Source organism: Moschus berezovskii, chromosome 3 (genome assembly GCF_049115385.1).
Source record: "Moschus berezovskii isolate FMDL1 chromosome 3, NW_MosBer_1.0, whole genome shotgun sequence".
NCBI lineage: Eukaryota > Metazoa > Chordata > Mammalia > Artiodactyla > Moschidae > Moschus > Moschus berezovskii.
The window spans coordinates 77,545,703-78,122,418 of NC_142462.1; the positions used below are offsets into that span (position 1 = coordinate 77,545,703).

Consider the following 576,716-nt stretch of genomic DNA (forward strand, 5'->3'; position numbering starts at 1 on the left):
TGGGGCCGTAGGTTTAGCTCATTCAGTTCATACAGTAAGTCAAATGTATGAATATAACACTTTTTAAAAAGAATTTTATTTATTTATTTATTTTTGGCTATGGTGGGTCTTCACTGCAGTGCGGGCTTTTCTCTAGTTGCAGCCAGTGAGGGCTACCCTGGAGTTGTGACGTGCAGGCTTCCCACTGCAGTGGCTTCTCTTGTTGCAGAGCATGGGTTCTAGGGTAGGCTTCAGTAGTTGCAGCACAGAGGCTCAGTAGTTTGGGGTTTCCGGGCTCTAGAGCACAGACTCAACGGTTGTGGTGCTGTGCTGTTTCTCAGCATGTGGGAACTCCTAGGACCAGGGATTGAATCCATGTCTCCTGCGTTGGCAGGCAGATTCCTTACCATTGACCCCCGACAGAAGCCCTGAATATAAGGCTTTTGAAGTCAGTCTTGTCAACCTAATCAGCTAAATCACAGTTACTGTCTATCTTTTTTCCCCCTGCTGTGCTGAGTCTTTTTTGCTGCATGGGCTTTTCTCTAGTTGCAGTAAGCAGGGCTACTCTCCAGTTGCAGTATGTGAGCTTCTCATGGCAGTGTCTTCTCTTGTTGCAGAGCACAGGCTCTAGGGCACTCGAGCTTCAGTAGTTGCAGCTAGGCTCTAGAGCACAGGCTCAAGAGTTGCGGTGCACAGGCTTAGTTGCTCCACATGTGGGATCTTCCTGGAACAGGGGCTGAACCTATGTCTCCTGCGCTGGCAGGCAGATTCTTTAGCACTGAGCCACCAGAGAAGCACCTCGCTATCATTTTAAAATTTAAATGATTGAGATGATATCCTTCTGAAGCCTAATTCCACATAAGAGAGATAGAAGACAGAGATAGCATGGAGACTTAGCAAGGGATGATTTTACCTAGATAAAATAAGACTTTAGTACGTTTTACTGATACTTTCTTTGCTTTTTGAGGGGAGGGGGTTAGGGAATGGAAGGATGCCTCCTCAGATGCAGTGCCTGTTTGTCTCCTTTTGAGTTGGTTCCAAGATTTTTATAGCCTGGAGCAATGTGCCAAGGTAAGATTCAGGTAGGGAGAGAGATGTGTCTATCTTCTCTGAGGTGGGAGAAGTGAATGGTAAGGTAGACATTGGCAGGCCTTGGGAGGGGGCTCTCAGGAAACGGACCTGTGGAAGTCGAGAACTGGAAATTGACTTTGTTAAAACTGTCCAATCACCATATATTTTGGGAAAGTTTTCTTACCCTAGGAGCATGAATACCCAGTTTAAAGTTGGCTGCTTTAAGCCCTTTTTGGAAAAGTACATGTGGTGCAAAGATTCAAAATACAAGACAGCCTTCCAATGGTGAAACACTCAGAAACTCAGTAGGACAAAAGGAACTACTTTATCTATACTTCCTATTATCAGAGCAGCTCACATTCCAATCATATTTTGATACATAATATAATCATTATTTTTTAAATTGGAGGATAATTGCCTTACAATGTTGTGTTGGTTTTTGCTATACAACAACCTAACTCAGCTTTAAGTATACTTATGTCCTTTCTCTCTTGAGCCTCCCTCTATCCCCCCCAACCCACCCCTTTAGGTCATATTTTGATACAGAATATTTTTTTTTTTTTTAGATTTTTACAGCATTTTTATTACTATGACTCATTTTCAGAGGACATGCTTCTTAGGTATAATTGACATGTTTATCTTACCTGTTCATATCAATGAAGTTTTTTTCCTTCCTGTTCAAACATACATAATAAAACAACAGTCAAAATTAATCTGAATAGTTCTTTATTTTTTTTTTTATTATATTTCATTTGTTTTGATACAGAATATTTAAGAGATGAAAAATCCTACACAGCATGAAATCATAAAGCTAGAAGAGTGGTGAGTAAATAGCAGTGAGATCATTCGCCTTTTTTGTCTCTGCTTAAGGGCTTCACCGGAGAAGGCAATGGCAAGCCATTCCAGTGTTCTTGCCTGGAGAATCCCAGGGACAGGGGAGCCTGGTGGGCTTCCGTCTATGGGGTCACACAGAGTCGGACACGACTGAAGTGACTTAGCAGCAGCAGCAGCAGCAGCAAGGGCTTCACAGGTGGCACAGTAATAAAAATACATCTGCCAATGCAGGAGATGTGGATTGGATCTCTGGGTCAGAAAGATCCCTGGAGCAGGAAATAGCAACCCATTCCAGTATTGCTGTCTGGAAAATTCTATGGACAGAGGAGCCTGGCAGGCTACAGTTCATGGGATCACAAAGAGTTGGACATGACTGAGTATACACACCCATGCATGCAAGTAGAATAAAGTATCTTTTGATTTAATGTTTCCACTGAAGGTTCTAAAGTATTGTGTCACAATAAGTGAAAATTTAAAGTAATACCACATGTCATAGGGTTTAAAAGCATGTAAAACTTGCACCTCACTTTGAGAACACCAACTGTACAAAAATCTAAACTTCATAATATATGAACTAATATTTCACAGAAATGCTTCAAAGTGAATCCTTCAGCATTAGTTAGTGTTAAATATGTTTCCATTTTACAATTTTTTCCTGTAAAGCACACCTTTCCTTGTTGTTCCCTAGGAACTGTTAAAACACCCAAAAAAGGAAAAACTAGCCATGAGAAATGGTCAAAGTGAAGTGAAGTAGCTCAGTCGTGTCCGACTCTTTGCGACCCCGTGGACTGTAGCCTACAAGGCTCATCCCTCCATGGGATTCTCCAGGCAAGAATACTGGAGTGGGTTGCCATTTCCTTCCTCAGGGGATCTTCCCAACCCAGGGATCAAACCTGGGTCTCCCACATTGCAGGCAGACGCTTTAACCTCTGAGCCACCAGGGAAGCCCTAGAGGAATGGTCAAATCTCTACCAAAAGTGATGTTTGTTGCTTTTGTTCTTTGAGCATTTCTGTCTTTCATCTTTAGGTAAGATTTCCCCATTTCCTTTGGAGTTTTCTTCTTTTATTATTCCATGCAGCTCTGGGCTGCCACCCATACTGCCCCCACCATAGAAGTTGCTAAGTGATACAGGTCTGGTCAGTCATACTTCCATCCTCCTGACCACACACTGACCCAGTGGGAGGCACATGACACACGCTGGGCCAATTAGAATCCTTCCCTGGGATATTTACATGAAATTGGGGACAATTTGCCCAAACACAAAAATGCTGAGTTTTGTTAAATTTCTTATGGAAGATGATAAAGAATGGAGTTTTTCCATTGTGGTCTAATGTGGAATGAAACCTAAGAGGCCACATAGATATAGTGATCAGCAAAAGACAGACAGATACAAAGAAGTAAGGACAGCTACATTATAGAAAGGACTTGGACTGGTATTCAAAGATTTACCTGCATCACAGGTAAATCTGAGACAGGGTGGCTCCCAGTGACGTAAGAATGACAGGGTTTAAAAACCGGAGGCCAACAAGTAGAACTTGCTGGGACAGATGCCATTGGAAGGGCCTGTTATATAACTTTTAAGCAAGCAGACTGAGGATTGGCTTGTTTGCATTGATAGAATTTCCTGCGTTGGAAGGAACATTGTGTGAAAGAGGAGAGGTTTGAAGAGGAGATGTAGGTTGGTTCTCTGTAAAGCTTTGCATACCTAGGAGCAAGCTGAGGTGGGGGTGGTACGTGTCGGGGGTACTAAGGCAGTTGCAGTACCTGTGTTTCAATAGTGCCACCATGTGGCTGTGATGTCAGCAACAGCCTAGGCCCAGCCTAATACGCCACCTCCTGGGTGGTAGAATTTCCTGTGTTATGTCACTGGGAGTTGCCCTGTCCCAGATTTACCTGCAATGTAGGTAAATCTTTGAATACCAGTCCAAGTCCTCTTTATAATGTAGCTGCCCTTACTTATTTGTGTCTTTCTGTTTTTTGCTGATCACTGTATCTATGTGGCCTGTTAGGTTTCAGAGATCAAATTGCCAACATCTGTTGGATCGCTTTGAGAAAGTGAGAGAGTTCCAGAAAAACATCTACTTCTGCTTTATTGACTATGCCAAAGACTTTGACTGTGTGGATCACAACAAACTGTGGAAAATTCTCAAAGATATGGGTATACTAGACCACTTGACCTGCCTCCTGAGAAATCTGTATGCAGGTCAAGAAGCAATAGTCAGAACTTGACGTGGAACAGCGAACTAGTTCCAAATCGGGAAAGGAGTACGTCAAGGCTGTATATTGTCACCCTGCTTATTTAACTTATATGCAGAGTACATCATGAGAAATGCTGGGCTGAATGAAGCACAAGCTGGAATCAAGACTTCCGGTAGAAATATCAATAACCTCAGATACTCAGATGACACCACCCAAATGGCAGAAAGTGAAGAGGAACTAAAGAGTCTCTTGATGAAAGTGAAAAAGGAGAGGAAAAAGCTGGCTTGTAGCTCAACATTCAGAAAACTAAGATCATGGCATCCAGTCCCATCACTCCATGTCTAATAAATGGGAAAACAATGGAAACAGTGACAGACTTTATTTTGGGGGGCTCCAAATCACTGCAGATGGTGACTGCAGTCATGAAATTAAAAGACGCTTGCTCCTGGGAAGAAAAGCTATGACCAACCTAGACAGCATATTAAAAAGCAGAGACATTACCTCACAAACCGTCTAATCAAAGCTATGGTTTTTCCAGTAGTCAGGTGTGGAGTTGGACCATAAAGAAAGCTGAGTGCCAAAGAATTGATGCTTTTGAACTGTGGTGTTGGAGAAGACTCTTGAGAGTCCCTTGGACTGCAAGGAGATCCAACCAGTCCATCCTAAAGGAAATCAGTCCTGAATATTCATTGGAAGGACTGATGCTGAAGCTTAAACTCCAATAGTTTGGCTACCTGATACAAAGAACTGACTCATTTGAAAAGACCCTGATGCTGGGAAAGATTGAAGGCAGGAGGAGAGAGGGACGACAGAGGATTAGATGGTTGAATGGCATCACTGACTCAATCAACATGAGTTTGAGCAAGCTCTGAGAGTTGGTAATGGACAGGGAAGCCTGGTGTGCTGCAGTCCATGGGGTCACAAAGAGTCGGACACAACTGAGAGACTGAACTGAATACACCACCTTGGATGACCAGCTGAATTTCTGTTTTTTTCTTTTGTAAGTGATCTAAGTAGGTCAAACCTCTCAGTCACTGAGGTGTACAGATTTTGTACGGTGGGAGATGGGGAATGGTTAGAGTGGGGATTACAGAGAAAAACGATGTTTTCATGATATCAGAGAAGTACAATTTGGGTAATGAAAATAGAGGGGTCCTCATTTTGATCCCCTTAAGTGGAGTTTATAGGTGTCCTGGAGTTCCTGTGTGCCAGTTTGCCAGAGCTGGTTGTTAAATTTTTAAGAATTTTGCAAGCTCATTGTTAAGCAAAAATATGAAAAAATGACTATATATGTCATATTTAATGATGATAGATTTATCAGAAAAAGAGTTAGCAAAAGGAATGCATATCCGTTTGTCAAATCATAGTTCAGTTTCAACCATATGCTGGCTACAGATAGAAAAGTTTGGCAAACGAATTGTGTAAGAATATATTGGGTATATGACAGTTACAATAAAAGTATTGTAAATTTTATTATTGTTTGTAAACTTATGCTAAACAGTCTCTATTTTATAAAAATTTATCATAAACATATACATATGCACACTCTATTTCTCCTTCTCAATAAGTGAAGCAAAAGTCGCTCAGTTGTGTCTGACTCTTTGCAGCCCCATGCAAATACAGTCCATGGAATTCTCCAACCCAGAATACTGGAGTGGGTAGCCTTTACCTTCTCCAGGGGATCTTCAAACCCAGGGATTGAACTTAGGTCTCCTGCATTGCAGGCAGATTCTTTATCAGCTGAGCCACCAGGGAAGACCTGCTCAGTAAGAGTTGACTATTATTTACAATCATACTATTGCTTATAGGTTATATGTTTATAGTGAATTGCTATCAATTACAAAATATAAATAATACATCGTTTCATTCCACTCACACCCACTTAGTTCCAGAGGAAGTCAGCTCTATCCTGAGTCATACTCCATCAATGCCACAAAAACTTCACTTGTTACCCATGCTTAATAGAATATACATTCAGTTGTTTCCTTGAGTACTTTGTTGGTAAAGACAAGTGAATTCCTATGACGTCTATGGTAATACTTTAAAACCATCCTGAAGTGCTAAGTGATTAACATTTCTAGAAGATGACATTTTATTTCTACCCACATAGTTTCAATTTATATAATTATATAAGAGGTTAGATGTCATCATGAGCTACTTTTTCATGGAAAAAGTAGACAAGTGAATTCTTATGTATGATGACAATGAATAAAATTACTTTGAGACTCTGAAAAATAAAAAGGACTAGGGAGAGCCTTCCCACTTGAATGGCAAACTGCACACATGTGTTTGCTCTGGATGCAATTAAAATAATAGTAAAAGAGCAAAAAAACAAAAAGGGAAATAAAACCACATGAATGAAGAGAATAGGAAGAGAATCACCAATGGATGAAATATTTTTAAAATCGTATGAAAGTCAGAAAGCGATGGAATCATGTGATGGATTAAACAGAGAGAAAGAAGCCACAACCCAGATACAACCAGGAGGGGCTGCAGTGGAAATAGGAATGAATCTGTCCAGTAAGACCTCAGAGATTTTCTGAGGTTGGAAACTTGGAGTCATATTGTCAAGGAAGCAATAGAACAAGATATGGTCATCTGTTGGTTTCAGGGAGTTCATTCCAGGAGCCCTAGGGACACCAAATCCACAGATGCTCAAGTCTCTCACAGTGTCCCTCCATAATGGTGGATGCCAAAACCACAGATAGAGAGGGCCCAATGTAAAGATATTCTAGGGCTCAGAAACTCCCTTTCTTTGGAAGTTACTTGATGTACTTGAGAAAAAAACAAGAGGCAGGGAAAATAGAAAAAAAATGAGCTGGAGTTCAGAAAACACAGACCTAACCCAGGATTCAGCGAACAGAAATCCCAAAGGACTGCTAGCACTGCAGGTCTAGAAATGTCTTTCCAAATTAGAGCAAGAACTCAGTGGGGGCCAAAAAGAATATCTGTAATAAGAAAAGAATACATTCCACACTGTAGATAGAATAAAGAAGGTGTTGGAAGATATTTGGATATGGTGAAGAAGGTATATTCCTTTTCCCAAAAGAAAAAAAAAAAGAAGAAATGAAAAACTCCAGAAAAACTGAAATAAAGTTATGGTCTAAATAGTAATCAGTCTAAAATGCACTATAATTTTGGGCAATTGGTAAAGTACAAGGAAAAAGAATGTATTTGAATATGAACATCAAAAAACATATGCATTTTATATTTTAATAGCAATTACCAAACATCCCTTCTAAAAAGATTCTATTTTGGCAATAATTATTAAAATGTAAAATGTATACACTTTTTGACCCAGATATTCCATCCTAGGAGTTTATCCTTAGATTTAAATTCATATCTTTGTTCAAATATTTAAATTTAAGGATGTTCATTTCATCATTATTTACAGTGGCAAAAAATTAGAATTGGTTAAAGGAGTTATGGTACATCTATACAATAGAATACCATACAGTCTTTATAAAGAATGAAATAAACCTATTTTTATAATTTGAAATAACCTCTAGGATATAGAAACTACAAAAAGCAAGATGTTAGAGCAATGGATACATTGTGCCTCTTTCTGAGTAGAAACAAGACCACACACACTTCTATATGTGAAATTATTCTGTGGTGGACTCTGAAATGAGATGGACATTTTCTTTGTCCTTTTATGCTGCTTGAATTTTACCACATGCTTGCTTGTAAAAATTGTCCTTAAGCCTTAAGATATTTTGATATTTTGAAAATGAAACAAAATTAAAACTAACTCAACCTTTTTAGTTAAGATACTTTTCCCCAAAAGTAACAGATAATCAGACTCCACTTAGTTTTTATTGGCTCGTGTAACTGAGAATTCATTGGTTTACATAATGAAAGTCTAGAGAAGGTGAGCACCAGGTTCAGTCTAGTCCAGCCTGTCAGAACTATTATTCTTCAGTTTGTTGGATCCATCTTCACACTGGCTTTGTTTACAGCAAAATGCTGCCTTCATATATGCTTTCCTCAATGTCCAAAGAAAGAGCATTTTTTCCTGTGATTCTCTTGCAAGAACAAGGAAAACTCTTTCTCAGAAGTTTCTTCATGTCTCTTCTCATTTCTTATCAGCACAAACAGGTTTATTATGTTCTTCCTGAACCAGTCCCTGGGGCCAGAGGACTGCTGTGTACAGGCCAGCCTAGGCCTGGGTTCCAGCACCAGTAACCATAGGAAGGGACATGGTATTATCCTTAATTCAAAACAGTTTTTCTCTGGAGCTGGGTGTGCCGGTTTCCCCTGACGTACATGAAAAGAGTCATACCGGTACCCAAATTAGGATGCTGTTAGGAAGGGGAGAGAGGAAAATGGAAATGGGTGTCTTGCAGGAAAACTAATGACCATTACTCCCACCCTAATCCTCCTCAATGCTATTAGTAAAGCCTCTTTACTACGTCTTCATAAAATTATCCTAACTCATAAAATTACTGTCAAAGAGAAAAGTTTATCTTTTACAGCAACAAAGTAAAGCCTGCCCATAATGGTCATGATATATCCTTTGAAAAGATATAATTTATGGGAAACTCTCCCCTTTGATATAGAATAGATCATTTGTTAGATTATCCCATTCTTTAGAATACAGCCCTCGGGAAAATAGGACTATATACTTCAAGAACATCAGGCTTTAAGAGAATATAGAATAAGCTTGTCATAATGTATATATACAATGATTATAAACTCCAAAGTGGAATTCATTAGGCTTAACTTCCCCTTCCAACTGATTGGTTGCAAAGAAACAGTGTAAATTTTACAGGAAGAAACCCACCAAAAGCCTGATTAAACTGATTAAATAAGTGGCAGATATTTCCTTGCTAATAAGAGATCAAGTTAAAATACTGTGGACATTCTGTCTCTTCTGGAACCTAACCAATATAGAGTAAATATTGGTATTCTCATGGGAAAGGACAGTAATCCTGAACATTTTGGCTTATCTGTTTTTTGTAATATGCCTAGCAAAATATGATATTTCTGAGGGACTGCAGAGTACAAACAAAGCTGAAATTTCATGGGGCTCATCTACAAAACAATATCGTTTAGCCATATTTCAGACTTCAGAGTACAATCATGTAGGTCTCAAAAAGCCTGAAGCTTCTCCTGAACTCATGAAATTCTTCTAGGTAGGTTGCTGGCGTGGTGATCAAAGTGAGCAATGGAGAATTACTTGGAGTGAAATCCATAATTGTAGTGGGTTTTGAAATACTGGTTGAATAGAATCAGAAAAGTTACATAGTGTGAAGGTTGCTCTATTAGGGTTAACTGCTCTATTAATAAGATGGCCTAAAACTGAAATAGCCCAGTATTTGGTTCATGGTCTCTTGGCCATGAGTTTAGAGGTGATGACAAGTAGACTTGGATCTGGATTTGAAATGTCTATGGAAGGATTACAAGTCTGTGCCCCTCCAAGGGGAAAGAAATATATTCAGTGGTTTGTACTGTTCCACTGCATTTTGCAGGTGTGTGGTCCAGGGGCATCTTGCAGGTTCACGGTTGAGTGGCCAGTGCTGTGTGAGCAGGCACAGGTGATGTATAAACTTTTCACCAACAGCCCCCTCACTCTGAGGTGGACACAGAGAAAAAGGAAGGTTTATGATTAAATTGCATGACTAATAGGCTTAGGGGCAGGAAAAGGAATAATAGCTCCTTGGGGATCACTGACTTATCTTTAGGCCGACAGTATCCTTTGTCTTTGTCTGATTAATGAAAGAAGTTATGTTGCATATGGGACTATTAGAGTCCCTAATGAGTCAAATTAGTTCTCTTGAAAAGGCCCTAGTGGCCCTCTCAGCTTGCATCCTGGCACAGCAGAAAGGCCTGGATCCAAGGTTTGTCTGCTGGGACATGTAACTGGCTACAGTCACATAGGATGCCTTCCTTATCCCCAGTTCACAGTGTCTGGGTGTTCCCAGAGTTCTGAGCCTGGACAGAGGCAGAAATTTCCTTTCAGTTGCACTGGATAAGGTTTACCAATCCTTTTGAGGTTTTAGGACTGTAGAGGTTTTTGAATGGACATTCTAGATAGGGTAGCTTTCTGACTCCTTGGCCTCAAAGCACACTCAAACCTAGAATTAACCATTGGAAGAATTAAGCTTTGCCCTTAATTTCTAAGGGCAATCGCTGTTTGAGGCGTCATTCTGAACTTCCTAAGAGTGCTTGGTCTTTTTGAGGTATGCCTTTAGGGGTTAAACGTGAACTTCATGTGAGGAGTTACTTTTCTATTCTAATTAAGGTCATGTGGTATTGCATGAGTGGGTGCTAAGGTGCTTCAGTCATGTCTGACTCTTTGAGACCCCATGGGCTGTAGCCTGCCAGGCTCCTCTGTCCATGGGATTCTCCAGGCAAGAGTACTGGAGTGGGTTGCATGCCCTCCTCCAGAAGATCTTCCTGACCCAAGGATCAAACTCTCATTTCTTATGTCTCCTGCATTGTCAGGGGGGTTCTTTACCACTAGCACCACCTAGAAGACCCTCATGTGGCATTAGTCTATATGAAAATACTGAGCATACATCAGGACACCTGCCCAGGTGTTTTCTTGGGACAATGGCATTGGAGGCATCCGTCTCTATTACCCCTACTAAAAGGTAGAGTACATCACAGCATGTCTAGCCTCCTGACTGGTCTGGCCGTAGTCAGATTCCAAGTGACTTCCTGGGTCTTCTCTTGAGCTGTACTGTCCAATACAGTAGCCACTGGGCACATGTGGCTATTAAACATTTTTTTTTCATTGAAAAATGGTTGATTTACAATGTTGTGTTACTTGTAGGCGTGCAACAAAGTAATGTCATGGCACTGACTTTCCAAGACAAACAGACACCTCAATGACCAGTCTCAGTGTTTCTTCCCTGAGATATCCTTGCCATGCTGTGGGGGCACCTGGAGAGCATTTGCATCTTGGTTCTACACCTTCAAGCATTTAACTCAGCTTCAGACCAGGATGGGTAGCCTTCGGCATTCCTTGGGTAGCATTTGGGATCAATCACCTCTGATCAAAACCCTCAGTGGGTTTTACTTCAATCAGGTTCCTGCTTGGTTTCCCATTTCTTTTTTTTTTTTCTTATTCACTGTCCAGGGCAGACTTTTGGACTTGACAGTTATGTATGGAAGCTCCAACCTCATGTTCTTGGCTTTCCCTCAAGGACTTTGGCTTAGACCCGTTTTACCAGATCTTCTTTATTTGTATGCCACCAGTTATTAAAAAAAAAAAAAGAGTTAACATAGCAGACTGAGTGCTATCCTTTCAAAGCCCTTCTTACAAGCTTGGCCCTTGACTGATGTCTTGGAACTTGAACTTGGGAAAGATTTCCTCCACCCTAACTAATAAGCATGGGCTTCCCCAATGGCTCAGCAGGTAAATAATCCACCTGCAATGGAGGAGATCAGGGTTCGATCCTCAGGTTGGGAAGATCCCTTGGAAAAGGGAATGGCAACCCACTCCAGTATTCTTGCCTGGAGAATCCCATGGACAGAGGATCCTGATGGGCCCCAGTCCATGAGGTCACAAAGAGTCAGACACGACTGAGCACCCAAGCACAACTAATAAGAATGGTTCACCATGCCTAAACAGTTCACACCAACAATGCAATCTATGCTGGACAACTTCTGGAGTCTGGAATTTTGTGTTAGGCAGAGAGTACCTTTATGACCAGCTCCTAATAAAAATTCTGGGCACAGGGTCTCTAATGAGTTTCCCTGGTAGATAACATTCTATTAATACGTGTGTAAAATGCTGGGGCATTAAGTACGTCCTGTCTCTCTCCACCAGCAGAGAATTCTTAGAATTTGTGCTTGGTTTCCTGTGAACTTTGCCCCATGTCCCCTTTATCTTTGCTATTTTGTTTTGTATCTTTTTGCTGAAATCAATCATAGCCATGAGTATGACTGAGAGGTGGTCTTGGAGACCCCATGAGACATGATATAATACACAGAACCCACTAGAAGAAGACTTGAATGTAAATGATTTTTGGTTTGATTTTCTCTCTTAAAGAGTAAGAAGTGGAATCTCTTGCTACACCTAATATTGCAAAATGTGGTTGGAAGACCCAAAGCACGGAAGCTGAGGCTCATGGTACATGGAAAATTGGCAAATGATACAGACTTCTCAAAAGACACCGACTTGGAAAGGTACACCTAAGAGAAGTCATTGGAAGAAGGCCAAGGAAGTTATGGAGGATTCAGCATGGCAGAAAGATACACAAATCAGAGGCAGGACCCTCCTTGAACAGCATCCAAGGCCATGTCCCAGAAAAGGGAATAGAGAGATAAAGGCTGGTCTTGTCCCAGCCACAATGACAGAGTAGGCTAAAATGAGGAATTCTGCTGAAATGAAACAAAACAAAAAACTAGTATCAGCATATGGAAAAACTTCTTTCTTAAGAAATACTGTTCTTGATAAAGCTGCAGTCAGAAGTTATTTTAGGAACAAAATGTTCACAAATAGAAGATTAAAAAAGGATAAAGGGAATTATCGAAATATTTTCATTTTTTATCCTAGAAAATTCAAGTTACTTTTGTATTTCTATGCTTAGGGTGAATTAGGTTTAGCATTGAATGTTTTTAAATTGTCAAATATTAAAAAATATACTAGGCCTCATTAGTTTTACTAGCTCAAAAAACACCAAGGTTTAATTTCCCAATGAGAAGACAGTCTCTGATTTTTCAAGAGACATAATATGAAAATGGACTTTGGAACCAGATGCCTGCTTTTAGTTTTAGGTCTGGTTGCTAGTTTTGTGATCTTGGACAGATTAGTAACTTCTTTATGTCCTAGAGATCTCATCTTAAAATGAAAATAATAATTACAGTTACTTCACAGAGTTATGAAAGGGCTAACTAATCTATATAAAGAATTCACAGTGCCTGGCATATAGTATATGCTCAAGAAATGGTAGATGTTTTTATTGTAATAAGATATACTTCTTGTGTTCTTAGAAAGTGAGTTTACAGGATGTTCTAAATACTTGAGGACTATAAAGATATGCGCTGTTAACTTGTAAATGAGATAAAATAAAACCTCTAAAAATTTAGCCATAAAATGAATAAAAAATGAATCACCAGAAAGATTGCTTGAAGGTGCAGTGTAACCAGTTTGAAATCATTACCATATCTTAAGAACGTATCAATCAAAACGAAGTGTTTGTTCCTCTGTGGGTGGATAGGATAGTAGTTCCAGGCCTTTAGGTTTTATGATTCAGTTAAAAAAAAAAAAAAAGAGGACCCAATGAAGTGCTGCTAACTATTCAATTTACCAAAGACAAGTGTGAAAAAGATCCACCAGTCTCTTGCCACCATCATGGCATAAAGGAAAAGATGTTTTGCCATAAAAAATGATAAATACTGTATTCTCAGAACAAACACAGTTGTTCCCATAAAGGTCACTAATCCAGAGAGATATTATTTTCTTTTCTTTCAAAATAGGTGAAAATCTCATTAAAGGCAAGCAACACTCTCTTGGACTAGCCCTTGGGATAAGAAACAAAGAATCACAGAGGGAAATGTTGGAACTGCCCATTCTCTAGGGAAAAGGAAATTTTAGCATCAGTCTTTGACCTTCTCTTGGTCCCAGTTGCAATACCACTTCTAATGTGAAGATAAACATAGGAAATTTAGGCATCTGATTTTGAGTACTTCCCGTCACTGCAGTCACAAAGGGGCATTCAGTAGACAGTTGATTCACTGGTTTCTCCTTGTTTGATTTCATGTTCATGAAGCAACCTTCTAGGTTCCATGTAGGTCTGCCAACAGGGAGAGAATATGTTGACTCCATGAAACTAACTTATTTTTTTCTGGCCATGCCATGTGGTTTGAGGGATCTTAGTGTACTAACCAGGGATCGAACATGCACCCTGGGCAGTGAAAATGTGGAATCCTAACCACTAGACAATCAGGGAATTCTTAACTCCACAAACTAAACATTTCTGGCAAGTCACTGAAATCCAGCAACATGGGTGGATTTGGAGAGCATTATCCTAAGTGAGGAAATGGCAACCCACTCTAGGATTCTTGCCTGGAGAATCCCATGGACAGAGAAGCCTGGAGGGCTACAGTCCATGGGGTCGCAAAGAGTTGGACAGGATTGAGCGACTTCAGTTCACTTCACTTCTCTTCACCCTAAGTGAAGTAAGTCAGAAAGAGAAAGAAAAATACTTCATGATATCACTTATATGTGGAATCTAAGAAAAACAGCAAACTTATGAATATAACAAAAAAGAAGCTGATTCACAGATAAACAGAGAGCAAATTAGTGATTAACAGCAGGGTGAGGGAAGGGAGGAGGGGCAATACAAGGGTAGGGAATTAAGTAATACAAACTACTAGGTATAAAATAAGCTACAAGGATATATTGCATAGTACAGGGGATATTGCCAACATTTTAAATATCTATAAATGGAGCATAACCTGTAAAAATTGTGAGTCACTATGGTGTATACTTGAAACTTATATAATGTTATACACCAACTATACTTCAATAAAAGAAAAAAAATGAAAACAAATGAAATAAAAATTCCTTGAATTTACTTCCTGCTAATTTCTCCTTTCCTTCACAGGCCAAGTTTCCTGGGGAAAAAAAAAGACAATATTCATTGTCTCTGTCCATTTTGGCATCTCTCATTGTCCCTTAGTGTATTATGAGCTGGCCCTACCATTTCATTGCAAAATATGTTCTTCTTTACTAAAGGCAACAATAATTCTTAGCTGCAAAAGCCTACAAAGACTTTTCTGTGCTTATCATATCTCTCACTTGATAAGCACTGGCATTGGAAGTATTTTTCTCTTTGTTCTATTTTAACTTCTCTGACATCTCTCTGTCCTCATTTCCTGTCTTCTCTAGACTCTCCCTCTTGGTCTTTATAAGCTCTAATTCTTCTTCAACTCCCTAGAGTGTTCTCAGGATTTTCATCCACTCTAGCAATGTTCGGAGGGATCCCATCTACATTCATGACTTTCATTATCATCTATTAGCCCATGACTTCCAAATATATATGTCTAACTTCAACTTTCCATCTGGCCAACTGCCCCTGGACACATCCACTTCAAACTCAAAATAACCCAGTTTCTTACTGTGGGAAATGACACTTTTGTCTAACCAGTCACCCAAGTCAAAACCCTAGGAATTTACCTCAATTATTACTTCTCTCTCTCTCTTTTTTTTTGGCTGCACCATGCAGCATGTGGGATCTTAGTTCCTCAAACAAGGATCGAACCTGTGCCCCCTGCAATGAAAGCAAGGAGTTTAACCACTGCACTGCCAGGGAAGTCTCTTTCTTTCAAATCTCCTTCAGTTTTCAGAAGGAACAGATACCATCAGTTTCACCTCCCAGACGTCTCTCCTACTTGCCCCTTTCTCCCTATGCCCATAGTCATTGCCAGCATGACTAGTTCCTGAACATCTCTCATGTCTTACATAGTTTTACCTCAGTGCTCATTCTGTGGCAGAACTATTTGAGAAAATTAAAAAATAAAGGCAAATGATCAATGACTCAACCCAGAAATTACTTTTAGTTGAGCCCTGGGCTTTAGTATTTTGGAAAAGTTCTGATATGCATTTGGGACTCCAAACCACAGCTTTATGGTCTTCATAGATGAATTAGACCATACAGAAATAATCTAACTAAGAAATATCAAAGTGACTGAAGGCTACCAAAATTATGTCATGGGTCTCTGATAATTATAGTCTTAAGCAAATAAGGCTATAAATAATATTTTTATATAATATAATATTAATTATATAATATTAATATATAATATATTATATTAATTATTATATATAATATAATAATATATTATTAATTATATTAATTATTATATAATATAATATATTATTAATTATATTAATCATTATATTTATTATAATATAATAATAAATATAATTAATATAATATAATAATATAAATTATTGTATTATTTATTATAATTATATATATATAATATAATATATTAATATAATAATATAAAGCTTAAGCAAATAAAGAAACAAAAGCAAAACCAAAAACCTCTGTTATTTTTGTTATAACTGATATATTGGATGTAGAATCAAGGTGATGCACTGCATCTTCAGTCATGAAAGGGTCAATAGGTTATACAAGCATATGACGTGACTATTGGAGAATGCGTGACTTGTTCAAAAGGCATTCTGATGCCAATTTTTAAAAGCAGCTAAGAATGGCTAAGTGACTAAGTTGTGGCCAGTGGGGAAGGGAAATTGTGGAGTGGCTTATAAAGAAGAATTCTGAAAATGACCGTCCACCAGCATATTCCTTTCCTTTACCTTTTCTCCTCCTTTTCTTTTATGTGGGACCACCAGCCGCCACCTTGGATGGTGAAGTAAGCATGAAGCCAGAAACCAGTGGCAGACAGTAAAACAAAAAGAGGAACCTGGGTTTTTGATAACTCAGAGTTGCCATAATGATCCTGGTTTGTTGAGTGACTTCACTTTCACTTTTCACTTTCATGCATTGGAGAAGGAAATGGCAACCCACTCCAGTGTTCTTGCCTGGAGAATCCCAGGGACGGGGTCGCAGAGAGTTGGACACAACTGAAGCGACTTAGCAGCAGCAGCAGCAGCAGCAGCAGACTTCTTTTATGCTATGATTAACCAGACTGTTATCATTTGGCCTTTCTGTTTCATTCAGCTAAACCTGATGCTGTTACAATTTTTGAAGGTACCTTTAGGTATCGTTTCTTAACCAAACTTTACCATTTTCATGACCGCTTATTTATTGTTGTGGAAAAGAAAGAGAATGAGAGATGGAGAGAGAAAGAGAGAACCTGGTGGTTCAGAGTGATCTGGCAAGAGAGCTAGTATCATTTCATGGTAGAGGTGAGTGAATAAGAAAATAGCTTGTAGACAGATGTAAAATGATTAGATAGCATGGGTCTTTTGGGGGAAAACTTTTTTTCCCTCTCTTTCCCAGATTCTGAAGACATGAATGTTAGATCTTTTGTCACATGGATCCCTGAAGTCAAGGTTTTGTTTTTTTCTCTCTATTTTTCTCTCCGTTGTTGAGATTGGGTAATTTCTACTGTTCTAGCTTCTTGCTCACTGATTCTTTCCTCTATTCTGCTGTAGAGCTCATTCTTTGAGGGTTTGTTTTTTCTTTCAGTTATTACATTCTTCAATTCTAAAATTTTCATTTATTTCTTTGTTATATCTTCTACTTTTTTTTTTTTTACTGTGCTAATGTGCTTAGTCACTCAGTCATGTCCAACTCCTTGTGACCCCATAGGCTGTAATCTCTCAGGCTCCTTTGTCCATGGGGATTCTCCAGGCAAGAATACTGGAGTGGGTTGCCATGCCCTTCTCCAGGGGATCTTCCCAACTCAGGGATCGAATCCAGATCTTCCACAATGCAGGCGGATTCTTTACCATCAGAGCCACCAGGGAAGCCCATAAATACTGGAGTGGGTAACCTAACCCTTCTCAGGGGATCTTCCTGATCCAGGAATTAAACTGGGGTCTCTTGCATTACGGGTGGATTCTTTACCAGTTGAACTACCAGGGAAGCCCCCCTACCCCCTTTTTTTTTTTTTCCCATTTAAGGGTATTCTAACTGCTTATTGAAACATTCTTTGATGGCTGCTTTAAAATGTTTTTCAAATAATTTTAACTTCTCTGTCACCTTTGTATTGACATTTTCTTTTTATTAATTTGCAATCTTCCTGGTTCTTGGAATGATGAATAATTCTGATTGAAGCCTGAATGCTTTGGGTATTGTGATACTTTGGATCTTATTTTAATCCCCTCTTTTGGCTGGCTTTCCTGACACTGCTCTGGTGAGGGAATGGAGGGGGGTATTGTCTTTGTTAATGCCAGCTGGGGATAGAAGTCTAGGCTCCATTTTTTGCCTCTGTTGATACCTATTGGGGGGGCAGCCCTGGGGCTCCTCATTGCTCTTAACTGGTAGTGGGGGTTTCAACTCCCCACTGGGCTTCCACTGATATGCCCCTAGCCTAGAAGGGCAGGAGTGTTCCCTAGGTGGCCTCCACTGACACCATGGCAGTGAGGGGTGGCCTCCTTACCTCTGATGGTGGAGGAAGTCCAGTCATTCCACACGGCCCCTCTGACTCTTACTGTCAGGTGAGGGTGGAAGGCTTACTACGTGGTTTCCAATGACATCGTGGGGATAGGGGAGAATGTGTGAATGGGTACTTGTTACTATCCAGCAGTGGAAAAAATCCTGGCTCTCTACTTGGCTTTCTCTGAAACACATGAGTGGAGCTGAAGTGTAGAGAGATTGGGCTGTTAAGATGTTGGGGTGTCTCATTATGGCCTTGAGGGTGTGGAAGTTGGTTCCGCACCTGGCCTGTAGTGGCATGAGTGCGATTGGGGCCATAGGTTTTTATTATATGGTATTTGTGTGCAGTAGTGTGGTTATTTTCTAAAGGTTTTCTATCTTGCTAGGCTGCCCCTTTTCCTGGCCCTTTGGCTAACAAGAGTAATCTTTTACTGGGGCATTTGGGTTTGTGCTTCTTGGCTATTTGGGGTTTCTGGTTTTGGGATTCTCTAGTACCCAGTATCGGAGAAGGCAATGGCAAGCCACTCCAGTACTCTTGCCTGGAAAGTCCCATGGATGGAGGAGCCTGGTAGGCTGCAGTCCGTGGGGTCGCTAAGGGTCGGACATGACTGAGCGACTTCACTTTCACTTTTCACTTTCACACATTGGAGGAGGAAATGGCAACCCACTCCAGTGTTCTTGCCTGGAGAATCCCAGGAACGGGGGAGCCTGGTGGGCTTCCGTCTATGGGGTCACACAGAGTCGGACACGACTGAAGTGACTTAGCAGCAGCAGCAGCAGTACCCAGTATGTGATATAAAATGCTAAGTGAAAATCCAAGAACTTGCCTCTGTGTTCCTATTTGGATCTTGAGGTCTCTAGCTAGTATGCCTTCTTTGCTTCACTTTTCAGAGTCTTCTCATTGTTATAGAGCAAGGACTTGTGTGCCCCTGTGCAGAAAATCAAACTCTGATGGTGAGTGTTTGCAGTAAAGTAAGGGTTTATTTGCTGGGTGCCAAGCAAGGGAAACAGGCAGCTCATGCTCAAAACACCTGAGCTTCTTGATGGTTTTCAGACAGGGTTTTTAAAGATAGTATTAGGGGAGAGGGCTGTAGAATGCATAATCAGCTTGTGGACCTTCACATCAGTTGATGGTGAGGATGAGGTTTCAGGAATCTCAACTTTCTGATTCTAACCAGTCTGGGGTCTACCTGCTTGCAGTCAGCACGAAAGTCACCATCCTCTACCTGCGTGAGGGTCTTAGATTCTATTGAGCAACTCAAAGATATGCATCAGGTTGTTATCAGTCCTGTTAGGAGGGATTCCTGTGATTAATCATTCATTAACTGCTTGAGCCTGCTCTTTAGAACTCAATGAAGCCCATGGAAATTAAAGACTTTTTTCCTTTCAAATAAGAAATGGGGGACATGCAGGGGCTTTTGTATCTGGGAAGACCCCTCAGGGTCCTGATCAGTTTCAACTCCCCTCCCCCCGCCTTTTTCTTTGACATTCCTCATTCTTGAGAGGTACAGGGGCAGGATAAGAAAGGGAATAAAGTTCTGGATAGAGAGATTAATCATAGACTTGCTGCTGCTGCTAAGTCACTTTAGTCGTGTCCGACTCTATGCGACCCCATAGACAGCAGCCCACCAGGCTCCCCTGTCCCTGGGATTCTCCAGGCAAGAACACTGGAGTGGGTTGCCATTTCCTTCTCCAATTCATGAAAGGGAAAAGTGAAAGTGAAGTCGCTCAGTCGTGTCCGACTCTTAGCGACCCCATGGACTGCAGCCCACCAGGCTCCTCCATCCATGGGATTTTCCAGGCAGAAGTACTGGAGTGGGGTGCCATTGCCTTCTCCAAATCATAGACTTACCAAGGGAATTTGGTTTTAGAGGGACTTGGTTTCAGTATGTTTATTTTAGATGTAATGTCCAGAGTTATCAGTTGTACTGTGTGGGAGGAAAAGAGAAAAATACATCTATTGCATTTTCCCAGAAGCAGAAGTAAAGATCCTATAATGCACTAAAACACAACTTCAAGCAAAACTACACGGCAGTGACTTAGGGAGAAGTTACAGGGCCTTTCCAACAAAAATATCAGGAAGGCAATCAAGTAAAGCCAGTCACAGGAGTAACTGTTTTTTCAGATACATTAAGATCTGTAAGCACCTTTAAATAGGAACAGCTACTTTAAAAAATCAAGGGGTTTATGAGAAAACTTCAATGAAAATCTCAGAGCCTTAATTTATGAAGCAACATAGGGCTTTTGAGAAACTATACTAAACTACATGATGTAGGAATAAGGAGAAATTATAACTTACCCCTGCTCCCAGTTGAGCAAAAACGAATCAAACTTTCAATGCCATTCAGTTCCTTTTCAAAACCACCACATTCATTTTGTTTTAAAAAAAATTAAAAAGCCCTCATGTGCGGCTTTAGGTCTGCTTCCTCTTCTTTCTGAGTTATTTCTTCTCTTCCTTTCAGTCCTAGGAGAAAGCAGTTCATAAGAGGAGACTTTTGTAAAGAAACATTCATTTTCTGAGAAGAGAGTCCTACGAACAATTTAGAGAAACAAGCAGTGTATCTCACAATAAAAACAACAAAAACCCATCTGATTGGGTATAAAGTCTCAAAAGGACTGGGATATAAACTTAAGGAGTTGGGAGATCAACTGATCTGTGGGCCTGTTTTCTAAATACCTCTGCTGTGTAGGCTCACATAGTTGAAAGGCAGACTGCATATCAACAATTATATAAACTTGCAGTGCTACATTGTTTGTAGCAGTAACAATTGTAGTTCATTGTTTGCAGGAGGTCTATTCGAGCTGAAACCTAAATAAACCAACAACAGATGATCAGGTAGGAAATGCTCCAGAAACTAGTAAGTAGATTTGGGTGGAGACCCAAATCTAGGAGACTGTCCCCATGGCTGAAATAATTTTTTCTTTCCTATCTTCCTCTTTCCTTGCTTTTGGTTTGTGTGGAGTAGAGGGCTGGGGTGGAGAAAAAGTCAAAGAAAGGAACTGCTTCTCTATCAGTTACAAATAGGGATGTTGCACCCTGTACCAGTTTTTGGAATCATGGAGAAGGAAATGGCAACCCACTCCAGTGTTCTTGCCTGGAGAATCCCAGGGACGGCGGAGCCTGGTGGGCTTCTGTCTATGGGGTCACACAGAGTAGGACACGACTGAAGTGACTTAGCAGCAGCAGCAGCAGCTACCGCCAAGAACCCTGAGAGAGCATACTTGGAAATCATCCAATTGCTTTAGATACTTTGAACTCCTGTGTGTGATTGCAGTGGAGGTTAAAAAAAGTCAAATCTGTTGATTCTGCTACTTAGATCAAAAGGTCGGGTAAAAACAACCTAGGCAAATGAATAAATAAAATGAATTCAGGGGAGTGGTTTCTGTCGCCCTAGTCTGTTCTCACTCTCTTTCCTTCTGTACTGTGTGGTGTGCTAAGTCGCTTCAGTCCTGTCCAACTCTTTGTAACCCTATGGACTGTAGCCTGCCAAGCTCCTCTGCCCCTGGAATTCTCCAGACAAGAATACTGGAGTGGGTTGCCATGTCCTCCTCCAGGGGATCTTTTTGACCCAGGGATGGAACCTGTATCTCTGATATCTCTTGACTTTGCAGAGATTCTTCATCACTTGGGTTCATCACTAGTGCCACTGGAGAAGTCTCTTCCTTCTGTACTACTTTTCCATAAACAAACAAACAAACAAAAACCAAAAAGCAGCAAGTCTTTGTTTTGGGTGTCCATGGCTCCCAAACCTTCCATGGGGTCAGTGATAAAGTGAAGCCCTGGTTTTTTTTTGCCAAAGGTTTCAGAGATTCAAATATGTACACCAGGCACAGATAGAAGAATGAATAAATCTCCTTTCTGACACACAAATATATTTTCTGTACTTTCATTTGCCTTTCAGTTCAGTTCAGTTGCTCAGTTGTGTCTGACTCTTTGCAACCCCATGGACTGCAGCACACCAGGCTTCCCAGTCCATCACCAATTCCCAGAGCCTATTCAAACTCATGTCCATCGTGTTGGTGATGCCATCCAACCATCTCATCCTCTGTCATCCCCTTCTCCTCCTGCCTTCGGTCCTTCCCAGCATCAGGATCTTTTCCAATGAGTCGGCTTCTCGAAACAGGTGACCAAAGTATTTGAGTTTCAGCTTCAGCATCAGTCTCTCCAATGAATATTCAGGACTGATTTCCTTTTCAATTGACTGGTTTGATCTCCTTGCAGTCCAAGGGACTCTCAGGAGTCTTCTCCAACACTACAGTTCAAAAGCATCAGTTCTGGCGCTCAGCTTTCTTTAAATGAAATGGATGCAGAATTTTCAAACATTTGAGAAATATATATTCGAGGAGCAAGTTCCTTGCAATTCTATACTTCGAAGAAAACAGTATTGTTTTCCTACAATTTTTCAAATTTATGGAGAAACTATTCGGCAAATTAAAATCAACTGAGTCTGATAAAGTTATTGCATTCATGGAAGATTTCTGTGCAATGAATAGACACTAAAAACACAAATGCTAACATCAAGAGGCCCACATTTTATTGAAGTTAAAAAGGGATCACTGTTCTTGGAAAGCTTGAGAATTTCTTCTCTTGTTTAAATATTGCAGCAGCTGCCGCAAGCCAAAGTTCTGTCCTTGTTTGCATGGAAGCAACACGTGCAGTTACAACTCTCGAAGAGGCAGTTCTGAGGGGCAGGTGTTGCAAGGAGCCCACTTACAGCCACCGCCTCCCACACGCCCTCTGCGTTTTGGTAAACAAGGAGACGCCAACCCGCAGTCCGTAAATAAGGGAGGAACTTGGGGGCGGGGCCAGGGAGCAGGTATGCGCCGTCCTATTGGTGGTTCACAGAGGGCGGGGAGACCTGCGATTTCTGATTGATCTTCTTCCCTGTGTGTAAGGTGATTGACGGCTCTTGTTCCGCCGGGCCACGCCTCTCGGCTCCGTGCCCCTCCCCTCGCGGGTAGGTGTCCGCCCCGAGCAGCAGAGCGCGTGCGCATGCGGCCCCACGCCGCAGCCGAGCCCGCCCGCCGTACCGCGCACCCTGGCAGTCAGTGGGTGAGCCGGGAGCCGCGGAGGTCACCGTGGGGAGGCGGGGCGGGGGCAGCATGGCAGCCTCCTTACGGCTCCGTGGAGCCGCCTCCGGCCTCTGGTATTGGAGCCGCCGGCAGCCTCCGGCAGTGGCCAGCCTTGCAGCGGGTAAGGACCTCGCGCCTTCTTCCCCTGTCCCTCCTCCAGTCGCCCGCTTCTCGCTCCCTGATCCCCGAAGAGGTTTTTTCACCGGAGGCGCTGCGATTAGATCGGGGCTTAAAACCCAACATTTTGGCTGGTTCCAAGGCCTAGGCTCTTCTGCGGCCGCGGCTCGCGCCGCCAGCGCGTCTCCCAACTCTCCCCACCTGGATCTATATGAATAGGGTTTAGCGTCCTTCTTTGACTTAGTAATGCGAAGAGCTTGGGATAAAGGGAGGAGTGTTTGGGTCCGATTCGTGCTTCTTTGGAGTTAGGACCTTGAGGACAATTGGAGGGCCCAGCCCCACGGGCGACCCTGTACCCACGCCGGCGACCCCTGGCCTTGCAGCGCTGGCTGGCCTTTCAACGCCCCGGGTGGGCGCGCCGTCTGGCCGCAGGACCTGATTTTTGTTAAACTACCTTAACTATTTCAGATGTTTTTACACAAATGGAGTCTATACAAACCAGATGATCAGTCTTTCCAGCAAAGTTTGAAGTCACTTTTGGGTGGCCAGGCGGGCTCCTTACCCTCTCCCCCAGCCCTCCGGACCCCCAAGTTGTCTGTAACTCTGCCACCTGAAGATGGCATTTCTGTCAGTTTATTAACCAGAATACTTTCTGTGTCCTTAAAATTGTGGCCTGAAGCTATCCTGCTTCCGTCCCCTTCCACCCTCCGTATCTTTATAACTTATGGAAGAAACAGGTTTGTTTAGACCCACAGAGAACTAATAGTCTTTTCATTTTTAAGAGGAAAGAACCTAAAGCCTCTCGGATAAGTGAATTAGGATATTACAACAGGACCTGGAAAGTAGTCCTTGGTTTTTCCTGATTCCTGCATGTTTCTTCTACAGCAGGATTCCTGTTTAACTGAAAAATTGATTGGTTTCTGCCGACACTGCCATTGTCTTCCTGTCAAAATTTTTAGTTTTGACAGTGCACTGTTTAACACGCTCATATTTGAGAGTTTTGAGAAAGCCTTGGTGTTAATGTTTTTCTGATCCTCATTTAAAGAAATATAGCAGGCCAAGAATTGAGTTCTTAACAGACTCCCTTCCTATCCCTCAGTAAAAACCTAAGCAGAAGAGTGGATTTCCCCTCTGGTTTGAAAAAAGAAAGCTCCCTGTGATGAGAGAAAACAGATGTCTGATACAGAATCACAGTAATAAGATACAAACTCACAGAATTTGTCAAACTTGAGTGTAACCACTGCTTGATCTACATCTATTGAGCTACAGACAATGCCTCCCACATTGGAGATGTTTAAAAAAAAAATCACTTTTCTGCAGTAGTAAATGTGGCACCAGTTTTCAGATCAATGTATGATTCTTTCAGTTTTGATTAGTCAAAGAAGACATATGTGCTGTTTAGTGGTTTTACAAGGTGTTCTAATGATATTTTAATGAACCCTTGAAGTACCTTTTAGAGTTAGGAAAGTTCTTAAAATTCATGGAAGAGGAGTCAGAGGCCTTTGACTATAATAAATGCTTCTCTAGACTGGAAAGGCTACCTTGAAACGTTGATAGACTACTTTGGCATATAATGTAATTTACCCCAATACATTATAATAATATAGATATATGACAAATTTTGAATTTTTTTTTTTTGGTGTGTGTGTGATGATTGTTTGAAATGCTTCAGGATTCTTACTCTGGAATTGTTTTAAATGTTTTTGTTAATTTACTACAAAAGTGTTAACTTTTTTGATGTTGGAGTCTTAAAAATTACATGCCAGTTTGGAGTCTAGGGACATTAAGAAAAACAGCCAAGTTCAAATAGTAACATTATTTACTGTTCTAAATTCTGTAGGCTGTTTGTCTCCACGGTATGTTTAACATGTTTATATCATGTGGAAGGTAATATTATAAAGATCTTTACAGTTATTTACAGTTTGAAAAACATAAGATCTAGTAGTTACTGGTTAATAGAATATCTTAATTTTAATATTTAAAGCATTAAAAAGGAAATAGCAAAATGAGAAGCATTAAACTAGGCATACATTACTATTGCATCACCATTTAATAAAAATAAGTTTTGTGTTTTATCTTAAAAGGTAATTAAATTTAGTTTCAGACTTCTTTGTACAGACAAAAAAATTACAGATGTTGACCCTCTACAGCTGCTGTGATTCACTAACAAGTACAAGTAAAAATAAATTTGTAACAGGTCATCTTAAAGTGACCACCTGAGCAAAAGTGGAATGGGAAAATTAGCCAGAATTACAGACAGAAAGGGGAATACATTTCTTTATTATTTACGCTGTGTGTGTATGAAATCTGCTTTAAAAACAGCATAACTCCTTGTGTAAATAAGATTAATGGCATTTTTTTTCTCTTTGCACTAGCTTCTAGGGTTGCACACAAAGCTCTGAGAAGCTGCACATGACCTTGGGACCAAAAGTTGACCTTAAAATTGCATAAGGAAAATACAATTGACTTTGAACAAAATGGGTTTGAACTGCAAGGGTCAGCTTACAAATGGATTTTTTTTCAATGAATTTGTATTACAGTTAGTTTAATCTGCAGATTTGGAACCATGGATGTGGAGGGCCAATTACAAATTATATTTGGATTTTGTGAGGAACATTGCAAAACCCCCACTAGTTCAGAGGTCAACTGTATTTCTAAAATAACTTGATCCAAATAATAAAAGCTTTTACAGAGTCACTACCCTTAGTCTAGTGATACTTAGCATTAAAGCAAAAGGAATGCTTATGACATAATATGTGATAAAGTAGGACATCAAGTTGTATATACAACATGTCTCATGATATAATTTTAAAAACGAATTCAGAAGACTGCTAGGGCTATACAAAAAGCTAACTGGTTATTTTTGTGTAGTGAAATTAACTTTTTCCCTTATGACTTTATTAGTTGTTGTTCAGTTGCTAAGTCATGTCTGACTCTTTGTGGCCCCATGGACTGTAGCGCACCAGGCTCGTTTGTCCATGGAATTCTCCAGGCAAAAATACTGTAGTGTTGCCATTTCCTTCTCCGGGGGATCTTCAGGACCCAGGGATCTAACCTGTGTCTCCTGCATTGGCAGGCAGATTTTCACCACTGAGCCACTAGGGAAGCACCTTTTTCATATTTTCCAGGTTTCTACAATGAATTAACTTTGATGCAAGGAAAAAAAAAATTTTGGAAATATAAAATAATTAACCTCTTACCAATTTTTGCATTTTTATACTTGGAGTAACCTGATTTGGGTTAACAGTGTTAACAAGATATGGGTAATTTTGTCCATGTCCCATTGGAGAAAGAGGTCATAACCTGTAAATTTACAGCTATCAATTTAGAGATTAACTTTTGCCGAATTTTCTGGCTATTTCTTCCTCCTGGCTGCCACCTATGTGGTGGTACTGAGAATCACAGAGGTTTGCCGATTAGATACAATCATTTCTTTATTCTATATTTCATTTCCTAGTACATATTCATATGTTTTAGAGCTTCTCTAAATCTTTAACTCAGTGTTATCAGTCTGAACAGTCAGTCGCAGAGAGATGGCAGTACGTAATTGGTTTAGATAACTTGGAGCTTGACTCTAGGTCTGGGAGGAAAAGATATTGGAGAGTAAACCTGAAATGTTTAATGGTTGCTGCAATACCAATTAAATTAATTCTTCGCTGGATCCATTTTATCATTATCTTTTGTTTTAGCACTGATTTTTATCCCCATTTGATGAAACCTCTCTCTAGTTAGTAATTCATTCATATAGCATTATTAACCAAACTGTGTGCCACCAGGGCACATTTTATTATAGAAGTAGTTACAAAAGTTGTTTTACGATATGCACATGGTAAAAACTCAAAAGGTGATAGAATGAAAAGTGAAACTCTGTGCCATCAGTCCAACTCTCTAGCTGTAACTACTGTTTCTTATGTATCTTACAGAAATTTGAAAGAATTTAATGCATGTGTATTCTTTTTTTCTGACTTCCTTGGTGGCTCAGGAATGAAAAATCGGCCTGCAATGCAGGAGATGCGGGTTTGATCCCTGCGTCGAGAAGATCACCTGGAGAAGGAAAAGGCAACTCACTTTAGGATTCTTGACTTGGAAATTCCATGGACAGAGAAGCCTGGTGGGCTATAGTCCATGGGATCACAGAAGAGTCAGACGCGAATTAGCAACTAAACAGCAATTCCTTTTTTCTCCTCAAACACTATGTGTTACTACATATAATGTTCTGAATCTTGCTCTTCTGCCTTAACATATCCTGGAGATTTTTTCCTTATACTTTTAGATAGATATACCATGTTCTCGTGAACATTACATAATATTTCATTGTATTGATTTTCTATGAAATATTAAGAGCCCTGTTAATGTATACTTAGTTATATAAATTAAATGTCCTATTAATATATATTCAGTTCAGTTTAGTTGCTCAGTCGTGTCTGACTCTTTGTGACCCCATGGACTGCAGTACGCCAGGCCTCCCTGTCCATTGCCACCTCCAGGAGTTTACTCAAACTCATGTCCATTGAGTCGGTGATGCCATCCAACTATCTCATCCTCTGTCGTCCCCTTCTCCTCCCACCTTTTAATCTTTCCCGGCATCAGGGTCTTTTCAGATAAGTCAACTCTTCGCATCAGGTGGCCAAAATATTGGAGTTTCAGCTTTTCAACATCAGTCCTTCCAATGAACACCCAGGACTGATCTCCTTTAGAATGGACTGGTTGGATCTTCTTGCAGTCCAAGGGACTCTCAAGAGTCTTCTCCAACACCACAGTTCAAAAGCGTCAGTTCTTTGGCACACAGCTTTCTTTACAGTCCAACTCTCACATCCATACATGACTACTGGAAAAACCATAGCCTTGACTAGACAAACTTTTGTTGGCAAAGTAATGTCTCTGCTTTTTAATATGCTTTCTAGGTTGGTCATAACTTTCCTTCCAAGGAGTAAGCGTCTTTTAATTTTATGGCTGCAGTCACCATCTGCAGTATTAGTTATTTATAATTTTTCTGTTGTTATAAACATTCCTATAGTAAATTACATTTTTGTGTTTTTCAGAGTTTATATATAGTAGGAGTCAGCAGACTGGCCCAACAGCTGGACCTCTGCTTTTGTAAATAAAGCTATATTGGAAAATAAGTACAACCACTTGTTTTTATATTGTCTATGGCTGCTTTAAATCTGTTGTGGATGAGTTGAATAGTTGTGACAGAGGCCTTATGGCCCCAAACTGAAATTGTTTACCCCTCACCCTTTAGGAAAAAGTGTGCTGACCCCTTACATTTAGTGTATATTACTAGAAATGGAATTACTGTTTCAAAGAGGATGCATATTTTAAATTTAAATTTTACAATGAGGTTCAAATGTAGATCTTTTTTTCAAATTGCTGTCTAGGGTTGACATAAAATACAGTTCTGCAGTGTACAAGAGTGTATGTTTTTATCAGTCCTTCCTAACCAGTTGTGCCTTTTAGGATTTGTCCAGCTGATAGGTGAAAATGATACTACATTGCTTTGTTTGCATTATTCTAATTATGACAGAAGTTGAACATTTTTTAAAAGTTTTTTTTTTGAATGTATTCTGTTAACTGTCATTTTGTGATTTTGGCATACTTTAAAATAATGGGTTATTTAAACTTTTCTTACAGATTTTAAAGTTATTTGCATATAAAGTAAAATAGCTCTATTTCTATCTTGTGTTTCAAGTGTCCTTCCTAGTTATTTGTGTTTGGTCATGTTTTTGATTTTTTTTTTTTTGTATATAGATTTGGTAAGTTTTTCCCCCTTGTTTTTTCATGAAAATTTTCAAACATAAAGCATTGAAAGAATAATGCCACGAACATCTATGTACTCTTTGCTTAGTGTCAATAGTTGTTAACCTTTTTCCAGGTTTGCTTTATTTCTTTCCAAACATGTTCATATCCCACCTGTATTATTTGAAAGTAAAATGCAGACGCCATTACACTTTCAAACCTAAATTATTCAGCATGAATCTCTTAAGAACTGTCTCCTACATAACCAAGTTACCCCTATCTCAGACAATTAGAGGGCTTCCCTGGTGGCTTAATGGTAGATGACGTGTGTTCGATCCCTAGGTCAGGAAGATGCAAAGATCCCTAGGTCAGGGTTGCAAAAAGAAATGGCAACCCACTCCAGTATTCTTGCTTGGGAAAATTCCATGGTGGAGCCTGGCAGACTACAGTTCATGGGGTTGCAAGGAGTCAGACCTGACTTAGCGACCAAACAACAACAACAAGGCAATTAGAACTTCCCTGGTATTATCCTAATGTACAGCTTATATATAAAATTTCATAATTTTCCTTAGAATGTCTTAATGCTTCCTTGGCACCTCCCCAATCCAGATCCATCCATGTTTTACATGTTGCATTTGGTTGATATATCACTTTAGTATCTTTGGACTGAGGAATGTGTTCTCTTGGTTGTTTTTTTGTAAACATGTTGACTTTTTAAAAACAGCTTTATTGCAATATAGTTGACCTACAATAAACTACACATATTTAACATGGAGAGTTTGATGGGTTTCGACATGTGGGAAACCATCATGGCAATCAAGATAGTGAACATATCCATTCACCCCTTTCCTGCCGATTTCCTCATATCCCTACATACTCAGGTTTCTATAATTGTACACTTTCACTGGCTAGATAAATCCTAGTTTGATGGTCATTTTTTGTTTCAGTCCTTTAAATATGATGCTCTCCTATTTTCTCACTCATTTTGATTCTGACAGTAAATCTGCCTTCATTCTTATCTTTGTTCCTCTGTACATAATGTCTTTTTTCTGCTGGTTGTTTTTGAACATTTTGATTATGATATGTCTTGTTGCAGTTTTTTTTGTGTTTCTTGTGTTGGAGTTCATTGAGCTTGGATGTGTGGGGTTTATGGTTTTCATCAGATTTGGAAATTTTTCCCATTAGTTCTTCACATACTTTTCCTGTCCCCACTTTGCTTTCCTCTCCTTTGAGGATTCCAGTTTTGTTGTGTATTTGGCTGGTTGAAGCTGTCTCACGGCTCACTGATGTTCTCTTTATTTTTTAAATTCTTTTTTTTCTCTCTGTGTTGTGTTTTGGATAGTTTCTGTTGCTTTGTTTTTAAAGTCTTTTCTTCCAGTATTTCTTCCATTATTACATTATAATGAGGCCTATTACAATGTCCTTTTATTACTATATTTGAAATATTGTTCATATCTGTATTTTCTATGGCACTGCCCTTTATTAGCTCTGAACTTAACTGTGGGCTGAATGTTCGCAGCCCTCCCAAATTCATGTGTTGAAATCCTAATCCCCACTGTGATAGTATTAGGAGCTGAGGCCTTTGGGAAATAACTGGGTTATAAGGTTGGAACCCTATGAATGGGATCAGTGTCCTAAACAGAGGCAGGCGAGTCTGTGTTCTCTTTCTGCTCTCCAGAGATATAAGAAAATGGGTCATCTACAAACCAGAAAGTGGGCTCTCACAGATACTGAATCTGTTGCCTACCTCATCTTGGACTCCCCCAGCTCCAGGTCTGTTAGAAATAAATACTTGTCATTTAAGCTGCACAATCTATGGTTTATTTGTTACAGCAGCTGGAATGGACTAAGACTTTAGACAACCACTTTTATATTGGTCTTTCTGCCTCTCTCCTTTTAAAGCATGGGTTTGATCAGGTCATTTATCTTGCTCAACCCTTTCGGTAACTACCTGTTTTAGTCTGTTTGGGCTGCTATAAATAAATACCTTAGACTGGGTGGCTTATAAACAACAGAAAACTATTTCTTACAGTTCTGGAGGCTGGGAAGTCCAGAATCAGGGTGTTGGTATATTTAGTGTCAAGTGAGGGCTCACTTATTGGTTCAAGGACAGCCATCTTTTCACTGTGTCCTCACAAGGTGGAAGGAGACAAGGGAGCTCCCTGCGGCCTCTTGTAAAGGCATTAATGCCATCCTGAGGGTTCTTCCGTCATGATCTAATGATCGTTGCCTCAAGGCCCCACCTCCAAATACCCTCACATTGGGGGTTATTTTTTCAACATAGAAATTTGGGGGTTACCAAACATTTAGTCTTTGATACCACCACTTGCTTACAGAAAGTGAAAGTGTTAGTTGCTCCGTGGTGTCTGACTCTATGTAACCCCATGGGCTGTAGCCCACCAGGCTCCTCTGTCCATGAGATTCTCCAGGCAAAAATACTGGAGTGGGTTGCCAAAATACAGTCAAATTGTTTATAGCATACTTTCCAGCCATGTTATGGTTCCTTTTTTTTCTTTCAATCTTAATCTTGCTCTTTTGTTTCTGTGTGTGTCCTGTAGGAAGAGTGGATGGCAGTTAAAAATGAAGAACCTAGAGTCTGATTGGCTGGATTTGAATCTTGGCATTACAACAACCTGAATCTGTGCATTTTATTTAAACTAAGTGTCAGGGACCTAAACTGGAAGATAGGCTTAATGATGGGATGTAATGACAGTGCTATTTATAAAGTGCTTAGTACAGTGTCTAGCATGTAATAAAATTGCCACAACTATTAACTTTTATTATTCATTTTTTTCTTGGCTTTCCTATTTCTTTGCATACACTCATATGCATATTCATTCCTTTTTTGTATGGAACTCCCTTTGTTTCTACTCTCATTCCATTTGAAAGCCTACCCATCCTAAAATACTCAGGTCAACTGCTGTTTTTTTCAAGTTCTCCTTGAGTATCAGCATTGATTTTCATACTTTATCTTTTACTTTCGTGTTTTAGTGTCTGTGTACCTAGTTGTCTTCTTGTGTTTTAAGCTGGTTGAAAGCAAGGACTGTATGTCATTTGTGTCTTTGATGGCATCTGGCATGGTACAAATGATTGCTTCATGTTTATTGAATGTGTAAATAAATCATGGTTCTACTTTCCCATAGTTATTGTTTGATTTAGAGTGAGTTGCCTGTTAAAGTTAACTGCATTTAAATGATAATATTTCTAGTATCTAATGTTTTTAGTTAAATTATACCTTTTCAAGCTTAACACAGTAGTCAGGCACACTAGTTACTAGTATTTATGAGAGTTCTCTTAAAAAGTATACTTAATATCAAAATAAAAATTCAGTGAGGAGTCATTTCTCTGTCGTTAAACCCCTTGTGAACCAGAAAGTTAGGCACAGGACTCCTGTCATGCCCAGCATGTTAAACTCAGCACTGGTAAGGTGATAATGCACAGGAAGCACACCCATCTTTAATGGAAATGGTAGAGGCAGACATGGAGTTCCTAGGAATTAAACATGCTTCTGACCCAAGATGACCTCTTTTTCTTAAGCATTAGGGCTTCAAATAATCAGCTTTTAGGAAATCTCATTACATTGAGATTAAGTTGAAGGAAGAGCAGGGATCCATCAGTTGAGAGGATCTGAAACTTAAAAAGCGTTACTGTGATTAGTCAGTATTCAGTTCAGTTCAGTCGCTCAGTCGTGTCTGACTCTCTGCCACCCCATGAATCACAGCACGCCAGGCCTCCCTGTCCATCACCAACTCCCGGAGTTCACTCAAACTCATGTCCACAGAGTCGGTGATGCCATCCAGCCATCTCATTCTCGGTCGTCCCCTTCTCCTCCCACCCCCAACCTTTCCCAGCATCAGAGTCTTTTCCAGTGAGTCAACTCATCACATGAGGTGGCCAAAATATTGCAGTTTCAGCTTTAGCATCAGTCCTTCCAATGAACACCCAGGATCGATCTCCCTTAGAATGGACTGGTTGGATCTCCTTGCGGTACAGGGGACTCTCAAGAGTCTTCTCCAACACCACAGTTCAAAAGCATCAATTCTTTGGCAATCATCTTTCTTCACAGTCCAACTCTCACATCCATACATGACAAACCATAGCCTTGACTAGACGGATCTTTGTTGGCAAAGTAATGGCTCTGCTTTTTAATATATTATCAAGGTTGGTCATAACTTTCCTTCCAAGGAGTAAGTATACACTTTACTAAACACTACACAGTTTTAAAACTGGAGTCCTTAAAAGAAAAAGAAATAATAAAGCTGGGAAATGATAGGAGAAAAGGCAAGTGGAATTATTTCGCTTTCTTCTTTCATTGGACTGTGAACTTTTGGAGGGCAAGGACCATATCATAGAATTTCATGTAGTAAATACTTGTTGAATGGAGTAGTAACACCGTCTAATGTGGAGCTTCTCTGCTGTCTTGCAAAAAGCATTACCTTGAATAATTACCCTAGTGTGATTTCACAAAGTCTTTTATAAGAAGGAAGAAAATAAAATCAAAAGCTGTATACAGATTTTTAAGAACAGTTTTCTTTTTCTGTGAGTGAAAATGCCTCTTTGAAAGTGCCTGGAGTTGTTAGTCCAAGTTCCTGACACTGTTACCGTTGTCATGGAAAGCCCATGAAAGTGTCCCCCTGGTCTCACCTAGGACCCCGTTTATAAACTGGTGACTTTTAAGTTGAAATACATTCTTCTAGGTTTAACATTTTATTCAATTGTTTTTTTATACCATTGGAGGGAGTAGTTTCTGTAAATGTGTAGGTGGGAAGCTAAAAAGTTTTTCCATTCTTGGTGCTTGTCCAAGATACAGGTTTTATTGAATACTTCCAGTTTTCTTTGTACACATTTTTAAAGAAGATAATATAGATAAGAAAATTTAGGATACTTCACTTAACAGGCAATGTAAATAATAGGTACATGGTAACATTATTAAGTTTATTGTTAAAATAGTAAAGGGATGTTGTAGAGGTAGAAAGTAGAAGGAAGATTACTTAAAATTTTATGATTATTCCTAGAGAACTGTATATTCAGAAGTTAGTCTGCCTGTACATTGTTGATATCTTTAAATGATCATTAGCTTAAAAGTCTCCTTTAAAATTTTTTTTAATAGAAAATGTCAAGATAACAATGACTTATTAATATTGAGTGACTATTTAAAATAAAACATTGTCTGCTCCTGTTAAAAATAATGTGTTGAAATCAGTGTGTTCTAGGTCAATGGCTTCTAAGACTCCAGTTGGATTCATTGGAGTCGGCAACATGGGGAATCCAATGGCAAAAAATCTCATGAAACATGGCTATCCACTTATTATTTATGATGTGTTCCCTGATGCATGCAAAGAGTTTCTAGATGCAGGTGAACAGGTAAGGCCTTTTCTTAAGTTGCTTTTAAGATATTGATGTTTAAAAATGTTTTTCAGATTTTGATGTTTGACATTCAAGTTAAGTAATAGCAGCTTGGAAGTATACATGATGAATTTGTAAAGTTAACTCATTGTTAATTTTATTTCTTTAAGATTACATATGTGTTTATTATATGTAAAATAGATGTACACACACCCATGGGAGACTGTGTACTGGTAACCAAATTTAGAGGTTCCCCCTCCAAGATACGCAGGAAATTCTTGTACAAAGTGTAGAGTGGTAACTGAGAGCTGGATGCAATCCCAGAGCTTGGAATACTGAAAAATACTGAGAAATATAGAAAAAAGTTAGAGAACGAATAAACTTCTAGGTAACAGACTTGAAATAAATACTGAGAAGACGCAGTGTGTATGCAAAGAGCAGGTTTAGGTAACTTGGAGGCCGTTTGTAGAACTGGATATCCTCTGTCTCCTCCCTTGTGGCTTGTGTGCCAGACAGGGGTGGCTGCAGTGTTGTGTGAGGATGTGTGAGTATCGTGTTGGAACTCTTCAGGGTAGGGTTGCGGCTGCTTATGCCCATGTAGTCTCTGGATGTTGACAGTGTGCTACCAGTGTAGTAGGCTTACTGATGCTCTTCAGTAGCTTAGGGAATTAGACTTGTTGGAGACATTTGATCAGTTCTTTGTTCTGGGAAAGGTTGGCCGTTACCATCTGCAAAGGTTGGACAGGAGTTTCAAGTTGATATTCAGTCTGGGGTGAATTAATTGTTTTTTTCGGGAGATGAATATTACTTTTTGGGATAACACATCTATTTGATGTTGGCAGTTTCCAATAGTTTATGTATTTATTTGTAAAAATAACAATGGTACATAATCTCTAAACAGAGGAAATATGTATTAAATACAGAATTTAATCAAAGTAACAATAGGAAATTCTTTTGGCATTTTGGAGACTAATGTTCCAGAAGTTTTCATGTGTGTGTGTGTCTATGAAAATTCCCATGAATTCCTCTTCTTCTTCCTACCCCTTCTGGTAATAGAGAGGTAGAAGTTGACCGGAAGCTGATTTACTGTGGACTGGCACAGCAGATGCTTCGGGCCTTTCAGATTGTTTCTATTGCCCTTACTCTTCCCTCTGTTTCTGTAGCACTGAACAGGTTGCCTGTGGAGAACTGAAACGTTCATCATCCCTTTGTGAATCTCTTTGCTGCTGCTTCCCAGATTGCTGGAGCTTTCTGATGCTCTGCCTACATTGCCTCATACTTTGAAGAGTGAGACATTCCCTAACAAAGTTCTGATTTTTTTAGTGTTGCTAATTTTGGGTAGATGTGAAGGAAGGTTACCTTAAGGATAAGACTTATACTTGAGTGAAGGAGACATTTACATTTTAAAAGGGAGAGAAAAGAAACTCATATTTAATGAGTACCTACTATGTGTCAGGTCTATTACTAAAGATTTTGTACATATTATCTAATTTTATCTTTGCAACAGAAGTATTTTCAGGAAACTGATGCTTGGAGAAGTTAAATAACACCCCCAAGGTTACACGGTGAGTGAATGGCAAGAGCCAGGATCTGAACAAAGGTCTGTCTTTGACTTCAGAGACTCTTTTAATTATATGACGTATAGTCACTAACTAATGAAATTTATGTACGAGACATTTTTAAGTGTATTTGTGGTGTCTTCCTTGATGGTTCTGAAATAAGCACCTGTTAACCTGTCTACTGTCTATTGTCTATTGACTACTAGACAATAAAATGCCTAGATTTCTTTTGGATTAGATGATGTCAGGGCAGTAATGATTATATATCACACCCTACTTAATGTGTTGTTCTGCACCCATGAAATTTGTAGGAAGTATATAATAGTTATCTATTATGATAGATTATATAGTTAGTGAGTATACAGTAGGTTAAATAGTAGCCTTCCAAAGAAGTAACTTAGAAAACTCTTAAAACATGAGGGTAAATCTTTATGACATTGGATTTGGCAAAGGACTTTTAGATATGATACCCAAGATCATGAGCAACAAAATTAAAAAAAAAAAAGACTTCATAAAAATTAAAACCTTTTGTGCTCCAAAGAACACCAGCAAGAAAGTGAAAAGATAACCCACAGAATGGGATTAAGTATCTGCAAATCATGTATCAAGAAATACCTGGAGTAATAGGCAAATTTGGCCTTGGAGTACAGAATGAAGCAGGGCAAAGGCTAATAGAGTTTTGCCATGAGAACGCACTGGTCATAGCAAACACCCTCTTCCAACCACACAAGAGAAGACTGTACACATGGACATCACCAGATGGTCAACACCAAAATCAGATTGATTATATTCTTTGCAGCCAAAGATGGAGAAGCTCTATACAGTCAGCAAAAAGAAGACCAGGAGCTGACTGTGGCTCAGATCATGAACTCCTTATTGCCAAATTCAGACTTAAATTGAAGAAAGTAGGGAAAACCATTAGATGATTCAGGTATGACCTAAATCAAATCCCTTATGATTATACAGTAGAAGTGACAAATAGATTACAGGGATTAGATCTGATAGAGTGTCTGAAGAACTATGTAGAGAGGTTCGTGACATTGTACAGGAGGCAGTGATCAAGACCATCCCCATGAAAAAGAAATGCAAGAAGGCAAAATGGTTGTCTGAGGAGGCCTTACAAAGAGCTGTGAAAAGAAGAGAAGTGAAAGGCAAAGGAGAAAAGATATACCCATTTGAATGCAGAGTTCCAAAGAATAGCAAGGAGAGATAAGAAAACCTTCCTTAGGGATCAGTGCAAAGAAATAGAGGAAAACAATAGAATGGGAAAGACTAGAGATCTCCTCAAGAAAATTAGAGATACCTAGGGAACATTTCATGCAAAGATGGGCACAATAAAGGACAGAAATAATATGGACCTAACAGAAGCAGAAGATATTAAGAAGAGGTGGCAAGAATACACAGAAGAACTATACAAAAGAGATCTTCATGACCCAGATAATCACAATGGCGTGATCACTCACCTAGAGCCAGACATCCTGGAATGTGAAGTCAAGTGAGCCTTAGGAAGCATCACTACGAACAAAGCTAGTGGAGGTGATGGAATTCCAGTTGAGGTATTTCAAATCCTAAAAGATGATGCTGTGAAAGTGCTGCACTCAATATGTCAGCAAATTTGGAAAACTCAGCAGTGGCCACAGGACTGGAAAAGGTCAGTTTCCTTTCCAATCCCAAAGAAAGGCAATGCCAAAGAATGTTCAAACTACCACACAGTTGCACTCATCTCACAGCACTAGTAAAGTAATGCTCAAAATTCTCCAAGCCAGGCATCAATGGTACATGAACCATGAACTTTCAGATGTTCAAACTGGATTTAGAAAAGGCATAGGAACCAGAGATCAAATTGTCAACATCCATTGGACCATCAAAAGAGCAAGAGAGTTCCAGAAAAACATCTATTTCTGTTTTGTTGAATATGCCAAGGCCTTTGTGTGGCTCACAACAAACTGTGGAAAATTCTTCAAGAGATGGGAATACCATTCCACCTGACCTGGCTCATGAGAAATCTGTATGTAGGTCAAGAAGCAACAGTTAGAACTGGACATGGGACAACAGACTGGTTCTAAATCGGGAAATGAGTACATCAAGGCTGTATATTGTCACCCTGCTTATTTAACTTCTATGCAGAGTACATCATGCGAAATGCTGGGCTGGAGGAAGCACAAGCTGGAATCAAGATTGCTGGGAGAAATATCAATAACCTCAGATATGCAGATGACACCACCCTTATAGTAGAAAGGGAAGAAGAACTAAAGAGCCTCTTGATGAAAGTGAAAGAGGAGAGTGAAAAGTTGGCTTAAAACTCAACATTCATTAAAATAGGATCAAGACATCTGTTCCCATCACTTCATGGCAAATAAATGGGGAAACAGTGGAAACAGTGGCTGACTTTATTTTTTTGGGCTCGAGAATCACTGCAGATGCTGACTGCAGCCATGAAATTAAAAGACTCTTGCTCCTTGGAAGAAAAGCTATGACCACCTAGACAGCATATTAAAAAGCAGAGACATTACTTTGCCAACAACGGTCCGTCTAGTCAAGGCTGTGGTTTTTCCAATAGTCATGTATGAATGTGAGAGTTGGAGTACAAAGCTGAGTGCCTCAGAATTGATGCTTTTGAACTATGGTGTTGGAGAAGACTCTTGAGAGTCCCTTGGACTGCAAGGAGATCAAACCAGTCCATCGTAAAGGAAATCAGTCCTGAATATTCATTGGAAGGACTGATGCTGAAGCTGAAACTCCAGTACTTTGGCTACCTGAAGCAAAGGACTGACTCATTGGAAAAGACCCTGATGCTGGGAAAGACTGAGGCAGGAGGAGAAGGGGACGACAGAGGATGAGTTGGTTGAATGGCATCACCGACTCAATGGACTTGAGTTTGAGTAAACTCCAGTAGTTAGTGATGGACAGGGAGACCTGGCATGCTGCAGTCCATGGAGTCACAAAGAGTTGTACATGACTGAGCGACTGAACCGAACTGAAAACATGTATCTGATAAGGGCTTGTATCTAGCATGTGTAAAGAAGCCGTGCAACTCATACAGAAAGACAAGTGACTCAGTTAAGTGGGCAACGGATCTGAATAGACATTTCCCAAAGAAGGTATTCAGCCAGCCAATAAACACATGAAAAGATGCCAGTATCTTTCGTCATTAGAGAAATGCAATCGAAATCACAATGAGATTTCCACACCCCCTAGGTTGGCTAGAATCACAGAGTCAGATGACAAGTTTGAAAAAATTGAACTATCACACACTACTGATGAGAATGTAATTCTACTTCTAGGTATATGTGAAAGGTGCATGCCCACACAGGAACTTGTATATGAGTGGCAACATTATTCATTATAGCCAAAAGACAGAAACAACCTAGATGTCCCATCAGTGATGAGAAAAATGTGATATACCCATACGGTGATGTATTATTCCACCATAAATAGCAATGAAGCAGTGACACATGAAAATCCAGAACAGAGAAATCTATAGAGACAGAAAGTGGGTTTGCAGTTGCTTAGTGCTGGGTGGGAAAGAGAGAGGCAGGCACAAGAGAGAGATAGCTAATGGATATGGTATTTTTTTCTTTAATGCAAAGTTCTAAAATTATGATGGTAGCACATATCTGCAAATACCCTGAAAACCATCAAATTACATACTTTATGTGGCAAATTATATATCACAATAAAGTTATTGGAAAAAAAGATAAATGTCCATATTCTAACCCCAGTACTTGTGACAGTGACCTCAATTGGAAACAAGGTCTTTGCAGATGCAGTTAGGTTGTATATCTTGAGATGAGGCCCTCCTGGACTTTGGGTGGGCCCGATGTGAGAGTTGGACTGTGAAGAAAGCTGATCGCTGAAGAATTGATGCTTTTGAACTGTGATGCTTGAGAAAACTCTTGAGAGTCCCTTGGACTACAAGGAGATCCAACCAGTCCATTCTAAAGGAGATCACTCCTGGGTGTTCATTGAAAGGACTGATACTGAAGCTGAAACTCCAATACTTTGGCCACCTCATGCGACGAGTTGACTCACTGGAAAAGAATCTGATGCTGGGAGGGATTGGGGGCAGGAGGAGAAGGGGACGACCAAGAATGAGATGGCTGGATGGCATCACCGACTCGATGGACATGAGTTTGGGGGAACTCCGGGAGTTGGTGATGGACAGGGAGGCCTGGCGTGCTGTGATTCATGGGGTCGCAAAGAGTCGGACACAACTGAGCGACTGAACTGAACTGAATGAGCATCCTTACAGAGAGACATGAGGGCAGGCTATGGCAGGTCCTTGCTGACTTCAAAGTTAATGCTGCAGCAAACCAAGGAGCAGCTGGGGCTACCAGAAGCTAGGAGAGGCAGAGGAGGCTTTTCCTGTGGAGATAGTGTGGTGGTACCTACACCTTGATTTCGTCCTTCTGGCCTCCAGAGCTGTGAGAACAAGGTTCTGTGTTTTAAGCCACCACGCTTATGGGAACTTGTTGCGGCAGCCACAGGAAACCAATACAGCAAGAGTTTTGGGAAACTGGAACATGACTTTACCACTTAGTGTCTGCAATCCCAGGAGAGATATTTAGTGTCTGTATCTCTGTTTCCTCCTAAGGATAGTAATAATAACCTTTCTCAGAGAGTTCGTATGAGAATTACATGAATTCATATTTGTAAAAAGCTTAAAGTCATGCTTGGCATGGTAAGTACTATGTGTGTTAGGTCCCAGTTAGTTCCTGGAAGTCTTTGTTTCCCCTTTGCTGTGCAGAGCTGTTATTCCTTGTGATTCATGGGGTCGCGGAGAGTCTGACACGACTGAGCGACTGAACTGAACTGAATGCTTTCTATTCACATGACTGTGTCAGAGACTCTTACTTCTTTGTGAAGAGAAGTTACTTTGATCACTGCAATTAAGGCTACCTTAGACTCTCCTAGCAAAACAAGGGATAGGACCTTCACTTGTTTGCTGCTTTGACTGATGTTTCTTGACTACTTTCTTTGTGCTAAGTATGGGTATTATAGCCTAGAAAAAAATAGTTACAATTTTGCCTTTGGTGACCAGCAGGAGGTATTAGATGATCAGATCACACAAATATGTGATTCCGAATTTTGATATCAAAACAAAAAGTAGTGTCTCCTCAATTTTAAGTAAAAAACCTGCATTACATTGGTTGAGAGGGCAGTTAGGGCTGTTCCCTGAAGACTAGCAGTGTGGGCAGATAGCGCAAGAACAAGCAGGAATTATCCAGATGAATAATGGGGACAAAGGAGCAGTTTTCTTTAAAAGTGGAAGGCTCTACAATCCACAGGGCTGGAAAAGGTCAGTTTTCATTCCAATCCCAAAGAAAGGCAATGCCAAAGAATGCTCAAACTACCACACAATTGCACTCATCTCACACACTAGTAAAGTAATGCTCAAAATTCTCCAAGCCATGCTTCAGCAATACGTGAACTGTGAACTTCCAGATGTTCAAGCTGGTTTTAGAAAAGGTAGAGGAACCAGAGATCAAATTGCTAACATCTGTTGGATCATCGAAAAAGCAAGAGAGTTCCAGGAAAACATCTATTTCTGCTTCATTGACTATGCCAAAGCCTTTGACTGTGTGGATCACAATAGACTGTGGAAAATTCTTCAAGAGGTGGGAATACCAGACCCCCTGACCTGCCTCTTGAGAAACCTATATGCAGGTCAGGAAGCAACAGTTAGAACTGGACATGGAACAACAGACTGGTTCCAAATAGGAAAAGGAGTACGTCAAGGCTGTATATTGTCACCCTGCTTATTTAACTTATGTGCAGAGTACATCATGAGGAACACTGGGCTGGAAGAAGCACAAGCTGGAATCAAGATTGCCGGGAGAAATATCAATAATCTCAGATATGCAGATGATACTACCCTTATGGCAGAAAGTGAAGAGGAACTCAAAAGCCTCTTGATGAAAGTGAAAGAGCAGAGTGAAAAGGTTGGCTTGAAGCTCAACATTCAGAAAACAAAGATCATGGCATCTGGTCCCATCACTCATGGGAAATCGATGGGGAAACAGTGGAAACAGTGTCAGACTTTATTTTTTGGGGCTCCAAAATCACTACAGATGGTGATTGCAGCCATGAAATTAAAAGATGCTTACTCTGTGGAAGGAAAGTTATGACCAACCTAGATAGCATATTAAAAAGCAGAGACATTACTTTGCCAACCAAGGTCCGTCTAGTCAAGGCTATGGTTTTTCCAGTGGTCATGTATGGATATTAGAGTTGGACTGTGAAGAAAACCGAGCGCTGAAGAATTGATGCTTTTGAACTGGGGTGTTGGAGAGGACTCTTAAGAGTCCCTTGGACTGCAAGGAGATCAATCCTGGGTGTTCATTGGAAGGACTGATGCTAAAGCTGAAACCCCAGTACTTTGGCCACTTCATGCGAAGAGTTGACTCACTGGAAAAGACTCTGATGCTGGGAGGGATTGGGGGCGGGAGGAGAAGGGGACGACAGAGAATGAGATGGCTGGATGGCATCACTGACTCGATGGACATGAGTTTCAGTGAACTCTGGGAGTTGGTGATGGACAGGGAGGCCTGGTGTGCTGCGATTCATGGGGTTGCAAAGAGTTGGACATGACTGAGCGACTGAACTGAACTACAATGATGGCAGTATTTTTCATCAACAGCAGTTCACCTAGTGAGTGTTGATACTTTGGGTCTCAGTGAAGCTGAGGGTAGAGGGAAAAAAAAAAAAAGTGGAAGGCTCCCTCTCTAGTTTCTAGAGATTTCTACATTAGGTCAACAAATAGAGATTGAGTACCGGTATGTCTCAATTCTTAAGTCCTTCTTTGGAAGGAGTGATGTTGAAGCTGAAACTCCAATACTTTGGGCACCTAATGGGAAGAGCTGACTCATTTGAAAAGACCCTGATGCTGGGAAAGATTAAGAGCGGGAGGAGAAAAGGGGACAACAGAGGATGAGATGGTTGGATGGCATCGCCGACTCAATAGACATGAGTTTGAGTAAACTCCAGGAGTTGATCATGGACAGGGAGGTCTGGCCTGATGCAGTCCATGGGGTCGCAAAGAGTTGGATACGACTGAGTGACTGAACTGAACTGAACCAGTACGTCTAGCAGTCCCACCTAGTGCTATGGAGAATAAAACAGGTTGAACATGGCAATGTTTTAGTTGTGTCCTAAGTAGCCAGATTAAAATTAGGAGGAAGTGTCTATTAAAATTACATTTTGACAATAATGAAGTGCTGAAGCAGGTTTTGAGGGAAAAATAATGAGTAACTTATGTTAAGAGCCATTTCATTTCTGATTGCAAACTACATAAATATTGCTTTTAAGGTTTGCTGATCTGCAAACAGAAATGCTGTAGTCTGAAATGAAAGTCATGTAGACAAGATCTCTCAGACTCCTGAATAGAAATCAGAGGGTTCTAGGGCACAGGCTCAGTCATTAGATTTCCCTTCCTTCCATCTTCCTTGAGATACTGAAGTTGGGTTCTGGATATCTGCCCCTCCCAGATTAGTGAATAGTGAAGATATGTGCTAGCTTCATGCCTGCAGCTCCCACCCCTGTCTGCTGCACACAGTGGGAAAAGTTCTATGGATGCTTCACTCTAAGGTGGCAAGCCTGGAAGGCAGGCTCCTCTTTTCCCACATTCTGTTTCTGCTTCCCCTCAGAGTCTTGACTCTAAGGAGTCTTATGTATATTGATTGTAACAGCAGTGGAGGGCAGGAGGACGTGAAATTTAGATGAATGAAGGGAGAAGTGTGAAAAGTAAAAAAGCTTTGGGCCTGAGGGGGGATATTCTGCCATAAATATCATAAAATGAAAACATTTGTTGATAAATGATTTATCAGTTCAGTTCAGTCGCTCAGTCGTGTCCGACTCTCCGTGACCCCATGAATCACAGCACGCCAGGCCTCCCTGTCCATCACCAACTCCCGGAGTTCACTCAAACTCATGTCCACAGAGTCGGTGATGCCATCCAGCCATCTCATTCTCCGTTGTCCCCTTCTCCTCCCGCCCCCAACCTTTCCCAACATCAGACTCTTTTCCAGTGAGTCAAGTCATCGCATGAGGTGGCCAAAGTATTGCAGTTTCAGCTTTAGCATCAGTCCCTCCAATGAACATCCAGGATCGATCTCCTTTAGAATGGACTGGTTGGATCTCCTTGCAGTATAAGGGACTCTCAAGAGTCTTCTCCAACACCACAGTTTAAAAGCATCGATTCTTCGGCGATCAGCTTTCTTCACAGTCCAACTCTCACATCCATACATGACCACGGGAAAAACCATTGCCTTGACTAGATGGACCTTGGTTGGCAAAGTAATGTCTCTGCTTTTTAATATACTATCTAGGTTGGTCATAAGTTTCTTTCCAAGGAGCAAGCGTCTTTTAATTTCATGGCTGCAATCAGCATCTGCAGTGATTTTGGAGCCCCAAAAAATAAAGTCTGACAAACACTGTTTCCACTGTTTTTCCATCTATTTCCCATGAAGTGATGGGACCAGATGCCATGATCTTTGTTTTCTGAATGTTGAGCTTCAAGCCAACCTTTTCACTCTTCTCTTTCACTTTCATCAAGAGGCTTTTGAGTTCCTCTTCACTTTCTGCCATAAGGGTAGTGTCATCTGCATATCTGAGGTTATTGATATTTCTCCCGGCAATCTTGATTCCAGCTTGTGCTTCTTCCAGCCCAGCGTTCCTCATGATGTACTCTGCATAGAAGTTAAATAAGCAAGGTGACAATATACAGCCTTGACGTACACCTTTTCCTATTTGGAACCAGTCTGTTGTTCCATGTCCAGTTCTAACTGTTGCTTCCTGACCTGCATACAGGTTTCTCAAGAGGCAGGTCAGGTGGTCTGGGATTCCCATCTCTTTCAGAATGTTCCACAGTTTATTGTGATCGACACAGTCAAAGGCTTATACTGGCAGCTTAAAAACCATTTTGAACAGTGGCAGTGTTATTCAAAGAAGTGTGATTTCTTAAGAGTCCTATTTTAAAAGATGATGTTAATTTGGATGAATGACTTCTGATGTGTTAAAATGTCAGTATTATTTCATAGCTATATTTAGTTTTAAATGTTTGATAAAGGAAAAAGTGAGTTTCATTTTACCACTAAAAGATGAAGGTAAGACTTGGGATTAGATGGGAAAATACAGGTAAAAACCTTGAAGCCTCTGGCTGTTGTCCACAGTAGTGCAATGGATGGATTGAGAATACAAAAATTCAGAGTATATTTGAGTTGGTGCTTACATTTTAAGGACAGATGTCCGTTTCTTCCTTAAATGTTACTATCTCAAGGGAAGTCCATGAAATGGCAGCCAACGGAAACATAGTTTTTTTCCCTCAAAGCTTGTGGAAAGCATGGCTAGTTGATTTCTAATGTCAACTGTGCTTTCAGTAGGAAATTTGCAGGGAGAGAAAGTACCAGACTAGACATATCAGGAGGATCAGAAAGCAATCACCTGGTTTTAAAGATCTTTGAACATCTCCTTGAAGAAGTGCTTTTTCAATTTTTAAAAAGCAAAAACTGAGAATTTGTTGTTTCATGTAACTGAAGAGTTGGGGAGTGGTCTGAACCTAAGCACAGCTGAATTTTGGCTACAGATGTAAGCAGATTCATTTCTGTCTGTGTCTTGGCTCCCCTTTCCACAGGCCAGCTCCTCCCTCCCCTCAAGGTGCAAGGTGGCCGCCTGTAGCTCCAGGTGCAGAAGTGCTTTGGATGTGACCACCCTGGAGGGTTTCCTTCCAACTGTACCTAGTAGTAAAAAACGCTACTGGGTTATGAAGGAAATTTGTACCTTTACATGTTAACGAATTCTATTGGGACATTTACAACTGGTTTAATATGTTATTTGTGGTCATTCCCATTAAAAAAAAACAAACCTATGCCTTCCTCTTGCAGTAACCCTTTGTTACGTCTTTATTTCTGTTGGAAACTCAGGTTTAACCTGGGCTTCGCTGGTGGCTCAGATGGTAAAGAATCAGCCTGAAGTGCAGGAGATCTCTGGGTTGGGAAGATCCCCTGGAGGAGGAAATGGCAACCCACTCTTGTATTCTTGCCTGGGAAATCCCATGGACAGAGGAGCTTGGTGGGCTACAGGTTTAACCCTGAATGCATCTTTGCAACTTATAGCATCTAAGAATATAACCCTGGTAATCATCAGCCCTTTGGGTTTTAGAAATTATGAATCAATAAATGGTGAGTGTAGTAGTTTAAAAGCACAAACCTAGGAACTCGACTGTCTGGTCTCAAATCTCAGCTCTCAGTACTTTAGACAGATTAATGTCTTTCTATCAATACTTAAAGTGTCTCATAAAATGTTAATAGTAATAGTACCTTCGTTTTAGTCCTAGAAAACCTGGCACATAGGCAGTGCTGTTATTGCTGCCACTGCTATTACTGCTGTTATGGTTGTTTCTTTAGGATCTATACCGTATTTCTCCCAAACCTTCATCCCCAACATCACACATAGAAGTGCACCACTGTCTTTACTGAGTCACTGAGTCCAGAGTTGCTTGGAAGAGAATTTAGACATGTTTTTAAATCAAAGAATGGTGATAAAAGTTAAAACCAAATTAGGAGACAAAGAGGAATTTGACCGCGTCCCTGCTTCAAAATATATTCTGCAGAGTCCCTTGTGTCCTGGACACAGAAGATACCAGTTTCTCTTTTTAAGCATTAGTATCAAGGGCATGTGACTTGTGTTTTCATTTTCATTGTCTAGGAATTTCCTTGGAGATGCTTCCGATCGGTGCCAAAAGTCTTGAGACTTATGCACCATTTCTGTGTGAGTTTTCCGGTTGAATGAGGCTTAATTGGATTCTCTCTAAAAACTTGGAAGCCATCTTGTTGTTCCTAGGTTATAAGGCTGAACATGTTTGGTTAAGAAAGTCTCTTGGGATCTAATCTGGCATCCACTCAGGTCTCGTTAAATGGGAACTTTAAAAGCCTCTTGCTGAGTGGGCTTCATCATTGTTGACCAAATGTTTCAAGATGTAGGCACAAACCATTTCAGTCAATTTTTTTAAGGGTGGTGCAGTTTTAAAGCAACAATATGCTTTTCTCCTTGGAAAGATGAAAATACACAGAGTGGCATGTTTAACCAAGGTCATGTTCATCTTGTTCCTTTGCAGATTTCTCTGTCCCACTTAGTTTATTTGGAAGCAGTGCTAAGAGCTTGACTTATGTGACTGTTTTGTCTAGAAGAGACAGCGAGATTTTTCTTTTTATGTAAAATAGCTAGGTTAATTGTCTTCTTCCACTGATAATATAAAAAGGAAATGTTAATGTAATGTAGTATAAAATGTAATGTAAAAAGGAAAGTAATGTAACTGTAGAAAAAAATCCGCAGTTACTTCAGATTACTGTGGATCCTGATGCCTGTCATCCCCCGCCCCCCCACCCAGCAAAGCAGATTTTGTCTTCCATCTGTCCAGTCATCTATTCTTTATATTGTATACCTGCCATTGTACTTACTAGCATATGGATGAATCTGATTGCAGAAATTCTTAAAAGCTAGATATTTTGTAGGGAACCAATCTCCTGTAATCAAAATTGAGATAATGGAAAAATTGTTGTTGTTGAGTTGCAAAGTTGTGTTTGTTTGGTGACCCCATGGACTGTAGCCCACCAGGCTTCCCTGTCCATGGGATTTCCCAGGCAAGAATACTGGAGTGGGTTGCCATTTAGTAAGGTCATCTTAATTCACAGTGGTGTAAGGAGCCAGTTGGAATTGTCAAGAATTTCTGGAATGGGCATGACAGAGCAAAGCCATGGTCCAGAGTCAGCCAGATCAGTGACCACCCACACATGTGGAGGTGCAGAAGAGTCCTAAGTCACTGCAGATGCTTCCTATCCTATCAGTCCTTTTTCACAGAGGCAATACCTTCCTAGAATTTAAATTTACTCAATGTGAAAAAATTTCCTTGCCAGAGTTTCCTTTCTACTTTGGAGGTAGAAAACCTTAAAGATAACCCAAGTCAGTTTTCTTATTTTGTAGGTTCAGAAACTGAAGTCAGAGAGGTTAAGTGATTTGCACAAAAGCACACATGACTTAGTGGCTGAGCTATAACTAAACTCGGGTCTCTGCCTTCTAAATTAGTGTTCCTTTCACTGATCCTTACTGTCTGTCTGTGCTTATCCTTTCAATTAGCAAATGTAATTGAAGGGACTCTAATTAGTTTGGCTCCTAAAGGCTTTTGTGGTTAGTGTCAAATTGGCAATAAGGTTTGTTTTTTTCCTGCCAGCTTTTGAGTCGTGGCCAAATTTTGTTAGTCAATTATTTCAGAGTCTTGAAGTCATCACATGGAAGGCAAGATGATTTGAATAACTGGACACACATGTCTGTCTTATCTATCTAATAAACTTGCCTCTCCTGTAGTGCAAATTAGAGACTGTTACAATGTACTGAATGTATACAGTCATTAGATATGGAGCAGTTGTGGCCAGTAGAGTGGTGACATTCCAGCTATCACTATCATTGTGTGTTTTTTCCGGACCTGTGAGCTTTGACACTACTCTCCTACATAATTGAGGGGTTAGCAGTACTCTGGCAACCCAAGCATCCCAAGAAGCAGATGCTAGGGATGCAGGGGGCTGATTGGCCACCCCATGCACTTGGCAGTTGTATGAATTGTCAATGCCAATTCATGAACATGAGAAGCTTAGTGGTGTGAAGTATTCCTAGATCTGTGAGCTAATCATCGGGGTCCCTGAAGGCACATCTCAAGGAACTATCTAGATGAAATTGAATTTCCTTCAGTGGAAGAGACTCAATTCCTAAGAGAATGTTCGAAGTTTACTCTTAGACCTCAGGGCTGAGGTCTTAGAATACAGTCCTTGAAAGATCAAGAGAGATGGAGCTGCGATAGAAGGAAAGGCCACTGAAAGGTACGCCACCATTTTGTCTGTGTTTATTACTTCATTTAAGTAGGGTGAATGGGTGGGGCTCTCTCCATGTAACCCATATTCTTGACACATTCCAGAAGTAGAGAATTACAGCTCCTACACCCTTTCTTTTTCTTACCTTCTCATCTTACTGAACTTTTTTTTTTTTGATTGAATAAACTTGAATTGTTTGCCAGGAAATAGTTGCCTCTTTTCAAATCTCAGTATTTGAGTGTAGGAAAGGTTTTCAACTAACTTAAGTATTTCTTTGTCATTGGATGGAAAAAAATTTTTTTCTGGAATGATTTGTGGCAGATCCCTACTATATATCAAAATATACATGTTGAATGTGCCGCATTGTAGACTCGAAAATACTGTGTTGCCTTTAGAATAAGAGAGACTATCTTTTTTTCTTTTCTTTTGGTTTTTAGAGTCTGTGGTATTTTACTTAATGTTAACAAAGTGACAGGATACTTGATAGTCTGAAATTTTGAAGTACAGCGTAGGAAATACTGTTAAAACTTCCTTTATGTAGATTTTGATTTAGAAGTTGATAGTCTCTTATGGAAAATTGAAATGTAAGTGCTTCTAGTTCATAACATTTAGATTGCACACTGTGTTTGGCTTCTCATTCTTTCATCATCTGTACATCAAAGACAAAAAGAAAACGTTTTGTATACTTCCACTGCATGAAAAACAAAGGCATTCCCATTCCCAAGATGCTTATGTGCCAGTTCATATTTCCTTGTAGAAATATGTTTGTTTCTAATGCATAAGTAAATCATCCTATGGAGAAATCTTTGATTATCCTCTTGATAATCCTTTGTCTAGTTTTAAAGAGGAAAAAAAGCTTTGGACAGGAACTTTTATGACAGGGTGAGGGATTCTTTCTGTTAAAGGGGAGTTTTAGTCAAGAAGTGATTTCCTGGTCTCTTTTGGCCTCTTTGGTGGCTGACCAGCTGGTCAGGCATATCATGGTGTATGTATGCGAGAGAGCAGAGGATATAGGGGATGTGAGTGAGGGCAGATACACCCTCGCTTGTATGTGCATATGTTCAGAGGATGCACAGAGCAGCTCTCCTGTGTGGTATGTTCATGGTCATCGTTAAAGCAGAAGTCAGGGTTGCAGAGAGGGTGTACCTTGATGCCTGTTGGCTTGTCTTCCTTGTATGTGTGGTTTCCACAGGAGTCCTGGCAGCTCACACCCTCAGACTTTCATGGTGGTCTCAGTGCAGTGCATGCTTGTCCTTGTTCTGACTTTAATGAAAAGGCTTAGTTTTTTGTTTTTTCTCTTGAAAATAGAGGCTGGAAGATAGTGGTAGTGGGGGCTTGAGAATTTTCTTGGGGATTTTGCTGCTCTTGAAATAACTGGTGAATCCTGTACTTCAGCTACCAGCTCTGTTGTACTAGAATGTTTTTCTCAGAGCATCTACCAAGAAGTATGCTGTTTTAAGAGTCCAAGTTGGAGGAATCCATGAGAAGTGTGTCTGTTCCCAGGACTGTTGGGTTTTGCCCTTTTCCCCCTCAACTCACTTCACACTTTTAAAAGTAAACAGTGGATGAGATTCCATAGAAACTGCATCTGTATGTATGTAAGGAGTGGACTCTCTATTTTAGGCAGTAAGGTTTTTTTTTTTGTCATTTGAAAACAAGTATTGGTTTTTATTCACTGTTACTGTTACAGGCATGTATAAAAAGTGGGTCCTACTTGTGCTCTAGAAGCATTTGATTTAAATAATGTGCCTTTGCAATTTTTTTTAAAGGTAGTGTCTTCCCCAGCAGATGTAGCTGAAAAAGCTGACAGAATTATTACCATGTTGCCCACCAGCATCAACGCGATAGAAGCTTATTCTGGAGCAAATGGAATTCTAAAGTATGTATTTCTCAACTGTAGATATGTTCTTTCTATGATAGTTTATGAATTTCACATTTGTTAGAACAGTTGTGAAATTACAGTTATGTTTGTTAAGTCTTCTTGTACTGTTTTCTTATGTCTTAAAAGTGAATGGTGTGGTTTCTGTCTCATTGTAAAGGGTTTATTTTTTCACTGAAGTCAAGTATGTGACTTTTGGGAATGAATTTTTTTTTGCTTCTCTTCCTTGTATTCTTGCGTTAAACTTACACTTTCATTGGTAAGCTGTTTTAAGAGACTTTTTAAAGCTTGACTTTAAACTGTACACAAATGTTACAAGCATACTTTTCTTATGATTTATAGAAATTCAGGGAAAGATTTCTATAAAAAATAAAACCAAGCATTGGAAAGAACACTATTATTTAAAATTTATTATGAAGTTAAAAGTTACTGTATGTCCTCTGGGTTAGTACATCTGTAGTAAGAACTTTGAGAAGCTGGAATTAAAGATTAGCAGTAGCTCTCTGAATAATATATAATTTAGGCCAGCATTTCCTACCCAGTGCCTCGCTTCAAGAACCTTTTGGTTAATTGGTACCTGCTGCCAGACCCTCGCCTAGAAAATCCCATGGATGGAGGAGCCTGGTAGGCTGCAGTCCGTGGGGTCGCTAAGGGTCGGACACGACTGAGCGACTTCACTTTCACTTTTCATTTTCACACATTGGAGAGGGAAATGGCAACCCACTCCAGTGTTCTTGCCTGGAGAATCCCAGGGACGGGGGACCCTGGTGGGCTTCTGTCTATGGGGTCGCACAGAGTCGGACACGACTGAAGTGACGCAGCAGCAGCAGCCAGACCCTTGTGGTTATAATAGGATGGCGATGGTTGAATTCTCAGTTTAGTTTTCTGGTCTTACTGATTCCTGTACCTAACTTGTTGTGTTATTAAATTTGAGCAGAGAGCTAGAACAAACTGGTAGGCTCAGTAGACACATGAAGGGCTGAAAGAAAGGGTTTTAATCTCATGAAGCTATAATGCATGGAATTTGAGGTTTGGGGAAATAGAATTGCTTTGGAAAACTAGCAAACTTAGAAGCAAAAGACACTTGAATATTAGGCAGAAAACTGATAAGATAAATGTTTAGATTTCAGAGAAGGTTGAAAGACACTCATTTTGGATGAAGCCCTCAGGGCCACAGTGTGTGTGGTCCTGAGGTGACCTAGTTGTGTCATTACCTAGTCTGTTCCAATTATGGCCCTGCTTTACCTCTCAGGGAAAAGTTACTAAAAACTTTGTGTAGACAAAATCCTATGGTTATTAATTCCTTTATTAGGAATATGGTGGCCGCCAAGTAGGGTGGTTTTGTCTAGGGAGTGCTTTGAAGGAGTTTGTCTTTACATTGAACTGTAATTTGCTTCTCATGGGTGGTTCTTCATTTCCTTCTGGGTCAGGATCACTTCCCCCCACCCAGTTGCATGTGTAGTTTTTGAAATGATTTCCCATTTGATTAAAGTTTTAAAATCTTAAGAATACTAATATCACAGAAGACTGGTAAACTTAATTCTCATGTTTTAGGGTATGTACATCCTGGAGTGATCTCTAATAGAGTATGCTATTTCCTTTCTATGGAACATACTCAGTTACTGCACTTAAACCATATCAATTCATATGTCAAAAATAGTTGCTTAAAGCATTTTATGTGCTATTTTTTTTTCCTGTAGGAAAAAAATTTTAATGGTTTTAGCAATGATTTTCTGTTTCCCCTTTAATATTTATATTTATTAAGTTTTAATTTTCCCATCATAGTTATGATTAAATGTCTTATGGGTTAGTTTATCTGTAGTAAAAACTTTGGGAAGGTTAGCCATAGCCCTTTAAAAAAATTATAATTTAGGTCTGAGTTTCCAAGTCAGTGACAATAGCATAGATTGTATACTGTAAGGGAACTCAGCAGGTATATAGTCTGTATTTAGAGTGCAAACAAAACTTTTACTTTAAATGAGAGTGAAGGTCACTCAGTCGTGTCCGACTCTTTGCGACCCTGTGGACTATATATTCATGGAATTCTCTAGGTCAGAAACTGGAGTAGGTAGCCTTTCCCTTCTCCAGGAGATCTATCCAACCCACGTCTCCTGCATTGCAGGCAGATTCTTTACCAGCTGAACCACAAGGGAAGCCCTTTACTTTAAGAATGCCATTTAAATATTGATGTAAAATATGATATATGAAAAGACTGCTTCCCTCTTTTACCAGTGTATATATATAAATTTACCATAACGAATAAGAAGACTCTTTGAGATTTCTAGGTCCATTCCTGTATTTTCCTTAGTATCTGTTTGATATTTTATTTTATCTTTACAAAGTTACAATTATTAAAGAATATGCCATTCTAAGGCAAATGGCTAAATTTTTATTGCTTGTATTTTTTCTACCTGAATGGCAAGCCACTCCAGTACTCTTGCTTAGAAAATCCCATGGACGGATGAGCCTAGTAGGCTGCAGTCCGTGGGCTTGCTACAAGTCAGACACGACTGAACGACTTCCCACTTTCACTTTTTACTTTCATGCTTTGGAGAAGGAAATGGCAACCCACTCCAGTGTTCTTGCCTGGAGAATCCCAGGGACGGGAGAGCCTGGTGGGCTGCTGTCTATGGGGTCACACAGAGTCGGACACGACTGAAGTGACTTAGCAGCAGCAGCAGCAGTGGAAATAAAATGGATATGTGAAATTTGCAATATGGCTTGTTAAAGACAAGTAAATTACTTTTTAAAGAGACCCAGCTATTTTACAAACAAAAATTTAAATCTTATCAAATAGCCCCTTTAAAGTTAATAGGTGTTTTAAATTGCTTACATCTTAGCTAACCTACATTATTATGGTTAATGTGTATTTCACGTGAAACCAGAATTTATACCATGTAGTTTATTAGGTTACTTTGGTTTGTTTGAAATAGTTTGCATTTACTTTGAACTGTAATTGATCTGAAAATGAATTTGAGATTTTGAACCAGTTCTAATAATGAGCTTTTTAAAAATATAATTTATTTCTGGCCGCTCTGGGTCTTTGTAACTGTGTAGGCTTTTCTCTAGCTGCAGCAAGCCAAGGCTACTCTAGTTGTGGTGTGCAGGCTTCTCATCGTGATGGCCTCTCTTGTTGCAGAGCACAGACTCAATAGTTGTGGCACACGGACTTGGTTGCTCTGCGGCATATGGGATCCTCCCTGATCAGGGATCTAACCCATGTCTCCTGCATTGGCAGGCGGTTGCTTTACCACTGAGCCTCCAGGGAAGTCCCTAACAACATTTCTAATATTTTCACCAGAGACTTCCTTGATATCTGGCAGCTTTTAGCAGATTCTCATTCTATAAGTAGTTGCATGAAATACTTATTCAGAGTTGTAAACTATGTTTTTAAAACTATAAAGCTGTACTTTTAAAAAAAACTATGTTTCTGTTTGTTTACTTAGAAAAGTGAAGAAAGGCTCACTATTAATAGATTCCAGCACTATTGATCCTATGGTTTCAAAAGAACTGGCCAAAGAAGTTGAAAAAATGGGAGCAGTTTTCATGGATGCCCCTGTTTCTGGTGGTAAGTGGTAGCTAAAATAGATGCACACCTATTCCGTTTGTTAGAAGTAACAATTACGATTTGGTGGTACCCAAGATAATCCAGTTATTTTAGAGTTATTGCAGATAATCAGTTTCCTCATTGCAAATAAAAATAAAGCTGAACTGACTTATGTTGTTTAGCCCTCTCAAAATACAGTGCTTGTTCTAAACTCAGATAAAAGGATGTTATAGCTTTGAAGAGCTGTGAAGTTTTGATCCAGATTGCTGTGGGTAGGGCTAGATCAATTGCTAGAAAATTTTAACTTTTCAGAACAGATTCAAGAAATAATTAGCCTGAATAATCTTATAACTGTTAAAGAAACTGAAGAAGTAGCAAAAAAGAGAAAATGATTTCATAAGGAAAATACTAGGCCCAGGTGATTTTACCAAATGTTAACCAAAATTTCAAGGAGCATACCATCTCAGTTTAATATGAACTTTCCCAGACAACAGAAAAGAGGAAATGCTTCCCAAATCATTCTATAAGGTGTGTATAACTCTGATAATTAAACCAGTTAGAAACATTATGAGAGAGAAAAAAAAACTATAAGTCTACATCAGTCATGAATATAGAAGTGAAAACTTTATAAAGTACATTAACAAATGAAATACAACCGTGTATGAGTGAGATCAGACACTGCAACCAGGTTCAGTTTATCTCATGTATGTACAGATAGCTTAATATTAGAAAATCTATAAATTAATTTCACCACATTACATACTTTGAAATCATCAGCATCTCAATCAGAGGACAGGGAGCTAATAAAATTCTAAAAGCTTAATATTATATGAAATACTAATATGGATATCTAGGTATTTTGGTATGGCAGGATTATGATTTTCTATAATTTACAAATTTTCCAGAGTTACTATGTAATCAAATATATATGCAAATATACATATGTGCATACATATATACACACACATATGGAATTATAGCAATATGGCAGTAGACAATGAAATAGTTTTATTCCTATTAAACGTGATTGTTGGCTTTGGAATTAAAAAATAATGAAATGTAATAACTTAAATCAGTTTCTTTTTCATAAAGAACCTAGTGGGCTTATAAAGGAATCTTATATCCCAAACCCTTTTGAGTATAGAAAGTGAAAGTCACTCAGTTGTGTCTGACTCTTTGCGACCCCATGGTCTTTACAGTCCATGGAATTCTCTAGGCCAGAATATGAAGTGGGTAGCCTTTCCCTTTTCCAGGGTATCTTCCCAACCCAGGGAGCAAAGCCAGGTCTCCTGCATTGCAGGTGGGTTCTTTACCAGCTGAGCCACAAGGGAATCCCAAGAATACTGGAGTGGGTAGCTTGTCCCTTCTCTAGTGGAGCTTCCCAACCCAGGAATCCAACTGGGGTCTCCTGCATTATAGGCAGATTCTTTACCAATGGGCTATCAGGGAAGCCCTTTGAGTATAGGTGGAGGTATAAATAATTTTTAGCCCCTGTAATTGTTATATTGAATCATTTAAGTAGGATGTTAGGTGTAAAGATTTATAATGTGGTATGGATCTTTGATTACAAAATACTAATAAGCAATTTTAAACTTGGTATTGGCATTTATAGAATAGATTCAGTAAATGAACAGTTCTTTGTTCTTTGAGTGGTTCTGTAATTTAATTTGAAAATTAAATCATATCAATTGATCTTATTGATTGATCTTTTGCTTCAAGAGTATAGCCTGAAATTATCATTTGATAACAAAAAATACCAACTTGATTTTTAAATGTTATTTTAACATTTAGAATACAGTCTTCTTTGTGATAAAACTTTGAGATTACTCCTTGTCCTTATCAAGCTATTTTTATCACAGTTTTGTGGTTTTAGAGTATAAAAATGCTAATTTCTAAAAGTGAGTTCACTTCAGTCTGATCTGTATTACAGACTGAAAATTTTGTGTAGAGACGGTTTGTGATAATTTGTTGCTTGACACATCATCATTATGAGATTGGCCAGCATATAACAGAAACTTATGTTTGTCTTCTCATAGTTATTATTTTTATATTTTTAATATGGGTTAAAAATGTCTGTTCTTTCTCAGTTAAAATAGAGGGAACTTTCTGTAAGTTAGAGTTAGCAGGTTTAAAAATCATTGTATTTTAACTAAATAAAATTTAGGAAAAGGGACCTGGGAAAGGCCTGGGTTAGGCACCCAAATAGGCTTACAGTTTTACAGAGGTTCTATGTTTGTCAGTCTTAAAACATATATTATTTGAGGTAATTTTAACAAAATCTTAAAAAAAATTCACCCATTTTTATTCTCCTCCCCCCACTCTTCATTTGTTTATCTTAGACTTAAAAAATGCATTTTTGTGTAATCATATAGAGGTGTTACCTACAAATACAGTAGTATTCTGAAAATTAAAATGGGAACACATTGTACTCCTTATTCTGTGGTTAGCATTTTAAAGAGAACCTTTTTTAAAACCCAGATGAAGAATTTGAAGTTGTACAGATTTTTAAGACAGTGATTTCTTCAGTCCAGCCCTATCTTCTGCTTTCTGCTAGCTTTTATTCAATTTTATTTGTTTCATCTGACTTAAAAAAACAAATCAGAAGCAAATGATGCTTAAACTGTTCTACTTATCATCCTGAAACCAATGTAAATAACGGTTATATGCTTGTACAGTTAGCACTTTGTACTCTGGATACTACTTTATAAAATATTTTGACATGTCTCAACTGATTTTGGTGCTTCCTTTTTTAACTTCCCCAGCCAAGAATTGAACCCTTTCTCTCTGCAGTGAAAGCACAGAGTCTTTCACCACTGGACCACCAGGGAAATCCTGGTGCTTCTTTTGAAGCTGTGAAACTGTACATGCCTTTATCAAAGCCCGTATTACATTATATTTATAGGCGTTGATTCTCTTCTTCCTGTAAAGCTTAATCTTTTTGAGTGCAGGGAGTAACTTTTTTCCCTAAATTTTTATTAAATATGAATTTATATACAAAATACAAAATTATAAAGGTACAAACTATAAGTGCACATCAGGCCCATGTGTTCCCCCCTCCTAGTTTAAGAAATAAAGCCTTACTATTACCTTTGAAGTTCTTATGTGTTTCTCCTGCTCTTCGTCCTATCTGGTGTGGCTATTAATACTTAATTTGACCTTTCTGGATATTTAAAGAGAGGGTAACACCAGATCTGATTCATACACCTGATTCTAAGCTAGTGAAGGATTTTAAGTTCTGGAAGTGGAACATTTATGTTAAAGGTCAATTGGAAACCTTGTAGATGGTTCACAGATCCAAGGAGAATCACTGGAATTTGGAATTAGATTTGACTGTTCTTTAGTAAATACTCTTTAAGCAAGGAAGAAAGGAAATTGGTTAGTTCATATAATTCTACCACCTTTAGTTTCATTTTCTGTTGTACTTCTGTTGATAAATGAAAGACCTTCACTTTTAAGTTCCAGAGAGTCTGGAACTTAAAAATAAAAGTGAAGGTCTTCATTTTTTTCTTCAGTGGAATGTCTTATACTTAAATTATTGTATTTATATAATTCTTTCAGTGTTATATACTGTTTTCTGATCATATATGCTAATATTCTCTTTTATGCTGACAGGACCTTGATTGCGAGGGACACGCTTCATTCTTCTTTCATGCAATAAACATTTATTGAGTACTTGCTATGTACTAGGTATGTTCTAGGTACTAGAATTAGAGCTTTAAAGATACTCAACATCTTTTGTCTTATGGAGCTTATGATTTGATTGGAATAGAGAGGATAAACAAACAAGAATAATTTCAATAATAGGTACTATGAAGAAAAAAACATACAGTAAACAGTTAAGGAGACAGACCAAAGGGAGGGTCCTTTTACATTGAGTGGACAGGGAACCTTCTCTGGGGAAGTGACATTTAAGCAGAGATCTGAACGCACAAGTCTAGGGGTAGAGTGTTCTCAGTTGAGAGAGGTACTCTGTATGGTAAGAGGTACTCTGTAAGGTAAGAGGTATTCTGTACTTGTTCTGAGGCATGAACAAGCTTGGTATACTTGTGGAACATTTGTCTTTGTATTTGTAGGACTTAGCAGGTAGTTTCACTCGGAGTTAGTTAAACTGGATCACCTGTATGTTGATTCCCTATATGTCTAATGCCATGCCTTTGTTTAACAGTTTATTACAGTAAAGCTAACCAGGATCTCTGTCTGTTAGCCATGACACTGGCATCATAAGTATGATGCCCTAATCTGTTTATCTGTCTTGTGTAAACCACATCTTTATGGAAGTTGTAATCCTTTAATGTGAAATGTTGTTTAGTGACACCATTTTGGACACATGCATTTTTTTTGTGGGGGGTGTGGTCTGCTACCACAGAGTTAATTCCAGTTTGATTAGCTCTCTTGTATAATGATTGCTAGATATAAAGCAAATTAAAAACTATTGTTTGTAATTAATATCTAAATACTGTTCTTTCTGTGCCAAGGGCATAATTATAGCATTTACCTGTGCTTGAATAATTGAAGAATAAGATCATTGATTGCATAGTATGTCTGTAGGTTTGCACAGAAACCTTGAGTTGAAGTGACTCTGAAATAGCTGTTGTAGATAGCCCAAGGCTTTCTGTGCTGGCCAGCCTCATTGATTTGCTAAACTGGATTCCCCTGGTTAGGATTAATGTCAAAATTAAATAATTGAACTTGTGTGTGTATGTTTGTATAATAGTTCCCTACCAGGAAACCAGATATTATACTCTACTTGGCTGGGTTAAATTTTAGTAATTTGTTTGAGGTATTCTTAGAATATGGAATAGTAAGCACAAGACCTATTAAGGTGTTTCTCTTAGAGTGCTAGGCTTGCTTGCTTAATTCTTCAGTGAAAGTCTCACATAGACTCCATTATTGTTTTTAAAATCAAATGTGCAAGTCTTGGCCTTTACTGCTCACTGAATTGGATACCTACTGTTTTTCTACTCGACCTGTATCTAATTTATGGTAAAGGGAGCACAAAAACAAAATTTATTTATGTTTTGGCACCTAACACCATTATGGTTAAGAGTCTCTTGGCATTTCCATTAAAACATTTTCTTAGAGAGGTTTATAGCTTGGCAATTTTACTTTGCTTTGGGCTGAAACATTGCTATTTCTGTCCAAAAGCAAATTCTTTTACCAAATTTCATATAACTTAATTTACTGTGGTTTGTAATGTGTGTGTGGGGGGGAAGAGCTATCATAGGAGGTCTTTGGTGCTCTCATAAGCTGTTTGATTACACAGTAGTATTTTGTACAGTATTCATTGTTGAATTTTAGTCTTACCTCAGTAATATTGTTTTTAATATTTTGAAATAAGGTGGTTTAACATGATTCAGATAATTCATTTTCATGGGTTCTTTCCTTTAAAGAATTGTATTATTGTGATGATTTTTAGTTCTTTTAAAATGATCAGTTTCTATTTTTTATTATAAAACTTAGAAGTACTTTGTGGCATTGACTTCGGTATCAGAGACTTGAATTATTCTCTCTTAAAATGCCTCTCCTTGGTCTGATTCAATGGTATTTAAAGCTTTAGTGGTAACTCAAATAATTAAATTTTTCTTTAACTTGATTTAATGGACAAATTTATTTCTTTAGAAATGACATAAGATTCATCAGTACCAGTATACCCAGAAATGAGTTAATTATGTTATCCATTTACATTTACCCATAATTTTACTTATCACCCTGTATCCATTAAGTATCCCTTCTGTCTCTGGAGAGTACATTTTGCCTGGGATTTTCTCCAGTTCGCACAAAGTGGTTCAGAGATGTTTGGTAAATAAATTCCAAGGATTTCTTTGAAATTAGTCCCAAAGAAGAGGAGCCCATAAAAGCTTCTTTTTACATTCTTTGGCATGTCTGAAACTCCCTTACAACAGTTGTTGTGGAGAGTCCCTATATAAGGTGTTAATGAGTTCTTAACATGTTTAGAGAAGACTGCTGACTCACTGCCCAAGATAACATAGTTGAGGCAGCATTAATAATTTGTCTCCTAAGAAAATAGTGGAGGAGTGGGATAGAGAATGCAGGGTGACCACTTCATCAGTGTTTGTATTATTACTATCAGTTATTGTTGGTAATAATTATTATTGCTAACAACAACCTAGTTTATTTCTAAGAATTTACTCTCTTGCAGTTTGCAATCGCCTCATCTCCAAATCTGCAGGCCAGATTTTTACTGCATCTCAATTTCCAGTCAAGTAACTATTACCAGAGTTGCTCTTGCCAGGCTCTATCCTGTGGTGGAGGGACACTGTGTTCTCTTCGCATGGTTCTGTTGGAAAGTGCATGGATAAGGCAGGGGTCCTGCCTCAAGTAATCCTGGGGTATTTTTAATGTCCTTTAATTGCCATTCAGGATGTAAGTCAGACCAGACACAATTGGGTCTGGTCACAGTTTAGAACTGCCTAGCAGTGTTTATATAAAGGTGAAATAGATTTGGTAAATAAATCTAAGTCTATTAATTGTATGTAATTTATTTTTCATTAACATCTATTGATTCCTTAGCAGCATAAAATTAATTCCAGTACCCCTGATGTATTATATGTCTTTATTTTGTTTTGCTTGTGATCCCTGGATAGCTATTTGAGGGGGGAGTGAGAGGAGGCAATGGAATTAAGAATTTGACAAGGGCTTTGTCATCACAAACTGTTACCAGATTTATTTGCAGTTTTATAGTTGTCTGATTTTCTTAAAGTTTGATAATATCAGCCGATGAAAAGTATATTACATTTGAATTTAATACCTTCTCTGTATATATTTGTTGTACAATTCTATTTTATTTTACATTATTTGGATATTTTAATTGTGAAAAATTTGAATTTACATGCACATTTCTTGGTAGCCATCCTCCCAATATGGCCAATGAAGGTTTGATAACCAACTCACCATCTCTCTTCTGCGTTAAGTAATTTAAATTGACCTGAAGGTAGAGAGTTTTTGTTGTTATTTTGTGTTTAGCTCAGGTTACATCCAGCAAGGGAGAGGTATGGACTCTTTTCTAGAAGAGTATTAAGAATTTTAAGATTTGCACCTGACGTCTTTTTTATAAATTAAGTTGTTGACTATTAGTTGTGGTCTTCAAAATGTTTATCCATTGCAGTCTCTAAGACAGCATTGTTCTTATGAAGTTATGGAACAATATGAGACCAGGCATACAAGTGGTTTTATCATTAATTATGTTTCTTTTCCACTAATTCTTATGTGTGAGGGTAAAACTTGTTCTCAAGTGGTCAGCATTTTAATGTACTATGTACATATAGTGAAAGTAGAAAAATAATCTTGGCAGACAACTGAAATAGTTAATTTGCTTTTCTAGCCAAGATAGGTTTTTAAAACTTTCTGAAAATTAAGAAATGAGAGAATTTTTCTTTGCATTAATGCCACATTAACCCTCTACCTTAGGCTATAAAAATTTTCTTGAAAATTTTTCATTAGATAAGCGGCTAGAGGAAAAAGGATAATTGATTTATTGTAATTGTGAAATATCTGCAAACACTCAGATAGTTGAATTATTTTGACATAAAATCCTGAGTAGAGATGAGATTTTTCTTTAAAATAAATGATAATTTTGAGAACGGAATAGAAGCAACAGTATAGTTCTGGCTTTGAGGTCGGTAATCTTTAGTAGCAAACGTTTAAAAACAGCATTTAGAAATTTTTGATGGTATCTTACAGGCTTTAATTGGGCTGTACTTTTATATTCTTACTAGTACTCGTATAAAATCAACAACTTTTCATGATCGGGCATTTACATCTTAAATCTTACACCCTGCTCTGTTGGGAAATAGATCTGGCAACACTGAGTATTTTGAAGTGAATAGAAATAGCCTACTTTTATACAGAAAAGTTGCTTTATGTAATATCAAGGGCTGGTGGGCAAGGGTGAGAATGAGGGTAGAGGGAGGCTGGGTGGGTGCATGTCGGGGATTGATTGAGAAAGCTGACATTGTCCTTTCCATTTTAGCTGGTAGTTTGGAATAAAACTGCAGAATTAAATTTTTTGGAATCGTTACTACCCCAAGTGGGAATGTAAACGATATTGAACACCGTTTATGTAGCCTGTTAAGAAGTCATCCGAACACTAGTTAATTAGTTTACATTATTACATCACTTCTAGTAGAGACTCAAACTGGTACCGAGTAAGAGGAGCTCTATCAGGTGAGCTGACTGCTACCCATATGGGGCTTTAAGATAATGATGAGTTTAAATTTCCTCTTAGAGCTAAGTGAGAATAAAACTGGAGGCAATAAATACTCTGGGCCAAAGCCATTAAATGAAAAAGCTGGGAATTCTCCAGCTCTTGACTTAAATTGTTTGTTTATCAGCTGGCGCCTAGTCTGGAGTCAAGAGCTGGAGATTTCTATCTGTGACAGAACTTTGAAACTCTTGCAGGACACTTTCATTTCAACTTAAGGTAACTTGAGTTTATAGCTTTGGCTTTAAAGATTACTAATGATTTACTCATTTCCTTACCATTTAACCAGAGTGGACTTTTTCCCAGGAAGGGATCTGTGTTTATTTAGGGCCTTTGTCTGCGGAGGGATTAAAAGGCAGCCCACCAGCATTGTGAACTTGATGGTAATAAAAGGTCACCAAAACACACCATAAAAACATTCTTACCATGGAATTAATTATACAGTGTAATTTTACAAAGCAGTTCAGTTACTCCATCCCTACACCCCCAATTCTTAAGTATTTCATCTTTTAAAAATTAGAGCTTTGGTACAGTTTTAGGTTTTTGAAAAAAGAAAAAATGTTTGGCTTCCTTTATGATATTTAAACACTAAGGACATTGTCACATGCAGTTAATTGCTTAAAATTTTTAAAGTTTTAAAATAAAAATTAGTCATTATTATTAAACGGCAGGATGAATAACTTGTTTAGGAGGAAGGTAGAGTAGTCTGAAGGGGTGGTTGGTGTTTTCATAGAACAGCTCAGCTTCTAAAAATCTAAGCTTCGTTAAAAAATTTTTTTTTCTGTGCCACCAGGTGGCATTGCATCCAAACCTGCTTGTGATAAAGGGAGGATTTTTAAAATACATTCTTTTTTGTTCAGGAGAGGTCATAATACTTTCTCTAGATTTTGTTTTTGAAGTTAGCTTAAAAATACATCTAATATCAAGGTTGATTAAATGTCACTCTTCAAAGAACTGAAAAGATTTCTGAACTGCAGGTATTTGTGTTTAGGTGGTTAATGCTGAAATGAAAGTAAATTAAAATGTTGAGACATTTGCAGAGAATTACCTTTTTTTTTTTTTTTAATAAAACGAACGTTTAACAGTTGGATATTTTTTTGGTTTTGTTTTACTTGTCTAAATCCTGGAGAGAGGATCCTGCCTATAAAACCCTCACAAATGTTGCAAAAATCCGTTCCCTCCCCCCCATGTGACAAATCAGTGCCCTCCTCCCCTCAACACCCACCCCAGGCCTTATAAAAGCGGTGTCAGCAGGTTTCACTGTATGGGAATTTTTAAAAAGAGGGAAGGACCTCTGAAACGTGCAAGTTGGTCCTTTCCACAAGCCTAACTATGAGATTCATTAGGCAGTTCATGTTCATGTCTTAAAAGCTGTTTTTGGGAAAGTAAATTCTTGCAGTTTCCTGTACTGGTTTTGAGGGAATCTTTATAGTCTTTTGAGTCAGCCCATTTTAAGAAAGTGATAATGTAAAAGGAAAAAAAAGGCTCATTATAAATTTTAATAAAAAGGTTCTTTCATTAAAATATATTAATGTTCTATTTTTATGAACCCATATGTAAGTTAATAAGCTCTTCAGAGAAAATTGTATGATACAAGTATTCAGGTGCCATAATATTTTGTCAGAATAAATAAGGTTCAGTGTACATTCTATTGATTTTTATCCTTTTAAAAAATGTGTTCACTGTATAGAGAGATGTTTAATGCTTAGCTTTGATTATTTATTAAAATGCTTTATGAAATGTTACTCAATTTATAGTCTCACCTCTTCCTCTGAGGCTTCTTAGTGTGTACAGCCTGATTAAGAAATGTGTATGTTTTCAAATTAAGTGTTTGACCTCCCACTTTGATGTTCCTGCTTTTATATATACACACAGACACACAACACAACCCTCTCCTTCCCTATATTTTGAATAACTTGATTGTAATGTGTGTTGTACTAAAACTAAATACCTACAAACCTTCAGTATTATCAGGAAAACTTTGTTTTAAAAATTAGGAGAATTTCATATTTGAAACTTGACAAAAGGTGTGCATGACACTTAACACTGAATATTTTGCTTTTAAACTTGATACAACAGTCTGCTTCTTGGCTTTGTTGTATGCTGATACTTCTACTTATTTAACATCAAAAAGCTGTAGTGGTTTTTCTTTATAGATTGTGCCTGTGTTCTGGAATTGCCTCCTGCTGTCCATGAATTGCTTCTTGTTTTTTTTTGTTAGAATTTCTCACCAGGGTTTTTGTGAGCTATGTAGCCAACATTAAAGGGGGGCAGGGAGAAGAATTTGATATAGTAGGCTGGATTAGTAAAAATTATACTATTTATAATTATAATTGAGTCAGCCTCCTGGCTCAGTATATCAGTTTTATGTAATAAGAATAAGCACATGCAAATCTCTTGTAATAATATGCATATGTATGACTTTTTTTATTTCTAAAATATTAAATGACTTATTTTGCTGAAATTCTAGAAATCTACTTTTTCATTAAAAAATGATAGAAAAAGATCCTTACTCTTAGGGTGTGTATAATTTAGTAATGAAGCATTAAGATTTTGGCTTCTTTCATTTCAGTTGGAAATAGTATTGGTGTAAGTGATGTTGCCATGGGAACCTCCACATAGATATGAAAGGCAAGACTGTCTCACTGGAGGAGGAGGGGTGATGTCCTCAAATACCACTGGCTTAAATGATCTATTTTATGTATATGTTGGGTGTCTAGAGGGAGCTAGGATGAGAAGGAAAGAAAAAGTAGTGTAGAAAGTAGACATTAAAGTTAAAACCGTGTACTTGTACTTTTGGAGCCTCATAGATGGAAGTGTTTTAAAATTTAAATGGATGAAATGTGATTCCTAATTATTTGTATTATTTGTGTATGTTGGGGAGTGTCTGCATATCTGATTTTTAAATTGTATTGATCGAACATGTTTAACTTATTTGATTTTAGATAAAATATTTAATTCTGTGAAATTTTCTTGGTTGGAAACTGAGGATTTCAATCTCTGAGATGGCTTTAATTATAAATTTTATTAGAGTTTATCATACTTAATTTTTTCAGATACCTGAAAAAAATTTTTTTTTAACTGTAACTTTGCTGATGAGCAGACAGTTAATGTGGGCTTTCAAAGGAAAACTGACTTTTAGACTTCATAGTATTTTTAATATTAGATTTTTAAAATTAAAGAAGTTTTTGCTTTTCTATAAATATGGGTCAAGGAAACAATGATTTACTGCATTTACATGTATAATATTGTATGGTTTTCTAAAATAAAGAATGAAAATAGCAAAAGCAAGCATCAAATCCTTTTATATCCTCAGGAGCACATGTAGCTGCTGACAAATAGGTTTCAAGAACAGCCAGTTTCACTGTTATGTAATGGTTTTTGTTTTTTGTATATTTATGCTACAAAAACCAGTGAAATTGTGCCAAACAGGAGTTAGTGTGGTAAAATGCAACATTATCATTGCAGTTTTAACACTATGGATTCTGGTTGTCATATATGCGTGTAAAAAAAAGAAAAGACATTAACCTGACAAAAACTGTTTTAGCTTACCTTTTTAGTCTTTCCAGAGAAAAAGTAAAGCTGCCACAGTAATAAAACATCCGGAAGTTTTTAAATTAAAAAGAGTAATTTAAATTTTTTTAAAAGGGAGGAGGGAAACAGGAGGAGAAAGGGGTGGGGGGAAGACCGCACACTGCTCCCCAGGCTTGGCCGAATCTGATGTAAATTAACCAGCGGTGGAAGTGTATTGTTTCCAACTCCACACAAACAATGCTGGCATCTCCTGGGGGTGGGTGGGTGTTGGAGTAGAGAGGGGGTGTTGAGAAGTGAAATGGAACGTGAAGAGTTTAGTCATCAGTGGATTCTGTGGCTTAGAAAACAACGGACGGGGTTGAGAGTAAAGAAGGAGAAAGTATGTTGGCATATAAAATTAATCAAGGGGAAACCTTCAAGTGGTTTATGAAATAGTTCATAACCGAGAGAATGCTTAGTTGTCAGTACTCTTCAGTCTTTTTTTTTTTTTTAAGAGATTGCATGAGGCCCTTAAACTGTAAAATGTTCAACAACCAAGATACATCATGCTCACGTTTAGGTGTACTTTTGGCATAGAGTGTCGGCTTAGGCTTGATTTCTTATACAAAAAGATGAAGAAAAACTTTCTTGGAAAAATATATAAGAGCGATAAAAAGTCAAGTTTATTTTAAAAAATACTTAAGAAAATGAAAGGGCGATACCTTCTATGTTGTTCTTCTGTTTTAGTTTGTGTCTGCTACCTCCTTTCCCCCCTCTTCCTTAGAAAAAATCTGACAATCTTAATGGAGTGAAGCGTAATGAAGTGGAAAGCACATAGCCTTATCAATAAGTGGATTCAAAATATATTTAACCTCCTTAAAATTCATAATACAGAAATTTTTAGAAGGCAGGTAATATTTACTAAGTACCTTTGGTGTGTCTGGCTATCATGCTACGTGGTTTGTGTATTTTAAATCATTTAATCCTTACAGCAACTTCGTGAAATGCAAGCGGTCCTCATTTTTTTTTAGTGTGAAAGTTGAGTCTCATTTTGGAAGGTATGATATGACAAACTGTAATTATTATAAGAGTTAGCCTGATATAGCAAGAAGACATTTTAGGTAGAGGGTTTTATTATGAAAGGAGTAGTACTTTCAAATTTGGAATCTCTTTGGTTACTAGAATAACAAAAAGGTTTTTTTAAAAAAAAAGAAATCAGCGAAATCCTTTTTCACATTCCATTGATATCACCATTCAGTGACTTCCCCCCTCCCCCTGCCACCCCAATATAGAAGAAATTATTACCCAACTGAAAAAGCAAAACTTCGATAATTTAAATCAGTTTTGGTTTTGGTCTTCTATGCTTGAATCTAGTCAATGACAAGAATAAAAGGGACAAGAAAATGCGGAACCAGAAGTGAAAGCCAGAAGTTTTAAACCCTCTAAAATAACTTCCTTGGAAAGAAGATTAAAAGATGCCAGAGGGTATCTTTCTAGCTATGCGGTTGAAGTATGAGTACACAGAACAGTTTTACATATGTGTACTCTTTTAACTTGTGTTTTAAAATTTTTATTTTAAAAAATAAATTATTTATTTCATTGTTCTTTTACAACTTTTTAATCACCAAAAATTGGCCTTTATAAAAATAATGTTTAACTTCTCGTATACCTTTTTTAGTATGTTTATAGTATTCAACATTAAGCCTTGTGATTAACAGAGTATCAAAGTTTATTGCTCAATAATAATAAAGTACAGTATTTAGTCTAATTTCACATTACAGCTATCATCATGTGTTTTACTGAAAGAATTATAATGTATTGGGAGTTAATGGTTTTTATCCTGTCATATTTTTATACCCTCTCAATATGCACAGTTCTTCAGTCATATTATTAAAAAAAAAATTTGTCCCAACAGCTTTTGCAGAAGGCCTTTAAGAGTAGTGTGTGGTATGTGAGTGTGTCTGTCTTTCAATGGTTTTATTCTGATTATTGAAGGCACTTTCTAAACATAATTCACATTAGTTAAAAAAAATGAGAGATGCACAAACAAACCCATACTCCTCATAGCTTAAGTATAAAACATAGGTTTCATCAAAAGCTATAGGAAAATATGTTTATTATATTTTACTTTACCAGTTTTTCTTTGAATTTTGTAAGGATCAAGTGTGTTGAAATGCGATACGCTAGTATATATTTGGAATACAAACTGGACCTCATCTAATCTCCTTTTTTGCATATATTAAGAGTGAGAATTTCAAGTGTGATATGTCTGGTATCATCCTCATAGATCTAGCTTCAGGCATGATTGGCAGCAGTTTGAAAAGAATGATGAGTGGGTCCTTCTTCCCCTTATCGTGGTGTGTTCAACAGGAAAAAAATAAACCAGCATTCTTGTTACTAATAGCGCAGAACACTGAAGAAGAGTATTGTAGTCTTCCCAGGCTATTTTGGAAGTTATACGTGAAGCTTCTTTCGTTTCAGTTTGTTCTTATTCTAAGGATTATCCAGTTCTCCCCAGAAATGCTTTCAAGATGGATTGCTATGAATATGAAGGATAGAAGAGGCAGAGTAGAGAATACTGGCAAGAGATTTCTGGAAAAAAATTTTTCTTAAGTATATTTTGACCCTGATCTTTATTGGGGTGAAATTCCAAGTGAATAATTATTATTGCTGGTCAGAAAATTGTCCAACTGGATAATGATGAAAACTGAAAGTTAGTCAAATGTTATTTTTCTGTGATTTTGCTCTCTTTTCCTATTGTTGGTTGTATTAGAAGGGACCTTCAGTGGGTCATCCGATTATGGCAGGGTCAAGATTAGCTTTGCCTGGCTTCAGTCATGTTATCTTTTCTAACCAAGGTGGCCTTTGATATTGAGATTCTTCATGGGAAAAAAAAAATGAGCAATTCTTGATCTTTATCTATGCATCAGTTTTAAGTAGTGATATGTTTTTTGAAGATGTAGGCTATGACTTTAAACGAATGAACTGCTGTTATTTCAGGAAGTATGCTGACGTGAACATAGGACAGTGTTTTCATAAAGGGGAGGTGAAATGGGAAAACTGTAGTAATGAGGTAAGGAATTGTATCGATCCTAAAAGAACGATACCTATTCTGTTTTGTTGTTGCAGTGAGAGAACTAGGGCATTTGTGTATCTTACCAATTCTGTGTAGATATAAAGTTAACAACAGGAGCAAAACAGTTTTGAAATAGTAACCTTGATGTCCACCCCTTATTAAATATATTTGCAGTATAGTTGAGCAACAGAATAAACTTCAAGTAAAATTCCAAAATAAGGAATTGTTGATTTTTAATTTGTCATGTGTGTCATGTGGGTATAAATGTCACAACTGGGGAACAAGTTTTGGGGAAAGATACTGTGAAAATGAGCTGTTTGTGGTTTCACAACCTAACCATTTACTATTTCCCACTCACTTTCCTTTGAGAATCATTGATGTATATATGTGTGGATATGCATCTGATAGTTCTCCCTTATCTTGCCAAAGCAAAATTTTAACGTCTAAGAAGTAAGAGGTTATTTTTCTATTATGCGCTCCACATCTTACAGTAAGTTAAGCTCTGAATTTTTTTCTATTGGCAACAAAAATGAAGGTGATATACCTTCATTTTACTTATGCTTGAATTTTGAATGTTCTTGAGTTTTTTATATGATGATAACACAATGTACACAAAGAAGAAGGCATCTGTTTATAATTTTTCCATATAAACCTTTTTTGAAAAAGAAAACTTAAAACTTTCCTTAAAAAAAATCTTTTCAATAATTGCTGTTTAATTTTATTTACATTTTTATCCTTTCTCCTTAATTTTAATCATAATTTTAGAAACTAATAAAAAGTATAAATGTAAAGAATTCAAAAAGTTTAGAATGAAAAATTTATCTTATTGCGTGTGGCCTTTTCCTGTGTTTTCTACTGAAATTTCTTAAAGTTCCTTCCTTTTAACTGTGCTTTAAATTAAACCTGAAGAAGGCATTTAATTAACTTTTTTCCTTGGACCCCAAACCAGAGCTTTGACTCTTATTGGTATATATACTCCTGTCTGAACACAAATCTTTGAATATGGTGTTTGTGTTCTGAAGGGCTCCTTAATGATTCCCTCTCAGTAGTGATCTAAAATGGATGGGATCAGTGTCATATTCTCCTAAGGTTTTCTGCACCTAACCTTTGACAGGGATGGTTATGTTATGTATGTTCAGTTTGCGTTGTACCCACTCTGTCTTGATATGCTTCTAAGTGGGCATAGTTTTTGCTTTTCTTTTCAGTGTTCATTCTACATAATTACTGAAATGAAAAGCTTGTGTGGGAAAGAAGTCCTTGTTTCCTGTCTTTGTTGGTCCTTGTGGGTTCCTAATCTCCTCAGAGCCTTGGGATGTAGATCTGTACATCACAACTAGGGGTGGGTAGTTTTTATGGCGAGGAAGAGGGGAAAAGATAGTATTGAAGCAATTCCTGTCTAGGTCTGCAGAGTGCAGATTGCATTTCTCTTTCAGTGGTGTTAGGTTTATGGCCCTTTTTTTGGAAAGTGCTGTTAAGTGTTTGGAGACCTTTATCTTCCTCTGTTTTGTTGTAGCAGATGGAGTTGTCCTCTGGTGGTTTTGCTAGGTATGATAAATGTTGTACTAAAACTGCTTGGTGGAAGTTTGATCTGGAAAGATTATTATTTGTTTCAGTTTCCTGAAGAAAATGGAATCTGAGTATTCAGACTGTTGAACACCAAGCCCATCAGCAGATCAACAGTAATAATGTGTGCTTCTCATTGATGCTTGTGACTTTTCCACCCTCCCTTAAAAAAGAAGGTTTAGGAATAAAAGCTAGAAATGATGATCAGTTTTGTCTGAAGTAAAGTTAAGTGGTAAAAATAGTCAAATTTTTTCTTCTCAGAGCGTATAGGAAGAGCTGGCTGTATAATGAAGGATTGTCCCTATTTTATAAAGAAGAATGAATGCAAAGCAGTTGTGCCTTTCTTTTGTGTTCACAGAAAAATTATTCACAAGATAGTGTTGAAGTCTTTTACAGCATAGCTAGCCTTAGTTTTATTGTTAAAAAGACTTCCTTGTGCATGTTTCTAATATTCTAAGAGGCATTTCCCTCTTCAGCCACAACTTTTTTTAGTTTAATTTTGATTAATACAACTAGTAGTGTTTTTAGATAATTGTGTAGTTCTAGCTTTTATGCAGATCTGATCTGTAATTTATCTATACTGGAGTTGAAAGATACTGGCTTCCAGACCTGGCTGCTGAATTGAAATAAATTTTCATTGATTGAATCCTCCTTATAAATAAACTTGTTACTAAAAGTGCATAGGAGATTATAACCAAATGACCTGACATTTGAAGACAATTTCACTGCTGAGGGTCTGAGTTATATCCCTGGTCAGGGGACTGAGATCCCTCAAGAAGTGCAGCACAGTCAAAAAAAGAAAAAGTGAAGATAGTTTATTTCTTTCTAGGATGATTCTCAAGATTGGCTATGATCAAAACTGTGAGTAAAGGTGAAGCTTCTACTGAGTCTGTGGGGGCAATTTGCTAATTATTATTATCCTCACATTTCAGTTATTTGCATTAATACTACCTTACATTGATAAAGTTAAAAATAGATTGTAGTTTTTAGTCCGAGACTCTGTCTTCCAGCTCTTTTACCTTTTATGTTCTACCTCTTAAGTATTCATAGCTTCAGTAGTCAGGAATAGCATAGCAAAGCATAATAGTAAGAGTATCCACAGTCTTAAGCCCCTCTTTTTACTGGTATTGGGGGAAAGAAGCAGAATACTGGGTGGTTTCAGTGGTATCTGGAGTTCATACAAGTCTTTAACTGTGGCTACTGCTTCTGAAGTAGAGGATGCAAAAGGGATCTCCCACCGTGATATACCTGTCTGAAGATTATTGACTCACAGCGTCATATTTTTCCTTTTGCTGAGGTTGCTAGGAGACTCAGAGCTAACGTACCCAGTAGTAATCATTATTTTCCCCAGCGTGCTCTTCTACATGGTTTCCATTCTCATTTGTAGCTTTAACTTAACACATATTTATTTAGTCCGTACTATCTGCTGCTAAGCACTGGTAAAACAGTGGTGAACATGAGAGACCTGTTTTCCCTATTCTCAGTGCTTAAGATCTTTGTGTTTGTGTCAACTATCTCAAATCTTTTTTGGGAGTAAGGATATGAGTCATAAACATGGGCTCATAAAGACATGAGTTTTCTTATCACTTCTCTCTCTCTAAAAAATCTTCCTCGTGTACTTTTATTCCTGTCTTGTTTTCTTACTTATTTTTCATCAGTTTTTTAAAACAAAATGACTCCTGTTTCTTCCTAAAGCTTCTGTATATTATAATTGAAGACTGCATCTTAATATTTAAAAAATATTTTACTGCATGTATATGCATATGTACACTTGTTAAAAAACAAAATGGGATTTTTTTGCAATTTTTTAAGCTTAGTGTAATTAATCTTTTAATATGTAATAGATTTATTTTACACTTTAGTTACTACAAAGTATTATGTGGACAGATTTCTGCTATTACGAAAAAGTTACTCTGAATATTCTTGAACATAGGTCTTTTCATGTATATGCAAATTTATCAGAGAAATTCTAAGAAATGGAATTGCTGGGTCAAAGAGCGTGTGTCTTCTCAGTTTTGCTAGACACTGCCAGTCTTTTCACTGGCAGTCTTTACACCAAAGGTGTACTTCCACCAGCAATGTAGGAAAGTATTTATTCACACTCTTGCCAACACTATCTTTACATTTCCTTTTTAATCTGATAGTTTAAAATATCATACTGTGGTTTTTATCTTTTTTTTAAGTTATGAGTTTGAGCATTTTAGGAATGTTCATTGACCATTTATTTGTTTTTCTTTTTTCCAGTGATTGCTTCTTCCTGTTCTTTAGGCATGTTTTTATTGGATTCATTCCTTCAGCAGTTATCTGTTGAGTACTTAGAGGGTACTGGGCACTGTGCTAGGCATTGATCTTTTCTAATTGATACGAATAAATGTCAAATGCTAATTCATTTATTCAGCAAATATTTACTGACCATCTACCATGTTTTAAATACTAGTCTAAGTCTGGGAACATATAATTGAGAAAACACAGAAGCACTCACATATATACACACTCTTAGGCTATCTATTTAATGAGTGTGAGTATGTGTGGGGAGATATGTTGTTGTTTTAGTCACTAAGTCGTGTCCGACTCTTTTGCGACTTCATGGACTATATAGCCCACCAGGCTGTTCTACCATGGGATTTCCCAGGCAAGAATACTGGAGTAGGTTGCCATTTCCTTCTCCAAGGGATCTTCCCGACCCAGGGATCGAACCCACGACTCCTGCCCTGGCAAGCTAATTCTTTACTGTTGAGTCACAAAAGGAAGCCCATAGGGAGATACATATTTTGCAAATATCTTTTGCCAGTTTGTCCTTTCTTTATTCATTTTGTATATAGTACTTTCTGAAATAAAGAAGTTTTGAATTTATATGTAATTGATTTTGTCAATCTTACCTATGGCTTCTGAGTTTTATGCCCCATTTCTTTTTCTTTTTTGTTTGCCACGCTCCTTGTGGGTTCTTAGTTCCCTGACCAGGGATTGAACCCGGGCCCTCAGCAGGGAAAGTGTGGAGTCCTAACTCCCAGACTGTCAGGAAATTCCCTATGTCCTTTTTAAAAAGGCCTTTCCTCTCCAAGATTATAAAAAATTTTAAAACAATTACACATTTTTCTTTTAGTTATTCTGATTTCATTTTTTAAAAATTTAAATCTTTGATTCATTTAGAATTGTGGAGGAGAGAATGAGGGTAGAGATGGAGATTACGTTTTTTGTTGTTGTTGTTAATTCACGTAATGAAAATACATCTTTTCCCATTAATTTCAAATACTCTGTCTTGAGCTCTGTGTACTCTTCTATTGATACCTTATTGTTGAGTCTTTCCTACGTAGGACATTTTAACTTTCTGTTGCTTTATTTTCCTATCCTAGAAGGTTAGTCTTTCACTGGTCTTTTTTCCCTTTCAGAGTTTTCCAGACTACTTTTGCCTATTGATTGTTTCATATAGATACAAGTGGCATTTTATCATGTTCCTCCCAAAACATTCTGTTATTATTTTGATTAGGATTGTACTGAGTTTATGGATGAATTTATAAAGAAATTCATATAGTTACAAAGTTCTTGAAGAGGAAGATTTACACATTATTGATTTCTTTTATGTCTCTTATTAGGATTTTAAAGTTTTCTTTTTGTACGCCAAATATTTCTTGTGCAATTTATTTCAAAAAGTCTTTTTATCTTTGTTATTTTTGTCGGCAAATATGGAGTCCTTTCTTTTTGTATATTTCTCACTTGTTAGTAAATGTGACAAATATTGATTTCTATATAGTAATTTGAATTTCACCTCCCTTTTGAATTCTCTTACTGTTTCATCAAATAGTTTTTCAGTTGGTTCTTCTGGGTTTTCCAGTTCTAAAATAATAATTTTGCTTCTTTTCCAAGTTTCAGCTCTCTTTATTTATAACTAATGACACTGGTTAATACTTCCAGAACAATTTTGAATAGCAGAAGTGTGGTAACAGGTACCCTTGTCATGTCTCTGACATTAATGAGAAGGCTTTTTTGGATTTGATGGTAAATAGAGTGGTAGCTTTTGGTTTGAGGGAGATTGAAAAAAAATTGTTAGGAAAGTATTCCATTACTTTTATTTTAATGGGTGCTTTCATTATTCATTCCCTAATATATTTATTACATATCTAGTATGGGTCAGTGGAGAAGGCAGTGGCAAGCCACTCCAGTACTCTTGCCTAGAAAATCCCATGGACGGAGAAGCCTGGTAGGCTGGAGTCCGTGGGATCGCTAAGGGTCAGACATGACTTCACTTTCACTTTTCACTTTCCCACATTGGAGAAGGAAATGGCAACCCACTCCAGTGTTCTTGCCTGGAGAATCCCAGGGACGGGGGAGCCTGGTGGGCTGCCGTCTATGGGGTCACACAGAATTGGACATGACTGAAGTGACTTAGCAGCAGTAGCAGCAGTATGGGTCAGATACTTAACTTTGGCACTGGGAAGTGAGCAGTCATAACCAGTACAGTTCCTGCCCTCATGAAAATTATAATCTAGTTGAGGGGAGACAGATGTTGCTCATCTAATCACATAAAGTGGTACAGTATTCTTACTAGGTACATTGGAGATACACTGGGCTATAGAAGTATATAAATAGGGAGATTTTCTTGTTGAAGGAAGTAGCTTCTGATTTGTGATCTTTAATAAGGGATGAAGTAACTAGGCACAGGGGAAGAAGATTCCAAGCTGAGGGTGGGTACATTTGCAGGGAAGCACCATATTGGACAGTGTTGAAGAGGGGTCAAGGGTTAACAATCAAGACCTGTTCAGTGATGCTACTCATTTTGTTCTCTATGCTAAGGAGAATGGAAAGCCTTTGAAAATTTTAAGCAGGGAGGCAGCGTGATTGGATTTGGATTTCTAAAGGATCACATAGTGTAGTGTGGAAAATATTAATATTTTAGAGGTAGGGTGAGGGTTAACTGGGAGGCTATTGCAGTAGGCCAGACACAGGGGGATGGTACTTTGAGCTAGAGTTGTGGCTGTGGAGTTATAGAAATTGACAACCTAATTGTTTATTTGGTTGTTTTCCTAAAAGTATCTTATATTTAGGCATTACAAGGAGTCAGTGTATAAAACTGAACTGAACTGAGCTCAGAGGATTGGAGGAAGCCAAGTGGAGGTGCACCTTTTGAAAAAAAATTATGTTTGTCCCAGAAGTTGGTTTTAATTGTTTCTATCCTTGTCCTCTATTTCTTTCCATCTTTACTCTTTTTGTTTCCTGATCTGAAAATCCAGTCTCTTTTCATCAGATTTCTCGCCATTCTTAAGCATTTTTTATCCAGCAAATTTTATTAAGCACCTACCTCCTCTGTGTTGTGTTTTCTGCTGGGTGCCGGGAAAAGAGATGACTGGGCCCTCAAAGTCTTCATAATGTAATAGATGAGGCAGGTGTATATTCATAAAACAACATACTGTACTAAATGTAACATACAAAGCATGCAAAATAGAGTTATTGATCCTTTTGGGGGCATCTAGTGGTTGGTTTTTTGGGATAGGGGAGGTCTAAATTACATTTTAAAAGATACACAGAAATCTGCCAGGGGGAGAACAGGCACAGGGAATATAGCATGTGCAAGGACACTGAAACTTGCAGTAGCGCAGTGTTTTTCCTGAAATACGGCAGTTTGACATTCCTAAATTCTGGTGTTGCTTGGTGGTAAATGGAGGGGAAAGTAGCAGGAGATGAGATGGGCCAAATTGGTAAGACGTCCACCATGAAGTTTCTTCCAGAATCACTCCATTTGGAAAAGCGTTTGTGTTGACTGGGGAGTAAACAATGTTTTGTTTTTAAAAGCTTACGACTTTGTTTAAAAAATATCTTATTATCTAGGCTAACAAGTTGTTAGACTGAGTTTCAGGAAAGCAGATAACATTTTGTAGAAAATACCATCTTTGAAATTGCCTTACACTATGTAACCTATAAATGCTTGCAGATAGTAAAACTAAATAGTGCAGGTGCCTATGTTGTTCACTGGAAGCTGTCAGAACATGCAGTGGCTCAGCGATATTTGAGTGAGCTGAGAGGGCTCAGGTCCTCACCAGACTTATACTTTTAGCGAGAGATCATAATTTTGATGGTACTCAGTTAATCAAATTTGTGTAGTGCTTCCTCTCAGAAAAGATGAAAGCAAAGCTTATTTTTAAAAAAAATTAACCTTAAGTAAGACCATTTGATACCAAAATATGATAGTGTTATCATTTAAGTCAATTACGAAAAGGAAAACTACGGCAGTTCTCTTGCAATATTAGCACTTTTCCTGAGTTGTTTTCTCCTGTTAACCATTTCTCTGTTGCTTGAGAGAGCTATTCAAGCACTGATACAAGCAGAGTGCCTCAGTGAAAGGCTGGAAATATAATTTCACTTAACTGTTGCTGGTATGTCTTCTAAATGTGATAAGAAGGTACTTTTCTAATTCTAGGTGCTAGTATTATGCCCAGACTTTGAAGAAATTGTTATTGCTAGTTTCCAGAATTAAGTGAGATTCTTATCTGGGACTATGAAGGAATTAAGAGATACTTTGAGAATGCTCTGCAGTTGAGGTGTAGATAGAGGTAAAGCTCTAAAGGGATCAGATGGGTGGTAGTTAAGTAAAAGCAGATGTTCCTTTTAAAATCTGCAAACCAGAGGTCTATTACAGTTTTTGCTGACTTGCTTCGGTAGGAAACCTTTGATTTGTGCCTTATACTTCTGAAAGAATCAAGAAGAAACTATTCAGATGATGGAGATCAGTATTTTTGCTTTGTAGATGGTTTTGCATACAAAGGAAATTCTAATTTACTGTAGTCTAGCACCAGAATCGGAGAAGGCACTGGCAACCCACTCCAGTACTCTTGCCTAGAAAATCCCATGGACGGAGGAGCCTGATAAGCTGCAGTCCATGGGGTCGCTAAGAGTCTGACACGACTAAGCGACTTCACTTTCACACATTGGAGAAGGAAATGGCAACCCACTCCAGTGTTTTTGCCTGGAGAATTCCAGGGACGGGGGAGCCTGGTGGGCTTCCGTCTATGGGGTCACACAGAGTCGGACACGACTGAAGTGACTTAGCAGTAGCAGCAGCACCAGAATATTTAATTCAGTATGAAAGAGAGTTGGGCATAGTGAAAAGGATAATTATGTTAGGAATCTGAAGACAGGTTTGAGTTGCATTGTTTCCACCACCTGTGGTGTAGCTTTGGGAAAATTACTTGACTTCTGTGAACCTTGGCTTTTCTGTGTGTGTATAAAAGTGGTGAGAGTACATATATGCTATTTTGAGGTTTGAGTGAAATATTGTATGAAATGAAAACCTTATTAATTGGTTCATAAAACCGTTGAATTTCCAGAGTGAGCATATGCCATTTTATATCTGTGCTTCTTGTGAAATAAAATAATGATCAAGAACAGGGTAAAGCAGTAAAAATAGAGAATATAATATGCTTTCATTTTTAAATTTGTTAAATGCTTTTAGTTTTTGGCTGTGCCACGCAACTTGTGGAATTAGTTCTTGACTAGGAATTAAACCCAGGGCCCTCGACAGTGAAAGTGAGGAGTCCTAACCACTGGACCACCAGGGAATTCCCTATAATCTGCTTTTAGAGTGTTGATTCTTCATTAAGGAAATGTTAGTAATTTCTAGAAGCAAAACTAGAGAATTATAAATTAAATCATCTTATCAGATAACAAGATGATTTTGAGATATGTTTTAAAGTACTGTATGTTTTATTATATATATTTAAAATACTTATATACTAATGTAAAAATACTGTACAACTGGTATTAAAATTACTATATATATATAGTTACCAAATCTCTTGCCTTGCATTTATCTTGGACCATCTTCCCTAATTTCCTTACTTACTTAGGAAATGAAGCAAAACAAACCAACAAAAAACACCCTTCCTCCCTTGTCTTTAGGCTTTAAACCTGAAGTGCATTTTAAATGTGGTTTGGGCCTGGCCAGCAGTCTCTTCATTCTTTCAGTTTTGCAGTCAATACTGAATTGTTGTTTTTCAGAGTATAGATCCTAAACATTCCTGTACTAGAAACATTCCTTGGGGACTGAGGTCCAAATATCATTCTGTCACTCTGCAATATCTGTTTTAACTAAATTTCTGTTGGTATTTGTATCATTGCATGATTCATAAACAGACATTTACTTAGACCCTCTCCCTCCTGAACTGCCATACTCAGACCATGGAATCCGCTAGTTTGGAAGTATGACTACTTGATATGCTCATCTCTCTCCCTTACCCTCTTACTTGTTTAAAATGTCTGATTTTATAATGATGTTACTTGGATGAGACTTTTTGAACTATAGCTTTAGCCCGGTGGGAATCTTTTCTCGGGTATTTTTTGAAAGGATTAGAAATAGTTAAATGCTCTTGAATGCTCACACCTCAAATGATTTTCAGATTGTTGGTTGGTTAAAAAGAGGTATTAAAAGAGAAAGAAACCAAATTGAAAGGGGAGATGAAAAGGGTGCGTGCAAAGGAGGGGGAGGGTGTGCATGTCTGGGGGGTGCCTGGCTGGGGAAGCTTGTAGGGGAGGGGGGAACATAGACAAGGCAGTGAGCCCTCCCCGTGAACTGTACCTGATGAAATTCGTCACTTCTTTCCTTTTCATTTAAAAATGACTATTAGCCAAAGTACCACTACAGCATTTTTCCTAATAATTTTTTTTGGCCCAGTATAACTTCTTATACTAGATTTTCCTTTAGGTCATTAAGATTTAAATTTCATATTTCTAGTAGTAAAATCATCCTTGTCAAGTATAGGGAGGCTGTAGCTTTAACACCACTTCATGTCTGATTAGAAGGTTCCCTTTTGTAATTAATTTTCCTCTGAGTTCTTTGTGGAGCACAGTAGCCCACTGCAGAGAGGTTAGAATACTGTGGACTTTGGCTGTTCAGCTTTAATGATACCAGGGAATAGCAAAGCAAGAATAAATGAGGTACTTTTTGGTGAGCACAAAATGTGAACTGACTGTCAGTGTGAGCCTGGTTCTAGGAGCAGTTAGCCAGCAGTAATAGGGCACACTTGAGTAATTGAATTTGCATAACAAGGCTTGCCGAAGAGATCTGACAGGCACAGAGATTTGTCTAGCTAGCGAGCTCCAGATGGACATGACCGCGCAGCAGCTGGGCGGCACGTTGCTCAGCATGGACAGCACCGCCCAGACTGGCAGCTGGACCCTGGCGACTGCAGGGCTGTGGCAGGCCAGCTGGTGGCTTCTGACAGCCCGTGGCCCTGTTGGAGAGCCTTTTCATAATGGCCTGTCAGGGTATGGGACCTGCAGGGACTGGCAGGAGAATGTCACAAGTCACCAGCGAGGGTTGTTAAGCTCAAGAAATCTGTCCTAGGGAAGTAGAGGTGGTCACCATTGTAGCCCCAAAGCGAATGCCTTCCAGAATTCCCCTCCTTTTCGAAGAGGACAGGCTTGCTTTCAAAAACACATTTGCTCCAGGCTGCGGTCATTCTGAATTATGTCATATTCTTAAAACCTTGAAACCAAGTTGGCCACCTTCCTGAGAGCACATGTTGACTGTCAGTTGGGATGAAAGAGAACATTGTTTTTTATGTTTTCCCCTCTGTCTTGGCATACTTGCCACCAGGGCATATTTGTTTGGGGGGAGAATAGGTGATAGTTTAATGATCTATCTTGGATTTACTGCTTATAAGAAAAAGCGATATATTTTAAGAATAAGCTGCAAAGAGGAGTGAACTGGTATGAGGTCAGTTTGTTCAGGTAACTCCCTTCCTGTGTCCAGGTGAGCTGCATTTGTGTAGAAGAATTATATAACCACCTGTCTTCTTCGATTAGAATGAACATAGAGGAAGGCCAGCTCTGTGCTTGCTATTAATAAAGTTTACGTCTGTAGTTTTAAACTGAGATTTTTGCCATCTATAACACTTTCACTCTAAAAAATCATATAACTAGACCATGCAATTTTTTTTTTTTTAAGGGCAGGAAAATTCAGAAGCGTTTTTCAGGAAAATGAGAAATTTGCTGTTATAAGCCCCAGGCTCTTGTACTTTCAGTACAGCCAAATTCTAATGAAACAACACAATTCATACTGGAGCACCTTGGGCTTTATGGTAGTAAAAACAGTTCAAAAGGTTACCATTTTAACCTTCAAATAAGCAAAGATAAAAAAGTCTGTTTTCAGCCAAGACAGAGGAAATATGAAGCCTCATTGATTGCTGTTGGGGATGGAAATTATTACAACCAATTCAGAGAGCAATTTGGCTGGATGCATCAAAAGCTTAAAAAAATTATGTAAAATAATTTATCTAGTAATTCTAAGAATGTATCCCCACAAATTCAGAATGTAAATAAAGATTTACCTTTTAGAATGTACATTTAGTGTTGTTCAGAACACTGGTTCTCAGTGTGCTATCCATGGACCCTGGGGGTGGCCATGAGGTCAGTATTATTTTCATACTAATACTATAATATTGAGTTAATACTAATACAATGCAAAAGGAATTGTGGGTAAAAGTGCTGGCCCCCAACATGAATCAAGGCACTGACATTGTGTTCTTCATTGCCACCTACATGCAGTACTTAAGAATGGCCTTGAAGCAATACAAATTAAGTCTTGATCTTTGAATACATTTTTTTTTTTTATAATCTGTGTGATAAAATGAAAAGCATGCATAAACACTTCTGCTACAATAGATTGTTTTGAGGAAAAGTTCTTTTGTGATTGAGTTGCCAGATGAACTATCTGCTTTTTCCATGGAATATCATTTTTATTTAAAAGAATGATTGATAAGACATTTTACAGAAAAAGGACAGAGTGAGCCTGTTACTTCAGATATTTATTGCCATTAATAATATTGGACCTTTCAAGCAAAAATCAGAATTTTAGAAAACCTGATTCTACAAGCCTGACAGCTTTTTAACACTAAAGACTATTATGAAGAGGTTTGTGGTTCTGTTAAAGAGTGTGAATTTCTAATAGTGTATATTGGTAATTTGAAAGATATGTGTAACTCATGGAACCCTTATGTTCCAAGAGATCATTATATAATGCTATAGAACTATCCTGACTAAGAGATGCATTCAAAATATAAAGTGTTAGATTTTAATATAACAGACTGAAAAAAGTTCATTGGTAACAATTTTAGATTCCACCCTGCAGCTGGCCTTTAATAAACTACCAGTTTTCAAAGTTTTGGTTTAATATCAAAGACAAGTATCCACAGTTATCTGAAAAGATTCTTGAAACACTCCTCCCTTTTTCAACTTCATACCCATGTGAAGCCAGCTTTTCTTTATATATGTCAATCAAAACAATTTATATTTGCTTCTGCACTCAATCTGGTATGAAAATCCAGCTGCTTTCTAATCAGCTAGATTTAAAGAGATAAGCTGAGCGCTGAAGAATTGATGCTTTCGAACTGTGGTGCTGGAAAATACTCTTGAGAGTCCCTTGGACTGCAAGGAGATCCAACCAGTCCATTCTAAAGGAGATCAATCCTGGGTGTTCATTGGAAGGACTGATGCTAAAGCTGAAACTCCAATACTTTGGCCACCTCATGTGATGAGCTGACTCACTGGAAAAGAGTCTGATTCTGGGAAGGATTGGGGGCAGGAGGAGAAGGGGACGACAGAGAATGAGATGGCTGCATCACCGACTCGACAGACATGAGTTTGAGTGAACTCCGGGAGTTGGTGATGGACAGGGAGGCCTGGCGTGCTGTGATTCATGGGGTCGCGGAGAGTCGGACATGACTGAGCGACTGAACTGAACTGGACTGAACTGAAAACAGTGCTGCTATGCCCACTAAATATTTTTTCGCTTTAGGAAGTCTTGTTATTTTTCATAAAAATGTTAACATTATGTAGTGGGTTTATTGTTTTTAAGTGAATTAGTAAATACTCTTACATTTTCTCAATTTTAATTTCTAATGTAGTAAGTACAAGTTGATATAATCCATTTAAGCTAAAGGTCCTCAATAATATTTAAGACCAGAAAGTTTAAGAACCACTGGTTTAAGATGATTACTTGGAAATAGCACAGATGTCCAGTAGGAGGGAATTGATTAGATTGCATAATATGCATCAAAATGTTAAATATTTAATATGAAACAATTTTACAGTATTTTGTTAGGTAAGAAAAGCAGGCTATAAGATAATATATACAATATTCCACTTTTGTAAAAAAGTATAAGTGTATAATGTTTACATCAAATGTATTCTATAACACCAGGTTCAAGCAGTTTTCATTGGGAAAGAAGGCAGAAAAAGTTCTAAAAATGTAAGAATGTTAAAGTGTATCATGAGATACTGTTTCCTCCTGGCTTTTGATGAAAACATCTTGTTCTTTTCTAACCAGCTTACCTGACCTGAATATTTTCCCCTTATTTTAAAAATCAGGACAATAGCTATCTCTTAGGCTAGTTGAAAGAATTAAGTGAGGTAATAGTACCTGGCATATGATAGTTATCCCATATATATACTTCCCTCTAATATAACATTTCTCTTAATTCTAAATTTCTGTATGGTAGCAGTGTGTCTGTGATATTCAGTGGCTAGTAAAATATTCCCTTGAAGTCAAAATAACGGTCCTTTGAAAACAAGAGCATTTCAGGTGACTGTCATCTTACTTCTGTGAAAAAATTTTTGGACTAATAGCTGTAATACAAAAAGTAAACAGCACTGTACACGTGCTTTTGGTAAAGGTGGGTAGGGAAAACCAGGATTTAATGAGCTGCAGATACCTGAGTCCCCAGCCAGGTACTTTTGTAAAATAGCTGGATGCTTTACAGACGTTACTGCATTTAATCCTCACAACAGCCCTCATTTTACTGAGGTAGAAGTGGTCAAACAGAGATGTTACAGAACATGTCTTTAGTCATTTGTGAGGGTGGAGTAAATTCAAACCCACGTCTGGCTGACCGTGAGGTTTATACTTTGAACCCTATAATATACTGCCTCTGATGAAAGAGAAGTGAATACAACCAGATGAATACAAGGAACAAGCCAGCCCTGCTTCTCACTCTGGGAGATTCTGAGGTACGGGAAAACCTGGATTCAGGTTTATGAACTTCATGATCTCTGAGTCTCATTCCCCAGTGTTAAAATAACATATATAAAACACAGTGTCTGATACGTCATAATCATTGAGTAAATAGAAGTGAGTTATTATAACTGCATGGCCAAGTCAAAAGTTTGGGTTCCTGACTATAAAATATGAAAAGAAAAACTATCACTGTATGTTCATACTCCCTTACTTGAAACTCTAGGAACCATATGAGTTTTATTTTAAATGTTTTAGAAAGACAATACCATACACTTACCATATATTATGTAACATCCCTAACAAGGTCCAGGGCCAACCTCAGTAATCAAATACATTAATTATTTCTGCAGTGAAATATGTGATATTCACACTAAGCATAATAAGTGCTATTAATATAAAAGATAAAGACTATGAACATGTAAATAACCTTATGTCAGTTCAGGTGAAGTTTTGCTGTCAAATGAGTGAAGAAAATAACCTTTTGCTTTTAGAAGTTTTATAGAACCGAGTTCTAGGGACGGGATTGTGGATAGAAAGCATACAGTATGTTTCAAGAGAATAAAGAAGCCTAGATTTCTTTACCAACTGAGGAACAGATGGTCAGATGATTGTTGTGTTCAAAAGAGACTCCTAATCTCAAATACTAGCAGCAGCAGCAGCAGCAACTTTATTCAAGGAGGAAAAAAACATGCATCTCCTCTCATAAATATACTTCATGTTAAATGTTTGCGGACAGAATCAAGTCCAATATTTGATCTGAATGATCTGCCTTTATCAAAGAAACCACGAAAAACCAAATCTATTTGCCTTGGTCTCTTCTTCCCAGATGTCTTCTTGTGATAGACTCTCTTTCTCTCTCTCTCTTTTTTCAGTGAGAGTGGAAGATTGATATTCTGGGTCTTGGTTTTCAAATACTGAAAGTGCAGGTCGCTCAGTCATGTCCAACTCTTTGCGACCCCATGCACTATACAGTCCATGGAAGTCTCCCTGCCAGAATACTGAAGTGGGTAGCAGTTCCCTTCTTTAGGAGATCTTCCCAACCCAGAGATCGAACCCAGGTCTCCCACATTGCAGGCAGATTCTTTACTAGCTGAGCCACCAGGAAGCCTTTCAAATACTGAAAAATTTGCAAATACTAAATTCTGAACTGTGAAAGAGACTAACATTATAGGTTATGTTGGGTCATTCCTAAACAGTGGTATTCAAGAAATTTGCTTTTTGTAATTGAAAAAGAATTGAGTAATTTTAAAACAAGGGAATTTCAAATGCTGAGAGGATAAGCAATATAGTTACTGGCTGTGTCCAATGGAGTCAGAACTAAGGGAGAATCATAAAACAGCCTATTCTTTATCTCTATCCTCCTCCAGTCCTCACTTTTCTTACTCAGTTTATATTCTGTGGTACATGATTAAACATCCCTCTGTTGAATTTATTCCATCCCTGTTCTGCCCTTCACTTGCCCTTAAGGAGCTGAAGATGCTTGGATTAAATGGATGCCCATGTTGGCCTGGTTTCACTTTTAAATTAATCACTAATCTCGAGTGGGCCCTTAAGACTGACAGTTTTTCATTTGCTTAATTCATTCACGCTTTTCATCACCCAAATAATTCTTTCATAGCTTCTCTTCTCTCTTCAGACCTCTAGGACCCTTCCCCAATGTCATCTTGTGAGCTTCCTTCTTAACTTTCACTGAGGAAATAGACAGTCGTCAAAGAATTTCCACGTGATCCCAGCACTGCCTCTACTAACCTCCGTGCTACTTGATGCATGTACTCTGCCTTCCCTCCTGTCACAGTGGGTGAGGCCTCAGGGCTTTGTCTAAAGTTAACTTCTGTACTTCTGCCCTGATTTCTACCCCTCTTGCTTTCTCCCCAAGTAAATCAGAATAGGAGCTGTTCTTCACAGTTGGGGTTGAAAACTACTCTATTAGAATATAAGCTCCATGAGAGCAGATATTTGTTCTGTTTTGTTTAGTGCTTGTAACAGTACCTAACACATAGTAGATATGCATCCATCTATCCATTGTGTTGAATGGATAGAGGAGTGAATGAATACATTTTTCTAGAAAGAAAAAAAGACATAAACTGTAAGTTCTGAAAAGGACAAAACATGCACACCTAATAAATAGGCTTTCCCTGTGCTTTATGATTAGACGTTCAGATCTGTTCACCAAAAAAATATTGGTTGAGTGAGGTTTCTAATGAGTTCCTACAAATATGCTCATTTGAAATTTTTTCCCCAGAATTTGTTTTTTGCAGGTAATTCTAGTTATTTGGATATTTTTTGGTTACTGAGAGTTGTTTTTCTGATACCTGAGTGCTCAAGCCTTTTCACGTGAATTTCATTGGCAGCAATTTCACAAATGAGTGCATCTATTTAAATCCAAACCCCTATTCCTTTTTACCCAGTACTGCTGCTGAGCAGCGGAGAAGGCAATGGCAACCCACTCCAGTGTTCTTGCCTGGGAATCCCAGGGATGGGGGAGCCTGGTGGGCTGCCGTCTATGGGGTTGCACAGAGTTGGACACGACTGAAGCGACTTAGCAGCAGCAGCAGCTGCTCAGAAGACCTAGCTTAGAGCTCTATCACTTTTTCTCTTCTCTTAAGGAGACAGATTCTATTATGGGCATAATCTAATTGATTGCATTTCTTTTTTCTTTTTTTTTTTTAAGGAAAAAAAAAGTTTAATTGTGGTTAAAAAAATCTAAAATTAATAAGAGTTGATAATAGCTTCATTCATTAATTAATCTACCTACCCAGCATTTATTGAACACCCACTGTGGACAAAACACTAATCCAGGCACTGGAGACCTTCTAGATGAGAGAAACAGTAAGGATAAACCTTCAAGTATAATTTAAATGATACAAAATTACATTAAGGTAAATGTTATAAAAAGAAATTAGATTGTGACAGATTCAGTTAAAAATGAAGAAGTATTCTGTATTGGCTTTGAGTGTAATTGATTGCATTTCTTTCCTTAAAATGAGAATAAGAGTGTTTATTTTCATATCTCTGTTTCATGAAAAGTCATAGGAAAAAGCCACATATATTTTAATTTGGCTCTGTATCTCTTTTCTCTAAATCCTAATTTATAGAAATGTGGCTATTCAGACACCTGTGTGTTTTGAAAATGTACATGAGCAATGTACATGTGTGTGGTTTAGTATGGAAGTAAGCATTAGGGATGAGGGTGAGATGGTTAGATAGCATCATGGACTCAGTGGACATTAATTTGAGCAAACTCTGGGAGATAGTCGAGGACAGAAGAACCTGACATGATACAGACCATGAAAAGGCTCAAGCGTGACTGAGTGACTGAACAACAAGATAGCAAAGCATTGTGAATTTTCATGGACTGTGACTCAGTAGCATAGCGCTATGTAATAGAAACAGTCCCTGAGCGCTGCTTCCTTACCGATGTCAATCAGATAATATTAGGATAATGATACTAGCTTCCTTTTTTGGCAGTTGAATTTTTATTTGTAAAACAACCTTAAAATGAAACTCACGTAATTTTTATATGTATGCCCTGGTAGATAGTCTAGAACAAATACCGTTGGTGTGGTTAGTCATTTACTTGGGAAGCTATTGCCAGGGTGGACTCAGAGCTACCAGGGACAGAAAGCACATATGTAAAGCTGATTGTAACAATGGAGATACAAAGTAACTCAGCAATATAACAGTGTAAATTAATGAAGGATTACTCCATTTGTAGAAATTTGATGTAGATGTTTCAGGAAAGTATCTTTTGTAAATCAAGGTGCAAGTATTTATCTCTGTTGGTCTTTAGGTCACAGTTTTCCCTCTGTCACCTCCTGCCTTTATAAAAGACAGTAAAAATAGAATTTGTGAAACATTTCTAAATAATGAGTATATAAAGATGCCATTTACAGGTGGATCAGTGCTATTATTCTATTTTTTTTATTTTATTGGAGTATAGTTGATTTACAATTTTGTGTTTTATTTTTAATTTCAATTTGTAGGCTCTTCCCTTGAGACTTTGTTCTTTTTTCTCTATTTTTTAATTTAAATTCATATTTAAAAATTTTAACACTGTTGTGTTGGTTTCTGCCAACAGCACAAGTCAGACATATGTATACATACATCCCTTCCCTAGCCCCATCCCATCCCTCCTACTCTTTTTGGCTGAAGCATTTCAGTTCAGTTCAGTTCAGTCGCTCAGTCGTGTCCGACTCTTTGCGACCCCATGAATCACAGCACGCCAGGCCTCCCTGTCCATCACCAACTCCCGGAGTTCACTCAAACTCATGTCCATCGAGTCGGTGATGCCATCCAGCCATCTCATTCTCTGTCGTCCCCTTCTCCTCCTGCCCCCAATTCCTCCCAGCATCACACTCTTTTCCAGTGAGTCAGCTCGTCGCATGAGGTGGCTGAAGTATTGGAGTTTCAGCTTTAGCATCAGTCCTTCCAATGAACACCCAGAATTGATCTCCTTTAGAATGGACTGGTTGGATCTCCTTGCAGTCCAAGGGACTCTCAAGAGTCTTCTCCAGCACCACAGTTCAAGAGCATCTATTCTTCGGCGCTCAGCTTTCTTCACAGTCCAGCTCTCACATCCATACATGACCACTGGAAAAACCATAGCCTTGACTAGATGGACCTTTGTTGGCAAAGTAATGTCTCTGCTTTTTAATATACTATCTAGGTTGGTCATAACTTTCCTTCCAAGGAGTAAGCGTCTTTTAATTTCATGGCTGCAGTCAGCATCCACAGTGATTCTGGAGCCCAAAAAGTAAAAAATAAAGTCTGACACTGTTTCTCTTCAAGAAAATTAGAGATTCCAAGGGAACTTTTCATGCAAAGATGGACTCGATAAAGGACAGAAATGGTATGGACCTAACAGAAGCAGAAGATATTAAGAAGAGGTGGCAAGAATACACAGAAGAACTGTACAAAAAAGATCTTCACAACCAAGATAATCACGATAACGTAATCACTGACCTAGAGCCAGACATCTTGGAATGTGAAGTCCAGTGGGCCTTAGAAAGCGTCACTACAAACAAAGCTAGTGGAGGTGATAGAATTCCAGTTGAGGTATTTCAAATCTTGAAAGATGATGCTGTGAAAGTGCTGCACTCAATATGCCAGCAAATTTGGAAAACTCAGCAGTGGCCATAGGACTGGAAAAGGTCAGTCTTCATTCCAATCCCAAAGAAAGGCAACGCCAAAGAATGCTCAAACTACCGCACAATTGCACTCATCTCACATGCTAGTAAAGTCATGCTCAAAATTCTCCAAGCCAGGCTTCAGCAATATGTGAACCGTGAACTCCCAGATGTTCAAGCAGGTTTTGGAAAAGGCAGAGGCACCAGAGATCAAATTGCCAACATCCGCTGGATCATGGAGAAAGCAAGAGAGTTCCAGAAAAACATCTATTTCTGCTTCATTGACTATGCCAAAGCCTTTGACTGTGTGGATCACAATAAACTGTGGAACATTCTGAAAGAGATGGGAATCCCAGACCACCTGACCTGCCTCTTGAGAAACCTGTATGCAGGTCAGGAAGCAACAGTCAGAACTGGACATGGAACAACAGACTGGTTCCAAATAGGAAAAGGAGTACGTCAAGGCTGTATATTGTCACCCTGCTTATTTAACTTATATGCAGAGTACATCATAAGGAATGCTGGGCTGGAAGAAGCATGAGCTGGAATCAAGATTGCTGGGAGAAATATCAATAACCTCAGATATGCAGATGACACCACCCTTATGGCAGAAAGTGAAGAGGAACTCAAAAGCCTCTTGATGAAAGTGAAAGAGGAGAGTGAAAATGTTGTCTTGAAGCTCAACATTCAGAAAACAGAGATCATGGCATCTGGTCCCATCACTTCATGGGAAATAGATGGGGTAACAGTGGCTGAAGCATTTACTTCTATCTAAAAACTATTAGCATAAATCTCCTGAGAACCAAGACATCCTCCTGTATAACTTCAAGACTGCTGTCACATCCAGGAAATTTAACATTGATTCAGTATCATCTAATGTAGAATCCATATTCAGGTTTTCTCAGTTACTCCCCAAATAAACTGGGCTTTTCCTTTTCTGTGATCCACATTCTGATAAAGGTTCATGTATTACGTTTGGTTGTCATGTTTCATCAGCCTTCCAGATTTTTCCTTTAAAAAAATCTTTCATGATGTCATTTTTGGAGTCCAGATCAAGTTATCTTATGGAATTTTTCTCATTCTGAATTTGTTTCCTTATTGATATGAGGTTAAACCTTTTTGGTTTCCATACAGAGCTTGATTTGAAAAAAAAAAAAGTTGGCATTCACTTATAGAGAATCTTGACATTTTGCTTTGCTCAGTTGCTTTCCTTGGAGTCTCAACCAGGTATAAAGAAGCAGTAGTTGAATTTGTTTGGTTATTATTATTTTTTTGTGTAGATATTGAAAACCTGGCATATTGTAATGAAGAAAAAAATTTTTAAGCAAAACTCAGCTGTCCAATTTATGATCTAATGAGCCTTTCCAAAACCTGATGGTAGGGTGTTTGCCTCATAGAAATCTTAAAAGAGCAGCATTAAATATTCTTCTGAAATTCAAAGCTTTCAAGTTTACGTCCCATCAAAAATTCCCATTGTGTAAAACAGAAACAGGCTGAATTGCCGGTGGATTACTGAAATAAAACTAAGAAAGTGAGTATTTCGTACCAGCTCTCTTATACCTTTAGCTCATGGGAGGAAATAGGCATTCCAATATCTGTGTCTTTAGATTATTCTAGCTTATCTCTGGTTTAATTTAGGAGCTTGTATATAAGTAGTAAGAGTTTAACAGTGAACTTTAAAATGACATCTTACTGTAGCCCTGGTTTATAATTCTGTCTAAGAAAATAAAGCAAATATTTAAAATAACATATATTGAACTTATAAAATCAGGTATCCAAAACAGTAGTTCCCGTAGTTGTAACGAATGTTTATATTTGTCTTCATCTCTTTCTTTTTCAGAATTCTTGACAACTCTCACTTAGTAAAATTTGCATACCAGATTTTCTAAAAATACTGTTTTCATCTAAAGATTTTTTTTCTGTATGTTCATACTAAAGAACAGTAGATGTTAATAACAGGAGTAAATTCCCTCCCGCTTTTTTTTTATTGAGGTCAGCAGTGTTTAGATTAATCAGGTTGACATTTCTTGCTGGTGGGTCATGAACTGTTGATAATAGCATTAAATGGTGATCTGCTTGTTGCAGAAGGTACAACTCATTATCCAGCCACTGTATTAAATCATCATGGTACCCCCACATCCATGTGTTCTATAGAAATAGAAGATGAGGAAGTATATATTTCTTTTGTTTGCATCTTAAATTTATTGGAGGCTTAATCACGTTCTCTATGGAAGCTGCAGCATTGCCACTATTTTAGAGGACTAAAATGCTTTGACTGATTTGGGAAGATAAAGGGGTGCAGAATTTTGTAAATAACACACCCAAAGTTTCTTTTCATATTGTGAACCTTTCTGAAAACTTTTTTGAAGAATGAGTATACCTGGGTAGCAAGTTTTAAAAGCAGATGTTTACAGACTTTTAAGTTGGATTTAATTTTAAATTATAGGCATATGAATATTTTTAAAAGATATATTCATTTTAAGGGAGAGATCGTACTTGGAAAGCTCAGTTACGTACAATGGGAGTAGATTTCTTGAGAAGTGTCATTGTTATAAAAAACCTCTTTTTTAAGAAAAGGGCTAGATTTTTAAATAGCTGCTAGTCAGCTGCCTTTTAAAATAAACTTCAGTAGTTTAGTATTCAGTGACTCTGAAGTTACTAATTTCTTTGAATTTTAAATTCAGATGTGTTTTTATTTATATATATAATGCGCACATTAATATACACATGTCCCATTTGCCTGGAAAATCCCATGGACGGAGGAGCCTGGTGGGCTGCAGTCCATGGGGTCGCTAATAGTCGGACATGACTGAGTGACTTCACTTTCACTTTCCACTTTCATGCATTGGAGAAGGAAATGGCAACCCACTCCAGTGTCCTTGCCTGGAGAATCCCAGGGACGGGGCAGCCTGATGGGCTAAGAGTCGGACACAACTGAAGCGACTTAGCAGCAGCAGCAGCATGTGTATATAAGCAGTGAACAGTAGCATGACTCTTGTATTAATGTTGACTGAGTTTCTGATTGGATAGTAAAGAATGAATGAATTCAGTTTCCAGATATTAATAAAACACCCCAAATACCCAGCTCAACGGTCTTATAGATACATGCTCAGTAATAATTTAATAATGAATACGTGTCACTTGTGCAGAAGCAGAACTTTTTTAGCACTCTCTATTTGTGACACAGAATGTATCTTAAGGAGGGAAGGTAACAAATATTTCCTTTTATGGGGAAAAAGAATATTAACATTTTCAAAGTAACAGTGTTATTTAGAATAAATAGGTTCTTGCTGACTCAAAGAGAAACACAGCATTAGAAAATTACAGGCCACTAGAGGTCACTGTTTAGTAATCAACTTTTAATGAACCAGAACAGTCAGGAAAGCCAATAAATTACAGTGTGGGTTTTTCTAATTATGAATTCATATTTAATCCTTCAATGCCAAGTTAACTGTGGCAGTGGTTCTATGTATTTTGCATATGTGGTTATGCTAATATACTATTATATTTCTCAGATGCTGGTCCTCCATCATTAGAGAAGTATTGCCAAAGGCTTTGTTATCTAGTCTTAATTACTAATTACGAGATGTAATTAACTTTGTTACCACCTTCACCCCTTTCATGGAACAGAAAGTTCTTTTGAAAGGAAAGTTTCACTGTAAATGAAAATTACATTTATGTGATCACAGTGTAACGGTTCTGATCCAGTCCACCCTCTGCCTGTCTAAAATCTTCATGCTTCACTCTTGGTTTCTCTTGATCCCATCTCTGTGCTCTGCTCTGTCTAACCTGGTTTCTTTCCTCCCTTCTTTGGTCTACTTTATGTGAATCAGCTGCTTGATTAACTCAGTGACTTTTTACTCTCAAACTTTCCAGCCTTGAGTTAGTGAGGAGTAGAATTTGACTCCTAACTGCATATGTTAAAGGAATCCCAGGGTGGGTGACTTGGACCCAGCAAACCTGTGAAGGGAAAACCATATGCACGTGAGCAAGTGTGCTCTGCTGCCGCCACTGCTGCTCCAAGCAGTTGTCTCTCCTCCACCTGTCCAGCCCAGAATCTATTCAGGAAAAGGCAAATTTCCTTACTCATGTGATAGAAATTTGTTTTCTTCCTTAGAGACTAGGCTGGTTGCCCAGGAGGAGGCCTCTTAATCATAGGGAGAAAACCGGAACACGTGCAGATGTTTTCTGTTCTTGAAAACAATTTTGTGATTTCTGCCCAGAAACAGGTACATCAGTCCTTTGCTACTCAGACTTCCTCTGCTTCCTGTTGCCTTTACTTCCCCCGATGCTAGGCAACTGCTGGGTGCTCAGTATCCATGGGGGATTGGTCCCAGGACCCCCTGTGAATATCAAACTCCTCTGTGCTCAAGTCTCTTATATAAAAGTCATAGGACAGTCGGCCCTCGTACCTGAGGTTTGGCTGAAATTCACAGGTAGGAGGTGCCACCTGTTTTCATTCAGAGTTCTCAGAGTTCTACGCAAGGCACACGCAAGGCACATACCTGATACATTGTTCACCCAGACCAGCCCAGTCTTCTCAATCTGCCATTCAAGGCTCTCCACAGTCTGGAGCAAGCTAACTATTCTACTCTTTTTTCTTATTCCTTCTCTTCACATACCTTAACTTCTAACCAAACTGAACCATTCACGTTTTCTTAATTATGTATTTTATTTACTCATGTTTCTATTTCTTGTTTATGCTTTCCTTTGCTACAGTTTTCATCTCTTCCTCATTTCCTATCTGTCAGACAATAAGCCCAACATAGGTGCTACCTTCTGTGATATTCTCCTCCAGTAGTGGTGAGCCTTCCTTTGAACTGCCATGACAGGTAGGACACTTACCATCCCACCTTGCATTGTAATGGCTTGTGTACCTATGTTCTTGCCCCAACTCAATATTGCCTATACTCAATATAGAGTCATTGAATAAAATTCTTGGCAAATAAATCATAAGTCCTAAAATACAAACAGTTCTTTGTTCGGTACAAATAGTTCTTTATTATATCACTTAAGGGAGAGGGAAATGGAAATGTATTTTATACTTTGAAATGATTCTCCTCATATTTGCATAGCTCTATCTTGAAGAGATTGAGAATTTAGTTAAAAAATAACCTTTTGCTTAAACAGCTACAATTTCTTGTGGTTTTATGAAAATTTGTAAAAGTAGGAGGATATGTGCATTTTGAACTTGAACCAGCTCTTTTCAGTTAGTCTTTCCAGTGGCTGAATGCATATATAAATTCCATATTATTAGAGAAATAAAGAATGCACTTTATTATGAGAGAAGCTAACTTGCAGAGTGTTTGTTTATAAAGAGGTAAAGTATTGCCTGTTTGAATTTGGAATATCTTTCCCTTGGAAACAACATTTTCTAGTATATTTAGGCCCTTTTTTCTATCAAATGTAGTCAACACACGATATTCCTAAATTATGATAAGTATCATGTTTCTGTGGGAAATGATTTCAGAGATCCAGCTTGGAATGCCAGCCAGGATGCCAGCCCTGTTTATTCTTTAAGAAAATCAACTTACTCCTTCTTCCTCCTCTTTCTAGGTTGTGGGCTGTAAATTTTCCTGTGGGATTCCCATACTCTTCTAAAATTTCAAGTAGCTCATCTCTGAAGTGTTTTCCTCATTCTGTATTTCCATCACAGTTTTTTTACTTTCTGGACCTGCATTTTTATTTATTTAACTCCTTAAGTTAAACTCTTTTTTTGTAAGTCAGGCTCATCTTTTCTATAAAACAAGTTCTTCCTCTTGATTTCTATTTATAGTGTGCTACAGTTTCAGAATTTTTAAATTTTAGGTTTAGACTCTGCGAACAGCACTGTCCAGTAGAAATATAATGTAAGTCATATGGGTAATTTAAAACTACCTAGTAGTCACATTTAAAAAGTATTTTAAAATACAGGAACAGATTTAATAATATTTCATTTAGGCCAGAATATCTAAAATATTACCATTTTTTAAACATGTAATCAATGTAAAAATTATTGATGTATTTTTACATCCTTTTTTTCCATACTAAGTCTTCAAAATCTGGTATTCATTTTACACCTAAAGTACATTAAGAAAACGATCCCATTTTAAATTGTTTTAAAAAGAATAAAGTGCCTATCACTAAGTTTAATGAAAGTAAAAAAACTATACACTGAAAACTGTTAACACATTAATGAAAAAAGTTGTGTATGTGTTAGTCACTCAGTTGTGTTCAACTCTTTGTGACCTCATGGACTGTAACCCAGTAGACTCCTCTGTCCATGGAGTTCTCCAGGCAAGAATACTGGAGTGGGTAGCTATCCTCTTCTCCAGGGTATCGTCCTGACCCAGGGATCGAACCTGGGTCTCCTGCATTGGCAGCAGACACTTCACCGTCTGAGCCACCAGGGAAGCCCAGAAGTTGAAGATCCAAATAATTGCAACAATATTCTATGTTCATGGATTGGAATAATTAATATTGTTAAAAATGTCCATATTACCCAAAGAAATCTGTAGATTCAGTTCCAGTCAAAATTCCAATAGCATTTTCCATAGAAGCAAAACAAGGAATCTTAAAATTTGATGCTGTGGCTGAAACTACAAAACTTTGGCTACCTGATATGAAGAGCCAATTCATTGGAAAAGACCTTAAATGCTGGGAAAGATTGAAGGTAAGAGGAGAAGGGGATGACAGAGGATGAGATGGCTGGATGGCATCACCAACTCAGTGTACATGAGTTTGTGCAAGCTCCGGGAGATTGTGAAGGACAGGGAAGCCTGGCATGCTGCAGTCCATGGGGCTGCAATCAGACATGACTGAGCGACTGAACAGCAGCAAAATTTGTATGGGACCACAGAAGACCTCCAGTAGTCACAGCAATCTTGAGAAGAACAAAGCTGGAAGCATCACACTCCCTGATTTCAAGCTATTACAAAACTGTGGTAATCAAAACTGTATGGTATTGCCATAAAAGCAGACATACAGATCAATGGAATAGAATAGAGGGCCCAGAAATAAACCCATGCATACGTGGTCGGTTAATATATGACAGAGGAGGCAAGAATATAAGATGGGGAAAAGATAATCTCTTAAATAAATGATGTTGAGACAGTCACATGCCTAAGAATGAAACAGGACTACTATCTTAACACCACAGACAAAAATTAACTCAAAATGGATTAAACATTTGAATGTTAGAAACCATAAAAGTCCTAGAAAACATAGGCAGTAAGCTCCTTGACATCAGTCTTGGTGATTTTTTTTTTTTTTTTAAGGATCTGATTCCAAAAGCAAGGCAATAAAAGTAAAAACGAGTAAGTAGGACTACATCCAACTAAAAAGTTTCTGCACAGCAAAGGAAGTCATCAGCAAAATGAAAAGGCAATGAGATGGGCATGGAAAAAGTAACCCATTACATGCAGATTTATAGTTGCTGTAACAGTTGTATAAGCATGTTCCATGATGAGATGATGATGTAGTTTGGATTATATGTATTTATCAGATTGGTTAACTTCAAGGTCAGTTACTTTCCGGAGCTGATGAGTGTTGCCATGTATTTTATAGTTGGGTGAGGGTATTTTTTAAAAAATAGATAGTTTTGAAGGTTTGGAATTGCAAAAGGGCATGGAATATTTAAGGACTATTAAGTGAGAGTTTCTGGAGTTTTAATTGTTTCAAATTGAGCTGCTTATTATTTTCTGAACAGATTCGTACTTTTATACCTTTATGTATTAGCTTTTGTAGTTCACTTCTCCTAGAATTTCTCTCTTTGCTCCAAATCTTTCCCTGCTAGCATATCCTAGTCTTAATCATCTTTCATGGCCCATATTGAACTGATCTTTTTAGTGAAGATTCTCCTACTCTCTTTTCCTAGTTTTATTCCACAAATGAATGTGATGTTTCCTTCTTTTGAATTTTGGACATTTTGGCTTTTCTTATGGCAGTTGTCTTTGTATTAAGATTAATTTTGTAATGGATTCACCCTTGTTCTGGATCACAGAGATTAATTTGAGCAAGAATTGGGTCTTCATTATTTTTTAATACTGTGAAGAACCAAGAGCGAATTCTTTCTATGTAGGAAATATTTGAGTTGTGTGTAGTAAATATATTTTATGAGATGTAAACCAAACAAAAACACAAAGTAATCTAGAGATTCTCAAAATGTAATGTTTTATTTTAGATTACTTTCATGAAAAATATTCATAAATTTGATTGGCTGCTATTCCTGGATAAAATTTCTTGACTTCACTTGTAAAAGTAGATGCTGTAAAAGCAACATTCTGTTGTAAATTTTTAGTGTAACACAGGTGCTAATGGTAAAGATAAAACCTTTTTTATTATCATAAAAGAGTTAAAGATATCTCAGCATAAAAATAACATGGAAATCAATCGTGCCTTTGACAATTAAGGACATGTTCTGTTTTCTTTTTTTACATATCTATCTGCTTCTTCTGGCAGTATAGTGAATTAGGCATGTTAAAACACCTAGGTGCAGGATAAATTACAACAAACATACTTTTAAATGCATTTCAGATTCTTCAAAAAATAAGAGAAATCCTTAGTGACCAAATAATTTAATAATACAGGCATATCTCCGAGATACTGCTGGTTAAGTTCCAGACCAGTGCAATAAAGTGAGTCACATGAATTGCTTGGTTTTCCAGTGCATATAAAAATTATGTTTATAGTATATTGTAGTCTGTTAAGTGAGCAATAGCATTATGCCTAAAAAACAATGTGCATACCTTAATTAAAAAATACTTTATTGCTAAAAAAAATGCTAACCATCATCTGACAACATAGGTTTGCCATAAGCCTTCAATTTGTTAAAAAAAAACCAACACATTATCTGAGAAGTATAATAAGCAAAGTGCAATAAAACAAGATATGCCTGTAACCTGAAGTCAGGGTAATAAATCCAGAAGCTTTGACTGCCCCAGAGGCAAATGTTGATTTCAGGAACCAGGAGCTTTAGGGATTAATACTGATGAATGAAGAATCAAAGCGTAATGGGAAACTAGGCCTTGTGCTCACACCAGTTGGGAAAGATGACCCCTGCCTCATATTCCCCTACTTCCTAAAAGCCAAAACACCCAGAAGCCGTATCCTCTGGAAAAAGGGTGGTCTGTGGATAATCTTCCTGCTGATAAAGTAGATTAAAGACTACTGGATAAACCACACTATCTATGGTGATCACTGTGAACTTCCAGATGTTCAAACTGGATTTAGAAAAAGCAGAGGAACCAGAGATCAAATTGCCAACATCCGCTGGATCATGGAGAAAGCAAGAGAGTTCCAGAAAAACATCTACTTCTGCTTTATTGACTACACCAAAGCCTTTGACTGTGTGGATCACAACAAACTGTGGAAAATTCTTCAAGAGATGGAAATACCAGACCACCTGACCTGCCTCCTGAGAAACCTGTATGCAGGTCAAGAAGCAACAGTTAGATCTGGACGTGGAACAACAGACTGGTTCCAAATATGGAAAGGAGTACCTCAAGGCTGTATATTGTCACCCTGCTTATTTAACTTATATGCAGAGTACATCATGAGAAATGAATGAACTTGGCTGGATAAAGCACAAGCTGGAATCAAGATTGCCGGGAGAAATATCAGTAACCTCAGATGTGCAGATGACACCACTCTTATGGCAGAAAGTGAAGAATAAAGAGCCTCTTGATGAAAGTGAAAGAGGAGAGTGAAAAAACTGGCTTAAAACCCAACATTGAGAAAAATAAGATCATGGCATCTGGTCCCATCACTTCATGGCAAATAAATGGGGAAACAATGGAACAGTGAGAGACTTTATTTTTGGGGGCTCCAAAATCACTGCAGATGGTGGCTTCAGCCTTGAAATTAAAACATGCTTGCTCTTTGGGAGAAAAGCTATGACCAACCTAGATAGCATTTTAAAAAGTAGAGACATTAGTTTGCCAACAAAGGTCCGTCTAGTCAAAGCTATGGTTTTTCTAGCAGTCATGTATGGATATGAGAGTTGGACCATAGAGAAGGTTATGCACCTATGAATTGATGCTCTTGAAATGAGTTGTTGGAGAAGACTCTTGAGAGTCCCTTGGACTGCAAGTAGATCCAACCAGTCAATCCTAAAGGAAATCAGTCCTGAATATTCATTGGGAGGACTGGTGCTGAAGCTGAAACTCCAATACTTTGGCTACCTGACACGAAGAACTAACTCACTGGAAAAGACCCTGATGCTAGGAAAGACTGAAGGCAGGAGGAGAAGGGGACGACAGAGGATGAGATGGTTGGCAACTTAATGGACATGGGTTTGAGTAAGCTCCTGGTGTTGGTGATGGACCGGGAAGCCTGGCATGCTGCAGTCCATGGGGTCACAAAGAATCGGACATTGAGAGCGACTGAACTGAACTGACAGTTTGCATAATATTTCAACCTCACTCTCCCCACCGAATTTTTGTAACAGTGGGTCTGATCTCAGGTATAGTGTTCAAATTTAAGCAACTAACGCCGTTGGGGAAACACTCAAACAGTAATATAATATTCCAAATGTCTGTGATTTGCTGAAAAATTAACTTGACATAGAAAGAACCAGGAAAATCTGAAAAATTCTCGAGTGGAAAAGACTATCAAGATGCCAACTCTGAGATTACCCAGATGTTTCATATCAAGCAATGACTTTAAAATAGCTATCATAACCATGTTCCAAGAAGTATAGAAATAGAAAAATACAATAACCAGAAATTTGAAAAAAACATCAAAGAATGTATTTAAGAGCAGAGTGGATATGACAAAGGTAAGAGTCAGTGAATTTGAAGATAGAAATGACATGAATGCAAATTATTCATTCTGAATAACAGAGGATAAAAAGACTTTAAACAATGAACAGAACTTCAGGATCCTATGAAATACCATCAAAAGGTGTATGTGCCATTGGTGTTCCCAAAGGAGATGAGACAATGTGGTGCAAAAAAAAAAGATGTTTGAAAGAAAAAATGACTGAAAGTGCCACAAATTTGACAAAAGAAAATCTTATAAATCCAATAAGTTCAGCGAGCCTGAAACAGGATAAACTCAGAGAGATTAATGCCTAGATATTTCATAAACAAACTGCCGAAAATCAGAGAAAAAGAAAATTATCTTGAAAACAGCCAGAGAAAAATGATGCATTACAGGGAACAGTGATACGAGTGACTTTAGAGAAACCATGAAGCCCAGAAGGCAGTGGAACAACATTTTTAGTGCTGAAACCAGAATTCTATATATGGCAGAATATCTTTCAGGAATGAAAGTGAAATAGAGACATTCTCAGCTAAAGGAAAACTGAGAGACTTTATCTCCACCAGACCTACTTTAAAAACATTACATATTGCACCTAACAAACTAACCTTAAAAATTTATAAAGCAAAAAAGAAGACAACCATAGGGAGAAATTGATAACTGTCTACCATAATAGTGAGACATTTCAGTATACCTCTTTTAAGCAATTGATGAACAATTTTTAAAAATGCAGTAATTTGAATAACACAATTAACAAGTTTGAACCTTATACCTAGAAACTGAAGAAATGTATTTCTTAAAACATATGGAAAAAGTATTAAAAATTGACCACATGTATAAAACAAGTCTATATAGCAAGTCTCTAACTCCAAAGAATTTATATCTTATAGATTGCATTGTTTTACAGCAATGTTATTTGATGAGATATGAGTAGCAAAAATAATTACATTTGAAATTTAAAACCACATTTTTAAAGAGTTCATATTCTTTACTCAGAGAAATCATATGAGAGCAAAAGAATAGTACTCAACAATGAAGAAAAAAATATATTCAACTGGGATGCAGCTAAAGTCGGATTTCTAGGAGAAAGCAAGTTCAAATTTTGAAGAAATTCTGAAAGTATATTAAAAGGAAGCAAGCTGAGTATAGGAAAGAACTCCTAATTTTTTTTATTTTCAAAGCAAAAATAAAACACATTTTGAAAAATGAAATGAATTTAACAATAGCAGAAAACAACCCAGTTTTAAAATGGGCCTAGGACTTGAGTTAGACGTTTCTCCAGAGAAGGTATACAAATGGGCGATAAGGTGTTCAACTTCACTAATTATTAGGGAAATGCAAATTAAAATCACAATTAGATACCATTTCACATTCATTATGATGGCTACCATGGAAAAAACAAAATGACAAACGTTAGTGGGAAATTGGGATTGACATATACTCACTACTGTATATAAAAATAGATAACTAATAAGGACCTACTGTATAGCATAGAGAACTACTCAGTGGTCTGTGGTGACCTAAGTGGGGAGGAAATCTGAGAAGGAGGGGATATATGTATGCTTATAGCGGATTCATTTTGCTGTGGAACAGAAACCAACACTACATTGTAAAGCAACTATATACTCCAAAAAACATTAATTAAAAAAAAATGAACCACAAACACAAGATGATTTTAGAAATCATATCACAGGAACTTCCCTGATGGTATAGTAGTTGAAAATACACCTGCCAGTCCAGGGGACGCCAGTTTGATCCTAGTCGGGGAACTAAGATTCCCACATGTTGCTGGGCAACTAAGCCCATGAGCTGCAACTGAGCCTGTGGGCTCTGCACCACAACTAGAGAAAGCCTGCACATTGCCATGAAGGCCCAGAGCAACGTGTGTGTGTGTGTGTGTGCGCTCTGCACTGCAACTAGAGAAAGCCTGCACATTGCCATGCAGGCCCAGAGCAACGCGTGTGTGTATGTGTGTGTGTGTGTGTGTGCTCTGCACTGCAACTAGAGAAAGCCTGCACATTGCCATGCAGGCCCAGAGCAACGCGTGTGTGTGTGTGTGTGTGTGTGTGCGCTCTGCACTGCAACTAGAGAAAGCCTGCACATTGCCATGCAGGCCCAGAGCAACGCGTGTGTGTGTGTGTGTGTGTGTGTGCGCGCGCGCACTCTGCACTGCAACTAGAGAAAGCCTGCACATTGCCATGCAGGCCCAGAGCAACGTGTGTGTGTGTGCGCTCTGCACTGCAACTAGAGAAAGCCTGCATATTGCCATGAAGGCCCCAAACAGTCAGTGTGTATGTGTGACTTCGTGTGTGTGTGACTTCGTGTGTGTGTGTGTGAGACTTTCTTGGTGGTCTAGTGGCTAAGGCTCCAGGCTCCCAATGCAGGGGACCTGAGTTCGATCCCTAGTCAGGGAACCAGATCGCACATGCCACAACTAAAGATTCTGCATGAGCAACTAAGACCGGACATAGCTAAATAAATAGTTTTTAAAAAATCAAATCATGGGATGGGGAGGGAGGTGGGAGGGGGGATCAAGATGGGGAACATATGTACACCCGGGGCAGATTTATGTCAATGTATGGCAAAACCAATACAATAATGTAATTAGCCTCCAATTAAATAAATTTAAAAAAAGAAGAAAAAAATCAAACATTAAGTATTGATTGTTTAAAAAAGCCTGTTTTTGTGTGTTTAAAAAGTAAAGCTAAAAGTGGACAATAATATTTGAGGTGTGCGTGTAGTGAGGGAGCAGTATCCTCTACTACTTAATATCCTCTACTACTTAATACTCATTAAGCCAGTGAGGATCCTCTGGCTTAATGCATGCTAAGGTTCAACATTATGTTTGAGAGGAGAATAGAAGCACTGAAAACCTTTAGATATTACTGGAAAATGTTATAGTTAATTTTGTATCTGTAAAATTTTTAAGGACTATCATTAGAAGAATAGAGAAGTGATTCATAGATTCCAAAGCCCACTGAAAAGACCTTAGAAAATGTTTCTCAATTCAACAGGAGGCAAGAGAATAGGAAGAAAGTAATTTAAGGAAAAATGAAAGTAAATACAAAAACTATGTTAGGAATAAATCTAATTGTAATACATATAAGCCAGCTAAGTTCATTTTTCTTGAGATTGTCATTTAAAACTTCAGCTGACTACTCCCTATGAGAGACATATCCAAACATCTTTTTTAAAAAGAAAAAAGGGAAAAAAGCAAAGAAAGAATTCCCTGGTTGTCCAGTGGTTAGGACTCCCAGCTTTCACTGCAGAGGGCCCTGGTTCAATCCCTGGTTGGCGTGAACTAAGGTCCCATAGGCTGTGCAGTGCTTAGAAAGTAAGAAATAAAAGCTATACAAAAAGGTTAAACATAGGGGGAGAGAAAACACTGAGAAAATATGAACCAGAATAGAAATTTCAGATCACAATTAACAAAAATAATAGCTGGATATAGAAAGTGAGACAGCTTCTGAGAAAACTAATTCTGAGCAGGTTTCTTTTTTTGTATTCAAATAAATTTAAGAAATGATACATATTTTTTTGGTCACCCTTTTGAAACTATTCAAGGTGCATGTTTTCATATTAAAATAAGCCCTTAAATTCTTAGTTATCTGTTTAACTTTGTTTAAGTCAGTATGTGTTTGACCATAAAGCCTTTAATTAGTTTAAGAGACGGGAGTCAGGGGGTAGGAAATTTATGGGATAACTCTCAAATTGAAAGAAGAGCTTCAAGAACCAGGGTTTTAGTGACTAGAATTGAGCAGCTGATGCTGGTGAAACACATTTTATTTGTCTTTATTATCTGCTAGTTTCTGCTATGCTTTTTTGCTTGTCAGCCTCATCATCTTTTACTGCAGGCACTGTCCACGTGGGCCTTCAGCAATCTTAACTTAGCAACCTAGGACAGGACTCTTGATTTTGTTGAATTTCCTTGTCCCCATGGACTAGGTACTGTTTCCCTGAGGATGGGGTACCTTTATGGTCTATGAGCACAACCATTTGGCCAGAGAGGGAGGATTTGTTAATAGAAGGAGAATGGGAAAGCTTACAGGGGCCAGAAACAAAACCATCACCAAACATCCAATAACATCCTGAAGAAGTAGTGTTCTAAGGAAGTGGCCTTGAGAAATACTGCTGGGGATTTCTAGTGTATATGGATAATGTATACAGATGGTTGGAGAAGGAAATGGCAACCCAGTCCAGTATTCTTGCCTAGGAAATCCCATGGACAAAGTCTGAGCCTGGTGGGCGATAGTCCGTAGGGTCGCCGAGAGTTGGACACGACTTAGCAACTGAGCACACATACAGATAGTAGTAATGTCTTAACTGCGAAAGGATGCATAGAAGAAAGAACCATTTTGGGGTCCGTGTGAGAGGAAGGTTGGGAGGACAAAACGTGCTGAGCTCGTTGGTTAGTCAGTCATGTCTGACTCTGTGACCCCATGGACTGCAGCATGCCAGGCTTCCCTGTCCTTCACCGTCTCCCAGAACTTGCTCAAACTCATGTCCATTGAGTTGGTAGTACCATCCAACCATCTCGTCCTCTGTCGTCCCCTCCTCCTGCCTTAAATCCTTCCTAGCATCAAGGTCTTTTTCAATGAATCGGCTCTTCGCCTCAGTTGGCCAACGTATTGGAGCTTCAGCTTCAGCATCAGTCCTTCCAATGAAGAACATTCAGGGTTGATTTCCTTTAGGATTGACTGGTTGGATCTCCTTTGCAGTCCAAGGGACTCTCAAGAGTCTTCTCCAACAACACAGTTCAAAAGCATCAATTCTTCGATGCTCAGCCTTCCTTATGGTCCAACTCTCACATTCATACATGACTACTGAAAAACCATAGCTTTGACTCTACAGACTTTTGTTGGCAAAGTAATGTATCTGCTTTTTAATACACTCTCTCGGTTTAGCTGAGCTCATTAGACTGGAGATTTTTCAGTTGTTGTGTTTTGGACAGGAAGATTTGGGGGCCCAAGGACTGTAACCTTGTCTTGAAGTTGGCTTGCCCGGTGCTGTGGATTGCAATAGGAATGCAGTGATGATGAGTGCATATGCAAATTAGCTGTGATTTATTTGTCATTTTCACAGATTAGTAAAGTTGGAGATGAGATCCATTTTATGGAAGAGGGCACTAAAGCCCAAAGTGGTTGATTTGCCCAAAATAGCACTGTCCTGTCAGAACTGGAGCCTGAACATAGGTCTGGTGTGTCTTCCCAAGGCTGCTGTGTCCCCCTCTGCAGGTTGTCTCTTGCTGAGGAGACCTGAATTGGGGCTGAAATTCAGTTTATTCTCCACATGCCAGTATTGGTGGTCTTACCTCCTTCTGTCTGTTTGGGGTAAAACCTTTTTCTGATTTGTTCACCCAAAGGGGCTGCCCTTTTCTGGGTTCTTTTGCCCTGAAGGGTTTTTACAGTTCACACAAAGGCAGATTTAAAACCCTCTTCTTTTGGCTCAAATCTGGTTTCATAATTAGACAAACCAGATAACCATCACTCTGCTTCCAAGTAGTATTATCCTGGGATTATTGCCTTCTCCTGAATCTTGAAGGCATTTCGCTTTGCTTTATAGTCTCTCCTGTCGCACGTACCTCCCCTTCACCCCAACCATGTCAAGACACTAGGTGCTATTTTTATGCAGGACGGCATGTATATGTGGCATGTATAACATACTGGATTTTTTCCCCCCTACTGGTGATGGACAGGGAGGCCTGGCGTGCTGTGATTCATGGGGTCGCGGAGAGTCGGACACGACTGAGCGACTGAACTGAACTGAACTGACTGACTCATGTTTATAGTTTAAGTACCGGTCCACATGGATTTAAAATTATTTGCTTCTTTAGTTTAGCCTATGCTTTTAGTTTAACCAGTTCTTGGTCCTAGTTTTTGTGCTTTGATTAGTCTTTTTCATCTTAACTCCTGGGTGACCTCTTATCAGAATTTGTGCATTTTTCTTTGGGGAGGCAATTTGGCCTAGTGAAATGAGCATAATACTGCAAATTAGAGGATCCTAGTCTAGTATGACTTTCCTTAGTTTTCTCTGAATAACTGCATTAATGATTTGTGAAACTCACAGTTAATAGCATATCATTGAAACACTCTGTTCTTTTGCAGTATGTGAGAATATCAGAATTGTTGTTCTGACTAAATCGTGTCTGACTCTGTGACTCAGTGGACTGCAGCACGCCAGGCTTCTCTGTCCTTTACTATCTTCTGGAGCCTGCTCAGACTCATGTCCATTGAGTCAGTGATGTTATCTAACCATCTCATCCTCTGCCGCCCACTTCTCTTGCCCTCAATCTTTCCTAGCATCAGGATCTTTTCCAATGAGTCGGCTCTTCGCATCAGGTAGCCAAGTACAGGAGCTTCATCTTCAGCAGCAGTCCTTCCAGTGAATATTCAGGGTTGATTTCCTTTAGGATTGACTGGTCTGATCTCCTTGCAGTCCAAGGGACTCTCCAGCACCATAATTTGAAAGCATCAGTTCTTTGGCACTCAACCTTCTTGATGGTCCAACTCTCACATCCATACATGACTACTGGAAAAACCATAGCTTTGACTATATGAATTTTTGTCAGCAAAGTGATGTCTCTGCCTTTTAGTACACTGTCTAGGTTTGTCACGTCCAATATCGTACTGGGGAAGAGCAGAGAAATAGCTCCAGAAAGAACGAAGAGGCTGGGCCAAAGCAGAAATGATGTTCAGTTGTGAATGTGACTGGTGGTGAAAGTAATGTCCAGGGCTGTAAAGAACAATATTGCATAGGAACCTGAAAGGTTGGGTCCATGAATTAAGGTAAATTGGACGTGGTAAAGCAGGGGATGGCAAGAGTGAACATTGACATTTTAGTAATCAGTGAAATAAAATGGATGGGAATGGGCAAATTTAATTCTGATGACCGTTATATCTACTACTGTGGGCAAGAACCCCTTAGAAGAAATGGAGTAGCCCTCACAATCAACAAAAGAGCATCAGAATACCACCAGTTAATAATTATTTTTCTTTGCTTTTTATTTTAATTAATTTACTTATTTAGTATAACTTTAATTGTTGTAAATGCATATAACATAAAATTTACCATCTTAACCAAGTTTAAGTGTAAATTTCAGTAGTATTTGCAACCATCATGATCATCGATCCCAGAACTCTTTTCATCTTGTAAAACTGAAGCTCCACACCCATTAAAAAGCAACTGCTTATTTCCCTCTTCCCCTCGGAAGCCCATCTCCATCCTGTCAGTGTGAATTTGACTGCTCTGGGTACCTCATACAGACAGCATTTGTGTTTTGGGGACTGGCTTATTTCACTTAGTGCAATGACCTCAACTTTCATTCATGTTGTAGCATGTGTTAGAATTGCTTTCCTTTTTTAAGCTGAACCATACTCCATTGCACGTCTGCACCAATTCTTATTCCCACCAACAGTGTTCAGGGGTTCTAATTTCTCACATTCTGACCATTGCTTGTTATAGTTCTGTTTTGTCTTAGAGTAGCCATCCAAATGGGTGTGAGGTGTTTTTTTTTGTATTCTTACAGAATAAATTCTGATTCAAATACACTGAGCTAGACCTGGGACTGACAAGTTGACTTCGTACTCAGCATCCTGAACAAAATAAAGTGGCTGGCTGTGAGTGTCGTCAGGGGGTAGTTCGTATTAAGGGGTGAGGAGGGAGAAGGCTGTCATCTATGATAGGATGATGTATATGGCTTATTCTTTACTTTCAGGAAAAAAAAAGAGGTAGGGCAAGAAGCATTCCTTCCTGCCATGTTTCATTCTCATGAAGCCAGGCGAAGAGTTCTCATACCACTTACATGATCAACATTCACTAGTTGCCTTGACAACATATTTGGTCTCACAGTGTTCAGTAAAAGTTTTCTTCTGCAGGGTTTAGTACTTGACCACAAATATAATAATCTTTATTACTTCCTATAATATTGTTTTTCTACTCAATAAGGAAATAGTAAATGGGATCTAAACCGTGTGTAAACAGCAGTATGTTCTCGATCATCATGCAGATACGATAATTACCCTTTCTTACTATGATGCTATGCGACATTGAAATGGTGGCAAAAGGGTACTGAAAAACCGAAGGGCTGGAAAGCATGACAGAGTGGACGAGACTGGTGTACACTTGGAAGCGCCACCTCTTCAACTGTGCCTGACCCCCAGTTCCAGAGGCCAGGGTCTCAGGGAATTCCCAGTGGGTCCTGGAGTCCGTAATTCCCAGTTAGCTGAGGGTAACTTATTAGCACGGCTTTCTCTTAATCTTTACTTTCTATCCTGAGTTGGCCCTGGTTTGCTACCAGGTTATCACCTGGCCTTTAGCTTTTTCCTCCTTATTCTCTTCTCTCCCTTCTCTGTCACTCATCACTTCTTTTACCTTTCCCCAAAGTTAAAACAGAACTCAGGTGAATGATCAGTTCTCTATAAAATAGAAGGTGGATGAACATGCTTGTGTTACTTCTCAAGCAAACTGGAGGAGAAGGGAACCACAGAGGTTTGTGAAACACGGCAGTGATTGGATTACTCAGAATTTGGCTTGTTAGCCTTGCTATGCTTTGTGATTGTTAATGCTGACTGCAAGGAATGTGTAGAAAATATATAGGGAAGAATCTGACTCCTATCACAGAAAACTGTTGCAAATTATGCTACTTCTAAAGAAAGCAAAACAGAAGGACAAAGGCTACAAGCTGTTTAATACAAGATTTTTTATTTGGCTTTTAAAAGTGATTTTTTTTTTTAAGCTGAAAGACACGTTATCTGCAAGATGGAGTTTTGAAAATCACAATCTCTGAAGACATCATTAACTTTCTCCTTGGGCTCTCCTTGGGCTCCAGATATGTAGCTTTTAGGAGCCTAGAGTTTCATAGCAAATCCAACATTATGCACCATCTTGATCTGGGGTGACTGTCAGAGAATTGGTTTTTAAAGTGATTTTCAAAATAAAAGCAGACCATTTCATTCTCTGTTTTACCCCTATCCTATAAAAATCCCCACTCTGTGTGACGGCTTCTGTACTGTGTTGGTCCTGAGATCAGCTCAGCTCCATGCGGGACGTTCTGTTGCTCTTTCAGCATAAGCAGGTCTATTGTGATATTTATCTGAATTCAAACAAGGCTAATTAAAAGAGCTGCTGACAGTTGTTGTGATCTGACTTTGACTGCAGCTTGATGGTCATTATGGGTAAATAATGAACCAGGTCTGCAAATGTAGCAGCTGCCAACTTGGGATAGGAGAACGGCTATTGCTTCCAATTTAAGGATCTATCGACCGCTTCCCTTCTCCCTGCAGATCTTCTGCAGAAAACTAATGTTTTCTGCTGCCGCGTATTGTGGTTTCAGCTGTTTTAGATAGAGCCTATAATTTCCTTCTTTAATATTTAACTTAGGACATTATTAGCTTTCAGAGTTAACAACTTTTCTATTTTGAAGAAGTTCAGCTTTGTCCTTGTGTGTGCTATAACTAGCTAACCAGCTGTAGTTTATTTGTATGTGTTTAATTTGTATTATGTAGGAAAGAGTCTGAAAGAGCAAGGTACAGCTTTATGAAGATGTTTCAAAATCCTGTGTAAATGGTTTTTACTTGGTTTTTTTAAGAGAAACATGTCCCTTGCTTTTGTTTTCTTACAGATGGACACCTCCTGTCAAACCTGTTTCAGGTTTTGTTCACTGATTCAGTGACTTATGAAATATTTTGATACAAAGCTCCATTTATCAGTTCAGAGGAACTGCAGTGACTTAATTAACATTAAAATGTGATACTGAATATATTGTCACTGTATCATGAACTTTTCCTTGTACCATTAGCACATCAGAACAGGTGCATTAAAGGTAAGAGAGAAACACATTGTGTTTATAGATTGATATATTCCCTTGAAGATTTCCCACACATAAAACAGGGCATCTGGATTTGAAAGTCACAGTCTAGAATTTAACACTAGCTAGTACTTAACAACACATCCTAGCATTTGTTCACCTGCCATGGAGAAGGCTGTCTGCATTATGTAAAGGCTGAGAAGACTGGTGCTTTGTGCATAATGCAGCAGAGCTTCAAGATCTTGCTGGGAGGAAATGATCCCAAACATGCCCCTGAAAGACAAGTCTTATTTTGAAAAATAATGATGAAAAATTGCTTATTTCTCCATGTATTTGTGTCTGTGTTTATTACAGGAAGAACTAAACTTCATTTATCCAACTCCAGAATAGTGCGGCGAATGTTTCTGTTTTTCTGTTTCCAGCTTGGATAATGCCAGCAATAGTGTTAACAAGGGGTTATGTTATGCTGGCTTATGTTAAACCAGATCACCCCCTAACATGTGCAGAGCCATTCATCTGTGTCACCAAAACCCAAGAGGACATCTGACATGGGCTCTGAAACAGAAACAGTGATCACTTACAAATCAAACATGGCACGCTCTAAACTGATTGTGCACGGCAATCTTTTCTAGAAAGGACAACTAATTGAACATGATAAAGTGTAAAGTTAATTAACACCCTTAAATTTGTTGATTACTTTCACGGGATTATATTGTTCGTTGAGTAGCAGCTTTCTGTCCCAGCTGTCGCCTTTTTCAGCGAATGTCTCTGGTAAACAATAGAGACACCATAACAAGTCGTAAATGGTCCCTGTGACAGCAGCCCCTTGTGAGGCTGCATCTGTAGAAAATGATTAGAACAATTGCATTTTAAAGACGGCTCACATTGCAGCCCGAGTCCCATTGGTCCTCTTCTTGATCTCTTCTGATGGCAGACTGGTTAAAACATTTAAGTTCTTTTGAGTAAATTAAGTGATTTACTACATTTTGCTATATATCAATGAGAATGCTTTGGTGGCAGGATTTTTACAGTATTGAAGACAAATCTAAACTCGATTGTACTCTTTAAATTGCCATCTCTCCCTTCTCTGGTTTTTGAAGATTTCTTTCTAATAGCCATTGGATTGAAAATGACCTCCTTATTTGTGACTTATAAATGGTTATTCTAAGTTGTCTGTGCTTGCATAATAGTTTTTTTATTATGAGTTGAACTCTTGGTTCAGCTTCTCATTAAGGTTAAATTCCATATTTCAGTTCTTTGCTGCTGTTAGGCCAAAGACTTTAACATGTTCAAATCGAGTAGATTTACTTTTCGTTATATTTGAATTTTTTGTAACACCAGGGTAGAAACTGTGTTCAGTATCTTTCCAATGTACTCTTTCATTTGAGTTTCAAATTTAAGTATGGCAAATGTTTTTATAGAACCATTTTCAGATTGAACAACCAAGATTGAGAGGTGTTATAAGTGGTCCAAGGTCACTTAACGCAGATCACATGTTCATTTTGCAAGTCTTCATGATAGTATCTCCATACATGTGTACTTATGTGCATGCATATTTATTCAGCAGTAAGTGAGAATGCCATTATCACATGTGGAGAATCATGCTACTCCAAAGTGAAAACATTGTGTTATTTAATAAGTTAGAAAACATTGTCTTAGTATTCTTGGTCATTTTATTAATCATTGATTTCTTCTCTGCTTACCTCCTAAAAAGCCAGGGATCACTTATCAAACACATGCTGGATGCTTAAGATTCAAACAGCTCATGCCCACAATAATCTTATCAAGACCCCAGAAAAATCATTGATTAGTATCAGTGCTTTATCAGAGATATCACTAGGAATGTCACAATAATAGAAAAAGGGGGTCATGGTCATTCACTGCTTCTCAGAGTTAACCTGAGATGAATCTTTGTTTAAATATTTATTTCATTTATTATTTATTTGGCCACACCAGATCTTAGTTACAGCACGTGTTCCCTGACAAGGGATTGAACCCAGGCCCCCTGCATTGGGAGTGCAGAGTCTTCGCCAGTGGACCATCAAAGAAGTCCCCTGAGTCTAGAAAGATAAGCAGGAGTTAGTCAGGCAAAGAAGAAAGAGAAGGAAATTTCTTAAGAAGGAATGCCCAGGAGAGGTATGGATGCATGAAAAGCCATTGCACGTGACAACCAGTGAAAAGGGTTTCCAGTATGCTTGCATAGTGCATTTTATTGCACGGATAGGTGAGGAAATCAGAGAAGTGGTTAGAGTTCATTAAAAAGAAAAAATTTCAGAAACCAGTTATGGAGAAAGAAGAGAAAGAGAAAGTTATTGCTTCCTGTAACTAAAGAAAAGGGGAAGATACAGTGAATTATGAAGTTTTCTTTTTTGCAGAAACATAAACATTTAAGTACTTCAGAAAAAATAGCTTTTCCTTAATGGAAAAAGAAACTGTGAGACTATATATAAATAGTAAAGAATAGTTATTAATGTCTCTAGCTGCTGCTTATATTCATGTTGATGCATGACTTGAGACTTAAGCCCGTTTTGGTTCTTCTGTCAAAAAAAAAATGCCAAAGATTAGGATAGACATAAATATTAGAATGAGGTTATTAATATTGACTTATATTACAGGTACAAGACTAAGATTAGCCAGGAAAGGATATAAAGAAGGAACTGAATTTTAGCTCAGTTTACCTTGAAAAATTATCACTACTATTTTGTAAAAATATGAAGAATACTGTCCATTACTTTATTTACTGTCTCCTGTATAAAGTTCCAAATGATAATACTTTAAGCATATAACTTAGTTCAAGGAAAAGTTATACTTTCTTTGAGACTGCTTTATTCCTCTCCCAAATAGGATTTGCCAAAAAGAAAAAACCTGATATATGTATTTGAAATTCATTGTGAAATCTTACAGTTTCATTTTGGTATTTGTTCTTAATTCTCATTTTCAGTTTTCTGATTGTTTCATTCTACTAAGCAAGCTCAAATCTGTTGTGAAGAGAGGTAGGGTATTATGTGCATTTAGATAGCAGGCAGAACTCACTGTCTGTATATAAAATAAACAAAATTACATGCTCAAGTTACTTGAAACTGCTCTGAACACAATTTACAAATGGGTTCAGAATACTTGTATTCTTATCAAAGTTTTCATAAGCCTGCCCACAGTTGACAGCAAGACCGTTACTCTCTGAGATCAATTTCTTATTTGATTTTCATTCTTTCTCTCTCTGAGAATCAGTATTCTTTTGATGATAGAGGTTGAAAAATAGAAGGAAAGGGGGAATTGGTATTTGGTGGTGATTGTCTTCATCCCTCTGACACGTGGTATGTGATGCTACCTTTTGGCATTTACTTCTGAGTATGTGTCTCTTCCTCCTAATTATTTGTTAGACTTTTTGAGAGCAAAGACTATGTTTTATACCTATCATGACCTTACATTTTGGACTTTCTGAAACAGTTGTATTTCAGATATTCTCCTGATACCAAAAAAGAGGTCCCAATTTTTCATTTAGAAAATATGCTTACTCCTTGAACCTTTGTACCTAGCACCAAGATCTATCAAGCTGTTAGAAGGACTGATAGATATTTCCTGCTGATATTTTCTTCTTTGAACTTCTTGCAGTTGTGTGTATACCTCTCCTGTAGCTTGCATCTAACAGCCTTTTATTATTTATATTTGCATTTGTCTTACCTCTTTTCCTGTCTCCATCCACATGCACCCACACACTGCCACAAACACTAGCTGTCAAACTCCTTGAGTGCAGGGACTGTTTCCTTGCCATTCTTGGTTGAGAACTACTGAAGAATGGATTTCAGATGGTCACATTTTTTTATGTCAAGTATAAGTAGGAGTGGAAGGAAGGAAAGACGGAAGGTAGTTTAGATAACGGAGGCTCCCTGTGATACCTTTTTATAAAGGGGAGAAGTCAGCTATAAGTAGGAGTGGAAGGAAGGAAAGAAGGAAGGTAGTTTAGATAATGGACTTCCCTGGTGGGTCAGACGGTAAAAGCGTCTGCCTACAATGTGGGAGACCCGGGTTTGATTCCTGGATCAGGAAGATTCCCCCTGGAGAAGGAAATGGCAACCCACTCCAGTACTCTTGCCTGGAAAATCCCATGGATGGAAGGAGGAGCCTAGTAGGCTACAGTCCATGGGGTCCCATGGCAGCTCCCTGTGATACCTTTTTTATAGAGGGGAGGGGTGATTTAGGGACTTGGATTAAAGTGCTTCTCCACTGTAAGGTTGATTGAAATCAAACTGCTACCAAGAGAAGTGATAGATATCTATCACTTTTAAAGCAGGGTAGTCAGCCACCCATTTTGAATGGTTTGGGCGTTTGCCTTTTCATTTGTCTATACCAATGCATTCAGTTTTTCTGATCCTAGGGTCATAGGAGAGAAACACAGACAACATCATCACAGGAAAGCGTTAGATAATCCATCAAAGGCAACTACAAGTCTTCAGGCTTGTCAGATTTAATTACTGTAGTTACATGAAAATTTTCATTTTTTTAACTCTTCTCTAATCTGAAACTTTTTATATATATTATTTGCATGAAATGAAACCTGCTTTGGTTTTGTGTGTTAATATGATCGATGTGGGAAAGTGTATGTGTATGAACTTGAGAATCCAAAATCACAGAATTTCAAAAGCTTGAAAGTAACTCAGTGATAATCTTGTCTAATCATCTCACTTTGCACGTGAGAAAACTTTCTAGAACGACAAATGCTTTGTGTGTCTATGGGAATAGCTCTTGCATGTACTGTCGTCACTCATTTCCTGGCTCTCCCTCTGCCCCTTTCTTTTTCTGGAACACATACTGTGTTTACTAAGCATCTCTTATGGACTGGACACTGGGTATACAGGGTGAATAAGCCAGAGTTGCTGCTCTCCTGGAGCTAATTTTAATGTGGGGAATTCAGATCAGAAACATATAGAGGTGTTAACATAAACAGATGGTAATCAGTGCTATGAATAAAATTAAACCTGGAAAAGTGGATAGAGAGTGGCTGAGTGCCATTTTAGATGGTTATGTTACGGAGATAGAGGTGAATTTTGAGAAAAAACCTGAATTGAAATGAAACAAGTATTAAATACCTAGGAAAAGAACATTCTGGGAAAAAGGAATAGCAAGTGCAAGGCTTTGAGAAGGGAACTTACTTGACCTGGTTCAGGAGCAACAGGGAGGCCAGGTGGCTGGAAAGCAGTTGAATGCTAAAGAGAATGGTATGAAATGAGCTAGAAGAGGTAGCCAGGGACCACACTGTGTACTGCTTTGTAGGACTTTGGATTTTATATTGAGAATGATGGGCCACTTTGGAGGCTTGAGAGAAGGGAGGAACCATGAACTAGATTTATACAGTTGACCTTTGAACAACAGGGGATCTACTTATGTGCAGATTTTTTTCAGTAATAAGTATTTCTGTACTATACGACCCATGATTGGTTGACTCTTTGGATGCAGAGGGCTGGCCATAAATTAGACTCAGATTTTCAACTGCATTGGGGTGGGGGTCAGTGATACCCATCTCTGTATTTTTCAAGGGTCAGCTATATTTTATAAAGGATCTCTCTGACTGTTGTATGGAGGATAGGCTTTAGAGGCAAGAGCTGAAGAGAGATCAGGTAGGACCTGGCTATTGCAGTAATTCAGGTGAGAGATGGTGATGACTCAACCCAGGTTTAGTGAAGGTTAAGGAGAGAAGGGGCTGGTTCACAAGTGTATAACTTAACTTCTTAGGATCGGGAATACATGTTATTCATCTGCCACCCTAGGGCTTAGCACAGGGCTTGATTTTTAGCAGGTTGATTTTGTTGAATGAGTAAGACCAAACGAATGCAGCTCTCTTGTCACTTCCCCACATTGTGTTGCTTTTGAAAGATTTTACAAGAGGTCTTCACTGTAGTCTTAATGTCACTGGCTATGGACTACTTTAGTAGTTCTTAACTTCAACCAGCCTACTTCCATTATTTATAGAATTGGCTCAAGCCAGCCACTATTTAGCCAGAGAGGCTAAAATTATACTACAGCAGACAGCTTAGATAACCAAATAGGAAAGGACTCAAGATATTATATAGGTGAAGATAAAACCACTCTATGAAAAAGCTATTAATGTTTTCCTCTTTTATACACAGAACCTCAGAGAAGTGAAGTAATTTGTTTATAATTTGTTTATAATAACAACATAACCAGCACATCCCCAAAGCAGGTATCATCTCCAGATCCTTTACTGTTTGTACCATGCTCGTAAATTAATTTACTGAACAACTATCTGTTGAATGTGATAGATAATGGAGTGCTGACATAAGCATGACCCAAATGCTCCCTTTGTAAGTGGTTTACGGTATCATGGAGGAATCAGGTAAGAAAGTCAAAGGTTTTAATAAGGTGTATAAACACTGTAATAAAATTAAGCATAGGGCATATTTCGGTTTTGGATATATAATGCAATTACTAAAATATAAGGTAAAATAAATGCTCCCAATAGTCTAGCAGCTTATATATTCCATATTTTCCTATTTTGGGGAGTAGATCTGATTTAAGACACATGGCAGAGTAATAAAGTTATTGTTTATTATTCATAGACATAAAAATATATACAATGTCTTCTGAAATCCATGAGATTGTCTTATACAGCTTTAGAGTTCCAACTGTCTCTGTGTTATTTCAAAACTTGAAATGGTTGCGTTTATTTTGGGATAACTTCAGTTCAGTTGCTCAGTCATATCTGACTCTTTGCGACCCCATGGACTGCAATATGCCAGGCTTCCCTGTCCATCACCAACTCCCAGAGCTTGCTCAAACTCGTGTCCATTGAGTTGGTGATGCCATCCAACCATCTCATCCTCTGTCGTCCCCTTCTTCTCCTGCCTTCAGTTTTTCCCAGCATCAGCGTCTTTTCCAGTGAGTCAGTTCTTCACATCAAGGGCTAAAGTATTGGAGTTTCAGCTTCAGCATCAGTCCTCCCAACAGATATTTAGGACTGATTTCCTTTAGGATTGACTGGTTTGATCTCCTTGCAGTCCAAGGGACTCTCAAGAGTCTTCTCCCACAGTTCAAAAGCATGAATTCTTTGGTGCTCAGCTTTCTTTCTAGTCCAACTCTCACATCCATACATGACTACTGGAAAAACTATAACCTTGACTAGACGGACTAGGTCTTAATTTTGTCATTGCAATAGGACTAGGCTTGATAGTGACATATGGTTAAAGGAATACATGTGGAAGGTTAGAATGTGGTCCCAGGGAATGCCAAAACTTTAGAATTACCCAGTTTGGTCAGACCCTTACATTGGAATATAGATTATGATGAAGTCGGAAATAATTACATCACATAATGAGAGAAGGAAAGAGTGGAAATACCACAGGCTTAAGAATTGAAAGATGAATTATTCTTTCTTTTGTGGTATTCTCTTAAGTAACTTATTTCTTCTTTTTGAAATATGTGTTTGAACAAGTGAGAAAGTACACCTGTCAAAAGATTAACCAGCTGAGAACCATTGTCAGCATTAATTTTCCTTTAATAAATGACTCTCTGAAGCTATTTAGCAGCCTGTAATCTAGATACAAAGCTGTTGACCTATGATGGATAGTGCTGGGTTTGTTTGTAAGCTTTGACTTAAATCGTCTGCTTAATTTCTCCTGGTCAGATCAACAGGATTTGGAGTAAGGGTGGTTATGTGGTTTGAATTAAAATAGCCGTAGAAACTGAGCAAAATGATTGTAAAACATAAATGATCCACCATCCTGGTGAAGTAAATTAGAAACTAACAAAATGACAGTCACTTAAACTTCACCATTATCAGAATGTTCAAATGACACAGATAAGCTAATTAAAAGCATTTGTTCTAATTGGGTTTTTGTACATAATCAATTCCATAGTGTGTCTGAAAATATTGTGAAATAATATAATTTAACCATATGTAAGCATCTCAGACTTTCATAGCATGTGGGCACTTCTTCTTCCAAGATTGTTTGGCTAACATAATGCTGACTTCTCTTCCTTTTAATAATTAGTTAAAAATAGCATGAACTGTAAAATAGAAAGGCTATCAGTTTGTGAAATGTTCACAATTAGAATGAAATAAAGATCTCCTCATTTGGCTTTTTATGTATAAAACCTGTATTTCATTGAATAAATTAAATTTAAAAGTAGGCCATTACTTGCAGCTGTCTAGTCTAATAGTCAGGTTTGATACATAGCACAAATAGTTATAGTTTCTTTATTCCTAGCTATGCTATAAATAAGTTGTAAAGGCAGAAATTGTACTAATATAGTTCTTTCACATACTTCCCTGGTTTTGAACAACAAAACCTAACCTGAAAATTATGAATTAAGATTTTTCTAATGCTAAAAGCAATAAATAATACTCTTGGTTTTGTTTTATAGTTAATAATAATATAGATGAGTGAGGCTCCCCCCTACTTCCTTTTTAAGACAAGTCTGGGCCATGTTTTCTGTGCTGAAGTGGAAGTTGCTTCTCCGGTCATTTCCATTAGTGAACATACTTCAGACCTTTGAGAGGCTGAGGCGTGGCCAAACCATTGATAAAGGTTATTTCTTCTTCCCGTCATATCACTAGGAATGAACTGCCCAAAAGGTGTATAGGCATACCTTGTTATATTGCTCTTTACAAATATTGGGTTTTTCCATTATACACAGAATGGGTACACAACAAGGTCCTACTGTATAGCACAGGGAACTATATTCAATATCCTGTGACAAGCCGTAATGAAAAAGAATATATGTATGTATAACTGAGTCACTTTACAGCAGAAATTAACAAGACATTGTGAATCAACTGTACTTCAATAATAAATAAATTAAATATTTATTTAACAGAAAGAACCAGCATTGTGGTAACCTTGACGTGTCAGGTGATACTTAGCATTTTTAACAATAAAGAATTTTTAAATTGTGTATGCATTGTTTTTATAGATATAATGCTATTGCCCATGTAGTAGAGTACAGAATAATGTAAATGTAACTTTTATATGCACTGAAAAATCTAAATATTCATGTGACTCTTACCTGATTACAATATTCACATTATGATGGGTGACCTGGAACTGAACCCACAGAATCTTCAAGGTATGCATGCTTGTATAGCAGGAGGAAAAAGAAAAATCAAGTAATAGCTCGAAAGTGCACATCAGAATAATCAGTCTAACTAAGCAGTTGTTTTCATCACCTTAAAAAATAATCTTTCCATCTGAAATGCCTACTTGTTTATGGGAGAAGAAGACAAGATCCCTTTGTCGATCTCATCTGTAGATAGTGTGCAGAGAGGGAGTGAGTGAGCCAGAGACCCCAAATCCAAACCTGGTTAGCTGACCCGATGGCTGTTCCCAGAGCACAGGTACTGGTCAGGGTACAGGTCATCTTTTTCACACACTATTACTCAGTAGGTTTTTCAGGAGAATAAGAGAAGCATGGAAATAATAAAATTCACATTTCAAATTCCCATGGTACTACATGATCCTGCAAAAAAACTGGAGATGAATTGAGTTTTATTGAATCTGTGTATTGCCTTTGGCTTATGAGTAACCTTCTTAATACTTGACAATTAAAATATTCCAGGAGAGATTTATGCCTGATACAAATTCAACTTGGAGGCAAGGTTTTTTATTTGGTTTGGAATTTTCTCTGATTTTATAATCTACTTAAACACTTGAAGAAATGTATCCCTCTACTTCTATCCCTTTACCCCCAAACCATTCAGGTGTGGGAGCCGCTCGGTCGGGGAACCTCACATTTATGGTAGGAGGAGTCGAAGAAGAATTTGCTGCTGCCCAAGAGTTGCTGGGGTGCATGGGCTCCAATGTGGTGTATTGTGGCGCTGTTGGGACAGGGCAGGTAATGTTTTCGCATCACTGACGCTGATTTGATGATGTAAAGTCAGCTAATGTTCATATTTCTTTCCTGACTACAATCTGATTCTGCCTTACTCTGTTCAATCTATGGATTTTTTTGTTTGCTCAGATTTTCTTAAATGAATTTAGAAAAAATTAGTTTTCCATCGTTCCTACTGGAAGTAAGCAGAGATCAGCCAATTAATTTAAAAAGATATCAAAAGTTCCTTCATTTCAGACTTTGACATATTTGCCCCAGCGACCACTGAAATTATCCTTAAGATGACTTCTGTATGAAATGCTCATGTTGTCTGATTTGCTGTTATCCGCCCTCTAACTTTGTAATTGCTTGCCACAGCTCTATTCGTAGTACTGTTGGGTAGAAGTAATGTATGCACTTTAACTTAAAAAAAATTTTTTTTCATAATTTTCATTAAGAAATGTGTTATGTTACTTTTCTAGTCAGGTAGAGGTGAATGATCACATTGAATATTGAAATCAAACAGGTTGTCCGCCTCCCACCCAACACTTCCACTCCTCTTCATGCTTTGTCCTGATCACTGGTCCCTCTTTTTTTAATCATATTCAGCACTATTACTTATAGATACATCTATTGTCTCCATTCCCTTATCCAGTCAGTCTCCAGTTTCTGATTCTAGCTTCAGTGGCTCTCGTTGTTCTCTTTCTAGTTCATTCCACACATTACCTGGTCTGGTCTTTCATTGTGTCATGCCTTGTTTACTGCTCACAGGGCCTAGTGGATCTCTGGACACTGGGTTTACCCCTCTGCCAACACTATAACCAGAACTAATCAAGATGTTTGTGTCCCTGTAGAGTTCCCAATTCTGACACTGCGTAGATCTCTGTTTCCTACCATGCTAAACTCGGACACTCTATTCTAGCTTCCGTAGCTCTTGACCCAATCTTAAACTGTCAGACTTTCTTCCCACTCCTTAAAACCACTGCCCAGGAATCCGTTTCCTCACTGTTCTCAAGAATATCTCATACTGTTATGTATGAGATATTTACTTTTTCTCCTGGTCTCCTCCTTTGCCTCTCTTACCTGTTTAAATCCTGCCTGACCTTCTGAGAGATGCTGTCAGGTTTCACTTCCTTTCTGCTCCTGCCCTCAGTGATCTGGTGTCTCCGAACTCCTACTGTCTCTGTCTACAGCTGTACCATACAATTTACCACTTAGTTGTGTTTGCTCGTTCACTGTCTTTTCATTCAGCGTGTTACTACTGTTTCCCCGGTTAGGATGTCAGCCCCATTCCTGAAGGAACAGTTGTGCCACATCAGTCAGTATTCCCTGTCGTGCCTGCACCCATGGGAGTAACTCGGTCACCTACACTTCACGCTTCTTCCCTGGTGCAAGAGACACCCCCACACCCACCCCCGTCAGCTCTGGGAGCTTGTGTTAGGCTTGGAGGGAGGTTTGCAGCACCAAATGCCTTTTCCTGCTTGAGAGAATCAACAGTTGAATGCTCTTACTTTTAGAAACATGTAGAATCGGGTGAAGAAATCTTCCTGTGAGGTATAGCTTGAAAATAAATATATTTAATATGTACTCAATTTATTTTCAGGCTGCGAAGATCTGCAACAACTTGCTGTTAGCTATTAGTATGATTGGAACTGCTGAAGCTATGAATCTGGGAATCAGGTTTGTTGAATAGTACATTTTCATATACTAACAATTTTTACGAGCTTTCCAATTTGATTTTCTGATGTTGAAAACAAATGTTCATGAGAGATAAATGAGTTGATCCAGAAACATTTTGAACGTATTTCATTATTGAACTTTAATAGACTTTGCTTATTGGACAACCAATAGGACCCTGGAGAGCATGAATACTCTTTGCCCTAAGCTATAAAATGTATTGTGCTGTATATTTGAAGTTACATTATCCTTTTTATATTGGGAGCTCCATTTCTTCTATTATGTCACAATGCAAGAAACACTTTTACTAGAAAATTTAAACAATCTTTAGCAGTGTAGGACAAATTTGTATAAAATACAGTTTTAATGTATAGTGAATTCAAGTGTTAGGCTACCATGTGACTGGTTTTATGTATTTATTTAAAATATAGTCCCCAGTATCTACACTAAAAGGACTCTTGGTTATTTATTCTCAGGATAAACTGGATGACATTCATAAGACTGCATAGCATAACTCTTTATTTTAACTTGCCTAGGGTTTTACATTAAGGTTTTACATTATCCTTACTTTATGTTAAAAATATATCTTTTCATTGAAATAAAATGGCATTCATACTTTGCTGAAATTGATTTAGGAATTCAGTTTTTCCTACGATGGGGATCATCCTTTAGAATGCTTAAGGTTAATGCCTTAATTTTAGTCTTTAATCTTTTGGTTTAGGAATTCTAAATATGATTAATCACCTAATTAATATTTTGGATGTTTTGTATTTCATGAATATAATATATATTTCTTATTTTAGAAAATGCTTAATGAGAAAGATGCTTTTATTCAAGTATTTTCTTCACACTTCCCAGAACTGCTTGCCAAATATGTTACAAATCAGAGTAGTGTTTCATATCATAGCTTTTGATAAAAGTAATAAAAGAGCCGAAGTACTTGAGATATTTTTTAAAACACAGTAATGGATTCACATTTCCTCTTAATTACCATATCAAGATGCTGTTGTTTTATTGAATTGCCCTTGTCTCAGATGTTAAACTATCTTGACCTATTAAGTTGTCATGTTGTAATTGAGATAAAAGAGGAATTTGCTTTGCATCAGTGCTAATTGGTTTATCAATATCCTGTACCATTTACATTTTAAAATTGAATGTCTGTAAGATGGTAAGGCATATCTGTACAAAGCCTTAATAAAACTGCTAGTATATAGGAAGATTTTCAGTGTGTTGTGTCTGTAATGTAGCTAGTTTAGGCTATGGGTCACTTATCATAATTGGAAAACTAGTTATTAGTAACTTGTTTTCATGTCCATTCTTTAGACTAATTTTATGGAGGGAGAAAATGTAAATTTCTGGAACCAAATTGCATGCAAAATTAATTGGTATTGACAATAGGATTAGAGTATTAGTATCCTTTTTCAGCTGTAGAATTTTATTTTCATTTTTGTGGATATAAATGAGTATATAATAAAAAAGTAAAAGCCTAGGTTTCACTATACCAAAATTTCCCTCTATTTTTGCCAGTTTATTTTATATTCTGCCTCTTACTTTAAGCATCACTGGATCAGAATGTTCATTAGGTATCTTATAGCGTTCCTCAAATGTTTTTCCTAGCAAAACTCTTATTAGGTGATCGTTCTAAAATGAAATTTTTGTACAGTAAGTGCTTATGGAAGTCTAACTCCAAAGGCCAGCTAAAAAAGTGTAGTATGAAAATCAGTTGAATCAAATGAATAAAATGTATACATTGGCTACTAGAGTAAGTTTATTATCAAAGAGAAAAAAAAGTGATAAAATTTCAAACAAGTATTAAGAGCAAAAGCAATAAATCTTTTCTCTTATCGTTGGCCTTGATTTACTACAATAAAAACAATATTTGGAAAATATTAAGCTTTCAATGTTTAATTTTTCCAAAACAGTATATTACTGTTATTGATGTATATGTGTGTAAATAAAATATTTACACATGTATATACACACACACATATATGTCTGAATTCAAAGCAGGAATTCATTATTTTTACTTATGTGCTACAGTATTAATGATCTGTAAGTTTGTGGTACTCTACATTGTACTAATGAATTGTTTATTTTCATCACGTTAGGATTTTATCAGTTTATCTTACAGAGATTCTCAGTGGTTTGAAAGTCCTAAAAATGATTGCTTCGGCTATTGTCTTTTCTCCATGGTTTACAGACATGGTTTAAAATGACAGGATTGTTCTCTAACAGAGTATAGAGAGCGACCACGATTTATTGAGCTTTGCAAGGTGAAAGAGAAAATTGGCATCAGCAAGCATAAATTCCCAAGTAGTAAATTCCCACAAAGTACTATAGCATCAAAGTGGTTCAGCCACATTTATATTCTGTTCACTCTGAAGTGAAAATTTTCTAGAGCATTAATGTCAACATTTACAAATTGAGTCACTTGTTCCTATGAAGTGATCATTTCTGATTAATTTCATTCTCATAAGGCAGTGTTTTTTTCTGGAACACCGACATTTCCCTTTTTTAAATAGAAGAGTAAAACCTTATAGTTTTAAACTCTTATTGACCCTATATGATCTTTTACAATGAATGTTTATGGATGTCAGTGAAAGTTTAAATGCTATAAAAAAAAAAGTAAAGCATAAAAAGCGTTGGTATACAACATATTTTGAGATTCTTTTTTAACTGGACCTCTCTGCCTTCTAATTGGGTTCTATTTAGGACTCAGAGCATAGTTTTATGGTACTAAAAATGCCTTATGTGCCTTAGAGAGATTTTGTTCCCATGCACCACATAAGAATAAGGTTGGTAATATGAATTTTGTTGTTTTGTTTCCATTTTTCTTCTGCCAGAAATTGTGTTTTTGTTTGGTTTTCTTTTTTTTCCCCCCCAATATGGGTGGTGTAACAAGTTATTTTACATTACCACCAGGGTCCAGGTCCCTCTAGCAACAGCCATATTGTCTCCTTCCACCAAAAGAAACTTAAAACAGTTAAATTTCTGGAAGACTGTTTAAGATGAAGACTTTCCCACTAGCTTAATTTTAGCTTCTTGGCTACTGCCCTGAGATGGTGTTGCCTTTTCGTTTAAGTGATGACTGAAACCTCTCAGTTGTATACACTAATAGATAAAACATATGGCCAAAGGTTTATAATAATGGTTTGACCAAATTTGATGGCTGATTAAGTGACTACCCATATGACCTAGTGAGACTCAGGGTGGTGAGTCTGGGTGCCTGTTGATGACCACATCCCAGCTCTGCCACCAACTTAAACTTTTCTCATCTATAAAATGACAAAAATAATAGTATCTATCCACAGTAATAATAGGATCTATTGTGAAAAGTGAGTGTTAGTTCACTGAGTCATGTCCAACTCTATGTAACCCATGAACTGTAACCCTCCAGGCTCCTCTGTCCATGGGGTTTTCCAGACAAGAATACTGGAGGTAGCCATTCCCTTCCCCAGGAGAACTTCCCAACCCAGGGATTGAACCCAGGTCTCCCACATTTCAGGCAGGTTCTTTACCATCTGAGCTACCAGGGAAGCCCCGTAATCTGTTGTGAGGAGTAAATAAATTCACCCATGTCAGTATTTTAAAACACATGGTAGGTGCTTAATACATGGCAGTTATTGACGTGATGGTGGTGGTTAGTATTTGAATTGTACGTTAACCTTTTTTTCTTCATAATGCTTCTCACTGGCTAGCATTATATATTTATTTGTTTATTTATTGCCTGTCTTCCCAACTAGAATGCAGGCTCTGTGAGCTTTGTCTGCTCAGCCATGGCACATAGTAGGCACTCAGGGAAGATTTGTCAGGTGAATGAAGAGGAAAAAGGGAGGGAGGTGGGCAAGGCTCTTCCCCCTGCCTTAGGTAGATGTTACTATGTGGATGTCCTAACTGGCCCACTCTTGGAGGGCAGGCACAGCCTCTTGTTAGCTGGCAAGTCTGCGTTAACTTTGGTGAGTAAGGGAATGATTGATTTAAATTGACCTAGTCTTGGATGTTTCATTTCCATATCGGTTCCTGTGATACAAACATCTCAGTTTAGGGACGTCATTTGCTGTGTTCTTATATAAACCAAACAGTATAGATACTTACAGAGACTATAAAATGAGCAAACTTTTTTGGCCTTTAAAAGCCTTGGTTACAGTGAAGGCAAACACTTGGCTTCTCTTGAATTTTTGTTACAGTTTATGCATCATTTTTACTTCTCTCAAAAGTTCATTTAAAATTCTTGTGTTTTAAAGGTGAGTAGATTTGACACAGTGATGTTTATTTGAGTTGCATTATATATGCGGTCAGAGCAATGAATTCATTCTCTGTTTATATCAGAGAACATTCCAGCAATTGTAAAGCCACATGCATGCACGCGCATACTCTCGAACCACATCCAGTGGCAAGTTATTATGGGGACTGACAGACTGTCATCCTTTTGATGGCTTGAGCTGTATATCTCCTGAACAGCAATGGGGCTCTTATGCAGAAAGTATCATATGTTCCCAGCCAATTTACAGGGAAACAGCAATAACATTTTATCATGGTTGAGAGCCCAGTAGCTGCTTCCTATTAAACTTGCCCTTTCAGATACCTGTCTTGGATTAATTTGTTGATTTCAAATGGAAACTCAGTCTTCTCCAGTGAAGCATGACGTTCTAGGATAGACTCCCTGAATGACAATTACTGTGTATTCTAGCTGGTTGCAGACCATTACAAGCCTTGGGCACAGTGGAAGACAGAGGACTTCAGTAACTGATTTTAATATCATGTCTAATTTTAGCTGTCAGTTATGTATATGCCAGTGAAAGAATCCTCAGAAAGATGAAATGCAAAACACTTCTAACTTGCTCTTTTTAATGATACACTTTGCTGTTGGGGGTGGGGGGGATGCCTTGGAGAGGAGCGGAGAGGGAGCAGCCATCTCCTGAAGGGTATCAGCATGGCGGGGAAGCATCAGATTTGAAAAGTGAGCACGTAACAACTGTCACCTTGTTTTTTGGTGTGCCCCTCAGGGTGCTTCCAAATAGTAACATATTCACCAAGGAGAGTTCCGTAAATCACTGCCAGTATTTTCCTTGAACATTCAAGCAAAATGAAATGTAGGGTTTTACAATAGATAATAAAGTGTGCTCCCACTTGGTGAGTATTATAGACAGAGTATGAATTTCTTTAGCAATAAAGAGCATTGTGAGGCACTGTTGAGTCCAGCCTGGTAAGCAGGGGAGTATCTCTGCTGCTCAGAATGTGATGAGCCATTTTAAAAGAAAATTTAAATGAGGAAGCCTGAATCACATTTCAAATGGAAGGGAAAAGCAGTGTTTTGGGGAGGGGGGTCTTTAAAAATATTGCCTGCTCATAGAACACAATATTTCTGCTTAGAAAATATGTTTGCAGTTACAGCAAATTAACTAATTGTTCATTTGTGACTTTATTTTTCACAATTATTCCCTAAGTGCATTGTCTTTGGGTCATCTGCTACCATAGAATCCTGATAACCTGATTTTATTTAAAAGAGAAAGAAAGGATCAGTAGCAAATTGTACATGTAACAAACTTGGATCTTTATAAAAGAATGAATAAAACTGTCAGAGTGCTTTCCAGCAGAGTACAGTTGAACAGCTGACTTCAATGGAATCTTTATATGTTACAATCTTTTAGTAAAAACTGCTCATTATAACATGGCCCACTATGTGAATTTGTGTAGATGGCATGCCATATCATATTCCTTGAATCACAGTTGCTCTTTGAAAGTCTGATTACATAACAGTGTATTATGTGGTAAGTCCTTACCCATACTGTGTATTAGCCCTCGACCCCATGTGAGCATTTGGAAAAGGTTTTCCTGGTTGTTATATTCTGTGCTGGAAATAAACAGATATATTTCAACACACAGGTAATAAGCAGTGTGCCAAAATACACAATTCATTTAACATTTATATGTCTCTTTTTAATCTTGCTTTTTTTTCGTTCTGTAATGGATTAGTTTTAAGGAAAAGCAGAAAGTTTTATTGAAACTTGATTAAAAGATACTTAGCAAAACTGTGCTTCCCAGACTGCACTAAGATACTTGAAATCAAAGTAGTACAGCATTTTAATTCTTTTTTTTTTTCTGGGTCCACATTTGAACAGCCGTTTATGCCATCAGCTCAGTGATAGAACAAATGATGTTTCCGCTTGGGCAGGCTTTGTTTTATCAGGATCAGTAACCTTATCAGCAGTTGACCCAGAACTATAATGCATGCCTCTGAATAGATAGCATATGTCACAGCTCTATGCAGACTTGCTTCCTAAGCAAGATGGTCTAATGAAGACTTAATAAATAAGGAAAAGTTTACAGCAAGTAATGTCCTCTTTTATAATAATAACTTCTCATAAGCTCATTTTACTGCCCATGACTCATCTCTTACGTTTATTCTCATAAAAGCTAAAAGAATAAACATACACATAAACGATACATAGACTCCCATGATACTTAGCTTATCTGTCAGTGTTTCTTTCTGAAATATATCATTTGCGAGTAAAGACTTTAGATGATCATCTTGGCTTAAGGTTCTTAGGTGACGCATAAATGCAATAATGTTCAAAAGACTAGAAAACCTATGTGTATGATAAGCCAGCAACACTTTTTATGCAATTATATATTGTTTCTTAAAAGCAGGGTAGCGCAGGTTTTCTCTCAGTGTAGTGTCCTAGCTCAGAAGTGTTTCTTCACTAGCTTTTAACACCCTATAATTTAAGATTGGATTCTTCACTCATCCATCTGCTTTGATTTTTGAAGACATCATAATGAAGAGAGAAGATGGAGCACCCTCAGACGTAAATAAGTCACATGTGACTAGTACACTTTGACATTTAACACTTCTTTCCTTTGACCTTTGACAGGTTAGGGCTTGACCCAAAACTCTTGGCTAAAATCCTAAATATGAGCTCAGGACGATGTTGGTCAAGTGACACTTATAATCCTGTACCTGGGGTGATGGATGGAGTTCCCTCGGCTAATAACTATCAGGGCGGATTCGGAACAACACTCATGGCAAAGGTATGGGAAATGCAGTGACTATCCGAGAGAGTGGGGAAATGTTTAATGGTCTGTTCTCCTTCCATCTTTCCCTCCATCATTCTCCACCCACCCTGCCTTGCCACTACCTCCCTCCCCAGGGCTCCCCACCCACCCCACCCCACCCCACACCCACTCCTCCCTGCTTGTAACAAAGCACACCTCTATCCTAGAAGGCAAGATGACTAAAATAGTGACTCACTCACAGGAAATTAGTTCAAACTTAGCTTGGATAAAAACCCTTATCTTGTTCATTTTTAACCCTGATCTTTTGGATGAGAATAGATTAGGATGTTTCTCTTGTGCTTGGCTTTGTAATGTGAGTCGGTAAAATTTTGTTCTTCCTATAGTTTATAATCTTCTTGTTTATAGTCATTTACCAAGTCCTTAGAAATGGAAGCAGTAAGCATTTTCTGATAGCTAATTACATAATGACATTAGATGTACATATCACAGAAGAGAGGATCTTTCTCATGACACTAGATTTCTAAATACATCTTCCTGCTTTAAAATATGTGTTTACGTGTAAAGTCATTTGAAAAGCAAATTACCGGCCTTCTCTCATTTATGATTTCAATGTTAGAAAATACTTTTTAGACAGAGACTTTCAGAGTTTTGTGTAACGCGTTCCCCCATTCTCACTCCCCACAAACCTGCCCTTTAGTTATCGACCAAAGTAATAGTACGAACACTTGGATATGGTGCGCAGGTTACCCTCGCTCATTCCCCATGATGTTCATGTACTCTGCTTCTCGACTGTGTCTTGACTTTGTCCACTTGCCCTCCCCATCACCTCCAGTACCTTGGCTGAACCTCATTTGGATGCTGCCACATCAGCCCTCAACTGGTCTCCTTGCCTTTCATTCTCATCTTCTCCAGTTCATTTTCCATGACATGGCAAACAGTGGGCTTCCTAAAATGTAAAAACCTGATTATGTCGTCTCTCCTGTTAAGTCTCTTTCGTGGTTTCCAGTTACTTGTAGGTTAAAGTCCGTCTCTGCACGTTTTCTCAAGGGCCTTTGCTCTCCTCCCTGACTCATCTCTGCTTCCCACTCCCCTCCTTTGCTTTAGCCACATGGAACTCCTTTGGCCCCTTGTTTTTCCCTGCCTGGCAGCCCTGTGCCTGGTCTGTCCCAGGCCTACCTCAGTGCTTCCTTGCCCTCCAGCCCGATCCCTGGCACATTGTCAGCTCATTTGAAATATTTACTGGGTGAAGCCAGGTTTGAAACTATGTTTCTTATTTTGTGGATTTTGTAGTTTCATTTCTCCTCATGTTTCATTTAAGAAAATACTTATTTTTATGCCAATCTGTACCTTGTATTTCGGCTTGCATATCTTCCTCACAGGCTTTTATTGATGTGGTGTGCTGTGTTACTTTTATTGGAGAAAGTAGCTCCTTAAGTGGATTGTTTTCACTGCAGGGTCGTTTATCAGGACACAGAAGAGTGAAAGAATCGCATTTGCTTTATGTATCTGTGTGAAATAGGTTGTGACCTGTTAGCTTGTTTGGTTTCTCAAATACTGCTAATGGCTCCAATTGAAGAAGCAGCTAACAAGTGACCTGTAAGCAGTGCTGGCTTTATTTTGGGACTCTCAACTGTAGCTGACCTCTGTATCACACCTTTCCTTCCACCATTTTCTCCGGTGTCCCTGCCCAGGAAGAATCTGTCGCTATTGAGCTCCTTTAAAATTATTTCCTTGATAGTAGAAGATAGCATAAGACAGTTCAGTAGTAAAACATATGAACATTATTCTCTTTTGCCCTTGTTTTCTCTGTAAAGTGCAGTTGTCATTTCCCTTACAAAGAACAAGACTTCTGAATTTTGCTTAAATTGAGAGAATTTACACAGAAATGCTTTCATCACCTCAGAGAGCTGTTGGTGAAACACACCATAGATGATGAGACTTGTGTCGAGAAATTGATAGAGGTTAACAAGGAGATCCAACCAGTCCATTCTAAAGGAGATCATCCTGGGTGTTCATTGGAAGGACTGATGCTAAAGCTGAAACTGCAATACTTTGGCCACCTCATGTGACGAGTTGACTCACTGGAAAAGACTCTGATGCTGGGAAAGGTTGGGGGCAGGAGGAGAAGGGGACGACAGAGAATGAGATGGCTGGATGGCATCACCGACTCTGTGGACATGAGTTTGAGTGAACTCCGGGAGTTGGTGATGGACAGGGAGGCCTGGCGTGCTGTGATTCATGGGGTCACGGAGAGTCGGACATGACTGAGCGACTGAACTGAACTGAACTGAAAAAAATCCCCATTAATGCTACTGATGAAAGCAATCATACCTGCTTGGGCAAATGAGGCTATTTGTTGTTGTTTAGTCACTAAGTCGTGTCAGACTCTTTGTGACCCCATGGACTGCAGCATGCCAGGCTCCCCTGTCTTTCAATTTCCCTGATTTTGCTCAAATTCATATCCATTGAGTCAGTGATGCTATCTAACCATCTCATCCTCTACTGCCTCCTTCTCCTTTTGCCTTCAATCTTTCCCAGCATCAGTGTTTTTTCCAGTGAGTTGGCTCTATGCATCAGGTGGCCAGAATATTGGAACGTCAGCTTCAGCATCAGTACTTCCAATGAATATTCAGGACTGATTTCCTTTAGGACTGACTAGTTTGACCCCTTGCAGTCCATGGTACTCTCAAGAGTCTTCTCCAATGCCACAATTCGAAAGTATCAATTCTTAAGCACTCAGCCTTCTTTCTGGTCCAGCTTTCACATCTGTACATGACTACTAGAAAACCATACCTTTGACTATATGGACCTTTATCAGCAAAGTGATGTCTTTGCTTTTTAATATGCTGTCTAGTTTTGTCACATCTTTCCTTCAAAGGAGCAAGCATCTTTTTATATCATGGCTGCATTCACTGTCTGCAGTGATTTTGGAGCCCAAGAAAATAAAATCTGTCACTGTTTCCATTGTTTCCCCATCTGTTTGCCATGAAGTGATGGGACTGGATGCTATGATCTTTTGAATGTTGAGTTTTAAGCCAACTTTTTCACTCTCCTCTTTCACTTTCAAGAGGCTCTTTAGTTCCTCTTCACTTCCCGCCATTAGAGTGGTATCATCTGCATATCTGTCTGAGGTTATTGATATTTCTCCTGGCAATCTTGATTCCAATTTGTGATTCATCCAGCCCAGCATTTCACACGAAGTACTCTGCATATAAGTTAAATGACTAGGGTGACAATATACAGCCTTGTTGTACTCCTTTCCCAGTTTTGAACCACTCAATCGTTCTTTGTTGCTTCTTGACCCACATACAGGTTTCTCTGGAGACAGGTAAGGTGCTCTGGTATTCCCATCTCTTTAAGAATTTTCCACAGTTTGTTGTGATACACACAGTCAAAGGCTTTAGCATAGTTAGTGAAGCAGAAGTAGATGTTTTTCCCTTGCTTTCTCCGTGATCCAGCAAATTTTGGCAATTTGATCTCTGGTTCCTCTGCTTTTCTAAACCTAGTGTACATCTGGAAGTTCTCCGTCCACGTACTACTGAAGCCTAGCTTGAAGGATTTTGAGGATAATCTTAGTAGCATGTGAAATGAGTGCAATTGTACAGTAGTTTGAACATTCTTTGGCATTGCCTTTCTTTGGGATTAGAATGAAAACTGACCTTTTCCAGTCCTATGGCCACTGTTGAGTTTTCCAAATTTGTTGACATATTGATATAACATTTTAACAGCATCATCTTTTAGGATTTGAAATAGATCAGCTAGAATTCCATCACTTCCACTAGCTTTTTTGTGGTGATGCTTCCTAAGGCCTACTTGATTTCACATTCCAGATGGCTCTAGGTAAGTGATCCCATCATCATGGTTATCTGGGTCATGAAGATCTTTTTTGTGTAGTTGTGTATATTCTTACCACCTCTTCTTAATCTCTTCTGCTTCTGTTAGGTCCTTACCATTTCTGTCCTTTATCCTGCCCATCCTTGCATGAAATGTTCCCTAAATAGCTCCACTTTTCTTGAAGAGATCTCTTGTCTTTCCCATTCTATTGTTGTCCTCTATTTGCACTGTTCATTTAAGAAGGCCTTCTTCTCTTTGCTGTTCTGTGGAACTCTTGATTTAGTTGGATATGTGTGCGTGCTAAGTTGCTTCAGTCATGTCCAGCTCTTTGTGACCCTCTGAACTGTAGCCTGCCAAGCTCCTCTGTCCATGGGATTCTCTAGGCAAAAATACTAGAATAGGTTGGCATGCCCTCCTCCAGGAGATCTTCTCAATCTAGGAATTGAACTTGTGTCTCTTTTATCTCATGCATTGACAGACAGGTTCTTTACCACCGTCATCACCTGGGAAGCTCTCAGTTGGGTATATCTTTCCCTTTCTCCCTTGCCTTTCACTTCTCTTCTTTCTTCAGCTATTTGTAAAGCCTCTTTAGACAATCACTTTGCCTTCTTGCATTTCTTTTTCTTTGGGATGGTTCTGCTTCATTGACTATGCCAAAGCCTTTGACTGTGTGGATCACAATAAACTGTGGAAAATTCTGAAAGAGATGGCAATACCAGACCACCTGACCTGCCTCTTGAGAAACCTGTATGCAGGTCAGGAAGCAACAGTTCTAACTGGACATGAAACAACAGACTGGTTCCAAATAGGAAAAGAAGTACGTCAAGGTTGTATATTGTCACCCTGCTTATTTAACTCATATGCAGAGTACATCATGAGGAATGCTGGGCTGGAAGAAGCACGAGCTGGAATCAAGATTGCCGGGAGAAATATCAATAACCTCAGATATGCAGATGACACCACCTTTATGGCAGAAAGTGAAGAGGAACTCAAAAGCCTCTTGATGAAAGTGAAAGAGGAGAGTGAAAAGGTTGGCTTGAAGCTCAACATTCAGAAAACAAAGATCATGGAATCTGGTCCCATCACTTCAAACAGTGGAAACAGTGTCAGACTTTATTTCTGGGGGCTTCAAAATCACTGTGGATGCTGATTGCAGCCGTGAAATTAAAAGACACTTACTCCTTGGAAGGAAAGTTATGACCAACCTAGATAGCTTATGAAAAAGCAGAGACATTACTTTGCCAACTAAGGTCCATCTAGTCAAGGCTATGGTTTTTCCAGTGCTCATGTATGGATGTGAGAGTTGGACTGTGAAGAAAGCTGATCGCCGAAGAATTGATGCTTTTGAACTGTGGTGCTGGAGAAGACTCTTGAGAGTCCCTTGGACTGCAAGGAGATCCAACCACTCCATTTGAAAGGAGATCAGTCCTGGGTGTTCATTGGAAGGACTGATGCTAAAGCTGAAGCTCCAATACTTTGGCCACCTCATGCGAAGAGTTGACTCACTGGAAAATACTCTGATGCTGGGAGGGATTGGGGGCAGGAGGAGAATGGGACAACAGAGAATGAGATGGCTGAATGGCATCACCGACTCGATGGACATGAGTTTGAGTGAACTCCGGGAGTTGGTGATAGACAGGGAGGCCTGGCGTGCTGCGGTTGGTTCATGGGGTCGCAAAGAGTCGGACACGACTGAGCGGTTGAACTGAACTGGACTGAACTGACACAGTGTTATGAACTTCCATCCACAGTTCTCAGACCCTCTACCAGATCTAATCCCTTGAATCTATTTGTCACCTTCACTGTATACAATCATAAGGGATTTGATTTAGGTCATACCCAAATGGCCTAGTGGTTTTCCCTACTTTCTTCAATTTAAGGCTGAATTTTTCGATAAGGAGCTCATGATCTAAGCCACAATCAGCTCCCGATCTTGTTTTAGCTGACTGTATATAGCTTCTCCATCTTTGGCTGCAAAGAATATAATCAATCTTATTTTTATTGACTCTCTGGTGATGTCCATGTGTAGAGTGGTCTCTTGTGTTGCTGGAAAAAGGTGTTTGCTGTGACCAGAGTGTTTCCTTGATAAAACTCTGTTAGCCTTTGTCCCTTCATTTTGTAGTCCAAGGCCAAACTTGCCTGTTACTCCAGGTATCTCTTGACTTCCTACTTTTGCATTCCTGTTCCCTGTGATAAAAAGGACATCTTTTTTTTGGTGTTAGTTCTAGAAGGTCTTGTAGGTCTTCATAGAACTGGTCAACTTCAACTTCTTCAGCATTAGTGGTTGGGGCATAGACTTGGATTACTGTGGTGTTGAATGGTTTGCCTTGGAAGCAAACTGAGGTCATTCTGTTGTTTTTGAGATTGCACCCAAGTACTGCATTTCGGACTCTTTTGTTAACCATGAGGGCTACTCTATTTCTTCTAAGGGATTCTTGCCCACACTAGTAGATATAATGGTCATCTGAATTAAATTTGCCCATTCCCATCCATTTTAGTTCACTGATTCCTAAAATATTGATGTTTACTCTTGCCAACTCCTGCTTGATCTTGTCCAGTTTGATTGACTCAAGGACCTAACATTCCAGGTTCCTATGCAATATTGTTCTTTACAGCATCAGACTTTACTTTCACCACCAGGCACATCCACAACTGAGCATTGTTTCCACTTTGGCCCAGCCGCTTCATTCTTTCTGGAGCTATTAGTAATTGCTCTCCACTCTTCCCCAGTAGCATATAGACCTGGGGGACTCCTCCTTCTGTGTCATATATTTTTTGCCTTTTCATACTGTTCATGGGGTTCTCTCAGTAAGAATACTGGAGTGGTTTGCCATTCCCTGCTCTAGTGGACCACGTTTTGTCAGAACTCTTCACTATGACATATTCATCTTGAGTGGCCCTGCATGGCATGGCTCATAGTTTCATTGAGTTGTGCAAACCCCTTCACCATGACAAGGCCTTAACTTACTAGGAGATATTTTGCTTGACTGCTATTAGATCTCATTGTGTTGGGGGAAATAATGTTAGTGTGTTCTTAAAGTAGAGGCTTATATGTTTATTTCTTAACATCATAAAATTCTAATATAGGATGTGTATATAATCAGAACATAATTAGAACATCCAAAAACTCCTCAACCTAAAAGTCTGTTTCTGATGGCTTCTAAGGAACAACTTACGGAATATCATGACCACTCTTGTTACTTACTTAATGTACTTGTCTCCTTGTAAAATGTAATGATTTGGTCCTTCATTAATTTGTTGAAAACTTTTGCAGTTGTTTTATTTTTTCCCCTGAACCACCCACTGAGCTCATGAATTCATAAATATTTTTATTTGATTAGTGAAGTGGGGCATTTGTTTGTTTTAAATTACATGTTACAGACTTCAAAGGATGCCTTCTTTTCTTACATTTCAGGACAGACAAGCCACTTAGAGTTTTATAGATTAAATCACCTTTCTCTTTTTAGAATGTCGTCCTCTGAGGTAGCAGCCAGCAAAGCTATTTTAGCTTCCTTTTTTTTGGGTTTTATTTGCTCTTATTTGGGATATTTACTTGCCCATTTGAAAACCTCTAATAGACTTTCCTTCTCAATAATGTTTTGTTCTCCTCAATATGTTATTTTTACTCTAAGTTTTTATATTCTAGTTATATTTCTAGGTTAAAAATTATAGGCAGTCTTTCTATGTAGATTTTCTGTCATTTTAAAATAAATGCATCTTGCAGATATGCGGCAAAATGATGTTGACAAGAAGCTTGTCTGCTTGTCCGGGTATAAGCAATAATGTAGCTTATTCACCCACATTTGTTAAATGTGTGGGTAATAATTAACCTTGCTTTTTAGAGGAAACTATAAACGAGTTTTAGGTTAAGTAGATTTTCCAAATCTATGTGTTTGCATGTGAAAAATATTTAAGTAAGCACAAAATCATGTTAACACCTATAGCATCATACATATCTAAGCAGCTAGAGATTTAACCCATTCTTTAAACTTTCCTTTTTTCTTTGAATCATTTCCTCCTATCAGTGGATGTTATCCATAACTGTTCATTTATCTAGAATGTTCCTCAAAAAATACAAATGCTCCTGATCTTGCCTCCTTTTTCATTGCTTGTTGACTTTTCTGTTGATGAGGCAATGAGGATGGTAACAGTAAGAAGGCAATCTAGTTGGTTTTGCCACTTGTGCAACTCTTACACAATCAAAATGAAATGTGGGGAATATTGTTTCAGTTATCCATTCCTTCATTGTCTTCCATTTACCCTACATATTTCAAGGTGGGACAAGATCCTATTCTCGGTAGAAGATACCATTCACTACAGTTTAACTGTAAAAAATTTATAATGTTAGCTTTTGTCTATTTTTAAACAACCGTAAGTTTTCCAAAACTCTCAGAACGAAGCATTAGCTCTCAGAGATGTTAAAGGGTTGATGTGATGCTCACTGTCCATTGCACTTGAAAGAAAATCCAGCCATCTCTCCAAACATCATAAAGTTTTCTTGTTCCACCTCTGCCCATCCCCAGGTTCATTTCCCTCCCCAGCCCCTTGCTCCCTCTAGTTCAGTCTCATTGGCCTTCTTCCTGTTTCTTGAACATCCAAGTTATGCCTCCTGCAGGGCCTTTCCCTTGCTCTTCCACCTGCCTGAAACTTCATTCCCCCAGCTCTCCAAACAGCTCACTGCCCCCTCACATTCACATCTTAGGTCAAGTGTCTTCACCTGGGGAGGTCTTCCCGAAACATCTCATCAATCAGAACTCTCTTCCTTCCACTCTACCCCTTGCTATGTAAGACTTCCTGACTGCTTACCCTGCTTATTTTTCCTCATCACTTGTCATTATCTGGAAGTTCAGCAGTTGTTTTCCTGTCTATCTTCCACACTGGACATTAAGTTCCTGAGAATAATTACTTGTTTTTATTATGACTACGTATCACCTACACTTAGAACAGTGTCTAGCACACAGCATTTTGTAAATATGTGTTGACTGAGAGATTGAATGGGTATTTTCATCACTGATAATTTCATCATGCTTAATTTCATATTGGGGTTTGTTCATATTGGGCTTCTGCAGATGTGAACAAGCATTTCTCTTTGTGGTCTCATCTGGATAGGAACATACCTGTCCAGAGTCAAAACAGATGGGTTTTGTGGAGGAGTGGAGAGTACACTCAGAAATCAAGGTTTGTCTCTGGAGCAGTTGTGTAGCTGTAAGATAGCACTTATAAAATATTTATACACACACATATAACTTAACATCATTCTTGTAAGTATCTTATTTTTTCAGATTTCATTTTTTTCTTCTTTGAAACCCAAGCATTAGGAGCCACAGTTTTGAAGCGAGCCTTAACTGCACCCCCTCAGTGTGTTCCCTCCGCCCTTGTTTGATTCAGGATCTGGGATTGGCACAAGACGCTGCCACCAGCACGAAGAGCCCGATCCTCCTGGGCAGCCAGGCCCATCAGATCTACAGGGTGATGTGCGCAAAGGGCTACTCGCAAAAAGACTTCTCAGCCGTGTTCCAGTTTCTGCGTGAGGAGGAGACATTCTGAATGTGCCCTTTGGCTGTGGACACTGTTGGAGACCAGACTGTCTTGGAGCCACTTGTAGCTCACTTCCCAAGTAAACGGGCTTAATCAGAGGTCACCTGTCTGCTTTTGATTGTCTAGGTCACAATAAACCCTGGGATTTTTCACCCATTTTTAACTGCTTATTCTTTTTATCTATTTAGCAAACACATAGTACCTGATTTTTTTTTTTTTTCCTTTTCTGCAAGCCACTGATGGTCTCTGCTAGCTAGCCAACTGACCTTTTTCAAAAGTTTGATTCCTGAGCATTTTCAGCTGAAACGTTGCCTACTTCAATCAGGATATTATTTATTCCACTTTTCACTTTCACACTTTCACAAATAAGACCAATTTTTTCAACAGGATAAAACCTATCCTCAAGGAAGGAAAAGAAACTGGTATGAGGAAACGAGTTAGGGAAAGGGGAAGTATAGTGAACTACTCCCTGTGTCCCTCAGGAAGTTTGTCCTGTTAACCCAGTGGTGGTGGGTCTTGCATTCTGAGGTTATGGTTTATTTTCCAACAGTTGATAAAGCAAGAGAACGCCTTGCTGCATGTTATGTAATTCGGACTCTGTTATAGTATCTTGGTGTGCCCCTCTTGTAACAACTCCCAATACTCAGCAAACTTTTTTTTAAATATATTTTTGCTTCCTTGTACATTCTTACTACATATTTTTTGACTTCAGAAGAATGACTTCTTTAGAACTGTTTCAGAGCCAATGATATATGCTTTAGATAATTATTACATTATCCTAAATATAACCATATTATTTTGAATTCAAATAAATTTCTATGCTGATAATACTTCCTTGGAGTTTTTGTGTCTTCCTAATCTTTTTGGTGAACAGTCAAATGACCTGACAAATTGGTGTTGTAGACTAATGGGGAAAGGATGGGATGAAGGGAAAGGAGGGCAGGTCAAAAGGAACTGAGTGTGGGCAGCCCTCATCCTGCTTCTCTGCCTGCTTCCTTAATGAGTCTTTGTTTTCTGGGTCATCGGTGCTTTAGGAATTTGCCCTGCAATAGATGTAATTATATCCCAATAGGCAGCACAGTTGCCTTTTTTCCCCACCACAGCCCCTAGAAATACTCCAGGCCATATACCTAGACACCAGATTTTGCAAAAGTACTGCTACTTTAATCATTTTCCTGGTGATCAAAAATTCCAGGCATTATTGTAAGTGCTAGGGCTCCAGTGATGAGCAAAACATAAAATCCTGCCCTTGTAGACCATAAATTCTGATGTCTTTTAGGTGTATATGTGATGAGGTGTGAGAGACAAGAAATAAGTGTTGAATGTGTATGTCAGGTGATAATAAGGACTAAAAGGAAAAATAAAACTGGGTGTGGGAGATGGATGGGGAGTGTAGGGGTACCTTATTAGGCAGGTAAGGGCAGTGTGGCCTTTGAGCAGAGATAGGTAGGAAGCGAGGGAACAAGCCTTATAGATATCTGGGAAAGAACATTGTAGACACAGGGAACAGAAAGTGCAAAGGCCCTGAGTTAGGACAGCATAAGATACATGAGGACTAAGGAGGCCAGAATTGTGAAGTGTCATAGATTGAGGGAAACCAGATCGTGTAGGACCTTGGAGGCTGTGTTGGGATGGTAGCTTTTATTCTTAGTGAAACGTAGCATGTCAGTTAGCAAAAGTGAAAGGTAACCAATACACTGCCACCCCCAAGTTTAGTGGTTTAAAATAACAAGCATTTACTATTTTTCAAGATTCTCAAGGTGGGCCATGTTATTCTTCCAACTGGGCTAACTCATTTGGAGCTGGCAGCTGTGGTTTGGTCTCACGTAGCAGGGACAGCTGGAATGATTGAGGCTTCTGTCCACATGGTCTCTTATCCTTTGGGAAGATCCAGGTTTGTTGACTGATGGCAGAAGTTTCCCAGCGGCAACATAGGACAAGTCCCAGTGAACAAGCTTTTTTCAAGCCTCTGCTTGCTTTATGGCTGAATTGTCCCATTGGTTAAAGCAGGTCACCTAGCGAAGCCCTGAGTCAATATGGGAGGGGTTGCATAACATGTGGACACAGAGAAGGGGGCAGTACAGGACCATTTTGCAAACAACCTAATATCACAGCCAGCACATGAAAGATTTTGGTCAGAGGATCTGTGTGTTATGACTGACTTTTTAGAGGGATCCCTCTGGCTGTGGTGTGGAGAATAGACTATTGGGGGAAGGGTGCAAGCAAGGAGACCAAGTAGGCAATGGTAATAATCCAGGTGAGAAATGATGGTGGCTGGGACCAGAATGATGAAGATGGAAGAGGCAAGAAGTGGTCAGATTCTAAACATAAAGATGGATGGGGAGAGAGAAAAGGAGTCAAGGATGACTTCAGGGTTGGTGGAGAAGGTGGGAAAAAAAGTAACTATGTACTATGAGAGCAAGCTTGTGGGAGAATTTAGGGAGGATTGGGAGAGGTATAGGAGAAAAAATCAGGAGTTTATGATAGACATCTAAGTGGAGAAAAAGCAGGTCCAAGGACCGAGCCCCGTCTTACTCTGGGTTTTAATGGTTGGAACGTGAGGCAGAACCAGCAGATGAGACTGAGTGACCAGTAAGGTAGGGAAAAAAATGGGAGCAGTGTCCCACAAGCCAAATGAAGACTCACTATAAGGAGAGAATGTGCATTTGTAGCAAAAGCTACTGACAAGTTGAGTAAATAGGGGATGAGAATTAGTAATTTGGATTTGGCAAAATGGAAGTCATTGTTGACTCTGACAAGTGTTTTGGTGGAGTGTTAGAAATAAGATTGGGAATGGGAAGAGAGAAATGAATGGAGACAGATTTCAAGTTTTGCTGTAGAAAGAAAACAGATGGGATACTGTTAGGGAACATGGGGTCAAAGGAAGTTTCATTATATTTTGGGGGTTATGCTGATGGAGGTGAAATGATCACAGAGGGGTAAAGTAATGATGCACAAAAGAGGATACTTGCTAAGTGGTGTCTGAGTAGTGAGAGGAGAAGGGTAGAGGCATGGATGGAGCTTAAAAACCAGCATAAAAATCCTGTCAAACTGCCAGCATCTTATATGAAGGATAGAGTAGTATTGCAGTTAAATGTTGCAATTAAATATAATTTAAAATTATACTTTTTTTTCAGCAGAATAAATATTAGTGCTAGAAAGGACTTCAGTGACCTATAAGTATTACCTGTATCAGTCACCCTCCTGATCATCAGCTTTCTCATTTACGAAGTTATCATCAATAGTGTAGCTTATTATTAAGTGCTCTTTTGGAAACTTGAAGCAAAACGTGAGTCAAGGACAATCGCAAGTGTTAACGAGCATGTAGAGGAAGTAGAACCCTCATAACATTGCTGCCATTTCCAAAGTGGTGCATCCACTTTGGAAAATGGTTTGGCGGTTCCTTGAAAGGTTAAACATGGGTTACCACATGATCTAGCGATTCTACTCCTAGAAAGTAGTCAAGAAAATTTAAAATATACACCTCCATAAAAACCTGTACATGAATGTTATAGCAACAGTATTCATTATATGCAAAAAGTGGAAGTAATCCAAACATCCCTCAACTGACGATTGCATAAACACATTGTGGTATATCCATACTGTGGAAGACTGGCCATGAAGAGGAGTAAACTACTAATGCACACTAATGTCAATCATGGGGAGTCTAAGAAACCTTGCTCAGGTATTCCATAAATACCTCAAATTCAGTGCATCAAACCTGAGCTCCACATCATCCCCTGTTGACCTGCTTCTTCTCCTTGTCCCTGTCCATCCAGGTTCCCAGGAAGCATCCCTGAGGCTCTCGCCTCCACCCGTTCTCCAAAGCAGATTCTAAATCTCTCGTACCTGCTTCACACCCTCATGGATTCCTGTCTAGAATACTTAGGTTTCTTCGTGCTTACTTCTTTTTTTTCTAAGAACTTCACAGAGGTATAATTTACGTACAATAAAATTTGCTCATTTTAAATGTACGACTTAGTGACCCTTTTTCCTCACCACAATCCATCCAGTTTTCCATCACCACTACCTCCAAATCTCATTTAGTCACTTGCCATTCTCTCCCTCCCCTAACCCCAAAACTCTAAGCAACCACTCATCTTTCTGACTCTGTAGACTTTCTGACTCTGCAGCTGCTGCTTAGCCACCAATCTGGTTCTTCCCCAATTTGTTTGTTCCCCCACTGCAGAAGTGGAAGGCTAAAATTCCCCTGCATAACACCTTTTGTGGCTCAGCTGGTAAAGAATCCTCCTGCAATTTGGGAGACCTGGATTTGATCCCTGGGTTGGGAAGATCCCCTAGAGAAGGAAAGGTTACCTACTCCAGTGTCCTGGCCTGGAGAATTCCATGAACCATATAGTCTATGGGGTCACAAAGAGTCAGACAGAACTGAGCGACTATCACTTTCACTTTTGCTTTAACACCTTTTAGCCTCAAATGCAGCCTGAACCCCTTGGTGTGGTATTCAGGCCTTTCATCCTCTGGCTCCTGTCTTACTTCACCAACACTGTTGCCCTTTGTTTCCTCTATGGCACCCTGTGGGCCCCCACTTGCCAGTTCCCAAGCGTGCCATGTTTCTCACACCTTAGGACCTTTGCACATGCTGCTTCCTTCACCTGAAATACCCTTCTTCTACACTCCTGACCCACTGGCTCAGGCACCATATCATCTAAAAGGCCTTCTTTGGCCACCTCAGGCTGAGTCATTTCCCCTCTGTTTCTATAGCTTTTTGTTGATCCAGCCTACATCACAGGACTTTCCTCTTACATTATGTTTGCTGGTTTGCTCATCTGTCTTCTAAACAGACTGCCCTCTTTGAGGGCACAGAATGTATCTTATTCAGCTTTGAGTCCCTGTGTTGAGGTTAGCACCTGGTATCAAATAAGAACTCAATAGAAGACCAAGTGAGTGGAAGCAGCGGCATTGCATTTGTGTTAGGTTACCTATGATCTGCATGAACTTTTTCCTGAAAGGTTCTTCCTTGGCAGATCAAGTTTATTTTCCTTTGGGTTATAAATGATGCAGTTTGTTAGACACTTGCAGAGTGTGGAACTTTTACAAAGTTTTCTTAGTCAGAAGGTTAGCTTATGATGTTTGACCTAAGAACTTGTGCAATCAAAATATGCATTTTTGGTAGCAAGTTTTAGTCTCATGTTAATGTACTTTAAACATCAACTTGCATGCAGATAAAGCACGCACATATTCCACCTTATGGAGTACAGCAGTTCCGAATGTGATCTTTTATATCACACAGCCTAGACCTTGAGGCATAAGGTGAATTTCATAATAACACAGGTTTGATTTATTCAAGGGATCCTTGAAGAGTTAGGTATTTCAGAGACTCTTGCTATCCTAGTGATCTGAAACCGTGATGAGAGAACATATGCAAGGCCACTGCTGGGTCCATATTTAAGGGAACCCCAAATGGTCTGGGTCTACCCTTGGCCAATCTTCTCATTGCAGGGATTTTGATCTTGACTTGTTTCTAAGCACTCTGAAATGTGTGTGATCTATCCCCTTCCTATGGGTTGGGGGAGAAAGGGCAGAGAATGGGGTTGCATTATCCATGTGCATAAATCCTACCCGGGCTACTGTCAGAAGCCTGCTGCTGCTCAGGGAAACTTCACAGGTTACCACCAGCCTCAGCCACGGTAACTGCCCCCTTGAGCATTCTCAAACAGCCAACCAATGGGGAGTTGTCTGCCTGAGTGGGGTTTTTAGCCATCTTTCAGTTCAATTGAAGTGGTAGCTTAAGGACATCATAGAGATTTGTAACGTTCCATGCAAGGTGTCAGGCCCATAAACCAGCATGTCTATCGCGCCGACGCGCACGGGGAATCGTCTCTCATCAGTGGCAGAGAGATTGAAGATGACCTTTTACTATTTAATTGTATTCATCATTTAATAATTCAAGAATACCTAAAAGGGATGATGACTTCTTCATTCAGACTAGAATTCGACTCTTGGAGAACATTAATAGGAAAATACAGTAAAGCCGAAGCACTTTTCAAGCAGCCTGTAGGGAGTGCCTAAGTGTGTTGTTTCCCAAATCTGCCCCTGGCTGGCAGGCAGGAGACCTGGGTCAGCATTCACCTGTCCAGCATCATGGATCAGTTTCCTTCTCTTTAAAACGAAGGCATTGCACTGATCTCCAGGGTATGTTTTAGCTCTCAATTTCTGATTCCTCTTAGTTAAGGGTTTAGGAAAATGTAAGGCACGTGCTTCTGACAGTTTTTGGACTCTGTCTGGTCAGGGATTATTTATTGCTCATATAGGCATCTTATTTATTAGGGTTTTTTAATAGCTGGGAATAGATTCAGAGATCAATACATTTTTATTAATGATAGTCTGTCATGCCTGGTAAAGAGATGGCAAGAGAGCTCGTCTAGAATGAGCCCCTTGAATAAACCTGACACACTGAGCTTAGCTCTGACCTGCATTTTGGCAGGCCTCTCTGTAAAATAATGACATTGGCAGAGGGAAACACTGGAAACCTTCCTCACAGCCAGACTCATAAAATCAAAGGGCAGATTTGGGGTGTGTTTCTCAGCCTTGGCTGTATATGCAAATCCCATGACTTTTTGAGTGTAGCATTTTATCTTCAAAAGGACAAAATTTGGCATTTGCTGTGGTCATTAAAAATGATAAATGCCTAAAATGCTTGAAAGTTGGGATTCTTGTAGGTTAGAATAAATATTGTTTCAGGACCAGACAGTACCCTACAATAGAAAACTTCTCACTGAAGTTGTCAAATCAGAAAATAAGAAATCCTCCATTATTTTCCCTATAAGTCAGAGGATATTGGGCATAACTGTTGCCACTTCTCCTTATAAAAATGAATGGTCTGGGCCTTTTGGAGGTAGATGATGACTCCTGAGGCCGTGAAGAGATAGCTTTGTGCCCTGAAATGGTTAACTCGCCTCCAGATGGTGCTTCTCAGCCCCTCTGAGCACAGTTCAGATGATATCAAATTCACTGTTCTTTCACATTTGTTTTGTGCCTGTTGCACTCAATTTTCATTCCATTTATGGCTGGAACTTGAAATATTCTATGGTAATTTTAGACAATTTGAAGCCTTTCTCTAGAAATTTCACATTTGAGTTCCAATCTCAGAGACCCTAAAGAGCAAACGTAGCTTTCATTCCCCTCTCCTCCTTTTAATGACCTTAACCCTGACCCCAAGCCTGCTCTCTATAAGTGCCAAACATGATTCATTCTCCTTGCTTGATTTAGTTTTGCCTCTTTAATGAGCCAAGATGACTAGGGAGACCTGATAGCTTATTTGTGCTAATGTAAGTATGCTCTACTAGTTAACTCCTAACTCATTTATTTGTCTTTTACTCTTGCCTAAAATTGACCCTTTGTCTCAGAGATGAAAAGTCCATATTTTAGACAAGGGAGATGCAAACAGTTAACATTAACAAGCCAGTCAGGAGACATTACCCAGGAATGAAAGATAAAGCAAACTGCTCAGAAAGGAGAGAGTCTTTGTATTCTGTGCCTCTGCACACAAATATGTGTACCATGTTACGAATAACAGTGCAAATGTTCGTTAAGAACATAGTTTATTGTGCAGTTATACCCTAATGCGCTATTTCGCAGAACCAGTTTCCTCTTCTGAGTTGTAGGAGTCATAATGTCTTCAATAAAAATTTTCGTGCTTGAGGCTTTGCTGTATGAATGTCTTATTTCTCCAGCCTCTCTAATGGAATTTCTGATCCTGTCTGTGTGTGCAGGAATTTTTTTTTTGACATGGTGTTTAATGCATGCTGTTTTTTTTTTTTTTTCAATATTGCAGTGGCAGACCTGGGCCATCAAGGACGCTTAGAAAGTGATAAGCACGAAGAGACTTTTAAAGAGATTTACGACGGGTTTAGTTTCTCTGTTGTCTGCCTCTCCACTTTCAGCCCAACTCATTTGGGTTGGCTGGGGTCTGACCATGGGGTTCTGACAATGTGTTTTTATCCTTGTGAATTTATGCTTGCTTCAGTGTCCAAAAAAAAAAACAACACTCCACTATTAAAAACTGATATGACTTTGAACAGTGGCTTGATCCCTGATTATGGCCTCTCCCAGCCATCCCATTTAATTTCTGGCTGGTCCAACTAGTGGCGTTAAAAGCTGCCCCTTCCGAGGTTGCCTGTTCCCTGAGTTGCACTGCCCTCACAGCAGTTTAGTCTGGCCCCTTTTATAGGTCAGTGACACCCTTGAGCTTGTATACCCGCGTCACCACAAATCTTAAAAGATGCAATTTTCTTGGCAGCTTCATCCTCCTAAGATGAATTGGAGGGTGGGAGTGAAGGACAAGGCTCTAATCTCCGTGTTAGGACCAGGGAGGGCATTCACGCCTGTCCTCCCTCACATGGGCCCCAGGGAGACGGCTGGCTTGAAGGACTCTCTGAAAGAGGGGTTTCCACAGTGATGCTACTTGCACGCTGGCACTTTTGGTTTTTGAACACTCCTCTTCTCTATCTGAGTGTGCTTCTCCTGGAACAGTACACATGGCACCCCTCATCCATGGTACAGCTTGGTGTGCTTGTTCTCTTTGGAAGAAATAAAATGAAAACTTCAAAGAAAATTCTCCTCAAGGCAGTCAAAGAGTTATCTAATCTCCAGCTCTTTAGAGTTGGGGAATCTTTTCTTATGTTAGCCCTGTTATGCCAGATGGTTTCCTCTTAAAAAAAAAAAGAAATCATAAATGAATTCTGCATGGTCAGGTATTGTCATCTTTGCGGAGAATTTTCTTTGCCTAATGTCCTATCTGATGGGCCATTCTATGTATTATATGCTACATAATCTCCACAAATGTATACTGTGGTCCATAAAACTGCCATACTGTTTTCAGAAACGAGTAATTCACAAAGTAAACCTGAGACAGTGCTGTTAATAAACACAAATTGCAAACAAGAAGGTAGTAAGTGGAAATAATGCACTCATTTAAGAGTAATAAAGCCTTTGATGTTACTTTGAAGGAAAAAGTCTATGTTTAAACTCCCCATTCAGGGACAGCCAGATGCCCATAAAGAGCAGTGGTTTGCTTTGATAGAAAATCACTGAGGCCTGTCTAGCAGGTCTGGTTTGTAAACAGATTAGTTAAGGGCTCATCAGGACTGATTTGCATAGGATTCAGCAAGCCCCAGTCACTTTTTCAACCTTAATGAGCAATGCTGTTTCCAGGTTGGAAATTACACCATTTTTTTAAAGCTAGAAATCTTAGGTAATTACTTTGTGGGAAAGGGAAAGAATATTCATATAAAGTGAACACTTGCTGTCCACAGCTAATGGGAAAATGATGACCTAAGACTTGTTTTGCTTGCTCTAAATGGTGAAGGGTATAATGAAGAACATAGGTTATGAGTTTAAAATTAGGTTACAAAAAGGTTTTTCTCCCTTTCTATGTTATTTGAGAGGTAAAGGAGGATTAATCTGAATTATCACAGAAAAGGTAACATTGGACTGCAGACTCAGACCAAAGATATTTATTTACCTACCAATGTTTCTGGAGGACCTCCTTGGAGCCAGGCTGTATTCTATGGACCAGGCTTCCCTCCACAGTGCTCAAGGCAGACAAAAGCCCTGACCCCATGGAGCCTAGCTTCCAGAGCCTACCATTGTGGAGAAATGGGAACAGTAGAGGAAAAGAATTGGGCCAGTTTAAGTGCACGTTCTAAATAAAATCTGCTAGTTAGCAACCCTCCGCTTGAGAAGTGGGCAAGACTGATATTCCCAGGCAGAAAAGATCCTCTGATCAGTATAACTGCACTTTTACTTTTGGTTTTCAGAATAATAAGTAATTACTTTGCTATCAGTAATCAAGAATATCTTTTGGAGTGAAGAAATTGTCAAAACCTTTGCTTACTCTGATCCCTGAATAGATAACAAATGGGCAGCTCAGTAGAGACAAAGGGTAACTTGGAAAATAAACAGTTCCTAAAGAAAATGAAATGATATTGAAAGTTTTCACCTGTGACCCTCCAAAAAGGCAGTAAATTGATGGTGGGCAGTGGTCTATTTCTTTGGCTTGCAGCAGCATCCTTATGCTTATAAGAGATGCTTTTAAGTATTGTAAACATTGGTGACACTAACTTGCTTAGTTGGGAACTTGAGTTTAAATAATAACCTTCAGCCTTTGTGTCTGGCCTTGTCAAGGCCAAGGACCTCAGCCTTACCCTGCTTCCTAATCAGCACACTCCTATAAATGTCACCTTGGAGACATTCCACTCTGAAAAAAAAAATGGTCCAGCTCTGGTAAGTGTTAGAAGAGAGGCCGGGGACAATTTCATACTGACTTGGCCAGGATTCCAGGTCCTGTCCAGCTAATTCAGATGGATGGAGGGTGTAAAGGGAGGCCATGCCCTCTGTTTCTCCAGATGGGTTTGATTAGGCTGTGGAGGAAGAGAAGGTCTTGTTGAGATGCTTGCTTGTGAAGACTGCTAGGGAGAGGGTTGCAGGGCAATCCAGCTGAGGCCAAGCAAGACACCTGTACTCCTTAGGAAAGCTGGCTCACGTGCATTCTGTATCTCTCAAGGGAACATATACGGGGCCTTGGAAGGCCTTGCGGTTGCCCCTTTCTGGCACCCCCATCCCCCATACACACCCCCACAGTATTCCTTCATAGGAAGAGTCTCCCTCCAGTCTGCCCCTTTCTACATCTCTCTCATCTTCCACGTGGGAATATACCTGACAGCCTCTTCCAGGCAGGTGCGCTTGTCTGAGAGGAACCCTCTACATGAGTACTGATAAGAAGGCTCCAGGAACCTGCCTTTCAGGAGTCTGGGCAACACCTGTACCCTAGATGCCCCACAGGGGAAGCCAAGCTGTTCCCCCCTTTCTTCTCCCCCTCTTCGCTATAGACATCACTCTCCAGTTTACTTCTTCCCAGCTCAGGCCAGCCTGAGGCGGACCAGCACGGCTAGTGCCAGAACAGATGTCCAGATGGAGCTCCACGTGGGCGAGAGCCATTGTTGTCACGTGTGTCCCAAGCATCCAGTGTGGTGGCTGGCACACAGTGTAGACTCACTAAATACTGTATCTGTAGGGAGAATGACTGAATAAATGAACGAATTGCTGAGATACTAGTCTTCTGTTATAAGCATCCCCAATTTTTATTAGTAATACTCTGACACTCCCCTTTGTTTGGCTCACCAGAAACAGAGCTGAAGCCAAAGCTCCCATGGGCTCTGCTGTTGTGGGCTCTGAGCAGGAGTGATTGGAGGGAAGGGACTGGCTGCAGTGGGGCTGGTTTGCCCGGTCTCTGGAAGCCTCAGGGTACTGTATATGTGCTGCCCCATGCCCAGCTCCAGAAGCCCTCCTGAGTTCGAAACTATACTTAGCCCCTGTTTCTAAGGGCCCCAAGGCCAATTCTACGGTATCAGGAAAAGCCCCTCTAAACAGCCAGTTACACATGTAAAGCCACTAGCACAGGCTCTGACCTATAGCAGATACTCAGTAAATGTCCCAGAGTGACTTGTGTCTGGATGCTGGCAGGTGAGCACTTCGACTGGACTCATAGGCCCATTAGTTTGAAATGCTGCTTGGCTAATCACCAAGCTTAGGGGACACGGAAACCCATTGTAGCAAAAAGTCAGAAGCTTTCTTAGTCTCTTTTTCCTGGGTTCACATACATGACTGAAATAGGTTTAAAACCCCATCTTTATTTTACTAACTTATAATCTAACTTTTGAAAATAATGATGAAAGCCATCCTTCATTCCACTCATCTTCTGCACCTTTTAACACAGCAACAGTGAGGCAGGGTCGTTGGGCCATAAAGAGATCAGGCCTGAGTTTGAATCCCTGCTTTACTATCTCCTAGTGTGTGGCCTTGGAAAGGTGACAGCCTCCCTCAGTCTCCATTTTCTCATCTTAAAATAGGGATGATAATAGTACCTACCTCATGGGGATGTTGGAAGGCTTTAAAAAGACAAGATATGTGCAGTGCATGGCACAGTGCCTGCCACAGAGTAGATGCTTTGAGCTGGTCATTTCATTCCTAGGAATGCGTCTTAAAGAGACAATGAAACATTTGTTTGTTTCAGGACATAGAGATATATTTATAAGCATACTCCTTCATCTTAGCTTGTTTCATAGTATTGACAAGTTGTTCAGTGCCTTGTCTGTACCATAGTCTTCCTCAGGTTCTTTCCAGACTTAGAGTCAGCTGGTGAAGAAGTTTGGCTTTGGAGATGCAGGAAAGGTGTGAAGAGCTATCACAGAACTATAGGAACCTCTGAATGTTCCCTACATCTGTTAAATTGTGAATAGAGGCACAGCACAGCCAGTGAAGATTATCCATCCATCTTTGCTTCTAGCTACCTATAAGCCTCCTAGTTACTGGAGAGGAAGTACAAATGACTGTATTTAGGCAGACAAGTATGATCCTAGAGTAAATGATAGAGCTATGGAAACTAAAACAGACTACTGTGTGGAGGCAGGAGAAGACAGGAGTCAGGAATAGGGGAGAAGAGAGCAGTAAAGAGAGGGCTGCCTTTATCTGGCATGATACCTAGGAAGGGGAAGAACAGTGGCCTTGGAGTATGGCAGACTTATATTGGAACACCAGCATTGCCAACAGTTAGCATGTTAACATTTCTAAAGTTAGTTTTCTTAACTTTGTAATGGAAAAGCAGTTCAGAGGGCTTTGAGGAGAAATAAATAAGATGAAAGAATATCTATAAAGCATCTGACCCATGGAAGATAGTCAATACAATTCAGCTTCATTTTCAAATATTTTGTCCAGTTGTCTCCTCAGGAAAACTGTGTAGTGTACAAGGTGCATTGATTTCAAATCCAGAGGACATGATCAATGTAACATCTTTAAAATTATTTTATGTTCCAGATGTGAAAGGTCTGGTTTATATAGTTTGTATATTTTTTCATTATCTTAGTGAGATTTTAAAGCATTTACCCTTGTACCAACCTTATCAATTAAAGACCCTGTTATTGATTGATTCAACAAGTTAGTTGAGTAGTGAAGAAGTAGATTAGTAAGGCCAAGAGAGGTAGTTTAAAAATGTGAAATGTGGTGCTTAAGCCTCCAATACACACTTGTGTTTATCGTCACGGTGAGCTGTGTTCACATGTACATGTACTGCATGACTGACAGAGTGCTTTGAAGTTTACTCAAAATCCAACTAAAAAGGCTGCTCAGATTAGGGATGGGGGATGGCATAAAGCCTGCTTTTACCCAAAGGTCCCATGCAGATAAGCACCTGGATACAGGGAGAAGAAGAAACGATCCTCTCAGTTTGAGTCTCCTGTTTTACTTCGTTCTGTCCAGAGTAGTTGCTAAAGTAATTTACAGTTCGGAAAGCTGTGATCACTCTACCTGAAACACTAAAAGTTCATGGTGAGGCTCCCAGCTTATCACAGGCAGTAAATGGTCACAAACCATAATGGACTGAAAGACCCCTTGCCCAAGGTTCTCACCCAGATGATAATACCACCGAGGCAAAGCCCTCCTTCTCCCCACTTCAGATAAGTACGTGTGTAGTCTACTGGATATTTTTAGAGCTCACATACTTATATTATGCTTTTTTATTTCATTAAACCAGCTCCAAGGCTGGCTTTCATATTTTCAGTAACGTACCCCTTTTCTCTGCTCCAGTGGGGCTTTTTGGTGTTTGAAGAGGGTGTGCAGTTTAATCCACCTTGCAGTTAAAACAGGAAAATGAGGTTTGCATTCAATCAAGAATTAGCCTTCTAATTTCAATAGCAAAACACACATCCCAGACTTAGCATCAATGGAAAGCAGCATTACTGGAAATGATGCAGCAGGAAACTTACTTGCTGAGTTTAGACCACATAAGCCTTTTTGTTTTCTTGGCTTGTGGGATCTTAGTTCCTCAACCAGGGATTGAACCCAGGTTGTCATCAATGAAAGCACGGAGTCCTAACCACTGGACTGCCAGGGAATTCTTTCTGAGTTTAGAATGATTACCAACTTCCATCATACTACCTTCTAGTGAACTCTAACAGTTTCCTATGTCATAGAAATTATTCAAAACCAATCCATTTAGCAAAATGATGGTATTTATTGATGCCAGAGAACAGATTTATTTAAAAACCTAAGACTTCTGTTTTTAAAAAAATTTTTTTAAATGATTGCTTCAAATATTATAGTATACTGAAACCTCAGAGGCCCTTGGTCCCGTGTTTTGACCATCCACTCTATTTCTAAATGCAATAGAAAGGAGAAGGAGGGCCAGAAAGTATCACTGACTTTGCCTCTTTACTGCTTATCTTTTGGACAGGATGGAAATCTGTCTTTGTTGGCTTTGATTTAGGTTTTTCTTTCTTCTCAAGGAAGTAGCAACAGTTACCTGTCATCTCGTTCTTGTGGACCTGGGACCAGCAGGAATGGCATCACCTGGGAGCAGAAGCCCAGCCCCAGCCCAGAGCTGCTGAATCAGAATCTGTACAGGATCCCCAGAGGATTTCTTTCACATTCAAATCTGAGAAAAGCTGGTGTCTGAGTAGGGTGTAGCCCATGCTGTGTTAGGGGATACTGTGGTTAGGATGTAATTAGTAGGTTTTTAGTTTGAAGGGGTATTCTTTGGGAGCGAAAAACAGACTTCCAGAAACAAAGGACTTACTGATGGGATATACATGGACCTAAGCTGCTGCCTCGTAACTTTGTCTTCCTCTTTGCCCATAATGGTCCCTCCCCCATTCTTTGTTCCATCATCACATCTTTTCGACTTCAGCTCATATTGGTGCCTAATTTCCTCTATATTTACCAGATCAAATTCTCAAGAGCTAGAATCTGATTAGCCCAGTTCAGTGTTTTGCTCCCAGCCACCCATAAGTCACTGGCCAGTCAATGGACTGGACTCTTGGATCAGCTTGATGGGGGCAAGTCATTTACATAAAGGCTGCCTCTTACTCCTATGCAAGGAGAGAGACCTCAGAGGTGGGCTCCTGACCACCCATCAATCTAATCACAGGTTTTAAGAAACATGAAATTCTGAATGCACCTACCTGCTTCCCAAGGCAAATGTCAGCTTGAGCCAAGACCATTAAAAATCTTTCCTAAATTCATCTATTGCCAGACCTATTCTAGGGCAAGAAAGAGGGAAAGATGAGTATGGGAAACTGAACATTAATTTTAAGATCTTCTGTGGGCCAGTTCATTTTAGAGACATGTCATGATAAGGTACAGAACTATGTACGTGGGAGCCTGGTGAGAGACAGTCCCACTCACCTGAGATTTGCTGGGTGCTTATTCAGAAGACAGGCCACCTCCTTACAACTCTTCAAAGAGCCTAATAGCCTAGCTGACTTTATGAAGCCCTGAAGAGATTGCTGGAGAGAATTTTAATGTTTAAAAATTATTACTGAAGGATTTGAAATCTTTAAGAATTCCAGGAACTTGAGTATTTCAAGAAAAATTGTAAATCCCAGAACAGATATATCAGCCATCTGAGGACCAAAAACGAATAACCCCTTTGACGCTGTAACAGGGTAACCGGACCTCATGGAAGCCCAGTAGCCTTGTTTTACAGGCACTCCCTGGAGCTGGTTACAGGCTCCATAAATGAAGATGATTCTTTCTGCAGGGCATTTCTCTGCTTGTTGGGCTGCTCTTTTCTCCCAGCTTCTCTCTCCTGGCTTAGCCTGGACCACGGTGGCAGTGGGACTGATCCTGCTTCCTATGCGTTTTCCCTTCAACCTGTTCCACCCATGTTTGTCCCTGTGGCCTTCCTGGAGCATAGCTCCAACTTTGACCTGACCTGCTCAGCCTTTAGAGTTGCCAGGCAGCCGCAGGCGCTTCGGTCGCCCCAGGCCAGCCTCGGCCCCACCACCACTCACCTGATCGCAGCCCCTGTCATTCTGAAGGGCCTCCCGCCCCTTCCTCCCCAGTCCTTGTCTAGAATCTCCTCTGATCTCCATCCACACAAATGCCGCCCCCTTTCCAAACAGGTCTCCGATGCTGCCCCTTCAAGCTCCCTCTCCTCATTCTCTTCTTCTGACTCTCACACATTACTTCCCTTTTGGGTTTTGAGGGTTTTTAAATTTTAACCTAAGAATGACATTCCTTTCCTGTTGGATCAGAAATCCCTTGGGAGTGGGTGCCTTGAACCTCACAGGGAGAGTGCATGGTAGGAAACCAGAGGGACAGAGTAAGGCCTGTAGCATCTAGACTCTGATTTCCATCTGAATTCACACTCCTGGTAGACTTCCTCTCCATGGTTTGTGTGACCTTTGAACAGGCTTCACTGGCCTCTCCCAGCCTCAGCTTCCAGATCTGTCAAGACAAGAACTGTACGCATCTCACAGGCTCGCTGGAGGATTGCTTCTGAAGCGATGAGTCCAAGAGGTAAAGCACCTCTTGGACTCCCTAGCGCCTCCCATCAGCTACTGCTCTGGTGGTTACGGGAGGTGCTCAGCAAACGCCAGACCCTGGTGGTTACAGGAAGTGCTCAGTAAATGCCAGGCCCCGGGCATCTGCAGGACTGGGATGCCTGAGGCTGGGGTTCTAGCCAAATGCCTTCATCTGCTCCTCTGTCGAGGCTTTTATAAGTGCTGCTAACAGGCAGGAGGATGTCTCGGTTTGAGTTTCACCTCCTCCTCAACCCCTCACCTTCTGGAGGAGGTGCTAATGAGCAGTGAAATGACCACCAGGTAGGCTGTGAGGGAGGCAGAGGAGGATACGGCCAAGGAGCTTGGATATCCCTCTGCTGGATGCTGGGCTTTGGAATCCGTGAAGCCTGACAGGCATCCCTCCCAGAACCCCGCACTGCATCCTACTTGGCACGAAGAGGAGAATAACTGCAGAGTCAGAGCAGTGGTTCTGGTTCCGGAGGAGTTCTGGGAAGGAGCCCAAATGGGGCCTCTTTCTGTCTGGCCCTGCGAGTAGGCTCCCAGCCCCCAGGCTCTACCCCAGGCATCGTGGCGTTGTAATAGCTGCTCTTTCTGTCGAGCAGATACTATTTTTATTGATCACCTTCTTGACAGAAATATTAAGCTACAGAATATTCCTGGCAGGTGGCAGCCTGAGTGCCACTGGCGGTGCATAGACTTGTGTCTTCTGTTCCAGGGCCCTGGCCAGAGTGGGCAGGCCTAGAACTGGCAGCTTCCCAGACACCCAGGAAGCTGGTGAACTTGCTCTGTGTGGGGGTTAGAGTGGAACAGGCCGGGCGCCAATGAGCCTTCCTTTCCCCTCTGTGCTTGGGGGCTGTGGGCGAGTTCCAGGTCTTGAAGGAACTGGTCTTCCCAGAGACAGAGAGATCAGTGGCTCTCAACACCGCTGCACTTGAGAACCACCCCAGGGAGGTTTTTTTAAAAAAACAAAAACAAACATAGATGTCCAGACCTGATCTCCAGGGTTTCTTATTGACTTGGTCCTGGGGTGGGCCCTGGGCAACCACAATTTTTTAAATTCACCCAGGTGATCCTGATTCAGCCTGGCTAGAGACCCACGATCAGAAGTGATCAGCAAGGTCACTGGATTATATGAAAGAGCACAGGCCTCGGGGTCCAGCAGATGTGGGGATCCCCCTGGACCACTGATTAGGCACCGGCCTGTCATGAAGAGGCCCAGTCTTCCAGGCTTTCTATTTCTTAAATCAGGAAAGGGGTGGTAGTGGTGTTGCCCATGCTGCCCTGAAAACTGGTTTTGGTTCCAGAGGAGTTCTGGGAAGGAGCCCAAATGGGGCCTCTTGTGTAGATAATTGAGGGAAGGTGTGAGTAGCTTTGGGACCTTAGCAAAGTATTTCTTTCCCTGTATTTGTAGGCCTACACTTTACAAATCACTTTACATAAGTTATAAAACTTGCACACACTCTACAGTACCGTAGTCTATACTTCTTTACTCTGTTAGGGTTCCATTGACATAAATCAGAGATTATTGATGGGGGCGGGGGGGACAGAAACATGCTCCCTCATGAAGACACATGAGAAAGGGGGTGGGGAAGGAGGCATAGTACACTCTGGAAAAATATGAAATGGGCTTGATGCCAAGAGAGGCTTATGGACTCTGTTTTCCGTGTCACCTAAGTGGCTATCTTTTATAGTATGCAGAGAGTATGCCTGACCTCTTCTGTGGAGGGAAGTGCTGTACTTTTCCAGGCTGTAGGCTATACAAAATGCTTAACAAGATAAGTGTGGGACAATGTTATTCACACCTCTACTTTGCTAGATGTGAAAAATATGAGAGACCCCCTGGAGAACAATCTCCTAACAAGTCTGTGCTCTTAATGCTCTACACCAGGGTCAATAAACTACCATCTGTCGGCAACTGCTGCTGCTGCTGCTGCTAAGTCACTTCAGTCGTGTCCGACTCTGTGCGACCCCATAGACGGAAGCCCACCAGGCTCCCCCGGCCCTGGGATTCTCCAGGCAAGAACACTGGAGTGGGTTGCCATTTTCTTCTCCAATGTGTGAAAGTGAAAAGTGAAAGTGAAGTCGCTCAGTCGTGTCCGACCCTTAGCGACCCCACGGACTACAGCCAACCAGGCTCCTCCATCCATGGGATTTTCTAGGCAATAGTACTGGAGTGGCTTGCCATTGCCTTCTCCAATCTGCCGGCAGGCAACCTGTTTATTCTACGGCCAGTGAGCTAAGAATGACTTTTGCATCTTAAATACACACACACACATACAGAATATGCAACAGAAACTTTTTGTGGCCCACAAAGCCCGACTGACCCTTTGCAGAATAGTTTGCTACCCCTGCCCTACACAATACTGCTTCTGTAACTACCCTGGCCAGACTAATGCCAAGTAGATGAATCTGACTTATTCTAACATTTTCTGTAAATATTGGATTTTATAGGGCTAGTGTGTTGCAGATTGGATTCCCTAGGAAGCAGACTCTGAGAGGGAATTTAATGAAAAGGATGTTTATTAAGGGATGCCTTTGATATCATCACCTGTGGAAAATGGGAAAGAATAGATAGAGGGAGAAGCCAAGCTGTGAGGCAGGCCTGGCAATAGACTCAGCCAGTTCCACAGGCACTCTGGATATAGAACATTCCCTTAGAGTGTTCCCAAGTTGGGCTGAGATGTATGGACCTTTATACTCCTGTATGCGTCAGTTATTGGGTATCAGCCACATGGGAGGGGTCAGAACTTGGGCAGGCGGCTCTCTGGAGCTGAGGGCATCCCTAAAGGAACTGACAACTGAAGTCTGCCTTCCAGCCGCTGGAACTGCAGATCTTCTGATGAAGGTGGCTCTGGGAGGGGCACTACCGTGTCCACGGCATAGGGCAAACATTCTCGGGCCTTGGTGGCAAAACTGTTACAGGTGGGAGTGATTTTTCTAACCTCTTTATACCCTTAAGTACTCAGCATAGGGTCTTGCAAGTAGTATATATTCACTGAGGGGATGGATCGATGCTTGGATGCAATGAATTTTGTAATTTTAAGCATAAGGACCTTGTCTTCTAGTTCTTTGGCCTTCCTTTTTGGTTCTTTTCTGTTCCCTCTACCATCCCTGACCCAGTCCATTTTAACTTTTAAAATCACCTAGTAATAAAATGCTGAGAACAGAGATGTTTAAAAATATGTGTGGGATGAATAAAAAAAATGAATCAGTTACAAAACAATTTTAAATCTGAAATAAAAGTTCTGAGTATTCTAGTGTATTTCATTATAATTTTATTTTTCAAGAAACTCTTCCAAAGGGTTTTTTTTTATTTTTAAAAAATTTAAATCTTTATTAAGAAGTCATTTTTGCTTGTAAAAAAAGAAAACAAAGTACATAAAATAAGTCCTCCCTTGCTAATTATATTAACAGCATGTTTTGTGTTCTTACAAATTTTTTAAATGTATATACTATTATTTACTTATACATCGATGTTTATTTGTCTAAAAATGGTATTATCATACACATATATATGTATATATATGTGCTATTTTTCCCCAAAAAGCATATGACAGATATCTTGAGGTTATTACACTAAAGACTGCTGTTTCTTTGGAAAATGCAATGTCCTAGTCATATATGTAGCCCCAAGAATTCAACAAAGGTGATTTGAATTGAATTCGATTTCTAAAGTCTGATCCCCCAGAGCCTTTATTACTTTTGATCCCCTGGCTTTGGAAGCTTGGTTAGGATGGGGAAAGAACTATTAAAACTTGCCTGAGGGAGGGGGCGTAGAAGTGTTGTTAAAATCCTCTTTGAGCCATGGTGGGGGCTGGTACTCACAGGAGCAGTGGAGTCTGGCAGATCTTCCTTGCATAAAAAGATGAAGGAATTATGATAGGAGTAGGGTGGATCCCTCCCTGCCAGGCTTAGAAACCCCCAATTGCCTAGGGAGTTCCCTAGGGGCTCAGTGGTTAAGATTCTGAGCCTTCACTGCCCTGGCCCCAGTTCATTCTCTGGTCAGGGAGCTGGCATCCTGTGAGCTACACGGCAAGGCAAAAAAAAAAAAAAAGAAACTCTGGTTCTCTAAAAAGCATGAATTCTATGGCACTCATCTGTCCATCAGTGTCTAAAAGTTACTAACTGAGGCAGGCTTTATGGAGCATAGAAAACCCACTGTTTCTGAAGCTTCCTTGAGAAGCCAGAAACCATGAAGTTCTATGCCCTGAGGTCCTTGACACCGCTGCACTCACCTCCCAAGACCCACTTCTGTTCATCAGGAGCCCTGGAGAGGGAGGCAGTGTTACAGAATGCCACCTCATCCTCTCTCCTTTCTGAAGGCTATTCTTCAGATTAGCTCAAACAGGAAATTAATAACTCTTATAGACTTGACCTTTGAAAAAGAAACATTAGATTCTCTTTCCAGTAGCTGGGAAACTAAGCACTAGCAACAGAAGAGTGTGTGTGTGTGTGTGTGTGTGTGTGTGACTCAAAAGAGGGCTCAGTAGCTGGAGCTCTCACCAATACAGGTAAGGGTACAAAAGGCAAATTAAAATATTATCTTGTGAACTGGGACCGTAAACCTGACTCAATACAAGCTTTCACCCCTTGACCAAAATTAGACCTTAGCAGGGAAGATGCAGTATGGTCTTTACTCAGGAAGACATCAGGTTTCATTCTCACTTGGGCCTTGGTTTGCCAGGCATTAGGCAATATCATGGGGCTTCCCAGGAGGCTCAATGGTAAAGAATCTGCCTATGACGTAAGAGACGCGGGTTCGATCCCTGGGTTGGGAAGATCTGCTTGAGGAGGGCATGGCAACCCACTCCAGTATTCTTGCCTGGAAAGTCCCATGGAGAGAGGAGCCTGGCAGGCTACAGTCCATAGGGTCTCAAAAAGTCAGACACGACTGAAGCAACTGAGCATGCATGTGTGCACGCGGGCGCACACACACACACACACACACACACGCAATATCAAGCATCAGTCTCTAACTAATAATGTCGGGGGAAGGTAGATGAACCACAAAGAAAGAATCCTTGAATGGCTATATACCCTTAAATTTGCCCCAGGCAGAAGTGATTTTCTGCAGTTTTGTTGGTAATTCTTTTGCTATTCAAAGGAACAAAGAACAGCTAATTCAATGATAATAGAGTAAAAATATAAAGTAGCATTAGACTTTTATAAATCAAAGATGTATATTGTATGATTAAAAGTAAAATCTGCCATTAATTTAAAGTCTGTTTTTCTACTTAAAAAAACCTGAATAACTTTCCCTGTCATTAAATATTATATGTAATATTTTTAATGGCTGTAGACTAGTCCATTGTATAGCTGCTGTATAATTATCTATTTTCCTATTGTTAGACACTTGGATTATTTCCAAATTTTAGAAGAAATAAATACTTTAATGAGCATTCTTCATACATAATTTTTCTCTGAGGATATATTCCTAGAGGTATAATTGGTAGGTCAAAGGCCCAGTGAAATTTAAAGTTTTTTGATTCTTATTACTAAGCTGCCTTCCATTAAGGCTGTATCTAGTCACTTTTTAATTGACCAGTATCAGAGCACTGAGACTACATGAACAGCGGTTTTTAACAGGTCTGTGAAAGCTTGAAGCTTGCTGCCCATGCTGCTGTGGTCACGCCTGGAGAATTATGCCCAATAGTGCAGGACTGTGTGGAATTCACAGAAGGGGAGTAGTCTGATGAGTCTGTGTTAGTCTGGGGAAGCTTTGTGGAGCAGGTGAGGCTTGCGGGAGGCCTTGAAAGCAGGTGATCAACTGGCCCAGAGGTCAAGGAAACAGCTGATGTAAAGCAGAGGCCCACCTGTCCCCAATAGGGAGCTGTCGCAGAGTTGCTGGAGGAGAGAATGTGCTTCACGCTTCCAAGAGGAGCAGGACCAGGCTGGCTTTAATGGCTGGGGACAGTGCAGCCAGCCCATGCTCCTGGATAAAATGGATACCAAGATCGGGACTCCAGAGTAAGGCAAAGAATTCATGCAAGGGACGTGTCTATCTCCTCATTTGACCTACACACTTGATGATTCCTCAGAAATGAAAAGAAATTGGGGCTTTTCTCCTTTTCAGTATATTAGGGGGGGTGGAACACACAAAAATCCACCAACCCTGCCGATTTGCTAGATATTCTTGGAAGGATAATAAAAGTAAAACTTTCTTCCTCTTTCAGCAGAATGAAATTAGACTCACCTTTTATAGATTGTGCTGCTACCAATTAAAAAGAGAGGGGAAAACTCTGCTGAAACATTCTCCACTTTCCAGCTGCTTTTATTTAATCCATGTAGTTTAAATTCTCCAAGGACCTTAAACTAAATCGACCACCAGACATTGAAAAATAAAACAAACTGTTAATTAGAGGGATTGCAAATGTCTTTCCTTTGGTTTAGGAAAGTGGAGAGGATGTTGGATGAGAGCCCCTTCAAAGGTGAGGGAGAAAGATGTTTAGGGAATCTTTCTCTCCAGGGATTCCAAAGCAAAGATTTGGAAAGTCTCTGCAAATAGCCTGGACAGCATTGGCTCTTGTTAAAACATGTAGGGACCTCATTAGAGATTGATGAAAGATGCAGTTTCCCCACTGGGAGAAAGTGCAAGGAAGCCTGAGCATGGACCCAAGCAGGACTCGCCCGGTGGAGGCCACCACCTGCCTCCCTGCTCACCAGTGACCAGGACTAGGAGGAGGAGGGTATCCTGACACCAGGTGTCAGCTGCCAGGGCAGACCCCACCTCCAGGAGCAGGCCTAGTCTGCACCCATTGCTTAAACATAGCCTGGGTCTGCCAGGAAGAAGTTGCTTCTCACGGGGGCAGATTACCTGGCAAGCATCTAGCCTGGACCAGGGAAAGATACATGCTGGGGACAGCGGTGGGCAGCAGTGTCCTCTCCCTGCCTGCACCCAGGTCCAGCCCATGAGCGGTGGATTTTGAGCTCAATCTCCACCCTGCACGGCTTGGATTGCAGGGTCATGTCACTGCATTCAAAAGCAGAACTTGGGAGTCAAGAAACGGAATCTTGGATTTTTAACTTTTTGTTGTCATTTGTTAAAGAACATGAGGTATATGAGGTGACTATCCGTTCTGTTCCGTTCCGTCGCTCAGTCGTGTCCGACTCTATGCGACCCCGTGGACTGTAGCCTACCAGGCTTCTCCGTCCATGGGATTCTCCAGGCAAGAATACTGGAGTGGGTTACCGGTGACTATAGGTGACTTGTTTTTCCTCTTTGAACCCATCTCCTCTCTGTAAAATGGGGCTAAAAATAAAATACAGCTCAGAAGGTGTGAGGATTAAGTGAAATGATGCTCTTAACCATATAGGGGGGACCTGGCACAGAGGAGGTGCTGGCAAGTTGGGTCTTATTCACACTTCAGAGTCCAGAGGAAATGGTACCTGGGTTGGGACCTCCACTGCATTTCGGGGTCAAGTAAAGCTTACAGGGTTCTCATTAAAAGGAAAATGTATTTCTTTTAAAAAAAAATGTATAGGACAAATGCATTCCTTCTGGGCAAATATGCCGAATATGAAGTGGGATTCAGAGGCAGAGAGGCGTGCAGTTGTCTGTAGGACTCCCAGGACAGGTGAGTATACACTAGAGGAAACCAGGCCCCTGAGCCATGGGTGGGTGGGGGGCTGGATTTAATACTTTTTATTTTACTGCTTAGTGCTCTACTGCTTTGGTTGAGGCCTTCATTTCCTTCATTTTCTCTGCATCAAACGTATGTACTTTTGTGATAATTCTGGCCTCCGTGGGAAGCCTGTGAACAATTATGTAGGCATGTATAACTGTATGGAGTCTGTCCCCAGTATTTCAGTCAGGGGACCTCTCTACTCCACTGGCCTCTGCACACCTGGATTGAGAGCCCTGTGTTTTCATTTTGCCTGATTCAGGGTCTAATCACTGTCCACTAGGTGACCAGCCTTTAGCATGAGTACTGCCACAGTGCCATGGAGATGCTGACTCAGTTCAACAGGGTACGTGGAAGGCGAAGGGGGTCATGGCCTGGTCATTTGCAGACGGGCCATCCCTAAGGATACATGGAGCCTCTTGAAAGCCATGGAGCCTCACGTTCAAGGCTGGCCACCTCCAATTGGCTCCTGGGGCCCAGGCTAAAAGTTAAATTGTGCTGGGCAGCAACCCAGTAGTGGAGCTCACAGAACCCCATGTGGTGTAGGCATGTTTCTGCATGGGCACCTTCCCCTTCAGAAACAGGGAGGGCTTTGAGTGGTGGCTGCTAAGTCGGGCTTTTGAAGGTCACTCAGAAACCTCTCCTGCTTTCCAGGCAAGGTTTTCACTTTCCCAGCATTTGCCAGGCTTCCTCACTCTCTCTGCAGCCTTAAAATACTCCTGCTGCTGCTGCTGCTAAGTCACTTCAGTCATGTCTGACTCTGTGTGACCCCACAGACGGCAGCCCACCAGGCTCCCCTGTCTCTGGGATTCTCCAGGCAAGAACACTGGAGTGGGTTGCCATTTCCTTCTCCAATGTGTGAAAGTGAAAAGTGGAAGTGAAGTCGCTCAGTCATGTCTGACTCGTAGCGACCCCATGGACTGCAGCCCACCAGGCTCCTCTGTCCATGCGATTTTCTAGGCAAGAGTACTGGAGTGGCTTGCCATTGCCTTCTCCATAAAATACTCCTATTTGGCTACAAATATGTCAGCAACTGACGTCTTGGAAAAGAATAAATGGGACAAGTCAGAGTTTGATGCTCTGCCTCTTAACAGTCACATCCAGTTTGCCAGATGGCAGGAGTGAGGATGCGATTTGATGTGGACAGTTGGCCAAGTCACCCAGAAAGAGGCTCCTCCTCCTCATCAGAGCCCTCACCACAGAGCTGTCTCCCAGCTGAGGGCCAAGGTCATGTTTCCCTGCAGCCCACCTTCCTGTGGGTTCTCCCTTCCTGTTTCTTTTGCATACCTAGAAGTCCTGGCGATGCATCACTGGAAATGTGAGACCTAAATATTAGGCTCACATTATTCCTTCAGTCCCCAAATGTGTCATTGCTGCTTACTGTACAGAACAGTATCCTTTGCTGTGTATTTATTGTGTTGGGGTTTTAATTTAATCAATTTTACTAAGTAATACAACCCCCTCGCTGCCCTGACTTACAATAATTAACATGGGGCACACAGACACTCCTGCATGTATTCACCTACGGTATTTTTTTTGGAATGTTTCTGCAGCATTAGCACACACAGACCAAATTCAGCCTCAAACACAAAACGGGAACAATGCTTACCTAAGTTTTGTTCATCTCGGCTTCAGAACCTTGAATGTAATAATTAGGTTGGGCCGACAGATCAGACCTCCCTGGTCCAGGTGAACATAGAGGCTGGGTCACAGACTCTGAGTGTACTTCTTCATTCAGGGCTTTTACTCTGGATCCACCTCCACCATCTCCACATTGCTCTGTACCTCGAAAAGCTGGCCTCAGGGGGCTGCCTGGCCCCAGGCTTCCTGCCCTCTAGCTGCTGGTTTGCTTTGGCCAATGGGAGGCGCTGGCAGGAGATCAAAGGGCAGGAATTGAGAAAGGTCAGGGTATTTATCCCACTGGCTCCTTCTTTCCAGGCTACAGTCTAAGATGTCTTAAATCTTGACATCTGCTTCTTGCCTTCAGTCACTATATCTTAGCTATTGCTTCTGCAGTTCTCTTGAAAAAATCTTTTCACACTGAGCCTTTGATTTCTTTGCAAGACTCTGTTTCCCTCTAACATGCTCTGCAAAATTCTAGCTCTGCCAGCAGAAGGCTTCTGTCTCTCTTTAAACTGAGTGTACGTGTGTCCATCCTCTCAGGAAGAACCAGCATTGTTCTGTACACTATCACAAGAGAAGTGGAACACTCGTTTTGGTGGAGTCACCGCTTTCTTGTAACAGTTAGTTCGCCCTCACCTTCACTGTGCCCAGGCCCAACTACCCTGTGCAAAGCACTTGGCCCATCTTGAACTTTTCTCTGGGTGTTATTCTCTAACCATGTCACAGCAGATTGTATCTTCAAAGATGGATGCAATAATATCTCCCATCCCCCATGCTCTTCTGCAATGTGACCTTGACACTCTTCCCACTGAGAGGTGGAATTTTTCTGTTTCTCTCCCCCTGCTTGGATATGGGTAAGCTCATGGTTGTGTCCACCAATGAAGTGGGGCAGAGGGATTCATTGTGATTTCTGAAACAGGGTCAAAGTCTAGTTGGCTTTGATATGGTCTTCTTGAAATGCTCACTCTGCAAATGTGACCTTCCTGTCAGAACTTAGCTACTAGGATGCAAGAAGCCCAATTTGTTGGGGAGTGGTCTAGTCAGCAACCCAATTGAGCCAGCCTACCATCTATCCCAGCTCAGGCAGCAGACAAGGGAGTGAAGATTCTCCAGTGGGGGTGGTAGATACATGTGGGAGGTAGATCCTCCAATTCCAGCAATTCTAATCCCTCACAGTCCAAATCTTCCCAAATGAGGCCCCAGACATTACAGCACAGAATAACCATCCCAACGTGACCTTTTCAATACTCAATACCTGGGATCCATGAGCATACTACATGGTTGTTGCTTTACACCACTAAGTTTAGGGGGGTTTGTTATGCAGTCATGGTAACTGGACCACACTGTCCACCGCTGTGTGGTTACATGATGATGGGAGCCACTGATTTGTTCAGAAATGCACTGTACCCAAGAACTAAACTTTAAACAACAACGCCTCTTCACTTCTATTCTAGGAGGAGGGGAGATAACAGAAGTTTAGATTTTCTTCCAAATACTGACTCAGTGATTTGAGAACAAGTATGGGTATTTAAAATCAAAGGATGCTATAAACATTCAGTATACTGCTCAAATTCCAGCGCTACTTTTATAATGTGGGGCTTCAAGTTTTCCTCCCTTTGCAGCAGTTGCCTCTAATCTTGCAGCCATCTGTCCCTGCTCTGATGAAAATAGAACACCCCATGCCTCCTCTCCCTGGTCCCTGCTCAGATTACATGCTTATATTAGGTTGAACTGTATGAAATTGCCATTTTGTAGGTCATAAATGGTTAAATCTTAGTAATTTCATGTGGTTCAATCTAATGTTAACCTCCAACTCCTCAAATAAATGTATCACTGAATTGTATTTGAGATCTCAACCTAAATGGGACTTGCTCTCTGCTTCCCTTTCCTGCCCCACTCCAGCTAAACTGGCTTATCTTGTATCACATCATCTTCTCCTTTCCTCCAGAGCACCTGTCACAATTTGTAAGTATATGTGTGTTTATTATTTAATGTCTAATACCCCAACGAGACTTATGTAAACACCATGAGCACTGCATATCATTGTTTCCGAGCCCCTGATGTGGGGCCTGGCACATCATAGCCACTCAATAAATGTCAGCTCAATTAATGTATATACAATGTGGCCCTCTTCACATGTAGACAGTGTTTTTATTCAATTTCCAGAGCATCCTGAAAGCACTGTGGTCCTTGTCATTGTATCTGCAAGCTTCTAGAGCAATGAATGGTTTCTAATCCAATGGTCCATTAGACAAGCTCGGAAAGATTTTAGAAAATACTCTGGAGACTGCCTTCCAATCAATCAAATCAAGGTCTCCAAGGAACAGGGATGAGCCCAGTCATGGTTGGGAAACTGTTTGGGAAGGCGGAGACCCTGTCTACAGAGATCTCTATGCTTGGTGCTGCAAAATTTTTTTATAATGCTTTCTTGCTATTGCCCCAGTGGTAGAGCTTCAGACCTCAATCAGGTAATTTTGTTCTCAGTCCCAGTTGCCTTCTTTGATTAGATATTGTTACCAACCAGTAAGCTTTTGAGAACAAATCACACTTATTTTGCAAGTACTCTTTTCAGTAATTATACCAAGGAGTGGCTTTAGCCTTTCCATAACCTCAAAGAATACCCCCCAAATCTGCTCCAAATAAACATGAAATCTAATTAAAAGGGTATGTGCTTCTAAGTGGGTTCTTCCACCTCTCCTTCCAACAGTACTGCCATGTTTGGTTTAGTCACTAAGTCGTGTCTGACTCTTTTGTGACCCCATGGACTGTAGCCCTCCAGCTTTCTCTGTCCATGGGATTTCCCAGGCAAGAATGCTGGAATGGGTTGCCATTTCCTTCTCCAGGGGATCTTCCAGACCCAGGAATTGAACCTGGGTCTCCTGCATTGCACGCATATTCTTTACCATCTGAGCCACCTCTTCCTATAGAGAAACTCTCAAACCATCACATAACTTTCTTTCCCATCTTTCCAACTCTTGGAATTTTCCATAAGTCACCATTTAAGGGAAATCCACACACCTATCCATTCATATTCATTTGATATCCAATGAATTCCATCAATGGAATTGGCTGTGGGAGCCATTCTTTCTATCTATCCATATTCATTTGAATACTGAGCACCTACTCTGTAGCCTTTCCATGTGCCCAGAACTAGCTCTTACCCATCAGAGGTGCACCAACCTGAATAAGGCTTAGTCCTGCCCCCAATAAGCTCATGTAATGAGAAACTGAAACAATGTGATATGTGCTATTTTAGCAACTTGTAAAAAGTATCACTGGGATACAGTGAAAAAAATGATTAATTATTGGTAGGAGAAATAGAACAAAGCTTCATAGAGGCAGTATTGGCTGGACATAGATAAGTACAAGTCCACTGGAGGCAAAATTGGCAAGTTACAGATGTCTGGGCAAACGCAAAACCTAAAACATTAGAATAAACCCAAGAGTCCTGGATATAATCAAAATAAATCAAGCAGTAGATAGGTATATGTCAGCTCTTTATTCTGAATGTGGCCTCAGACCACAGAGGGCCCAATTCTCATTTCTTAAGAACAAGACATGTTGTGCATTTGTTCCTCAGATTCACACAAAACTAGTCCCATTTACATAAACTTTATTGATTCCACTGTGCTGTTTATAGCTACTGATTTTATATACTCTTCTCATCAAACTGAAAGTTGATTATTTTGCTTCATACATATTGTAGTAATTAGATTGCTTACTTTAATGGCACAAGAGTGTTTGTACACTTTGCTGGTGACACTGCTGACAAAGCACAGTTTATCTCACTTTACTGCATTGTTCTTATTAATTCTCCCAGAGCCAACTAAGCTCTGTTTCTCTTGGGAATTGCCTGGGAGGCAGAAAGTCTTATTTCTGTCCCATTTTGGTATTCCTAGGGCTGAGAAGTATTTTGAATTGGTCTCACTTTCCAGTAAATTCAACCTACCCGGTTCTGAACCAGGGTTTGTTTCAGTTATCTCTTACTGGATGACAAACCACACCAAAACTTAATGACTCAAAATAACAATAGTTTATTGTCTTTCACAATTCTGAGGGTTGGCCAGGCTCAGCTGGATGGTTTTTCTGCACTGTGTGGTGTTGGATGGGGTTGCAGTCATCTAGGGGCTTCACCAGGGTAGAGTTTCTAAGCTGCCTCACCAACATGGTTGGCAATTGGTCCTGGCTGTTGGCTGGAAGTTCATCTGGGACTGTTGACCAGAGCACCTTAGTTCTCCTCCATTCAGTTTTTCCACATGGCTTGAGCTTTTCATAGCATAGTCAGGATTCCAAGAGGAAACATGTCTAGCACACAAGAGCAGAAACTGCAGGCCTCTCAAGGCTCAGCCTTGGCAATTACAAAGTGTCATTTCTACTGCTTTCTATTGGATGAAAAAAGTCAGAGGGCCAGCCCAGAATCAAGGTGAAATGATATAGATCCATCTCTTGATGAAAGGAGTGGCAAAGAACATGCAGCCATCTTTAATTCACTGTACTTTCTCCTATAGAGATCAGTTTACTTGCTGAGGACAGAGTATGCCACAAAATGTAACTCTGATATTGTCCAGTGGTTTCACAAATGTACGACGAGTCTATTGCATTTCTTAGGCTTCCCTTGGGGCTCAGCTGGTAAAGAATCCATCTGCAATGTGGGAGACCTGGGTTCGATCCCTGGGTTGGGAAGATCCCCTGGAGAAAGGAAAGGCTACCCACTCCAGTATTCTGGTATGGAGAATTCCATGGACTGTATAGTACATGGGGTCACAGAGTCACACATAACTGAGCGACTTTCACTCACTTTGTAACTGTAATTACTGCATTTCTTAGAAAATCAACACAAAGCCAGGATGACTACCCCACCCCTTTTTAAAACACTTTTACTATAATGGAGAGTAATCAGGCTCAGAAACTATGCTTCTGTTTGCTCTTCTAGCTCACTGATATTGATGACCACTGTGAAATAAAAACATGCTTGCATTTCATTTTTTTCATTTATATTTTGTCATTTTTGCATTGAATAATACTTTATATCCTTTACAAACTCTAATCAAAAAAGAGCTCTAATCAAAGCAGGTTTATTTAGGTTTTCTGGAGAACAAAGGTATATACAAAAGAACAATTCACCAATTGTTCTGATCTGATGTTGAGATTAAGTTAACCCTTAGCCACAACATTTTGTCCAAGGCAATTTTTTTCTAAATATTTCCAGGTTTGGTCTAACATTTTGTATAAGCTCATTTATTCATTAATCCATCCATCCATCATTCATACATTACTTTTTAGACATTAACACTTGGATAACCCCCTTTGGCACTGTTAACACACAGATGAATGAGGCAGAACCCCTGCTTACAGTGACCCCACAACTTGAGGAACTGAAATGTACACAACTTTGTAACACACCAATGAAGGTGTAAAGCAAAGGGTGAGAGAACACAAGCAAAGGGTAATCGCTTTTGCCTGGGTGAGTCAGGGAAGACTTGTGGAATATGTGGGGAGAATGGCAAATGCCAGGGGAAGGGGCAGCAGAGGAGCTGGGAAAGGGGGGCTGGAGCAGTTTGGGAACAGCATTGACTGCCATGTTTGGGTCACTTTGGTATAGGTGATGGTGAGAAGTCAAAAGGTTTTTAATAAGTAATTGTTTTTGGCAGTGTTGTGTAGGAACTGGAGGAGGGCGTTTCAGGAAACAACCTATAGAAGAAACACACAAAGGTAGAAATGAGAGGCACATTTGAAAAATTCACAGATGAGCCAGGATTGCTAGAGAAGTGGAGGTGGCCTGGGAAAGCTAGTGGCCACTCATGAAGCCGTTTCAGATCAGTGCCCAAGCACCTGGCCTTTGGTCCCCAATCCTCTGTGGTCTGCCTGGACACTCCCACCAGTGCATGCCTTTACGCCACTGTTTCTCCTGCCCATGGTGTCATACCATGGTTGGACTTCCTTCCTGGGCTATCAATCCTTCTTGGCTCTTCATGCTGCCTGCACTGTGGGGCTCCCCAAGTGTGCCTTGTATGAGATGTTCCCCCTGCCATGTTTCCCCATGGTACTGCTACCTCCTAGTATGCCCCTGGTCCCTTGTCTTATTGGGGTGGGGGTGAGGTCACAGACCTCCTGGCTGCTTTAACCCTCAGTTTCTAAGAAAAAAAACAACAACAACCCAGATTTAAGATCTCAAAGCTCTTTATAATCTGTAAAGTTCTGTGCAAATAGTATTATTGCCATCATTATGAGTTCCAGAATTCTACAAATCCTTGGTAGTCAGGAGCCTGTGTGTTTTTCATTTCCTCTAAGACACTTGGCATGGTCCTTTGGTGGTATATATGTCCTCAATAAGTAATTGTGTGTAATGAATAGTAATAATATATAGCTTATTTTAAACCCATGTTTACCCTTTCCAAGCTTTGGGGCAATTTTTCTTCCAAACATTGGGGTCTGTGGATGGTTTTAAAAGTGCACTAAATAGCTGTGAAAAGAAGAGAAGCGAAAAGCAAAGGAGAAAAGGAAAGATATAAGCATCTGAATGCAGAGTTCCAAAGAATAGCAAGGAGAGATAAGAAAGTCTTCCTCAGCGAGCAATGCAAAGAAATAGAGGAAAACAACAGAATAGGAAAAACAAGAGATCTCTTCAAGAAAATTAGAGATACCAAGGGAATATTTCATGCAAAGATGGGCTCAATAAAGGACAGAAATGGTATGGACCTAACGGAAGCAGAAGATATTAAGAAGAGGTGGCAAGAATACACAGAAGAACTGTACAAAAAAGATCTTCATGACCAAGATAATCACGATGGCGTGATCACTGACCTAGAGCCAGACATCTTGGAATGTGAAGTCAAGTGGGCCTTAGAAAGCATCACTATGAACAAAGCTAGTAGAGGTGATGGAATTCCAGTTGAGCTATTTCAAATCTTGAAAGATGATGCTGTGAAAGTGCTGCACTCAATATGCCAGCAAATTTGGAAAACTCAGCAGTGGCCACAGGACTGGAAGAGGTCAGTCTTCATTCCAATCCCAAAGAAAGGCAATGCCAAAGAATGCTCAAACTACAGCACAATTGCACACTCATCTCACACGCTAGTAAAGTCATGCTCAAAATTCTCCAAGCCAGGCTTCAGCAATATGTGAACCATGAACTTCCAGATGTTCAAGCAGGTTTTAGAAAAGGCAGAGACACCAGAGATCAAATTGCCAACATCCGCTGGATCATGGAGAAAGCAAGAGAGTTCCAGGAAAACATCTATTTCTGCTTCATTGACTACGCCAAAGCCTTTGACTGTGTGGATCACAATAAACTGTGGAACATTCTGAAAGAGATGGGAATCCCAGACCACCTGACCTGCCTCTTGAGAAACCTGTATGCAGGTCAGGAAGCAACAGTTAGAACTGGACATGGAAGAACAGACTGGTTCCAAATAGGAAAAGGAGTACGTCAAGGTTTATTGTCACCCTGCTTATTTAACTTATATGCAGAGTACATCATGAGGAATGCTGGGCTGGAAGAAGCACAAGCTGGAATCAAGATTGCCGGGAGAAATATCAATAACCTCAGATATGCAGATGACACCACCCTTATGGCAGAAAGTGAAGAGGAACTCAAAAGCCTCTTGATGAAAGTGAAAGAGCAGAGTGAAAAGGTTGACATTCAGAAAACTAAGATCATGGCATCTGGTCCCATCACTTCATGGGAAATAGATGGGGAAACAGTGGAAACAGTGTCAGACTTTATTTTGGGGGGCTCCAAAATCACTGCGGATGCTGATTGCAGTCATGAAATTAAAAGACGCTTACTCCTTGGAAGGAAAGTTATGACCAACCTAGATAGTATATTAAAAAGCAGAGACATTACTTTGCCAACCAAGGTCCATCTAGTCAAGGCTATGGTTTTTCCTGTGGTCATGTATGGATGTGAGAGTTGGACTGTGAAGAAAGCTGATCACCGAAGAATTGATGCTTTTGAACTGTGGTGCTGGAGAAGACTCTCGAGAGTCCCTTGGACTGCAAGGAGATCCAACCAGTCCATTCTAAAGGAGATCAATCCTGGGTGTTCATTGGAAGGACTGATGCTAAAGCTGAAACTCCAATACTTTGGCCACCTCATGCGACGAGTTGACTCACTGGAAAAGACTCTGATGCTGGGAGGGATTGGGGGCGGGAGGAGAAGGGGACGACCGAGAATGAGATGGCTGGATGGCATCACCGACTCGATGGACATGAGTTTGGGGGAACTCCGGGAGTTGGTGATGGACAGGGAGGCCTGGCGTGCTGTGATTCATGGGGTTGCGGAGAGTCGGACACGACTGAGCGACTGAACTGAACTGAAAGTTCAAGAGTTCTTTATTGATCCTTTCCTTTCGATCTTGGAATTTTAATAAAACAACCACTGGCCGTTAAAGCCCACATATCATGAGAGTGTAGCAACAAAATTAAAAATGAGAAATTATTGGGACAAGGAGATACCACGTCACATGCGTTAGGAGGGCCATAATTAAAAAAACAGGTAGAAACACACATTGACAAGGATGTGGAAAAATTAGAAACTTCATACATTGCTGATGGAAATGTAAAGTGGTACTTTTGAAAAGTTCCCCAAATATTTAAATAAGGTTATTATATGACCCAGAAATTCCTCTCCTAGATACATATACAAGAGAATTGGAAACATATATTCACACTAAAATTGATAAACAAATGTTCTCTAAAGTATTAATGATATTGAAAGTGAAAGTGTCAGTTGCTCAGCCGTGTCTGACTCTTTGCAACCCCATGGACTGCAGCATGCCAGGCTTTCCTGTCCATCACCAACTCCCAGAGCTTACTCAAACTCATGTCCATTGAGTTGGTGATGCCATCCAACCATCTCATCCTCTGTTGTCCCCTTCTCCTCCCACTGTCAATCTTTCCCAGCATCAGGGTCTTTTCCAATGAGTCAGTTCTTCACATCACGTGGCCAAAGTATTGGAATTTCAGCCTTAGCATCAGTACTTCCAATGAATATTTAGGACTGATTTCCTTTCGGATGGACTGGTTAGATCTCCTTGCACTCCAAGGGACTCTCAAGAGTCTTCACCAACACCGCAGTTCAAAAGCATCAATTCTTCAGTGCTCAGCTTTCTAAATAGTCCAACTCTCACATGCATACATGACTACTGGAAAAACCATAGCTTTGACTAGATGGACCTTTGTTGGCAAAGTAATGTCTCTACTTTTTCATATGCTGTCTAGGTTGGTCATAGCTTTTCTTCCAACAAGTGTCTTTTAATTTCATGGCTGCAGTCACCATCTGCAGTGATTTTGGAGCCCCCCCAAAAATAAACTCTCTCACTGTTTTCATTGTTTCCCCATCTATTTCCCATAAGTGATGGGACCAGATGCCATGATCTTAGAATAGTAGCCAAAAGTGGAAACAATCCAAATGTCCACCAACTGATGCATGGATAAGTAAATGTGGTATATACCTACAATGCGGAGAAGGCACTGGCGACCCACTCCAGTACTCTTGGCTGGAAAATCCCATGGATGGAGAAGCCCGGTGGGCTGCAGTCCATGGGGTCGCGAAGAGTCGGAGAGGACTGAGCGACTTCACTTTCACTTTTCACTTTCGTGCATTGGAGAAGGAAATGGCAACCCACTCCAGTGTTCTTGCCTGGAGAATCCCAGGGATGGGGGAGCCTGGTGGGCTGCCCTTAGCAGCAGTAGCAGCAGCATACCTACAATGAAATATTATTCTGCCACAAAAAGGAAGGAAGTACTGATACATGCTACAATATGGATGAACCTTGAAAGAATTATGCTACATTAAAGAAGCCAGTCACAGAAGACTATGTATTATATGATTTTGTTTATATGAGATATTTGGTCTTAAAAGGCAACTATACAGAGACATAAGGGAGAATAGTGGTTGCCCAGGACTGTGTGTCATGTGGGGAGGGAAACAGGACAATAATTGCGCTAAGGGGTATGGGTTTTATTGGGAGGTGATGAAAATGTTCTAAAATTGATTGGTGGTTATGTAACTTTGTAAATATATTTAAAAACATAGAATTTTACATTTTAAGTGGGTGAATTTATGGCATGTAAATTATATCTCAATCAAGCTCTTTCTAAAAAGTAATTAGTGTGAAGAGAGATTTATAAGCATTTCAACCCTTGTTGGTGTTCATCTATCTTCTAATTCTGCCCAACCCTCCATAGATGAGCTTCTCAACTCTGAGAATAAAGCTGTCACTGCTGCCACAGATCTCTCTGTCCTGGCCAGGGGAAGCAACTGTGGTTACATCCAACTCTCAGCCCCTCTTTCTTCCCAGCTCCTCTGTGGGCCATCTCCTACTTCTGTAGCAGGAGCTCTGGTCCCTTAGGCTCTATAAATCACACTCTCCATTCTGCCCTTGCACTTTAAAGTGATCTGAGATACTTTGTATAAAGGATGAGGCAGCCCATAAAAATAACTAGTATTGTACCAATTTTCCTCATCTGGTGGTTTGGGGGAAACATATTTGTAAAATTATAGCAAATGTGAGAAGCCACAGAAAATTGCCTCTCATCCAAATGGAGAAGCTAGATTTTTTATTTTGTTTTATTGATCAGTGAGGTAGGTGCAGTGATATTTCACTTTGTAGTTTGCCTGCGGGAGCAACATCCACCCATCCTGCCGCAACTGCCAGGCCAACTAAACGAGCCGGCCATTCTGTGTGCACCTAAGGCCCCCATGCAGGCTCCTGGATTCCTGGCTGGCAGCTCCATCTCCCCAGAGTACAAATGCAACTTGAAGTATACGACTTAGAAAGGGAGCATTTTGTTACAGACAAGTTGGAAGAGTCTGTTTGACAGTTGAAGTCAGACCGTTTTGATTTTTACATAAAAATAGTTAAACATCCCCTTGACAGGTTTATTCTAATTTGGTAAAGGCAATAATTTTATGGGATGGTAACTGTTTCCTTGCAGTCCTGATTCCTGCTGTTTTTCTTGCATTTTCTTCTAATTGGCAGATTGATGGGCTCCCAAGAATTTGCTCAAAAACCATTTGCAGAAGAAGAAAGACAAATCAGAGGGCCTTGCCTTCTCTCTTGAAAGATGACTTCTAATAGTCTAGGTGAGAGGGCTATTCTTACACACAATTTACAAATGATTACTGGCATATTCATGGACGTTTTACTAATTTAGATTTAATTTGTATGAAAGAAATAAATGTGTTTAGTTTAAAAATCGAATGTTACAAAACTTTGAAAGAAAAACAGCAACCCTTTCCCCACCCAACTGTTGCCCCTAATTTCTTCATCCATGAGATTCCAGGAAATTCCTATCATTTCTTTACCTGTACCTCCTGTTATTTACCTTCATATTTCTAAATAACAATGCTGCTAAGCTGCTAAGTTGCTTCAGTCATGTCCGACTCTGTGCAACCCCATACACGGCAGCCCACCAGGCTCCCCCGGCCCTGGGATTCTCCAGGCAAGAACACTGGAGTGGGTTGCCATTTCCTTCTCCAGTGCATGAAAGTGAAAAGTGAAAGTGAAGTCGCTCAGCCATGTCCGACTCTTCGCGACCCCATGGACTGCAGCCCACCAGGCTCCTCCATCTATGGGATTTTCCAGGCAAGAGTACTGGAGTGGGGTGCCATTGCCTTCTCCGCTAAATAACAATATTATACTGCTATTTCTTTATTTTTTTTTCAGTTACAGCTGTTACCCATTAACTTCCTGCTGTGGAAGATCAGAATTCAGCTTTCTCATATTCCCCTAACTTACCATCCTAGAAATTGCTTTTTCTTTTCTTCTCTGTTGGATCCTCTAATTTTTGTTTATTTGTTGTGACTGACACAAGGACGCATGCCTTACATTAGTTAAGGGCTTCCCAGGAGGTGCTAGTGGTAAAGAACTTGCCTGCAATGCAAGAGACTTAAGAGTTACCGGTTTGATCCCTGGGTTGGGAAGATCCCCTGGTAGAGGGCATGGCAACCAACTCCAGTATTCTTGCCTGGAAAGTCCCATGGGCAGAGGAGTCTGGCAGGCTACAGTCCATAGGGTCTCAAAAAGTCAGACACAACTGAAACGAGTTAGCACACACAATGTCATTAATGCACAATGTCATTAATCTCATGTCTTGCTCTTTCTTAACTACCTTGTTTTGGTGGAATGTATCCTCTAGGAACTTTTTGAAATGTGACACATGGGGAATTCCCTGGCAGACCAGTGGTTAGGTCTCGGTGCTTTCACTAGTGTGGCCTGGGTTCAATCCCTGGTGAGGGAACTAATATCCTGCAAGGCATGGGGCATGGCCGATAAAGAAAAGAAAAGTGACACATGGGAGATACACTTTGAGATCTTGTCTTTTTCCACCATCTAATTTGATTGAAACCTTAGTTGGGTATGAGTTTCTAGCTTGAAAATTATTTTCTCTTAGGACCTCAAAGGCATTATTCCATTATCTTCTAACTTCCGGTATTGCTACTAAAGAGTATGATACCATTCTAGTTCTGCATGTGATCTCTTCTCTCTCTGTCTCTCAGAACTTTTATTCTTTATCCCCAGAACTCTGCAATATCACTGATATCTATCAATATTATTGTTGTGAGTCATTTGTATTCGTTGTGTTGGGTCTTTGTGGAGCCTATTCAATCTGAAAACATCCTTCAGTAAAGTTTTCTTATATAATTTCTTTGATAATTCCCTGGTCTGTTTTATCTGTTCTATCTTTCAGAAATTAGATTTCCTAAATTGATTCTCCAACTTTCTTTTCTCCCCATTTGTACTATTTTTCTGGAAGAGTTAGTCAATTATCTTTTAATTCTGTTAGGTTAAAATCTCTATTATCATGTGTTTAATTTCCAAGAGCTTCCTGTTGTACACTGGATCTTCCCCTTTTCCAGCATCTTGCTATTTTCCTTTCTCTCTGAAGATATCAATCATTGTTCCCTGAAGTTTGCCTGCATCACCTGCATCACCTCTGTGTCCTTTACCATACATGCATGTGGGACAGACAACTAAGTGTACAGCTCTAGTGTGACTTGAGCCAAATTAACATGAAGAACTCACTATTGAAATTTTCTTCTTTTCGTCCATGGGAATACTGCAGCATACTGAGTCTCTTCCTCATACATTTGATCCCTTCTCTCTCCCTTCAGTGCCTCCTCTTCTTTCTTTAATCAAGGCACCATCATTTAATGGATCTTCTACTCTTCTATTTCTAAATTTAAAAAGGAAAAAACCCTGACTCTGACACTTCCCTCATTCTCACAGGTTCAACTAGTACTTCCACGTGAATCTATAGTGCTTCAATATCTATTTTCAAACTGTCTCATACACAAGACCTGGCTCTATATACCTTCTACCTATCAGACATTTTTCCTTGAAGATTCTGACACAGTTCAAATGCAACATTTGCACCAGACTAACATCAAACCAGTTTTCCACAAAAATTAACATCAGCTCCCAGTAGCCTCTCAGACTTGAAACTCGAGAACCAGTTGGTCTTGCCTTTAATCTCAATAGCTGGCAACACTCAGCTGATGCTTACTCAGAACTCCTCATAGTCACACAGCCTTCTCTGTTCATTATAATCCTTTCATCACAGCACATATTTGAGAGTGTTCTACATACTAGAGAGGTCAGCGCTTTGACAGGTATAAATCATGGTCTCTGCTCAAGATGCTACAGTCTGTGATCTAGACATGAGTGAGACTCAAGTTGGTGGGGTGTCTACGCATCTTCTAGATTGCTACGATTGCAGGTGGGGCTCTCCAGGAAGCAGGCTTGTTCTTTTTGGCCTCTTCCAAATTTTGTACTATAAGCCTGAGTGCCTTTTATAATGAATGAAAAATACTTAAAAATACAGCGTGAAGGTGTTGTGACAAAACCATGTGAACACAGAAGAAAATTCAGAGCAATAAGTGAGGGAGAGTTTCTTGGAAGAGACATCATCTACACTGCTGAGCATGGAAGGTGAGTTGGAACTCCAGGATGAAGGGAGGGGGGCTCACAGCGCCGGTGCTTGAGGGACAGTTCAAGCAGAAAGGATGAAATGTAGCCCCTGCTCCTGGGTGTGAAGAAGGATGTGGTATGAACTGTAAGTTCAGAAAGACTGCAAGCTAGGGAGATTTGAATGGTGAGAGATGAGGCTGAAAGGTCAAGAAGCAGGCAGTTCATGAAGACCTGGAGGGACAAAAATGTGGACTTCATCTGGGAGCCCCCAGTAGATGCTCCCACATCACCTAATGCAGGTGAAAAGGACCCATGGCCAAACAAGGTGTTGATTAATGGATGCTGTTTTGTGAAACTCATTTAGAAGCAAAAGGTGATTTTAAATGAACGGTTTCATGCTTGGCATAGAGTTTTCCAGCCACTGCAAGGTGACCTGACTCAGGCAGGGAAAGCAGTCTGCTGAATATGGAGAGAAGACAATTTACACATGAACACGTGCATGTGCGCACATCCACACACTCTCAGAAGGGAAGAGCCAGTCCACATTCAATTTGAAAACTCTCCAAGTGACTGCCAAGCTTCACAGGTAACCCTTACATATCACTCTGAACTCTCCACAGGTCATATCAGTGTTAACTGTTAGCAGCCTGGGAATCCACTACACACACACGTTTGGGCCTTCCCGATCTAAAGTTGCAGGGATGCATTTTGCTGAGCACTTACCTTCCCTTTGCAGAGCTCAGCACTTCTGTGTATTGTGAGCCAGCTGGGCTGAGCTGCCTGGGGAAGGAAGCCTGGAGATCTGCTTTTTTTCCGGGGCACCTTGGATAGCACCCACGCTCTTTCCTCTCCTGGCTCCATCCTCTGTATATGTGGGGAGAACTAGCGGGCCCTGTGGGCACCGCTTTGGCTCCTGCTTCAGCCTCACCTCTCCCACCCCATCAGCACTGCCTGGTGGACTCTTACTCCTCTCACTCAGACGGTTACAATATGCTTCTCACTGCAGTCCTGCTCCCCTCCACCTGTTCTCCACCCGACCACCTGGACGATCTCAGAGGCAGAGAGACGAGGGAGTCACCTGCTCAAAACCTGAATGACTGATTATTTCTGGCAGAGTCCAAACTCCCCCCTGCCCTTTTTTCTGAGCATTTCACATACCTAAGGCCCTCCAGTACTCTTGCCTAGAAAATCCCATGGATGTAGGAGCCTGGTAGGCTGCAGTCCATGGGGTCGCTAAGGGTCGGACACGACTGAGCGACTTCACTTTCACTTTTCACTTTCACACATTGGAGAAGGAAATGGCAACCCACTCCAGTGTTCTTGCCTGGAGAATCCCAGGGATAGGGGAGCCTGGTGGGCTTCCATCTATGGGGTCACACAGAGTCGGACACGACTGAAGTGACTTAGCAGCAGCAGCAGCAGCAAGGCCCTCCAGTAGGGTCTGGCCTCAGCCTCCCTCTATGGACCCATCTCTCACCATCTCCACCTGCTCCCTATATCTGCAGCTCCCTGGGAGCACTTGCCATCAGAGGTACAGATACTGCAGGCTCATCCTTCACAGCCCTGCTTATTCTGTAATATTTTCCCCTTCTCTGACAGGGTGCAGTGGGAAGAATGGGCTTTGGAGTCAGACCAAGCTGGGTTTTATTCCTATAATAGCATTACTGAGTATGTGATCTGGTGTAAGGTATTTAATTTCCCTACAGTTCCTCATGTGTAATTCAAGAATCTTACTCTTTCCTTCTGCATGCTGTTGTGAGGATCAAGTCAGGTAATATTTGTGCAACAGGATGTGGGAGGGGGCTTATCCTGTTGCCTGAGCTTCTGATGAGTCTCTGGAGTGGATGTGAGGTGATAAGTAACCCCACATGAAAGAGCAGAACAAGACACACCACATGGGATTTACAAAGAGGGGCCTCCAAGACCCAGCAATCATGATCCCAGAAGACTGTGTGAGAAAAGGCTGGAGATGAAGTGAATTTCAAGAGGTTTACATATTAAATTTGCCCAGTAGCCTCTTCTCACTTGAGATGAAAGAGTATGGGTCTTTTCAACAAAATTTGTTGTTGTTCAGTTGCTCAATCACGTTCAACTCTTTGCAATACTATGGACTGCAGCGCTCCAGGCTTCCCTGTTTCTTCACAGTCTCCTGGAGTTTGTTCAAACTCATGTCCATTGCATCAGTGATGCCATCCAACCTTCTCATCCTCTGTCATCTCCTCCTCCTGCCTTCAATCTTTCCCAGCATCAAGGTCTTTTCCAATGAGTTGACTTGTCACATTAGGTGGCCAAAGTAGTGGAGCTTCAGCTTCAGCATCAGTTCTTCCAATGGATAGTCGGGGTTGATTTCCTTTAGGATTGACTGGTTTAATCTGCTGGCTGTCCAAGGGATTCTCAACATTCTTCTCCAACACCACAGTTTGATATCCTCCTCAAAAAAATCCCCTTGGAACTTCCCTGGTGGTCCAGTGGTTAAGAATCTGCCTGCCAATACAGGGGACATGGATTCAATCCCTGCTCTGGGAAGATTCCACATGCCTCAGAGAAACTAAGCCCATGAGCCACAACTACTGAGCCCATACACCACAACGACTGAAACCCACACGCCTACTGCAATGAAAAGCCTGCACACTGAAACTAGAGAAAGCCTGCACACAGCAACGGAACACCCAGGGCAGCCAATAAATAAGTAAATAAGTCCCCTTTCCCCCTCTCTTTCTTAGTGCCTAGTTGAAACTTTAGCTTCAACATCCCTTTGCAGAAACAAAGATGTTAGTTAAGAAATCATGACACCACAATGCATGAGCTGTCCAAGAGAGAAAGGGAGAGAGGCAGCCAGTTACTACCAGAGGAACTGAGTGGTGGCCAATGTGACTGCAGCAGCCAAAGTGTCTCGTTTCTCAAAAGCTCTGTTCAGAATTTATTGCCCATCTTCTTCTAGTCAAGGAAGGTTGGTTGTAAGGTTGCCAGCTTGCTCAAATAAAGAGAGAAGGATATCGAACAAGTGTGGGGGCAGCTCTTGAAGTCTGGCACAGCTAGTCTTCATGGGGATTGCAGACAGGAACTGGGAAGCCATGAGGGATTCAAGCAGATTTAAACCTGACCTGAGTCTGAAATTTTGTTTTAGTCTGGTCTGGATTTTTTTCATAACTGAAATTGGGACTGGTTTAATCATCAGAAGTGAGCTGGAAAGATAGGTATCTGATATTGTCAAAGTTCTGACAGACTGTGTTTGAAAAAGATAAAAATGTTTCTGGATTGAAGCCTAGTTCACTGAGCCCATTCAGTAAATAAGTATACCCTGTATGTATAAACATCTAGCACAGTGTTTGGCATATAAGAAGTGCTAATAATTACTAGCTATACTAATAATCAGTTCAGTTCAGTCACTCAGTCGTGTCTGTCTCTTTGCAATCCCATGGACTGCAGCACGTCAGGCCTCCCTGTCCATCACCAACTCCAGGAGTTTACTCAGATTCATGTCCATTGAGTCAGTGATGCCATCGAACCATCTCATCCTCTGTCATCCCCTTCTCCTCCTGCCTTCAATCTTTCCCAGCAACAGGGTCTTTTCCAATGAGTCAGTTCTTCCCATCAGGTGGCCAAAGTATTGGAGTTTCAGCTTCAGCATCAGTCCTCCCAGTGAATATTCAGGACTGATTTCAGGATGGACTGGTTGGACCTCCTTGCAGTCCAAGGGATTCTCAAGAATCTTCTCCAACATCACAGTTCAAAAGCATCAATTCTTCAGTGCTCAGTTTTCTTTATAATCCAACTCTCACATCCATATATGACCACTGGAAAAACCATAGCTTTGACTAGACAGACCTGATACTAATAATAGTTACTATCATTATAGTATTATCACCCAGGGTATAGCACAGAGTATTATTAAGCTATTCATGTGCATATCTCTCCCTCCACTAGAGCAACACTCCATTTGTTCCACAAGTAGTAGATAGGGTAAAAGCAACCTGGGTGAACATGATTGCACCCAGCAATGAAGAGCCAGCCATAATGCACACAGAAAATAGTGGGACCCAGAGAGCTTGATGCCCAACAGCAGAGTGTGTGTTCATTGGCAATGACTGACTACTGCACAGAGATGCTGGAATTCTGGATTCTCTTCAGAAATGACTTCTGACAAGAAGCAGGGGAAACAAGATATAAGGAGAGAGGCAGAAGGGAAGAGCAAGAATGTTTCTAGGTAGCCAACTATGTGCTAGGGACTATGCCAGGCCCTTTACATTTGTTATCTCATTGAATGAGATGAAATAATGGATAAATGCATGTGGTGGCTTGCATTACCCCCATAGAACATGGATACATTTTTTAAAATGTGAAATGCTGGCTCAGAGAGCTCTGAGCCTTTTTCCTTCCATTATAATTTTTGTGTAAACATGAAACGACACGAGTTTAAAGATGGAGCCTCCTGGGATACAAGCATAAGAGTTCCTAATATAATCAAAATCCTGTTATTTATTTTCTTGCCTAAGTGGCTTCTCCCAGGAGGACAGCAGTTGCGCTTCCTTCATTCTGGGCAGTGGTGGTTGCAAATTAATGTTCTCTGCCATCAAAACAGTTCTGTGCACCTCTGCCAAATGTAGTTATCTCATTCAGCAACGGGTGCAGCCTGGAGACAGTGGAGTTTTAACTCCCAGATCTTAGAAATTCTGGGCAATTAGCCACTCACTTGCACAAAAGAGTGAGGAAGGGCAAAAAGGCAGTGAAACAAAACCTGGTGTGACAGCTGTTCCAAAGAATATGTCCTTTATGCTTCTAGACTGTTCTCTTAAGTGAATTAAGGTGATAAGAGGAAAATGAAGGCAAAGAATGGAAAGGTGATGAGTAATTAGCAAGTTTTCAGCATTGGTTCAAAATGGTGGGTATGAAAAGTAAAAGCTGAAGAATGCCTTTACTTTCAAACAGAGATCAGAAGATACACGCCTAAGAAAAAGCTGTAGAAACGTCGCTTTAGAGAGAATTTTAGAATCAACACATATGAAGCACATTAAATGAAGGATATACTACAAGATTAAAATTACATCTATACACAAACCTGTAGAATTAACTTATACTAATATAATAATCTGTTGAATTAAGTGCATAAGGTTGTTTTTTTTCCCTATCTGATGTTTATCAGCCAGGGTATATTTTTTCATTTTAGAAATTTCTTGTGTGAAAAACTACTGCTTCTAGAATAAGCATTTCTTGGCATGGTTCTTAGCATAGTTGTATCTGCCAAGAATTTACTTCCAGAAATTTGGCTGGAGATAGGTAGTGAATTTAGTCATAAATACATCTATATGGATGGTTCAGTAAAAACTCCATGTGCTCTCTTAAAAGAATATTACTTTATCTTTCATTACTCATGTTGAACAATTCTAAAACATAACTGCCTTGCTCATCTAGTTTCAGGTTTATATGGAAAAGTGGGCATAATAAGTCCACTTAACTCAAAACTTGTGGATTGTGGGGTTAGAGCTCTCCGGTTAGTGTCCCAGATTTTCCCCAGCTGGATCTGTGAGTAACACTTCCTCACCAGACATGGTTAGTTGCCTACCAGGTATTCACTCTCTCCCTGTCCCTTATTTCAGCAACACCATTTTGCCCACAGCAGCAATATATCTAGCTCCTAACATTCACTGCCCAGAACTCCTTACAGCCAAGACAGACTTCATTTTCTAACTAGGTGAGCTCCTCAGCGGCATGCATGGTTCTAGGTTTTATTCACAGAATATTACATTAAAAAGGAAATAGTGGCTTAACCATACTCCCATGAAAGGAACCAGGCTAACCCCATACCTTCTTGTCCACCTCCCTGAAGAAGAGTCATTCTAGAATTAAGCTGTATTTGATGTAAGACATCAGGTCGTCTCGATATTTTAGAGCAAGATTTCTAGCAGAAGAATGAATCAGGGCTTAAATTGGAAAATATTCAATTCAAAAAACAATTTTTAAGTTTTACAAGATTTCAAATAATATTCACTGTTGACTATTCTTAGAAAAATTGAAGACCCCAGAATTGAAGAATCAGAGGTACTTTTTCATTTTCTTTATACTTCTTGATGTTTTCCAGATATTTCACAATAAAAACCTTCCACTCTGTAACCAGGAAAAAAAGATATTTTGAAGTATAATAAAAGGGTTTAGAGGAAAAAGGAAAGGCCTGATAAATATAATTTCCTTACAGAATAGCATTACATGAAATAGTATTAATAAAAATAGATATCAGCATTGACATTTTCATCAAATATGCTTTTGAATGTCAGCTGAAGTTTGCTTCTATCAAGTGTGTGTTCCAAGTAAGTGAAATGTTTAAACATCCGAGGATTTAATAACATACTCTGTAAAATTCCCACTGATCTAATAACTTTTCTCCTTATGGACACACAAGAAAACCCCATTATCTTCAATGCAGGAGTCTGCTTACATAAATAGCCTAAATCATGGGGCTGGAAGCAAGAACTGAGCAAGTCCAAATGACTCCCGGCTAACACTAGTATGACATTTGGTTAGGGAACATGTCCCAAGAGAAATGTAAACTATTTGAAAACATCCTGTTGCTAAAACTTGGACATAAAAAGAATGACAAATGGACTAGACTCAGAATCTTGATTCTAAGCACGCATGAGTTTGGCTCCTGTAACTACAATTTTGGCCCATACTATTTTTCATGTTCCCTCTTATGGATATCTTCCCTACCAAATGAAGACAGATCAATCGACATTTATTACTCGTGCAAGAGCAGGTTGAAAGCAACCAGCACCCTCACTTTTGGCCCTGGGGTTGAGCAGAGTGAGTCAGAGAATCCTCATTCCTTGTGGAGTCTTCCATCCAGCTTCCCTCCAAGGCTGAGACCTGGGGACTGATTACAACCATCTGCTTAAGAGCTATTACTCTGACCAAAAAAATGAAAAGCTACAAATTGTTAAACAGAAGGAATACTAGAAAAACAGGGCAAAATGACCAGATCTTATACCATGCTTGGAATTTATTATCCCTGAATAACTTCCAGTGCATTCAGCTGACATCTCAAAAAGTGTGGGACAAGTGGCAAGGGAACTATGGGTTGAGACTCACACTGGAGTTGGACCATCGATGTATGGGTCCAGCAGCTCATAGACAGTGTGTGAATGTTAGTGCTGCGTTTTCTCCACTTACAGTCCAACTCCATTTGGGAGAATTTGTGGGAAGGCTTTTTCTTGTCTGGGAGTTTCTTTACTGTCAGATTTATTCTTTCAAGATATTTTTAAGGCAAAGGAAGTATAATAGAAACCTGTAGCATATTAAGAGCCAGCTACTCTTTTGGAAAAAGTAGAATGATTAAGTGAACACTTTGAAGCAGGCAACGTGTGATCAATATGTGGAGAGAGAGGATCAAGACGAGGCAATCTTAACTAGAAAGAGACAAGAAAAGAGGATTTCAGTGTTAGCATCATTTAAAAGCCAAGTGTTCCTCTGATAATGAACTGTAGCTACAAACCACAAGGGATAACTGCCTATTGCTTTATTAAAAAGTAAAAAGACAAGGATGTCTAGACAAGAAAAATATTAGAGATCATGTCTTAAATGTTCTTGTACTGGAAAATAGAAAAACGTATACAGTTCCTTCTCACTTTCCTGCTTTTTTACAACTGAAACCTAAGAAGTGAAGAAATTGTGGAGGAAATTGTCTGGGACTCAAGGCCATTCCCACTTAAAAGACAGGCAGGTGTCTTAACACACCTGAAAGTTTCCTTCTCACCAAAGGAGGTAAGAGAGTAGATGCTCTGAGGGTAGGGTCAGTATCTGAATTATTTTTTTGTTCCCTTCTCCCCAAACACTGCATTGACTACTGAGACGGTGCTCAATGAATGCTGGGTGAATTGAGTTGAACTGAATTGAATTGTAATAACTTGGATTTTTGTTGATCTTGTTCTTTAAGTAATATTTTCTGTTGGCTGCTGTTTAGATTTGAGTCTTGGTGTGAATTGTACACAAGGCTTAGGAAACAGGAAAGAAAGATGGAGAACAAGGACTAAAGAGTTTGGGATGAAGAGGGTGAAATATGGTCTTGATTTACACCCATCTTTTAAATGAGGAAGATGGACAAGGATGACTTCTAAGTTCTTTCCAGCTTTAACACTTTATGAGCTTTGCTACATCTCCCATCTCACTGATATTTTTGCTTCTAGCACCTCACAATTCAACCCCTGCATTTACTGCTCTGAAATATTGCATTTTCTATTCATTTCATCACTATTAATCTAAAATACTGAAATGTCCAACAAAGAGGGGCTTTAAATAAAGTATTTATTAAATAAAATATGAGACATTCATGTAACAAAATACTACTGACAGTGTAGCTGGTAACATATTGATATTGTCACTAGATGACCATTTATTAATGTGGAAAGTTTTGTTCATAAGTAAAAAAAAAATTAAAAATTATGCTATCATAGTAAATGAAATACTGGAATATCTGGAAAAAGATTCACTAACATATGATTATCTCCCAGTGGTGGGATTATGAATGACTTTTATTTTTCTTTTGGGGTCAATATATTTTCTTATATTTTTACAATGAAATTAGATCACTTATGCTATAAAACAGGAAAGAAATAAAATACTGTATCAGAGCCCAACCTAAAAATGATTGCTTGGGCTATTCTTAAACTTTCTTTGGAAAGTGATCCTTGCCTTCCATTTATCCATTGAATGGATAAGCCCTTCTTACCGATTTCACAGTGAGGCTGCGTATTTCCACTTGACCCAGAATTTGTCCTTTAGTTTGCATCAGCTCTATCTTTGCTCAGGCTCTTCCCAAACACTGCCTCTCCCCAGTTCTTCTAGCCTAGATCCAGTCAGGATCCTAGATTTGTCTAGTTTCCTTCTTGTGTCATAAAGCTAGAAAAAGACTAAGAGTTCTATTCCTAGACTGTTTTGTGGGTGTGGTTCTGGATTTGATTTAGGTCAAGGCTATGGTTTTTCCCGTGGTCATGTATGGATGTGAGAGTTGGACTGTGAAGAAAGCTGATCGCCAAAGAATTGATGCTTTTGAACTGTGGTGCTGGAGAAGACTCTTGAGAGTCCCTTGGACTGCAAGGAGATCCAACCAGTCCATTCTAGAGGAGATCAATCCTGGGTGTTCATTGGAAGGACTGATGCTAAAGCTGAAACTCCAATACTTTGGCCACCTCATGTGACGAGTTGACTCACTGGAAAAGAGTCTGATGCTGGAAAGGATTGGGGGTGGGAGGAGACAGGGACGACAGAGAATGAGATGGCTGGATGGCATCACCGACTCGATGGACATGAGTTTGAGTGAACTCCGGGAGTTGATGATGGACAGGGAGGCCTGGCGTGCTGTGATTCATGGGGTCGCGGAGAGTCGGACATGACTGAGCGACTGAACTGAACTGAACTGACTGATGCAGTGAGATGCTCTTGCCTGAGGATTAGAAGACAGGAAGAGGTAGATGCTACCTTCCTGCAGTGGTGCTGCTTAATGCATACACTGATACCGGTTGCAGCAGCCCAGCTCTACAGGTCATGCATGTTGGGTGGCTCTGGGGTGGCCAAATTGGTGGCAGTACAGTTCCTGGCAGAGTTTCCTGACCTCTGCATCACAACTCAAAATGAAAGTGAAAGTTGCTCAGTGGTGTCTGACTCTGCGACCCCAAGGACTATACAGTCCATGGAGTTTTCCAGGCCAGAATACTAGAGTGGGTAGCCTTTCCCTTCTCCAGGGGATCTTCCCAACCCAGGGATCGAACCCAGGTCTCCTGCATTGCAGGTATATTCTTTACCAGCTGAGCCACAAGGGAAGCCCTAAATATGCTCACATGCTTCACCATGTTGGATCTTTGTTCTCTGACTAGGGCTGGAACCCTTGCCCCTCTGCATTGGAAACACAGTGTCTTAACCATGGGACTACTACTGTAGTGTGAACACAGAGCTAAATGTCTGGCCTGAAGATCCCCTGACTTATTCCTCTGGCCCTTCCAGTGAAACTGTAGATACCTAATTCCCTCTGTTTTATCTCTTTCTGCTCGACATGCCTGAAGTGGTTTAACTTTCTGCATTGAACCCAGAGAGACACATTATCCAGGCAGAGTCTACTGACCATGCAAAGCCTGGTTTAGGTCCTGTCTTCACCATGAAGATCTCACTGAAGAGTGTGTGGATCTAACTAACAATGACCTCACGTGGGGGATTCCACTAGACTAGAACTGAGAAAACAGACTTCTGAGGGTCCCCCTTGGAGGGTTTTGTTTTCTATCTGGGGTTTCATGTTAAGATTTCCTGGAACAAAGTGTTCCTTATCAAAAAGAGTTCTGGAACCCACTAGACAACCTTAAGACAAGAATATTCTTGCATAGAATATGCTATTTCTTGTAAAGTATCTGTCATGTTGTAGCCAAAAGGAATAGAAATAAGAATGGGATTCATTCTAGCCTTTCCTTGGGGTATGGGACTTGCACATTTCACTGCAAGAGACATAAAACCCACCCTTCCCACTTCAGTTAAGTCTGGCCCCCCCGTCTTCAGTGAGATAGGAAACAGCTGTTTACCATCCTCTCTTTAGCATCCTGAGTCTGTGCAAGCTCTTTCAAATTATTGTGCATATTCAAGATGAAATTTGAAGGTTTATGCAAAAGAATTGATGATTTATATAATTTTGTGCAGAGGGCTGGGGCTGCAAGAAAACTGGCTTCTAGTAAGAGCCTTACTGTGCTTTCTCCCATTATGGTAAGGGTCAATGATAAGAGGTCAAAATAGAAATGCCTTTTTTCACCCATAAAGTTGAGGAGTTCATCTGGCATACATATAAAACTAATAGTTGTAGATTTAGTACATTTGTCTGTAAATCTGAACTTGAAGACCCACAAAAAAATTTTTGTTTGGACTACAGATTCTACAGAAGTAGGGATCACCACTCATTCCCCAAAGATGTTATAAAGGAAGAACAGTATGACGCTTATGATTCATATTAACACACCTTTCATCAACAGAATTCTAATTACTTTTTAGATGCCACATAGGGATAATGTCGGGTATTTCTGCTTATCACTATCTTTGGGGTGAAGCACAGCAACTGTTTGATGATGTAAGATCTGATGATCATAGTGTTGGGAAGCACTGGAGAATCTAATCTTCAAAAGAAATTCTGAGAAGCATAAAAGTAACTCTGGGCAGTATTACATATTTTCTAGGGCCTGGAAGAATTGTTTCCAGTACCATGGACTCTTTAAATATGTGAGAGAGGCTTCCTTTATCTCCCTCCCTTTTAACTTGCTGGAGCTTTTGTTTGGTATCTACTCAGTGGAAGACTGTTTCCTTCCAAAGAAGAATCTCATGTGAGTTTGCGTTTTTTAATTTTTTAATTGAAGTTTAGTTGATTTACAATATTGTGCTAGTTTCAGGTGTATAACACAGTGATCCATTTATATATATACATACATATAACTTCTCTTGTATTTTTCTTTGGCTATGCTGTGGCTTATAGGATCTTAGTTCCTTGATCAGGGATTGAACCCAAGGACACTGCAGTAAAAGCACCAAAGCCTAACCACTGAACCACCAGGGAACATATCTATATCTATATATATAGATATATATTCTTTTTCAGATTCTTTTCCCTTGTAGGCTATTACAAAATATTTCTTTTGCTAAACAGTAGGCTCTGAGCATTTGCATTTAGACTTGGGATTTAGGAGGCAGACACACACCAAATAACTAAGTCAATGGGTGCCAAGAGAATTAGAAGAATGTAGCATCAGTACTCTTGCCTAGAAAATCCCATGGATGGAGGAGCCTGGTAGGCTGCGGTCTGTGGGGTCGCTAAGGGTCAGACACGACTGAGTGACTTTACTTTCACTTTTCACTTTCACACATTGGAGAAGGAAATGGCAACCCACTCCAGTGTTCTTGCCTGGAGAATCCCAGGGAAGGGGGAGCCTGGTGGGCTTCCGTCTATGGGGTCACACAGAGTCAGACACGACTGAAGTGACTTAGCAGCAGCAGCAGCATTAGTATTATTATTTTAATAAAGTATAATTGCCTTATTAATCCTCATTTGCATAATACTCGGTAAAGCACTTAGCTAATACATAGCTATATTTGCAGTTTTATTCACCCAGAATATTTCTATTCACCATTTACATAGCACCTATTGGTTTATGATGCTAATATAGTAGATTCATGTTTCTGTTAAGGCTTAAATGAAAGAAGTTGAAAGCCAAGTCCATTATATTACCTTCTTTATATAGAACCTTTCATCATGAAGGATTCCAAATTGCTTTACAAAGTACAGTGAAACCCTTTTACAATGAATTCCTAAGGGGCAGCTACAGTGGTGTTAGCTGCAGCATTTCATTGTATGAGCACTGCATTCATCATTATGGGGTTGATGGGGAAGGGGTAGATTTTACAATCTTATAGCCCCTGGGAACTCAGGTTGTTATTTGCCAAGGTATCTATAGTCCAGAGCAAAGGAAAAATTAAACTCTGCTATTGGCCTATTATTAGATGAATTTTTAGTCTTACGATATAAAGAAAGTATGCACAAGGAAAATAGTACAAAGGAAAAAAGCACCTTAATATAATAAGTGAGAAATACATCAAATGCAGAGAACCTGATAGTAACACCAATTATTCGGTAACTATCACATTTTCTCAAGAACACAATTTTCCTTCTTTTTAAGTGTTCAAGTATAACATTCAGAGAAGTACACAAACTGCAAAGTGACAACTCCACAGATTTTCATGAAGTTGGCCCACCTGTGTAACCAGTTACCTGTTGAAGAATAGAATGTTACCAAGACCCCAGAGGTCCCCATATGCATCCTCTGAGTTATACCCAGTATCCTAAAAGGAACTACTCTCCTGACTTGTAACATAGTAGGTTAGTTTTGCCAGTTTTTTAACTTTCTGCATATAGAATTACACAGCATGTACACTTTTATAATGCCCCCTTTTTGCTCATTTTTATGTCTGTGAGTTTATCTACATAACTGTATATAGCAATAGTTCATTCACTTTGATTGCTGTCTGGTAGTCCATTGTGTGAATGTACTGTAAGGGAGGAAAAATACTTTTTTCTCTACCCTTTTAAGTTCTTTAAGTTTTAACTGGGACCCTGTAACAAAAGACAGGTTAACAAGAGAAAAAGCATACAAATTTATTTAATATGTTTTATCTGTGGACATGAGTTTGAGTGAACTCCGGGAGTTGGTGATGGACAGGGAGGCCTGGCGTGCTGTGATTCATGGGGTCGCGGAGAGTTGGACACGACTGAGCGACTGAACTGAACATGACTCAAGAGCCTTCATAAGGAAATGGAGACATGAGGAAATGGTTAAATATGAGTGTTTTTATGCTAGGTTTGATGAAGGGTGGAAAGCTGTGGAAAGATAGGATAGGACAAAGGGTGTAAAGTAAGTACAGTAAACTGGGGGAGACTTAGCAAGGTCTGTTCATTCAGCTTCCTCTCTGTGTCCCTTCATCTTTGGAGATAAGGATGCTCCTTTTCTCTGGAAATTGGGACACCATCTCTCACATGACAGCACGACGGATTTTATGACCTGCTTCAAGGGGAGATCAGAAAGGCCTTCCTACACATGCCATTTCTCAAATTCCTTCAACTTTAAATGTCCAATATGCCAAGATGCCATATTTTAGGGCAGTGTGTCCTGAACCCCATCTGAGTACTATAATTTATTTCATAAATGATTCATATGCTGAATATATAAAGAACTGAAATCAACAAGAAAAAGGCAAACATCCCAATAGAAATGAGGACAAAAATTTGAGCAATCACTTTGACAGGAGTGAAAAGGTGATTAATCTCATTGATTATCAGGGGAATGCAAACTAAAACCAGAAGATATCGCTATACTTCTATCAGAAGGGTTAAACAGAAAAAGAATGACAATACTGCATGTTGGAAAGGTGTGGTGATTCTGGTTGGCATGTAAAATGGTACAACTACTTTGGAAAATTGTTTGACAGTTTCTTGAAAAGTTAAACACACACCTACTTCACTCCTAATCCTTCTCTAGATATTTATCCAACGGAAATGAAAATATATATTCATATAAATACATGTTAAAAATGTTCATACAACTTTATCCATAGTAGCTTCTATCTGGAAATGGTCCAAATGGCCATCAATAGTATATTAGATAAACAATTTTTCTTCTTTTTAATAACTCAGAAATGGCTTTTTTAGCAAGCAGAAGGAAGGCAATAAAAAGGATCAGAGCAGAAATTAGTGAAATAGAGAATATAAAATAGTAGATAAAAACAATGAAGCCCAAAGTTGATCCTTCAAGAAGATCAACAAAAACTGAAAAAACTATTAACTGAACTGAACAAGAAAAGAGAGAAAACTCAAACTGTTAAAAATCAGAAATGAAAGAGGGGTATTATAACCGACCTTACAGAAATAAAAAGCATTATAAAGGAATACTATGAACAACTGTATGCCTTAACGTAAAGGAAATGTTAGTTGCTCAGTCGTGTCAGACTCTTTGAGATCCCATGGACTGTAGCCCACCAGGCTCTTCTGTCTATGGAATTCTCCTGCCTTGGATACTGGAGTGGGTTGCCATTAAATTCCTGGAAAGAAATGAACTATCAAATTTACTCAAGAAGAAAACAGAAAACTTGACTAAGCCTATAAATAAAAAGATTGAATTAGTAATCAAAAAACCTCTCACAAAGAAAAGCCCAGGCCCAGATTTCATCACTAATTCTATTGAACATATAAAGAGTAACCAATTCAAATTCTTTACAAACTTTTCCAAAAATTAAGAAAGAACGGAAGACTTTCAGCTCACTTTATAAGCACTATAATTTTGATAACAAAATCAGACAAAAAAATATCATATGGAAAGAAAACTACAGAGCAATATTTCTCCTGAATATTGACCCCAAAGTTCTCAACAAAATACTAGCAATATATAAAAAGGATCACACACTTTTCTCAAGTGGCATTTATCCCAGGAATTCAACACTAACATCTGAAAATCAATTAGTGTAATACACCACATCAATAGAATATGGACAAAAACCACATTCACATAGTCATCTTGATAGACACAGAAAAAGCTTGTGACAAAATTCAATTCACCATTTTTGATAAAAATATTCAACAGGAATAAAAGAAAACTTCTTCAATCTGATAAAAGACATCTGTGAAAAAGCCAAAGCGAATATCATTGGTTCATTTCAGTTCTGTCGCTCAGTCATGTCCATCTCTTTGCGACCCCATGGACTGCAGCAGGCTGCATGATTTTCCCCCAAAATCAAAAAGAAAACACAGATGTCCATCCTTATATTCAACATTATACTGGAAGGTCTAGCCAGGGCAATTAGGCAAGAAAATGAAATAAAAGTTATACAGATTGAAGACAGAGAAATAAAATTATCTTTATTTACAGATGACATGATCTTGGATATAGAAAATCCTTAAAATCCACTAAAACAAACTATTAGAACTAATAAATGAGTTCAACAAGGTTGCAAAATACAAGATCAACACACAAAACTCTCCTGTATTGCTGTATGGTAGCAATGAACCAACAAAAAGTATCAAGGAAATAGCTACATTTGTTACAGTACCAAGAAAAACTAAAATACTTAGGAATAAATTTAACAAAAATTTATTGTTTAGCAGATTTAACAAAATTTTGCATGCAAAACTCCTGCTCTTAAACCTATAAAATGTTGCTGAAAGAAATTAAAGACCTAAATAAATGGCATAGCATCACATGTTCATGGATCAGAAGATGTAGTATTGTTAAGATGGCAATATTCCACAGATTGATCTATGGTTTTAGCTTTAGCACAATCCTTTTCAAAATTCCAGCTGACTTCTCCACAGAAGTTGACAAACTGATCCTAAAATTCATAACAGAATACAAGGGAACCACAACAGCCAAAACAATCTGGAAAATGGACAACAAAGTTGGAGAACTCATGTGTCCCAGTTTCAAAACTTACTACAAAACTGTTGTATCCAAGACATTGTGGTATTAGCATAAGGGTAGACATATAAATAAATTAGTAAAATTGATAAACAAACAAAATAACATAAATTAACATTTATGTCAATTGATTTTTTACAAAGGTACCAAAGCAATTCAACAAGGAAAAGAATAGTCTCTTTAACAAATTATACTTGGACAGTTAAATATCCACATGCCAAAAATGAAGTTAGATTCCTACCTCACATCATATACAAAAATTAACTCAAAATGGATCAAACCTAAATGTGATTGCTGAAACTATAAAACTGTTAAAAGAAAACATGGGGGTAAATCTTTGTGACCTTGTATTATGCAATTTAAAAAAAAAACATATTACACTAAAGTACAAGCAACAAAATAAAACAGATAAATTGGGCATCGTCAAAATGAAAAACCTCTGTGCTTCAAAAGACATCATTAAGGTGCTTCCCTGGTGGTTCAGTGGTAAAGAATCTGCTGGCCAATGCAGGAGACATGGGTTTGATCTCTGGTTCAGGAAGAACCCACATGCCACAGGACAACTAGGCCTGTGTGCCACAACTACTAAGCCTATGTTCTAGAGCCTGGGAGCCGCAACTACTGAGCCCATGTGCCACAACTACTGAAACCCAAACGCTCTAGAGACTGCTCTGTAACAAGAGAAGCCACTGCAGTGAGTAGCACATGCACCACAACGCAAGAGAAGCCCCCATTTGCCACAACTAGAGAAAAGCCTGCACAGCATCAAAGACCCAGCGCAGCCAAATAAATAAAGTTATATTTTTAAAAAAGACATCATTAAATGAAAAGACAATTCACAGAATGGGAGAAAAAATTGGAACATCATATATCTGATAAAAAGGCTTCTACCTAAAATATATAAAGAGCTACTCCGTTCCGTTCTGTTGCTCAGTTGTGTCTGACTCTTTGCGACCCCGTGGACTGTAGCCTACCAGGCTTCTCCGTCCATGGATTCTCCAGGCAAGAATACTGGAGTGGGTTACCATTACCTTCTCCAGGAGCTACTACAATCCCATTAAAAAAGGCAACCCAATTGAAAAATAGATAAAGGATTTGAATAAACGTTTCTCCTAAGAAGATGTATTAATACAAATGGCCAACAAGCACATGAAAAAATGATCAAAATCATTAACCATTCATGAAATGAAAAACAAAACCACAATGAGATGTCACCTTACATCTAGTAGGATGACTAGAGTAAAAAATACAGATAATAGTCCATGTTAACAAGGAAATGGAGAATTTAGAACCCTCATACACTGCTGGTGTGAATGTAAAATTGTGCACCCACTTTGGAAAAAATTATGGGGCTTCATCAAGTGTTAGAGTTACCATATGATCTAAGCAATTCCACTCCTAGACAGAAATGAAACCATGTGTCCATTCTCAGATTGTAAATGAATGTTCATAGCAGTATTATTCATAATAGCCAAGAGGTAGAAATAACTCAGATGTCCCTCAACTGATGAATGGATAAATAAAATATGATATATCCACACAATGGAATACTGTTAAGCAATAAAAGGAAAAGAAGTACTGATGCATTTGATAACATGTATGAACCTTAAAAACATCGTGCTACATGAAAGAAGCCCGTTATGAAGGCCACATGTTATATGATTTCATTTACATGAAAGGTCCAGTCTAGGCAAATCTGTAGATACAGAAAATAGGGGTGTAGAATGCAGATGGATTGAGAAAGTGACACATAAGAGGTATAGAGTTTCTTTCTGGGGTAATAAAAACGTTCTAAAGTTGATTGTGGTGATGAATGTACAACTTTGTGAATATACTAAAGCAACTGAATTGTACATTTTAAACAGGTGAGTTGTAAAGTACATGACTTATATCTCAATAAAACTGTTTTAAAATAGCTTTGTTTCCAAATTACAAAATCAATCACACATTTTTTTTGTGGGAAACTTACAAAAGGATAAAAGAAAAGTCAAACATAATCCCACAGATAACAAGAGTTAACAGTGGGGTGAATATCAGGGACACCCTTTTGCTCTTTTGAACAAAGGAGTAAAGTCCCTAAAACCACAAATTATCAAGAGCTTTATTGGCTTTACCAGTTTTCCAGACCAAGCCTTGGTATATGACACTGTTTTCACAGAGCCCTCCCATTGTAGAAATGTGTTTATTCTCCAAGATGGCTAAAAAGTTAAGCTATTTTCACTTTAGCAAGTGAAAATGAGATCTCCTGGGGGTCTGGCAGAATGGGACAGCGAAGGATAAGTTTGTATGGAAGGTAGAGGAAGGAGTCTGGGTATCTATGAGGCATTAGGGGACAATGAGCCTTTGGGAGAGAAGGAAGCAGAAATAGAAGACTGAAGTAGAAGGTGGAGCAGGGACACAGCTTTGAAGATGTTTTACCTATATCTGTGATTTTGCATGGGGTTAGTCCAGGATCTGACAAAAGAGGCACACCATTAACCATGTCTAGAGGTCCTTTCTAGCATTAATGTCATTACTAACTATAATCTGTCCTCTCTTGGATGGTATGGCAGATTGCATTCCCCAGAGATGGCAACACTGATACATTTATCCTATTCCATGTGATCTTTTTACAATGTACTTGACATCTCTCCACCCAGAGATGGAGGTCCATAGACTTCCCCAGGTCTATATTCCCTTCCCTAGACTCTTAGTTTGACTGCCCACCAATGGAGTGATGATATTAATATATAACTTTCAAGGATAGGTCATAAAAAGGATATAATGTCCACCTGGCTCATTCTCTCAGGACACTTGCCCTTGGACCCCATATCCCACATTTTCAAGAAGCCAAAGCCATATGGAAAAACCATGTCTGGGTATTCTGACCCTCAGATCCACCTAGGCCTTCAGCCAACAGTCAACATCAACCTCCAGACATAAGAGAGAAGAACCTACAGACGCTTCCAGCTCTTGTGCTTTCAGAATTCCAGCTGCCATCGACACTGAGGAACAGACATTCCTGTTATGTTTGCCTTGATTCCCTCCAAAGGACCCATAAAGATAAAAAAGTGAGGCAAGAATCGAGGAAGTTAGATTACTTTCTTCTTGCTGAATTTGGTGCCATTTATACTTCAGTTTTCAATACCCAATAACCGTAATATAGTTTTAGAACTTACAACCACCTGAAGAATCCCACTAACTTAAAAAATCTGAATCTAAGAGATCTACCATCTCATACAAAGACAGCTCAAGTTGTATCTTAGAAAACCTAATTTCTACATATGATGGTTTTATAGGTTTTTGAATTTCACTGGATTTCCTAATGAATTTCTGCCTTTACTAGTTAACTACTCAAGACACATTTCTTCCTTCTGGAATATTTCACCTGCTACTCATGTTAGCCTAATATTAGGCCACCTATGTTAGGTAGACTTTGTTAAATGAGTGTCTTTTGGTTATGAAGTGGTAAGGTGCATGCTTTGATTTGAAATCCAACTGAGAGCCATGACTTGTATACTCAGTCAATAGCTTGTATCTACTTTTTGAAAGAAAAGTAGTGTTATTTGTTAAGTAACTCAGCTGGTAAAGAATCTGTCTGCAATGCAGGAGACCCTTGTTTGATTCCTGGGTTGGGAAAATCCACTGGAGAAGGGATAGGCTATCCACTCCAGTGTTCTTGGGCTTCCCTGGTGGCTCAGATGGTAAAGAACCGCCTGCAGTGCAGGAGACCTGGATTCTGTCCCTGAGTTGGGAAAGATTCCCTGGAGGAAAGCATGGCAACCCTCTCCAATATTCTTGCCTGGAGAATTCCCACGGACAGAGGAGCCTGACGGGCTACAGTCCACTGGGTCACAAAGAGTTTGACACGACTGAGTGACTAAGCACAGCAGCACAGCATTTGGAGCCTTGGTAGACCATCTTGGATCATTTCTGCATCATATATACAAGAAATATATCTTCCTTTGAGGGAAAAGAAATGTTATTTTTCACTTTTAACCCTTTTTTAATGTTTGAATTTTTAACTATAAGCATGCACTTTTCTAACAATAATAAAAGCAAAAGAAAACCAAAAGAGGTAATTTTTTAAAAGGACCCTGCTTCTGCAAGATGTTCATTTACTTTCACCTGCCTCCAATTTCTTAATTTCCCTGTCTTTACATCTGTGTGCAGGTATAAGAAAAAGAAAAGTTCCCAGTCTTGGCAACTGCCATGGAAAAATTTGGAATTTCTCTTCCAAAATTCCCACCCACATTCCCCAGGCAATTGTAGGTGCCATAACTATTTGGAGAAAGCCTGTTAGTCTGCAAAGACTACCATACTTTAATTTTGGGAGTTTGAGCTCACTGAGGACAAAAACACTTCAACAGACAGTTATTTAAAGATAAATTTAAGTCAAATTCTGAATTAAAGGTTTTGTGATAAATAGTTCTGGACACAATATAGGAAGACCTCATCTGTACATTGTGGGCTAATATTTTATTCGATCTGTCAAAAAGAGGGATGGAACTAGTCCTGAGAGCTTCATGTGGGAGAAGTACAAAGGCCTGCAATGTGGGGGTTGGGTGAGGGGAGGAGAAGACACGAGGAAGGGGATCCAGGGGGTGGCCTCCCACAAGGCCATGGACAATGGACCCTTGGAGTGGTTCTACCTGAGGTCCAGGCTTCAGTGTCTCTTCCATGATTTACAATCTTAGATTTTTTGTACACCAAGAAGAAGTCTGGCTGAAAGATATTAATCTAAGGAGTATTGTTTGATAGCCACGTAGTACACCAAGTGTTCTAGATTATGTAAATTTTCTCTTTTTCAAGCCAACTTCAAAAATATCATCTTGAACCATATTGTTTTGGCAGGATTGTTTCCATCGAGTTTGTTTTGGTATAATATCCTCTGCTTACATTGACAGACACTCAATAAACAGCCATTTGACAGTCATTATTGCATTTGCCCTTAGGATATTGTTAAGTGCAGTGTTTGACAGGATTCAGTGTCCTCTACATAAGGATGCGTGTGTAAATTTCAGACAAAATCCCAGAAAAGTCTCTTATTCTCCTGAGAAATTGATACTTTCCCTCATGGATAACATGTATCACATTATAGATTATGTTTTCCCTCTTGTTTTGACTGTCAGGTATCTCAGCGCCAGATTTGCCACTCCATTTTAATAATTATTGGATCAAATGGCAATGTATCTATGTTACCACTTTAACCTTGGTCTTGTTTTTCTATTTGAGATATTTTTGTGACTCTGGTTGTAAAGTCTACTCTTTTGTTTTTATACTGCTTATCCTCATAAGCTTCCTCAGACCTTTGGTAAAGTCGCCCAAGTATGTGTAAATAAACAAATAAAATAATGGAACAACCTAACGTAACCAGTTTTACTTGGAGCTACATGGGACTTAGATGATCTAATCCAATTCCCTTGTTTTACATGAGTAAAAAGAAGGCTCAGCATGGTTAAGCAGAGTGAAAAGCCAGCCTAATGTTCCTGAGACTGAGAAGTTTTGAGGGGCTCAGGACTTTCAGGGCTAAAATCAGGATTAGTTAGATGCCCTGCTGGGTTAAGTGGTTTTGCTAAAGGCACACAGCAGTGAATAGCAGAAATGGTACCATGGCCCCAACCTCTGGTCAAGTAACTCAGCTCTTTCCCCTTATTAAATATCATCCTAGAATGTGGTTTTATGAAAGCAAGAGTTGAAAATAGGCCTCTTTAACAATTTGGCGTCCATTTCTTAGTTCCTTTGTTAATTGTTTTTTCTTTTTCTTTCTCTTTTGGGTTTTAACCCTTTTAATTTTTCACAGGAAGTTATACTTGACTTCTCTCTTGTGTACAGCTGTACCCATAGCTAGAAAGTTCTAAGCATTCCCTGAAGATGTAGGCCTCATCCTCATACCTTCCTTGGCAGATAAGGCTGAAGATAAGCTTCTTGCAGGTGAAAAAGGAAATTTCCCTTTGTTCCACTTCTCCAACCCCCATCTCTGTTTTCCAGGGCAGATGCTGAAAGTTCAAGAATGTATTCACAATGGAGCGATATAAAATCATGTGATCTCCTATGTCATTTTCCCAATAGAATATTATCCATTTTGAGGAAAGGAAACTAAAAATATCTCTTTCCCCACTCTTTTTACTTCCTCAACCAGATCTAAGGAACTGAAAATTACCTCTAGTGGTTCTCTGAGCAAAACAGCAGCTTTCACAACTTACCATGGAAGCAGATTCTGGAAAAATTTTTACAGGCTCAACTTATACATGAAACTATTCTTTTATTAGTCCAATATCCAATCATTTAAACTAGTGTTAAGCAAAACTTAGCACTTTTAAAAATGGAAATCTAAATAGTTTTCTTGCCAGTTTGGAGAAAAAATGAAAAGTGGAAGATTTGTGGGGGAGCCAAGATTGCTCTAACTCCCCCTTGGTACAGGGTTCCTCTGGGTGCAAAACAAAGTGGTCCTGTGTCAGAGCTGATGATGGTGACTACACAGGAAACTCTCAGTGATGGCACTTCTAGCCTCCATTAGGAGGGTTTGCAGTGTCCCACTCCTAACGTAGCTGGTTGCCTTGGCTGTTTCCCAAATGGATATTTACTAGAACCTACAGACAATATTGAGTAATCCTCAAAAGACTCTCATTTTTAATCTTTAATTTTGACTTTATTCTGTGAGAACCGACGCAGCAAGAGAAAATAACTGAGTACTCAGCCTCACTGCTCAGTAACTAAAGTACTCACCCTGCCAGCAATTTCTTCCCTTCCCCTGCCCTTCGTCCCTCCCTCTCTCTTTGCCTCTGCTTCTTCTTTTCTTCCTCCCTCCCTCCCTCTCCCTCTTCCTTCTTTTGAGAAGAGTATTGTAAATATGGAGACAAGCTATATTTAGATTTTATTAGTTCTCAATCCTCGATTATGTTATTGCTTCCCCTTTTGGAGTGTATCTCCTGATGGCTGGAAATGATCACTCCTAATGGTATCTTTCAATTTCAAAAACAAGTGAAATGAATCTTGGTGGTATGCTTGTTATACTTGTTTTAGGGAATCTCTAAGAGGGCAATCATGATAAGACTCTCGGTATGGGTTTACGACTGGCCTCACTACTTCAGCTCCGCTTGCCACATAAATTTATTCAATATCTGCACTGTACCAAGTACAAGGAACTTACAATATAGGGAAGAGAAACAAAAATGGCAGCAAGTTGGAGTTAAGTTCTAAACGTAAGTGTAAGCAACATGTTTTTTATATTATGGTGGTGGTAGTGGGGGGTGTGTTTGTGAGCGTGTGTGTGCGTGCACTGCAATTAGAGAAAGCTCCCCTTTGAGAAACAACATTTAAACTGTTAGTCGTTTTCCTGTCCATCTTGGGCTAGCATTTTCTCTTGGTGAGAATACATAGCTATTGATGTGCTATGGCCTGCTGCTGCTGCTAAGTCACTTCAGTCGTGTCCGACTCTGTGCGACCCCATAGACGGAAGGCCACCAGGCTCCCCTGTCCCTGGGATTCTCCAGGCAAGAACACTGGAGTGGGTTGCCATTTCCTTCTCCAGTGCTATGGCCTAAGGGGCTCCAAAAGCTCTGTTACCCAAAAATGTCTTCTCCCAGAGGCCTGTCACAATGCCTGAAATCCCATTTGTTGGCCTTAGTCCTTTAACTCAGGATGCTGCAACTCCACAGAACATAAGTTAAAAACCTCACCATATTCCCTCTGGGAGAAGCAATACATTTACTGTTGGGCACACATGATATCAGGGTTTCCTAGGTGGCTCAGTGGTAAAGAATGTGCCTGTTAATGCAAAAGATGCAGGAGATGTAGGTTTGATCCCTGGGTCAGGAAGATCACCTGGATGAGGAAATAGCAACCCACTCCAGTATTCTTGCATGAAAAACCCCATAGACAGAGGAGACTGGTGGGCTACAGTCCATGAGGTCACAGAATCTGACACAACTGAGCTGCTGAGCATGCACACACACACATATCACTTAGTTTATCAGGTCAGCTAATTATTACCTTGGAAAGTGAAACAGAGGGTAGGTGCATTTTACTGAGTTCCCCCAAGAAAACATTTGGATCTTGCAACAGTACCATAGACATGGTAAGGGCAAGGAAGGAGGTTCATAATGTAGAAGAGGGAGACTAGAAAACACACTTCACTCATGAAATATGAATGTCCCTGTCTTTGCTTTATTTCCTTCATTGAATGGATTATAAGTGAGGGGTTAGGGGTAGGGGTATGACACTGTTAGGACCCTTTATGGATGTTACTTTGCAAACAGAGTAGAAGCTTCAGGTCATCAATGGACCCAAGCCTGGCAAAGAATGCTCTTTGCCAGGGCCCATGCTCTTCACTAACTATCATAACCAAAGGCTCTGTTGATTTGCTACCTAGCATCCATACCTTCATGCCCCTCCTATGTACCCAATTTTTAAAATCTATTGGCCATTTTTTGTCCATGAAGCTCTTGTGTTTCAGGAGAACCTCCTCCTTTGTCAACCTTGAGAGATGAGGCCTGACAAGTTTAAACAAAGTTCACATATCCCATTCATCTGACGCTACCAACTTGTGGGTGGGCATGCAACCTGAACTGATCCAGTGGGGTGAACTTGCAGTGCTTTTTTAGCAATCTCTCACTTACTGTATGAGAATGAAGAGGCAGCCCAGATTATGACTGGAAGCCATCATTTGAGCAGTAGATGAAGGATCCTTTGACTCTGGCCAAAGCTGTAGCTGGCAGGGCAGAAAAATGGAAAGAAACTGGATTCTTGAGGACAAGACAGAGTCTTTGGATAAGGGAGTCCTGAAGCTTGCCCTCCAGTTGTCTTGTTAGGTCCATGGCCTAACAAATAACCTAGCAAGTATGGTCTGAGGACCAGTTGTATTGGCATTACCTGGGAACTTGTTAGAAATGCAGAATCTTGGGCCCCACCCTAGACTTACTGAGTCAGAATCTGCATTTTAATAAGATCCCCCAGGTAATTAACGTGTACTTTAAAGTTTAAGAAGTACTGCCCAATATAGTTTAATCCCACTGACTTGGGTTTTCTTCTACTCTCAACAGAAGAATCCTATCACAGGCTCCCTCACCTGGTGACTCTAGGCTTCTCTTATTCTGGGGTCTGGATTAGCCCCTCTCTGTTTCAGCACAATCACTTCCCCCCAAATCCCCACCCCACACCCCTCCTTTCTTCTTACCATTGTCCATTTAGACAACCATCTGGAGATGTCTCGTTTTCCCTGCTGACCTCTTAATCTATTTCTTAAACATCCAACAGATATGTAAGCTGGACCAATTCCAAATGGTTTTTAGAGCAGTGAGAGGGAGTTTTGTACTGACTAGCAAAAGACAACTTTACTATTTGTTTATTGCAAGGGTCAGAGGGTTAGCTCTTAGCACACCAACCCAACTCTTTGCAAGTGGTTTCTTACTTAGGCCACCGGAGGTGTAGAGTTTCTGAAGTACTTGGGAGATGAAGATTCATTGGTTAGTTTTGTTGCTGTGTCTGAGCTTCAGAGGAAAAATCTTTTTAGCCAGAAGGGTATAAAAGGATTCCACTCTACTCATTTATCTGAGGAGGGTGGTGGATGGGAATCCCATCAGAAAGCTTACTGATCAGGGCAGCACCTGACAGATGGTCCATGCTTAATAAATGTCATATCACTGGTGCCTTCTTTAATACAGACATGGCAATGATGTCCATTTCAAGAGGGAATGGCCTGACCATTTGACCACAAGCTAGTGCTATTATACAAGCAGTAAACACTGTGCAACCCATTGGGTGTCAAATTGAAGCACTAAGTTATGATATTTTGCATTGGATTCCATACAGCATTTAAGACTTTTCTAAAGAGGCCCTTGGCCTGGAACTCAAAGACTTGCTTCTCTAGCTGGCTCTTCAACAGACCATGTGGCCAGGGGTATTCACTCTACCTCCCAGGCTCTCAGTCTCTCCCCACTGTCAAAAAGAGGACAAGACACCATGGCTGTTCAAGTCCCTTATAACATTCAAGTCAGGAACCCTGACTCTGCTCTGGTCTGTTCCATAGCATTTTTCTCAGCAGTCCTCCTTTAGGAAATTCCATTAAGGCAAAAAGGGGGACAGAAAAGTGAAGGGACCTACCCTGTGGTAGAAATTAGTGGAAGACTCTAGAATAGTTCTGCTCTCCCAGAAGCCAACCTGAGATCAGAGCTTATCACGTGATTCGATTCTATTTATCCCAGGTAATTCTCTGGGACTAGAAACAAGTTCATAGACTAGTTCAGCTAATGACCCTAAGTTTATCTTAGTTCATGAGATCTAGCTTTTCAGCAAAAATTCTGGATTAAAATCTGGTTTCTTTGGTCTAAAAAGATGTTGTTGAGTTTAAAGATAACATGTGATTCACCTAATGGTCTGAATGAGGACAGTCGCCTCCCTGGGTCTTAAGTTGCTGCCTTAGTTGAATAGTGTTTTTTTAATCCTGTATTTGCGTAACAGAACCAGTTAACAGACCAGCCAGTGTTGGCTCTGGGGGCCTATTCATCAAGGTCATAATGGAAGGAAGAGCACCTGGTAACATTACCAAAGCGGACTTCATTTCCCTTTGTAATTACAACTGTAAAATAACTTCCAAAACACAAATTACTATTGAGAACCAGAAAAGGCAGTTCTCACATCTCCACCTCAGTGAGTGACAGTCTCATTTCCGCTTAATTGAGCAGCAGTCAATTGCTTTTTGTAGCCCAGGTGGTAGCATTGGCCTGTTTGTCACTTGGGTGAACTGGTTATGATGGTGGGAGCAGCAGTGGCCTCACTTGCCTGCTGGTGCTTGGCTGGTAATTCCACTGTTGGCCTGTACAGACTGCTCGGCAAAGAGTGCTCCCAGCAAGCACTGCTGTAACTTCTGAAGGAAAGTAAAAAATAATCAATGAGAGTAACTGCATTACCCCGTGTCTGCCCTAGCAGTCGTCAATCACAAACAGCAAGCATCCCATGAATGGTCCCTCTTAGGCTGATATGAATAGATTGAATTTTCTCCTTTGCTGAAAACTCTCAGCATTGAATTTAATCAATATTAGCATATGACATGGCTAGATTAGACAATTGTTGACCTTCACCCAGACTATAAAATGCTGTCAATTACCCTTCCACATTTTCTTCCCTGTAAAAAAAAGGCTATTACTACAGAAATAAGTGACTGTAGGCTAAGGGACAGCAGCTGTTTAATTTTTGTCTTAATTTTAAAATTCCAGCCAGACTGCCATTTAAAAAATCAGACTCCAAGTTAACCATATGTAGAGAACTGTTTAAGTTAGAACAAAACAGACACAGATAAGTTTCTTAAATAAAAAACAATGGCTGTTACTAAATGCTTGTTATTAATCCCCTTGAATCCTAGCTACACAGGTCCTGGCTGTATTTCTGGGCAAGCTCCTTGGCCTCTCCGTATCTCAGTTTTGTCATTTATAAAGTGGCAATAGCTGCTTCTACTTCACCAGGTGGTTTTGAGAATGAGATCAGATATATACCTATGGGATTGGATATGCATAGTACAGTGCCTGGTATTACATAGTAAGCACTCTTATTTGCTCGCTATTATTATTATTGCATATTTTCCACTCATTAAAAACTCTTTATTGTGATAATTAAGAAACAAGTATATGATGTACCAAAGGGTAAATCTATTTTTCAGTCTTCCTAATTTGATTTAACACATGATGGAATGTAGGCTGCATTCCAAGAGCTTGGCTGGAGGAACAGGGAAGAAGCGGAAGAGTGGGGAAATTAACATAGTATAGAGACTGGCCACCTTCATCAGTGGAGGCCTTTGCAAGAGCAGGTACATGAGCCTGGAAGGAAAAGAGAAAAGGACCAGAGAAAGGGAAAACTGTGGGAGTAAGTGCAAGTCTGTTGAATAAGTTTAGGGAGGGTAGTCTTGGTCTGGCTGGGGGTGATTCTCAACTCTGGGTACACATCGAAATAACCCAGGCTGCTCTTGAACACGTTACATCAAAATTTCTGGGGGTGGGACCCAGGCTTGGTATTTCTCAGGTTCCTGGGTGATTCCAATATGTAGCCAGGGTTGAGAACCTCTACACTGAAGAGTAGGTGCAAGGGAGAGGTGGAGGGTTGAATGCATCCTGAGTAGAGTGAATTTCTGACTGTTACTGCAGTGGAGAATTTTCCAGGGAGTCAAAAAAAGAGATGAATGAATAAGTGCTGAGCTGTAGTGATGGACCATCTCAGATTAAATAGCATGAGTTTGAACAAGAACTCATTGTAATTGTTTCTCGGCAGCTCCAGTTGAGATTCCTTTGCATGTGGAAAGTAGAAATGGTCAGCAAATGAGAAAAAAGGAATTTCTTGGAAAGACACGGGAGTATCTCAACAGAAGCCAAGGGAAGTGAGGGGAGCCATAGCAATGCTCGGAGATCAGCATCAAAACATCAGGGACCCTCTCTCTAAAGTTCTTCCATCAAATGCTCAAATCAAGACCTCTGTTTCAGTTTCAACTTCCTGGGAGACAGAATGGTTGTGTCCAGGATAGGTCAGTGGTCTGTTCATAGACCAGTCAGCTACAGATATGGAACAAGGGCTCTCAAAGGCTGTAAGTCCACCACCCTCTGTATACTGGAGACATTTCCCATGAATGGAGATCGTAGTGAGCCTGACAGACACACCGAGAGGGTTTATGACCCCATTTTCTCTAATGACACTTGACATTTTAGCAGTGGGGGAAGAAAAGACCAACTCCAGGGGTTTCCAGAGCTGTACATTATGAAGGTGGGCATGGTAGGCTGACTGCCATTGGTCAGGAGAAAACAGAAGCTATGCAGCTGGAGAAGAACTGTGAAAATAAGGATCAGTAATTATAATGAGCAAACACTAAGCAAACACATTAATGGTTATGAGCCAGCTACTGTTCTATGTCCTTTCACTAAATTCACTTAATCCTCACAGGAACCTTATGAAATAGTATTAATATCATTGTTACCTTCATTTTTCAGATGAGGGTAACAGTGTAATTAGGTAACTTACCCAAGTTTGCACAAACCCAGAAAGTTAGGCTCCAAAGTCTATTTTCCTGTATGTTCCAAATTACCACATTCATCTAAAAAGATAGGAAGTCCTGGTGATGCTTAGTGAAGGTAGGGTACAGGAAAAGTAGATGGCAATATAATGATCGATGGGGAACTGAATCTGAATTTAAAGTCTTAGAGGAAGAAAAGTTCCAAGAGATGAAGAAATCATGTTGCTCAGTGGCTGATGAGTGTTAGAAAAGTGGACATGAAAAGTTGTATTTTAAAGTGACTCTCTCAAATGACCCTTATGATAACCAATCTGTACTTATCTTATCATCATCTGGATGGTGCTCCTGACACATCAAAGGTGAACTCTATTTTGTTGTGGAACTCTTGTTCTTGATAAGACTGTAGATTCCTCAAGGACAGGGATCACCCAGTTGGTGCTCTAGAAATGTTCTTTCAGTCTATTTAAATTGAGAGTTTATTTCCCTACATCTCTGTTCACTGGAGTGGAGTACTTAGCCTGATGTAAGACAAATTGACTAACCAAGAAATTCTCCCTCTCCATACTCCATGTTCTATTAGTGCTGTCTAGCTCTTCCTGCAATGATTCACTGTCATTGAGACTGTGATTTCATTATGCAAAGCGTGACAGATCATTTGAAAGTTGTTAGTTGCTGAGGAAGCACATTCATGATGTGGGGGGAAAAAAGCCTTTACATTTTGCTAAGTTTCATATCCTCTATGAATACTTTTTAGCGGGAAAGAATTTTAATTGTAAATGATTACCCTGAAGATTTATGAAATATCTCAACTAGACGTGACAATGAAAATGTGCTTAACTGTCTCCAGCAGTGGAAAAGAAAATGATATAATCTGAGAACCTGACTCTATTACCAGTACAATGTATAGAAATGCTTTACCTGCCACCCCCCGAACATCAGCACCCAGACTGAATCCACCATCATGTCTCTTCCACACCCCAGCAAAATGGTAAAATAATTCTGACTGCCCTTAGTTCACTTGTGCTGGGAGGCTGGCACACTGGAATTCAAACACAGCTGAGGATAAGAAGACCAGGGTGAAGTCTACACATGGTAAGGGAATCAGGCTATGACTCATTTGTTGATAGAGCCATCTAAACAGTTGCCATGACTCAGTCAGATGCACAGAATGCTTTGTTCCTCAAAGTGCTGGGGAACCTACAACATTAGCATCTCCTAGGAGCCTGCTAGAAACTCAGAACCTCCAGACCTGCTGCTGCTGCTGCTGCTAAGTCACTTCAGTCATGTCCGACTCTGTGTGACCCCATAGACAGAAGCCCACCAGGCTCCCCCATCCCTGGGATTCTCCAGGCAAGAACACTGGAGTGGGTTGCCATTTCCTTCTCCAATGTGTGAAAGTGAAGTCGCTCAGTCGTGTCCAACCCTTAGCGACCCCACGGACTGCAGCCTACCAGGCTCCTCCATCCATGGGATTTTCTAGGCAACAGTACTGGAGTGGCTTGCCATTGCCTTCTCTGGCTCCAGACCTACTAAAGCAAATTCTGTATTTTAACAAGATATCCAGGGATTTATATGCTTGTTATAGTCTAAGAAGCACTGGCTTGATACACCGGTCAATCAAGTCTTCTTTAAGGGCAGATTCTGTGCCATTTGTCCACGTATCTCCCATGCCCAGTACATTTAGTGAGAGCTGTTATTTGTTGTATTGAATTGAGTGGTTTATATGTAAAGGCATATATTTATGAAAGTACTGGGGTGTCTGAAGAATGTAGAGAGGCTCTAGTATAAAGAAAAAGCAGGGGAATCTCCTTTGTTCAGTTGGAGCATCAGTGTGCTCCTAAGAGGAAGGATGACTTCCTGCTGCCAGTCCCTGAATCGCCAAACCCAAGGGCTCTTTCTGGAATTCAGCCAAGCTCTCTGCCAGGAACTAACAACCCCTCCCCCAGCAGCCTTCAACCAATAACCGACTGGAGTTGGTGTCTAAATAATCTGGTTCACCAGCCATCTAGGGGGTCTAGTTCTGAATCCTGTACTATTCCACAGATTCAGCTCCAGCCACTCATTGTAATATTTCCCTCTCCCTGCCAGTGTTTCCTACCCCTCCCAAATTTGCACTCAAATCCTTGTCTCTGGGTCTACTTCTAGGGAAACTCAAACTAGGATACAAAACATTGTATATTATATAAATCAAGCTGGACTTAGAGTCTAGGAAAGGACTAGGGTAAGTTTCAACTCCATCCTGAGGCAGGAAAAGGAAGAGGAATTTGAATCAAACTGGGCATGTGCCTTGAACTCACCTCATGATCCTGGAGTTGGAATCAGTTTTGAGTCTGCTGTTTTAATTTGATCAGATCTCTTAAGAAAGTTGTCTTGCCAAAATATCCTCATTAAGCAAGCTCCCCAGGAGGTCAGGAATCTATATATATTTGGGGGTGAAGGGGCTTTTGAACCTGTTGTGGTGTTGGTGAAGACTCTTAAGAGTTCCTTAGACTGCAAGGAGATCCAACCAGTCCATCCTAAAGGAGATCAGTCCTGAGTGTTCATTGGAAGGGCTGATGTTGAAGCGGAAACGCCAATACTTTGGCCTGATGTGAAGAGTTAACTCATTTGAAAAGACCCTGATGCTGGGAAAGATTGAAGGCAGGAGAAGAAGTGGACAACAGAGGATGAGATTGTTGGACTCAATGGATATGAGTTTGGGTAAACTCCGGGAGTTGGTGATGTGCAGTGGGGCCTGGCGTGCTGCAATCTATGGGGTCGCAAAGAGTCAGACACGACTGAGTGACTGAACTGAACTGAACTGAAGGTGGAGAGACCCCCAAGTGAAAGTGAAAGTAGCTTAGTTGTGTCCAACTCTTTGCGACCCCATGGACTATACAGTCCATGGAATTCTCTAGGCCAGAATACTGGAGTTGGTAGCCTTTTCCTTCTCCAGGATATATATTTGGGGGTGAAGGTAGAGAGACTCCCAAAGACAAACAGAATGACTTCAAAGTTACAAGGACAAATGTATATAGTACAAACTGTATGTCTAAAACCTGGAAAACAGAGAAGTAATCAAAGAGGGAAGTGGTTCAATCACTCTGTCCTTTTGAGTATGGACCCTAGCTAGTGTCTAACCTGTAAGAGGATTTCAGAGAGTGTTTGCCTGGCTTTTGACTAATTAAGTGCAAGAAAAAAATCTAAGTTCAATAATAGAGTGTTGTAAATGCTCTATTTACATTTACAAAGGAAAGAAGAAAATCTTTAAAACCTCTGTATGTGATTTTTGTTGAATTTTCCATTTCTACCCATTGTTTTCTGTGTCTTACTAACCTAAGCATACTCATTGTTAGGCATTTTTTAGAGCAGTTCCTCATTCTCTGAAGTGTGTTGCCATATTTTTTGTATTTCCTCACAACAGTGGTAGATTAGGTAAATATCATTTTCCCTGTTTCAGGAAGTTTTAAAGCAAGGCAAACAACAGGGAGATGTCATCTGCTCAGGTCAAACAAGAAGCTACCATGAAACCTCTACTGACCCACCAGCCTAGGGGTAAGGCAACTCTGGACCCCATCTATGGAAACAAGTTCAAACAAGGCCAGTTACTCCCTTTAGGCATTAAAAACACTAAGTTGGAAAATAAAGTTTTTTTAAAAAACTGTCACTACACTAATGACATGGATATTTCTCACACATGTATGTACCATAAAGTGTGATGCCAAATTAATGTTCTCCTTTAAATTCCCTATCTTCGTCTCTGTTCAATTTTTCTCCAAATCAAACACCACCTCCTTTAGGAAGTTCTCCAAAACTCCATCAGCCTTCAAGAACTGACCTATCCTCTCTGAATCTGGCAACACTTCGTCATCATATCACAAGTGTCTTGCCAGTTTGGTGCTATTTGCCTGTTCCCTTGCATGATCTCTGACACATAACAGAAGTTCAATAGTTCAACATGATCTATTGAATAAATGAATGAAGATTTTGTAACAAACATGGTGTGTGTTTGTGTGTGTGTTTGGTAAAGGGGAGGGGAAGGGTCCAACCCCAACCCCACTCTTAACTAACCAGCAAAGGCAGGCAAAGTCTCAGGATCACTTGAGGTATTCCTTAAAGACTAGACAGCCATAATGGGTTTCCCAGGTGGTACTAGTGGTAAAAAAACAAAAACCTGCCTGCCAATGCAGGAAACTTAAGAGGCATGGGTTTGATCCCTGGGTCAGGAAGATGCCCTGGAGTAGGAAATGGAAACCCGTTCCAGTATTCTTGCCTAGAAAATCCCATGGACAGATGAGTCTGGTGGGCTACAGTCCATTGGGTCACAAAGAGTTGGACAAGGCTGTATATTGTTACCCTGTTTATTTAACTTACATGCAAAGTGGTTGCATGCATGATAAGTCGCTTCAGTTGTGTCTGATTCTTTGCAACCCCACGGAGTATAGTCAACCAGGCTCCTCTGTCCATGGGATTCTCCAGGCAAGAATACTGGAGTGGGTTGCCATGTCCTCCCCTCCAGGGGATCTTCCCAACCTAGTGATCAAATCCCAGACTCTTACATCCCCTGCATTGGCAGGCAGGTTCTTTTCCACTAGCACCACCTCAGTTCAGTTCAGTTCAGTCGCTCAGTCGTGTCCGACTCTCCGCGACCCCATGAATCACAGCACGCCAGGCCTCCCTGTCCATCACCAACTCCCGGAGTACACTCAAACTCATGTCCACAGAGTCGGTGATGCCATCCAGCCATCTCATTCTCCGTCGTCCCCTTCTCCTCCCGCCCCCAACCTTTCCCAGCATCAGAGTCTTTTCCAGTGAGTCAACTCGTCGCATGAGGTGGCCAAAGTATTGCAGTTTCAGCTTTAGCATCAGTCCCTCCAATGAACATCCAGGATTGATCTCCTTTAGAATGGACTGGTTGGATCTCCTTGCAGTATAAGGGACTCTCAAGAGTCTTCTCCAACACCACAGTTCAAAAGCATCGATTCTTCGGCGATCAGCCTTCTTCACAGTCCAACTCTCACATCCATACATGACCACAGGAAAAACCATTGCCTTGACTAGACGGACCTTGGTTGGCAAAGTAATGTCTCTGCTTTTTAATATACTATCAAGGTTGGTCATAACTTTCCTTCCAAGGAGCAAGCGTCTTTTAATTTCATGGCTGCAATCAGCATCTGCAGTGATTTTGGAGCCCAAAAAAACAAAGTCTGACACTGTTTCCACTGTTTTTCCATCTATTTCCCATGAAGTGATGGGACCAGATGCCATGATCTTTGTTTTCTGAATGTTGAGCTTCAAACCAACCTTTTCACTCTCCTCTTTCACTTTCATCAAGAGGCTTTTGAGTTCCTCTTCACTTTCTGCCATAAGGGTGGTGTCATCTGCATATCTGAGGTTATTGATATTTCTCCCAGCAATTTTGATTCCAGCTTGTGCTTCTTCCAGCCCAGCGTTCCTCATGATGTACTCTGCATAGAAGTTAAATAAGCAAGGTGACAATATACAACTTTGACGTACACCTTTTCCTATTTGGAACCTAGGAAGCCCTATATACAGAGTACATCGTGTGAAATGCCAGGCTGGATGAATCACAAGCTGAAATCAAGATTACCAGGAGAAATATCAACAACCTCGGATGTGATTTGAGGTCTAATGGCAGAAAATGAAGAGGAGGGTGAAAGAAGAGAGTGAAAAAGTTGGTTTAAAACTCAACATTCGAAAAACGAAAATCATGGCATCCAGTCCCATCACTTCATGGTAAATAGAAGGGGGAAAAGTGGAAGCAGTGACACATTTTCTTTTCTTGGGCTCCAAAATCACTACAGATGGTGACTGCATCCATGAAATTAAAACATTCTTGTTCCTTGGAAGGAAAGCTGTGGCAAACCTAGACAATGTATTACAAAGTAGAGACATCACTTTGCTGACAAAGGTCCATATAGTCAAAGCTATGGTTTTTCCAGTAGTCATGTATGGATGTGAGAGTTGGACCATAAAGAAAGCTGAGTACCGAAGAATTAATGCTTTCGAATTATGATGCCGGATAAGACTCTTAAGGTCCCTTGGATTGCAAAGAGATCAAACTAGTCAATCCTAAAACAAATCAACCCTGAATATTCATTGGAAGGACTGATGCTGAAGCTAAATCTCCAATACTTTGGCCACCTGATGTGAAGAGCTGATTCATTGGAAAAGACCCCGATGCTGGAAAAGATTGGAGGCAGAAGAAGAGGGCAGTGGAGGATGAGATGGTTAGATAGCATCACCGATTCAATGGACATGAATTTGAGCAAATTCCAGGAGATAGTGAAGGACAGGCAAGCCTGGCATGCTGCAGTCCATGGTGTTGCAAAGAGTCAGGCACAGCTTAGCTACTGAACAGTAGCAGACTGCAATAGTCACAAATGGCCTTTCTAAGGGCCATAAAACCATGTCACTTCTTGCACACACCTTACAAAATTAGTTCTATCTTTGCAATTCTGTTTGTTTCTCATTGTCATCATTCCTGAAAATATGACAATGGGGAGCTCACAAGTGAGCTGGTCCACTCTACTGACCCCTCAACAGAAAGCTCTAGTACAGCAGGAACTACAGGGGATAAAAGCAAGCAGAAGGCTACCACAGAGGCCAACCATTGTGGGCATGCTAGCACATACATACATATTTGCAGAGTTCATTCATATTAAAAAATGAGAACCCCTTTATTTCCTAAAGAGTTTCCATTTAACCACTAATAATTTGTCCGTTCACAAGTGTTTTTTGAACACTTATCATGTACCAGGCACTAAACCAGAGACTGGATGTATAGAATACATCTACTCCCACATTACCAATGTCTCAACGATCCTTCAAAATTTCTGGTCCACTGATCACAGCCTATCTTTTCAGCAGTGTTATATATTCTTCATTGTTATTATAAAGTTATTATTACTGTTCTAGGTGGTAATGAAAAAATATAGACAGATGCTCTGTTCACATTTGAACTAATCCCCCTGAATTACTGTTAGACATTCTCAGTTGCTTAGTGGAGGAAAGGCAGCAGTAAAAGTCATGTCCCCATTTTGGTCCTCCGTCTTCTTATCTGCAGCACTATAGTACCCTAAGCAACCAGCAAAGCCACTCCTCTTGGCAGTAGCATGCTAAACTCAGCCCCACACAAGTTTTTAGCTGGTCCATCCTCCCCCTCTCCAGCCCCTGCACTGCCCTCAGGAGCTTCCCTCTAGTCTGCAGGGCACACTCACATTGAGGAAAATAAAGAAATCACTGTGCTTGGTGCTTCTCCCCACTGAATGCTTCATTAGAACCCAACAGGAAAGAAGTTTAAACTGAACAAATGCTCACTTTCCTTTTTGTCCCCCACCCATCAGTCTCTGTCTGCTTGATGGAGGAAATATGGCTGTTAATAGCCTACAGTGGAACAAACATTTGCATAACTGTTACCTCAGAGCCCATAACTCTGAGCTAATTGGCTGATGGTGATTAAAATGATTAAGTGATTGTAATTTATATGATTAACCAATTAGACCCTTCTCCAGTGATTGGCTCAGGGTGGGCCTTGAGATGTGCGCTTGTCTCCCAGCATGAAGGCCGAATTGAACAGTGTTAAATGTTCTTTCAGATGCTGAGTTGTTCCTCTGACCAGTGGGGAAGATGTTTTACACCCAGTAGCTTTATGTTATCACATTAAATGGGTGGTACCAAAAAATTCAATAAGGGCCTGAGATCTCAGTCATGTCTGACTCTTTGTGACCCCATGGATTGTAGCTTTCCAAGTCCCTCTGTCCATGGGATTCCCCAGGCAGGAATACTGAAGTGGGTTGCCACCTCCTCTTCCAGGATCTTCCTGATCCAGGGATTGAACCCATGCCTCTTACACCTCCTGCATTGGCAGGCAGGTGGGAAGCACTAGCACCACCTGGGAAGCCCAAAAAAATTCAATGCCTGGCATAAAAGAAATGGAGGCAGGGCAATGATGCTTTAAGGTGGAGACACAAGGTGGATGTGCAGTGCCCCAGAACCATGATCGTTATTTGCAAGTAGCCTATGTTCCCCTAAAATGATAGAAAGACAAGGTTAAGACCTAGAACTTGGAATCCGTGTCAGTTGGCTTTAGTGCTGGCTCAGTCGCTCACTGGTTATGCTGTGTGATCAAAGTACTCAACATTTCTAAGTCCATGGATTCCTTTCCTATATATAATATTCCTACTTGCCCAGTAAGGTTGGGCTTCTCTGGTAGCTCAGCTGGTAAAGTATCTGCCTGCAATATAGGAGACCTGGGTTCGATCTCTGGACTGGGAAGATCCCCTGGAGGAGGGCATGACAACCCACTCCAGCATTCATTCTTGCCTGGGGAATCCCCATGGACAGAGGAACCTGGCAGGCTGCAGTCCTTGGGACTGCAAAGAGTTGGACATGACTGAGAGACTAAGCACAGCACAGCACAGCACCTCATAGGTTAGTATGAAGATCAAATTAGGTTTTACATATTACACTCCCAATAAATTCTAGCTGCCACTGTTACTGCTAATTTTGTCATGATTTTATTATGACTTCATTGGAATGTCAGCTCCAAAGACATCTTCACTTTTCTCTTCCTGGTGTTCATCATGGTGCCTGGTATATAACAGGTGCTAAAAATGTCTGTCAATGATCGAAATTAAAACAGAGCTCTAAATTCATGCCAGGCACTTTTCTAAGTGTTTCACCTTCACTAATAAGAGTGACCTTTGTAACCACTTGGAGAAATAGGTACTATAAGTGATAAAGCTCAGGGAGGGAAGTATGATAACTTGCTCAAGCTCTTGCTGCTAGTGAGAGGTGGATTTGAGAGTGAGGCCTACATTGGGCACCTCTGTAACTAATAAGTAGGAGAATGTTTAGACATTTCCCCTATTCAGTATGAAATGTCATTGCCAAATGGGACTAAGAAAACAACATGGTTCTTTCTATTTGCTTGGGGAAAAATGGTTAATTTACCTGATAACACATTTCAGGGACTTGGCAAATTTGGCAAATGTGATAACCAAGAAAGAACTTGAGTTCTCAGAACCAGGTAGACACAAAGCAGAAATCCAATGTATTCTTTGTTAATCTTTTAGGTAAACTGTTTACTGTGATTCACTATGGCCACCCCAACCCCCTTTCCCCATCTGCCATCTTTCTACCTTCTTTTTACTTTATTCTCTCTGTTCCCCCTTGCTGCACGCATACTAAGTTGCTTGAGTCGTGTCTGACTCTTTGTGACGCTATGGACTGTAGACCACCAGGCTCCTCTTTCCATGGGATTCTCCAGGCAAGAATACTGGAGTGGGTTACCATTTCCTTCTCCAGGGATTGAACTCACTCTCCTATGTGTCCTGCACTGGCAGGAAGGTTCTATTACCACTAGCACCACTAGGGTTTTCCCAGGCTTTTAGACTCAGCTGGTGACAGACCTTTGAATTTTAGATTTCAGGCCACAATTGTTAGAAAGTGGAAAGGGAGGCAGATAACTGGTATCCCTATTCTGGCAGCAGTGGCCACTATTCCAAAGGCAGCTACCTTAGGTGTCTTTCTCCCAAGACTCTTCTGGTTATTAAATGTCAGTATAACAAAGACAGCAAGGGTTTCACTTCCACTTAAAGAATAGCATTCAGTGGTGCCATAGCTTCTACCAGGGATGAGGATTATTGTACCATGGCTCCTGCTGTTACTGCAATAAATGTGGGTATGAGGTGAGCTGGAATTTCCCTACTGAACCCAACACATTATAGGTTCCTCAGCCACCTCACTCAGTCTATGTTCTTTTTCTGACTTTTCATCTCCTCTTTTTATTCCCTTTCCTCCTAGCTCAGGACTTTATCTTTTCTCCCCTCTATCTCTTCCTCCCTCCTTCCTCACCCCTAATTTCTTAAATTATGAATGCTTGATATTTTCATGGGACAAATTATGGTTCATCTTGATGTACTTGGCTATTCAGTAGATATTGGTTCATATGTATTTTCTTTAATAGCTCCCATGATAGGGAAGTTGGAATTTTTATTGTTAACTTGATACTGAAATTGACTCCACTTTCTTGATATTATATTGGTGTAACTTTGATGCTTTTAAACTGTGGTGTTGGAGAAGACTCTTGAGAGTCCCTTGGACTGCAAGGAGATCCAACCAGTTCATTCTAAAGGAGATCAATCCTGGGTGTTCATTGGAGGGACTGATGCTAAAGCTGAAACTCCAATACTTTGGCCACCTCATGCGACGAGTTGACTCACTGGAAAAGACTCTGATGCTGGGAAAGATTGGGGGCGGGAAGAGAAGGGGACGACAGAGAGTGAGATGGCTGGATGGCATCACCAACTCGATGGACATGAGTTTGAGTGAACTCCAGGAGTGGTGATGGACAGGGAGGCCTGGCGTGCTATGATTCATGGGGTCGCAAAGAGTCAGACAGGACTGAGCGACTGAACTGAACTGAACTTTGCTAAGTTCTTATTTAAAAAAAAAAGACATTAATACATTTTCATATTAGAAATTTTACAGATTATAGAAAATGTAAAGAAGAAAATAAAAATCACTTCAGCATGTCCCCTAATGTTTTTCTTTCCATTAAATCCTTCTCTGTTACAAAAAATAGAAAGATATTTTTAAATCTGAAAGACTATGTTCCATGTGTACGTGTGTGCCTAAAAGGAGGGATGGGTTTTGGATAAAGCCCTTTGTGGTTCACTTGGCTTAAAAAAATATATCAAGATATTTGACAAGTTCAAATTATGCCTGGGTCCCCATAGCACTAGCCTCTGTATCCCTGATCTTTCCCAGGGTTTAGGGAAACCAGTCTCTGGTTATTGCATTGGAGAGAGAGAAAACCAAGCTCTGGACTTGGCAGGTCATAACTATTCAATTCGTCTCTAAATCTTTACAAATCCAAGAATTTCCCTGAAGTCATCATTCACTCTGAATTTGTCTGTTGCTTTTTGTAAAGGAGAGGAAAGAACCTCACTTTGGTTAAACATCAGCTCCTATGAAACAAAGCGTTGAAAGGGGGCAGAGTCCATAACTGATTTTCTGACAGGTTATAAAATATTAAAAGATGGGAAAGTTTTAAAACTAATTTTTAGGTATCCATCTGAAGCCATGTCCAGTTGGCCTACAGGATCAATGAAACAACATTACATAGAAATGCTGAACTCATACTCTCCTGGCTAATCTATATTTCAAAGATGAGATTGAGCTCTTACATGACCTGCTCATAGAGTGAGCTGATCCAAGTTTAAACCTCCCATTTGGAACCTGGGTTGCAAAGATTAACTATTTCAAGGAAATGAAAGCCCAACACATCCCTGAAGTCTTGGCATGTGGGAAGGTGGGAGAGAATAGGACAAACCAGGTAAACAGGTCCCGTAAAACCCACAGGGTCTTTTGTCAATTTAACATCACTCCTTGGAATGATCTTTGACTTTTTTTTATTTTACATATTCTGGTTTAGGGGAGTGTGCATGGGAGTCAACCTTTATATTTCCTGGTATTTCCTCCCAGGTATCATCATGGAAATTTGTCTACCTTTATTTGCAAATAAGTTATATCCTAGGAAGGATGGAGGTGTTTTTCAGTTCCTTTAGCTCCATCACCAACAGCAAGTTTTAGGGTTTCAGGAACAAGATATGGAAGCTCTGGCACCATGACCATACAACATGTATTCAGTTATTTTCTTTAACAGATCCCTAATTAGAATGTAGGGCTTCCCTGATCGCTCAGTTGGTAAAGAATCCTCCTACAATGCAGGAGACCTGGGTTCAATCCCTGGGTTGGGAAGATCCCCTGGAGAAGGGAAATATATTTAGGATATAAGCCCAGCAAAGACAGAGCTTTTTGCTAGATTTGTTTACATCTCAAACCTTAGGGTCTCGAAGGGTGCCTGGCAGAGCAGGTGCTCAATAAACATTTGTTGGATGGATAGATAAGTGGGTGGATAGATGGACAGACAGATAGATGGACAGACGGATACCTAACAGTAATAGAAGTGTGATCAAGGTGCTATGGGAATATAGTTCCAGAGCCATTTGTTTTGATAGGCTCCAGGGGACTTCAGAGTTGGGACAATAGATAGCCCTAGGCACTGACCTAAGTTCATTTGGCTTTGATCACCTAATTTGTTGCAATTAGATGAGTGCTGACAGAAGTCACTATTAAATTAAGAGATAGTATAGGTAAACTGGCCAACGCTGTGCCTGTCACAGGGTGTTGTGGTGTTGTGCTCAGCTCTTTTGTAACACCATGGACTATAGCCTGCCAGGCTCCTCTGTCCATGGAGTTTTCTAATCAAGAATACTGAAGTGTGTTGCCATTTCCTACTCCAAGGGCTCTTCCTGACTAAGGGATTGAACCCATCTCTCACATCGCCTATATTGGCAGGCAGATTATGTACTGCTGTGCCATCTAGGAAGCCCCGTCACGGGGTAGCATTCCATACATGTCACTCCTGTTCCTTCTATTAAGAACTTGTCCTGATAGCTCTTCCTGATTCCAATCCTAGTTTTTCTAAGAAGCACTTCCTCAGGTGTCCCTTCTCGGTGTGGTCTTTTCTGGCTGTCTATCTAAGATTGCAGCCCTCCCCTCACACTTCCTATCCTTATCTACATTGTTTCTGCAACTGATATATTCTGCTTATGTGTTTATTGTGCATCTCTCTGTGCTAGGATATAAGCCAAATCAGGGCAAAGATCTTTGTCATGTTATTGCTGTGTCCTCAGCACCCAAAATACAGTCTGGCATATAGATTATGCTCAGTAAATGTTTGTTGAATGAACAAATGAAAAAAATCCCAGTTCCACGTAGCCAGAGAAAGTTGCTATGATATGCTACAGGAGAGTTTGCATTTTTCTGTTTTCCTATGATCGATATATAATGAATGTTTTGTGAGTGGGCAGAAGGGAAATCAATTCCATGAACCATTGAGGCCAAATTTTCTCTTGAAAGGAGATAAGGTGTAGTGGCCCCTATGGCTCCACATTCTTCTAAATGTGCAGGAAAGATGCTCAAGGCTGATTTCTATCACGCTCCTTTCTCTTTCAGCCGATCCCTCCGCAGGGAGGCTGGCAGTCGGGCCCGATCAGCACTGCTGGCCTCATAATCAGATTTTAATGACTGTCTGCTTCCCTTCCTACATGTTTATAGTCCTCAGCACTCTGATTAAGTTTTTGGTCCCGCAAGATAGTTAAAAGCCCACAATTTGCACTGGGTGTTTTATTTTTTCTAAGTTAAGCAAGTGGGTAAATGTCTCTTTGATCTTCCCACTGTGGATGAGAGCTGTTTGTGTTTTTAAGGCCTTCAACAATTACGTGAAATGGACACAGGACTGGGTTTGAGGTTGACCTTCTGGGTGGTTTAAAAGTCCCTCCAAGGTTTTTATTCTTTCTCTTCCTATCTCCCCCACACCCCAACTCCAGGAAGAACAGGAAAAGCAAGCAGCAAAAAGCACTGGGGAAAAAAAAGGAACTGATGGTAGTGGCCAGCCAGAGAGTCAGCTTTCAGAGCTGGTATTCCAGGAGGTCAGAAGCATTTCTCTCTGTACAGTTTCCCTCACTTCTGTTTGTGTGGGTGACTAGTGGCGGGGAAGCACAGAGATTAACTTATCCCCACACAGTTTGGTCAGTAGTTCTACAGGAAGGCCAATAAGGAGGAGACAGTCCCAGTCATCTGCTGAGCTCTATTTGCAGCAGAAAGGAGTAATGAGTAGAACTCTTGCTATTGCACTTATTCCAGCAATTATGTATGCAAGAAGGATGAGGAGCTGTGGGCCTAAGAGAGAAGGGAGGGGGCCATGGAAATCACACACAGTGTCTCTGGGGCTCTCCAGCTGTGTCAGGACTGAAATATGAATGTCATGCAGGTTGGTGACTTCCTTGTGGCATGTACACATTATCCCACCCGTGCCACAATTAAGTCACATGCAGTAGCACTTCATTATTTTAATTAAGCTTATTGCAAGAGTAATCATCATTGCCGTCAGTATCAATCATCAGTAATTTTTCCGATTATGGCCATAAGTGGTGACAGTCCATGTTGACAGTAAATGATAATGCCTCTGGCTTGAACTGACACTTCATTGGACTTTGCAAGGTTGCTCTGAACACTCCTGGGCTTGCTATGTAAAGAACTATTTATCTATGACAAAAGCTGGGTCTATCCGATATTTGTTTTTGCTTCCCAAATGGATAAGTTCATAATATTTGCAAAATTCATCCTTTAGTAGATGACAGCCATGGAGTCCAAAACACATTTAGAAAGAAGTTATATGCTCTGAGCTCAGGGCTGCAGCATCACCGCCGTTCCCCAACCTGTCCTAAATGTGTATTAGTTGAGTTATAGCTCTTTCTTCCAAATGGACATGGGAAATGAAGTTGTTTCGATTGCAAAATGGCTCTTGGCAGTCTCCTATTTCTAAGTGGAAGCAGGGGAAAGAAATCTGAGGGAAAACAGCTCTACTTCCCTTTATAACTGGCCCTTTCTGGCATCCGACATGATTGAAATTCTTCAACATTTAAATAAGGTTTCTCCTAAACAACAATAACCTAGTTACTTATTATTCTTGTAACTGCATTTCCATGGTTTAAAGTACTCCCTGGTCTCAACCATTTGTGCTACAAATAATTTTAATTGAGCCGAGAAACCCTTGACATTTTAGAAATTACCTTCTATTTATAAGACTTTAAGAAGAAAACCTTCCTGGCAATCCTGACCTCTGTGCGATTTGGCCTTTTTTTCCCCCCTACTTTGAGGTTTTTTTTTTTCATTGAACCAAATTACTTTCATTTCTGATTTTTGCAGTAGCAAATAAAATGCCAATCTGATATGTTCGTAAAATCTCACACAGGCTATGAAATACCCAGTCTCCTTTGACTCACACATATCAGGAAGCTGCTCATCTCAAGCCCATTCCATTAAGGTTGATGAAATGGGTTCTGGGAAGATTATTAATGATGAAGGCTTAAAAACAGAGGCTCTTTCGGGTCCTAAAATATCCTTTGGGGTTTCTGGAAGTCTTTTGAATAGTGAAATTTTTAATCTTTGTTATTTATTTCCCCAAAACATCGTGGATTGTTCTAGTGTAGACCTTGTTAAAGCACATTACATTTTGATACAAATAAAAAATACTATGCCTTTGTACAGTCTTTTCACATTCATTGTCCTTCTTGCTCTTCAAAGGAACCTGTTCTTTCGTTCAGTAAATATTTATAGATCACTTACTATTTTCCAGGCACTCTGGATATAGTAGTAGGCAAAATAGCTTGTGGAACTTACATTTTAGTAGGAGACAAGTTGTGTGTGTGTTAGTCACTCAGTAATGTCCAACTCTTTGCAAACCCATAGACCCCATAGCCATTTCCTCCTTGATATTCCTGACCCGGGGATCAAACCCAGGTCTCCTGCATTGCTGGCAGATTCTTTACCATCTGAATCAACAGGGAGGCCCTTAAAATAAAATAGAAGTAAGCAAAGTATGTTGGCCACCTGATGTGAAGAACTGACTCACTGGAAAAGACCCTGATGCTGGAAAAGATTGAAGGCAAAAGGAGAAGAGGGCAGCAGAGGATGAGATGGTTAGATAGCATTACCGATTCAATGGACATGAATTTGAGACCTGGAGGAGGCAAGGACAAGAGCAACCTTTCAGGTAGAGAGGACAGAAAGTACAAAGACCCCAAGGCAGGAACAGAAAGGAGATCATTGGATGTAGAGTGAAGTGAGCAATGGGCTAGTGGTAAGAAATAAGATCAGAGTGGAAGCCAGAATCCCATCCTGTAGGACCTTAAAGGTCCCAGTGTGTAGACTTGGTTTTACCCTAACTAAGATGAGGACACTGGAGGGCTTTGAGCAGAAAAATGACAGTCTGATTTTTGCTTGAAAGGAGCAGTCTTTGGCAGTGTAACAATAGGCTGGGAAGAGGGCAATGGCAGAAGGAGGGAGGTAAGTTAGGAGACCACTGCATTTATCAAGGAAAAGATGACAGTGACTCAAACCAGGGTGGTAGCAAGGGAAGTGCTGAGAAACAATCAGTTTCTGGATATTGAAATTAATTAAGGAAAATGTTATCTAGTCCTATTTTAAAGTGAGAAAACTAGGTCGCAGGGTAACTGACTTTCTCAAGAATACAGAGCAAGGATGTGACAAAATTGGGCTTGTGGGTAAGAGACCCAGACCTGTGGGTAGGAGTCCCTCAGTCCTAACCCTAACCCTAAGTTGAATTCAACAGCATTTAGTACATTCAAATATTGTACAACCATCACCTCCTTCTAGTTCCCAGACATTTTCATCACCCTGAAAAGAAACCCCATTAAGTAGTTACTTCCCATTCTCCTCTTGCACCAGGCTTTGGTAACCACAAATCTACTTTCTGTCTCTATGAATGTACCCATTCTAGATATTTCCTATAAATAAAATCATACAATATATGGCCCTTTTGTGTCTGATTTCTTTCATTTAGCCCAATGTTTCTTGAGGTGCATCCATGTGATAGCATGTATCAGTACTTCATTCCTTTCTTTGGCTGACTAATTCTCTCCTATGGGCTTCCCAGGTGGTGCAATCCGCTTGCTAATGCAGGAGGTACAGGAGACATGAGTTCAGTGCCTGGGTTGGGAATATCCCATGGAGGAGGAAATGGCAACCCACTCCAGTATTCTTGCCAGAAAACTCCCATGGATAGAGGAGTCTGGAGGATTACAGTCCACGGGGTCGCAAAGAGTGGGACACGACTGAGCAACTGAACACACACACACACACACACACACACCATATGTTTATCCATTCATTCATTTAGTGGACATTTGAATTGTTTCCCCCTCTTGGTTATGAATAGCCCTGCTATAAACAGGTATATATGTGTGTTGGTTTGAGTACCTGTTTCAGTTCTTTGGGCAGTATTCCTAGGAGTGGGATCAGTGGGTCATATAGTAATTCTGTGCTTAACTTTTAAAGAAAAACCAAACTTTTCCACAGCAACTGAATCATTTTCATTACCATCACCAATGTGCAAGGATTCCAGTTTCTCCACATCCTAACCAACACTTGCTAATTTTCCTTTATAAAAAACGTTAATAGCTATTCTAGTTGACATGAAATGGCATCTCACTGTAGTTTTGGTTTGCATTTCCATATGGCTAATGCTGTTGATCACCTTTTCATGTGCTTGAAGCAAACATACAAATGCTTATTTAAGTTCCTTGCTCTTTTTTTTTAATTGGAGGCTAATTACTTTACAATATTATATTGGTTGGTTTTGCCATACATTGACATGAATCAGCCCTGGGTGTACATGTGTTCCTTTTCTTGAACCCCCCTCCCACCTCCCTCTTCCCCATATCCTCCCTCCAGGTCATCCCCTTGCACCAGCCCCAAGCATCCTGTATCATGCGTCGAACCTGGACTGGTGATTTGTTTCACATATGATAATATACATGCCATTCTCCCAAATCATCCCACATTCACCCTCTCCCACAGAGTCCCAAAGACTGTTCTATAAACTTATGTCTCTTTTGCTGTCTCGTATACAGGGTTAAGGTTACCATCTTTCTAAATTCCATATATATGCGTAAGTATACTGTATTGATGTTTTTCTTTCTGGCTTACTTCACTCTGTATAATAGGCTCCAATTTCATCCACCTCATTAGAACTGATTCAAATGCATTCTTTTTGATGGCTGAAAAATACTCCATTGTGTATATGTACCAAAGCTTTCTTATCCATTTGTCTGCAGATGGACATCTAGGTTGCTTCCATGTCCTCACTATTATAAACAGTTCTGCAATGAACATTGGAGTACATGTGTTTCTTTTCATTCTGGTTTCCTCGGTGTGTACGCCCAGGAGTGCGATTGCTGGATCATATGGCAGTTCTATTTCCAGTTTTTTGAGGAATCTCCATTCTGTTCTCCATAGTGGCTGTACTAGTTTGCATTCAGAATAGGAGAAAATAATAGCAAATGAAACAACTGACAAAGAATTAATCTCCAAAATATACAAGCAGCTCCTGCAGCTCAATTCCAGAAAAATAAAATACCCAATCAAAAAATGGGCCAAAGAACTAAACAGACATTTCTCCAAAGAAGACATAAAGATGGCTAACAAACACATGAAAAAGTGCTCAACATCCCTCATAATCAGAGAAATGCAAATCAAAACCACAATGAGATACCATTTCACACCAGTCAGAATGGCTGCTATCCAAACGTCTACATGCAATAAATGCTGGAGAGGGTGTGGAGAAAAGGGAACCCTCTTACACTGTTGGGAATGCATCTATGTTCATCAGTGATATTGGCCTGTATTTTTCTTTTTTTGTGGGATCTTTACCAGAAATATAGATCAATGGAACAAAATAGAAAGCCCAGAGATAAATCCATGCACCTATGGACAGCTTATCTTTGACAAAGGAGGCAAGAATATAAAATGGAGAAAAGACAGTCTCTTTAACAAGTGGTGCTGGGAACACTGGTCAGCCACTTGTAAAAGAATGAACCTAGAACACTTCCTAACACCATACACCAAAATAAACTCAAAATGGATTAGAGAGCTAAATGTAAGATCAGATTCTATAAAACTCCTAGAGGAGAACATAGGCAAAACACTCTCCGACATAAATCACAGGAGGATCCTCCAAGACCCACCTCCCAGAATACTGGAAATAAAAGCAAAAATAAACAAATGGGACCTAATTAAAATCAAGAACTTCTGCACAGCAAAGGAAACTATAAGCAAGGTGAAAAGACAACCTTCAGAATGGGAGAAAATAATAGCAAATGAAGCAACTGATAAAGGATTAATCTCCAAAATATACAAGCAGCTCCTGCAACTCAATTCCAGAAAAATAAATGACCCAATCAAAAAATGGGCCAAAGAACAGACATTTCTCCAAAGAAGACATAAAGATGGCTAACAAACACATGAAAAAATGCTCAACATCCCTCATAATCAGAGAAGTGCGAATCAAAACCACAATGAGATACCATTTCACACCAGTCAGAATGGCTGCTATCCAAAAGTCTACATGCAATAAATGCTGGAGAGGGTGTGGAGAAAAGGGAACCCTCCTTGCTCTTTTTAACTGAGTTATTTATTTTTTTGTTGTTGAGTTGTAGGAATTCTTTATATACTTGGATACTAGACTTTTATCAGAAAAATGATAATTTCTCCCTTTCTGTAGATTGTTTTTTCACTTTCTTGATGATGTCCTTTGATGCACAATAGCTTTTAATTTTGATGAATCCCAACTTACCTATTTGTTGTTGTTGTTGTTCAGGCTCAGTTCATCTGTCTTTTCCCCAAACTTTAAACTTTTTATTTTGTATTGGGGTATAGACAATTAACAATGTTGTAGTAGTTTCAGGTGAACAGAGAAGGGACTCAGCTGTATATATAAATGTATCATTTCACCTGGTTTCTTTAAATCAATGTTAATTGGAACAACAACAACAATTTTAATAATAATGGTGAACACTAACGCAGAAGGAGGAAGTCATAGAAAAGCATCTATGAGTTTTTTCTAGTTTAGACCAGGATCTGGGACAGACATGGAATTTGCCAAACTCAAAAAATCTGAAGCTGTAGACCTCAAAGTATTCCTCTTTAAAATATGTTATGAGGTATGTCAAGTTGCCATCACAAAAGACCTACAAACATAATAGCTTAAACCAGAAAGAAATTCATTTTTTCTGTCTTATGACAAAGGTAGGATGGCTCAACAGGGTCAGGGTCCCAAGCTGCTTCTAATGTCCTGTTTGCCATCCTTAACACATGCCCTCCATCTTGTGGTCTGAGACGGTTGTTCCAAGCTACATCAGCATTCCAAGCAGCAGGAAGGGGAAGAGGAAAGAGGTTATGTTCCTTCCCTTTAAGGGTAAGTCCCAGAGTGTACACACAACACCTCTGCTCACTCCCATTGCCCAGAACTTAGTCACATGACCCCCCAAGGAAGGTTAGGAAATGTGATCTTTAATTCAGCAGCCATGTGCCAAGATAAAAACTCTGAAATTATAGAGGAAATTACATACAGGGGGACAAAAATACAATCTTGGACATAGAACCTCAACTTTATTAACATTCAGAGTTGCAATCTGAGTTGTGTTGCTAAAATTAGGAGGAACTAATTTTACTAAGATAAATCGTCAGGGAAAGGATTCCAATAGGTGTAGGGAAAAGGGAGAAGAAAATGATGAGCTGTCTCAAAGAGCACATAGATGATGAAACAGTGGAGGGGAACCATGTGTTTGTATCAGTGTCCCTTTACTGTGAAAGATTTTATGGGCAGAGATTTCTATCTGGAAGACAAACCAACCACAAAAACAAAACCCAAACAGATGTTGCTTTAGTGCTTTAGCACTATTAAGTGCTTTCACAAACTTTTTTTTACTGAGTTGTTATAACAACCTTATATACCATATATGGCAGATAATGTTCCTGCATCTCACCTCCATGATCAAAAGGAGTCTTTTAGGAAGTTTCTAGCTATTTGGTGGCAGAGGCAGGATTCAAATTCAGCTCCCCCTGACCCTATCTTATATTCATTTGCTGCAGGACTTTCTCATGGTGATTTACTTCAACCGTGCACACAGATGTAGCTCATGAGCCAGACCACCTGAGGCCCAAAGCCCAACATATCTTCCAGGAAGGTCTAGTAGTCCTACCCATAGGCCTGTCATGTTTCCAGACCCGCTGTTAAACTCGATAGAGCCTTGGAAGGCCCCTGGAGTGTCAGTTTCACTCGTCTGCCTCTCTGGCCCACTGCAGCTGGTATGAGCAATGAGACAGCAGGTCAGGGAAAGAGAGAGGCTGGAGGCTGGGGTGAGTGGTGTTGGCAAATATGCTGTGGGGAACCCCAGTACCCTCTTGAGCAAAAGGGGAGTTCATGGCCCTGGATTCACATCATACACTCTGGCCAGGGCCCCTGTCAGGACTTGGAGTCAGAGATGGCCACATGCACATCCTCACTATTCCCCCTCAAGCAAATTCATTCCGCATCTCAGCGGACATCTCAGAGACACCTTGGGCACTTTGTATTGGCTATGTAAAAAGAAAAATGCAATGATATAAAAGACCTTGTCTAATTTTTTTCCTACAAGTTATTGAGGATTTTGATGCTAACAGGAGATTATGACCCAAAGTTTCTTATCTGGGGGCCAACATTGCTTCTAGGAAAGGCAAGAGATTTGAAGGCAGAAGTCTTGCTACTATGGAACATATGATCTTTGGCAAGTCATTCAAGCTTCCTAAACCTCGGTTTTCTCATCTGAGTCATGGGAGCTAATAGTCATCACAAGAGTGGTAACACACATCTCTGGGGAAGTTCAAAGGTCAAACAAGATGGTGGGGAATTGCTTTGTAAACTTTTGTAAATATCTGTAAGTGATATACAAATATTAACTATTATTATAGTATAAAGTTGTCCTTTAAATATTGCACCAACACAAAGTTAAGAGGGACTAAAAATGAGAGAGAGGTTCAAGGACAGCCATAAGGTTATTGACTCGGCTTTGGTCCTGCTGCTGCTGCTGCTAAGGCTTTGGTCCTAGTTTGCTGACATATCTTTCTTCTCGAGGGGTCCAATGTCAGTCCTGGGTGAGAAATCATTAGGATTATAGACAATGACTCATAACCTCATCTCCTTATATTTCTATAAAGTTTTTCAAAGTATTTTATTCAACTTTTCACAAAAACATCATTCTTGTTTAGTGTTGTGAAAAGTCTGGCTTTTTTTAAACAGTAATAGAAACTTATTTGTTCATTCTCAGGCAAATAGACTTGGAGCTCCTGGTAATTTCAAGATATGAAAAACTTTAAAGGGACAAAAATATAGAGCATGGGAAAATCAGCTATTGTACAAATCACAGCAATTTTAAAAATGATTTTTCCCATCTAGGGATTTCTGTTACATGGTTCTCTTTTACATTATTTTTAGTATATGTTTTTAAACTATTTTCCTCAGCAATTTTGGATAAGATTGAGGTCTAGTCCTATAGTTATTTTAAGCAGTTCTGAAAATGAGGCATCCAATAAGATATTTGAAGAAGGGGATGAATATAGGCCAAACTCTTAATAGCCGTTACCTTTGAGGGGGTTTGGAGCAGACCTTAGGAGTCAGAGAGCTCTATTGCTTTTTGACTCTGTTACAATGAGTATATACTGTAATCAAACTACAAATAATGTACATTTGTAAAAATAACAAAAATAGAAATAAATTGTGTCAGAAAAGAAATGTCTAGACAAGTCCTCATATTATCCGACAAAAATACCATTGACATGGAATCCCCTTTTATCTCCCTAACTCTTATCTAGGCCTTCACTCTTCACCCCTACAACACAGACTTGGCAAATCATTGAAAATTATTGGAAAATTTGAGGAAGAAGACAAATCAAGTTTTGGTGTAGGTAGCTATATTGATGAATATGAAACCAAAGTCCACTAGACTACAACCTCTTGAAGTAAGGGGTTTTTTTGTTTCATTCTTTAAGTCATTCATTCATTCCATCCCATAAATGTTTATTGAGTGCTAGGTACTATTCTCGGAGAAGGCAATGGCAAGCCACTCCAGTACTCTTGCCTAGAAAATCCCATGGATGGAGGAGCCTGGTAGGCTGCAGTCCGTGGGGTCGCTAAGGGTCAGACACCACTGAGCGACTTTACTTTCACTTTTCACTTTCACACATTGGAGAAGGAAATGGCAACCCGCTCGTGTTCTTGCCTGGAGAATCCCAGGGAAGGGGGAGCCTGGTGGGCTTCCGTCTATGGGGTCACACAGAGTCGGACACGACTGAAGTGACTTAGCAGCAGCAGCAGCAGCAGCAGGTACTATTCTATGCACACAAATAAAAAACCAGATAACAAAACAGATATAAATCTCTGCCTTCATTAAACCTATTTTCTAGTATTGATGCATATAGTCTTAAAATTTTGTTGAATAAGTGAATTTGTTAATAAAAAATTAGATTGAACATTTACTGTGATCTGGGAATTATTTTGAGCTTTGAAGTTACAGCAGTGAACCTAACAAAGCTTATATTTTACATGAGGGACAGACAGACACAAAGCAGATAAGTCAATACATTAGTGTGAGATGGCAAGTTGTATACAGCTTGGCCATTGGTACTGACACTACTTCCTGTGTATACATATAACTGTAGCTTCAAAAATCGGGAAATTAGCAGAACTTGCTTGTTGCCCACTGGTTTTGGTCTTTGAACTTACCATGACAGATGGAACTAAAATTCTTCCCATAAAGGTGGCTTGCTTCAGAGACTGTGGGGCGATACCTTAGTTTTCCATTGCTACCATAACAAATAATCACAAAAGTAGGGGCTTTAACAATACAAATTTAGTATCTTAGGGTTCTGGAGATCAGGAGTAAGAGATGAGTCTCACTGGGCTAAAACCAAGGTGTTTGTAGAATCTTGTTTCTTCTAGAGGCTCTGGGGTAGAATCTGTTCCTTTGCCTTTTCCAGCTTCTGGAGGCTGCTCACATTCCCTGCCTTATGGCTCTTTCCTCTATCTTCTCAAAGTCAGCAACCCTAGGCTGAGTCCTTCTCACATGGACAACTCTCTGCTTCTCCCTTTCAGGCCTCCCTCTTCTACTTTTAAAGATGCTTATAATTCCACTGAGGCCTGCCTGGATAACCCAGGATAATCTCCCTACCCTAAGGTCAGCTAACTAGCAACCATAATTCCCTTTGCCACACAGCCTAACATATTCCCAGGTTCTAGGGAGTAGGACATCTTAAGAGGCCACCATTCTACCTACCACAAGCAGGCCAGAAAAGAAGGAGCTAGTTTTCTTCCTCAGCTCTTATTCCCAATTTCTAGCACAGTGTTGACCATCTAGGAAGTACTGACTGGTTTATATGTAATGCTGGGAAATAGAATAGAAAATGCTACATTCTCCAAAACTCGGGAAATGTGGAACCCGTATTTATTTTCAAAGCCACATCATCTTTCCCTGGCTGGCTGTCATTTGGGGCAGCAAGCTCAGTAACTTCCACAAGCAAACTTAAAAATTTCCTGCAGAAAGGCCTTTAATCATCTGCTTTATGTTTTCTTAGAACTGCTTAAGTGTAGGGAAGATTCCTTTCAGCAACAATCTCTTATTTCTTATCTTCATATTCTTCCTTTTTGCATAGTAGTTTAGTTTATAGAGCACTTTCATGTACTCTCACTTGACCCTCATGAAAACTTTCAGGGGAAAGAGCTGTGAATACAGTTCTTCACATTTTTGCAGTTAGGAAATTGAACTTCAGGTAGGAGGCATGACTTCTCCAAGATTGTGAAGCCAGGACATGGACAAGGTTTTCTAATACCAAAGCCTGCACCCTTCCCATCATGATGTGTTTTCCTCAGGAGTCATTTCTCTTATTTCAGGACTGGAGTCCCAGGACCAAGTTCCATCTTCACTATACAATCATCGTTACCATCGCCACTATTACCTTTATCAACCTTATCATCATCACCATCCTTCTCATACCATCCTTTTCATCATCATTGCTATGAATTTCCTCAAACTTATTCATCAGAAGAAATCTTCCTGTGTCAGTAGCCATCTTTATCTCTTTCCATGAAAGGGAAACCATGACTGAGCTTAGCAATTCACTTTTTGATTTCTGAACATGTCAGGAGATCAGTCATTCTGATCGCTGTCCCTGTAAATAACCCCTTTACCCATCTTCCCTAGTGACACCCAGACTCAGTCTCTATGTGCCTGAAAAAAGTTAGCGATCCCCAGTCAATGTTACCAATACTCCCAGCATCAGTATGCATCTCTGACATGCCTATTCCAATTATCTCTGGCTGCAAACCAAGCCACCTCAAACCTTAGTGATTTAAAACAATCATTTTACTTGCTGATGATTCTAAAAATCTGAACAATGTTCAGCTGAGTAGTTCTTCCTTCAGTCCTGTTGGTGGTCACTCATGTGAGAATTAAAATGAAAAAAACAGTATCTCAGTATTATTATGGAAAATAGTTTTGACCTTACGTACCATCTGGAAGGGTCTCAGGGACCACCTCCCAAAGGGTCCCTGGAACCCACTTTGAGAACCACTAGGCAACCTATTTTTGGCCCTTCATTTTCAGACTGGACTATGGCTTGTCTGGGACAAGGGACACCAGTTAACTCTGGGGAAACTCTTTGAAGTCCTGAGGGTGCTGGTGGAACTTTTCTAATTGCCAAACAATGAGCAGGAGCAACTAGTGCCCAGCCTGACTGACATCACTAAATTCGGTTTCCAATTTTCGGAGTGACTTAGCCTCCTTCATGGCACTCCAACATGCAGACTCCAGCTAAGAGATGCATCCAAGGCAGAATTTCTGTTATCTTCTTACAAGGTTTGTGGGATTTGTTTGGAGTCGATTTTTTTCTTGTCAGAATTTAACATTTCTGCTATCCAGCCTGAGTCTTGCTTCCTGGTAGATCTTCTATGACACTTGCCATGTTTTCAAAATATCTCTTGGCAGCATCACCCTTATATTTATTAAAGGAAGGAGGGGTTGAGCATGCAGCTCTCATTAAAACCCATGGCAGTCACACTGCTTTGAAAATTTAGTGGTTAGCTAATATAAAAGTCATAAAAGGTTTGGGGTTCTGAGGACTTCCATAAACTTACAATTTTAGGTGCCCTGAGATGCAATTTCTGAGCAATTTCTTTGATCTCTGGCTGCCCTGGTAAATCATTTATTAGGGCAGCCTTTTTAAACAGAATCCTCTCAACCTCTCCCACAAGATATATAAAATTACATACTCTGCAAACAGTCATCAACCCCCTGCACTTACTGTATTCACTGATTACAAACTGATGGAGATGTCAGGAGCTTTTTCGGCCAAGTCTTTTTATTCTCAGAAATAGGCAGAAGAGACAATGATGATGTGCTACACGATGCCAACATAGTTGCCTGAAATTTTCAGAATGGGATACTGCCATACCACAAACATCATTCTTCAGTGTATTTGTTTTTTAAAGACTGATATTTAAAACTAATAGAGTTCTAAGCCTTTCTGGGTCAATCTCCAAGTCAGCCTGTGCATACCAGTCTTTGTATTTTCCTCCCCCTCTTTCCCTAACCTGCTTAATCTTTCTGTCTGCCCTGATTTTTAGGGACTCCAAGTCCTAAAAGAGAGAGGAGGGGCCATCAGATCTCCATAACCACCCCACCTTCACTCCTCTCTCTTCTCCCCCCATCACCTTGTGTGTGTCTATATTACTAAAAATACTAGAGAGAACACATTATTAAAATGCCCAAAGAGTTCCTAACACTTCTCTTAAGCCACTAATACAATAACGAATACTTATTGAGTGCTACTTACTACATGCCAGGCCCTATGCAGGAGGTTTTATAGGCAACGTCCATTGTCAAATTCTGATTTGCTGCTGGAAGTTGTATCTGACTTATTTCTTGGGGGAACCAATTTTAAAGGAGAAGCAAATCTCCCTGGCCTTCCCAATACTCTACTTCCATTTTAATTTAAAAAAGAAAAGTGTTCATTCCTTTGCATACACTCAGCCCTTCTCTTTGAAATGGGGACTTGCCCTGTGGTTAGCTTTTCAGCACCAAGATAAATGCCCTCTGAGACTTTCTGCTGGAGATGCAGCCAAGCTCTTCCACCTAATTGGTAGGAAAGTCAGTGAGGGCTCTGTGGAATTGCTGGGCCTAACTCATAATGGATTAGTAAACTGAGAATGAATGAGGTCACAGAATTGTCATTGATGGGCAGAAAAAGTATGTGGATCCTTTCAGGATATTGTAAATGGAGCACCTTATAAAGTAAAATCCAGCTGCTTTTTTTTCTGAGTTTAATGAAAGACCATTTTCAGTCACTTAAATATGGCTATCATGTACGAGTTTACATGAGACATATATTTAGAATTTAGCTACAGGATAATTTTTATCTTTCTAGGGAATCTGTAGGCTTTCTTGAAATGAAAGAACTAAGGAAGCTCAAAGACAACTGACATTTAATCTCAATAACTCTCTTTGTCTTCATGATTTTAAGTTTCTTTCTTCTTCCTTTTCTTCCTCCTGATTTTCTGATCTTAATTTCTATTTTACTAATGATATTGTATAGATTCATTAAGATATTTTACTTCGAATCACTTTCAGGAGCCTAAGATATAAATAAGTATTCTCGGCTAAAGTGCTGCCTTTGGTGTCTGTACACTTACAGCTCACTGATTGCCATGCCTGCTTCCTCTTCACTGGTTCATTCAATAAAGCTTTATAAACACAGGGGAGCAGTGTAGGGCAGTTGAAAAGGACACAGGTCCCAGAATCGGTTTCCACCACTTATAACCTGTGACCTCTAGCAGGTCATCTAATTTCTTTGTGTCTCAGTTTCCTCACCTGGAAAATGGAACTGATTGGTGACATTCTTAAATCTTAATAGTGAAGATTAAAATAATACAGGGAAAGTACTTAAAAACAACATCTAGTACATAATGTCTCAATAATATTAGCTTTCATGATGATCACTGTTATTTTTTATTAGATGCTGTTATGGACTGAACTGTGTCCCTACCCAAAATTCATACATTGAAATCCTAACCCCCAGTACCTCAGAATATTAATATATTTCAAGATAGGGCCTTGGAAGAGGTAATTAAGTTAAAATAAAGTCATTTGAGTGGCCCCTAATCCAATATGATTGGTTTCCTTAAAGGAGGACATTTGAACGCAAACATACACAAAGGGAAGACCATGTGAAGATGTAAGGAGATGGTGGTCATCTATAAGTCAAGGAGAGAAACCTCAGAAGAAACCAACCTTGTCAACACCCTGATCTAGAGCCTCCAGAAACTTGAGAAAATTAATTTCTGTTATTTAGATTTGTTGTACATTTTATATGGCAGACCTAGGACATTAGTACAGACACCTACTATGTGCTTGGCTGTTTCCCAGGCACTGGACATACAGTAGTGAAGATGACATACAACGGTCCTGCTTTTGTGAAGGTTTTATTCTGGTGGAGATAACTAATGAACATGTAAGCAAATCTAGGAACAACATAATTTCAAGAAATAGTAGATGTTATGAAAAAAAACAGTAATGATGATATGAATGTTGTGACATGGGTGTTGGTGCATCTATTCAGACTAGATGGTCAGCCACCAGAGAGGACCTGCTCGTGAACTGATAAGAGGGAGCCAGTGTAGGAACACCAGCTCCAGAGTACCCCAGGCAGAGAGAAGGTGCTTGATCTGTTGGAGGATCGAAGAAATGCACACTGTGGCTGGAGGACAAAGAAGAAGGGGAGATGGGCAAGAAAGGAGGTGAGGGAGGAGCAGGGTCAGGTCACACATGGCCTGCAGGCCAAAGAAGGATATTTGAATTCATATTTTGAAAGCTTGCTATGCTGAGAGGAAAATGAATGAGACGGGGCTGGAGTAGAATCTGGGAAAGCAGTCAGAAAAATGGTACATGTAGACTGGGGGAGAGTGGTGAAGACAGAAAGACGGATGGATGTAATTCCTGATGTATTTTGAAGGAAAAATTTATAGAACTTGTTTGTGAATTACATACAAGATAGAGGGCAAGTGAGAGATTAAAAAGGTGCTTGGTTTTTAAATTGAATAACTGAATGGGAAGTGGTAGCATTTGCTGTGGGGAAGACAGTAGAAAGTAGGGGCATAGGGAGCAATTCAGGGGTGGAAATTACAGCTACTCTATGACCCTACCATGGCCAAGATGCCTACTATACTTTCAGTTGGAAATGTCAAGGAGCCTGTTAATATTGGAGTTAGAGCCCCAGGAGACTGAGAGCTAGAGATACACATTTGTGTGTCAGTCATGAGAATGGATAGGATCACCTAGGATGATGCCAGAGCAGAAAACCTGGGAATAGGACAGAGCTCCTGTGTGCTCCAAATGAAGAGCATAAGAGCAGGAGTTTAAGAAAAAGCCACCAGTGAGGTAGGAAAAAGCAGAAGAGTGCATATCACAGAAGTAGAGAGGAAATGAGAGGCAATAACTACACACCCTGACACCCCATTCACATGGATACGTGGTGGTAAGTATGTTGGAGAATGCATGTGTGTTCCCAGAGGACTCACACACACACGTGTGTGTGCATACATCCTGAGTGCTATTGGAGTATATAGTTACAGAATCCAATGCTTCTAGGGTTTGCAGCTCTTTTTAAAATTACATTTTACACATCAGTAAACTTGTAATGCAGAAACTGCTTTCTTAGGGTTATTTATATCCCTGGGTTGCAGAAGGATTTGTCAGGAAATAATATGAATGTTATTTATCTGACTGTTCAGCTTTATTGACTGCCACATTTCACATCCTTCAGTTCTTTTTGGCAGAGGAGTAAATAACACTGCTATTAACCTCTAACACTGGTATAAAAATAGGCAGTTATTAAGGGGTAAATATTACTTTGACGATTATTGCCCCAGTCTGCTTTCTCTGGGAGATGTAATAAATAAGGCCTCTCGTGGGGTCCACAAAGTTCCCAATTTTGTTGAGGGAGCTGGCAGCTCTCCTGGCTATGGGCTGTGATTTGGAGCCATGTGGAGCTGACAGAAAACACTCCATGAGCTATTGCTTGTTCCTGGAGGAAATCAAGGCAGCGTTAATGCAAAAGCTGAAAGTATCAGGTTAAGATTTCTCCTGGGAGCGAATTAGGGAGCTCTGAGACCCCAGGTAAGAGCCCAGGGGTCTGGGTTCAGGAGCAGGTGAGTCTGTGGAAACCTGGGGTTTGTTGGGTTGTGTTCCCAGTTGATGAACCCAAGCTACGGCTGTAGAAGCTCAGTTCAGTTCAGTTCAGTTCCTCAGTCATGTCCGACTCTTTATGACCATGTGGACTGCAGCACGCCAGGCTTCCTTGTCCATCACCAACTCCAGAGCTTGCTCAAACTTATGTCCATCGAGTCAGGGTGATGCCATCCAACCATCTTATCCTCTGTTGTCCCCTTCTCCTCCTGCCTTTCATATTTCCCAGCATCAGGGTCTTTTCTAATGAGTCAGTTCTTTGCATCAGAAGCTCAGGGCCCAGAGTTTTCCATGGTCAGTATTAATGAACAGGTTAACTAGCAGTTTAACAAGGAGTACTCCGTTTTAGAGATAAAGAGATGCAGAGTTATGGTAATAGGCAGAAAAAGAGAGATAGTCTAAGACTAGAAGCCAAGAACTCAAGCCTGTAGTCTCAACGCCAGCCTCCAGTTATGATTCTGGGCAAGTTCTCTGCCTTTTCATTCATAGTAAACAAAGGGACTGAAATACATGGTTTCCTAAGACCTCTCTAGCCCAGAAATGCCTTGTTGAACACTTAGTTAGGCCTGACTGGGTGAGTCTACCAGGTCTGGGGAAAGTCCTAGTGAGGATGAGCTGATAGTGGTGATGTCCTCCCCATAGGATTAGCCACCACCTTGTCATTCTACAGGAGGTGCCAGTAAGAGTGGGACCTGTATGCTCAAGCAAGCCCTGACTGTAGTCTGAACCAAAAGCCACTCAGCTTTGCATCTCAGCCAGAGATACTATAACATTAGCAAACATCGTATGTTATTGTTTGCTCTCCAGGACTACATTTTTTGTCTTCAGAGATGATTTTCGATCTTTTTTTAACCTCTGATTACAAATGTGAAAACATGGGATTTTTCTTCTCCTTGAAAAGCATTTAAATCCAGACTGCATGGTTCAAAAAGGTTTTGTGCAGAATGAGAGGCATGCATGCTTCATATTGTATAGGAGGTTAACTGCTGAAAAGCTGCCTTGATGTGAATACATCCTAGAAACACAACATTTAAGAGAAATCTTGTAAAATGAAGGGTCTAGCGTTAATTTAGTTTGTATGTTTGTGAACCGTGGGTTTTCACACATCAGTGGTAGTGGAGGTGGTGATTTGCAATAGGTATGGTTCTGCTTTCCTACATCTTAAACTATGCTAAAATAATTAAACATAGTATCACTCAAGTTCAGTAAGACAAAACTTTATGGGATCTTTGCACTTCCATTCTGCTTTGAAAGCAGATGATACATATTCAAGAGAGTTTTACTTATGAAACAATAGAAATATGTGCAAAAGAGTGAGCCATTTAATGTCATAGACCCCATTTGGCATAAATGTCTATCGGAGGGCTTGGAAATCTAGGCCTCATTGAATTTTCCCAGGATTTATTATTTTATACTACAACGTTAAGAGACACTATGCTAGTATTTCTTAATGGTTGTAAATTGTTGCAGGGGGGCATTTAAAATCATTACTAGGGTCACTCAACTGGCTAGTCACCCCTAAGATAACTAAAAGAAATGTGCATTTGGTAAAGGACAAGATAATTGTGTGTTTAATAGTAACATAGAGTGTAAACACATATATGATACACATATAAGATGGGAATGGAGCACAAGGAGAGCAAAAATAACTTGGAAAAATGATGAGAGGGGATTATAGAGAGGTTGGATGATCACAGAGGAAGGGAAAGAATTCTTCACCGATGAGGAACCCCACCCACTCACTGCCCTGGAACTAAGGCCACTCTAGCATGAGATAGCCAGTCTGCGGAACATCCAAAAGTCCCAACATTGACACATTGCCAGGGAGTCCAGGTCTCCTAGCCTAGCATAGCCCATTGGTCAGAAATCACAATAAGTGCTCCTGTTGCTATGGAGACTGTGGCTATAGTGCTCCTTGGTATGAACTCCTCCCACAAACTGTTCATCTCCTCTCAGCACTCCTTTTTTTTACTGGACCTGTTCTGTTTCTTTCTAAAAACAAAACTTGATTTGTCCATGGTTCCTACTTGAAAATGAGCAAGGATTCAGACAGAACAGTCACAGTAGGCCATGGGGGTCCTCCTAAGAAAGAAGTCATTTTAATGGAAAAACAGCCCTCACCCGTGGAGCTGTCCAGAGTAGTTTGGGACAAGGGATTCTGAGGACAGGGTGTGTCTTTCACCTAGAATTGTCTACCAGCTGTAGCTCCCATTGGAATCACTGTGGGTCCTTTGGTTGGAGGAAAGGGGTATGGTCTCAGTGAAAACAAAGCTAATCAAGAGAAGGGGGAAAATATTTGTGAGGCCATGTAAGACATTCCTAAGACCACCCCCCTACCCAAGAACTATCAAGGGACACATTTACTGGGTCTCTTTTCATGGGAGGGGGGTAGGGGTGCTATATACATATAAGAACTGGTTTAAACAAGAGCTAGTGGAATTCGAGTTGTTGTTACATAATTCCATTTGTACTCCAGGATGAGGCTATCTGGAGAAATCAAGTCCCCACTGTCAAATCAGATGCTCCCCCAGATACTCTGGTGCGCAAGATTTATTTAGATCTAATGTCATTGTCACAGCGTGGGCCTTGGGGTGGCAGCATCACTACCACCTGGGAACTTTTTGGAAGTACAGAATCTCAGGCCCCACTCCAGACCTAATGAGTCAGAATCTGCATTTAACAAGATTCTGTGCACATTAAAATTTGAGAAGCACTTCCCAAAGTAGTGGTTCTCAGTTTTGGTCACATACCAGAATTGTCTAGGGAGCTTAAAAACTATTGATTATTGGGTCTTATTTACAAAAGATTCTGATGGTGTGTCCTGGGCTCTGAGATTTTTTTAAAAGCTCCCTATATGATTTTAAGATGCAGTCAGGGAAAAGAACTAAAGGAAGAACTTTTTGAAAATCCATGCTAAAGTCCTTTTGCAAGTAACCTATAGTGGGAGCCTCATAGCCATCCTACCTATTTTCAGTTGGTGGGTACATTCAAATTAAGATGTTTGCATTTACAAAATGTTAGTTGTGATTTGTGATCACAGTTACAGGTACATCTTGACTTTCACAGAAATACTATGAAAAGTCATGTGCAATGACATGTTGGTAGCTTGAAACATATTTTCACACAGATATATTAACATTTCAAGTCTTTTATCTAAATCTATGCCTTCTGTTCAGTTCAGTTGCTCAGTCATGTCTGACTCTTTGCGACCCCATGACTGCAGCTCGCCAGGCTTCCCTGCCCATCACCAACTCCCAGAGTTTACTCAAACTCATGTCCATTGAGTCAGTGATGCCATCCAACCATCTCATCCTCTGTCGTCCCCTTTTCCTCCTGCCTTCAATCTTTCCCAGCATCAGTCTTTTCCCAATGAGCCGGTTCTTTGCATCAGGTGGCCAAAGTATTGGAATTTCAGCTTCAGCATCAGTCCTTCCAATGAATATTCAGGAGTGATCTCCTTTAGGATGGACTGGTTGGATCTCCTTGCAGTCCAAGAGATTCTCAATAGTCTTCTACACCGCAGTTCAAAAGCATCAATTCTTCAGCGCTCAGCTTTTTTACAGTCCAACTCTCACATCCATACATGACTACTGGAAAAACCATAGCTTTGACTAGATGGACCTTTGTTGGTAAAATAATATCTCTGCTTTTTCATATGCTGTCTAGGTTGGTCATAGCTTTTCTTCCAAGGAGCAAGCGTCTTTTAATTTCATGGCTGCAGTCACCATCTGCAGTGATTTTGGAGCTCAAAAAATAAAGTCTCTGTTTCCACTGTTTCCCCATCTATTTGCCAAGAAGTGATGGGACCAGATGTCATGATCTTAGTTTTCTGAATGTTGAGCTTGAAGCCAACTGTTTCACTCTCCTCTTTCACTTTCAACAAGAGGCTCTTTAGTTCTTTGCTTTCTGCCATAAAGGTGGTGTCATCTGCATATCTGAGGTTATTGAAATTTCTCCTGGAAATCTTGATTCCAGCTTGTGCTTCATCTAGCCTGGCATTTCTCATGATGTACTCTGCATAGAAGTTAAATAAGCAGCCTTGCTTATTATACAAGCCTTGACAATATACAGCCTTGACATACTCCTTTCCTAATTTGGAACCAGTCTGTTGTTCCATGTCCAGTTATAACTGTTGCTTCTTGACCTGCATACAAATTTCTCAGGAGGCAGGTCAGGTGGTCTGGCATTTCCATCTCTTTAAGAATTTTCTGTTAGTCAGTGTGATAGTGACTTAAAATACACCTGTTATTTATAGAATCTTTTTTATATATAGCAGGGCACCTATTCATAATGTAACAAACAGTCCTACCTAATTTTTCTAAGGTTAAATTTTCATGTTAGGCTTATTTGATATGAAGATACGCAGATAACCTCATGTGTATGTTACAGTTTCATATTTCATAATCTTACCTAATGACTAAGCATGTAGTTCCCATATTTGAACCTCAGACTCAATCAGAATGAAATCTTCCTTTCTCTCTACATCCCTGCCAATGTCTGTTCAGTTCAGTTCAGTCGCTCAGTCATGTCCGACTCTTTGCGTCCCCATGAATCACAGCACGCCAGGCCTCCCTGTCCATCACCAACTCCCGGAGTTCACCCAAACTCATATCCATCGAGTTGGTGATGCCATCCAGCCATCTCATTCTCTGTGGTCCCCGTCTCCTTCCACCCCCACTCCCTCCCAGCATCAGAGTCTTTTCCAGTGAGTCAACTCGTCGCATGAGGTGGCCAAAGTATTGGAGTTTCAGTTTTAGCATCAGTCCTTCCAATGAACACCCTGGATTGATCTCCTCTAGAATGGACTGGTTGGATCTCCTTGCAGTCCAAGGGACTCTCAAGAGTCTTCTCCAGCACCACAGTTCTGTTAGGACACCTTTTTTATCCACTCTATTTCTGTCCTACTAGACTTTATGCTCCTACAAGAATAAAAAGATCTGTGATTATCTCAATGACATGGTCATATGAAGTTCTCAATAAATGTCTGCTGAGCCCATGGTGGGTGAATAGATGTGCAAATGAATAGAGCCCAAGGGGGCTGTGTGGTGTAGTCAGCATTTCCACTGCTGGTCAGGGAGGCAGAGACGCCTTAGTCAAGCACGATGACACGTTCGATGAGCCTACCTCTCTAAGCTTCTGGCTGCCTCCCACCTTCTCTCCCTGATGAATCTCTCCTCACTTGCCTATGTATACCAGAGCTCCACACACCACAGTGCTTGGTGGTTCACACAGTGCCTAGTTTTTCTTTGAGTCTGTTGTGTAGAGCTATATTGTCACCTTCTCTCCCCCTCTTTCTACAGAATAGACACTCCCTTTCCACCCAAATATTCTATCTTTTCTCATACACCTCTAAAGAAGGCACACATGTAGAGAAGGCCCAGGTGAACTGAAATAAATACACTAGACAGGATTTGCAGTTGCAAAATCTATGTGGTTAGGATGTCATCTGACTTGACCAGGCAGTATTGGGCCATTTTAGGACAATGCTGGAATCATTGTCGAAACTGTTAATTTCATTCAGATTTTACCTTGAAGTGAAGTTAATACTTTGAATGTCATAAACAATACTTACTGATGGAAGGGAGAAAGAGAGAAGGAAGAAAAGGAGGAAAGAAGGTAAAAAGAGAGGGAGGGAGGAAGGAATTTGCCCTTATAGTCAGGAAGTATTTTTACCTGGTGATATTAAGTGCTGAATTACAGGGTAAACATTAGAAAATACTCTGATGCTGAAAATTATACATAGCATGATGAATAAAATAACTCATTTTTCTAAATAGTTGATAGAAAATAAAATATCGCCCAATAGTGTTGCTTCCCACAGTGAATCTGTTTTTTATTGGACTGTGCAGAGGAAGACAGGAGGGGTAGGTCATCCTAACCTTCTGGCAGAACTGTTGGAATTTTAAAACCAAATAAATACAACCCTCCAGTTAAGCAAATGGAAATTTGCATTTGTGCTTTTCTTTAATGTCTCATTCTATCACTGGTCTTTTTCTTGTCAATAATGTTGACAATGTAGTTAATGAATAGATTTTTCCATTCAAAACATCACACATGTCCCTACCTCAAGGGTAACTGTTTTGTGGACGATCAGATGACCCACATGCTAAACAAGGGCGAGCACCCAGTTCTTTGCTACTTTAGAGCTTTATGTTCCACAGGATGGATCAGAGGGTCAAGACTAGGAAAGCAGATGCAAGCTTAAAACAATCACTGATCGAACATTGAGAAATGAGAGAAATGCCCAAAGAAAAACTGAGAGAATCTTCTAATAGCCATATTCCTGTTAGATGAGAAACCTTGTCAAGGCATCTCAAGGGGGTTAGTGTGCCATGCCCCACCCTAACTCCCCCACCCCTATGTGTGATGGAGTAGCAGGAAGCCTTGGATCCACAGTGGATCTGGTTATGGAAGAGGATTGGAGTAGAAGTCCCCCATCCACACTCATGCCCTTCCAATCCATTTGGCATAATGTCAGTCTGGTCAAATCTGAACCAATCATGCGTCCATTTAAGCCTCCTCTTGCCCTCTGGGTACCAGCCTACATGATCTGCTTCTTCCACAGGCTCCCACCTCATTCTTGTACCTTCTCCTTGCCTGTGTTCCTGCCTCTCAGTCCTTTTCTTGTTTTTTTCAAACATACCACTGTCCTGCCTAAGGCCTTTGCTTCTCAGGTTCCTTCTATGGACAAAGCTTTACTTTCCCCTGGCTGACTCCAACTTATTGTTCAGCTCTTTATTTAAATGTTGTTTCCTCAAGGAAACTTTTCTTAACCCCCTTATTATGTCAGACATCCTAGTTATGTGAACATATAGCATCCTGTATTTTCTCCTAGCATTATGTTACTTGGAATTCATGGGTTCATGATGAATTCATTTCAATTGTATGTTTAATGCATAGTTCATCCACCCGATTTTAAACTTCACAAGGCCAGAGCTGATCCTATCTTGTTCAACGTTATAAACCTAGCATAGTACTTGCTACATAGTAGGTCCAAGTAAATATTTGTTGGTGGTATTTAAATAAGTGATTAAAGTGGCACTTTAACCTTGAGGTTAGTCTCCTACAGAACTCTAACTCACCCAAGGCAGTTGATCCTCATCTCAGGACATATAAATGAGGCTCTGACCATGTGGGCCAGAAGGAAAAGGCAACTATGATGGTAAGAGAAAAGCAGAGCCATGGGGATTAACAGGAGCCTTTGTACACAGCACAAGGATACAAACAGCTTTAGAATCATGGAAAAACAATGGCTTTCTGAAAAGAAATATGAAGAAGCAGAAAAGAAAAGTCAAATAGAGAAATGGCAAGCAACACAGCATCCCTGGGGGAGCTGATGTAGATGAACTGAGTAGCCCATGGTAAGGGCTACAGGTTGAGGGGAGGGAGAAAGGGACTTTGAGGGGGATAGAGTGGATAGCCGAAAGCCTCTGACATTGGCATAACACATCCATCCTGCTGAGTTAGCTCAGGTGAAGACCCCATCTGTCTGATAGAGAAAAGGGGGACTTCTAACACCAGGAATAAAGAACTTCTAGCAGGAGATGAGATGAGGAAGAAAGAAATTGAATTGTAGAGAGACACTTGACTTAAAAAGTGGAATATCATAGATGAAACTGATTTATTTGACTAAAAGGCCAGTTATGGCATAAAAGTTAAAAGTCCATTTGTTTTCCCATATCACAAAATGTGAATCACTAAATTTGCAATATGAATGCTTTACTGTACTTTAAAAATTCTGAATTCTTTAGACTGTTCTTTTTCTGTTCCAAAAAAGCTATTTTAGAAGCTCACATTAGAATATTTTATAACTCTTTTATCCCTCCTGAACATCTGTGAACTGGAAAGAATATAGTATATTACAGAAACAATCCATTTAAAGGAAAACAATTAAAATGAAAACTACTTCCATTTCTGTGGCATAAAACTCTAATTCTCTCCCCTTTGCAATTTTATTACCACCCTGACATGATATAGTCACAGCTTCACTTATACACAATGTTAATTTCACTCATACTCTACTTAATCTTCAAAACACTGCAGAATAACATTTTTCTTTAGTAATTTATCATTTGCTATGATAAGGCAATGTGTTTAGAGGATGTTAGAGTTTTTTTTTTCAAGTTTGCATTTATCTTGATGCTGAAATGTGCTCTGAATGCTATTAAAATATATCATTTATACACTTTCACATTTAACTATATTAACTCTACCTTAACTAGACATTTATTAAGAGCAGCATATTTATTTCCCATTCAGGACTTTTTAAATCTGCGAAGTCAGCTCTATGGAAATGAGCAGTTTTTGCCAGCATTACACTGTGTAATAGGTTAAGCTGAGCAGAAACCCTGGGGCTCCATTGTGGTGGGGTACACAAGTGCATATCTTTTCTGGGCTTCCTTAAATCGTCTTCCTGTGCAAGGCCTCTCATCATTTCACCAGCTGCCAGTGATATACTCTCAACTTTTAAATAAGCTTGTGACAACTCTCATCATTCATTCATTCACTTACCATTTAGCAAATATTTCCTGTATCTTCTATATCTTCTATATTTACAGGTATTCAAATATAAACATGTCTTACTTCAAGATCTTTCTCCTGAGATTAAAAAGAAAACATACATTCCTATTATTAATTTATTTTTTATTTACATCAAAATATAACATGTGCATATTGCTTAGAAAGTCAAAGCTTATAGGGTTTGTAAAGGAAAACTTCAGTTCCTATTCTACTTTTCCCTACCCTTAATGCTGCTTTCCAGAAGTCATTTTCAATTTTTAACCACTTCTTGTTTTCATCTCCATATTTCTAAATAGTATGTTTCTGTTATTTTTTGGTATTTCAGTTTCAGATATTATTTACTGAATCCCAACTATGGGAGATACTGTTTTGTTTTTTTTCAATAAGATTACTTCCCCATACACATCAAAGACTTACCCTCCCCCTACAGCCTCTCAATTGTAGTATTGTGATGAATAAATAAATATTATTCACAGTTGAGCCACTATGTGCTAACTTGTTTCAATTGTGTCCAACTCTTTGTGACGCTATGGACTGTAGCCCACCAGGCTCCTCTGTCAATGGGGATTTCCCAGGCAAGAATACTGGAGTGGGTTACCATGCACTCCTCCACGGGATCTTCCCGACCCAGGGATTGAACTTGCATCTCATGTCTCCTGCATTGGCAGGCAGGTTCTTAACCACTAGTGCCACCTAAGTTGACCATAATTCCATTTCTTTTTTTTTTTAATAGCTTTTCTTCCTCAGAGTTAATCATTTCTTTTCTCATATTTTTAGTTTTCTCTGTCCCTATAAATTAACTGAATCTTACTTAAATTCTGATAGAACTATAAAATCTCTCCGTATGTTCAAATATACCAGGTTGTCTTTCAGTTTCTTCTTCTTTTTTAAAGATGTCAACCTTGAAGTCTTTTGTCCATCTCCTATAGTCTGGACTGGTTGCTGCCTATGCCTGATGACCATCTGTCAGGCTGGGACTTCTCTTGACTCTCATTCTGGAAATTCTTTTACCTCTCTCCTGTGTTAGAGTCCTGTTTCCTCAACCCTAGGTTTTTCTTTCTCAATTTCTCACCTGTTTGGTGGTGTATATACTCTAGTAGCTTCTTGAGAAAGATGCAGGGGGACGGGGGGGATATAAGATGCCTCCAAATCCTGAACCTATCTAAGGATATGTGGCACAAATAACTTCCATGTAATTTGTTTCTCCCCTGCGGGCTTATGTTTCAGCTTTCCCAGCCTGGAAAAATACGACTATCAGTCATGAAAATTTTGGTGAAATTTCCTTTCTGCTACTGTCTCCTCTCATTCTCTTAGTCCTTGTGAGTTTATGCCTTTTATATTTTTTTAGAGCAATTTCTGGAGGGAACAGAGATGAACAGATATGTTCTATTTACCATAGTTAGCCTGAAGTATAATAATTTTAATACTATAATATATATTTAGTTCTATATTATATAATATATATATATTCATATTCATATTATATAGAATTATATAATTACATTCATATTATATATTATATATATTCAAATATGACCATTTATTATTTCATTTACTTAACAAATAGAGATTGAGCACCTGCTCTATGTCAGGCCTTATTCTAGGTAGGTCCTGGAGATTCAACACTAAACAAAGCTGACAGAATTCCCTACCTTCATGGAACCTACACAGAATGTTGAGGGATGGCTGGCCAATAAAAAAAGAGTAAAATGTATATCATAATATGATGTTTTATGGAAAAAAAATAATAAAGCTAGGTAGGGACAGGATGTTCCCATTTAAATAGAATGGCCACAGAAGGCCTCGACAGAAATGTGATATTTGACTGAAGACCCTAAAGGAATGAGAGAGCAAGAAATACGACTCTGGGGGAAAAGCATTCCAGACAGAGGAAGAGCATGTCTGGTGGCCCTGAGGTGGAATGAAATGTTCAGCGAACAGCGAAGATGTCGGAGTGACTGAGGAGCGACAAGGAGGAGGATAGAACAGAGAGGTTACCTGGGGGTCAGGCTCATGTCATTTCTGACTTTAGAAACTGCCACTGTAAGTGATAACCCAGCCCAGCTCGCTCTGCTCTCCACAAGACAGGCCAATAAATCAGGAGGTGGGTTGCTGGGGCAAGGAATAACGACTGTAACCACGAAGCTAGCAAACAGAGCAGATGGCAGACTAGTCTCTCAGAGAACCATCTTCCCTTAGGCTGAATTCGGGCTCCTTTTATACAGAGGAGGGGGCGGAGCCTACTGCAATGCTGACCAATGGCTGAGGCGGACCACTAACGGTCACTTGCTGGTTGCTCTCTTGGGGGAGGGGCTCACTGCGATGATGATCAATGGCTGAGTGGGACCGCTAACTGCTGTTAACCTTTGGCTAACAGCTGAGCCTGCCCCGCTCCTATTACATAAAGATTTGTATTCTGGAAGCTACAGTTTTGTTTACAGAACTGTCTCCTAACTGGTCATTTCTCTCCTCATCTCCTTAAAGTCCTTTCAGAAAACTAGTTTCTGAGGTGGAAGTTCATTTTCCCTTTAAAGAACATTAATATTTCTCACTTAGTACTCTCTGTTCAAGACTTGTGGTTGCCCAAGTTGGGGAGGTAGTGGTGGGGGAGGAATAAATTGGGAGTTTGGGACAAGCATATGCAAACTATTATATACAGAATGGATAAACAACAAGTTCCTACTGTATAGCACAAGTAACTATATTAAAAATCCTGTGATAAATCATTATGGAAAATAACATGAAAAAGAATATATATACACACACACACACACACACACATATATATATATCACTTTGTTCTGCAGCAGAAATTAACACCACATTGTAAATCAACTATACTTCAGTAAAATAATTTAAAAAAAAGTGCACTATTTAAATATGTGCATGATTACTTCCCTCTCACCATTTGGTTTCACTCAATGCCACCTACTCAGATGTTAGTACCCTGAAAGCTCCCCAGATATTCTGAACCATCTCCCCTTCCACTGCTTTTCACAGAATTTACCACATTTTAAGATTATTAAGTTCATATATTTGTTAACCTTTTCAAAAATTTGGTCTCCACTATAGAATAAATAGTGATTCCCTGGTAGCTCAGCTAGTAAAGAATCTGCCTGCAATGCAGGAGACCCTGGCTCAGTTCCTGGGTTGGGAAGATTGGGAAGAAGTCCAATCTTCTTGAGCTTCCCTGGTAGCTCAGATAGTAAAGAATCTTCCTGCAATGTGGGAGATCTGGGTTCGATCCCTGGGTTGGGAAGATCCCCTAGAGGAGGGCATGGCAACCCACTCCAGTATTCTTGCCTGGAGAATCCCCCTGGACAGAAGAGCCTGGTGGGCTACAGTCCAAGGGGTCACAAAGAGTTGGACACGACTGAGTGACTAAGCACACATTAGAATAAAGGACTTCCCAAGTGGCTCAGTAGTAAAGAATCCACCTATAATGCAGGAGACTCGGGTTCTATCCCTGGGTTGGAGGATCCCCCAGAGAAGGAAATGGCAACCCACTTCAGTAATCTTGCCTAGAAAATTCCATGGAGAGAAGAACCTGGTGGGCTACAGTCCATGGGGTCACAAAAGAATCATACATGACTTAGTGACTAAATAACATTAGAATAAAAGCTCCATAGAAAAGACAGTATCTAACTTGTTTTCTGTATACTGCACAACCCAACCTTCCAGTGCCCAAGCTATTGGACGGATAGATGGACAGATGGGTAGAGATGACTTTGGGCAAAACTGGGACTGTCCAATTATTACCTTAAATTGGCTCTTTAAAATATCCTCCTCCTTTTATCCTATTCTTTAATTTCATTTAGCTTGTGCATTTAATTATGAAGAGACTAATAGAAAAAACTTCAAATGTTTTGAATTAACACTTGTATCATATTCTCAAGCTGAATTTTCCTTTTCAGTGTGTTTTATAATCCTTACTTCATTTGTGGCTTATAACAATATAAACCATAGGCTGTGAGCCTAGCTCACACACAACTTAATTGAATGTAATGTTTTAAAAAGAAAAACTCATATCTATTACAACTTGAAGCCTCACTTCTTTAATAAGCAAAATCCCAGTATTCTTAGCATAATAGTGTCTACAGCATTATCACTCTGTTCATTTTTTAAAGCTGAGATTTTGCGGGGAGAAAGATGGGTGATGAATGGGAGGAAGACCTCTAAACACTAGTATCACCCATAAAGAGCTAGAGCCAAATGAGGAAGGAAGAAAAAAAAGAGTAGCCAGAGTTGTAGGAATTTTGGCCAGAGATTGATTGAAGCTGTTGAGACCTCAAATAAAACAATGATATTGTAATGGCCAGGTAAGAATTTGATGGATGATGTGAGGGATCAAATAAAAGTGAATTAACACAAGCAGTAAGCAACATGAAGGAAACAGCCAACAGCAGGAGAAGGAAAAAAAAAATCTACATGGAAAACTTTGAAGGGGCAAAAAGAAAAGAACAGCCGAGACCCTTGGGACTCTTTCACAATGAGCTAAAATTGGCTTCTTGGATGAAGCCATCATTATTGATTCAGTTTAAAATTTTTTAGAGAGGAAATTTAAGATGTTAAAATCATTTTAAATGTTTCTGTTTCTTATTATATCCCTCTATCCTTTAAGGTTTATTTTTTGCTTCTTTTGTTTTAAGGAACTTGGCATAAAGTTTCATATATAAATAAAAATCAGAGAAGTAAAATGGATCTTGGAGAATCACCTGGCCAAGGCCTCCTTTTTTAATATACATTAAGAAACTGAGGTCCAGGTTAACTTGGCCAAGGTGAACACCACACGGTCTTCTGTTATTTCCAGTTCTACACTGGACAAGTTGAGTCTGATTCACCTACACGTCCATCTCATCCAGAACTTAGAGTCTAGCACACTACATAAGCACTCCATAACCTGAGCTGAGTGAGAGAGAAAGGAAACTATTTCTCTTTGGGGTTATGCCTCATGGGCCTGTCTTCTAAAAGTCCAACCTATTCTGTCTAACTCATACACAAGGTAATAATGGCGATGGATAGGGGAATGCATGTCTGCAGTGTGGCAATGGACAATTCAAGGAAATGTGTTATATCAGTCAGAAACAGACAACTCTCTAAAGTATTGAGGCTCCAGGGATCTGTGAATCCCCTTCATACTCACAAGGTAGCCCCCAGGGTACCATAGTGCCCCTGGTAAGAGCTACTCATACATAGAGCTGACTAGTGACTGATGCAGATTGAGGTTTATGACTATACTTCTTGATGGCCCCACTTTTCCTTCTGTTCAGTGGAAACCCATTTTTCCAAGTCCTAAAGAGTTATCATATATATGCTTAATATAGTTTTGAGAGCCAACAGAGACACTAACATAAGCTTCTGAGCACAAATATAATTCAACATTACTTAGTTCTCTGTTTTCCATTTGGTCCATACCTCCATGTCCATCTTTGACAACTAATAAAGCTGTCAAGTGAAGTTCATACCAAGTGGCAGATTACTTCATGTAATCTTACCAAAGTATCACATCAGCCTTCTAAAATAGTGTTATTCCACTCTGTCCACATCTAGAGAAAGCAGAACTTGGCAAAGTTAAGTGGCTTTCTCAGAGCCATGCAAAAACCTGGTTCAAACCAAGGACTGTCTGACTACAGTACCCTTTCTATGTTCCATTTATTTCCACTAGGCAGATCTCAGTCAGATTGAAAAAATAATCAGGGCAAAGCAGGTGGCTTTAGGGTCAAGAGAAAGATTTACTGACCCTTGTAAAGGCTGATCTTCAGAATTGGCAAGCTCTGTACTGAGCTTTTCTTGGATGTCTCTCTGACCGTATATATCACTATGTAATCTATACAGTGGTGTTTCGATGGACAGAACTCTTACCTGTAATAATTTTCTTTGAACTCATATTCTCTAAGAAATGCCAATAAACTCAGTTGAAGTAATTTCTCACCCATAGCACATGTGTTTACTCAGAAGGACCCTACCTCTCCCGAACAAGCGAACACCCCATAAAGTCTGCACAGAGCAGCCATTACATGCAAAATGGATATTTGAAAAAGAAAACATTTGACCCTTCCATTGATTGAGCTTTTCTTCAAAGTGCCCTTCAGGGAGTACTGAGCTGGTTGCCAGGAAACAGAGAATTTTCTGGAATCAATTCTTGCCATTCTAAGTGTCTTTGAATGTGTCACTTATTACAATCTTGATTCCCAACTTAGAATGAGGATAGTCTTTCTCTCGGGCTTCCTCAGTCAAGACATGTCCAGAGATTCAGAATGTATCTGTAAATAGTTATGAGGTTATTGCGGATGTATGAAATGGCAGTCCTTTTCAATTGTACATTATAATGGAGCTATTTTCAAGTATGTCATTTAGAAGGCACTGAGTGATAGTAATTGAAATAATGAAAAAGTATTTTCCACATTGGTTTGGCAATTAAGTGTGAACCTTCCCCTGGTGTTAGAATGAAACTTTGTGTGATGCATTGTGAGGGAGCCTGAAATTTTGGAAGAAGCTTGGGTGTGCAGATCTAAGTTCTAGCCCAGCTCCTGTCACAACTAGCTCTATGATATAGGGTGAGTGTCTCCATCCTCTAGGGCTTGGTTTCTTCATGTGTAAAGTGAGTTGGGGGAGGTGATCCCAAAGGTCTCTTATAATGCTGGCTCTTATTCTGTAATTGTGTCACCTCTTCTGGATCACGTAAAAGCATAAAAAAATCATTGGCTTCAAGCATTATATAGTCCACTGGGGGAGCTGAAGAACAAACAATTAAATTAATAAATAAATAGGGTAATTATACATTGTGATTAGTGCCAAGAAGAACTGAACTAGTGATCGTGATGTACTATAATAGGGGAAGGGAGTTAATATTCAAAGGCAGGAAGGTATGAAGAGCAAGAGGAAGTCCCACTAATTTCCTTATTTTTACAGTGTATGGTTAAAATATATTGTTTGAAGTTGACAAGTCAAGAAGAATTTTCAGTATATTATTAAAAGTTACTAGGGTATCATTCAGAGAAGGCAATGGCAAGCCACTCCAGTACTCTTACCTGGAAAATCCCATGACGGAGGAGCCTGGTAGGCTGCAGTCCATGGGGTCACGAAGAGTCGGACATGACTGAAGCGACTTAGCAGCAGCAGGGTATCATTAGAATAGCAAAACTCAGAATATCAGTCTTCAGAATTACCAGAAGGCAAATACATTCACTCACCACAGAACATAAAACAAGAAAACCTAGACCATATAGGAAAAGATAAAAAAGAAAGAGCAAAATAATGAATCATGAAATAAGATTATAGAATTAAGATCAAAAAGAGAGTATTAGTAAGTGTAAATGAGAAAACTTTTCCACTTAAAAAGACTCTCAGATTGGATAAAAATTATAACTCAGCCTTATAACACATTTAAGTAATACGTCTTAAACACATTTAAGAAATACAGCAAGAACCATGATAGTATCAACCAACATTAAATTTAGGACAATACTATAAAAAAAAAAGACCCTTTGTAATGATAATCATACAATATAGTGAATTTTCATGCACCTAGTAGCATTGCTTCAAAATGCATAAAAGAAAAACTGCAGTAAATAAAAATAGAAATACACAAAAAAGCAATTGCAGTGGGATAATCTAAATCACTTTTCTCAGTCCATGCCAGATCAAGTAAACAGTCAAGTTAGTAAGGCTATTGAAAATCCCACAGTGTGCATGTATGTGTAAGCACACAAACTTGTGTGTGTATATCTGCATCTATATATGTCTAAACCCTGAATACAGAGAATAAGCCTATTATTCAATTGATAAAAATAGCCACATTTCTAAAAGTTGAACCACAGAGGAAAATCTCAATATACTTCAAAAAATAGAAATATTGCTTGTCACAATCTCTGATAGTGCAATTAAGCTGCAAATTAATGTTTTAATCAAAGACAAAAGAAGTCTTAACCACCCCTCTCAACTCTTGGTCCAAAGAAGAAATAAAAAACATACTATCTCGAAAATATTGATAATGCAAGAACTATGTATCAAAACCTTTGAGATATCTCCTTTCATAGCATCATTCTACTTACTAGCATTGTTAAACAGGAAAGAATGAAGATAAAAAAACACAAGCAGTCAATCAGGCAAGCAAGTTTTAAAAAGAAATAAAATATACCTATATTAAAAGCAGAAGGAACTAATTTTAAAAATAGTGCAGCTAATAAATAGATCTAAGAGATGGTTCCTGGAAAGAAATAAGGCAAAGAAAATAATAAAATAGAAAAATCATAAGCCAACCTAGTCAAGTGAAAAAGTGAAACAAAATTGTACAAAATTAGAAGTAACCACTGATAAAGAGGGAAAAGTCACCCTAAAATGAAGGACCAACAAATAAATCCAAGAGCTTGTTCTCTGAAAACAAAACTAAAGAATAAGTCTATTATTTAATATAATTAAGGGGAAAAGTGAACAAACAATGCAAAATGAAAATATTAAGTGGGGTACTGATAGATATATGCAATTTTTTAAAGCAATTCTGAGATACTCCTTTGCTCAGACTTACTGAAATTGGCTGAAAATCTGGATGAAATGAATGGTCTTCAGAAAAATATAAATGACTAAAACCTACCATAGGAGTTGTAGAAAATCTAAATGATGAATTATCATAGAAAAATAGGAAAAAATTTTATTAAAAATTTATTCCCTCCCTCAGCAACAAAATCAGACACTTTAATAGGTGTGAAGAATGCTTTCTACCAAATCTTTACAGAAAATAATTCCAGTACTACTTAAATTGTTTCAGGCCACAGCAGAAGAAGAAAAACCTCCAAATTAATTTTTGAAGCTAGCGAGATACCAGTTCCAAAACCTGACAAAGATAACACGCACATATAAAAAGAAAACTAATCTATTAATAGCAAGGGAAAAAAACTAAAATTTTAGTAGGCAGAATTCAGCAGTAAGTTAAGAGGATGCCACCGCCTAATGAGAAATTAAAAGATGGCTGCTGAGAATAGCTATGGAGAACATAGATTCAGGAGTAAAATGACTGTGTTCAGTTCCCAGCTCTGTTACTCACCAGGTATAGGACTTTGGAAACATAATTATTTAACTTCTCTATGCCTCAGTTTTCTCATTATAGTGTATTGAGAGTATTCAATGAATTGATACATGTAAAGTGCTTAGAACAGTGTCTGGCACACAGTAAATACTGAATAAAGCTGGCTATTTATTATTCAATAGTGGGAAAAGCTATTAATATATACCATTCACTATATTGATAGATCAAAAGAGAAAAATTATAATCACTTCCATAGATGCTGAAAAGTCATGGAATTACCTGACATTCATTTCTAATTTTTATGCAGATTTAACAAAACATTATTGATGGATGCATCCTAAATAATATCGTAACAAAATAACAAGATCATTAACCAAAGCATGAATCATTATTGATTGACCAAGGAAACCCTAGAAGCCTTCCTGTTCAAATCATAACACCAGTGTATCCACTAACCTCTCTGAAATTTGACATTATTCTAATCATTTCAATAGAACAGGAGAAAGAAATAAAAAGTGAAAATATTTTTAAAAAAAGAGTAAGTAAAGTAAAATTATTTGAAGAGTATACAAAAGATACTCAATTCAAAATTATAGTAGACAAATAGATATAATAAAATTGATGGATATGAAAATAAGATACAAAAAATACATTAATTAGAAAACAAATGGAAAATAATATCCATTTACAATAAAGAACCAAAAAATATCAAAAAATGAACTTAATAAAATAGTCAAGTTATAGATGAATAAAACCTTAACAAAGGGATGCAAAAGAAAATTTGAATAAATATAAATGTGAACTCTTTTATTGGGTGGGAAGACTTAATATCTCTCTAAATTAACCTATAAATTCAATGCAGTCTCAATAGAAATAACAAGATAATATTAAATTTCAGACAGACTAATTTTCAAGCTTGTATGAAAAAGCAAATAAGTAAGTATAGCTAGAAAATTCTGAAAAATAAGAATAATGGAGGATACTAGTCCTACCACATATTAAAATGCATTATAAAGTTGCACTATTTCTTATAACGAGATTCTGGCAAATGGAAATACAAATCAGTGGAATGGAATGAATACAGATTGCACAAATAAGATTCTCAAGCTCAAATGGGAATTTAGGTTATTATTACAATGACATTGCATCCCATTAAATTAAAAATAGATTATTCAGTAAGTCATGTTGGAACACAGGAAGCCATAGGGAAGCAAAATAAAGTTGGATCCATATCTCTCTCCTTATTATAAAATAAATATTAAACCACAAAATTACTAGAAGAAAATAAAGAACTTTTAAAAACTAATCTTGGATTGGGGAAGCCTGTTCTCTTTTAAGCATCACATAAAACCCAGGGGTCACCAATAAAAAACATGATTATACTTAACTTACATTTTTCTTATGAATATGAGAAATTGTTCCATGGCATAAAACACCTTGAGTGAAATAAAATTTTAATCAAAAAGGAAATGACAAATTGTGGGAGGAAAAAAACTTAAAATTTGCATGACAGAATTTGCAATGTGTATGACAAAGGCTAAGTCTGATATATAAAGATAACAAACAAAGCTAAAGGAAAAATGTCAACAACCAATAGAAAAATAGGTAAAACAATATAAACAAACTTCAAAGAATAAGAAATGTCAAAGTTCTCATACATATGCAGAGATGTTCAGTGATATTAGTACAATGAGAGAGATGTGAACTGTAGGTCTGAAGTAGCATTACTTTTGCCTATCAGGCCAAAAACAATTTATACATTGTTTAGTATATAACAAAATACTGGAACTTTGGAACATTGTTGAAGGGAGTAAAAACTGGTGTAACCTCTACCAAATCTGCCAAATTTAAAATACGTAAAATGTTTGACCCAGCAACTCTGCTTTAAGAAACCTTATATTTGCCAGTATAATCAAAGATGCTTCTTTAACACTGTCTGGAAGTTTAGAACTGGAAATGACAAAATATCATAAATAAAGAACTGATTAAATAATTTATAATATATTCTTACAAAGAAGTATATGTGCTAATGTGAAGAGAATCCAAGATGTGTCATTAAGTTTAAAAATACATGTGTCAATGTGGTGTGTGTACACAAATACGTGTTTGGAAAACTTCTGGTAAGGACACACTAAAGAGGAGTTGGAGGTTAATTCTGGGCAGTTGGCCCAGGGGCCAGAGATGGAAAGGAAACTCAGTTTTCATTATATACTGTTTTGTGCTATATGATTTTTTTCTTTTTTTACTGACGTGCAAGTGTTATTTGAGTAAAAATAAACATTAATCTTTTTCAGTGTTGAAACAAACTGATTTTAATTATGGAAGTACTGTTCTACCATGGACAGTGGTTAGCTATTCTCCATTTCCATAGAAGAGATCTTCTTCAACAAGAAGAAAGACCCAACAAAGTGAATATATATTTTGGATTGGAGAAAATGAATAATTTCCTGATGGAATTGGTACAGAGTTGTAAAAACCCTCTGAAGGGCTTTGGAAGGAGTCTGAAGTGGGTGGTGAGTGATCAGGGAAGGGAAGGACCCTGGTGGCCTGGGAGACTTCTTTCCTCCCCAGGATGCTGTGACCCTCTTCCCAGGAGCAACACCTCTCTGTGAGCTGACAGTTTAATGAGCATTTTACCCAAGGCATTCACACCAGTAGGAAATCCTGTTAGATTTACAAGTGCCCATTAGTTACAAGTTCTCCAGAGCCACTGTATAGTGTTTCTGTTCGGGACTTCCTTGTGCTTTCCAGTGTTGAATATCATTGCAGAGAGGGTTAACACCTCTAGGAACTCGATTTTTCTCTTGTACATTATAAACGGCCATGGGGGCAAAATCTTGAGCTCCTCATAGACGACAGACTACAAATCTATTACTCTTCCACAAGGAGCTCCAGACTATCGAGGTAAAAAAGGGGATCTTTCCATGAACGAATGACCTAGGACACTTTAATGAATGGGGGGGCATATTGAGAATAAGGAACAAAGCCAGAATAGGGATGAAGCCAACTGCATTTGGATAGCTGCCGTTTTTCTTTTTCCTTTGCTACAAATCACACTCCATTGTTCATTCCCTAGGTCATGGGATGTGGTTCACTAAGTGTGGTCCCTGGACCAGAGCATAAGCATCGCCTGGAAACTTGTTCAAGGTGCAAATTTTCCAGTCTTCCTGTATCAGAAACTCCTGGGCCATGGCTCAGCCATCTGTGGCTTCTGGAAGAAGACCACCCACCAACAGGAATAAGCACTGGCTTGCTCTGCATTCTTTCCTCCAAGAGAACTCAAGGTGACACAACCTGATGTCTCTGGACAGGTTTTAAAATTTTAGCCTCAAGATACATCTTCAGATGTGGGTGTAAATTAAGCACAGCAGCAACTGCCTTGTCTAAGATGAGCATCATTTGATGACACTGGTTATCCCACAGAAGACATGGGCATTCCAGCTCCTATGCTGTGGTGAGGATATGCTCCAGAATGCCAAGGGAAGCCAGGCTGGCCCGAGGTTCTTATACAAGCCTTGACAGTCAGATATTGGAAATCTATCTCACATCCCAAACATATGCCAGTGACTGCACATAGGGAACTAAATCTCATCATTAAAGGCTGGGACCTTTATAGGCTAAAACCTCCTATTAGGCTGGATGCTCCCCTAAAACAAATCATCTACAGCCTGACAGCGCTAACTTTTTAACTGTCCCTTATATGAACTTAGTATTTTCAGGAGCCAGTGTGTTGTCATCCCTTTTTTCCTTTTATTTCTTTGGGGGTGTGCGGTGTGGAGGGCTCAGACCATCCAGAGAAGCACATGAAGCAGACAATGTCTGATGTTGCCCTGGCCTCCTTAACCCCGACCCCTTTCTAATGGGAGTTCAGATTTTGTTGTAGCACCTTCCCCTTCCCTCCCCTCCCCTTGCAGCCCCAATGCCCTCAGGGAAGCTTACCTGACCCAGATCCAGAGGTGAGCCCAGTTGGTCTAAGGGTGATCCCACTCCCCACGTGACTCAGTTCAAGTTACTGAGATTCAAGAACAGGTTTTCCAGGCTGCTGGGCAATTTCTTGCTCACTTTGCTCTTTCAGGACACCTCCCAGAGGCAACCCTGTCTCTTTCCACTTGGGACTGCTGCCTCCACCTCCAGATTAGCTGAAGGATGTGGCTCACGTGGGAAGGAAAGCTGTGGTGCTGGTTTAACCCCTCCCTAGCCTGGGCTTCCTGTCTGGGAGTCTGTAAACATTCTGAATGTTGAAGATATTTGACTTGAATTTTCTGTTATTCATTGCTAAAAACATCCTACTGACTGAGTGAGGATTATTATCACTTAATATATGTGGAAAGACCATGACACAGTGGTTTTGGAGGCTTTGTAGTAAAGGACAGAAGTTGCAGTGGAAGCTGGTGGTTCATCCCAGCCTGTATTATACCACCCACGGGAGAACAAGTCACTGAGGATATTTCCTGGGCCCTGAGGATGGGGAGCATAGGCCTGGATTACTGTAATATTGAATGGTTTGCCTTGGAAACGAACAGAAATCATCCTGTCATTTTTAAGATTACATCCAAGTACTGCATTTCGGACTCTTTTGTTGACCATGATGGCTACTCCATTTCTTCTAAGGGATTCCTGCCCACAGTAGTAGATATAATGGTCATCTGAGTTAAATTCACCCATTCCAGTCCATTTTAATTCACTGATTCCTAGAATGTTGACGTTCACTCTTGACATCTCCTGTTTGACCACTTCCAATTTGCCTTGATTCATGGACCTAACATTCCAGGTTCCTATGCAATATTGCTCTTTACAGCACCGGACCTTGCTTCTATCACTGGTCGCATCCACAACTGGGTATTGGTTTTGCTTTTGCTCCATCCCTTTATTCCTTCTAGAGTTATTTCTCCACTGAGCTCCAGTAGCATACTGGGCACCTACCGACCTGGGGAATTCCTCATTCAGTATCCTATCATTTTGCCCTTTGTTACTGTTCATGGGGTTCTCAAGGCAAGTATACTGAAGTGGTTTGCCATTCCCTTCTCCAGTGGACCACATTCGGCTGTGGTCCATGTGATCAGATCGACTAGTTTCCTGTGATTATGATTTCAGTTTGTCTGCCCTCTGGTGCCCCCTAGCAATACCTACCGTCTTATTTGGGTTTCTCTTACCTTGGTCGTGGAAAATCTCTTCACAGCCGCCCCAGCAAAGTGCAGCTGCTGTACCTTACCTTGGACGAGGGGTATCTCCTCAAGGCCGCCCCTCCTGACCTTGAACGTGGAGTAGCTCCTCTCGGCCCTCCTGCGCCCGCGCAGCCACCGCCTGTTGGACGTGGGGTAGCTCCTCTCGGCCGCCGGCCCTGGCCTCAGGCGTGGGGTAGCTCCTCACGGCCGCGCCTCTTTGTGTGGTTCGTTGCGCCGGGGCCGCCTGCGCCGCCGGGGCCGGCGTCTCTCGCGTCGCGTCTGTGCCGCCGGGGCCGGCGTCTCGGTTCTATGAAGACCTACAAGACCTTTTACAACTAACACCCAAAAAAGATGTCCTTTTCATTATAGGGGACTGGAATGCAAAAGTAGGAAGTCAAGAAACACCTGGAGTAACTGGCAAATTTGGCCTTGGAGCACAGAATGAAGCAGGGCAAAGGCTAATAGAGTTTTGTCAAGAGAATTCACTGGTCATAGCAAACACCCTCTTCCAACAACACAAGAGAAGACTCTACACATGGACATCACCAGATGGTCAATACCGAAATCAGATTGATTATATTCTTTGCAGCCAAAGATGGAGAAGCTGTATACAGTTAGCAAAAACAAGACCAGGAGCTGACTGTGGCTCAGATCATGAACTCCTTATTGCGAAGTTCAGACTTAAATTGAAGAAAGTAGGGAAAACCACTAGACCATTCAGATATGACCTCAATCAAATCCCTTATGATTATACAGTGGAAGTGAGAAATAGATTTAAGGGACTAGATCTGATAGATAGAGTGCCTGATGAACTCTGGACGGAGGTTCGGGACATTGTACAGGAGACAGGGACCAAGACCATCCCCATGGAAAAGAAATGCAAAAGAGCTAAATGGCTGTCTGAGGAGGCCTTACAAATAGCTGTGAAAAGAAGAGAAGCGAAAAGCAAAGGAGAAAAGGAAAGATATAAGCATCTGAATGCAGAGTTCCAAAGAATAGCAAGGAGAGATAAGAAAGACTTCCTCAGTGATCAATGCAAAGAAATAGAGGAAAACAACAGAATAGGAAAAACAAGAGACCTCTTCAAGAAAATTAGAGATTCCAAGGGAACATTTCATGCAAAGATGGGCTCGATAAAGGACAGAAATGGTATGGACCTAACAGAAGCAGAAGATATTAAGAAGAGGTGGCAAGAATACACAGAAGAACTGTACAAAAAAGATCTTCCCGACCAAGATAGTCACAATAACGTGATCACTGACCTAGAGCCAGACATCTTGGAATGTGAAGTCAAGTGGGCCTTAGAAAGCATCACTACTAACAAAGCTAGTGGAGGTGATGGAATTCCAGTTGAGCTATTACAAGTCTTGAAAGATGATGCTGTGAAAGTGCTGCACTCAATATGCCAGCAGATTTGGAAAACTCAGCTGTGGCCACAGGACTGGAAGAGGTCAGTCTTCATTCCAATCCCAAAGAAAGGCAATGCCAAAGAATGCTCAAACTACCGGACAATTGCCCTCATCTCACACGCTAGCAAAGTCATGCTCAAAATTCTCCAAGCCAGGCTTAAGCAATATGTAAACCGTGAACTCCCAGATGTTCAAGCAGGTTTTAGAAAAGGCAGAGGCACCAGAGATCAAATTGCCAACATCCGCTGGATCATGGAGAAAGCAAGAGAGTTTCAGAAAAACATCTATTTCTGCTTCATTGACTATGCCAAAGCCTTTGACTGTGTGGATCACAATAAACTGTGGAACATTCTGAAAGAGATGGGAATCCCAGACCACCTGACCTGCCTCTTGAGAAACCTGTATGCAGGTCAGGAAGCAACAGTTAGAACTGGACATGGAACAACAGACTGGTTCCAAATAGGAAAAGGTGTACGTCAAGGCTGTATATTGTCACCTTGCTTATTTAACTTATATGCAGAGTACATCATGAGGAACGCTGGGCTGGAAGAAGCACAAGCTGGAATCAAGATTGCTGGGAGAAATATCAATAACCTCAGATATGCAGATGACACTACCCTTATGGCAGAAAGTGAAGAGGAACTCAAAAGCCTCTTGATGAAAGTGAAAGAGGAGAGTGAAAAGGTTGGTTTGAAGCTCAACATTCAGAAAACAAAGATCATGGCACCTGGTCCCATCACTTCATGGGAAATAGATGGAAAAACAGTGGAAACAGTGTCAGACTTTGTTTTTTTGGGCTCCAAAATCACTGCAGATGCTGATTGCAGCCATGAAATTAAAAGACGCTTGCTCCTTGGAAGGAAAGTTATGACCAACCTTGATAGTATATTAAAAAGCAGAGACATTACTTTGCCAACCAAGGTCCGTCTAGTCAAGGCAATGGTTTTTCCCGTGGTCACGTATGGATGTGAGAGTTGGACTGTGAAGAAGGCTGATCGCCGAAGAATCGATGCTTTTGAACTGTGGTGTTGGAGAAGACTCTTGAGAGTCCCTTATACTGCAAGGAGATCCAACCAGTCCATTCTAAAGGAGATCAGTCCTGGATGTTCATTGGAGGGACTGATGCTAAAGCTGAAACTGCAATACTTTGGCCACCTCATGCGACGAGTTGACTCACTGGAAAAGACTCTGATGCTAGGAAAGGTTGGGGGCGGGAGGAGAAGGGGACGACGGAGAATGAGATGGCTGGATGGCATCACCGACTCTGTGGACATGAGTTTGAGTGTACTCCGGGAGTTGGTGATGGACAGGGAGGCCTGGCGTGCTGTGATTCATGGGGTCGCGGAGTCGGACACGACTGAGCGACTGAACTGAACTGAACTGAACTGAGGATGGGGAGCAGGGAGATGAACGGCAGCACAGAGTCCTGGAGCTGCCATGGGCAAGCTATGCCCACACTACAATTTTGTCTCAGGATGCTCAGATGGAGGACTGGGGATGGGGATACAAGAAAGAAGAAAGGATGGAGGAGATAGATAGTTTGAATAGAAACATAAAGGTGACAATTAGAGTATAATGTGTTTTTAGCATTAGGGCAAAAACCTACTCTCTACTAAAAAGTTAGTAAGTCTCTTTCATGCTTCTTTAAAGACATTGCTACTAGTTTACTGAACTGAACTGAACTAGTTTACCATTGATGAGCACCGAGAGAAATGCCCTGTGCTCTACCTGGGAGCCCTGAAGGCCACTCTGTCCAGCTTTCTCATCCAATGACTCAACACTGCAGCCAGAGTCCTGTAAGTCTTACCACCACTCTGCAGGGCAGATCCACCTTTCTGCATCAGCAATGTGCTGCCTGATGTCCCCTGGGGTGGTTCACCCAGCTGGGGATTGGGACTATGACCCTTCCTTGATCCTTACCTTGAGTAGCATCCAGCAAAGTCCCACTTAGAGATGCCCTCTCTCTGAAATGGAAAAGAAGCGTTGTTTTACAACTGTAAACCCTTCTCTTCCATCCCATCTAGTCAAGTTGCAAATCTGTATTGCCCAGTGGATAATCAGGTCTCAAGGTTAAGGCAACAGAGAAAGGAAGGAGGTACATGGGAAATCATTATCAAGATTGTATTTAAAAGAAAGAAAACCTCAGATCAAGGATGAAACACAGTCTCTTAGCTACACTCCTCACTGGTATCGGCTCAGTCTTGAGGTGCTGTGAGATTTAAATGTCATTTCACTGAGTCTTGCAATTTGTGGTCAGATGCATTATAAATGTTCTAGATCACAGACTTTAATACATTTTTCCTTCTGCTCTAAAGAATCCCGTAGTCATGTATGGATGTGAGAGTTGGACTGTGAAGAAAGCTGATCGCCGAAGAATTGATGCTTTTGAACTGTGGTGCTGGAGAAGACTCTTAAGAGTCCCTTGGACTGCAAGGAGATCCAACCAGTCCATTCTAAAGGAGATCAATCCTGGGTGTTCATTGGAAGGACTGATGCTGAAGCTGAAACTCCAATACTTTGGCCACCTCATGTGACGAGTTGACTCACTGGAAAAGAGTCTGATGCTAGGAAGGATTGGGGGTGGGAGGAGACAGGGACGACAGAGAATGAGATGGCTGGATGGCATCACCGACTTGATGGACATGAGTTTGAGTGTACTCCAGGAGTTGGTGATGGACAGGGAGGCCTGGCGTGCTGTGATTCATGGGGTCACAAAGAGTCGGACATGACTGAGCGACTGAACTGAACTGAAAGAATAAATGGCTTTTTTTCCGATTGAAGACACTAACAAATAGGTAGCTTCCTAATCCACATCTGGACTTTTCAACTGATCACCTTTTAAATTAGCCAGTTTAATGAGTTGACCAGTGTTTGGAGGAGTTAGTAGTGTCTGGGAAGAAATACAAGAAGAAGGAATCACACTTGGAGGCTGGAGGTTGGGGGCTGGGGGTAGAGGGAGGGAAGGGTCATCAGCAAAGAGCAAGCTGAGGCTCAGAGAAGCTAAGCAAATTTCCCAAATCAAACAGTTTGTTCCTGATTCTTTTGTGACTCAATGTAGAAATGGTCACAGGAGTATCATAAACCAAAAGGACATATGTATAGGATCCTCTCTTTATCTCCTTAGTACTCTGGCCGCTGGTAAACCTTGACTTGGCCATGAACCTGCCGATATTGCTGCAGAGCTGATGGGGCCACACAGTCCTGACCCGGGTGTCACGTGCAGAGCAGGGGCAACTGGATACCATGTGTCATATCCCAATCTCCATATCCCAAAACCGAGGCCCCCGCATATGCAGCTGACCACCTCTGGCCAGCCCACTGACCAGCTCATACACCAGCAGCCCTCCAGCCACACTCAGAGACTTTGCTGTCTAATAACACAGGAAGTTCACAATGTTTGACTTTGAAGGACCTACCCGATTTCTCACCACTCCTCACATCTCATCCCCCCACAGCCTGGACACAGGTTTTCTGGTTGGTGGTAAAACTTTTCCACTTAGCGCTCAGTCTTCAACTTCATAAACTATTTTCTCTTTACTTCCACCATCTCAACAACACCTTTAATCCACTGCTACTCCCAAGACCTAGAGGAAGGTGGCAGAAGGGCAGCACTTCTCTGTGGCCTTAATTGAATGCAAGTACCTACTGCCTTTAACAATCACCCCCCTTTCCAAATCAAGTCTCTTTCAACCCAAGCAAGCAGACTCCTCCCATAGAAACCCTCAGAGTCTTGTGCAGAGGTGTGAAATGTGCTCGGTAGGGCTATTTTAGGCCGATTTAGGGCCATTTTTCCATCAGAGAGATAAAAGCACACTGCTATTAAGACACACCGCCATTAAAAACAGCAACGGACTTTGATAATCTCTGCAGTAGTAAATGGAGCTGCTACATTATATATTATTGCAGGAGATTTCATCCTGGCACTTGAAAATTTGCTTTCAATTTTGGAATTTCTGGTAGCTGTACGTTCAAATCTTCATTTGAGCCGAAAGACTGATGGTGATATACAGGGAAGACCATTACAACTTCAGCTACAGTTATTTATCTTCTTCATCTGAGTTTCTTTTAATCAAGTATCTGCTATTTTATCACTTTCTTTGCTACTAGTTGAGGAAATCATACATCTCATGCTTCTACTGCTGCTAAGTCACTTCAGTCGTGTCCGACTCTGTGTGACCCCATAGACGGCAGCCCACCAGGCTCCCCCGTCCCTGGGATTCTCCAGGCAAGAACACTGGAGTGGGTTGCCATTTCCTTCTCCAATGTGTGAAAGTGAAAAGTGAAAGTGAAGTCGCTCAGTCATGTCTGACTCGTAGCGACCCCACGGACTGCAGCCCACCAGGCTTCTCCATCCATGGGATTTTCCAGGCAAGAGTACTGGAGTGGCTTGCCATTGCCTTCTCCGCATACATCTCATGCTTAACTGTTAATATATGCTGTTTACATGTGACTTCCACCACTTCCAGTATTGGATGAGTAATCACATATCACACCAAGATCAGCAAATGGACTTTTTCCTTATTTAATAAATGTCCTCTCTTCAGAAATTCTTTTTTTAAGAAAAGCAACAGGACCATTTCCCCTGAGTGGATACCTCAGAATAAGGAGAAAGGTTGACAGCCTTTGATTCTGTGCTGTCTAGACACTTGCAGACCAAGATGGGGCTTTCCCATGTCTTCCTCTGCCCTACTGAGAGCGGGCTTGCTCTGATGCAGAGAAGTCAAAACAACCTCAGTCTCTCTGCAGGTTACCTGTCTTTCCTTAAACTATATCTATTATTTCAGGCTTTAGTTCTCTCACATCTCTGGCAAAAGGGAAGCATGTATAGGCTCACCTAAGGACTCAAAACTGTAAAACTGAGATGCAAGTAAAAATGCCTACAAGACCATTAACCTTTCTGTACTTGCAGCCAGAGTTTTTGGACCTGAAGAACTAATTTAAAATCCATTTGTCCTTCATGTTTGGACTATGAGTCTCCGGAGGCTTAATCAGAATGAAAAAGAATCAAATACCCCATCAACCACAAGGCCTCTAGTACTCAGCTCTTGCCTGTCGACCAGCAGGAGATTTAGATTTCCACGTATTCCCCAAAATTACCTCAGACGCAGAAAAGAACGGGATATCACAAAATTCAGCCACAGCAACTAATGGAAGGAAGGTCATAGCAGGCTGATGAACTGTGTACAATTCTAAGAAAGACCAAATGGATACAATACTCTATTTAGCAGCCTGAGTCAGGGTCTCAGAGCAACGGGGTTGGGGTGGGCATTGTAAGGATATTACCTACAAACAAGACATCCCACTGCAGTTAACAGGGAGAGCGGTGAGAGCGAAAATTAAGGACTTGATCACAGAGGGTCTCTTTGCTCAAATCAAGCACGGACAGGGATACAGAGCTGCCTTTTTCTTTATGGGCTGCATGAAACAAAAGACATCAAAACCATTGCTTTATTCCTCCACAGTCACAGTCACTTTCTCATAATAAGGTAGCCAAGGCAGAGCTGTTTCCAACCGCTTGTGGAATGTGTGGCCCCAGCCATCTCAATTTAAGGGAGGCCTCGAGCTACTGAACACGCAGCTGTTAATCTGCATGATTACTGAAGAACAGTAAAACCTTCAGCCCCCCACCCCCACCCTGGGCCAGCATAGCAGGGGGGCAGGAAGCAGTCACCAGCTGGATCACTGGGAAACTGTAGGAGAAAAAGGCCTGGCTGGGAGCAGGGTAGAAAGAGCAGTGCAGCAGCATACCGTTTTTTTCTCTCTTCAACAAAATTCTGCCAGGACTAGGTTCTGGAGACATCAGGGAGGAAAAGGGAGCACCTCGGGAAAGGGCTGTAGAATCCTTAGGAGCTGCTAACAATGGGGAGGGATGTTCTGAACCAGTTCATTTTTAATAGGACTTTGTAATTTTTTTCATGATCCATTAAAGGAGAAAATCAGGGGAAAAAAAAACACTCTATGTTCACCAACATAGGAAAAGTCAGGTTGCCTTTTTATAGAAATGAAAAAGTAAACGATAAGCAGTATCTCCAACTAGCAGAGACTCGCTCATTCATTTACTAAATATTTATTGAGTATCAATGAATGAATCCCTTTAGATGGTAGGACTAGGATCCAGTGAAGGGTGAGATAAGGTCATTGCCCACAAAGACCTGCAAAGTGGGTGAGGATGGAGGCCATGCTGTTAGGCAGAATGGGCAAGTATGAGATGGGGAGAGAGCATGGGGTGGATACCTAATTCAAATTTCAAGGGGCATCAGAGAAGGTTTGAGAGAGAGGAGAAGATGTGTAACTAGACACAGACAATGTAATAGCTAGGGATGGTTCAGAACAAATTAGCAAAAAGTTTCATTCCAAGGAAACAAAAGGTGTCCTATTGGATGGGGGCAACCCCTTTGTCATTCCCCAGTCTCATGCCCAGAATCACTGGAATTTTATCCAGAAAATAAGGATGAAAGCACTTTTTCTTAGCCTTACAGTCTGGAGGGCTTAATCCCATTTCTCTTGGTGTTCTTGAATTCTAAGCTTTTCAAAGAGGTTCATTTGACTTGACTTTATCTTGATAGTATCTTTTGATTAGTCTTTGTAAATTAACCTGAAAATTATTCAAAATAATGGAAAATCTTTTGTACATATTATACTGGGGACTTTTATAGCAGCTTAAGAATAATAGTTGCTGAGTTTTTATCCAATGTGAACTGCTGATTAGAAGTGTGTTGCCTGGAGAGAATAGGAGCAGAGAATAGGAGGGAAATGACTGCTAGTCTTGAAGAGGTAGGACTTGGAAAAACTTCCTGAGGGAGTCTACACCCAAATTAGGTAGATAGTTTTGCCTCAGCATAAGGAAAAACCCCAGGCTTGTTAGGTAGCTCAGTGGTAAAGAATCCACCTGTCAATTAGGAGATGCAGGAGATGTGAGTTCGATCCCTGGGTTGGGAAGATTCCCTAAGAAGGAAATGACAACCCACTCCAGGATTCTTACCTGGGAAATCCTACAGATAGAGCAGCCTGGTGGGCTTCAGTCCATGCGGTCACAAAAAAGTCAGACAAACATTAACAACTAAACCATTTCTTAATCCCAGAAATGGGATTAAGTCCATCAGACTATAAGCCCAAATCATAACCCAGAAGTCAAACAATGTAGAAATAGGCTCCTGATTGTGTTTATTGCTGAATCTGGGCTAATGGAAACAAAAAGAGTTGGATGGTAAGACCTGGAGAAAAGTCTGAGAGCAGTTGGATTTATTTAGAGGGATAGAATAAAGGAATTATATAAAGTACAAAAAGAAAGTAGGTTATCAGGGATTTGTTTATTCAAAGCCAACGTGGTATTGGAGTTACTCATGTCGATTCTAGAGTCACACCACCTAGGCTTAAAATCCCTGTTCAACCACTTTTTATTATTTTATACAAAGGCACAAATCAAAATTCCCAGTAGAAAAATTGACAAAGTCATGAACTTAAAATTCACGAAAAGTGAGGCAAATACTCAATAAAGATGAAAACATATCCAACCTCACTATTGATCAAAGCAAATGAATTTTATAAACACGATGATCAATTTTTTGCCTATAAAATGTTAAAAAAGGTTTGTGGCCATGATATTACTAGATGCTGGTGAAGGTTTCAGGAGGGGCAGAATCCCCCATCCTCACCCAGTGGGAGAGAAACTGGTATAATCTTTATGGAAGTACATATCGAGAGGCTGACATGTGTCCCTACTCCTTACCCATCTCTAAGAGAGAACATTTCTCTAAGGATGTATATCAGAGAGGTGGCCAGGGATATATGCATATAGTTATTCAGAGCAGCATGATGTGTAATAGTGAAAAGTTGGTAAAGTCCAAAAGATAGGGAAAAAATAAATTGTGGAACACCTGCCCAATATGGAATGAATCTGTCATAAAATTTTGTGACGATCACTCAGTAACATGAGGTGATAGTCACAATGTCATGAGGTGCTATTCAGAGTGAGTCATGGACTGAAAGGCAGGATATAAAACTGTACATACATAGGATTCAATTTTTATACATAAATATGCAATAAAAATTTTTCAGGCAAATATATTAAATACTCACAGTTGTTATCTCTGAATGACCAGTCCATGGGTGTGCGCGTGCTTAGTCAGTCATGTCCGACTCTTCATGACCCCATGGACTGCAGCCCACTAGGTACCTCTGTCCATGGGATTTTTCAGGCAAGAAATACTGGAGTGTGTTGCCATTTCTTTCTCTAAATCCATGGGTAAATGTCATTAAAAATTTTTTTTCTAAAACGTTCTATAATTAAAAGGTATATTATTAGGAAAAAAATTAGCACATAAAATTTTTTCTGGTGGTAACTAGACTCAGGAAAGATAACACAGCTTGAGCCTGCTAACCCTAAATCATCTTTGGAGGATTCAGTCTTCAACCATCCCTTCTCTCTGGGAACTGGGAATAATTATTATAGCAACTGCTAATATTTATTGAGCAATTACTATGAGTCAAGCATTATGTTAGGCACTTTATTTTCAATGTTGCATTTAATCCTGACAGGAGACCAATAAGGTAGTTACTAGAATTCTTCCCAATTTACATAAAATGAGACTAAGACATTGAGTCTTAAGTGATTCACCTAAGGCTGTTCAGGGATTAAAGCAGAATTCAACCAGGAGTGAGTCTAGCAAACCAAGACTGACTTTAGAGCAAAAACAATTTTACTGATGCAATCTCTGCTTCTCTTAAATCTCTCCCTATTTAAAACAGTTCTTACTATCCAAACAACTTAGTTTTCCATATTCTGAGCTCTTTCAAAGAAAATGACTATTTATATCTAAGAAGTATATACAGAAAATAGTGATAGAGAATTTGTTGTCACTTTGAAGAAGACAGTCACCAGAGCTGGCTACATGGCTTGAGACATGCACGGGCAGATAGGGACCACACTTAAAATGGCTCCATGCTTGATTCAATGCTCTGATGTCACTGTCTTACAATTCTTAGTAATTTTTTTAATGAGGAGCCCACATTTTCATTTTGCATGAGGCCTTGCAAATTATGTCACCAGTCCTGCCAGTCACATATGAGTAACTCAGTCTCAAGCTTCATTTGAAAGCATAGCATTTGGGGTTTAGAGTTCTGTTCTTTGCTTTTTATTACCTACTTGGGCCAGATGCCTGTAGAGAAAGTACTTCCCCTTGTTTCAGTGACTCCTCCAATGGAAAGCATGCAAAGTACTCATCATTGTCTACCTGGCCTTCTTGTCTTCAGCATCTCCACTGAGTGCTGTTTGAAATACTACTCTCTGAGTGTGTGTTCCGTGTTTTGCAGAATCTGCTTTATGGGGTCCCAGTGTGTGTGACGCGGTCTGGTTTTATAGCTAACCAGTATTATCATCTTTCAGGGTGAGAGGCAGGTGTCCACTGTAAGGAAAGCTCAGCATATCTGGAACACCAAGGAATCTTCCAGACCAAAAAATAAAAGCTTCATAATACAGACTGTTAAATAGGGTAATACTCAGGGAGAATAGTTAGGATTGTGTTCACTATATGTCCCTACTGTCTTGAATGGAATAGTGGCTGGGACAGTAGTTTGGTAGAAGAAAAAGCACATCGCTTATAAACTAATTTTCAGCACATTTGGGAGTATTTTAGACTGCCAGACACCACTTCAGGAGAAACAATGAACTCTCATCTACCTTTCCTCAGAACTGTATAGGATTCCATATGACTAACTTCCTTGTTTGCTTTTCCTTTTAAAATGAGGTTCAGTATAGAATTAAGTTTGGGCCTCTGAGGGAGTAGATGCTTCTGCCAAACCAATGGGTTTCCTACCTAAGAGGGGTGTACAATCATTGTGCCAGTGAGAAGTCCAAGGTCTTGACATGTGCAAGCAGAAACCATGAGGGATAACAGGGAAATAAAATAAAGAAACACATAAGAGACAGTGAAAAACAGAATTTAGTATTTGGTCAGTCCCTCTGACCAAATAAAATAACCTCCTTTTGCTGCCTTGGACCATGACAAACACAGATTTTCTCAAATCTGTTGATTACCAGAATTGCTTTAACTGCCGAGGAATTCTGTTGACTGTCTACTCACAGCCCTTGTTCCATCACTGATGGAGAATGTCCTGTGCTTCAATTCTGGAAAAGGAGAAGGGTTTATGGAAGTTTCTAGGGAAGTTCTAGCTTGTTCTTAAGAAAGGGCAATGAGGGAATCAGACCCTCCTCCCTGCTGGAAGTGAACTAGGGAGCTTGCTGCCCCCACTGCTACTGACCACCATTGTGCACCCCTGAGGAAGGCCAGCCAGAAGCCAAAGTCAGAACCCAGAAGAGCCCCAAGGAGAAAGGACTGCAGAGAAATAGAGTCGAACTTTGGATGAAACCGAGCCTGAAGCCCACCCTCTCTGGCCTTCCCAATATACAGGCCAATGTAACTCTGTATTGTTTAAGCTTGAGTTGGCCTTTATATTGCTTGAGGCTGAAAGCACAAAATGACCCTTCGAACTAGAGCCAATCTGGGATTAGGAGGAATTGGGCACCAGTTGTTCAGTCGCTCAGTCGTGTCCAACTCTTTGTGACCCCATGGATTGTAGTGCGCCAGGCTTCCCTGTCCTTCACCATTTCCCAGAGCTTGCTCCAACTCATGTCCATTGAATTGGTGATGCCATCCAACCATCTTGTCCTCTATCATCCCCTTTTCCTCCTGCCTTCAATCTTTCCCAGCATCAGGGTCTTTTCTAAGGAGTCAGCTCTTTGCATCAGGTGGCCAAAGTATTGGCGCTTCAGCTTCAGCACAAGTCCTTCCAATAAGTATTCAGGGTTGATTTCTTTTAGGATTGACTGGTTTGATCTCTTGGCAGTCCAAGGGACTCTCAAGAATCTTCTCCAACACCACAGTTCAAAAGCATCAATTCTTCAGCACTCAGCTTTCTTTATAGTCCAACTCTCACATCCATACATGACCACTGGAAAAACCATAGCATCGATTATACAGATCTTTGTTGGCAAAGTAATGTCTCTGCTTTTTAACATGCTGTTCTAGGTTTGTCATTGCTTTTCTTCCAAGGAGCAAGTGTCTTTCCAACCTAATTATTTACTATGCAAATTATTTTGTCAAATCCCAAGTTCCCCAACCTCAGTTTTCTCATTTAGTAAAATTGCACATCTTTGAAACATGTCATTGTTGTATACATATGTGATGCTCTTACTCTTTAAGATGCTGTGTGCGTGCTAAGTCACTTCAGTCATGACTGACTCTTTGTTACCCCATGGACTGTAGCCCACCATGCTACAGGATTCTCCATGGGATTCTCCAGGCAAGAATACTGGAGTGGGTTGCCATGCCCTCCTCCAGGGGATCTTCCTGACCCAGGGATCAAACCCACGTCTTTTATGTCTCCTGCTTTGGCAGGTGGAGAAGGCAATGGCACCCCACTCCAGTACTCTTGCCTGGAAAATCCCATGGACGGAGGAGCCTGGTGGGCTGCAGTCCATGGGGTTGCTAAGAGTCGGACACGACTGAGCGACTTCACATTCACTTTCCACTTTCATGCACTGGAGAAGGAAATGGCAACCCACTCCAGTGTTCTTGCCTGGAGAATCCCAGGGACAGTGGAGCCTGGTGGGCTTCCGTCTATGGGGTCGCACAGAGTCGGACAAGACTGAAGCGACTTAGCAGCAGCAGCAGCAGCAGCTTTGGCAGGTGGTTTTTTTTTTGGTTGGGTGCTTTTTTTTTTTACCACTAGTGCCACCTGGGAAGCCCTAGTCTTAAGATAGGTAAGCTTATAATGTGTCCACTTTCATTTTAGATACACCTGTAGAAATAGTTCTTGAGTCATGTTTGTCACCACTCTGTGCCTCTGCTTTGGTCTTTCTTTTAACCCCCTGTTGTTGTTATTGTTGTGTTAGTTACTCAGTTATGTCCAACCCTTTGTGACCCCACGGACTGTAGCTTGCTAGGCTCCTCTGTCCATGGAATTCTCCCGGCAAGAATACTGGGGTGGATAGCCATTCACAATAGTTTAGTTTGAGTTTCCCTATTTTTTTCTCCTTCCCCTTCCTCAGTTGTACTTAGCATCTCATAGATGTGTAGGAGACAGTGACAAAGGTGTCATTTTTTTTCCTCATTCAGCATTTCCCCAAAACACCAAGCCAAAGAATACAGTATATTCTTTTTAAAAAATATTTATTTATTTACTTATTTACGGCTGTGTCGAGCCTTCCTTGCTATGCAGGCTTTTCTCCAGTTGCAGCGAGCAGGGGCTACTCTCTAGTTTTGGTGTGCAGGCTTATCCTTGCAGTGGTTTCTCTTGCTGTGGAGCCTGGCTTTAGGGAGAGAGGGCTTCGTGGCTTCAGCTCCCCAGCTCTAGAGCACAGACTCAATAGTTGTGGCGCACAGGCTTAGTTGCTCAGCTACATGTGGAATCTTCCCAGGCCAGGGATCAAACCCCGTGTCTCCTGCATTGAAAGGAGGATTCTTTACCACTGAGTCACCAGGGAAGCCCTACAGTATTATTTAAAGCATCTCATTGAAACCCAACCCTCATGCCCATTCTGTGCATGGAACAGAAATCTGAGATGCAGCATTGAAGTAACTTTTTGGGGGGCAGAAAGAAATTTGTCTAATTCCAGAATAGTCCAAGTGTGTGGTACATTTATCCTCCTAAAATGTAAATGAAATTGTCAAAGACATGTAATGGATTGATAGAATTTTAAATGGAAATTGTGTGTGTTTTCAGAAATGCACTAACTTGTGATCATTCACTGCAGAGGGAAATTAAACTGAAGTGAGGAAAAGAAAAATCTAGTCTGTGAAAAATACACAAATGCAAAGCAAAGACCCATCAAGAATCTGGGAGACCCACTGGTCAATTAAGTACCATGTAAAGATTTCCAATTTTCTTGTAGTAAATTATTTATTTAGCTCTTGCACACCATCAATATATTTTACAAGTTTAATACCCAAATTATAGCTGGCCCACCCATTTATGGCCCCATAAATGAGTCCTGACTTACCAATGTGAATTCTTGTTCCTGGCAGTGTCAGATTTAGATTGGATTTGGATCTATTGCTTTTATCCTTATCAGACATTTCGAGGCTGATATTTTATTGCTATATTTAAAATGGAAAGTGCTTTAAAATAGACTTGGGAGGGAGCACAACTGATTCCTGCCCCGATATGTCATTTCCTGACTTAACATCCTACTATAATCTAGGTTAAAGGGTTGGAAGTCCACATAGAATCCTTCTCTACTGAAGATTTCCCCCCACACAGAGAATTTTCCTGGAGGAAAGTGAGTGATTATAAAAAGAACGACTTTAATCTTAAGTAAGAGTAGCTGAAGCTTTCAGTAGTAAAACTGACAGGCAATTTCCATGCCTATATACTTTGTAAGTCAAATGAATAATAAAGAATATAAATGAAACACATCTAGCCATTTCTTAAGTGTTAAAGTGTATATGGCACTAAATTGCCAAGGCTTGTTTTTCAAGGGCTGAATTTTGTAAAATATGTAGAACCAACCAATAAATTAACAGCAGAAGAGAAGACTAACAAATCAAACCTAGGCAACAGCTTCCACTTACAGTTATAAAAAGTATTATAGCTCTGAGATGAGAAACTCCATGGTTACAAATATGGAAACAAATGCAAGAGATGACTGATGCTGCCTCAAATTATAATAATATCAGATGGTGGTTTTAGGCCTTTGAAAAAAAAGTTACCCAAATGACTTTTTTAAAACCTTTTTACAATACTTTTTTAAAAATTTTCTTTTAAAATAATTTTTATAGAAAGTTTTTTAGTGGCCTATGATATAAACTTGAATGTGAGGTTCATGAGAACCAGATCAGCTCTGCTGAAAGAAAAGAGGGACATGAGTTCTCAGCCCTTGCAGTAGCCCTAAGAGACACCAAGTGCAAGCCACTCCTTGGAGCTTATGTTCGCACTTGAAAAATGAGCCCATCTCATAGAAACAGAGTAGGGGAAAGTGCTTTGGAGGAGAAACATGATATTTGGTATGAAGAGAAATTATTGAGAAAAAAGAAGGAAGATGTGAAGAACTCAGAGTCATTTTAAAAATCTGTAGCTTTAAAGGTTTACAGTTCCAGCTACAGCCCTCCAGCCACAGCACTGCCCCCGCACACCTTCCTTCAGGTCAGCCACACAAATTAAAATGTGGCATTCCTTGTGCAAAAACGGGATCAAATTGAACCTCCTGAATTGGTAGGCAGATTCTTTAGCACTGAGCCACCAGGGAAGCCCCTTATGCCCCGTGCAATAGAGCAGATTTCAGTGAGCGTTCACTGTTGCCAAATTTTAAAAGTTGGATGGCAATGAATAAATGTTTTCATTTATTGTATTACCTGTGCAGAACTTTAGTTGGAGAAGGCAAGTTACTTTTTGAAAACCATGGACTAGAAATTTAAAAACATTTTTTAATGTACAATGCTACTTTATGTGAGTAGTGAAAGAGTTCACCTTTGAAAAAATAGCAGGTTTTGGATGAAACCCATGCATTTCCATATTCTGTGCAACCTGGTGCTTAAATCTAGAGAGGAAAAAATGACTAAACTGTGGAAGAATAAGGAAATAAGAGTGAGTTTATTAAGTTTTCTTAAATATTCCTGGAACATAGGCAGGTATTTGGAAACTCTTTTTATTCACTGAAGAATGATGCCTGAGGGATAAAAAGACCTTTTTCCATTTTTTGCTATTTTCCTCATTTCCCTTTCTCTTCCCAGCCTAGCATTCCCAGAGTTCCCAGGTTTATAAAATACTTAATGAAAAAACAAGACGACATAGCTGCTCTTCTTGGTCCATGAATTTTTTTTTTCTTATTTTGCACCTATATAGAAATATTTTCAGTTCAACTGTAAAAATTAGTAACTGTCGAGTTAGGAGGGGGAAAGGTAGATGATATCTTCTTTCGCTTTTTGAAGCTTCAGAATGCCACCCTCACAGAGCCTGCCAACCAAACTCCTTCTCCGGGAGATGTGAGATCAAAAGATTGAACTTCCAAGTTCCCACAGATTTAAGCACCAAACTCTCAGGGAGTGAATAAAAGACTACACATCCTTTGCCGAGAGTCCAGTTTTCTTCAGCACTTTACAGATTCAGTATGTTGGATGGAGCACAAGGGCATCCTTCTGCAGAGGTTAGGAAACTCGGCCATCCTTTATCACATTGATAACTTGGTGGCAGCTGGGGAGCACATTCCTCGCTTTGTTCATAATCCCCATGAATTAACCCTTGAATGTGGCCAAACTGCAACTCAAATCATTTTATTAGGCCCTATTTATGTCTTTCCTGGAAATCTAAATGAACATCATTCTTCCCTCCTGGCTGGTAGGCAGCCTGTTGTGCTCTGAAAGTGAAACTTTCTCAGTTGTGTCTGACTCTTTGCAACCCTATGGACTATACAGTCCACGGAATTCTCCAGGCCAGAATACTGAAGTGGGTAGCCTTTTCCTTCTTAGGGGATCTTCCCAACACAGGGAGCAAACCCAGGTCTCCCGCATTGCAGGTGGATCTTACCAGCTGAGCCACAAGGGAAGCCCAAGAATACTGGAGTGGGTAGCCTATCCCTTCTCCAGCGTATCTTCCCCATCCAGGAGTTGAACTGGGGTCTCCTGCATTGCAGTCAGATTCTTTACCTGAGCTATCAGGGAAGCCTTGTAATTCAGGGGGAAGGAAGCTGGAGATACTGGCAGGTAAACATTTAATAGTCAAAGGAACGTTCTCTCTTCAGGTCCATACTCTTTTCCTTCATATCTTTTGGAGCTAAACACTTTGGAATAAAAGTAGGTTCTCAAAACCTAAAATGCATTCAGAAGAGGCAAATCCTCAGAGACAGAGAGTAGATTAGTGGTTGCAGGGGGTTGGGGGAAGAGGAAATGAGGAGTTACTTAATGAGTTTGAGGTGCTCTTTGGTGATGATGAAAAAGCTTTGAAAACCAGGGAGAAAGTGGTGATTGTACAACACTGTGAATGCACTAAATGCCACTGAATTCAACACCTCGGAATGGTTAGTTCTATGTTATGTGAATTGCACCTCGATTTCATACAAAAGTAAAACACTTCTCACAGACTTCATTCATCTTTCATTATACAGCCAATTTTCTTATGAGACAGAGGTTCAGGGATATGTTTTAAGAAAATTCACATCACCAAATGGGTCTAAAGAAAAGAGTTTAACAGTTAGCCAATTAGTCCATTCAATAGCTATTATTTGAGTCAGAAGAGTGTTTTTTCTCAACTACCTAAAAGGCTTCATAGAACTGATGCTTTCAAATCATGGTATTGAAGAAGACTCTTGAGAGTCCCTTGGACTGCAAGGATCAAACCAGTCAATCCTAAAGGAAATCAATACTGATTGGAAGGACTGATGCTGAAGCTGACACTCCATACTTTGGCCACCTGATGCAAAGAGGTGACTCACTGGAAAAGACCCTGATGCTGGGAAAGATTGAGGGCAGGAGGAGAAGGGGGCGACAGAGGATGAGATGGTTAGATATCATCACCAACTCAAGGGCATGAATCTGAGCAAAATCTGGGAGATAGTGGAGGACAGGGAGCCTGGCGTGCTGTAGTCCATGGGGTTGCAAAGAGTCGGACACTTTGTGACTGAACAACAACAACAGTAATATCTTCCTTAGGTAAAGACAGTAAATACATCTCTCTCTAAATGAGATTTCCTCAACAGCAAGAAACACACTAGGACGGAGCTACCAGAAGTAGCAGCGTCATGTTGTGCTAGGAACTCATGTGTAAATGGCTTTGGCTGTTTGAGGGAATATCTCTGTTGGCCAGAATGACAGGGCCTGGTAGGATGCCCAGTGGTCCATCCCCAGTGACTAACTCGATTACTTTGTCCAACTTCAAAGGATCAGGCAACAGACATGAGTGACACCCGTCCTCCCTTCAGTGTGAGCTGGACCCACCAGACCCACAGTGCTTGACTTGTAATACAGGTGCTACATGAGCCAGTAATTAAAGAAATGTCCAAGTCACACGTGCCAGACTATTACACAATCCAGCCCTGATGGGGGCTTAAATGTACCTATTTATGAATGTTCCACTCTGTCAAATGCATGCAAAGCAGAACTGCTAAGGTATGAGCTAATTGACTTGATCAATGTTTCTAGTTCTTGCCAAATCTTTATTTTTGAAAAAAACAGCCAAAGCCTGTCTACATTTTAAAAGTATATATTCAGTTAGAATCTTTCGTCACAGCAATTGTGACAGATGCATAACCCCGACTGGCTTGGTGCCTTAACTGCATGGACTTCCGAATCTCCATAAACCCTTATTTACTAACCCACAACTGCCCAGCTGCCATGTCCATTCTAAGGTTTGGATTTGCCTGGTATATAATTAGAGGTGAACTGTTGGTTTGTTTTCAAGTAAAAACATATAGCATACAATAAAATTGAGAAAACCTGTCCGCACTTTTTGTAGTATCATAAATGCATAGAACCAGAGACCATAGGGAGCTTATATTCCAAATGTCCTCATTTTAAAAATGAAGTGCAGAGAGATTAAGTGACTTCTCCAAAGTCCTAGTGAGTTAGTGACGGTGTCAGACTAGAAGCCAGGTCTCTGATCCCACTTCATTGGTTGTGATCTACCACGCTGCCCTTCCTTACTTAAGAAGCTCTGAAGCCAAGAAATGATGCAATTCCAGAAATATACCATGATACCACATTTTAAATTATTTTTCCACACAGAGTATAATGGGAAAAAAAAATTAACACCCCACAACAGTACCTTAGAAATCTGTATCACGTCTCACACATGCCTCTCCCCTGGCATTAGGCAAACCCAGCAGGCCTAGTCCTTGTTGAAACCTTAAAACAAACCAGGCCAATTCTGAGGTCTAGACAGGCCCCAGACAGGGTTTCCCTAAGCTTTGAAATGCGATTTTAGAACTGGATAATTTAGAGGCAATTTAACCCAGAGACCAAACTGACATTCAGAACATTTATTTTGAAAACATTTTTAAAGCATCAATTCACCCCTTTAAAACACGACTTTGTGCTTTACTTGGGGCAAAACAACTGAAAGTGCAGTGATTAAGGTTCAGATTCACTAACTCTTGGTAAGTTCTAAAGACAAAAAGTGCAGCCTCCTTCCCAGTCAACTTACCCAGGATCCAGGAGAAACTTGTTTTGTCAAAAAAGATTCCAAAAATCATGTTTAATTTTTACATTGTTTCTACAGCAGTTGAAGGGTTATACTTTTAGGTTATATTTATTCAAGAATCCCAGGAACAATTTTGACTACAACTTTTGTTCATGGCAGCCAAATTCTTCACTTATGCTAAAGATTATTGCTGCAGAACTCAGTCTTACAATTAGTGAATTTTCTTTTTAAGTGAAAAAGTGAGTGCTCTCCAGATTTGTTTTAGGAGACAAAGACTGAGCCGTAGTCTCCTCATCTATAAAGCAACCAGGAGCCACAATTAAGAAGATACCAGAAGTTCTATCACAATCTAAATGCTGCATATTAAGTGGAATTCTCAGTATGTGGGAAAAGCAATCATTTCTTATTCAGATTCATTTTTCTTTAAGGATACAGCTCAGCACATCAGGGTAATTTTATTTTTCAAATAAATGTTAGGGTTAGATGGGACAGGTTAGCCAAAGGTATCTGAGAGCATCAGAATATGCTATGTCACAAATGAGAGTAAATAGATGGTTCTTAAAGTCTAGATCTTGAGAAAACACAGTTCAACTCTCTCAACAATGCGTGATTCTCGTTAATTATCTTAAAATATAAATGTAGAAAATAGCATCAGGCTGTGATGGCTCTGCAATCTCTGGGCTCCTTCTTTTAATTCTTATTAGTCATTTTAAATTCAGCTTTTTAAGTCTTAGTCCAATTGCCCTTCGGGAACAATAAAGTGGCAATTAGGTAGGACAAAGTCATGGAATAGACACAATTACTTATTGCCATAGTAAAAGAAAAAAGATGGGTCTATGAACCTATCAAGAAAACCTGCAAAATGGAAGGGGCAGCTGGACCTTATGAAAAATATATCCAAATATTTGCAGAATGTATTTTTGGCTACCTCCCTATAGAGATATTAAAACCATTTTCTTTTATTGGAGAATTTACTACCATTACATTTTATATTAATTTAATGACTTTGATCAGGCAATCATCATTTATTTGCCTAAATTACCAGTCCCTTAATACTTCATTGGCAAAGAAAAAATATTTCATAGAACATGAGGCAAAGCCTCTAATTACTATTAGAGCATGATTTAAAACAACTTCAACAGGTATTGTAATTTTGACCAATTGGGTTACTAATAGTTGCAGAATCAATTATCTCTCAGACCCCTTCAATTTGCTGCCTCCTTTAATTGGCAGTGGCTGTCCAATTACACATCTGGCATAGTCATAATATTTGCATCTGTAAATAGCCAACCAATCAGCCAACTGAGCCTGGTTATCAGGTAACAATCATGTAGTTTTGAAAACTTTGATATATTTGTGGGTCAAATTATTCCTGTAATTTGGATCAAATTATTCACAAACTATTCTCCTCCCACCATTCATCTTAAAATTTCTAAATTTTAAATAAATTTTATTCACATAATTCATTGGTTTCTCTCCTTTCTCTGACCGCAATTTCAAGACACTCAATCTCAAAAAAAAAAACAAAAAACAAAAAAACATGTACGGGAACAACCTGCTCATGGCAAAAACAGAAAATTAAATACCACCCAATGCTATAAGGTGAAACTAGTACAATCTTGTACTACCAATCACAATGTAAACTATGCAAGCTTTTGAAAAGCAACAGGGCCATGGGAGTCATAAAATGTCCATGCTCTTTGATCCTATAAGACCATGTCTAGAGTTTTATCCGGGGGAAAGAATGCCATAGAGGAAAGAAATCTACTTTCCAATGATATTCTTTCCAATGCTGACTTTAACAAACAGCAACAACAATAAAAACACAAACAAAAACTGAAATAAAAAAGTCTACATACAGAGTAATATTTAAATAACTCACATCAAATAAAAAAGTAGCCATTCAAAATGGAAATGATTGACTGTGAGGAAAAATATGGAAAGTGTCTATGGTATTAAGTGAACTAAGTAAACTAAAATGAAATGATTGCAACAATGTGCCCATATTCCTCCTATAAATCAAAAGAAGTAAAATGTGATATAATCTCTAACAGCAAAACCAAGATTTTTTGTGACCTAAAGAGGAGCTATCACACCCATTTGGGAGGCTGGAGATGGCATGGAAGCTTGCATTCAAGGGCTCCAGAAAGTTGAGAAGGGGTTACCATAGTTCAACGCCAAGGAAAAGGTGGGCACCGTCAAGGATCCCATTTGGCTGCCTTGGGGACACGTAAACAGGAAAGGTGATCCACCTGCCTGGAAGGCAAGGCCAGCATCTTACTGGGAAGAGCTAAAGGTCAAGGTTTATTTCTGCAAACAGTGAGGGGAACTAAACATTTTAGAAAAGAGGGAGGCTGCATGCTATTGGCAGACAGAATTGGGGGAACTGGGTTTGAATCTTGCCTCTGTCCTGTGGTACCTTTGTGGTCTTGGGCAAGTGCCTTAAGCATTTGAGACCTGATTTTCTCATCTCTGCAATGGTAGTCATACCTACTTATTGGGGTGATTGTGAGAATTAAAGGCAATATATATAAAGTACCTGGTACCTAACAAGTACTGCACAAATTGTACTTATTGTTGTTATTAATAAGAGTAATCTGATATGATAAAGCAGTATGGATAAGAGAAAGGAAAAGAAGATGTTATGAGAATCACTTTAAGTACTTCCTCTGGTGGATTATATAACACAAGAAAAAATGGTGTCTAAAGTAAGGTGATGTCTGTGACAAATGGAAAGATGGCACAGAGTCAAGAAACACCATGGAAAGGGACTTTTCTGGTAATCCAGGTTAAGACTCTGGTTAAGACTCTGCTTTCAGTACAGGGGACCTGGGTTCAGTCACTGGTTGGGGAACTAGGATCCCACATGCCATGAAGCAAATAGGCCCATTTGCCATAACTACTGAGCCCATGTGCCACAGCTAGAGAGTCCATGAGCTGCAATGAAAGATCTGCATGATGCAACAAAGACCCCACATGCTATAACTAACACCCAACGCAGCCAAATAAATAATTAAAAAATAGAAAGAAAGAAACACCATGGAGGAGGAACCCATAGGGCTGGGTCAGGGTGAAGCCAGGATTGGTGGGTATGAAGTTCATATAATCAAGAAGCTTATATGATTCTTCTATAAAGAAAAACAATAAAGTGTTAAGTATAAAAGTTACAGTAATACTAATTGTTGGGCTAATAACTGGGCTTCCCTGGTACCTTAGCTGGTAAAGAATCTGCCTGCAATGCAGGAGACCCAGGTTCGATCCCTTAGTGGGGAAGATCCCCTGGAGAAGAAAATGGCAATGCACTCCAATATTCTTGCCTGGAAAATCTCATGGACAGAGGAGCCTGGCAGGCTACAGTCCATGGGGTGGCAAAGAGTTGGACATAACTTAGCGACTAAACCATAAGAGTGAACATTTATTTAGAATGAAAAAAAATCATAACAAACTACAAAATCGAGAAACTTGACAAACACCACTAGTGTCACAGAAAAGCATATTTTAAAAAATGAACTGCCTGACAGACCTCTAGAATTCTTATCTTTGTACATTTTTGGCTGTACACTCAATTGCGTCTTCATATGACTGACATCTTGTAATACAATTTTCTATGGAAAGAGTAGGAAGAAATCTCAGTCTCTTTTTTAGCATGGGTGACCAAAATTTCTTTTCTAATAATGTTAGTTTAAAACAATTTTGGCTCATAAATCATTATTAGTGCTGTCATGTAAATTTTTAGGCTTGTTTAAAGTTGCAAAACATTTCTATTAAGTTTCCTTTATGTGTAAATTGTTAAAGATGAACCTAATATTTATAGACCTGCTATCAGTTTGTGCCCTACAAACATAGGCTGATGAACTCTATTTTTCATTATTCCTATTGCTGTTGTTCAGTTGCTAAGTTGTGTCCTATTTTTTGCAACCCCATGGACTGCAGCGCACCAGGCTCCCCTGCCTTCACCATCTCCCGGAGCTTGCTCCAGTTCATGTTTTCTGAGTCAGTGATGCCAACCAACCATCTCTTCCTCTGTTGCCCTCTCCTCCCACCTTCAATCTTTCCCAGCATCAGAGTCTTTTCCAATGAGTTGGCTCTTCACATCAGGTGGCCAAAGTATTGGAGTTTCGGCTTCAGCATCAGTCCTTCCAATGAATATTCAGGACTGATTTCCTTAAGGATTGACTGGTTTGATCTCCTTGCTGTCCAAGGGACTCTCAAGAGTCTTCTCCAGCACCACAATTCAAAAGTATCAATTCTTCAGTGCTCAGCCTTCTTTATGGTCCAACTCTCACATCCATCGGATAAGGCAATGGCACCCTACTCCAGTACTCTTGCCTGGAGAATCCCAGGGACGGGGGAGCCTGGTGGGCTGCCATCTATGGGGTCACACAGAGTCGGACATGACTGAAGCGACTTAGCAGCAGCAGCAGCAGCTCACATCCATACATGACTGCTGGAAAAACCATAGCTTTGACTAGACAGACCTTTGTTGCAAAGTAATGTCTCTCCTTTTTTAAAATATGCTCTCTAGGTTTGTCATAGCTTTCTTTCCAGGGAGCAAGCATCTTTTAATTTCATGGCTACATTCACCATCTGCAGTGATTTTGGAGCCCAGGAAAATATAATCTGTCACTATTTGCATTGTTTCCCCATCTATTTGCCATGAAGTGATGGGACAGATGCCATGATCTTAGTTTTTTGAATGCTGAGTTTTAAGCCACCTTTTTCACTCTTCTCTTTTACCCTCATCAAGAGGTTGTTTATGTGTTCTCCTTACAAAAGAAAAGAAAATGTATGGTGGATTCATAATTGCATACACTACATTTTAGAGTACATTCTTGATAGGAGAGAACTATTATGTTGACCAGGTGTTGATGAGAAGTGGATCCTCGGCTTACAACTTTACATGTCTGGCAACTGAAAGATTCCACACATTCACGTTGTGTTTTCCTCCCCATCAGCACAGCACGATGTACTTCTGGCCTTGCTTCTTTATGTTATAAGATCAATGATTCAGTACAGTGGCCAGTAGGAATATACTGGAACGCATTCCCTATTTTGGGACAACTTACACTAGCTAAATATAAACAGAAGGGCCTCCAGAACACATAAACATGTCCCATTAAACCCAAATGAATGAATCCCCAAACTCATTTTGACAACCCTCTTGGCCAGTCTCCAAGTTCGCACCTGACAAGAGGGCAAGTGTGGCTGAGGAGAGGTCACAGTGGAAAGACACATCAGTTGAAATATCTTATTTTCCCAAATTTTACAAAAAACATATGCTTTTACAAAAACACATTGCTGGGCTGCTGCAAGAGACTGTGCACAAGAGAAGCCCTGAACTAAAGCTTCATCTGCTTCATGGAAAATGTCTCTTTCAGCAATGATTGAATATTGTAAGTGGGCAAAGAAGCAGGCAGTAAGGTTAGGAGCACCAGTAAGTGGGAAAATTATAGTGCCATTAAGGCAAGAAAGAAAATCAAGGTGAAAGGGATAGGGTTAGTTTTGTTGTGTTATAGAATGGTTAAGAAAAAATATAATAGCAAGTTTTCTCATAACTATGGTGAGTTTAATTTCTGTGGGACCTCGAAGACCTGACAAGTCTGTGGGACTGTCAAGGTAGTAAAATTAATGAAAGAGGGCCTAAAATGAGAAATTCTCTGAGTAACTGAAAATATTCTTCTGAGTTCTCAGCCTGCACCTACAATATTTATTTCCATTTTTGACTCTTTCATTAATTCCTGACTTGGCCAGTCTACCATCTACTGAAAGCAAACATTCTTGTACTGATAGTTGCTAAACAACAGCAACAAAAACCTGACCCTGAGATTATGGTGGTTGGGATGTGGGTGAAGAACTTGACATAAAGCTTCAGTAAAATTGGAAAGTCCTACTTTCTATTCTGTCTTAAATAATTCACAGAGCCTTCAGTGTTTTTAAGAGTCCTATGACACAGAACCAGCAGGAATCTCCATTTACTGCTCTTTCTCTGCCAATTGTAGCTTGGAATAAAAATAAAAGAGATGATAGATAGTTCACTTATTATCTTGGTCTTCATTTAGGCCATTTTGTCTACAGTGCAAACAGAGTAATCAGAGGATGAATCAACAGTGAGAGCCATTGTGGCTACTGTACACGACTGTAAATTCATGCTCATTGAGGTTGACATTGCTTGACAGTCTATTTTTCATGTATATTACTTTTGCTATCTATTCGAGTCCTCATCTATTGATAGTTAATGCATCTTCTGTATTGTTCCATGTAGCAATTGTGGTTATCTGGTAACAATACAATGATATAAGGAATTAAACATTAGTAGGCAATTTATAAAAGAGCTGAAATTTTACATTCCAATAGATAAAATTGAAAAATGGAACACATAAAAGGTAATAAGAATTGGAAGGCTGTTTCTCACTGACTGTGTAAATCAGAATCTCTCTGAATCCTTTTAGTGTTGTCTAAGGATTAACAGAAGTTAAAACCTTAATGTCTCCAATGGAAACTGGGGAATACTAGCTGGCATGAAAAGAAAACTGTAAAACAATCTTTGTTTTGCTCTTTGGGGAGAAAACTTCGAGTAACTGGTCTGGTTTCAACTGATAAGATAAGAAAAAGAGTAAATTGGTGGGGGAATCTGAACCAACTCTAAACATATCATTCTTGTAGGATTTGATAATACTCATTTTAAAAAACCTATTCTCTTTATTGTTCATTTCTGATGGAGACATGTGTCTCGTGCTAGTTGCTGGATTTTTTAATATCTGTATCATAGATCTGTAGTTTCATAATGTAGGGAGAAATCTCTTATCACAAAATTCTGGCCTAAATAGATTTAAGATCTTAATCTTGCCCACAAAGCCTGTTCTCATGGAGCTGGCTTTTCTTCAGCCCCAAATGATCATTAGTCTTCCTCTGTGCCAGCCACCGGCCAGGCAAGGCAACAAGAGTTTGGCACAGTGTGGCAGTCTTAGAAAGAGATGGATGCTAAGTGTTCTATTTAGCATTGCTAACTAGTAGTCTAACACTAACCACATTTCTGATAAAATGTGGTCCACTGGAGAGGGGAATGGCAAACCACTTCATTATTCTTGCCTTGAGAACCCCATGAACACTATGAAAAGGCAAAAAGATAGGACACTGAATGATGAACTCCCCAGGTCGGTAGGTGCCCAATATGCTACTGGAGAAGAGTAGAGAAATTTAAAGAATGAAGAGGCGGAACTAGGGCAAAAACACCACCCAGTTGTGGATGTGACTGGTGATGGAAGTAAAGTCTGATGTTGGAAAGAACAATATTGTATAGGAACCTGGATTGTTAGGTCCATGAATCAAGGTACATTGTAAGTGGTCAAACAGGAGATGGCAAGAGTAAACATCGACATTTTAGAAATCAGTGAACTAAAATGGACTGGAATGGGTGAATTTAATTCAGATGACCATTACTTACTGTAGGCAAGAATCCCTTAGAAGAAATGGAGTAGCCTTCATAGTCAACAAAAGAGCCCGAAATGCAGTACTTGGGTACAGTCTCAAAAATGACAGAAAGATCTCTGTTCGTTTTCAAGGCAAACCATTCAGTATCAGAGTAATCCAAGTCTATGCTCCAACCAATAATGCTGAAGAAGCTGAAGTTGAACAGTTCTAAGACCTAGAAGACCTTCTGGAACTAACACCCAAAAAAGATGTCCTCTTCATTATAGGGGACTGGAATGCAAAAGTAGGAAGTCAAGAGATACCTGGAGTAACAGGCAAATTTGGCCTTGGAGTACAAAAAGAAGCAGGGCAAAGGCTAACAGAGTTTTGCCAAGAGAACGCATTGGTCATAGCAAACACCCTCTTCCAACAACACTAGAGAAGACTCTACACATGGACATTACAAGATGGTCAATACCGAAATCAGATTGATTATATTCTTTGCAGCCAAAGATGGAGAAGCTCTATACAGTCAGCAAAAATAAGACCAGGAGCTGACTGTGGCTCAGATCATGAACTCCTTATTGCCAAATTCAGACTTAAATTGAAGAAAATAGGGAAAACCACTAAACCTAATTCAATTTAGGTATTTACCTAATTCAAATCCCCTCCGATTATACAGTGGAAGTGACAAGTAGATTACAGGGATTAGATCTGATAGAGTGCCTGAAGAACTATGAACAGAGGTTCGTGACATTGTACAGGAGGCAGTGATCAAAACCATCCCTGAGAAAAAGGAATGCAAAAAGGCAAAATGGTTGTCTGAGGAGGCCTTACAAATAGCTGAGAAAAGAAGAGAAGCTAAAAACAAAAGAGAAAAGGAAAGATATACCCATTTGGATGTAGACTTCTAAAGAATAGCAAGGAGAGATTGGAAAGCTTTCCTCAGTGATCAATGCAAAGAAACAGAGGAAAACAATAGAATGGGAAAGCCTAAAGATCTCTTCAAGAAAATCAGAGTTACCAAGGGAACATTTCATGCAAAGATGGGCACAATAAAGGACAGAAATGGTATGGACCTAACAGAAGCAGAAGATATTAAGAAGAGGTGGAAAGAATACACAGAAAAACCATACAAAAAAGATCTTTGTGACCCAGATAACCAGAATGGTGTGATTATCCACTAGAGCCAGACATCCTGGAGTGCAAAGTCAAGTGGGCTTTAGGAAGCATCACTATGAACAAAGCTAGTGGAGGTGATAGAATTCCAGTTGAACTCTTTCAAATTCTAAAAGATGATGCTATTAAAGTGTTGCGCCCAATATGCCAGCAAATATGGAAAACTCATCAGTGGCCACAGGACTGGAAAAGGTCAGTTTCCTTTCCAATCCCAAAGAAAGGCAATGCCAAAGAATGCAGAAACTACTGCACAGTTGCACTCATCTCACATGCTAGCAAAGTAATGCTCAAAATTATCCAAGCCAGGCTTCAACAGCACATGAACCATGAAATTCCAGATGTTCAAGCTGGATTTCAAAAAGGCCTAGGAACCAGAGAACAAATTGTCAATATCCATTGGATCATCAAAAAAGCAAGAGAGTTCCAGAAAACATCTACTTCCATTTTAATGACTACGCCAAAGCCTTTGACTGTGTGGATCACAGTAAAGTGTGGGAAATTCTTAAAGAGATGAGAATACCAAACCACCTGACCTGCCTCCTGAGAAATCTGTATGCAGGTCAAGAAGCAACAGTTAGAACTGGACATGGAACAACACAGACTGGTTCCAAATTGGGAAAGTAGTACATCAAGGCTGTATATTGTCACCTGACTTATTTAACTTATATGCAGAGTACATCATGCAAAATGCTGGGCTGGATAAAGCACAAGCTGGAATCAAGATTGCCAAGAGAAATATCAATAAACTCAGATACGCAGATGACACCACCCTTGTGGCAGAAAGCGAAGAAAAACTAAAGAGTCTCTTGATGAAAGTGAAAGAGGACAGTGAAAAAGTTGGCTTAAAACTTAACATTCAAAAAACTAAAGTCGTGGCATCCGGTCCCATCACTTCACGGCAAATAGATGGGGAAACAATGGAAACAGTGGGAAACTATTTTGCCGGGGGGCTCAAAAATCACTGCAGATGGTGATTGCAGCCATGAAGTTAAAAGACATTTGCTCCTTGGAAGAAAAGCTATGACCAACCTAGACAGCATATTAAAAAGCAGAGACATTACTTTGCCAACACTTTGCCAACACAGGTCCGTCTAGTCAAGGCTATGGTTTTTCCAGTGGTCATGTATGGATGTGAGAGTTGGACTATAAAGAAAGCTGAGCACTGAAGAACTGATGCTTTTGAACTGTGGTGTTGGAGAAGACTCTTGAGAGTCCCTTGGACTGCAAGGAGATCCAACCAGGCAATCCTTAAGGAAATCAGTCCTGAATATTCATTGGAAGGAGTGATGCTGAAGCTGAAACTCCAATATTTTGGCCACATGATACAAAGAACCAGCTCATTGGAAAAGACCCTGATGCTGGGAAAGATTGAAGGCAGGAGGAAAATGGGACAACAGAGGAAGAAATTGTTGGATGGCATCACTGGACATGAGTTTGAGCAAGCTCTGGGAGTTGGTGATGGACAGGGAAGCCTGGCAAGCTGCAGTCCATGGGGTTGCAAAGAGTTGGACATGACTGAGTGACTGAACTGAACTGAACTAGTGGTCTAGTTAGTGTTGTAACAGTTTGTCCCAGAACTTTGTGGCTAAAAACAACAATGATTTTATCATCTCTCATGGTTTCTGAAGGTCAGAATTTGGGAAGCCCTTGCCAAGCAGTGTAGCTAGGCAGGGACCTATCATAGCTGTAGTCAGATGGTTGTTGGAGCCTCAAAAGCAGAGGGGCAAAGTAGGTGAGAGTTGGCCAAGAGTCCCTGTCTCTTTCTTTCTCAGGGACTATGTGATTCCTCCCCATGTGCTAGTGTGGGCTTTCCCACAACATGAAGGCCTTTTGCTGATGAGTTCCAAGGAGTGAGATGGAAGGTGAACCACCTTCTATGGATTAGCCTTGGAAGTCACATGGTGACACTTTCACATTCTATTGGTCAGAACAGTCATAGAAGTCAAATTTCAAGGGAAAGAGACATAGACTCATCTCTCAATAGGAAAAATGTCAAAGAATGTGGGGATCTATTTTCAAACCACCACAGTAAGGAATTTGAATCGACTGGGCTTAGTGACTGATTGGGATTCCCAGTGGTCCTAGTGGAAAAGAACCCATCTGCCAATGCAGGAGATGTAAGAGTCACGGGTTTGATCCCTGGATCGGGAAGATCCCCTGGAGGAGGGCACAGCAACACACCCAGAATTCTTGCTTGGAGAATACCGTGGACAGAGGAAACTGGCGGGCTACAGTTCATAGAGTTGCAAAGAGTTGGACATGACTGAAGTGACTTAGCACACACATATGATGATCCCTGTATATAAGCCAGGGATCTGGCCTCTGGATCTTAGTGCAGCTCTAAGGATTAACATGAAAACAGAGGCTTTCTTAACCACAAATGTGGGCTTATTTAATTCTCTTAATCACCTTGTGAAAGACATAAGCAAAACAAGTGTTATTCCGATTTCTGCTGACAGCAAAATGGAGGTTGGGACAGCTCAAGTCACTTTCCCCCCAAAACACTGCTACTAAAGGAGGCAGCCCAAACACAAACCAGGTCTCCTACTATGGGCAGCTTCTCCTGGACCTTTTATACATGATTTTCATTATAGTGGAACGTTTGGAATAATTGTTAGGTGACAGAATTGTTTGTAATGGAAACAGACATTCTGGAGAATCAATACTAAATCAAGAGGATATCAGCTGGATAGTATTATGACCATGGTTCCAATGAAGGTATTCATCTATAGGGTCCTTTTTTTTTTTTTTTAAGAAATAGCATTAACACGTTTATTACAATAATTTTCCTAGGATGACAATGTCCTGGGGCATTTCTCTGGACTAGCACCTTATTAATCACTAATAGAGTCCTGGCTTTCATTTTAATCATGTGTCCAGACATTAAGGGAAAAACTGAGAATTTAACCTTCCAGATTCTTGTGGCTAACTTTTTATCCTTTTATTAAGGTACCTCCTTTCTGGGGAGGCACCATCAGGCAGAATAAGGACTCTTCTGGCTGCAAAATGAGGCAGAGGGACTTATGCCACTTTTGTCCAAGGCCTTTCCTGGCCCACCTTATTTAAACACAACACACTCACTCCGAACCTCCTTTGATTTATACTGTTGCAGCTCAACTGTTTTGAAAAGCTGATGTTGTGGAATTCTTAAGTCATCTGTGACCCAGGTCACTAAAGACAGGAGCAATTTAGTAAAAGTATTAATTGAAACTCTCTCTGACAAGCCCTGCTCCTCCAGATAAAGTTACACATCAAACCCACACAAGCTGCTGGGCTATTCTGAGCAGCCTGAGATTTTCAATATCTCATAAACAGTCCCCTCAATCACTACAATCTAATAAGGCTATAATCATCATTGACACTATAATGATTAAAATGAATAAAACCCATTAAGAAAAGTCATGTTGAGTTATTAAAAGTTTCGCTCTGTGTGATATGTAATCTTTTATCCATTTTTTATGATGAAATCTGTAACCATCTATCCACAAAAGACCATTAATTTACTGCTCTGTGGATGTTACCATGCTCTTTAGTTTAACAGCTTATCATTGATTTCTTGAGGGAGATATTATATTTGGAGAAATACACATGGAACAAAAGCCCGAATGTTGCTGTAAATTTCCCACTGACAGGATGATCAAAGTATTCTGGCCTGGTCTGCAGCCTGGGGCTGGCGAACAAGTTTTCTAGAGCAGAGAGAGCCCTCCAGCTACCAGGCAGCAGATCCATGTTTTTAGGCAAAGCAGATCTTCTAAGGAGAGGTCATGTGCACTACAACGAGGGGGAGAAACAGTAAAATGTCCATTAACTGGAGCCTAGTTAACTGGCTTATTGGCATCTATTAGAAACAAATTGCAAACAAAACTGATCCTATTATAAACTTTTCCTTGTCCCCTCCATCCAGGGAAGTCCTGATTGGCTCAGAAGAGCCCCAACAAATACAATGCTGGCAGATGACTCCTTTATTTGCAAGGAGAAGATTGGTTTGCAGCCAGCAGCAGCCTAAAACCCTGACCAGCAGACAACTACAAACCTGGGAGGGGTACATGGGCCCGCACGGCAGACGGAGCACTGGAGGGGCAGCTAATGTACTCATGCCTACATTCTTTCACCAGGGACTTTTTCCCTAAGCAAACAACAATAAAAAAATCTGAATGGAAGAATGTGTACAGAGTGCTGAACTAAGTGGTGGGGGAGCCCGATTCTTAATGTGTACTTTTTCTCATAATAAACTCTGCTCCAATATCTTTACTGCCCATCTCTTATTTAATCTTAATAACAGTAAAACCTTAAAAAGATTCTGTGAAGCCAACGAGAGGGTGTTGTCTTTGAAGGCATTCCTCATCTTTCCTGAAATGATTAATAAAGGCATTTGCCAGCCTCTGTCTGAACAGACTTGCCAGAGTTCCCCAGCAGGTAACGACAAGGCCCCACAAAACAAGATGAAGATAGCTGCCTTATATTTTTTCAGATTTCCTTCTTTTCCAGATTTGTTTCCCTCATTGAGGTCTTGCTGGGTTTTTTTCCCCACTTTATCTGGATAACATTAGGTAATAAATGTCATTCCATAATATACCATCTTTTTTACAAAGGGAAGCCTGTCTTTACCAAAATAATCAAATATTCTTTATGATCCTTTTAAAAGAAAACAGCAAATTTCATTTATAAGGTTGAAGTATAGTTCAAAGTTTGGTGAACAGACGTCGATTTTATCAATCTTTGGAGAGTTCATTTAAATCTACACTATTCCATCATGTAAGACAAAATGGTTGCTAAATGAAATTAAAAGGCAAATTCACCAAGAATAAAAAGGAAATTGCTCTTTATATTACATACCATTAACCTGTGGAAATAACTGCGTCAGGGTATGATTGAAGTGAAGAGCTTAGTAAAAAAATTTTAAATGATGTAAAACTTCTAGAGATCAGTTTTACAGTGGTATTAGTGACTGGTAACTCTATCAATTCTTACATTTCTGTACAGACACTCATACCACAGTTGAAGTCAGGAGGACACTTTACGTGCCCTCAACATACTAACAATTAGTTTATGAAATATAAACACAGCACTATCTGGTGCACAATTAACTTTTTCTGCTGCTCTCATACCTTCCTCTCAGCTTAACTGTATTCATGTTATTAATAACTGTGGTTCAAAGTGAAAATGGGATTAGGTGAACTATTTGTACATTTCCATGTGGCACTTTTTATTCCCCCTCTCTTGTTTCAGGGAGATCAGGATGTAATGCAGTATAAATGGTTATTTGAAAATATCTAAAGGACCTTAGGAGAAACTAAAATCACGTAAACATTCCAATAAAAAGGGACAGATATGTGGAAGAAAATTTGTGTGTGTGTGTGTGTAACATAAAATAAAATACAAATAAGCCAGAGTAGGGGATAAGGAAATAAAGAAGAAATCACGACAGTACATCAAAGACTTCTTTTGGTATATCTTCAGAGAAAGTGAAATTGACTTAAAATACTTACAAAATTTTAAAAGACACTCATGAATATCATCATGGTAATAAAAATATAGTTCTTTCTAATCACGGAGGCAGTGAAAATTTGTGACATGAAAGTTTTCTTGGTGTTAATTTGAGCCTCTAATTAATAATAACCTTTTAGAAAGGGGTTGTTTAACTACAAAAAAAGGTTAAACAGAAATGATGGGAAAAGAAGGACTAGTTGCAGATTTTAGTGAAACTGCATATTGGTAAGCTGTGGTTCTAGAATGTTGCGTCAGCACTTCTGTGATTACAGGTGGGGAGAGCAATAAAATCTTGCTGAGTTTAGTTATAGAAATCATATAGTTCCATAAATAGTATAATGTTGTTCTCAGCAGGTAAATGTTATATTTTAATGACATTTTACAACACATACAAATTCTTGAGCTCAGGGTCAACAGAGCCTCCTTCAGTATGAGCTGCTGGAGTTCAGGTCCAAGGCTAGAGATGAAAGATTAAGGCTCTGAAGGGATGAGGGGGCAGGTAGAGAAACTGAGATCACAGTAACTTATTAGTTAGGAAAATAATATTTTTCTGGTAGACCATCTGGAGATGTGTGTGGATTTGAGCTAGTTAGAACTTAAATAGGTGATCAAGCTTTCTTAGGTGCTAACTGGACCTTGTGTGAACTTGGTCATAATGAAGATAGCAAGCCTGCAGTGATGGTGAAGACCTTTAGTTCCCAGGCTTAACTGTGTCAAAATACAAGTCTTCATGATTCTTGATTACTCCCAGGCCAGTATACCCCTTCTTAAACCCAGAAGTAGAAGGACAGGTGACACATTTGTACATCTAAACCCCTTCCTGAATGTAGTAACTTAAAAAAACAGTTTGAAGAGTCTAATTTTGTTGAGATTGTTAATAAATCAGCTTTGTTTAATTGAAAATCTATTCATGCACTGGAATTCTTCCAAGTGCTTTCCCTTAGAGCCAAGCATGGATATTTTTGTCTATATAAACAGCTGATTATTGCTCCTCTTTTAAAACATCTCTCATATATGGATCTTAATTGTTTACAAAGCACTTTCCCTTGCACCCAATTTTATTTAATCCTCACAGTAAACTTTGAGGTCCTTGTGAGATAGAAAATATTTCCATTGTACAGATAGTGAAACTAAGATTCAGAAGTTGATTCATCACATGAGGTCACACAGGTAACTGTTGAAATCAGAAAATAAATTTAGGTCTTCTCTCTCCAAATCATTCCACTCTTGAATGCTGCATGATGTTCAGTAGTCCTCTTTCATGACAGTTCATCACTGGTAATCCTTTTATGGGTTATATTTCTTTACTCACAAAACATCACAAAAGAAAATGCTTTAAGAACTGCTACTTGTTTACTCTGGTCCTCCCAAGGCTAACAGTTTGGGAGATAATAGCAGACCTGACTGGTTGTCTACCTGGCAGTTATCCACACTGCCTTTCCTTACTGAGGGGGCCCTGATTTTGTCTGGGGAGAACTCTCCTATGCAATGCATAGATAAAGCCTGAACAGATCAGGCCATCTCCTTCCAGTGACTGATTTAGGAAAGGGCACGTGATGCAATTCCAGCCAATGAAATTCAAGGGAAAGTCTACCAGGAGCCTTTTCTGGAAAGTTTCCTTGATTTTAAAAAGAGAAACATGGCAAGAAATGCTCTCCTTCTTTTAATCAACAGCTTGTCACATGACCATGAGAGAAGTCAGTCTAAGAAAGAAGCCAACTTACTGAGGATAACAAGAGGTGGAAGGAAGCTGTGTCCTTAATAATGAGTTGACACCAACCCACAGCCATTCTCTCAGGACTTCTTGTTATACAAGAAAATAAAATGCACTTACTCTTCAGGACAGTTGACTTGAAATTTTTCCATTACTTGCTGTCAAACATCTCCCACCAAAATTTATATGGGTGAACAGGCTATATACATTCATATACATATCTCAATTCAGGGGTGATTAAAGTTTTACTATAAGCAGTTGAATGTGTCTTAAATTGTTTAACTGGAATAGGATACTATATTTGTGAGGTGCTCCAACTTCCTTAAAAATATGTTTTATTTTCCTCAAATGAGAATCCTCTTCTGGCTCGATCTGAAAGCACCTCAAGGACCTAAAATAAATTCATCTCAGTTTCTTAATCATAACATGGAAGTAAAATTTGGAGATCAGAACAACAAAATGGTTGGAAATTTATTAGTTAAAAGCTTTGGATAATACAAGCAGTCTTGGAAAACCATGGAAAAAATTCTTATACTGACAGACCACACTGTTTCTCTGCCTCTTTTTAACATCACAGATATGTTTGTGGTAACTCGTAGAGTCCATAAAAATGACACCTAAGATGATCCAGTGTCAAAAACACAACCAGGATTTACAGTCATGCTAAGAAAAATGCTCTACTAGGTTTTCCTTGGGCTTCCTGGTAGCTCAGATAGCAAAGAATTTGCCTGCAATGCAGGGGACCTAGGTTTGATCCCTGAGTCGGGAAGATCCCTTGGAGAAGGGAACGGCAATCCACTACAATATTCTTGCCTGGAAAATCCCATGGACAGAGGAGCCTGGCGGGTTATAGTCCATGGGGTTGCAAAGAGTCAGACATGACTGAGCAACTAACACACACACACACACACACACACACACACACACAAACATATCTTCCTTTTGAGATGTTAAGAAGATATAAAAGAATACAATGTACGTATGTTTCAGTGAGAGAAACAAACAAGTAACAATAACAAAGAGGTAAAATAAAAGTGTAATTGTTGCATATCTAAGATCCAAAGATCCTCAGGTATGCTGAATTACTCTCAGTGACTAACACCTTGAGTCAAAAATACTTGAGCAATTCATTTCGCTATCTACAAATTTCAGGAAATTCTATTAGTTTGAGATAAATGTCACCTTCCCTAGTTCCTGTGTACTTTAGATCAACATTGCTCAGAGCCTCAGTTCAGTTCAGTCACTCTCTTTGTGACCCCATGAATCACAGCACACCAGGCCTCCCTGTCCATCACCAACCCCCGGAGTTCACTCAAACTCATGTCCATTGAATCGGTAATGCCATCCAGCCATCTCATTCTCTGTCGTTCCCTTCTCCTCCTTCCCCCAATCCCTCCCAGCATCAGAGTCTTTTCCAGTGAGTCAACTCATCCCATAAGGTGGCCAAAGTATTGGAGTTTCAGCTTCAGCATTAGTCCTTCCAATGAACACCCAGGACTGATCTCCTTTAGAATGGACTGGTTGGATCTCCTTGCAGTCCAAGGGACTCTCAAGAGTCTTCTCCAACACTACAGTTCAAAAGAATCAATTCTTTGGCAATTAGCTTTCTTCACAGTCCAACTCTCACATCCATACATGACCACTGGAAAAACCATAGCCTTGACTAGACGGACCTTGGTTGGCAAAGTAATGTCTCTGCTTTTTAATATGCTATCTAGGTTGGTCATAACTTTCCTTCCAAGGAGTAAGCGTCTTTTAATTTCATGGCTGCAGTCACCATCTGCAGTGATTTTGGAGCCCAAAAAAATAAAGTCTGCCACTGTTTCCCCATCCATTTGCCATGAAGTGATGGGACCAGATGCCAAGATCTTAGTTTTCTGAATGTTGAGCTTTAAGCCAACTTTTTCACTCTCTTCTTTCACTTTCATGAAGAGGCTCTTTAGTTCTTCTTCACTTTCTGTCATAACGTTAGGTAGTGTCATCTGCATATCTGAGGTTATTGATATTTCTCCCAGCAATCTTGATTCCAGCTTGTACTTCATCTAGCCCAGCATTTCGTGTGATGTACTCTGCATATAAGTTAAATAATCAGGGTGACAATATACAGCCTTGATGTACTCCTTTTCCTATTTGGAACCAGTCTGTTGTCCCATGTCCGGTTCTAACTGTTGCTGGACTGATGTTGAAGCTGAAACTCCAACATTTTGGCCACCTGATGCAAAGAACTGATTCACTGGAAAAGATTCTGATGCTGGGAAAGATTGAAGGCAGGAGGAGAAGGGGACGACAGAAGATGAGATGGTTGGTTAGCATCACTGACTCAATGGACATGAGCTTGAGCAAGCTCCAGGAGTTGGTGATGGACAGGGATACCTGGCGTGCTGCACTACATGGGGTCACAAAGAATCGGACTCGACTGAGTGACTGAACTGAACTGATACAGTCAAAGGCTTTGGACCTAAAGGCAGGTCCTAAATCTGGTTCATCCAGCACAGTTTGGTTGGATGAATTTTTAAATGCATGTTCATGGACATTGACAGAGAAACTTGTTGGAATAGCTTAGAATAACCTCAAGTGTTGAGGTGGCTGAGATGACCCTCGGATGTCAGTCATTTCTTTAATGAACATATGTAAATTTGAGGTTGTAACACTGATAACCTCTGGAGAGCAATGGTCTAGTTTAGCCAGAGTTCCTAAAGTGTGAACAACATGAAAAACCCCAGGGCTGTTCAGCTGGGTGGCATGGTCAGTAATTTCCCGGTTCTCTTGTCAGCTTCCAGATGTTCAAGCTGGATTTAGAAAAGGCAGAGGAATGAGAGATCAAATTGTCAACATCTGTTGGATCACAGAAAAAGCAAAAGAGTTCTAGAAAAACATCTTCCTCTGCTTTATTGACTACACCAAAGCCTTTGATTGTGAGGATCACAAAAAACTGGAAAATTGGAAAAGACCCTGATGCTGGGAAAGATTGAAGGCAGAAGGAGAAGGGGATGACAGAGGATAAGATGGTTGGATGGCATCATGACTCAATGGGCATGAGTTTGAGCAAGCTCCGGGAGTTGGTGATGGACATGGAGGCCTGGCGTGCTGCAGTCCATGGGATCACAAAGAGCTGGACACAAATGAGCGACTGAACTGAACTGGTCAGTTTCCCCACCTGTAAAGGTGTGCAGGGGGAGAGGAAGTTATCTTAGATTATTTTTAAGGTCATTTATAATGACCTGGGCTTCCCAGGTGGCACTAGTGGTAAAGAATCTGCCTACCAGTGCAGGAGACGCAGGAGACATGAGTTCAATCCTTGGGTTGGGAAGATCCCCTGGAGAAGAAAATGGCAACCCAGTCCAGTATTCTTGCCTGGAAAATTCCATGGACAGAGGACCCTGGCGGGCTACAGTCCATGGAACTGCAAAAGAGTCGGACACGACTGAGTACATTTCACATAGTTCTAAAATAGTAAGAATATATATTATAAGTATATTTGGTTATATATAACCCTGCTAAAAGCTACGAAACTTCATTATTGCTCTCAGATCAAATCTCAAAGAAGTTATCTAGATTCACACGTAATTCGATTCATAACAGATTCTACTACTAATGAGTCATAAAAACAGAAACCTTTTAAAATCGTGGGGAAAAATTCATATCATTTACCCCTCTCTTTGAAGTCACTATTTAAATTTTAAAACATAAACACACAAGGCCTTTACATCAATTCATTCATTCTTTTTATTTATTTATTTTTGGCCACACTACATGGCATGAGGGATCTTATTTCCCTGATCAGGGATTGAACCCATACCCCCTGTAGTGAAAGTGTGGAGTCCTAACTACAGAGCAGCCAGGGAATTCCCTATCAATTCATTCATTCTATTGAAGGTTACTCTGAACAGTGCAGCATTTGAGGCCCCAAAGAAAGCCAATGAAGAGTTTATATATGATCAATATTACTGCATTAAGAAAAAAATGATTTTCTAGGAAGAACCCTGATCTCATTTGTCTATCTAACATGAATGTTTGGAAATACTTACAAGGATGGAAAGAGAAGACTTACAATACTAAACCAACATTTTGTTTTCAAGAGTTTGAAAAAAAAAATCATATGTAAAAGCATAGCAATCTGTAGCAAGATATTCTCTGTTGCACGGAGAAATGGAGAATTCTCTTTCCAAGATGGCTTGAAAATAATCCCACTAATAACAGAGTTATAAGTAAAAACACCATGGAAGATACCCTCTTACCAGAGAACTCTATGATAATTATAAGTGCACATACTCGAGCATGAAAAGTGCTTTTAAATTTCCTTTTAATATTTTCAAGAATGCTCCTAAGTTGGGTAGGGAATAAGAAATGAAAGGTGGAAACTCTTTAAACACATATGGTGAAATCCTAGACCATTATGCAGCTTGAGAAGAAAGAGTTTTTCTAGAAGTGATTGAACTAGGAGGCAGTTAATGATTAAAGAAATGTCTTTTAGAATTGAGCAAAAAAATTGTGTAATAAGACCCCCATTTCTCTAGAGCAGAGCTGGGGAATTGATTAAACTAAAACTCAGGAAAGATCTGCTTCATATAGACATGGTATCGATAGTCCATTGGTAGTTATTTGAAAGCAATCACTATCCTCTGTAATGGTACTAAAAGGTGATCTATCCCAGATGACTCAGATCTAGTGGAAGCTAAACTAGAGAAACTTGGTAAGCACGAGACAAACAGAGGCATAGACAATTCCAGCATGTCTTATAGTGTGGTATACTGTTAGTTGATCAGTCATGTCTGACTCTTTTGTGACCCATGGGCTATAGCCCACTAGGCTCCTCTATCCATGGAATTCCCCAGGCAAGAATACTGGAGTGGGTAGCCATTCCCTTCTCCAGGAGATCTTCCTGACCTAGGGATCAAACCCACATCTCCTGTGTCTCCTGCATTGCAGGGGGTTTCTTTACCCATTGAGCCATCTAGAAAGCCCTCCATCATGTCGTAATTTTACTAAATTAGTATTTTGAACATCCTATGAAATTTTTGCTATTGTCACATATATATTCTACATCAGATTGGAAACTGAACTGGAAAAGATTCATCATGTTTGGGGTGTGGGGGTGTGTGTAAGAGGAGCAGAGAGAAACAAAGAGACAAAGAAAGTGACCAGAATATAATGATGAAAAAGTAAAATGCTTACTTGAAAACTTACACCTCAACTATTATATACTTAAAGGAATTTAAAAGAATGCATAATCTTGAGCAAAGGAAGCTGAACACAAGAGATACACTAAACTTTCATTTATATAAAGTACAATACTAGGACAAACTAATCTAGGATGTTAAAAGAGTTAGGGTCGTGGTTACTCCTTAGAAGAGGGGTAATGACTGGAAGTCAGGTAGCACAACGAGATTTCTAGGGTGCTGTTTATAATCTTCTTCATAATATTCTGGTTACATGAGTGTGTTCAGTTTGTAAAAATGCATTAAGCTGTACACTTATGATCTGTGCACTTGTCCATCAGTTGGCTCAGAAGCAGTTGCCAAGAGGGAGAGAGGGTACAAAACGTTTATTAGAGAGTAACACTGGTGAGGGACAGGGGAGATGGAGGACTGGCAGGAGGAGCTGTCAGACAATCAGCAGAGCTGGTAAAGAATCTACCAGCTCATCGGGAGCTGCAGAGCAAATGTTGCTCATTGGAGGAATTCCATGATAGGTAGACATGACTAAGTCTTGTGAAAAGTCTTCTTTAATCATTGGGTAGGGGCTTCCCTGGTGGTCCAGTGGTTAACAATCCACCTGCCAATGCAAGGGACATGGGTTCAATCCCTGGTCTGGGAAGATCTCACGTGCCACGGAGCAACCAAGCTCATGCACCAACTATTGAAGCCTGCACTCTAGCATCCATAACCTGCAACTACTGAGCCCACACATCCTAGAGCTGGTGCTCTGCAACAAGAGATGCCGCAATGAGAAGGCCGCACATCTCAACTAGAGTATAGTCCCTGCTCACTACAACTAGAGAAAGCCCAGATGCGCAGCAATGAAGATCCAATGCAGTCAAAAATTGATTAAAGAGTCATTGACTGGGGTCACCCTGAGAAGAGCATGAACTCAGCTCAAAAGCAGACCTGAAGGAATGAACAATGAGAAGCTGTCAGCTGACCACACTCCTTACAGATGGGCAATGAGTTCTTTCTTAAAGACAGCTTCAGCAGTACATGGATCCAAACAGTGCAAGGAGTGAATTGTGGCTACACAGTAACGGTTAATAATACAATATGTAAATATATTGCAATTAAAAGTTTTTCAATAAAAAGAAGGGCACTTCTCAGTGTCCTTGTCATCTAGTCATACACAGAACCCCAGTGTTATACAAGTCAAATCAAAGTATTCCACTAGTGAAAAAGGAAAAGGTTATGATTTTTCTGTGTTCACAAAGAAAAAACCCAGATAATGCATGTTTTTCTTACTTTTGAGTTTTAATTTTGAATTCTTCTTAAATCTTTGACATGTATTACTACACGTCTTTACAAGAATCCAAATAAAGTGATATGTGGTTTAGCACAAATTACGTTTTTTGCTACATTGATACTTTATGAGATTTCATAAGGAGCACTGTGACCTCCAGATGTCCCTCCACAGGCACAAATTTAAGGACCAACTAAGCTATTAAAAAAAGCAACAGATGCTAGAACTGAAAGGAACATACAAAGCATCAATGTCCTAATCACTAGCTATTGGGGAAGAAATGATCCCACCTCAAATGTCACAAGCAATTCAGGCACTATGTATGTCTTCCCATGTGTACAAACACTGTACTGTGGTCCCTCATCTTTTAGAAGTTAGAGAATACGTTCTCTGTTTATTCCTTTAAGCTCAACTTGGATTGTATCTGTATGTCTAGTCTCTGTTGCTGCCCACACGTGCCGGGATTCATCAATCTGCCTGTATGGGTACTGCAGACCCTCCAGGCCTAGATCTTAATCACGCTTTCTATATTCCAACGCCGCACACACACACACACCTTTCAAATTATTCTTTCTGAACCTTCACACTCAAAGCCTCTTACCCCCATATCATGCTCTCTGCCTGACCCAACCTAGCCTGGTTCCCAGACCAGAGGCCTCTAGACTTGCCCTGTCTTGTAGCTATCATGCTGCCAAAATATATTGGGTATAAGAGCATTTTTAGAGGTTTAGAAAAGAAGCCAAGTGCGTGTAGCAGGGCATATATATCTAAGTTCTCCTAATAATAGGACGAAACATCAATCATCTGAGAGTGATACCATTAGAAATGCTTTAGAATACAATGCAAAGTAATCAACAGTCATTTACCTGCAAGTTCATGGTATCATAAGCCAATAAGATTTCAGTACTAAAAAAACCCAAATATCCAATAAACATCTTTGTAAATGACTACTGACCAGACACATTTATTGGTTTGGCTGCACAGAATCCATCTCCTTTGTTTGTACAGAGCATCCTTGCTTCCTTTTGGCACCCTACCTTCCTGTCACAGCAAGTACCTTCAATAGGACTGTAACTGTGGCACACTGCACTCTCAAGCCAAGGGAAGAGTATGTGGTCCAAGCTGGATCCATCAACCTGTTGGGATTTTCCATCTTTATAAGGGTGCAAGGACAGGAAACTAAATGGTTGGAGGTCATCTGCTAAAGCCACGTTTCCTGACAAAATGGCCAAATAATTACAACTTCTTTGCCATTAGGAACTACTGTTCTCTCCTGATCTAACTTTCCAAGAACAGAACAATTTTCAGTAAAAACATTTTAATGAACTCCCACCATGGGACAGGATACAGAGCTTATTCATTCATTCAACAAATATTTATTACATTTACTGAGACTTTTCTTTGGCCATGATACAGTAATAAGCAAACAAAAATGCAAAATATAGGTTTCAAGACATTGGGCATAAAACACCAAAGAATAGCAATCCCTGAAAGATGGGAAACATACAAAATGAATCCTAAAATTACCTCAGTCTACTACTGCCTACAGACTTTCCTCTGGCATAGGCAGGGAAAACCCAGGAAAAAAATCCCAAATCTCCCTGCATTGGGGAGAATTGGGAATACAGGTGGGGCGGCGGGGGCGGGGGGTGGGTGGTCAGTGCTCCCCTGGTGGCGCTGATAGTAAAAAACCAGCCTGCCAATGCAGGAGACTTAGGAGATGTAGGTTCAATCCCTGGGTGAGGAAGATCCCCTGGAGGAGGGTATGGCAACCCACTCCAGTATTCTTGCCTGGAAAATCCCATGGACAGAGGAGCCTAGTGGGCTAAAACCCATAGCATCACAAAGAGTCGGACACGACTGAAGCGACCTAGCACTCACACATGGGAATACAGGGAGACCAAGGCAGCCAGGGTACACAGAACAGAGTACCAGAGAAGAGAGAGCTTCACAGAGAACTTAACAGATTTGCAGAGGAAATGCTCTTGAGCATGGACTTATACTAAGTACCGATCAGGAAACTTACCTACGTGAGGTTGGGGAAAGAAGCACATGAAGGATTAGAGGAAACAAACTCTGGAAGTCACTCAGGACCAGAAATAGTTCTTCCCACCAGCCAGAGAGAGAAGCTCACAATTCATGGAACATTTGGTAGAGTACTCAGAAGCGTTTCGCTTCAGTAGTGGGCAACAGTAACCCTGGACTAAAGTTCTGGTCTCACCTAAAAAAGTTTAAAAACAAAACCTGAAAGGATCAAACCATTCCAAGGGACTTAACTGTCTTTGAATTCACCTTTAGGTCTAAAATTATTTCAAAATAAGTCTTTAACAAGTGACAGCACAAAACACCACGTGCCAAGAAGAGAAGATCTAAACCAGACTTCTAGAGATGAAAATGACAGTGTCTGAGATGTAGAGTACACTGGATGGCGTTAATAGCAGATTAGACATGACAGAAGGAAGAATTAGTGAAAACTATTTAAAATGAAATACCAAGAGAAAAAAACTAAAAGAAAAGGGCATCTGTGAACTGCGTGACAACTTCAAGAGGCCTAACATACATGTAAACTGGAATCCCTTCAGAAGGGAGCAGGCAGAAAAAAATATGTAAAGAAATGAGGACTAAATTTTTCCAAATTTCATTACCCACAGATCTAGGAAGTTCAATAAACCCCAAGCACAAGAAAACCATGCCAAAGCACATCATAATTAAAACAGAGATGAAGAGAAGTAGGCTACAACCCATAGCATCACAAAGAGTCGGACATGACTGAAGCAACCTAGCACTCACACATGGGAATACAGGGAGACCAAGGCAGCCAGAGTACACAGAACAGAATACCAGAGAAGAGAGAGTAGTGGGCAAGATTTTTTCTTAAAATCATTCAGAGAATGTGGTAAATATAGAAGATTTTTATTGAGAACTACTGTGTTCCAGTGCTTAAGTGATTATTCTTTTTGTTGTTTTCCTTTTTTCCTCCCTTTCTTCCTTATTTCTCTCTTTCTCTCTATCTCTCTCTATGAAGAGTAAGTGAAAGTACTAGTTGCTCAGTTGTGACCAACTCTTTTCGACGCCATGGGCTGTAGCCCTCCATGGGGTTTTCCAGGTGAGAATACTGGAGTGGGTTGCCATTCCCTTCTCCAGGGGCTCCTCCTGACCCAGGGATTGAACCTGGGTCTCCTGCACTGCAGGTGGATTCTTTACGGTCTGAGCCACCAGGGAAGCCACCTCTTTCTTTATGCCTGTTTCCAAATACCCCTAAATATATGACAAAGATGTGTATTTAGAGTTACTCACAGATAAAATGTCACAGATGAAAAGTAAATTTTTCATCATTGTCAATGTGTTTTGAAAGGAAAAGTGCTCTGAAGTTGATTATAATCAGTGATTGTACTTACAGAGGGAAGGAGAAGAGAGACATGAGAGGGAAGGGCACGAAGGTTTCCAACCTCAAGTCTTTTAATATATTTAAAAGTATAGAGAGGTGGAAAGTCATCACAACTGCAAGTGTGTGTGCGCATATGCGCGCGCGTGTGTGCGTGCGCACGCATACACACACATGCACACGTAGTGGTGCAGGCAGATCTCAGAGGTGACTCTTCTGTTATCTCCCACTTCACAAAATATACCCAAATGTTTCCTCATGCCAAATACACTTCTTTGCTTATGAGCAACAATGGAAGGTGTTAGAAATGTTCCATTTGGACATTCAACATGGAATATGCTATGTGTTTTAGAGAAATTGTAGCACACTACTTGGTATTTATTTGGATATAAGCACAAAAGTCCAGACTCAGTCTTTTCACTGAGTCTCTTTGCCTCCCTTTCCTCTTTGTCTAGTCCTTTCCTTTGCAATTAATGTGTCAAAAATCTTCAAACAGAAAGAACAAAAAGCTTGAACTAAGAAGATTTTTCTGTTCTCTTTTGTAGTTCTACAACTCATTATCCCTCTATTGACCACCAGAGACTCTGCTGCTATATATTTAAATCACCCTAGGCATTAGCTGGGGATGGATTTATCATGAAAATTTTATAATAGAGAGGGCCACAAGGAATAGAGTACTTTTAAATGTCCCCTCTCCTGCAGGCAGGTGATAACTTCATTCTTCTGTGAGTCCCTGCTGCTTTACTATTATATTCAGATGTTTTTATTCTAAGAGGAAAATATTATGGATGAACATAAAGTTTTAGTATTTGGGGCAGTTGGATTGCACACCAGGTACTTGGATCTTTTTTTTTTCTGTTTTTAATGTATTTTAAGATCAGTTATATATAATGCTTCTGATTTCAGCTGGTTCCCAAGGCAAACAAAAAGACTTGTAGGAAATCTAGATAATTTGAGTTTCAAGGAACTTCTTGCCCAAATTTCCGTCCAGAGTATAAATCTCCTCTGTTACATTCATAACAGCACCAACCTTCTAAAATGAATGGGAATAGTATGGGGGTTTGTGTGAAAAGCTAATCCAGGACCTGGACAAAAGATTGAGAATAAAGGGCTCTTCTAAATAAAAAAAGGTAGAACCACAACAAAGAGACTGAAAGGAGCAATAGTTGTGCAAGGAGTTGTGCACTTGTGCAGTGCACAGACAGTACAACTCATAAGTTGCAATGAGTGGTGTCCCCTAGAATGCACAAGATGCAACTTAAATTGAAATGCAGCCCTAAGCAACAGTGACAAAGACATCGAAAACACAGCGAGACTGAGAATAGAATCAGGAATCCAAATGAAGAGCCTGGACAAAAGAGTCCAAGCCAAGAAGAAATTTTGGATTTCGGATGACGAGTACAGGCTGCTGCTACTGCCGCTGCTGCTAAGTCACTTCAGTCGTGTCCGACTATGTGCGGCCCCATAGATGGAAGCCCACCAGGCTCCCCCATCCCTGGGATTCTCCAGGCAAGAACACTGGAGTGGGTTGCCATTTCCTTCTCCAATGTGTGAAAGTGAAAAGTGAAAGTGAAGTCGCTCAGTCGTGTCCGACCCTTAGCGACCCCACGGACTGCAGCCCACCAGGCTCCTCCATCCATGGGATTTTTCTAGGCAATAGTACTGGAGATTGCCATTGTCTTCTCCGAGTACAGGCATTCACAATAAAAACATTACTCTTTGCCTCATCCTAGTCTGTCACGACTTTACCTCTATTTGCCTTGATACAGTTTACACAGTCCTCATTACCCAACCCAGACTTGTGGTCCTCCATAATCACCGGATTTTCTCCTCTTCCCTTTCAGGTCCTCACTTCTTTCAAGTTCCCCTCAGGGTGACTCCAGCAACAGAACCTTAATTTTGGATTTTCAGTGTGAACACAAAGCCTTACAAAGGCACATGAAAAAAAAGTGATCAAGCAATTCTGCTTCTAGAAATTTTCTCAAAGAAAATAGTCATTAGTATTATTAATAATGATGATACTATGAAACAACATAAGTGTCCAATAACAGTGAATTGTTTAAATAAACTATGTAATAGTTGGACAGTGGAGTACTAGGCAGTCATTTAAACTGCTTTTGTGGACAAAATCTTAATGATGTAGAAAGATGCTTAAGATGTGTGGATAAGTTTTAAAATAAGGCTTCAATACAATGTGACTATAACCATTTTTTAAAAACTGTTTCTAGACATAGGGAAACCCACCTATATGTCTCTCTATAGGAGACATAGACATACCCACCAAAATATTGGCAATAATTCTTTCTGAGTAGTGGAATTAATTTTTATAATATTTATTGTGAAATTGTTTCATTTCAATTACAAAAATAGCATGGTTATCATTGTATAAAAATAGGAAGAAAAAAGCCCAAAGAAGAAAATTTAAAATTCCCATAGTCCTACCATCCAGTGAAACAAAAGCTACTAACATTTTGGAATATATCTTCTTGAACTTTTAAAAAATTAAAACAACTTTTTTCTTATTATAAAAATAATACATATTCAATGTTGAAAAACTGAAAACATAGGTGAGCAAAAAGAAAAATATTTATTGAATATTTTTATTTTCTTTCTTTTGCTTATATTATAAATTTCCAACAATGAATATTCATTGATTTCATAATGAAAAAATTTTGAAGTATTGTTCATGCCTCTCATATTTCCTCTGCTTCATTTGAATTACAAGAATTCAGAAAAGAAAATCACTTGGTGTTAATAGTTGATAATGGTTTAACATATAAACCTCTCCCATTTCAGCTGAGGCTTTCCTTAACTTCTGTTTTATACAAGGATGGGCATCAGCATGAAGCCTATAGAGACACAGAGGCCATGGAAAAGGAAGAGGAATCTGGGGCCAAGCAGAATCCACACCCCAGCAGAGAAACAGAGCTTACAAGGGATGAATTTAGATGAAAATTCAGGGACCTAGGAGGGTGCCAGTCATGCTTTCCAAAGATCTGACCCTATATCACAGAAGTAAACTGGACAAACTTTAAATATGGTTCTCTGGTCCAGGTGGAAGTGTCAGTCTAATCTCTGACTATGGAAGGGTGAGCCCCAAACCCAGGGGACCTGGGGCACTATTCAAAGTAACCAAGCAAGCTAGAACTCAATGTGTTGGAACTCCATCATACGGGAATTCCAACACAAAGGGAAGGCATGAGAGGGTTGTATGGACATGACCCAGAGCTTGCCCTGGACCACTGAATACAAGACTTGGTCGGTTATGAAGACATTTAATCAATCAGTAATTCATTCAATAGTATTTATCAAGCTTCTAGCAAGTATCAGGCAGTGGGGCAGATACCAGAGACAGCTAGTGAAAGTGCATAGATGTAACAGAGGAAGATAGATCTTAAGCCAAATACAGCAATGGAGTGTAGCAAGCACTTCATAGGTCAATCAAGATGCTCTAGACTACACCAAGGGTACAAAATTTAGATTGAGAATAGGATGTCAAGAAAGACTTTCTAAGGAAGTGATAGTTAAGCTATCTCAAAGGCTGAACAGGAGTTAGGTAAAGATTGGGAAGGAAAGTGTTCAGACAGAGCAAGAAGTGTGGGCTAGAAGTCTAAGGTCGCACTTGGTAAGCAGGGACATACACAAGAGCCCACAAATCAACTTAGACTGGTTATGACTGGTTACCCAACCCTTGCTCACAGCAACCTGACATCCAAACCCCACTAGAGAGTGGGGGCTGTGGCCTGGAGTGCAGACTTCAGTCTGTATGCGGCAATGGTCCCAGCCAGGAGGAGCTGAGGTCAGCACCGCGTTGTAACTTTTGCAGACTTCTAGGCACTTTTGCCGGAGAAGGCAATGGCAAGCCACTCCAGTACTATTGCCTAGAAAATCCCATGGATGGAGGAGCCTGGTGGGCTGCAGTCCGTGGGGTCACTAAGGGTCGGACACGACTGAGCGACTTCACTTTCACTTTTCACTTTCACACATTAGAGAAGGAAATGGCAACCCACTCCAGTGTTCTTGCCTGGAGAATCCCAGGGACGGGGGAGCCTGGTGGGCTTCCATCTATGGGGCCGCACATAGTCGGACACGACTGAAGTGACTTAGCAGCAGCAGCAGCAGGCACTTTTGCCTTCACGAGCTGTTTCTTTCATTTAAAATATACTGATATTTAAAATTATATTATATATATTAAAAATTTTATTTTGTGACTGAATTGGCATAAAGATTAATATAATCCAGCCTGAACTCTATTCACTTTTTTTCTTCTGATTTGAAAGAAATTAAAACATTTTTGTGGGCTTCTAAAAATATCATGGGCCCTAAGTACTGGACCCAGTATGACTATAGGTGAATTGGTTCTGGCCAGGGATCATGGAGATAGAAGAAGTAAGGTGAGCCAGAACCATCAACCCAAAGAATTAACTACAAAGACACTTTTAGAAGTCCTGCAGGGATGTCAGGAGATCCGTGGACCTAGATGTCTTTGTTGACCTTCCAACAAATAATCATAACACATATCAATGATATCCACTCACACTTTCTACACATAATCTTTCATTTGAGCAAGTATAGCATGGATAATTCACCTACTCAGTGGTTTAGGAAGGGTTACAGCAAGTATTCAGTTACCTAGTGCTCCCTGGAAGCCAAAGTAGTATCTGGAAAGGTTATGGACTTTGAAGTCAAATTAGATCTGTGTACAACATCCCTCATCCACCAAGTAAAATAGTGGCATGACATTTGGCAAGTTGCTTAACTTTGCTTAGCCTCAATTTCCTCCTCTACAAAAGAATTATTATATTCTCAAAATATTACTGTAAAGCTTAAGTGAAATTACAGATATAAAGCATCACTACAACTCAAAAATAATTTAAGAATGTTTTATGATATTTTTTTAAGCTTCATGAAGGCAGCTAGAGCTTAGAACACCGTCAAAGCAGACTATCTCCTACTTACAGGGGACAGCTAGATACGGTATATGAGTGTGTATGTGGAGGGGCAGGGGTTGGAGAGGGGCAACAGTTAAGAGGAAAGACAGGCAAAGGAGAGGAATAAAGCTCAGACAGAAAATCTGTGCATGTTCCTGTGAGAACTGGTCTGGACAGTTGGGAGCCGATTGTAGGCTATTACCCCCAGATGCTGACCAGGTTGGAAATGGGCTTAGATCTCCTATAATCTTTGGAGGCTTTCAATAGGTGCAGATGAAAATGAATTCTGAACTCCTCTGAGTAGATTTCATGATGTATATCTGGCAAATTACCAATAAAACTTAACTGAGTTCATCTCATGTCAGGAGACCCTTAAAGCCACTATCATAAAACTCAAGTGATGAAAGGTTTTCTTATCGATTGCAATCATTATTGGCTCAGCCGGCCCAACAAAAAGCAAATACACATTACACCCTTTGAGAAAACACATTTCAGAACCACACCAATTTTATGAGACAAGCCTGAGAGATGAAAGCATTTGTTCAAAGTCCCATTGTGATTTTTCAGAGGCCTGTCTCAATCAGGAAGTTCTCTACAATCCAGAAAACTCCAGAGCAGCAACCTATGTGATTTGTGTAACCTGGCCATGGTCATGTGGTCTGATTAGACAGATGCTCCCAAACTCTATCAGCCTAATTTGCTATTTTATACTACGTCCAACATTTCACATCTACTAACTCATCACACCATATATTGATCCGAAAATAAAATTAGTTCTTGCTTTCACATAACAAAGAATTGCAGTTTATAATGAAAGAAATTCTCATACTCAATTGCATAGTAGAAATCATTATGTTTCCTTACTACAAAACACCTAATTAGCAAAGATTTTTATTTTTCCCTGATGTCAGGGTGGGCCAATCACCATTCTGAGCACATAGTTGTTTCTTAGGTGCATCAAAATTTGCATCTTGCAAATTCCTTTTGAGACAATGCCTTAGAATGAAACAGAATATAGATTTGGCATGAGGTTTTGAAAAGGAGGAGATAGAAAGATCTATTAAGTAGCAATTGTGTTCTTCAGGAATCAACCAGGGAATTTTTTTTAGTTTCCCTGGATCTTCTCTAGAATTTTTCACTCTGCCTATGTAAAGACATTCTTTAGAATTCTCAAAATAATAGGTACTTTATATTTTCCCATATTGCTCTGAGGTTCTTACAGAACATACAAAATTTGGGATATACTAAATATAATCCCCAAAGTTAAGGTATAATTAAATTTGTAAATAAAGTAATTTTTATATCACATGAAAATATCCAATGCAGCTAAAGATGTGGCAAAATTGGCACTCTTCATGCATTGCTAGTTGCAGAGTAAATTGCTACCACCACCCACCTGGAAAACTATAATAGAGTAATGTACATCATTAATTATACACTTATTTAATACTCTTTGACTCAATTATCGTTCTTGTGGAACTCCATTATATCAGCCCAAACTATGTAAAAGACATGAGAGAAGATGGTCTCTGAGCTACCATTTCTCCACTGATCTCCAGTAGCATACTGGGCACCTACCAACCTGGGGAATTCCTCATTCAGTATCCTATCATTTTGCCCTTTAATACTGTTCATGGGGTTCTCAAGGCAAGTATACTGAAGTGGTTTGCCATTCCCTTCTCCAGTGGACCACATTCGGCTGTGGTCCATGTGATCAGATCGACTAGTTTCCTGTGATTATGATTTCAGTGTGTCTGCCCTCTGATGCCCCCTCACAATATCTACTATCTTATTTGGGTTTCACCTACCTTGGGCATGGGATATCTCTTCACAGCTGCTCCAAGAAAGCGCAGCCGCTGCACCTTACCTTAGTTGAGGGGTATCTCCTCAAGGCCGCCCCTCCTGACCTTGAACGTGGAGTAGCTCCTCTCGGCCCTCCTGCGCCTGCGCAGCCACCGCCTGTTGGACGTGGGGTAGCTCCTCTCAGCATTCTACAGGAGATCAATCCTGGGTGTTCATTGGAAGGACTGATGCTAAAGCTGAAACTGCAATACTTTGGCCACCTCATGCGACGAGTTGACTCACTGGAAAAGACTCTGATGCTGGGAAAGGTTGGGGGCGGGAGGAGAAGGGGACGACCGAGAATGAGATGGCTGGATGGCATCACCGACTCTGTGGACATGAGTTTGAGTGTACTCCGGGAGTTGGTGATGGACAGGGAGGCCTGGCGTGCTGTGATTCATGGGGTCGCGGAGAGTCGGACATGACTGAGCAACTGAACTGAACTGAACTGAGCTACCATTTACAGAAATAAAACTGAAAATGGCTTAAGTGTTAAATAATTAGGGCATTTCCTTACTGATAGGCAAAAACTAGGATGTTTACCTGGAATCATTTGAATAATATCAGAAAGACCCCTTACTTCATGGGCTAAGATATTCTAAAATATTACCAAATAAGGGTAGAAGCACTGTATCCATGAGTTTCCTATTCAAATGCAGCTCTTTATGGAAACAAGCAAACAGAAAACAAATAGGAAAATAAGATACATAAATATAGCTAAATAATTACATTAAATGCTAATAAACTGAACACTCCAATTAAAAGACAGAGATTATCAGATTTTATTTTTTTAAGGTGACTCAATGAATCCACTGTATACTATTTACAGGATACATGGATTAAATATAAGGGCTAAAAGAGGTTGAAAGTAAAAGGATGGGAAAAAATTACTATGCAAGTATCAACCGCAAAAAGTGATGTGGCCTTACTATCAAAGTAGACTTCAAGGAATATTACCAGAGATAGCAAAAAATATTTCATAACGATAAAAGAATCAATTCACCAGAAAAATGTAACAATCCTAAATTCACATGTGCCTTTCAATATAAACTTCAAAATACACAAAACAAAATTAATAGAACTAAAAGGTGGAATAAACAAATCCACAATTATAGATGAATAAATGTTATTCTTTGAGCCAAGATATATGACTGATAGGGGCTTGCCAGCTGGCTCAGTGGTAAAAGAATCCACCTGCCAATTCAGGAACCAAAGGAGACATGGGTTTCATTCTTGAGTCAGGAAGATTCCCTGGAGGAGGTAATGGCAATCCACTCCAGTATTCTTGCTGGGATAATCCCATGGACAGAGAATCTGGCAGGCTACAGTCCCTGGGGTCGCTAAAGAGTTGGACACAACTCAGCACAAGAGGCACAATATGATTGTTAGTTTAGCTCAGAATCTGAGATGGGTTTATAACCTATCCCTGAAGGAAAGGAACACAGGGAAAGTTCTCTTTGATTCTGGTGGAAGGTGAAGGACAGGCCTAAGATTGACATGGTAGTGAGAAAGGTCAGTGGTGAAGAACCCTGGCAATGCAGGTAGAACGTAAAAGACATGGGTTCATTCCCTGGGTTGGGAAGGTCCCCAGGAGGAGGGCATGGCAACCCACTCCAGTATTCTTGCTTGGAGAATCCCCATGGACAGAGGAGCCTGGCGGGCTACGATCCATATCGTCACAAAGAGTCAGGCATGACTGAAGCAACTTAGCATGCAAGAAGGTACAGAGAATCTCAAAACAACCCCTCCTCTAGGTTTCTCCTGGCTACTATTTCCTTTGGCAAAGGAAAAATACATCCAGGTAGTCTTTAATCTTCATGAGAGTCCATGCTAGTATTCTCTCTTCTTGTCTGAATGTATGTGCTGTCTCAAGGAATTTAAATTATCTCCAGAAACTTTCTAGAACTGTAATTACCCAAATCTTTTGGCAGATGTTAGTTCGTTGACTGACTTCCAGGCAGAACAAGACCTTATAAAAAAAATTTCCCTGAAATATGTATTCCTGTCTTAAAGTTTCCAGAGAAAACTAAATTCCCCACTCTCTCCTTGGAAGTATATTTCAGAATCTCCCTTTTTATATAGTTCAGGAGTCCTTTCTGTCTTACCTCAATGTCTATGAAATAAAGCAGAGTCTTAAAAAGCTGGAAACAGAGTTACAGTGTGCTCTAGAGCCTCAGGGGAGGGAGAACCTTTGAGTGTCTCAGGAAACCAGGAAAAACTTCTTAGACTAGTGACATTTATTCCTGATCTTAAAGAATGGTCAAGGTTTTGACCCATTTGGGGAGGGAATTGCAAATCTTGCCAGAGAGGAAGAGATGATGGTCAGGGCAATGGAGGACAGAAGGGAGAAGACAGAGAAGAAAATGTGACACCATTCTAAAGGGGATCGGTCCTGGGTGTTCATTGGAAGGACTGATGTTGAAGTTGAAACTTCAATACTTTGGCCACCTGATGTGAAGAATTCACTCACTGGAAAAGACTCTGATGCTGGGAAAGATTGAAGGCAGGAGGAGAAGAGGATGACAGAGGATGAGATGGTTGATGGCATCACTGACTCGATGGACCTGAGTTTGAGCAAGCTTGGGGAGTTGGGGTCACAAAGAGTCGGACATGAATGAGTGACTGAACTTAATTGAACTGAAGGAGGGTGTGATGGGTGAGTGTGAATACTGGCACACTAAGAAAGAACCTCATGGTACCTGTGTTATCAATTTGGGTTTTTGTTGAAAGAAACAAAAGTGAATTGACAGAGTTAATGGAAAAATCAAGAAAGGCTGAAAGGCCAGGACCTTTGCAGCTCCAGGTTCTAAGGATGGTCTCAGAGTGCCTTTGCCTGGAGAAATTATTATCTGCCTTTGACTTACAGAGGCCACTCTTCAAGAGTCAGATTACCAAGAAAGAACATCTGATTGGCCAGGCTCAGGTCATGTGACCATCCCCTAATCAGGGGCAGGGCAGTCCCTTCAAAATGGCACACTCTACAAGAGAGGGGAATTCTCTAAAGGGAATCTGGTTACTAAAAAAAAGGGGGAATGGTTGCTGGACAGACAAAAAATTATAGGCATCCATTACATCCCCAGAAGCAAGAGTTTCCTGAGCTTCAGTTGTGCCCAGATATACACAAAGGAGTCACCCAAGGCCTGCAGTACCACAGAAAAAGTTGAAAAAGTGCTCTGGATTGAGTGATAATCATGTGCTACCTTTATCATTAGGCAAGTAGCACATGACATCAACTAGGAACATTTCATTTTAAACTTTGCTGAATTTTCACATTTGCTTTGCATTGTTAGTAATGATTTCTTGCTCTATTTTTATGCCTCCTCAGATAAAGTACTTTCATACATGATGTTAGCTCCATTAGATTAAAATAAGCATTATTTATAACTATAATCAGGGTTCAGTTCAGTTCAGTCGCTCAGTCGTGTCCAACTCTTTGCGACCCCATGAATCACAGCACGCCAAGCCTCCCTGTCCATCACCAACTCCCGGAGCTCACTCAAACTCATATCCATTGAGTCGGTGATGCCATTCAGCCATCTCATTCTCTGTCGTCCCCTTCTCCTCCCGCCCCCAATCCTTCCCAGCATCAGAGTCTTTTCCAGTGAGTCAACTCGTCGCATGAGGTGGCCAAAGTACTGGAGTTTCAGCTTTAGCATCAGTTCTTCCAATGAACACCCAGGATTGATCTCCTTTAGAATGGACTGGTTGGATCTATGAAGCATTAAAATAGGAAAGAAAATTATCTCCACAGCCCTTTTCAAAGTCTTGAAAGTTGGGCTTTAACTTGTCAGATTTTTGCTTTCTTCATGCCGTGGGCTGGTGTGGAGTATTGGAACAAAGCAAACCAGGAGTTCAAGAGTCTTTTACTCACAGTATTATAAGAAAGTGCTTGATATTTCCTATATTCCACCCCAGAAAGATGGGACCCTGGTTGAACTCAGCCTTCTTTGATAAGTTGAGTAGCAGTGAAGCATCTCATATCTGGATTGCAACCTTAGGAGCAGTTAGATGGATCTGCTGGGTTTAACTGGAATTCAAGTGTAACTCAATGTATACAGACCAGATGGTAGATGACTAAGAAAAGACTCAGCTAGATTAGTGTAATACTGTACCTTACCAGAATATAAAATATATGTTCACGCTTATGTAAAACCACTGTTGGGGAAGGAGTGTTGTCTTTTTCTTCTTTTTCTGCAAATTGGGTAAACCTTCTTCTACATTGACAGTCATGGCACAAATCATTAGGGGAAGTTGCAGTGAAATAGTGGTAGGAACACAGGCTAAAAGTAAAAACTAGAAAAAAAATAAACCTAATTTTAGATTCCCAAATAATGAAGCTACTTTAAGGACAATGAAATAAAGTCCAATGAAATAAAAACTTTAAGGGTCAAATAATGAAAGTGTTTAATTAACTTCTTTTTTGCCTCATATTTTTCAATTTAATGATCATCAACAGTCACTTTTAACTGATTATGGTATTCATTTAGCACTTTTTTAAAAGCCTGGAAATAAGACTTTTCTTTGCCTTTTCAAATATGTGTTCTTCATGCAAGTCCTGACAGAAACTCCTGGCTCTATAAAAAATCAGACAGCAGTAAAGCTGCCATTTAACCAGCAATTCTACCTGCAGGTATATACCCAAAAGAAATGAAAACACACATCCACAAAAAAAAACTTGTACATGTATAATCACTACAACATTATTCACAATAGTCAAGAAGTGGAAACAATCAAATACTCACTGACTGATGAATGAGTGAATAAAATGTGGTGTATCTATGCAATGGAATATTCAGTCAGTTCAGTTCAGTTCAGCTCAGTCGCTCAGTCGTGTCAGACTCTCCGCGACCCCATGAATCACAGCACGCCAGGCCTCCCTGTCCATCACCAACTCCCGGAGTTCACTCAAACTCATGTCCACAGAGTCGGTGATGCCATCCAGCCGTCTCATTCTCTGTATTCCCCTTCTCCTCCCACCCCCAACATTTCCTAGCATCGGAGTCTTTTCCAGTGAGTCAACACATCACATGAGGTGGCCAAAGTATTGCAGTTTCAGCTTTAGCATCAGTCCTTCCAATGAACACCCAGGATTGATCTCCTTTAGAATGGACTGGTTGGATCTCCTTGCAGTACAAGGGACTCTCAAGAGTCTTCTCCAGCACCACAGTTCAAAAGCATCAATTCTTCGGTGATCAGCTTTCTTCACAGTCCAACTCTCACATCCATACATGACCACGGGAAAAACCATAGCCTTGACTAGACGGACATTTGTTGGCAAAGTAATGTCTCTGCTTTTTAATATATTATCAAGGTTGGTCATAACTTTCCTTCCAAGGAGTAAACGTCTTTTAATTTCGTGGCTGCAATCAGCATCTGCAGTGATTTTGGAGCCCAAAAAAATAAAGTCTGACACTGTTTCCACTGCTTTTCCATCTATTTCCCATGAAGTGATAGGACCAGATGCCATGATCTTTGTTTTCTGAATGTTGAGCTTCAAGCCAACCTTTTCACTCTCCTCTTTCACTTTCATCAAGAAGCTTTTGAGTTCCTCTTCACTTTCTGCCATAAGGGTAGTGTCATCTGCATATCTGAGGTTATTGATATTTCTCCCAGCAATCTTGATTCCAGCTCATGCTTCTTCCAGCCCAGCATTCCTCATGATGTACTCTGCATATAAGTTAAATAAGCAAGGTGACAATATACAGCCTTGACGTACTCCTTTTCCTATTTGGAACCAGTCTGTTGTTCCATGTACAGTTCTGACTGTTGCTTCCTGACCTGCATACAGGTTTCTCAACAGGCAGGTCAGGTGGTCTGGGATTCCCATCTCTTTCAGAATTTTCCACAGTTTATTGTGATCCACACAGTCAAAGGCTTTGGCATAGTCAATGAAGCAGAAATAGATGTTTTTCTGGAACTCTCTTGCTTTCTCCATGATCCAGCGGATGTTGGAAATTTGATCTCTGGTGCCTCTGCCTTTTCTAAAACCTGCTTGAACATCTGGGAGTTCACGGTTCACATATTGCTGAAGCTTGGCTTGGAGAATTTTGAGCATGACTTTACTAGTGTGTGAGATGAGTGCAATTGTGTGGTAGTTTGAGCATTCTTTGGCATTCCCTTTCTTTGGGATTGGAATGAAGACTGACCTTTTCCTGTCCTGTGGCCACTGATGAGTTTTCCAAATTTGCTGGCATATTGAGTGCAGCACTTTGACAGCATCATCTTTCAAGATTTGAAATAGCTCAACTGGAATTCCATCACCTCCACTAGCTTTGTTCGTAGTGATGCTTTCTAAGGCCCACTTGACTTCACATTCCAAGATGTCTGGCTCTAGGTCAGCGATCACATTATCGTGACTATCTTGGTTATGAAGATCTTTTTTGTACAGTTCTTCTGTGTATTCTTGCCACGTCTTCTTAATATCTTCTGCTTCCGTTAGGTCCATGCCATTTCTGTCCTTTATTGAGCCCATCTTTGCATGAAATGTTCCCTTGGAATCTCTAATTTTCTTGAAGAGATCTCTTGTTTTTCCTATTCTGTTGTTTTCCTCTATTTCTTTGCATTGATCGCTGAGGAAGGCTTTCTTATCTCTCCTTGCTATTCGTTGGAACTCTGCATTCAGATGCTTATATCTTTCCTTTTCTCCTTTGCTTTTCGCTTCTCTTCTTTTCACAGCTATTTGTAAGGCCTCCTCAGACAGCCATTTTGCTTTTTTGCATTTCTTTTCCATGGGGATGGTCTTGGTCCCTGTCTCCTGTACAATGTCACGAACCTCTGTCCAGAGTTCATCAGGCACTCTATCAGATCTAGTCCCTTAAATCTGTTTCTCACTTCCACTGTATAATCATAAGGGATTTGATTTAGGTCATATCTGAATGGTCTAATGGTTTTCCCTACTTCCTTCAATTTAAGTCTGAATTTGGCTATAAGGAGTTCATGATCTGAGCCATAGTCAGCTCCTGGTCTTGTTTTTGCTAACTGTATACAGCTTCTCCATCTTTGGCTGCAAAGAATATAATCAGTCTGATTTCGGTGTTGACCATCTGGTGATGTCCATGTGTAGAGTCTTCTCTTGTGTTGTTGGAAGAGGGTGTTTGCTATGACCAGTGTGTTCTCTTGACAAAACTCTATTAGCCTTTGCCCTGCTTCATTCCGTGCTCCAAGGCCAAATTTGCCTGTTACTCCAGATGTTTCTTGACTTCCTACTTTTGCATTCCAGTCCCCTATAATGAAAAGGACATCTTTTTTGGGTGTTAGTTCTAAAAGGTCTTGTAGGTTTTCATAGAACCGTTCAACTTCGGCTTCTTCAGCATTACTGGTTGGGGCATAGGCCTGGATTACTGTAATATTGAGTTGTTTGCCTTGGAAACAAACAGAAATCATTCTTTTGTTTTTAAGAGTGCATCCAAGTACTGCATTTCAGACTCTTTTGTTGACCATTATGGCTACTCCATTTCTTCTAAGGGATTCCTGCCCACAGTAGTAGATATAATGGTCATCTGAGTTAAATTCACCCATTCCAGTCCACTTTAATTCACTGATTCCTAGAATGTCTATGTTCACTCTTGCCATCTCCTGTTTGACCACTTCCAATTTGCCTTGATTCATGGACCTAACATTCCAGGTTCCTATGCAATATTGCTCTTTACAGCACCGGACCATGCTTCTATCACCGGTCACATCCACAACTGGGTATTGGTTTTGCTTTTGCTCCATCCCTTTATTCCTTCTAGAGTTATTTCTCCACTGATCTCCAGTAGCATACTGGCCACTAACCGACCTGGGGAATTCCTCATTCAGTATCCTATCATTTTGCCCTTTGATACTGTTCATGGGGTTCTCAAGGCAAGTATACTGAAGTGGTTTGCCATTCCCTTCTCCAGTGGACCACATTCGGCTGTGGTCCATGTGATCAGATCTAGAGACGCCAACCCCGGCAGCGCAGACGCGAGAGACGCCGGAGCCGGCGTCTCAGATGGCGCAACCGACCACGCAAAGAAGCGCGGCCGTGAGGAGCTACCCCACGCCTGAGGCCAGGGCCGGCGGGCTAGAGAAGCTGCCCCACGTCCAATAGGCGGTGGCTGCGCGGGCGCAGGAGGGCCGAGAGGAGCTACTCCACGTTCAAGGTCAGGAGGGGCGACCTTGAGGAGATACCCCTCGTCCAAGGTAAGGTGCAGCGGTTGTGCTTTCTTGGAGCAGCTGTGAAGAGATATCCCACACCTAAGGTAAGAGAAACCCAAATAAGGTAGGTATTGCGAGGGGACATCAGAGGGCAGACACACTGAAATAATAATCACAGGAAACTAATGGAATATTACCTAGTAATAAAAAGCAATGAAGTACTGACACATGCTACACCATGCATGGACCAAGTGAAAGAAGCCAGTCACAAATGACTGTATATCGAATGATTTCCATTATATGAGATTGTTCAGAATAGGCAAATCCACAGAGAGAGAAAGAAGACTATGGCTGCCAGTCACAGGGGAGTGTGGGAAATAGGGAAAAACTGCTAATAGGCATAAGATTTCTCTTTGGAGTGATGAAACTGTTCTAAAATTACATTTATGTGGTTGCTGCACAACTTTGTGACTATATTAAAAACCACTGAATTGTATACTTTAAACGGATGAACTATATAATATGTGAATTATATCTCAATAAAACTGTTTAAAAAGAAGTGTACTAGACTCCTCCCCCCAAACACATTACAAATAAAAAATCTGAGATTAAATTGCAAAAAAGAAATAGAATATCATTTTCAAGCTTGAAATAAACTGTATTAGTTTGTATATTAAAAATAAATAAAATAATGAAAAAAACAAACAAACTATTGGGTGTCTCTCTTCCCAACAAACCATAACTACATACAGTTATTGGAGACCTGACTGTGATTCTGCTGTGGGAGTCAGTGACTGGGAAGGTGGAGGGTTGGAAAGGGCAGGGCAATGGCCACCACTGGCCACTGTGCAGTCGGGAAGTCTTCTGAGAGCTTAGTGCGGCTTCCAAGCTTGAGAAGGGAAAGGCAATTAATTGTCTGCAGCTCTACAGGGCCCATGATCCACCACTTACCTTGTGAAATCCAATCTATTTTAACTATGACAGTTCAAGTCAAGTCATAAACCTACATTTCCATAGATCCCAGACAAAAGTAAACACAGACTCTTATTTTTAATCCTTCCTTTCTGCTTTTCTCAGAGTGCTGATTAGATTGCATTTCTATGAAAGGATGGATGAGTTCAGTCTTTTCTAAAGTATTTCCTTGTGGGTTCATCCATGATTAAGGCACAAGTTTTTCCCTTTTGAAAGATGCATGATCCAGCTGTTCTTTTTGCCTGCTGCAACTTCTTGCTAACCTTTCTGGAACTAAGGAGAGAAAAACAATGTACCATGACCTGAACACATCCCTCCCAAATGAGAAGAGGATCTTTCTTATGTACACCCAAGATAACAGTAGTGATCTGTCATTCTAATTCTTTGTTTACAGTTTCGAAGGTTGGTATGTATTTTATCTTTTAGCTCTTTAAAAATACAGCCGTTTTGGCTAAAATGAAATGTCATACATTGAGGTCTGATAAGTTGAGAGCTGAATGTTTTAAGAACGTAATAATCACCAAGTGCTTAATTTCAAAACACACACCATTCATTTGCCTCCATGGGATGAAGTGCCCATCACAGAGTCACACCATTGGCACCAGGCCAGATATTCCTTCCTGAGCCTTTCAAACATTTAGACTCCTAAGTTGCTTTTCAGGCTTACTGGAGGCTCAGTATATGTATAAACAGGGCAAAGAGCCACTCTCTCTGCACTGACATTCAGAGGAGCCGATTGTAAACAAATGTCTAGGTCACCTCCAGTGCAGTCAAAACTGCACAAGGTACTTGTCCCACCGGGGTTCCCTTCTGCAATCACAGCTTGAAAGGCTGCCTAGGAACACCCCAGGGGATTCTTGCCCAAAGGTCCAAATCAACAGAGTCTGCATCCCCTCACAGACTGGCTGATTTCCAAGAAGAACCAATGCTTGGCCCTGTCCTAGAGGGAACCAATTTAATTTATACTTAAAAAAAAAGAGCTTGTCATATAATCCAAAATAATCAAATGACATATGGACTTGAGTCAATGAGTAGCTCTCATGTAAGGAGCAAGGAGGCAGACCTCTGGCTGAGACCTTGCTGGGGTGTGACTGAAATCTGAATTCAAGTTTAAAGGGCAAATCAAGTTTTGTTGTTGTTGTTGTTGTTAAAGACAAGGAAGTCAGGTCACTGTTTCCAGGACTGTAATCTTCAAGTTTTAAGCACAGAGAGGAAAAGTTCAAACAAGAGAGAAAAATCTTCCTAGACAAAAACACTATTTTCAAAATGCATATAAGTTTAAATGAAAAAGAAGGTGCTGAGCAGGTGTATATGTATTCCAACTTTTGGTAAAAAATAAAATAAAATAGAATGAAATTGGATAGGAAATATGCATTCCCCCTTACTTGATTTTGCATGAAGAAACTCCAGAAGGATATGCTAGTAACTAGGAAAAAAATGGTTACTTGATTTGGGGAAGAGAACTGGAAGCACAGAGTACTGAAGTAAGGGCTAAACTCTCCACTGCAGATCATTGCATGTGTATTTTTATTTTTTAAAATAGTATGTGAGGAACTGAAGTGCTTAGGAAGTAACAGGGAACAAAACTGCTCTCTCAAGGAGCTTACATTTGAGTGCAAGAAAAAGAAATACAAACACATAAAATAAATACATTTTTGGGTACATTAGATGGTCATGAAAATTAAAAAGTAAAGGAGGGTAAGTGATACAGGGTGGTTAAGAGATGAAGAGTTTGCATGATTAAATAAATATGTCAGAGTAGCCTCAGTGGTGTAACATCTACACTGAGATTTGGAGGAGGTGAGAGGGTATGGATAAGGCCCTTTAGGGGAAGAGTGTGCCAGGCAGGACGAAGAGCTACATCAGTGGTTGTCGACTGAGGGCAATTTTGCCCCTTCTTCCTCAGGGCCATTTGGCAATATCTGAAGACATGATTGACATTAAAACTTGGATGGTAGAATACTACTGGTATTCAGTGAGAAGAGTCCAGGGACGCTATTAAACATCCTATAATGAACAGAACAGCACCCTACAATCAAGAATTATCCAGTCCAAAATGTCAATAAGTGCCACTGGTAAGAAACCTTGAACTGGAGAGGAGGAGAATGCCAGCTAAGTTCAAGTAACAAACAGACCAAAGTGGCTGTAAGAGAATGCTCAGTAAGCTCCAGTTGAATCACACACTTAGCTTCCCAGAGCACACATTAACTCTCACTCACAGTGCTCTCCAAATCTTTAAGAATGAAGAACACTTTTCCCCCTAACAGTCTTATATTCGCACAGTTACCGCTTGACAACAGAGTTCACCTTGCATATTATCACGCAGAGCCAAATCAGTTCTTTCCTTCATTCCTTCACTTCCCCATCACCAGTGTCCTTTCTGTTCTCAGATAAGGATGGAGGAAAATTCAAAATGAGAGTATTACCTTGGGTTAAGGAGGTGGGAGAAAATGCAAAAAGATGGAGGCAAATAAAATAATGGACAGGGAAGTGTTTTTCCTTTTTTCAAAGAGAAAGAGGTGCTGAGGTGTCCTGCAAAACATGCAGTGAAGAAGGGAGCCCTTCAAGTCTATTGACTCAACCAATGAACAGAAACTAGATAAAAGCCACATCCTGGAATTCCCCATCATTTCCAGTTTCTTGTTATTGTTTTCTTTTTAGTTATGACCTAGTAATTGCTCTATATACTGAACTGAGGACTTTATTCAGCATTTCTAGAACCAAAGTATATACTAGTACAGGAAAGCACAAGTTATTTTTAGGTAGGAGAGACTGGTTCAATTTAACTAGAATATCAGTCAGATTTGGGGGAGCAATGAGTAAAATTGGAAGAGTGGTATTAAAATATCTAATAATCAGCATGGTTATAAAAATTAATGTGAATTAATTATCAATATTTCTGATACTTAAAAGTATATCCTCTTATCACTAACTAAATTAAATTATAGACGTGTGTGTGGAGGCATTGTGGCAGACATTAGAAAGCGGGCTTTGGTGCTGGTGTCATATTCACCGGAGTTTAAATCTAGGGTCTACTAATTTTTACATCCTTGAGACCCTAGATCAGTTATTTAAGTGCCATGAGCCCCAGCCCCGTCTCAATAGCTATAAAATGGAAGTGATGATAATATTAACTTAATAGAAGTACTGAGAGTAATAAAAGTATAATTTACGTAAAATGCAAGGTCTGGCAATAGTAAGGGCTTGATAATAGCAGATATTAACATCGAAGTAATACTTCTGCAAGGAGATCCAACCAGTCCATTCTAAAGGAGATCAATCCTGGGTGTTCATTGGAAGGACTGATGCTAAAGCTGAAACTGCAATACTTTGGCCACCTCATGCGACAAGTTGACTCACTGGAAAAGACTCTGATGCTAGGAAAGGTTAGGGGCAGGACGAGAAGGGGACGACAGAGAATGAGATGGCTGGATGGCATCACTGACTCTGTGGACATGAGTTTGGGTGAACTCCGGGAGTTGGTGATGGACAGGGAGGCCTGGCGCTGTGATTCATGGGGTCGCGGAGAGTCGGACATGACTGAGCGACTGAACTGAACTGAACTGAATACTTCTGCATCCTTTGTATGCCAACAAAACACTTCTCAGCTATTTCTTCTGTCATTGTCATTACCAGTATATGCTTTGACAACAATCATCTAGGTAAAGACTTTCTGTCTGTATTACCTGGATAACTGCTTGGCTTTGGCTAGAAGAGCCTGGCCCTAAACAGAAGTCAAGAGGCACCTCACTGCAGAGCATCTCAAAGTAGGGTATGAGAAGTGAATATCTAGATCAGGCATAAAGCTGGATAGTAGACATGTTCTGTTTTCATACAAAGATGGAAATAAATGGAATATAGATTTTTTTAATTGGAAATTTTAAAATGAAATAAATATTAATAATCCTGAATTGAAACAACCTCCAAGGCCTTTTGTTAAGCAGAAACACCAACATGCAGACAGCACAGATAGGATAATTAAGTGTATGAGTACAGTATATACATATATATGTACATATGTACCCACACATACGCAAACACCATGCATCTATGTTTGTAATCGCGTGGACGAGCTTGAAGGACACATAAGAAGTAGTTTCCTTCCCCGGTAGAAATAAAAAGAGAAATGGGAGCAGACTTACTTCTCATTGTACATGGTTCTTTTGCTCTGAATTCTTTTTATTCAGTACTATATTACTTTTTCAAAAAATGGCTGTAAATTGCAGCGAGGAAAGGCTCAATGTGTAATAGTTGAAACACGAAAATTTTCAATTTAAACACTGGCAAGGATTGGGGAGAATACAAATTCTTACTCTTTTCTCCTGGATGTTTGAGCTGGCACACTCATTTTTTCTGTTGAAATACGATTGCTTTACAGTGTTGCATTAGTTTCTGCTGTACAAATCAGCCATAAATATACATATATCCCCTCCCTCTTGTACCACCCTCTCATCCTCCCACTGTCTCACCCCTCTTGGTCATCACAGACACCAAGCTGAGCTTCCTGTGCTTTATAGCAGCTTCCCACTAGCTGTCTATTTTACACATAGTAGTGTGTATATGTCAATCCCAGTCTCCCAATTCATCCCACCCTCTTCTTCCCTGACATTCGCATCCACAAGCACATTCTCTGTGTCTGAGTCTCTATTCCTGCCTTGGAAATAGGATAAAGAAAATGTGGTACATAAATACAATGGAATATTACTCAGCCACCATAAGGAATTAAATAGGGTTATTTGTAGAGACGTGGTTGGACCTAGAGTCTGTCATACAGAGTGAAATAAGTCAGAAAGAGAAAAACAAATATCATACACTAATGCATATATATGGGTTTCCCTGGTGGCTCAGAGGTTAAGGCATCTGCCTACAAAGCAGGAGACCCGGGTTCGATCCCTGGGTCAGGAAGATCCCCTGGAGAAGGAAATGGCAACCCACTGCAATATTCTTGCCTGGAGAATCCCATGGATAGAGGAGCCTGGTGGGCTACAGTTCACGGGGTCGCAAAGAGTCGGACACGACTGAGCACCTTCCCTCACTCACTCAATGCATATATATGGAATCTAGAAAAATGGCACATTAACTCTGTGCCAGGCACTGTGCCAATTATTTTGAGTGGATCATCTCACTCAATCCTCAGAACCTCTATGAGGAAAAAGAGGCCATCAGTGGTTAGATAATTTGCCTGAGGTCCAAGAGCTTATATGTAAGAGTGCAGATTTACTATGACTCAGTTGTGAGCTCTTGAGCTGGTCACCTTACCTCTGTGGATCTTAGTCCATTCACCTGGAAAACTAAGGGTGGACTAGATGATCTCAAAGGACCCTTCTAACCCTTAGAGTTCAGATTTCTATAAAGTTAAGTAACCCCTCCACCAATAAAATCACAACTTTCAAAGCCTTTTGTAACATAGTTTGCCTAAAAAGGAGTAGCCTTCTTCCTTAATATTACCATTAAATAAAGGTGTCAGTGTTTTGGTCAGAAAATGTAAGAGCTCTGAACAGCTCTATACAACAGTGCCTGTGTTTAGGGGGCTTGTGCTGGAGGGGGTTGGCTAGGGAGAGGGAAAGGGACCAGTGTAGGCAACACACAGGAGGAGTGAGGTGCTGGTTCCTGGAAAATCATGAAAGTATCTCCTGCTTGAAGTCATCAGTTCCACTAAACCAGGACCCCTGAAAAACAACCTTGTGACCTTTCTGCTGGGAATACTAAATGAGCCCCCAAGGTCTTTAGAAATATGGGACTTACAAATAAGGCCAAATATTTCACCTCTGATTCTGATGAAAGGTTTATGAGCCCCAGAATAGCTCAAGCACGACATGTCTGGATTGAATATTTGGTGTGCACTTAACACCAACAGGTTTCAGAGGCTTCGTGTTTCACAACCAAACTTTGGCAGGACTGCGTTAGTTACCTGATACCCATGGTAGGGGACATTTTCTCACTTCTCTGTGCCATAAATAGTACAGGCTCCTGTCTCTGGCATATGCAAGTTAATTAGGCACATTAAGAGAGATTTGCCAACATTGCTGTCCCCTGAGTTTGTGACCATAGAATATATGGCTAAGGAGATGAGGACATGCAGCAGCTTCTAATAGGGCAGTCGTCAGGAGGAGGGTTCCAGAAAACACAGTCTGGAGATGAAGCTAGGGATGGAGCCTGCCAGGATCAGATTTCAGAGACCAGGCTCTCTTCATGCTGACATGCTAACCGAGTCTGGTATTAGGTTAGAACATGGAAATAGAAATACATGAGGACATGGCCAGAAATAAAATCCTCTGAATCTCAGGGAAGATTCAGTTCTCTTTGGAGACACAAGAGCATAACTGGCACCGAGGCATTCTCAAATCACCATTTCATTGACTGAGATCTTTCTTTGGGAGTTACGCAATTAGGAATTAAAGGTAAGCAGCGTAAAGGCAGTAAACAGAACTGATCCTGGAAAGAAAAGAATTACTTTGAGTGTGCGTGACATATTCTGTTTACAAAGCACTTTCTCGTGCCTAATACACACCATTTAGCTCCCAATGGAGAGATGGGAACCAGAGTCTCTTTATTCCCAAGCCATTGCTTTCCTCTACTCCTAGCTACTTTCATTCTGTATTCCGTTGGTATGTATTAAGTACCAACTATGAGTAAGAAGAAGTTATGACCAACCTTGATAGTATATTAAAAAGCAGAGACATTACTTTGCCGACCAAGGTCCGTCTAGTCAAGGAAATGGTTTTTCCCGTGGTCATGTATGGATGTGAGAGTTGGACTGTGAAGAAAGCTGATCGCCGAAGAATCGATGCTTTTGAACTGTGGTGTTGGAGAAGACTCTTGAGAGTCCCTTATACTGCAAGGAGATCCAACCAGTCCATTCTAAAGGAGATCAATCCTGGATGTTCATTGGAGGGACTGATGCTAAAGCTGAAACTCCAATACTTTGGCCACCTCATGAGACGAGTTGACTCACTGGAAAAGACTCTGATGCTGGGAAAGGTTGGGGGCGGGAGGAGAAGGGGACGACGGAGAATGAGATGGCTGGATGGCATCACCGACTCTGTGGACATGAGTTTGAGTGAACTCCGGGAGTTGGTGATGGACAGGGAGGCCTGGCGTGCTGTGATTCATGGGGTCGCGGAGAGTCGGACACGACTGAGCGACTGAACTGAACTGATGAGTAAGAAGAGCTTCCCTGGTAGCTCAGATGGTAAAGAATCCGCCCCGCAATGCACGAGACCTGGGTTCAATTCCTGGGCTGGGAAGATCCCCTGGAGAAGGAAATGGCAACCCACTCCAGTATTCTTGCCTGGAGAATTCCTTGGACAGAGGAGCTGGATGGGTTACAGTCAGTCCATGGGGTCGCAAAGAGTGGGACACGACTGAGTGACATACACACACATACATAAGAAACTCTGAGGAATAGATGAATAAAATTCAGGGTTGAACTGGAGATCTACATGAAGTGTTGTGGGGATAGGGTAGAGGGAGGGGACAGTCCTACTGCACAGGGCAAGGTGAGAAAGCTGGCTTTAGTTGTGAGAGTGTTCTCAAAGGTAAAGTAAGAGTTGCCAGGAGAGTTGGCTAGAGGGAAGAGAATGTACACAGGGACAGAAGATGAAAACGGGAGCGCATTCCAGGGAGAGGAATTGCAGGTGAAGGCTCGAACGTTAACCCACATGATCCAGCCAGGATGAGAAATCCAGGTTGAATGCTCACTGGGCAGATCAGAAATGCAGTTGGAGAGGAAGCTTGAAAGAGTAGTTGAGGCTCAAATCCAAAGGCCTTTGAATGGCATTCTGAAACATTTCAATATTTAAAAGAAACCCTCTCTGGATCCCCAAGATGTTTTTCAGAGTTTTCTTCTGCCCCTTTCTTCTCCATCTTTAAAAGAAGTTGGCATCCTAAATTCTCAGAGACCAAAAAAATTTTCAGAGGCCAGAGATTGCACATACAATCTCCCTCGAAGAATAAATAATATTTCAGAAAATGAAAACATCAAGAATGGAAAAAAGAGACAGATTTTGGTCTGGTTTCTGGTTCCTCAAGGCATGGGGAAGATAGCAGGATCCATTTTCATTTTTAGACTTGTGCACTCCAGAGACCCAGGCTGGTTCATTTCAGCCTTACCAGGAGAATCACAACCCCCTGTGGCACCCCCCCCTATCCATCCTTAGTTCAAATAAACAACTCACTCACTGAAGATGCAGGCTCAAAGCCAAAGAGAGCTCTCCATGCCAGGTAGCCTGGAGTCTGACCAAGGGTCAACAGCACCCAAAGCCCCCTGGTGAAAGGAGGAGGGACCTTCCCTGGAGGGCACCCAGGTCAGCCTCAGTTGACTCCAGTCTTTACACCAAAGATGTTTTGCCTGTGGTGGAGTTTCCAGAAGTACTCTGAACTATATGGGTATCAAATTATACTGGTATCAAATTGTATCTGCTAAGCACTTGCTCTTCTTTAGGGCCCTTCTCCATCTAGAGATCCTGACAATGACCCTGGTAGGCTGGCAGGGCAGACAGTACTACTCTAACTTGGAAAATGGGGCCCTGATGATAGGATGTGCCTAAAGCTACATGGCAGAATTCAAATTCAGTGCATCTAATTCAGAAAGCATGGTCCCTTTAATGCTGTTCTAAAGAATGGTTGGTAAACAATGGGCTAGACCTTGGGCCAAATCTAGCCTACCACTTGATTGTGTAAATAAAGCTTTCGGATAAAGCAGAGCCATGCCCATTCATTCACACATTGTTTGTGGCTGCTCTCACACTATAGAGGCAGAGTTGAATAGTTCCAACGGAGACCATATGGCCCCCAAAGCCTGAACTACTTACTACCTAACTCTTTACAGAAATAGTTGTCAAGCTCTGTTCTCAAGTATTATTGTCATTTACAAGCTATGTGGCCCCCAAAATAACTTAATTTTACTGAGCTTCCGTTTCCTTACCTGCAAATGGGACATAAGAATAGTACCTACCTGCCTCGTCTACTCAGGCTGCTGTAAAAAAAGAATCACAGACTTGGGGACTTAATCAGAAATGTATTTCTCAAATTTTGGAGGCTGGGAAGTCCAAGATTAAAGTGCTAGGCAGTTCATTTCCTTGTGAGAATTCTCTTCCTAGCTTGCCAAAGGCTGCCCTGTCTCTATGTTCTCACATAGAGAATGAGAATGAGAGAGAGATTGAGAGAGAAACAAAGAGCATAAATTCTCTGGAGACTCTTCTTAAAAAGACATTCACCCTATGTGATTAGGGCCCACCCTTACGAATTCATTTAACCTTCATTACCCCTCTAAAGACCTGTCTCCAAATACAGTCATATTGGGGGTTAGGTTTCCAACATATGAATCTGGGGGAGGTGGGAACACAATTCAATCCATAGCACAACTTTACCAACTTTAACTTTATAAAGGTTAAATAAAGTAACAGTAAAAATATTAGCTTAGGGTCTGACGTTTAGTAAGAGTACAATAAGACGTATTGCCTTTCGATTTGCTAACAACATACAAAGAATGAACTCAGGACTTGAGGTCAGAGGACTTTTTAGTTGATTTTAAGCAAGTCATTTAGCCACTCTGGCTTCAGTTTCCTAATCAGTGTATTTGTTTCACCTATTTAGTGTGTTTGCTTCTTTCCTGCTGCTCGTCATCTCATTGCAAGAGAGCTGCAGCACCTCCAGTTGTTTCATCTACATTCCACTCAGGGAGACGGTGGTCACTTAAGAAGCCCTTCTCTCTTTATACAAGGAAAGCAAAAGTTTTGCCAAAAACTGCATCCAACAGACTTCCACTTACATCTCATTGGCCATAATATTGTCACAGGGCAACCTCTAACTGGAAAATAACTAGGGAGAAGGGTGTTGCGGCAATATCTGCCATAAAACAGACAAGTTTCCTGGAGTGAAATACATATTCACACATCCACATCATTGTGGTTGTACTAGAGATGACAGTCCTTTGTGGGATCACTAAGGACTGTCACCCTCATACTATGTGGTCAGTTACAACTTCCACCAAGAACATCCTGGTCCACAGAAAGCAACAAGAACTAACTTGGGAAAGAGAGAAAAGGAGACATTTACACTTAGACAGATCTGAAGAGAACAAAAAATGCTCCAGCGTGTGCAAGAACGTACAGACCCTATAGCTGTCTCTACCTAGATCATGTGGACAGCTCCATTGTGTTCCTCCTCACATATCCCATTCCCAGACACCATTCAAGCAATCACAGCAGAGACATGACGAGACCTTAGATTCACATAACCCCCTAATCAAGCCACAGTAAAAAGTCGTAAGTCTCAGGCCCTGATCTGGTACCTGGTCCTCCCCCAAATGCTAAAAGGCTTTTCAATGAAGCAAGTAGGCAACAAACAAGATCTCAGCCTGAGCCTCTCATTCCCCACAAAGGAAGGATCAAGGCCACAGAAGACAAGAGTAAGCATTTTTAAAGCACAGAATCTTGGTTGAGTATGGAATCTTCATGCCGTGAGAGCCAAAACGTCTGAGTAATGTGGTAGACATTCCAAAAATCTTCCACTCAAAAGGGCTAGAGAGGAGATGGTTGATCTGATATTTTTCATGTCATGAAGGATCAACTGACTTCTCTTTCATCTACAAGCAAGGGTAAACAAATCACCAAATCTTGTTTATTCCAGGAGGTCTCATGCAAATATTTTAAAATTCGGATTTTGTCAAGCTGGTTTAACTAGGAAAAGCGTAGTTGGAAGAATATGCTAATAAGTCATTAAAGTGCACTCATATCATGCCATATGGTCCACTTGAAACATAAAACACTGGCTTCTATTCTTCGGGCAGGGTTGTTTGATAAAAGAGAGCCCTGGGGAAAAGATTTTTGCTCTGTCCAGCCTCACTTTATATGCTAACTCTTATTATAGGGGCTTGTTTGTTTTGATGAGGCTTGGCAGATATCTGTAAATAACACTTCATTTGAGAAATGTATTAAAGTGAAATCCAAGCTGGCAGAAATATGCTTGTATGAGCTCAATTTCCAGGGTTGTTTTGTTTTTGCTTTTTTTTTTTTGCTGTTTATTAGTACTTGCTTAATTAATTATAAGTTCCATGTCTATGATGTCTGGTCTTTATTTTAAAATAAGATATACTTGGTATCAGTGCCTATGACAGATAAGCAGATTATACATCCAAATTGTATATTTAGTGGATGTCTTTAATATGCAGGTCAGACCTAGGGAGATATACCGGATTCAGAAACTGAACTTGGCAGTTTGGGTGCTTAACTGCATTGTGGCCTGTGCACCACCTTTGAGAAAAGTGCAGATGAATTCAGAAACACAGTGATCAGTCTCTGCCACAGCATCCCCTCCATACCCATCCCACAACCTGGTGATTCAGAGGGGACATGAACTCGAAGGCAGTGAGACTACCATCAAAGTTAGGAGAGCTTTGTTTCAGCCCTGGGTTAGTAAGGAAAACATGTATTTCAGAACTTCCGGGCAGTCACTCGGCTTCTTATTTTTGCTTGAACCTCAGTGCTCACTTCAGTTCCTGTGCACTCAGATGTGTGATTAATAAAGTCCACTTGTCACAATGTTTCCTTTGATACACTGTACTGGAAATCTTTTTTTAGGTTTTTGGAAAGAAGATTCTATCTCCTGGTCTATGGATGCAAAAAATGAAAGACCTCTGCCCATAATAGAAATGTGGCCTAAAAAGGTTCATGTGCTACAGTGCTTCCTGGATCGCTGACTTTGGGGCCAAATCTAGGCAGTGGGTAGAGGCTGGACAAATAAACAGCAGGATTAAGGCAGGAGCCAACCAATTATTTGTCCTAATGAATATATAAGGCTACTGTTGATCAATTAATAAGAGGTGTGATTTTAATTTTTCACCTACATGATTATAATTTCTAAGCAATGTCTATATACAGTAATTATATTATCTTTTTATCTATTAGATTTTTCTAATTTATGCTTAAATTAGAAAATATACAGTAACTATATATAGGCATTGCTTAGAAATCATATAATCATATAATAGTATTTAGTAGTTTATATAAGAATAGCTAATAATTATTTGAGTTTATATTATATTATGCTTTACATTATTATAAATAATTTGTATAATTATATAATAATTATTGTAACTAATAACCTATGCCTATATAACTATGCCACTTCCAAAGATAGATTGGTAAATGAAAAAGGAAGTTATAAAAGAATGTTCAATATGATTCCATTTTATAATTATTTTTATTCACATCTATATTAGTTGGGGTTTTTTCTGATTACAAATAGAATACATGACAAATTCAAACACAAAACAAGTTAGCACTAAATGTCAGCTCCAGGTAATCCCTTCCTTCCACCACTAGCAAAGCCTTGTCATGTGAGGTTTTTATGCTAAATATTTCTTAGGTAGAGGTTGTGTGTGTATGTGTTTTAATGAACATAAAATGTTCTTATCTGAAAAGGATTATGCACTTTTAAAAGAAAACTTTTTCATCTCAAATCCTTTTCGGAAAAGGGCAGAACAAAGAAAAGTATTTTAAAAGTGATCAAATTTATCTATTAATAACCTGGGCAATTCTGATCCTTCCTTTACCCTCAGAGTTCAGCAGAACATTCAAAAATCACAGAAACCTAAACATTTCTGCATAACCAGGCACCTGGAACCTCTTAGAACATAACTGCAAGAACCAAAATATTACAAGATCCTGTGGTTTGTACCTTCCTCCACAGAAAGATAAGACTCTCTGGTCACACTCTTTATCACCACATGGCTGGGCCTTTACAACAGCTGTTTGCTCACTTCTTGCCTGGTGGAGTGTCTAGAACTTAAATGTTGAAATGAATCAATCTCACTGTGCCCAGCCTTCATCCTGTGGATTCTTCCCATTCTTCTCTGCCAGATTAATCCTACAGGGCAATGGGAAGAGAGGCCCAGAGCACAGTTTTGGAACCAGAGAGACTTCAGTGAAACTCTGGGGCTTCTCCATTTCCTGGCTGTAGAATTCCTTAAATTAGAAGATATAAACCACTACCGGTATCCTTGTCAAAAAACATTTCAGAATCTGAACCAGCTACCAGTTTACAGGAAGTCAAGGGACAGTGGAACATGATACACTGAACAAGGGGATATATCAGCAAAGTTCGAATGTGGAAACTCTAGGAACAAAAACTGATTTCTTCAACAAATAAGTTTCAAGAACAAAAAAGGAGAGGGAAGAGGAGCTTCTCAATGAAAAGAGACTTTTGAGATAGCAAGCAATTTCAGTATATAGGTCTTACTTGGTTTCTGATTGAAACAAAAGAAATCATTTGTTTCTAATTTATGAGACAATTCAGGAAATGTGAATGATGACTATCTGGTGGTATTAAGGAATTATGGTCAATTTAATACTATTTGAATTATTAACAGTTGTAGTAATAGCAATTACTATTAATTCAACTAATATTCAGTTCAGTTCAGTCGCTCAGTCGTGTCCGACTCTTTGCGACCCCATGAATCACACCATGCCAGGTCTCCCTGTCCATCACCAACTCCCGGAGTTCACTCACTTATGTCCATTGAGTTGGTGATGCCATCCAGCCATCTCATTCTCTGCCGTCCCCTTCTTCTCCTGCCCCTAATCTCTCCCAGCATCAGAGTCTTTTCCAGTGAGTCAACTCGTCGCATGAGGTGGCCAAAGTATTGGAGTTTCAGCTTCAGCATCAGTCCTTCCAATGAACACCCAGGACTGATCTCCTTTAAAATGGATTGGTTGGATCTCCTTGTGGTACAGGGACTCTCAAGAGTCTTCTCCAACACCACAGTTCAAAAGCATCAATTCTTCGGTGATCAGCTTTCTTCACAGTCCAACTCTCACATCCATACATGACCACGGGAAAAACCATAGCCTTGACTAGACGGACCTTGGTTGGCAAAGTAATGTCTCTGCTTTTTAATATGCTATCTAGGTTGGTCATAACTTTCCTTCCAAGGAGTAAGCATCTTTTAATTTCGTGGCTGCAATCAGCATCTGCAGTGATTTTGAAGCCCAAAAAAATAAAGTCTGACACCGTCTCCACTGTTTCTCTATCTATTTCCCATGAAGTGATGGGACCAGATGCCATGATCTTTGTTTTCTGAATGTTGAGCTTCAAGCCAACATTTTCACTCTCCTCTTTCACTTTCCTCAAGAGGCTTTTGAGTTCCTCTTCACTTTCTGCCATAAGGGTGGTGTCATCTGCATATCTGAGGTTATTGATATTTCTCCTGGCATTCTTGATTCCAGCTTGTGTTTCTTCCAGCCCAGCGTTCCTCATGATGTACTCTGCGTATAAGTTAAATAAGCAGGGTGACAATACACAACCTTTACGTCCTCCTTTTCCTATTTGGAACCAGTTTGTTGTTCCATGTCCAGTTCTAACTGTTGCTTCCTTACCTGCATACAGGTTTCCCAAGAGGCAGGTCAGGTGGTCTGGTATTCCCATGTCTTGAAGAGTTTTCCACAGTTTATTGTGATCCACAGAGTCAAAGGCTTTGGCATAGTCAACGAAGCAGAAATAGATGTTTTTCTGGAACTCTCATGCTTTTTCCATGATCCAGCGGATGTTGGCAATTTGATCTCTGGTTCCTCTGTCTTTCCTAAAACCAGCTTGAACATCTAATACTATAGTCATATTAATACTATGAAAGTATTGTGGTTTTGGTTTTTGAGTCCTTACCTTTTAAAGACATGCTGAAATATTTATGAAGTAGTATGACAACTAGGATTTCCTTCAAGATAATCAGTGGCTGGTGGAAAGTGAGGAGTAAAGATGAAACAAGATTGGCCATAATTGATAATTGCTGAAGTTGAGTGATAAGTACATAGGGAGTTCATCATACTATTTTTTCTTCTTTTGGAATTTTCTCAAATAAACTCCTCTTCAGTTCTGCCATTTCTCAGATTCTGGATTCTGCTGTTTGCATCTCAAGTATCATTTCACATGCTCCTCTGTTTTCTGTATGTTCTATAAATTATTAGTGGTGTTTTTGATCACATAGAAATTCTATTTTGGGCAAGAATATTCTATTAATGATTTTTGCACTTTTATCAGGAGGTACATAATGTCCTTAATAAAAATATTTTAATTGGTTTTTTCCAACTGAAAAGTGGGGAGGCTTCCAGGAGAGGTTAAGATTAAATTGTTGATGTAAATAAAGGACCCACACAGAGCCTGACACATCATAGATGCTTTTATAAATGTCAGATTTCCTCTTTCAACCCATCAATAACCTTTCTAATAATTTCCATTATTTACCAGATCAAGTTTTAAGTACCCTCAAAATTCCAAGTCTCCTATGATCTGTTCCTAGTCTACCTTTCTAGTTTTTTCTTCCTCTGCTTTAAACACATGCCCTTATACACACACACATACACACACGCATGCATGCACTGCATTCCTTATACTCAAACCTTTGTTTACACCAATTTTTTCCCACTTGGAGATGTCCTCCTTGCTTCCTCTCAGCCCTTCTTCAAGACTCAGTTCAAGTCTCACCTCATGCAGGGAAATATCGTGATCATAGCCTGTGAGGCCTCCCTTACCATGGCCTTGAATTGCTGGTCAATGCTTACATTATTAAATTTCCCATAATAAGCCTTCCTTCTCCAATGGCCCCAGGGCACAGGCCATATACAGTCCTTCATTGCTTCTTTCACAGCACACAGCCCACCACCACACACACAGCACAGCAGCATGCCACAAACATTTGCCAAATTAAGTGAATAAAAGAATGAAAATAGCTTCCAATTTGAATAGAGTAGGATAAGCCTGTCCAGCCACACCTAAACAGGCATTCAACTGAAGGAAAATACAGAATATGAAGATGCTTTTACTTCATCTGAAAGAGAAAATATCTGCTAAATCTATCATTTTTACCTTGCTGATCACCTTCTGAATTCCATGTGTGAAGAAGTCAGAAATTTTTCAGGCCCTGATATCAAGACTGAATAAAATCAAATGATAAACTCAAGTGACTGAAGAACCAATTTGGGTTCCCAATTATGACTGGATTGAGAGGGAAAAGGGCAAATAGAGCACAGGTATTGTCTATATTGGGCTTCCCAGGTGGTGCCAGTGGTAAAAATCATGCCTGCCAATGCACGAGACATAAGAGAGGTGGGTTTAATTTCTGCGTCGGGAAGATCCCCTGGAGGAGGGCATGGCAACCCACTCCAGTATTCTTGACTGGAGAATTCCATGGACAGTGGAGCCTGGCAGGCTACAATTCATAGAGTCGCAAAGAGTTGGACATGACTGAGCAACTAATACATTCACTTTTCTTCTCATGTGTCTATTTGAACTACTGACATGACTCCCTCCCCAGTCATCGCAGAGGTCAACTACTCCTATTTCATCAAGATGTACCTCAAACCCACCTAAAAGTTTGGCTTTATAAAACAAATCATGATTGCCTGATTCCTAAGGTGGCAGTGTGACTCTGGAATGTGCTGTGGTAAACAGGCATAAACTCCACCCTCTTCTCTATTTTCCCAAGACTCCAGAGAGCTCGAGGGAGCCAACAGGCCTCCGATGGACAATAATGAGCTGGGGCTGACATCTCCACGGCTCTTTGCCATATCATTATGAGAAAGTGCTATTAGGGAGTGTTTGCTTCACCATTGATTGTAGCTTTTTTTTTTGGCTACTATTAAGCATAGAACATTGTAAGTCTCTTACACAGTACTGTTTCTTGGTATCTGGCATGTAATGTGCATTTATTTTGCAGCTGACCAAAAGGCTTGTATACAAAATCTGATGAAAGTGCTAGTCCTCCTCCTAAGAAGGTTGTACTAGTAATAAAGAACCTGCCTGCCAATGCAGGAGACATAAGAGACAGGGATCTGATTCCTGGGTCAGGAAAATACCCTGGAGGAGGGCCTGGCAACCCACTCTGGTATTCTCAGCTGGAAAAATCCCCATGGACAGAGGAGCCTGGAAAGCTACAGTCCACGGGGTTGCAAAGAGTTGGACATAACTTAGTGACTTAGCACCCACATGCAAATTTTGCATATTGTTTCATATATGTTTCTGAAATGACATTTAAACAGCTAGTTTACTTCCTCACCACTCCACCAAACCCACTTCTTACAACTAAGGAATAGTGAAATATTAGTTCTTTAAAAATGAAGTGTTCCCAAACCATGTTGTGTTCCTTCAGAGACTCTACCTTGCTTTTCAGTTCAGTTCAGTTGCTCAGTTGTGTCCGACTCTCCGCGACCCCATGAATCACAGCACGCCAGGCCTCCCTGTCCATCACCAACTCCCGGAGTTCACTCAGACTCAAGTCCACAGAGTCGGTGATGCCATCCAGCCATCTCATCCTCGGTCGTCCCCTTCTCCTCCTGCCCCCAACCCTTCCCAGCATCAGAGTTTTATGCTACAATAATTCTCCAAGATTCCAGGAACTGCTTAAAACAATAGTCAGGGTCAAGTAGCCTTTGTGAGAATTGGGGGCAATCTTGGATGGTTTCTTAATAAGGCACTCATCAATTTTTTCAGTAAGGAAAGAAAAAAAAATCACTTAATAGAACATGTTGAATAGAGGCCTAATAGATTTCAGGGCTATGATAGCAAGGCTAGAAGCAGAGCGATGCTAATTTGGCAGGAATCCTTCAAGGGGGCAGAAAAGTGGCCCTCCCTGGCCATGTGTTGCTCATGGCTTGACCTCTTGTGCTCCCCTGGTACACACCAGGAGAAGTGTTTTGGCAATCATGGTCAGTTATTAACAGAATGACAAAAATTTAAAAATAAAAAAGCACAATTCATGAAGTTACTTTCTGCTGTGCTGAATTCTTCATTATGAAATGATTCCTTGCTTCTGAGGGCACTAAATTCACAGAAGAATCACCTGTATCCCTATAGCGATGTCTTTTACTGCAGTTCCAAAATAAAACCATCATGTTCCCTATTATCTTAACTGCCCATAGTTGATAACTTTCCTAATTAGCATTACACATGTTTAAGTCTCTCTAATTATTTAATGATGGTAACCAGGTAATCCATAACAGCAATTACATATCTGAATTGTCATGGACTATTGGACAAATATGTAATGGAGCATTTTAAAAGCATTTAAAATGTAATGCTAATTAGAAAGGTTATCAAATATAACACCATAATGGGGAACATGTTGGAATTTTTGTGGTAAAAAACAAGAAAATGGTGTTTATTAGTACTTAGTTTTTGTGAATGTAAGAGTGAAATCAAAGGATATGGTGCGTTATATGGAGCCAAATACATAGATTTAATGCAAGATTCTCATTGTTTTATTTGGCAATTTATTAGACAAGTATCAATTAATCACCTACTGCATTTTCCTAATGTTGAAATCGTGTTATATGCATGCACTCTGAAGGAGAGTGGATATACAATGAGGAGGAAGACATGGTTTCTCTCCTCAAGAAGCTCAGAGTAAAGCGAAGAGAAGAAGACTAAATAGGAAAGGGACTGAAAGAAATCTTTGATCTGGGGGTGAAGTATTTGGTTAGTGCATGGGAGAGAGCAGCTTGGGAATGGCGGTGAGGGAAGTAGGCAGAGAGGTAAATGTGAACTGTGTCGGTGAGCAAAAAAAAAAAAAAAATCAGAATATATTGCTTGCTCATGCACTTGGGAAGTCTGAAATCTGGTTGGAGAGACAGGCCAAAGAGAAACAGAACTACCAGAAATCAATTAAGCAATTGTGGGATTTTCCTGGTGGTCCAGCAGCTGTGGCTGACTCTGTGCTCCCATTGAAGGGGGCCTGGGTTCAATCCCTGATTGGGGAACTGGATCCTGCATGCCGCAACTAAGACCCAGCACAGAAAGAAATAAATATTTTAAAAACGTAACCAGTTACAATGGTTATTACCATTTAAAAAATATATATCTAATGGGGTTTAGAATATATATATAATCTAATTTCAACTGCATACAAACCAGAAGTTGAAGCGAAGAGTATGTTTCAAGAGTAACAAGTCCATGAGACTGTACAAGGAGAATGGGTTCCTCTGGCAAAAAATGCTGAATGCAAGGCTGAGTCACTTTAGGTTTGTTCACAGTGACTATCAGGATACAGTCAGCTCTTGGAAGGTGACCTTGGTATTGTTGCAACAGTTATGGGAAGAAAGGCCCTTGGAATGTTTAGACATGAGGAAACTGCAAGCAAATGGAGCTGCCAATCAAGACAGAGTAAGAGAGAGAAAGAAAGAGCGATCAAAGCTGAACATGACGTAATCTGCGTGAAGTTGGTACTCAGCACTAACACTCTAGTCCAAATAAGCAGCTCTTACCTATACCTTACAAGAACCTCTGGGTTAGTAAAAATGCTTTCAGCTGCAGGTAGCAACTTAGCTCCCTATTAATGGCTTAAATAATAAAGGCACTTTGTTGTTTCTAGATCAGAAAGTCTGAACAAGTTGGCTTTAGGAGGAGAAGGAAAGAATTCCTCTTCATCAGATGTCATAAAAATAGCAAAGAGAAAGAAGAGTTGAAAACATCAGTAAATCTGAGTAGGAGGGGACTATGGCAACTTGAATTTAGAAGTTATATAAAGAGTACCTGTTCTATCTCTTGCATAAAGAGCTTCAGAAACTAAGAAAGGACATAATAGTGCAAAGTAAGTGGTTTGTTTTCCTTCTTGGCTCCAAGAAACACTACATGATACCTTCAGTTTTCTCATTACTAAACAGCATGAGAAATTTCTTAAATCTTTCCTCCCTACTTTGGTATCAAATAACAAAAATAAAATAAGCACTCAAGATGCTAAAAAATAATAATAGTTGAACGATAATTCAGGAGACAGACATGTATCTGGAAAAGGACCCAAAACAAGCATGTTCATTCTTCTCCATTGAAAAAACCAGTCCCTTCCTATCATTCAATAATCTTTACCACACCCTACTTCTACTCTGCCTTATATAGCTTTCATACACAGTTATTAGCAGGCTGACAGGAAAGCCATACAAACTAGTTTGAGTGAGGAGCCTTTTAAGAATAATTGCCCCATAAACTTGTGTCTTTTTCATTCACCTGCCTTGTGATACAGTTCAAATCATTACTGGAGGGAACAGATACAATTCTGAATCACAGCTACGAGTCAAGTTGGAAGGAAATTTGGTGACATTTAGGAAAGAGTACGGGCTTCCCTGGTGGCTCAGAGGTTAAAGCATCTGCCTCCAATGCGGGAGACCCGGGTTCGATCCCTGGGTCGGGAAGATCCCCTGGAGAAGGAAACGGTAACCCACTCCAATATTCTTGCCTGGAGAATCCCATGGACGGAGAAGCCTGGTAGGCTACAGTCCACGGGGTCGCAGAGAGTCAGACACGACTGAGCAACGGAAAGGAACGGAGGAAAGAGTACCTGAAGGAAACCAGAAACTTCCTGGCGATAGTCCTTTCCAGGGTTATTCTCATAGCACAAATCCATGTGACTACTTCCACTATCTGTCCATGAACTTAAAAATATTATCCTACATGCTTTTAGAAATAGCAACAGAAACAAATGGCTTACCTTCTGTATAGGTGCTACTGAAGTGAGTACATAAATGCCTTACCTTCTGATCTTCAGAACAGAATTTATTTGGACATAATCAAAACTATTTCTTGTGGGGACTCCCCTGAAGGTCCACTGGTTAATAATCCGAGCTTCTAAGCCAAGGGGTGAGGGTTTGCTCCCTGGTCAGGGAACTAACCCAGGTGGTGCTAGTGGTAAAGAAGGTTAAAGAACCTTCTTTAACTTAATCTAATTTAATGCAGATGTTCTTCTGTATTAGGTCGCCAATGCAGGAGACTTAAGAGAGGCGAGTTCCATCCCTGGGTTGGGAAGATCCTCTGGATCAGGGCATTGCAACCCATGCCAGTATTCTTGCCTGGAGAATCCCATGGACAGAGGAGCCTAACGGGCTATGGTCCATAGGGTCGCAAAGAATCAGACATGACTGCAGTGACTTAGCACACAGGCAGAGAACTGGGATCCTGCAGGCTGCACACCCTTTGCCCAGCTGCATGTCCTGCCCCCCGCCCCGCCAAAAATGTTTCTTGTGAACAGCCCAGTAGAGAGAAGAAAGTGGACCGGAGGTTAAGTGGCCAAGATTTTATCTGCACTGTGACCATGAGAAGATCTAGGAACCTTCACTGGGTCTCAGCAAAAGTAAGGGTCTATCTAGATAGTCTCTTATTTAATTCTATCTAAAAATTAATGAGTACTTAAGGAGATTCAGTTACAGCACAAAATAATTTTATGGAAATGAGACTGATTTTTCTACTTAAAAAATTAGTAGACAAATTAAAGAAGAGGTTGGTTGGTTACCACAAATGAATTAGAGGCCAAACGGTAGAAATATCAAGGAACAGAACCAAAATACAAAGAGGTAGAAATTAAGAAGAAAAAGACCAAGAGGGTATCTATTATGTGAACAATAGGAGTTTTAAAGGGGGGGCAGATAAGACATGGGGGCATGATGCTAATTAAACTAATGGAGAACTGTTCCTTAGTCTCAGATTAAAAGGGCACGGCCAAGTTACCACAGGTTCAGTGATAGAGGACACACCTCTAGGAAAATCACTGTAAAATTCCTGAACTCCAAGTATAAAAACAAAAGCTTAATAGCTTCTAGACGGGCTTCCCTGGTGGCTCAGAGGTTAAAGCGTCTGCCTCCAATGCGGGAGACCCGGGTTCGATCCCTGGGTCGGGAAGATCCCCTGGAGAAGGAAACGGTAACCCACTCCAGTATTCTTGCCTGGAGAATCCCATGGACGGAGAAACCTGGTAGGCTACAGTCCACGGGGTCGCATAGAGTCGGACACGACTGAGCGACGGGACGGAACGGAATAGCTTCTAGACAGAATAACTAACTCACAAAAGACATAGACTGACCCTGGACTTATCCCCAAGACAGGACATTGAACTAACATTACAAGTATTTCAGTAAACGGGAGCTACAACCTAAGAATGCTTAGTCTTTTAAGATATCATTCTCCTGTTGAGGTGAAAGGTTGATATTAATATTTACACATATGAAAGGATTCAAAGAATGTACCACCTCCCATATTTCACCTGAAGAAGTGATAATCTAGAGCTAAAATTACTAAATACCTTAGCCTAACCTAGGAGATAAGAACAGGAGAGGGATGGAGAGGGAAGACAATATTTCAAAGGTCTCATCTGGAAGAGGAAGGAAACAGAGAAAGGGGAAATGCACAGAGGTCTCATCTAAAGGTCTTGTTTTGGGGGTTGGAGGAAACCAGGAAGAAATACAGCATCATACCAAGGAACAGAGTGGACGTCTTGCTTCAAGTAACGGTAGAGACAAGTGTATGTAATTATGAATGCCACAGGACAGAAATCAGTAAGGAAGTCAATCAGATGTGGCTCCACCTCACTCATAAGAGAAGAAATACAAATTTCAATGTTTTTAATGCCATTTTAGTCTACCGCATTGGCAAAGTATGAAAAGTGTGATACCATCCAAGGTAGCTGTCAAGAATAGTGGAGGTGGAGATGCACCTTCACACACTTTTGATGGGAATGTAACAGATGTCATCTTTTTTGAAAAGCAATTTCACAGCACCTAGCAAATGTAAAGTGAACATATCCAATATTGAATCATCCCACTTGTATTTTTTTAAAGGCACCTACATAAGATACATATTACTTTAAAGTTATTAGGATACTGAGAAACTGTTAAGCATCGTTGGTGGGGAGGTCAGAGCTTGAGAAGGGAATTTATGCTTTTTACTTTCTGTATAGATTGACTTTTTTTTTACCTTATGCACATATTTTCTTAAATGTATAAAACTAGTTCATTAAAAACGTACGTGTCCTTTTACCCAGAGATTCCGTTTCTAGGAAATCACTCAACCATCCAGCATTATACCCGCACATGCGTGGATAGATAATGATGTAAAGAACATCCTAATGCATAGGTTTGCAAAAGGAAAGAAAAAAAAAAAAACTAGCAATGACCAAAATGTCCATCAATTTGGTTAGTAAATACAAGAACATTCTTAAAATGGTATGCAAAGCAGCATCAAAAACAATGAAAGTGGTCTACATGGACAGATATACAAAGATGTAGTTTAAGACATTGTTTACTAAAGAAGGCAAATTGTAGAACAATATTATAAGCATTTGTATAGAGTTGTTTTTTTTATTATTATTTTTTTTTTAGGTAATTAATTTATTTTTTATTGGAGGCAAATTATTTTACAAGATTATATTGGTTGGTTTTGCCATACATTGATATGAATTTGCCCCGGGTTTACATAAGTTCCCCCTCCTGAACCCCCCTCCCATGTATAGAGTTTTAAAAGGACATATGTGTATATGACAGTGAACCTTGATGGCAGGAAATTTTAACATTATTTACCTCTGGGTAGTAGAACTGAGGATTGACAGAAGTAAGGAGGCGGACTTTTGTTTTTCCCCTTGTATTCTTCTGTCTTTTGCATAGTTTTAATTTTTTTTCCATGAACATGTATTATACTTATAATTTAAAATATCAGTTAACTTTTAAAAAATGTAATAAATGGTATGTGTGTGTGTATTATACACACATATGAAACTATGCCTAGTACCTTAAAAATATCAAATGGCATGAAACATCAAAATGCTGTTTACAAAAATACCGTATTACCACATGGCATCTTTGTTAAATAATTTCCACTTAATTGTCAAGCATCTTTGCCTTGACATTTTGGGATACCTTTGTGCACCTTCTGTAACTAATTACTCAAAACTAATTGTTTCTCTCAGAAATGTATGGCCCCACTGGGAAGCCCAATTGTGGGGCATATATACCATGCTGAATAAAATCCCTGTCTGCTGAAATCTTCAGTATTCTGCATAGCATTTAAGAAACATTTAAACCATAATATCTAAACATGAGAAAATCAATTGAATGTGCTATGTGTAAAGTACAGCATCTTGAAAATCTATCTCTGAGCAGTTTCAGCATCAGTTGTAAGGATGTAATTCAAATCTTTTAATAATAAGGATAATTACAAAATCTCACTAGATTTGTTGTAAGCACATTTTTTTTTTTAAAGTAAATGTCTGTTAACATAGCAACCTCCCCTGGATGTCCAAGAATTTCGTTTCTTGGTATCTTTCTATTATGAAATATTTGTCATGTTTCTCTTTCACAGGATTCCACAAATCTTGCTCTTGCCTCTCTCGTGGGTCACTTATCTTCAGTGATGAGAGATAAATGTTGTTAATACTAGAGGAAAATGTTTTAAACACAGAAATGAAAGAGTAATGGTATAATAAGCACAGCGCTTCAAATAAAGATAAATTTAGAAAATTAGGTTCTTTCATCCAGTTAGTTTTCAGAGGCCTTTTTATGCAGCACAAATACCAAGCAAGGAAATATGCTTATTTCTTTCGTTTCCGTTATGTATTTATTTCTTGCTCTTATGAGTGAGGAGATCATGACCAAACCAAATCTAGCATCTTTATTTGCTATCATTGGACACCACCAAGTGCCTACAGAAATCAACTGACCATTCAAAAACTTTCCCAAATATTAATATTTGGCGATCACTCTCCTAAAACACAGATCAGGGTGACCTATAACAGGCTCTGATTCAGGGGCAAGCTTGCTGAGTTGGAGTCACAGGATGTAGGTGCAAATTCCAGGTTTCTCCTTTTCTGCTACTAAGTAACTTAGCAGCAGCAGCAGGCATTTTAGAAAACTACAGGGATTTTTCTGAGCCTCACTTTCTCAGTTTGCCAAGGAGAAATGATAATTATATCGATTTCCCATCAAAAACATTCAATAACTATTTGTTTATTCAGTAACAGCAAGATTATGTGGAGGAATAGATGAAAAATAGGTGAACAACTGAGCAGCAGGTAAAACAATATACAACTTCAGATGTTTGTACAATTACTGCCAATAGAGGCAAAAGAATATATACCAATTAGAATTCCAATTCTGGTTCCACCTCTAACTTAAGTATCCTCATCTGTAAAATGGAGAGAACAACCGTTTTTATTTTGCAAACTATGGAGAGGATTAAATGAAATAATGCATGTAACCATTTAGGACAATATCTGGCACATGGTAAGCACTCAGTAAATGTTTGCTATTTTAGTAACTGCATTAAATCAGCTTTAAAGAGTGACAGTGAGGACTAACTCTAATCCTAGCACGTATCAGACCTCCCTCTCTTGTGAGAACTGGAATTGTTGATTTTCTACATGCTCCACATTTTGTCACCTTGAGCATGACCTATGTGGCTCCTCCCACTACATACATCGAACAGAATCATGGAAATTAAAGTACTGTTTTATTACAAATATCAATAGACTCTGTTTGCTATTGTTTGTTATCAAAAAGCCTTATACTGCCTGCATGCTATAAGAGACATCCTGATCTAACTGCTTACAAGGACAGCCAGATTCAATGCAGACAAAAAAATTTAAAATGGTGAACCCTGGCATTGTTCTGGTAATATACTGACATCACCCATATCTCCAGAGAAAATGTTTTTCTAGAGTAGTGGGGGAAAGTATAATGCAAATTTACTGAATTTTTAAAGATGTTTAGAGTTCTTTTGACTATCTGATAGACTGTTCTGTCACCCAGGAAAAAAATGTATATGCCTATGGGTACAAACAATTTTACATAGAGTTTGAAGGAGTACAGGTGTTTCCTGAAACCCACCCATAATGAAACTCAGCTTAAATTTCATTATGTATGTGCCAAAAGGCAAAATTTTAAATGATCAATACATATTAAAATTTTTTAAATCTGGAAAGTACAAAATATTAATAGTGGGTATTTACTTCCATTTTTCCCATTTTCATTGTTTTCCTTGATGAGCTTGAATTATTTTTATGATTTTTAAAAATCCGTGTATATGATTATTTACACTGTTCAATACAAAGTGAACAGATTCTATTGATATTTGTAATATAAACTTGAACTGGATTCAAAGGTAAAAATTCTTACTTGTCACTTGGAAATACATAGGTGGCTTTGTTGATACAGGCAGTGTGAAATTTAAGAGAAGCTTCCAGAAAATGAGTGAAGAATTCAACACTCATTTTTACTCAGTCGGGGATGAATTCTGTAAGAGGTGGGATCTGGGTTTGTGAGGAAGGAGGATCCCTGAAAATCAGTATCCATAGAGATGGTAACCACAGCTATAGAACTTGATTTTCCCATTCCCAACCCCAGTGCTGAACCAGTCAACCCTGGGGAAGTCTGCATGGGCAGAGAAATAACACAGCACTCCACCCTGCCTGGGATCTCAAGGGCCCGGAGTTCAGCTAGGCTATGAGTCATAACTAGTCAGAAAGACAAAGAGAAGATCAGGTCCATCTTTGAAAGCAAAGCAAATCCAAACATGCATTTATCCACAGTATCCACCCTCCTCCCACCCCAAGACAGTGTCAGGGCAGGTGAAGACTGGTCCTGGTAAAAGGTCAGTCTATAAATCAGCCACTGGGGTGAAAGATAGACAGAGGAAGAGTGAGTGAAACAAAAACTGAAATGAAGGTAGGCCTTGTTTGTCTAGGCTTTTACAACAAAATACTTTCCTTAATTACTATACTTAAACTATCATACTGATCACTACTCTCATTCCTCACTGCTCTCATTGCAGATATCGATAGAATGTGTGCTAGTGCTCAGACTCCTCTATTAAGTGTCCCTGCTGATGGAGGCTGACTTTGATCATGAAGATGTGAGGAAGCAGTTCAAAACAGTCCACCAAAGCCATGAATATTCTTTGCAGTCCTTGTGTTCTTATGGTTTGCAGATTTCACATTCTAGCCAATAATGTATTTGCTTGTTCGTTTCTAAATTTTCTGACAAAATGAATATTGGTACATTTCCACTTACTTGAGAAGTAAAGAATCAAGCATGATATTTTCTCCATTTTGCAAATGAGAGCCATACAGCTCTTCTGTGGAAGAGGTGAGATGTCACATACATCTCATTCCAAATTGGCTGTATTCTTTCTAGGATTATACATGGCAAGTGGGGAGAAGGTAGAGGACTGGGGAAAGAAGAGGACTTCTTGGCAGGAAGTTTACAGGGAAGGGATAAGCTACTCACTCCAGTATTCTTGGGCTTCCCTTGTGGCTCAGCTAGTAAAGAATCCAGCTGCAATGTGGGAGACCTGGGTGTGATCCCTAGGTTGGGAAGATCCCCTGGAAAAGGGAAAGGTCACCCTCTCCAGTATTCTGGCCTGGAGAATTCCACAGACTGTATACAAAGAGTGGGACAAGACTGAGAGACTTTCACTTTCACTTACAGTCCAAAAATGGTGTAATCAATGAGAAATTTGTTGGAGACTTTTAGAGGATTCAATAATGGAATAGTCAGCCAACTAAATGGGAGTTTCAAAACTTTCAGCACCTTGATTTCCTTACAGGTAAAGTGGAGCCAATAATACTTCACAGGGCCATTGTTAGGGTTCAATGAAGAAATCTACAGGAATTTCTCCCTTTTCTCTTCCTCCCCTTCCTTCGCCCTTTCCCCTCCTCCTTCTCCTCCCTTTCCCCTCCTCCTCCATCTCTGAGTTCCCTAACATATCCCTTTGCCTGCCGTTTCATAGTTGACATTTTAAAAAATCTGCCAAAAGAATAGACTCTATCAACAACATAATCTACAGATGACAAGGAGAAGGTCCAGGTCATCATTCTTTGTTCTAAATGGGATGATTTTTACAAACTGTTCCATGGACCAGGGCTCTCTAAAATAGTGTGGGAACATTCCATCATCTTTCCGACAGAAGGAGAGTAGGCATGTGGAATAATTCCATTGCTTTGGACCAGGAAAATCTACCTAAGTGAACAGATCTCACTACAAAGTTATTTTTAAATGGCATCTATGAGGTGTGTTATGGAAAGGGGTCAGAGTTAGCCCACTTAGGTAAGTTTTAGGACTTGCTATAAATGATGAAGACAGGGATATAAGAACCAGCATTTAACTTTGATGTGAACATGGCTAATGCTTTCTTTCCTTTTTCTGATTTAAGGTCATTAACTTACCCTTTTTGGTCTTCATATCCATAACTTTATGATCCAAATCATCTATACCCTAAGAATAGAGCTGGAAGTTCAGTTTGGAAACTTCTGAGGGTGACAGAGGATGAGATGGTTGGATGGCATCACCGACTCAATGGACGTGAGTTTGAGCAAGCTCTGGGAGTTGGTGATAGACAGGGAAGCCTGACATGCTGCAGTCCATGGGGTCACAAAGAGTCAGACACGACTGAGTGACTGAACTGAACTTGGGGGTCCCAAAACTGTGGAAAGTATATGAATGATCCTCAAATACCTAATCCAGTTCAGGCCAGTCTTTGTGGTCTAGTTGCAGCCTGGATGAGATTTGGGAGTCAGTGGGGTTGGGGAGGGTAAACCTAGGACTACTCTCTAGTGTTTGAATCTTTCCTAAAGTGCCAGTGTCACTGAGAAGTCATCTAAGGCTGTTGTATAGTTGCTAAGTTGTTTCCAACTCTTTGCAACCCCATGGACTGCAGCCCACCAGGCTCCTCTGTCCATGGGATTTCCCAGGTAAGAATAGTGGAGTGGGTTGCCATTTCCTTCTCCAGGGGATCTTCCTGACCCAGGGATTGAACCTGAGTCTCCTGCATTGGTAGGTGGATTCTTTACCATTGAGCCAAGGCTAGTCTTTTCAAATGGAGGATCAAGGCCCTTGAACGAGTCAAGAAATGTAGTGGGTTACCACCAGCATATTTTGGAATGGGATGGAATTAAATGGAATGGAAAAGAAACCATTAGAGCGCATGAGTAAGTATAAATATTGTTTAAGCAAAGCTTTGTTTTTAGAGGGGATGTATTAGGTTGTGATATAAAATGTCTTTTTTTTTTTCTCACTGTGAAAAATATTCCAGAGTTTGAAAAACACTGATCTAGTTGTGTGTGGAGAGATGGGAATAAGAAGAGGTGTCTTTCCAAACCAGAAATAGGGCTGGAACAGAGTGACATTGAAATTGTTCCAATGGCCCAAATCCCCACCCTGAGCCTCTGAAATTTATCTCAGAATCCTTGAGAAAAGGGAAGAAAGGCTTCCCATATGCAGAAAGTGGTTCTATTTGCTGAGCTTCCTGGGCCCTGACCTATGCCAGTGGCTTGGCTTTTCTTATTCTTCACCAAATAACTCACCATGCAGAACCAACCAGAACTTCTAAAGTCTTCGCTCCATCTGCAGTGCCTCACATCACCTTGATATACCTAAAATTCAAAATGATCCAAACATGATTTTAAACTTATCTTCTTAGTGATACAGTTTTGCAGTTCTCGCTCCAGGAAGGTTTTAGGTATACTTCGGCTCCAGGGAAGATTACTCCTGCTGACACAGTCTGCACTTCAAAGCTTCCTACCTTATCTTCAGGTGATGGAATTGTTGGGAGGATATGTGTCACTAATCATTCAGCCTTTGGGGGCAGGCAGGAAGTTTGCGGCAGTGCTATCAGTTTTACATTCCATATTACACAGGACCTAGGTAGGTACCTTCCTAAATGAAGACCCTGAGATTTAGGAGGTTAATTTTCACACCAGATACTAAGTGGAGAAAGGTGACTTGAGCTAAGGCTTTCCTGTGTCCACTACATCAAGTTACCTCTTTTGTTTCTGAGTGACAGTATTTCATATGAATCTGGATCTGCTTCCATTTGAACTGTTTTAGAAACTGTTTAAACTTCTCTCCCAGCTAAAGTGTTCAAATGATTCTCAAGCAATAGCAAAGACCAGAGTCGTAGAAATGAATTTACAATGAACAGGGATCAGTGTTGTTTGATGGGAATTGAAAATCAGGTTGATTGTTCATTTGATTTTCTTCTTTAAAGAGACAGTAGGAGAAGTAAATGCACAGAGACTAAGCATAAAGAATACTACTTGACATGAATACCAGAAGTCTAATGCTGGATTTCTGATGTGTATTAGAAGGACATTTATATAAGGATATAGTTCCAAAATTATAACAAAAACCACTAACAAACTATGGTTCAAAATCCACAATTTCTTTTAGTGAAGCTTTTTCATACCCCCACCAAGCACAAAAATTAAGTCAACTTATATTGATCCTTTATATATTTAGAACTAATACTTATAAAATCTTTGAAATGAGATGCTCTTATAAGATTTCACCTTTTTTTTTTTTTTTGGCTGTGCCATGCAGCTTGTGGGATATTAGTTTCCTGACAGGGGATTGAACCTGGGCCTTCAGCCATGAGAGTGTGAAGTCCTAACCACTGGACCACTAGGGAATTCCCAAGATTTCACTCTCAAAGTCATTTAACCCTATTACATGAATATTCCTTTTAGTTTGGCTCATTTTTAGCTTCTCAAATCATACATTTTCCTCTGAGATAAGTCAGACTAAAGAATTTTTCACCTTTTATAAAATCAACATATACACTGATTCACTTACTGTACTATACCAAGTAATTGATAAACAAAATTCTGGAAATCAATTATCCTCACCTGTCCATACAGCACTATTAGGTCCCGAAGCTATTCATTTGTATTTCATGACTCAGCTGGAGATGAGACATGACCTGAAGAACAGGATTAAAAGCAGAGTGCAAGCCAAAAATGGGGCTGTTTCACATACCCCCCTCCTAAGAATGTGTTGCTTTGTCCTGAAATTGGAATAATTGACTTTGAAGGAAGGAAGGAATAAGGCACAGAGGTTGTTCTAAACCACATTTATTAGCCAATAACCAAGGCTACTTCCTTTAACCAATGAGATTGTCCATCAACAAAGCATTCAAACACTTAACTATGTTCAGTTCAGTTCAGTTCAGTCGCTCAGTCGTGTCCGATTCTCCACGACCCCATGAATCACAGCACGCCAGGCCTCCCTATCCATCACCAACTCCCTGAGTTCACTCAAACTCATGTCCACAGAGTCGGTGATACCATCCAGCCATCTCATTCTCGGTCATCCCCTTCTCCTCCCGCCCCCAACCTTTCCTAGCATCAGAGTCTTTTCCAGTGAGTCAACCCGTCGCATGAGGTGGCCAAAGTATTGCAGTTTCAGCTTCAGCATCAGTCCTTCCAATGAATACCCAGGATCAATCTCCCCTAGAATGGACTGGTTGGATCTCCTTGCAGTCCAAGGGACTCTCAAGAGTCTTCTCCAACACCACAGTTCAAAAGCATCAATTCTTCGGTGATCAGCTTTCTTCACAGTCCAACTCTCACATCCATACATGACCACGGGAAAGACCATAGCCTTGACTAGACAGACCTTTGTTGGCAAAGTAATGTCTGCTTTTTAATATATTATCAAGGTTGGTCATAACTTTCCTTCCAAGGAGTAAACGTCTTTTAATTTCATGGCTGCAATCAGCATCTGCAGTGATTTTAGAGCCCAAAAAAATAAAGTCTGACACTGTTTCCACTGTTTTTCCATCTATTTCCCATGAAGTAAGTTGATGCAATTTCTTAGGGACAGTGTCTAAAAATTACATTGGAGAAAAAGGGCCAAACTAAACTCTATGTGTCACTGGGACTTCACTTTACAGATGAGGAGAAAAACTAAGGGGTCCACAATTGATCACAGAAATAGGAATCCATTTCAAAATCATCACTGATATAAAGTACTATTCCACCACTAGGCAAACCCGTACTGCACATCCAGAAGTACATGTACGGTGTTAAAATAGCACCCAGTTAAATCCATATCAATCCTTCAGAAGAAACTGCCTCTTGAAAGGCTTCTAATAACCTTTTAAAAGTTTTGTGAAACTCACCCTAATAAGGTAGAGATTCTGATTTGAAGAGCATTCCTGGGTAATAATGTGGATACAGGGATCAAGGGAAGTAGATCTGAACCTCAGTTCACCATAGGAAGGTATAATGTCAAGCTTAAGTCTGACCCAGACTTTCCCATAAACCATCCAGGAGACCAGCACATGCCACAAACAGAGCCAAAAACTCTGCTGCTTCTCAGAGCCTATGTAAACCTCTCAAACCAGAGAGAGGCAATCTTACAAACAGAAAGTTCCATTAAATGTCCACCCTCAAATAGACAGTCACTTTACGTCATCTAAGCTATTCCAAAGCCTTTGACTGTGTGGATCACAATAAACTGTGGAAAATTCTGAAAGAGATGGGAATACCAGACCACCTGACCTGCCTCTTGAGAAACCTGTATGCAGGTCAGGAAGCAACAGTTAGAACTGGACATGGAACAACAGACTGGTTCCAAATAGGAAAAGGAATACGTCAAGGCTGTATATTGACACCCTGCTTATTTAACTTATGAGGAACACTGGGCGGGAAGAATCACAAGCTGGAATCAAGATTGCCGGAAGAAATATCAATAACCTCAGATATGCAGATGACACCACCATTATGGCAGAAAGTGAAGAGGAACTCAAAAGCCTCTTGAGGAAAGTGAAAGAGGAGAGTGAAAATGTTGGCTTGAAGCTCAACATTCAGAAAACAAAGATCATGGCATCTGGTCCCATCACTTCATGGGAAATAGATGGAGAAACAGTGGAAACAGTGTCAGACTTTATTTTTGGGGGCTCCAAAATCACTGCAGATGCTGATTGCAGCCACGGAATTAAAAGACGCTTACTCCTTGGAAGGAAAGTTATGACCAACCTAGATAGCATATTAAAAAGCAGAGACATTTCTTTGCCAACAAACGTCCGTCTAGTCAAGGCTATGGTTTTTCCAGTGGTCATGTATGGATGTGAGAGTTGGACTGTGAAGAAAGCTGATCGCCGAAGAATTGATGCTTTTGAACTGTGGTGCTGGAGAAGACTCTTGAGAGTCCCTTGGACTGCAAGGAGATCCAACCAGTCCATTCTAAAGGAGATCAATCCTGGGTATTCATTGGAAGGACTGATGCTGAAGCTGAAACTCCAATACTTTGGCCACCTCATGCGACGAGTTGACTCACTGGAAAAGACTCTGATGCTGGGAGGGGTTGGGGGCAGGAGGAGAAGGGGACGACAGAGAATGAGGTGGCTGGGTGGCATCACCGACTCGATGGAGGTGAGTTTGAGTGAACTCCGGGAGTTGGTGATGGACAGGGAGGCCTGGCGTGCTGTGATTCATGGGGTCGCAAAGAGTCAGACTGAACTGAACTGAACTAAAGCTACTGCAGTGCTCCCACTTATACACCATAATTCTGGTTCCTCCAAAGATGGAGAAATACAATGAGACCAGTTGAGGACACTTCATCAGATTTTACAAAAACTTGTTATAAATGAAATAAAATAAATAAAATAAGACTAAGATTTTTCACCAGGCCAAAATAATAATTATAATCTATCAAAAGATTATCAGATCTGGGGTAGAGTTGTCAGTATAATCTAGGGGGGTGATTAGTGACTGTCCTTTAGGTCACCTTTAAGTGACTAAGAGCTTGTGCACTTTATTCCATGAGATCAAATCCAAATATGAGTCTCCAACTCAAGTAGTGTTTCCTGTTTCCACCAGTCCACATTATTACTTGAGTAGTTTGCCAAGACTTGTGATTATACTCCACTCTCCTTTTTCTTTTCTTTTTTATCTCCTTTGATCTGATCCAGACCTCCCAGCAAATGCAAGTCCCTGGCTGTGGCAGCTGAGAGAAGACATCCTTACCAAGGTGTCTCTGGTACTTCAGGAAGTACTATGTATGTATTAAACTAAACCAATTGCTAAAAAAAATAAAACAACCATTTTTTTTTCTCCCTGAAGAAAGTAGAATTTTTGGCTCATCTGCAGTGATATCATGAAAGTTCAGAAACAGACCCAATTTCAGGCAGTGCTAAGATCACTTGCCTGGAATTCTAGAAATTCTCTTTGGCAATGCAAGACAGTTTTTTATACATATTTCTTCCAGAGTTGCCACCATCCCCAAACCTTATCTCCGATCTTAAACAATCCTGATTCTCAAAGTCACCTGACCTGATAGTTCTGGTCATCTAGATAACAGAAGCTGGTGGGGCTCTTCAAAGGTTCTGCCTTCTATAGGCACACTGAAGTCAACATGAAGCTTACCTCTGGAGTCTGTGAGTGCCACTTGTAACTCCTCCTTTGCACTTCCTTCCTGGTGGCTAGTAGGTTAACATCTAGGAGAGAGTATGCCCAATTACTCTGTTTTTCTTAGCACCAGGCATTTCATTAACTTCAATTGCTAAACTTGGAGATGTACAGTTAGAATACCAGCTTCCAGTGAAGTTCAAGTTCCTCAAGTGCCATTAAGTAAAGCAGCTTTAGCTTTTGGATCTGGACTTGATGCTGGGACTTTGAATTGTCCAAGAGAAATACAAAAGGAATGTGCAGTCACTCCAGCCTTGGCATCACAATAAAACAAGACTAGAGATGGCATATATCCTATATAACATCCTGTGTCTGTTCTAAAACCATGAGAGCCATACAAGGCTCATTTTACCTAGAGAAAACTTAAAGACCTGAAAAGTAAAGTAGTTTGGCTAAATGATCTTGATGTTACTTCTGGTTCTGAAATATCAAGGGGACTCCAGTTATGTAGTATATCCAAACTACTAAAACTCAGTAGATAACCTGAATGCATCACATATATTTAAAAACACTCTTTAAAAAGAGACACTTCTGCTAAGTCACATTCATTAGGCCTACTTACATCCCATTGGCCAGAACTTGGTTACGTGGCCACATCTTGCTGGCTGGGAAATGTAGCCTTTACCATAGGGTGGCCATTTACCCAGCTTAAAAAAAGAAAAAAAAAAAGTTCTTTTACTATAGAATAAGGACAGGGGCAATTAAGTCTCAGCCATGTTTTCCTGTCTCCTGTCATATTTTCCTCCAGCCTTCCTCTCTAGGACTTTAGCCCTATCTGAATATCATCAGCTTAACAAGTCTGTCGGAGAAGGCAATGGCAAGCCACTCCAGTACTCTTGCCTAGAAAATCCCATGGATGGAGCAGCCTGGTAGGCTGCAGTCCATGGGGTCGCTAAGGGTCAGACACGACTGAGTGACTTCACTTTCAGTTTTCACTTTCCACTTTCACACATTGGAGGAGGAAATGGCAACCCACTCCAGTGTTCCTGCCTGGAGAATCCCAGGGACGGGGGAGCCTGGTGGGCTTCCGTCTATGGGTCACACAGAGTCGGACACGACTGAAGTGACTTAGCAGCAGCAGCAGCAGCAGCAACAAGTCTGAGAGCTTTATTTTTCCTGCCCTCTTTGCATCAACTTCTTTTGCCAGTTCCATAGCTTTTATATTTTACCTCCAGCTTCTGAGTAATAATGCATCTTCAACTTCTGTCCTTCTGCTACTGAGCTCCACCTCCGTAATTAAGTAGCCCAGTATCAAAAGCTTGCCCCTGAAGAAGGAAATGGCAACCCACTCCAGTATTCTTGCCTGGAGAATCCCGTGGACAGAGGAGCCTAGTGGGCTGCTGTCCATGGGGTTGCACAGAGTCAGACACAACTGAAGTGACTTAGCATGCATGCATGCATTGGAGAAGGAAACGGACACCCACTGCAGTGTTCTTGCCTGGAGAATCCCAGGGACAGAGGACCCTGGTGGACTGCCATCTATGGGGTTGCACAGAGGCAGACAGGACTGAAGCAACTTAGTAGCAGCAGCAGCACGTTCCTTTCTGTCTTTTCCCAGTACAGTTATGTCACTATTTTCAGTTCATTCACTGAACTGCATCCTTCTTTATATATAATAACAATTATGTTCTATTCAGACTTAAATCTTCCTTGATTGATAATATATACCTTATTTTAGGTCTGTATAATTTTTTTTAATTGCAGAACTGCCAAATATCCCTGTTTATGCTTCCTTTTCTATATTACAATTTCAAAATCTTTGAGCCATTCAAATCAGTATGTTTCTAGAGTCAAGTTTGAATTTTTTATCTTCTTACCAAATAGCCTTAACCAAATCTTCTCCCCGACACATTTGTTAAAATCAAACCTGAATAAAACTACAAGTTTATTATGAAAAAAAAAAAAGCTTGCCCCTTTGGGTGCTACAACTGGACTTCTGGGTTGCATCCCCACTTTTTTTAATTGAAGGATAATTGCTTTACAAAATTTTGTTGTTTTCTATCTAACTTCAACATTAATCAGCCATAGGTATACATATATCCTCTCCCCATTTTTGAGTCAGCTTTCAGCCCAGGTGATATTACTGTCTAGGTCAGGCAGGACTGGGAGTGCTAATGGAGTATCTGACATACTGCCTTCCCACACCCCAGCACCACATTCAGGCCATATCATCTTTCATGGCTCCAGGTGAAGCTATAACTTTATGAGAAAGGGAAGTTGTGCAGCTGTAATAGATTAAAAACACAATCAAAGCCACACCAGCACCAAATTGGAGCAGAGAGAAAATATGATGTAAACATAAGTCTGGTAGGGGCAATAGAGTAGGTGCTCAATGAATATTTATTGATATATTCATTGGACTACATGGCTCACTGCATATCTACCAAATAAATTGGAGATGGTAATTTGGGAAGGCGGAATAGAGTCGTGATCTTTGCAAACAGACTCGAGTCCATCGTGCCTCCTACACTAGCTGCCCTTATCTAGAGTCCACTCCTGATATTAGTAACTTGTGGTGAAATACACTCAGTCTGCCCTTAGCCACCATTCAGTTCGGTTCAGTCCCTCAGTCATATCCGACTCTTTGTGACCCCATGAACCGCAGCACGCCAGGCCTCCCTGTCCATCACCAACTGCCAGAGTCTACCCAAACCCATGTCCATTGAGTCGGTGATGCCGTCCAACCATCTTGTCCTCTGTCATCCCCTTCTCCTCCTGCCTTCAATCTTTCCCAGCATCAGGGTCTTTTCAAATGACTCAGCTCTTCGCATGAGGTGGCCAAAGTATTGGAGTTTCAGCTTCAACATCAGTCCTTCCAGTGAACACCCAGGACTGATTTCCTTTAGGATGGGATGGTTGGATCTCCTTGCAGTCCAAGGGACTCTCAAGAGTTCAAAAGTATCAATTCAAAATCACAGTTCCAAAGCATCAGTTCTTCGGTGCTCAGCTTTCTTCATAGTCCAACTCTCACTTCTGTACATGACTACTGAAAAAACCATAGTTTTGACTAGATGGACCTTTGTCAGCAAAGTAATGTCTCTGCTTTTTAATATGCTGTCTAGGTTGGTCATAACTTTTCTTCCAAAGAGCAAGCGTCTTTTAATTTCATGGCTGCAGTCACCTTGAGCCCCCCAAAATCAAGTCTGCCACTGTTTCCACTGTTTCCCCATCTATTTGCCATGAAGTGATGGGACCAGATGCTGTGATACTAGTTTTCTGAATGTTGAGCTTTAAACCAACTTTTTCACTCTCCTCTTTCACTTTCATCAAGAGGCTTTTTAGTTCTTCTTCACTTTCTACCATAAGGGTGGTGTCATCTGCATATCTGAGGTTATTGATATTTCTCCCAGCAATCTTTTTGTGCTTCCTCCAGCCCAGCATTCCTCATGAGGTACTCTGCATAGAAGTTAAATAAGCAGGGTGACAATATACAGCCTTGACGTATTCCTTTTCCTATTTGGAACCAGTCTGTTGTTCCATGTCCAGTTCTAACTGTTGCTTCCTGACCTGCATACAGGTTTCTCAAGAGGCAGGTCAGGTGGTCTGGGATTCCCATATCTTTCAGAATTTTCCACAGTTTATTGTGATCCACACAATCAAAGGCTTTGACATAGTCCATGAAGCAGAAATAGATGTTTTTCTGGAACTCTCTTGCTTTTTCGATGATCCAGCGGATGTTGGCAATTTGATCTCTGGTTCCTCTGCCTTTTCTAAAACGAGTTTGAACATCTGGAAGTTCACAGTTCACATATTGCTGAAGCCTGGCTTGGAGAATTTTGAGCATTACTTTACTAGCCACCATACTACACCACAAAGACAGCTTTAATGATGCAATCAGCAGTGAGAACTCTGGATTCAGACTGATTTACCAGCTGTGTGACACAGGCAGGTCACTAGCTCTCTGTGCTTCAATTTCCTCATCTGTAAAACAAGAGTTATAATAGTATTCACCTCAAGGGGTTGTTGTAGGAATTTAATTAAATAATGCATAGAAAGCATAGAACAGTAAGTGCATGAGACCAAGTACTCAGTGGACTTTAGCCCACCAGGCTCCTCTGTCCTTGGGGATTCTCCAGGCAAGAATACTGGAGTGGGATGGAGTGGGATCCTCCTCCAGGGGATCTTCCCAACCCAGGGATCAAACCCAGGTACCCCTCATTGCAGGTGGATTCTTTACTGGCTGAGCCACCAGGGAAGCCCAAGTACTCATTAAAGGTTAGGTATTCAACCTCACAGCCTAGCACCATAAGTCTGGTCACTGGACTTTTCAAGTGAAGGCAGAGGAATATAGGAGCCACAGTTACTGCTGATTTGAAGGAAAACTTCAACCTAGGGTTTGCCCATCTGGAGCCCAGATACCCATCAGTCAGAAGCTTAAAGAGTCCCCACCCAGCAGCTGAGTTCCCTGTTTGGTGGACTCAGAAAGTGATATTTTGGAGAAATTAGTTAAGAGTGGAACTTTAACTTCTGAAACCACTGTTTACCTTTCGTTGGCTGTCAGATCTCAGGACTTCAGACTAGGACTTTCTCTCTGCTCTCTTGAAAGTACTCTCCATCAAGGAACTGCTTCTGCGGTATTCATCCTCACTGACTTTTCCACCATCTCAAAGACCTCTACTTCTGATTCCTTTTCCCTGCACTCTCCTATCTCTCTACCCTATGTTGCTGTTCAGTCGCTCAGTCATGTCTGACTCTTTGCGACCCCATGGACTGCAGCACACCAGGTTTCCCTGTCCTTTACCATTTCCTGGAGTCTGCTCAGACACATGTCCATTGAGTTTGTGATGCCATTCTACCATTTCATCCTCTGTAACCCCCTTCTCCTCCTGCCTTCAATGTTTCCCAGCATCAGGGTCTTTTCCAATGAGTCAGCTCTTCACATCAGGTGGCCAAAGTACTGGAGCTTCAGCTTCAGCATCAGTCCTTCCAACAAAGATTCAGGGTTGATTTCCTTTAGGATTGACTGGTTTGATCTTGCTGTCCAAGGGACTCACAAGAGTCTTCTCCAGTACTACAATTTGAAAGCATCAATTCTTCGGCACTCAGCCTTCTATATGGTCCAGCTCTCATATTTGTACATGACTACTGGGAAAACCATAGCTTTGACTATACAGACCTTTGTTGGCAAAGTGATATCGCTGCTTTTTAATACATTGCCTAGGTTTGCATAACTTTCTTTCCAAGGAGAAAGTGTCTTTTCATTTCATGGCTGCAGTCACCATCTCCTGTGCCACACACATTCTATTCAGTTCTCTCTCTCTACTTATTTCTCTCTTGTCTTCCTTCACAAGATAATATTTGAGAATGACACACACAAGAATATACAATTTTATATTATGCTGTCACAGTTAAAAAATACACACTTCACAGTAATTGGCACAGAGTAGGCTCTCAAATATTTGCTGAATAAAATCCTCCTTGACTGAACCTTCCAAAGCAGAGTATCTGAGAAGGGACTCAGCTCCCTAACTCTGGTGAGAACTTGAGGAAAGAAAGAGAAATATTATACATCATCTATATCAAGCCTTACCTCCTGTTTATTTTATAAAATAGGAAAATAATGTAATACAGACACACAGCTATTTAAGGGCAGAGTGCAAGCTAGAAGCCTCATCTTCTGCTTTCCAACCCAGTGCAACTCACTCTGGATTATGTGGATACAAATATCCCTTACTTCCCAGAGGTATGAGTTTGTAAGGCTTGGAAGGCAGCAGATAGCCACCACTCCTCAAAATGGGCCCTGGATTCAGAGTCAGGTCTCCATTTCTGATCTCCAGCAAGATTTGACATCCTCACTTCATTGGGGTGGGCTCCTAGATGGGATTTGCTATTCAACACTACAAGGGTTTGGGTCTGTGCTGACTTTATAAGGGAAACACCCTGAAAAGGGGACCTAGACTCCTCCTCCCCCTCTACCCCAGGGCTCCATGCAGGCGGTTCATGCCCACCTTCCTCCAGGTTCCAGCAAGCCCGGCAACTCTGGTGCAGGTCTCTGTGAGACTCCACTCCCAGCACCTTGATGAGGCGTGTTTAATCTTCCACCCAGATTATTTAACCTCCGCATCCTTGTTAACAAACAGCCATTATTAACGAGTTGAGAGACCACATGGGGTGGGCTTCTACCGACAATGCCGCTCCCTTGGCCTTTCTGCGAACAAATTCATAATCCTCAGCGACTCAGCCGGAGCCCTCCTGTCAGGTCCGCGAGGGAGTCAGGAAACTGTAGAAATCGGGTGATCTGGGCCCTTATCCACGACCCCTGCGCCCCGAGGGTCTGGGAATTGCAAGATGGAGCTGTATCTCTCCCTTCCTCCACAGCCTCCCTTCCTCGCTCGCTCTCCCAAGGGATTGCTACAGTGCGTTATAAATTTTACCTTTCCAGTGTGCAGGAGAGGCGAGAGGAGGCTGTGTCCCAGCTCCGGGCCAGCCTGTCCCTAAGGACACCAATTAAAGGCACTAATTGGACAGCAATACATCAAAGTCGCTCCCGGGAGTGGGTCCTCAGAGCTCCAGGAATCCATTAGTTGGGCTTTTGTTTCAAAACACAGAAATACAGAGGAATAAAAAATAAAATTAAAAGCACTTGGACGCAGACGGGAGTGGGGCGGGTGCCGTACCGCGAGGACTCCTCTCTGGGTTCATTGGGAGCCCCTCGCTCTCCCCTCCTACTCAAGGCTTGGCACATGAGCCCACCGCACATTTATCCCCAAAGAGTGCCGCCTGCAAAGGCTCGGTCGCCCCTGAGCCCGCAAATAGAGACCGTGTAGACGCGGCACACGCCACTAGACACGCCTGGACCGATGCGGGGTGGGGGGAACAAACCCACCCTACCCCGCGCACATTGTTCAGGTTCTCTGCCTAACCTGGCCCAGGAAGGGGAAGCGGACACCTCGGGGAGGCACATGTCACCCGGGAGTCGTTTCGGCCTCATGGGCTCCACTGGGGACGCGAGGCAGACAACGCAGGGGACAGCGTCCCTCGGGGGTTATTTCAAGATGCGGGGAGTGGCACTTCGACGGCGGAAGGAAGGAACTGGCTCTTCTCTGCGGAGCTGGATGCCACGCGCAGGCCCGAGGGCGCCGGGGAGGGGCCCAGGCCCTGCAGGACAGGAGGAGACCCCGGGCCCTGGGACGGCGGGGCGACAGGCCCCGTGGAAATGGGACCCGAGGCCAAGGGTAGGAGGAGACCGAATCCAGAAGTCCAGCCGCCTAGTCCCGTGCGCCTGGCGAGGCCTCCAACCTCTGCGGCAGAGGCCAAAGCATGTCAGAGCTGGTGGGTGAATCCCGGGCGTGGCCAGGACCCGGCTCAAAGGGCACCGCCCGCTGTTGGCGTCTGCGAGCGCGGCGCCTCCAGATGCCCAAGTGAGGCTGAGGCGCGGCGGCTTCCCGCCAGACCTGAAGACCGGGACGAAGCTGGCCCCGGGTCGCCACGGCAGCCAGAGCGCCGGCTGGTGTGCCGGGACGCCCGGGCCTCACCTGGGTGGCGGGAGGCCAGAGGCCGAGCCCTCGGCGCCCCTCATTCTGCGGAGGCCGCGCCCGCTAGCTTCCCCTCGAGGAGCCAGATTGGAATGACTGCTTTTGATCCCATTTGTTACTAACCCCGGCATTTGTTTTCCATTTTATAAACGCTTCCCTTTAAGTAATTGTCCCTGTTAACAGCGTATACCTTTCAGCAGCCCTCACTGCGCTATAAATAATCTCGATGAAGATGCAAGGATATGACTTTCACAAGATTGGACAATTGATTCAATCTGTGACCCGCGATCGCGAATAATATTGGAAGGCTATTTAAACAGATGAAGGCCTAAATTGTCTTGCTTGTATCTGAATTAATTTCTCATTCATCATCATTATGAAGTGATTGGTCTATTCAAGCTCTTCAGCCTGCTGGAACGGAGAGGGATTTAAATGAGATTGTAACACAATTTAAATGCTTGCCGACTTTAACGAGGCCAATTGAGCAGCTGCAATAAATACAAATATTTTTCTAAACAGCCTTGTTTTAAATAATTACTTAATGCTTTCATGTTATTTTTAAGTGGCAGTCTTTCTCCTGCTTCTGCTCAGAATATCACACACTTATTTGCTGAGAAGGCGATTTTGGAAAGGACTTTGTGTTTCTATTTGCTTTGTAGAGGGTAGCTTGCATTTTGTAGTCAGCTTTTTGCCTTCTCAGGGTTAACATTTCGGGGTCCACAAACCGGCACAAATGGTGAGCTGGGCCTTTCACCCTAATGCACTGATGTGTCTGCCCCCGCAGAGTCAGGGAGGAGCTGAAGGATGGAAGAATTTTTCCGTTTGGATCAAGTCACTTATCCAGACTTGTTTTAGCTGGGTCTTGCAAACGAATCCGTGCGATTGCACTGACAAATGACACCCCAAAGGGTGGCATCGTTTCTGACTTATCCTGATAACCATCATCATCTTGAACAAATCAGAATTCCAGTGTACCCGAAAGGTGTCCCTTAGGAAGTTCAGTCTGCCAACAGTTTGGCTCCCGTGCAAGTTGACTGGAGTGAGTGGAGGCCGGCTGAGGATTTCTTTGTTAGGGAACAGGCCCAGAAAGAGAACCTAGCCACAGGGATTGGGGTGGGGGCAGAGTAATTAGAAGAAAATCGCCATTTGGGGGCCCACCCTCCTTTTCCTGCCCCCACTCACTGGCAGTACTCCCTCTCTCACTCCGAGTGAGGGTGCTTAGAAATGACGCTAGAAGAAGAAAAAGGTCTTTCCACTAGGAGAATGCCATCCGCTGGTCATCCCCGACAACTGTCCGCCCGTGACACCCACGCCCTTCGGCCGACATATGGCTGCGGGTGTTTCCTCGATTGGGGAATAATGGAAGCAACCAAGCGGGAAAAGCCCGAGGAACAAAAGAATCTTTTAAACTTTCAGGAACGTGCTAGGCTGGGGGTGGGGAGACACGCGACTGGGGCGGGGACCTAAGCTCCCGTTAGCCACGACCGTCTAGGGCCATATCCCCCTGGAAGGCCTGGGCTGAGAGGGCGCATTCTGAATCACCTCTCACTCTGCCTGGAATGTGGGCAGAGGGACTGGATGTATGGGATGTGCAGCTGCGAGTTTCCCGGTTGGGAAAGCAGGGCCGACATAGTCACAAGGAAAATCATTGGTGGGGCAGACAACACTGGGGGATGCAATCAAACTGCAGGCTAAGGGGGAAAAAAAATGCGGACAAGAGTGGAGAAACCAAGTGATTTGCTATGTAACCGGGCAATTTAATGCCAGAGTTAGGGAGCTGCTGGCCGGAATCATTTCTTCTTCGGAAGCTCTGCCGAGCTCATCCTCTTTATCCTGTTGTTTAAAATGAGCATTATCCCAAACATATGCAATGCAATCAGTTTGGTCACACTTACAAGAACACGCTTTAATAAGGCAATCAATCACTCGCTAACTAGACGGCGACGGCCTGCGCTGAGCGCGCACTCGGGCTGCGGGGTGGCTATTCTTCCCCGGCCAAAAGGACCGCGGCTGAGCACACGTCTGCGCTCCCAGGCCCCGCTGGGTCCCCGACTATGTTGAGGAGCCCAGGAAAAGTGTGAGTCGGATGTGAGGTGTCAGACTTAACGAGGGTAACCGCGGACTCTGGGCCCCAAAGAGGCCTAAGGCATGGGAGGGGAAGCCGCCGGAGCTGGGAGCCCCTATCTACATGAGTCACTAACACCTGTGTGAGGCCACAGCCTCCGTTTTCCCACCTGCAAAATGGGACTGAGACGGAGGGAAACTAAGTAGAGACGGTCGGAAAATTGAAAAATAAAAACAATAATACCATGTCAGCCCTCTTGCTTGGACTAGCCTTCTCATTTTACAGATGAAGAGATGGAGGCTGCGGAGGACGCAGTGCCTTTAAGATCATCTCCACCCCAGCCCCCACTACAACGACCACCACCTAATTGGGCCAGATGCTGCTTCCGGTGCAGGTGGGAAAAGTCTATTTTTAGGTGCGGGGGTCTGCGAGGGAGTGTGGTAGTGCGTGCCTAGCGCCTAACCGCAAACCTTGGCAAAAGGGAAATTTCATTATGAAGTAATGAGTAATTCCTCCTGGCAAGATGTATTGTTATATCTTCCACTTCAATTTGAAGGAAGAGAGGCTCAATTACCCAGAAAATACAGTCAATTAAAGGCTGCTGATTGGACACGAGGCCGGATCATCGATCTTGTACTTTCCAATATCGCTGCAGACACCTCATTTTCCCTCCCTATTAACTGAAAATACGCCTGGCATTACGGCAGCCCGCAGCCCATTTACCTGTCGCAAGCAATCTTGGCCGGACGCGAAGTAACCCAGAAATTTGCCAGGTTTGGCACCGGGAGCTTCCCAACTGCAGAGGGAGCTGCGCAGGGCTAGGCGGGTGGGATGAGTGGCAGAGAGGATGCTGGAAACCTCAGCACAACGATTTGCTTGGGAGAGTGGGGAGTACTATGTTGGAGAGGGTTTGCTCTAAAGCCCCAGGAGGGATTGAAGGCTGATTAAGGAGACCCCCGCCTGCCCATGGGTACACGGTCAGAAGACCCTTGAACCCATACAGTCCCGAGCTCCCAGCCTGCTGACGACACCCATCTCCCTCCTGTTTGAGCACGACTTCAGAGGCAGCCACAGTGGCTCTCCTATAGGGACAGAGAACGACAATGAGGTGGTCATTCAGGATTGTCTGTCCTTTTGCCCTGACCAGTCCAGAATTCCATCCTTGGAGATGACTTCCAGTTTGAAAAGGATTCAAACCCTCTCTTCCCAACTCAGGAGTCCTCCCTCCTCTCCCTTCACCACAAGATGCAGACTCAGCTTGACCAGCAAACCCAGCTCTCTGCAGTGCTCCACCTCCATTCCCACCACCCCATTTGTCTCCACCTTGGGTTGGGGTAGAGATAGGATAACAGAGAATGGAGTCCAGGATCCCCTTTCCTCAAAGCATTGGAGCAGATGGAGAGGACTCATGAGGGGGAGTCCCCGATGGGCTCAGTGCTCTGCTGGACCAGTTGAGCCAAGACTCCTAGTGTGCACAAAATTAAGGAAATATGCACCCCACAGCAGCTCCTCCTTCTCCACCTCTGTGAAATGTCCATTTGGAGATTGCCAATGCCAAATGGAGGCTTGGGAGACTGTCTGTGTGTCCCTTTTTTGACTCCTTCCCTACCCAAGGCTATAGTTGAACTAGTAATTCAAAAGGAGTTAACAAACTGCCTGCTACCAAAAAATTTAAAATGCTAAAGTGAGAATCATATCCAGCTTTATTGCAATATGGTCAACAAATTGTAACAGCAAATTCTTTGGGCTTCAAAGGAAAACCAAATCAAACTCATTCCCTACAGGAAGAACCACTCCCTCCCAGTCAGGGTGAAACTTGCCTTTGTGGGGGTATAAGTTCTCCTATACCTCAAAAACCGGCTGCAAGAACGACTACAGATGTGAGAGTTTGGGAGTGGTTCCCAAACAAGCCCTGGAGGAGGGGAGAGACAAAGTCCCCAGAAGCAGCAGAAGGCTCCTGCTAGTATTCTGAAAGTCAAGCCCCATGGCAGCTTGGGAGGCAGATGGGTGTGAAATGCCAAATGCAAAGCGAAGGGCCAGAAAGCTCCTAGTGAAAGAAAGAAAAAGGCTGGAAATAGCCTCTAATTTGCCACCAGATATGGAGGGAGGGAGATGAGGTTCCTGCTCCCTAAGCTCTTCCCTGGGCGCCTTGTTAACAGCTCAGCTCTGGGCTCCATGGCCAGCCAGCGGCATGGTAATCATTATTATACATTCAACATTCAAAACCCTCCTCACACACATCACTTGCTAATCAGGGTGTGTGCTGGGCCCAGGGAGAAGAGGCTTGAGAGAACTTGCCAGGGGACCTAAGGGTATCTGCAGCTTCCCTGCCCACAGTACACAAAAAGTGAGGGTGGAGATGAAGTTACAAGTGGAGAAGCCAGGAGAGAGGAAAGAGATCAGGTGCTGGTAGATGCCAGAATCAGAAAATATCCTGTAACTGAGGCTCCAGGGGTGCCAGAGAGCCCCTTGCTTCTTTGGGAGGGTAGTAAATCATCTCCCTCTCTCCCTTAGATGGCTGGTGCATTGTCATCCACAAGCCTCTTGCCATGCCTTGGAAAAGCTGGCAAAGATTAATCTCTACCTGCTCTGCATACACAGCATTTTGTTCAGAGAGACAACAATTTCCCTTTCCATCGCATGGGCTTGGCCTTTGCAAGGGGGAGGGGTCTGGGTGAGAAAGGGCAGGGGGTTGAGGGGCTTGATATTGGTTGCTGTTGCTGCTAAATTTGTTAAGCTTTGGAGCCAAGGCCTCAAGCCCGGGTCAGGGCAGTGGGTCGGGTGAAGAATGGCAAAGAGGGGCCGACTCAGAGGAAGCTCTTTCGGGCTCGGCCTCCCCAACCCCACTCCTGCTCCCCAAACGCGCCAGCCAGGACCCCTTCCCAGGCATTTCGATGCTCGATGCTCGAAACCAAGTCCCGCTGGTCCTCGGCGGCCCTCTTCTTTCCCCTCTGTGCCCCTGGGGCGGGGAGGGATGCTGAGTCCCCGAGGGACCCCCACGGGCGTCCTGGAGCCGGCTGCCCGCGGGCGGCCCCTTATCTGGTGAGGGGCACCTCCTCCCTCTGGTCCAGCGCCACGGAGGAGGCCTTGCTGAGCACCGACGGCGCGAAGGTGAGGAAGGAGTCCGAGCGGGAGGTGGAGGCACAGGTGAAGTCCGAGGCGGCGGCGGCGCGGGGCGCCAGCCCGTTGGCCGGGCCGCCGTGGCAGGCGAGGCAGGAGCAGGGGCCGCCGGCCGCGGTGCCCAGTCCGTGCGCCGGGCCCGGGTAGAGCGGCGGGTGGCGGAAGGCGCACAGCAGTTCGGGCCGCGGGTAGGGCTGCGAGAGCACGCGGAAGGTGTCGAGCGGGCGCAGCGGGCCGCTGAAAGGCGAGGCGGCGGCGGACGCGGCGGACGCGGCGCCGAGACCCACCGGCGAGTAGTAGGGCAAGGGCAGGTGCGACGGGAAGGGGTAGGGCAGGCCGCCCGCGGCCGCCGCGTGGCTCATCATGTACGTGTAGAAGGCGGGGTCGGCCGGGTGCGGCCACGTCATGGCTAGCCGCTGCCGCTTGTCCTTCATGCGCCTGTTCTGGAACCACACCTGGCGGGCGGGGAGGAGAGCAGCGGGTTCGGCGGCCGCCCGGCCGGGTGCGCAGAACCCATAAGTCCCGTCCCACCGCGCGCGACGGTGCGGGTAGCACAGGGAAGAGCCGAAGAGGAGCTCCTCTGGGCGCGGGCAGATCCCACCACCACCCCCTTGGATCTGGAATCCCTCCCAGACAGGCTCTCTCCCTCCTCCTCTCAGCCCGCGCTGCCAGGACGCCCGAACGCAGTGTGGCTGGGAAAGTAGTGGAGCAACTAAGAACTCCACCGGTCTGAGGCAGCAGGCAGCGATCCCCTCAAAATACGTCCCATTCCTGAGGCTCTCCCTGGAAGCACTTCCTTGTCACCGGCCCAGGCACTTCATCCCCGCTGTTTATTTGGCCACGAAAGAGAGTCTCCCCTAGGGGCAAATCTGCATGCACCTGGCTCCTGCACCAGGCTTAGACACTCTCGGCCTAGCTGCCCTGGAAAGAGACTCCAGGCCCTACTTCCTGGTTCCTGATTTCGGAAGTGGGAAGGTGGTATTTACTTCCTCCTGACTGGATGCACCCCGCTCCCTCCTCCCTGTGGCTCATACCTTGATTGTGGTTTCCGGCAGGTTTAGGGCAGCCGCCAGCTCACATCTCCGAGGCCTGGATACATAGTTCTCCCTGTAAAATTCCTTCTCCAGTCGTGCAATCTGCTCCCGGGTGAAGGCAGTACGGTACCGTCGCATCTGGTCACTGGCACTGCAGGCCAGGGTGCCCTGGGAGCCACCACTGCCATTGCTTTTGGGGGTCTCGCTGCTGCCATTGGGACTGCTGGCCAGTGCCTCAGAGCCAGGCCCTGTTCAGGGAGCCCAGAGTATAGGCACACACAGAACACACAACAGATACAGACGTTGTTGATGTGGGGCTGTAGATCCTGGTTGATGTGTGTGGAGGGGGTGATGGAAAGGGACATCCCCCCTCTTCTCAGTAGCCCCAGACTCTACCTCTGCTAGGGTGGCAGGGACTTTGAGAACCCAGGAATGGAGGACAGAGGCTCACCATTCAGATGAGCACATAGCAGCCATTAGGCCTGGTCGGGCTGCTGTGTTAGGCCTGCTGGGTACAAAAGCCCCAGGCGCCCTGGCCACCTGCCTTAGGGCACAGGACAGATGCAGCCACTCTGAACTTTCTGCCCACGGTTGACAAGAGTGGGCAAGGATATGCATATCTGACAGTCAAGTGAGTTGAGATGCCCCTTTGTGCTGGAGTGTTGTGAACTGGGGTCCTGGTGCATTGTTGGATGTTGGGCAGGGACTGAGTTTTCTTGCTTTGTGTGCCAGATGGCTGGTGCAGGTGTGGGACTGTGCATTAGGCTGCGTGTGCTGTGGGAATGGCCCAGGAGTGTGTGTTTGAGTGTCCTATTGCCTGACTATATATGAATGCAGTATGGGTTACTCTGAGGGTATGCTGCGGTTAGTCTGGATTGAGTGGATTAGATGGCAATGGGTAGATGTGGGTTCTCAGCAAGGTGTTGGCTGCCAACGCCAGGGGGTGGGTTATCTTCCACACCAGGCTCTTCTCACCCACCAGCACAGCTTTGTGGAGGAGTGTCTGCTGGTGGGCTCTTCCTCCTAGCTTTCCACCCCTCGCAGGGAGACTCCCTTCCTGATCATTCACCCCACCTCCTCACTAGCCCCTGGTCAGGGAGGGGTTCTCCAGTTATAGAGTGACACACAGCCCACCCACCCCCCAATTTGAGGCGAAACCCAGGCAAGGGTGGGGCTCCTGCCCCCTGCCGCCCTTTTCCTTTGGGTGGAGGAGTGGGACTAGGAAGGAAAGGTGAATGGGGGGAGGGCCAGAGCACTGCCTTTTCAAATGCAACCGGAGACCAAAGGCAATTAGACCATTGGGACCATTTCCGACCTGGCGCCACCGAGCCCGGGAAGTGACAAGGTAATTTGGACCTCTGACCGACGTGCAAACTGGTCGGAGGGCCGAAGCAGCCTGTCGGCCCTAGTCGGTCGCGATTTTACGGTCCTTTATGGACTCCGCTTCCGCGCCTTGGATGCGCCCTACACCCTGCTAGCCACAAACTGCCTGGACCCTCTTTTGATCTCGCCATGCCGGGAGAAAGTGTCTTCCCCGCGCAGCTGAAGCAGTGCCACAAAGCTCTGGGGGGTTAGGGTGCACTCTGAATCCCCCTCAAGCCCAGGGCTTGCGTCTCCCTCCTTCCCCCAAAGCACAGCTGTCACCCTCAGTCCCGCCAATGCCAGAGCAGAGAAGGAGACCCCCGCCAGGGCGCAGATAGCGAGGGATGAGTTGTTCAGGTGGGTTCCCCCAGCCACCCCGCCCTGGGGTAAAGGAGTGTCTTCCTCTCCTCTAGAGCTGAAGTGGAAGGTGGGCACGGTGGGAGGCTGGGGGAGAGAAGGGGCGCGGTGGCTACCTTTGCTGTGCTGGTATTCGGCGTTCCCCGTGGCGCAGTCCGGGGTGCAGCTCACCTCGATTTCTTCATAGAAATCCGACTCGGTGTCTGAGCTGCTGGGTTGCCCCTGGCCAGAGAGACTGTCGGCGGAGGCAGCCGGAGGTCCGGGGCCGAGCACCGCGGCCCCGGCTGCCCGCGACTCGGCGCCCAGCCCTGCAGCGCTGCCTGCTAGTCCGTCGACCGGCTCCTCCTCCAGGCCTCCCCCGCCGCGCTCCCGGGCGGCCGGAGGACCGGCCCGCGGGCTCAGGCAACCACGGGGCACCATCTTCTCGGGCGGCTCGGGCAGCGGGCTGCCCACGGCTTCGGACAAACTGGAGACCCTCTTGCCAACCAGAGTGCCAAGCTGACCCCCATCCAGAAACATAACCATGTCCTTTCGGCTCTCCATCCCGGACTCTCGGAGGGGGGAGGGGGAAAGCCCCAAGTGAGCTCCTAGCCCCCCGGCTCCCTGGGTCCCCAGCGGTCCGACAGATCTTGGCTGCGGGAGGGAGAAAGAGGCCAGGCGACTGGGCGGGCGCGGAGCGGCCGGAACGAGGTGTCGACGGTGACGGCGGCGGTGGCGGTGGGGAGCTGGGGTCACCTTGTGATGCGAGCGCTCCTCTGTGCCGCACCGCCTCTGGGAGGAAGCCCCATTGCCCTCTTCTTTCTAAGCTGTCATCCTCCTGCTGCAGTCGTCATTACAGTACCGCTGGTGACGCCACTCGGTGAGCGCAAGTGGATAAATAGAAACGTCTGCCACAGCGAAGATGAAAGGAGACCCGCAGCTAATGGCTCGGCAGTGATGCGCCAGGTGTGGGCCTCGCTCGAATGGGGAGGAGAGTGTGAAAACAGAGAGACACACACACTGAGAGGGAGACACCCAGGCACAGGGGATGCAAATGGAATTCCGCAGGAAGAAAAGGGAGCTTAACGCGGCGAGTTCCGCAGGGCTTGCGGGACTCGGTAATTGAATACGCTTTTGATATATATAATTTTTTTTTATTGTTTGGGCTTTTGTTTTCTTAACTTGGTGCCTTGTCTACACTGATGAGAGAATCCATAACTGCATTTTAGAAGTGTGAAGGCCGATTCACAAGCCTCGCTTCTCTTATTACAACTGCTGTCCCTGGTGAGCTAACCGCTCCGCGGCTCCTAAGTCTTTTTATTATTATTATTATTAACAAGCTACCGAAAAGCATATTACCTCCCCCGCAAGTTGTCTCCACAGCTTGAGCCTGGGGTCTCCTTTCCTCCCTTCTCCTCCCAGCCACTACCCCCAGCTGTTTCCTTCCTCCTAGGAACCAAAAGAGAACTTTGCCATTTTTCTTTCCCAAGGGGCAAAAGATAAATGTCTTAATATTTTTCTTTAAAGAGGGCTTTGGCTGCTGACTCCAAATGTTCGCTTTTTTTTTTTTCCCAATCGCCCCTCTCCCCATCTAGGTGACCTTAAGCTTTCCACAACCTGGCTTGACCTACAGATGGCTATTCAAGGAAGAAATCTCCCATTTGCTGGGGCCTCGCCTGCACTTCAGGTATGTAGAGTGGGGGAGGTTCTAAGGGTGGCCTTGTTTCTTTTCTTGCCCGTATTTTAATGTATTCGTTCAGAGTCAACGAATTCCCCCGAAACAGGTTTTTGAGAGTTAAACTCTGGCAAATGCGGCCCCCACAGCGGAAGCGGCAAAGGCTTCTTCTAGCTGGGAGAAGGTGCTGTTCTTGCCCGGAGATTTGGGGCAGGGGTCGAGAAAGACCAGCACGTGGCATTGGGGTTCATAGAGGGTTGTCTCATGGGGTTCTCCCTAGTGCCTTGCCCCGGGGCTTTGGTCCCCTGCTCCAAAAGTGGGTGGCATTGTGCTTGAAGAGAGAGAAGGCATCGAAAATGCCATGAAAGTACAAGTGACTGGAGTTCTCATCAGTCATCGAAGACAGAGGGGGACCTCCAGGGCAGGGCTGGGGGGTGTGAGTAGTGCTTAATGTCTTTGGGAACAGCCACAGGCTCCCTCTCAGGTCTGCTTCCAGGGGATGTGGAACCCATTAGGAAACTGACCCCTTGCCACTTTCAAGTGTGCTCGGGCTAGGTAGACAGACTGGGTCTCTCCTCGTTTTGCTGAGGCTAGAAGGCAGGCCCCTTCTTTGCTCTGCAACTGCTCCCACTAGACTTTCTCTGCCCCTTTCTAGGAGCTTCTAGTGCTAAGCTGACGGCTGCAAAAGGCTGCTTTGCCCCTCCTCCTTCTGTATGTTCCAAGACAAAGCCCCAACTTCTGAAATTCTAAAGAAAAGTCCCTCTATCTCTAAGTATTTTTAACTTTATCTTTTTTCTCTCCTCCTCCTTTTTCTTTTTCCCAACTCTTCTCTCTCTTCCTCCCCCCTCCCTGCCTCAATCTTCCTATCTGTGGGCTTCCAGAGGTGGTGAAGGAAATGAGGAACGACAGAAGTTCCCTTCTCAAGTTCTGCCTTCCACATCTCCCCCCCCCAACTTGATAAGAAGAACTCACAGACCTCCCCTTGGGCTCGGGTGTGCAGAGGGAACTGGAAGGGGATGTTCGCATAAACATTTCCAATCCCCGGGACTCCCAGAATCACCAGGTGCTGAGCTCTGCCGGCCCCAAAGTCCTGGAGAATATTTCAAAGGTGAGAGGAGCGATCCGGGTCAGAGTCCAGAGCCTTTTGCCCTGGCGGGGAATTGTCCTGGGATTCCGTGGTGCCCTGTCCTCTCTAGCTGGTAGGCAGAGCCTGAGGGAACACCTGGCTTGCTCCTTCCTTCCTGTCAGAGTAGAGCCACCAGCGTCTGCGTTAGATCTGCCACTATCCTTCACCTTCTTCTGGGCCCTTCCAGCCCTGGTCCTGGGGCGCTACCCCGCCTCTCCCTCTATCCTCCGCAGCCCTCGGCCAACTCGCAGCAGCCCCCCGCTGCGCTCACCTCCGCGAGGCCGGGTCCTCAGAGGGACTCCTGGCTGCCCGCCCCGCCCCCAGCTTTGCATTCAATGGGAGTGCTCTGTGTTTGATCCTCTTTTCCTCTGGGTTTTTCGTGTGAGATGAAAGCGGAGTAGGATTGAGAGATCAAGAGGTGCCACTTGCGTCTCCTTCCTGGGCCCGGCCCATCCGAGCCGGACTTCCCCTGGTGTCCTGGGAGGAAGGAAGCTTGAGCCCCGGGCTCAGCCTCTCCTGGAGGGGATGCCTCTTCTGGGCTTCGGATCTGAAGCTTCGGGGATGCCTTCATGACTCTCCCGACTCCTGCCTCCACTCTTTCAAAATGTCTCAATTTCCCCTGTCTTTAGGCGCCTAAGGTACCTCGGTGGCAGGAGAAAAAATTTTTTCCTTTTTAAACCGAATATCACTTCTTCTAAAAGCATCTTCCATTAATATCAGATGAAGAGAGGTCTAATTTTTAACAGGAAGAAGAAGAAAACAGGAGGAGACTCGATAAGAGCACTGTTTCTAGTTGGGGTTTCCTGGGGGGTGTTGGGAGGGAGTGTTTTTGGTTTATGGGGAGGCACTTTAATAGCGTGGTTATCACTGTATCACGGAGGTTATTCCCTATGCGGCAGAAGAAAGGTAAATTCACAGAGGGAATAAAACCCGCGTGTCGCCGAGGCCTGGGCGACCCCATAAAAGGGAGGGGGTGATAGCAGCCTAAGTGGGGTCCGGCCCGGGCCCCCACCGCTTCTCACCTCCCGCGGCGGGAAGGACAACCCCCTCCTGTCTGCGGGCCTGCTGTCCCCTCCCCCGCTGGGACGGGGGTTTTAGGTCCAGCCGGCTCCTCTGGGATTGAAATTCTCCGGACTTCAAAAGCTCGCGGCCCAGCTTCCGCCGTGCTGGGCTGGGCTGGGCTGGGCAGAGGGTGGGTGGGAACCCCGGGGAGGCGACGCGGAGATAAGATGCGCGGGTTGTGTTAAATGGAATCGGAAGCTGGGCCAGGGCCACCAGACGCGCCGATCCGCAGGAGCCTCTTCGCTTCCCGAGGAAACCCCGGCTCCGGAGAGCTGAGGCAGGGGGTAGGGAACGTCTCACTGGCCAGCGGACCCGCTCGGAGCGATAGTCTGAGGCCCTCAGTACCTTCTCCAGCTGGATGCTGGGCCTCCGGGCAGCAGGCACCGTTCCGGCCGAAAGGAAGGGACGAAGAGACGTGGGAGAGGAATAGAGTTCGGGAGCTGATTTGGCTACTTCAGTGTGGGCAAAAATTTAATCAAGAAAATGTTTTTGCTTCTCATTTTGGTGAAATGTCAGAGCAAAGGGAGCTTCCCTTTAAACAGTAAGCGTCGCTGGGCTGCCGCGGCAGTGGTCTGGGACCCTTGGTCACCTTCCAAGCCGAGGCGCGGGCTGTGGCCATCGAAGTTTCCCCGCGCGGTGGAGTCTCCACTGCGGTAATAGTGGGAGGTGAGGAGACTTCTGGCGGTCGGTCCCCATCTCCTCCCTGGCAGCTGCCGAACCCAGTGCACAGAGGCACTGCAAGGTGTGCTCCTCAAGGTGCAAGGTCAACTGGATCTCCGAAGCCCAGTGGTCAGCCCTTCTGGGGACTGAGGAGGCAGAGCATGCCCTGCCCACTTCCCCCACCCCATTACCCACCCTGCAGAGGGGGCTGGTGGTCGTGAGCCAGCAGTGGGCGCCACAAAACAGTTTTTCCTTCAGGCAGGCAGAACCTGTGGCTTCTGGAACTCTGAGCAAGCACCCCCTTCCCTCTGTACTCCTGGAGCCAAGACCAGGCACCCGGGACAGAAAACTGGATGCTTTCAGATGTTTTTGCTGGCCCATGACACCTGCTCCTCATGTTCTTGGAGCCAGCCAGTCCAGCAGTCACTCTTGCTTCCACACCTATCAACCCTTGGCTCCTATAGGCCTGAGCCCAGTGGCATCCAAGCCCTGGACAGCCTACAACCTATACCCACCACCTAACCATTCAGGAGCTGGAGGAACTCCCCAAGCCCAAGGCTTGCTTCTTCTTGAAGCTACCAGCTGGAAGGGCCCATGTTTTGGTCACAGTTCTCCAACACCCAAGCACCCAAAGGCCCAGACATCCCCCTCCCCTGTCCTAGCAGAGATGGTATGGGGGGTGGGGGGTGTTGTTTCACCATTACTGTCCTGAAATTTGCTTTCATTACGAAGTGCTTTGATGCCTATTTCTCCTTGACTCTTACACCTTTAAAAGCAAGCAGCAGTGCCTTTTCTCCCTCACAAATAGGGCAACCAGTGGTCTTGACTCATGGCCAGGGCCTGGCTGAACGTTGGACCCTGGACTAGTGCCCCTTCTAAGTCATTGTCCCTCCCTGGCAAGCAGGGATAACTTAACATCTGACAGTGCCTTAACACTTCACAAGGCAGCCTCCACAACCTCCCACCCTTTTCTGGGGTCAAGCACGGTTCAGAGGCCTCACAGAGAGGTTATCCACATGCCCTCAGAATCAGGAGGCTCAAAGACCCACATACCTAAACTGTCCTCACCCTGCTTCTCTGTAATTTCCCAGGAGGGCAAAGAGAAAATGCATGTGGAAGTCTGGAAACCCCACATGATAAAAGCAGTCACTGTTGTTGCATTTCACCTGTATTATCTCTTTTCATTGTCACAAGACTAAGGAAGATCTTGTGAATCACTCCTACTTTCTGAAGCACAGAGAGGAGGCTCATATAAATGACTCATCTCCCATCCCTCTAACTTCAGGACCACACTCACAACAACCGCAGCTATTAGAAAGTGCCAGGCATCATATTCTGAGCCTTTCTTTCCAAAACCTCCACTTGTGGACTTTTGCCAAGATTAATTCACAGGGTCTAGGAAAAATGTGTGTTGGGGTAGGGGAGGTGGGGGAGCAGGCAGAGGTATAGGCAACTAACCTCTAACCACTCATCTTAGGCATGAAGAAGAAAAGTAAGGAATAAAATGGCCCAAAGTCATTTGGAAACTTGTTCTAGAAAAGGCCTCTTCTTTTAAGAAAAGAAGAAAAAAGAAGAAATTCCTTTCTTCTAAGAAAGGAATCAGAGGCTGAGTGGGGATTATGCATGACCTACAGAGAGGCTGGAGCCACCCTGCATGGTATGGGGTAAGAGAGACTAACTGCAGGTGGGAAGAGTCTTCAGGGCCTGAATTCCAAGTAAGAATGTAATTGCAGCTGGTGATTCTGGAGACCCTGAGAGAGAAAGTCTGGTTTCTCTGACCATCACAATCCACTGAGGCCCTGAGCGACTATCTGAAAAGGAGCAAAACTCGTCAAGCTTCCCTAGCCAGTTTTAACATCTAGGGCATTATGGCCTCCACGTATCTGGCAAACCTCTCTCCAGAAAAATGCACAGAGACACTGAAGTTAGCCTTCAGTTTCCCATGCCCTCTACAACCCAAATAGAGCCACCAAACTTCAGACACAATTGCCTAATCCCTCTGATAAGGAGGTATGGCTTTACCAGATGTTTTCCCTTAAACGGCAGCTACCTCTGTCAAACTGTCTTCCAGCATTGATTGGCCCAAGGGCCAAAACCTTAGGGACTGGCCCAGCCTGCCCACACATCCTCCAGGCTCTGCACAGGCCTCCATTCAAAACCAGACCTTGGAGGTGGCATCTGGGTGGAGAGAATGGTGGGTCTAGTGCTTCTGTTGTTAAAGGCAGGACTTCATTTGGGCTGACCTTCCCTTGGGATAAGGGTGAGCCACAGTGCAAGGAGCTAGACAGTTATTATGGAGTCCATTATGGGTTGCTTTCCCTCCTGGGGAGGAGAAGGGAGGGGAGAGTAGTCCTTCAGTTTTGTTTTTAATAAATTTTGACTGGGTGCAAACCGTTTCCAAACTTTCTAGACTGTCCAAAGGCCAGAAGAGCCTGACAGCTCCCCTTCTTCCCGCAGTGGAACACACCCACCCCGCATCCTGGTGATGGTAGAGGAAGCCCGCTTACTGAGGCACCCATCTGGGTGGTCCAGCCGGAGGACCCCTATCTTGGTGGCGTCATTACCCAGTGGGATCTGTCTAATACGATTTAAATGCCCTAAAGGCTCTCCCCGGTTGCGGATCTCCCTGTGAGTCTGTTTCTGTATGCTCACTGACCGCCTGTCTCTCCCTGTTCCCGGGACAAGGAGGAGGCCGCAGTCCCTTCCTCTCCGCCTTCTCGGCTTCGCCAGGCCAGGAGACTCGGTGGCGCCGGAATGCGAACGGGGGAGTCGGTCTCCCGGGTGAGGGGTGGGGAACCGCCGGCACGCGAGGAAGTCCAACCAGTTGGGTCGGCTAAGCCGCTCCCTCCGAAATGAAAAAAACCTTTGTGTGAGAAGTTACGGGGACTGAGTTTTATAGAGCCCCTCCCGGCCCGGGCTAGCCCCTTTCTCCAACTGAGCTTTAGGGAGTCCCGATGGGGTACAGTTCCTCCGGATGTGCAGAGGGAAAACTGAATCTCAGAGAGGTTGAGAAACTCGCCCAGGGTTACTCAGCTGGGAAGTGGCCGGAGCTGGGATTTTAACCCAAGTCGTCCAGCCTTCAAACGTCAGATTCTGTTTGTGAGGTTAACACTGAGCTCCCAGGGCCGAGGACTACGTCTCCTGACACCGCAGATAAACCACTGCAGTGCCTCGGGTAACACTGAAAGACCCGGCAGTGGCCACCCTCCTCAAGGCTGGATGGATGGATGCTGCTTCCGCCACTGCAGAGGGTGGGCATGGAGCGAGAGCCAGTTTCAGCTGTTACCGTAAGTCTCAGAGGAGTGGCGCATAGTGAAAAGGCTGGCTAAGAACCCGGAGGGCCGGAGGGCGCCGCGACGTGGAGGGACTGTGCGTTCCCGGCTCAGAAACCTTTTAGCAAGCCAGTGAGGGTGCCCACTTCCCTGCAGCGCTGAGTTTCGTAGGTGGGGTACAGGCTATCAAGGGTTTGTTGTAGTGGAGGAAGAGCAGGAGGAATGTCGCCGTGGAGAACAGGGTGCCAAAGGCCCAGCATAGGAGTGCCCGCGCAGTCTAGGCCCAGGCCTGGAATCTCAGTCCTTTCCTTTCCCCCGCAGGGCCGTGAGAAGTGTGGCCCGCAGCCCTTTGAACGTCCCTGTCCGGCCGGAGAGCCGGTCAACCGCCCCATCCTGTCCCCTTGACCCTTTTCTGCGCCCTCCTCCGCTCCCTCCCCTGGCCGCCGCGGTGACAAAGCGCAGCTCCTGAACTGCTGTCTTGGTGCGCCCCCCACTGCCGACCGCCAGAGGAGGAAGTCGCGATGATCTCCGCTGGCTCCGATCCTGCGACTTTGCGGGGGGCGGCAGCCCAAATCCCGTCCCTGAAGCCCACCTTCGCTCGGTAGGGAGTCTCCCCTCGCCCTAAGCTCCCGCCTTCCGAGCTGGACCCCAGGAGGAATGGGTGGCAGGTCGAAGCCCCTTAGCCTTGTCTTCTAGGGACCGGTTATTACCCGTGAGAGGCTGGAAAGAGCAAACAACTCTGAGATGCTACCCTACCCACTCCTTTCAAAGCCGGCAGAGAACATCTCCCCCCAACCAGTCGAAGCTTGCCTAAAGGAGGGTCACATAGGTGAGGGTGTCTTATCGATTCCCTTGGTCAGCCAGTATTAGCAAATCACACCCCAAAAGCAAGAATCCACCCAATTTGTTGTGGTGCAGAATGCCCAGGGGGTCCCCTTGGACACCCCTGTCTCCGCAGACCTCAAGGGGTTCTTTGAACCTCACTTAGTTCTGAGCAGTAACTCTCCTGGCAGCAAGTCTTTTCAGAGTCCCTTCGAGGTGCTTCTTGAAGTGTGCTCCCTGCATCACCTGGGAACTTGTTAGAAATGTGAATTCTCTGTCCCACTCCAGACTTACTGAATCAGAAACTCTGGTGGGGGTGGGTGGGCAGCAATCTGCGTTTTAACAAGCCCTCCAGGTCATTTTGGTGCACACTCCAATTTAAGAACTGCTGCCCTATGGATTCCATTACCCTGGTTTCTAAGTTCCCATGATTCTTCACTCTGCCTGAAACAGCTTTTTTTAAGTTGACTTTTTCCAACCTCTGGTGCAGAGCTTTATGCCTCATTTACCCATGTTTATTCACCCTTGTTCTTTACACGTTATCACCTCCATGTGTCTCTTTGTGCACTAACTTACTACCTAATGATATCATTATTTAATTTAGCTCCTCACTCATCTCATTCATCTGTTGCCTAAGGACCTTCCTTACTCACTGGTGTATTACAAACTACCCTGGAAGTACAACAGCTGGAGCACAGTGGAAATCTTGCCCTACCCAGACATTTCCTTCACAGAAAAGAATCAGAGGCCTTGAGATGTGATTGGTTTGCTGGCTGTAGAGTGGGGAAGAGTAGATCTTCCATGGGTATCCCCTGTCCTGCTAGAGAACAGATAGAATGGAAAGGAAGGTCACAGGAGTAACTGGGGACAAGGAAAGGTGAGGCATAGCAATAGGTTTTAATGGGCCCCCAAGGACTATGGACAGGGACTCAGCAGGGTTTGCCAGCACCTCCTGTCCTGATGTATACAAGTATTTTTCTTTCCAGATTTCTCAAGATGGTGATTTAGGCAGCTGTGGTAGCTGGTTAAAAGCAAGCAGCTTTACCAGGAATCAAAAGGTCTAGCCATTTAACTATAGACACAAATGCTTGTTCATTCAGATTTTTCTAGTATCAGACATACTCTGGGATGTTATTTGATAAATATACAACTAATGTTATAAATTAGGCATCATGAGGCCAGAGTGCCACCAAGAATAAAGATGGCCATAAATATCTTTGTTTACTGGGTGCTACTGTAAATGCTTTACATGTGTTATATTGTTTAATCCTCATAACTCCAGGTAAAATAGAGAAACCAAGTTGAAGAAGGGTTAAATGCTTACTCAAAATCACACATCCTGTTAGTGACAGAGGTGAGATCTAAATCCAACAGTGTGATGCTACAGGCCAGTCTCCTACTCATGGGATTCAGCCCCTGCCTGTGAAAGCCAACAGATCATGCCCTAGGATCTAAATGGATTGATTTCATTTCCAAAGAAGACTAAACTAGTTGGATGCCTGTGAAGAATACTGCAACTTCACCAGGCATTACTACTTCTAATATTAATGACAATTAACAGGTGGTTAGCCTGTTCTTATTTAGGTAACATTTTTACACCCACAGTCCCATTTGACAATAATTCTGTATAATAGGAAGAACAGCTATTACTATAATTCCTATTTTACAGATGAGGAAACTGAGACCCATGGAAGTTAAGTGCCTCCCCTCAAATCACTCAGTTGATGAATGGCAAAGCAAGGAATATGGTTGCTCCTTTTGACTTCTTTGGTTTTGCTTCTTATTTTTTTCTTTCATTCTCACTTTAGACACACATACCTGTATCATCATATTAATCCTTGACACTTACCTGTTCATTTAGGTTGCTTTGAAAGACTTCTCTGTCCAGCATTTTGTTTGTTCCTCCCCAGCTCTCTAATGATGTCAAAGAGGCCAGAGTTGTTATTTTCAGTTTCCAGTTGAGAAAGCAAAGATCCAGAGAGTTCAGAGGACTTGACCAAGGTCACAGAGCTTCAATAAGCATGTGAAGTCTCAGGCACTTCACAGATAAGCATATGAATTTTGTAGAGAATTCTACAGAATGAATGAATGATTCTTAGTCCCTGCTGCTGCTGCTGCTGCTAAGTCACTTCGGTCGTGTCTGACTCTGTGTGACCCCATAGACGGAAGCCCACCAGGCTCCCCCGTCCCTGGGATTCTCCAGGCAAGAACACTGGAGTGGGTTGCCATTTCCTTCTCCAATGTGTAAAAGTGAAAAGTGAAAGTGAAGTCGCTCAGTCGTGTCCGACCCATAGCAACCCCACGGACTGCAGCCCACCAGGCTCCTCCATCCATGGGATTTTCTAGGCAAGAGTACTGGAGTGGCTTGCCATTGCCTTCTCCGTCTTAGTCCCTGCCCATCCTTAAAGCTTGGCAATACAGACAGACACTCAAAAGAAAGCCAGACAATTGTACTACTGACAATTTATAAGTATTCAAAATGTAATGTGCTGTTCAGTTCAGTTCAGTCGCTCAGTTGTGTACGAGTCTCTGTGACCCCATGAATCACAGCAAGCCAGGCCTCCCTGTCCATCACCAACTCCCGGAGTTCACTCAAACTCATGTCCATCGAGTCGGTGAGGCCATCCAGCCATCTCATTCTCTGTCGTCTCCTTCTCCTCCTGTCCCCAATCCTTCCCAGCATCAGAGTCTTTTCCAGTGAGTCAACTCGTCACATGAGGTGGCCAAAGTATTGAAGTTTCAGCTTTACCATCAGTCCTTCCAGTGAACACCCAGGATTGATCTCCTTTAGAATGGACTGGTTGGATCTCCTGGCAGTCCAAGGGACTCTCAGCTGTTAGTGCATGTTTTTGTTATAATGGATTTCAAGTTCTTTCATAACTTCAATTATTGGCATTAACTTTGGAATGTTTTCCTAATTATTTTGGAGTCAGTCTTACTGTTCTTGGAAAGAATTAGAAGAGGAAAGAAAGGTCAGTTTTAAAAATAGGCATGGAAAGGGCCAAAGAAACCCATACCCAGGATGTAACTCTGCCCTGGTCTTAGGCCTGAGGCAGGGGTTTACGCTTTCCCAAGTGCTAACACTCAGACTATACTTTTAATCCTGAATATGGCCCATTCACAACTGAAGAGCCAGACTACCTCCAAAAATTGACCAGTTTTCCTTTTATTAGAATCTTCCTTTCAACACAATCCTAATTTTTTCCCAATACAATGAAAAGAACAAAAGCCTGTGTGCTTAGGCTCTAAGCTAAGGACATGATGCATGCTCTCATCCAAGCCTCACAACAAGTCTCAGAGGGACATATCGGTCTCCCAATTTTACAGAAGAGGAAACTGAGGCGTAAAAAGGTTAAGCAACTGGCCTGAGATCGCACAGATAGCAAAGGGAGAGTCAGGGAGGAAACCCAGGTTTGCAAATACCAAATTTTATTTCCAGTAGCTATAAATTCACTCTCACTATGGATGTAGATTTTGAGGTCTGATCCAGCAGAAAAGGAGCAAAAAGGAGTGTAGTGAGGCCTGAATTTTGAGTCCAGGAGGAAGAGAGACAGATTCCAGAGAACTTTGGGAAGATATAAGATGACCTGTAACTTTTATGAGAACAGAATCAGTAATGGAGGAGTGCTCTCAAACTCACCCAGCCAAGACTTCTGGTGCTGCAAAGACACTTGGTTTCAAGGTAAGAGTATACACTTGGAGCCAGATGAACCTGAGTTTGAACCTCAGTTCTGGCACTTACTCCAATGACCCTGTGCAGACCACAGCTGCAGGACGTTAAATCTCAGGGATGATATGAGGTCTGCCTCGTGGAGCTGTCCTGAAGATTTGATGAGATGCCAAGTGGAAAGGGCCTAGCACAGTGTCTGGCCTATGGTGGATACTCACTTCAGTGTCCCTGTGCTGTGTGCTTATTCACTCACTCATATCAGACTATTTATGACTCCATGGACTGTAGCCCACCAGGCTCCTCTGTCCATGGGGATTCTCAAGGCAAGAATACTGGAGTGGGTTGCTATGCCCTCTTCCAGGGGATCTTCCCAACCCAGGGATCGAACCCAGGTCTCCTGCATTGCAGGCAGATTCCTTACCAGCTGAGCTACCAGGGAAATGCCCGTACTTCACCCTGTGTTTCTGATTCTCCTTACCCAACATTATACTCTTGGTGAGTGAGAACCAGCAGTGAATGTGAAGTAAAGGGGAATGGTACCCAGAGAACCACTGTATGATATGCCCTTCTCGCATGATGGCTAACATTTCCCAGAAAAAATTACACAGCAAAACTAAGGTGCATTCATGCACTTGTTGGAGTTCAAACAAATATGGGGATGGTAAGTGTATAACTGAAGTAAAGAAACTATCTGGTTGGTACCATCTTTGCGGTAACATCATAGATGGCATCCAGGTTTCTGAGTCCTTTCTATAACTCCATTCACTGGGAACTTGGATAGGGAGAAGAAAAATCAAGACATGCCTAGTGTGATGATGGACTTTCCCCTTTATGGTAGTTTAAAGGTATAGGCAGATAATACATAAATAAATAGGGAACCACTATTGCCCTCTTACCTATAGTGGTAAGACGACAGAGAATGAGATGGCTGGATGGCATCACCAACTCGATGGACATGAGTTGGAGTGAACTCCGGGAGTTGGGACAGGGAGGCCTGGCGTGCTGTGATTCATGGGGTTGCAAAGAGTCGGACACGACTGAGTGACTGAACTGAACTGAACTGAACTAGCCTAAAACTTAAGTGCCCAGACTCAAGTTAGACAGCTTGGGTTCTGATTCCAGTTCTGACATTCACTATAGCAGCTGAGTAATGTTGGGCAAGTTACTTAACTTCTTAAAGCCTCGGTTTCTTCATATATAAAATGGGGTCATATGAAGATAAAATGAGTTAGTTTTATATATATAGAACTTAGAAGAGTATCTAGCTTGTAGTAAGTTTCAATTTAGCTGTTACTACTGTGATGTGTTACTTACCTGACTATAAGCCCAAGGGAGTTTTGTAAGTTTGTGGAATGAAAGAAAGATGAGTGAAGCAAGTATTCCACACTTGGGGCAATATACCAGTGGGCAGCCACTTATAATCAGAGCTAGAGAGACTTCACTTTGACTTTTCACTTTCCTGCATTGGAGAAGGAAATGGCAACCCACTCTAGTGTTCTTGCCTGGAGAATCCCAGGGACGGGGGAGCCTGGTCAGCTGCCGTCTATGGGGTCGCACAGAGTCGGACACAACTGAAGCGACTTAGCAGCAGCAGCAGAGAGACATAGGGTTCAGTTCTGGCTCCACCACTAGTGGGCTAGGACAAGTTGCTGAACATTCAGGAGCTTCCCTATAAAATCGGGATAAACAATAGCTGCCTGGTCATCTTCCTGCAGTTACTAGCCCAGATAGAGCCCTATTGCCTGCCATTTTAGCTCTTAATCTTTGGACTCATAAAGATTTTCTTCTGCTTATTAAGGAGCACACCCTCTGGGAGGAGTCCCATTTTAAGCCATCACCTCTCAGTCCTTAGCGACCCAACAACACTTTACCAGGGTTGTGAGAGTGGGTGAGAAGAAGGCGGGGGCACGGGAGGGGCAGGCTTAATAGCAGGATTGAGGAAATGAGACTAGGACATGAGTGGATTTCCAAGACCTCTCACTTCCTTCACATTGTCTACTTGAGAAGTTCTGCACCCGGTGTCTTACAGTAATGTTGCTGGCTTAATGCCGCAAATATACCAAATAGCTAAATGAGGGACTCCCCTAGTAGTCCAGGGGCTAAAAACGCTGACCTCTCAATGCTGGGGCCCTGGGTTTGATCCCTGGTTGGGGTAGATCCCACATGCCACAACTAAGACCTTGTGCAGCCAAATAAATAAAAATAAATATTAAAAAAAATAAATTGCTAAATGAGAACTACTCCTGATAGTCTCTCTTCTATTTTGAGGGAAGAGATAGAGTTTTGGTGGCACGGGACTTTCTTTGATGTCTGTGGGAGGTGGATTGTATAAGAAATGCAAGGAGGCTGCCATGTTGGGTAATGTTTTCAGTGGATGTTGGAAGATGGAGGGAATACATTACAAAGATTTCTCCTTTCTCCAGCTGGCTGGCTTAAGGGTACAGCCAATTTGGAAAGCAAAACTATTTGATTCCGCTTCACCAGCTTCCACTCCCAACTTTTTGTCCCTATGCCCAGCAGAAGGTTCCAATGTTATTAGTCTTCCTGGTGAACGTCTCAGAAATCCTCAAAAGATAAACTCAATCTAAAAAATATTTGCTGGGGTCCTACTGTGCACCCTGGGGCTCCCCAGGTGGCACTAGTGGTAAAGTACCTGCCTGCCAAAGCAGGAGACATGAAAGACGCAGAGTTGACCCCTGTGTCTGGAGGATTCCTTGGAGGAGGGAATGGCAACCCACTCCGGTACTCTTGACTGGAGAATCCCATGGACAGAGGAGCCTGGTGGGCTACAGTTCATAGGGTCCCAGAGTCGGAGACGACTGAAGTGACAGCACACATGGACGTGCTGTGTGCCATATCCTCTTACAGAGGATAACACTCAGTCACAGAGTAACTGTAACAGAGACTGCTAACTTTCTCCCCTTCTTTCGTAATGAAAAAGTTCCAAAATTCAGCAGTGCACATGGCTTTCATATCTAAAAACCACATTGCCCTGCCTCCCTTGCAAGTAGGGGTATCACTGGAAGTAAATTCTGACCCAGTGATGTCAGCAGAATGTTATGTGGCAGCTTCCAGGCATGATCCCTGAAAGACAGAAGTGTATAAACCCTTACACAGTCATGTTTACTGTTTCTCTGTCCTGCCTGGAGCTTGTCTACCGAGATCCCAGACCTACACATGGCAGAGCAACAAGGTGGAAGAAGCCTGGATCTCTGACATCATGGAGCACCACACCAGGAGAATGGGAAATGAAGGAATTCTGTTTTCCAAATTAAAAAGAGAGAGCAAGAAAGGGGAGGGAGGGAGAGAGGTGGAGAGATAGAAAGGAGAGACCTATGAGAAAATGTAAATTTCCCAAGGTTTCAGAGTTGTGATAAAGGGTGTGGATGTATGCATGCGTGTGAGAGATTTTCCACTGACAAATTATAAAACATCTTCAGAGAACTTCAGGCTACCCTAAACCTTTTTCCAGGCAAGCAGCTGAACCAAAGAAAAAATTGCTAGAGTATAACAGAGACCTAATTATTTTTACATGCACAATATGCCACTTAAAAAATAGAATTTAACCTGCAGTGATAACTAAGTAAGATATTATAGAGGGATTGTGAAGATGGCAAGTGAGAAGTTTCTCTGGAGACAGAATGAAAAGGAACAAGCAGTTCTCAGGAGACCAATTGAGAAAAACAGCCAATCCTTCTATTTCTGTTTCTGTTCTCAATTTGCTGTGAAACCTTAAGTGAGCTATTAAACATCTTGGACCTTCTTAAAATGGAGTGGTAATTTCATATAGAGTGAGTGATTTCAAATCCAAATTGAGCCTCTCACATGCAAAAATGCAGGTTTTGTAAAAAGCTGTTCACTTTCTGCTAAGGAGGTAGGAGGATATGTTTGAAGAGCTAACGCAGATAGATACTCCATATGCTAACTTAACATAAATGCCTCAAATTTTTATATCCTTGATGGAGGAACATCAGGGTCTCTGGCTTATTTTATGTGCTTTAGTCTTGGGTGGGATGTGCTCTTAAATAAAATAAGAAACCATTTCAGAAGTCTTTCTCCTTTTCCACATCAATTATTAACTGTAACAATTCCCTTTTAACCCACCGTGTTTCCCTATGTTCGTTTTATGATAGGGAGTCTCACCACTGTGAGACAAATTCTTCCTGGCTCCCCAGTGAAAAATGGCGAACAGAACACAGAATTGTGACAGGGCTGGCCATATAAAGGGGCTCTTGCTTTTGCTGTCTTCATCCACTCTGTAGGTGGCGAGTTTAAAGGTCTGGGAAAATCCCCCTGATGGCTAGACAGTGGATTTCTAGTGGGATCAGATTAGCACATTCAAGTAGAATCGCTGTACTACCGGCCAGGTCTGTTTTCAGACCTGTGCACCAGGATGAGGAAAAGCTGCCAATGGGTCTCTGATTTTTCTTAGACAAGAATCCAGCCCCTGAAAGGTGGAAATAAGACACATGCCAGCCATTAAGGATTGTCTACATTCTATAGGCATAGATGGTAGCAAGGGAAACTTTGTTTCCATCTACACCTGTAGGATAGAGTTTAACCAATGACTAGGTCAAAAGCCAAGAACCCAGGTCAGGGTCACGCACAGCATCTCTGGCCAATGACTGTGTGGTACTGAGGCTCCTGGGCAGTCAAGAGAATGGGCCAGTGGTCAGGGAAATGGACTCTAGTACTGCCCCTGCCATTGCCTGGCTGGGTGACCTTGGACAGGTCACTTCACTCCTCTGGATCTTTGTCAGTAAATAGAGTGCAGTCCCAACTCTGCCACACACTGGTGACCTTGACAAATTCACAGCACTGTGTATCAGAGGAAGCTGAAGGGATTTGTATGTAGAGTGTCCCAACCACAACATTCTGCAACTCCAGCAGGAGTAACACGCTGATGCCTATAGCAGTAGCCTGGTAGTAGCAGTGAGAGAGATGGCTTGGTCATATTAAGAAATTGAGGATGGCAGAGACTGGGATGCCAGATTAGCATCAGCTAATAGTGTTGCCAAATATTTCATTTGCAAATGTTTTTACATGTTGGCAGCTAATTCAAATTGTTATAAAATTCTGTACTAGCTGGTAACTAGAAGTTCCCTACTAGTCCAGTTGGGGGGACTTCTGCTTTCCGCTGACTGGAGGAAGAAACAGATTAGGTGGGGACCTGGCTGGGAGCCCAGTTGATGCAGGGTCCCCCAAGTGGAGAACAAGGCTGGGTTGGCCAAGACTGAGCTGGCTAGTCTGGTCTGAGCTCCTACCTCAGCCTGTTTTCCTGGTGCACCTGCAGTGATCTGGGTCTGCCTGGGCCTGTTTGCTTCTAACCGGGTGGTCTGCCAGTAGCGGTTGGAAAGAGGATGTAGGGGACAGGAAATGACCCTTGGCCTGCAGGTACCAGGCCTCCAGGGTCCGGTCACAGCTGAGACATGCAGGCTCGCTGCCAACAACGCCTGGGGCAGGTGCTGGGCTCCCGCGGCCCGCCACTCAGCTTCTGGCGGCTAGGGGCAGGTTGGCGCGGGGTGGGCACCGCCGCTCCCTCCGAGAACCCCGGGGAAGCGGCATCCCGGCGCCGGCGGGCTGCGGATGGTGGGGAAGAGGCCAAGCGGCCAAGGAACCCCCAAAGCGACGCCACGTATTTGTCGGAAGGAAATTCGACCCTGGAGCAACAGTGGGCTGGGCGAGCGCATTCCTGCCGGTTTCAACAGGGATTCTCCATCTGCCCGAAAGCCTGGGCTCCAGGCGGCCGGGTCCCACCCCTCTAGTTTTGAAGCCCTGCAGACACCCTGACTCCCGGGGCCTCTCCTTTGAATACACCCCAGAGCACCCAGACGTGGTGTTCTTTCCAGACCCATCACCTACTCCAGCCTGCCCTTTACACAGGCGGAACTCTGTCAAGTTCAAACACAAAAACCTATTTTTCTACTGATTCAGTTTGTACAAAGGAATCTGACAACAGTGTACAAGGACACTCACCCTCACACTACTGGCAAAACATAAAAATAAATATACAAACATTTAAAACCTCTTTCGAGGTAATTTTGATAGCTGTGAATGTAGTTATTACTCCTTTTGTCCCCACAGTCTCACTTCCTGAAAATTTTCCTACACAATGCACTCAAAAATATTTATTGCATCTCTTTAGTGATAATGAAAAAGTGGAAACAACCTAACCATCCAACTACATATAAACTGATTCAACAAGTAATGGAAAAACTCTATATAAAAGTGTGAGTTCACAGGCAAATGGGTCTAAATTTACATTAAATGAAAAAATAATAAGTTGTAAAAAAAATGACATGGTATGATTACTCTTTTGTTAAGGTGCAGAAAGAAATTTTAAGTAAATCCTGCAACTCACTCAGATGTGATTATTGGCTTCTTATAGATGATTATATAGGAAGCATATGTATATTTTATATGTACATACATCTAGAGGTATATACACTCAGCTGCTACATTGTTTAGCTTTGAGGTATGATGAGAGGAGGCGTTAACTTACCACATTACATATTTCTTCAAATTTTGATTTCTTTTTACATAACCATGCATTAGTTTTGCATTTCCCATGCTCAAAAAATAACAAAGGTATTTTTAAAAATCGTAGACTTTCCTCATCTCCAGACCACCAGATTGTTATCACTTTTCATTACTGGTTGTTTCATTAGTGTTATTTTTCCCTTCAACCTCTTCTCCTCCCTGTACAGTATCCAAGAAAATTCATTCCTTTCATTATACCTTATAAACTTCTTGTTTCATATGTGCAAATAACTTTTAACTGCTTTCAACTGCAAGAATAAAAGAATTGAGAATATTATTTCCACTTAATCTATTCAAATGAAAATATTAGGTATAGTATTTTTTGGCCTTTGAAAGCAATGAAGTTTTTAATCCTCCTTACTTCTCAAGTTCTGAGTAATTTTTTCTTCTAGCAACACATATTCTCTCTCAATACAGTAAACCATGAAAGTAGATCTTTAAAATAAGGGTTTAAAAATTTTTTGTTTTTAATCCATAAAGACTTCATAATTTCTAGCGGAAATAATCTTAGAAAGTTGAATAGGATTTCCAGGGACAAGGATTGGAGCAGGCAGGGCACTCTTGGCTGAAGGAGGGATACTGTGAAAGAGCTGGGAGAGGGGGATATGACTCTGGGATTGTTTAAATCAATCTGAACATTGTCCCAGAAACATGAGCTCCATTCATATTATGGGAAATATAAGCATGGCCACACTTCAAACATGCAGAAATGCAGGGATTGTCTGGCCTTTTAAAAGATTCATATAGAAAAATGGCACCCAGCAACAACAAGCCAAGAGCATCCACCCCTATCAAGATGTCTGTTGTGATTCGTAGTTACACACAAAACAACACCATATTTCCTTAGGCAAAAATCTCAGAATATACCAAAATCACACACACGCTTAAGTCAAGATTTTTGCTCAGACCCCTGTTATCTTTCTCCTCCTTTTCATATGCATTAATAGTATCAGTATAAAAGGCAGGTGTTCTGGAACAAACTACCCTGGTTCTAATCCTGACTCTGCCATATATTAAATTATGACTTTGGTCAAGTTATTTAACTTCTCTGGGTTTCAAGTTCATCACCTCAAATATGGACATAATAACATTACCCATTTTACAATGTTATGCAGCATATACAAAACCTTGTATATGCTGCATAACATTGTAAAATGGGTAATGTTATTATGTCCATTTTTGAGTTAGAACACTAAGCACTTTAGAATCCTGAGAATATAGCTTTAGAATATAATGCTTGCTAGAATACTGAGTTTAATGAAAGTTACCCATAATTGTTGCCTACTGTTATATTCCCTAGGAAAGCTTATGCTTCCTTCATTCTCCCCTTAAGACACTGCCATCTCCACATTCTCTTAATTGTATTGGTTAGCTCCATCCCTGATTTAATGGAGATTCTAACAATAGCTCCACCCCTGCTGTTTGCCTCCTCTCTCCTACCCAATGGGAGGCAAATACCAAATCTGCCTGCAATGCAGGAGACCCCGGTTTGATTCCTGGCTTAGGAAGATCCACTAGAGAAGGGAACAGCTACCCACTCCAGTGTTCTAACCTGGAGAATTCCATGGATTGTATAGTTTGTGGGTTCACAAAGAGTTGGACATGACTAAGCTACTTTCACTTTCACTTTACTGTCAATAGCATTTTCTTTGGAAGTGATGAATACCTCTCTAAGGAAACAGTTTGAACTTTAATTTTAGCACTTCTGTGCTAAACTTTTAAGATGCTGAAAATAACTATTCACCTAATTTTCATATCACTTGATATGTCCCTGGTGGCTCAGAGGTTAAGGCATCTGCCTGCAATGCGGGAGACCTGGGTTCAATCCCTGGGTGAGGAAGATCCCCTGGAGAAGGAAATGGTAACCCACTCTAGTATTCTTACCTGGAGAATCCCATGGATAGAGGAGCCTGGTGGGCTACAGTCCACGGGGTCGCAGAGTCGGACACAACTGAGCGACTTCACTCACTCACTCAAGCTACTTTCACTTTCAAAGAACACCTAGTTGGAAACCTGTATTCTGTTCTTCCTCTGTGATAGTCTCTGAGTTTTTAAGACAACTTTGCTGACGTATATTTTATGTTATTAAACTCACCCATTTCAGGTGTATGATTCCATGATTTTTAGTAACTCTACTGTGTGGTGCAATCATCACAATAAATCATTTTTCGAACATTTTCATCCCCCTGGCCCTGCCAGGATCCCTCATGCCCTACAGTTAATCTTACTTCCCTCCAGCTTGAGGCACCCAGTAATCCACTTTCCGTCACTAAAAATTTACCTTTTCTGGATATTTTAGATGAATGGAATCATACAATAGCTAATCTTTTGTGTCTTCTTTCACTTGGCATAATTTTTTAAGACTCACCCATGATGTAGCATATGTTGCTGCTACGTCACTTCAGTCGTGTGCGACTCTGTGCGACCCCATAGACGGAAGCCCACCAGGCTCCTGGGATTCTCCAGGCAAGAACACTGGAGTGGGTTGCCATTTCCTTCTTCAATGTGTGAAAGTGAAAAGTGAAAGTGAAGTCGCTCAGTCGTGTCTGACCCTTAGCGATGCCACGGACTGCAGCCTACCAGGCTCCTCCATCCATGGGATTTTCTAGGCAATAGTACTGGAGTGGCTTGCCATTGCCTTCTCCGGTAGCATATGTTAGTGGCTCAATATTTCCTATTTTACTGTGTATACAATTAGAATTATTTCTACCATGTCTATGAGAATTACATTATATAGCAATATTGATATTATATAATTAAAATTACTATTACACCTATATTATTCTAGGCACTGAGCTAACTGCTTTATCTGTATCACAAAACTTAAACTTCACAACAGCCTTATGGGTTATCTGGGTAACATCATATTCATTTTTGAGTTGATGAAACAAGTTTAGAATTGTCACAAATCAAGTCGGCGGTAGGGTGGAGACTTAAACCTGAATCTGTTTGACACCAGAACGAAAGCCAGAGTCACCTTCAAAATTAACAGATTTTGAAATTTCATACCTTCCATCATCACAAAAACAAAATTCAAGGAAATATTCATATAAACCCCACCAAAGAGAGAGAGAAATGGCCAGGGCTTTGTCAATTGTAAATCCCCACTCATATGTAAGGAGTTTGTTCTCCATCATATTCTCCATCCCTGATGCAGCCCTGTTCTCCCTTGGGAGAAAGCTGGTAGCATAAAGGACTCAATTTGGCTGGATAAGGACTTCTGATATCTAAAGATGTTGCTCCTGGCACTGCCCTAGTGCATCCTCAGGCAGCCTGGAGAGGGAAACTAAACCTTTACCCATCACCCTGTCTAACAGGAAATGAACATATGGTGGGGGGGGGGGGCCTTAGGAACCCCGTGACTCATACTGTTAGTAATATTTAGACTGGAACTCATAGCAGCATACTGTAACACTGAAGATGGACCATTTCAATGTCCATCCACTACCCAGTGGTACTTGAGAAAACTGTTTAATAGGAAATTTCTGCTGCCACACTTGTCTAAACACCCTTGTCTAAAGATTTCTAAAGAAATCTCCAGTTGTTTAAGTAAAACCTAATTGACATTTTATGATGAGCCTCAGGCTGGTGACATTCACCTTCAAAAATGTGTTGTTATTAGGAATACACTAATAATATTTGCTGTGTTAATAAATACTACAACAAGTCATGCTCCAAATCTGTGCTATCATTTCTGAGATATACCCATGCCACCCTCATCAGCTGCAGAAGGAAGGGTCGTCAGAATGGAAATCAAGCCCCTTATTGCATGGAAGAATCCCAGAGATCACAAGAGGATGACTAGGTGTTTCTGTGGACGAGAAACCAAGTCTTCCAGCCCATTGGAAAGATCCAGGAGAGACAGGTGCTCAGAAAAATGCCACTCCAGCTCAATAGCACCTAACTTTGGTGATGATAGCATTTTACTGCCTGTGTGCAGTGTCCTTTAACAGTATCATTTATTCGTCAAATGAAAATAACTTTGTTGGTGTTAGATTTCAGGATAGTGGCTGGAGGCAGGGGGATGGAGGGTAGTAAGGGGCTACATCTGTTTCTTATTCTCTTGCTGGTTACACAGGTATTTTGTGATACTATACACTTTTTTTGTACGTAGCATTTCAATAGTAGGTGGACATCGCGTTTGTGATCATTGAATAAAGGATCGCATTTGATCCCATCACGTGGGGTAACCGAAGGATACTGTTGATACTGTCGTCATTATTAACCTTTCTTCACAGGTTGGAAGACGTTCCAGGATCTTGGCCCGGTCACACAGTTGGTTAAGTCGCGGGGCCGGGAGCCTTGGTTCCTGACACCGAGCCGGAAGAGGGTGGATCACCGCCCCATTTCGGTTTCGCCGCCGCGCGGGCGGGGTCCCGCCACAGTCCCCAGCGAGGCTGGCCGGAAGAAGCCGGGCGGCCGGAGGCGGCTCTCCAGCCCGCGGCAGCGAGCGAGCTCCGAGGACGCGACCGGAGCGGACGGAAGGAGGCATCGCTGCGCTCGGCCCGGCCCGCGGGGGCTTCCCCGGCTCCGCGTTCCCGCGCTCGCTCGCCGGGCCCGCTGTCCTCCAGGCCGCGCCGGTCCGTCGGCCCACGCCTTCGCGCTCTCAGCGCCATGGTCCCCTTCCCCGAACTACGGTGCCGTCCGACCAGCCTCGGAAAAAAAGCCCCAGCTTCCCATCACTATTGGATATCATCCATTGGATGTGATGGCAGCAGTGGGAAAATACAGAAATGTAAGAACAACACAGCTTTTTCTTAGACCGCAAACAAAAACCTCCCACTTGGGCTCGCCTTGACCACGACGTAACTCCACAAGCCTATGGACCTGGCTCAGAGTGGCTGAGAGAGGGTCTCCCGGGTCACACAGATCCTGGCCTTGGCCACCCAGCCCCGGGACCTAGCACGAGTCGTGGACCTCCTGCCTCAGTTTCCCTCATCTGTAAGATTGGAATAATAGCCCTGTCCAATTCATGGGGGCTGGGCGTGAGAGTGAAATGAGATGCCCCTGCAAATTACGGCATTTAGAAGGTCGTGGGTGCTGGACAATACTTCCTTAGCCTCCCCAACCTTAGCCAAACTGCCTTTTGTGCTTGTTCCCAAAACCCTCTCTCTCTGCCTGGCCTGAATCAGAGACACTCTCTAGGCCTGGCACAAGCACTCCAGCCTTCTTGCTGCCTGCCCTAGCCTTCACTCCCCCATACCTCTCAGCACACGAGGCATGCTGTCCCTGGGTCCTTATCTCAACCTTCAGTGTGGACATTTATGTAGCTGTGTCACCCCACCTTTCTCTCACAAACTCACACACGCACACACTTGCACATTATTAAGGCTGTTGGAGGATGAGTACCACCTTGCTCATGTTAAATGCCAAGTGGTGCCTAGCACGGACACTTGCCAGTCCAATAAATGTCTGTTGTGGGGCGGTAGGTAGAGAAGGTCTGCTCCACCTCTAGCCTCCTCCCAACCCCCACCTCACAACCCCCTCCCTTTCTCTGCAGCTGGTGATGCTAAAGACTAAGCCTCCACCCCCTCCCCCCAACTCAGAAGCCATATTCACCCTAGCCGTGGTGACAGGTTGATGACTTCTATAACAGGCCCCTTTCCTCCTCTGGGGGGTTCCTGCCTCTATGGAGCCTGGTGGAGGGGCCACCAGCAGGGCCGGAAACCTGGGGAGAACGTCTCTGGCTGCCACTGATTTCTGTTCCTAGAATTGATGTTTTTCTACAATTACAACCTTCCCTCCTTCATTATGTCTCCTGTGTTCCTGAAGCAGTAAATACCCGGGATACATTACATTTCCCATAACTTACTTTCAATGATCAGAAAAGCTTCTATTAATAGACGTGTTATTGATAGGGAACCTGGCTTTGAAGCTGAGAGTAAGGTTTCTAGAGCAGTGGTTACCTGCTTAGCACAGAGATGCCCACCTCTCTAACTTCTGTCCCCTGGGCCCCTGTCTGCACACAGTACAGTAACAAGAGACAGCAGATTAGCGGTTGAAAACACGGCCCCCAGATCCAGTGCTTGAGTTCAGTCCTGGCATTGCCCCTTAACCTGTCTGTGTCTCTGTCTCTCCATCTGTGATATGAGGATGATGACAATAATAATTCCTAGAGTTGTTAGGCAGATTAATGAGTTCATATCTGTACAGTGATTAGCACTCTGTAAGCACTCAGTGATTTTTGTCACATCCCTAAAGCTTAATACAGCTAGAGACCCTGACTCCTAAAGGTGTCTGCTGCTGCTGCTGCTGCTGCTAAGTCACTTCAGTTGTGTCCGACTCTGTGTGACCCCATAGACGGAAGCCCACCAGGCTTCCCTGTCCCTGGGATTCTCCAGGCAAGAACACCAGAGCGGGCTGCCATTTTCTTCTCCATTGTGTGAAAGTGAAGTCCTAAAGGTGTCTAGTTAGCCCTAAATGCTTGTAAACTGTTCTGAAAAAGAGACCCAGGATACCTGTGGTAAAGATATGCACAAGAATCACCTAGTTTAACCCTGGTCTTCTTATTGATATTTAAGCTTGATAGAACTGTACTTGGGAATAAACTAATCTCTCTCAATCTTTACTTTCCTTCATTTGTGTTATATGTGCATGGACACATTCTGAAAGGAAAACAAGAAAGGAAAGAAGGGGAGGTAGAGAGAGGAAGAAGGGAGGGAACGAGGAAGGGGGAAGAAGAGAGGAAGGATCAGGTTGAGATGGCTGAATTGTGATAAAAATTCTTATTTTAAAAATTATTTTCCATCAGAATTAGAATAATAATGCCAAATGTTCAATAAATAATGCCCAACTCATAATTTCCTGGACCTTACAGTTTCTAGAAAATCTAGGTCAGAAGACATTGCTGGGCCAGGTCAGCTAGGTCTCAGACATGGAGGGAACCAATGGCTGCAGCCAAAGGATAAGCATCTGCCCACCAGCATCACAGGGACTCCCACCTCCACTCTTGAAATAGGCCCTCCACTCCCTGATAGCATCAACAGCACAGGTTGCACAAAACTCAGCCATTTCCCACTTCAAGACCAGGAATGACAAGGAAAGCAGCTTTCTTTCACTTGGTGCTCAGTCGTGTCCGACTCTTTTTCAACCCCATAGACTGTAGCCTGCCAAGCTCCCCTGTCCATGGAATTTTCCAGGCAAGAATACTGGAGTGGGTTGCCATTTCCTCCTCTAGGGATCTTCCCGACCCAAACCCAAGTCTCCTGCATTGCAGGTGGATTCTTTACCACTGGCGCCACCTAGGAAGCCCTTCTTTCACTCAAGCCTGCCTGAAAAGGTGAGGCCTGTATCCCCTTCCTCCAGCATCTAAACATACACACATTTGTCCTGGATTCAGTATGTCTAATGGCTTGGATTATATGCTCTAGAAGCTATAGGTTTCTAAAAGGCTTCATGAGGGTGTTCCAAGTGGAGGTTCAAGGCAGCCCTGAGAAGGTGCTCATGACCCAGCTGGCCAGAAGGCCAAAAAAGAAGAGACTGGCTCCCATCCTGCTTCCCCAGCTCTCTGGAACCCTACAAAGATCATTTCAAGCAGAGCACTCCATTTTTTTTTTTTTTTTTTTGAGAAAGAAAGTGTGATTTTCAAGAGGAACACAGTAGGTTAGCACTTTAAGAACTGGGCCCCCCCTCTGAGTACTCCACTTTTCCCCCCAGAAATGCCTGCTTCACCTATGCCTGAATCAGTAATTCTCCACAGGGGGATGATTATGGCCCTCAGGGAACATTTGGCAAAGTCTGCAGACATTTTAGATTGTCACAACTGGGGTAGGGTCTACTGGCATCTAGTGGGTAGAAGCCAGAGATGATGCTAAACATTCTGCAGTGCACAAGACACCTTCCACAGCAAAAAATATTCCAGGCCAAAATGTCAATAGTGCCTAGATTGAGAGATCCTGACCTAAACCAAAAGCCCACTGCCTTGGAGGAAATAATCCCTCAGAATTCTCCAGCAGAGAGCAAATTGGAGCATGGGGCTGGTGGGGAGGAGCCCAAGAGAAGGCTTTCTTGGGCCCCACACCAAGAATGGGGAGGTCCCAACATATTCCTTCCTCCTTCTGCTTTGCCTGCAGAACACAAAATCCCGGCATCTGAAAAGATTAAACAAAACCCATGATTCCCAGCCCCTCAGGCTGCATAACTCTGCCCCTCATCTCTTATTTCCCTCCTGCACCCCCTCACTCTTGGAGCGCAGTTGGAAATTCAAATTGCAATCTTTTACTGTCCAGCCCTCAAAGGCTCAGCCTGCTTCCTCTCCCAGGGACAAAGTCTCCTCAACGTCCTGCCTCCCTTTGAGATGAACCCCCCAACCCTGCCTCTCTCACCAACTGTAAGTTTGTCTTCCCCACCTCCCTCTACCCCGCCTTTTCTCTCTAATTAAACCACATCCAGGGTGTTGGGAGGGAAGGGGAAAGGATTCTGAAGACTTCCGTGCTGCAGGTTCTGGGGGCCTACAGCCTCATGTTTTTTTGTGAGGTGCCAGCCACGCTGTGATCATTAAACCCCACCATGGTGGGGGGATTTTCTTGCTGCTGTTAACCTGGGAGCCAGCTCCATTCTTGTTTATCAGACTTGATTTAATTCAGCTTGGTCAGTTTCCAAGTGTTGAGGTGGAGATTAAAGGCAACTGAAGAATCCAATTAGCTGCCCAGTCTTCTTTAAGCCAAAAAATCAGGTCACAAACTAGATCAAAGTGAAATTATTTCTCGACAGCTCTGTTCATTAAGGGGAGGGTGGGAGCTCATACTGGTAAGCTGGGCTCATTATGGGGATTGGCATTTTAAATACAGTATCTCCCCCAAATTATATGTTTCAGAGGTCAGAGGGAGAAACCGAGATTATCTCATGCGAAGTCTCTATTTGACTAATAGAAAACAGCCAAAGAATGAGCAAGCATATAACTTCTAGGAAAAGACTTAAACAAGGCCCCAATTTTCCTGGGCCGGAAAATCAAATCTGGAAACTGGAATTGGCAACAATCACTCCCAGCCAGAGAATTCCTCCTCTGGGTGATCTAGAGAGCTGAGAAAGCTAATTTTTCCAGGTGGCCTTATATTCACCCATTTTCATGAGGGCCCACCCCTTTTCCTGGCTGGGTGCAGTGGCAAGGGAGGCCCCCTGGCTGCCCAGCCCAACATCCCTCCAGCCCCAGGACCCAGGCAGCTTTGAAGAGAAACCACTCACCATTTCTGGATTCTGGGTCCCACGTCGTGTCATTTTCAGCAGCAAGAGATTCCCCTTGGGCCTTCGCATGTTTCTGTGGGCTCTTCTGAGGAGGCTGAAGAACATAGGAGGAGGAGCGCAAGGAAGGCCATGATCAGATTCATTTCCCATAGGAAGGATCAAATATCGAATTGCTGTGAGGGCATTTAGAAACCCTCAGTTTCATATGAGAGAAAGAAAAATTACATTCCAGAGAGCAAAACAGGGCATGTGCCCTCCTTCTTCTGTAAGCACTGATTTTGGACTAAGGAAATCAGCAGAAACCATGGCTTTTCCCCTCCCTGTTCCCTTCTACTTGCAAAATTCCTGCTTAGTTTCTCAGGCAACCAGGAACCTCTGGGTTAGAAGATGGCATTTTTAGGCTCTCCAGGTCACAATCTTGTGGGACACTGAATGTGGTTAAGTTTGTAGGGGTTTTTTGGGGGGGGCGGGCGGGCATGGAAATAGGTTGTGGCCACTTCTGGAATCTCTGAGGTGTGAACCACCAGTGAGAGACCCTTCCTCAAACTTCCCAGTCTCTCCATCTCATCCAAGTAGGGTCTGGGAGCAAAGCCACTTGTACCTGGAGGTCTGACCTCTTGAGTGGAGTAAAGATAGGAGGGAGAAAGGGAGACACAGGAAGAACAAGGAGAGTCTGAAAGCGTCTATGAAAGCTTCTATCTACACCTCCTGCCAGGGTCTTGCTGTCCCCAAATTTCTAGATGCTGCATCACTAACCAAGTCTGGGAATCTTGACGACTTTATTATGTGGAGGCATACAAGTCATGGAGTTTACTTTGTGGAGTTTATTATGTGGAGGCATACAAGTCATGGAGTTTACACTAGGCTTTTCTTCTCCCTTCCATCTCCCTTAACAAGAGCCTACACCCTCAAGGGAGAGGTGAGAAGCTCACACCTTGCCCAATATTGGAAGATGTAAGGACCCAGACCCCTGAGCTCAAGTGCAACCCAAAGTGATTCCCCTTGGATAATGCATTTGAAGCAAGAGCAAATCATGTATGTCTCCTGGGTTTTGTTTTTCTTCTCTATTTCCCCTCATGGGATTACATCTTCCTTCTAGATCCTTCCACACCCACCTATTCTCCATGCCCCGGAGCTGGGGGACAACAGCGCTGCCAGGTCTTAGAAAATACACCCTGGATCCTACACGGATTTTCTAACGTGTCCCATAAGATAGAATGAACGCCCAATGTTTTCGTTTTGTTTTGTTTTAAATCAGCGGCCAAAAATGAGTTTCAAAATCTGGTTTCCGAAGGAGAAATGAGAGGACACAAGCCCGAGGTTGAATGTTGAGCTAACTGAGCCGGGACCCAGTGATTCCGGCCTCCAGCAAAAGAGGAGCCTCCTGCAGCTGACCCCGCCCGCCTCCCAAAGGCCGCGCTTCAGGGGTTTCCGGGGATCGCGGAGCCAGAGGTGCACCCAAGTCCTGGCACTCTGGCAAGAGCCGCTCCTGCTGCTCCACACGGCGACCTTGTTTTTGTCCTAAAAGCCTGAGCTGAAATAGAAAGCTGGGGAGTCGAGGCTGTGTTTGGCTTGCACACGTGCGCCTTGGTCCCCCAGGGGGCCGGTCCCTGCCCTGGACTGCAGCCCCTGTGCTGGTCACTCACACTCGGCTGGCGGAGCCGCTGACTGAATATGGGGACCGAGATGTACGTGTCGCGCGGTGGGAGGTGCCTGCACAAGGCCTGTACCAATTTCCCGGAGAGCCCCTGGCGCCACAGGGCCGGGTGGGGATGGGGGCGCGGACGTGCCGGCCCGGGAGGGGGTCCCCCATCCCAGCTGTTCTCTTGGCCCCGCAGCACCCGGGACCCAAAATAGCCAGTTCACCCCGGGTCAGCCGGATGAGAGCCGAACCCGCACCGCTCCCCAGCAAGGGATCGCGGGCCCAGGGCCTCTGCCCAGCGGTCGCATTTCCACCCGGAGCAGTCTCGCAGGGGTGTTGCGGGTGCGCGGATCGCGGCCTGGTGGGAAGGTGCGGAGAGTGCGGATGAGACTCGAACGGCCGGGAAGAGCTGCAGCGCTCGCTCCTGCCCAAGCTAGGGGCTGTACGCGGCCGCCAGGGCTCCAGGCCACCAGCCCAGCCCCCTCCGGCTGCTAGGCCCGCGCGCCAGGCCCGGCCTCCAAGGGCCCCGGGCTCCGTACACCCGCGCGGGCCGCTCCGGGCGCTCCTCGGCCGGCGCCTTCTCTCTGGCGCGCCCCTGAACTTGGCACAGACGCCGCCAATAGACACTTCGAACAATGCGGGAGATAAAGAAAGAACGAAAGAGAGAAACCGCTTTGCCGGAGTAAACGCTACGAGGCACTCTCCAAGTTTTCCTGGCTTCTCGGAAAGGTGGCTGAGGCCGTTTACAGTAAGAGCAGAATAATGTTTGCGACTGTACGACATAATTATCTCCAGACTTGCCTCTCCCCTGCTCCCAGCTAGGGTTTTCACCAGCGAAAGCGGCTAATGCATTTGCACACATTAAACATCTTGAACGCATAATTACAGGCTGCAGACAGCCTGAACAATAAAATATCTCGGCTCGATATTTTTGGAAGCCTTTTGCGACTGTGCCTGGAATAAATAACAACCGCTTTCTATATCCTCAGCCATCCAAACTGCAGCCACCGTAATTTCAGAGCACCCCCACCCCATCCCTTCTGGTGTTTTTGAGAAAAGGTGCCTGAGGTGAGGGGGCGTCTGTGTATGGGAAGGAGGGTGCAGCCTCTTGGAGAGGTGTCCCGCAATGAGGGAGGGCTCCCAGGGCTCTGTGCCTGGGCAGGGGTGACTGGAATAGGGAGAAGAAAATAGGTTCCCAGCCTGAGGCTGCTTTCCTCATTTGAGGGATATAAGTGGGGCCCTCTAGGCCTTACAGACTCTGGACACTGCTCTCCCCATCCTTTTCCTCTTCAGAGGCTAACCATTTTGGAGAAGGAGCTGGTTATCACCTCCCCCACCTCACAACCATCCTGAGAAGGGTGTCTTTAGACGGGGCTGGTTCCTGTTACCTGAGAAATCTGCTGGGAAAGAAAGAGCTCCCTACTGAAGCAGCAAGATTGGGAAGAGGAAGCTGGGAGTGGTTATTTTCTCAAAAGGCCAGGGACGCTCTAGCTTCCCTTGAGTCTTACTTGCTGTGTCTGTAAAAAGGAGATGATTATAATAACCACGGGACCTACTTCACAGGTTGTTATGAGGAAGCACTTAAATTTTTTTTTATTGCCATATAACTTACATATATAGTGAAGCATAAAAATCTTAAGCGCCCAGCTCACTGAATTTTTATATGTGTATATACTAGTGTAACTACCACCCAGATCAAGATACAGAGAATTACTAACCCCCAAAAGGCTCCATGAAGAAGCACTTTTAAAACTAACTTTAGTCAGCGATAACATTATTGTCTCTAACTCAAGAAGTCAACACCCTGGTCAAGTATGTGGAGCCTCCTGACCCTCAGCAACAAAAATTGACAAACCAGATGTACACAGAAAGGATATTTACTATTCACACCATGGGTAAGGGCTGTGAGAATCTCTGAACTGAAGGAGCATGAATGGGTTTTTGTCTGCAAACCCTCAGGCACACGGAGATTTGGGGAAAATTGAAGATAAGACTTCAGTTCATTTTGAGACCATGGGGTTCTCCTGTTGCTATGTGCAGCTGGGACTTTATCCTGGGCTGGCATGCTCAATTCCATGTTAGGGCAAGGTTAGAGAAAGGCCTGAGAACCCCTCCCAAGGGATAGGAATCTGAGTAGATGCCTGCAGGGGCAAGGTCTAAGTTTTGGGGTGTCTTAATACTTTGGCCACCTCATGCGACGAGTTGACTCACTGGAAAAGACTCTGATGCTGGGAAAGGTTGGGGGCGGGAGGAGAAGGGGACGACGGAGAATGAGATGGCTGGATGGCATCACCGACTCTGTGGACATGAGTTTGAGTGTACTCCGGGAGTTGGTGATGGACAGGGAGGCCTGGCGTGCTGTGATTCATGGGGTCGCGGAGAGTCGGACACGACTGAGCGACTGATCTGATCTGATCTGATCTGATTTCAATGTCTCCTCTGAGTACAAATCTAGGTTGATATGTGGAGGGAATTTCCTACAGGCATGTTTGGCCAGGAGATGAACAAGTTACCCTGTTTCCTGACAAGTGCTACCCCACTGGCTAACACATGAAATCGGTACAAATTGCAAACAATACAAGAGAATTCACAGCAAAAAATGAATTCACCATCTGTCCCTCTGACCCCCAGTTTACTCCATAGGAAGCTGCTGTTATTGGTGGCTTGACTATCCTTCCAGCTCTTATTACACACCTCCTTTTTTAAACCACACTGGTAGCCCTCAATATGCATGCTGCCCTGGCCTTGGATTTTTTTTCCTAAGTAACTGTCCAAGACAATTCTCGATGACACATGTATTGGTTCAGAAAGTTATGTTCAGCCCTGGTGACTCAACCCAGCTGATATTCATGCTAACCTTGTGTGGCCTGGCACGGGGGAAGGGTCATTATAGCCTGGATTCTAGATCCTGACATACTTCTAAAGGACTTGGCAACCTGCAAAACAATCAACTAACTTGGCTCACCACCCATCATTACCAGCAACCCCAGTCACTCCTTAAGTGACCAGAACCATGCTGGGGGAAATAATCAAGGCACTGACCATGACTTTCGATCTACAACTATTTTCTGGAGTCAGGGGAAATTGGAAGTGTCTCTTGGAATTTTTAACTATTTTGTCTAATAGCTATAAAAACTGTGCCCACCCTGGGTGTCTGCCTCCATCGATCCTATTTCCTCAGTTCTCCTTGGGGCCCAATGGGATGGCTCTCATCCTGGCCCCTACCCAGGCCTGAGCAGAGGCAGGAGGGCACAGTGGGACCTCAGCCTCAAACCTTGGACCCCACAGTGTCTGCCAGAAAACGCCGGAGGAAACACATTTACCACCTGGGCGACCTTGACAGCAACCGATTAAAGTTTAATCCGAGGTGTGTCCTCAACCTTGCCATGTCATTTAAACACATCAAAGGTCATAAAAGGATTCCAATGCCATGAGCGGGTCCAACGCGGGCCTGCAGGGAGTAAGCGTTTAATTCTGATGGATTTCCACAGCCAGGATTTGGAGCACGGGCCGTGGCAGGGGGCCATAAGAAAGATAGAAAAAGGTTTGCTTTCCCAGCGGAACTCCAGACTTCAAAAAGCAGCGAGGGAAACCGAGTCTCGGGGCTGGGGAACAGACAGCGCCCTTCAATTCCGATTAACTGGGAAGACATCTAGTGGGAAGAGGTCGCAACTGCAGCGGCGTCTGGCGAGCATCCTCGGCCTCTGCCTGCCGCGATCCTGACTACTGCTTAATTGTGAGGGTGGGAGGGCCAAAAAGAGAAGACTCTTTCTCCCTGGCCGTGCCTTCAAAGCAGGCGACTATCTCAAAGTTTTCCAGTCAGGGCAGAAATTCCACTCAGGGCCGGGACACTATTTCTACCTCGGAGAGGACAGGTCCACCCCTCACTGGCTTTCCAGTCTCCAGATTGTGGTCCTAATCAGCCAGCTGAGGCCACTTGGACCCAGGTTCCCCTGATTTTCATTCAACCCTTACTAGGGATCCTGAACCCAGAGCCAATAGAGTGGTGGAGTGCAGGTGTGGGTTCTTCTCCAGGGTACTGAGTGACTTGGAACCACAGACAGCGGCAGAATTCACAGGAGGCAGATCCCCTGAAGGCCACCCCACCCAGTTATCTGCTTTGAGCTCTCATCACCCTCAACACCTGCTGGTGGTGGCCAGGCACATTGCAAAACTGTGCCCAGGTGCACAGCCAGATGCAGTGTGTTCTCACTGCATCTGCGTTGTAGAGCAGTTGCACCTTGCTCCATCTTCTTCTTCTTGCCCAGACTGTCTCATTTCTATGGAGGACCTGGTGCCTTTCAGGACCCTGGGAAAATGAACCCCACTATGAGTGCCATCTCTTATATTAGCTCTCCCAGCTGCACCAGTGCCTCTCCCTAATGTGGAGGTGGGCAGAAAGGCAGATTCTGGGCAGACCTCCTCCTCAGAGATGCCAATTACAGCTTCTCTGTTAGCAGCTTCACCTGTTTAAAGTAGGGTCTTCTCCTCGGGCCCTCACGGCTGACCACGTTAACTGGATCTTAAGTTTTCCCTTTTGTTCCACTGATTGTGGCACACATCATCTAAGAATTACTAGGGAGGAGGAGCAGCCTCAGGACACTTTCCAATGATACAGAAGGACAAGGCATGTGTATGTGTCACATTTCTATGTGTGAATCCTGGGACTTCATAGATCCACTGATAGACTTTCCAGGCCCTCTGGGGTGGGGCCTGAGGGGACATTGATGATGCTGAGAGTTGCCCTCGATAGGAAGACCCCATCTTATGCTCATTCCAGGGCTGTCAGAAATGGCCTCCTCCCTCCTTTTGCCCGTCAAGTTGCCTTCTCCAAACTCAGTCATGTCCAACTCTTTGTGACCCCATGGACTATACAGTCCATGGAATTCTCCAGGCCAGAATACTGGAGTGGGTAGCCCTTTCCCTTCTCCAGGGGATCTTCTCAACTCAGGGATCGAACCCAGGTCTCCCATATTGCAGGCGGATTCTTTACCAGCTGAGCCACAAGGGAAGCCAAAGAATACTGGAGTGGGTAGCCTATCCCTTCTCCAGCCAATCTTCCTGACCCAGGGATTGAACCAAGGTCTCCTGCATTGCAGGCAGATTCTTTATCAAATGAGCTATCAGGGAAGCCCAGCTTACTATACTCCAGGGCTTAAACACTCCCTGATTCTCACAGGAGGGCTTAGAGAACCCTGTTCTTTGGCTTTGTGTTACCCTACCCCCCTCAAAAAAAATGAAAGTAACTAGAAACAGTGGATACCATTGTAGGCAAATGCTTTGAAGCCCTTTACCAAGGTGTTAGCCAGCCCTTTCACACACTGAAGTGCATCTTCTTTCCTGAAGTGCATCCCCAAAGGAGTAATAAGAGGTATGGTTCTTTCTGCCTTCTCTTCATACCTCTTAGCTGGGTGAATCTTACTCCTCAGGTAGAGACTCCCTTAGGTTTTGTTGAAACTGATACAGACCTTAGAGTAGTAGTGAGTGGAGTGAGGTTTAGGGGGAAGGACTGCTGCTGATATAACCAGCCTTAACTTTAGGGAGTGAAAAACTGAGACTTGGATCCTGTAGAAAATGAACTTAGGATCCAAGAGCCTGAAACAATTTGGGTCCCATGCAAACTCTACTAGCTGATGTGTGTGCTTGGAACAGAGCTGACCCTTCACTCCCCTGCACCTACATGAACAATTCAGACAGCCCCCCCTCCCAGCCACCTGGTTAAGTAAGCACTAGACCCATGGCTGGATCCCACAGCCCCAGCTTGCCCGCTTTGCTCTGCTCCCAGCTCAGACCCGCGGGGATGTCTATTCCTCTGGGTGACAAACGAGTCTGTTTGCTCTCAGTGACATCAAATTACTTTGCACCAGCCAAGGGTCCCATGACCCGACATAACCCCACATTAGGTCCTAGAAATGTAAAGAAATATGGCCTTTTTAAAAGTGACTGAGAGCACGTAATTGCTAGCAGGCTCGGGAGGTTGTCCCAAGTATGGCTCAAGTCCTATGACAGGGCAGCAGAGACCAGCCAGAATTCCTTGCTTGGGCTCCCTATGGTCAGAAGGTTATGTCCACATTTAACTCTGGACTCTAATCAGTTTTAGAAAGTTCAGATTATTTTTGTGAAGTTAAATTTCAGGGAGACTTGCAACCTTAGCATCTTTTCCATACCAGTGACTAGCGAGGTGGGGTGTTGGGGGGGGGGTGTCGGGGGAAGTCGGGCTTCCACAGAGAACAGGTTTCTCTGGAGCTTTAAAAACACGGATCTGACTTGGGCGGCCATGGCCTGACTTTTTGACGAGAATTATGGTTTCATTGGAGAAAGAAATGGCAATCTACTCCAGTATTCTTGCCTGGGGAATCCCATGGACAGAGTCTGAGCTTGGTGGGCTACAGTCCATGGGGTCGCAAAGAGTCGGACATGACTTAGCGACTGAGCACACAAACACACATGGTTTCCTTACTTTTTATTTTGTACCCTCCCATCTCCCCTTTCCTCTTTGCCTCCTGGCTTTGCTGCAATATCTTTCTTCCCTTCTCCCTCTTCCTCTGAATCTTCCCATTTCCGCAGTCTCCACCCTGACCCTGGCCGGAACCTTAACCCCCATGGTGAACTCCATCCTAGAATCAGGAGACCAGGAGAGCCCTGAAGGAGCTGCCCAGAGACCTGGCAGGGATTGATCTTGCTGATGACCTACAGACTGCAGGAAAGGGACTCTTGCCAGTGTCTCCAGGGGCTTCTGCTAGCTGTAGTTGGGGTTGTCAGAAAGTTATATAAAAATCTGTGCACATAATTTCTTCTCTTGTTTAGTTTACACATCCCTAATGAGTTTAGCCAAATAGTTCTTTTCTAATGTAATGAGGAGTTTTAGCATACATTATTAACATTTTAGCATATATTATTAGCATAAAAACATCCTCGAGTAAAAGTGTCCCAGATGTTTAACAACCCCTCAAAAACGTTAAGGAGCCATAAACACTCCAAATACAAAATAACCCAATACTCTGCCACAGAAAGGGTGACTGATATCCACTGAGACAAGTAGGATTAGAATTTATTGAGTAACTGATTGGTGCAGGATTTTCAGATTCAACGGTTTGCTATTTTCCATTTTTACTTTCTTGCTTTCTAAAATTGCCAACTCTTTAAGTTAAATTATGTTTCAAAGGAGGATCACGTGCATTGTCAATTCGATCACCAAATTAAAACAAACCAAGCTACAACACCATTAGTACTTCTTTTTAAAAAAATATTTTACTGTTGAGATTTTTAAAAAATACACAGAATTGAATTTCGTCTTGAAAACTGTGGTTACTGCGATGATACATCAACCCAGAAAACCTGTCCCTTAATCATTAGAAATCGTTCTTTGCTTTCTAAGAGGGGAGGAGGTGTGTTGAAATGAGAAATGGTTATTTGCCCAATAAGAAGGAAATAGTCAATTTAGGACATAGAAAGGATGGAGGCATGATTTTCATCTCTCCCCCAAATCCTGATGCAGCAGTAGAAATCTTCAATTAAAGGATGACATGCTCATGGAGAAGGGTAACATAAGTGTCTACATACATATTTTTGATGAAGAGACATAAAAATTCAGGCAAGATGCCCCACAAGCCAGACTCCTTCTTTATCTAGATTTCTCTTGGGTGGACCCTCAGGTTCTTTCTAGATTGTAATCAGAACAATTCAAGTTCAAACACACTGACCTCTTACCCTCAGACACAGGAAGGATTCCTTTTGTTATTTTGTTCAACCTTGAAATTTATTTTCAAAATCCTATCTTGGGAGTGGAATGATGTGCTGTCAGGGATTTACTTTAAAATACTCCAGGAAAAAGAAATGAGAAGTGGACAGTGAAACATGAAAGACAAAATGATAATAGGGGTTGAAACTGAGTTGGGTATATAGGGGTTCATTGTACTTTTCTGTGTGTTTGGAAAATTCCATAATAAAAGTTTTTTTTTTTTTAATGTGTTAGGCAAAGGTGGAAAAATTATCCATGCCAGGGGGCTCAAATAAAAACGTAGTCCATCGGGTAGCACCTGGAGTTACCCTTTTAATCTTCGTTTTTCAAGAATGGTAAACGACCTTGCTCCCTTTTTCATTTCTCCGGAATCAGCCGGCCATCCCCACGCTTTCTTTCCGGCAATCTCCCTTTCTCAACCCATAAACTGAGCATCCAAACCCGAGGTTGGGGGCTGATTAATGGAGCTTCCGTACTCAGCTCCTCTGAACAGAGTGTAAATACCCATAAAAACTAATATCAAAAGTTTTTATTGAGCTGCTTCGTTTCCCTGAGCGTTGGGCCGAGCGGGGCCAGAGCATCGGGACAAAGGAGCGGCAGCTGAGCCACAAGAAATGTCGGCGTTTTTGGTCGGCTTGGCGCGGCCCCCAGAGCCAGCCGGAGTTTCTGGGGAGAACATCCAAACCAGGTAAATGCCAATGGGGGCTTGCCTTCCCCTGAGGACAGGTGTATTTGCAAAACGGCGGCGGGTGAAGGAATGGTGAGTGGATGGAAAAATCAGCAAGGGTAGGGAGACGCCAGCCACCCCGAAATATGTCACCAGACTGGTCCGACAGGGTGAACTATTCTTCCTCAGGACTTGGTAGGATGCCTGTGTTTCACCCACAGGACAGTGGCTGTCCGTGTTCACTGATGCGTGAATCTGAGTGCCTTATCAGGCACACGCATCGTTATGATTACCACATATAACTTGCCTGTAAAAGTCTGATCACACCTCTCTGTTCTGAGTCCCCCTTTCTCGTGGCCGCGCTAGTGAGTTTCATCCCTTAGTTGCTCGATGCGTTAAGAATTTGCATCCCGGGTCAGGGACCTGGGAGTCTTTGGGGAGGAACGAACTCCCGCGGGCCCAGGCCGCGTGGCCGCTGGTCGTCTGCACCGGTTTCTCGGCAAGAAAGCTGGGGGCTCCGCGGGGCCAGGTTTACTGTCCAAGCTCCAGTTTCCTTCAAGCGTTCGAATGTCTTCAGTGTATTTGTTGACATAATGAATCCACAGCCCCCCCACCTCCCCGCAAGAGCCGATTTCCTGTTTTGTTGTGGGGCCTGAGTGAGCATCGAGCGAGGAAGGGGGTGGGGGCCGGCGGGTGGGACTTCTCTTGGGCTGTGGCAGGGCCGTACGGACAGCGTCGGGACGGAGATCTCTCGCCTCTTTCACGCCCGCCGCGACCTCCCGGGATTCCTCTGCAGTTCTGCGCTCTCCCAGCGGCCCGGCGGGGTGACGGCGAGCTCACTCCCCTGGCGGCGTGGGTCCCGGAATCCGCCAGCCAGCTGAGGACAGCGCGAAGGCGCTTCCCCCCTGCAAGGAGCGCTTCTCCGGGTTCCCTCTGCTTCTAACGCAGGCTTCGGTCCTTTAAGCGGAGGCTGAGTTTCCAGGTCCAGTCAAGAGCCGGGCAGCGGCGGCAGCGGCGGGGGCAGACAGCACTCAACCTCATCCTCACCCAGGCCACCGCCACTGGCGGAATCACCCACCCATCCTGAGCCCGAAGGCGGCGGGTCTCAGAGGGCGGAACTCCACCTTCACTCCCAAGTTTGCACCAGACTTGCGGAGTCTGGGCGCCGCTGGCTGGCTGGCGCTGTGCAGAGGGTCCTCAAGGGAACCTGGGAGACTTGGGACTAATTGTTCTAAAACGGGGATGGCGCCCCTCTCCCTGCTCAGGGACTTTCTGTGAGGACTAGGGAAGGGCAGTGCGGGAAGTGGGGTCCTTCCTGACGCTTTGGGCACTGGTGGCCTTGAAGGTCTGGTACCGGAAAGAACCCACCAGGCAGAGCTGCTGCCTCCAAAACCTAACTCTCCTCAAAATTCACAGGATGAGGGCATCTTTCAAGACAAAGTAGGGGTCTTTGTGGATCTTCTTAGACCTTGCACACCCTCCCATTTTCACCATGTTAGCGTTTGGTCACCACAATGCCAAGTGACTTCCCAGCCCAACACTGTTCCTGTCACCTTGGGCCTTGTGCTGCCTTATTCACGTGTCAAATTAAAAAAAAAAAAAAACCGAACAAACAAAAAAACTAAAGCTTGAGCAAGTGACTCAGGACATGCCATTTCTCTGCCTGCTGGCCAGCATTGACCCAAATTTCTTGAAAACCTACCCCTTCTCCTTAAGGAACAGTTCAGCTTCCACAAAATCCACCATGAACAAAGCTGTCCCTCACCTGCATCCCAAAAAGTCTAGTTGACTACAGTTTTGGAAGTGCTGTCCTGTTCAAGTGTTTTTCCTTTTCTTTCTTTCTCTCTTAGCTAGCGTCAGCTCCTCAGCCCTTTCCCCTTCTCTGGGTCTTTCTTCCTTTGCCATTATCTCTGAGCCCCTATCCCTTGTACCCTGGGAGAGAGAGGGTTAAGATGTTCTGCAAATGCAGCTCGTAAAGCTGCTTGGATACATTAGAAACACATGAATATCCTGAAATACAAAGTGTCTTTAAAACCAACCCAGGAATGTTTATCCTAATGCTGGATGGATGCAGAGAAATAGTGCCAGAGAGCAGTGCTGACAGCCTCTTCCAACTTAAAGTGAGAGCAGGTAAATTTCATTTGCTAGTGAAAATCAAACTTGATTAAACCTGGGTTTCCCTTTGTCCTCTTCTCTTCCAACCCTGGGAACCCAGGGCTTCATGGCCCAGGCTGGCAGCGAGTCCCCCTCCCCATCATACCCCCTCAAAATAACACCCAGCCAAGGTATTTTTCTTCAGCTCCAGAGCAACCAAAACCCCTCAGGGCACCCCAGCCTGCCCTAGGAGGTCTGAAACCATGTCTGCCAAGGGGCTGGTAAGAGAAAGGATCTGGCAACTTCTGGAACAAAAGCTGCTGGCCTCTGATCTTGCCCTTGCTGCCCACTGAGGGCCCCTCTAAAAGAAATCAGGGAGCATGGGTCAAAATCAACCTCCACTCTGCTGCCCTTTTGCTCAATGGGCCATGGATCTGCTGTCTGCAGAATTCAATGGGTGCCATGGCTTCCTAGCCTAGCCTACAAAGAGTCTGAGGATAAAACTGTCATTGCCAGGATTCAAGTTGAGGCATCTCCCTGCAATCCCACAGGAATTCCTGAGCCTGGTAGACCCCCCCCACCAAAAAAAAAAAAAAAGCAGAGGGACAGTTCAGAGGGTCTGGCCCAAGAACTGGGCAGGCAAGGGAGTCTTGACTTTGCCGTTGGAAAGAGTCTGTGCTTGCTTCCCAGGAGGCTCTCCAGTTCTTTACTGCCCTCCGACCTTTCTTTTTCCAGCAAGCGGGTTTGGTGGCTGCCTGGAGGACTAAGAGGCTAAGAAACAATACTGGGAACTTATAATGCATCTCTTAGGTCCCTCAGCAATGGACAAGAAGATGGAGAGAAAGAGGTTTTCTTCAAAGTAAGGAGAAATTCTGGAAAACCAAAATTATTCACAGAGTTCATCCAAATTCTGCAAACCATCCCCACTATATATAACTCAATAGCTAACGGGACCTGCAGACTTTTAAAAACAGTGAAGGCATGCCAGGACGTCACTAAATTGTCTGGTAGAAAAATCACTTCATGTAGACTGAGATCTAAGACAAGAAGGAAACAGGCAGGCTGCCTCCCCCTAAGTAATCACATCTCAAGAGTTTTCAAAAGTTGATACAGATATTTAGAATAAGAAAACATCCCCATAAACTGATCACTAAAGATCCACCTCAAAGCGCAATAAATAATTCAGGCCTGCCTGAAGCCCTTCCTTAGAGGGGTCAGCAAGCTTGGGTAGCAAAACCTAATTCAAGATGCAACCCAAAGTCTTCCCCTCAGTGCTGTCCCTCCCAGACAAACCTGCTTAGGGCTCCTCAGCAGACAAAATGAAATCTCGTCTCACCATTTTTGGTGAGGAGGGACCCAGTTGGCTTTGGCAGTCTGTGGAGCTGGGGCCCTTCCTCTGCATTCAGGGCTTGGTCTCCGACGAAGTGGGGAGAGTGAGGGAAGAATGTGGAGCTGGCCTTGGCCGCGGTGTGCACCGGCAGGCAGCCGTGCCATGCCATGGCCAGAGGTGAACTGGCACAGGCGCCGGCTGGTGGGGGCTCTCGGAGCAGTGTTTTCGTTTTTCTGGGTCTGGCTAGAAAACAGAAGAGGCACGAAGCTCAGGCAAAGAGCAGGGCGGAGGCAGAGAAGAAGAGTCTGTAAACACTGCCCCCAAAACTCCGAGAAGGCAGTGAAAAAAAAGCTGGGTAACCAAACGGAGCCAGAAACAGGAGGAATTCTAAAGGAAAAAGGAATCAGGAGTGAGGGGAGGTGGGCGGTATTCCTTTAGAAGCTGCCGGAGTCTCAAGAGTTGCAGGGCAGTTCTCATCATGGCTAGACTGGATCGTTCAACTTGACCTTGGCCTCCAGCCGTGTCTGACCTGTATGTAAAACAGCCCTCAAGTCCTTGGGAACTGGGGCCTCAAACCCTACCCTGTCTCTTTGTCATCATGAGTTTTACAATGCCACTTGGAGGAAGGAAGGGGGGTGAACAGGCCGGAAAGTAACACAAAAATCAAGTCCCTACAGGGGCTGGTTCTTTAGGCTGCAAATGGCCAAGTCAGGGAGGAGGTAAACTGGGGGCAAATCAATATTTACCCGGAGCTACTAAAAAGGCAGGAGCGAAAGGGCACACTGGGTATGTGTATGGCAGGGAGGGGGCAGTCATAGAAGGTTTTATCGGGCAACACTTACATTGGTCCGGACAAACCCGGGATCAGGGTGGATAAAAGCCGGAGCTCAGCCTCCTTGGTTCAGACACTTCAAGAAGACCAGAAACCTTAGAGAGCAGACTGGGATGGGGATGTTCACAGTGCCTTGAGCTTAGGGCTGAGTCTGCAAGCTGAGACAGGAGGCAGGTCCAAGCCTGGCTGCTCACCAGTCTGCCTGGGATGGGAGTCCAGCACTCTTCCCAACCCTGATGTCCCGATGGAATGCACCCACTTTCACTTTGAACGCAAGTCCCCTTTCTGGGCATCTGAGCAACTCACAACATCCACAATCGGAGATGGAAGTATATGATCCCAAAGGCACAGGACCCCAGAATCCCTCACCAAAATGTGGCGGCCACTTGGCTTTTCCAGCATCAAAACCCCACCGTGCTCTCAGGAAAGGGCTGCATTTTCCAGGCACAGAGGGCAAAAGGCTTCTTGAGCTGGTTCATGGACAGAGGAGGGCCAGGCATCCTCTCTGCCGGCCAGAGACAGTGCTCTTCCCCAGTCCTACCTGGGGAAGGTGGGGAGGGAGATGTGAAATGTCCCCAAAGAGTCTCTTTCTCTTGTCCCCAAACAGAGTGTGATAGAGAGTGCCCAGGTGCCTGGAGAGTCAGCTCTGGCCCAGGCTTTGTGAAGCCTCATTAAACCCCAGAAGGGAGTCCCAACTCAGCACCCAGCTGGGGCCTGTTCCTCTTAAACTCCTTCCAAGACAGGCCAGACTGGCTGGAGACAAGGGATCACTGAAAAACGATGCCCAGAAATCGCTCTCTCCATCTCAAAGCTTCTGGAGGAAGAAGAGTTGCTACTGGGACAAAGTGACGAACAAAGTCTGTATATAAACGTGTGAGTGTGACACCAGAGTACACTTGATTGTGTATGCGCTTGTGTCCGTGTGTGATTGTGATGGGTCGTCCTGAGTCTATGGGCCTAAAGGCGAGTCTAGGAGATTGCCCACCAACACTATGGACAGAGAAGCGGAGAAAGCTTCTACATGCAGTCCGAGCTTTCCAGTGGAATGTCCTGGGACTCATGAGCCAGGCGCATCCGCAAACACCCCGCCACGGCTCCCCGGAAAGACAGCCAAATCGCGACGCTGTCGAAGCCGACAGCCGAAAACGCAAGTGTCGGTGCAGGCGTCTCGCTGCAGAAAGGGGCGCGGATACCTGTAAGGAAAACGGCGACAGAGGCCCCAGGAAACACCCAGCCAGGTCTGCGCCGCGCTACTTTACCGTCCCCAGATGCCCACAGGTTTACCTGACTTGTCCCCACCGCCTCAGGTCGTCACCCAACATCTCGCCCCATCCCCTCCCCGCCGTGCGCCGCTCCGAGCCCCACTGGGAGAGGCGAAGGGAAAGCGATCTGCGAGGAGGTCGCCGTTGCCTCCCCTCCCCGCCCGCCAGGTCCTCCGCCCCCACCCTACCGCACCCCCCGTCTCTCCCCTGGGTGAATGGTGCGCGGCCGCGCGGCGGGCGCTGGCGCTGGGGACGGCGCGGGCGGCGGTGGGGACGGCGAGTGTACGGGGCAGAGCCGGGCTTGGAGCCGCCCGCTTTGCATACGCCGTGGGCGGAGCGGGAGGAAGGGGGGGCCGGGCCAATGGGCGGCCGCCTGGCGCGACCCCGCGGGGCGCGATCCGCCCCCCTCGCTCGGGCCCCGGCCCCGCGCCGCGCGCTCTTCACTTCTTGGGGGCTTTTTAAAACAGCGCCACTGGGGTCTTCTCCATGCGGCTCGTGCTATGACAGCCTCCGTGCTCCTCCACCCCCGCTGGATCGAGCCCACCGTCATGTTTCTCTACGACAACGGCGGCGGCCTGGTGGCCGACGAGCTCAACAAGAACATGGAAGGGGCGGCGGCGGCGGCGGCGGCGGCGGCAGCGGCGGCAGCGGCTGGGGCCGGGGGCGGGGGCTTCCCCCACCCGGCGGCTGCGGCCGCGGGGGGCAACTTCTCGGTGGCGGCGGCGGCCGCGGCGGCGGCGGCGGCCGCGGCCAACCAGTGCCGCAACCTGATGGCGCACCCGGCGCCCCTGGCGCCCGGCGCCGCGGCCGCCTACAGCAGCGCGCCCGGGGAGGCGCCCCCGTCGGCCGCCGCCGCCGCTGCCGCCGCCGCCGCCGCTGCAGCGGCGGCGGCGGCGGCGTCGTCCTCAGGAGGACCGGGCCCCGCGGGCCCAGCAGGCGCCGAGGCCGCCAAGCAGTGTAGTCCCTGCTCGGCGGCGGCGCAGAGCTCGTCGGGGCCCGCAGCGCTGCCCTACGGCTATTTCGGCAGCGGCTACTATCCTTGCGCGCGCATGGGCCCGCACCCCAACGCCATCAAGTCGTGCGCGCAGCCCGCCTCGGCCGCCGCCGCCGCTGCCTTCGCGGACAAGTACATGGACACCGCCGGCCCCGCGGCCGAGGAGTTCAGCTCCCGCGCTAAGGAGTTCGCCTTCTACCACCAGGGCTACGCACCCGGGCCTTACCACCACCACCAGCCCGTGCCTGGCTACCTGGATATGCCGGTGGTGCCGGGCCTCGGGGGCCCCGGCGAGTCGCGCCACGAGCCCCTGGGTCTTCCCATGGAAAGCTACCAGCCCTGGGCGCTGCCCAACGGCTGGAACGGCCAAATGTACTGCCCCAAAGAGCAGGCGCAGCCTCCCCACCTCTGGAAGTCCACTCTGCCCGGTAAATGGCGCCCCCCTCTCAGCCCCGGTCCTGCGGTTCCGCCCCAGCTTCTCCTCCGCTCGCTCCTGGGTCACCCTCGTGCCCCTCTGCTCTCTCCCTGGCCTGTCCTAGTGGTGCTGCACCCCTGGGAGCCCGACCCTAGCAGGCTGGCGCAGCCCTCACTGCCCTGGAGCTGGGCTGGTCCTGGCTCTCCCTGGGTGAGGGATGACTGGGAAGAAGCTCGTGCGGACCCTCGCTGGCTTCCTTCGCCCTCTGCGCTCCACCCTCGCCAGCCCCTGACATGGACTTTAAGGATGGGAAATTGACCTGGAAATGGTTTATCAAATTGCCCGTATTCATTCTGTCAAAAATGTCTTCAGTGTAGAAGCATCAAGTGTTGGGGCTTTGGCGATATAGAAAGAAATCAGGAATGGAAGTGTTGTCCCCTGAGCCTGGAGGCTAAGATTTGAGCCGCTGGGCCAGAAGATCAAGAGAAGCTCCGCCGCTGTGCGGGCAGAGTGGCCCAGGCTGGGGTAGTCATTGGATCTCGGCATTTCATTTCAGTGCAGAACTCCCCACCCTCCCCGCTGACCCTCCAGGTTTTGGCTGAAGGGCTGGATTGTACAGCGGGTGGCAAAGGGCAGCCGGGCACTGCAAGGCGGTGGCTCAGAGAGAGCTGTCGCCTGTGTCCTGGCCTGGATCTGATCCCTCTATAACTTGCCTTCTTCCCTATCTTCCAGACGTGGTCTCGCATCCCTCAGACGCCAGCTCCTACAGGCGGGGGAGAAAGAAGCGCGTCCCTTACACCAAGGTGCAATTAAAAGAACTCGAACGGGAATACGCTACAAACAAATTCATTACCAAGGACAAACGGAGGCGGATATCAGCCACGACGAATCTCTCGGAGCGACAGGTTACAATCTGGTTCCAAAACAGGAGGGTCAAAGAGAAAAAAGTTATCAACAAACTCAAGACCACTAGTTAATGGATTAAAAGTGGAGCTAGAGGGCAACTTGAAGAAATGCTTCAGAACTCGTTGCTTTGCCCAGATAATGGTTATAATGCTAATAATAATGGAAGAATGGGAAAGAGAAAGAGAGAGCCACTGGCATTTTGCTTTTCTAAGGGGGATCTCTTTCTCCTGTGGAATCTACAACTCTTTTAAAACTTTAAGAAATGGTAAAGACTGCCAGTTCTCCCGCCAACTCCGACAGACCATTAAATGACAAACTCTAGAGTCAAATATCAGCCCCCCTAATACGCAATTTCAGATAAGTTTACCCTTTTACTGAAATCTTGTAAGTATTTATGTGACCGTTATATTTTAGGACACTATGTTATGTGATAATGATCAATGATCGGAAAGTTGGTTACAAATGCAAGAGGCTGTTGTAAACATTTGCTTGTCTTCTGGGTCACCATTACCATCCCCTTTGCATGTTAAGTGACTGCTCAGGTAAATCTTAGTGAAATTTCTACCGTTGTTGTGTATTCTGCAAAACACATCATGTATAGATTTAGAAAGGAAAGGAGAAGGTACTGAAATAATGATCTTGGACTATTTACTATGAAGGGGCAAAGGGAGAGAAAGCTCTTCCGAGGAGGATCGTTTGTCTTGGGAGTAAATACAACCATCGGAGTGAGCCTTTGAGGCCATAGGAGAACCCCGGGTTGGGAATGTCCTTCTGATAATAATTTTTAATTGCTTATGACAAGTTTTTTTTTTTGTGGCATTTGGACAATATTTTCTGCCCCAATATAATCTACTTTTCAAATGATTTGATATGTTTAAAAATATTTAAAGCATCAGATAATCCACAGAATTCACTTTATGTCAGATCTTCTGAGAGGTCCCACCCTAACATGGTGGCCTTTGGTTTGAATACAATTAATTTTTAACATAAATTGATATTTCCCAATATTTACTAAACATTGGCTAGAGAAATAATTTTCTTTTTTTATTTTTAGAAAACTCAAAATGGAAATCCATTCCCCTAAAACATTTAGAAGTTTACATTCTATATTTTTGATCTGTTAAGGGATTAGTATTTTTTTCCTTGTTTATTGTGTTATGAGACTGCATTAGAAAGCTTAGGGGTTCATCTTCACAGCACATCTTTAATCAAGCAGTTATTTCAACCAGCACATTCATTTTGTTCATATTCACTATAAAATGCTATCTTGTAAATAAAGACATTCAGCACACTGTGAAAATGTATTTGTGCACCTGCTTTTCAAATATTTCTACTAAAAGTAATAGTTTTTTTTTTAAAAACCTTAGACCTGTAGATAGTTGATATAGTGGTATTAATTATGTTAATAAAATAGACACTGTCATTAAAATCTGAAGGAAATAGTCATTATTTTCCTGTGCTATACATGCACTTCACAGAAAGAAAAGGAGCCAGTGGTTTGTCCTATACAAACCAAGGACCATTCTTTTCTATTATTATTCAGCTTTTTTTTTTTTGCTACAAATTTTTTAAGCAAAGGGAGAAATCCCTCACAACTAAAATCCTAAAAATTTAGATAAGTGCTTTAAGAAGGTTAAAGTGTCAGGTATTCTGAAAAGGAGAGAAAAGAAAGGAGGAGGAGATGGTATAAATTCCCAGGCTCCCTGTGGAAAATGAAAACCAGTTGTTTAGTATCAGCGATGCCCAGGCTGTCGTATTTTAAAATCTGCTGTTGGGTCTGCATGTGTCTGAAAAGGCAGGTTTTGATATTTGTTGAAATGACAGGACTAGGAAAGGCCTTAAACCTTGACCTTGATGAAAAAAGACAATTTGTGACCTTGACTTTTGACAGCTCATGAATTGGCCTCAGCTGGATTAGTAGATCAAGGGCGCCACCTCGCGTTGACAAGCTTCCTTGTAATTCTTCAGCTTCAAGGGAATCAAAAGGTCTTACCTCCTTGACTCCTTGTTTTAGAGATTTAGTACTCATCTCTTTGGCACCAGATGGAGCAAATTTGAATATATGTAAGTTATACATGTGCCTGTATATATGTGAATATATATCATATGTGTATACATGTATACATTTGCATATTAGTGCTTGTGTGTGCTTGTATATATATTTGTAGAATCTGTACAGATAGAGTATCGTTAATTACTGATGACCCAAGATGGTGTAATTTAAGATGATTTGAGTGTTGAGGTCCAAAATGTACCTTACATGAAGTTTTGCTCCTTTTCTTTAATGGCCAAATTTGATTTGTATGCATAGCAGCTTCCTCTGCATCAGATTTCTGCAGATCTGCTTTAAAGCTGTACATTTTTGTTACAGTCTAAGAGGTGTTCTTAAATAACCTTTCTTTCTTGGCCCTCGCCCTCCAAGGTGGTCTACCATCCTAACTAGAGCTGTAAGGGATCTATACGGTAAATAAAAAGTTTCAGATGCCTTGCTAACTCTAGAGCTCTAGAGTTACATTTCAGAAATTCAAAGAAACTCACCTCTTAAGAGGTCAGTATGGAGAGCTTAAAGATCTCATATCTATAAAATGACCATAATATGGATGCAGAAGGAGAGTTATCCTGGATAGCTCCGAGTCGAGTGCTGCGCCTGGGTGGTGTGCAATCTTATACTGATGTTTTCTAAGCTGCCATTTGATTTATGGAAGAAATATATACATTTAATATTAACAACCACCATCAAAACTATACGGGCAATAACAATCATATCTACTACTTATTGACCCCTAATGACACATTGGATGCTGTGTTTAGAGTCATAACTAATACATATGTATGTTTCTATATTTAATATACACATAAGGTGATGAATTTTTGTCAAAAACATGCTATGCTACGCATATATGCATTGAAATGTTGGTGGAACCAAGATCTTTAGGATGCAAAATTTTAAGATGAGGTGAATTTTATCTTTATGTTAAGATGAAAGTAATTGTGAACTGGGTAATCTTATTCATCATTTTATGGAAAATATTATCAGTTGATTACAAACTTGGCTGACGCTGACAGAAACCTCTCCAACCTGAAGACTTAGAACTCCTTTATAGATGGAGAATTGTAGAAAGAATCTCTAAAGCTGTCTAAAAACAGCATGGTCTTGAAACGTACACATGGAATGGTCTCGTGAAGTGCAATCAAGTTTTGCTGCCCTGAGGATTTTCACTCCACTTGTGGAAACAAATGAAAATGGTGCTTCAAATCAACCTCCCCACATCTTGTTCTACAGCACTCTGTTTCTAAATGAGCTGCCACCAAGCCAAAGTAACAACTTTCTCGCAAAATGTTTAAAGTGGTGGAAAATCCCCTCAAAGCTGGATCAAACTGTGTGTTTACGAACAGCTCCAAAGGGGACTCTTCTGTTGATGGGGGATATTTTTCTTTAGATGTAAGAAATATTCTGAGCCTCAGGCCTAGGAAGAAGGCCAACAGCAGCTCTGCAGCAGGAATACCACCCTTTTCACAAGCCATCGCCACTGCAGGAACTCTGGGTAAAGTAGTTTTCTTTTTTTTCTTCAGTTTTTGAAATTAATGACAAGGTATTTCAGGGATTGTTTTTTTTTTTTTTTCTCTTCCTCTCTCTTCTGAAACAGTTATTGATAATGTTGATTTTACCTTTTACTTAAAATTCTCATGGATTTACCAAATAACCTGAAGTAAGGATGGAGTGTAATGGTTCCCTAATACCCAAATAGCAATTAATCTAAACCTTTAGAAAACAGACATCCAGGAGGATGCCAGCCACCATATAGGAATAATAATGCCAGACACTGGGATAGTGTTGAATCCCTGATTCAGGTATATTTTTTTCCCCAAAAGGGATACTACTTTCAGAGTAAGAAATTATAATATGGAAACAACTAGACACCATTTCCATCTATCAAATTAACAATGATTTTTAATCCTGTAATGGCCCGTCATGTTACCATTTTTTAAAATTGTAAATATGGGACTTAAAAAAACTACTCTTTCCATCTGCTCTTAATAGTGTCAAATTTATTAAGGTATTTTAAGTGGATGATTGTAAAATGTCACTTTGCATTTCACTACTACTTATGCTTGATACAGAGCTTGAGCCATCTATTTAAACGGTGCTTTTTATTTTTTAACAGAAAACTAAAATGTTCAAGAAAGGGTGAGAAAATTATTCTTTTTAAAAATTCAACCTATTTTGAGATATTTTCTTAAAACTTCACGAGGCAGCGAAATTCAGCTGAGGATGATAACATATGTATTCGGGTAGCTAATGACACATTTCACCGTATAATATATGTGTGGATTACATCCTGCTGAGTGTGTTTGGAGGGTTTGTTGAGGATGCGGGTTCTCGCTCCCGTCTGCGAATTCCCGAGTTTCTTTCGTAGCGGAGACGGAGCCTTCCCGGGACTGCTAAGCCCCAGACCGGGTGGGTTCAGAGGCGCCCTTCCGGATTTGCGAACTTCTATGGAGGAGACGCTAGGGGCTCGCTGATTTATGCGCATTCCTTTAAAGTTGATCGAATGCGTGTCAGCAGCCCAAGACCTGGAGAATCAGAGAAATGTGCAGCGAGTTGCTCACATCCCATTTTTCATAAGCAGAGATGTAACGTTATCCAAGAGGCCTGGGGAGATTTATGCTTCGGCTTAGGACACGCACACAATAATTAGGGTTTCATCCGCCAGGCCGCCGTGTAAATAACAGCCGGCTTCATTCTTTATGAAAATACCCACTTGCTGATCGTCTGCTTCAATCCTAGAGCATCTACCTAGCGCCCGACCAATGTCTGAAAGGTGTTTGCTATTTTTAATTTGATTTTCAAGGAAAGTAAAAAAAAAAAAAGAGGCTGGACAGAAAAACTCCGTGGAAGCAGCCAAGACCTCGCCACAGTTGATTTCATTTCTGCCTGGCTCCGTCGCGCCGCCGAAGAGCTGGATTCGCCGGGAAGCGGTCATCGCAGCGAGGCCTTGGAGATGTGCGAACCTCGGCGGGCAGTCGCGCAGCGGCGCGGGGGCCGCCCCCCACCCCTCCCTCGGTGCAGGGACCGAGGACGCGCGGGAGAGGCGCTGCAGCGGACCCGGGAAGCCACCCGTGCCGCGCCCCTCGTGGGCCGAGGAGGCTCAGAATCCTCCGCGCGTCGCTAGGCACACTCTCTCAAAATGGAGGCGCAAAGCTTTAGAGAGCCTGCCTCGCCCGGACGGCCAGTGGCCGGAGGGGGCGTGCAGCGGGCCGCCAGCAGAGGCCAAGGCCCAGGCCCCCCAGGCCCGCGCGGCGCCCCGCAGCTGCAGGCTGACGTCACCGCCGCCCGCGCGGGCCTTCGCGGGTCTCGCCCGGCATTATTTGATGCGGACGAACCGAGTCCAACGAAAGTCTTGGTGCGGGTTCCTCTTCTCCGCTCCCGCCCCTCCCTCCCCACGAGAAGAATCGGGTATTTAATCTCTCCCGGTCTTAATTCTTGGCAGCGTGGAAGGTGGTTTGCAACGGGAAATAAAACTTGACAGGAGCATTTGCTCTAAAAGGGGTTCTGAGACGGGCTGAAAAGAAACCGTGTTTTTCTCCACCAAATACTTCCGCTTTCTGAGCCCCGGCCTGATGGGTGGGCTGGGATCCGAGGGAACCCAGAGTGAGCCGGGCACGTAGCAGACCCAGGCGGCCCAATTCGGGTCTCCCGCCCCGGGACCGGAAAGCAGGCTCGGCCTCGCTGTGCCCCGCGCCTCGCCCGCACTGGACTCGGCTGTAGGCCTGGGGCCGCCCGCAGTCCGAGGCCAGGACGGGGCGCATGGGAGGCTGGCACGGGCAGGGGCCCGACTGGCATGCAGAGTAGTACCCTGGCTCTGGCTGAGGGCGGCTGGGGCTAAGGGAGAGAAGAGGGCGCTGGGGTGGGAGGCGGGGGGTGGACTCAGACCGCTCCACTTAAGCTCCGAGCCTTTTGGCGCAGACGAGGTAGGGACAAGAGCTCGCGAAGGCGATGGAGAGACCACTGCTGTGGGCTTTGTTCTGGCTGCCGGTCTGCGGACAATGCACGAAACGGAGGGGGAAACCGGGTTGAGGGGCATGCGTGGGTGTCTGGGCTGCTATTGGGTGGGAGAGGTTGGAAACCTCAGAACCCCCCTCCTGGCAGCTTATAGAGCGCTCTCCTCTCGCGCCATAAAGGTCAGGTCCTCTGCGCCACCGCCGTCTCCACGCCCAGGGCCGGTCGCCGCGAGAAAGCACAGGACACGCAACCGGCCGGCTGCAAGCGGGTTCTGATAACCGGAGATCACGGATTGGAGGCAGCCCTTTCCTGGTGACCGACTCCTTCGCCTCCAGCCATACTGAAGCGGAGTTCCCGCTGCCAGAGGTGGCCCAGGCTATGTTCCCATCGAGTCCGGAAGAACTGAGCCCGCGGAGGCCTAGCCGGGGTGAGAGGCAAAACCTGCGAGATCAGTAGAGTGGATGCGGCTGGATCTGAGTTCTGAGCTCTGGGAGAGACAGGGACCTGGTAGGGGCCACCAGGCCAGGTGGGCGTAGAATACGATGGGGAAGCAAGGAACCTGCTAGGAGCTTCTCCTGAGGTCCCTGAGTCCAGGTCTGCTCCCTCAGTGCATGGCAGGCCTTTGGTGAAAACTTGCATGTGCTCCTTCTCCTGCCTAAAATATGGGCCACGAAGTGAGGTGCACTCTGCCAAAGGTAAAACTCTCTGACTCCCAGCCCCACCCCACCCCACAATCCCTTCACTGTGCTGAGGAGGGGTGGGGGTCCCTTCCCTCTGCACATTGCCTGCTTGCAGCAGGTCATGACTTCAGGCCTAGTGGTCAATCGCTTAAATCTGGTCCTCTTCTGAGTTTATTGCTCCAGATGAATCAAAGAGGCCCTGTAAATGACTGATTTTGTCTTTTTTTCACAGCATATCGAAAAGTAGGGCTTTATCCCTAGGGCTGCAGGTGTGGAGCAGGGTCTTCAGGGGATAGTAGTAGGCAGAAGGATTGTCCGTGAATAGGTACCATCACAGAACTGAGTATTAGGGCCCATGTGGGAGACTCCTAGGGCAGGGTTTGAGGAGGCAGGAGCTAGCTCTTCTCCAGCCTGGAATGTGAGCCATGGATTCAGGCTGAGTAGAACCAGAGGGCTTCCGTCTATGGGGTCACACAGTCAGACATGACTGAAGTGACTTAGCAGCAGCAGCAGCAGAACCAGAGGAGCCTGGGGGAACTGCCCTCAGTGGTAGCTGAAGCTTGGGGTATAGGAGCTTCCTGTGAGCCACAGCGATCAAGACTAAGACACGCCCCCACCCCCACCCCAGGACCAGAGCTGGCCTTTGGGTCGGGCTGCCCTCTGCCTTTTGTCCTCTTTATTACAGATACACTTGGCTGGGGAAACTCCGTTTGGGGTGAAGTTGCAGGGAGAATGGAAGGCAGACACTGGGAACCAGGGCTTTGCCCTTCAGCCCCCACCCCCTCATCTGTTCCCACTCAGTAGGGGGAAAAATATTTAATGAGTCCACAACAATAAAAATAAAAATAGTTCTTCTCAAAGGAAGTAACTCTCTTTCTCCCATCACTTTGGGACACACTAAATAGTAACCAGATTGCTTGGGTGTCTGAGACCCTCTGCTAAACCCGATGCCTCAGTAGCCACGGGAAGGATGTGGACTTCTTCAGATGTTTAAGGACCTTGGAGATTTAAACTGAGTCAGAAAAGAGTCAACTGTAAGTTCAAGTTCAAGGCATTACCTGTTCCTGTGCTTTAGGGAAGGGAGGAGGAGCTTGGGGGAGGGGGGAACAGGTGCCTCTCCCAGCCGAGGAGATAAATTAACCCCAGCATCCTTAGTGATAGAAGGAGGTCTCTTGATATTTTATTGAAGCCTCAGTGTCTCTTCTAGAGAGTGTCTTGAAATGTGATAAGTTGGCCATGATCTGCCAATAGACTATTTCCTAAGAACAAATTCTAGGAGATCTCCTGGGCTTTACCAAGGAAGACAGATGTACCTCTAGGGTATCTCCTACTTGGACACAGAAAGCCCCCAAATGGGGACCTGGCTTCCAACCCTGTGAAGGGCTTGATAGCCATTTTCATCCTGGGTTCTCCAGCTGGCTCTTGCACCTGTGTGCAGTGTGAAGGGTTGCCACAGTCTTTGCTATGGTTTTTTAGAAACAGGTGTGACATTAGGGAACAGAGGAAGGTAGGGGCTCAGATCAGCATGAAAAAAAAAAAAAAAAGGTAACTTATGTGATCCACAAACAACCAAAGATCTTTGGGAGTGAATTTTGGTCTGTCAGGTGGGCCTTGCCAACTCCCAGGCCAGTTACTATCCAAGATTGCCAGGCCTAGAAAAGCAGGAGCTGAGTTCCAAGAAGAGAAGGGATTGTTGATGAGAGAGGGAGGGAGAGAAAAAGAGCCTGGTAGGGCCTTGGAATAGACTGTTCAGAAGAAGGAGGTGAGAGGTCCAGTTCAGACCCCTGGTGGAGGCCTGAACTGGGAGAAGAGTCAGGAACCTAACCAGCTTCCAGAGAAACTGTGTCTTCCGAGCCGAGTGCCCTCCAGGGGTGGCACCTCAGCTCTGGTTCAGCGTAGGGTAAGTATCAGAAGAGGCAAGAGGCCACAGAAAGGGAGACTTGGCTGGAAAGGGGCAGGGCAGGTGACTGGCAAGCAGAAGCCGCAGGGAAATAGAGACAGATGATGGTTAGAGAGAAAATGGAGTGAGCGGGCAGCCTGCTGTTGGCATTCACGTTAAGGGTTATGCACTGAGCAGTCTGAGGGCTGCAAGTGCAGGCGCTGAGACTTTGCATTCTCAGATTCAGGGACAATGAGCCGCTGCCAGAGTCCATGTCAGCCCCAAAGAGAGAAGAAGGCAACTTAGGAGCATGATCAGTTAGGGATGAGAAGCCCAGAGTCTGGAGGTACTCCCTGCCCCCCAGTTCCATCCTCCCTTGGAGTGAACAGTTGTTTGGCTGCCTATCAAGTGACGGTCCTTTCTGCTCATATCCCTTGAATGACTATGCTGGAAATGACTCTCCGCGCCCCCCCCCGCAACACACATGCACACATAGGATAACTCCGGTGAAAAGGCTCACTTTGCCCTGGTACGCACTGACCATGCCAAGGTTACCCTGCCTGGGCACTGCCAACAGGCACCCTCCGGCTGCTTCCCAGACCCCTTGGCTGCAAGAAAAAGGGGGAGGCGGCAGTGCTGGGTAGATGCACCTGGACACACTTTATTCCCATATCCCGCCTGGGAAGAGGCGTGGAGTGGAGTGCAGAGCTCAGGAATCCCCGGCAAGGCGCACTCAGCCCGCCTGCCGAGGAAGGTCTGGGAGGCATTGCAGAATCCCCCAACCCCTGACTTTTAAGGCCAAATCAAATGAAGTTTGGAAAGACTTGGTCTGCTCTGCTGAGCAAATCGCCTCGTTAGCCGTTTCCGCCTGAGGAGGCTGGCTCGGGCACCAGCCTTCTCCTGTCCGGGTGGCCATCTCCAAACGCTGCACTGGGAGCAACGGGCCGGCCCTGCTAGGGCTGCCTAGACCTTGAAGTTTGGAAAAACAAGAAGAGATTGAAATGGCTCCCTCCCTTCTCCGCAGACACACACGCACCGTCAGGCTGCCGCCACTTCCTGCCTTTGTTTTTCTTCCTCCAAAACATTTTTGGTCTCTCGCATTAGCTGCCGAGGGGCTCCGGGTTGACGATAAAAGGAAATACACGCTGAAGAGTGTTTTCTGGAGATGGTCCTGCACTGTGGAGCTTCTGAGAAAGAACAGCTCGTGGGAAATCAGTCTCCAGGTCCAATGTCACAGTCATGTCTATCTTGAACTCCTCAAACCAAAAAAAAAAAAAATACAACTCGCACTTGGCCTTCCAGGGCGGACTTATACCCCATCGGGTGTTCTCTTGAGCCGGGTGGGCTCAACTTGGCTGCTGGGCCTCCTGCAAAGTGGAAGAGTCAATTAGGCTCAAAGCAAAGTTAAAACCAAGGACCCAAAGCTCTGCCTCCCCAAGATTTGGTCTGATCCTCAGAGCTGCGCCCACCTCCGAATACCTCCCCCAAAAAACATTCACAGCATGAGTATATTCCAGGCCAGAGGGGGAGAAGAAGGCAAAGCTGGGAACTGTGGGCAGCATTGGGAATCTGAGCACCCCTCCTGTCCCTGCTGCAGAACTAAAAAGCGTTCACCGCCCCAGGCAGTTTCCCTTCTTCTGGCATCAAAAGCTTTTATTCTCACTATCTTCACGGCAGCGCCCCCACTTGCCCCCTTCCATGCTGCAGGACCCTACCCGCACCCCGTTTCAGTTCTGCCAGCAGCTCCCAGAGCACCTTCCCTACCCCCCCGCCTCTCCCTGGGAATTCGCCTTTGTCTCCTGCAGACACCTATGGGATCCAGACTGACCAGCACCCTCTCAGCTCGGCTCTCAAGAAAGTGGGAGGCACTGGTTCTGAGGAAGAGAAGATCCCTATACCGACCTTTCTGCAGTGACCCCCCTCTCCCTGGCATCAAGGGGAAAACTGATCTAATTGGGAGAGGGGCTGTGTGCAGCCAGGGTTGATAGCCTGGCGTCCCCCCGCTGGCGGGCCACCGCAGCCGGTCTGCTCAGGCACAAGCTGAAGTTGACTGCCAACACTGCTATAAAACCCCAGGTCTGTCTAGAACTGTTTTCGGTTCTCCTAGACGCCCCCGGGCTCAATTATAGTCTTAAAAGCCCTAATACAAGTGCAAGAATTTGTTTGCCTTCACCCAGGGGCGGGGCAAGCCCCGCAGTGGTGGCGCCTTTGTTATGGCAAAGTCACTGAAACCCCTCAAGCATTCCTTTTGTTCGAGGGTCGGGGTGGCGGGGACTGGGTGGGCTGCTGGGAGAGAGTTGGAAAGAGCCAAAATCAGCCTGGGAATGACTTAAATACTACTGCTTGAAAACCTCTCCTTCTCCCTTTTATATTCAGTCTTCAAGAAAGAGATGCTGTAGAGAAATAAATATTTTACCTTGTTGGTCACCGCTGGAAATAGAAGGTTTCTTTTCTTTTTTTTGCTGTAGAGCAATCCTGCAACTGTGATTCCCAGATTTAGGAGGTCTCAAGCTACCCTTTCCAAACGACCTTCTTTCCCACCAGACCTTCTCACTCACACCGATACTGCCCTCTGCACAAGCCACTGTGGACAAATATGTCAAGCTGAAGATGCACAAATAATTTTAAGTTCAGCTCTCAGGGATTCAAGGGGCATGGAAGTTCTTGCAGCAAATCCTGAATAAAGAGTTCATTAAACCAATGTGTCCCAGTAGTTTGATTTGTGATATTCAACCCCTGTAATGGAGAGGGGTAGGAGCCACATAAACATGAATGCTAATAAATTAGTTTACTCCACTACAGAGTAATTACCCGATATTATTGATATTTACAGCGGGTATTCAAATGCAATGGTGGGCCATCATTTGGAGAAAATACATAATGAGAAATTTCTTTTCCAGTGCAATACATGATTAGATTTGTTATTGAGTCAGTTACAGTCAGCTCAGCAATAAATAAATAAATCGATGTTGACACTTAAATACCAAAGATCTTAGAATTTATACTCTAAATCTCCCCAAGATATATAAATACCTTCAGCTATTTCCTGGATGGGGAAAGGGAAAAGGTTATCCTTTTTCATTTTTCAACTTTCCTTCAGCGGCATCCAGTTCCTTCCAAGAAGATAGGTGTGGGGAGGCCTCAGAGCTGGGCCCCTCCCCGCTCCTAGCCCTGCCTGGCTGCTCTATGCCCTCCTCTTCTGCTTCTCCCAAATATTGTTCATTCAGTCCTGAAGGATGGCAAGCAGTTTTCACCATCTCAAGTTTCTGTCTTTCCTCTTCCCAAGAAACCTAGACTCATCCTAGCCGCCATGACCTCTGTATCTTTAGTTCAGACCTAGCCTTTTCAAAGCGTTCTTTTCATCCAAGGTGCTGGGAGTTTCGGAAGGACATCGCTTTTCTTTGGCATTGTGTCCCTTCCGTGGGATGAGTAGCAGGAAAGGCCTTGGTCCTTTTGAGTTTTTGCCCTGCACGTCCCAGGCCCTCAAGCTTTGCAGAGGAAAGGAGGCGCGTTACCTCTTTCTCAGCCACGGCCCCCGGGCCCTCGCCCCTTGCTCACTGACCCCCACTCTCCCTGCAGCTCTGGAGCTCAAATGTGGGCTCCGGGAAGGTGCAGCATACCCAGGAGTAGTCTCCTCGGATGTCAGCGCCTGTAAAGCCGCCCAAGGCTCGCCTCAACCGCATGGTTTCCCGAGTCTTCAGCTCCGGAAGACCCAGCAGGCGGATCAGTGAGCAGCGGCGCAGCCCCCGCGCCTCTGGCTCTGTTGAGTCCCTCCGAACCCCGGCAGACGGCGAGAAGGAGAGGGTTTCTCCAAGGGCAGGGCGTGTGGGTGAGGAGGCCGGCAGGGAGAATGAAAGGGAGGTGGATCCCGGGTGAGACGAAGGCCCTTCCGGGACCTGCGGATCCCTGACAAACCGCGGGGGAAGCCGCCCTGGTTGTTGGCGGTTTAGGGACGGAAGGCACTAAAGCGCTTCGGAAGTGACCATGAATGCGAGCGTGTAATCAAGTCACCGTGCAAATCGGGCAAGCCACGAGGCAGTCACATCCACGGCTGCGAACCCTGGCCCCGAAGGGGGTCCAGCCAGGATCGGAGGCAGAGGTGGTTCCCAGAGCAAGCCTGTGGGAGGGGGACAGCGCAGAAGGAGGTGCGAACGCGAGCCTCCAGGCAGATAGATTCCAAGACCACGCACGGGCCACGCAGCGACGAGCTCCCACCCGGCCACCCCCAGCCTGTGGCATCCCTCACCCGGGGAGAGGTGGGTGGCAGTTGAGCTCTCTCACCGCCCTCGGCGCACTCAAGGGCCAGCACCGTGCAGCTGAGCACAAGCAATTGGCACGGGGTAGCACCCAGCCTCGCCGCGCGCCGGGAGGCCCCCCAGCCAACATGAGTTACACCGGCGATTACGTGCTTTCGGTGAGAACACCGAGTGACGATCTGTTGCTTCCCCTGAGGTGGCTACAAAGAAAGGAAGCCGGGGAGGGAGGGGGGGAAAAAAGGAAAGGGAAAAAAAAAAAAAAACCGGACTCGCTCGCAGCTTGTCAATTTCAACATCGGGTCACATGACCAGCACCTCCCTGCTAAGGATGGGGATAGATTTCCACGTCAGCTTACGTCTCCAAATTTCTACTTCACGGATCCGCTTCAAAGAGGCAGCTGCAGTGGAGAATCATGTTAAGCTCGGCTACTGCGGAGAGCCCAAGGTAGCCCAATGATGGATTTTGATGAGCGTGGTCCCTGCTCCTCTAACATGTATTTGCCAAGTTGTACTTACTACGTCTCGGGTCCAGATTTCTCCAGCCTCCCTTCTTTTCTACCCCAGACCCCGTCTTCGCGCCCAATGACATACTCCTACTCTTCCAACCTGCCCCAGGTCCAACCCGTGCGCGAAGTGACCTTCAGAGAATACGCCATTGAGCCCGCCACTAAATGGCACCCCCGCGGCAATCTGGCCCACTGCTACTCCGCGGAGGAGCTCGTGCACAGAGACTGCCTGCAGGCGCCCAGCGCAGCCGGCGTGCCTGGCGACGTGCTGGCCAAGAGCTCGGCCAACGTCTACCACCACCCCACCCCCGCCGTCTCGTCCAATTTCTATAGCACGGTGGGCAGGAACGGCGTCCTGCCGCAGGCTTTCGACCAGTTTTTCGAGACGGCCTACGGCACCCCGGAAAACCTCGCCTCCTCCGACTACCCAGGGGACAAGAGCGCCGAGAAGGGGCCCCCGGCGGCCGCGGCGACCTCCGCGGCGGCGGCGGCGGCGGCGGCAGCGGCCACGGGCACGCCGGCAACTTCAAGTTCGGACAGCGGCGCCGGCGGCTGCCGGGAGGCGGCGGCGGCGGCGGAGGAAAAGGAGCGGCGGCGGCGCCCCGAGAGCAGCAGCAGCCCCGAGTCGTCTTCCGGCCACACTGAGGACAAGGCCGGCGGCTCCAGTACGTATAAAAGGCAGCGCGCCCTGCGCTTTATGAAAGGGGAGTTGGAAATCTAGCGCAGCACCGCTGTTAAATTTTTATATGCTGTTTTATAAGCATATAAGGTTTATGAAGGGCCTTTAGGTTTCCCCCCAACAAAACTTTGTTATAAAAGGCGGGATCACGTGGCGAGTGCTGAAATTGGCCGTGAAATACCCACCGGCTAAGGCATGCCTGCAAAAAAAAAAACCAACAAAAAAACTCCCTTTTCCCCTTTTTTCCCTTCTCGGCTCCCAAGCCCAGCAGCTCGACCCCGCTCGGGGCCAGCTCGGGGCTGGGGAGCCGGAGGTGGGCGCCTGTAAATTCTCCCTGAAAGGGTTCGGGAGCCTTTGATAGCGAGGTAATCCGGAGATTTTTATAAAAGCCATGTGTTGCGCCGGGACTGTAGTCCCGGCCGGGATTCAAAGGCATCGGTGTTTAACGATGGCGCTAGGAGCGTGTTTAACAGATAAAATAGCCCGCTTAGCTCGAGCAATATATTAAAAGAAACAAATTAACCCAAAGTTGGCCTTTTTGTCCAAAGGAAGCCATTTTCCTTGGGCGCAGTGGCAATTACGTGTGCTGCCTTCTGTCCGACTGCATGTTACAATTGTTATTCAATCTGTCAAAAGCGGGTTTTTTCTTTACTTCTGGTGGCGTTTTATTGAAAGGGGCACAAGTAGAGCCTGCCTGCAGCTCTGCGAAACCCCTCTGTCCTCCAGCCTATCGGGGACAGCACCCCAGCCCGGCCAGGGCACCAGGATGGCTGGGTGGCCTTGGTCCTTAGGGAAGGCCCGAGGTAGGGGGCTTCCGCTGCCCCCTCCCCACCCCGCGGAAGCCAGGGGGCTGGCCGGGGAGGCAGGAGCTGGTGGCCAGGACTTAGGTTGACAAAGACCTGGCAGCTGCCCCCAGATGTTAACGAGGGCCGAGTCCCGCCGAAGCCGATAAAGTCTGGGGCTGGGGCCGCCTTTACTGCCTCGGGACTCGGCCGCCCAGGTGCTGGAAGGTGAAATGGTCGCGGGCGGCTGTTTGTTTAGTCTGGCCGGCCTGGAGGCAGCCGGCAACCCCCACTCGCCGCCTTGAAAGAGGTTTCCGGGGCACTAACTCGCCTGTTGCAGTGAGGAACCCTCCTTTCTGCTCCGGAGCAGAGTAAGCAGCTTCCCTGGGGGCCTATCTAGGGAGCTGGCTTTTATCCGGAGCTGAACTTCCTCCCGCAGCCTCTCCCCCAGCCGGCAGTAAGAGCCTGAAGGCAGGGACCTAGTAAGGGGACCTTGCTTGGGCTTGGGGCAGGGCTTCCATTCCCTGAGGCCAGCCCTTTCCCTTCACTTGGGGCTCTGGGATGGATTGCAACCGTCACACCTGGCTCACGCCCTGCCTCTTTCGTCCTTCACAGGTGGCCAACGAACCCGAAAGAAGCGCTGCCCCTACACCAAGTACCAGATCCGGGAGCTAGAGCGCGAGTTCTTCTTCAGTGTGTACATCAACAAAGAGAAACGCCTGCAACTATCCCGCATGCTCAACCTCACCGACCGTCAGGTCAAAATCTGGTTTCAGAACAGAAGAATGAAGGAAAAAAAAATTAACAGAGACCGTTTACAGTACTACTCGGCCAATCCGCTTCTCTAAAGGCTCCAGCCAGCTGGACCTGGGTGGGGGGCTTCATACACAGGAGATTATATGCAGATTTTGCCCTTGACAAGGTCAAGGCATGTGGTGACTTTTGAAGAAAGGAGATGTGCAAGAGCGAGAAGGCAATACACGGAGACAGCCTGGAAGGAGGCCGCCCTGTGGTGGTTAAGATTTCTAATGATACTTGGATTCAGAGAGTTGTGCATCAAGGAGAATGAATGGTGTGGGGCCTCTGGTGGTTCACCTTTGGAGACTGCTAGAGCTCTGAGCTGGGTGTGGTCTCCATCAGGGACTGGGCCCCCTTCCCGGCCCCCCGAGGAAAATGATCCCAACCCAGGACCCTCCACACAGAGCCTGGTCACCTCTAGGACGGCTGTGTCAAGATCGCCAAACCCCATTCAGTTTGGGAAAAGGAGCAGAAGGAAAGGGGAGGATTCCTAGATGTCTGGATTGGGGCTGCTTTCCAAAGCTAATGTGAAAGATGACTGGATTAAGAGGTCGAGGCAAGGTGGGAAAGAGCTGTTGATCCTTGAGGGGAACAATAATCTACCATCCTAGGTGGCATCAGTGGCTCTCCACTCTTCCTAGGCACTCACCCCACCGTCCTAGGCCCGAGCTTCTAGCGGTCGACTGCCTTCTGCAACCCACCTAGTTTTTCCTACCGACGAGGGTCTTCGTCTGGCCTGCCACTTTGGGCCTAAAACCTGGTGGCAGAGCAGACCATTCCCTGAGGTGGAAGACATCAAAAAGCCTAGAGGCTGCACCCAGGTCGCTGGCCCCCGGATCCCTGCAGGAAATGCCTGTGGAGTGCGGCAATTTGGCAAAGTCTGTGCCACACTTAATTCAAGCTTGGATTTGCTCAGTGAAGCGGCGGGCCTGGCCAGCAGTCCCCAGCTATGAGGGGTTGAGTCCCCCAAATGCCCAGTTTCCACGCCGTACTCTGCCCTTTGCCACCCCAGAACTGAGCTTGGAAGCTTTCGGTGATCTTCCAAGAGCTCAAGAGTGATTTGGAATTATTTTAAAAGATAAATATTATATTATATATATATATTTCCCTGCAAGAACCAAAGTGAATTTTAAAAGATGCAATGTAGAGGGGGGGAAAAAAGATGATGAAGAGAATATTTAAAGGCTCTATCTGTTTACAGTGTTCCACGGTTAAACTCACTCACTGCTAAAAATATTTGAATGTACGCTTCATACAGGGATGGTGTTCAAAGACTTGTAAATAAAGGAACCATAACCTATTTTGTTTGAATACATTTTTTTTTTTTGCCATTAGTTGATTGTCTTTGGGGTATTGGAGGGGATGGGAAGGGTGTTGGAAATGGTATTTTTAATTTTTTGCAATATTTGAAAAGCATTAGGGAGATACTTTGAGGTAGTTCAGCCAGTCAGGGTCTGGGGCCCTCAGCTGAGAAAGGTAGACACCCTCCCATTAAATCTCCTGTGCCTCCCCATGTGAAGAAGCATCTGGTGGCTCTGCGTGTAAAGGGAATAATGGCTTCTTCTCCGTTCTAGCCCATCACATAAGTCGCAGCATGTATATGGGCGACAGGGCACAAGGAAAATAAAGTCTGTGGAAACTTGAGTATTGGGTCCTGGTGTGACATTCCTCTCCCTACTCGCCTTTTACTGCCAAATGTCACCCCCCCAGTACCACTACCCCCCTTAGGAAAGAGGCAAGTTACTAGGCCTCTGAGGAGGTGGGGAGGTGGCTTATTCAGGGTTTAACTCCATTAGAAGCCAGGCTTAGGAAGTCAAGGTGAATGGCCAGGTCCTTTGGGGAAGTGAGGTCTCAGGAATGGGGTATCCCAGGGCCTGGAATATGGGGCTTCATCCCCTCAGACTGACCCAGACCTGAGAGAAAGCCTTGGGACTTGAGGTGGCCAATGAGTCTGATCCCAGGCTGGGCTCACTCATCTCCAAACTAGAAGGCCTGAAGTGGAAACACTCTAGGGTGCCCTTCAGCAAGGGGGAGACTGGTCTGGGTACAAAGAGCAGACTCACAGGAGTATCTAAGGGCGCTTTCTCCCCAGCTCCCAGCTGAGGCTGCCTTTTCCCTTTGGGGAAAGAAAGATGCTGGTTTTCTTTGTTTCCTGCCTTTGAACTTCTGCCTTAAATTTGGACATCACCCATAACCTTGAGGGGCAGGGTGAAAGGCCAGTGCCTTTTGTTTGTCCACCCCACCCCACCCCCCACCTCACCCACCCCCACTACCCCCCACTCTCACCCCTACCCCACCCCACCCCACCCCACCCCATCCCATCCCATCCCACCCCATCCCATTCTCTCTCCCTAGCCACCCAGGCAGGATCAGAGAGAGCAGCAGAGGGGATGGAATTTGGAGAGAGGCCCCAGACCCCAGACCCCAGACCCCAGCTTTGTTTATTTGTTTGTGTGTTTGTCTAACTGGCGCGACTGGGAAAATCAAGCTCAAAGGGGAATGGGACAGACCCCGAGATGAATGTCTAGGTTGATAGACACACAGAGGTGAACAAGGACTCTCCTGCGGGGCAGGGAGGGAGCGGGCAGGGAAGCCCAGGATTTAAGGAAAGACTTCCTTTGGGACGGTTAAAGATTAACCAAAGTCTCACAAGTTGCTAGGGAGAGTCTAGCCAGGAGGACTGTTCGAGGGCGGGCGGCGGCGAGCGGGCGCGGGTTTGATTTCTGAGCCCTATAAAAGCCCATCCTCCGATGGCTGTGACAATGTGGTCGTAAACCCGTCCGGGGCCGGCCTATTTGCATATTTGGAATGCGCCGCTATAAACCCGGCTGGGGTTTTGCAGCAATTTCTTAGATGTAAAAATGAGATCTCTTTAGCAGCGGGCTGGGCACATTCTCTCCTTGTCTCTGCCTTGAGCCTGCTCTCCTCTCCCGGCTGCGGGCCGGAGTTCGGGCCGGGTCTAGGCGCTCGGCCGCCACGAGATGGCGCACTTCCGATCAATGTCAAAGCCGCCGGGGAGCGGGGAACCCCAGCGCGATTCTTGGCCTTTGTTCGCTTCTGGTACTAAGAGCAGCACGTTACCTTATTTCACTTGTCCCGCTCTCCTCCGTATCAAAAAAAAGGGGGGCTCACCTTCAAGAAGTGGTTGGTGTTGTAATTTAAAGCAACGCGCCTTCTCTAGGCCTCGCAGGCGTCGCGGCGCGGAGAAGCCAGCTGTCCCTTGGCAGTGATTTCGGAAATGTGTCAAGGTAAGAGGCCACAAGTTTAGCAATTTCAATCTGGCTGGGGCGGGAGCGGGGCCGGGTGTCTGAGCAGGGCTGGGGAAAGTGGCTGGGTGTGTGAGCTCGGGGGTGACGCTATAGGCGCTCGACCCACCCCACCCCCCTTCTCCCATCGCTCCCTAAGGTTGGAAAGCAGGGGGAGGCCCCAGTGGAGGTTGACGGTTTTAACTCTCTGCGCCAGCATTTCACCTGAGGCGATCTTTAGATTTTGTAGAAATACTCAAAAAGGATGAACCAGGGATGGGGAGCATCCTCCTGGCTGTGCTGGCATACCGGCTTATGGTGGTTAAAAAAAAGGCGGGGTAGGAGATGGAGGGACTGGGGAAAACAGAGTTTCTCCTCGAAATGATGAAGTGGTCAGCGACTGTGGTCACTGGGGCAGAAGTCAGGGAAGTAGCCGATTTCCTACTAGGTGCGTTCTCTAGGTTTGCCGAACAGACCGGAGGTAACCTTTGTTCCGAAAAAGGCCAATTCGGAGAAGTCGCGTTATATTTTTGAGGCTACCAAAGAAACCTGTGTTGCTTATTTGGATTGTACCGCTATAAACCTGGCTGGAGGTTTGCAGCAATTTCTTAGATGTAAAAATGAGATATTTTACATATTTCGCAAACGTGCAAAAATTGTATTGATCCCAAGGCTGGCAGTGAGGATAAACTCTGATCAAACAATCTCTCCATCAGAGTGTCATAAAACACGTTTAAAATAATCATGTCACTTACATTTCGGAAGCCAAACTCAAATTCCCTCTTTTCCTATATTTAAATTTTTTATTCCAGTATGTTTTCATTAGTTTCTTGAAATGGTTATTTTCTTTTTACAAATATGCCGTGCATGGGTGAGTGGGGTGGGGGGAATCTCATAGAAAGTAGATGCTGCCGTAGATGCTGCCGTGTATGAGTATATAATTTTGCCGATCACAGTCACCAGTCTTTGTTGAGTATGGTCTCTCAAACTCTACCAGAATAAAGCAAGGAGTGGGCGCCCACACAGTGCTCTTTGCAGCTTAAGCCTTTCCTCATATCATTTCTAGGCCAGAGGCAGTTTATGATGGACAAAACTGAGGATACTGCAATTGAGGGGTGTATGTGAGGGGTGTACGAAAAAAGTCTCCAACACTTCCCCCATCAGGAGAGAAGGGCCAGTTCAGTGGCTGGATTTAGAAAAAACTTTTAAGCAGGATGTTTAGGGATAGACTGATTCTAAAAAGACACATCAAATTCTGTATCCCTGAAAATGTTGACATTCTTAAAGACGAATGGAAGAAGCAGGTCTTTGCTCCTGCCAAAATTTAAACTATGCAGTAAATACATGAATCGAAAAAGTCCAGAATTTTTGTTAAAGCGGAATATGTCAAAGTAGCATTTATTTTCCCTCTCCGGGGCTGCATCTCAACTCCACGGCCGATCAGATAATACTGCACCCAGAAAGCACTGAGAGCAACCTCCAGATACAAATTGTTTACTGGCTATCTCAATCTCAGTACCTGGTATTTTTTGTAAGAATTTTTTTGGTAATAACAGTTTATTATTTCTCGTGGTTTGCAAGGGCCTACTCAGGAGAGGGAATCCACTATCTGGTAAACTGCAGGGTAATTCTCAACAGAGGGCTTATTTCACTAGCCTGGCATTTACTTCAGCTCCATAGCTGAATGGGGTGTAATGAACCAGGTAGAAATGAGCAATATTTACTCCTAAATAAAATGTGGGCCCCGGCAACTGCACAGGCCTCGAAGCAGGCAGACACTAGAGAGTTTTAGGTCAAAGGCATTCTGACCACCAAGAGAGAAATTCGGCAGCTGGGAAAGAGGAGGAAAGAGAGAAAAAGAAGGCAAATGGACGAGAGGGAGAGAGTGTCCAGAAGCCGACCATTGAATTGCTTTTCTTAATTTCTTGGGGGTGGGGAACCCTGGGAAAGCTGAGATGATCAATAAATGGAATATTTTATTGAGGAGGCTAACACCTCCATGTTAGTCTGGGGAGTGTGGAGCCTTGGGGGCGATCGGGGGTGCTGGGAGCTCCAAGACTAACTGAGAAGGTAGCGGCATTTGACTTGAGCTTTTGCTTTCTGGATATCTTCTTGTCCAAGTCAGCAGGGAAAGCCAATCTGTGTCCCAAGTGCACCCATGGGCTCTCCATTCACTCTTGCTCTCGGCTCAGCAGAGGAGGTAGAGAGGGCCAGAGAGAAGATCCCACACGGGTTTACATATTGTTTCTTTCTTTTTTTTTCCAAACAAGAAAGCACAAACTCAACATCCCATTTGGCTTATTAGAAGAGGGGGAAAGATGATAGGGAGAAATATCCAACTCTCCCCAAAGATCCGTGAAGACCCAAGTGCCAATGCCACGGTCTGTGAGCCCACAGCCGCCTTTCCACCTCCTCTACTCCTCAGCCGCGGTGGCCTTCTCATAACAGACACGGCACCAAACTGATATTTGTAACCTTGTTGGAGCGTGCATGCTCTTGGATCCCATTCAGCCTAGAAGGCCATTTGGCCACCCTACAGAGCTCTGACTAGATGGGGCCTGAGCTGCCTACAGCCGGGAACCCAGCTTGTCTTACCAGTCAAACTGGCAGGGCTACTGAATTCCCAGAGTCTTGGAACATTCTGGAGAGGCCAAGGAAAAGGCTTTGAGGGAGTCTGTGAATTCCCTGAAAATGACTGGGTCAAATTGTAGGAATGCACAGATTCACATTTTTCACAGGGTAAGAGTCCGAACGTGGCCTTAGATTTACCAAAGGGGGTCCAACTTTCAAAAATATTAAGAAAGACAAGTTTAGATCATTGTCTTTCACTTTATTTTATTTAGCCTCCACTATCTCAAGCATTTTTCTCCTGTGGCCACTGGCCCTTCCAAACCTGTGGTCTGGGAAGTTGCTTTCTGCATCATTTTGACTGAAAAAGCACCCAGTCCTGGCGCACTTACCTGCGGGGGCTCATTCTTCTCAAGGAACCCTCTCCTATAGGCGGAACCTACTTCTCTCCGGGCAGAAATTTCCTGATAGGCATGAACAGTACTAAGGGGCAAAGCCTCCTTCTCAGGCAGCCCTTGGCTCTGTGGCATTTCCCAGTAGCTCTGCTGAACACAACAGTCCCAGTCAGTTTCACTCTCCTGACAAGCTGGGTAAGGACTAAGCCCATCTGGGGAGAGGTCCTAGGCTGCCTTACTCTGAAACTTCTGGTCCTCAAGTTCGTTGATCTCGTGGGCCTAGCCTGATGGAAATTTGCCTTGGCCTTGTGCGTTTGAGGCATTTGAGCGATACGGAGAGCGAAGGACATTTCCTGAGCTCGGCACCGACCCTTCACTTGATTCGGCGGCGTTGCTCGGCCGCCTCAAGATCCTGATTGGAGAGAGGTGGCTCTCTCCTTTTCTACCTCTCTCTTTTCTCTCCCTCTGTCCTCTCCTCTTTTCCTTTCTTTCTGTTCTCTTCTCCACCCCAGAGGCCCAGTCCTCGGAGCCGGTCACCGCGGGGCGCAGAAGTAGAAGTGGCTGGAGCGCAGCGCAAGCGGTGGCGCGGCCTCCGGGTGCTGCGCGCCGAGCTGAGCAGCCGCTGCCGGCAGAGACCGCAACTGCGTGCTGACATCTCAGAAGCCAGCGCCGGGGCTCTGCCGCCTGCTCTCCCGTACTCTCTCTCTGGGTCCTCCCAGACTCGGCTTCCTCCTCCGCCTGGGTTCATATTGGGAAGAACAAGGCCAAGTGCCCGGCAAATCACCCGGGATGCAAGGGTCTTTCCCCGCCGCCGACCGCCGAGGCCTGAGCGGTCTGCTTCCCGAGATGCCGGCGTGCAGCCGCGCGACTCAAGCCCGCTGCAGGGGCCGGAGCTGGCGGAGCGGGCAGGCCTGGGGCATCCTGGAGAGCTCTAGCCCTAGCCCGCAGGCCAGGGACAAGGCAACGACCTCCTGGGCTCCCTGGATCCGGCCGGAAAACGTCGCGTTTCCTGAGACATGTATGAGGCCCACACTTGGGGGCTAGCGCCCTGGGCCGGCCGTTTCCAGTTCACTAAGAGCGCGGTCCCTACGACCAGGGAAGGAGGCGGCCTGGGTGTCTGTTGAGCAAAGGGCCTGGCCTCCGAACGCGCCTATAACTGGGCCACGAGCCCAGCCAGGCCTCACAGGGAACGGATTTCCTCACCACGGGCCTCGTTAAAATGCTCACACCACGGGAGTGAGGGCTGCCCCATCCGTGGGTTTGGAGGGGAGGGGGGAGGGGGAGGGGGAGAAGGGGAGGGGACAGAGGCAGGAGTGTGGTGACACTGGTTCTTGTCGTAGCCCCCGGGTGCGAATGCCAAGGCTAAAGGGAGAATTCGAGAATTGGGTGGCAGAGGTGTTCGTTGGCCGTCCCCCACCCCAATTTCCTCCTCCAGGTCTTCCCCTCCGGATAAGCCAAAGGCCCTCAAGATCAACCCTTTTTTCACTTCCCCCCAAAAGGCGTATGAGCTTGGAGGCTGTCAGGGTGATTGGCTGTGGGGTACCTGGACCTGGCTCTGGCCTGGGGGCAAGGGTGGGGAAGTCTTTCAGCCAAAGCTGTCAGTCGCCTCGACCCCCGCCCCCCGACTGATGCCAGCCCACCAAAGTTCACCAACAGGAGCTACAGAGAAGGCAAGCCAGGTGAGCACACCATAGGCAAAGATCCTAAATGGATCAACCCACTGGCGGAGGAGGAGTGGAGCGGGTTTGGGGCCGAGAGGCCAGGGCATTGCATTTTGGGGAAAGTTCGGTGAGGGATGCTAGAAAGAAGTGGCGATTGCCAGCTTCCAGTCTCCTCTGGATTTCGGAAACTCTGAAGATCCTGGTGATTTTAGGACTAGGTCCCCCACCTTGGGGATAGAACTCCGGGTCTGGGGCTGAATGGGAAGAACCTGAGGCACTGAGCCCCCCCTTAGTGTTTTAAGAGTGCACCCAAGTCTGGTGGCTGATTCGAAAAATTAAAGCAGGGAGCCCCCAAAGAGGGCCGGGGTGCGCACCATAAACACACCACTTGTTAACTGCATGGGGCCCAGGGGCCCTTCAAACAGACCCCAAAGGAGGGCGTGCGTCCGGGCATGGGCGGAGCAAGCCCAGGGGCCAGGCCCCCCACCAGCCACGTTGGGGCAGCCCCCGTCGCTTCTGGCCTTTGGGTTGAGGTATCGGGTGTGCGTCTTGCGGCCCATCAATACAGATTACATATTTATATCAATCGCGGGCTCGGAGGGCGCCCTCGGAGAGCGGCCCCGCGCCTACGAAACCAAACTGGGAGTGGTCGCGCGGAAACTCTGGCTCAGGATTGGCTGCGGGCGCCCGCCGCGGTGCGGGGGGATTGCTAATCGTATTCAGCATGTTTTGCACAAGAAATGTCAGCCAGAAAGGGCTATCTGCTCCCTTCGCCAAATTATCCCACAACAATGTCATGCTCGGAGAGCCCCGCCGCGAACTCTTTTTTGGTCGACTCGCTCATCAGCTCCGGCAGAGGCGAGGCTGGCGGTGGTGGCGGCGGCGCTGGGGGCGGCGGCGGCGGCGGCTACTACGCCCACGGCGGGGTCTACCTGCCGTCCGCCGCCGACCTGCCCTATGGGCTGCAGAGCTGCGGGATCTTCCCGGCTCTGGGAGGCAAGCGCAATGAGGCGGCGTCGCCGGGCGGCGGTGGTGGCAGCGGGGGCCTGGGTCCCGGGGCGCACGGCTACGCGCCGGCGCCTATAGACCTGTGGCTGGAAGCGCCCCGGTCGTGCCGTATGGAGCAGCCCGAAGGGCCGCCGCCGCCGCAGCAGCCCCAGCCGCCGCCCCCACCGCAACCACCCCAGCCCCCGCCGCAGGCCACCTCGTGCTCTTTCGCGCAGAACATCAAAGAGGAGAGCTCCTACTGCCTCTACGACTCGGCTGACAAATGCCCCAAAGGCTCGTCCGCCGCTGCCGAGCTGGCCCCCTTCCCGCGGGGCCCGCCGCCCGACGGCTGCACCCTGGGTACCTCCAGCGGGGTGCCAGTGCCCGGCTACTTCCGCCTCTCTCAGGCCTATGGCACCGCCAAGGGCTACGGCGGCGGCGGTGGCGGCGCGCCGCAGCTCGGCGCCGGCCCGTTCCCCGCTCAGCCCCCGGGGCGCGGCTTCGACCCGCCACCCGCACTCGCCTCCAGTTCGGTGGATGCAGCCCGGAAGGAGCGAGCCCTCGATTCGCCGCCGCCCCCCACGCTGGCTTGCGGTGGCGGCGGCGGCGGGGGCTCGCAGGGCGACGAGGAGGCGCACGCGTCGTCCTCGGCCGCGGAGGAGCTCTCCCCGGCCCCTTCCGAGAGCAGCAAAGCCTCGCCCGAGAAGGACTCCCTGGGTAAGCAGGGCGCGCTGAAGGGCTCCGCAGTCAGGCGGGCTGGCAGACAGGCAAACCCAGAGAAGGGAAAGGAGCAGAGAGCCAGGAGTCCGCACAGCAGCCGGCCGGCCTTGGCCCGAGCTGCAGGCAGGCTGACCTTGTGAACTTGCTTTTTTAATATTTGGGCGTGGGGACGCAGTAAAAAATTCATGTCCCGGCTTAGCGCCCCACACCGAGATGTTCTCTGCTCTCGCCTCCCCTCACTCCGACTGGAGCCGAGGACACCGGCGAGCAACTCCCTTCTTGTGCATGCCCTTCTCCGTGCCCCGGAGCACCCAAAACCCAGTCTGGGCCCAGCCTGCGAGGCGCGGCCCACGCGGGGGGGAGGGGGAGGGAGGGAAAGCGGCTCGCCCGCAGATAGCGCGGATGTTTGTAAGGCATCCAAAATAAGCAGCCGCCAGCACCAATAAATAAGCCCATTAACCGGCGAAGTTCGAGTTTACGATCCCCCTTGCTTTTTTTCAAACTTGCTTGAGGGGCGGGAATCCTCGTTGCGGGGACAAGAAAAGGCAGATCCGTCCCGGACGCCTGGGCCCTGATCTGAGAGTCAGAGAGGGGTCATTTCGTTTCCCCTGGAACTCGAAACCGCCCAGACTGCACGTCCCTGGCTCCTGGAGAGACGTGAGGGAGGGCCCTTGACCCCAATCAGTTTTTGGTGCCTTCTCTAGCTCCCAGCTGTGCCCTTCTCCCTCTCCTCAACAGGCCTTGGGTAACCACGGGGCTAGAGTGAGACAACCACGTTGCCCGCCCCCCCTTCCAAGTGAGCACCCCTGTCTCCCCATCCTGGGGGTTGCGGGAAATGCTTGTCTGCCTTGGGGCAAGAGGCAAAAAAAAAAAAAAGGCGTTAAGTTCAAGATATACAGCCTGCCCTCCCAGTCCATTCCCTCTGCAAGCGCATGGCAGCTTTGTGCTAAAACAGGTGTTTGGGGGGAAAAATGGAAGAAAATGTAAGAGAGTAGGTGTGGATGGGAGGCCCACTTGATTTTACACATGACTTTTGGAGGAACTGCTGTCCCTGGGCAAACTAAAAGGGGCTGGGGGGGGGCATAACTCTCTCTGGGTGACTTAGGGCATTCCTCATACTGTAGAGACGACCCTGCGTGCAGCCCACATGGCCTCGATTTAACCTTCCCCTCTTTATTCTCTCAAATGCCAGGCAATTCCAAAGGCGAAAATGCAGCCAACTGGCTCACTGCAAAGAGCGGCCGGAAGAAGCGCTGCCCCTACACCAAGCACCAGACGCTGGAGCTGGAGAAGGAGTTTCTGTTCAACATGTACCTTACTCGAGAGCGGCGCCTAGAGATCAGCCGCAGCGTCCACCTCACGGACAGACAAGTTAAAATCTGGTTTCAGAACCGCAGGATGAAACTGAAGAAAATGAACCGAGAAAACCGGATCCGGGAGCTCACAGCCAACTTTAATTTTTCCTGATGAAGCTCCAGGCAATGTGGTTCTTTTCGCGTCCAGAGAACCGTTCTCCTCCCTCTTGTCTTCGGCTCTGCCCAGGAACTCGCACCTGTGCCGGAGCCCCCCATTCTTCCCTCCCACACTCGCCATCTCGCTGGCCGTTACATCTGTGCAGGGCTGGTTTGTTCTGACTTTTCGTTTCTTTGTCTGTTTGCTTGGTGCCGGTTTATTTGTTGTTTTCTGGGGGAAAAAGCCATATCGCGCTAAAATTCCATAGACAGATGCTGTCCTAAGTGTCAAGTGGTGACTGGGATGGTTTGCTGTCTCGGGGTTCCACTGCTTGAAATGGCCTCTGTCCTCCGGGTGCAGCTGGTTTCCTGCGGGGCCGGCGACCTAGCCGGAAGGCGGAGGTCCCATTGTAGGCAGCTGAGGTGTCTGGCCTGAGGTCAATGGTGCAAGGAGCCGCCACCGGGCTTGCCTGCCTGGAGTGCAGGGCTGTGTTTAATCAGGGGGCACAGGCCCCTGGGTTTCTTTTCTCTTTTTTTCCTTGGCAAAGAGAAGGGCTTGCAGAAATGGACATGCAGGTTGGCAAAAGGGTTTGACTTTGGCTGATTGGTAAAACTGAGAAAGTCAGAAAGATTCATTTTTCCTTCCTCTGTAAGATAGCTCAGCTTTAAAAGAAGAAGAAATGACCAGGAGAAGGAAACGTCTCTTCCAGTTTGTGTAAGGTCTTGCATTGTGGGACTAAATTATTTCAGTTACTTTGAATTTCCATGTCCTTCTGGCTGTAGATAAATAATAGAATGTAGTTTTGTTTATACATGCAGATTTAGTGCATTTTTTGTCATTAAATAATTGTTACCACTGGTAACATACGACAAGCACACCACAATTCTCCCTGTTCTGCAGAGGTTTCTGCCCCCTTTTCCCCCCTTTTCTTTCCAAAATTCACAGAAGCCGAGGAGGTCTGGAGCAAGAGGAATAGACTAGAGAAGGGAGACATTGCTGGGTTTCCTTTATACTGTGAAGTTACATGCATAAAAGGGTCAAACCTGTAGGTGCAGAAAAAGAAAAAACTATAAAATACAAATCTGTATAAATGTCTATTATTATGAAAATTGCCAATCTTGTTTTATGCAAATGCATTCTATCATTATTATAAATGTTAGTTCTAGCTCTATTTACTTCTAATCTTAAATCAGAATAAATTAATATTGTAATGCTGCTGTGCGTGGAAAAAAAGATGATGTTTATGTTCTTATAGAAGAATAAAAGCTGTGGAATGAAGCTTTTTAATTTTACCTCTTTTTTTGACTTCTTATCTTCACCTTCCACTTTATCCCGTCCACCGCTTTTACAACAGGAGGACTAGCCCGCGCCCCCTGCAATTACTTTAGGCATCTATTTAAATATTACCTAGACGGTCGTAATTTGTCTGGGCCCTATAGCCCTGGTGCCGTAAGGTTTGTCGGCTTTTGTTCAGTTTTATGACTTGCTAGTATATCTGGATTGTGGCTGTCTTGGACCAGTGGTTTCAGTTGAGAAGGGAGCTGCATAGACAGAGGAAGCCAAACAGGATTTGTTTCGGGAGCCCCCTGGGAGGTTCGCAGAGGCTGGCTCTTTCGTGGGTCTCTTGGTCCTCGACGACCCCCAGCCTAGGATTCCGGGGAGCAGGATGGGCCCACAGCGGGTCACTAGCGTCCGCGGCAGCGGCTAGGTAGACCGCGGCGGGGCTGCCTGGGTCCTCCCGCCCCCAGCACGGCCTCCCCCACCTGGTCGCCCTCGGCGGGGCCACGCGTTTCCTGCTCGCGGGAGGCGGGGGGGGGGGGCGACAGCAGGGGGGAGGGGGCGCGGGAGCGCGAGCCCCGGCTGGCTGGCTGGCGGGGAGGGAGAGAGGGGGAGAGCGAGTGGTGGGGAGCGAGCGCGGGAGGCCGAGGCCAGACAGGGAGCCGGGCTCCGAGCTGTCCCTGGCGCATGCGAATCGCCCTGGGCTGCCGCCGCTCGGCGCCGCGCCGGCTCGCTGAGCTGCAAGATTTGGGAAACAGGCGCGCACACTGCTCGTTCCCTCCGCTCTTCTGGCTTTCTCGCCTCCTTCCATTTTCCTCTCCCCTTTACCTTCCTTCTCCCAGGTTTACCTTACCGGGGCCGGTGGCTTCTTCCTCTGCGATGCCTTAGCGGCAGCCCCGGGGGCGCTCAGCGGCAGCGGCGGGCGCAGGTTGGCGAGGGGCCAGGCGCGATCGCAGGGTTCTCACTTGGCGGCGGCGGCGGCGGCGGCGGCGGCGGCGGCGGCGGCGGCGGTGGCGGGCGAGGCAGCTCCAAGCGGGCAGCAACAGAACTGGTCGGTGATTTAGGTAGTTTCCTGTTGTTGGGATCCACCTTTCTCTCGACAGCACGACACTGCCTTCATTACTTCAGTTGAAATCGTCTCCAGGTACCTGTGAGCGCGGAGGCCGGGCCGGGCCGGGCGGGGCATCAAACCCCTGGTCGTGCCAGGCCTGCGGTGGCAACCTCGGCTTATCCCGCACGGGAGCCTGGACCCTGCCTCCTCAATGCTCTGCCAGGCTGCCGGCCTCATCCCCCTCCCCCGCCCCCCTACCTGGCCTGGAGCAGGTACGGTCAGGTTACCTGCTTCTTCGCGGACGCCAGGGGCGTGGTAGGAATTCTGAGCCCCGGGCCATTCAAGGTCAGGGGCGCACGCCTCTGTCCTGGGCCTCTCCCGCTCCCGGCCTGCGCCTGGCCAGGGACTCTGCCATTCTCCTGCAAGGCCGGGGCACCTCCAGCCCAATCCGGGGTACCAGATGAGGAAAGATAGCTTTGCCAGTGGAGATTCAGCCTAAACTAGGAAGCGGACAGGGCTGACAGGGGCTGGGATACTGGTCTTGTCACTTACCCTTCTCTGTGTAAACCTCTGTCTACTCCCAGGAGTTGCCTTTGACTCTTTCTTCCTTCTTCCCTTCCCTCCTTCCTTCCTCTTTTTTCCTTGTTTATTCCTTCCTTTTTTCTTTCACCTTCAGTCGGTGTCCAGTTTTCTTTCTGTCTGTCTCCTCCCCAACTATTCCTTTGGGAGGAACCCGGGGGAGAGATACAGGGCTTGTTTGGGGAAAGCGGGGTGGGGGGGGGTTCTTATTTTTCCATGCGCGTTCAAGCAGAGGTGGGAATCTGCTGAGGAAGAGCTGGAGGGGTGCGGCTGTCTAGGGCTGTGGATCTCGGCCTGGTGTGCTGTGGCCCAGGCAAGGCCTCGGTTATGATCACGACCGGATGGCGGCGGCCTGGCGTTCCTACTCCGCGGGTCCTGACCAGCAGCCTAGGCGATCTGATTGGGGGGAATTCACGTCGTTTTTGTGTGCCCATTCCGAGGGCAAGGAGTCCTTCCCTGATTTCATTGAGGAGATGAGGCTGAGTCCTGGGCTCAGCCAGGCTCGGTGGAATGACACGCAGGAAACTGCCACAAAGCTTCCTCTGCTTTCCCGGCCTGCTGGTCCAGGCTCCGGCTTTAATTGCGATAAGGGAGCCCCGCTAGGGCAAAGATTGGCTGTTTGCTTGCCTGTAGCTTCTATCAGGGTCAGAGGATGTTAGATCCTTGTGGGGACAGTACTAGAGAAGGGAACTGTTCCAGTGCCAGTGTGTTTCAAATAATAGGGGAAAGGAGGCCTAAATTCTAGATGCTGAGTCTGTGTTCCAAGTTGTAGGGCACAGTTTGAAGCCAGTGGGGCCATTCTCACTACTGGGAACTGAAAACAATTTCTACCCCTGGGAATCCAACACGGCTATGGACCTTCAGGCTCAAGCACAAGAAACAGTTGCGCTTTCCTTCCCAACTCCAGCAGCCCAGAAACTATTTTCACTGCCCAGCCTGCCCTCCTGTTATCGGAGAGGCTGTTACAGGGTATTATTCTCCTTAATTCCTCTCTGCCATTTTCAAGACTTGAGTAGTGGATTCATTTTGGAGGCCAAGGTTTTTGAACTCTCAGGCTAGAAAAGGCAGTTTGTAATTACACCCATTAATTGTTTCTTTATGCACACATAATCTCTTTCACCTCCAAAATAAAAGCAAACACAAAAGACTGAATATTCTCTCCCCAAACCTGTGAGCTAAATAGGAATAATATTTAGTTTTGCGATTTCCCCCTTTTCCTGGCACCAGTAAGGACTGCTTAATTCTCAACGCTGGATAATTATTTAGAAGCCATTCTGTTTGGAAAGTCTAAGGTTATTTAAAGAAACATAGCCTGTTTTATTTTAAACATTACTAACAATAATTGGTGTCTTGTCTAGTTACCAAAAAAAAAAAAAAATGGAAAAGGCAACCAGGCGTGTCCAGCCTGTTTGCAGACAATTACAATTAAGAGTGAAGGTTTCCTCCAGAGTTAATTTTTCTTAATGAAAATCTAAGGGGTCGATATTTAGGACACCCTGGGCTGCGGTGGGGGTGGGGATAGGCGGAGGAATTTACAAGGAAAGGAAAATATTAGGGAGGAGGGGGCTGAGGCGGCCTGGACCGGCCACGTCGGAGTTCATTGTGTCGGCCACTTCCCTCTTCCGGCGCGGGCAGAGGAAGGGGCACCCGGTGGTTCTCAGCGCGGCTCCGCAGCCTCATTCTCCGGGAGAGCCTGGCATTTGCGGGTTCCCGCCTGGGACAGGGATGTATCAGGGTTTGGGGGGATTACTGGATCTGTTGGGGAGGATGAAGGAAAAACAGAAGATGGAAGCGACCGATGCCGCCGGCCCGCCCTCGCCGCCAGGGAAGAGGGCTAATGAGAAACACACTCTTGCAGGCACAGTGTTCACACGTGAATTTAATTACCCCATTTTTAGGAGTCGCCTCTTTCTGTTCGGATTGGGGGTAGGTTTTGTTTTGTTTTTTCCCCCAGTTAACAGGCAGGCCGAGGCCTTTTACTTCTGAAAGACTCTAAAGAGTAAGAAATACCTACCTCAATTTGACCAAGCTAAGAAATAGGAGTAAAAGTCAATGCCCTGTGCCCCTCCCTGTTTTAATTTCTAGCCCTGGACTTGTTCTACAGCCCCGAGTTTTGGGCCTTGTAACTGCCGAGCCGTGGGTCGGGTGGGAAACCTAGGTGGGTCCGGGATAGTGGTCAGAAAGGAAGGAGTCCACAAGGACTCATACGAGGGGCGCAGAGGCTAACCGCTCCGGTGCCGGCTCCCCAGCTACTAGAGCCAAGGGGTCTCTTAGGCGGAGCTGCTTTTTCGCCAGCAAACTCGCCTTTCATTGATCCTGCCTCGTGTTTTTACGCAGCTTGGGTTCAGGGAATGCGACGAGGCTTGCAGAGCTCAGCGTTAGGGCCTCCAAGGTCGGAACACACGGCTGGGACGCCTGTTGGGTCAGCCTGGGGTGTGGATAGTGATTCCGGCGGACCGCGAGCGGGGCGCGCCGGTCGTGCGTGTACGCGAGGATGGAGCCGAGCGCTCGGCACAATCAGGTCCTCAAATCCGTCGCCCCAGGGAAGTCTGGCCGCTCCTCGGTGGGGCCCTCGCTGGAGGCTCAGCGGCGATTTTGGGAGCTGCCCGGGCTCCCTGCGCTCCAGTCGGGCAGATGCCGGGGGAGTTCACGATTGGTGCTGCCTTCTCGGTGGCCTGTCCCTGTCCAGCGCGCTCCGCCGGCAGAGGTGGTAGTGGCTCCGTCTGGGACGGATACTGCGTTGAATTTGACTTTTCTCGACCAGCCCCGGGTAAACTCGCATCTCTAGGGACCGCAAGGATTATTTACAGGGAGCTCGCCAACCAAACACAACAGTCTAATTTAACCTTTCCAAGTCCTCGTAAATTTTTACAGCTGCGAGTCATGAGGAGGCAAACGAATCTGTTGGTCGTTCCCAACTTCCCACCAGCCTGTGTGGCTTCTGAAACAATAACTCCTTATGAAATATCATAAATATAGATTTAAATACAGTAGAGCGAGAATGCGATTTGGCTGCCTTTTTATGGCTTCAATTATTGTCTAATTTTATGTGAGGGGCTCTGCTGGCCGCACTCGCGCGCGGAACCCGCGTCTTGCTGATGGCGTGATTAATTGTGATATAAAATAGTCCGCTTAAGAAGTGTGTGTCTGGTGGTGGCGGTGGGAGGGGAGGGAGTACAGAGGCAAGGCCAGATTTGATCTTTTAATCTTCGTTGGCCACAATTAAAACAAACCCGATCGCGGAGCGCCACGATCCCTTTGCATAAAAACATATGGCTTTTGCTATAAAAATTATGACTGCAAAACACCGGGCCATTAATAGCGTGCGGAGTGATTTACGCGTTATTGTTCTGCCGGGCGGGCACGTGACGCGCGCGGCCAATGGGGGCGCGGGCGCCGGCAACTTATTAGGTGACTGTACTTCCCCCCCCTGGTGCCACCAAGTTGTTACATGAAATCTGCAGTTTCATAATTTCCGCGGGTCGGGCCGGGCCGGCCGGGCGCGGGGCACGGCGATGGCCACCACCGGGGCCCTTGGCAACTACTACGTGGACTCATTCCTGCTGGGCGCCGATGCCGCGGATGAGCTGGGCGCGGGCCGCTACGCGCCGGGAGCTTTGGGCCAGCCCCCCAGGCAGGCCGCGGCGTTGGCCGAGCACCCTGACTTCAGCCCTTGCAGCTTCCAGTCAAAGGCGGCGGTGTTTGGCGCCTCGTGGAACCCGGTGCACGCGGCGGGCGCCAACGCGGTGCCCGCGGCCGTATATCACCACCATCACCACCACCCCTACGTGCACCCCCAGGCGCCCGTGGCGGCAGCGGCGCCGGACGGCAGGTACATGCGCTCCTGGCTGGAGCCCACGCCCGGCGCGCTCTCCTTCGCGGGCTTGCCCTCCAGCCGGCCTTATGGCATTAAACCTGAACCGCTGTCGGCCAGAAGGGGTGACTGTCCCACGCTTGACACTCACACTTTGTCCCTGACTGACTATGCTTGTGGTTCTCCTCCAGTTGATAGAGAAAAACAGCCCAGCGAAGGCGCCTTCTCCGAAAACAATCCTGAGAATGAGAGCGGCGGAGACAAGCCCCCCATCGATCCCAGTAAGTGTCTCCTCCTTCCAGGCCGGCCACCACCTCCACGCCGGCCACCCGGATCTGCCGGCCCTCCAGCTTTCTCCGGAGCCTGCCTTCGCCTTCGCTGGGAGCCTCCTGAGCAAAGGCCGGGAGCCAGAAGTTGCTGTTTGGGAAGCCTCCTCGGATGGGGCCCCCCAAGTCCAGAAAGCAGTGACAAGCCGGCCCGCCGGGCTTCGGGGGAGGGGAGGCGGCGGCTGCCTGGAGAGGGGGCGGGGCAGGCGCTGCGGGACGACCCGAGACCTGGTGACCCTCTCCTTGGCTTGCCGGGGACCAAGACAGAGATACTCTGGGCGAGATTCTTCGAAAGCGACGCGTCAGTGAAAGCCTTTTGTGCGGCTAGATTGTCCGGGAGCGGCGGTAGCAACTGCAGCCCGGGCAGCCTGACCCGGGACTCTGGGGAAGACGGCCGATTCCCTCCACTTCTTGCTTCAGCCAGTGGCGGCGTAAACCCTGCCCAAGATGCGGCTGCAGGCGACCGGGACGCGAGGGTCCCCGTGCTAGATTATTCACATAAACTGGAGAAGTGATCAACGGCCTCGGGGTGCCTAGGGGCGCCATACCGGCCTGGCCAGCTCCCACGGCCTTCGAGGGAGCTCAGAATAAGGAGTGGGGAGAGTAGACGGAAAGGTGGGAAGGAAAGGGAGTCAGTGGAGGGGGAACAGAATATTAAGCTCGCTAAGAAACGGGGCAGCGTGGTTTCCTCCTGTGTGGCAAGAGAGAGATCTGTCTGCAAATTTCACTTCTTACACAACGTGTGGAGAGTGGGAGGAAGCAGAGGAGGAGAAAGGAGGGTCTGGGGTGGGGTGGGGGGAGCCAAGGTTTCCGGAGTGCAATTGTAAGTGACCGTCCCTGCGCCTGTCTGCCGGGGTTCCATTGTATCCGAGGCTCGGCTGCCTTCTCTAACCAGTTCAGCAGCGTCCTGCACTTTGGCTGAAGACCCCAGGAGTTTCCCTAGCCCCCAGCGGAGGGGGGTGGGTGTGCTTATTCGCCTCCTAAATCCCCCCCTCTCTGTCCCCCACCCGCAGGTAACCCGGCTGCCAACTGGCTCCACGCTCGCTCCACGCGGAAGAAACGCTGCCCCTATACAAAACACCAAACGCTGGAACTGGAGAAGGAATTTCTGTTCAACATGTACCTCACCCGGGACCGCAGGTACGAGGTGGCCCGACTGCTCAACCTTACGGAGAGGCAGGTCAAGATCTGGTTCCAGAACCGCAGGATGAAAATGAAGAAAATCAACAAGGACCGAGCAAAAGACGAGTGATGCGATTCGAGTTCATTTAGAAAAGAGAGAGTGAGCTAGAGAGAAAGAATTGCCCGTCCCCTTCTCCTACCCCCACCCCACCCCACGCCACCCCACCCCACCCGAGCCTCCACCACCCCGAACAAGGCGGTTGGAAACTCCAGGTCTCATGTCCTAGGCAAACCCTGTTCAGGCTGGTTCCTTGGCCTGCCACTTTGATGGAGGAGGTATTGTAAACTTTCCATTTTCTATAAGATTAAAAAAAAAAAAAAGGTGGGGGCATTAGTGCTGATGGCTCTATGTGCTAGCTTGTATATATTAAAAAAAAAAAAAATCTACCTGTTCCTGACTTCAAACAAACAAAAAAACTACCTTTTTATAATGCACAACTATTGACGGCGGGCTGTATAGTTTTTAGATTGTGTGTAGTTAATTTAATTTGCTCTTTGTGCGGCAGAGTGATCTGCCCAGATACTTGAATACCGTGTTTTATTGTGGTAATTATGTTTTGTGACTCAAACTTCTGTGATGGGTGACGCACCCGTTGTGATTGTGAAAGCTAGAATTCGATTTGAACTCAGGTTGTTTACGAGGGGAGAAAGCAGTTTATGCATAGAGTATAGCTCTGTAGTGGAATATGTCTTCTGTGTAACTAGGCTGTTAACCTTTGATTGTAAACTAGCTGTAAGGATTTCCCAGTGACATAAAATTTTAAAACAAAAAAAGAAAGCGTTCTCCAGGACGCATAGATTCATGGGTTTCTCCATTTTTGAAATGCAGACATTTTAGTTTCTACATGCTCTCTAGACCTGTTTTGTCCATTGTATATATATAATCCACATGTTAAAGAAAAAGTAAACAAGCTTGAATATTGTTTTTGCACCAAACAGTGAGGAAATTTGGAGCTATACGTTATGTGCAGATGGTTACTACCTATGGTTTACGTTTAATTTTAATTGGGGGGAAAATGAATGCTTATTGTAATGGAGTTAATTTTATTGATAATAAATTATACACTATGAAACCGCCATTGGGCTACTGTAGATTTGTATCCTTGATGAATCTGGGGTTTCCATCCGGCTGAACGCACACTGTATATTTTGCAATAGTTACCTCAAGGCCTACTGACCAAATCGTTGTGTTGAAATGATATTTAACTTTTTGCCAATAAAATATATTGATTCTTTTCTAATTTTTGCGGGTCAGCTCTTTGCACCTTCTTCTCCAGGGCAGGGGAGCCTGGGTAGTCTGGGGCGGGGGCGGGGGGCGGCAGATCGGCTGAAATTAAGGAGGACAGAGCTCAGTTGTGTCTCTGGCTTGGGAGCATGAACCTGCAGCAGCCAGACCCAGGCGACCCTCCACTCTGCCTCCCCCGCCGGCTGCCTGGCGACTGCAGGCAGCGAACAGAGGAAGGGTGGACAACAAGGGGCGGAGCGGCCCTGCTCCCGGCTTTGTGTCCGGTTGCGGGACTGCGGGGAGGCGTCAGAGAAGTTGGCAGGGCTGGGATGTCGCTTACGGCTGTCCAGTGGCTGGGAATGGCCATTCTTTCGTCTTGGCGCCCCAAGAATTCCCCAAACCCGGATCCACTGCGACTGGAGGGGGGCCTGGATCTTCCCTGGCGGGGTGGGTAGGGGGTGCTGGGAAGGCGGTGGCAGGCCTGAGAGCTTCCTCCTAAGGCCTCTACCAGGGGGGAATCTGGAGCTCGGCTGCCCCAACGTGGCCGCGGGCAGGGACAGTTGGCGGCTCCCAGGGGACTGGATTTTGCCTGCTCCCCCGCACCCCGCCCCCCGCATCCTGCCAGGCCGGCCCGCCCCGCACACCTCTCGCAAGCACAAGTCCTGACAGAGGCAGAGCCCAGGCAACCGACCAGCCCCAAGCGCCATAAAAGAAAATGAGGGCTGTTACCGTTTATGGGGTGTAAAGGGCTGCGGGGGGAACGGCCACAACTTCGGAGGCCCGAGCGCCTTCTAGATGTGGCGGAGGGTTCAGCCTCCTACCCCACTTTTCTTTTCTCGCCTCCCCGCCCCCCGCCCTCCACCCTCGATTTCTGCAAAGTTATCTGTTTGGGCGCGGAAAAGGGGACCGGGGACAACGGAGGATGGGGCGTCCGCTCACCCCCACCCCCACCCTGCCGCCAGGTTGGGACGCCCTCTGTTGTTGCAGACAGAGGAAACTTCAAAGAATGGGCAGTGAGGGTGTGCCATAAAGGCCGGGTCTGCGAACTGTCTGGAATTCGGCCCTTAATGGGTTTACAACTGTCCAGGCCCAATTAAGATTTTCCACCAAAGCCCTTTCATTTGTTGGCTCTGTCTGCCGCCGATAAAGCGGCTGCGGAAACAGCTCTCTTTTTTATGGGCACTGCCCTCTCGACAGCGTAGATTCCGGGCTCCGTGCAGACCCCCTGGGGATGGGCTCTTGCCAGGGTTGGAAAGTGGTACCCCCGACCTGCGGCGGCTGCGGACGAAGTTCAGGCCCGGCGGCTGGGCTGCAGTGTCAAGGCGCGGCCAGCAGATGGCAGTATGACTCCACGCAAGAGGCACCCGCGCCGCCATCTCCCGCCGCCAAGACCCCGGGAAGTTCCTAAGATGTCGACTTGATGCAAGCTCTTCTGGAATGGGAGCCCCAGATTTGAGCGAACGGCGGTCGTATATTTTCGGTGCCGCTCACGCCTGGCCAGAAACCTCGCTGGGGAACAAAAAAAGCGAGCGGCGGGGCCTCGCCTGAGCTGCACAGGTCGCGCCCTCTTCGCTCCGCTCCGCTCCCCATCCTGGGCGGGGGCCTAGCGCTGCGGTGCTGCTGCTGTCCCGAGGCTGCGGGGCGGTAGCTCCAATCGCGGGGACCGATCTAGGGTGACCGTTCCCACCCTGGGACAGGCCTCGGGGCCTCACGACACTCGGAGAACGCGACCGACCGGCGGACAGACACCAGGACTAAGGCCTACAGCCCGTGGACCTGGTGACCCTCCAGAGGGCGCGCAGAGGGCACACAGTGGCCAAGGGTCCTGTGGCGACCCGAGAGACCGCCCGAAGGCTGCGTCCCGGTGCGGGGAGAGTCAGCACTCTCAAGCGAGCCAGGACCCCGGGACTCGGCCGCCTTAAAAACGTCACGGTACAATCAGGCGGCTGATAATTGGGCGTAAAGGCATTCTTGGTAATTGTCTAGTGTGGGTCTGGAAGGATGGGGAATCCCGGGACCTGGACCAGGAACTGCTTTGGTTCTTCTAAAATACATGATATTTAAAATAATAATATTTACATCCCAGCTCCAGGACAGTTCACGTGGTGAAAGCTGCCCTTGCTTTCTCTCGCCTCCGAATTTCCTGGGTAGTGGAGGCACCAAGGCTACTCCGGCGTCCGTCCCCAGCTTAAGAGGCGAGGACGGGGAGGGAGGGAACCCCAATCCCATTTGAGCCTACCCTCGACACTGGGCGGGGGTATACGCCTCAGACCCTTCCAGGAGGAGGCTGGGTGCTTTCCTGCGTTTCCGAGGACCAGCCCCTGGTGCAGAATGGCTTCAGAAGGAAAATGCAAAAGCAAACAGGGAACCCCTCCGAAGCACTCCTGAGCCCTGTGTGCACGCTACGCGGTGCGTTTATTTGGGTTGTAATAATCTCCGCCAAGCCCACAAAATGTTTACAACCTACATCTCGGCGCTGTACACGCTGTAAAACCCGGTACTGCGTTTTTTTGGTTGACATCTCTCCTGGGCGTCACTATCCGTGTGTCTCTCTCCCCTCCCTTTTCTGTTTATATACACACGTTGGTATTACAGACACACGCCTTCATTATATTTCCTTACTTAATACATAAAATATCACAGCCTTTGGTGAAAGGGGTTTTATAGCTTCCCCAAGAGTCGCCCGTGGCCGTGTCTCCAAGTCGCAGATACAAAGCTCGATTTATGTGACTTTAAACAAACGGCTAAGGAGCAGATCGGTGGTTACCGGTCACGGAGGCCCCAGGTAGGTGCAAGCCGGTCGGGAACTCAGAGGCCTCGTGGACTGCCCGGGGCAAGGCTTCTCTTGCCCTTGGCCGGCGGGTGTCCGGGAGCCGCGCAGACGGGACCCCGCGTCCGCCGAGCGCCTCTGCACTCGTCAGGGATGAGTCGGTGTCCGAGTTGCGATGGAAGACTGCGCATTGCCTGCATAAGAGGCGCGCAACCCGAGCGCGGGGTGCGTGTGGCAACGTTTATAGAAGCAAATCTTCAGCCGCCCTGCTCCAGGCAGGCTCCACTCACAGCCCCAGAGCTGGGTTTACCTTCTTAGCTGGATTTCAATATTGAGGACTGTTTGGTAAAGAGAAGCAGGGGAAACACTTTGCTAGGTAGGTAGGACCCTAGCTCCAGGAAGGCCCTAGGAAAATGTCTTTATCTAAAGACCGCTCGGCTGATAAGAAACCCGCCTTCACGTGGCCTGCTTCAGGTCAACGAGTATTTGTGTGACTATTATCACATTTAATCCAGTGTATGTGTCTGTTCGGCCAAATAAACAGAAAGCCGAAGGCTGGAGAACACACATTTAAAGAGGCCATATTGAAAGCCTGGTCTTGTCTGGCTTTTCCGTTTTAAAACCCCGCTGCACAAGGCAAGTGAGGAGAGAGAAGCTCAGAAACGAAAGGGAGGTTTCAGCATCCGTGGGGTTCGGCCGGACTGGCTGACTTGGGCCCAGAAAGACTGAGGCCTTGCTGGGAGTATCTGGATCCTCTTTGGCCCAGGAGGAGGATCAGTGCGTTCTGCCAGGATGGCTTGGACCTGCTCCCGACAAAACTTGGGCAGGGATGAGCTTGTGGCACGGGCTCCCAGACCCCTTGGCTGGGAACGGGCCCTTTCCAGGGCTCCCAGAAATCGCTCCCCCTCGGTCTGGTCTGTTGGGTCGCCCCACTAGGGCAGGTTCTACTACAAACGCCATAGCTGTTGGCTGCTCCAGCCCCTGGAGTCTAGACAGACGGCGGCGGCGGGCGGCGGAGCCGGTCTTTCTCTTTGCATCTTGCTCTGTGTCACCCGAGGAACAATTTATTGGTCTAAAGCTGTCTAATTCCGCTTCTTTGATCTCCTAGCCTTGTTTGTTTGGTCTTTCTTTAATTTTCTTAGGTTTTTATTTCCTGCCAGAAAGTAATGTTATTTGGAATATTTGTTTTTTTCATTCCTGTCAGTCTTACCCCTCCATTCCCCAACGGGGACACACTGTCACCCTAGTCCTCCATAAAGGGCATCCCTGGATATTGCCACACCATGGCCCCTGCACCCCCAGGGGAAACCACCAGGCACCAACCTGCTCAGACAGCCCCCACTTCCCCACCTATGCCTCAGGCAGTCCACTAGGCCAGAGCTGGGACTTCGTTTTCATCCAAGCGTGAACCCTCCTGTCACCTTTTGTGCTTCTGGGACCCCCTGAGAGTGTGCGGTGAACGGGACGGCCTGAACCCTCTGAAAGTGATGGGCTTTGTACACAAGGAATCAAACTCTATAACTCAGAGGAGAATTTCCGGGGCAATTCCATTGTGAGGTCGGGTTTATGGTGTGCAATCGAGCTGAGCAGTAAAAGGCGTACTGACCCAGCCGCTGGGCTTCCATCGCAGTCTGGGCAGTTTATGAGGCATATAGGGAAAGGGTCACCCCACCACCCTCTAGGGTGCTCCAGCCCTGCGTTGCCGGAGATTGGAGGCTTGGGAAAGTAAGATCTTAGAGTGGGGGCCCTGGGTGGGAGTCAGTGAGACTACTTTGTGCTCCAGTCTTGGAAAAGTAAAGCCAATCCTTGGAAAGGTGAAGCCGCCAGAACTGGGTGGCCTTTTGGAAAAGGTCTGAAAGGTGGGGGTCTCCCCTTTTGTTTGGGGGTCTCCAAAAGAAATGGAGAAACATAGGGGTTGTGGTCCCCAGGCCCCTGGGACCTCTCTCCTCTCCAAATTGGCTCTAAAGCATGTTTGGCTCCCAGGCATCCGGGCCCAAGAGAAGGTAGCCAAGGCCCAGGGATGTCCCCAGTGAAGGCTACCAGAAACCTTATAGTAACATTGGCACCTGGAAAGGTGTGGGCCTGAGGTCCCAACAAGCTGGGGGAAAGAGATTTGGTTCCCTTTGAGCGAAGAGGAACCAAGAGTTGCAGGGAGGACAAAAGAGTGTCCACGCATTTCTTCGGCTACCAGAGGCCAGCCAGGTGCCCAGGAGAGAACGCACAGAGCCTGCCCGGCCAGCGGTGTTGGGGAGGAGGGAGGGAAACCTCATGTTAATAAATCTACTGGCAAATGAGGCTCATTAATAGATAAATATTTCACTGTTTCCTTTAGGCGGATAAACAGTGCGCCGCCGATTAAGGAAAGGAAGCTGGGAGACCTTGACTTTATTCCAACCACATGGTTCCAGCCTGCGGTGGCCTTCTTGCTGCAGCTGAAAGCGATGCTGCCCCGGCCCCGTCTGGATCGGAGTCTAATTCGGCCTCTGGCCCGCTGGACTTGGGACGGGGAACGTAGGCAAAGAGTCGATTTGCCCAGAGCTGAGACTTGTCCGCTTGGCCACCGAGTAGAGGGCCGGTACTTGGGAGCAAAGAGACCCTCCCTGGGTTGGGTGAGTGGGCAGAACAGAGGGGCAGGGAGGACCCGCCAGCTTGTTCAGCGTCCGGGAATAAGCAAGGAAGGGACTACGCCCGGCCGGGTCCACGCGGCCTCTGCCGGCCAGGGGTCCGGGCTGGCGGCGCGCGGAGCCTCCACGCGGCGCCTTGGGAGTCCTTTTCCAGCGGGATGCGCCAGGCCGGCCGGGCGCGGACAGATTCGTTGGCCACATATTTGAGCCTCTTTCCCTTCCATTCTAGGCTGCCGCGGGCCCAGCCGAGCGAGACCACCTGTGAGGGCGGCTGAGATTGGCGGAGGCGGTCATGTGGGCGGTCACGTGCTGCGGCGAGCTCCGTCCAAAAGAAAATGGGGTTTGGTGTAAATCTGGGGGTGTAATGTTATCATATATCACGCTACCTCGTAAAACCGACACTGAAAGCTGCCGGACAACAAATCACAGGTCAAAATTATGAGTTCTTCGTATTATGTGAACGCGCTTTTTAGCAAATATACGGCGGGGGCTTCTCTGTTCCAAAATGCCGAGCCGACTTCTTGCTCCTTTGCGCCCAACTCGCAGAGAAGCGGCTACGGGGCGGCCGCCGGCGCCTTTCCTTCGACTGTACCGGGCTTGTACAATGTCAACAGCCCCCTCTATCAGAACCCCTTCGCGTCTGGCTACGGCCTGGGTGCCGACGCCTACAGCAACCTGCCCTGCGCCTCTTACGACCAAAACATCCCGGGGCTCTGCAGTGACCTCGCCAAAGGCGCCTGCGACAAGGCAGACGAAGGCGCGCTGCACGGCTCGGCCGAGGCCAATTTCCGCATTTACCCCTGGATGCGGTCTTCAGGTAGGCGCAGCCGCCTGGCGGGCCGGGTGGGCGGGCGGACTGGGAGCTGGGAGCGCCGGGCTGGGGGCGCGGAGCGCGGAACGAGGCGGCTGCGAGCCGGCAGCCCCGTGACTCCTGGCGGCGCTGCCTTTCTGGTTTTAATTAGAGCCGAGGCGCCATAGCATGGAGAGCTCCTAGCATTGTATGTAAATGAGGCTCATAAAACTTTTTATGGCCCAATTAATGGGTTCGATCCTCGTAAATTTATTTAACACCATTTGCCTTGGAATCTCAACATTAAGTTGGTTTGTTCGCTATTCTCGTATCCTCTTTCTCCCTCCCTTTCTTCTCTCTTCCCTCCTCCTTTTCCTTTCAGCCTGGCTTTTCTTCTCAAAAGCAGGGAGAGCCAAACCCTTTTGGGTCCCTCATGCGCCCCTGTGCCAGGGGCCATTTAAAGGCAGGGAGGGACGGATGGGTGGGAGTGGAGACAGACAACCTACGGCCCTAGGAAGGCCCGGGGATGGGGGCGCGGGCTGCTGGGGAGGAAAGGCGCCCTTGGAGTGAGGGCCGCCGGAGAGGGTCTTCCACTTGCCTAGCTAGGCGGGGAAGCGGCTGGCTCGCCTTTGAATGGCAAAAGCGCAGCGTCTCCCACTTGCCCACACTCTATATTTACAATTTCCCTTTGTCAGGGGGAAGCAGGACATTGTGGAAGCCTAGCCGGCTGGAAAGAGCGGTTGTAAAGTTGGGATTCTGCGCCTTCCCCCCTCAGAGAGCTGCCTGCGCGTCTGGCACCGCAGTCGGGGTCTTCCGCTAACACTCCCGCTCCTCCCCCAGCTCAGGTTGGGGGCGCAGGGCGGAGGGGGACTCGGACCTGGGTCAGGGCCCGGATGGAGGTGCGCGCTTCTGGATGGCAGCCGGGTTGATGCCCTGGCCTGTGTCCCTGTCGGCTTGTCTGTCCGTGTGTCCATGTGTCCGTGTGTCTGCTCGCAGGGCCGGACCGAAAGCGGGGCCGCCAGACCTACACGCGCTACCAGACGCTGGAGCTGGAGAAGGAGTTCCACTTCAACCGCTACCTGACGCGGCGCCGCCGCATCGAGATCGCCCACGCGCTCTGCCTCACCGAGCGCCAGATCAAGATCTGGTTCCAGAACCGCCGCATGAAGTGGAAGAAAGAGCATAAGGAGGAGGGTCCGGCTGCTTCCGGCGCCCCCGAGGGTGCCGCGCCCGCCGCCTCTGCAGCCGCCGCCGCCGCCGCCGCCGCCGCCGCGGACAAGGCCGACGAGGAGGACGACGACGACGAGGACGACGACGAGGACGAGGAGGAGGAGGAATGAGGGACCCGGCTGCACCAGGCAGTCTGGAAAGCGTCTTTAGAGACTGATTTTATTTACAAAAGTGAAAAAAAATAAAAATAAAATGTTAAAATAAAAAACCCACTCCCCAACCTGCAACCAATCTACCCCATTACCCACTTCAGCTCCCAATTTTTTTGGACTGAGCAGTCACCAGACTGGGTCCCGTTGGGGATCCCCTCTGCTTCTGAGGACTCCCAACAGACACCCCCAACCCCAGGCCGACCAGCTCTGCGCTGGCACGGTTAAAATACTACCTAGCACAGGCCTCCTCCGGGAGAGGCACTCCCAAACTACCTATGGGCCCAGCCCCAGAGGGCCTCCACTCCCAGGATGCCCAGAAGTGTCCCAACACTGTCAGACCCCCAGCACCTCCCCCGGTACCGGCAAGGACCTGATTCTCAGTACTACCTACTAGCCCCAAACTACCTATTTTGTGCTGGCTGGCTCGCCTGCTACCTAGTGCCGAACCCTACCCCCTCCTCGGCCAGGCCTCTGCTGCTTCCGGCTAGTAGCCTTTGGGGTCCCTGAGGCTGCGCTGAGAAGGCGCTGGGATCCGGGGACCAGGGCATTGGCTTCTATTTAAATGGAAAAATAATATATTTATTCCAAAGCATTCTAAGTGCTACAATCTAGAATCCCTCTTTCTTTGGTCTGGGCACCTCATGTTCAGGCCCATCATCCCCTTCTTCTGGAGCATTCCCAAGCTAGCTGCCTGGGCCTCTGGGTTCGCTTCTGCTTAGTAGGACTGCAGAGATGCTCCCAGCCTCCCTGCCCCTCCCCTGGCCTGTCCTACTGTCCAGCCATGTTGAATATGTGTACCCTGACTTTTCCTACAATGGCAAATATTGTATATTTGAACATGATTTTTTTTTGTCATTTATATTGTCTTGGAGCTCATTTGTAAGGCAATGTCCTGACTTGGGAAGGATGTGTTAATGGGGTGACTTTGTAGCATGGTGTGTTGTCTTGAGCTAACTCTATAGCCGGTGAGGGGACTGATGCCCTCCCCAGCGCCCTTCATCTCCTGTGTTGTCCGGTGTCCCCCTCATTCCTCTCAGCTCTAGCCTGGGCTTCCAGGAACGGGAAGGTACATTTTCCTACACTTCCCATCTTGCCCAGTTAACAATGTTTTATGTAACAGAAAAATAAAGATGCTTGATGACAAAGAACTGTGGACTGCTTTATCTGGGAGTTGCAGTGTGCTGTGGAAGAGAGGGTGAAGCAGGACTGGAGAGCAAGCCCTGGGCCAGGTCTGTACAGCCAAAGGGACTTTGGGACAGCAAAAATGGAAGGACAGATAGGGTTCAAGTGCTGGGTGTCATGTATTAGTGTATATGCCTGTTGAATCCCTTTTCGCGTGGATTGCTATGGAGATTTAATGAGGTGTGTGTGCCTCTTTGTGTGTTTATTTCTGTGAGTTCACAATTGTATGTATTTCTGTGTCCGTAATTGTGTGCACACATTTCTGTGTGTCCATAATTGTATATGTACATTTCTCTGTGTGGAGATTTTTGTCTGGTTTGGGTGTGTATACAAACATCTTCCAGATGCCTTGAAAACGGAAATCTTCGACTGATACATTATAGTCTATTCTATGAACCTCCCCCAAACCCTCCAAGGATTCCACGAGAGAAACCCAGTTCCACCCTTTCCTCTAAGGTTATAGAGTGGGTTCCAAAAGGTATATCATCCTGCGACTGATTCCGAATTCCCCAGGAGCCCTGAACCCGGTCAGGGAAAGGACGCGGGATTCAGGGCCTCTGATGCCGCCCCCAGCCCCACATTCAGGAAAAGCGAGGCGGCCCCAGAACCCAGCACTGAAGCTAAGGGGTAGGAAGGGGCACTGGTCGCAGACCCCGCTGCGAAACCCTGGCAGGGGCGTCTGGATGCGGAAAAATGAGGGGCTGGGGCTGGGGAAGGGGCAAGGGGCGGTGGGGACAGCGCAGAACAGTGGCAGCTCGGCGGGCGAAGACCTCGACTCCCATCTCCTGCTTGGGTTGGACCCGCTTCTTATTACTCTTTTAATAACCCCCCGGCACAACAGGGTCTGTAAAACCTGCGGCCCGAAGTCGGGGCCGCCTCGGTGGTAAGATGGCGCCGGTGTAGGAGCTGCCTTCTCTTAGTGATGGGGAAAGGGTCATAAATCCGTTGTTGTTTATGAAAATTTACAACTTTGCAATACAACTTTATGAGTTGTTCGGCCCTTCCATTGGCCGCTGTCGGTCATGTGGATGGGAACCGTGAACATGAACTTTTTTATAATTTCCCTTGCGAGAATAGAGCCGCATTCTTTTGCTCCGCTCCGTCCTGCCTGCTTCGGAGCTCAGCCTTCCAGCCAGGCTCGGCTGTGCTTTGTCCGGCGATGGCGAGCGAGACGAGGCCCCGGCCCGGCCCGGCCCGGCCGCTCCCGCTGGAGGTGGGGTGTGCCCAGTTCCCGGCGCCGCGGCGGCCGCTTTGCAACTCGCAACCTGGCTAATTTCCTGCGTCCTCCAGCACCACGAAGGACAATTCGTCTCCCCGGGCTGCCCAAGCGACAGCTGTCAGAGGGACTGGAGCTTCTGGGAACAGCCATCTGAAGGTGAGACAAGTGGAGAGATAGGAGCAAAGGCGGTGAGAAGGCAGCGGGCGCAGGCGGCTTTGGGAGAGGGCACCCCAGGGCGGCACTGACCTAGCCGCCTCCCACCCATTCACACACGCACCCCCATCACACACCACAGTTCCCACACGACAGCGCACACACACACACACTCCCTCCCGCTCCTTTCCCGGGAGTGCTCACCTTGGCAGTCAGTGCCCTCCTTCCTGCCATGCCATAGCTCCCTGGCACGGGGCAGCAGCAACTGAGGGCTTCTCTCTCCCCTTCCCCAGCGACCTCGCAGAGCCCCCCAGAAGGAAGTGACCCTGCACCCTGCGTTCCCCGCCAGACTCCCGGGTTTGGATTTTTTTTTCATTCATGACCCAATTGGCAGGATTGAATCCCCCCAATAACTGGAGACAGTTCCCGAGGTGGGAAGATGGTAAGAGAGGAAGGCGAAGTGAATTCATCGACAGGCGTTTTTATCACAGTACCTTCTATTCCTTGGGAAGCGGTTTCTAGAGAGTAAAGGTAGAATAAGCAAAAAACCAAAAACTTACTAATTCAGCCAGAGTCCTCTGCTGAGTGCTTGCTTCGCTTCGCCTGGTTTTCCGATGAGAGAGATGTCTGGAGCGCGCGGGGAGAGGGAACAGGTTCGTGGGTGGAATTCTGTGTTGAAGGAGAGGATGGGGTTAATTGTTGGGTGTTGCTTGGCGGGAAGTTTCGGTGCAGAGGATGTAGTGGTGTTATTGTGAGTGGCAGGGGCCGCAGCTAAGGTTGAAGGAAGGACACAAACCGAGTCTGGGCGATAGGGGGACACCCCCCGCCCCAACCACCTCGGCGAAGCGGGCTGACTGGCGACGGCGCTCCGCATCTCCTGAGAGAGCCGGGAGAGGACTGTGCAGCCGCCTGGGAGGAGGCGCGGAGGGTGCGGCGGGCATGGGCTTGAAGGAGCGCGGTGGCGCAGAGCTGACTTGGCCTAGGTGAACCTTGGCTAGATTTGTCCCGGTAGCTTCCTGGGACAGCGAAATGACCCTGCGGTTCTGGGCCTGAGTTCTTTTTGTTTGTTTGTTTGATTTTGGTGGTTATTGTTTTCCCCACCTTAAGATGATGCCTTGGTATGCATTCGATACTTGAGAAGGGTCTGTGGACGTTGGGGACTTCCACTCGCGCCGGGGGTGGGGCGGGATGCGCTGGGGCGGCTAAAGCGGCGTATTTGCATCGCGGGGCCGTGGGCTGCCTGACTGCGGCTGCCGCGGGCAGATAATTTATTGCGACCGCGCCGGGCGCTCGCTGCTGCCACGCTGTGGCCGTCTCCGGAACCGACACCAGTAGCAGCCCCGCGTCCTGCAGCCTGGCGCGACTGCTGCGCGGGCCCCTCAGAGATTTCCAAGCAACCCTAGGAGAGGGGGGCGAGGGAGGACCTGAAGGGCGGCCTCCCAGGGCCTGACTGGCCGGGAACCTCCCCCGCCTTGACCGCCCTTGACGGGAGCTGGACGCCTGACTAGACTCGGGTCCTGCTCCCACCCAGCAACCATGGAGACTGGTCGCACAGGCCGCCTGGCACGTCATGGCTGCTTCTCTCCAAACTGCGCGTTCCAAGGCGCCCCGGGGGCGCACGCTGGTTTGGGAAACGCGCCCGCTTTGGGATTTAGAAATTGGAGCTATCATTCGTAGTCCTGGCCTGCAGGCCTGGCTGGCTCTGAGGAGGACTATGGCAAGGAAGGCGGGCTTTGGCTCCACGCGAGGGCCTGTGAGAGGCAGAGGCCGCACCTCTGTGCTATGGGCTCTGGCCTGGGCCAGCGAGCCCAGTGGACGCGGGGGCCCTCAAGGAGCACCCCCGCACGACAGCAGGCCTCCCTCCACACCCGCGGAGGTCGAGGAGCTCAGTGGGCAGCCCAGGGAAAGGGCGAAGTGTGAGGCTCTGCTCACCATCCCGTCCGCCTTGAAGAGCAGCTGAAAGGTAAGTGGGTTTTCTGTGTGGCTTTGACCGAGGAAAGAGCCCTGGTGGCCATTCTCACCTTCCCAGGAGAGGCTCCCTCCAGCGTCTGGGGCTTCTGTTCTTGCCTGAAAGGAGCGCGCTCTCTCTCTTTATATATATATGCAGCTAATGCTGGTTGGAGAAATAAATTGGGCAGCTGCCAACATGATATGTACCAGCCTTGGCTAACACCTAGAGAATTCAGTGTAATATATTTTTTCCATCTTAGTGCCTATAGAAGCTAGAAATACGCTGTTTTCGCTGTTAGCTGACAGATCAAATATTTTGTTGACTGAAACAATGATTAGATCAAGAATCCAGGTCAAACCATAACATATACTAATAATAGTAGTAAATTGCCCCCAGCCCCAACACTATGTGGAACCTAGAGGAATAAAGCAGAAATGATGAATATAAACATTTATCAACATCTCCAAATGATTATTTTTATCTTGATAACTTGCTCGAAATCACTGTCATCTGATGGCGTTTAAAGAACAACTCAAACATTTTCTTCTAACACAGCTTTTTAAAAATCCCTTTAAAAATTTCGACTCTCAGGTTTTAATTTTCACCTATCAGATCCTTTTCCTAAAGAAATTTGAGGGCAAGTTAAAATTATATCCTCTCCTACCAGGCTCTTATTTATATATACAAAAGAGAAACTTTCCCAGGTTCAACTGATTGGGGCCCAGGCAGAAGGCTTCTGGGTGCAGCCCCCATTCAGTAGGCAGCAGCTAATTTCAAGGATGCACCATAGTCTCTGGGGAGGCCAATCAGAACCCAGTCTTTTCTCAAATTTTTTTCCTTGGGGGAAGTGAGGGGAAAAAATTGAAAAGCAAGGAAGAGATTAAGGAAGTCGTTGCCAGATTCCTAGGGGGCACTTGCTACCCCCCAAGTTCTGAACTCCATCAGCCTGCATTCACCAGTTTTACAGATCTTATAAACACCCTCCAGAAATTCAACCAAATCATATAAATAAGTCTTTCTTCAAGCTCCACAGAATTGAGGACTTTAAAGCTAATTCAAGGGTTTTACAAGCCTAACAAATACAGTTGTAAAAATGCCGTTGGAATGATACCACATTTTACAAAATGAGATTGATCTATGCGCTGTAAAAGTCAGCTATCTTGAAGGCACAGCTCTCAGGGAAGAGAGCACAGCCCAGGACAGGCTTTTCATGTCCTGTCTGGGGAAGGCCAGGCTGCGACTGTGGTAAACGCAATTCAGATAATTTCTGGAGCTGGGGAGACAACTGTTTCTGGTTCTGGAGCCACAGTGGGTGGCGGGTTCCCCCAAAGTCCCAGAAAAGGCAGGAAAAGGGGATATTCCAGGACAGTGCCCTTTGGACAGGTGACCCAGAAACCAAGCACATTCGTTATTGCCACCGCCTTGGGCCAGCAGAGCTGCCCTCTCTGCTGGATTGAGCCAGGCACCCTGGGTCACTAGCACCTCTGAAATGAGGGCAGAGATTCCACATCTGGATCTGTCTCATCTCTGCCACCCAGCCCGGAGCGGGAGAGGGGAGCTGGTCCTAGGGCTGGCTTTGGAACTCAGTCTCACAGCTATTCCTCTGTAGATTCCTTTCTTGTTGAAACCAGTGGTTTCCAGCCTCTGCGTTCCTGGGTTCAGAGGCAGCCAGAGCGGGGCTCACAGCTTGTGTGTGTGTGTGTGCCTGCGTGTGCGTGTGCTTTGAGGCCAGGCAATAGCTGGTCATTGTAAGGAGGCCTCTCGAGACTCAAAGGAGACGTTGTACGTGGGAGTAGGGGGCCGGCAGGGGAAGAGACTAGCCTGTCGAGGTGAGCCTTTCCCTTTGGTGGCGAGGCCCAGGCCCTTGTTGGAAGTGGGGAAAGAGAGAAGGAGATGATGCACCGATTTCTAAGGCATAGGAGAGAAGAATTGGGGCGAAGGTCTGGTTTCTCAGATTCCTTCTCCATCTCGGAAACCCGCACCCACGGGGAGAGGAGTGCGGGGGGAGGGGCAAACTCAGGGCCCTGCCAGTAGGGCAGGCCCGCCCGGAGTAGAGCCATCCTTGTCACCGCCCCTCCCGGCGTGGGGCTGTCAGGTTTCCTGTTTGGAGAGAAAAACCAGCAAAATCCAACAAGGCAAAAGGGAAGGAGGAAAGAGCGGGCCTGTTTGGGCCTTTGCGGCGGCCGGGACACCAGTGCCCCTACCACGGGCCGATCCGTACGCCCCTGCCCGGGCTGTGCCCGCCGCCGGCATTGGGGGAGAGAGCCGGGCGGGTTGGTTGTGCGCGCCCATCAATCTGCCGGGCGGGCGGGCGGCGGGCGGGCGGACTGGGGGCTGTTTGTAACTTTGCTGCCTCGGTCGCCGCGGTCCCCGGGGAGCGGGCTCCGGCGCTCGCTCCCATTGGCCGCCGCCGCGTCAGCTGGTGCGATTTGCTGCTGTCGCTTTTGGCGTTCGGCCATCCAGAAACAAACCAGTTCGATGACTACTAATAGTTATAGCCAGATGTACTAATACACAACAAATCACAGTCCTGCAGAGGGGCGCGCAAATGAGTTCCTATTTTGTGAATCCCACTTTCCCCGGGAGCCTGCCCAGCGGCCAGGACTCCTTCCTGGGCCAGCTGCCCCTCTATCCGGCCGGCTATGACGCGCTGAGGCCCTTCCCGGCCTCGTACGGGGCGTCGAGCCTCCCGGACAAGACGTACACCTCACCTTGTTTCTACCAACAGTCCAACTCGGTCCTGGCCTGCAACCGGGCATCCTACGAGTACGGGGCCTCGTGTTTCTATTCTGATAAGGACCTCAGTGGCGTCTCGCCCTCGGGCAGTGGCAAACAGAGGGGCCCCGGGGACTACCTGCACTTTTCTCCCGAGCAGCAGTACAAACCCGACAGCAGCAGCGTGCCGGGCAAAGCCCTCCATGAGGAAGGCACCGACCGGAAGTACACGAGCCCTGTTTACCCCTGGATGCAGCGGATGAACTCCTGCGCGGGTAAGGTGTTTCCCTGCAGCCCCTCAAAGAGAGTGGAGGGAGAGGGGGAAGGAGGCAGGGAAAGAAGGAAGGAGGGAGGAGACAGAGTAGAAAGAGGACATAGAAAGAAAGGAGGAAAGAATGAACAAAGTTTCTTTGGTTTTTAAAAAAGAGGGTTGTTTTTTTTTTAAATAAAAACCCCAACCCATTCCCAATGGGACAATCAAGCTGTGAAAGAGTGAAGGCAGGGCACTAGTGCCCATGTAAGGTGACACCTTAGGGGAGCGTGTGTGGGGGTCACTCCATGCTATGTGAGACCCAGTGACAGGGGCAATCTGAAGAGAGAGCAAGGCTGGATGGGAGAGTGTGCCTGCCCACCCTGCACCCTGGCAACACCCTGCCCAGTCCCCCCAGTTGTGATGGCCTTCTGCACCCGTCCTGAGAACGCCTCTTTCCCTCACTGTCTCCTCACCTTTCTGCCCTTCAGAAACCCATCTAGAAAGAGGCCCTCATTTGGCCCCTTGCAGTGTCTCCCCAAAGCCTTGGAGGGCCACATCTCCGGCCTCAGGATTTTTCTGCTCTCTCCTCCCTCCCCTCCTCCCCCCTCCACTCAACTGCTCACTCACAGCCAACTTCTGCCTCCTTCTGAGGCCCTGCCTGAGTCTCACACACCCAACTTGGGGGGAGCCCCCAACCCATGGGTCTTTTTGGCATCAGAATAGATAGCCCATCACAGCCCTACATTCTAGAAGCCCCAGATGGCCCATATCTCCATCTCTTTGCCTCTGATTTCCAAAAACTCCACAGGGAATTCTTGGAGAAGGACAGAGCCTAATGCGGATTTTAAAATTTACAGTCTTTTGCTTTAAAATTCACTTGTGTTTTCAAGAGCTCTGCTTTTCTCAGAATGGCCATACAATGGGAAGGCATTTACAAAGATCTAAGAGGACTGACCGTTTAAAATTTTCCAAAAAGTATGTTGTGTCCTGAAGTGCTGACCACAGTAATAACTCCACAGAGGTCGGTGTGTGAATTCGGAGTGTGTACCCTACTCACAGGGTTCCATACCCATCATTTCCAGACACACACACTGTACGCCCACAAACCAGACTTAGGTGCCCAGATTTAAGAATGCTGTTCTATTATTTTTTCTTGTAATATTTTTACTGAGCAGTGTTTGCAAAAACCATCATTTCCCACCCCAAGTCGTTTTAGGTGGAAAATATCTCGCTTGGTATGAAATAATCTTCTCCCATCCAGTCCGCTTTCGGGCCCCAGACATAGTGGGAGAGGCGTGTGGTTTCCAGCCCCGAGGCCAGGGCGCGGGGCTCAGGGCTGACTGGTCAGGCTGCCTGGATCCTGGCTTACTGGCGTCCGGCCATTTCTGCCCGCAGGTGCTGTGTATGGGAGTCACGGGCGCCGGGGCCGCCAGACCTACACGCGCTACCAGACGCTGGAGCTGGAGAAGGAGTTCCACTTCAACCGCTACCTGACGCGGCGCCGCCGCATCGAAATAGCTAACTCGCTCTGCCTCACCGAGCGCCAGATCAAGATCTGGTTCCAGAACCGCCGCATGAAGTGGAAAAAGGAAAATAAACTCATCAATTCCACACAACCCAGCGGGGAGGACGCTGAGGCAAAGGCGGGCGAATAGACGCCTGGGCAGGGACCAGGCCCGCGCCGCAACCTCCCTTGGCTTTGCCCCCTTGCCTTCGCCTGCTCCCCAACTTTTCTTCCTGCCTGCTCTCATCCGGGGGCTTTCGAAGCTTCAGGGGAGCCTGGCACTTTGCAAACGCCTGAGCATTTATTTCTTACAAGGAGAAAAAAAAAAATTCCACACAGCCAATCCCAGTGGTAGAGCGAGGCGCACTGCACACCCAAGTCCCGATCTCCCAGGCTTCCCAAGCCGGATCCGGATCTCCGGGCCCGCCCCGAATCCGTCCCCGGCTCTTGTATTAGCGCCTCTGCACGCCCCTGAGCCTGGGTCGCGGGATTGCTGGAGAGGAAAGAACCCGGGAACCGAGCCCGTTTTGGTGTCTGGGCGTTTCCGCCTCAGTTCCTCGCCACCAAGTCCCAGAGATCTTGATCACCAAATCAACCCCGATCACTGGGAAGAGGGGGCCTAAAGTCTGGGGCCCCAGCTCTGCCGTGGCCTTCCAGGCCGTCCCCAGACAGGAAGACGCGCCAGGAACAAAGGGGGACCGAGAGAGCCTTGTCTCTCAGCCCCGCGCGCAACCGTCCGTGGAAAAGAAGCAGCCTCAGCCCATTCGAGCCAACCTGGGCACGGGTGGAACTTCACAGCCCTGGAAGCGACTGGGCTCCCCGAAGGCTCTGAGCTCCGGATTCCGGCTCCCCGCCTCCGACAGCGCCGGCGCTGCCACCATAACAGCTTTCGGAACCTAAGGAGACGGCCCAGAGCCATGGGAGCAGCGAGAGTCCTGGTTTTCAAACGTGCCAGGGGCGCCTGAGATGCCTGGCCTCCAGCGGGGAGACTCCTCCGCCTCGCCTTTAGGCTATATTTGTGATTTACTTTCGTCTCTCAGAACCCAGAAAGATAACCACGGAGGTACTAGGCACTGCCACAAAATGCTTTCATTAGCGCCCTCATTTTACTCCTGGAAGTCTAAGCAAGACCCTAATAATTCGGCCCACGTATCCCCAGCCCCAGACAGCTTCTGTGGCTGTGAGGAACCTGGGCCCACTCTCTGGGTTCACCGAGAACCCTCCGACTTGGGGCCCGGTTGGCTGGAGGAAAGGGACTGGGTGGTGAAGATTCTCCAAGCTGGATACTCAAAGCAAATCAAATAGCAAACTAATGACAGGAGAACCATATTTACACGCAAGAAAAATCGACTCTGGTTATAAAAGTGTATGGAATTTGACCTCGCCTCGGAGAAATACTACACAAAAGCTATCTTTAATAGACGTCTGTCATTTAAGAGCGTCAGGGACACTGCCCCTCACGCGCTCGAAAAAACAGAGCCATAATTGTAACTGCTGCTGCGGGTAGGATTTATTTCTCCAATTGGCTAAATGGCCTCCCCCCTCCTTCCCCGAAGGTGATATCTGTATTTTCAAATTTCAGAGCTGTCGGCACGACGGGCAGAACCGACCCCAATCTCGCCACAAAAATCAGAGGGGCTACACAGCGGGGAAATAAAGTTGTTGTAAATAAAATTCAAGTCACCATCTTCCCCCAGTCCTCTGCATCCTCGCCGGGCACGCGATCGGCAGCTGACGGCCTCACAATTGGTACATCCTAATGGAACTGCGAGGGAAATGCAATAATTTTGCCATAATGGGCTGTAACCTCAATTCGACCCCGGCCCTCGCAGCCCTGGGTCGGAAGCGGAGCGATGCGCTCTACCTCCAGCGGGTGGCGCTCGAGTCCAACTGAACGACGGCGGCGGGCGGCGGGCACGCGCCTGGGGCGCGCGCGCCACCCCTCTTGCCTCCACCCAACTCCCCCATTAGTGCACGAGTTTACCTCTAGAGGTCATCAGGCAGGATTTACGACTGGACAACAAAAGCACGTGATTCGAAGTCGTACCCCATATTTGGGTGCCTACGTAGGAGGGAACCAAGTACATGTCCCAGTCATTTCCATAATTCATCATAAATTGTGCAAGGGTGCTATAGACGCACAAACGACCGCGAGCCACAAATCAAGCACACATATCAAAAAACAAATGAGCTCTTATTTTGTAAACTCATTTTGCGGTCGCTATCCAAATGGCCCGGACTACCAGTTGCATAATTATGGAGATCATAGTTCCGTGAGCGAGCAATTCAGGGACTCGGCGAGCATGCACTCCGGCAGGTACGGCTACGGCTACAATGGCATGGATCTCAGCGTCGGCCGCTCGGGCTCCGGCCACTTTGGCTCCGGGGAGCGCGCCCGCAGCTACGCGGCCGGCGCCAGCGCGGCGCCCGCCGAGCCCAGGTACAGCCAGCCGGCCACGTCCACGCACTCGCCTCCGCCCGACCCGCTTCCCTGCTCCGCCGTGGCCCCTTCGCCCGGCAGCGACAGTCACCACGGCGGGAAAAACTCCCTGGGCAACTCCAGCGGCGCCTCGGCCAACGCCGGCAGCACCCACATCAGCAGCAGAGAGGGGGTTGGCACGGCGTCCGGAGCCGAGGAGGACGCCCCCGCCAGCAGCGAGCAGGCGAGCGCGCAGAGCGAGCCGAGCCCGGCGCCGCCCGCCCAACCCCAGATCTACCCCTGGATGCGCAAGCTGCACATAAGTCATGGTAAAGCCAGCCTTTTCCTAAATCCAGCCGCGGGGGTGCGACTCTCGGTCCTCCTCGCATCTCCTTTACCGCCCTCTCCCTCCCGGTCTCTCCTGGTTTCCCTTCTCCCAGCCCGGTGGAGCCTCTCCCCGCCGTTCTTCTTCCCCTGCCTGCCTTCTTCCTCCTTCTCTTTGCAGCGCTGGGCGCTCACGAATGGGGGTTGGGGGAAAAGGGGCCGTTGGCCAGGCAAGTTTAGACGTTGAAAGAGGGGGAAAAGGAAAAAAAAACATATCGAACCCCAGCGCCTCGGAACGCGCTGACGGGTCAGGCGAGTCGAGCAGGGAGTAGAGGGGTAGAGGATGGCAGTAGGGGCCGTGAATCGGGCTTGTCAGGGCGGATAATTTATGAGGAGGGCTACGCTGGGGAAACAGCGTTACTAATTAGAGTCCCCGAAAAGGGGCTTGTGGGGGGGAATCATCGAGGCGAGAGCTGGCGATATTCTGAAGTTTGGGCTCAGAAGGAAGAGCAGGAAAGGAAAGGGAAGAAAAAGGAAAAAAAAAAAAAAAAAAGCAGGCGCCCCAAGCGTGCAGGCTGGAACAGGAGGCGCCTCGCGGGGCTGGAACTTTGAGGGTGACCTGGAGGCCACTTGGGCGCACAGAAAAGGGCCTTGCTTTGGTGGGTATCTGAGTGTCGGGCAGCCTGAGAGGGCTGTGCCCTGCCTCGGGACTCCAGAGGCAGGTCCAAAGGGCAAGAGAGGGACGGGGGAAAGCCGGGTGATACTCCGGGGAGCGGCTTCAACCTCGGATGGGCCGATTGTTCCCAGAGTCCAAACCGTATTGTTTTCTCTCTAGGAAGGAAGACGGAAGGAAATTCGGGAGGGGTGGGCGGGCGGGCGAGGAGGGAGGACTTGTTGAGCTTTTCTCCCCTGTTCCCTGTCCAGGACCCTGGCAGTTCCAGCTGGCGGACTTTTTGATAGCCAGAGGCTGAGGAGTGGGTGGCTAAACCGCTGACTTTTCTGTTGCAGACAACATAGGCGGCCCGGAAGGCAAAAGGGCCCGAACGGCCTACACGCGCTACCAGACCCTGGAGCTGGAGAAGGAGTTCCACTTCAACCGCTACCTGACCCGCCGAAGAAGGATTGAAATAGCACATGCTCTTTGCCTCTCGGAGAGACAAATTAAAATCTGGTTCCAAAACCGGAGAATGAAGTGGAAAAAAGATAATAAGCTGAAAAGCATGAGCATGGCGGCGGCGGGAGGGGCCTTCCGCCCCTGAGTATTTGAGCGTTTAAAGTACTGAGCAGTATTAGCGGATCCCGCGTAGTGTCAGTACTAAGGTGACTTTCTGAAATTCCCTTGTGTTCCTTCTGTGAAGAAGCCCTGTTCTCGTTGCTCTAATTCATCTTTTAATCATGAGCCTGTTTATTGCCATTATAGCGCCTGTATAAGTAGATATGCTTTCTGTTCATCTCTTTGTCCTGAATGGCTTTGTCTTGAAAAAAAAATAGATGTTTTAACTTATTTATATGAAGCAAGCTGTGTTACTTGAAGTAACTATAACAAAAAAGAAAAGAGAAAAAAACACACAAAAAGTCCCCCTTCGACCTCGTTTAGTGCCAATGTTGTGTGTTGCACTCCAGTTGTTTAACTGTGCATGTGAGTGGAAGTGTCCCTGTCTCAATAGCTCCAAGCTGTTAAAGATATTTTTATTCAAACTACCTATATTCTTTGTGTAATTAATGCTGTTGTAGAGGTGACTTGATGAGACACAACTTAACTTGTTCGACGTGTAGTGACTAGTGAATCTGTGACGAAAACTGTGACTCTGAGCGGTGTGTCCCTGCGTGCCTTTGTAGGACCCTTTGCACGAACTCTGGAAGTGGCTCTTATAAGCGCAGCTTCAGTGATGTATGTTTTTGTGAACAAAGTTACAAATATTGTCCAAGTCTGGCTGTTAAAGCAAACTGTGATCAGCTTTTTTTTTTTTTTTTGGTATTTGTTTTTAAGGAAAAAATACTGACTGGAAACAAAAAATAAACTTTCTATTGTAAGTTCTCTTGGTCTGGTTTGTGCCAAATAGCAAGCGGCTCTTTCTGCTCTTCTGTCTGTCTGTTTGATGCGGGGAGGCAGTGAGTCTGTGGCTACCTGAGCAGCCTGCTTGTGCAAGGGGACCTCAAACCAGCAGCCTGACCCGCGGCCTCCCTAACTCTGACCCAGCAGAGAGTTCAGGGCAGGAGGTAGAAAAGCCTTAGGTGCTTGCAAAGCCTGAGTTTAACCTGCCCATTTCTGAGGAAACCAAGTTAACTGGCTGGGTACAAAAAAAAAAAAAAAAAGGAGAAAAAGTCCAGGGCTTTGTTAGCGGCCCTCAGGGGCCCACACAGTTGCTGCCTCTCTCTGAAGGCCATCCTAGGCCTCCACTTGCTGAAAAGGCTGATGTGTCAAGTTGTGGCCCCCAGACCCTCTACCCCTAAACCACCCAGGCACCCTTTTCCACTCCTCGCCCTCCTGAACCCAGTTGGCTTCTTTTGCTACAATTAATTTGCTACAAATGGAAGGTACTTACCCCATCCTAGCTTGAGTGGGAAACTCCTCAGAGCAGCTTAAGCAGCAACTAGAGATTTGCACATTTACTGACTGCTTACACTGATGCCGTCTTTCCTTTTAAAAGTTATAAAACAGTAAACTTTATAAGCCCCAGTTCCGGCTATATGACATTTGGGTGCCAAATGAATAGGGTTTTGTCTATGAATTAGATCGTAAAATCATCCATAGCACAGACAGATCGGCTCACTGGCTATAAAACGTCACGTGGGGCCATTAAAGTAAGTTTTATGGTTTTGGGGAGTTGACATCCAACATTATATACCACATAACATATAATCTCACTGACGCTGGACTCCATTTGACTCTTTTGCAGGCTACGTGTGCCGCCTGGTCATTCAAATTGTCAATTTTAGGTCCAGAAGTGTCCAAACCACAAGTTCTCAAAACTCTCTGAAAAATGGCTACCTCCGAGTTAAGGTAAGCTCGTCCCCTGAGCGCTTTCAAGTTTATTTGTACTCTGAAAACTTTCTTTCTCCATCTTTCTTTCTCTCTCTGGTTCAGTAACTCTGGGGTTGCCTCAGAATTCCAAACGGGAGAGCAGACTTTCCCTCGGCTCAAATGAGCAGCGCCAGGAGCTAGCGTCGGAGGCACCACGGTGCAAGGCGCCTGTGGCCGCGCCGCATCCCCAGGCCTAACTTTAATTGCTGCCCCAGCGCGGATGTTAATGACTTCCGCTGATCTCGCCGGCGTGCAAAAAGATGATTTTTGTGTGTGAGTGGGCCTGCATGCGGAGACTGGGCAGGGTCGCCCCATCCCGGGACTGGCCGGCCGGGCTCTGCGGGCTCTGCGGAGCCCTGGGTGGGGGTGGGGGCTGGGAGCCCTGGGGGGCGCGGGCCGCGGGCGCCGAGGCCGCGCTGCGCCGGGGCACGCTGGGGAGTTTGAAAGAAAGGCCCGAGCAGGGCCGAGGAGGACTCTGGCGGGATTCCTTACGGGACTGTGGCAATACGTCTTCGCGGGCCGGGGTCATTTGGCAGCATTGAATCGAGGCAACGGCCTTCGGGGCCGGGTCGCAGGCCGGCTCAGTAGAGCCCGAGGGTGGCAGGGGCCGGCGGGGCACACCTCCAGGCTGGGCCCCAGGGTTGTCAGGCCGAGTCCAGGCCGCGGACACCCGCGGGACGCTGGGGACCGCAGGTCCCCACCTCGGGGGAGGGCTCAGCATCCCCTGCCCCCCCTACCCGGGATGAGGCCCTGAACCTTGTTTGCCTGCACATTCTTTTTATTTCGGTGAGATTGTTCTCACCCGCCTGTGAGTCCGAAGCAATAAACTTTATGGCCGGATTTAACTTTAGTCTTTGAATCCCCAGTCTAAATGAAAGGAGTTACAGCGCTTTCTTTTCTTCCGCCTTGCCTTTCTTCGCCCTCTCTTCTTTCCTTTTCCTCTCCTCCTTTGCAGAATTAAACCATCCAGGCACAGGACCCTCAAAAGGCAATTTAGCCATCTCCCTAGATAACACTTAAGATTACAGAAATTTATTCCCCCTCAATATACAAGCAAACTCTCTGTTGCAAACTGTGCCCTGAAATTTGGGGGGAAATCGAAGTGTCTTCAAGGCCCAACTTAAAAGCCCCCAGAGCCATTAGGTTGTTTTTCCTCACACATCATAAAGGGTAGTTTAGGGGAGAAATTGGTCGTTTGTCAGTAGGAGACTTCCGCCTTTCTTTTGTTAGCTGCTCTTTCTGTTTGATCCCAGGAAATTTACATAATCTATGGTTTCCAAAACAGTTCCCAATATTGCACCAATGGGTGAGATAAATTTTTCCTGGGTACAGTTGCAGCTTGGTCTCAGCCACCCTTTCTGGACCCAACCCCCTACATTCTTCAATGGCAAAGCCATGACTGGGGACCCTGTGGCCTGTCCTGGGTCCTTTCTCTGAATGGGTACCCATAAGGGATTTAGCAGATTTTACCCGTCCTGGATGAAGAACTAAGCCAAATTCCCCAATCCAGAAATGAAACAGAAATTGGGATCTCTGTCTCCAAATGCTTTTCTCCTTAGGGAAATTTTCTGCAAGTGCTGACTGTAAAGTCCTTCAAGTGGAAACATTTAATGTGTAATGTGGAATTTCCACAAATTTTATTGTACAGAGGCCACTTTCACTCAACCTAAGTCCAACAGATGTCCCCAAACTCAGAGGTCCAGAAAGCAAAACCTCAGACGGTTTTTGAAAAATTGAAACCCTCCCATAAGTCCCACTCCTCTTGAGTAGTGGGAAGGCGAATCTCTGAAGTCCTTTCATGTAACCTATTAAAGTGAGCATTGATAGTTCAGCACTTAGGAAGATGGGTCTGTACCTTAGTCAGAACCAGAATATTAACTTAATTTGGGTTTTATTATATTATGTGTTTGTGAGAATTCTGGAGTCTTTGTTCTGCTGCTCTGAGTTTTGGGTTCTTTAATGAAAAACACTGGGTTAAGGTTTTACTTTAGTTACTCATTTGGTGATCCTGCATGAGTGATTTCTTGGTGACTAAAATTAGTGGCAGAAAAAAGAGGGACAGGGCTCCTGACGGGTTCATTTAGGTGACTTGCCTGGAGGAAGTGGCCATACCACTTCCACGATCACTTCCCACCGTGGGATGTGGGAATGGGCAGAAGGGTTCTGGACCAGTATCACACAATATGGGGGAATCTTTCCCATGCATTAAAAAAAAATGAGCTATGAATATTGTCAGCTTGCTTATTTCTATTGTAATTATCATAAAACTTTAGAGTTTAAGAGAGCAGGCCAACGCACATGGGGTTAAACGATTTTAAAAAATACAGCATCCAGTCAGACCTATGTGAGCGGTATTGGAGGAATTTTTTTTCTTCCTATTTTCATAGGAAGCATCATAAAGAGGATGGCTAGTTATCTGCTGGTTTTGTAGATAAAGTTGTTTTTTTCTTGTGCATTCTTTTAGGGTTGTTTTTGCAGAGGAACTTACCTAGGGAAAAAAATCTCTGTCACACTGAGGGCTTTATGAAGACATCTAGCCTCAGCTGATGGCTGCAGTGTCTGTCTGTGATCCTAGCCTTGTAAAAGGAGAAGGCATCCGAAATGTGCTGGGGCCCATTTGTTTCTACAGGCTGAAGAGACAATATTTCCTGAACTATAAATATAATAGGAAGCTTCTGGTCACACTTACTTAGGGGTTTGTTAGGGTTTCCATGGTCTAATTTCACAACACTATGCCAAGATCCCCCCCCAGCTCTTTCCCCCTGCTTCATTGTTGGCATTCTGAGAGAACAACACAGAAATCTCTACTAGAAATGGAGTCATGTTCAGTTGTTGAGATGTGAAGAGTATTATATCCAAGCAATTAATGAGGGGAGAGCAAATTACATCCTGAAAGATAGGCTATTAAAGAGGAAAACAATTCTTTTAGCTTAAAAGATGCCCTTCAAAGCCTCTCTCCCACCTTCACTCTGGAGTCTGTCTGAGGTTTGCCCACCATGGAGAGTACAAAACGTTGTGGGCGCCATCCCTTTGGCTTCTAACGCAGAATGTCTTTCTAGACAATGACAAAACTATACACGGGGCTTCCAGACTGGGCTGAGGGGTCTGCCTAGGCTCCCACCCACATAGGAGAGGGGAGCCACAATCCTAGCCATTCTAAACCCCTGTTTTTCCTGAAAAGAAAGCTGCCATTCCCCCACCAGTTCCCCTCCCCACAAACCGGTCTTTTCAGTAATAATATTTGTTATGAAGGTTATTGGGTAATTATTGCGATTTTGTGAAGCAGTCCTTGCTGGAGGTGAAGTCTGTCATCGCCTAACAAATGACGCCCGTGCAGTTCACTGCCGGGTTAAGTAAATGCAGAGAAGATAAATCTGCACACCCTAGGAATCGCCAGCAGAGCACGCTTTAGTACAAGTTCACAGTCAACTCTCTTGCCTGGGCCAACTCTCCCAACAATTAGGGCTGCGTCTTTATTTTTAAATAAAGGAAAAGTCTCCAGCTTCCATTGCCTGTTTTCTCCCCATCTTCTTTTTTCTTTCACTTTTTGCGAGGGTCCCCTTGAAAAAGTCTTCTGCTCCAAATTTTCCTAGTAAATGTAATGATGAGTGATTTTAAAATAATCTCATTCCTATTTAAGTGATGACAAAAGGAGGCAGGAGGCCGATTCGACAGGAAATACTGTTAAAAACACACAAAACTATCCAATTCGCCCTCTTATTCCAAAAGGCAGTCGCAGAAGCAGGGTGTCCCTGAGCTCCTCCGATTGTGGGGGGCGCTTCCCCTTGAAAGAAGAGGCATAGATTTGTGTATCTTTGTGGTTGTAACTGCAGGTCAAAAAGTTGAGGGTCAAAAGTTTACGTTGTGCAGCACTCTTAGTCATCTGCCCAGACAGAGTTTGATGTCAATGTTAGAGCTGCGATCTTGACTATCAGCACAAAAGATAAAATGGCTCGGAGTGACGCGTGTATCATGGTATGGACTCCAGGTGAACCCTAGTGGTTGAATGACCTCAATTACGAAGGAAAGGATAGAAAATTCCTCTTTTCAAGAGTAATACATGCTGTATTTCATCTTGAATTATCACTCCCATTCTAAGGGAATAGCAGCAGGTAAATAGGCATAGATTATTGAAACACCAACATTTAGATGCTGGAGAATCCAGGAATCTGTGGGTTTGTCTCAAAATAAAAAAGCTGAAAACTCAGTGGACCTTTAAAAAATTATGTAGGAAGTTGCCAGTGTTCCATCATACCTTCAAAGGGAAAAGAATGGAGAAGGAAACTTCCTCTCTTTGAAAACTGTGATGTTGATAGGTATTTTTTTTTCCTTTTTAGTACCTATAATGATCCCTAAAAAGTGTGTGAAAACAAGGGCAAACAAAGGCACTGCTTGCAAAATACATCCTTTGCCATTTTCAAGCACAGAATGCTTTTTTTCTGAAACTTCCACTCACTAAATGCTAAAAGCTGGGAAGGGGAGAAAGGAAGTGGAAACCCTCTACCTCCCCACCAGTGAGAAAATGCTTATTGGTACCAGGAAAATATTCCTGTTGTCAAACGTTTTTCTTTATGCTTATTGTTAACCCTACCCTGAATGGAAGAGAAATGCTACAATTTATGGGTGAATAAACTGTAAATAATATGCCATTTGGAAGGTGGAATCCACAAATGCCAGATCACTTCATGAGACCACTGTGACAGACTTCTGTTCTCAAGAAAATAGTCCTTAAAAATACATTTGGAATAAAAGCTAAGGAGAGGGGAAGCAAGCTAAGGAGGGGGGGGCGGGAGAATAGGCAAGAAAGGGAATAGTGTGTGAGGGAAGCCAACTGGAACCATGCCTTGTGTGTGTGTTGCAGCTGGAGAGGTAAACAATATTTTATTTTTCATGCACCTATATTAACCTTAAGTGCTAGTGCCATTAGCATCTATTTTCTGGGGGACATGGTTTCCTTTTCTATGTATTGATCTTCAAGTAATCTATGAAGGGAAACAGAAGAGAAAGATGAAATTTTTTCCCCTAGGTTTTTCTTTTAACTTTGGAGATAAGCTAATTCAACTACTCAGAATATAGATCTTTGCAGGGACATTTAAGATCATCCCACTATAATCTGGTTGATTGGATTTGCTGGTGTCAGGTACCTTCAGTGGTATAAAGCAAATATTTCCCAAACACTGCCTTCCTGGAAGTAGTCAGATTGTTTCCACTGTGCAATGTGTAAAGTTTTCCCTCTGGCCAAGAGCTTGAAGCCAAATGGGGGTGTGCCAGATGAGAACAGAGGAAAGGGAACAACTGTGGTGACTGCTGTTACAGCAGCGAACGAACACTTCACCACATCTGGGCCAGTGAGGTGAAGAAAGGAGAAAACCCCTGTATTCCTCACAAAGACAATTATGTGTCTCTTCGAGAACACCTTGTTATTGGTTAAAAACGTGCCACACCTTAGGAACATGTCAGCTTCAATAATCACAGACACCTCTTAGCTTGTTTTTCAAGTCAAAGAAAAGGTACCTGCTGCAGAAGTTATCGCTTTTAGAGTGCTTACTTTTTTTAATTTGGAGGATTTTAATCTTTAGGCCTCTGACACAACCCTGGTTAAAATTTATATCTAATCCAAATATGAGTTTCATATGCCTTACGCCTGGGTTGTGTTCATTAGTATAAACTACTGTTAAGGAAATTACCCCCCAAACAATTGATTGATCAAATGGCTGATAAAGTACTGCTTCTCCAAAATCCTATGGAGTATAGGTGGGGGGAAGCCCTCAAATGCCACCATCAGGCATTCTGAAATTCAGTTCTCCTGAGCGCTCCAGAGACGTGCTTCAGATAGGGAACAGTCAGTCTGAGGGACTCAAGCTCTAGAGAACAAAGGACAAATACAGTCAATACATTCCATAACGTTTACATTTCCTTTGCTTCCCCCCACCCCCGCCCCCGCCTTGATTTTCCCTGAGAAGGAGTGACCTGGGCAAAGCACCCTGCTCTCTAAAAGGCACTGTATAGACCTTTTAGAAGCGCAAAGTCCAAGGCCGAGGTGAACTTCAGGTCAGCGCGTCTAACAAATATGAAAATGTCGGCTGGTGAAGGGCGCGCCTTGTGATTTAACAAAGACTGTCAATGTGTAAGATTAATAAGAAACAAAATGCACACGGTGTCACTGTTCGGTCACTTTGAAACTTGGGACAGGGTTGCATTCAAGAGGGAAGGCTGTTCCAAATATATTCAAAATAATTCAAATCAAATTCAAACTAAGCTACAAAACACTGCCTCTGTCTCACCCTCCCTCTCCCTCGGACTCCCTTTGCTTTCCTTCTCCATTTGGGATTTGAGGACATGATGAAAAGTTACTTCACTTAATGGGATTTTAAGAAAGCTTTGGTTAGGAATATATGTTATCCCTGCACATGGAAATGAGGAAATATGCTTACCAGTTTCCCAAGAAAAGGATAATGCTTTCACCGTGCTTGGGACTGGAGCCAGTTGGTGTGCGAAGATTAGCATGCTCCCACACTGCTTGATTTCAGGGCATCCCATCTTTTTTCGGGCAAGATTCTGCTGGTAAACTTGTTTATTTATTAACTGAGTTAGTTTCTTCCTGGCTTTACATTGGTGTCTTGAATCTCATGTGAAGGCAAGAGATTTTGTTTGTTTGTTTTTTCAAAAGATTATTTCATTCAGTGGAATGATGCTATGGCTTGCAAAGAGAGATTGTGGAAGGATCAAAAAAGGTACTGAGATTGTTTATTACAGCCATAAATCTTGCAGTAAAATGTCAAAATGTCGGTGTGCGAGATAACACTTGGTGGTCCTGGCTCCGTTTGTGTTTATGATAGGAACCACAAAGACAAGTTACAGGCCTTGGGGGGATTGTGTGTAAGCCCATCTTCCTAAAGGAATAGAGCCACACGAAACACAGGCGCAGTTAACTCGTTTAGGTTAACCGTATACAAAACAGTGCCTGAGCCTCCTTAATACTTTTAAATAGAAACTGGGTAGAAGGTTCTGAGGCTAAACAACATGAATTTTGTATTTAGTGTCTGTAATATTGAACAGACATGGTTAAACCCTAGTCTGATGACATGATGGGGGAGGCAACATTTCCTTGTCAGGTTTTTTCTTCCCTGAAACTCAGTGAGCAGTTTTGCTAATTACTTTATGTATGTATATATTATTCATGTTATATAGTATACATGTGTACATATTACTTTTCCTTGCAGTACAGAGATACTGGTTTAGGTTGTTCTAGCACAGGCTAGATATTTCCCTTGAGTCTAAAGATTACACTCAGTGTTGATTTCTGTCTGTGGCTTAGGTTTCATTTGTAAAAATTTTTAGGATGCCCCATGTCGATGGACAACTCTCTTCAAATGTGGAAAACCTCTTTGTACCACTTCAGGATGACTGCAGCTAGAAAGCTAACATGATCCCTTTTTTAACCTCTTTTCCTAAATTGGTTTAAAGATTAGTCCCATATAATAGGCTTTATGTGGCTAGGCATTAAAGACTATCCATCAAATGGATATATTCCAGCATTTAGTAACTCATATGAGTAACCCAAATAAATGAAGATAGAATTGACATTCCTTTTGAAGTGTCTCCAGGCTTAGGCTATAACTTTCCTTGTCTGCGTTCCAGACTGTTGTGAGAAGGCTGTTTATATTGCTCTTTGAAAAATCAACTAAGGTGCACCAGCTGAAAAATACTTGCTTTGCATGCCAGTATGAAAGTATTTTTAGAATGGTACTTTGCTTTAATCTAGGCTGAAAAGAGGATCTAGGTGTGTCTATTACTCAGAAAAGGAAAGGGAAAGTACATACTTCGAGTAAGGCATCAGTATTTACTTCAAAGATCAACATTAGGTGGAATTAATAAGTAATTTATTTGTTAATAATGGCGTAATTAGTTTACCCATCAAATTTCAATTACCAAATGGCAGGCAACAGTCCTCTCTCTCCACTTTCCAGAGCTACTGACATCGTTAATATGCTAATTTTCAGCAATTCAGAAATTATAGATTATCTTTAAATGTAACTTTAACGTCAGATACAGCCTGGAAAAGCAATACCTGAAGACAAAACAAAATTCTGAGCGGGAAAAGACCCGTCGGCACAATGCCTATGCTATCCTTAGCTTGTTTTTGCTTGGAGATTGTTTTGAAGTAGGAAATCGTTGGTCTCAATGGTGGATTTTGTGAAGGCATCGTCGCTTCTATCTATCCCCACCCTTGGGGCACTTTCTCTCTCACAATCGCACCTACTACATTCGAGCATATTTAATTCTGAATCGACACGTCCATCAAATGAGACGCTATTAGGAAAATTCTGGTTTTTCTTAGGGAAATAACCAAATCAATTCTGCTTCTAAAAGGAAAAAAAAATGCTCATCTGGTTGTATTGGAATAGTCTTGTTTCAAATCTAGGGGCCGATTTCCCTCAGCTGCTTACCCACCCACCCTTTTTGGCTCCTGCCTGACTTCTCAAACAAGGTACAACGGGCGCGGACGCGGTGAGCACGATGTGGGGAAGGAATCAGTTGGTGAGAAAACCGGTCTGTTGGCTTCGTTCGTTTTATTCCGGGGCCAGGATGAAAAACGGAATACCACCCCACCTTGCCTTGGTCCCGACGCCATTCCCTCCCATAGGCGGCCTCGAACTCTGGAGGACTCCAAGTCAAGCTAGGCTGGGGCCCGAGGTCAGCGCTGGGCCGCGGCCGCATGGCTGCCCCGAGGCCTAGGCCAGAGCACGCGTAGGGCTCGGTTCCGGCATGCGAGAGGACCAGAAGCCTGTGGGCCCCGAATTGCCGGCGGGACTCCAAAGTTGGGGGGTTGGAGGACCAAAGCGCCAGCTCCCTCCCTTCGGCTGAAGTGGGACAGCAGCATCCATCACCCGTCCGCGCGCTTCCTGATCCGGGTCCGCGCGCGCGGCGCGCACATTGGCGGGGGCGGGTCACGTGGAGGTAAGGGGCGGGATGCGCGCCGGCCGGGACAGAGGGCGCGCGCGCGCGGGGGGGAGGAGCGCGCCGAACTTCGGTGGCGTAGGCGGCGGAGGGAGGGGGAGGGGTGGGTGCTTGACAGCGGGGGAGGGGAAGGGAGAGGAGGAAGGGGGGATGGGAAACGAGGCAGGAGGGGGAGGGGCCTCGGCGAACCCAGAAAAACGACAACGCGAGAAAAATTAGTATTTTTGCACTTCACAAATTAATGACCATGAGCTCGTTTTTGATAAACTCCAACTACATCGAGCCCAAGTTCCCTCCCTTCGAGGAGTACGCGCAGCACAGCGGCCCGGGCGGCGGAGACGGCGGCCCGGGAGGGGGCCCCGGCTATCAGCAGCCCCCAGCGCCCGCGGCCCAGCACCTGCCGCCGCCGCAGCAGCAGCCCCAGCTCTCCCACGCGGGCGGCAGTCGCGAGCCCCCAGCCTCCTACTACGCGCCTCGGGCCGCCCGCGAGTCCTCCTATCCCGCGGCCGCGCTCTACCCCGCGCACGGGGCGGCCGACACCGCCTACCCCTATGGCTACCGCGGCGGCGCCAGCCCTGGGCAGCCGCCGCAGCCCGAGCAGCCCCCGGCGCACGCCAAGGCTCCTGCGCACGGCCTGCACGCGAGCCACGTCCTGCCGCCTCCTCCCCCGCAGCATCTTGCGGCGGCCCCCGCGCCCCCGCGGCGCTGCGAGGCGGCTCCCGCCACCCCGGGCGTCCCGTCAGGGGGTAGCGCCCCCGCGTGCCCGCTGCTCCTGGCTGACAAGAGCCCGCCGGGCCTGAAGGGCAAGGAGCCCGTGGTGTACCCCTGGATGAAGAAGATCCATGTCAGCGCCGGTACGTGGCGCCGCTGGGGAGGCGCGGAAGGGTGGGCTGGGGCCGAGCCGGGTTCCAGGGTCGGGGCGGGGGTCAGGGGGAGAGGCCCCTAGGGGAAGAGGGCCTCGGGAGGGGAGCACCCAACTGGCCCAAGCCACAGTGAGATGTGGGTGTGTGAGCGCCAGCCAGCCGCCTGATTCCAATGTGAGAACCCTTTTGTACCCGGGGTCCCTTTATCTGGAGATTTACGAGACGACAAACTGTTAGGGCAGTAATTATAGCCCCCATAAATTTAATTGCCCTGGCAGAGGCTTCAGGCCATGTGTCTTTGAAGCTTTTCTTCAGCCCCAATGCCCAGCACTATTCTTTATGGCTCTCGGGTGTTTCCCGTTGTCAATAGCCTGTGAAACATTTTCTTTGCCGTTTTATGTATCTTGCGTGAACTTGGTGTCAGGTTATTATATAATGATGATGTCCAATTGCTCTTCCCCACCCCACCTTCTCTTTCCTCCTCCTTTCCTTCTCCTCCACTCCCTCCTCCTTGGCTTTCTCCTTCGGGGTTATGGGCTTTCAGTCAACCCCGGTTATAATGGAGGGGAGCCCAAGCGCTCCCGAACCGCCTACACCCGGCAGCAGGTCTTGGAGCTGGAGAAAGAGTTCCACTTTAACCGCTACCTGACCCGGCGTCGCCGCATCGAGATCGCCCACACGCTCTGCTTGTCTGAGCGCCAGGTCAAGATCTGGTTTCAGAACCGAAGGATGAAGTGGAAGAAAGATCATAAACTGCCCAACACTAAGATGCGATCCTCCAACTCGGGCTCGGCCTCAGCAGGCCTGCCAGGAAAACCACAAACTCAGAGCCCGCATCCGCATCTTCATCCTCACCCCCACCAGGGCGCCTCCGCACTCACTCCTTCCTCTATGTAATCTTCCAGAGCTCTAGACCAGTTCTGTCCCTCACCTGCTTTTCTTTTCTCTTCTGCCCCTTTTCCCATCCACCCGTCCCCATCTGGACTACAACAGACCCCCAGACAAAGCTCAACTTGAAGAAAAGGATAATAAAAAGATGTTTTTCGGGTAAGAAAGTGTGTGATCTGCTTGCCACTGAAGAGAAGACAATGGCCAGGATGCTGGCTGGTGGAACAACCTGCTGGCTTGGACAAGGCTGCCAGGTTTGGGTACCTGAGAAGGACCACTTGGCATCAGATACTTTTGAGATGGCTGAAGCCAGTCACACAACTCATGTTGACTGGGGACATGTACATTTGTTGCAAGCAGAAGAAAACAGACCCTTTTCCTACGTTCCTTCCCTTCCCTTCCCTCATTACGGCAGCTCATAACAGCTTGTACTGAACTGAATAAATGAGTAGCCACTGTGGACCTCACAAGATTATTTAATTCTCAAAAATGTATAGACCTTGATGGTAGATGTGACACATGTTAGTTTCCCTTCCTTTCATTTATTTAAAATATTGTTATGGAGATATTGTCTTATTCTGAGGCACAATCTTGGAAGGGAGAGTGCATCTAGTCCCGTGTGCGGCTGTACAAATTGTGGTGTGGCTCTGTAGAAAGCCATGTGCTAAGAATAAACTCTGTTTAAAAAACAAATTTCTAAGACATATTTGTGTGTTTCCTACTTTTAATTAAAGAAAAGTTCTCTAATTGAAATGGTTGACCTTTTGTGTAAAAATCCTGTAGATGGTTTGGGTTGCATTCACTTGGACTGACTGCTCACATAATTTGTTCAACTTGAACTGAACTCTTGTCAAGTTTGACCCACTGTGGGAAAAGTTCCAAAGAGCAGGAAAGCTCTTGAGCTCTGAGAGGGCTCCTCTTCTTCCCAAACTTGGCCAGGCTTTCAAGCTTCAAGTCTCTGTAAGGCATAGAAACGTGTCCTTCTCTGCAATGAAAGGTGAAACCGTGCAGTGCTTTGGGCCCACGAGTTTCTGCAGCTGTTCTACATGTTGAACTCTGAGCACACTTGGAAAGAAGTGGTCCCTTTGGTATTTATTGCACCTTCACACTTAATCTGCCTGTTTCCCTGGAGATAAAAAATAGTTTGTGCAAAGAGTTGAGATTGCTTTTTGTCTCTTGGCTGTTTTTAAGGTTCTCTTCACTAACTGCAACTTGGGATTTTTGTTTGTTTTTTCGTTTCTTTTTTTTTCCAAGCAAGGCCTTTAAAAATAAACTGAGTTTTTCTGGTACACCCGCCAAAGTTTCTTCGGAGGAAAGAATAATGACACCTTAAGCAAGGTAGATCTAGGAGTATTAAGTGTTGGAAGAAAGCCAAACTCTGAACTAGGGACATCTTCCTTAAATATTACCAGATCACACTGTGCAACCTAGAGATCTAGATTCAAAAGGCTGAAATCAAACCCCACTTGTCAATCTTCATAGCCCTAGTACCTGCTTACTGATTTACAAGTTAGTAAAGAGGATTTAGACTTGATTAAGGGAGTACTCTCCAACAAGATTGAGAAAACCAACAGCCTCTAGTCCCAGAATATTAGAACTATCACCTGACCTTGAATGAGTATGGTTTTTAGTTCATGTAATAATTTTAGCAGAGATGGGAAATGGGTCTCACCCACCTCTGCAGTATCAAAGGAGTTTTAACCACATTTTCCCATCAGAGGCTAACTACCCTTAGCCAGTGGTCAGTGCTGTTAGACCTTCCTCCTCAACTGGTCTGTGTGCCACAGGCAAGGGTGATCCATTTTCTACCTGGGAACAAACCAGATCTTAGAGGAAAGTGGACACCAGTCTTTGAGGGGCCTCCTCCTATCCCCAAGAAAATTCAGGAGCAAGCAAATACATTCCTTCCCAAGTCAGGCCAAACCTGGCATAAAGTGCATTTTATAAGGTGTGAACAGTGAATGGGTGCCAGGGAGCTCTGGAAGCCCTGAACTGCCGCTAAAACTTATTAACCCTCCCCCTACTACATGCACTTGTAAAACGAAATTAAATCATGCTGAAAATAGCAATTTTCCCAGGAATCATTAATCACCTCATACAATAAATACTTCTTTGTAATTCAACAGCAATTCTGAAAGGCATTCTCTGGGAAAAGTCTGTGGAGAAGCGAGGGATCTTCTTGCAAATAATGTGGTCTCGGGCAAAGACTCAGCATCTTGGCTGTCTGCTCAAAAAATGCCTAGACTCTTGGTGGAAATTGAGTGTCAAGCTGCAAAACCTCAATTGGCAGATTATCATCATTTAAGGTAAATTCTTATATTTCTCCTTGGTAGGAAAGGAGGGATACGGGGGCATTCATTAACTTCATATAGAGGCACTTGTTTGGGGGTTTTCTTAATCTATCCAAGAAAAGAGAGAAGATCAAGATTGTTTTTCTAATATTCCCTGACGGAATGTCAGTTTTTGCCCAAGCTGTCTTGATTATTAAGGTATTGGTAAGGTTTACAAAGCCAAAATTACCCACAATGATCCAAATGATTATGCCATTTTTTTCAAGTGATTTACCTGCTTCAGATTTGGTCTTTAAGGGAACTTGTTATAACAGCTTAGAAAATCCCACTTTGTGTTTCAGAATCCTACATTGTCTGCCCCTTGCTAGGGCAACCATAAGAGTTCACCCAGAGGACAAATTTTCTATCTCATTAATTTTTTTTTTTAAGTGAACCCTATGGGCCCCACAAACCCTTGACCTTTAAAGACAGTATTTTGTGTAAGCTCTGTAAGTCTCCTACCAAAATGACCCTTAAACATGCTCCCTTCTTCTTTTTCTCTTTCGCCCTCCTTCCCTCTAACACACACTCATCAGTTTTAGTCACAGAGCCACACTGTGCATGACTCCTGAGATAAAAGTTTTGTCAACATCTGAAATCAACCTAAATCGGATTGGAGACACTTTAATGGTCACAGTTTGAATTAAGTACTTAACACTATCCCCCCTGAAGAAAAATGGCACTTTGCAGGCTCTCTTTCCTAGTTTTGCTGAAATCTACGATATACCCGGTGTTTTATTACACCAGGAATTCAACTGTGACAGGCATAGTAGAGTACTTAATACCCAAGATGGAGCTCCTGGGAAGATTACCTAGATATATGGTGAGTGGACCCTCCAGACAGCATCTCTTTATATTCAGCTGTCCCAGGATGCCCACTTTCCCCCACCTCTCAGCCTCCTCCCCTTGGAGTGGGTATCACTCTCTCTCCCTATATCTCCATAACCTGAGCTTCCAAACTGTGCTGCTTTTCTCACCACTGCCTGTCCTACCATGCTTTCAACATAGAAACAGATCAATGGTTCTTTGAAATGGAAAGAAAGAAAACCCCAAAGAATCTATGTAGCAAATAGAAACCTGGGACTTCCGGTATGGATGAGTTGGTTCTGCAGGGCAATAGGCTGTTCTTTGTACTTCCTTAGTCTCTGCATCCCTAGCTACGGTCGGGTATGGAAGAACTCAGTCTCACTTTTCCCAACAGCTAACCCTTCTCTGTACTGTACCCCAGCCTGAGAATAATTCTGCTTCCTCTCTCAAAGAGTAGGAAGGAGGGGGGAGAGGGAGGAGGGAAGGAGAGCTGGGAAGGAGGAGGAAGAGAGTGTGTTCTGACTCCTTGACAGTAGCAGGGAGGCTGCAGGGGCTGCTGTGAAGGGTTTTAGCCCGAAACTTCAGTCTTGGAACTCTGGCATCTCTTCTTCCTGAGGCCAGGCCCCAAACTCCAGGAGTAACCACTCTCCCCTACCCCCACTTTCAGGCCAGCCCTACTCTCTCTGTGATTGATTCCTGGGGCTAAAAGAGATTCAATTGAAAGAATGTTCAAGGCCAAAGAGACGGATGCCATTTTGGTTCAGTCTTCTCAGTTTACCAATAAGGAAACTGAGGCAGCTGAATGCTTCCCTTTTATGTTCTTTATGTTAATCAGTATGTAGCTTGAACAGAGTCTTTGGTCTCATCTTGGATGGGGTGAGTGTACAGACATCTTTTCTCTGCAGAAGCCTCTTCTGCCTGGAATGGACATGTGCATCTGGGCTTCACTCGAAACTGAGGGGAGGGCCTCAGGTGTCCAGGGGCCAGGGAAGAAGGGGGGCTTCTTGCCTGATGAGCCACCAAAGCAGCTGGGGAAATTATGTAACCAAACTGCTGTAGCCAGTGTGCTAAGACAGGTGGGTTGACCTCTGGACTCAGGGGGTAACGGATGTCAGGGCATCTGACTGTCCACAATTCTCCTAGTCCTGGAATGACTATTTCTAGTATGTTAGCCCTGAGATTTCTGTAGGTGGTTGCTGCCTCGCAGCCTGTCAAGGGCGTCTGGGTTCTGGAGGCCTGGGAGCTAAAAAAGCCAAACAAGGACCCTGGTTGCAGAAGATAAAGGTGTAGCGCCTGTTCCAGGGAGATATTGAAATTGTAATCTTTGTGGTCACGTGACTCATTAAATAATTAATGTGGATCGTCAGGAATGGATCGGAGTCGTCAGGGCCTCACTAGGAATGAATCTCAGAAGTGAGTCCCCCAACTTCCTATTTGATTTTTAAAAACACACACCCTCAGATTTATATCCAAAAGCTTTTTAACTGCTTCAGGAGGGGTGGAGAGAGCCCGTCAGCGGGCAGAACCTGGAGCTGGCCGACACACGCTGGGTCGTGGGCTTTTTCCGTAGGGTTTCTGCGAGTCTGGGGAGCGCAGCGCGACCGGGGAAACGTGAGTTCGGGTTCGGGATTTCTGCGGTCACATCTTGGCTTTCGTGATAAGTGGGATTGATGCACAGACAGTTGGTAATGTTCTGATTCACACTGGGGAAGGCTGCAGAGATACCACAGGACGGGCGTGCGGCTTTGTTCAATTTTCCCGGTGTTCATAAATCACCCGCGCCGGGCGAGCGAGGGAGCAAGCGAGCGCCAAAAACGCCGGAGAGAGAGGCCGCGGCGGCAGCGGCAGCCATTGCAGGGGAAAGACCTGGGCAGCGTCTCTTTGTGACTCATTAGTCTGAACGATTTATGGTGGAACAGCAGCCATGAATATTTGACTTGGGGATAAGGAAACAGCAACAATAATAATAACCATAATAATTACAATGCTCCTAAGAGTCAGGGGGTGGGTGGGTGGGTGGCGGTGGATATCGGCATAGTGGATCTTTCTGGGACAGTGTTGAGTGGCAACTGCAGGGTAGCTGAGCCCCCACCTTGCTTAGGGTCAGGCCACAGTCCCCAAGGGCACTCCTTTTGGGGACACAGAGGACAAGTTTGAATAGAGGAAAGGGGCCCAGCATGGATTAGGAGTTCCAAGTGCTTGATGGACACTGGGGGCTTCAGGTCGAGGTGGTGGAAGAGAGCAGCTAGGGGCTGGTGTGCAGCCACTTGTTCAGTGTGTTAGGGGTCCATGAAGCCTGAGGGTCAGGGGACTTGTGGGCTATTTGGTAGCCCCTTTTGGCATTCTTAGCAGGATTGCATGGATGCAGGACAGCCGCTGGGGCTGATTTGGGCAGGCTGGAGTGCGAGGAGGCTGCCATGACCTGGGTGAAGGGATAGTGGGACAGGAACAGGGCTGTGGAAGCAACTGGACCTCAGAGCCCCAGCCCAGCAGAGAACTTCTCTAAGCCAGGGACCCAGCACTCAGGAGGATTCTTTGCCCCACCTCAGTGTCTTCCCCCTATCCCCCGAAAGTTGGCTGACCATTTGCCAGTTAGAGAACAAGAGAGGACTGCAAATATCTGGAGGGAGGCAGCAGCAGCAGAATTAGGTCCTGGAGGGACTGGCCGCTGCTGTGCAAAGGGAGGCTGGATAGGGTCCCCAGATGGGGTATTGTCTAATACCTGCGTCCTCCCCAACTTTCCCCACTTCCAGCAACCATAGGTAGCCTACTCAGAGGGACTGGGCGCTGTGGTGATCCCGCCAGCCCACTGGGACCGAGAGAGAGGACGCCCCAGGACTTGAATGAACCAGAAGACAAAACCTTCCAACACTGCCCCTGGCCCGTGGACTGAGCTAGAGTCTGATTTCGCGCCAAACAGAAATGAAACACTATTAGCGAGGTTTCAGGAGAGCCCGTGATTGAATGCTCCCAGGCAAGGCTTCCCTTTGTTAGCAGAAGAAAATAAAGCGTGCATTCACACTCCCAAATTGAGGTGCGAGAGCAGCTCTTGCAGCAGAGTGAGGGCACCAACAGAAAGCCTCTTCCACCTTCCCGTCTTCCTCCGCCTGGTCCACCTCCCCTCTCCCATAAAAAGAAAGAAAAAAAAGTGTGGGTGCGGAGATGGAGTATGTATTTATTTTACAAAAATAAATCACCATCTTCAGGCCATTTGTAGACCGGAAACTTTCGAGGAATGAGTGCGCCACATGGCTGAGTGTCCTGGCGACTCTTCCGTGTTCGCGTCACCCCGGGGGCCACCCCGGCACCCGCACCGCCTGTGCCTCTAACTGTGCTCCTCCAACTCCCTTCATCCGCTGCCGCCGTTCACCCTCTGCTGTTTGTTTGTCCGCAGAGCCGCCAGATGCCGGAAACGGGGAGTCCCTGAGCGCCAGGAGCTGGAGACACTCGGCTTCAGCCTTGGACATCTTTCGAGGTAAGCGCTGCGTCCCAACTCTTCACCGCGCCGTCCCTCGCACGGGTGAAGGAGTTTACGTTTCCTGGCAGCTGCCACCCTTTGCAGCTGGTCAGTATTGAAAGAGGTGCTGATCAATATATAACTTCGGAGGAGTTCCCCTCAGCTGCGCGCCCCGCCAGCGAGGGCTTCGGCGACAAAGCTCTGCCACAGACCGGCTTCGTGCCGGAGGGGCGGTTGCAAAAACCAAAGATGTGTGTTCGTGGGGGGCGGGGGCGGGGGCGGGTAGGGGGCTCAGAAGGGTGTGTGTATTTCTTCGGGCATGCCTCAGACGAACCGAACCGCTCCACGGAACAGCAGGGCTAAAGCCAGTAGAGGCCACGGGCGCGGCGGCCGCTGCGTGGGCCGCTGTCCTTGTGGACTGTTCGCGGCGCCTGGGAGTTCAGCCGTTGTGGTCAGCCTCAGCTCTGCGCGCAGAAAACGTGCCTCGCCGCCTTGCAGTTTCTCCTATCGTTTTGCCTTTCCTTGGCAAGAGGGAAGTTGCTGTATTTCAAATGTGTACACCGTCGTTGGCAGCTGGGCTTCTAGGTTTCTTTAGCGGGACTGATCCACTGATCTTCCTGTGGGAAAAGCACGGGTTTTCTGTGTCTTGTAGTTTTCTTTTCCTGTTTAGAACAAGAGAAAACTCTTTAAAATTCTTTCCAAGTTCTGGCTTAATTTGTTCTCTTAGTTTGGGATGCAGGGAGGTAATTACTGTGGTTTATTACCTTGTAAAAGATCCATAAATTTCGTGCCTATTTGGGGGAGGGGCCGCTGGAATAGCCTTCAGAAGTGTGGGATGAAGGAATGGATTTGCTTTGTTCTTTCAGGAATTATTTATTTTAAAAAGTTTTATGAGATTTTTTAAAAAAATCTTCTATTCCCTAGGCCTCAGTCTTCCCTAAAATCTGCTCCTACAATAGATTATCAGGTTGTTAATTAATTGAAACACTATTCAGTGATGCTCTAGGGCTGATAAGGTGTTCTGGATACAATTATTACTTTATCAGATAGGAAGTAAACAAAGTAATAGTAAAGCAGATACTTTCTCAGCTACTGTATGTTTATTTATCCCAAGTATAGATAGAGCTTTTCAGGAATTTGTAACTCAGATGTACTTAGGATTTGCATTTCGGAACATAACAGAACCACCGCGTGTGTAAACAGTTGCAGAGGTCTGTGGCCATGTGTATAAAATGATAACACACATCCAAGAGAACTTGGAGCCCATTTGTACTGTAGTTGCACCCACAGGAAATATCTCATGTTAAATAATGATCTATAACCGCCCCCCCTACACACACAGTGGGCTAAGGGCCTTACCTGACACTGAATAGAAAAAACCACTACAGTTAAGTAAAGGGAGAAAAATGTTAAGTGTATTTTTGACAGGGAAATCAGATTACAGTGTTTGAATACAGATATAGCTAATCTGCCAACAGCCTTGCAAATATTGACTAAAGCTCTGTATCCTTGGTCACTTGCCCCTTCTAAGACAACTTTGTGCTATTTTGGCTCCATTGCATGGATCTAGGGCATGTATCCGAGCCGTGGCCAGGTTGAGTGGAGGAGTCAGTAAAGGGGGAATTGGCAGCTGGGTTTCCCAACCTGGGCCTGGATACTTGAGCATCTCTATTCTTGTTCTCTGGAACAAAACCGAACCATAAAAGGTCCATAGCTTTGCTTCAGGAAAATGGGTTTCAGAGTGGTGAAGGAGGACTATCAGCTGCTGGTTCCCTGGGGGCTTGTCCAGACCAAGATCTCTCTTAGGGAAGCCATTTTCACTTCAAAAGTTAAACTTCCTTTGACTTGTTCAGATTTTTCCCTTCACATCCCACCCAATCACCCCATCCCACCCCAAGTCGTTAATGTTAATTGTTAAACAGTAGTTTAAGCATTAACTGGGTTGTTAATAGAGGTATAGAGGCTCCTAGCTGAAGCTGAGATGCTGCTGGGCCTTGCTGGCGTTAAGGCATTTCTCTGAAGCAGGACCAAAGACTTCTCCCATTGATTTATCGCCTCGGGAGTTTTGGTTTGCTCCAGACTGCTCTGAGAGTTCTAAAGGGGGCCTCTTCTCATTTTTGAGTTGAAGCCTCTGCAGAAACTTTAGTTGGCAAGGAAGGGAGTTTACCAGGCTATCTAGAGAGCTCAGGGTGAACTTATACGGATGGATGGGGTAAGGGGAGCAGAGGACAGTGTATTAGTTGTCTGAGTCCTTGGGAAACCAGAGAGTGCTTTTGAAAACAGCCTTTGGGCCTGTCCCCTATCCCCCAAACCTGAGAGAAGCTGGTTTTCACTTTGGGTTCTCACTTTGTAGCCTGTGACTTAGGTCAGAGCTGGGAAGGTTCACATAGGGGTTCTCTCCCTCTTCCATAGACAGAACCTTATCCAGCTTAGGCTGGGACTTACTTCCAAGGAATTAGGTCTCCTCCTCTTTTATTGCCCTTCTCATTTGGACACCCCCATGACCAGGCCTCTGCAGAGGGCCTTATTTTCTCACCAGGCCCCTTCTGTCCCTCTGCAGGGGAGAAGGGGAGGGAAGGAACCATATACAGCTTTCTGCAGCTGCTACAAGTGAGCCCTCATGCTTAGAGAGTCATAGCCATCTGAAGACCCACTCTCAAGGAACAAAAGAATATGGCATGAGGATCTTACCACCTCAGAGCATTCCCCAAGTTTAGAAACAAAGACCTAAAAAGAGGGAGTTTTTAGATGGCTTCTGAGAGCGTGAAGTATTGAAGTCAGTGGACAGAGTCCCCAAGCAGACAGCAGGAGTTGGAGTGCGATGAGGAGGGGGAATGCCAGGTTCCTCATAAGCAGAGTTGGTCCTGTTCAGTTTCTGATGGTAGACAGAGTTGTCTTGGAGGAGAGTGGACACACTGGTATGCAGAGAGGGTCTTAGATTGTCTTGTAGGTTGATTCAAGGGATTCCAGCAAACATTGGTTCTTTTTTTTTTCCCCTCTCTTGCAGAGACAATTAGATCATTTCCCCTTACATTTTTCATCATTAGAAGCCTATAATTTCATGTATCACTCAGCTATGCACTAAGGAAATGTGTAAGTGCAGATTTGGCCTGGACACTTGGTCCCTCCAGATTTTGCAAACCCTGGTCCACCACTCTAGAGCCAAGCATCTCTCTTGTAGGGGGCTCCCATCAAACAAAACCAGCTGAACTTGGAGGAGGTACTTTGGCCTTTTGTCAGGTAATTATGGGCCTTTTAGGTTTCTCTAGTGGCTGTGGTGTATGGTGTGGGTGTTAGCAAACTCCATACAATGGCAGGCCATTAGGGAGTCCACTGAAGAGGCCAGTCAGTACTGGGTTTTCTTCTGGAAACAGGGCCAGCACCTTTTGCCTTTTGATGCACTGGCCAGTTGACCAGGGGAGACTGGAGTGCTTGGGCGTTTTGGGCTCAGCTTGTGTGTGAGTGGGAGACTGTAAAGAAAGTTCTGCGGACTGTGAGAATGGGGACAGAATTGCTCTTCTCTTGTATTGACTCATGTGTGTAGAAATGTAAGTGGAGCTAAGTGGCCTTGTGTGACGTGTGCTGGGATGGGGGGAGATGTCCCCAGTGTCCTACTGTCCTGGATAAAACTTCTCCATTGCTGGTCACGGTCCCCCAATTCACCTCCCTGAAAGCTAAATGTTCTGATTGGAAACCTAGTTCCTTCAGTGATTCCCTATTTCATATAAAAGGATTTAAGTTGACGTATGACCACGTGAGCACATAATACAGCGCATTATTGTGGCATTTGGAGCGGAGACCCAGACGGGCTTCGCCTGTGATTACGTTTTCTAGATTCTCTACAGAGCGAGAGCTTTTCCCCCACCCCCACGCACCCACCTCCTCCTTCCCCTTCTCCGGAGAGCGCTCTCCTAGCGGGTTGCAGTTTTCAGTGCTCATGGAGCGGTTCTGGGCGAGCTAGCCGATGGGACTCCAGGCCACACCAGGAGAATGGAATTTATTTTAAGGTATTTCTATTGATTGTTCATATCAAGAGTGAGTTATGGCTGTGAGAGAGACAAAGGTCAGGCGAGGAGACCCTGGTTCATGGACGGGACCCTCAGTGCCTCTCTTCCTTTGTTTCTGCCTTAGAATCGAAAGCATTTGAAAGATCTCCAGTGGCGCCTCAGACTGAATTTAATTCCCTGGCAAGTGTTGGGGGGTGTAAAGGGAAGAGCATTTGGGGGCTACTAGGTGGGCCTGGTGTTCTCCAGCACTCGAGTGGCTTTGTCCACTGCAGCGGGAATTGAGTCCCAGAAGCTGAGCCCCTGGCAGAAGCGAGTCCTGGAGCACTGCCGGCTCCAGCCAAGGTGGCCCGGGCGCAGCTCACAGCTTGCTGGATGGAACTGCCTGGAGAGGGTGGGGGCTGAGTGAAGGAGAAGGGGAATTGCTCCCTGCCGTGTTTGCTGGCAAGGATGGAGGGCGAAGGCTGACCTGGACAGCCAGAGCAGCTGGGAGAGAGAAATCAATGAGTGTCCAGATGCGCTGCCATTTTATTGATGATGCTTCGGGCTACTTTGTTCAGTGCTAGGTGGTTGCACGCGCTTTCCCACTTGCCAGACTGAAGGAGCCAGACCCTGAGGACTAGCCATTGTTTGCCTGAGTACCCTCTGCCCGAGCAGGGGTGGAGAAGGACAGCTTAAATCTAGGAGACGCTTGGGCTGGGGGCAAGCATGCTGAATGCCCAGAAGGTCTGTTGTTCTAACATTCAGGAGACAGAGAAAGGAGGGAGCTGGAGCTAGCTGAGCTCCGTAAGACACAAGGCTGGGGCGCCCCCTGTTTCACCCCCAGCTGGCTAGGAGAGTTGGAGAACTGGCCGGTGTGCCCTGGGCTGGAGGGAAGTCTGAAAGCAAAGTCTGCGGAAAGCAGAGGCAGACATCTTCAGAGTCCCAGGAGTGGTGCTGTAGTCAGAATGGGGGCAGATGAGAGTTAAATAGTGTGCTTCCAAATTACTGGGAAAGCCCGAGCTAATTGGGCTTTAGGGACCCCATAGGAAGGATGGAAACTCCCTAAAAAGGTGAGGGAAATTTCACTTTCCTCTGCTCTTGAAGTTCTTGGAGCAGAGAAAAGGGATGCCTACAAAGGAACTGGGAATCGGATCTGTCTCCTGACTTAAACACAAACAAAAAACAAAACTTTCTACACTGGAGAAAAAAAGAAATCAAATCAGATTTCCCCTACTTGAGTGAGATTTACTTCCCCAGACAGAAGGGCTGCTTCAGCCCTCCCCGCTACTGGCCCAGGCACTAACCGTGTTTAACTGAAGCCGTTTCAAGTGCTCTAAAACACCCCTTGGAAATAAAATGTAAGCTTTAATTGCTGTTCAATTACTTGTCAGCATTTCATATGATTTATGACCCAGTTCTGGCGCATTTTTGACCCAGTTAAAGACTCATAAATAATATAGTTTCACTAGAAAGAATGAGAGAAGGAATAGAGGTTTGTTAAACGCATCTTTTTATTGTCGCTTCAGTGCCAGCAAGTGGAATAAATATCTAAGGATGGACTCTCCAGAGCTGGTTCTGTATAAAAGTGTACACAGACAGAAGCCAATAGAGGTGTTTACAGAGAACTGGTTGGTTTTTCCCCCATGGAAAGAGCCAAAGCCACTTCATCATAGCTAAACTACAGCCATTAAAAAATAAAGGCTAGTCTACCCCTTTACCTTCAAAATGCCAACCTCACCCTCAGAAGCAAGCTTATTTCCTCATTGAGTTTCTTCCCCAATCTGGGATTTCTGTGCCTCTTCTAGCCAACAGTTATTCCCCACCTTCCTCCCTGGCTGCGCAGCCACCCACAGGCTCTCACAGATAAGTTCATAAAGATACTCCTATAAAGGATAGAAAGACACCAGGGCACTTCTGATGTTCCAGACACTCTTCTAGTGCTGAAAATATGTTTTCTTCTAGTCTTCATGGGTGAGAGATGGGGGCAGGGAATAGGGCATAAGAGTACTGGGGGAGCCAAGGGGTCCTCTCCCCAGAGAGAACCTCAGTGGTTTTGGCGGAGCCGGGTGAATGGCTGCAGGATTTACTTAGGGCGCTTGGTAGGGGCGGAAATCGACAGGCGATATTTTCCTTTTAAAAAGCAGTAACAAACAAACAAAAATCCTTCAGCTATTATACATTCTTATTTTTAATCAATTCGCCCATCTGGCTCCAAAGGTCAGTCCTTTGGATTTTAGCAGAGAGGCCTGGGCCCCGGCAAACTGCGTGCCAGGTCGCCAGACCCTAGTCTTGAGGTCCGAGCCCCACTTCTTGCCGCTGCCCAGAGGAGGTCCTGGCCCAAGCTCCCGCCCTGTCTTTCCCTGGGTTCCCTGCTCGGCGGCTCCGAGCCCCTCTGGGCGCCGGCGGAAAGGTATGCGTCCCGGGTGCCCCAGCCCTCACCTCGGCGCCCCGGGCCGTCCCCTCCCCTGGCAGGTTCTCACGGAGAGCGGGCCTTCCCGGCAGCTGGCTTAGCTGAGAAGGCGGTGAGTCGCGTCAGCAGTTTGGAGGAGAAAGTGAGGGTTGATTATTGACCCACGCCTTCTTTCTTCAAATGCTACATCCGACCCAGCCGGTTTGAAGAGAAAATGCCGCCGAGCGGATTTTTGCGGCAGGCTCTTGCCTCCTACGCTGCCTCGCTCCCCCTTTCAAGTCGCTCTGCAGCAGTATGCCATAAGGAGCAAGTGTTTGCTGTTTTGTGCTCTGTTTACAGCTTTGGGGCGCCGAGTCATAAATCTTGCCCAGCCATAAATGACAAAAACCATTGGTATGCATGAGGCCACCCTGGCCCGGAGTGCTTTTTGATTTCTCCCTTTTCCCTTGGCTTTGTTTTTGCTTTAAGGTGGCACTTTGGCTCCCTGACAGTTTAAACATACTACTTATATTTTTAACACCTTCCTTTGAGAAGGACCGGCCGTTGACACCTTGGAATTGCACGAATGCTTCATTTCTCTCTTTTGCCACACACATATCCTTACAGAGTTCACTTCCGAATCTGGGAAGTTGAGGGAGGCATTAGGAGGGAGAAAGACTATCCTCTTTAAAGTTTTGGCAATATTGCTGGGCATATTGGGCCTTTCCTCTGCTCAGCGTCCCTATCTGCCACTAATTAGGGCAGAAAATATAGACGCGGTTTCCTATTGGGGTCGGAGCTATCTGTCTTAGCCCGAGAGTGAGCCGCGTGTTTGTACTGTGAAATGGGTACAGAAGGGTTGGACACCTAGAATTCTAACACCTTTGTTTGTACCTGAGCCCAGAGCGGCCCGTTTTACTGCCTGGACAAACCGTGTCTCCCCCAGGCTACCTCCCTCCCGGCCGCTAGGATTTCAAGAATTTCCACCTGAAAAAATATAACCAAAGAGAGCCCAGTTGGCTCTGGGGGAGGACTCCCAAGAGAGGAGGCCCTGTCCCAGCCCCTGGAGACTGGCTTTGAGGTTCTCAGCTTGGGGGTGTCAGGTGAGGTAAACTGCGCAAAGTCTGGGGAACTCTCTTCTCCTGGTTCTCTTCCCTTTGCCCCGCAACTGGAAATGTTCAGAGCATGGGGTAAGGTAGTTTCTCAAACGGATTCCTAAGAAATAGAGACCAGCAAGAGAGCCCCTTTGTGAGAGCCGTTTGTCCTCATTTGCATAATTTTCCTGGACTTTAGTGACGCTTAGGAGCGGGGAGAGGGAGGGCGTTGGGGGCTGGGGGGAGACTGCCCTCCCCGCCGCCGCCGCCGCCGCCGAGCTCCCCCTCGTTCGCCTCCGCCCCATCCCCCACGCCGGCGGCGTCCTCCCCCCAACCCGGCCGCCTCGGCCCCCCTTCCCGCCCGCCCCCAGCACCCCCACCGCACCCCCGACCAGACGCTGCTCCGCGTGTAATATTCATAAGAAACATACCCAAGTCGGTGCCACTAGCCCAGGCAGAGCCCCGCGCCGCGCTCGCGCTTATCTCCGGGCCGCGGCTGCTGCCCTCGGGAAGGGCAGGGGGCGGGGGTGTGGGGGAGGGGAGGGTGGGTGGGGTGGGTGGGACGGGGGGGTCCGAGCCGCCCCAGTCCGCCCTGGGCTAGCAGTGCCGGAGCAGCGAGGCGGCCACGCTCTGCACCGCGACGTCCGGGCCTCGGGGTCTCCCTCCCGCCCGCCGTCTCGGCCGATGCTGAGGGTCGGTGCCCATCCCGCGCCGAGGGGACCCGGCCGGGCCGCCGAGCCGGGCCGGGGGCCGGAGCCCGAGCCTGCGCCCGAGCTCGTCATAAGTTAAGGTAAGCAGGGCTCCAACCGGCCGCTCTCAGCGCTGAATGGTGGAGTTTACGTCTCGGTGATTTATGGCTGGAGACTTAAATCTCGGTTCAAGAAGAGTTCACAAGCCGGAGCTTCCTTCCCGGCAGTGACTGATACCCTTACACTTCGAGTTCAGGCCGCTTTCCCATCCCCGCCCCCACCTCTTCCCTCTCCCAAGCCCAGCCTCAACTTTTCGGGGTTACGAAGGAGAGAAAGGGGTGGGCGAGGGGACGCGGTGTCTCTTACCCGCCGTTCCCGCTTGAACTCGGGGTGAGGGCAGGCCGAGGAAGGGGAGGGAGTGGAAAAAGAGAGCGGTGTCTGAAGGAAGGAGGTTGAATTTGGGCAGATCTTCCAGAGAGACAATAGGACTTGCTTCCTGCAGTCAGTTTAGCCTCCTCAACTCTCCTTCAGTTCTTCCACCTGGGGGTTATTCTCCAGAAACGGAGCTTTTCAGAGGAATCTCCTTCCATCTCCAATCTTTGCTTGGGGGTGCAAAGCAAAGTTTCCTGGCTGGCACATCTCCAACTTCTTTACCAGGTTGCAAACTTTGGGGGCTGGGTTGGGGTAGAGAGGAGGTTTGTGGATTGTGTGGGCCCCAAGGTGGTTATCTGCTGACCTAAAACAATAGGAAGGGCTTTGGTGGGTGAGTTCACATTTTAAGATTATGGAGTTTGTTGTTTGCTCTTAGAGGTTTAAAGGTATTTTAAATTATTTTACAAGGCAATGCATAACTTGATGAAAAGACTTAAGTAAGCCGCAGGCTGGTGTAGCCTCTGATAATGGATTAGCAAGTCACTTGAAATATTGCATGTTCAAGATCAGCTTAATTTTATTTTATCTAATATCTTGCTGTTCAAGTGTCTGTAATAATTTTCTTAACCTGACGTTTTATTTTACAAAGAGATATAAGCCCAGTATCTTAAAAATTTATAATGGCAGACATTAACACTGCCAAATGTAATTGGAACTATTTTCAGTGAAAGAACAGGAAACATAGACATTAAATTGCTATTTTGTTTTAAATTTTATTTTATCCTTTATTTACTTTTGATCATGGGATCTGTAGCTTCCTGTTTCCAAAAGAGAAACCGTACAGGCTCAAGATCACATACAGTAACTCCGGATAAGGGATGCTGTAATTTTTAATTGTTGTTCTGGAAAATTAATTGTGCCTGTTTTCCAGATGTTGGTCAGATTGTTGGTTTAATAATGAAATCCAAAAGAGTCTATTATTAAAACCAAAATTATAATCATTCACTGGTAGATGCTTATTACACTAATTTCTTTCTAGTTAACAAAGGGTCTGCTATTTCTGGAAATCTTGAATAACTCCAGGGCACAAATACATATAGTTGAGATATGAAGTGTAAACCCTTTTCTTCATGAATTTGTTATTGTAATTTTCTTAAATGGTCAGAGAGACTAACATTCTGATTGCGTGGTGGCGGGGGTGACTATATGAACTCACATGAAAAGTTTTCTGAGCTGAGAGCCAGAGGTTGACCATGCAAAGGTGAAAACATAAAACATAGATTTCACTTTTACAACATGCTTTCTAAATGAAAAGGGATTGAGAAGGCTTTCAGTTGCTTTTTAGATTTCCAGGTTTGTCCTTTACTTTGTATTTCTGAAGCAGGCAAATAGGCCAAGTAGCACATAACAACAACAACAACAGCACACAAAGATCAGAGAACTCTGGCAGGATTTTATGGCTTGTGCTTCCATCCCTCGTCCGGAGCCAAATGACCCCCATACATCAAATTACATAGCAGTTTCTAAGACAGAACCTATTATCGTTAAGTTGGAAGGAGAGTTCAAGCAGTGGTCATGGAGATGACGCCGGTTTTTCAGGTTCCTGATGGGTTTTTTTTCTTTCTCTAATCCATCATGTTTTAACAGGTAGAATTTGATAGTTGTCCTGAATAACAGGACCTCAGAAAGTCCAAGGCAGGAGGGTCTGGGGACTTCTGTTACAGGGGGAAAGAGGTGGGAGTGGTCTGCTGGGACCTGCCTGAGAAATAGGGAGAGAGAGGAGTAAAGAACTGTTCAAGATTTGAGTTTGACTTTCTGGAGAGGGTGTTCTTGTCTGTCTCTTCCCACCCAGAATGTTCCATCCAACGTTTTCTCTCCCCTTCTTGACCACAGAGGTCTCATTAGGAGGAGGTGGGTCATATCCTTACACAGGGGTAGATTAACTGTCTAACAAGCTCAGCTTCTGAATCAACAAGGGTCCAGTAGGACTATTGCCTGAAAAGATTTTGTGTGTACTTCTCTTGGGTGCTGCAAGGTCCAAGAAGGGCCTGGATGGGAACTCACCCCGCGTCATGGTTCTTTTGGCAAATATCAGTCCTAAAGAAAATATTGCAGGAAAAGTTGGTGACCCAAACTCTCCTTTGTCCCTCCCCATGATCTCCAGAAGGGAGGAATGCAAGGAGCGGAGACCCCAAGTTTCTTCTTCCCTGGAAAATAAGGGATTCGGATCCTGTTCCTCTCTAGCCCAACAGGCCTTTCTCCTTTTGAACTCCAGCCTCGGCTTCCCGACCTCTCTCTCTCCTCCTCTCTCCCTGGAAAACCCCCCAACTCCAGACGCAAGTTAAGCAAATATTTGTAGCTGCCAGTAAATTCCAGCGGCTTTTTATAGCGCGGCTCTCTGCGCCCGGGGCCAAGTCGTGCTGCTAAATATTGCTGACCACTTTTTCTTTTATGGCTTTCATGTCACTTAGCTATTGAGAGTAAGATGGATTTGCGCGGAGCCCTCACGGCGCTGCGATTCTCGCCCCCCAGGTCTGCGCGGGGCGGCCATTGGCTGCGGAGCGTCACGTGACCGCGGGGGCGTGCCAATGTGCGCCCTCACGGGTGTCAAGCCCCTGTCAGAGTGTGCGATCAAGATCGTGAAACAACGCGATGCAAAAAGCGACCTACTACGACAGTTCGGCGATCTACGGTGGCTACCCTTACCAGGCAGCCAACGGGTTCGGTTATAATGCCAATCAGCAGCCGTACCCGGCATCCACAGCGCTGGGCGCCGATGGCGAGTACCACCGACCCGCCTGTTCACTCCAGTCGTCTGCAAATGCCGGGAGCCATCCCAAGGCGCACGAGCTGAGCGAGGCCTGTCTGCGCACCCTGAGAGGTCCGCCCAGCCAGCCTCCGGTTCTCGGCGAGCCGCCCCTGGCCCCACCGCCACCCCAGGCTGCGCCCCCTGCCCCACCGCAGCCTCCAGCCCCACCGCAGCCCCCTGCACCCACCCCTGCCGCGCCCCCGCCCCCCTCTTCAGTGTCCCCACCTCAGAATGGCAGCAGCAATCCCACCCCCGCCAGTGCAGCCAAGAGCCCCCTACTCAACTCGCCCACCGTGGCCAAACAAATCTTCCCCTGGATGAAAGAGTCTCGGCAAAACACAAAGCAGAAAACCAGCGGCTCCAGCTCAGGTAAAGAGGTGCCTTCCGCAAGAGGGTCCTCCGTCCTGGCTTCCAGCCCCCCAAGCCATCTCCAGCCACAGCCAGCAGGGTCTGGGAGCGCTGGAATATTTCCAGAATTCACTGCTCCTCCTTCCCCCAACCCTCAAAGGTTTCCAGAGTCTTTGCAACTAGGTAAATGATTGGACTCTGTGTGCCTGGAAAACCCTAGAGGGAGACTTGATGGGAGTCTTTCTGGATCTAAGAGCGAGTGGGCCCTAGTGACTTTGGAATACCTCCTTGTAGAGTTAGGACCTTTGGGCTGAACAGACATGGGCACCACTGTTTCTCTTTAGCACAGCTCCTCATTTCTAATGGAACAGTGGTACCTACTCCACAAGGAAACGTGGCAGAATAAAAACAGGCCTCCAAGTCAGAGCCTATTTTTAATTCTTGCTCCAGCAGATGGAGTGGCTGCCTTACCTCTGGGAAGGCCCTGCTCAGACTTAGTACAATGAAGGTCGCCAGGGATTTCCTGGGGGAGGGGATTCAGACTTGTCATCCTAATGGGAACCACATGGGCCTCCTGGAACCAGATTCCAGGACAGGCTGTGGGTCTTGTGCTTCCCAGCATCTTCGTTTCCTATGCCGCTGCCTTCTCCAGTTGCTCGTGCTCTGTTCTGAACCTGAGCATCTGGAGCCATCCCGAGCCAGGAATGGGGGTGGGGAGCGCGGGGCAGTGGGGAGCAGGGAGAAAAGGAGGGTCAGGATTAGTGGGCATAGCTGGGGCATGCTGCTTGGTGACATGAAGAACTCTACTTAATGGCATCCAGCACCAGATGCCTGGGCCTCCCCACCAGAAACAGGATCTCTTTTCAATGGGATCGCCTTTGGCCAGAGAAAGCCTTCTAGATTGGAGCTTCCACTCCAGTCCTCTTTACCGGACAGATTAAATAAGAGGCCAGTGGAGGCAACTGTCCAATCCTTCAGTGAGATAGTGATGGAAGGAAGGTTTATTGAGTGTATATTAGGTGCCCCACATTCCAGTTACTGTGAAGGGAATAAACAGGATGAGACCTGCCCACGCAGAGCTTGGACTCTGATAGGGCAAAGGATCAGGAAATGAATCAGAAACTGAATAGCTCCAAAAGGGAAACACAGACTAGGAATGCAAGCAGGGCATTCTGCTTTTCTGTTCCTTGCCCCCTTGGAGAGGCTTATGACTTGCAGCTTTAGTCAGTGAGAAACTGCTGACACTCTTTCCCTACAGGACAGAAAATAGTACCTACGTCCTTTTTCCTCTTTCTGGGCCCTGATAGATGGAGGGATCTTTGGGGCCTGGAGGAAGGAGGGGCCTGGCTAGGTCAGGGGCTGGGCGGGGCAGCCCCTGATGCCACTCTTCCTCTCCTCTGATCTCGCAGGGGAGAGCTGCGCAGGTGACAAGAGCCCACCTGGGCAGGCATCATCCAAGAGGGCACGCACGGCCTACACAAGCGCACAGCTGGTGGAACTAGAGAAGGAATTTCACTTCAACCGCTATCTGTGCCGGCCGCGCAGGGTGGAGATGGCCAACCTGCTGAACCTCACTGAGCGCCAGATCAAGATCTGGTTCCAGAATCGACGCATGAAGTACAAGAAGGATCAGAAGGGCAAGGGCATGCTGACGTCATCAGGGGGTCAGTCCCCAAGTCGCAGTCCCGTGCCCCCCGGCCCTGGCGGTTATCTGAACTCTATGCATTCGCTGGTTAACAGCGTCCCATACGAGCCCCAGTCGCCCCCGCCTTTCTCCAAGCCCCCTCAGGGCGCCTATGGGTTACCCCCTGCCTCCTACCCCGCGCCTCTGCCCAGCTGTGCACCGCCGCCGCCTCCACAGAAGCGCTACACGGCGGCAGGGGCTGGCGCGGGGGGCACACCCGACTATGATCCACATGCGCATGGCCTGCAGGGCAACGGCAGCTATGGGACTCCACACTTACAGGGAAGCCCCGTCTTCGTGGGGGGCAGCTATGTGGAGCCCATGAGCAACTCTGGCCCGCCCCTCTTTGGCCTAACTCACCTGCCCCACGCCGCCTCCGCTGCCATGGACTACGGGGCCGCTGGGCCACTGGGTAGCGGTCACCATCACGGGCCCGGGCCAGGGGAACCGCATCCAACCTACACGGACCTTACCGCCCACCATCCTTCTCAGGGAAGAATTCAGGAAGCCCCCAAGCTCACCCATCTGTGATGGTGGGCTTTGGGCTGCGCGCCAGGAGAGTCCCCCCCCCCCATCTTTCTTCATTTGTTTTTTTGTTTTATTTAAGGTTCTTTCTGCACCTCCCTTTCCTCTCTTCTCCACCCGCCCCCGCTTTCCCCCCACCCGTTTTGTTTTCTTTGGTAACACGTTTTTTATGGTTTATGTGACGTAGCAATCTTGGTTGCTGGAATGGCTGTCGGTATCAGTAGCGATATGTATATGCTCCCGCCCCTCGCTGGGCCGCTGGCCTTGCACCCTTTACCTTCTCTACTCTTTGATCAGAAACAGGGTATATGAACAAATTTTCTAGCCGAGTTGTTCAATGTGAATTTGTTCGTACATTATGGCTCCCGAGGGGAAGCAATTTTAATTTTTAGTTTTTTTTTTTTATTGCACTTCTTGTAAAGAGCGAGAAAAAATCAAAGGCGCTTTGAGACAGGGGCTCCCTGTACAAGGATGACTAAGTGTACGTCTTTCCGTGTGTGTATGCTGGTGAAGTCAGATTTATTTATATTTTTTTTGCAAGCATTGAATAATCTAAGTTTTAAATATTATTTATCCCCATCCGTCTGTATTTATATTAAAGAAATTCTGTACCCTGGTTGTTCAGAAGGTTTCTTGGGCCTTTTGTTCAATGGTGTATTGGCGTACATAGAAAAAAAAATTTATTCGAAAGGGAAATATAATTCCTTTATAAAGATGGTAATGATGCAATAATACCAGAGAGGATCCAGCTTTTGAAAACAGTGATTTAGGTTTGTAACATCCGGCGAAACTGAAAAAAAAAAAACCTGTAAACTCGAAAAATGCTAGATTTGTTTTGAGAGTTCTACATTCCTTGCTGCTCACATTCTGAGAAACAAAACAAAAAAATAAAGTTTTTATTCTGAATAATATCCGTGTTCAGAAGAGATTATTTGGCCAAAGAGAAGGGTCTGCATGGAGTCCAGGCGGAGGCGAACTGGCGGAGAAGGCCGCGGCAGCCCTCCAGCTCCGGCGTGAGGCCTGGCCAAGCGGCTCGTCCGGGAGCGCGGTGAATTCTCGGGGAAGGCAGCCGGAGCTTCTGGCGGCGGCCGCTCTGGAAACGCCGAGCTGCCAACCCGCTGGGCTGCCCGGTTCCCAGCTGCCACCGTGGCCAGCCGCGGGCGCAGAGGCGGCGGAGTGCTGAGTGCGGAAGGAACAAAGGCGGCCCGGCTAAGACGCGGTGGGGGGCGCACAGGTGACCCGGCAGGCCCCCCCAGGGAGTAAGGTAGGGCTGTCTTCTCCACGATCTTTCTCGGATCAAAGCGGACCAGCCAACGCCTTAACTCGGGAAATCGCCGGCCGCGCTGAGGATGCATTTTCTAGGATCAACCCAACGCTCCGCGGATGCTTCGCTGTTCCTTACCGCACCAAGAGGAAAGAATCACAGCTAAAATCGCCCCTGGGAGTGGGGTGGTTCGAAAGAGACTATGGTTCACCCATGACTCCAGCAAAAGAACGGCTGAACTCCGAGGAGCCTCCTCAAGTCCTTTCATAGACTGTTTTGAGTCCTAGTATTGGCTTCTTCCCGGAATATAGGATTTGGCATTCTCTGGATTTATTTCCTCTCCTTCTTCCCTCCCTGCTTTCCTTTTATGGCCCAGGGGGAGCGGGGGGGGGGCGGGGAGAGGAGATTGGTATCTAATAAAAATTCAGTTTTACAAGTACTTATTTTATTTGATGCTACAGGAGCTAAACATTATATTTCTACTGCTGGATTTAAGAGAGGGCTGCCTACTGACTGGCTGGCAGAGGCAAAGGCAGGCACAGGAAAGGGAAATATTTTCATCTTCAGATTAAAGAATTGCTCAGAGAAGAAACCAAAATCAGAAAGTGCAAACCTCGGAACTGCTTACCCATCAGCAGCTCCCCCCTCCAAAGCAGGAAGTGAGGAACCACCTGTGTCCGGGTGTCAGGAGCATCTGATGTGAGAAATATATCCCCCATCTCCCTGGATTGTATCTTTCAGAGGCAGAGATGGGAAATGTCGCCATTTTGTTTGCAATCCAAAATATACATCATCATGGCCTCTATCTTTCCCCTGAGAAACTCCTGAAGATGAGCTTTCAAAACAGGCAATGGAGCCATTTTAGGGGTACCTACTGGGCCTGGAGGAGCTGCTTTTAGGGAACCTCCTGAAGTCTAAAAAAAAAAAAAGAAAAAAAGACTGGGAAGATGCAAAACCAGGCAGCTGTAAAGAGCTGGGTGTTTCACTGCTAGAGGTGCTTCCCCCAAATCTGTCCTGGAGCTCCTGCTACATTTTTTATTTTTTTTTCTTTTCAAAAGAGTTTAGGATGTGGAAGTAGATTTGCTTTCTACCCAGCTCCAACATCCCTGCTGAAATATGGTGCAACTCAGAAATGCAGAGTTGGAAAACCAGTCTTTTCTCCAGTGAGGACTGGAGCTTCCACCCTTTTGCTTGTTCAGATATGAACACAGTAGGCTGAGCAGACAAGGGAGTCTTCCGTTAAGTAATAATTTTAGAAAAGTGTGTAAAATTACCTGGGAGAATACAGGACAGTGGGGGGAGGGGAGAAAGAGAAGGCAGAGAGAGAGAAAGCTACCTACGCAGAGAGAAAAAAAATCTTTTCAGGGATACTGCTATTTGTAGTTTCTAAAATCTACCCTTTAGCTGAGGAAGAACTGGTTTGGAGGCGTCCACCTTCCCTCTGGGCAGATTTTTAAAGTGGGATTCCAATATGATTTCCCCTATCTTGCCAGTCAAGACATTCATTTTGACTTTCAGAGAAAAAATATAAATCTCAGCCCCCGCTTTCTAGATATTAAAAAGAAATCTGTATTAGAATATCTCCTGAGTTAAAGTAATAGATTTGGGGAAGATTTCAGTGTTGAGTAAAAAAGGGGGGGGGTTCTTCCAGATGGTATTTGAATTAAGGCCGCTGAGGCGAGCAGAAAGCTTTCACCCACGCAGCCCCTGACAAAGCCTCAGCGATATGGGGGCAGCGTTGCTTCCTCTCCGCACTCCCCCTCCCCTTAACCCCTCAATATTTTCTGGTAAAAGCAAATGCCAAAAGCCACCATCCCAGAGTCCGCAAAGCACCTTTCCTAAAAGCAGCCCTTTAACTCTGCTGCCAAAAATATCTTTAAAAAGACTAGTTTTCCTTGTTTACTTGCGTTTCCTGCTCTCCTCTTTGCTCGGCCACATTTGATCTTGGAAAGAGCTCGAAGCTGAAATGTGTTCTTAAGGGCCAGAAGCTGTCAAGGCTTTTGGTGAGCAAGATTGATCGCACCCAGACTTCCTTCAGAGCTTTGTTTGGAATAAAAGCAAGAAAACTGAAAAAACCTCACATTTTCCAAAATAGCATCTCTATCTGTAAGGCATTGCTCTGGGCTAGTCAATGACGGAGGCCACTTTCTATCTTATTTCCAACCCAAGCCCTCTTTGATGCCAGCCTCAGAGATGGAGTCCTGTCCTTGTGGTTTGGTCAGCCTTTCTTGTTTTCTACGTAGATTTTTCTCCCCCAACAATCTCTCTCTCCCTGGCCATCAGAATGATTTATTTTCCTGCCACTGATGCCTGCCGGCCAGGGGGAGTCTTGATCACTTGGTCCATTTCAAAGAAGCAAAAGCGAATCATCATCCTCGGTGTGGGGGAAAAGAGATACCTTCAGATTGCTCTCTCAGCCTCCTTCCCTTTTTCTGCCTTGGTGGATTTTTGCAGTTATTGTTTGGTATCTAAAGGTGTTATCTTTTGAACCCTCCAGCACAGTCCAAGATGCGCTCGGTCTCAAGTCTCCGAGTTGGAAAAAAAGACAGTGAACAGAGAAACAGAACCTTTATAATTCCTCCTTGGGTCGCCATCTCTCACCCGCGGTGCTGTTTCCCACAACAGACCCCAAGTGCAAACGTCCCTGGTGGCCAAGAAGCGGGACAGTTCAGGAGACGATTCTGGCTGCCAAGGAGCACTCACTGCATCTGAATCAACAAGCCCCATCAGAGCGACAAGGATGAGGAGAAGAAGGGAAGGAGAAGAAAAAAAAAAAAAAAAAAGAACAAGCAAGCTCCTTCTCCCTCCGTGCTGCTAACTTCCAACAGACTTCCTCGAAATCAGAAATACTTACCGCACCCGAGCCCTACGGGTATGAAACCCAGAATGCCAGGAGCCGCACGCGCCTGCTCGGGGCGGCATTTCTTTGGCTGGCCGCCGCCCTGGCTACAGGGATTTGGGCACATGGATCTGGGGTTGTTGTCTCGCTTGGCACATGCCTCTATCTTTCTCGAGCCACTCCTGAAAAGTTGATGGCGCAGGAGGGTCGGGAAGCCTGGAGAGCCGCCTCCCGTTTTCCGCTTCCCGCTGGAGCCAGATGCGAAGCTGTCGTGGAAAAGCCGGCTAACAATGGGCCGGGGTCCGGGGTCCGCGATCCGGGGGGCGCGGGCTCCGAGCTGGCTTTGGGAGGCGGGGGTGAGGGCCTGAGGGAAGTTGGGGGAGGAGGTGGACAGAGGGGAGAGGGAGGAGGAAGACGGAAGAAGAGGGGAAAAAGAGGGAAAGAGGGAAAGACGGGAAGGAAAACAGAGGCAGATCAGTTCTGAGATCCAGGAACTGGTTTTAGGAAAAGCGGAGGAGGAAAAGGGAAATAAAGGGGGGAGCCCCTAACCCTTCTCTCTTTTTCTGTCCCCGACCCCCCTAACTCTGCCTCATCTCCCCTCTCCCTGTGCTTCTTCCTTCTGCCTTAGCAGAACTTATGTGGCTGGGATGCGTGGCCCTCGGGTGTCAAAACTTTGAAGATTAATGGATTACTTTGTTAATGACTGCAGGCGTCAGACTGAGGTGCTTAAATGATTTGTGAGGTGCGAGGCGTCTTCCCGACAGTCCCAAACAATGCGCGGAGTGTGCGGGGGAGGCAGAGGGCGGCCGCCCGCGGGACCGGCAGCAGGGCTCAGCACTCGCACGCACTCACACACTCACACACACTCCCAGGCGCACACACCACCTCCGTGTGGATCAGGAGGCAGGCAGGCACCGTCGCCCTCACGCACTGCCACGCATCCCCAACCCACACCCACATATATGTATTTTTGCCCTGAAAAAGTGTAAATAAAGCCTCGCTGGCCCCCAATGAGGCGTTCCTTCCCGACTTTTTTGGATCAATCAAACAGACAGTGGCTTCTTTTGATTAAAGCCCAAATTGTCATTGGGCAGAAGCAATCATGTGACAGCCAATTCGGTCCAATTTCAACCTTGTCTCCATGAATTCAATAGTTTAATAGTAGCGCGGTCCCCATACGGCTGTAATCAGTGAATTAGAAAAAAAAACCCCAGCAGCGATCTTCTATGATAGATTTTTTTTTCCCTCCGCGCTCGCCTTTTTCCTGGGCCTTGCCCCCCCAAACCCCTCCAGAAGAGGGAACTTTTTCTCCGAGGGGGCTCCAAGGAGAAGGCCATGAATTACGAATTTGAGCGAGAGATTGGTTTTATCAATAGCCAGCCGTCGCTCGCTGAGTGCCTGACATCTTTTCCCCCTGTCGCTGATACATTTCAAAGTTCATCAATCAAGACCTCGACGCTTTCACACTCGACACTGATTCCTCCTCCTTTTGAGCAGACCATTCCCAGCCTGAACCCGGGCAGTCACCCTCGCCACGGCGCTGGCGGCCGCCCCAAGCCGAGCCCCGCGGGCAGCCGCGGCAGCCCAGTGCCCGCCGGCGCCCTGCAGCCGCCCGAGTACCCCTGGATGAAGGAGAAGAAGGCGGCCAAGAAAACCGTGCTGCCGCCCGCCTCGGCCGCCGCCGCCACCGGCCCTGCCTGCCTCAGCCACAAAGGTCAGTCCAAAGACTTGGCCCCAGGTCCTGGGACCCTCTTCCCCTTCTGGGCTGCCCCGAGAGCGGTTATGGGGGAGGGGAGCGTGGGTTGGGAGAGAAGGGGGAGAGGGAGAGATGCTTGGCTGCTTTCCTTTCCCCTGTGGGCTCAGGAGTGGGTTTGATGTGGAGACAAGGGATCCACAATGAGACATATATATATTTTTAAGAAGGGGGTGGGGGAACTTTCCCTAACTTGTGTAATGTGGGATGATTTATTTGAGTTGGAACTGACCTCCTCTTGTCTAGTTGTCCTAGAGTTTGGCTTTTTGACAGTAATGAAGAGTGATAGATCGCTCTTGCTCAGCTAAGCAGCTGATGCATTAATTATAAATTGTGGTGTGGCTAATATAAAGTTTGCTCCCGGATGGAGAGGTTGGGGGGAGCTACAGGCAGGAATCTAATGGAGGTGGAAGAGATGGGGGTCTCCCCAGGCTAGGCTCCCAGGAAGGGCAGCACAATAGCTTTACTGCATCCAGGGGCGGCCATTTTGTTGCAGTTGATCTTTTCTGCTATATTTATTCTCCAGTGGAATAACCCCGCTCGGACCCCTCCACCTCCAACTGTGCGTGTGTCTCTTGTTGGTTTCCCTTTCCTCAGAATCCCTGGAAATCGCCGATGGCAGCGGCGGGGGCTCTCGGCGCCTGAGAACTGCTTACACCAACACGCAGCTTTTAGAGCTGGAAAAAGAATTTCATTTTAACAAGTACCTTTGCAGACCCCGAAGGGTGGAAATTGCAGCGCTGCTGGACTTGACTGAGAGACAAGTGAAAGTGTGGTTTCAGAACCGGAGGATGAAGCACAAGAGGCAGACTCAGTGCAAGGAGAACCAAAACAGCGAAGGAAAATTTAAAAGCCTCGAAGACTCTGAGAAAGTGGACGAGGACGAGGAAGAGAAGTCGCTCTTTGAGCAAGCCCTCAGCGTCTCCGGGGCCCTTCTGGAGAGGGAAGGTTACACTTTTCAGCAAAATGCCCTCTCTCAGCAGCAGGCTTCCAATGGACACAATGGCGACTCCCAAAGTTTCCCAGTTTCGCCTTTAACCAGCAATGAGAAAAATCTGAAACATTTTCAGCACCAGTCACCCACTGTTCCTAACTGCTTGTCAACAATGGGCCAGAACTGTGGCTCTGGCCTAAACAATGACAGTCCCGAGGCCCTCGAGGTCCCCTCTTTGCAGGACTTTAACGTTTTTTCCACAGATTCCTGCCTGCAGCTTTCAGATGCAGTCTCGCCCAGTTTGCCGGGTTCCCTCGACAGTCCAGTAGATATTTCAGCTGACAGCTTTGACTTTTTTACAGACACACTCACCACAATCGACTTGCAGCATCTGAATTACTAAAAACATTAAAGCAAAACAAAGCATCACAAAAAAAAAAAAAAAACAACCCTTTGACCAGGTGGTTTTGCCTTCCTTTATTCTAATTTTTATTTTATTCTTGACTTACCCTCTCCCTCTTTTAAATGTTGGAAGATTTTTCTGTTTAGTGATTCCCTTGACCCAGTTTCAGAGTCATCTTTTCTCCAGACTGTTTTGGAGTTTTAGTTGTTTTAAATCTAATCCAACAACCCTCTATGTGATTTCCTGAAAGCAATATATGAGGCCTGCAAGAAAGTGATCATATAATTGTATCTTCACTTTCTTTTTATTTTTGTATTACGCTAGGGTACATTGTCATGCGTATTTTTGGTAGAATAAATTCTCCTTTGCTATAAGTAGCTTTCTTATTTTTTTCCTCCCCCTCTTTCTCAAGGCTCATAACAGTTTCTTTTTCCTCTTTTAGTCTAACTTGGTAAATAAAATTCTGGTCACGATCCACTTTCTTTTCCAATTTTAATATATTTATTGAATGGGCATGTTCAAAGTCTTCAATAGACAAAAACAGCAACAAAAAGGAAAGAGGAAAAAAAAAGAAAAGGGTTAGGGCTTCTGAGAAGTGTGTTTAGTTTTTTTTTTTTTTTTTTTAAGGGAATGGATTAGGTTTTCAACGTAGAGGTTCAAGCCATACATTTAAATTGGTAATAGAAACAGGATTGGGCAGCCTCAGAGTTGGGCCAAGCCCAAGCTTTTGAAAGTGGAGAAATAAAGTGCCTACAGAAACCTCCAACTCCAGGAAGGAGGAACATGGAGTTTTTTAACAAGCTACCAGTCTCCAGGTCAATAACTAAGTTACCAACAATTCATTTATTTATACATGTTTGTTTCAAATATGTACATTCCAACCCCTTCCCCCACAAATCCCCAAACATTTTCAGTGTGGTTGATTAGTCTCCCAGCTGTTGATGGGTCCAGGCAAACAGGTCTAAAACAGAAAAACAAAAATGAAACAATGGTTACTAGCTGGAAAATGCACTTCAGAAAGGGTTCTTTCCAATCCTCTGGTTCAGTCATTCTAGGATTCTTTTTTTTCCCCCCAGGGTCAGAAAAATCAATATTTCATTCTTAAATCTGTTTACATGGCAAATAATGGATCATTAAAGCTTTGAAGTCAGGATAGCAAGATGAGATTTAAAGTGGAGTGTTTCTACACCCCAGGTTATAGATTAACCCAGTTTCTAGAGAAAGAGAAAAAGCACTTTAAATGAAATATCAATAAAATGTGATCGAGGGATGTTGCTGGGTTGTTCTGTTTTTTTTTTTTTCTCCCTTCTTATGTCTCCCCATGTTTATTTTTCCCTTACTGAGCTCTGTTTTGATGGCTACTTACCGTGAGAAAACGGAGTGTAAGCAACATGTGTGGGGGGTGAGTTGATTTACGAACCCGGCTCTTAATAGCAAAGGATTGGAAGTTATGAGGAAATCGCGATCTTTCTTCCCGGGTTTACTGCCTACCTCCCCCACCTTTTGCCCCCTAAATCCTGGCAGTGGCGGAGGCGAGTGAGGACCCGGGCAGGTCTCCCTCCGCGCGGAGCGGAGCGGAGCAGGCGGCCGGGCCGCGGCCAGGGCTAAGCCGCTGCTGTTTGCGATTCATCCTCCACTCATAAATCAAACGCTTTCTATGAATGAGAATGTCATCAAAGAGATCAATTGCAGGAACACATGCACAAATAAAAATCCTCTTACGTATTTGCCGGGGATCCCCGTCCGAAAGCATTAAGTTAGAAGGCGTTTAGTCATAATTCATTTTTATTGCTCTTTTAAAACAACAGCAGCTTGGCTGAGCTGCGGATGCCATGAACAGCTCCGGGCCTCGGAAGCGTTTTGTCTCTTCCTCGCTCCTTCCCCTTCTAGTAGAGCCATGAAAGAGGCGCTTTGAGCCCAACAAGCGGCTTGCAAGTGACCGGGCTCGCCTTTCATCCAGTCTTCACGGGTGGTTTAAGAGATTTTGGCTCGAGTCGTGGGGCGCTGGCCTACTTGCCCCACGTACCTCGGGTCTCCTACCCGGCGGAATGAGCCCTGGGATTTTGTGGGGGTGGGGAAGGAACCGCGCTACGGAAGCCCCCGGGCTCGAGGCCAGAGGAGGCTGCCTTTGTGAGCCGCAAGGGGAGAGCGGCGCTCTGGGCGACCAGCCTGGGCGGAGTCGGCTCGGCCGCGGGAGTCTGCCTGCCGGGAGCGGAGCGCGGAGGCGGGTCGCTCGCCCGCCGCTGTGCAGCGGGCTTATGTGCGAGCGAAAGCTTATGTGTGATCCCAAGAAAAACATTCCACCCACGAAGGCCGGGAAAAGAAGCCCTGAGGGAGGAAGAGAGGTGGAGGTAGAGGAGCTAAGAGGCCCAGAACTAGCAGAGGAAGGAGAGAGGCTGCAGACTGGGGTGACTTTGTGGTGCGAGCCCTGTGGTGGAGGGGGTCGTGCAGACCCGGGCCGAGGAAGCCAACAAAGGGACAGGAGTGAGGCAAGGGCCAGAACCTACCGACGAGCTTCGGCTGGAAGAGCAGGTCGTCCGCAAAGTCAGCCTGGACCCCTAATGTCCTGTCTCCTTCCCCCACCCCCAAGAGCCCCTTCTCTCCCCCCTGGCTGGACGCCTGGCACTCCCAAGGAAGCCACCTCCAGGAGGGCCTCCTTGCCTTTTCCCTTCTCCAGGATGAGGTTCTCCAGGTGCTGAAATGGGGCGGGGGGGGGGCAGGAGTGACCTTTCCGGGCCTCCCTCTTAAGTATGATTGGGGATAGGTCACAGGTCACAGGAAAATACCTTTCAAAAGGAAATGTTTAGGAAAAAATGCGCCTTTGCTTCTGACGGAATCCACAGTCAAATGTCTGTCCGTTTTCCCTCTTGGGGAGACAGATTAGGAGGGAACTTGCATAGGTGGAGAACAGAACACAGAAACCTGAAAGGCTAACACCTCTGAAATGTGCCTGCTTCAAGCAAAACTTCCTTCTTTTGACCGGGGAGGGAAAGCTGGAGGGGAGTGGGAACCCACCCCAAAGCCACACACAATCAGATAAATTTGATCCGTTGGATCCCCATGTGGTGAACATGGTCAGAGTAAAATCTGTACAGCATTGGCTGCGAAATTCTTGTATGATGTCTGGACTTCTTTTACCTAAGAATGCATCAATTCTTGGCCTCTGTTTGGCCTTTTCTCTCTACAAGCCAAAGGTGGACACGAGGCCTAATAGTAAAGAGCAATTAACGACCCCGTGGGCATCGGGGTAAGAGGAAGGTGATGGAGAACAGGAATGCTGTCATGGGATGACGCTCAGATTTGCACGTGTCTCTCTAGGGGTAGACTTGCAGGTTTACACAGGAACTACACAGCCAGTTACAAAAGGGAGGAGGTGTTGCTGGGGAAGAAGAGAATGTCCCGTCCACCATCAGCCATCTGTCCCCCGCCCCTCCCACCTGCCAGCTCCCACCCCCACTTAAGCTGTGCAGTAGAATGGCGGGGGGGGGGGTGTAGATAAAAGAGGCTCTACCACTTCTAATGTCCCCCTCCAGAAAACAAGAAACCTTGCGGGGGTGGGTGGGGGTGGGGAGGAGGAGTTCATCGTACTTCGCCAGAGCTGTGGTCTCTCCTTTTGAGGCCCGGGTGGGAGCCTGCAGGCTCCTGGTTCCTAGGGAGCCGGCAGATGGCCTGCAGCGCAGGGCCCGGCCCCCACGCTGGCCACGTCCGCTATCGTCATCTCTCTCCCTCCTCCTCCTACCCCTCAAAATACAGCCGCAGAGTTGCTCCGGATCCCTTAGGGCTCCCGGAGCAAAGCTGAGTGGGGAGGAGAAAGGGGCGGAGAGCGAGGAGAGAGGGAGGGCGAAGAGCCGGGCCACCCCCAGCCTCGACCAGCAAGCCTAGTTCCCAAGGCTCACCCCCTCTCCCGGGCGTCAAGTTACAGAAGCTCCCGGTCGCCACTCTAATAGCCAGAGGGTGGGGAGGATGGAGAGGGGGCGGTGGGGGGCCGGGAGGAAAAGAGGCTTCAGGACCCTCCTAGAGGAAGGGAAATTTCCTTTCTTGCCCTCGTTCCCTCCACGCCCACTCCGGCTCCTCCGAACCAGCCCTCTGCGTACTTCCTTCTCCATCCCGACTTTAGAGACCTGGTGGCCTAACCACGTCCTACGCCACCGTTCTCGGCCCTCCTCAAGGCACCATGGAAGGGACGGAATGGAAAGAGCCCGAAGAGCGACCCTTTCAGTTCTTGGCTTTCCGGGCTCGGCCAGTGTGCTAGTGGCGGCCCAGCGAGCTCCTCCTCCCCACTGATTCCCAGCCCGAGAGATCGCGGAGCCCTCCGTGCTTCTCACCTTTTGCCAATTCATCCTTCTGGGCGCGGTGGGGAGGGGGGCGGTGACGGGGGATGCCTTCCAGCCCCCACCTCCCGGAGGGGGGGAGGACGATCGGAGTCGGCGCGCGCAGAAAGCGGCTCCCCTTCGCCTTAGCTCTCCGCTTCTGCCCCTGCGGCCGCCGCAGCTGCTGCTGCTGCCGCCCAGGCTGCCTGGGGGGGCGACTGCGCGTCACCTAGACTGAGGAGCGCCGGGGATTTAAATGCCACTGAAACGGTGATCCATCACCGCAGGAGCCAACAAACTTTCTCAGGAGGCTCCGCCATTGGCTGATAGAATCACGTGTCCATCCCGTAGCGCCCTCCGCCCTCCCGCCCCCCCTCTTGCGCACTGTACATTCATATCATTTTTCTTCTCGGGCCCCATGGAGGAAGTGAGAAAGTTGGCACGGTCACCCAGGACTTCGCAGGACCCGGTCACTCAGTGACAGATGGACAATGCAAGAATGAGCTCCTTCCTGGAATACCCCATCCTCAGCAGTGGCGACTCGGGGACCTGCTCAGCGCGAGCCTACCCCTCCGACCACGGAATTACAACTTTCCAGTCGTGCGCGGTCAGTGCCAACAGCTGTGGCAGCGACGACCGCTTCCTAGTGGGCAGGGGGGTGCAGATCAGCCCGCCCCACCACCACCACCACCATCACCACCCCCAGCCGACCACCTATCAGACTTCTGGGAACCTGGGAGTTTCCTACTCCCACTCGAGTTGTGGTCCAAGCTACGGCGCGCAGAACTTCGGCGCGCCTTACAGCCCCTACGCGTTAAATCAGGAAGCAGAAGTAAGTGGTGGGTACCCCTCGTGCGCTCCCGCTGTTTACTCTGGAAACCTCTCATCTCCCATGGTCCAGCATCACCACCACCAACAGGGTTATGCCGGGGGCGCGGTGGGCTCGCCTCAGTACATTCACCACTCATATGGACAAGAGCACCAGAGCCTGGCCCTGGCCACGTATAATAACTCCTTGTCCCCTCTCCACGCCAGCCACCAAGAAGCCTGTCGCTCCCCTGCATCAGAGACCTCTTCTCCAGCACAGACCTTTGACTGGATGAAAGTCAAAAGAAACCCTCCCAAAACAGGTCAGTCTTGTCATTCCATCAATGCTCCTTTATGATTCTGGAAGGAGCTGGTAGGCTTAGTTTCCAAGGAAAATTAATCTTTTTTTTTTTCCTTAAGAAAAGTTCTTGCTTCCCACTTTTGTTATAGGGTGTGGAGAGATTGCCCAGGTGCTTTGGGGGCAAAGGAGCATCTGGGACTCTTGTGTTTCCAAAGGGGCTGAATTTTAGAGGTGTAGGAAGTGTGTGTGTGTGTGTGTGTGTGTGTGTAGGGCATTCTGTTAATATCTCCAGGCTCCATTAATCACGGTCTGATCATGCTAATGGTTGACTTCAGATCAACACTTTACACCTCATCACTCACCCTCCCAAGCCCAGATTAGGTTGAAAAAGTCTTGATTCCCCACTTTACCTGAAGGTTGCTCTGAAGCGTGTAGGGAATCTGATATGATTATAAACATTTTTACCTTTTCCTCTCATTGCCCCCAGGGAAAATTGGAGAGTATGGCTACGTGGGTCAGCCCAATGCAGTGCGCACCAACTTCACCACCAAGCAGCTCACAGAGCTGGAGAAGGAGTTTCACTTTAACAAGTACCTGACACGCGCCCGCAGGGTGGAAATTGCCGCATCCCTGCAGCTCAATGAGACCCAGGTGAAGATCTGGTTCCAGAACCGCCGAATGAAGCAGAAGAAACGAGAGAAGGAGGGTCTCTTGCCCATCTCTCCAGCCACTCCGACGGGAAGCGAGGAGAAGGCTGAGGAATCCTCAGAGAAGTCCAGCTCCTCGCCTTGCGTTCCTTCCCCAGGTTCTTCTACCTCAGACACTCTACCTACCTCCCACTGAGGCTGCCCCAGCCCCACTCAGCAGCCAGGGCTACTCCTCAGGCTGGGACTTCTTACCCGAAGCACATTCTTAGCTTATCTTCCTTTCCATTTACAATCTCTCTCTTCCTTTCTGATCCTATCTGGGGAACTCCTGGTTGGGGATAATGTGTTTCCAGAGAATTCTGGATGAGAGACTTGATGAGGGGGGAAAGGGGTGTTAGCTCCCTAATGCAGCTTGAATGCCAGCATCAATTTTCTGATGGCCCCTAACACCCCTACTTTTAGGAGATTTCGACTGAACCTATTGCTCCTTTCGGATGCCCTTTGGAAAATAGTCTCCTTTGCCAGCAGAAATATATCAGAGGGAGGTCTCTCATCTTTTATCAATCTGTATATTTACAGTTCTCTCCTACTTTGCCCTGAAAGTAGGCTGGAGAGAGAGAAGAGAGTCCAAGAGCTCATGGAGAAGAGATTCTCTATGAGCGTGTTTACACAATTAATTCATCCCTTAATTTAATTTAATTCCATGTGCGTGAATTTGCTGGTTGTAAATACTTTGTCCTGAAAGATTTATCTTTATACAGATTTTCTAGAAATGTTTAGATTAATGTTTAGATTAAAACAGGGTGGGCAAACTCTCAAAGCTGGTACAACTTTGTATGTGATTATAGGTTAAAGAATAAAAGTTCTCACTTAAAATCAATCAGATGCCTCAGAGGGTAGCCTCAGTTTGTTCTTTCAGTGAGTTAAGAAGGCCTGCAGAATACAAGGGCCAGAAACCTTGCTTCCTGGGCTAAATCTCTCCCCATCCCCACCCCTTTCTTGTTTCTCTGGCCACACTCTATTTAAAATTTGTGCTGGATTATCTGGGACCTAAAAGTATTATTCAGACCAGCTTCTTTCTTCCACAGTTATCTTAGCTGGATATGATGTATTTTCAGCTCAATTGTTAATGTGATGGATGGCACAATGAATGTATATTTTGTGTGATTCGTGAATAGTCTTTTGCATGTCGCACAATGTTTTGGTGTCCCTGAAGTACCACACTGAGTTCTATAAGTTATCCTTTTGTGATATTTCCCATTTCCTGTACAATCATGAATAGCTCCGGGATCCCGGGGTGGTGTGATCCAGAGCAGAGTTTACGGGTCTTAAGATGTCTGTAATAAATATATTCAAGTTTCAGATATGCTTCAGCATGGCTACAATTTGCTGGTTTCTCCAATGTTGGCTCATTTCATGTGGGGAAGGAGAGAAGCGTTGTGTGTATTTTCAAAGAGGTGGGCCTTTTCTTGAGGAAAAAAAAGTAAAAGCTTTTTTTATCATCATGTAGCTGAATCTTCCCCTATGAGTGTAATTGCACCTAACACTATGGAATAGGTTGATTTTCTTTAAAAGAGCAGCAGTTGCTATATTATAATCAAAGTTCATCATGGAAAAAAAATGAATGGTGAAGAAATTTATGAAGCAGATCTATTTTTGAAACAAACATGGATACTTCCTGGGTCAAGTGCTAACCTTTTCACCCCCAACTCAATGTTGACATATATATAAACAGAATCTCCTTCAAAAGCTGAAACTCTTCAGTCAGTCTTTCCTCACATCAGTGAACCAAGAGATTCACATTTAATTGGCTCCAGTATAAAGCTGTTTGAGGATGAGGTCCCCACCCCACCCCTCTTCCTTCTTTTTGGGTTGTCAGTGTGCCAAAATATTCCACTGTTTAAACTCAGTGTGGTCTGTACTGAGTAAACCCTGCATCCCTCCTCCAATTCCTCCTGTCAATATCCACTCCTTCGTGTCACTTTTTAAACCACTGCTCCCAATTCCTTCTGGGTTACACATCTCATTCCCATCAGATTCAGCTTTGATTTCACAGCCCTCATGGCTTTAAAGGGTCTACTGCTCTAATTTCATGCCATATAACCCAGAAAAAAAATTTTTTTTCTCTAGGTTCAACAGGTTCTTCCAGGTGAACTTGTGGAAGCCGCCCTGAAATTGGTCAATATTCAAGTTGCTTCTGACCAACACTTGTTTCTGCTGCTCTCAAACAGAGGAAGCCAGCAAAGCAAAGAGTTCTAAGTGACCCTCCTCCCAGACCTGTTACCATATTCCCTTTACTTTCACACATTTTTGGAGGCAGTAATTTAGCCCCAAGAGCAGAGCAGAAATTTTACAGCATCACAAATACAGACATATGACTTCCTTCCTTTCAGAAGGGTGTTTTACAAAGGATGGGCTGGGGTTCAGGGTGGGAGGGGAGAAATCCTACAAAAGCTTATAATTTGCAGGCCTCCTAGAGCATCCTTGAGATTTCCTGTAGTTCCCAGTCAAAGGGAGCGAGCTTGGACTCTGCAGGCGCGGTTGCCGCGGCCATATCAAGAGCACCGATACCCGGTGCCCCCCTCTTCCCGGCTCCCGGGTTTTGGGGTTGCTTCTAAAAGACTCAAGTGGATGGAAGAGAACTTCAAAGTCAGTCAACTCTTTCTTTCATTTCCTGCCTGGCCATATACAGTATCTTTTGTTTATTAGTATAAGACCACACAGCAAAACAGATGGCTGGTTTTGAAATACTTTAATGTGTTAAAGTGTCATTTGCATGCCACTGCCGAGATTTCAATATCTAAAAGCAGAGCCGACCCACTGGAATCCCAGAGATTCCAATCTTCAAGGTGCTGGTTTGTTTTAATGTAGCTGAGAGGAGAACAATGAATTATGGCAAAACATCCCAAGCCTTCTCTAGGTCATGGAATAAATCAGTTAACAAGCAATGCATTTAGGAAGCATTAATATACCTTTCAACGAGGAAAACATTTGTATCTTTTTAGTTGTCCCTATCGATTAAATCAAAGGCGCTTAACACATCTTATTTCAAGGTCTCTCTTTTTCTGTTTAGGTCTCTGAAGAGCACAGTTAGCTCCTTGAAAAAATGACAGCCAAGGTAACGGAAATGACAGAGGATGGAAAATAGAAAATAACATTTTACTGATAAATTTTAAAAGGACAAGAGTCTCAATTAGGGACTTGGGCTAATAACAGTATAAAATTCCACTTTCCAAATGCTTTTCCTATCTTCTCTCACCTTCATTCAAAGTACTCCAGAAATTCAGGGTGTCCTCAAATGAGACTGAGTTGAAACTGTGCTGTGACTCTGAAGTGTGTTCTCGGCTTCACCTTTGAAAGTTTACTTTTGGAGGCTATTCAGATGCCCTGGTGTTTTCCTCTGGGGCAATCAGATTCAAACCGATCAATATTTACTCAGTCTGAAAGGGTTGTTGAAAAGGCTGCTAACAACAAACTGCTTAGCTGCTCACCCCTGTTTAATCTCAGGTTCACCGAAAGTTCAAGAAGAGATGAATGCAGTGATGGGTCACTTTAGAATGAGTCCCAGCGGTTTATCTGAGCTCTCCGCTAAAGGCAACAATTATAGTTCCATCCCTCTTTGAGAAAGGGATAACTTTCCTATTATTCTTTTGCTAAACGGTGTTTACTAAAAACTTAAAACACTTTCCTCTGCTTTCCTGGCTTTTTTTTTTGGCGGGGGGGTGGGGGAGCAGCGCATAGAGACAAGCTTTTCAGCGGCCCTCCTGACACCTCCTGTAGCTTTCTGCCAAGCCACTAGGTTTCATTTGACTTAAAATAAATTACATTGAATATTTAAAAAATGTTAAATTAGCCTGACAGAAGAGATCCGATTTATTTCAGATGCCACGAGCTATGAAATGAAACTCTTTGGGCCATTAGAGTTTATCTTCTTTGCGAAAGTACAGGGCAAGATTGAATTGAAATCCATTTGCGTTTGAGTAATATCAACGATCAGAGCCCCAATATCCATCTGAGATGGCTGTTTATACAGGAGTGAGGAGAGCAGAGGGGGAAGTGACTTGTGCAGAAGCAAATACCTCAGGTGGAAAGTCAACTTTAAAACTGTATGTTTCCTAGCACACAAACTGCTGAGATGAGAAAGGGAGACCCAAGGAAGCCAGTGGGGAATGGTGGGAGAAGATGCTGGACACTGAAGCTAATTGCTACAGCTCTTCAGAGGTCGAAGTTCATGTAATCACTGCATAAATGCATACTGAATGGGGATTTATTAAGCTTTTCTAATGGCTGAGCACGTCTGTGAAGAAAAACGGTCACTGCAGATTGTGTTTCTTCCTGAAGAATAATCATCCTTGCAGTTGAAGCCTGAGTAGGAGTCTGAGTCTTTAATTTACTATTTTGAATGACAGGCAACACTTCTGTTTTAAAATTTTGAAATTGGTACATAAACAGTATCTTTGTTTATATTGGTTGGGATTGAACAATACCTCTCTCAGAAATGCTATGGTTTTTCAATGCACACAAGAACATGAGTTAGCGTGCCCCTATCAGATAAGCTACTCACTAGACGGCTAACTTTGGTGACCCTCTGCTGTAAATAATCACCTTTTTGCCTGCGTTTCTGAGAACACCTAGAAGTTCTGTCTTAGGAATTCTTGTATCTAGGTGACCAAAACAGAAAGAAACCCATCTACCCAAACTCCCATTTTATGAATCAGAGAGATAAATCACCCAAAGGTGTATTGATTTGCCACAGAGCCCATAATATCAATATTCTTACTGCCTAAATGAAAACCAGAGTGGCTTAGCACCTGAGGTCAGTGCTTTGAATTCTAAATTCTTAATTTTATTTTGTTTCTTCCTATTTTATTCAATATTATTAGTTTCAGGCTGGATATTGTTTAAAGTGTTTTACTTCTGGCTTACTAACCACACACTAAGTCAAATTTTTTATTTTGAGGCCATCAGGATAACAGAATCTTTGAAACAAATCTCCCAGTATGGAAGATGGTATGCTTTTGCCATCTTGTTTGAACAACAAAATGTTGGGCTACTTGCTATTAAACACATGTGTTCTTAAAATATAAAAATAGAGGCAGAGCAGGCAATGTTCAACATGCATATATTTTTGTTGTTTTTAAATCTATACTAGGGAAGAGTAAATGAAAGAGGAGTTGCCTGAACCCAAGTTCAACCTCCCTTAAATTGCAAGAGCTATCACTCAGAAAGGGCTTAGAGATGCAGGAACATTCCAGGGGTGTCTTAACCCTGACTTTTGTGTGTGTGTGTGTGCTTGTTTCTGTTTGTTTTGTGGCACAGCATATCCTCCTAAATGGTTCTGATCCAAATTTCTTAATTTTCTCCAGGACTCACTCATGAACCTAAAACTCGGACACAGATACACATAGACAAGCACACACTCTAAAACCAAACAATTAACATCAGGCTTCCTTGCATCACAACATGCCTCGTTTTCCTTCCTCAGTGGGGTCCTTCTGATCTCAGCAGAACTTGCTGCCCAAAGAGACATGTATGCCTGTCAGTGTTTGAAGGACTGAACTGGAATCCCTAGCGTTTTAGAGTCTTATTTTAAATAAAACCAATTATCCAATATAGCTGCCTTTCAGGCTGAAGAACTGAAAACCAAGTATCAATCAAGCAAAGCTGCTCAGTAGACTCTAGCCTATGGTCCGTTATACCATACAAAATAGTCTAGAAAGACTGTGTTTTTATATTTCAAATAAATGAAAAGACCAATTTTTTTCAACATTTCCAGACAAATCTAAAATGTCTCCATTTTAAAACATCCCATTATATTTTTCTTGTTAAAAATGTGTTTATAAAACATCTAGTCACAGGGCTAATCAATAGAAATCAGATTGCTTTACGTTTTCCTTTTAGGTTTGGGTGCTTATTTGATTTTTAGGTTTTTTTTTTTTTTGTTTTTTTAAAGCACTAAGCAACTGTTTGCAACAGAAAATAAAGGAAAAATTATTGAATGGCTTTTTTCTTTTTAAGTCAGGAAACATTTTAGCCGCGCTGGACATTTCACAAATTACAACCTGCTGCATTTTAAAGGAAAAATCGCCCAGACCCATAAGGTAAAGGCAGAAAGCAATGACTTAAGATGGTAGGGACCCTTCCCCTGCCCCCACCCAATATCAGCAATGTTCTTGGACAGGAATTTTCCATTCTGAGGAGCAAATGGGGTCCTTGCTTCAGGGCTCACCGGGAGGAGCTGCCTGAACCTCGGGGAGAGCATCGCGGGCTCGGAGACCTGGCCTCCGGGGACCGGGTTGGCGGAGGCTGGGGAGGTGGGGAGCTGCCGTCCGGTCTCCGCGGGCCCGAGGGGGTGGAGAGAGCCCAGACGTCACGGCTACTACTACTTTCCCCCCACGGCTTCCCTGCCTTCTCGCTCTGAGATCCGGAGCGAACGCCGGGGCTGCCTTTCGCGTCCTCGCGGGACCCACGCGGATCAGGAGGCGGCAGCAGCCGGGTCTCCGGGTGTGCGGGCGCTGCCGATCCCTGCCGAGCGCCCGCGGGGTGGACAGTGAACGCCGCGGGAGTGGGGGCGCGTCCCCTGCGGCGGCCGAGAGCCCCGCAGTGCCCTCAGGCACCATCTCGCCTCCCGTCTCCTCCTTCTTTCCCAGCCAGCACCCCCGAGTCTGGGCTCCTGGGAGCGAGTTTCACGGGCTGAGCTGCGGCCTACGATGCCGCAGGCGGCCGCCTAACTCCTCGCGGCCTAGGTGAGGGCCTTGTGTCCCGCCGGCGAACCCACCTGGGGTGCTGGACGGGACATTCTCCCCGAGGACAAGAAACCCAGGTCGGAAGCCTAGGCTTCACCTTTTTGATTTGAAAGCGAAGGGAGACTTTACTCCCGGCCTGTCTCCTCTTCCCAGATTTTCAAAGTGTATTTAATTGAGTAATATATTAATTCCCCTTCTGGTTCAACTCAGACGCTTTGAGGGTAGAGGTGGGGGCCTGCAGGTGTGGTGAGCTTCTAAACAGTTCCTCAATAGTGAATGTTCCGAGAGAAAGTACTTCTCTGCTCAGGGAAACATCCTTGGTTCTCAAATGTCTTCTCATGCAGGTGTAGAGTCAAACCTCGCCTTGCTTCTGGTCTCATTTCTTTCTAGAAGGTTCCCCGAACTACTTCCCACTCTTTCAGCTGAGTACCTCAGTACTCCATCTTTTCTTATAGAACAACTAACCGGAGTTGTATGTTAGTCTTGACTCCCCCTAAGAGATCTAATGCTTCCTGAGGGCAGGGCTCTTGACGTTTAATAAGGATGAAATAGTCTTTTCCGAAAGTGCTCTGGACAGGAATTCAAGACACCTGTGTTTAGTCTTTTCTCCTTCACAGTATAGGGTTAGGTAGGATACTTACTGTTTCTGTGCTTTGAGATTCTTAAATTATAAAATAAGATGTATGTTTTTGTTGACTTTTAAGTTATTCTCTAAAACTTATGTGATTTTTCAGATTTTTGTAAATCTGGTGTTTATTTATGGTTACCCTGAGCCAGGTTCTATGTCAAATACTTTACAGACAGTAATTCATTTAATCAGCCCTGAGAAGGAAGTATTTTATTATTTTGATTTTCAGATAAGGAAATGCAGAGTTCTAAGATGTTAAGTGACTTGTCCATTGAATCCAGAGCCTAAATTCTTATCCATTTTGTTGTATTGCTTCTCCAGATAGCTAACCACATAAGTCCTCTACAAAGAATTATCAGATTATCAATGTTTGATACAGGTACTAGCATGGATGATTGCTCACTGGTAAAGAATTAGAGAGTTGGGAAACTTTAATATCAGATGTATATGCAAACTGTGGCTGTACATTCTTGGGAAAATTAGCAAATGGCAAATATTTGAATGAAAGCAAAGCTAAAGAGAGGTCAAATTTAGCAATTCAGTCAGTGAGAAGATTGATTTAAAAATAAAAGATATTTTTTTCATATCTTACAGTAATTGGTTAAGGAAATTATTTGCAAGGAAAGGAAAGATACCACTTATATTCACAAATTATGTCTGTGGCATGCCTAACATGTGGACAAAATTTGAAATATTTAATGTAAATTATAGATGAGCTGTCTCTATGAAAGCTAACATCCATATAGCTGGAAACATTTGAATGCTTGATGTACCACACCCCAGTTTGCGTTTATTCTATATACTGAAAATCCAGTCACAATTTGCATTAAAGAAAAAAGGAATAGAATAATTCATCCTCACCCATAGGGGTTACTCCTCCTGTTATTTTATCACTTAACACTTGCTGACTAAGAATAACAAGAGGAATCAGATTCAACAAGAACTCAGAGGCATGTGTTACAAAGCCTAAAAAGAGCCAATCTTTAGAAGCCAGTTATTCTCAGAACTCAATTTGCCTGAAGTCAGGCTGAGTTGTATGTGGAAAAGTGCTACGTTTGCTACAATTTACTTGCTCTTACTTTTCTAACTTCCATAAATGAATAAGGACTTGGCATAATTACAAACATTACAATGTTACTGATGTTATTTAGTTTTGAATCATAGAATATAAGGTAAGAAGAGACATTCAGTTCAGTTCAGTCGCTCAGTTGTGTCCGACTCTTTGCGACCCCATGAATCACAGCACGCCAGGCCTCCCTGTCCATCACCAACTCCCGGACTTCACTCAAACTCACCTCCATCGAGTTGGTGATGCCATCCAGCCATCTCATTCTCTGTCATCCCTTTCTCCTCCCGCCCCCAATCCCTCCCAGCATCAGAGTCTTTTCCAGTGAGTCAACTCGTCTCATGAGGTGGCCAAAGTATTGCAGTTTCAGCTTTAGCATCAGTCCCTCCAATGAACACCCAGGATTGATCTCCTTTAGAATGGACTGGTTGGATCTCCTTGCAGTCCAAGGGACTCTCAGAAGACATCTAACTTGGTTTCTCCACTTTCAGGTGAAGAACCCAAGGCCCAGAAAGGTGCTAGCAGTGCTAGTGGTAAGAAAAAGTATTTACATATATCTTTAATATGTACTTAAGTGAGTATTAAAACTGGTAGGCAAAAGTTAAGCTAGATATATTAATAACATTAATGATTACTATGATAAGTATTATAATTATAGTAATTAATTTCAATAATAATTAATTGCTGAAGATCCAAAAGTTATTAAGAATGAGTAGATTTGGATAACTAGATATATGGCCAGAGGGTTTCTTCCTTCCTTCTTCCTTCCTAGAATCCTACAGAAAAGGTGACTGCTCAGATCCTTCCTATCCCACGGATAAAGAACTGGCTGATTCATTTTATTTTTTCCATTTCAGAAATTTTTTTATTGAAACAGAGGCAAAATCAAGACAAGATCAGGCTTCTTAATTGCCCTGCCCAACCACTCAAATGGCACGTTAACTCCTTGGTTGTTCCCTGATTCAGGCACCATGGAAGTTGAGAGCATTCTGGTTCCTATGAACCATAAGGACTTCATTTGCAATTCACTATCTTGTTAATACATATACACTCCTTCTATGAGAGAGATCCAGACTTTAGCAAGTTGTGACAACTTATTCTTTTGTCTGTTAATATTTATTATTTGTTTTCTTAGTACCAGATGCTGAGCTAAGAATTTTCTTTGTATTATATCTAAGTCAGTCTTCATAACAGCCTTGTGATGTGGGTTTTTAAAATTTCTTTTTAATTGGAGAAAAGTTGCTTTACAATGTTGTGTTGGTTTCTGCTGTACAACAATTCGAATCAGCAGTAATTATGCATACATTCCCTCCCTCTTAAGCCTCCCTCCCCTCCCTCTCCTCCCTGTATCCCTCTAGGTCATCATGAGCACCAGGCTGGGCTCCCTGTGTTATACAGCAACTTCTCACCAGCCATCTATTTTACACATGGTATGTATGTCCTGGGTCGGGAAGATCCCCTGGAGAAGGAAACGGTAACCCACTCCAGTATTCTTGCCTGGAGAATCCCATGGACAGAGAAGCCTGGTAGGCTACAGTCCACGGGGTCGCAAAGAGTCGGACACGACTGAGCGACAGAATGGAACGGAACGGATGTATGTCAATGCTACTTTCTTCATTCGTCCCACTCTTTCCTTCCCTCATTGTGTCCACAAATCCATTCTATGCATCTCCATTCCTTCTCTGTAAATATGTTCATCAATACCATTTTTCTAGATTCCATATATATGCATTAATATATTGTATTTGTTTTTCCCTTTCTGACTTCACTTTGTATAACAGGCTCAATCTCACTAGGACTGACAAATTTTTGTTCTTTTTTATAGCTGAGTAATAGTCTACTGTATATACGTACCATATCTTCTTTATACATTTATCTGTTGATGAATATCTAGATTGCTTCCATGTCTTCAGTTCAGTTCAGTCGCTCAGTCGTGTCCGACTCTTTGCGACCCAATGAATCACAGCACGCCAGGCCTCCCTGTCCATCACCAACTCCCGGAGTTCACTCAAACTCATGTCCACAGAGTCGGTGATGCCATCCAGCCATCTCATTCTCTGTCGTCCCCTTCTCCTCCCGCCCCCAACCTTTCCCAGCATCAGAGTCTTTTCCAGTGAGTCAAATCGTCCCATGATGTATGACCAACCTAGATAGCATATTAAAAAGCAGAGACATTACTTTGCCAACCAAGGTCCATCTAGTCAAGGCTATGGTTTTTCCGGTGGTCATGTATGGATGTGAGAGTTGGACTGTGAAGAAAGCTGATCGCCGAAGAATTGATGCTTTTGAACTGTGGTGCTGGAGAAGACTCTTGAGAGTCCCTTAGCTATTGTAAATAGTGATGCTATAAACATTGGGATATGTGTTCCTTTTTCAATTATTCTTCTTTCAGGGTATGTGCCCAGTAGTGGGATTGCTGGATCATGTGGTAGTTTTATTCCTAGTTTTTAAAGGAATCACCATACTGTTCTCCACAGTGGCTGTATCAGTTTACATTCCCACCATCAGTGCAAGAGGGTTACCTTTTGTACATGTCCTCTTCAGCCTTTATTGTTTGTAGGTATATATATATATGTATGTGATGGCCATTCTGACTGGTGTGAGGTGATACTTCTTTGTAGTTTTGATCTACATTTTTCTATGATTATCATCTTTCTCTTTGTTGAGCATCTTTTCATGTCTTTATTGGCCATCATGATATCAGTTTTATTATACCCCATTTACAGATAGAGAACAGGCCTTCCTGGTTGCTCAGACGGTAAAGAATTTGTCTGCAATGCAGGAGACCAGGGTTCAGTCCCTGGGTCGGGAAGATCCGCTGGAGAAGGTAATGGCAACCCACTCTCATATTCTTGCCTGGAGAATTCTGTGGACAGAGGAGCCTGTCAGGAGAGTGGGATATGACTGAGTGACTGACAGATACACAGATCAAGAAACTGAAGCTTAGAGAAGTTCTCTAAGTTTCTTACCATTATGTAGTGAGTGGTCAGTAAAGTTGAAATTTACAGCCCATGTATTTAATTCTCATATATTGAAGCCTCATACTACTCTTATATGTGACAGTAATAATGTAATTAATACTAACCTTGAAATTAATTTCAAATTTAAGATGTTTATATTTTAGAAGCCTAGTGTCAGATTGTTATAAGCCTATATGTACACTACTGAATGATCTTAGTTCTGTCAAAAATATATAATTATGCACATGCATAGAGAAAAGTTAATTTTCTATTTGGGGTTTTATTCCTGATAGAATTAAAGCTCTCAGAGTAACAATGATTTGCTTGTAATACTCATAGCCTTGTAAAGAAATAGCATGGTCCTATAATAGCATACAGATACAATTGTTAATAAAGAAAATAACCCAGTTACCATCACATTCCCCCAAATACAGCTTTTTACTATAGTTCCGTGTTTGCCCTTATCCATACTTTACTTGGGCTACCCTGGTGGCTCAGACAGTAAAGGATTCACCTGCAATGCAGGAGACCTGGGTTCAATCCCTGGGTTGGGAAGATCCCTTGGAGGAGTGCATGGCAACCCACTCCAGTATTTTCACCTGGAGAATCCCCATGGACAGAGGAGCCTGGTGGTCCATAGGGCCGCAAAGAGTTGGACACGACTGAGTGATTAAGCATACCACATATTTTACTTAAAGACAATTATTGTGTGTCACAATTTTGAATTCTGCTTTTTCTCCTCTTCTTGAAGTGAAGTGAAGTGAAAGTCACTCAGTCATGTCCGACTCTTTGCAACCCTGTGGAATTCTCCGGGCCAGAATACTGGAGTGGGTATTCCCTTCTCCAGGGGATCTTCCCAACGCAGGGATCGAACCCAGGTCTCCTGCATTGTAGGCGGATTCTTTACCAACTGAGCTATCAGGAATCCCACTTTTCCCCTCTTATGTTATATCATAAACATTTGTGTTTATGTGGTTCAATTTTTATTTGATGTTTAGGTAAAACAATGAAAGTATCATTACTTATTATATAAGATATTTTTCTTCCTTTTCCTTTCTCCCCCTCCTCCCTTTTTTTGAGTAGGATTGACCATCATGTGAACCTTTTGTGTTTAGGGAATTTTTCACCATGAGCCAGAAAAGGCCATATCCATACTTTCTCCATTTCCTCTATTTCCAACATAGCCATGGTGAAGGTGTGGGAGATTATATCCAGCAGCAGTCAGGCCTAGTGGCTTGGTGACATCAGGGTTTGTGGTGAGGATGGTTGTCTCCTCACCAGACTGGGTGTGTGGATGTTTAGCTCTGGCTGCCAAATATTCCATTTTTCAAGTTTGATTTCCAGTCTTCCTAGCAATTTTCTGAACTATCCATGTGTCCCTTTTCCAATTAAATAACCAATACTTAGTTTCTGTTGCTTATAAAGAAGAATCCTGATAATGTGCCATTTGACATAGCAAATAATGGTGCTTTGAATTTTTTTTAGAGATTGTGACCTATGGCCTGGGATTGTGGGAGGAAAGTTAGACTATATCGTTTAGAGAGTATCTATGTAAGATGGCCAGATGGCAACTTCTTTTAATCCCATTTTCTCTCCTTCCCCAGCTTTGGATTCTTTCAACACACCCTTTTCCCCTTGTGAATTCTGAGCAAGTACATGAAAAGAGCCAGAGTTGGCCCTTTGTTTGTCCACCAAGAAAACAGAAATTTCCATAATTGAGTTTTAGAACAGAACTTATTTCCTATTTTATTTTACAGCTTTCCTATTTTATCACCTCGAGTAGTTATTCTGAGGCTGAGCCTATATGTCAGAGTTCACGTTTTGCTAGGCACTGGGCTAAGCACTTTACTTGGATTGTCTCCCTAAACAACTCTCCACAGCATTATGGGGTATAGATATTAGACCCCATCCTGTTTTAAAGAAGGAAAAACTGAGAGGAGGGATCACCCAGATAGAAAATGGAATAACATTTACTTTTCAACTTTGCAGTCTGATTCCTGAGGATTCATTCTTAATAACATTGTATATACTCTTTCTCCTGACTTGCTTGACTCTCCAGTTGTTCTTTTTCTTACATTTCCTCTTTCTCATCCTCTAATTTTTTCTTTCTTATTTGAGAATGACACAAAGGCATCCCATACTGTCTCTAACTGAGCATCTATAATTGTGAGAGGTGAGGGATTCAGTACCTATTAGTTGCAGGTGCCCTTGAGAATACCTCTAGTTTTGCTTTCCTGGCTCCAGGAATTCCTCTGGCTTCACCTCTTCCTGACCTCCATCCCTCCTCCCACATGGAACCTCTGCTCTCTTGTCATCTGGTTTCTTTCTTGCTGCCTTCTATTTGAATCCTGTCTTATGACTCTGCTCCTTCATTAATTAAACTGTTTATTCAGAGATGATGCAAAATTTTACAGAAAGAAGATGCCATCTCCTTTCAGAGTTTACAAATCATAATGAAGTATATAACCTGATTTATGTTATATAAAATTTTAAATTAATGTTTTTATTAGAATTTAGTTATACATTTAAACTTTTAGGATTTTATTGTAAAAGTCTTATAATTGCAGGTGACATTCTTTTCTCCCCAAAATGTGTAACTTGAGAGTAAGCCTTTAATTCTGGTTGGGACTGTGATCAACATGTCATTTGGGTCAAATGCTAAGGTTTTATGATGACCTTTGCCGGAGAAGACAAGATGTTGGGGAAATGTCAACATAAGCTTCATGCCCCCTATTTGACTGTGACAACCAAGGGAATGAAAAGAGGAGAGGGTCAGAATTGTATAAACTTGGGGCTTTTAGGGTTTTGTGAGTTAGAAAGAATGAAAATGAAGAATGAGATAGATGGAACTGATCCTGGTGAAGTTGTGTGCTTAGGAAAAAGAGGATTTAATTTGGGGAAAATTCTATAGATAGACTCTAGGGATGCTACCAAGTAAGACAGGATTCTTATGGTTTCAAGGTGATCCATTGCTGGAATATGTGAGTGACTAGAGGAAGTTTAAAAAAAAAAACCTGCTTTAAAAAAAGAACATAGAGTTAGGAACAACTCTAAAAGCAAGATAATTTAATATATCTGTGTAGCAATACATATATGTGGATATCTCTTTAGGAAAACTTTTCCTTCTAATGCCACACTCACATTGTTCACTTGCCTTGAATTCTGTACAAAGAGCCGATCTCTTTCTTGTCTCAGGGACTTGCAACCTGGAATCAAGGTTGTCTCATTTTTTCCTAAGGTCTTGAGGCCTTAGCTAAAAATATATATAACAAAATAAATATATAAATAAAAATATATTTATGTTTAATAAATATGAAAGTGAAAGTGTTAGGCACTCAGTTGTGTCTGACTCTTTGTGATCCCATGGCCTGTACTCTTTGTGATCCCATAGCCTGTAGCCCGCCAGGCTCCTCTTCCCATGGAATGGGTTGCCATTCCCTTCTCCAGAGGATCTTCCTGACCCAGGGATCGAACCTAGGTCTTCTGTATTGCAGGCAGATTCTTTACTGTCTGAGCCACTAGGGAAGCCCATCTAAATAAAATAAAAATATATTTATATATATAACTATATATATTTAGTTAGTGTTAGTCATATCTAACTCTTTATCTAACTCTTTGATCTAACATATCAATCCCATGGATACACACACACATGTGCGTGCACACGCGCGCGCACACACACACACACACACACATACACACATATATATGTCTCTTCTTCTAGACCATGGTGACCTATGCCCAGAGAGCTTTTCTGTCCATTCATTACTTTATGTTTCCTCAGCATACTGTTCTTGTCATATAGTAAATGCTCAATGGACATTGAATGAATGTTTATATTAACTGTGGTCTAGCTAAGTTGCTGTTACAAAGAAATCTAAAAATACAGTGGTTTAAATGTAGCTAAATTTAATTCTCTTGCATGTAAATTTTCAGAAAAATGTAAGAGCTCAAACTGCTGGTGTGCTGTCGTTTCATGAAGCCATTCACAAGCTGGGTTTCCTTCATTGTGCTGTTCCTACATTCCTTAGGTCTTTCCTGCATAGTTGAAGCTGTGTTACCTTCACATTTCAGTTTTTAGGAAGAATAATAGAGGGAAAGTGAAAGACAAGCAATTTCCTACAAAGTAAGTGACTTGTAAGTGGCATACATAATTTGAAATCACTTACAAGTGACTGAAAGAATGAATATTCATTCTTACATTATCAGAGTTGGAATAACATAAAGGTTTGAGGGCTATGTTTTAGAACTCTAGAAAAATATTTGTGATACAAAAACATTGGATACAGACTAAGATAACGTCAAATATGTTTCATGACACAACCTATTCACCTGCAAATTTTGGAACAAGAGAGTTTAAAGATCTAAGAAATTTATTCAGGCCAAGAAATTGAGCAAAGAGAGCATGGGCAGCTCTGGGTATTGTGGGTGTGCACCTGGCTTTGTTCAAATTGAGAGATGAATTCTCTGTCTTCGGCAAGCGCCCAGAAATAAACTTTTAGCTGCTATAGTTAGGGACCAGAAGGGAGGTTCCCTGGTGGCTTAGACAGTAAAAGAATCCTCCTGCAATATAGGAGACCTGGATTCAATCCCTGGATTGAGAAGATTCCCTGGAGAAGGGAATGGCAACCTACTCTGGTATTCTTGCCTGGAGAATTCCATGGACAGAGGGGCCTGGTGGGCTATAGTCCATGGGGTCACAAAGGGTCAAACACAACTGAGTGACTAATACTCCCTGATCAGAAAGGAACTAGTTTGAAGCAAGGGCATTACTTGATTACCAACTTTTTCTCTTTGTTAACTTAGAGACTTGACTCTAACAAAGGCTTTGAATTTCTAAGGACCAAAATAGAGCGAAACAAAATAGTAACTATTTTTAAAAATAATTTTATTTATTTTTGACTGTTTGGGTCTTCATTAGTAGTGGCTGCTCTCTAGTTGCAGTGTGCAGGCTTCTCACTGAGTTGGCTTCTCTTGTTGAGGAGCATGGGTTGTAGGCTCGTGGGCTCAGTAGTTGGGGCTTCCAGGCTCTGGAGCACAGGCTCAATAGTTGTGGCATTCAGGCTTAGTTGCTCTGTTAGTTTCATGTGGGATCTTCCTGGATCAGGGATCAAACCTGTATCTCCTGCATTGGCAGTTGCATTCTTTACCACTGAGCCACCAGGGAAGCCCCCAAATAGTAATTATTTTAGAGAATATGGATAAAATTTATGTTTCAATGATGTGTCCTGATAGAGAAATCACATTTTTACAAGTGTGGCTTGAGTGTGGAGCTGTATGACAGTCCTTGCACCTGTCCTTCCCTTTGAGTGACTCGGCATCTTGGCTTATCATCAACTGGCCTGGTCAGGTGACTAGAGATGAAAGGAAGGGGCCCAGCTGCTCACAGCCAAGTCTTCTTTGTTTGTGGCTGCTGGAGACCCTTCCTGCCTTCAATGCTCCTTGCACAAAAAAGGTTACCATTCCCCTCCCATCTCCCCAATATATTTGGCTAAAAGATTCAGGGAACCCATTTTGCCCCCTTTCTGCCTTGTGACCTGTCAGACTCCTTCCAGCTGAGCTCATGGGTCTGTCTTCTGTGAAACCTGCCCCGAGAAGAGTGAATCATCCTCCTTCAGCATTTTATTTGTTAGGGCACTTCCTACTTTTGGGCATTAAATTCTTTTAACCAGTCTGTTACTCTTCTTTGTAAATTACTCCAAGATAAAGACCATATCTTATTAATCATTCTCTCTGCCTTGTACAATCCCTGGTACACGGTAGATACTTGATAAATGTTTGCTGAATGCATGAATGGGTGAATGAGTGAGTAGGTGAGGGAAAAATTCTTTGGGTTCTTTCTATAACCTCTCAGCTATTCTAACGTGGCTCATGGTTTACCAAGGCTGAGTCCACAGAGTGTGATCTTAAGTTCTTCCATGTTTCCAAAATATTTTCTTACTTGCTTGCTAAAGTTAAATAGAAGTTCAAAATACTTTCTTGCTTCATTATACAATGAAATGTAAAGCGGTTTAAGTGTAAATGCTGCTTGAACTAACACACCCACCAAAGCTTATTGAAGCTAAAGTGTGACGCATCAGTCAAAACGTGTAAATAACTGATACTAGAGCCTTTTCTGTTTTGACAGGGATTGGGGGGTGAGGAAGGTGGGGGAGTGGAATAGAGGTCAGAGAGAAGTTGGTGCTCTGGCCTCAGAGGTGGCCGGAAAGGGTGGGAGGTCAAAGGGTCATCTAGGTAGAAGCAGAGCACAGAAAGGGGAGCTAGGGGGTCACTGATTGAGCACTTCCTTAATGTCTCAGTTTTAGAGAGAAGCATGGCATGGCCACTCACGTTTGTGCTTTTGTTAGGACAGTGTTGGACACTATAGGGTATGTGAATACTGCTTTGTAATATTTGTTAAGATCTGTATGTGTATGCATGTGTGTATGTAAACAAGTTGACTTTGTTGCAGAGGAATTACATTTTCATAGGAATTGATTAAGGGCCATACAACCTAGATTATACCCTAAAATAACTCTTTGAGGAGTAGAGCAGTTTGTGTACTTTGTGTGACTGACTAAGCGGTTTTGGAGCTGGTTCTGGACACGTAGGGGATATGCCAAGACTGGATTTTGAGTTGGAGCTCCCTAAATGGGGACTGCCATTCTCTACATTTTATAGTAAATTGCTGTTATCAAAGGATCTCTGGTATCTCAGATTATTCAGGTAGAGCTGCTTTAATAGCTTAAGGCACTTTGCAAACTTATGATTGGTTCTCTTAGTATCTTTGGAAGTGGAGCGCAAATATGCGCCAACAGAGACCCAGTGCGTACAATTGGTTGAAAATGTGCAACTTATGCAGTGCCAGATGATCAGTTTGACTTTTCTTTCTTTTCTTTTTAAAATCTCCTTTTAACTGGAATTGAACTAGAGTATCAGCTTGAGAGTCAGATGTCTTAGTTTTTAGTTTCTGGCTCCACACTGAGTAGCTGTGTGGCACACCACAGGTCACTCCTCCTCTATAGGGTGATGTGAGCCTGTGTGAATCTCGGGGCTCATTTCAGGCATAATACTGTTTCTACTCAGTTGCAACAACTAGAGTGTTTGACACAGCAAACTGGTATCAGAGTTTGGACTGGGACATAGGTCTTAGGATCCACTTAACCTCTACTTAAAATTTTTTTAATTTTCTATTTTTTATTGAAATATAAAATATACTTAGTATAGTAAGTGTGTAAGATGCACTAATCTGAAGTGTACAGATTGTTCAATATTTTAAAAGTAGGTATTGAATTATAATTTAGTTATGTTAGAAAATAATTTAAAAAGACAACTCAAGTTATACAAATAAACTTATTTAACAGTTCAAGAAGTGAATATTCTCCTTTTGGAGAACTGCAAAATGGATCCTTTAACAGGGCAAAGAATTAAGAACGAGGAAGAGACAAATAGAAAATATATGATTGGCTGGGGCCACAAAGTCAACCTTGTTTGGGATGAGAAGGCCAAGAGTTGGCTTGGCCCTTGGGAGTTGGCTGCCTGGGTATGCTAAGATTCTGGTCAAGTGGAGCAGTCACAGGGACACAAAAGTTATCTAAGTTCTGGTTTGCTGACACAGCATCCCAGGCAGGAGTGGCTCCATCTTGGGCATAGAAAGTTATTTCAGCAGCTATAAGAAGATTCAACCTTTTAAAATATATAGTTTGATGAAATTTGATAGCTGTATTCTGTCATGTAGCACCACCATTGTCAAGATATAGGCTATTTCCATCAACCCCAAAAGTTCCCTCGTGTCCCTTCGCAAGTCAGTCACCTCCTTCCACCCTACATTCCTGGAAACCACTGATCTGTTTTCTATCCCTATAGTTTCACCCTTTCAAAATGTATAAGTGAAATCATATCCTATGTAGACTTTTCTGTCTGACTTTTTTCCATAATGCTTCTAAGATTCATCACATACTTGTATAGTTGCCACTTGGATCAAGATCTAATACTGTGTCAGCACCCTAAAAGCTTCTCTCCTGTGCTTTTCCAGTCAGTACCTTCCTCTCACTATTCTGACTTCTACCAATGTATTAATTTTATCTGTCTTGCATTTAATATAAATGGAATTATATAGTAGTATCATGGCTTTTTTTTGCCTAATGTAATACTTATAAGATTCACTCATGTTGTAACTAATAATAATAGCTTTTTATTTAAAAAAATCACTGTATAGTATTCCATTGTATGAATATACCACATTTCATTTATCCATCCTACTGTGATGGCATTTGGATTGTTTCTAACATTTGGCTATTTTGAGGAAAGTGATACATTCTTGCTGATGTCTTTTGTGAAAATGTACACTCATATCATGTACGCTTTGATATTTTCTTGAGTGAAATTGCTGGATCATGGGCTAGGCATATACTTAATTTTAATGTATGTTGTCAAATACTTTTCTGAAGTGGTTGTACCAATTTACACTCTCATCATCAATGTATGAGAGTTCTAATTACTCCATATTCTTGCCAACACTTGGAATTGTCAGTTATCCTTTAGCCTTTATAGAGAGTTGTAGATTAGAGTACTTTTGAACTGTGGTGCTGGAGAAGACTCTTGAGAGTCCCTTGGACTGCAAGGAGATCCAACCAGTCCATTCTAAAGGAGATCAATCCTGGGTGTTCACTGGAAGGACTGATGCTAAAGCTGAAACTCCAATACTTTGGCCACCTCATGCGACGAGTTGACTCACTGGAAAAGATTCTGATGCTAGGAAAGATTGGGGGTGGGAGGAGACGGGGACGACAGAGAATGAGATGGCTGGATGGCATCACCGACTTCATGGACATGAGTTTGACTGAACTCCGGGAGTTGGTGATGGACAGGGAGGCCTGGCGTGCTGTGATTCATGGGGTCGCAAAGAGTTGGACACGACTGAGTGACTGAACTGAACTGAACCCTTTTTTTCCCCCAATTTTTATATTGTGTCAAAATACACATAACATAGAATTTACTGTCTTAACAAGTTTTGAGTATATAGTTCTGTGGTTTTAATACATTCATAATGTTTTGCTACCATTACCACCATCCATCTCTAGAACTCTTCATCTTATAAAACTGAAACTCTATGCCCACTGAACAGTAACTCCAATTCCTCTCTTCTCTCCATCTCCTGGCAACCACCAGGCTCTTTTCTGTCCCTGTAATTTTGACTGCTCTCATCTAAATGAGATCATACAGTCTTTGTTTTTTTCTGATTGGCTTATTTTACTTGCATAATGTCCTCAAGTTTTACCCATGTACCTTCGTTTTTAAGGCTAAGTGGTATTTATTATATGTATTTAGCATATTTTGCTTATTAATTTATCATTGGACAGTTGTGTTACTTCTATGTTTTACCTTTTATGAGCAATACTGCTATAAATAAACATGGACATACAGATATCTCTTTGAGACCTTGCTTTCACTTCCTTTGAGTCCTTGCTTTCACTTCCTTTGAGTATATACTCAGAAATGGAATTGCTGGATTATATGATAATTCTACTTTTAATTTTTTTGAGGAGCCACCGTGCTATTTTCCACAAAGGCTGTCCCATTTTACATTCCCACTAACAGTGCACAAGATTTCTAATTTTTCCATATCCTTGTCAGTACTTGTTTTCTGGGACTTTTAAATAGTAGTCATCCTAATGAGTGTGAGATGGTATCTCACTGTAGTTTTTTTTTAATTAATTATTTTAATTGGAGGATAATTACTTTACAATACTGTGGTGGTTTTTGCCGTACATTGACGTGAATCAGCCATGGGTGTACACATGTCCCACATCCTGAAACCACCTCCCACTTCCCTCCCCATCCCATCCCTTAGGATTATCCCAGCGCACCGACTTTGAATGCCCTGTTTCATGCATCGAACTTGGACTTGTGATCTATTTCACATATGGTAATATACATGTTTCAATGCTATTCTCTTAAATCATCCCACCCTCGTCTTTTCCCACAGAGTCCAAAAGTCTGTTCTTTATATCTGTGTCTCTTTTGCTGTCTTATATATGGGGTCATCGTTACCATCTTTCTAAATTCTATATATATGGATTAATATAGTGTATTGGTGCTTTGATTTGCTGACTTACTTCACTCTGTATAATAGGCTCCAGTTTCATCCACCTCTTTAGAACTGATTCAAATGTGTTCTTTTTAATAGCTGGGTAGTATTCCATTATGTATATGTAGCACAGCTTTCTTATCCATTCATCTGTTGATGGACATCTAGGTTGCTTCCATCATTGTAGTTTTGATTTGAATTTCCCTGATGATTAGTGATATTGAGCATCTTTTCATGTACTTATTGGTAATTTGTGTATCTTCTTTGTAGAAATGTGTGCCAAGTCCATTGCTCATTTTTGAATTGTCTTTCGTTGTTGAGTTTTAACAATTCTCCATAGTCTGGGTATTAGTTATCGTTACTTTTAAATAGAGTTAAATTGCATGTGCGACACCAGTAGTACAATTCAGACATGTGCAGAATCTGGAGTGATCAGTAGTAAGACAACTAGCAAGGGTGAGCAGTGGTGGAGCTACCATGTGTGCCAAGAAGACCTGAAGGTTTTTTTAAAATCATTTTTGTGTCACTGAAAAGTAAAAGTGGTGGTAGTGAGCCTTGCCTCCCTGATTCTATCATACTTCATCCCTTTTAATATTTATTTAATCCCATTTTTCCTGGGAGAAAATATCTGGGCAGTTGGTTTCTAGGGATCCCCCTCTTCCGGCTTTATCAAAAGAAATAGATGAGTTTATTCCTCCTTCATTTGAGATGGCCTTTAGAAGCCTGTATCAAACTTCCACTGAAATCAGAGTAATAATTATTCAAGAACGGTAAAGCAAATGTAGAGAATCCACAAATAGAGTATGGGTCCATATGCATATCTGCAGCAAAAATTTGCTTTATACTGTCAATGACAATAGTTTTCCAGGAAACATAGTGAAGCTGAAGGGTCCTTTTAGGATTCAGCAGTTACTCTTTTTTTAAAAAGTTTTTTATTTATTTGTTTACTTTTGGCTGCATTGGGTCTCCGTTGTGGGTCTTCTCTCTAGTTGGGACATGTAGCCTCTGTAGTTGCAGCATGCTGACTTAGTTGCCCTGCTGCATGTGGGATCTTAGTTCCCTGAGCAGGGATTGAATCCACATCCCCTGCATTGGAATGCAGATTCTTAACCACTGGACCGCCAGGAAAGTCCCCATCAGCTATTATTCTTGATGTTGCTAGCATGGCAGATTTGAGCTTGTGGACTGTGGGTGGGCCTTGCAATGTGATTGTTCATCTAATAACATACCTATGAAAGTACACCCAAAACTGCCTGATTTTTTGTACTCTAAACCTAATGTAACTGATATAGTGGAGTTTTTATGTGTACCTAAGAATCACTATGCATTTTAGTGTATTTCTGGCTACTCTACAAATACATGAATCAGATTAAGGAATAGTCAGTCAGATGTGAATTAAATATATATTCCCATAATGGTGATTATCTTTTTTTTCATGGCTTGACATTATTATAGCAAGCTAAAATAATAGGAGATAAGTAGCTATTATAAATGAACCATTAAAAGCAACAGTAAGCCAAAGTTATCATTGATCTCTCCCTGTCTCTTACTTTATAAAAACTAATGTAGTGAATTGCCATGGAGTTGCCTACTTTAATAATAAATCTGTTGTGTCAGGGCAATGACCTGATGTTTTCTTTTACATATAATTTATAGTCTATTGATTTAATTCTCTGAATATCTCATTCTATGGGTGTAGCATAAAACCATTTCTTAATTGAAAGACAAAGGAAGCTTGGGATGAAACCAAATGGCAGAATATTTTTATTGAAGATTTCTACTTGATCAATAGCCAAATAAATATGAGCTTATTTTCAATGACAGTTTCAAGTTTAAAAGACCAAAAAAACATGCTTTGATTCATCATCTATTTGAGTAATCGATTTATAGATTTACTTAGAAACTTAGATTTTCTCCGTGGGCTGGGGAATGAGGCTTATGGAGACACTTTAAGAAGACACTAGCTCCTATTTTCAGTGAGTCATAAACTAGAATGTGGGAAATGAACGCAAGAAGCAGACAGTTTAATGTGGCCAAATAAAACATTGATGTGCTGCTAAAGCCTTTCTCTCAACTTGTGGAAGGGAAAGCCCGCTCTTCACACTCTTCCAGCCAGTATCTGGCACATTTCCACTTGGCTACATGTGCCAAGATGCCAGGAGCCTCACCACCGCTCTCTCTTGAATAGAGCTGCTGATTTCCTCTTGTTGTCAGTTTTAAATTTATGATGATGACTGTTACCATAGTCATGTCATACCTCCTATTCATCTGCACACATCTTAAGCTTAGTGCCGAGCTCCTGAGATATTTATTTACTTGTTCCAGGCAAAAGTATAATGAGTATCATTAAATATTGCTGAGAAAAAGCTGAAGAATAGCAAATATGTCAGAAATTAAACACAGGATTCATTTGGCAGAAAACTTTTTTCTAGTTTTGTCCACTGACCCATTATTTATTTATTTTTCTATGACTGTCACAGATCTTACCCAGGCATGGTTAAAAAAATGACCATGCATTATTGTCATGTCACAGTCATATCTCAGTTTGGAAGGAAGAAGTTTGAGGATGGGTATCCTATTACCATGCTTTATTTTTCCTTCGCCTAATGCAGATATGGCTCAGAGGTTAAAGTGTCTGCCTCCAATGCGGGAGACCCAGGTTCAATCCCTGGGTTGGGAAGATCCCCTGGAGAAGGAAATGGTAACCCACTCCAGTATTCTTGCCTGGAGAATCCCATGGACGGAGAAGCCTGGTAGGCTACAGTCCACAGGGTCGCAAAGAGTCGGACACGACTGAGCAACTGAACGGACGGATGGAATGCAGATAGCTATAGAGAATATGGAAGAACACCTTAATACTCACCCCTTGAGGAGAAAGCAGTGATTTTTTATGGTGCTCATAACCCATGCCATCAGTTTTATCTGTGGTAGGTCCATGTTAAAATTGGAGTAATTAAATGGAATGACAATCCTATTAAATGTGTTCATGCCATTGCATTGGCAATAAAGCATGTGCAAATTTACAATTAAGGCTCATCTTTCTCCTTAGTCATAGAGAATTGTGACAACCATTAAGTTGTGCAGGCCTAAGGATCCAAAAGGGTATTCATCAGAATAAAAACACAAGGTGGATACTTTCAGGATCATATTGTCCTCTTATGCATATTCTTTTCACTGCATATTTTTTGACTGAATAATAATTACTTTTGTACTGAGAAAAGGCAAAATCAGCTAGTTTCAACTTGTTTTATTACAACCTCCCCTTTAAAAAATTTGCAAGGCAGCATAGAACCATACGGTTTATTCAGACAAAAGTGTGTATTTGTTACTCTTAGCTTTCAAAGGGTAACAGACTCAAATGCAGCACACTGAGCTTTAAATACAGTCACTTTGGTGCTACAAAACACACCATTAAGATGCATATTGATGGTGTGGTTAAGTTCCCAAGATATCACTAAGAATCATCAATATGACAGAGATAAAGGAGACTTGAAACGCAGCCCATGCAGTAAATTGACAGCCATCTTTAACCACTGTGACCTACGAATGACCCTGAGCTCTGCTGGATGCAGGAGTTAGATATGTCACAGAGCACAGGAATCAGATATCTAACAGACTTGGAGGGCCCCATTGTGAGGCAACTGCAGAATCACTTGCAAGGGCTGATATACACATAGGTGACAAGGATGCCAACTCCATGAAATAAATTTCTGAGGGTTTAGTGTTGACTTTAGATGCTCCCTGCTTTGTAAAGTTAAGATTCATAGAGGAACAATTAATAAGTTTTTATTGTATTTAAAATATTCTAATTTAACCGTGTCTTCAAAGACTTGTTCTTGAGTGTGTATATGTTTTACACATACATCCATCAACAGTTAATTTTACAGTGGTGGAACAACATATTCTAAAGTGCTTAAAATTACAAATGGCATTTTATGGTAAAATTTAGCCTTTGTCTTGTTTTTGGTAGCTCTTTATCCCTAAAAGTTGCTTGCATTTTAAATTTCTTGCTTAAATCTTTATAGCCTGGTTAAAAATGATAGTTTAGGGGAAGCACACCAAACATACCAAGGGCTGCAGAATATGGATTTAGGCTTGATTGTCATGCTCCCTTGCTGTAGAAATGCCATGTGAAACAGTTATTTTCATAAAGCAGAATTGTTAGTAAGAGGATACACATTTGGAGGAGCTAAACACAGGAATGTAGGTTACTGCATTAGCTTTCAATGACTAAAGTGGAGAGTTTTCTGTTGTTTTCTCTTGTAACACTTTTCCCCTCAGATTCTCATGCATGAAAAATAGATACACTTACCTTAAAAAATGAGATGAGAAGATTGGATGGCATTACCGACTCAATGGACATGAGTTTGAGCAAACTCCGTGAGATAGTGAAGGACAGGGAAGCCTGGTGTGCTGCAATCCGTGGGGTTGCAAAGAGTGGGACACGACTTAGCAACTGAATGGCAACAACACCGTAAAAAAAGATAAATTATTAGCATATGCATAATTACTAAAATGTTTACAATCAACTGGTAAAAATACAAATATCATATATATACAATCTCTTCCAGGTGTAAAATGCACTTAACAATTATTCACAAAAAATTGTGGTGATGGTTTAGTCGCTAAGTCGTGTCCAACTCTTGCGACCCCATGGACTCTAGCCTGCCAGGATCCTCTGTCCATGGGATTCTCCAGGCAATAATACTGGAGTGGGTTGCGGTTTACTTCTCCAGGGGCTCTTCCTGACCCAGGAATTGAAACTGGGTCTCCTGCATTGCAGGCAGATTCTTTACCGGCTGAGCTGTGAGGGAATCCCTAGTCACAAAAAATAAATAATAAAAATCCTGTTTCTCTGAAGTTTCTCTCATTTTTAGCTTTTCAAGACCACTGCAGCTCACAAATTGACCCTGCTTTTAGAATTTGCCAGAGTCAGTTTGAAAGTTCCACTGTAGCAGCACTGTAGGGACTGGACTCGCAGGTCTTTTAGAGGTCTTTGACTCTGAGGCAGTGCTAAACACAGGACAGAACTGGAGCTCCCATCTGATTGCACTGGAAAAAAGAAAAAAGCCCTCTGTGTCCTACTTGCAGTGCTGAAAAATTGTACAGGTTTTGAGTAGGATCTTCACAGATACCAAGTTTTAGCTGAATTACCTTCCCTCCAGGGCCATGACAGGACTCCAAATTCAACTGCTGTATTTACTTTCAAGCCTGTGCTTTTCCCAGGATATTTCACGGTTATTATTCCTTGCTGTGCTCTTAATGAGAGAAACAGGTAGTGATCTGCATACTCCAATTGGCAATGTTTTCTAATAATATTGTAATCTGGGTTTATATAATTAGTTTTCTGAAAAGTGTGGAGGGATCTGTGGCTAAGGGAAGAGTATTACCTCCCTGGTTCTGTGACAAATGAGGATTTTAATCTGATTCATAACCTTTTACAAACAGCTCCATCTTTATGAGACCAGTGCATTTGGTAACCTATTCAATTTATTAATATTCCACATTGTGTCTAAGTGCCTACAATGGGAAAATGACAAGTGAGGACCAGTAACCTCATTAACTTGGCTAACACTTCTAAATGGATGACTTGGCATTAGGGAAGTTGCCTCATGGAAACCCTTCTACCTGAGGACAAAGATAGAAGAGTAAGACGCTATCAGCTGCTGCAGAGATATGTATGTTTTGCTGCTTTGCTCATTTGCGTACACCCCAGTGCTTTTTCTTTTATGGGTATTATCATTTGTGTCCAAATGACCCCTCCCTATAAATGGGATTCATATTTAGCTTGACTTGTTTATCATCACAAACCTATAATGCTTTAAGAAGTAGACTATTTCATGGTTCAATTTCAGGAAGCAGAAACCATTTTGTTTTTTTAAGGAGAGACTTAAATATAGGGTATTTTGTTTTTTTAAGTTTGGCGTTGTGAGCCCATTGCTGGGCCTGCAGGAGTGACTCCCAGAACTGCTGAACTGGCGTGTAATTTTAGCTGCTGTTTGATCAGAAAGATGGGGAATCAGTATGGAACTGTGGAATTCAAGAACACCCCATAACAGCCTCATAGATCTTGTGACTGCACACTGGGATTATGCTGTAGAAAACCCCAACGTGTCCCCACTATGACACTGCCCGCAATCCTACTTGTCAGCAGTTAGCAAAGCAAGAGCAGAGTGGTTGCTCTCATCTCCCTCCACCTTCCAAATCTCATGCAGGTGCATCTGTTTGGTGGGTCCTGATTCCAGAACTCTTGCTACAAGGGAATGTAGGGAAATATGCTTTTGAGTTTTCTAGTCTCTGCAAAACTGGAAGGCACACTAGAGGGGAACTGGGGTAGATGTTGATTGCTGATCCACCCTTTTCACCTCTTGGTCTAAAGAAGCAAAACAGGTGTAACAGGATAGAAGATCCACGTGATCTTTTTCTCTTTCTAATGTCAATTGATTTTCATTTTGACAAATGAATTTTTTTTTTCACTAACATAGTTAAAATAATGATGATTCTACAGTATTTTTCTTACTGATCATCTGAGAAAGCTTAGCACCTTCATGGCCCTTCTCCAGGAGTGAAAACCTGGGTCTCGGAGGCTTTCCATCTTCCATCTTCTGTTCCAACCAGTTACTCCTGATTTCTCCATCGGCTCCCATTTGTTCTTGTCTTACTCTGTGCCCGTCCCCCTCGATTTATTGCTTTGGTGGGATTGTGTTGCTTGGTCTCAGCTTTCTTTCTGAAAATTATCTTCCTTGTTCTAGGGTCACAGGCCAGAGGAAATCTTGAGCAAATGTCTACTCCTGTTCCTCTAGCCCCCTCCTGGATGTCACAGAGACTCCCAGTTATCTAGGGGGAGATATGAAGTCAAGAACCATCCTGAAATTCTGGCTGTGTTTCAGTGTTCTGGGCCACAGGTCCAGTTGGCTCACTGAAAGCACTTTATTTTTCTTTTTTTCCCCCATGAAACAAATGATATCAAAGCTGAGAGTCAGCTTTAAAGACATGAGTCTAGAATCAAATTGAGGTGACCCATAATGCAACACACCCTGCAGTTCTCAAAGATGATTCAGAACTCTGGGTACAATTTGTCTGGATTTTGATTTTTAATTTAAAATTGTTTTTACAATAATGTAATACTTAAAAATCCAAACATACACAAAGTAGAAAGGTGGTGTTATGAACCCCTATAAGCTCACTACCCAAATTAAATCACCATCTAGATTTTGTCATTTTCTTCACCTATTATCTCCTTTTCCCCTTTGCTGAAATATTTTAAAGGAGATCCTGAATTCATGCCATTTTATCCCTAAATACTTCAGTATCAGATGCCCCCTTTTTAATAGCCTTGTTTTGTTATTGTTATTTAATACAAATAGAAATATTCTACAAATAGAATTGTAGAATATTCTACAAATAGAAATGATTCAGCTATAAATCCAAGTATTCTGGAGTTTAAGGATCTTAAACTCCTTTCTCCTAAAACCATAGAAGCCAAATACACCTCTAACTCAGTACTAGGTCTACAGAATATTCATAATACTGAAAGATTGCAGCATTCCATACAGTAAGAAAGGAATTTAAAAAATAGGTATGTTCTAGGATGGACATGAGTTTGAGTGAACTCCGGGAGTTGGTGATGGACAGGGAGGCCTGGCGTGCTGTGATTCATGGGGTCGCAAAGAGTCGGACACGACTGAGCGACTGAACTGAACTGAGGCCTACATGGGCAGGACTTTGGCTAGCTTCCTGTTGAAGCAGTCTAGACATCTTAAAGATACGATAGCTGCCACATGTGTGGGTCTGATCATCTTCAGCCTTTTTATTATGGGATTGAAGTTTTCTTTTTCAAGGTTTTGACGTGATTGTTTTCTTTTCTAGAAATTGCTTTCCTTAGGAAACCACTTATAAAATGAATGTGAAGCTCAAAGTTTATTTTAATGGTAATAGCCACTTGGGTTTCAATACAGGCACCCCAATCTGGTTATCTTGAGCCATTTTCTTATGTATAGTTTGATATGTGAGGATTGAAAGAGAGTAGAAAGTATTAGTCACTCAGTTGTGCCCAACTCTTTGCAATCCCATGGACTGTAGCCTGCCAGACTCCTCTGTACTTGGGATTCTCCAGGCAAGAATACTGGAGAGGGTTGCCATTTCCTTCTCCAGGGGGTCTTCCCAACCCAGGGATTGAACCCCAGTCTCCTGCATTACAGGCAGATTCTTTACCATCTAAGCCACCAGGGAAGAGAAACTTGTGGTTAGAATTTTTATACTAAAATATTCTATTGGGATTGTTGTCTGAGAGACTATAAATAAAAGTTTAGACATGGTTTAGCAGTATCTCTTTAAGTGAAATAGACGATATAGTTTGTATAAAGTTGCCAGTGAACCTTGTTCATTGAACCTATAATTCAGAAGATCCCAGGAGGCTTTGATCTTTGGCAGCATTTCCATTGATATTGATTTAAGTGAAACAAGGCAGAGGTGGAAAGAGCAGCTGGAAATAGCTATTGATTTATTCATTTGACAAATATGTATGGAGATTCTGTTACATGCCAGGCACTATGCTAAGTATCTGGCATAGGAGAGATGATAAAGACCCTGGTTACAAGTAGCTTATAGTCTACCTTAGATAAGAGCTTTACACAAAGTAGTACATGAAGTGTCATAAAAGAAATATGGGAATTCTGTAGGGGAAAAGATTTATTACTTACAGATTCTGGCATCTGAGACAGCTGCAGGGCAGAGAGATGGCAGTTAAAATGAGCTGGGGGTATATTTTGGATTTGCTCAGGCAGTCTTGAGCAGGAAAGAAAATAAAGGGCCTGAAGACCATTATGAACCATTTTATCTTTTACAGAGGAGCCTAGGGAGGCTCCTGCCATGGTCCTTTGGTTGTACAGACAAACATGGATATTGCTGTTTGTCAACTTGTGTCTTATATGTTACTTATGTATTCAGTGCAGTTCAGTCGCTCAGTTGTGTCCAACTCTTTGCGACCCCATGAACTGCAGTATGCCAGGCCTCCTTGTCCATCACCAACTACAGAGTCCACCCAAACCCATATCCATTGAGTCGGTGATGCCATCCAACCATCTCATCCTCTGTCATCCCCTTCTCCTCCTGCCCTCAATCTTTCCCAGCATCAGGGTCTTTTCAAATGAGTCAGCTCTTTGCATCAGGTGGCCAAAGGATTGGAGTTTCAGCTTCAACATCAGACTTTCCAATGAACACCCAGGACTGATCTCCTTTAGGATGGACTGGTTGGATCTCCTTGAAGTCTAAGGGACTCTCAAGAGTCTTCTCCAACACCACAGTTCAAAAGCATCAATTTTTCGGCACTCAGCTTTCTTTATAGTCCAACTCTCATATCCATACATGACCACTGGAAAAACCATAGCTTTGACTAGACGGACCTTTGTTGATAAAGTAATGTCTCTGCTTTTTAGTAAGCTGTCTCTTTTGGTAATAACTTTCCTTCCAAGGAGTAAGCCTCTTAATTTCATGGCTGCAATCACCATATGCAATGATTCTGGAGCCCAGAAAAATAAAGTCAGCCACTGTTTCCACTGTTTCCCCATCTCTTTGCCATGAAGTGATGGGACTGGATGCCATGATCTTAGTTTTCTGAATATTGAGTTTTAAGCCAACTTTTTCACTCTCCTCTTTCACTTTCATCAAGAGCCTCTTTAGTTCCTCTTCACTTTCTGCCATAAGGGCGGTGTCATCTGCATATCTGAGGTTATTGATATTTCTCCTGGCAATCTTGATTCCAGCTTGTGCTTCCTCCAGCCCAGCATTTCTCATGATGTACTCTGCATAGAAGTTAAATAAGCAGGGTGACAATATACAGCCTTGATGTACTCCTTTTCCTATTTGGAACCAGTTTGTTTTTCCATGTTCAATTCTAACTGTTGCTTCCTGACCTGCATACAGGGTTCTCAAGCGGCAAATCAGGGGGGCTGGTATTCCCATCTCTTTCAGAATTTTCCACAGTTTATTGTGATCCACACAGTCAAAGGCTTTGGCATGGTCAATAAAGCAGAAATAGATGTTTTTCTGGATCTCTCTTGCTTTTTTGATGATCCAGCGGATGTAGGTACAACTTATACCATAGTTGCCACATGTGTGGGTCTGATTATTTTCAGTCTTTTTATTATGGGATTTACGTTTTCTTTTTCAAGGTTTTGATGTGATTGTTTTCTTCTCTAGAAATTCCTAGAAAAATAACTTATGTAAAATTTGTAACAAAGACATTGTAAAAAGAACAAAAGAAATTACATGTCAAATATTCTGATGCTTTATCTGATCAATATTCTGTGAATCAGTTATAACTTTGCTTCTGTAACTCTTCCAAGATTTGGGGATGAACAGGGAGCAAGATAAGATATTGCTTTCATCAGTCTTTCATGTGAAATAACTTTAATTCACAAACTTTGAACACCCTCCCCTTATGTAAAATACACAAAAAGTATAAATAAAAGGGAACAGGATATAGTAAATAGCAATGATTAAGTTCTGTTTTATCTCCTTAAGTCTGTCTTGAATCTGTTTGTTTTTCCTCACATTTATTGTCACTATCGGGCTTCCCCTGTGGCTCAGCTGGTAGGGAATCTGCCTGCTGTGTGGGAGACCTGGGTTCGATCCCTGGGTTGGGAAGATCCCCTGGAGAAGAGAAAGGGTACCTATTCCAGTATTATAGACTGGAGAATTCCATGGACTATACGGTCCATGGGGGATGCAAAGAGTTGGACACAACTGAGCAACTTTCACACACACACACAATATTGTCACTATCAAATTCTAGATCAGTAGTTCTCCCTGCCTTTAGTTCTGATCTCTTCTATTCCATTCACCATCCAGTGGAGTGAAATTTCTAAGACACCAACCTGATAATATTCTCCTTGCTTAAGAACCAATACCTCAATGGCACTGCATTGTTCTTAAGATAAAATTTGAATTTTGTTACCATTGTTTGCAAGGTCCTCCATGATCATTTGATCAAGGCTGATGTGTGTGATCAAAAATATAAGCAACTGAAAAAAATAGTTGAGTATTCTGTTACAGAATAGTAAATAGTAGCAGATACTACATGATGATACATTTACTCTGACTATAGTTTGTTAATATTTTTTCTATCTTGTTTCTTACATGAGCTATTTAGCTAAAGCTTGCTTTATGGAAGAGATTAATTCTTTCCTCTATAAAGTGAATTTTTACACTTTAGGTGCTTTCCATACCAGATCTCACTATAGAATTAGAAATTTATCTTTCTGAAAGCACTGTTGACTTTAAGATTTGAAATTTTAACTTTCAAACATTATCTGTTGAAGGGAAATGAAAATATGATACTTTAATTCAAGTTTAATATATACATTTACATATATTTAATATATAAATTTATATAAGTTAGGATTATTTCAATTTTTAAGACAATGAAATAAAGGTAATTCTAGTAAGATGCCAATGACTTGATTGACTATAGTACGGCAGAATGAATAATCTTAATAATTAATCGACCTCCAGATCTCGATAATCTACCGCAGGATAGCATGTGGTTTTCCATATTCTGTTTCTTGATGACTTTAGGAAACAGAAGATAATCTGGGCAAAAAAGGGAGGAAATTACAGAAAAATCTAATGCAATGATTTAAAATAAAGAATGAATCTTACAAATGGAATAATACATTTATTGACACTTTCTGAAGGGAAACAGAGTGATAGGAAAGTAACATCAAAAAGATGTTACTAAAACATAGGCCAAGAAGTCCTGACTTTTGAACAGTCTGCTGGGTTTATGCTTTCATTCATTCAAATGCTTATTCAGTTCAGTTCAGTTCAGTAGCTCAGTCGTGTCCGACTCTTTGAGACTCCATGGACTGCAGCACGCGAGACCTCCCTGTCCATTACCAACTCCCGGAGTTGACTCAAACTCATGTCCATTGAGTCGGTGATGCCATCCAACCATCTCATCCTCTGTCATCCCCTTCTCCTATCTTCAATCTTTCCCAGCATCAGGGTCTTTTCAAATGAGTCAGTTCTTCACATCAGGTGGCCAAAGTGTTGGAGTTTCAGCTTCAACATCAGTCCTTCCAATGAATAGTCAGGACTGATTTCCTTTAGGATGGACTGGTTGGATCTCCTTACCATCCAAGGGACTCTCAAGCGTCTTCTCCAACACCACAGTTCAAAAGTATCAATTCTTCAGTGCTCAGATTTCTTTATAGTCCAACTCTCACATCCATACGTAACTAATGGAAAAACCAAAGCCTTGACTAGATGAACCTTGGTTGGCAAAGCAATGTCTCTGCTTTTTAATATGCTGTCTAGGTTGGTAATAACTTTTCTTCCGAGGAGCAAGCGTCTTTTAATTTCATGGCTGCAATCACCATCTGCAGTGATTTTGGAGCCACCAAAAATAAAATCTCTCACTGTTTCCACTGTTTCCCCATCTCTTTGCCGTGAAGTGATGGGACCGGATACCATGATCTTAGCTTTCTGAATGTTGAGTTTTAAGCCAACTTTTGCACTCTCCTCTTTCACTTTCATCAAGAGGCTCTTTAGTTCTTCTTTGTTTTCAGCCATAAGGGTGGTGTCATCTGCATATCTGAGTTTATTGATATTTTCCCCAGCAATCTTGATTCCAGCTTGTGCTTCATCCAGTCCAGCATTTCTCATGATGTACTCTGCTATATAAGTTAAATAAGCAGGGTGACACTATATAGCCTTGATGTACTACTTTCCCAATTTGGAACCAGTCTGTTGTTTCATGTTCAGTTCTAATGTTGCTTCTTGACCTGTATACAGATTTCTCAGGAGTCAGGTGAGGTGGTCTGGTTTCCTATATCTTTAAGAATTTTCCACAGTTTGTTGTGATTCACACAGTCCAAGGCTTTGGCATAGTCAATAAAGCAGAAGTAGATGTTTTTCTGGAACTTTCTTGCTTTTTTGATGATCCATCGAATGTTGGCAATTCGATCTCTGGTTCCTCTGCTTTTTCTAAATCCAGCTTGAACATCTGGAAGTTCACAGTTTACATACTGTTGAAGCCTGTCTTGGAGAATTTTGAATGTTGCTTTGCTAGTGTGTGAGATGAGTGCAATTGTGCAGTAGTTTGAACATTCTTTGGCATTGCCTTTCTTTGGGATTGGAGTGGAAACTGACCTTTTCCAGTCCTGTGGCCACTGCTGAGTTTTTAAAATTTGCTGGCATATTGAGCACAACACTTTAACAGCATCATCTTTTAGGATTTGAAGTAACTCAGCTGGAATTCCATCACCTCCACTAGCTTTGTTCGTAGTGATGCCTCCTAAGGCCCACTTGACTTCACATTCCAGGATGTCTGGCTCTAGGTGAGTGATCGCACCATCATGGTTATCTGGGTCATGAAGATCTCTTTTGTATAGTTCTTCTGTGTATTCTTGCCACCTCTTCTTAATATCTTCTGCTTCTGTTAGGTCCATACCATTTCTGTCCTTTATTGTGCCCATCTTTGCATGAAATGTTCCCTTGGTAGCTCTAATTTTCTTGTAGAGATCTCTGGTCTTTCCCTCTATTGTTTTCCTCTATTTCTTTGGATTGATCACTGAGGAAGTCTTTCTTATCTCTCCTTGCTCTTCTTTGGAACTCTGCATTCAAATGGGTATATCTTTCCTTTTCTCCTTTGCCTTTCACTTCTCTTCTTTTCACAGCTATTTGTAAGGCCTCCTCAGACAACCATTTTGCCTTTTTTGCATTTCTTTTTCTTAGGGATGGTCTTGATCACTGCCTCCTGTAAAATGTCACAAACCTCCGTCCATAGTTCTTCAGACATTCTGTCTATCAGATCTAATCCCTTGAATCTATTTGTCACTTCCATTAAATAATCATAAGGGATTTGATTTAAGTCATAACTGAATGGTCTAGCGGTTTTCCCTACTTTCTTAAATTTAGGTCAGAATTTGGCAATAAGGAGTTCATGATTTGAGCCACAGTCAGCTCCTGGTCTTGTTTTTGCTGACTGTATAGCTTCTTCATCTTTAGCTGCAAAGAATATAATCAATCTGATTTCAGTATTGACTATCTTGTAATGTCCATGTGTAGAGTCTTCTCTTGTGTTGTTGGAACAGGATGTTTGCTATGACCAGTGTGTTTTCTTGGCAAAACTCTATTAGCCTTTGCCCTGCTTCATTCTGTACTCCAAGGCCAAATTTGTCTGTTACTCCAGGTGTTTCTTGACTTCCTAGTTTTGCATTCCATTCTCCTATAATGAAAAGGACATCTGTTTTGGGTGTTCTAGTAGGTCTTGTAGGTTTTCATAGAACCATTGAACTTCTGCTTCTTCAGCATTACTGGTTGGGGCATAGACTTGGATTAGTGTGATATTGAATGGTTTGTCTTGGAAATGAACAGAGATCATTCTGTCATTTTTGAGATTGCATCCAATTACTACATTTCACTCTTTTGTTGACTATGATGGCTACTCCATTTCTTCTAAGGGATTCTTGCCCACAGTAGTAGATATAATGGTCATCTGAGTTAAATTCACCCATTCCAGTCCATTTTAGTTCGCTGATTCCTAAAATGCCAATGTTCACTCTTGCCATCTCCTGTTTGACTACTTCCAATTTGCCTTGGTTCATGGACCTAACATTCTAGGTTCCTATGCAATATTGTTCTTTACAGTACCAGACTTTACTTCCATCACCAGTCACATTCACAACTGGGTGTTGTTTTTGCTTTGGCTCCGCATCACCGACTCGATGGAAGTGAGTTTGAGTGGACTCTGGGAGTTGGTGATGGACAGGGAGGCCTGGTGTGCTGTGATTCATGGGGTCGCAAAGAGTCGGACACAACTGAGTGACTGAACTGAACTGAACTTCTTTCTGGAATTAGTTCTCCACTGATCTCCAGTAGCATATTGGGCACCTACTGACCTGGGGAGTTCATCTTTCAGTGTCCTATCTTTTTGCCTTTTCATACTGTTCATGGGATTCTTAAGGCAAGAATACCAAAGAGGTTTTCCATTCCCTTCTCCAGTGGACCATGTTTTATCAGAACTCTCCACCATGACCTGTCTGTCTTGGGTGGCCCTACACACTTACATGCTTATTAAGTGTTCATTTAAAATTATTTATTATTTTATTATCTGATCCAAGCCCAGTAAGTAAGCTCTGGGTTGTAATGGCAAAGAAGTCAAAGTTCTGACTGTTTTCGAAAATTTGGAATCCAGTATGGGGATGAGTGGGCTTCCCTGGTGGCTCAGAAGTTAAAGCGTCTAACTCCAAAGCAGGAGACCCAGGTTCAATCCCTGGGTCTGGAAGATCCCCTGGAGAAGGAAATGGTAACCCACTCCAGTATGCTTGCCTGGAGAATCCCATGGACGGAGAAGCCTGGTAGGCTACAGTCCACAGGGTCACAAAGAGTTGGACACGACTGAGCAACTTCACTTTCACTTTCACTATGGGGGTGAGTGGAATGGGTGTGTGGAAATAGTAAATAAGAACATAATAAATAAGAATGTTAATTTTTTTAGAGGCAAGTAACATGAAGGAAATAAGGGTGAGAGATGATAGAAACTGGGAGGAGAGTGGTTATTTTGTATAGGTTGGTTAGGAAAGGACTTTCTAAGGACAAATCAAAGAACTTTACGATGAAATAATGCCATATAAATAAAGGACTGGGAGAAGAGTATTTCTGGTTGGGGGTGGGCAGTGGGTAGTAAATGCAAAGGCCAAGAAGTAAGAATTAATTTGAAATGTTTGCAAGAAACTCAGTGGTGAGGGTCGTGGTTATGAGGTAGACAATCAGGAAACAGATCACATCAGGCCCTATAAGCCATGGTAAAGAGTTTGGATTTTTTTTTTAAATGAAATTATTGAAAATCTGCTATACCAAATACTATCTTCAAGGGATGCAAACTCTAACAGAGGAGACAGATATAAAAAGTAATACTGACAAGTCAATAAGATAACTTTGAAAATACTAGTTAATTTTTACCTCTTTTTTCAGTGTTTCTCGGTTCAGGCAAAGTAGAGAAAGTTAGAAACTGTTAATCCATATGCCTGGGTGCCATCGCCAGAATTTCTCATCTTAATTGAACTGGGTTGAAGTTGGGCTCCATGTGTTTAAGAAGCCATGTGTTTAAGACTGAGCATAAATGCTCAGTCACTCAGTTGTGTTCAACTCTTTGTGACTCTATGGACTGTAGCCCTCCAGGCTCCTCTGTCCATGGAATTCTCCAGGCAAGAATACTGTACTGGAATAGGTTGCCATTTCCTCCTCCAAAGTAGCCACATGGGTGATTCTAATGCCATCAAGGTTATGAAATACTGCTGAGGACAAAGGCTTGGCTCCAGTGGGTAAATGTTGGCAGTTTCCAGGCAGGTTCATGCAAGAAATCACAAGCCCTGGAAAGTTTCCTTGAAGATCAAGGCTGGAATCAAATAGTTTATATTAATATAATATCCAGAAGTTCATGTTTATAAACAAATGTGTTCAGGGTATAATCACACAGCCCAGAGCAGATAGCTTGATGAGTCTTATGTAAAGAGAAAAAAATTAAAAGAGCAGCTTTTCAATAGAAAAATGATACAAGAAGAAAATCAAAGGTAACGTACATATTTTAGAAGAGAAATAAAAATGAAGCTGTCAATTTGACAGTCAAATTATTGAGTCCTGATGTTCAGCCACTATTTGATGTTCCAAATAGTGTGAGACATCTGCCCTACAGCAAAGGAAGAACAAAGGGAGCTATAGAAATGTGAGCTTTTTAAAATGGAACTTTGGCAGATGCTGTCTTCTGCAATCCAGTGATTCATCCCATTATTTGCAGGACTGCTCCTGGTACATTCATCCAAAACAAGTAAGAGAGTTTATCAGTCTTCCTTTTTTCTCGTACTGCCTACTTTGAGAAAGCCAAGGCAGTGACAAATTATATTTGGGTCAGTGTCATCATCAAAAATTAAAATTGGGGCACTACTAACTCCATTTCCAAAAATATTAAACAAATAATATCTCACTGACTTGAAAAAAATTAGAGGCAACACCTCAAGACTTCCTGTTTTCCTTAGGCTTAGTGAACAGCACTGTTGAACAGGGTATATGTAATGTATTGAGTTGATTTTGAAATGTCAATATTGCCGCTGAATATGAGTGTGTGTATGCATGTGGTTGTGTTTGGAAATGATTTGAACCATTGAAACATATCCTAGTCATTCTATTTGTCTTTCATATTTTCTGTTTTAAATTATTCTATGCAATAGGTTCTCCTTTTTATTTATTTTTAGCTTTTTACATTTCACTAAATTGCCTTTGCTAAAATCTAGTAAGGAGTTGTCAACAAATAATGAGCCTCTAATCTGTCACAATTATACTGCTCCAATCTTACCATTCTGTTACTTACAGACTGTTCCAGTTGCCTATGGAATTAAATATATTCTTTTCTCTAGATGACCTTTAGGACAACTATTTCTAAACTTTTGGATTTCATACACTTGTAAAAGTTTAAAATAAGAGAACTCATATGGTTTCAAATGTGTTATTTTCCCAACTAAGGCTTTAAGGAAAATGAATACCATCTAATAGAATCATCAGTTCATTAAAAATTGTTGCAGCTTAGCTGGTAAAGAATCCACCTGCAATGTAGGAGACGCCATTTGCTTCCTGGGTCCAGAAGATCCCCTGGAGAAGGAATACTGGAGTATTCTTGGGCTTCCCTAGTTGCTCAGTCAGTGAAGAATCTCCCTGCATGAGAAAGACCTGGGTTCGATCCCTGGGTTGGGAAGATCCCCTGGAGGAGAGCATGGCAACCCACTCCAGTATTCTTACCTGGAGAATCCCCATGGAAAGAGGAGCCTAGTGGGCTGCAGTCCATGGGGTCACAAAGAGTCAAACACGACTGAACGACTAAGCACACACACACCAAAAAAGTAAGAAATGACTGCTTTGATACTCCTTCTAATTTTAAAGTTCTATTTTAAAAGCTAATTGTATGGAGGTAATAGTGGCCTTTCCACATTCCTCTGTAATAATTGCCACCATCTTTAGCACAGTGCTAACTACATAGGTGGTGCCCAGGAAATATTTAAAATGCCATCAGCATTTCCTCTTTTGAAAAATGTCTATTCAGTTCTTCTGCCCATTTTTGAATCATGTGGGTTGATGTTGACTTACTTTGATGTGAGCTATTTATATATGTTGGATATTAACTCTAGTAGTTTTTATATCTTTCATTTATTCCATTCTGTTCCTTAAGTACTGTAATCATTTCTTTATGCAATACTTTGGAAAGTTGGTATAAAAGAGTTCAGGTAACTTTTGAGGGAAACAATACATATATTTAAATGTTTCCCAGTCTTGCTTTGATCTGCAGGCTGCATGCTTCTATTGACTGCTAAACTGGATACAAGTGATTTAGCTCATTACTCTTTCACTGAAAGTTATAGCAGTTAGGATCAAGAAACCACAAATGGATTTAGGTTTTACCCTAAATTAAGAAAAAAAAAGATGTAAAAGTAGTATTGGCTTACTGAAAGCATTCAAATTACAAATAAATATTTAAAGTAAAAGTTCCCTCCTGATCATCCCCTTTCCCTACTACTAAGGGAAAACTCTTGCTAACAATTTGGTATTTTATTCTGATACACACCCATACACATACCAATTTTCATATAATTATGCTTTTTAAAAATTGTGGTAAAAACCGGTAACATAGATTTACCATTTTAACTATTTTTAAGTGTACAGTTCAATAAGATTATGTATATTCACATCTTGAAATTAAAAGATGCTTACTCCTTGGAAGGAAAGTTATGACCAACCTAGATAGCATATTAAAAAACAGAGACATTACTTTGCCAACCAAGGTCCGTCTAGTCAGTTCAGTTCAGTTCAGTCGCTCAGTCGTGTCCAACTCTCCGCGACCCCATGAATCACAGCACGCCAGGCCTCCCTGTCCATCACCAACTCCCGGAGTACACTCAAGCTCATGTCCACAGAGTTGGTGATGCCATCCAGCCATCTCATTCTCTGTCATCCCCTTCTCCTCCCGCCCCCAACCTTTCCCAGCATCAGAATCTTTTCCAGTGAGTCAACTCGTCGCATGAGGTGGCCAAAGTATTGCAGTTTCAGCTTTAGCATCAGTCCCTCCAATGAACACCCAGGATTGATCTCCTTTAGAATGGACTGGTTGGATCTCCTTGCAGTATAAGGGACTCTCAAGAGTCTTCTCCAACACCACAGTTCAAAAGCATCGATTCTTCGGAGATCAGCTTTCTTCACAGTCCAACTCTCACATCCATACATGACCACGGGAAAAACCATTGCCTTGACTAGACGGACCTTGGTTGGCAAAGTAACTTTTCCAGTGGTCATGTATGGATGTGAGAGTTGGACTATAAAGAAAGTTGATCACCAAAGAATTGATGCTTTTGAACTGTGGTGTTGGAGAAGACTCTTGAGAGTCCCTTGGACTGCAAGGAGATCCAACCAGTCCATCCTAAAGGAGATCAGTCCTGGGTGATTATTGGAAGGACTGATGTTGAAGCTGAAACTCCAATCCTTTGGCCGCCTGATGCAAAGAGCTGACTCATTTGAAAAGACCCTGGTGCTGGGAAAGATTGAGGGCAGGAGGAGAAGGGGATGACAGAGGATGAGATGGTTGGATGGCATCACCAACTCGATGGACATGGGTTTGGGTAGACTCTGGGAGTTAGTGATGGACAAAGAGGCCTGGCGTGCTGCGGTTGGTTCATGGGGTCGCAAAGAGTCGGACACGACTGAGCGACTGAACTGAGGTAAAACAGGTGTGAAAGAGTCTCCTAGATTAAGGAGGAGTTGCTGCACCAGAGGGGTTAATCAGTGTGTAGGTGACTCACATGCTCTCTCCTTTCTTGGACCTGGGTGGATTTTCCTGCACACCTGGAAGTCTCAGTTTATTGCCCTAAGACATGATTCGCAGCTGCAAACAAGAGGAAACCTACAGATTTGTCTTGACTGCTGTGTGTGACGGAGAAGGAAATGGCAACCCACTCCAGTATTCTTGCCTAGAGAATCCTGTGGACAGAGGAGCCTGGTAGGCTGCTGTCCATGGGGTCGCACAGAGTCGGACACGACTACAGCGACTTAGCGTGCATGCATGCATATTCACATTGCATAGCAGATTTCCAAAACTTTTCATCTAGCAAAACAGAGACTACACCCACACAACAGCTCCCCAGTTCTCCCTCCCCTCAGTAACTACCATTCTACTTTCTGTTTCTATGGATTTGTTATAAGAAAACAAAAGCAATAATAGAATCAATGTAAATCTACTATTAAATAGTTTGTTTTTCCTGTTTGACCGTATGTGAAGAACTTTCTTCCACTTCCTCATTTTTTAAAAGGTAAAATTTGCTTGCAGTTCCCAACCCAATGATTTTTTTATGGTTATAAAAGTACTCCATTCTCATTATAAAATATTTCAAAAGTACTGAAAATTATTAAGAACCAGAAAAAAATCACATACAATCTCCTCAATCTAGAAACTACCCCTACTATTTTTTTGACAAAGTTTCTTTTGATCATTTAAAAAAAATCACTTTCTTATCTGCATTCACATTTAGATTATAAAATACATGCAACTTAAATTTATTATTATTTTTCATTGAAGTATAGTCAATTTACAGTGTTGTGTTTCTGGTATACAGCAAAGCGATTCAATTATACATATACATTATTTTTCATATTCTTTTCTATTATGGTTTATTACAGGATATTGAATATCCTTGTGCTATACTGTAGTGCCTAGTTGTTTATCTATTTTATGTATAGTAGTTTGTATCTGCTAGCCCAATACTCCTAATTTACCCCTCCCCCAACCCTTTTCCCCTTTGGTAACCATAAGTTTGTTTACTATGTCTATGAATTTGTTTCTGATTTAAAATTAGTTCATTAGTGTCATATTTTAGATCCCATATGTAAGTGATATCCTGTGGTGTTTTTCTTCCTCTGTCTGACTTCCTTCACTTAGTATGATAATTTCTAGATCCACCCATGTTGCTGCACTATTTCATTCTTTTTTATGGCTGAGTAGTATTCCATCGTCGTATATATACCATATCTTTTTTAAAGTTTCTATTTATTTATAACTGTCCTGGGTCTTCGTTGGCTGCATGGGCTTCTCTCTAGTTGTGGTGAGCAGTGGCCACTCTCTAGTTGCAGTGCATCAGCTTCTTATTGTGGTGGTTTCTCTTGCTGTGAAGCATGGGTTCTAGGGTAAATTAGGAATATGGGGCTAGCAGATACAAACTACTATATATAAAATAGATAAACAATTAGGCACTACTGTATAGCACAAGGATATTCAATATCCTGTAATAAACCATAATAGAAAAGAATATGAAAAATAATGTATATGTATAATTGAAGCACTTTGCTATATACCAGAAACTAACACAACACTGTAAATTGACTATACTTCAATGAAAAATAATAATAAATTTAAGTTGCATGTATTTTATAATCTAAATGTGAATGCAGATAGGAAAGTGAATTTTTAAAAAAAGATCAAAAGGAATTGTGTCAAAAAAAATAGTAGGGGTAGTTTCTAGATTGAGGAGATTGTACGTGATTTTTTCTGGTTCTTAATAATTTTCAGTACTTTCTAAACATTTTATAATGAGAATAGAGTATTTTTATAACCATAAAAAAATCATTGGGTTGGGAACTGCAAGCAAATTTTACCTTTTAAAAAATGAGGAGATGGAAGAAAGTGGAATATAGAGATTAATAAGTATAAAAGCCATCTGAAATGGCTTGACCAGGAAAATTTTGAATAAACTCCTACAATAAAGAAACTAGTGAAAACAAGTTTGATTGTGAAGTAAAGATCAAGGACTTTTATTTAAATGACTAAAAATGTTTCCATTTAATTTTAATGTCTTTAAATGATGCATTTCCTACTGTTAATGGCAGTAATCCCCATGGAGAGTAACGTTCTTGTTAAAGTCATAATAGATCTCTGTTCACTCATTTAACAGCTTGAAGGTACACTTTTAGACAATGGAATGGTAATTAATTGTTGCTGCAATATTTCTTCAATTACTTGTGAAAAAGTAGGAATTTTGTAAAAGTATCATCACAGTGATATGTGAATCTGTGGAATTATTGCTATACAATTGAAAGGAAGTTTAAAATTTTTATTTTGAGATTGCCATTTGCTAATTAACAATCATCTTTACCAATTAATTGGAGAAGGACATGACACCCCACTCCAGTACTCTTGCCTGGAAAATCCCTTGGACGGAGGGGCCTGGTGGGCTACAGTCCATGGGGTCGCTAAGTTAAGTCGGACACGACTGAGCGACTTCACTTTCACTTTTCGCTTTCATGCATTGGAGAAGGAAATGGCAACCCACTCCAGTGTTCTTGCCTGGAGAATCCCAGGGATAGAGGAGCCTGGTGGGCTGCTGTCTATGGGGTTGCACAGAGTTGGACATGACTGAAGCGACTTAGCAGCAGCAGTTACCAATTAATTCTTTTCTTCACAATTTTTTTTTCTTTACAATCGTAAATCCTATCTTTGGGCCATGCAAATAATTATATATATTTACATGTCATACTATGTCTCTCATTGAAAATTTATGTCAAAATATTATTCTGATATTTATTAATATGTTTTTAATGTACTAACAGTCTAATTTACATTCCAGCCAATAATCTTAGTTATAATCCAAGAACACATTTCTATCAAATTAAAATTTCATGTATTAGAAAAGTAGACAGACTGAACTGGGTCTTTATAGTATACTCATTTACATTCATTTCTCATTTTTCACTAAAGGCTCTTAGTAAACTTTATAGGTATTTTCCTAATTCCACAATTACTATTATTCGTTTTGAAAAAGAAACTGGGGTGATAGATGTTAATGGCTTGCCAGGGTCACAGAGTTAAGAGGAAGATACTAAGATTGCTGATTCAGTTCTTATCCATTAGACCACACTGTTAGTATGTAATGATATATGACAGTTGTTAACCTTTTGGAATCTGTGGAAAACACATATGTGCACATGAAAGGGGACATGTTTTAAATCAATACACAACTAAACAAAATTTGATTCAGGAAGAGCTCATTAAAAAAGAAGCATGGATAACTACAATATTTTTCACTGAGTTATTTCAGCATATTGCAAAGTATTGTCTTATGATAAATAAATATTATAATTTCCATTTCCTTATCAAAGTGTGAAAATGGATTTTTTTAAGAGAAAATAATTCCATAATCACATTACTCTGACTGAACTATTCACTTGTGTATAAAATGCATTGCTCACAAATACTATTTTGTTCAAATCTGGTACTTTAATTTAAAAGCAATTCTTTATAAACATCTCTTCATCTTCAAGAAAATAAAATACATTAATAATGCAAAAAATCATATTAAAGGACATTGCTATTTGTAGATTGTCTTTCAGGCTTTGCTCCCATCATAATTTTTTTACATAATTGCAATAATAATATACATATAATTTTTACTACAGATTTTTTCAAATTTTATTTTACATTGAGATTTCAGTAATTCCCTAAGGACCATATGAATTAAAAATTCATAAACTCATAAACAGAGTCCAAGCATTCTAATAATCTCTTACATACTGATATTATATTGAAGTACAGACTATTTTGTTAAACCTTCTTGACTTCATACTGAGAACCCGTTAGAATCATGTAATTAATTCTTTTTTTTCATATAATAATTCTTTAGATATAATTGTAAAAGGTGAACAGCAATGCAGAAATTCTCAATAATGTTTTAGAATAGTCAGGCATGAACAGGCCACCTGGGGCAGAAATGACAAGGTAAGAAAGGAGCAAAACTCATTGAACTGAGGTTTTTGAAATGGTCATTATTGTGAGACTTTGGGAGGGTCTAGAGAGGAAGGCCAGGCTGATGGGCACTCCATGGTATATGAGGTAGAAGACTTACCAGTAAAATTACATGTGTTTTGAAAGTCTCATGTGGGGACAATGGTGGTCCTCAACAAGCATGAAAGCATAGGTACAGAGAATCCAGTAGCTTGTGGTATCTGAACACTTTCCTCAGGACTTACTTAGGGTTCTCTTCCCTGACAGGCACCTGACAAGATCCTGTCTGGATAACAGCCCCCAGGAACTGACATGCCAACTCAAATTCAGGGAATGAGACCATCCAGGATTCACTCAACATCAATGGAGTTCATGATGGACACCATCCTTTAGACTAAGACCAAAGTTCAATTGACAAAACTTTGCTAGTTTGACTAGTCAGAAGAAGAAAGTTGAATGTGGTTCCATAGTATTGAGCTGCTGCTGCTGCTGCTGCTGCTAAGTCACTTCAGTTGTGTCCAACTCTGTACGACCCCATAGACGGCAGCCCACCAGGCTCCCCCGTCCGTGGGATTCTCCAGGCAAGAACACTGGAGTGGGTTGCCATTTCCTTCTCCAGTGCATGAGAGTGAAAAGTGAAAGTGAAGGCGGTCAGTTGTGTCCGACTCTTTGCGTCCCCATGGACTGCAGCCTACCAGGCTCCTCCGTCCATGGGATTTTCCAGGCAAGAGTACTGGAGTGGGTTGCCATTGCCTTCTCCGAGTATTGAGTTGGAACTCATTAAATCATTATTGTCTGAGGTCAAGATTGATTGTAGAGACAGGGGTCAGAGTAGAGCCCAAGAGAGAGTAGGACAAAGGGATGAGAACAAGAGGGAATGTAGTTGAAGTCAAACAGCTTGAGCTACTGGAAGGATGAGAGAGGAAGGGAAACGTGGCCAGAACGGATTGAAAGGATGTGACTGAAATACACTGGATGAAATGCAAGGTCAGAAAATTATTTCTCAGTTTCAGGAATACTTGGGGTAAAAAATCACCTGAGATTTTTCAGTGAAGATGTACAAGAATTCAGGCAAAATAATATAATTGTTACACGAGCTATGTGAAAGCTTTAGTTGCCACTTTTAGTAGCTTGACTTAATGTTCAAACCAACTTTTAATTTTTCCTGAAATAATCTTTCTTTCTAGATAAGTATTTGAAGTCCCCTTCATGTAGTGATTTTTAAAGTAATATACATGATTTGACTTTCTCCTTTTTGGCCTCCATTCTTTTTTAAAAAATTGAGATTAACTGACATATAACATTATATTAGTTTTAGGTATACATCATGATTTGGAATATACTGCAAAATGATAACTACAATAAGTCTACTAAATGTTCATCCCACACATAGTTATGATTTTTTCTTATGATGAGAACTGTTAAGATTTATTCTCTTAGCAACTTTCAAACATAAAATACAATATTATTAATTATTTACATTCCCCAGGACTTATTATAACTGGAATTACATACTTTTTGAGTACCTTCGTCCATTTCTCCTACCACTCCTTCTATCTCTGCAAACACCAGTCTATTCTCTATATTTATGAATTTTTTGTTTTGTTTTAAAAGATTCCACCTAGAAATGAGATCATAGAGTATTTGTCTTTCTCTTTCTGACTTATTTTATTTAGCATAGTGCCTTCAGGGTCTATCAATGTTGTAAGGAATAGCAAGATTTCCTTCTTAAGGCCGAATAACATTCCATTGCATATATAAACCACGGTATCTTTATCCGTTCATCTATTGGTGGACACTTAGGTTGCTTTTATGTCTTGGCTGTTCTAAATAATGTTGTATTGAATATGGAAGTGCATATATCTTTTCAAGCTAGTGTTTTTGTTTCCTTCAGATAATGCTCAGAAGTAGAATTGTTGGATCATATGGTACTTCTTTTTTTCATTTTTTGAGGAATCTTCATACTGTTTTCTATAGTGCTACACCAATTTACATTTCCACCAACAGTTCACTAGGCTTTCCTTTTCTCTGCATCCTCATCAACATTTTATCTTTTTGATGATAGCTGTTCTAACAGGTGTGGGGTGATACCTCATTGTGATTTTGATTTTCATTTCCTTCATGATGAGTGATGCCGGGCAGTTTTTCATGTACTTCTGGCCATCTGCAGGTCTCTTTTGGAAAAATGTCTGTTCAGATCTTCTGCCCATTTTAAAATTGGTTTATCTTTTTGCTGTTGAGTTATATGAGTTCTTTATATATTTTGGATATTTTTACCTTATCACATATATGATTTGCAAATATTTTCTCCCATTCATTAGGTTGCGTTTTTGTTTCATGGATGGTTTCCGTTGCTGTGAAGAAGCTTTTTCATTTGATGTAGTCTCAGTTGTATATTTTTGCTTTCACTGTCTTTGCTTTTGGTGTCAGATTCCCACCCCCTCTACCCCCCAAAAAACATCACCAAGACCAATATCAGAGGCTTACTGCCTATATTTTCTTCTACGAGTTTTATGGTTTCAAGGCTTATGTTCAAGATCTGAGTTGAACATATAATTTTTTTTATATGGTGTTGGCCTCTATTCTTATTTGGTTGACCTAAACCTTAACTGTGAGATCATCAGAGGTCTGACCAGGCAGAGGAATTCCTTCAGAATTTTAATTTGTGGTGCATATAATTTCTTATCTAAACTGGGTCATTTGTGAGTGTGAAAGAGGTTGTTATTAATAATTAAGTATAATTAAGTTTGGACAATAGGTATTAGTCAGGCTTGTCCCAAGCAAACCAAAATACATGGTCACCTTAGTACATGGTGTTAGCATGTAATTCTCCTTGGTTCTCTAACATTTCTGCGTGTCTTATGAGTATAGCCACTGCCAACCTTTTGTTTAGGACTATTTTTTAAAGAATGGTGCTACAGTAAACAGCCTGGGAAAGAGAGAGTATCTCTTTCTGAAGAAGGAAAAGATTGGGGTTTTTAAAGCTCAAGGTGCCCTTCTTTTAACAGAAACCACTGTGTGCACAGGTGTCTCCAGGCCTTGTTGTATCCTGCTGTTGGGATTGGGGCTTGGAAAATGGGCACAAGAAAATAATGCTCTGGCTACTGCTATTCTGCAGTTAATAACTTGATTTTTGTCTCTGATCCATGAGCTTTGTGTCTTCTGCCAGCAAGCACAAAGCTATGGCAGGATGACTAGTTAGTGTGCAAAATGGGTGAAGTGTCAGATCCTTTACATTTTTTGTAACCTGTTTCAATTGTAAAGTACTGTATAAATGTAACTATTATATATCACTGTATAAATTGTAAATCACTAGGTAAATCACTGTATAAAATGTAACTATTACTACTACTATTGTCATTATTAACTTGGCTGAAATTTCATTCTGTTTATGTAAGAATTTTTATTCAAAGAAAAAAAGCAAAAGCAAAGATAGGCATTATTGGATCTGGACTCATTTATGTCAAGATAGACTCAATCTTCTTTCTCCTTGAATCTTCTTTCAAGAAGATTAATCAGATTAAATATGTAACTATTATAATTAGTTGGAACAAAGGACTGGTTCAAAATTGGGAAAGGAGTACATCAAAGCTGTATATTGTCACCCTGCTTATTTAACTTCTACGCAGAGTACATCATGCGAAATACCAGGCTGGATGAAGCACAAGCTGGAATCAAGATTGCTGAGAGAAACATCAATAACCTCAGATATGCAGATGACACCACCCTTATGGCAGAAAGTGAAGAGGGACTAAAGAGCCTCTTGATGAAAGTGAAAGAGGAGAGTGAAAAAGCTGGCTTAAAACTCAACATTCAAAAAATAAAGGTCATGGCATCTGGTCCCATCACTTCATAGCAAATAGATGGGGAAACAATGGAAACAGTGAGCAATTTTATTTTCTTGGGCTCCAAAATCACTGCAGATGGTGACTGCAGCCATGAAACTAAAAGATGCTTGCTCCTTGAAAGAAAAGTTATGACCAACCTAGACAATCTATTATAAAGCAGAGATGTAATTTTGCCAAGAAAGTTCTGTCTAGTCAAAACTATGGTTTTTCCAGCAGTCAGGTGTGGATGTGAGAATTGGACATAAAGATATCTGAGTGCCAAAGAATTGATGCTTTTGAACTGTAGTGTTGGAGAAGACTCTTGAGAGTCTCTTGGACTGCAAGAGATCAAACCAGCCAATTCTAAAGGAAATCAATCCTAAATATTCATTGGAAGGATTGATGTTGAAGTTGAAGCTCCAGTACTTTGGCCACCTGGTACAAAGAGCTGACTCATTGGAAAAGACACTGTTCTGAGAAAGATTGAAGCCAGGAGGAGAAGGGGATGACAGAGAATGAGTTGGTTGGATGGCATCACCGACTCGATGGACATGAGTTCGAGCAAGCTCTGGGAGTTGGTGGTGGACAGGGAAGCCTGACATGCTGCAGTCCATGAGGTCACAAAGAGTCAGACAGGACTGAGCGACTGAACTGACTGACTAATTATAATTAATAATTAAATTATTAGAGATAAATGATATCACTGTAATTTAACTGCTTAATTCTATTGTAATTTGATTTCCTAAAACTGTATAGCATTTTATCTCAAGATGTGTGTGGATAGAAATTTTTCTTCTAGAATAATGATCTACACTTTCAAGGAGTATATAACATTTTTTTGGTATAATGATGGAGTTGGCCTTATTATTATTTTTTTACAGCTTTATTGAGATATCACTACATATCATGCAATTTACCCATTTAAAATGGTTCAGTGGTTTTTAGTCCAAGAAGCCTATAACTTGATGTAAGAAGAAGTATGCAATAAAATATGCCAGATTCCAAATTTCTCTTTATTTCATCCTAACTTAGCCCAAGTGTTTTTTAATTCCTTTTTGAACTTTCCTTAACCCTTTTTAAAGTATTCTAAGAGTGAGACACCCTTGAAGCCATAGAATTTTAAGGTGGCAAATAATTACAAAGAGATATACAATGCAAACTAATGATAACATTTGGCACATATGCTTAATGTGCTTTAAGAACATTAACCAATTAATTCACACAGCACTACTATGAAGCAGTAAGTAGCATTATCTCCACTTGCACAGTGAGAAAATGTACAGATAGAAGCTGGTTGGCTTTATTGAATCAAAGCTAATGAGATCTTAATACAAATTAAAACTCTTCAGTATTCAAACTTCTGAAACAGGCTCCATTTGTGATAGAAGTTTATTTGGCAGTCTTATTTTTAGGCTATATGTCTTGTATATGTTTATATTACTTATTTTGTAAAGCATATTGTTGAAATTTCTTTGTCTAAAAATTATAAGTCCCTTAATTAGTGAAATGTTTTGAGTTAAATGATTTTTCACAGCAATCATAAGAAGACTATTGTCCTTAGAAATAGAACTGTGTGGCAAATTATTTCAGTTATAATGAAATGAGACAGGGATCAAATACTAGTTTGTATTAGTTTAGGGATCAGTTTAATTTCTAAATAAATACTTCATATAAATTATCTGTTTTATAACAGTGATGAACTGTGTTTAAAACTATTTTTCTCTTTCTCTGTTTGTGTGATTCTTCATGCATTGTGAGGGAGGTGACTGGTTGTAACAAGAAATGAAACTGTGACTAGAACAAGGCCAAAAGACCTTTTCGGGGACTGAGCCCTTGACCTCAGCTCTTTACATGAAGATACTGAGCTACTCCACTCCAGTATGCTTGCCTGGAAAATTCCACTGGTAGAGGAGCCTAGTGGGTCACAGTCCATGGGGTGGCAAAGAGTTGGACACGACTAAATGACTGAGCACATGTGCGCGTGTGCACACACACACACACTATTGCAAGATGATACAACTTGGCAGTTGCTCTTCAGTTAAGTTAATTATGTCATTGTGTCACAGTTCAGTTCAGTTCAGTCACTCAGTCGTGTCCGACTCTCCACGACCCCATGAATCACAGCACGCCAGGCCTCCCTGTCCATCACCAACTCCCGGAGTTCACTCAAACTCATGTCCACAGAGTCGGTGATACCATCCAGCCATCTCATTCTTGGTCGTCCCCTTCTCCTCCCGCCCCCAATCTTTCCCTGCATCAGAGTCTTTTCCAGTGAGTCAACTCGTCGCATGAGGTGGCCAAAGTATTGCATTGTGTCACAAGTTTAACAAATATTTATTGAGTGCCTACTATATGTAAGCAGTATGCTAGATACTGGATATAAGGAGTGAAAAAGACACACTTATTGTCCTTGAAAGAAAAAGATGACTATCTATAGCTAGTATGTAATTTCTAAAGCCCCTAGCTGTGAATCAAAATATACAGTTTCATATATTAACCATGCCTGCACTCATGATAAGTCACTTCAGTCATGTCTAACTCTCTGTGACCCTATGGACTATAGCCTGCCAGGCTCCTCTGTCCATGGAATTCTCCAGGCAGGAGTACTGGAGTAGGGTTACCATGGCCTTCCCCAGGGGATCTTCCCAATCCAGAGATGAAACCAGAGTCTCTTAGTCTCCTTCCTGCATTGGCAGGCGGATTCTTTACCACTAGCATCACCTGGGAAGCCCACATTAACCAGGTTTTTGTTTAAAAAGTTTTCAGTGCATATTCATAGACAAAATAGCCAGACTGTTCTCCAGGAATGAACCTAGTTTGTTAACTTTTCACCATTTATCCTATTGGTGAACCATAACTTGTATATGCCAAAGAAATGGTGCATTTTGACAGAATAGGAGCTGGTCTAGCCTCAGTGCATTCTGTTTCCTCTTAAAATAGCATCACTAGCAGCTTTTATCCTTGACCTGATTTGGGAATTTGATAAGGCATTTGGGTCAGCTAGATGTGATTGGACAAATTCAATGAAAAAGCAGGTTAATAAAATTAACTTGGGAAGGAGCAATGGCATCATCAAATAAAGTAGTTCTTTTATTCATGTGCTCTAAAAGGAAGATTTAGACTTGGAATAAATTCAAGGCTAAATTTCTTTTTTCTTCAGTGAAAACTATTCTCTAAGTAAATTAAATCAGTTATAAATATTACTTGAAAGAGGATGGTAATTACAACCTTCACTAAGAGATATGCTTTTAAAAGTGCATGAAAAGTACCTGAAAAATGAGAAGCGAATATTTTCAGTTTTATATTTAAGGTAACATAAAATCACATTCAAAATAATGACTTTATGGAATGAGATTTCTGACCAAAGAAAGTGGGCATTTTCTTTTCTTCTTCTTGTCCTTTAAACACTGTTTTCCCCAATGTGGAAACATTTCAGTTCAGCTCAGTTCAGTTCAGTCGCTCAGTCGTGTCTGACTCTTTGCGACCCCATGAATCACAGCACGCCAGGCCTCCCTGTCCATCAACAACTCCCGGAGCTCACTCAAACTCACGTCCATCGAGTCCGTGATGCCATCCAGCCATCTCATTCTCTGTCGTCCCCATCTCCTCCCACCCCCAATCCCTCCCAGCATCAGAGTCTTTTCCAGTGAGTCAACTCGTCGCATGAGGTGGCCAAAGTATTGCAGTTTCAGCTTTAGCATCAGTCCTTCCAATGAACACCAAGGATTGATCTCCTCTAGAATGGACTGGTTGGATCTCCTTGCAGTCCAAGGGACTCTCAAGAGTCTTCTCCAGCACCACAGTTCAAAATCATCAAGTCTTCGGCGATCAGCTTTCTTCACAGTCCAACTCTCACATCCATACATGACCACGGGAAAAACCATAGTCTTGACTAGACGGACCTTTGTTGGCAAAGTAATGTCTCTGCTTTTTAATATACTATCAAGGTTGGTCATAACTTTCCTTCCAAGAAGTAAGTGTCTTTTAATTTCCTGGCTGCAATCAGCATCTGCAGTGATTTTGGAGCCCAAAAAAATAAAGTCTGACACCGTTTCCACTGTTTCCCCATCTATTTGCCATGAAGTGATGGAACCAGATGCCATGATCTTCGTTTTCTGAATGTTGAGCTTCAAGCCAACCTTTTCACTCTCCTCTTTCACTTTCATCAAGAGGCCTTTGAGTTCCTCTTCACTTTCTGCCATAAGGGTGGTGTCATCTGTATATCTGAGGTTATTGGTATTTCTCCCGGCAATCTTGATTCCAGCTTGTGATTCTTCCAGCCCAGTGTTCCTCATGATGTACTCTGCATATAAGTTAAATAAACAGGGTGACAATATACAACCTTGACGTACTCCTTTTCCTATTTGGAACCAGTCTGTTGTTCCATGTCCTGTTCTAACTATTGCTTTCTGACCTGCATACAGGTTTCTCAAGAGGCAGGTCAGGTGGTCTGGTATTCCCATCTCTGTCAGAATTTTCCACAGTTTATTGTGATCCACAGAGTCAAAAACTTTGACATAGTCAATGAAGCAGAAATATATGTTTTTCTGGAACTCTCTTGCTTTCTCCATGATCCAGCAGATGTTGGCAATTTGATCTCTGGTGCCTCTGCCTTTTCTAAAACCTGCTTGAACATCTGGAAGTTCACAGTTCACATATTGCTGAAGCCTGGCTTGGAGAATTTTGAGCATGACTTTACTAGCGTGTGAGATGAGTTCAATTGTGCGGTAGTTTGAGTATTCTTTGGCATTGCCTTTCTTTGGGATTGGAATGAAGACTGACCTCTTCCAGTCCTGGGACCACTGCTGAGTTTCCCAAATTTGCTGGCATATTGAGTGCAGCACTTTCACAGCATCATCTTTCAGGATTTGAAATAGCTCAACTGGAATTCTATCACCTCCACTAGCTTTGTTCGTAGTGATGCTTTCTAAGGCCCACTTGACTTCACATTCCAAGATGTCTGGCTCTAGGTGAGTGATCACACCATCGTGATTATCTTGGTTGTGAAAATCTTTTTTGTACAGTTTTTCTGTGTATTCTTGCCACCTCTTTATACCCAGTTGTGGACATGACTGGTGATAGAAGTAAGGTCTGATGCTGTAAAGAGAAATATTGCATAGGAACCTGGAATGTTAGGTCCATGAATCAAAGCAAATTGGAAGTGGTCAAACAGGAGATGACAAGAGTGAATGTCGACATTCTAGGAATCAGTGAACTAAAATGGACTGGAATGGGTGAATTTAACTCAGATGACCATTATATCTACTACTGTGGGCGGAAATCCCTTAGAAGAAATGGAGTAGCCATCATGGTCAACAAAAGAGTCTGAAATGCAGTACTTGGATTCAATCTTAAAAACGACAGAATGATTTCTGTTCATTTCCAAGGCAAACCATTCAATATTACAGTAATCCAAGTCTATGCCTCAACCAGTAATGCTGAAGAAGCCGAAGTTGAACGGTTCTATGAAGACCTACAAGACCTTTTAGAACTAACACCCAAAAAAGATGTCCTTTTCATTATAGGGGACTGGAATGCAAAAGTAGGAAGTCAAGAAACACCTGGAGTAACAGGCAAATTTGGCCTTGGAGTACAGAATGAAGCAGGGCAAAGGCTAGTAGAGTTTTGCCAAGAGAACGTACTGGTCATAGCAAACACCCTCTTCCAAAAACACAAGAGAAGACTCTACACATGGACATCACCAGATGGTCAACACCGAAATCAGACTGATTATATTCTTTGCAGCCAAAGATGGAGAAGCTGTATACAGTTAGCAAAAACAAGACCAGGAGCTGACTGTGGCTCAGATCATGAACTCCTTATTGCCAAATTCAGACTTAAATTGAAGAAAGTAGGGCAAACCACTAGACCATTCAGATATGACCTAAATCAAATCCCTTATGATTATACAGTGGAAGTTAGAAATAGATTTAAGGGACTAGATCTGATAGATAGAGTGCCTGATGAAATATGGACGGAGGTTCGTGACTTTGTACAGGAGACAGGGACCAAGACCATCCCCATGGAAAAGAAATGCAAAAAAGCAAAATGGCTGTCTGAGGAGGCCTTACAAATAGCTATGAAAAGAAGAGAAGTGAAAAGCAAAGGAGAAAAGGAAAGATATAAGCATCTGAATGCAGAGTTCCAAAGAATAGCAAGGAGAGATAAGAAAGCCTTCCTCAGCGATCAATGCAAAGAAATAGAGGAAAACAGAATAAGGAAAACAACAGAATAAGAAAAACAAGAGATCTCTTCAAGAAAATTAGAGATATCAAGGGAACATTTCATGCAAAGATAGGTTCGATAAAGGACAGAAGTGGAAACATTTAGTAGCCTACATTACTTTTGAAAATCTTGTTAACCTTGACATTTGATGGTAACTCAGAAAAGCACTTAAATTTGCTAAACAGTGGGCAAAGATGATTCTTTCAAACAGAACAACTTTTTAAAGAAGGATAAGGTTCAGTAAAAGGTAGCTTTGTATTCTAAAATACTCTGAAGATAGCATGAACATTTAGGAACTAGAAGGCAAGTCCTCAAACTGGTTGACAAGATATCTGAGTAACAAAAAGGGGACAAATGACCCTTTATATTCACTGGTTAAACTTATCCAGATTATTTTTGAGTACTGGTTGAATAAATCTGATTAAAAGTTTTTTCTTTGTTGTTTACACTGGCCTTGGTGCATGAGTGCTCAGTCTCATCCAAATCTTTGGCACCCTGTGAACTGTAGCCCACCAGGTTTCTCTGTCCATGACGTTCTCCAGGCAAGAAAACTGGAGTGGGTGTAGCCTAATTTAATTACTTTCTTTTTATTTAAGAAAATGACCAATCCCAGAACCTACACATTAATATAGCAAAGAAGTAATGTGATCTAAGGGCACAATATTAATGGCTTGTGTTTATGTAGCTTTCTAATTACTGTTCAAAGTTTATTTTTCTTCTCCAAATGATGTGTACTTATTGTACAATGTTTGGAAAATACAAAATAATATAAAGAAGGAAAAAAAGTACTCATTATCTTCTTATACCCAAATAACCATTATTAGTGTTTTGGAGTACTTCCTTCTAATCAACTTTTTTGTGTGTGAGTAGATTTCTCTTTTACCTATTTGTTAAATCAGATGTACAATTTGGTACTCATTTTTGCTTTTAATGCTACATATTAAATATTTTTCATGTTGTCTGTTATGACATCTTCTGAAATAATTATGATTTAAAATTTGTGTATAATATTTTATTGTCAAATATAATTTACTTAGCCATTCTCCTTTGTTGGATGTCTAAATTATTTAGCAGTTTGAATTATTATAAATAATATTTCAACAGTGTTTTCTAAATTATTCTATGTAAGGAATCCACTGACAGTGCAGTGGTTAGGACTCCATGCTTTCACTGCCAAGAGTGGGGGTTCAGTCCCTGGTTGGGGCACTAAGATCCCCCCACAAGGCCAAAATAAATTATTCCATGTTTACATTCCTTTTTTAAAAAATTATTTCTTTTTTCCTTAGGGTTGATAACTAGATCTAGTAATTAAGAAAAAAATTTTAAAATTTAAAGCACTTGATGAATATTGTCAAATTGTTTTCTTCCAGCCAGGGAGTGGTTATGGGTGGGGAGGTGGGAGAGGAGAGCACCTGAGTAAGCTGTGCAAGGCTGGAAAGGATTTTTAGAAGGCATGGTGTGGAAACCGAGGCAGGGGGAGAAGGTGTGAGATAGGGTATTCCAGATGGAGCAAGCACATGGATGTGAGGCTACTGTAAGAGGATATATTTGAAGAATAAATTTTAGTTAAGTAAACAATGATTTTGTGGGTTTTTTTTTTTTTAATATATGTCCTCTTCCCAGGCTCTATTAGAAAGATTTTGTTAGAAAATATTGTTTATTCTATCTTGTTGTTGGCTTTTAGTAAAGCACAAAGCATTGATTTGTAATGGTACTTTTCTTTAAAAATAAACATTATAGGATTATTTTCACCACATTTATAAATTAACCCCCAACTGTGGTGCTAAAATATTGGGCTCATTTGGGGTACTGGATGACCAAACTCTGGGAGTGAGGAACAGGGAAGCCTAGCATGCTGCAGTCTATGGGGTCATGGAGAGTCGGACAGGACTTAGCGACTGAACAGCAACAACATGACCAAACTCACATATTTTGAAGCATTTAAAGGCTTTCTTTGAGGAGCTGAAAGGCAATTGTTAGTACAGCGTGTGCTCACAGCAGATCATGGCCTAACAAGCACTGTCAGGCAGCAGGGCACTTCAGTTGTTCGTTTTGCTGAAGGCAGATAATTTTTACTACATCCCACAGCACAGATCGAGTACATAAAGCTAGAGAGGAATGTTGATGGAAAATGTTACAAATTCTTAGAGTAACAGAGTTTTTAATATTTTAACTGATTCAATCAGGTTGCAATATCAGATCATGGGAAAATTTGAGTGAAATGTAGATGATGATAAATCAAAGAATTTTGTAAGAGTGAATGAATATATTTAAAACAGATGGGAGTGTCTGATGTAGTAGCCATTCAGAAACGTTTTATCAACTATATTTATGTTTTCTGATGTACTTAATATACCTTTAAAAATTGTGCTGCTATTGTAATTTACTGAACTGGCAAACTTTAAAAAAATGCAGAATGAATTTTTGTAAAGCTGACAAACCTTTAATCAAGTGTTTTGTTTTATTTTTGCTAGAATTTTTCTTCATTTATTTATTGGTTTTGGGTCATGACAAGCAGCTTGCGGGATCTTAGTTCTCCTCTCAGGGTTTGAACCCACACCCTTGGCAGTGAGAGGGAAGACTCCTGGGAGCACAGACTGGACCACCAGGGATTTCCCTATTTTTGCTAGAATTTTTGAGACGCTTGTATTATTGCTTTTAGGACTATGACTCAATTATAAAATAGCAATACATACATATGAACAGAATATTAATCATGGCTCTCGGAGAAAATTCAAAATTTTCAATTATCTCATATAAATTTTCTGCTTAGTTTCAGTTCAGTTCAGTTCAGTTCAGTTGCTCAGTTGTGTCCAACTCTCCGCGACCCCATGAATCACAGCACGCCAGGCCTCCCTGTCCATCACCAACTCCTGGAGTACACTCAAACTCATGCATAATGAAGAGAGCAAGACCATATGGTGAATCAAACTGAAAGTATTCTGATACCCTGGGTAAATTACTTCTTCCTAGGAGAGATTGTTAGATAAATTTGTCTTAAAAGAGAAAGTTACTTCTGAAAGAGTAAGAAATTATTTCTGATAAGCAGTATATTTTGCTTTCTCTACTCAAAGAGGTGGGCTTTAAATTTAATCTACAGCCCTCTGATTCTTCTTTTGCAGTGAAGGAAGTAATAATACTTGTTAATTACTAAGCACTTTTCATGTGCCAGGAGCTGTACTGAGGAATGTACTAAGACATGCATTGTCCATTTTATCATCACTCCAACATTATGCGATAGATAACTATTGCATTTTATTTGCTATCATCCACAAATATGGAAGAGAGGCTTGACGCATTCATGAGTTGTTCAAGGTGGAGAGGTGGAGCTGGAAGAGAAACCCAGAGCTGATTTTAGGTATTTGGACACTGGGATTTGCTGCCTTTCTGTGCAGATCTTCAATTTGTTATCTTAGCTCACAAAACAGAAATATTTGAAACTTTTCTCAGTCACCAGTGAGTGTGCAAGTTCTGTTCTTATGTTTCTTTTGTTTGATGCTACAGAAAAGTTTTTACTTTCTTTCACCCTAATTTACCATTCTCTAAGCCACAGGAACCAAGATTAACTAGTAAACTGGCCTTTTGAAACAATAGCCAACATTTATTGGCTGCTGACTAAGTGTGCACTTCCTAATTGCTTCATAAACATACTATTTAATCATTGCAGCATCCTGAGGAAGGTACTATTACTGGCTACCATTTTATAGAGCAGGAAACTGAAACTTAGCAAAATTAAATAATTTTGCAGCAAAAGTTAAGCAACTGAAAAGTCATGCAGGTAAGTACATAAGCAGAGGAACTGGGCTTTGAACCCAAGTGGTTTGATGGACAATCAGCTTACTTAAGTGCCTTGCTCTATTGCCTTCCGAAATCGTAAGCAGCAGGCCTGTCTCCTAGCAGGTTGAGACATCTTTTGCCCTCTCTGGTGAAGCATGCCTCATGCCTACATTCCCAGTCCAAGTGAGAAGCCTGCAAGAGTCAGACTCCCATAGAACATCTCTCTGAGCTCTATATCAGGCCTCCACATGTTGAGATGTTCTATATAGATTTTTTGTTTTCTCATGGCTAGAACATTGACAGCTTTCACAATTCCCCTGAGGGAGGACAAACTTTTTTCTGACATGTGAGCCTCTCTGTGATTACAGATGGAGGGTGTGGATTGCATCTGTCTCAGAGTAGCTTCTCTCTCTCTCACTTATCAGCTGAAATGCCCCAAGCACTTGCCTGCCTCTTTC

General features: G+C 43.1%; 13 protein-coding genes, 2 long non-coding RNA genes, 1 other non-coding gene and 1 pseudogene across 26 annotated transcripts; 13 read left to right on the top strand and 4 right to left on the bottom strand.

Annotated features, from left to right (window-relative positions):
- The first annotated feature begins 23,100 nt into the window (after positions 1 to 23,100).
- On the top strand, positions 23,101 to 290,280 carry HIBADH (3-hydroxyisobutyrate dehydrogenase). 3 transcript variants are annotated; one of them, XM_088834600.1, is made up of 8 exons: positions 23,105 to 23,305; positions 34,241 to 34,401; positions 50,572 to 50,681; positions 54,128 to 54,249; positions 118,988 to 119,121; positions 120,701 to 120,777; positions 127,650 to 127,806; positions 136,938 to 137,051. In XM_088834600.1, exons 1-8 carry the CDS (start codon positions 23,215 to 23,217, stop codon positions 136,941 to 136,943), a joined length of 858 nt encoding a protein of 285 aa, XP_088690726.1. In that variant the 5' UTR covers positions 23,105 to 23,214; the 3' UTR covers positions 136,944 to 137,051. The 3 variants fall into 3 exon arrangements, with proteins under 3 accessions (XP_088690725.1, XP_088690726.1, XP_055276943.1); XM_055420968.1 differs by having other exon boundaries at positions 23,109 to 23,305; positions 137,014 to 137,993; XM_088834599.1 differs by lacking the exons at positions 127,650 to 127,806; positions 136,938 to 137,051 and adding an exon at positions 290,040 to 290,280 and having other exon boundaries at positions 23,101 to 23,305.
- On the top strand, positions 42,552 to 42,622 carry LOC129552851 (small nucleolar RNA SNORD56). The gene has a single exon (XR_008685336.1). It is a non-coding gene; the product is annotated as a small nucleolar RNA SNORD56 (small nucleolar RNA).
- A 75,320-nt stretch (positions 290,281 to 365,600) lies between the features above and the next one.
- EVX1 (even-skipped homeobox 1) lies at positions 365,601 to 371,550 on the bottom strand. Its single transcript, XM_055420252.2, has 4 exons — positions 371,490 to 371,550; positions 368,555 to 369,071; positions 366,720 to 366,967; positions 365,601 to 366,140 (listed from the first exon to the last, which is right to left on the bottom strand). Exons 2-4 carry the CDS (start codon positions 368,979 to 368,981, stop codon positions 365,601 to 365,603), a joined length of 1,215 nt encoding a protein of 404 aa, XP_055276227.2. The 5' UTR covers positions 368,982 to 369,071; positions 371,490 to 371,550.
- Positions 371,551 to 412,480: 40,930 nt separating this feature from the next.
- On the top strand, positions 412,481 to 415,985 carry HOXA13 (homeobox A13). The gene is made up of 2 exons (XM_055420253.2): positions 412,481 to 413,417; positions 414,137 to 415,985. The coding sequence occupies exons 1-2, from the start codon at positions 412,496 to 412,498 to the stop codon at positions 414,379 to 414,381; spliced, it is 1,167 nt and encodes a 388-aa protein (XP_055276228.1). The 5' UTR covers positions 412,481 to 412,495; the 3' UTR covers positions 414,382 to 415,985.
- An 11,476-nt stretch (positions 415,986 to 427,461) lies between these two features.
- Positions 427,462 to 431,161, top strand: HOXA11 (homeobox A11). Its single transcript, XM_055420254.2, has 2 exons — positions 427,462 to 428,300; positions 429,712 to 431,161. The coding sequence occupies exons 1-2, from the start codon at positions 427,583 to 427,585 to the stop codon at positions 429,942 to 429,944; spliced, it is 951 nt and encodes a 316-aa protein (XP_055276229.1). The 5' UTR covers positions 427,462 to 427,582; the 3' UTR covers positions 429,945 to 431,161.
- Positions 431,162 to 432,758: 1,597 nt separating this feature from the next.
- Positions 432,759 to 442,213, top strand: HOXA10 (homeobox A10). 2 transcript variants are annotated; one of them, XM_088834601.1, is made up of 2 exons: positions 432,759 to 433,142; positions 440,663 to 442,213. In XM_088834601.1, the coding sequence occupies exons 1-2, from the start codon at positions 433,133 to 433,135 to the stop codon at positions 440,935 to 440,937; spliced, it is 285 nt and encodes a 94-aa protein (XP_088690727.1). In that variant the 5' UTR covers positions 432,759 to 433,132; the 3' UTR covers positions 440,938 to 442,213. The 2 variants fall into 2 exon arrangements, with proteins under 2 accessions (XP_088690727.1, XP_055276950.2); XM_055420975.2 differs by lacking the exon at positions 432,759 to 433,142 and adding an exon at positions 438,378 to 439,467 and having other exon boundaries at positions 440,663 to 440,937.
- On the bottom strand, positions 441,829 to 444,409 carry LOC129552516 (uncharacterized). 2 transcript variants are annotated; one of them, XR_016037044.1, is made up of 4 exons: positions 443,804 to 444,409; positions 443,054 to 443,348; positions 442,216 to 442,463; positions 441,835 to 441,965 (listed from the first exon to the last, which is right to left on the bottom strand). It is a non-coding gene; the product is annotated as an uncharacterized LOC129552516 (long non-coding RNA). The 2 variants fall into 2 exon arrangements; XR_008685252.2 differs by lacking the exon at positions 442,216 to 442,463 and having other exon boundaries at positions 441,829 to 441,965.
- A 2,701-nt stretch (positions 444,410 to 447,110) lies between these two features.
- Positions 447,111 to 450,231, top strand: HOXA9 (homeobox A9). 2 transcript variants are annotated; one of them, XR_008685251.1, is made up of 2 exons: positions 447,111 to 448,585; positions 448,984 to 449,121. XR_008685251.1 is itself a non-coding variant. In XM_055420977.2 (2 exons), exons 1-2 carry the CDS (start codon positions 447,346 to 447,348, stop codon positions 449,220 to 449,222), a joined length of 819 nt encoding a protein of 272 aa, XP_055276952.1. In that variant the 5' UTR covers positions 447,111 to 447,345; the 3' UTR covers positions 449,223 to 450,231. The 2 variants fall into 2 exon arrangements, 1 of the variants encoding a protein (XP_055276952.1); XM_055420977.2 differs by having other exon boundaries at positions 447,111 to 447,925; positions 448,984 to 450,231.
- A 1,545-nt stretch (positions 450,232 to 451,776) lies between these two features.
- Positions 451,777 to 459,471, top strand: HOXA7 (homeobox A7). 3 transcript variants are annotated; one of them, XM_055420982.2, is made up of 3 exons: positions 451,777 to 452,351; positions 456,001 to 456,588; positions 457,558 to 459,471. In XM_055420982.2, the coding sequence occupies exons 2-3, from the start codon at positions 456,210 to 456,212 to the stop codon at positions 457,899 to 457,901; spliced, it is 723 nt and encodes a 240-aa protein (XP_055276957.1). In that variant the 5' UTR covers positions 451,777 to 452,351; positions 456,001 to 456,209; the 3' UTR covers positions 457,902 to 459,471. The 3 variants fall into 3 exon arrangements, with proteins under 3 accessions (XP_055276957.1, XP_055276956.1, XP_055276958.1); XM_055420981.2 differs by lacking the exon at positions 451,777 to 452,351 and adding an exon at positions 455,525 to 455,756; XM_055420983.2 differs by lacking the exon at positions 451,777 to 452,351 and having other exon boundaries at positions 455,773 to 456,588.
- Positions 459,472 to 460,022: 551 nt separating this feature from the next.
- Positions 460,023 to 462,567, bottom strand: LOC129552517 (uncharacterized). The gene is made up of 3 exons (XR_008685253.2): positions 462,519 to 462,567; positions 461,058 to 461,166; positions 460,023 to 460,494 (listed from the first exon to the last, which is right to left on the bottom strand). It is a non-coding gene; the product is annotated as an uncharacterized LOC129552517 (long non-coding RNA).
- On the top strand, positions 460,488 to 467,071 carry HOXA6 (homeobox A6). Its single transcript, XM_055420984.2, has 2 exons — positions 460,488 to 465,438; positions 466,812 to 467,071. Exons 1-2 carry the CDS (start codon positions 464,997 to 464,999, stop codon positions 467,069 to 467,071), a joined length of 702 nt encoding a protein of 233 aa, XP_055276959.1. The 5' UTR covers positions 460,488 to 464,996.
- A 1,702-nt stretch (positions 467,072 to 468,773) lies between these two features.
- Positions 468,774 to 472,701, top strand: HOXA5 (homeobox A5). 2 transcript variants are annotated; one of them, XR_016037043.1, is made up of 3 exons: positions 468,774 to 469,668; positions 470,672 to 470,983; positions 472,564 to 472,701. XR_016037043.1 is itself a non-coding variant. In XM_055420976.2 (2 exons), exons 1-2 carry the CDS (start codon positions 468,774 to 468,776, stop codon positions 470,920 to 470,922), a joined length of 1,146 nt encoding a protein of 381 aa, XP_055276951.1. In that variant the 3' UTR covers positions 470,923 to 472,540. The 2 variants fall into 2 exon arrangements, 1 of the variants encoding a protein (XP_055276951.1); XM_055420976.2 differs by lacking the exon at positions 472,564 to 472,701 and having other exon boundaries at positions 470,672 to 472,540.
- Positions 472,702 to 481,834: 9,133 nt separating this feature from the next.
- Positions 481,835 to 484,093, top strand: HOXA4 (homeobox A4). Its single transcript, XM_055420980.2, has 2 exons — positions 481,835 to 482,503; positions 483,057 to 484,093. The coding sequence occupies exons 1-2, from the start codon at positions 481,891 to 481,893 to the stop codon at positions 483,407 to 483,409; spliced, it is 966 nt and encodes a 321-aa protein (XP_055276955.1). The 5' UTR covers positions 481,835 to 481,890; the 3' UTR covers positions 483,410 to 484,093.
- Positions 484,094 to 485,661: 1,568 nt separating this feature from the next.
- On the top strand, positions 485,662 to 506,064 carry HOXA3 (homeobox A3). 3 transcript variants are annotated; one of them, XM_055420969.2, is made up of 4 exons: positions 485,662 to 485,706; positions 489,932 to 490,012; positions 501,057 to 501,702; positions 503,091 to 505,483. In XM_055420969.2, the coding sequence occupies exons 3-4, from the start codon at positions 501,177 to 501,179 to the stop codon at positions 503,894 to 503,896; spliced, it is 1,332 nt and encodes a 443-aa protein (XP_055276944.1). In that variant the 5' UTR covers positions 485,662 to 485,706; positions 489,932 to 490,012; positions 501,057 to 501,176; the 3' UTR covers positions 503,897 to 505,483. The 3 variants fall into 3 exon arrangements, with proteins under 3 accessions (XP_055276944.1, XP_055276949.1, XP_055276947.1); XM_055420974.2 differs by lacking the exons at positions 485,662 to 485,706; positions 489,932 to 490,012 and adding an exon at positions 491,939 to 494,001 and having other exon boundaries at positions 503,091 to 506,064; XM_055420972.2 differs by lacking the exons at positions 485,662 to 485,706; positions 489,932 to 490,012 and adding an exon at positions 497,900 to 498,253 and having other exon boundaries at positions 503,091 to 506,064.
- On the bottom strand, positions 490,104 to 494,133 carry LOC148778360 (uncharacterized; annotated as a pseudogene).
- A 2,356-nt stretch (positions 506,065 to 508,420) lies between the features above and the next one.
- On the top strand, positions 508,421 to 511,479 carry HOXA2 (homeobox A2). Its single transcript, XM_055420979.2, has 2 exons — positions 508,421 to 509,707; positions 510,344 to 511,479. The coding sequence occupies exons 1-2, from the start codon at positions 509,329 to 509,331 to the stop codon at positions 511,081 to 511,083; spliced, it is 1,119 nt and encodes a 372-aa protein (XP_055276954.1). The 5' UTR covers positions 508,421 to 509,328; the 3' UTR covers positions 511,084 to 511,479.
- Positions 511,480 to 515,798: 4,319 nt separating this feature from the next.
- Positions 515,799 to 518,569, top strand: HOXA1 (homeobox A1). Its single transcript, XM_088834602.1, has 2 exons — positions 515,799 to 516,523; positions 516,989 to 518,569. Exons 1-2 carry the CDS (start codon positions 515,878 to 515,880, stop codon positions 517,342 to 517,344), a joined length of 1,002 nt encoding a protein of 333 aa, XP_088690728.1. The 5' UTR covers positions 515,799 to 515,877; the 3' UTR covers positions 517,345 to 518,569.
- The last annotated feature ends 58,147 nt before the right edge of the window (positions 518,570 to 576,716 follow it).

Bases quoted from the DNA above. Each gene is read 5' to 3' on its own strand.
- HOXA2 (XM_055420979.2), top strand. From the start codon at position 509,329: ATGAATTACGAATTTGAGCGAGAGATTGGTTTTATCAATAGCCAGCCG. The intron at 509,708-510,343 runs GTCAGTCCAAAG...CCCTTTCCTCAG, and splicing joins TGCCTGCCTCAGCCACAAAG to AATCCCTGGAAATCGCCGAT.
- HOXA3 (XM_055420969.2), top strand. From the start codon at position 501,177: ATGCAAAAAGCGACCTACTACGACAGTTCGGCGATCTACGGTGGCTAC. The intron at 501,703-503,090 runs GTAAAGAGGTGC...CTGATCTCGCAG, and splicing joins AACCAGCGGCTCCAGCTCAG to GGGAGAGCTGCGCAGGTGAC.
- HIBADH (XM_055420968.1), top strand. From the start codon at position 23,215: ATGGCAGCCTCCTTACGGCTCCGTGGAGCCGCCTCCGGCCTCTGGTAT. The intron at 34,402-50,571 runs GTAAGGCCTTTT...TTTTTTTTAAAG, and splicing joins TTCTAGATGCAGGTGAACAG to GTAGTGTCTTCCCCAGCAGA. The intron at 50,682-54,127 runs GTATGTATTTCT...TTGTTTACTTAG, and splicing joins GGAGCAAATGGAATTCTAAA to AAAAGTGAAGAAAGGCTCAC.
- HOXA11 (XM_055420254.2), top strand. From the start codon at position 427,583: ATGATGGATTTTGATGAGCGTGGTCCCTGCTCCTCTAACATGTATTTG. The intron at 428,301-429,711 runs GTACGTATAAAA...CGTCCTTCACAG, and splicing joins GGACAAGGCCGGCGGCTCCA to GTGGCCAACGAACCCGAAAG.
- HOXA4 (XM_055420980.2), top strand. From the start codon at position 481,891: ATGACCATGAGCTCGTTTTTGATAAACTCCAACTACATCGAGCCCAAG. The intron at 482,504-483,056 runs GTACGTGGCGCC...ATGGGCTTTCAG, and splicing joins GAAGATCCATGTCAGCGCCG to TCAACCCCGGTTATAATGGA.
- HOXA5 (XM_055420976.2), top strand. From the start codon at position 468,774: ATGCGCTCTACCTCCAGCGGGTGGCGCTCGAGTCCAACTGAACGACGG. The intron at 469,669-470,671 runs GTAAAGCCAGCC...TTTCTGTTGCAG, and splicing joins CAAGCTGCACATAAGTCATG to ACAACATAGGCGGCCCGGAA.
- HOXA10 (XM_055420975.2), top strand. From the start codon at position 438,504: ATGTCAGCCAGAAAGGGCTATCTGCTCCCTTCGCCAAATTATCCCACA. The intron at 439,468-440,662 runs GTAAGCAGGGCG...CTCAAATGCCAG, and splicing joins GCCCGAGAAGGACTCCCTGG to GCAATTCCAAAGGCGAAAAT.
- HOXA7 (XM_055420982.2), top strand. From the start codon at position 456,210: ATGAGTTCTTCGTATTATGTGAACGCGCTTTTTAGCAAATATACGGCG. The intron at 456,589-457,557 runs GTAGGCGCAGCC...GTCTGCTCGCAG, and splicing joins CCCCTGGATGCGGTCTTCAG to GGCCGGACCGAAAGCGGGGC.
- HOXA13 (XM_055420253.2), top strand. From the start codon at position 412,496: ATGACAGCCTCCGTGCTCCTCCACCCCCGCTGGATCGAGCCCACCGTC. The intron at 413,418-414,136 runs GTAAATGGCGCC...CCTATCTTCCAG, and splicing joins CTGGAAGTCCACTCTGCCCG to ACGTGGTCTCGCATCCCTCA.
- HOXA6 (XM_055420984.2), top strand. From the start codon at position 464,997: ATGAGTTCCTATTTTGTGAATCCCACTTTCCCCGGGAGCCTGCCCAGC. The intron at 465,439-466,811 runs GTAAGGTGTTTC...TTCTGCCCGCAG, and splicing joins GCGGATGAACTCCTGCGCGG to GTGCTGTGTATGGGAGTCAC.
- HOXA9 (XM_055420977.2), top strand. From the start codon at position 447,346: ATGGCCACCACCGGGGCCCTTGGCAACTACTACGTGGACTCATTCCTG. The intron at 447,926-448,983 runs GTAAGTGTCTCC...CCCCACCCGCAG, and splicing joins CAAGCCCCCCATCGATCCCA to GTAACCCGGCTGCCAACTGG.
- EVX1 (XM_055420252.2), bottom strand. From the start codon at position 368,981: ATGGAGAGCCGAAAGGACATGGTTATGTTTCTGGATGGGGGTCAGCTT. The intron at 366,968-368,554 runs GTAGCCACCGCG...CTCCCTGAACAG, and splicing joins CGAATACCAGCACAGCAAAG to GGCCTGGCTCTGAGGCACTG. The intron at 366,141-366,719 runs GTATGAGCCACA...CCCGCCCGCCAG, and splicing joins TGCCGGAAACCACAATCAAG to GTGTGGTTCCAGAACAGGCG.
- HOXA1 (XM_088834602.1), top strand. From the start codon at position 515,878: ATGGACAATGCAAGAATGAGCTCCTTCCTGGAATACCCCATCCTCAGC. The intron at 516,524-516,988 runs GTCAGTCTTGTC...CATTGCCCCCAG, and splicing joins AAGAAACCCTCCCAAAACAG to GGAAAATTGGAGAGTATGGC.